This window comes from Passer domesticus, chromosome 3, assembly GCF_036417665.1.
Source record: "Passer domesticus isolate bPasDom1 chromosome 3, bPasDom1.hap1, whole genome shotgun sequence".
NCBI lineage: Eukaryota > Metazoa > Chordata > Aves > Passeriformes > Passeridae > Passer > Passer domesticus.
Genome location: NC_087476.1, coordinates 115,498,583 through 115,974,375, shown reverse-complemented (window position 1 = coordinate 115,974,375; position 475,793 = coordinate 115,498,583). Strand labels below are relative to the sequence as shown.

Here is a 475,793-nt window from a genome sequence, read left to right as displayed (position 1 = left end):
GAGCTCTTTAAAACCCTAGGGTAAAGAACATAATTGAGTTAAAGTTGATTTGGTTTGGATTTCGTTTATTGTAGGAATTGCAAATCCCTTCCTATCTCCATAGCAGCAAATATTTCAAAGGCAATATATCTATAAACTTTTACTATCTTGTCTTGTTCTCTGAAACAGTTGTAAGAGTGGAATTACTCTTAATTGTCTACATTAAATTTACTGTCTGAGCACAGGCTGTGATGGATCCCAAACAACTCAACTTTATATCTCTGTTCTCAGACAAAACAATTTTGGTTTCACAATGAGATCGAACACTTCATTGGGTTATTTGTAATTTGAGAATATTCTGCCTAGGTCCTAATTTGGCTTTCTTGTTTCCAAGTTCCTTCCAGTCATTTGAAGATGGAAAAGTTTTTAAACACTTGCTAGAGACAAGAGGTAAAAAATAAGAAACAAATGTTAATTTCTGTTTATACATTTAAAAGATATGCTGTTCTTGAAAATGTTTTTCTCTACTTTTCTCTGTTGCTTTGGTGGTATCTTGGGGAAAATACGACGGGACATCTTCACATAGAAATTAATTGATGATTAGCCTGATGTAGCCAGAGGACAGTTTCACTTCCCTGCTGTTTTTATTGCCTCTAAGAAGCTTGGGAAGGGCAAAAGGAAGAAGCTGTACTGCTAAAACCACTGAAAAATGGGAAAAAAGGTAAAAAACACACGCGCACAAAAGAACCTCAAGCACAAAAAAGCTAAAAATGCTCTGATAAACCTGATAAAACATGCTAAAACCCACTAAAACATCAAAAATTGCTTGAAACGCCAGAACCCACCATGCGCTGTACTTGACTTCATAGAATCTCAGGGCCTTCCAGCTGGTGTTGGTGTTGTACCAGAGATGGGACACACAGGAGCAGTGCTGGTCTCTTCCACATCCCATACTGAGTCTTATTCCTGCTTCATGATGGAAACTCAAGAAGTCAGAGGGGTGAAGGACAAACTCTGGACTTCAAAATATGCCCTTCCAACTTCTTTAAAAATTCCACCTTACTGCTGAGACATTTGCTGCCTGCTTGAGGACTGTGATGATCCAGGTTCTTCATCCCAAGAAGTGCTGACATTTGGCACACTGGGCATTGAACAGCAGGTAGTGGAGGAGCTAAACAAAGCCATCAGCTATCCCCTGAGCTATCACTATCAGCTATCCACTAAACACATCAAACATTCTCAGAGAAATTTAAAGAATAATGACACCATTTGCCTAATTACTTGCATAGTTAACTGATTGTTTTGACAGTAAAATCACTTTAATTTAGATGTCTGATCACATAGGACATGATTTTTTTTTTTACCTTTTTTAATTCATCACTTCTTGCTCTGCCACTATTCCATTCTATGTTCCCATGGAGTTTAATCCTCATGTCTCTAAAATATTAAAACCACTTGAGGCACAAGGTCAATGATACCATGCACACAGTGAATACTAATGCAGATGCTGTGCTTCATATTCCAGACTGAGGCTTCCAGGAGAAGGAGGGATCAGGAAACCTTTTAAGTCCTGCACTAACATTGACAGCTTCATTATAATGTAAATCAAATAAGAGGAAACATGTTTAACAAAACATCAGAGTTTGCTGGATTTTTTTTTTTTTATTATTTGGGAAATACCACATACAAAATGGAATTTAAGTTTGTGGTCTATATGCAATGGATGCCTAAATGCAGCTGTACAGTGATGTATACAAGGAGTTAAGTGTTAGATAGAACACTTGTGTGAATGGCAAAATCTGTACACAAACCAACGTGTGCAACAGACTGTGACTTATTTCTTGGCATGTAAAGTTGCCTAAGTGGAATTCAGAGTTGCCTGGCAAGGGTCAGCAGTTGCTGCTTCCAAGAGCTGCTGTCTCACTTATGTATCACCACAACAGCTGGGTAGAACTCATAAATATTTGTTGGGTCTTCATTTTGTCTCACTGAACTAGAAGGACCTGGTGATAAAGGCATTTATTCAACATCTGTGCTATGGAACAGAAGGAAAGAGTAAAGGTGGGGAGAGAAGCGGGCAGGTAATCAGGCAACATTAATTGATGGAAGAGAGGCAAAAATCCACTTGACAATGGAGAAGGACAGACAGATAGCAAGGGGAATTTGAAATGATAAATAAATCTGTTCTGTCTGTCCATTGTATGTTTCTCACTGCTCATCTGAGTTCCAAGAAAACACAATTCCAAGTGGAGACTGGGAAGATTGCAATTATTCAGAGCACAGGAGCGAAATAATCGTGACGAGTGCTGAACTGGAGCTTGCTCATTTCAATTTCTAATCAGACCTGTGCATGGCACAGAATAAATTATAATTATAAGCACTGCAGGAGCTTGTTGCTGTCATGACTGAAGTCTGATCATTCTGTATCTGTTATTTAATTAAATTTGCTTATAAATCCCACATTATGTGACATCAAAGATAAGACCCAAAGTTGTTCTTTTAATCCATCAAAAATGCTAGGCCCAAGCTGCTCCGTCATGCTTTCTTCCCTGGAAAAACCAGCTAGTAACTAAATCTGTTATTTTTTATTGTAACAGCCTGCTCCTTTCAAACTCATTCATGCATTGAAGCCAAGGGCTGGGTATTCCATGGTGACTTAAACTTTGACTTGCTTTTATTAAGTGTAAAGGGTCTGATTAGCTATTTATGGAGGCAATCATACAGCCACTGGTGCAGAGCATCTGAATACCTGCAACAGCACCAATATTATCAGGATTTCCAGCCTTAGGGGGTTGTGTTTCTGATTTCAGGTTTAACAACTCAGAGGCTGTACAGAAATCATGCACCCACAAGCACCTCACAAGTTCTTTCCATGCTTGAGAAAGATCTGTAGATGGAAGTTTGGGGCAGAAGAACAGTTCAGAGAACCAAATGAGGCTCAGCTCTGCCCACTCAGACTTGGACCTCTGGGGGTTTTTTTGACTGTTCTTTTTTCTCGCTTTGTTTTTGTGTTCATTAACTTCAACATAGCCTGAGTTTTCCATAAAGAATTAAAGGGACTCAGCAGTGAAAGTGGTCACTTCTTTGAGGGGTTTGTGCTTCTGTGCATCAGTGTCTACTAGATGCTACCATTTCTAACCTTCCTGAGGAGAAGCCTTAACATTCTAGATTTTCCTTTTGTTAAAAATCCAGAATTATGTCCCTAGAGGCAGTGTTGAGGAAATATTTTTCTTTAAAATAATTAATTTAACTTTTGCATATTATTGTTCTTTTTCCCCAGACTGACTTAGAACTGTTTTATTCTTCTTGCAGTGTGGATATCTTTTTTTCCCCAACACAAAGTGCAAACTATGAACTGATGATGTTTATATGGCTTGATAAAACTCCCTTTTTTCTTTTACCAGCAAAATATATCCTGACACATAAACTAATTGAAATTAGCTTTATATAATGGTCATTTATCATATAAACTATTTCCTAATATTAATCACAGGATGGTTTGTATTGGAATGGACCTTTAAGATGATCCAGTTCCAGCCCCTCTGCCATGGACAGGAGCATTTTTGCTAGACCAGGTTGCTCAGAGCCCCATCTAACCTGGCCTTGACCACTTCCAGGGATGGGGCAGCCACAGCTTCTCTGGGAAACCTGTTTCAGTGCCTCACCTCCCTCACAGCAAAGAATTTCATCCTAATATCTCACCTGAACCTACTTTCTTTCAGTTTAAAAACATTCCCCCTTGTCCTGTTCCTAAGTCCAGGTCTGCAGTTCCTCACTCTGCATTTGGTGCTGTTTGTTATCAAAAACTGTTTGATGGGAAAAGGGCTGATAAGAATTTGTGATGGGCTGTGAGAAATACAGTGGTTTCACAGTGGTCTGGCATATTTTATGGTTTTCATATGATACATTCTCTCTTAAGTACAAAGGGTCCTTTGAGTAAAAATAACCTTTGTTCTTAGAATTCATTAACACAGAGGCTGTCACACCCCTGCTACTGCTCTACGTGTTCACGTTCATAATTTAATTGGCACTGGACTGCACTGAGATATCAATTTCAGTTGGCTAAAACCAATTTATATATGAGATGTGAGTACAGGCCTCTGCATTGTTTTAATTAATGTGGTCTCTGTCTAACTAATATTCATAAAACAAATCATTTGTTATAGCTTGCACTCAACTTCCTTGTTTTTCAAAGAAAAACTTGCTGTTGAACCACTTTAATCATCTTTAATGAAGATTCATTGCATATTTGCAGTAATATATTGTCCTCTTTGTGAGCAAAATCACAATAAAATAAGGTGAGATTTTGGATGAAAAACCTATCATTTTCAATGAATAACAAAGTAAATGACAAAATTAGGTATAATTTCAGTTTAATCACTTTCAGCTTGACCACATCTCCTGTACTCTTCTCCAGTTAGCACTGTGGCTTTGTTAAATGTGTTCAGGTCAGCTTAGAAAATTTACTCTTCTATTTCTAATGCCAGAAAGACCCTCATGCTTTTCCGCTTAACTTAGCCTAGAGGCAGTTTTTCATACCAAATTTTTTCCCCCCAACATAAATTTTCTCATACATTTTGCTTTTTCTGGTGTATGTTACTGGAGGCTGACAAGACTGCCCTTAATTGTTGGAGAAATTTGTACTTGCAGGGTGCTGTGATGCAGCCAGAGCAAAGAATTCCCATATTCCCTGGATTGCAGGGAGATGAGAGCTGTTATTCTGCTGAAGGAGGGGAAGAGGGCAGGTCCTGCTGTGTTTGATATCACGTGTGTGTGTGTTTGTGTGAGGAACAAAGCACTCCCACCTCACAAAGCTGCTCTCCTGCTGGCTCTTGGGAATGGGAATGTGATGCTGCAGAGCACTTTGGTGTATTTTTTTTTGGTCTGGGCAAACTTGCCAGGAAAACAATGCCTTTTGCACTCAGGAACTAGTGATCATTGTAATGAATTGTCTAAAAAGCACAACTACCAAGGAAAGATTTTTCTAGCTCATTTATTTTAAGCATGAACATACACACACACACTGCCCAGATACTCCATGATTAATTAATGTTTTGTGAGTCTGAAGCTCCTTAATTAGACCAACAGTTTGAAACTGCATTCAACAATTTAGGATGTAATTTATATTAGAAATGCCCATAGTAATTATCAAGACTGCAAAGGAGGCGACCCAGACAGGATTTAACTAAAAAATTGTCAGCAAAAGAAATTAAATAAACACTCAGTGTTCCTGGGAGATGAGAAAAATAAGTCCCTGATCACTCTCTTGCTGGATGATTTTATGCAGAACTGGTCTGTTGTGCTAATTCAGGGATTACTTCCTATATTAAAACCCCCCTTTCCTTGTCCTTTATATGATTTCAAATGGTGAAATCCTTTAAGAATATACCAATAATGTCAGTGAAAACCTGTCAGATTTCTACATGAAAATAACTGTATCTCAGAAAGTGACCTTTATATACATCTTCTAGAGGAAGAAGCTATGAATCATTAACTATCAAATAAGAATTTACTCAATACATTAATCATAATTAACTTTTGGGGTTTTTTAAACAGGTTGTCTTAGGGTATGTGATCCAAGGCTCATGTCTATGGCACAACGAAGCCCAGAAGCACCATGGCAGATGGGGAAAGCTCAAATAACTCAGAGCTGGGGGGGTGTGACACATTGCAGACACTAAACTCCATCTCTGACTATTGTCCTGAGGGAGGGCATTCTTTTGTTTGCTTGTGTGTGTGCATTTCGGTGCCAGCAGCTCAGGTGGGGACCGTGGGTCACAACAGGGGCCTTCATGTCCAGGGGAAGGGATGGGGATCCAATGTCTCTGTCCAGGGGAAGGGATGGGGATCCAGTGTCTGTGTCCAGGGGAAGGGATGGGGATCCAATGTCTCTGTCCAGGGGAAGGGATGGGGATCCAGTGTCTGTGTCCAGGGGAAGGGATGGGGATCCAATGTCTGTGTCCAGGGGAAGGGATGGGGATCCAGTGTCTCTGTCCAGGGGAAGGGATGGGGATCCAGTGTCTCTGTCCAGGGGAAGGGATGGGAATCCAGTGTCTGTGTCCAGGGGAAGGGATGGGGATCCAGTGTCTCTGTCCAGGGGAAGGGATGGGGATCCAATGTCTCTGTCCAGGGGAAGGGATGGGGATCCAGTGTCTGTGTCAAGGGGAAGGGATGGGGATCCAATGTCTCTGTCCAGGGGAAGGGATGGGGACCCCCAGCTGCTGCTTGGGTGCACCTGCCAGGTGTGATCACCAGCAGCTCTCAAGCAGGAGCAGTAGCAAGCAGGACAAGGGGCTTGGGAGCCTGGCAGTGAGGTGGCTGTGAGTCTGGGTCATGTACTGCAGAGGTCAGCATCACGAGGTGACTATTGCAGGGACCAGTAAGAGCCCAGGGGCTGGGACTGACTGGCACCAGTTTGTAGGTCTGCTTCTCTGTGTGGGGGGAAATGGGGCTGGAAGAATCCAAGGGCCAGCTGCTGGGGCTGTGATGGACATGCAGGTTTATATTTTCCACTAATGAACCTTCCTCCTGATGGGAGGAAGAGAGGGGAGCAGGATGAGGCTGTTGGTGCTGCCCTGTGCATGCACAAGTGTTTCTGTCTGAGGGAACATGTGGGGGTGTTTATTTATCATCACCTTGCTTGAGAAACGTTGCTGGTGTCTCCTAGTTACTCTTAAGGTGAGCTTTCCTATCCATCAGCTCCACTGAGTACTGTGGAGGAGAGAGAGCAGAGCTGAGAGGCAAATCAGCTGGTTCCTCCTCTCAGCTTCCTCTCAAGTCACCTATTAATTAAACAAGATTATTAACAGCAAGTATTGTGTGGACAGTAAAAGCAACATACCCTTGGATCCTTCCCTTTCCTTGTGGATGATCGATGCCAACAGCAGCAACCTTTTACTGGATCACAAATACACAGTTTGCTCTATGAATATAAAAATTATTCATGATGCTGCTTTCAGCTTGAGTCTTCCAGCCCAGAGAAATGAGGACATTGATGGGCATGAATAATCAATCAGTGGTATATATCTTTGTCAGCTCAATATTCCTTCAGCAATCTGGAAATGAAAAGGAGAAAAAAAAATTCTATGAGTGTGTTTGTATTTATGCATTAATGGCTGACAGTTTTAATTATTATTTAATATTTCTATTCAAGGCACCAGGCATTTAGTCATCTGATTGCCCAGACTCTTCCTCAGAATTGCATCAGGTTTATGAATAACCTGTGATGACAGATGGCAAAGGGCATTTTCTGACAGCTATTGATTTCCCTGGAGTTGCTGAGAGATAGAGGCAAATAGCTCCATAACCATCCAAGGGAGGATCACAATACTGTCGTCTCAAAATAAAATCCTGGGATAACAACTTACTAAAATTTCCTCTTCTCCTGAATATTTTTCCTAGTTTTGCTCTTTCAGAACCTCTTCAAGTTCTGTGGAATGAAAGCTGTCTACTTTTATTTGCTGCTTTAAACAGTTTCAGTAGTAAAAAAAGCCATAGTCAGCTGTGGACCAACATTTTCCCAATATGTTGGCAAAATACTTTCCCTTGAAGAATTTCAGTGTGTTACATGGAACACATTCATTTTCTGAAACAAAAAATCCCTAGGGCTGAACCAGGGACCTGACTGCAGATTTGTTGCCAATATGTGCTTCTTCCTTCTGGCTTTTTCAAAAATTGCAACACAGAACATTTTAGTGGAGTCCGTTAGTAGTTTGTCTAGCAAAGTATGTGAAATCCACGCTTTTAAAGAAAATAAAACTCATCTTTCTTCTTTTGTTAATACTGTTTGAAGTATATCCTAGGACTTCCCTTAGTGTGGTCTAGACAAGCCCTGCAGATCACTAGAAATTGGGTTTCAGGTCTGCAGAGCTGATGCACATCAGCATTTGTGGGTGCATCTTAAACGAACCTCAGAAGACAAAATCCTGCACAAGGCAAGGCTATCAACAGCCATAAGAGTTTATTTTAAAAGAATTGGGATTTTCTGCCTTTTAGGGCAAAGGCTCAGCTCTCGTAAAATGGAAAATGTTCTTACAGATTGTTAAGATCACTAAGTGGTGCTTATTGGAAAATCACAGTCTACGTGGCTTTTCCCCTCCCTCTTTTCTTATTTTTAAATATGTATATTTTTAGTAAGAGTTACTATATTATGTGCTAATTGTTGCTAATCTCTGTATAATGTTTAGGCAGCCTTCCAGTTGCCAGCAGGAAATGGTCTGCCAGCTGAGCTGACCACAAGGTTGACAAGGTTGTCCAATTCTGAGGGCATTTTCTGTGCTGCTGGTACCTGCAAACTGAGAAAGAAATTAATTTATATGAATTTCGCACTGACACTTTGAAATTTGACTAAAGCTTTAATAAAGGAATGATAATGCCATTTAGTTAAAATGAAAAAGAGCCCAGAGCAGCAGTGCCAAACTTCCATAAGGACAAATATTTTGATCAGGGAACAGTTTGAGCTGCTGTCTTGTGAGTTCTGATGCAACATGCTTAGAGTTTTGTTCACAAGTCTCCGTATCTCTGCCACCTTCTTTTTGCTTTAGCAGCAGACCCAGGCTATAAATGCACTTCCTACAGGAGCAGGAAAGATCAATACACAATTTAGGAAGTTTCTCTTCCAGGCCTGAATTCCATTGCACAAAAAGAAGGACAGGGGGAGCACTGGTTATATAAAAATACATAGCAAAAAAGTCACTCTATTCCTTATCTTCTTTCTTCTCCTGATATTTATTTGCCATAACTTCTTTCTCCTGGTACATGCACATTTGGCAGCCTGTTCTTTTGAAGGGTTATTTCAGGTCTGTGACCAGAAAAAAGCAGGTTTCCTGACATGCCAGCAGTCTGAGCCAGATGTCACAGCTACCCCAGCATTCTCAGTGTGGCTCTTTCAGAGACCTTCAGCCTCAAAGCTGTCCAGGAACTTTCCATGTTTTTATTCAGGGACTAATCAGAAAGAACAGGACCTGCAGCCACTTTTTAGGAAGATGGGAGAAAGTGAGACAGGAGGTGATAACAGAGCAGTGATTACCTACTGCCTAGATAACAGTGTATAATTATTATCTAGATAGGAATAAATTTACTGATTATCTGGCAGAGACCACAGTCACTTCCTTGCACATATCTGGGACAAATTTGTCCCACAGCAGTTCATAGATGCAGGAAACAACATGGCCCAGAATAGACAAGCAAGTCCTCATCTCCATCATGAGACTGTCACATTGAGAAACTTGGATCTGGAATTCTTTGAGGAAGGATAAATTGGCCAAACGTTAATGTGGTCCTATAAATTACATTTTTTGCACTAGAATAAAACTTGATGTTTGCATGTTTACCCTTCCCTGGGTCAAAACTGGGCAGCTTTTTTTTTGTTTGTTTGTTTTTTTTAAACTAATTTATTCTTGATCTCAGACCTAGCACTGCACCACTGGTCTGCTGTCATCTTAGCCCAGCAGGTCAGTAGAATCTTCCTCAGTAACAGCCCTCATTCATTATGAATTATATTTTCTGTGTGACAACATGTCATCCAGTATGAAAAGTTATCCCAAAATATAAGACACCTGCAAACCTGTCTGGAAAGAAGGACTGTGGTATTTAACAATTATCTTTTATTTGAGTCTATGAATGGAGACTTTATCTTCAAAGATACAGGTTGGTTTTGGGAGTAGGAGCTGTTCCATAAACCCTTTCTTCACAGTCTCACAGTTAGAGTGAAGTTCTTACAGAAACTTGTCAGAAGAATCTAAAAAAAGGAGTGGAGAACGAGACTGTAGAAGTGGATGGCAGAGTTCTGTGTTAAAAAAAAAAAACTTGCTTTCCAAAAAGAGGTGAGAGAGAAAAATACACAAATACTAAGTAAGTTCTACTGAAACTAATGAAGACTGTCAGTTTCCTAAACTGTGCTTTAATACTGCCTAATCACTCCCCAGAAATAGCTCCATCTTCAATTTCCATGCTTGGATTCCTCCTCTCAGATTCCTCTTAAGTCACCTATTAATTAAACAAGACTATTAGCAGCAAGTATTGTGATGCAAGGCAGAATGCAGGTCCTTACTGCTCAAGTACTTTATGATGTATGGGATGCAGTCCATTCTCATGGCTCAGAACAGATAAAAATTGGAGTTCCATTACACAAAAACTCATTTTTCACAAGCTGAGAAGCTTTTCATGTTTACAGCTTTCATATAAGTTTAGATGCAAAGGTTCAATTAGTTCAAAATTCATTACATAGAAACTCCAAAAGTTAAAATAGAGAATTTGCACTAAAATATCCTACATGTGGTTTTAACCCAATCTAAAAAATTCAGGACTTGAGGTGTTCTGTAAGAAAGCACCAACAATGGCAGGTCTGTAGTTGGGTTTTAAGCAAAACCACTTTTCTTCTAAATTCCCATCTTTATTTACTGAGTATTCTTGTTCCTGCAGGAAAAGGCCTCACAATAAAAGGCAGCCTTTGAAATTTTCCTTAGAAGGTTCCTAGAAAGATGTGTTTCACTCCCACCACTGTACAGGCATTAAATATGTAATCAAAACAGAAGCCAGCCTAAAAAAAAAAAAAAAAAAAAAAAATCCCTACGTAACAATGCTGTAAATCTAGGATTATTCTGTGGATACCAAAGGGCAAAAAAAATATTATGCAAAAACAACTTTAACACTTAAAGAGATTCTCTATAGGCTCCTACACTCTGCTACAATAATTTGGCTTTGGACCACTCCTACACTACCTCTAACCTCTCTGAGGTGCTGCATTGCCCAGGCTCAGAGATTTGCCCAGAACTGCACATACAGCAGCACTTTCTTTAATTTATTTTAATTTATTTCTTTCATTTATGAGTTCAGGAGCTAACCTAGCCCTCAGAATTAGCAGAATTCTGGCCACAAGTTTTAATGATCTGATTTTGGACTTCTGGGCACCTGGATTTAGCAAGGATTCAGGAACACACACGCTTTTGTGTTTTATTTACTTGCATAGTGTATAATTGTAACAGTAAGCTCTCAGTCAGACTTTTAGTATAATGGAGCTATAGCTAGGAGGATATCCTTCCTCCTGACAGTAAAAAAACCCAATTATTGAATTAAATCTGCAGCAATGTCTTGCCACCATGCCCTCAGTGTGAGATGCATCCTTGAGATCAGCATGCCTCATTAGAAATCAGGTGGTGTTTGGATATTTGCTTCTGCAGTGTTGCAAATTAAAAGTAGTTGACAAATTAAAAACAGTTAATTGTGCTCTAAGTGGCAAATTAAGCATTTATCTGCTTTGAAAAAATTAATCATGGGAAGATATAAAGGCAAGTGCACTTACTGCAATAAGTACAATTTAGATAAAAGAACACATTTTTGTAAGGAGGTCAGCAAGAAAAAACAAGAATTTCTGAGCATTTTAATCATCATATTTTATATACACTATCTATGGGAAGTATAAAGGAGCCTGAAAAGATATTTTGAGGATTTTTTCAAAATCCTAAATCCAGATAAAAATAGTCATCTAAAAAATTCAGTTCAGAAAGACCATTGTATATTTTAACCACCAAAATATTAATACAGAGGGGGAAAAAGCATTGAAAACCAAGAAAGAACAGAGGTTTTCAATCCTGATTTGCAAGTATCACTGAGATATCATATTTTCTTATTTTCCCAGTTTCCTTAACATGCTTCAAAATCACAGCATCATCAAAGCCCACCCAGCCATGATAACAGATAACCTGGTAAAACTGTCAAGTGTTATAAACTTCATTATGAACTGCAAATATATATGATATTTTAAAAATAGATCTACATAGATTACTGCAAATCAGCATCTGTAAAAGTGGGGGTAGGATCTGGCTCAGTCTGTGCTGCCTCAGTGCAAACCCCAGCCTGTTCTGTATCCATCTCTTGCAAATGCTGCTCTCTGCTGACATCTGGTTAAAAGTGTCAGGGAAGAGCTGCTCCCTCCTTCCTCTGATTTGTCCTTCGTGGTGGACAAGAGACAGATGTGCAACAGGAGAAAGTGGTTTGACAGGATTTCCAGCTCCATCACCTTCATTTCACATGTTACCAGACTCCAGCCCATGTCTCACAAAATTAAATACTCCCACTTCCCACTAAAAAAAGGACTTATGTCCCAATAGCTTCTCTCTAAGGGGAAAAAAATATATTTGCATTCTATTCTAAATCTTAGGAACTATTGAAGGCAAAAACTTAAATACTTAAATTCAGAATGGTCCACTGAAATTGTGTAGCTTATTACATTTTCAGTGATGTTAACAAAGTACATAGAAGAATAAATCTTGAAGTGTCAGTTGCTATTGTATATTATATAAAAAGAAAGTATGTGAAGTAGAGAAAATAGAGGTGAAGATCTTTCCTTGCTTCACATTGAAATTGCAAGATGCTTAATCATTGGCCACAGTGTCTTTTATCTGGGATTTGAAATTCAGTGTACTAAGTCAAGAAGCCAGGTTTGTTCATTCCTGTGGGAATTAAGGCAACAACAGGTGAATATAATTTTATGAGGCTGCAAACTTAGCTGATCCCCTGAGCTCAGTTTCCCTATCCTATTTCTCTAGGATCCACAATTAGGGTGCTTGAAATTAGGAAATGGAAGGAGAGAGGACTTGTCTTCTGGGATATCTTCCAAACCCACAGAGTATTCTTTAGATCTGGGTATATCCACAGTGGCAGCAGGTCTATGTGCTCACTGGATTAAAGATGAAGTGCAAGATATGCAAGCACAACCAGACTTTCAATTTCACCCTGTCCTGAAGAAGTTTGCTAAATCCTGACATAGCATTAATGTGGAAGTTTAGTTTTGCTGGATCCTGATATAGCATTAATGTGGAATTTTAGCCGGTTTTGGAAGGGTTGGTAACATTCCTTTTTTGAGAACATCCTGTTTTGAGGAGTGACACGTTCCTTTCCTGTAGTATTATTTCATAAACTGGGTTTCTAACAGTCTGAAGCAGTTTCTGCAGGGAAGTGCTTTGAGAATTGGCTGCTGAGACAGCTGAAAGCAGTGCTGACCCTTGAAACCTCTCCTCCTTGATCCACTCACTTCCCGAGAGACCAATGTGCTGCTCTTTCCTCACCACTTCTTGCCACTCAAACAGGAGCTCATACTCCCACAATCAACACCCTTTCAGACATCACCTGCATGTTCTTCACTCTCTTTAGTACAGAACAGATGGTTCAAAGCAATCCAACAACCAACCGTGCCCCAGAATTGATCAGGGCAGAGTTAGCTCATCTGTGGAAGTGTCAAGCTCCAAATGAGAAGTAATGAACTCTTTTCCCACACCAGCCAGATCCAAAAATACTTCACTCATGCCTTGAGGGGCATATAGATCAATAATTCTATGTAGGTAAAACATTTTCTTGATGCAGAAGCAGCTCTAGTGGCAGTAGCCATGCAGAAGTAATTAGTACCTCTAACACCAATATCTCACGTCTCCACTAAGAATCAAGTGCTACAGATCTGGACAGAATTCTTCCAGATACACCCCAAGCTCATTCTGCTAAAACCTGAGGTGTAACATCATTGGGAAATACAAAGGGAATGACTTTGCCTCACTCATTTCATTAACTTGTAGAGCACAGCAAGATGGGAGAGCTAAAATAGGAAGGAAGACTGAAGACACCATTCATTTTTCTTGACTAGAAACAGGGTTAAAAACTGCCTGTTGTTTAGGCACAAGGATCAAAACTGACTAGTCAAAGTCAAAAAAAAAAAATCAATAATTTATTAAGGACTGAACTGACCAAATACTATAAGGAATCACTGTAAGAAATCCAGCTGATGGTCAATCAAAATGCTTCAAATCAATTGCTTCAGTTTTTTAATTGCCAGGAAAAAAATATGGAAAAACTACTAAAATGCATGTGTGCTTCAAAAATGCATGAGTTGGTAGTCTCTATCTGCATTGTAAATACCTTGTTTCGTGCAGGTCAACATTTTAAAAAAAGCATAATCAAAACATTCACATTTGGTGCTGTAATGAAGCAGGACGTGACATTAAAGACATCAAATTCTTGTTATCTCCTGGGTTCATGAGGCGTCAAAATCTGACTGGAGGGCAGTCGTTGCAGCATTGAAACCTTGCAGCTGAGAGGTGAACGTTAATTTTTGGTGAAAACTGTTCCATAGCAATGCTGAGTAAAGCCAGCAGTACATGAGTTATGAACTTCTTTCAAAAATGTCTGTAGTATGTCTCTCCCTTGTGAGGAGCCACTTCAAGCCACAGGAAGTTCAAGATGCCGTTAATAAAGCAAAAACTGAGTTGAAATAATCAAATGTTACTACCCCCTCACCTAAGTGATGATCCACCAAAGTGGATTTTTTAAAGGTAAAACTGTTTGGTACTTCAGTATCTTGAAGTCAATCTGTTGATAAGTTTTCTTGAGTCCCCAGTAGCCTTCAACTTGTTTCTTCTTAATTCTCATATTTTTTCATAATTAAAAGGACATAATATTCTTTAAGAAATGAAGGCTATTTTATCAGAACTGCCAGACTGTCAGAAATCTGAAGAGGGAAATAAAGCTTTGCTCTGGACTAAGTCATCTATCCTTGATTTGACCATACATGGCTTTCCCTGAAGATGCAAATGTGACTGAGCCTTTATTTGTTAATCTGAAATTCTTACACTCAAATTAAATATGATTTCTTCAAACACATTAATGTGAATAAATCTGGCTTGGTGAATCAGTTGCAAGTGCCATACTAAGAAAATGGATTCTCAAGAGACATAACAAATAATTAAAACCTTGCAGGAAGCTCATCTGTTTTCCCACTTACTCACAGGAGATTTACATGCAAAGCTTGCATTGAAGCTACTTGTAATTAACATTAAGCACTTAAAAGAACACAGAAAATTGGAATGCTGGGGGGCGGGGAAAAAAACCCAGTATTTTCCAGCCATTAAGATCTATGTCTTAATTTAGATCTGCAGATTTTTATACTTATAAACGTTTTGGGTTTATGAAACACGTAAAAAGGATGGCTCCTGAGAACTGAGACTTTTGGCATTATCCTATTGTTCTGGGACAGGTTCAACTGAAAATGTCCCACTTTAAGAATAAAAATTCTATGGTAAGTGCTATTATGAATCCGGATGCAATTAATTTGAGAAGCAGTTCTCATAAAGTTCATTGGCTTAAATAGTTAAATTAATTTGGTTAATACCTGTAACCAGGAATATTCCATTTGGCTTTGAAATTACCTTCCAGTCTTTCACCTCTTTTTGTTACATGTGACTGTACAGACACAATGTTTTGTAGATTTATGCAGGGTAATTTCCCCCTGTGTGGGAAATTTGTGCTGAGGTAAATCACATTTCTGCAAAACTGATTGAAGGATCACATGCTCCCATCCAAGTAAAGCCAACAAACTCCAAATGAACACATGCATATCTTCCTTAAGTAATGTATTGCATTAGGGGAGATGAAGTAATGTCTCTAAAAGAATTTTGACCCTAGAACATTGCAAATCTAATCTGAGAGCACTCTGGACTGGCTGGGCAATGTCAAAAGGAATGACAGCTTTCCAGCATGACACATAAGTTCAAATAGATTTAAATAAATATCTTTAAAACTTTAAATAATGCATTCAGTGTACCAGTACCTCTGCAAAGAAAAACTGTGTTTTGCCTTATTAAATTGGTGATCAAGTACCAGAGTATGACCCTGAACAAAAAAGATGGATGGATGGATGGATGGATGGATGGATGGATGGATGGATGGATGGATGGATGGATGGATGGATGGATGGCTTCAGGGGACAGTGACTGCATAAGGACCTTTAGCCTTTCCTGGTGTGGTAAATGGTCAGAATTCTACACTTGACTTTAAGTTGGTGAAGAATTGAGAAGACTGGTTGAGGGAAACTTGAGCTGAGCCCCTTCTTTATCTTGCAAAGGCTTGGGCAAAGGCTGAGGACTGCAGGATGTCTGGAATGTGAGGCACAGAAGAGCACCTGCACATCTGTACCAGCCTCCTCACTGTGTGTAACAAGCCTTGTTGTAAATCTGGTCGGATAAGGAGATAAGGATGTGTAAAAAGGCTCTCTGGTGAAGGTCAGACAGCCTTTGCTGCCACCTCAGCATGTGGAAGAGGACCAAAGTGTTCATTCTACCTTCTGTGTCAGAAATCAATTCTGGCAGAAAGTAACCAAGACCCTCATTGAGCTCCATTTCCATATTAATTTTCACACCCCTAAGAATTCAAATGAAAAGAAAGAAGACTTGTAGCACAAGTGAAAAATGTCCCCAGAACTCCAACTGTCAGATGTGATTTTTCCACCCCACTGGCAAGAGGCAAAATTTATAGTATAGAAGGGAGAATTTGGGGCAAAAAGGACAGAGGGGGAAAACACCTTGGCTCGGGATCAGTTGACAAACTGTGTCCTTCCTCCTCTTCTGAAGGGACATTTTTATATGAACTTTGCCCTTTCAAGTGCTCTGGAGCAGAGATGGAAATATTCATTTTTATATTTATATTGTTAGTAGATCTCTGTTACTATACTTTCTGTAGCAATCTCTGTAGTTAGTGGATTTATCACCAGCAATTCTGAGCATGATTTTCTGTCCCTTCAGTGATCTGTACTGTTTGTGACTCTGCATCATGCAGGTCCTTACTGAGCATGGTTGCAGTGCTGAATGGGCTGTGATCAGATATCACAGCTCCCTGACCTCTGAAAACCAGCTGAAGCATGGGGGGTTCATGGTCTGACAAATTTCTATACCCTGAACACAACAATGCCCTCTCCATCACATTGGTCCTGGTGGTTTTGTGGCAACCGTCTCACTAATTTAGCTGAAAATTAATTAAAATACTTTATGTGTGTATTTGTCTCCTTGGCAGTTTGATTTTCAGTCAAAATCAAAGAAGTAAGGCATCTCAGCAGAAGCTCAGAGTAGTGATAACCCTAAAAGAAGCACTAAAAATAATACCTGTTAAGAATATGAGCACCACATTCCAGGATGTTTCATCAGATCTTACACATCTTTGAAGACAACTCAACTTTGAAGTCCTTTTTGTCTTTAACATCAATGCATTTTGGAATTAGTATGGCACTAAACTTGCATGGATTAAGTGATAATTGCATAATTTACACAACTGTATTGTTGTGTAATATGGAATGCTAAACTTCTTATTCTCTATAGCAGATACTTGATTTGAAAGTCAGAAAATCAGAGGTATAGCTCAGAAATCGCTGCAATTACTGTTGTTAGAATGGGGAAAATGTATTTTCTACCAGTGGAGACACTAAGCTTTTAGAAAACTGGGTTTTCTAAAAAAGAAAAAATGTTGGGAGTATGAATGGGGGAAAAGGGCTACAGCCTTGTTCCCTTGCCTTGAGAATGCTTACTGTAGTACAGGAATTTTAGGTACAGCCTTGATTTAAGTACAAAGGGATGTGTTCCAAAGCATCTGCAATAAAGTATCTACTCTCTTTTTGGCCAAACAACAGAATAGTTCATTTAAAATAATTAGTGCTTAGTATCCAGTCTCCTCTCATTCTGCCATGAAAGATAAGAAAGATTTCTACACAAGTACATCAACCCATTGCCACTTCAGTGTATTCTTGCCAGTCAGGCTCCAGTCCATAATTTGAAAATTATCCTGCTTTAATTTATCATTTTAATCTCCTTTCACACAGGTGTGAACATTCTCTTTGGATAATTGAGCTCTATTTTCTTACCCTGTTGTTGGTTTTGTTCTCAGATGCTGTTTGCCTGCCTACAAGATCTGGCAGAGGTTCAAGAAAAGGTTTTTTGGAGTTTGCTGCCAGAAGGTGTTGAGGTGACCACCCTGTGGGTGTAGCAGCTGTAAGCTTGTTCAAAATTAAACAAAAACTGCATTGGTAGACAAAATAAAACAGTTGTTTCTTTGCCACCACTGAGGCCATCTGTATTCATACTTTTAGTCTTTGATTATGAAGGTTTGGAAATGCTTGACAAATTCTTTTTGAAAGTGATTGCTATTTTTTTTCTTGATTCTTTCACTGGTTTTCTGCAGGCCATAATTTAGGAGGAATTGAATTAACACTGGTGCCAAAATGGCTATGTGAAAGACAGCTGCCTTATAAGTTACTCAATTTTGATTTATTTTCCAATTTCATGTAAAGAAATGAGAAATAAATTGAAATTAACCAATTAGAGCAATAATTTTTCACTATCTCTGTGTGATACAATGTCGTCTTAATACTGTGTTGACTCCTGCACAGAAATTCAAGAATTTAAAGAATTAGAGAATCTAAAGATTACTTAAAAGTTTTTTGTTCTTATGTCTAAATTACTAAAGGAACTAAATATCTTTTTTATTTTGATTTTTTTTTGTTTCTTCTTGTTTATTTAACCTTAGAAAAAGTAAGACTATCTCTGATAATATCTTCCTACTATCTTCCTATGCACTGAATTTTAGGAGGCAAGTTAATTCTTCCATTTTTTTCTCTTTTTTGCAATAAAGACTGCATGAAATAGCTAGTACTGCTCAAATTATATAGAATGCATTCCAGAAAATTATGTAGTGATAAACTACATTATGTATGCTACAATTATGTAGTGATAAAGAAGGAAATATTTAGTGGTGAATCTATCACATTCTTTTGGCTGTTTTGGAAACATCAGTAACAACTTGGTAGCTGAGGTTTAACCTCTTGCTTAGATAAATATACAACATTATTCTCTACACATTCTTTTCCGTGTTTTTTCATTACTTTTTAGAGGGAGATGCTTCTTTCTGGCTGAATCTGGTTTGAATTTCACACATATTTCAAACTGTACTTTATGTTTGCCAGTTCCACACTCCACATTATAAAAAACAACCAAAAAAATAATGATCTTGTTCATTGCTCCACAAAGTTCTGGGAACATTTTCTGCTACTGAATATGTATGTATATGTGTCAATTAGAGAATTAATGATTGCTGTGGTGGGAAAGTTTGGGAGACAGATAAGTGTGGCATTCACATTCTCTGAAAAAATTCCTTCGCCCAGGATTTTTCTCATGGGAAGCTGGGAAGCCTTAGAGAAAAAGAAAACAATTCTTATCTCATTTGCTTCCCCTGTGTTGTGCTCACATGTGGAATGTGTTTGGAGATTGTTTATCCACAGGTGATTGTTTCATTGGATTCTGCTGTGAGTTGTTCTGACTCTTTGGCCAACTGGGGCGAAGCTGTGTTGGGACTCTGGAGAGAGTCACGAGTTTTCATTATTATCTTTTTAGCATTCAGTAAGTATCCTTTCTGTATTCTTTAGTATAGTATGTTTTAATATAATATAGTATTATAAAGTAATAAATTAGCCTTCTGAGAACATGGGATCAGATGCATCATCCCTGCCTTCTCAAGACATTCCCTGCAAATACAACAGATAAGCCAATTTTAAACTTTTGAACAAAATTTTATTTGACTCTTATTCTTTAGCTACACACTTTATGCTAATGCTCAGTTCATATCTACCCCAGTGGATGGATATGCCCTCTGGATGTGGCTGTCCAAGAAATACCTCATAAACCTCTGAGCCCACCCATCAAATCCATCTCTCCGCAGCTTAAAGAAAAGGATGCTGTGGGGCACTGAGCCAAAGGCCTTACAGAAGTGGTAAGAAGATATTCACAGTCCTTCCCTTGTCCACTGATGTGGCCAGCACAGGGATGTTTGTGGCTACAATATGTCTCTGCCTAAGCTTCATTTTCCATGCACCTGTGCAGTGGAGGGAATGGCTGGGAGCAGGTTTGGAAGGCAGGAACTGGCCAAATACACCTGCACTTGTCTCCCAACAGCCCAGGTGCTGCTGTTGAGCTGTGTGACAGCAGTGTGACAGCCTGCAACTGCCACATGCCTAAATAATCGTTTCTGCTACTTCTGGAATGGAAAAATAATTTCTGGTCTGGAAAACCAAAGTTAGATGAAGCAGAATGGACAAGACCAAGACAGTTTGAATGTAGCTTTTTCCTGGGAAAAGAATTAAAGATTGCTTGATCTTCTGCTGTACACTTCACCAATTTTTGTCTTTTTTCCCTTTATAAATCAACAAAGGCCATCATACAAATGCCAGAGTACCTGTTGATATCAGCATGGAAGACTTACTGTGATAAATTTTTAAGATCCTGTCATCTTGCTGTGTAGGAGCCTTGAATTTTAATCTGGGGAAACCTGAGCTTTGTTTTGATGTTTGTCTAGTGCCAAACATGTAGATTCTGCTTTATGACTAGGGAGCTTTGCTGTAAATAAGATGAAAATAATAATTAATACAGTGTTCCATTGTAAAATGAGAGTGGTTGCACTAAATCCAGGATGAATGTGGGCTGAATGAGAAGATGGAATGAAATCTTTATGTTGAGATGAGTTAACAGAACCCCATCACTCTTCAGCTATTCATTCTCCTTAGGACCATCCTTTATCAGCATGTAAGTAACATTTGCATTGTGTAGGTTTGATGATAAAAAAGACATTGTTAACTTTTCACAAGAGATTGCTTTCCCCTTTAGTGGAAATGTATCCTGCAGCTGAGAACATTCTGATAGGTTTTTAATTAGTCCTTGTGTTAGGAAGAAATTCCTTTCTGTGGGTTTGGGTTGTGCTGAAAGAATACGGGTTAGAGCTTTCACTTGTATCTAGGGATAAAGGACAGGGAAAGGCTGCTGGGCTTGTTGTTTCACTTGAATTGACAAGAGGAAAAGGCATAAACTGTCAGACTCTGTCTGCCTGATATCAAAGTTGCTGAAACAGGAGAAGTATTTGAGTAAACAGAGTTTTTAATTGCAAGTTTTTAATCTGACACTTATGGAATGTATCATTGAAAGTAATAGATGATGCACCAGCTTCTGAAAAATATAATTTCTTGTCTTTGCTTGGCATTAGTCAGAGCCATTTTTATTAATTCATGCATTAATGTTTAGCAGGTACAAAGTGTTTTCCCTAATAACAGATTTTTTGTAGGTGGCAAGTTCATCAAAATTTAATTGAGGCACTTTAAATGATCTGACTGCAAAATATTTTTAGTATGTTCAATCAAAATCAGACTTGTCTTTTGAAATGTTTTAATGTCCTGAAATCATATGCCCTTAGATGTTAACCCTTCTATAAACTATCTCTGTGCTTTAAGGAAAGAAAATTTAAAGTTTTTTTGTTGGACTTGTTAAAATTCTTTATATTTCTTAAATATCGTATTGAGGCAAACTCTTTGAAGTTAATTCATGCCATAAATAACATTTGGCTGTGCCAGTCCTCATTTTAAAGTCATTAGCAAGAATACTTCAAACACAGGTAATGAAAGGCAGATACATTTGAGTTGGCTGTTGGCTGTTCACTGTTTTCTCTCTCCTACACCAAGGTGCACACACAAATCACAACCCCAAAAGGAGTGATAAATAAATAAATAAAAGGAGTGTTTTGATTTGGAGGCCATGTAATGGCTTTGTTATAAAAGCAAGAGGCTGTGCTCTTAACCCACTTAGATTTTTATGGTGTGTATTCCCCCACAGACCCTGAGCTGAAGATTTTGTTCCCAGAGCATCTCCCAAGGAGAAAACTTCCCTCTGGATATGCCCATGCTACTCCAAAGGCATAAAACCCAGTGCTGCTCCCTTGTCATCTTAGTCCCTCCTGCTACCTAAGTGACATATTTTAATGGTGTTACTTTAAAGGAATTATCTGTAAAACACAGAAATTTCTGGTATTGTTTCAGTTGTCCTAAATTCTCAGCTTTTGGATTACTCATGGCTACAGTTATTTATGCCATTGAACGAGTGGTTATATTAATACAGACAAAATTGTCTGAGATTTACATAAATTATTTTCAAAGAGTAGAGAGAGTTTAATGGAATCTTATGTAAATTAAAAAGAAAACAAATATTGCAGGAGAGACCAGGCACTTAGCAGCTAACTGGACTTGCTAGGGTAAAACATAAGACTGTGCCTCTTGGAAAAAGTTCTATATTAATTTTCATAAGTGTTATGAAACTGTCCTTCACATTAAAAAAAAAAAATTAAACTTTTAGGCAACAAAGTAAATCAGGGATGTCAAAAACAAAGCAGCACTGGTGTTCCAGCCATCTCCCTTGCTGCCTTTTATATTCAAGGTGTGTAAATCTTGTATGGCCGGACTGATGTGAAGGGCAGCTCACCAAGGGCCCCTTAGCAGCTGATGACAAAACCACCAGGACATCCTTTGGTACCTCAGAGCCCTCTTGCCCCTGACTGCTCTGCTTGGAAAATGTGGGCAGAGTGCTTTCAGCCTCGCTGATGAAGCAGAGAGCTGTTATTTATAAGACTGCTCCTGTTCATAATTGGCCATTTCCAGCCCAAAATTGGTCACTGTGCCCCTGTAGTGCCACAATCAGCCACATTCTGCTCCATCTCAGGACTTACTTGTGAGCATCAGCACTTGTTCTCCTTACTGGAATCTGTGCTGTTTTGCTGACCATGTTTTTTTCCTGCCTCGTCAGCCATAAGGGAATGATCTAGAAGGAACATAATTCAGAGAATAAACACAAGAAAACTGTCTTTCTGTTAAGCAGGGTTTCATAGCAATCTGCCTACTTGCAAAGCTGCTATCAGAACATCTGATTAAAAAATCTTTAAACAAGTGGATATAGTTCTCATTTCTGACCTGGTTGATGTCTGTTTAATGGGAACTTAATCAGAAAAACTCACATTACTATGAAAAAGCCCGTTTTTCAGAAATAGAAGACAGCTCCTTCCAGATTTCAGAAAGAGCTTGACAAATGGAACAAAATCCTACAAGTAAAAATAAAAGCTTAAATAGTCAAAGGAGTTCTTTAGGACAAAAAAAAAAAAACCCCACCTGCTATTAAGAAAATAATCAGTACAAACAGAAATGTCAAATTATTTTCTTCCAAACAAGATATGATTTTATCCACTGGGATTCTCCTAAATTTTCTCTTTGAAATTTTCCATAATATTGAAAACAAAATTAAGATTTTTTTATAACAGAGAAAGTTAAGTTCTGTCAGAAATAGTACTGGAGGAAGCCCTGCATATGAAAACTAGGATCTTCTATCATTCCTGTTGTTTAGATCTTTCTGACACCAGTTTTCTGAAAGGCTAGCAAACATGAGATAGCCAAAGTTCCTTCATTTTGAAATTTGTAGGAATATTGTGTTCTTTTCAATAGTTTCAGACCTCTTAATATTTCTACTTAGTCTAAAATAAAAATAACACCATCTGCAGCCCTGCTAGAGGCAATTCTTTTACCCTGTAACAAGATTCAGATCAGGAAAGAAATACAACGTTTTACATTATAAAATGTATAATGCTCCATTATATCAACATTCTTGTAACAACTTCAGTACAGTTAATTTGGTCATTGAGATTGATGAATGGCATGGATTTTCCTGTGTCACTACTTTTTTTGGGTATAACATTTCAGGAGCAGTCATTCAGCTGCTCTGCCTCCTCCACTTCCATTGTCATTCTTTGTTCTTGTTTAGAGCATCCTCTGTCTCAAGTTATTTTGAATTTTGAAGTTGTGATTTGCTCCTAGGGGTGGTTTTTTAAGATGTGTGAATTAGGTAAGTGCTACCCCTGCTTACTATGGCTTTCTGGACTGGGGTTTTTTAATAAATAATTTTTTAAAATATTTATTTATAAATAAAATTTTAAATATTTAATTATAAATAAATGTTTTAAATAAATATTTTTATATTTATTAAAATATTTAAATATGTCAATAATTTAAATATTTCACCTACAGTGAAATATTGACATTATTTTGGATCCCTTGTGCAAACACAGTGATCTTGTGACACAGCTTCAGCAACAGACCTATGTGCAGCCCATGTCATCCACCTTTATTTCATGGTGAAGGAACTGATCAGGGAAGGAAGAAAACCTGATTTTCACATGGTTTGCTGAAGGTTCAGCAACATTCACAGCACAGTACCCTGAAGGTTGCTCCAGACCAAAATGTTCATTTTATATGGAGAAGATGAGAAAAAAGAGAATAGGAGATTATGTAAGGGAAAAGATACTTACTGCAGAGTAACTACAAATCCTTGACAGAATTCCCCAAGAGGCCAGGCTGGAGTTTTTGCTGGGTGAACCTTCTCCATCTGGTTTGAGGAGCTCTACAGGAGCCCATGTCATGGTTCTTTACTATGGAGGCTGAAATGAAAAAGGGTGAAAACAGTGTCTGAACCCATGACCAGAGTGGGAGCTACTTGTAGGAACAGACTTATTCTACCAAAACGTTGCGCGTGTCACAAGATTAAGAAATGCATCTCAAGTGGTGATGGTGCCTGAACTGCAGAAGCTAATTTCAGAAATTTTACATTCCAGTCCCAGAAGTCTGTGTGCTCCTGCAGAAAGTGAAGCAATATCAGTCCTGAAAAGTTAACATTATAACAACAAAACATCAAGGAAGATCCCGAGAGGGAAGCAATCCTGAAAATGTTGATATCATAAACCAAGAATTTTCAGGCAGGCTTTGAAATAGTTTAAAATGATTGCACAGAATAACAAGTGGAAAAAAATGTAAGAAAACACATTTGTGTGCTCTTTATAGGATTTTGCCTCTCTGACAACTCTGCTTGTCAGAGCTGAAGTAGTTTAGAGGGTGTTTAAGTAATTACTGGAAATTGAGTTGCTTATTTTACCTCATGATCATGCACCCTTCAAGAACCCTGCAATTGCGTGTAGAATACATGAATGTGGTTCTTACTCTGAAAAAGCCCTAAAAATTCTTAGTAGACAATTGGTTGCAGTTAAGAGTTAGATATTTGAAATGTACAGAATAGAACTTGCAGCTTTTTCTACTTGCAATGTTAAATCTGCAGATGGCAACTCCTCTGTCTCTTCGAGTTGAATGGCACAAGCAGAGAGCAAATATTATCATCTCAGCATGGTGAATAATTGCAAGCATCAAAAGCAGCACTACAAAAGGAAGTGACTTCAGAAGATTTCAAGAATGTTCCAGGTAAGTGTATAAATGCTCTGCTGTAAGTTGTAGGAATGGCTACTGAAGAGCACATCCAGAGGATCAAAGTCGAAAGCTTTAACTATCAGAAGCTGCCTTCTGTGTCTTGACAGTCTTCCATTTGTCTGTGAATAATAAAGCTGAAGAAATGATTTCACATCTCTTTCAGCTGAGTGGATTTATATCTGGTAAGATGTAAACACTGATGGAGATAAATGGGAATATGTTATGTGATTGCATTTCGTATTTAAAATTCAGTGATACTTTGAAATCAAATGCTGCTTCTTGACAGCGATGGCATTAGACATTTTAATGTGTGCTTGGCACTCTGTCATTAGACATTTTTAATGTGTGCTTGGCACTCTGAACTGTGTGCTGTGAAAAGTTCTGTCTCAAAGAGGTTTGTATGATGGCCTGAATCAAATTCAGAAAGTGAACATGCAAAGTGTCTAATCTGTCAAGGCTTTTCATTGGGATTGTCTGTGATGGGCACACTGGTGCTTCACTTTCTTCTCTCTTTAATACATGAGAAATAAGACAGAGTCATTCCAGATCCTTTCACTTACAGAGTCCTGACCTATCATTTCATGTCTAGATTCTTCAGCACATGTGACTAAAAACCTTCTTTAAATTCTGCATCATTTCTGAGCCATCTGGCACAGATCCAGAGCTCCACAGTGGTCCCATCATTATTTCTGTGAAGGATTCCAGAACCAGCTGCCTAGCACAACTGTCTAAAGGCTTCTTTTTGGAATCATCCACCATGCAAAAGCACATCACCCATGGCAATTATGGCCAGGAAATTTATTTTGTGAAGCTGGTTATGTCTACATTTCCTGCTCTTCTCCACCTCATGTAATCTCAGAATTTTAGTCTTATTTTAGTGTCATTTTAGCCTTAACACATGCAGGACCACTGATATATTTGTGACACTGCATGTGCCCTATTTTTAACCCTGTGCATTCCACAAGAGAGGATGGCCTATGGATCCCTGTTCTATGACACTTCAAGGAGAAATCCCAGGGAGAGTGAGGAATTGCAAGTGATAAAAGCACTGCATTCCCTTCCCCCCTTCCATTATCATCACAAATTCCCATAGTGTTCCATAAATTTATCTTTCAGAATGCCTCACTTTCCTTGTCGTTGCCTGGGATTTCTGCTTGCTTGCTTATTTTCAGCAGTCCTTCCATGTTTGGGTTTTACATTGCTTTTATTATTTTTCCCTCATTTCATAGCAAATATACATAAAAATTTAAACACTGCAGAAACTTCCTTTCTGCCCTGGCTGATACCCTGGGGGATGAGAGTTGTATGGACAATGCTCTCAGGCACATGGTGTGATTTTTGGGGTGTCCTGTGCAGGGCCAGGAGCTGGACTGGGTGATTCTTGTGGGTCCCTTCCAGCTCAACCTATTCTGTGAAATTAGATGTTATTCCTCTCCTCGTTGCAAACTTCAAATTTACCAAAAAATAACTTCTACAAGGGCATATTGTAACTTTCTATGTAATAGCTTACTACTCATAAAAGGAATGTATTCTTCAAGAATATCTTCTTCAGTACACCTTTTCAAAGGTGACCTATACTTTGAAATTTTTGTTTCTTTATAAAGACTTTTTAATGAAATCTGAGTAAAACATAACATGTTGCTTTGCAGTTGGAGGTGGATTTTGAAATACCACTGTATAATGAACTGTGTACATTTTCTTTAATCTTAGAAATTGGTACATGCAGGACTGCAAGGGGAGCAATTACTGTTTGTTTGTAGTTGGCCAGCCCAGGTAGAGAAGTTAATGGAGTTTTGCAATCCAATTTTGGAACCTGTCTCCATTTGAAATCAATAAGTCATTATGTTCTTAGCTGTGCTTCTTTGAAAGCACATGCTGGGGTTAGCAAATAACAATTCCCAATTTCAGATTTTTGTATCCTCTCACTAGAATCCAATGCATGTTGACATCATAATTTGGCTTATCTTTCCTTTATTAGTTTACACAGACACAGCTTACTGCCAGCATCAATATTTATGTATTTAAATTTCTGCCATTAAGGTATATTAACACTTTTTAACAAAGGAAATGCCCTGCATTAGAGGCATGAGCTCAGAAAAACAATGATTAAAGACTAATATTTTTTCTGTGATTCCTTTTTTCAAACTTTTTGCTTAAAAAAGGAGAAAAGTTTAAATGTTTTTTTGGGGGTTTGGGATTGCTGGGGATTTTTTGCAGAAAAATGTGTATCAGGGTATTTTTTCCTGACAATGTAGGTGTAGAGAAGACTTGAGGCTACTGTGATGGTCTGAAAGCTTAAGGTATTTATATGTTATTTGAGAACTGTGGGTTGAAATCATTGTGTTGCTTGATCTATTGCATTTTAAACCTAAGCCATTTCTGTTTATAATTAACAACATTTTTTTGCTAAATCTACCTGGTTTTTTGCTGCAGATATGAGGTTGTCATATCCATGATTTAAGTTAGTAAGATACAAAGCATTTGATTTTTAAAATTTTTTTCTTCTGTTGGTTGGGGTTTGGGTTTTTTTCCAAAACAGAACTGGAAGGGAGTTGTAGATACTCTTACCTGGTTAATTTCAGAATTCTTTCAAGACACTGATTTCCATAAAATAAAGGGAAAATCTTGTATTGGATGTTCTTTCAATGCCATCTTAATTAGTACTGGCAATGTGTTTTCAGACTTCTGTTGATGTAACATTGCTTTGGCCTTACAGGTGGAGGGAAGACTGCAAATTGAATGATTTTAAGAAAAACCTTTGGTACTTTTACAGAGTTTTTTTTTTTTTTTTTTTGTAAAAAATCAGATGCTGAGCTTGCTTTGCACATGAAGTTTTGAGGTATTTGCTGCTTATAGTTTTGATAGGGTGACTTTGCAGAAACAAAACCAAATTCCAGGTTTATGCAGAATTACAAAGCAGAATTACAAAGCAGAATTTTTAAAGTTAATAAAACAACATATATTTATTTGAATTTTACATTGAAAAAACAATGCTAGAAATACCACATCAGCATTTCTTTTTAGCTAGGTTGCCCATGCCTGCATTGCCATATAAATATGCACCAATCCCACACCCTGTGGTGGCTGTGATTAGGAAAGTGACTGGAGTGAATGGAAGGAGAATGAGCAGTGTGTGACATCCTGAGGACATCCTGGAAGTGACCTTGTGGAAAACCTGCAAGCACTTGCCAAAACTGAGTGAGGAGGGGTATTTGTGTTTGGGTGTACACATATATCAATGTATAAATCACAATTTGTTGCAATGTAGAGATTCTGCTTGAGACACTCCTGTAATGGAATGAGCCCAATTTCCCAAGTGAGCTGTTCAGTGTTTGAGCCCTGCATAACTAAATGTTGACTTGTTAACCAGATTAGCTGGAGAAATTTCACAGATTGATCAATCCAAATCTATTTTCAACTGTCACATGAGACGATTTTGGAGGTTGCTCCTCCAAATTAAAAGTTGATCTAATAAATTAGCCTATTGTGCCACCAAAGATCTATTGCATTTTTGTTACTTATTAGAGTGAAATCAATATTTCATCTTCAGAAAGCTGCAGGTATTTGTCATGCTGTACATTTTTAGGCATAGATGTAGGCAGTGCAACCACCTTGACAGTTTCTTTCTTACACAAAATGGATGTAGAAATATTTCTACTTTCTATGAGAAGTGCTAAGACTGCCTGTAAGGTTTTATTTTGTTTTCTTACTGGATCTCAGTGTTACTTGGTCAGACCTGACAGCTTATTTTCATTATGGTCCCTAGTAATTTAATTGCTATCCTCCCCAAAGCTGGCTGTATCTTTTGGGACCCCAGAATTCCAGGATCTATAGTTGTGATCCAGGTAATCCTGTTCTGCCCCAGCAGATCACCTTTTCCAAAACCTGCAGAAACAAAATTCAAAGGAAAGGTTTCTGACTGTACTATTCCAGCCACAGGGGAATTTCCCAGCCTGGGATGAGGTCTGGAACTTGACTCCTTTGCTTGCTCCAGCCATCCAGGCTGCTGTAGAGGACTGGAATGAGAATGAGAAGCTCCTCTTGTATTTTCACTTGGAAACTTCAGCACCAGGCAGGGCTTTCCAGCTCACTGCTGTGTTCAAGGAAACCTCCAGGAAGGGTGCAGAGTTCTGAGCTAGTGGCTTACATAGTAGAAAGAAAGCCTTGAAATGTGTGGCTATGAGAAATGTGCACATCGGCCAGGACCTTTCCTGGTGATGATCTTTTGGTTGTGATGCTCACCACAGGAACTCAAACACAGATGTGAGAAAGGCAGTTCAGAATTACCAATTCTTGGGCTTATTTTTTGAAAATCAAACTGTTGAAGTGATGCATATGGAGGAGAGGATATTCCAGCTATTACTAAGGAATGCAGAGAAACCTTTATTTGAATCCTGCCCATTTGCAGAATGGCTCTCTGTCCATGCAGTTTTGCATGTATGGTGACTTGACAGAAATTTGCTACAGCTTACTCAAGATCTATGTGAAGAGAAAACTTTATCTAATTATAATTAGCAACTCAAATGCAAATATTAATAACACGTACTTTGCTATGCTTTGGTTTGTTTGGATTTTTTTGTATAGATTCTATGCACAGGCCAGAATTAGCACTCCTAATTATATGATATAACCTTTTCTACCTCAAACAGTTGGGGTTTTTTGCCATTTCACAGCTGTAGCCCACAAGAGGATGGGAAATGCTTCTGGAAAGAGTGCTGAAATTAGGCATTCAGAATAATTAGACTTTACAACTGGTTCTTCTAAATAATATTTGCATATTCTGAATTGTACATAGGGTGCTCAATAACAACGTGGCTAAGTGGGACAGAACAAAACCTTTCTGTCTTCAGGTTGTGGGGTGCTTGGTGCCTGCAGGTGGCTCAGTGGTGTTTGAGAATGGCAGAAAAGGGAGTTTTCTCAACTCTGTGCAGTGTTGAGAAGGCTTGCTCCAAAGCTGGACTAGCCAGCAGCAAAAAGGACACCAGAGCTCCTGATGCCAAGGCATCCATGCCTTGTCCCTCCCTTTGTGCTCACAACCATCTGGCAGGAGGCTGCCTGCTGGTGTGCTCTGGCTTGGGAAATAGCATCCCTCCCCCAGAAGAGGGTGGTTTCAGCACTTCTGGGAAGCATAAAGCTGACTGGCTCATAAACTGTGCCCCAAATTTGACAGGTTACCCACTGAGCTCTGTGCCAAATATCTGCATGGCAGATACTGGATCTGGGTGAAAATTGCTGATATTTTCCTGTTTCCTGTGCTTTCCCCTCACTGTGATTAATAATTGCAGTGAGAGAAAGGTCACAGTCACACGAGAACAACTCAGGCAACCAAACACACTGGGTTTATTCCTTTGATTTCTTAAGCTCAGGCTCACACTTTATCAAAAGCTTTTTGCCAGATCTGAATTTAATGTCATGACATTTTAAGGTTATATCATTGAGCTCCAGAGACAGCTCTCCCAGCTTCCTGCTCAGCCTCCCTTTCAGGCTGTGATAAATGCTGATTACAGCCTCTTGTGTCTTGGGGGTTCATTCCTTCCTAATTATATCCAGGGAAACCGTCTGGATTTCAGCTCCCCTCAATATCTCAGCCTGGGTCAGTGCTGTGCTGGACAAAAGGGTGTCAAGGTTTGTGTTTGTGTAGAGTTCCATGACCTCCCTCTAATTTATTTTGCCTTTATGGCATTTGAATGAACATATGAAATATGAGAAATAATATTATGAGGAGTAATGCTTTGAGTAGAGAATGTTATTACCAATAGCTGGAGTTCTTCAAGATACACTGCATCCCTACTTAGAGAGAATACTTTTGAGAAAATAAGATCTTTTTTAAATTACAGGTCAATGTTCTTTTACCTGAAGAACAGATCATACAATCTTCTAAGACTCCCTCCACCTACTACAGTTTTTGAGAATGGTTATGTCCTTCCTGTCAGTGATTATGGTATTAAAATTACTCCTTTCAAAGTCTTGGGACAGACTTGATTTAGTAGTTCAATTGCTCCATTTTTCTCTTTTATTTTTTCAGCTTTATTCAGATACTGTGTCCAAAATTGTGAAAATTTATTATAAAGTGTGTTATAAAACTTACTTCTAGTAAAACTAACAAAGTTAGAAGGGAACAAGTATTATTTCAGCAAATAAATTAATGGACTTTGTCTGGCTCCAACAGCAAACTTTTACAGACAATAATGGAGCAAAGTTGAAAAAGTCTGTGACTGAAATATCACATGTATTAAATTTAAAGCTTGAATTCTCTTGTCAAGCAGGAAACCCAGCAGAAGGATTTCATTTGCTTTTAAAAAGCTTTTTCTGACAAGTGCATTTTTAAATTAAAATCCTGAAACTGTTAAAATGCAGGGTTTTCTCTTTCGACAGAGGCAAAGATGACATCTTCATTTTATGATGTGTCTCAGCTCTCTTAGGTCATGGCATTCAATTAAAAGCAGCATTGGAAAAAAAGTGGTTTTCTGTGAAAGAAGCATGCTAAAGGCATTCTCTGCTCTGAAAAAGTGTGGTTTTCTGCTCATTTTTTCAAGCCATCATATAGGTGATTGGTAGAACAGTAATTTTTTGTAAAAAATAATTATTTATAATTTACTTGCAATACCAATAAGGCTGTTAAGTTATAGACAGATGCTGCTGCTTGTCAGCTCTGTGTGTCTGTCACATATATTTGTGATATCTGCCTGTGCATTTTAAACAATAGGTTATTGTTTTAAAGGTAAAGGGCAGAGAAAAGACTGAAACTGTGAGTCTCAAAAATGTTGGTGTCGAGTACATTTCTGACTTAATGGGATTTTCAGGTTTTTATGCTTTCCCATTTTGCTCTGACAAATACATGCAGGGTTTTTTTTTAATTTAATAATCTCTTCATCCACCACAATTTTACACTTGCAGATTTCTGTGATTACATTGCTGGGTTGAGCAAAACTATTGCCAAATCCCTGAAGAAAAAAGAGAATACTGTCATCCCAGAAATAGCACTGGATAACAAGGACATATTTCAGTGTTGCAGCTCTTGTCCTGCTTTTTCTTCACTTTCTTTACATGCAACAATTTTATTGTTTTCCCCTATAAAAAACAATTGGTATGCCCTGAGGGACAATTAAATTTTGTTGCAAAGGGATAGCATGATTAAATCTAGTCCTGTTCCAGTTTTTTCTTCCATTTACTGGTTGAAACTACAGAGTAAATATTAATGCAGTGACTTTGAGTAACTGGTGTCTAACTGTCTACTTGTATTTGTTCATTATCTTTTTGGAATCTTTTACAACAAGCATTTACTTAAAAGCTTAGCCATATGTGTGTTTTTACACAGATTGGAAATATATTCAAAGATAGAATGAAAAATACTCAGTTTTTTTCACTAATAGTACCAAAGAGTGAAGGATGGGAGCCCTGCAGTGTTAAAAGCTCCACAGAATTGTGACACAGACTTCACAGTTTGCTTCAAAGAAGTTTGGAAAGTGAGAGAACTTTTTTATATAACCACAAAAAAAAAAAAATTGCAGACATTTGAGTGTCTCAGAAGGAGGTTGTGAAGTCTCTGATGGTGCTGCTGGACAGACTAAGGAAGCAGTAAACATTTAAATGGCATCTGGTAATTTCAGTTGAGTCAATCTCATTTTCATTCAAGATTCACCTTCTGGGTATCCTTGCAATTTAAAGATAGCAGAGTGTGCTGGGAGATAACCAAGGGGGAGCCCAGATGGAGCTGAAGGATTTTCTTTAAGACCCTAGCCACATGTGAAGGCTGAAAAACATCTCTGGAGCTCCTGGGTCTCTGCTTATATTTTCCAGTGAATGCCAACTTTACAGAAGTTTCAAAATTGGATTCTGCATCCAGGAAACTGATCCTGTTTGACCTGAAAACTAATTAATGTCATAACCCATGGGTTCCATGCATTTTGAATTTCAGTGACTGCAAAATTATTTACCCCCTTGCTCTTAGCAGTGATTTGATGCTTCATATTTCATTTGGCTTCTAACATTCCAAAAATACCAGCCAGTTACTGTATATTTTTGTAAAACCATGTGTGAAATGTATTGAAAAGCTGCAATGTATGTCAGTTTATTGCAGTGAAATATTTGAAGATTTTTGGCTTCTTTTTTCCTGTTTTATTAATTCAGTGGGGAAAAAAAATCTGGAAAAGTGTGATGAGTTGCAGTCATTATCAGGAAAGCTTCATATCTATTTGCATTTACTTTGGCAGCTACAGGTGTTTTGGGATCAGAGGATGAGTATGAAGATGAGTCCCTGCTTTGCATAAACACTCTGTAAGAAACTCTGGCCAAAAAATCCCCAATAATTTTGTTTCAATAATCTTGTGCATGACACATTTGAAGAACTACCCCTTCATATTTTTGGATGTGAAACACACTACATGTCACTCACCAGTATTATTGTGTTTCTGCTGTGCTATTCAATTTTTCCAAGACCAAAGCCTTCAATTAATATGCACGATTGCTTCTTAAAGCCTTCTATCTGCATATGATTTTGTACATTTAAGAAGAAAATCCAATAAGTAATTCTCTCTCTATTTTCAAATCCAGTGTCAGATCATCTTCCACAAACCACATCTGTCATTACAAGGATTAGACACAGTGATATTCCAATTAATAGCATGATTGAGAATTGGTAGAGAATTGGGTTACATCAGCCATGGTTTCTACTTTGATGGATATTTTTTTATGCTTGATGAACGTCCTTCACAAGTAGTAGATTATTAAATTCTAATAACTTTTCTCCAAGTTGTGCTTAACAACTCATGTGATCCAATATATCCAAATAAAAAATACTGGTGCTAGAAGCTGTGAAAAACACTTGGATTCTAAATCAGATTTTCAATGAGAATTACGGCTTTTTTTTCCATTCACATCTAGGCTTGTATGTAAAATCATGGGGTTAGAAATTACTTCACTTCCTTGGGTCTTAAATGCAAAAATGATCAGTGAGATCAATCATCAATGGCTTTTTGGGGTTTGTGAGCTCTGCTTCTCTAATTTTCAGCAGAGCTTAAATAAATATGAGAATAAATAAATATGACAGGTTGACATGGACCAATTCTTACCTGCATACAGAAAAACACAATTGTTTAAAGTGAGACTTGGAATCACTAAAATTTCACTCTGCAGCCCGCTGATTCTACAGTATCTTATGTTTTATCACAGAATGTTGTATCAGCCAGAAATCTTTAGAAATATTGTTTTATTGTCTGCTAAGATAAATTAATGTAGGTGACAATGCAAATGGTAGTGCAAGTGGTTATTTAAAATCTTATTTTCCTACTTAGCTGGAATTTTCATACGTAATACACTGAAAATGTTTTCTGTTCAAAGCAGTGATAAAAGTTCTTGTCATTTGGGAAACCATAAAAGAATCATAACAGACTTAAGAAAACAAACTTTGACATCTAGAATTTTTTGCCAGTTGGGTCAGTGGTGGTGGTGGAATGTTATGGATAAAATAATAGAGAAAGTAAGAGAGGTGCTTTATCAGCTCTATTTTAACATTTAACTTTGCATGTGGCACAGGAGTCAGCATGAAGCTGCCTAAAAGGGTGTTTTGACAAGTGCAAACACCCATTTGGCAATGGGTGCAAATGTGCAACTTAAGTTGCACATCATCATTAGCTGACTTTAACTTTGGACCTCATGACCAATCTCCATCAGTCTTTTTGAGAGCAATTATATTTCCTAGAGAAGGAAAAAATCAAATCCTTGATAAATTATTTTCTTTACAGTGGGGTTTTTTTGGTTTGGTTGTTTTTTTTTTTTTGGGGGGGGGGGGGGTTATTGGGGTTTTTTTGTGTGTGGTTTTTTTTGGTTGGTTGGTTGGTTGGTTGGTTGGTTTTGGGTTTTTTTTCCAGGCTGAAATAACTCAGGCCTCTTCCAAGCACCTTGCACGTGTCTGTATTCCAAGTGAGTCCCAAAATAAATTTGTCTGTGATTTCTCCAAACCCTTGTGAATCCACTGCAGGAGCTTGCTGTCATATCCTGAGTACCAGCCTTGCTTTATCTTTTCATAGCAACAGGGCAAAATCCTTTAAAGACATTCCTTATCTGTTAGTGTCAGATGCTGGGAAGTGCTAAGATTTACATATTTCATTAAAGAGAATTTCTCCCTGGTATCAGTGGCTTGTGCAAACACGTTACAAGATCATTAAGAGGAGCCCTGTGCCCCAGTGAAGGCTCATTCACAAGAGCACAGGCAAAAATGAGACTGATACTTTTTTTTAAGTGGAGTGTGACTGCAGATGGAAACTGCAAAGAATCCATTTCAAACTCCACTTATTTGTTAATTTGCCATGTGCTCCCGCTGAGCTTTAACAAGCCAAATCTGGATTCACAGTAATCAGGACCAGTTTTACCCAGTGGTCCTGCCAGGGTGCTGGCTTGTGCTCAGTGTCAAGTCACTCTTGCCTCCCTTTTGTGATTTAAAATGCCACAGAACATGTGGAAAGCAGCCCAGAAGTGTCGCTTTAGAAGCGCAGCTAAATGACCACACGGGGGTTTGGGATGCTCGGGAAGGTCCTTTCACTTCTCGAGTTCTCTTTGGGCTGCTTCACACTGGGGCAATTGTTCACTGGCTGTGCTAAGGTTCACCTCCAGCCCCATTGCTCAGAACCTGCCCGAAGATGGAAAGAGAAATTTCTGACCTGACCACAGGAGATCCCCTGGGGTGTCCTCAGCCAAGGCAAACTGGTTTAGGGTCTCTTCTCAGGAAATCCAAATTCACTTCTCCTGGCCAGCATGGGAAGTCCTTCATTCTTGCTTCACTTGCCAGTGTCCTTTCTTCATGCTGCCTCTTTCAAGCAGTAACAAAAATCCTTTCTCCTGTTTCTGATCTGCTTATCTGGGATGGGATTATTCCTAGGATGCATCCTCAGTTTCTCCCTTTGTGGACTCTGAATTTTGTCTTAGTCAGGAACAAATTTGCTGTTGGTTTTTCCTGGACAATTCCAGCTTAATTTAATTTCCTCAGCTCCAAAGACACCTAAAAATTCTGCTTAGGAAGTAAAAATCTTTCAGCAGGAACCATTGCTGCTTTTTTTCCACAGAAGAGATATTTGCATGCATGTGTCTGTATGAACAACATATCTTCATCATCCAGGTACTCACAGCAATTGTTCTCATCCTTATGTCAATTTTCTGTAAAATATGAACATTTTGGTCATCTTTTTTATTTTGGGTTACAAAATCTTGTAGAGTTTGATGTTGCTGTTAACTGTGTGAGGCCACCACTACAGTTACCCAAACCTAGTGACAAACACGTGTCCTGTCAGACTGAACAGACACCAACTTCAGCTTCTTTTTGGTGACCATACCTCACATTCCTGACCTGTGCTGATACTTCCCTGATGTAGGAGGAGGGCTGCAGGACACTCCCTGGCACAGCAGCTGGGAATAAGCCAAGTGCACGAATCAGGTGGGAAGCACAAAGGCCTTGATGAGAAGGGGCAGGCTGGGAGAACCAGGCAGATTTAAGATTCCAGCATCTATTTCACAGGTTCTCTGCCTGTTGCTATTTTAATCCATTACTACTTAGAAACTGGTTTTGTTGGTGGGATTTTTTTAATGGTGTTTTCTTATTTTCTCACTTATTTCACTTAGAAGAAGCTGTGAAAATTGTGTATTTCTGTAACAGCACACACAGGCACAACACACAACTAATTTGATGGAAGAAATTTCAGGCAAGAATATTCATGGAATCAATCCCTCATCGAATAATCTGTAGTTTCCCAAAATAGAAATGTATCATGGAGAGACCTGATGCAGTCTTAAACACAGTATAGAAAATGCCACACTGCTGTAATTCAGTAAGTCATATTATCTATAGCATAATTATCATTTCAATATTAATGAGGAGTTTTCATAATGTCACAAGGAAATACTTCTTTTCATTTCAGCTGGTTCCATTTGTTAAATGGCATAAAGCAACACCAGGTATATTTAATAAAATTATTATACTGGAAGAGATTGGATTTTTTGATTACTTTTCTTTTTTTTTCCTAATTACATCTCTGAATACAGACATATGTTATCAGAAATACTAATGAATGCAACAGAGTATGTACTTTGCACATATATAAGCTATTGGAGCCATGTAGATAAGCAGGGACTCTGTCACCTGTATACAACTGTAATGCAAAATTTCAGACTGGGGATGCTTGGTGAGCAGATTTTTACAGCTCAGATAATGGCTCATTTCAGGCAAAAATTGCTGTAAATTGTCTGGACCATGAAATATCAATTGCAGCCAAAAGTACAGGCCTTAATAAGGTACAGCTAATGTGGCTCAAATGATAAAGGCAGGCCCTTTCTTCCAAAGTTAATGAGGTTTGCAATAAACTAGAGCTTTAATTGCTGACAAAAATTAAGAGGATGCTGAGCAATTTTTGTTTTCTAGTGCTCTGTACAATACTAACTTCATCAAAGGAACTGAGCACATAAAAACACAAGGTTAAGCAGGAAGTTAAGGAGTGAGATTGAAAATGTGTGGTTTGTTATTAAAATAAAAATGAGAATTATAATTTTTGTCTTGATGTTTAAGAAAAATACCTGTATTTCTTTAGGTCAGTGTGGGAACATACCTTTATAACAATGTTTTTGTTTGATTATAACAATGTGTTTACCTCATGATAACAATGTTTTTACCTGAGGTTCAGAGGTGGAAGATCAGCATTTTTGTCCAAAGCTTAGGAGACATTAAAATTATTCTTTTTACCTCCTTAACCTGAAGCAAGCAAACCCTGAAAATTGCAAGTTTCAGGAATGCCCTGCAGGAACTGCACAACAAAATTTTCCTTGTTTTATTTTGATTTTGTTTAATTTAGTAAGGGGGTGGGGGAATGTGTCAAACCAACCAGTTGGGCTGTGATTATTTGTTATAAATTGTCACCAGGCTGAACAAAACCACCAGGCCATGGGTCAGGAGCTCTGATTCTTTGCTGTGTAATCATTCAGCTGCAGCAACAGCCCACTTTGGGGACTCAAAAAAGGAGCCCCTAAATTTGTAGCAAAGACTTCCACAAGTGGTGGCTAACAAGGTTTTTTTTTTACTGTACACTTCCATAAGCTCCCAGCTGCTCACAGGAAACTTCTCAAAGGTTTATTTTGGTGGGAATTGAGAATTCCCAGGCTGGCAAGGTTCCATTCCCTGCAGGCTGTGATAAGCAGATATAAACACATGCAGAAGTTGCTGTATGATTGCAGTGCTCACCTTCTGTCTGCAGGATCAGTTTGCTCTCAGAGTCTTGACAGGATTATAAAATTACACGTAGAAAAGAGCATGAAATAGCTCTGCTTTGGTGTTTTACATCATCTGCCTTGCCAGTGGAAGGGCTTTTCCATTAATAGTTACAATATGAGGGCTTTTTTGAAGCTGTGTTGCCAAAAGCAAATGGTTTGAATTTGAACGTGGTTTTGAGTTCAACATTTTTCCCCTCCTCTGGGTGTTAATTTCTGCTTATATCCCTCAGGATCCACCATTTATTACAACATTTTTCATAGGAATTCATCTGATTTTAAGCTTTAGGTGGATCCTCTGTCTGGTCAGTTCATTAACATTAATGTTTCTGCAGCCTGAAACACAGGAGCAAGAAGGGCCCAAGTCAGAATGACTAAACCTAGTGACACCCAGCTCCAACAGGGAATAAAGGCAGGGAATAAAGCTCAGCAGCTCCAAGAGGAAGCGTGTCCTAGAGGAAGGGCAGAAAAGCTTGTGTGTGTGTGTGCACAGCACAAGTCACTTCCATGGCATTTCACAGGGCCCCCAGGAGGGCACTGCCCCCCAGTTTATGCATGAGCATCTTTCCCTCCTTCAGCCAAGGGTTAGGAGGGAACTGAGCAGCACAAGGACACAGGGAACTGCTGCCCCCTTCCAATCCTTCAGGCAGAGGGCAGGGAAAGCGATGGTTGCAGTGGGAAATGTGTCCTTCCCCCTCTGCTCTTGGGATCACCGAGCTGCCAGCGCGCAGCAAGCAGCAAATACCCGGCTCCACCCAGCGTCTGCAGCCGGAGGTGCAGCCCCGGGAGAGGCAGGAAAAGGATTTGCTGGAATCCCTGGCCCTGGCATTCCCTGTCCCTACTCAGGGGAACAAAATACCTCGAGGTGCAGAAGGAAAATTACTGGAAACATCTGGCTGCAGCACCAGGTCGTGTTCTGAGGAGGAAGATGGATGGGATGTTGACGTGATGGGAGTATGACAACCACACACACTTCTCTCTCTCATTAAAAAAAACCCAAAAAGCACCAGTCCAGTTTGGCCAAGCTCCAGTGCTTCCTTCAAAAGGTTTCCCCACTCCCACGGTGGGACACAAAGTGCTCCTGGTGACATTCAGCAACGCTGCTATTGCAGACATTCGTACACACAAAAAGGTAAAGATGTTTGAAAAATACTTGTTAAAAACAAGTTCGCTGGTTAAGATTTCTTTTTTAAATATTAAAAGAGTGAAAGCTCTATCAAAGCATTTCCTTCTAATTTTAGGGAACTTCCCCAGCAGAAAGCAGTTCTGTACAGACAGTGCAATATGTTCTCCATCCACACACAGGAAAGGTTTTCCACCCACTCCCCCAAACAGCTCTCGCTCCCCAGGAGGCAAAAACTGTTCTTCAGTAAGGATTTCATGAGCTCTGGTAAATGTAATTTAAGCAAACATTTTTATTACCTATGGGCAAACATCCTTCTGTAAGCAAAACTATCATTCCTCTTCTTGTATCATATTTCCACTACAGCCTTGTAGGTCAAACTTACATTTATTTCCTCTGCAGTAACACTTTATGCAGATACAGCCTAATTGGGTTTGGTTTTGACTCCTAATAGAGGCTGTGGGGGAAAATACAACATCCTATAGGCAAACTCAGTGTTAATTCTGTATTTTTACAGCTGAAATTAAGTTTATTTTTGGAGTAGCACAAGGGAAGAAGAAAAATGCCCAGGCAGACTAAGAGAAGCACCACACCTGAGCTTGTAACACTCATCCCACAAACAACAGGAACTTCAGCAAACTCACACCTGCACTAAATAAGGAAAAGCAATGTAATTTTTATCAGGTATCCCCATGAACTGGAAAAAAAAAAAAAAAAAAAAAAAGAAATGCACTACTTAGTTTTAAGCAAAACCTTTATTTTAGCTCATGGGCTCGTTTGTATTAAAAACAGTTACTTCAAAATCAAATTCACATAAAATTCAGTATGTAAATGAAGTTGTCATTGGTCAGGATCAGATTCTGAAAGACAAGGGCTCTGAATGACATTAGAACAACCTTGGGTGGCAGCAGATAAAACTGGGAAGAGCAGCAGGAGCAGCTCCTGCTTTACAGGCTGAGGAATCAAAGTGCCCCCTCCTTCAGCAGACTTTAAACACCAGCTGCACACCAGGGCCATTTAATGATTTCTCCATTCCCCATAAATTCCCTCAGCAAGGACTGAAAACAGCAATATCCCAGTTTAATCTGCTGCTTCACAGGAGTGAATTCTCTCGAGTCTTGTTAGAGGCACTGCTATTTTCTGCCAGCAATCAAAGTACTTGTCTTAAAACAATTTCCTTACAACACCAACAATCAAGCTACATTATATACACTTCAATTGTACAATTATCTTTAAAAAATGCCCGTGTACAAAATAGGTTATTTTATTTTACTTTTTTTAAAAAAATCACATGCTAGATTTCAATTACATCAACATTTTAAAATAGCTGAAACAATTGATAAATAACATTCCAATTTATTAGGAACACTCCTGCAAGCAAGTGCAGAAGTATCTGCACTTTATTTAATATTCTAGTAAGCTTTTTAGGGCAATTTGTGCTATAAACCTCATGTACAAAGCGTGTGAAAAGCTCTTACTTGTGCCAACAGAATAAAAGCTAATTAATTAAGCAAGAGTATTTCAGTAAAATTATTCTACTTATGAAGTAAATACCACAAGGGCATATCATTTACAGCCAGTTAGACAAAGAACACAGCTAGTGACCAGAACACATACATTAGTTAAAAAGTCAAATATATACAAAAATATATTAGAAAGTGGTTGAGTTTAACCACAGGCTCATGTAAAAAAATGTTGTTTTAAATAGCAATAGCAAAAAAATAGCTATTTCTCTATCTGCAACAGTACAAAAGGCAACACCTACATATGAGGTAGCAATGCCAAATTAAAAACAAAAAGAAACCAAAAAAACAACTTTGGATTGAGGAGCATTTCCTATATTTTCATAGCATATCTGTCAATACAAATATTTAAATGAACACTTCAATTGTTTCAAGAATTAAGTACATTAATTTACAAAACCCTTTATTCAATTAACTTTTTAAAAATTACTGGAAATTGGTTTAGTTACTGATTTCTCCTGTTTCTAAAAAAGCTGTTGCATTTTTCAAACCCAAACACTGTACAGCAAAAACGTGGAGGCTTTTATTATACACACTTGGTAAACACTATGGTACATTAAGACTTAATTTACAAAGATCAGAAGGAGCCAGCTGTGGTCATTCTATCCTTTTGTGCCTAACAGGCAGACACTGCACACGTTTTACCCCATGTTCAATGCCTGAGGCAGTCTGAGGGTTCACTACTCCCTTCCACAGCCACGGAAGGGTTTGAAGTGTTTCATCCCCCTCCAGGAGTGTGAGCCACAAGTGTGGCTCCCACCTCCAGGGCCAGGGGCTCTGCCAGGCTCAGAGCTGCCCCTGGGCATTCCTGGAACTGCCTCAACTACCTGGGGTGGGAGAGGGGAACAGCTGTGCCCCTCCTCCCAGTTCCATCTCTTTATCCTCCTGCAGGTGCAGGGCAGGAGGAGCCAGCTGAGCCTCTCTGACCAAAAAAATGCCATCAATGAAAAGCCAGAGGAGGAACAACCATGTAGCCGAGCTGTGCCAGCTCTGGTCGTGGGGCTGCAGGGCCCTCACATGGGTCACACCCTCTGCTTCCAGCTCCACTGACCAAAAAGAGCCTGCTGCTCCTCCAATTCAGGCAACTAAATTGGACATCTGAAGTTAGATGGTACGAGTAACACCAAAAAATGAACTGGATGGAATTTCAGCATTTATTGTATTAAGAAAATAATATACTTTACATCACAGTGCTTAATTAAATGCAATAAAAAAATGTAAACTCAGATTTCTAGATAAAATTTAGCTTGAAAAATTAGGGCTCGAAGAGTTTTGAAAATTCACAATTTTTTTTTAAAAATTGAAGTCACAGACAGTCAGTTCACATAACTCACATCCTGAAGTCTACTTGTAAGCAACACCTTTGACGCACTCCAACGTTTGGCCGGGTTTCGTTTGTTTTGTTTTCTTTAAAAGCCTAAATACCAAATGACCAAGTGCAAAGGTAAGAGGTATCTTTCTCTGCAAGGAATCTAAGTGTAGCAGTGACGTGCCCTGGAGTGCTCTAGTAGATGTAGGGGAAGATGCGGTAGGGGACGCGCTGGCAGTACCGCTCCCAGGCCAAGCCGTACTTCTGCTTGCAGTGGTGCTCGTCACGAGCCTCCCGATGGACCAGCAGGCAGATGAAATAGATCACGTAGAAATAGGGTAAAATGTGATTAAAACCTGCAAAGGGACAAAGTGAGCTTAGATACAGGACAAAGATCTAGAGGTGGTAGCTATTAACATGTTCGAAGCTGGTGACCCACACTTGATCAAGGCTGAAAGCACCAAATATTCAACAGGACTATGCAACACATGCAGATAGAAAAAGCCCCACAAACCCACAGAAAGTAATTCTTAAAATTTGGAGTCACAAAATCAACCAATTTCACTCTCAATGCCTGAAAAGCTGGCACACGTTCAGGTGTTATTGTCATTTAAAGTTCTTTAGTTATCAAAACCAGATTTCCAGTCAAATCTGCACCACCAAACTGCCCCACACAAGGTTTTCTCTGTTTTGCCTGCAGACATGAGTCCAGCTTTGCTCAGAGCACACCACTTGACCTGTGGATTAAAAGAACTGGAAAGGAGCCAGAAATGTGAGAGTGCAGCCCAAAAAGCCAACTTTGTGCTCTGGGCTGCATCAGGAGCAGCGTGGCAGCAGGTTCTGATTCTAACCCACTACTCTGCTCTCCTGAGGCCCCACCTGAGTGTAGTGCCCACCTCTGTGTATTACTAACAAACACTTTGAAAGATAATTTCACTGTGTTTGATGACCTCTCTTTTAAATAGCTTTCACTTCAAGTTATCACTGTATGTGGTGGCCCTTGTCTTCAAGCAAACTCCCACTTTTGGGGAACTTCAGCTGAAAACACACTCACTAGCCTAAAAAATTTAAAGAACAGCTAATTAGCAAGTAAGTCCCATGGTTATCAAGTGATAAAAGTGTCAAAAAGATGAGTAAAATCTGTAATATATGTCAAATCTGCAGCAAGTTAGGGTAAAATGGAAGTAAAAATGTCTTGCATTAGACTTATGACACAGAAATCTGCCATTCAATAGGGTTTACTATTTCAAACAATTACCACTTGGCATTTCAAGCCCAGACAGATGCAAAACAAAAGCATTTTTGCTAAAATCCACTTCAGTCTCAGAAACTCACCACAGGGTAGGGACCATGCCAGAGCCATGATGATGTCACCGAGGTAATTAGGGTGACGAACAAAGCCCCACCAACCCGTGACAAGAAGCCCTTTTCCAGTGGCAGTGGGTATAAATTTCAGATCTGTGAACAGAGTGTTGTGGTCAGTGCAGTGACTGAAATATGTATTTATATACTACAAAGAGCCATTGAATGAAATCACAGCCAATGGAATAAAAAATGTACTCACTGGCCAGTTTGGGATCTGCTGGATTCCGTCGGAAATTGTTTTTCTGAGAATTTGCACTGCGGAAGATGTAATACCCAATACCTGAAAATAAACATGATGGATTTTGCTTTTTCAGTATTTTCCAGTTTTTTCAGCTTCAACAAAAGCACTCACATGCCCTTTGCCACATTTATTCCATCAAAGGCTTTTCTCCAGAGATTCAACTGGTATTTTCTGGTTCTCAGAGCTCTAACAAGATAGAAATGCCACTGGAAACCTGCATTCCATAAGATCCTTCTTGTTACTGACTAACTTCGAAGAGATTCTGAAGAACCTTTATTTTCACATCTGTGTTTTTTAATGTTACACTGAGCTTGAAATTTATATAAAGTGATGTGAATTTCACATTCTATGATTACAGCTCTGTTTTGCAGCCTAGCACTTTGTTACAGCACCTACTCCATAAACTGACAACTCACTTACAAGATCATGATAACAAAAGAACCAGGCCATGAATTTTCTGGGTTTGAAATTCATATCCCCCAGGATTTTCACACAGCAGCTTAAACTTGCTTTTTCCAAAGCTGCATTGAAAAAAGATGATCACTACACACTTTGAATAAAGATTTTTTTTTAAATAGAAACCCATGAGAAAGCGTTAGGTGAAGATGAAAGTGATTTTCTGTTTTTCAGTGTTCCACATATTAAGTTGTATATCTTGTCATTTTTCCCAGTTCTTTGTCACGTCTAGAAAATATGAGTAGGTTTTTATGGGTTTCAGATTACAGAGACAACAAGCATATGTTGGTGCAAATTTAAGGTTGCCTAAAGATGTGAGATCTTTTCTCAAAGCACTCAACTGTGATGAAAAAAGATGTTTTCTACTGGCATGTGTAACTATGGTCTCAAGTAAGGAGATGCAAATAGTTACTTTTTCCCTAGGTTCAGTAGAGCAGAGCCAACAAGGTACTGATTTTTATTTTTTTTTTTATGAGTTGCTCAGATTGACTTAAAAGAGAATCTATTAAATTCAAAATATGTTAAGTCACCTCTTCAACTCCAGACAGCACCCACCTAGAGCTGCTTCTCAACAGAACAATTAAGTGTTCAGAGTCTCACCTATCCTTCTTTTGCTAAAATGAGAATTTATTATATTCTTTGTATTTCACAGTAGACAATGACTGCTGCATCTGGGCTAAAGCTTCCCCTCCCATCTCTGAAGAAACAGAATCAGAACTATGTTGTAACCAACAGCAACAATGACATTTACTGTAACTTACAGTTCAGAACAGTAATTGCAGCAGCAACAGGCCAAGTAATTGTGGTGGGATGACCCACCAAGTAGAAGGCCTGCAGGCTGTAGACAAATGGAACCCACACCAGATCTCCAAACGCCAGCATGAATCCAAATCCATCATGGGTAATATCCATTGTAGTCAAAACAGCTTCCTGGACACAAGGAAGAAGGAATTTTAGCATTTCCACAGCCTCCTTCTCTCAACATTGTAATTAGAAATGGCAGCAGGTGAAGGGCATTGGCATTTACCTCATTCCAAAGAGCATCCACCACATAGAGAAGCTGGAAGCAGTTCACAAGGATCATGGACAGGGATGGCACACTGAGATTGTGGATCTTCATCTCAGCCAAGAGCATTGCCAAGTTTATAACAACCTAAGTTAGAAAAGATTTTATTTTAAAGTTCACTTGTAAAAAAACCAGTCTTTTCTATTACACTACAGGACATTTTAACGACTATTTTTGACCAATGTTTAGTTCAGAAAAACCAATAAACTAGTTTACAAGTTAGTTTGCAACTAACCACACTTTTGAAGCTGTATAACCTCAACATATGAATATCTTAAAAAGGGTTTTCATTTGCCACAAAACAAAGAAGCTAGAAATTTTCTTCAAGTGAATAAAAATAGTCATTTAAAAACCAGCAATGTGGAACTGTTTTTCAGTACTCATTTGTAAGTACTTACAAATATCTATATCTCTCCTTAATATCAATTATATATGTGTGTAAAAAATTCCCTCAATGTAATATTTATGTAGCTAAAATAACTCAGATTACTGACTCACCCAGCCAATTAATCCTGGACGCAACTCACAGAAGTATTTGAGGTCAAAGCTGCCAATACGAGGGTTTAATTCATGTCCAGTGAAGAAGTCATAAATAAAATACCCTGCAGACGACACAGCCTCTGTTAGCAACACTCTTGCTGTTATCTGCCACTAAACTCCTCCCCGTAAATAAAATCCCACTTTCCACTAATGTTCTCTCATTACAAATTTTTAAAAGCCTTCAGATTGGCAAAAAAAAATTTGACGAGTAAGTGCAAAACACAAAACAAAATCTACACAGTTTGTATTTTAAGATGCTCTGATTTTTTATTAATTAGGAGGACTAACCACTTTAGAAGTTCTCCCTGACATTTGTTCCTTCTTTATTTTCAGCCTTATCCTGAAGCTCCCATCACAGTGTCTATGAACATGATCATATGGCATTAACTTACTTTACATTTTCTCCTATTTAATTGCTTTTGTCTGGGAAAAAGAATTCCGTTTCGCTGTGACAATTACCCATTCATCAAAAAAGGTGGACAAGAAGGAAAATACCATGCCCTGACTTCATGTCTGGGACTGAGTTTGTGGAAAAAAACCCCAAACAACGCTTCATAAAGCAAAACTGAAGTCACAGTATTATAATAACCAGCCCCAAACCTAGCCTTTAATTTGTAGAAATGAAACTATGGCAAACAATTGGAAAGAAGTTATCCAGAATGTCCTAACTCACCAGAATTTCCACCTGGTGCTAGCTCCTCCTCGGGCGCTTTCAGGGATCGAGCGTACAGGTAAATGCTCAGTGCCAAAGCAAAAGCTGCAGCCGACACTGCAAACTGCAGGATGTGATCATACACGTAATGAAGCTCAAACTGAAAGTATAATAAAACTCCAACAGCTGCAGCAGTCAAAATAAAAGCATAAAACCCTAAAGGACGTAGAAAAAAGACATATTAGTAAAAAAAAAAAAATTTATCGTTTTAGTAGGACCTACCTAATCCAAACTTTCTGCACTTTTACTTCTTCCAATATTTGTCCAATTTCCAGTAACACCTTGGGACATCCCATGGTTCAAACTTCTGGGGCACAGCAATATAACTAAGAGACTCCAAGCCCTGAAACTGTGCTCACCAAAAGAACAAGAGGCAGGAACACTCTGAATACTTCTCAATTTTTTATGCCACAGGATCCAATTTCAGATTTTAGTGGAAAAATGGACATTGACACTGCAGGTCACAGTCTTATCTGTGGGACAGCTGGGACAACCATATTCTCAATCTTTGAATTATCTGCATACCTTGATACAGATAGCAGTAATTAAAGTATTAAAATGACTTATCAAGGCAAAACTTGAACACAAAACCTTTTGCACACAATGAGAGTATCATTTCATGCAGAATGGACTGATGCCCAAATAGGAGCAGGCAGTTCTCTGCTGCCCTCAGCTGAGGACTTTCTGTGGATCCCTTCACAGGGTCACAGGGGTGAGGTCAGAAGGAACCTCCAGAGTTCATCTGGTCTAGTTCAGATGCAACCTCCTGCACTTCACTTTGTGCCCAGTGCCTGCTGTCCTTACCTTTCCTCAAGAAGGCTTTTAAATTTGCTTTTAAAATTAGCCTTCAAAGCAGCAAGACTATGTTTGTTGGGTTTTTTTTAATAATCCAAATTATGTAGCTTATTTCCTCCCTTTATCAGAATGCAGAAAGCATTGCAGCACTATGGCACGACTACAGACAAAAGTCCAAAACCAAGACAGGTATGAGACAGCCTCAGGGAGACTCACTTTTGCAGGATGCAATTCTCCTTGTTTGTCACTTACAGCCAGCTCTAGTCCAACTTTAAAATGGTGCATCTTACCAGACTATGACAAAACTCAGCTTTAACAGCTTTTTAACTTACACCCCTGTCCAGTCCAATGTCTTGCTCTTGGTGCACTTAGTTCCTGATGATTACTAACCACCTTTTTCCAAGAAAGGCTCATCCTATTTTATCCAAGATTTACAACAGATACGCTCTCTGGTCAAACTGTATCTTTCAATGTTTGTATTTTATGGTGCTGAGCACTGCACACCACACAATGGAGTCAGTTTTGGAATAACCAGCTGCACCATGCTTACCATTTATCCGGTACTGCAGTCTCCTTCCACTGGAAAGGGGCAGGCCTTCTACAACCTAAGGAGAATAAAACACTAATGCTCAACAAAGTATTTTCTGTGGGCCCTTCATGGGAGGAAAACCAAGCTCAACTCTGTCAGAAAGACATTCAGTCAAAGCAACCAGCTGGACATGCTCAAACCTCATGCATTGTTCTGGAAAACATACTCTGGTCAGCAAATGAAAAATATTAGCAGTTTCAAATAAAAACATTTTAAAAAATAAACCTCTTCCTAACCGGCTTCAAGAAAGCAGAACTTCTCCAGTCATTGTGAACATGTTCAGCAATAAAACATGATTGATCTACTTCAGTGTCCTTTCAGAATCTGCCAGTAACCCTCAAGTCACAAGAGAGTGAAGGAGAGCCTTTGCCTGATACTCATACATATGGCTAGAATGGTTTGCAGATTCCTGTAAATGAAGACTGTTTCCAAAATGCTGGATATCCACAAGAAACTGAGTATTGAAATAGTTTGTGAAGTTAGAACTCAGATACCTAAAATTCTTCTAGAATTCTATTAAGCAAAGTTTATCCACAGTTTGATGTGAATGCCTGTAAAATGCCTTCTGCCTTCTCTACTGGAAGGCTCTGAAATGCAAAAATTCTGAACCAGCTGCGCTGTTTTAAGCTTACAGAAACCTGCAGCAGCTATATTCCAGTTTATTATGAAAAACTCATTAAAATGCTTTCAAATGCACTACATTTAGAACACACCCCACCTTCCAGCCTAGTTCAGTTGCCCATAAAGACCCAATGCTCCCAAGAGCCTACCTTTCCAATTGGCAGCAAGTAAAACGCAGCCTGAAGGAAAAACCACAGAAGAAAGACACCAAACACCCTCCCATCCCAAAGACTCTCAAGTGCTGGCAGAGGAGGGAAGTTCAGAAGACTTGGATCATCTTGTTTGCACATCAACAGCAAATAGAGTACAGTAGCAGGCAGGAGAAGCATCAGCATGAAGGTCCCTGTAAACAGACATCACGGCATGTTAGAAGGTAAGTGAAGAAAATTTAAAAAATAGTTTCAATCCCACCAAAAAAGTTCAATATTAAGTAACAAAGAAGAGGTTGTCATTATTTTCTCCTGAACCAGAGAGCAGCAATCCCACAGATATGTAACAGGACACTGAGACATTCTTCTCACTCCCATATAAGGTCATCTACCATGGGATCACACTCATTGCATCCCTTCAAAAATAACCCAAAAACTGTCTAAAAAATACTTTACTGTCGGGTTTCAAGCACCTAAGTTTTGAAAATGTAAAAGCTTTGCTGGTTATTCTTAAATTTAATCCAGAAATATTTAAATCTCACTGTGGCAAGGGGTGGCACATGATCTTTGCTGTATTTCACATACGAACCAAGTGCATTAAAGGTTCTTTGCCACTCAATCAAGTGAAACAACAATCTGACCCTGAATTCTGCAGCCAAGGTCCAAAAAGCAGTTTTTGACATGACAGTATGGTCAATTAGCAAAAACCCACAAAACAGTACTAATTTTTAACTATTAAGACAATTTCCACACATACCAATTCTTCCCCCAAACTCCAGCTCCTTTGTTTTTGTTGATACTTTCTCAATTGGTTTTACAGCCACAAAAGTCTTTTTCTCTGAATAGATCTCTTCTTTTTTCTTGTCATCTTTCCTCGAACGCAAGCTGTACTGCTCAAGCACACGCTTGATTTCCAGGTCTGGTTTTAACTTTTGCTGTAAATGAACAAAAATAATTTACTAGAAGGTTTCCCAGTGATTTTACTTTATTTTAGTCCAATATTTTATATTTCAGAGGACATGACTCACTGTAAAACACCAATATACAATTATCCATTCACATAAAGAGACTGCTAAAACCAGGCACTGTAACCTACTGGGCTGTGGTTACAGATCAGCAGCAGTTCCAGCACACATCATCCATGGCCACCCTCCCCCTTTCCCTTCAGCCATGTGCCTGGGCACTAGATAACAATCAGGACAATTAAAAAAAAAATCACTTTTTCTGTAGCAAACTTACTTAACCTCTAAGTTTTACATTGCCTTCTATTTCTGCTTGATTATTGTATTGCCCTTTTCTAGGAATTTGTGAGAGAGCTAAGCCAGGAATGTGACAAAAAGCTAAGAGCAAATTCAGTGTTCCTACCTCCAGGATGATGCAGGATGTGGCATTTTTTTCTGTACTTTCAGGTTCACCATTGTACCTTTTGGTGTTATTCTCACTCGGTTTCTCCTTAAAACAAGAAACACAGTTTAAGCTTTCAGTGTCCTATATATGGCACTGTTCTGCAGAACTGAAAGTTTGGTTTTCCATAAAATACCTTTGAAGAAATAAATTCTCTCATAAGAATTCTTCTCGTGAGTGTAGCTTACACAGCTCTAGGAAGACATGACTCATATGTTTTATTTCAACTACCTGGTCTTTCCAGTCTTACAAGAGCCAACGGATCAATCCCACTCCTCAGAGAGAAGCCAGGACAAAACCACCAAAGACTTTTTAACCCTTTTATCCCAAAAGGTTAAAAGTACTAAAAGTAAACTGTAGCTGCTGGCTAAAAAACTACTTAAAACCAGACTGGGATCCACAGGCACTGGATCACACAGCTCAAAGGAGCTCACTGACAAACAAACCCCACAACTGTTTCAGTGCCTGAGAGCAGCAATTTACTAAACCTATCTAGCAAGTTTATATTAATGTGGTTAATCTAGCTGAAACCTAACCAAAACCTGTTCATTTTCAATAGATCAGCAGAATGCATTTCCAGTTCCAGGGACTGTGTCTCAGACAAGTGAGAAGCCATCTCAAGGGCATAAGAGGCAGAAGAAATGTTGTTTGTCTCTTCACAGAGAAACACCACCTCTACTCCTCTTAAAGATCACCAGAAGTATTTTTAGCACTCAATCTTCACAAAAATGCTAAGAACAAACCTAATAAATTTCAGCTAGACACCAGATATTGGTAAACTTAGAAATCCTTACAAGTTAAGTTTTTATAATAAAACCAGTTTTGCAATATTATCCATCAGCATGGCCAGATTTAAATATCCCACACTGAGTGTTTTCCACTACTGTTGTAACAAACTATATATGGTAAGAGAACTTTTTCCTCAAACTTTGCAAGCTAGAAAACCAATTTTGAAAGAAAAAAAAAGGCAGTTCTGAGATATGCTTTTGCAGGTAATTATGCTGTCTAGAGAACATGAACTGCAGCTGGTTTTACAATGATAAACCCATTCTGCATAAAACCAATCTTTCACAAACAGCAAAAGTTTTGTTAAATAAAAATCCAGCAAACCCACACACAAAAGCCAACAAACAAAACTCATACCGGCAGAGCCAAGCTGGTCTCCTGAATGGTTTTCTTCTTGTCCTCCTTGTGCTCCCTGCTTTGGGAAGCAGAGCGACGCCTGCCCCTTGCTGGCCGGCCAGGAGACCGGGAGCGAGAGCGAGATCTGCTGCTGCTCCTTCTGGAGGGAGAGCTTGAAGAAGACTGGCTCTTCCTGTGCTTGAATGATGACTGCGACTAAAAGAAAGATGGGAAGAAAGCAAAATCTTAGCTATGTCCCAAAGAACAATTTTAGAAACACGGGGGGGTTTTGTGATGAGGACTCTGGCACACATTTCTGGAGATCTGTCTCGTATTTCCTCTACTGATGCTCCACAAAGGCTGTTAAGAAAGAGCAACTGCAGAATACTCATTTTGCTGGCAATTCCCAAAGAAGCCTGTTCCAAGTCCAACTGCTGCTGGCAATTCCTGCTGAAGCTACAGAAATGAGGCTATGGGTGTAAGCTACCAAAGTGAGCACCAAGCTGTTAAGCACACCACACACAATCCTGTGCTTAGGGATGGGAATGGAGAGCTGTCTCTCAAGCCCTCAGTGGCTGCTCTCACTTCCACTGCTCAGCTTCATTAATGCATTTGACATGGCAAGGTTCATCATCCGTGTGAGGCAACACAGAGCAAATCAACACTAAAAAAACCCCAAATCAGCCTAATCATCTCATTATATCTGGTAACTAATTTCATAAATATTTTACTCCAAAAGCACTGTTTGATTTCTCTGTGAAGTCTACAATGCTGATTTCCCCATGTAAAATTTCCACAATGCAACTTTTATAATGCATAAATATTTCATGACAAAGAAAGGAACTTTCCCAGCTTGAGTCTGCTAACCTGCATACAGAAGTAACAAGTCAGAAAGACTTGAAACAGTGAAAACAGTGTCTACCTCAAGGCAGAAACATTTTGGTCCCAAAAGAGAAGGCCAGTTACTGGGCATGGACACTGCCACCAAGAAGTGACACTCCAGTTCACATAAAGACATGCAAGCTGGCTTTGAACCTCTGCAGGTTTCAGAACAGGCCATAGAAATGTACAGTGAACATTCCAACAGGGTTTTTTCCTTCTGCATTATTAATTTTCAACTGAAACTTCTATGAAGTTTTAAAGGACTTCATGAGTAACAAAAATAAAATAATAATGATAAGTAAAGAGGCAGGAATGTGATATCACACAAACCTTTCTCAAGGGTTTGTTATTGTCACAAATACAGCAAAATACCTCATGAAGCCTTTGAGGACCTAAACTAGTAAAAGCTATTTGCAGATGTTTTAAGTACGTTCTTGAAGGGCATGCACTGTTTATATTTACAGTGACATTTAACTGCATCTTCCCATTTGTTATCAGATTTTCTTGTTTAGAGATGGAAAACCACCAAATTAGTATCGACCCATTGATTACTACCTTTGTAAGGTACCCAAACCAGTTCTTTATGAAAAACCATGCTATAGAGTTCCTGAAGGATCAGACTTGGTTTTCCTCAAAAATACTACATTTTTTTGACAAACAACCATGATACTTTAATGACGGGGTCATTCTGAACTTCTGCTTGAGGTGTCACATAGGAAGAAACTTTTATTTAGCACCAATTCCTTGAAGACACAGTTAACAAAAACTTGCAAAAGTTTTTTAGTGCAAAAGCCCTAAGTTGAAGTACTGACAATCAAATCCAGGTGTACTCACCCTTATATCACTTTCCTTCAGTGCAAGTTCAGTTCCATCTTTGTACTTGACAGTATAAAGATGAGCAGCATCATCGTAGCTGGTCACTTGCACCTCGTAGTACAGGACGCTCCCCGGCCAGCGGCCCATCACCACCTCGCCATCAGCAAACTTCCGGCTGGGCATTTTCCAAACTGAGTCCCTAGGAAATAAATCACTCAGTCCACAGGGCAGCTGAACACCAGGCTTCATCTCCCCCTCCTCTCCTTCTATGAGTCTCCACTTTAAAAAGGGGAAAGGCTGTGTGACAAGAAAGCAGCAGTGATCTCTTTTCTAAATCAACAGCACACAGAAGAAACAGTCTTAAAATACAGAGAAGATTGGAGGTGCACATTCTGGAAAAACATTCAGATATACTAGACTAGTACTGAGCTATGATATCTCCATCATCAGGCAAAGCACATCTTTGACCAAAATTATATCATGAAGCTCATCTTATCTAGGGGGAAATGCAAATTACATGGTATTGAAGTGTCCTCTAACCCTTGTTTCCTGTGGTTCTACATAAATTACAGAAGTGATGATTTCTAAACATTAAACATCTCCAATCTCTCCAACACTTATAGCCACATTACAGTCTTTCTTCAATTTATTATGCCAAACACTCAAAAGTTAGGAAGCATCAGAATTTAAGCTCCTGTCTGAATATTTGTTTTTTCCACCTCTTTAACAAAAGGGCATAGTGCCTTTTCCAGGGCTCCATGGGAAAACAAAGCACAGCATCAGAGCAATAACACAGCAACCTGAAAAATGAAATTCTATCCCCCATCTGCATCATCAGGTTTTTATTTGCTATTAACAAAATGTGGTGTGACTATTCCCCTTGGTTCACCCCACCAGGTGCTGGGAAAAACCACAACTACAACTTAGAGGAAGTTGTTTGTAAGTGTAAAGTCCTGCAGCACTGTTTGTGCAGTGCTTTGCCTTATGTCACTGCCTTCTGAAAACAGATATCCCAAGCAGAATATACTTTTAATCCCAATGTATCAAGTGAGACTACCTTGGAAGTCTAAGGTAAGGTAAGAGATACACTAACATTTGTACTGGCACCACGTGTACAACCAGCACATGAACTCAGAGGGGATGGCAGGGACACAGAGAAGACACAAACTACAAATCGTTGGTGTCAAAGCATTTCTTTTCAACTTGTTTGCTTTATCAATTTGATAAGCAAGTGAAACCACACAAACTAAGGTAAATACAAGTCTTTAACTAGTTAATCATTACATATTAACTAACCTGCAGTGAAAAGTTAAGATTATTGGGGAAAAAGATACTGTTAATATTCAATCAGACTGTCATCACTCACTGGGGGATGGGGCTCGGTGAAGTTTTACAGTCAACATTCATTCTGGCATTTTCTGACATGCTGCTGCTGTTACATTTTACACCTGTGTAGCTCTCCAAGTCAAATACAAAAAAAAATCAGCAGAATTCCCTCATATGGATTTTATTACTAATACTGCAAACTGCTTCAGACCAGAAACATCTGGCCATCTCCTCTGCTGTATAATATTTGAAGGAGGAAAAAAAAGAAAAAGTTTTATAATTTGGTTTCACTGACACTTGCCAGTCAGAAAAATGATGAGTTCTAGTCTGTGCTTGTCAGGCATGTGCTATTCCAGCTCTTCTGCCTTTTAACTAGTGTTTGTTGCTCCAATTTCAGCTTCTGTCTTATTCTTTCTGAATTCTCACTCCTTCAATTTTCTTTTATCCCAGTCAGCTTAACCCCTTCAAATTCACATCCCTGTTTCTTATGACTTCCATATTTTCATTTCAAATTCTCCATTCTCTCCTTAGCCCATCCTGGAGTCCTTGTGGATTTTCTGCCCTTGCTCACCAAGCCAGCTCTGGTTGCTCTTTCCCCCCTGTGCCTAAATCTGCTCTCAATCCCCATGTCTGTCTCCTTGTCCATTTTTCTCACCCACAGGCAGTTCTTCAGGAGATCCTGCTGCTCCTTCCCAGGCTCCTGCAGCCACAGCTTCTTCCTGCCCTTCCATAAACAGCCTGAACAGGGAGCTGTCCCAGATGTCACCATGAGTTCACTTCCCCCCACTGCTGCATTTCCTGCACCTCAGCCAGCTGTTTCTCCTCCTGCCCTGCAGCACCGCAGGCATTGCTGCAAACCTGGAGCCCGGGCAGCACCAAGCTGGCTGATCCTCACACTGAGCTGTAAAAACAGCACCTTGGGAGGGTAAATCCTTTTCAAAAGGGTAACACTTCTTCAGCAAGTTGTTACTGAGGACATGTACACTGGTTTTTCCAATTTATAGCGACCACTTCAGAATTTAGATACAATTTTTGAACTTTAATTCATAAGGATAATAAAATGCAATTCTCTGCCAAAACCCAGCACTGCTGTATGCAAACGTGAAGTCCAAAGAAAAAGTAACTTGATGATTTAATTATTGTGAAAGGCAGAAGGACCGTCCCTTCCTCCAAGCTTGCTCACAAAAGGAGCTGAAGTTAGTTTTAAAAACCTGAAAAATGTGGTTGAAACACCTGTAGCTAAATCTATGTTGTGTAATTCAGTCTGAGGTAGATACTGCCAATATGGGATTCCAAAATAATAAATAAGCAAGTGGAAATATCTTCTGACTCAAAAGTAATGAACAATCTTATTAACGGGAAAATATATGTATTTTCCAATTCTTTTCCTTAAAATTACAGCTTAATAATAAGCTCAAACATTAAGCATTAAAATAAGTAAATGTAACTTCTTACCCTATTCCTCATTCCTTACATCCCACTTCAAAAAGCTGCACCTTCTAAAGGCAGCCTTCATCTGTTCAGATGAACAAACACAATTACTGGCATCAACAAGAGAAAAGACAGGAAGTCTTTTCAAAAAAATTCAGTCTAGAGATTACATTTTTAATTTACTGCTCTTTCAAGCTCTACACACCCCTGATCATTTTCATGGTATCAGCTGGCATCAGCCTAATATTCCCAGTAGCTCTGCACAAACTTCTGAATTCCCAGGGCTTCAAAACACAAATCCAAAGAAAATTATCTCATACAATGGACCCTGCACTGCACAGACACCTGACTGCAAGTTTAGCCACTTACTCAGGACATGAAATTTGTGTTTTCTCAACCATTGAGATTCTCCTTTAGCAATCCAGAGTCTAACAGAAAGGCTCAAAAGGACTTTGTATCCTATACCAAGCCAAGCCAATTAATGCAAATTTCCCTGGAGCTTGAAAGTGGGTAAAGAACAAAAGTTTCTGCTGACTCAAACAAGAATGAAATAATTAAAAAGAAACTTGGCTGAGAAACATATTGCCCCACGCATGCACTTCTGGCCTTCTTAATGACTCCCTCACTAGATATGTGGGAAGATATTCCAGCGTGGAGAAAGTGTTGGCTGTCAGGGAGATCACACACCAACAGCAGAACGGGGCACACAGTTTTAAGAAGAAATAAACGCTAAACAAGTTTGCACGGTTTTAAGAAGAAATAAACGCTAAACAAGTTTACACAGTTTGAAGCAGAAATAAACACTAAACAAGTTTTCCCTCTTGGGAGAGCAAAGCTCACACGCATTCAGTGATTCATTTACTAATTCTGATATTTAGGTAATGTTCTGGATGTCAGAGGAGGGAGCCAGGTGAATGCACGAAGAAATGCAGGAAAACAAAGAAAACGCTGACAGTCAAGGCTACGGAAAGTTACTGTTGAATTCACCAAGGAGAGCTGTGCAGGCCATTCCCAGCAGCACCACTGCTCTCCACATTTCCAGCCCTCCACACCCAGAAGAGCGGAGGCGCCTGTCCCTGTCCAAACCAACTCCACTAAAACCAAGCACCAACACCAACGCGCCATGCCCGGGGCCGGCAGCCGCGGCTCTGCCCTCGGGGAGCCTTTCGGCGGGGAGCCCCGCGCAGGAAGCGGGGCCGCGCCGGGCGGGCGCTGCCGGCAGGAAGGGCCCCGCGCTCCGCCGGAGCCCGGCCCCCGGCCCCGCCCGCCCGGGCCCGGCGCCTCGGCCGCGGGGGAAGGGAGGGGCCGCACCGCCCCTCGGCGGCCTGCTCCCGGCGCGGCGGAGCCGAACAAAGCGCGGCCGCTCGGCCCCGCCGCCGCCGCCGCCGCCGCCGCCCCGAGAGAGGCGCCCGCGCCGCCACGTCCGGAGCGAGGCCTGAGCGCGGCCGCGGCGCTTCCCGCCGGGAAAGCCGCCAAGGAAAAGCTGTTGGGGGAGGGGAAGGGGTGGGGAGGGGGGGGTGTGGGAGTACCCGGGCCCGCCGCGCCGCCGCCCCCGTTACCTGGAGCGCGGCCGCGCCGCGCCGCGCCGGAGGCGGTTCCGCGAGCGGCGGCAGCGGGGCCCGAGCGCGCGCCGCTCTCCGCCGAGGGGAACAGCCGCCCCGCCGAGCCGACGGTTACGGCCGCGCGCACGGCCCCGCCCCCTGCCCCCCGCCCGCCAAGCGCGCCCATTGGCCGGGACGCGCCGTTTGAATCGCGGGGTGGCCGCGCGCCATTGGCTGCGCGGGCGATGGCGCGGTCCGCCCCGGGGCGCGCGCGCGGCCCCGCCCCGCCGTGAGGGGAAAGGTGGGGGGGGCTCGTCCTTTCCCCCCCCCCCCCCCTTCCCCTCCCTCACCGCCCCTCACGGAGGGTGATGGCGGCGGGGGAGGGAGAGCCCTGTCGTGGCCGTGGGGGCAGGCTCGGACCGCCCGCGCCACCCAGGCCCCGCCGCCCGCGTCAACAAACGGAGGGTTTTGTTTACGGAGCGCTCGCGGCGCCCGGGGCGGCGAGACCGCGGGTACTCCTACGCTGTCCGAACAACACCCTGTGTTCCTCCCGGCCCCGCACCTCCGGCACTCAGCAATGACAAAATGTGGTAAAAATGTAGAAAACAACACCCCCTTCTCGCTCAAAAAGAAAATTTACAAGCAGAGGTGGCGAAGCAGGGAGCGCTGCTACACTGACCGAACAACAGGCTGTGCTCCCTCCAGCACTAAACAAAGCCGAAAATGCGGTGAAAACTCACTGAAACACCCAGAGGAAAAATCTAAACGGGCAAAAAAAAAAGCAGAGGAGGCTTTTGAAGCCCTGAAACAAGTGCGCCTACGCTGACAGAACAACAGGCTGTGCTCCCTCCAGCCCTGCGCATCGAGCACTCGACAAAGGCGAAATATGGTAAAAACACGGTAATAAAAGTGCAGGAAAAGCACAGCCACTCTCTCCAAAAGGAAAATAAAACAGCAGTGTGGTTACCCCTGTGCTTTTGGGGCAACTTTTGCAGAAAGGCCATTTGAGTTCCTGGGCAGATTTTGAAATCAGGAAGTCTAAGCAATACTTGAGCAGGCAGAAACAAAATGTGTTGTGAAAAAGTTAACAAATCGTCCTTAACATTGAGGTTTGGCGTCCAAATGAGTTGTTTCCAGTGTTGGGATCTTAAAAGTGGTGTTAAGAAGTGTTTAGAGTGAAATACAGAGTGTTTGTGTCCGCACAATTTTTATGGACCTCCCAAATTTTCTAAATTTGGCTAACAAGTGATGCTCTGTCCTAATAAAGCTTCCTAAATGAAGGGAAATTCCCTAAAGACAAGACCACCATTGTCACGTACAGAAAACTGCCAGTGCCGTGCAGACACAGCAAAAATCTCAGATAAAAAAGAACCCTGAAACAGCAGCAACATCATAAAATAAAATAAAAAAAAAAAAGGGGGGGGAAAAAAGCCCAGACCAAAAAACCACAGCCAAAATGAACTGACATAAGCAAGCCCCATGGTACTCATGAGCTTAACTCATCTGAGACATAATTGTTATATTTGTGGGGTTGTTTTTGCTGTTGCTGGTTTGTTTATTTCTATTGGGATTTAAGTTTCTAGCTATAATTTTTGAATTAAGAGTATAGCAAGCTTTTTTTCTCTAAGTGATTGCAGGAAATGGGATGTCCTAAGTGAATTACTAAAAATGGATATATTTTACTATTTATTCTGGTTATCTTGTCCTTGATTTTTTTTTAATTTTTACAAGCAATTATTTTTAAATTTGTATATCCCTCAATTTATACCACAGAGATCCAGTTTAGTTTGCCAAACATTCATTGTATTTTACACTACGTGTCACACTACGTGACACAGTAAAAGATATCTAAAGGAGGTTAAAAGTTACTCAGTCAAACCAGAGCCATATGTAAGCACAGATTTTAATAAATGCAGTCAGAATAAATTTGGTTTTTAATTGTGTTAAGGCAATCAGCTTTATCTGAGAGATATCTGATAATCTACTACATAAAAGAGTGCAAGTGAAGCTTGATTTCTGGCTTCAGAAAATGAATATTTTAGTTCCAGCTAAGATTTCTGCTTTATTTGCTATTGCAAAGTTTACAGCTGTAATGTTAAGAACTGTTTTCAGCAGTTCAGTCTAAATTACAGCAGGTACTGCTTGGAACGAGCCTGCTTCGTTTTGTTGGCAGCAGAGGCCTACAATTATTATGCTTAAATAATGAAGGTTTCAGTTGAAGTCTTGTTTAGAGAATAAACTTGCCTTCAGAGAAATGGTTTGGGTTTGAGATTGTTTACTCAACTTGGATTAGAAAGCTCTTGGGCCACTAAGAACTGTTTATTTCAATTCTGCCAGTGATAACTGAGATACATCTGAGAGATTATTTCAGAAATATTTATGGGACAACCATAGAGTGGGACAAATGTGAAATCCAATCAGCATCACCAGCACCAAAATGGTCTGCTGCAATTTGCCAAAATCTAATAATGCATCCCAACCCCACACTGTAAAACTAAGAAAATAATTCCCTAGGCTTTCATTTTAATGAGAATCCCAGAATCCTCAAGGTTGGAAGAGATCTTCAATGTCCCTTAGTCCAGCACCACCATAATCACCCATAACCCGAAAAAAGTTGCAAAAATCTAAAGCTGCCAACACGAGGAGGTTGAGAAACATTCTGATAAATGGCTTTAGCCGAGGCTGCTGGGGTGGGTGGGGTAATAAGCTTCTGTTTCCTCTCCTGATTAGGCCTTTGCTGAGAAAACACCCATAAGACTCAGTAGTGTGGTGGGTTTTATAGTCTGTTAAACAACCCATGTATTCATATATATATATAGATATTCATATATATATATATATTTGTGTGTGTGTGTATATGCCATATATACAAATTTGTGTACATATATATATACACACATATACACATATACACATACACACACACATATATATATATATATATATATATATATATATATATGTGGTTTCTCTTTCTCCTTCTGTCATATTTGATCAAAGCATCCCAGCCTGTCTGTTGAAAATGTATTTTCTGCTTTTTGCAAGAGTGGAGGAAAATTCCTGGCTGGCAGCTGTGTTCCTGACATGAAGCCAAGCACTTACCTGCTGCAGGCAAGCCAGTGATGAAGAACACATGCACTGTGTCACATCACAAAGCGTAACTGGAAGGAAAGGCAGGCTGAATTCTGCATGGGGACAAAACCCATCTCCTCTCTGCCTCTCAAATGTTGAAAAGCTGATGATGCACTTCTTAAAGGTGTTTGAGTGTGCTCAGGGATTTCCATTAGTATATGTAATTTGCTTCCTATTTTTTCAGTGGTAGAATGCTTCTTATTTAAGGAGCAGGAGATTTGGGATTAACCTCTGAATGTTACCTAACTAAATCAACAAAGGTTTTGTTTGCACAGACAGGGATTCCACCCTGACCACAGAAAAAGTTTCTCATTATATATTCATTTATGATGTAGCTAATTGGAACTTAACCCGCCTATAAAGGAGCAGCCTGCTAACAAACACTGCTGCTCTGGGCAAATTAAGTTGAACACTTGCATTCTGGGAAGTTTTGCAAAATGTTTATCTTTGGAAACAGCTTTAAAAAAATACTCAAGGCTATCAACCATGCTGGGCTCAGCAATAAGAAGAAGGACACAGATACATACAAATTGACTCCAGTTCTCTAAACAGGAGAAGGAGGGAAAAAAAGCACTTTGAAACTTTGATCTCCACAACAGTGCAACAAATTTCCTTTGTGTATTGTATGTGAATTTATAAATTATTGACTGAGGGAAGTTGATGCAATTCTGCAAGAAATGAGTCTTGAGATAAGAGTTTTGGCTACTGTATCTTCTGCTGGGCTGCTTACCTTGCCATTTCTGCAGCACGGCTGTTAAATTAGTCCAGCAGAAAGCCCTCGGGACAGTCGAGTTTCTGAAGGTTTATGGAAAACACAGACTACAGGATTTCCAAGCATTGGTGATCCAGACCCATTTCTATGTAGCACAGTTACGTCCTTGAAAGGGTTGTAAACGTTTAAGCAGAAAGTGGCTTTTATTCTAGAGAAAGAGAGAAAACTTCAAAGTTTAAATGGCTTATTGTGAATACAAAGAAAAGCCACGCTCATCCCCTGGGTACTCCTGACTCACAAGCAGTTTCCCAGAAGTCTTCTGGCTTTTAAACCTGTATTCTTAGTCTTCAGAAAGGGTTTACAGAGCAGAGTGACTTCTGCAGGGATCTCCACAGGATGGGAGGGACAGAACCTACCTTTTCCTGGCTCCTGTGTGACAACCTGCCCTGCATGAAGAGAGAAACTGAGCCTCGGTCCCACTTCTGGCACATTAACAATGTTACATCCCTAGGCACCAAGGCACTCTGGTACCTGAGGAAAAAGAAACAAATTAAATATGTGGTACATGCAAAACAGACAGAGCCCAAAGTCTCTGAAGTGTCAACACAAACAAGTACACATGTATATATGTGCATGTGTATGTGCATGTAATACACATAAATATATATGTATATAGGTAAAGAATGACAACAGCATTAACTTTCCAGCCTTATTTTTGCAACCATTGCATGATTATTATGCCGATGGCTGGCACTGTACACAACTCCCTTCAGTAAGACAAAACTAACATTTCAAATTTATTTATTTATTTATTTATTTATTTATTTATTTATTTATAAAACAAATAAATAAATAAATAAATAAATTGAAGAGGCTGCTGGTCCGGAGTGAGCAGGCATTGGAGCCAGGGACACAGCCAGGCAGGGACCAGCAGTGCTGACTGGGCCAGTGGCAAACCAGACCCTGCATCAAGGCACAGTATTGCACCCACCTTCAGTTTCCTAAATTGTGTTAAAAATTCACTGCAGTATGGGGGAATATTTAAGGAAAATAACTAGGGTAAATTTGGACACATTTGTAACAAATATTTATAACACTGGATATGTAGAATAGATTATAATTCTTACCAGGGTACAGACAACAAAGATATTATTTTATTTAACATGGCATTCATATTCTGTCTCTTGTATTTATGCTACTGCTATCCTCCCACCTCTCATTCTAGAAAAAAAAAATCTAATTACTCCAAACACACAGGCCTAAACCAGAAATGATAAATGAAGTAATCAGCTCGGTGCATCTAGCAAAAGATGAGCTCACATATTTTGGGTTTAGGATCTGGTATCACTGCATATCTACTCTCAGTAAAATTGAATTCTTCTCTGATTAAACCTGCTCAACTAGTCCTGTTTATAATTTTTAAAAGCACAGTAATTTAAATATTAATTAACTCTTTGAACTTAAACATCTATATTTCTAATAACATGTTAAGATATATATTCATATATATATATATCTTATATATCTCATTAATGTATCCACTGTGGTTTATGCTGATGCAGGGCTTAAACTGATTCAGATGTGGTGTTTACTTTTTAGAAGAGATTTCTAATAACCAAACTAGCATACATGCATCAAGGTCACCATTTCCAGAAGTATTAGTAATAGGTGTTAGAGAAGGGCTTCAAAATATGTGTGATCCTTGTTCATTGTTTAACATTTAAAATCCTTGTTTCAAAAAATGTTCACATAAATTTAGTTCTGTTAGAAGCAATTTCAGTAAATTAACCAAGATGCTTCAGGGCAGGATTTGCATGTACAAACCTACACCTCCCTCATCTCCACAAATCTCTCTTACCTTCCTTCCCTACATTTTACAGTCTGTATGCTCTGGCCGTGACTTTATATGTGGAACATTTGTAACACAATGACAAATTTGTGTCCAGATTCTTGGTGAAGCACTGAGCATCCAACAGCTGGAACAGAACTGCTGAAAGACATTGTCAATGTGAAAATTCCATGAGCCAGTACCTGGAGACAGATAAGCAGCAGAGACAGATACTCCAGAGTCTTCTCTTTCTCTCTCTCCCCTGTTTCTCTCCATCGTTCCCATTTAACAGGCAGGGCAAGCTCAGCCCAAAACATGAGTTATGGCAAGCAGAGCCTAATGGCAAACCTCTCCTTTAATTAAAGGAGAAATGGGAGTTAGGATGTACCTAAACTACACTGAACCCCGAATTCATAATGAATTCTGGCACTAGGCAGACTGCCAGTTTTCAGACACTTCTATGTTTAATTTTAACTGCAGAACCATCCCTGATGTTATTGCAATAGTTGTCTGTTCCCACTATGGATACCCCTGTAGTTTTTTTCAGTTTCACAAACCAGTCACAGGCATTCCCAAGGGTCAGTGTTCTGGAAAAAAAAAAAAAAAAAGTGACTTGGATATTTAAAAAAAAAAAAGATTTCTGCTAGGACCAATTCCCACACAATGTTTGTTTGTTCAGCACACAAAAGGAAACTGCACTTTGTTCTCCAAGAAAGCTGGCTGTGCTGCAGACATCATTTCACTGACCGAGAGTCCCAGTAGGGCAATTCAGATGGCTTGCAGGATATTTTTCCCAACCTGTGCAGAGCTGACCAGACCACCAGTCCCAGAGAGCTTTGATGATGTTTTTGAGGCCAGAATGGGACTGCTGTGCACACACCACATCTGGGATTTTCATGAGCAGTAGGTGGCAGGATGCTGGTTTAAGATTCAGTGTTGTTAAATACAGTGTTAAAAAGAAAAAGGAAAATCTTGGGTACCTGATACAGAACTGCATGGAGCTGTTTCCCCCTGCCAGGTAGGATGGTCATGCTGCTGGAGCAAGCCCTTATTTTGCTAGCCAGAAATGCACCTCAGTGATAACCTGACCTGAGCACACTCCCCTGCACAAAAACAAAGACACTTCCTGCTCCTAAGTACTTTGCATTTATGCCAACAGGCAACGTGACTCACTCCCTTCACTTTTAAATTGTGTTTTCCCTTCAAAATGGCTCTGGCTGACCTGGTGTGGATGGATCCCTCCTGCTTCAACAGCCAGGCCCGTGGTGCTGCCCAAGTCCACCTGCTGGAACACCCGTGGATCTGAACTGTGCGTAACATTGAGCTGCACTGGAGTTATTTACCCTTTTCCTCACTTGTTTCATGAGGAGAAATCCACTGTAGTGTGGCTCAGAGGCTGTTGCTGTAAAGCCCTGGTGTGACTTGTCTTGCACAGCCCTGGTGAAGGCGCATGGCAGGAGGGCTCGTGGTGCAAGGGCGATTGGGCAAGCAGGGCTGAAAACCACACCGCGATTGAAAAGGCACCCGGCTCGCTTGGTTACTTCTCTGTTCCCTTCCTCTCTGCTATATATAATGACGTTTCTCAGAGCACATTTCCCCCAGTTACAACCTCTGCTGGCGTTGCAGCAGCCTTGGGTGAAGCTGTGGTGGCTGCAAAGCATTTCCTGCACTGGCTGAGCTCAGGCTCTGGGGAGGTGCAGCAGCCACCCCATCTTCACCTGCCCCTTCGGCACTGAGACACTACATGAGCTTTCACCTGACACAGGGAGAAAAAGACACAATCCAGGCAGAATTACAGAGCAGCTCCTGATGGCCAAAAAAGCCAGGGCTGCTTTTGCAGGCTGCAGCAGGCAAGGCTAAACAGAAATCAGGAGATCCTCACTGCATCCTCAAGTTTTGCTTCAAAGCTGGTGTTTTACAGCATTTTCAGCTTTGAAGGAGAGTTGTTGGGGGGGGAGGAGGGGCAGTTTCTGTGCATAAATCAGCATAATTTGGCTTGAAAAGATGTTTTTCAGAAAAACCATAATATTCAGACCACTAAAGCAAATTTGTAGACAGCTATTGATCCAGCATCTCTGGCAGTCCCCCCTTTCCCCTACAGCCCTCACTTAAAAAAAGTCTATTTCATAAACTCACAAAATATGGGGAGGCTTCTCCTATTCCTTCAAAGGAAAACCTCAGGGAAAGGCCTTTCTGTATATCCTTTCTTGCCTACATATTTACATTTCAGTGAAGGAACTGTGCAGGTCACCCAAGCTGCAAACTCTGCCAGTGGCACTGCTGCTCTGCTGTTCACTTGAAACTCAGTTTTGCTTTCAAGTTCAAAATGAAATGCTTTCCTCTTCCTGCACACAGCAGCCAAACACTCCTTGAGCCTTCTGAGGCACAGCACGTTTCCTTTGCTGAGACAGGGGAATTTCCTCTTTTCAAAGTATCAATCCCTCTCCACACCACAGTCTAAATCTGGTTACCGTATACAGCCTCTCAGAAAACTGAAAAAAATGTGAAATACAACTTGTTTGGCCACTTTGTATGTATTCAGTTGCTTTGCTCGTTGATTGTATTAAACTTTCCTTTCCTGGCAGGCGTGGGGATAAGGACTTAAAATCATCACTTTTAAGACCAAAGAGAGCCCAGTTTCTGCTCTGCTTCATGCTCCCCAGGTGTCCATAAGTCAGCATTAAAGATTTCCACTGACTTCCCTTTGCAAAATGAGAGCCCTGCTAGTCTTTAGTGACTTATGCCTGCTCATTCTCTTTCTTCTGCCTTATTTTTATTAGCATGGTAGAGCTGTTATGGCTTTGCCATAACTTTTAATGTGCAGGCAAACAGACAAAATGTCACAGCTCCCAGGGGGCATGGGAGGAATGGAGTCATACACTGGAGAGAAGATGTCTATAACTCAATAGTTAAAACAAATCAGAGCTTACAAGCTTATAAACATGCAAGAAACTGTTTATAAATACGGAAAAAATCTGTAATTGCAAATTTATCTAATTATATAGGCTATATATAGCAAATAATCCACAATATATTACTGTTATAGAATTCATAAATACACAGTTATGCAGAACAACATGATTTATAATATAAAACCCCCATGTGTTTTATATATATATGTGTATGTGTGTGTATGTGTGTGTGTGTGTGTGTGTGTGTGTGTAATATAAACACTTTTTAAATTTTATAATACAAAACTTATATGGTAAAGACATCTATGAGCCTTCTCTGAAATTCCTGAAAGTACTTTCTACTTGAAATCTGCTCAGCCCTCTTAACATCTAGTTTAGAGTTTCAGCACATTCAGTGTGTAAGAAGTTTGCCTGTGTTTCCAGAAGCCATGTGTTTGAGCCTTATTGTTTTGTTTCTCAGACAGGAAAAGTATTGTATCCCTAGCATCCTGAGCAGCTGCTCCAGGGAGGACAATTCCAAGATACAGTCTTTGGCCATGCTGCCTGTCACAGCAATTTCACCTAAGATCCTGGAAATTACCCCATTTGAGAACATGGCACAGTGCAAATGTGAAACAAAACATGAAAAGAAAGGGGGTAAAAAAAGAAAGGAAAAAATAAGAAAGGAAAAAATAAAGAAAAAAGTAAGAAAAGAGAAAGAAGGGGGGGGGGGGGGGAAAGCATTTCAAGCTTCTGATTTTAATCTATTTGGTTTCTTTCATTACTTGTTTGCATGTTTCTTCCCACCTCTCATTATCCCATTACAAAGCAGCCAAACTTGCCGAACATCTACGCTGGTGGCACAGGAGCAGAGCTGAGCTTTGATGCTGTGCTCTGGATATGTACATCTTCATGTGAGGAGCAAAACAAACCCTGAGGCATTCCTGCTCCCTAAATTTCACGCTCAGGGTGTGAGTGCTGGGCTGCATGGCACAGCAGGGGCACAGGGAGGGAAGAAGCAGCGCTGTGCCCTTCCCAGAGCAGCATTACTGCAGTGACACCACAGCCATACAAAGCAGTTTCCAACCTGAAGTATGGAGGGGCTTAGATTTGGGACCATTCCTACAAATTAGAGATTTTTTTTTCTTTCTTTCTTTTCTTCCTTTTCTTTTTTAGTGCAGGCTGTTACATCTCAGGCTTCGTGCAGACACATGTGAGCTGCTGATTCAGATGGATTTTTAACGAGGGGAGTAAATCCAAGACTGAAGGGAACTCACTTGCTCAGCCTTGGCCAACCTGCTCTTCATGTGACCTGGAAGCTGTTGCAGAGTGTTGGTGTTGGACACAAAAGCACTTGGAGAGTATCTCTGATCCCCAGGTGGGCATTTCAAAAGAGCAGGCTGTATGGCCTAACAGCTTTTAGAGACGTCTCAAAGAAACCACAGACACCAAGATCATGATGAGCTGCCTCTGGGTTTCACCTTGTGGTCTCAGGGGGTGGCTTCCTGCAGGACCATAGAGGTGGGGGAAAATGGGACAAGGCAGAGAGGAGAAACTCTATAATGAATTAATCATCTTTTGCACAAAACACAGCTACTTTATTCACAGCTGTGGTACCCTTGCAGTCTAGTCTATACAGTCTAATCTGGGCTGTATTTGCTCTCTAGTATACAGAACAAAATAATTTTAAAATAGCAGGGGTAAAATTAATACACAGATCAATTAGGAAGAATCTGGTTTTGGTAATGAGAATAATACCTCCACCAAACTGGTGGAAGCTGGAGTACTATGCTGGTTAGAAACATGGGAGCATTATCCATATGCAGCAGGACATGGAGGCTGTGGGCTATCCCACCTCTCACTGGCATTACTGTAATTCCATAGTCCTTTGGAATACCTATTCCAGTGCTGTAGTTTGTGTGTGATTGTCACTGGCAGATCCCAACAGCCCCCTCACCTGCCTACCTCATGTGCCTGCACCGAGGGCCTGCCTTGGTGGCTTGGTGACATGGGCTGCTGCAGGCTGGCAGCTCGTTTTAGGGATGAACAGCCCACTCAATGTTCACAGCATGGAAGGAAAAGGCACAAATTATCCTGGTTTCGTCCCTCTCCTTCATTCAAAGACTCACCTCTCAGCTGTGCCCTGCAGGACCAGGTTGTTACAGGGGTTTTGGATCTGGGTTTAAGGGAGGATCCATCTTCCTGCTGCCACAGCCAGCTCTTCCTCTCCTGTCCTTTCTGAGGCCCCTTGGAAAAGCTTTCACAGAGACAGAAGAAAGGAGAGCAACTCTTACACCATAGTTTACGTGTCCTGATATCTGGACAACCTCAGGAATTGTTGGGACCTAAAAAAAAAAAAAAGGTTTTGTTTCACTAGCTTGATAAATTATTTTTTGCAGGAAACAAAGTTTCCCCTACATTTTATCTATTGAAATTGTAGCAGCAAATTCCATCTGTAACAGCTTTGGTGGCTGTTGCAGCTCTCGCTTCTAAGAGCTTTCATGACTAAAGCTTGCAGGGGATATTTATCACTGGATAAAACCACAAAATTCAGTGACTGCAGAACCAGAATTGGGTGACTTTGTGACGTGATTTCTGAACCTGCATCTACTGCCCTCTCAATATATGTATTTCTTTTATCTCTTCTTTGAGGAAGCTATCTGAAAGCCACCTCAAGTGCAACTTGAGGCAGAGGTCACTATTTTTCCAAATTCTACCTGAAAAATAAGATTTATTGGTTGGGTACATCTAACAAGCTGATGATACAGCGCTGGTATGAGTTGAGAAATGTTGCTCTGTGCCAGTGCTATTAAAATATTATTAACTGAAGGATACCTCTCAGTATTAAAATGGCCACACAGTTTGCTCTTTTGAAATGCCCACCTGGGGATCAGAGATACTCTCCAAGTGCTTTTGTGTCCAACACCAACATTGCAACATCCTCCAGGTCTCATGAAGAGCAGGTTGGCCAAGGCTGAGCAAGTGAGTTCCCTTCAGTCTTGGATTTACTCCCCTCGTTAAAAATCCATCTGAATCAGCAGCTCACATGTGTGTGCACGAAGCCAGCCTATAAAGATCAGGGCTGTGGGCAGGGTTTGCATCATCATCAGCCCTCTCTGATGGAGGATCACACAGTACTGAGAGAGCTCAAAGTAAATTACACTTTTCTCAGCAAAGCCCACGTCCACAGCAGCCTCACACACAAAACCAGAGAGGATAACACTCTCAGAGCACGAGAGACCATTTACCAGACCCTGCCTTGCAGGGACCATGAGCATGTGGTTTCTGGCTTGACAGGCTGCAGTTAGAGCAGGGGAAAGCCAAGCAATCAGTGCAGGCTGTGACCTCTCACTCTAGGTGTGTGTTAAACACATCGCAATTATCGTGCTAATTATCTGTGAGGAAAACTGCTGCAAGGCACCCAGCCCTGCCTTCTCCTGGGAAGGGGAGAAAGTACTTGCCAGATACAAGGCATCTCACAGAATTCAACCTTTTTTCCTATTCTCAGTGGAAGTCACTGCTTTGGAGAGGTAGGGCTGAACAAAAGGCTTCTTCATTTTCTTCTGAGTTTCTTCATTTTCCTCTGTTTTCTTCAGTCACTAGCAGATCACCGAGGGCTCCTCGGCTGAGGATGGCAGCATTTCCTCGCAAAGCAGTTTGACCTGGCTGCCACCAAGGCCTGGCCTGGGGTGCACTCCCTACAGAGGTCTGCCAATGCACCCCTGGGCTCGATTCCAAAGCCAGGAGCCTGTGAGGAATGTGTGGTGGGTTTGGGAGCCAGGGCTTGTGCTGCCTTCCCCAGCACACAGCTGTGACCTCGTCCTGCCCTACTTTTGATGTTGTTCTTGGGCTTATGCACTGCTTAGCCAAGTAAAGCCAAGTCTGATTTACGAGGTGTTGGTCTTTAACAGGCTGTGCAAAAAAAAAAAAAAAAAACCAATGCTGAGACACTTCTCATCCCTGCTCCTTCTCCCTTCCCACCCTTGTTTGTGGGAAATAACTTACAGCATAAAATCTTGCCCTGATGCTTCTGCCATGGTCTCTTCCTTCCCCACCTGTACTTGAGCTTAGAGGCCTCCAAGAGCAAAGCCTGCATTTTCTGTGCCACAGCACGGGTGTGTTATTTACTATATTGTGCTTCTGCAACATGGGTTTAATGACCTGAAACACAGAAATATTTCTCTACCACTTTACAAGAGTCATTTCGGCCTGTGGTGATAAAAGGTACCAATTTTTATCTGGGGTTTCAGCATTGTGAGGTTCACAGTTTGCACACAGGCTAATGCACACGTGAAGATGCTGAGCAGCACAGAAAGGATTGGTCTTCTGCTCCCTGGATCCACCCTCAGCTTCCACATAGTACCAAAAGCAGGGAAGGCTGCTTTGACTGACAAATTGGAGGAATTTCTTGGGCACACTCTTTGATCAGGAAACAGCATCCAGCTCAAACAGCATGCTTTGAACAAGCAGAAGAATTTTTATCTGGAGAGAGTGCATGAAAACAACAACCTTGAGGAGCCGGAGCGAGCAGAAGCTGTGGGTGCCACACACATCAAAAGGAGCATTAACACACAAGAACCTGCACCTTTTGGAAGCCCAGGAGACTCCAAGGGACTCCATTGTTGTGACCACGATGCAAACCCCCACAGGAGATCCCAGCACCGCTGTGACCCAGATTGCTCTTCCCAGAGCGTTCTGCAGGGTGAGCACACAGCCCTGGCCTCCCCTCCCGCAGCACCAACAGCCAGCACAGCATCATTAGTGGCTCTGGCAGCCCACAGAGAAATAATTGCAGGCATTATGAAGCAGCCACAGCCATGACAGGCTCAGAGGCCACTGCCATAATCAAGGGAACGTATAGATAAGAACAATAATGGCATACGGGAGCTCGGAGGAAGATAACAAGAGGGTTATTGAAATGTGCTTGGAGGAGGAGGAAGATCAGCTCAGATAGGAGGGAATCAAATTGGCATTTCTTTTCATTTAAGTTCGATCTCAGCTGTAATCTGTACATTCAGGGCTAGCTCCAACTCAGACTACCAACAAACACATACACACCCCACTGCTTCACGTATGGAATTGAGACAGATCACTTCAGACCTCAGCTGCACTAGAAATATTTTTAAATGTGGATTTATATAAAGTCCTGAAAATATTCAGGAGTAAATTTTTCTCTAGAAGGTTTTTGTGTTGCTAGGCAAAAATGCAGGAATCATTCTGATTAAACCTTAGACTCAGGGGACAGAATGATGATTTAAACTTTGATTACTGAAATACATATTTCTAGAGATTTTTAAAGCATTAACAGTGTTCAGAAAATTTAAAGTTTTAACAAACAGGAAGCTACACATGAAAAAGCAGTAACATCCCTTTGACATTACACCTCTGGCCTCATCAACTGCACTTGGTAGCAACTTGTGCACATTTTGATTTTGGGATGAGATACAGCATTTTATGCCAAGCCCCAGAGCCTGCCAGGTTTTATTGTATCCCATTTACAGTGGGATACTTTTAGACAATCATGCAGCAGAGCAGCATCAGTTCTGGAAGAACCTGCCTTAGAAAACAGGAACAGAGGCTAGTTCCTGTGATTTTCTGGGTGCAGGTACACCTCTAGTATGGTCATTTACTGCTTGCTTCCCTCCCCTTCCCCAAAATAAACAGTGTCACGTGTTCAAACTCCTATAATTCAAATAACCAGGGCAGGGCCTCCCCAGAAACAGGACCCAAAGCACAGCCAAGCTGAGGTTAGCTCCAGCTGCACCTCCAGGACTCCCCATCCATTTCCCCACTGGGCTGCAGGAACTCAGCCCTCGGATGGGGAAGGAAGCAGGGAAGCCTTTACTACTGCAGAGCCAAAGAGAGGCGAGTGTGGAAACTGCGGCAGAGCTTCAGAGGGAGCTCAGGGCTGGAGATTTTTGCAGGAGGGGCCGGCCCAAGGGCAGGGCAGGGAAGGAGCTGAGCGCAGGCCGAGCTCTGCAGCCGCGCTGCCAGCCCCTTGCTGGCCCCAGGACAAGCTGGTGGCACCTGGAAGGTGTGGGGAAAGCTGCCAAGGGTGTTGCTTGGGTTTTTATTGGAGTTTTTTGGTGCTGTGGCCCATGAGAGCGCCAGTCCCTCGCCCCCAGTGTTTCCTGCGCGCAGCGAGTAGCTTTCCGAGCGAAAGAGGTTTCAGTGATCTGTCAGGATTCCACCCCCCAGATGGCAGGGCAAGAGTTTTAAAAAAGGAATATATTGGATTATTTAGGTCGGCGTTAAGCTCCTTTATTCCTTTTGTTTTTCTCTTCCCGAACAGATCCTGTTGTAGTGCTCCCATTCTGTATCAGAGCATCAGTCCTGTTGAGTTGTCTTAATGAAAACCTTTGGCACTGCTCAGACAAAAATTGCTCTCTATTAAAATAATCTGAGTTGTGCTGGGTTTGTGCTGTTGCAGTTCTGAAACAACACCAAAAACAATTTGGTTTGCAGAGCACAGTAAGCTTCATAAAGGTCCAGCAGTGCTTTGCTGTGCCATTTCTCTCTTGTTTCCTGCTGTAGAGGATAAGTTACATGTAGAAATGGCTCTTGAAACTCTGCAGAAAAAAGGGTAAATCTTATTGTTATCAGTACAGCAGTGGGCCCATCTAGCCAATTTTGTGTTTCACTATATAATTATAAAACATAGGTAGATATCTTCTACAGAGATCTGAAACACTGAACCCAAAGAGCATCTGTGCAGGTCTACTATGCCAAGTTAAAATTTTCCCAGGGGAAAAACATGCATTTCAGATGATTGTTTTCCACTCCCCCCCACCCCCTTTTTTTTTTTTTTTGTAATTACGTATTTACTACTATAATAATTACTTATTATTTAAAATACATTTAGTGCTGTTTTAAACAAAATATGCAGCTTGAAACCAAACATATAATTCATATAATTTGGGTCTTCAAAGACAGCAGTACCAGACTGCTGCTATGAATTATACAATGAAATGAGCTACAAGGATTTAAAGCTTCTATTACAATTGTTTCTAATTAACCAGTGATTTTACATATGAAGAGGTGTGTTAACTGAACTGAATGCATCAAATGCATCTTTTTACATCACCTGGAGAACAGTGAGTCCCTTCTGCTTTAAAAGAAGATGCTGTGCTCTTTCACATAACGTGTGAGACTCAGTTGATGCCGGGTGAATGAAGCAGAGTTTTTCTTGTTTAGTTCAAATCACTGAATATTTGTCACCAAAGTGACCTCTTTCAGCATTTAAGATGAGGTCTGTCCCTAGTGGTGAAGGACAATTCCCTGAGCCTGCACGGTGTTTGATGGGTTTTCACAGCAATCTTAATTCCAGTGTGATTTTTGTGACGTCTGTGCTCTCTTCCACACATCCACCCAAGGTGACCTAAGAGGGGCTGCACACATCTGGATGAGTGCCAGGGAAACTCCCACAGCTGGAGAGTGCTCAGGACCCTTCAGTCCCTCCTCCTCCTTGCATTGCTCCTGTCCTGGGACACTTTCCTTCCTTGGACAGTATCCCAGTGAAGAACATTGAAATTAACCAGCCTGGCTGGGGAAACACATCTGCCATTTTTCATTTGTGACAGACATCAAAGAAAAGTGACTTCGGCTGGGCTGAGATGTTCTAGGACTGACATTGATTCAAGGAAAACAAATCCTTAAAGTAAATAAGAATCTGTGGGTTTTGTTCCATGATATTTAAAGCAAAGAATCAAACTCATAAAGGGGATTGCAGGGAAATTTCAGCTGGAACAAACCCAGGCCTCATCTAACCTTCATCTCAAAACAAGGTCAGCTGTGAGGTCAGGCCTGCTCACTCGGAGCTTTAGCTGTCCTTGAAATGGCATTTTAAATAGGTCAGCAGAACATTCCTTACTGCCTGTGCTGACACCCAGCAGTCCCACCCTGCATCACACCACTGCAAACTCTGCAGTTGTTAACCTTGCCAGCAGATGCCACTGCAGGGAATTTGTTGTAAAATACATAAAACAGTCAAGATTAGGACTTTTTGTTACTTGGTAGGTCACGGTGCCTACCCAGCAGCTTTCCAGAATTGCTTAAATCTAAAGCTGGTGATTGGAAAAAAAAAACACCTAAGTCCTGTTTCACTGTCCCCCCTCTCAGGGACTGAGTTCTGGGGTTGGTGCAGAAACCACAGCAAGGCAAAGAGAGGCTGGACATGACAGATGCTGGTCACTGCATCTGGCAGATGCCAGATGGACAGTGGGGGACACCACAGAAACCTCAAAAACCACCACACTTGGAGCATCCTGCCTACAGTTTGTGCTGCCCAAATCCTCAGAGACCTGCTGGTGCTCAGGCAGCCTGGTGCTCACAGAACCATGGAATAAGCTGAGTTGGAAAGTATCCATCAGGATCACCGAGTCCAGCTCCTGCATGGAACATCCCAAGGATGCCACTCTGTCTCTCAGCTCCTTCCTTAAGGTAGGCACTAGGAGAGGGTTTGGGGTTTTTGTTAGCTTCTTTCTGAACCTTCACTGTGAACTGTTGGTTCTTGATACAAGAGAGCTGGCCAGGCACACGCATGGAAATGCAGCAATCAGCAGGCACCAGCAGCACCTCTGGGGAAGGTCAGGCTCCACCTCTGCTGGAGCATTTTCCTGCTGGGGCTCCCAGTCTCTGCACATCCTGGCACTGCTCAGAGCAGCCAAGAGCAGCGCTGTTGCCAGCAAACTGTCCAGACAATGCACATCTGTCCCTGAAGAGGTTGTGGGAGAGTGCTGGAAGAACCCATCTGCTTTTCTTGGCCTACATTCTCTGGAGACAGACACGGACAGGAGCAGCCCAGCTGCTGCAACACTCCTGCCTGCTGCCAGCTCAGCAGCCTGAGAAGCCTTGATAAGGCTCAAAATGCTGTGTGGGGCTTGGCAGTGGTGGCCTGTGACTTATCCAGGCAGCAGCCAGGCAGGAATCACCACACCCCAGCCTGCCCCAGCTGCAGCAGCACCTTGGCTTTGTGTTTTTAAATGAAAAACATTTTTGTGTGGCTGTGGTGTGGTGGGGGATCAGGTGTGGTGGGCCACGTGCTGTGATAAAGGCTGGGTGATGTGGAGGTGGAGCTGCAAATTGCAGAGTGAAGGGATCACTGCTGCTGAGGGGAGTGGTGGTGAGCACAGGAAGGTGAGAAAACCCACCTTAGAAAGGGGAATAGGAGCAAGATGGACCCTTAAACAAGGTGTCCACACAGTTCCTGGACATCCTCTGAACTGAGGGAGCCTACCAGTTTCTGAAGGAGGTTGAGAGGGATACAGGAGAGATACACTCACCTCCCAGCAGAAGATTCTACCCCAGGCTCCTGGATTTTTCAGAAGGGAATTTCTCTGCAGGTGCATCCACAGGACTCCACTCATTGTGTAAGGAACCTCTTTTCCTTTGTATTCCCCCTGATCTCAAGTTAAATGATGAAAACCTCCTTCCAACAGCACCCAGACCACCCACCAGCAGCACGGGAACTGGAACAAATCCCTTGGCATAAAGAGCCCAAAGGCTCTTCTTGAGCAAATAATGTCCCCTGTTGTCAAGCCACAGTCTGAGAGGGGTGAAGCTTTCATCCTCTGAGATGCTGTTTCTCTCCAGTGCTTTGTCCAGGCTGGGCAGTGTAGAGTTGGAGACCTAACCAAGATGGGAAAGCTGAGATGGTGCCAGTCCCTCCTGGAGCTGTAGGTTTCCTTTAGGGCTACCAGCATGACCCCTGGCATCTATAGCTCGTGACTTTTTCCTGTTCCCAAGAGGCTTTCTTCCAGCCACAGGAGAAGAAATTTCCCCTCTCCCTCAGCACCTCTCCTGAGTTACTCCTCCATGGTCAGAGCAGACTTTTAGGCAGATGAAGATGGCACCTGTCCTGCAGCAGGGTGCAACCCCCAGCACACCCCACTGTGTAGCAGCACCAACATTCACCTCACAAATGATATTTCCTGTCAGCAGCAACCCTCACTTTCCCAACTCCCCAGAGCCTTTTTGCCCTGCCAGCCTCAAACTCCACTGGCCACGGGCTGGTGCCACCCGTACATCTCTGTTCTGGAAACATGGGAGGGTTAGGAGCTCACAAGACAATTTTCTGCTAACTTTGATTAACTGTGTGTTTGTGGCACACAAAGATGTTGCCTCATGGCAGGAAATAACTCAAACCACAGAAACATTTCTTTTTCTTTCTTTTTTCTCTTGAAATTTCAGCAGCAGGTTTTGGGCTCAGCCCCTCAGAAATGTAGAAGTGTCACGCTCAGGTTTGTGCTGGAAGGTAAAATGCACATATTTTTACTGGGTTTGAAAGATATACTTGATCTATATATATATATCAAAGATATATTTGATATATATCAAATAACAATTTGAAAGATTGTTATTTTTGCCCTTCAGAAAATTCTGCCTGAATGTAACACCAAGAGCTGAGGTCAAGAGCCACTCAGTCACTGGAGAAAAACAAAGGAAACAGAGGAATCATTTAATAAAATCCCTTAGAAGAATGAATGCACTTGAGCAGAACCATCTCTAACGTGCACCACCTGCATATTTGGCAGAACTGAAGCAGCAGATGCAGATTTTTCTTTTTCCCCCAGCAACTATTGCTGTTCAGTGCTGCCCTACCATCACCACTTTTTGTTTTAACACGACACAGTATCTGTGCATGCTCAATATGAATTTTGGTCCACAGGCAAGGCAGACTAAAGACACAGAGTCCATCTGGCTGCCCACAGACAGAGTTCTCTCTTCTGCATCCTTTTTGCACTTGAAAAAAGTGGAAATTTTTAATCATTGGCTTAAGTAGGAGTTCAGATTTATGGATTAAAAGCCTATAAGGAATTAAATTGCTTTGCTAGTCTAAGAAAATAACAGATGCTGATGCAAGGAGTGGAAATACCAGGAGTTTCTTGTGATATCCCCTATGCAGTTTGCAAGGAATATTTAACCTGAGCATGGAAAATTCCATTTAAATTGTAGTCCTCACACAAGCAAAGCTTTGCTTTTGAATGAGACCAAAAGAATCAGATCCTCTAATCAAAATCTCTCTAGTGCCACAATCTACTTTGTGTTCTTGCATGGATTTCTTTGGACAAATGCAATAGAAATGTGGGTATGGATGGGTCATGCAGGGAAACTCCACTCACTTCCACTATTTTCTGTGAAAAGCACACCATAAGAGAGAAGCTGGGAAGCTACAGTGATATTAATAATTTCTTGTAAGAAAAAAAAAAGAATGACATTTTCCTTATTCCTGTCTTGGTCCAACACTGTCAGTGATCCTTTTGTCTCTGTATCCCACACAGACTGCCATCTCATCAATCCCATTTTATCCTGAGACCTTGGAAAGATCTTTGATCCGTTTTTCACTTTTAACAGACTCTCGTGTGTTTGGGAACAGGGATCATGCACAGAACATTTTCTCCTAATGGGCCCATTGTACTTTTCCCAAAGCTGCTGGAGTGTAATCACACACACATTACAATTTATTCCTTGGTTCCCACAGACCTTGTTTTTCTTCTTCCTCAGCTCTAGCTTTCCCATGACACAGCACAATCCTGGGCATTGTGTCTGGTGGGGAACCACCCTGCCATTTGCTGCCACCTCCCAGCAAGAATTTACTTCTCCATACACAATCATCTGAACAACACTCCAGCCTGAGCATTCCTGAGGGGTATTCCAGAGGATTTTATTTTTAAATTGTATCCTTGGTGCTGAAGTATTTGGGTGTTTGTGCTGCTGTGCCCTGAGGCTTGCCACGTATTTTTCCTGCTTGTCCAATGGCAAAGAGCGTTATGCCAAGCAGCACAGTCCTGCCCCCTGCCCTCCATAGCTCCAGACAGACTATTTTCCATTCCTTCCAGCATCACTGGTTTTGGATAACAACTGGAGAAGATCCTCTTGTGGAGGGAAGAGGATGAGCACACCACTAACACAGGATTGCTTGTCAAGTCAGCTCCCAGGGAGGAGCAGGTCTTCTGGAGTCTAAGCCTAATTCCTGACAGCCAATAACCCAAATCACCTGGGCCAAGTGTCCTGGTTTAACCCCAGCTAACCACCAAGTACCACACAGCTGCTTGCTCATTTCTCCCCCAGTGGAATGGGGAGGAGAATCAGGGAAAAAAAGTAAAAAACCATGAACTCGTGGGCTGAGATAAGAGCAGTTTAATAATTGATAGTAGTATATTACCAATGGAGAGAGAAACAAACCCCGAGGGAAACAAGGGAGGCACAACACAAAAACCTTCTCAACAGGCAAGTGAGGGGATGCTAAGGGAGAAGAGTTAGGAAGCCTGGAGGAAAAACATGGATCCACACCCATGTGCCTACCTTTAAAGATGAATTTAAGGTTTGAAAGACCATGAACAGTCTGAACAGTCACGCCCTGCCTCTTCTGAAGCTGTTTTAAGACTAAAATCACCTTGGAAATTGTTCTCCAGATTCGAAAGAAAACAGTTCCATTAACAGTGATGCTTTCAGCTCCAAGGAGTATTTTCAAGAGGAAGATCTGAAATTAACTGGAACATGAAATCTATATGAAGTTTACAAAATACAAAAGGATTGTTTCTAAGCCAGTTTGCAATACAGAATCTCAGTCTGGCTGTGATGCATCTGTGCAGCACTTCAGTGAAGTTTTCCTCTGGGAGCATTAGCCTTGGCAATGACATTAAAAATCCCCTCTGAGAAAACTTTGTAATGGGAGCATTTTTATTTTCATTCCCTTTAAAGCAGACCTGTGGCCATTTCTGAAATTCTGGTGAAGATCCTCTCCCTAAAAAGGAGTTTCCCTTACCTGTTGCAAATTTAGTGCTACTGAAACTCAGTAAAATATTTTTCATAGATGCATTTAAAATGCTGGGCAGTATTTACTAGATTGTGGTAACTACAAGACAACTACATCTGATAGCTGGGAACATTTCAGACTAAAAAACCCCAAACTAGCACTGACTTCAGAGAAGCTGAGAATACCCAGGGCTTGAACATGTGCGATGTTTGTCTTCCTGACAGGTGAGAGTTATACAGGGAAACCTTCATGATTTGGGTCCAGTAAACAAATCACAAACCCTTTTGCTTTTAGAGTAACATAGAAGGTAAATTTGGTCTTTTTATTGACTTATTTGCTCTAAAGGTTGCAGGCTGACACTGAGGAAGGGCAATGACTCCATGGCCATGGAGCTGTCCTTCAGCAGATACATAAAATGCAATTATTGCACAATGGAGCTGCCCAGATTTCCTGGTGGTGCTCAGGGCTTCAGGGCCAGGCTGTGCTGGACCCTGCAGTGCTCAGCCCCCCAGCCATGCCCCTGCCAGGCTCTGCCTCCCACCTGAACTCATCCCCTTGTGCTAGTCACATATGTCAAAGGCATGATTAGGGTTATGCAGTTCACCTCTAATGAAAAAATAAAGGCATAAAAGTGAAAAGTAATGCAGCAATAAATTGCAGTCATTTTAAAGGGCTCATTCCCCTTCTCTTCTTCTCCTCTGGCTTTCCTCACACACAATGCTTGGGAACACACAAAACCCAGATGCTCCAATCAACATTAATTGTTTTGACCATGCTAAGTCTGCCACCATCTTTGAAGCCTTTTGCAACTCCACTCCTTCATTCTCAAGGAAGGAATTTGCATTTTTGGCTGCCAAAACCCCTCTCTTCTGGAGTCCTCTCATTTGCCTACCACTGCTGTGGACTTGTGACTTCTCTACCTATTTACCCAATTCCAGCCCTAAGCCAACCAATAAATTGCAGAACTGCCACGTTTTCAGCTTGCAAGTGATTTTGTAAAAGCCCTCAAAGAGTGCTTTTATTTAACTTTTTAAAGTAATTATTTTAAAGAGTACTTGAAAGCTGGCACTGGTACGCAGTGTGTTCCCCTTCCTTGTACTCTGAGATCTGTGTGGGCATGTGACCTTGTGAAGATTTGGGGTAAATTTGCCACCACAGCTCCACAAAAGCTCTCCTGACTCCAGAGTACCTGAGAAGAGTGTTTAAATCTCTGAAGGATTTTGGTTTCCCCCCATGGAACAGAACAACCAAAGGGAATTTTAAGGCCTCACTCAGCAAAGCTGCCTCCAAAAATGTCTCCAGCACTCCCCAGGTTAGGGGACACCCCAATCTCCAGCTTTGCTGAGTATCACTCATGTCTTTAATAACAGGCTTTAGGGTGAAAACAGAAGAAAAAAGGTGACAGGCAGTGGATTTCCTTTCTCTGCTGGACCAAGGCCTGCTGACAAGCAAAGCCTGAACGTGCATCCATGGCTGGCTGCACTCTCCTCTGGGACACAGAATTCAGCAGGCACTGCCCCTCCCTCTCCCTGAACTCCAGTGCCCAACAGGACTGAACTCCTCAGTGTCCCACTGCTCCTGGGAGTGCTGGTCACCTCCTCCTCCCTTCATGAGCTCACAGAACAGCCAATCTCAGTTTTCTGAGTGCCCAGCTCCTACTTCAAGTCACTTTTGGGAGGTGGAACACATAAACTGGCTCTGTGACTGACACATTCACTCCTATAATAAGAAGGAAAGTAAGAATAGGCTATAAAAAGGTTCTCACCTCTGAGAATCCAAGCACTGGCTGCATTTCTGTCTTCACTCACTCTGAACACGGGCAAGGATTTTTCACTTACCCCAAAAACTCCTTGATAAAGCAGCTCCATCAGCACTGGACTCCCTGGACCCCTCTCAGCTCCCTGCACTGCAGTGCCAACCTGTGGCACTGAGAGCCAAGCAGAGCTTTTCCCATCAGTGGAGCAAAGATTAAAAACTGAGCTGGTTTTTGATGCTCACCTTTGAAGCAGAATTGGCCTGGCACTGGCAGAATGAAAGATTTCAGCCTAAAATCAACGGAAAATTCTGTTTCTCACTTTCTCCAACCACAAAGCTTCCTGGTAGTGACAGACACCCCAGGATCCAGTCAGTAGGCATTTATAAATGAGTGTGTCTGCACCCCCTTTTCCTCAGGAGGGCTTTTGGGGCTGGTTCTGCAGCATCACAGGCCTCACTGAGCTATGTGGGGTCTAATGGGTTTCACAATAACAGAACTGGGGAAAAAATGCCAAGTAGCAGAAAATTTACCTTCAACACAGAGGTAATTTTTTAACTTCCTAGCCCTAGTGATGGACAAGCAGCCTTCAGACTGCCCAGAAAGCCTGACTATGTCAACTGATGGATTCCATCAGCATCCAGAGTAGGTTTAAAAGCTGTTTGTGTTTTCCACCCTCCTGCAGCCCTGTTCATTCCAGCAGCATCCTTCCCTGCAGCAGGCCTGAACACTTCCAGAACTCCCTACACGTTCTCTTTCTGTGCCCACTTCCTCACTATTTTTTTTCCCCCTCTGCCTGTGTCAGCAGGACAATTCCCAGACTCTGCAAGGAAAAGCAGTTCAGCACACTTGCAGCACATTAGCACAGACAACTTCCTTGATGAGTTGATGCTGTTCAGGGAATAGCTGGGGACTTAAGTGGCTCCAGTTGTTTGGTGATAAAAAATTACATTAAAGATGGCAAACATCAAGGGATGATGGGAGATCCCTTCCAACTCTACTGTGCCTGAGCAGCTGAGGGAGAGACCTGCAGTCACAAAGAGAAGTGAAATTGTCACACAGGTGACAGCTCTAAAACAGGCTGAGAAGGAGGAGAAGGTGGTGCTCATCACTGGGTAACAACAATGGCAAAATTAAACATCTCAGAGATGTCAGCTTGCAGCTGCCACAGCCAGAGCAGCAGCATACCCAGCTGCAGCAGCTGCTCCACATCTCCTCCACTGAACAATTTATCAGCAGGACATGAGAATAATACTCACTGAGATCCAGGACACAGAGCTCTACAATGCAAAAGTTAGAAAACACAGTTATAAAATGACAGAATTCAGCTGGGATCCAGTTGTAAAAGGGAGACAGTTTCCAAAGCTCCTTCACTTTCAGCATCACTGTGACAACCAACTACCCAAGGAAGGCCCTGAGCAATGAAGATTTTGATCAGCAGGTATCCTGCAGACTGTAAGGTTTGCCTGAGCTTTTCCAACACCCAGAACCACCCCTCCTCTGCCATATCGTGGAAAATTACATCCATTTCTATTGTACACATTTTTAATTATTATAAACCTAGACTGATTTGAATATATATCCTGATATATCAATTTCAAGAGTCTCAGGTGACCATTTCCGCAGTGTTCAAATAAATATTAACTCCTGGTAGGCCCTCAAAGAGGCTGACTTAAAATCATGCTCTTCTGAACATGCAAATGCCTGTTGTGACAGCACTGATTTAACACACAACTTCTCTCTCCCTTAAGACCCCCAAACAGCGTGCAAAAGAAGCCTCATTTCCCAAAACCATCCCTTAAGACAAACAATTTAAGTGATCTTTAGCCTGTTCTTCAAAAGCTTTGAACTAGCCCCAGTTCCTCCAAAATTACCAACTTTTTCCTTTTTACCTTCTCTTCATCACCTCCTGCCCAGCAACAGCCTACAGAATCAAGAAAATTTTACAGCTTCAAAAGGAATTGTTAAATCTTTGGTAAAAAAAACAGTTTGAGGAAAATTTTTCTTGCTTCCCATCTTGCTCACTTAAAGAAAACGGAGGCAATCTTCTTGATTTTGCATTTTCTCTATACGACTAGATGTAAAAGACATTGGCAAGTAATATTCAGCACTGGAACTGGGCCCAGTTAAACATTTTGAGAAGAGCCCATGGCAATCCCCACTTGGATCAACCACAGACAATCTCCCTCCCTTTTAATACACAACTTTAAAAAGCAGCTACCATCCATCTCTTGACACCAATGGACTGAGCTGGTAACACTGTCAGGACATTTAATCAGAAATGTTTACACTTGGTGCCTAAACACTGCCCCAAGAACAGCAGACCATTTTAAATTCTAGAGATAATTTTATTTAAAAACCCCAAACCTTTATAACTCACTAAGGTTGGTGCCAAACTTTACACTGGGACCAAGGTTTGCCAAACAACAGCAGCAGGGATGTCAAGGATGCCAAGCTAAGGACATTTGAACAGCTCTGCTCAGTATTGTGCTGTAAGATAAATTGAGCAAACTGTCCTTAGTGCACAGAAACCTCTAATGATCTGCCACAGTAGATCATTGCTTTATTACCAGTATTGAAAATAAGTCATGAACACAAAAGCAGCAAGAGAAGAAGTCAGACTGGCTGCAATTATTTCCCTCTCCCCTCCATGTTCTCCATGGATACAGAGACCAAAGTGTGTATGTGCCATGTGAGAATGTAAATCACATCATACATTTGAAATTAATTTTAATTTATGTACAGCAGTCACCGTCCATGAATGTACACAGTCCCTGCAGTTACATTCTTTATAAGGTTAAGTCTTCACTGTTCTCTACTGGATTTTCTGATGGAGAAACAGAAAGGAGAGGTGGAATCAAGGAGTAAGGAATGATCACAGTCATTAAAAATTTGGGGACTTTGAGTAGTAAATATCAGAGAGTCTCTGTGAGGTTCCAGAAATAAATGGTGGCAACGTGTATATATTGCAATTTTATTTCATTCGCTCAAACAAAACGTTAGCATGTAAGAAATTTAAAATGACACAATATGATAAAAATAGCAGAGAATGAACTGAGAAACTAAAAAGAAGGTAAACCTAAATGCATGAAAAGTCAACATTCATTAGTGAACAGCTTCAGTCTTTGATTGACACTTGGTAACTTTAAAACAAGGAACTGGAAATCATTGTGACTGTCTGAAGAGATTTCAGCACCAGCACTAAGGGTTTTACATTCAGTTGGTTTGCGGTTGACTCGGTAGCCACTCGTCTATAGTGCAGGTTTATCACAGGTCAGATCACAGTGTTGAGGAAAGCAACGCCCTCCTGGCATTAGGAAGGATCCCTTAAACTGCCCTCAGCTTAAGACATCCGTTGTACAAAAGCACAGAACCACCACAATATGGTTTTTAAAGGACTTAGTCAGCAAAGTAATCGTAGCTTCTGCAGTTCATTTTCAATACTGAAATCTCTGGAAACGGTGCAACTGTCAGTAGGTCAGGAAATGTCTACAGTAATCTTTAATTCAATCCAATTTCCTGGAAAGAACCAGTTCTGCAGGTTGGGATTACAGAAAGTATGTATGTAGAAGCAGCACAAAAAAGACAACATCTGTTCCTTTTTCTTTTAAACAGAAATCATGTTAATTGTAGACCAAGGCACAAAACGTTTAGTGCATAAGCCAGTTCCTTGCACAATCTAGAAGTTCAGCCTGTAATTTTGGACCACTTATAGCCATCCATGCTATTCCACTAGGTAACTCCTGAACCCTCCTAGAAACGAATCAAACGTGATTTCTGACAAGGGTAAACATCCTCACTGCTCAAAAAGTCTGTGTAAAACAAAAAGCTACATCAACAAAGATGAAAATGCCTCCTCTTGTTTTGAGAAAAACAGTACTTGACAAGCTTACTATGGATTTTTTCTTTTTAATGCCTTCAATAAATGCATGCAGAAAAGTGATGTTATTTCTCCTCTTTATTAAAAAAAAAAAAAAGGAGTTAGGCAATATTTCCACTGTCATCTTCCCTTAGAATCTGAACCTGTAAGATCAGGCAATGTTTGAATGGGAATAAGATTTCCTATTGAAGCCTTTCTGAAGCTGTGAAGTGCTGTTTGCTTTGGTGTTCAGCACTCTAGACAGTCTGTCACTGAAAGCATCTGTGCCACGAATGGAGCTGCCTGTACTCGTAAGCACATCTCTCCACAAGTTGTAAGTAAACTTTTCTTCTGGATCAGCACAGATTCCAAAGCAAACAGGGCTTGGAAAAATGGACAGTGCAAGGAAAAGGGAAGATTTTGATCCATATTCTTTGTCCAAAGCACTACAAAGCCAATCTGTGGTATTTCTATTCCACTGAACTTTACCACATTAAAAAACAAAATTAAAAAAAATAAAAAATTTACACTCATAAGATTGAAAATCTTATGGAAAGAGAGAGGTATCACCTCCCCTAAAAATGATTCTCAAATTGTTGAACAAAACCAATAGCATACCATTGCTATTTTTCAGGGTTTTCTGGTGTGGAGCTGTGGGGGGTTTTTTTGTTGGCTTTGAGTTTTTTTGGAAAGGAGGGTGGCAGATAAATTAGGAGGAGAAGGGGCCATTTACTGTGACCTGATCGTTCTCAGGTAACTCCTGCTGTTCTGTTTCATCAAACAACCAAAAAAAAAAGAGTCTCAGAAAAGAGTGAAGCAGAGGGTCATGGTGAAAAGGTGAAGGACAATGCACTTACACAGGGCATCCTCAGTCAGATGCCTACAACGTTTTTTCTCTCACCGAGAAACGAGTTCGGTTCACCTGGGAGTTTCAGAACCATTACTGGAAGTTATTACTGAATTTCAAATAGAAAACTGAAAAAAGATACAAAAGGATCAAGTACCTGGTTCCATTAACATGGTTACTGATAAAAGTCATGTTTTCCTCATTATTACACATGCATGTAAGATGAAGAAAAAGTGTAGAAAGTAATAAAAATGTGTCACCTTCCCCCTCCCTCTTCCCACATCTTCCTGGGCATAAATTAAGCCTTACAAATGAAAAGGCTACTCTGTGACATGCAATTTTTCTTTTAATTAAAAAGCTGGCTGTGTTGTGTTACATTACAAAATGTCCACATGCATAAATCTAAAAAAAGCCCCAAAATCTACTGTAAATCTACAACATACTAATGATTTACATTTGACTGCTGATTCGCTTTATGTCGAAGTCTTAGATTTGGTAAAGCATCGTAACAATGTAGGAAGGCATCTACATCTTTAAACTCTGGACTGTATTTGCTTTTTTTTTATTTTTAATTTTCCTAGAAAATTGCATGAAGGCTAACTAGAGAGGCTTCCTATCATAAAATTCCAAAATCTTGATATGCCATCACCGTCTAGGTCACACTTACTTACAAATATTGCCCTTTAAAAGCACGTGTCTCTAATTGCTCCTTGTCTTGTGAACCGAACTTCTACACATCTGATCTTTTAAATGACTCATGGAAATATCAGATATGATAGGAAGACAAACCTGAGATACATTTGAAGTACAACAGTATAACTTGCTAACTCCTTCATTAATAAAGAAAACCTCTCTGAAAAGCCTTCCCAAGCTTTTCCCTGTTGTTTTTTTTTTTTGTCTTAACAACAAATTCTGAAATATGTGCAATTTTATCTTGACATGAGTAGACTTCAAAGCACTGTGATCTTGTCTGATAGATGTAGGAATTTCTGCATAATCATTACAGTAACTTTAAGAGTCTTTTCCACCCTGCTGTAAAGGTCAGAAAAAAGCTGCAAACTAGGAGGGGAATAGCATTATCACCAGAGTGATGTGTCTGAAGCTTTTCAGAATAGGTTGTTTCTCCCTCCTTCCAAGTGTCTGTCTGTCTGTCTCCGTCTTCTTCTAACAGCTCACAAAACGTAGTCAGTTTTATATCAAGTTAAAGAGTCACATCGGCTTAGTACGAGTCTTTCTATGCAGTATTGGACTTGCTGAGCTCCTGCCTGATAGCTGCAGAGAGACAGAGACAGGGTTAGCACAGCAAATAAAGCATTCTTTACAGGGCAGCAAGCTGGAGCACACAACTGACCCCTCAGAGCAGGCTCACCCTGCTCCCACAACATGAAGAGCCAACACCTAAGGCAGCCCCGTGTGGCTTCAGACAAGTGGCATTATCAACAAGGCACTACCTTTTTTCTTCCTGTAAAATTTATTTTAAATCTTAATTTTTAGTTCCCACCTCCAGCAAGCCTGTGGGAAACACCACCACTGGGATTTTCAGAGTGTAAGTATGTGCTCATTTATTTTAATTTTTTTTATTTAAGGGCAGCCTCAGGGCCCTGTTTGCACTCTACTGGTCTAAAAGGCCATGACACAACACAAACAAAAGACAGGGAAAAGCACGACATTCTCCTTAGTCCCAAACCAGCCAGTTCTTTCTGCAACATCAGTTGATGACATTCAATATTTTATCAGCAGTGATATTAGATTAATATAATTTTTTTCCTCCCCATACTGTTTTAGTACATGCCAAAAAACCAAAAAGAATAAAAGGCCCAGCAAGGTAGTAAATAATACACAGAGTTTTGCTTAATTCTGACAGGTGAGCCTTTAGGTTATGTTTTCTCAATGATTTCCCTTAAGTACAGAAGGCTGCACACGAAAATAGATTCTGTTAAAATAAAAATGAAAACTGTGAGTCTTCTTTTCTTTGACTCTTATGTTACAGATCAAAGAGGTAACTGAAAGCTGGAAGCTTTCATTACAATTCTTTAATTACAAATACAACTCTCTTCTGAATATTATTAGTTTTGAAATACATACCTCAGCAGCTCTGGATTATTTAAAAATAACCCATCTACCACGTGACACTAAGGACAAGTTCAAATGACTCAAATAGACCATCACATTAAAGAAACATTGGTGTCAATGTTCCACTAAAACAAAACCCCCAGGAGAGAAATCCCTGAAGCACATCAGCTGGAACAGGTCCAGTGGTTTGCCACCAGACAAAGAACAAAGCTACTTTTACCAATAAATCACTCTCAGGCTACCAAGACATTGTATTTACATTTTAAAGCACCTGCAGCTACTCTGAAATGAGCAGCAGCAGTGAACAGAGCAATACTTACCATCAATGAGTTCTTCCTTTAATTTCGTTAACTCCTTCCTCATTTCATCTAAAATGTCCTAAAATGTGTCAGAGCATAAAAAACAGATTAGCAAACAGATCACTTTTGCCACCTGTAAATTTCTGTGGAGAGAAATCCAGAATTATCCCACTACAATTCTTCCCATTAATCCTTAACCCTTTTGAGAATCATAACCAACCCCTCAGCTTCCAAGTTAATCCTCAAAACCTAAGGCATCCCTAGAACATTATTGGTGCAGGTACAATGCAGAAAAACCAGTCCCTGGAAGTGCCACAAATTGATTCCTGTAGAATTTATGAGAGGAGAAGGGATAAGAATGAGAAAGTTTTGCTACAGGTGAAATGTGATGTGCAATCAAAGAAAGGAGCTCACTAAACATCACACGCCAAGGAACTATTCCAAAGAGGGGGGGAAAGATAATCAAGGTATCAAGGTCCCAGTCCCAGTGGAATGTGATGGAATGAAGACAGAGTGCTGTCCCTGCTTGCTGTTTTTTCCATCCTTTCCTCCAAGCTCCTCCAGAACCACTCACCAGGCCAGAAGCCACTCTAGAACTGTTGAGCCAGGACCCAATCCACAACCAACCAAAACTGATCCACAAACCAACATAAAGCCAACCACCACGTGGGGACATGGTCTAGAAGCAACTAGAAGTTGCTACCAAAGTAGAAGTGGCTCTAGAATTACCCACTGAGCTGCAGCCTGCACCAGAATCTCTCCCCCCACTTGGGGATGATTGATCCAAACACGACCTGGAGATCCTTCACCTCCAACTCCATAACTCCCACAGGATTCCTCTGCTCTTGAATTGGAGGGCTGCACAAAGACAGCATCCCTGGGTGCTCTTCCACCACCAAACTTGTGACCACGGGTGCTCACATGTGACATTAAAACACGGTGGTACTTGTTCTGCTTGGGCTGCCCCAAGAGCTTGCTGTTTGTTTGGATACAGAGAAGAGAAGGAAAGGTTTTCCAGGCAAACTGAATTCCCAGTTCCACCTGTAATGTCAACACCATCCTGTGTGTGCTGCCTAATGCAAGAGCAGGAACTTTGGGAGAATCTAACAGGGCTGTCCAAGCCTCCATCCTACAGCTCCAGCTCCTAAGAAAACCGACACATGCCTGGGCAAAACTAAAGACTAGTATTTACTAAATCATTAACTTTGCAACTGGCTAACAAAACAGTTAAAAGTTGGTTTTGGACAGCTGCAAGTCCTTATATCCAGTTCCACAGCAACCTTTTTTAAAGCATTATGCACATACCTGCTTCAATCTGTCATAATCTAGACCTTCTGACTGTACTCCATTGGCACTGGGCTGTCCCGTTGGTGTAGATTTTGGTCTGTAGCACAAAAACACATCCATAAGTTACTGGTTGCTCATTATTACAGGATACATACGAGATTCCCCCATTAAAATTGCTGACATTTGTCTAACAAAAACATAGTAAAAAATCAGAATGGAAAACAAAAAATGTGGGGAGTGGGAGGATGGGAAAAATCAAGCAGACCCAAAATACCACACAGAATAGAAAGCAACACCCAAGAATGTTTTCCACACGCTGGAAATATTAATTACCATAAGAGTTATTAGTTCAAAACAAGAACTTTCAAAGCAGCAGACAGATTTCACTGTCAGTGGTTTCTGATTTCTTCATAATGGGCATGAAAAGCTGAATGCCCTCAAATGTCAAGCAGTTTCCTTTTGTAACTCCTTGCTCATTCAAAAGAGGGTCTCCCAAGGCAGCACTCCCTAACTAATGACTGCACGTTGATGCTGACTGTATGAATGCTGAGCAATCACCCTGGGGGATTTTCAACAGTTGACAGACCTAAGCAATGTCATCCAACTCCTCTGCAACCTCATTTATTCCATCAGTTGCTTTCTAAAACTACTGAAAGCAAATACTGTAACAGCAGCAAGATTTATCAGGTGATACTTGAGAGGAAGTTCTAATGTTTTGGACTATGTCATATTTCATGTTTCTTATGAAATACTCTCTTTTAGACATCAAAAACTTGCTTACCCAGATCACCTTGCATTTTTAACACAGATTCCAAGAGAAGGGATTTTTCCTGCCTTCCCACTTCTCTTTCCTGATCCCCTCTTTCATTTCAGGGATAATTCAGACTCGTGGACTTAATAGAGCTGTGAGCAGAGACAGAGCCTGGATGTTCACAGCATGAGCACCAAAAGAGCTCTCCCAAGAGGGAGGAATGCTCTGCTGTTCTTAAATACATTTTACATGCTGGCTAGCATTCTCCCTCTCTTACCTATAAAACTTCAAGCCAAAAAGAAGCTGTTGATAAAATTCCTGACAATTCATCTCAAGGGGTTCCCCTGATGTTTAGAATTATCACAGTATGCTAATTTTAAGGGAGGACAGAGTATAAAGTAGACTAAGCTGGGTCCTAGCTCATTACCCTTGCATGTGGCATCTCTGAACAAAATACTCTCACTCAATGTGTGCCTTCAAAATTCCTCATAGGAGAAATTCATTCAGCACTGCATTTTTCTGCACTTGTCACAAGGGGGTGCAGACAGATTTACTGCCACCAAGGTGGACAGGAATGAAAAAAAGACTATTTCTTAGTTTGTTTTACAAAATCACTATGTTGAGCTTTCATGCATCTTCCCTTACAAGACAGGAGTTTATCCATAAGGAAACTATCCCATTCTGCTGCTTTTGTTCTGTAAGAGCTGAATGAACCTCACACTAGATTGTCTTGGCTTTTCCAATCCGACAGGACTATGTTCTGACTTGCTAACTGAAGAACACCACTCAAAGTGTGGCTCCAACAAAAAAGAGTGCACACATCAAAACAAAAAAGAGTGCACACATCAAAAATGTTGGTTTGGTACTTGCTCTTCCCTGGGGATCACAAACCTCAACTGTCACAGCTGTAAAGACTTAAGTCCACACAGTTTAAATGTCAGTTCCCAGAGAGAAATTGCTAATTACTATTCTTGAAACACACCAAAATTAAACACACAATCCACCGAGTAAGACAGAAGATGAAATATTGAGTAACTTGATAGTAAAAGAAGCTGGAAAATAGAATTCACCTTGCAACCACCAGAGAACCTACTGTGTGCACTAATGCTATGAAAGCAAACCACAGTTTAGGATTTTTTACAGAACTTTTTACATGTTACAGTGCTTAGTTCAGTATGGAAGAATTCCTTACTCAAAAACATTCATCAGCTCAGATCTTTGGCCATTGCTGTTTCATCAGGTATCTGGTATTTAAAGAGTTATTTGCAGTTTGCACCTGAAATTGTGAGCCCTGACCTACTCCAGGTAGAACAGCTGACTTTTTCAGATACTTCATGTATAGTTTCTGATCATTTCCATCGACTGTAGTTGTTCCCATACACTATGACATGACAGCATTCATCCAACATGACTGAAAAAAATCCTCTTAAATGCAGCTCCTGGCAATTGGTAACAGACACCCAGTGCCTGCCTTAATGGAAAAACCCAACCAATAATATACTTTAATATTTTGTAAAAATTACTTATGAGCTTAATGTGTTAAAAAGGTGACTTCTAAGAAAGTATCTACACAAACTGACTGCTTCTTTTTCTTCATATCTTTAGAACAAGAAGTCAGTTTTACCCACCATAACTATCTACTGCTTCTACCTGTTAAAAATCTCCACAGGAAAGCTTCTTTATGAACACTGCCCTTCAATCTTGACAATGTGCTCCCTTTTTCCTTCCAAAATGCAAGACATTCTTAATTCAAACACTGAAACACCAGAATTAGCAAAATAGATAATTTCTAATCTCAGGACAATCTAGCTGTGTTCCTCCCTAAGTTATCATATTTTTTTTTCCTTTTTTTTAACCTGAATGCAGTAGTCATTTAGGCAAACATTAACTACTGGAATTAAGTGAATAAAAACATCCCAGCCATGGGATCCCAAGGTGGCTAAAGAGCTCTCCCGTGTGGTTTTTCATAGCATTGCCTAACAGGACAGGGAGGCAAGCCTGACAGTCCCTGACACACCTTCAACCAAGCATGCAAAGGAAAGATCTTACTCATGCCAACATGCAGAATACACCACCCAAGATAAGTAGCTAAAAGGGGAACTTTTCATACAAAAAGATTAAGTAATCACCACAATGAGTGCCTTCATGAGAAACACAGCTGGAATTTGGCTCAGTAATTCTGAGGGGTTCTGGAACACATTTACCTCTGGAAAGCTCTCAAAGTTTGAAGGGTTTCAATGTCAGTACTTTATGACCACTAGAGAGGGAAACTTAAGATCTCCAGCAAAAAATATACGTGATGTTAACCAACTTGTGAATATGTTCCATGTAGAAACATTAATTTATGTTTACAAAGTCTTGAAACAAAAAGCAGATGTGAAAACACACTTAGAAAATGAATTCCTGTTCCTCTGTATCTAAACTTACAGTTTTGAAAACCTGCTTCCTAAAACACTGCAAATGGTCCACTAAATCCTGGCATATTCAAGAGGAATTTGTACCTTTGCAGGTGGAGACTGCCAGAAAACCAGTATTTTATATGAATTCATACCTGGTTCTTAAGCCATCTCAATTTGCCTTTGACAGCATCTGCTTTTAACCAGTGCAAAAGTGGGCTCAACTGGACAAACAAAATGTGGAGGAGGAACCTGGTGGTGCATGTGGTGATTACCAACCCATGTAGAAAAAGTCCAACCCTGAACTGGTCAGAGGGGTTATTAGGAAGTCTCAAATCCCAACAGGATGATACCTGTTTAATGAATCATAGAACCTGTTTTCAGAAGCAAGCAGATTTTTCCATGGAGATTCCCGTCTATTAGGGCGAGAAACACTACCTTTAAAAGCTATTATAGGTCTTCATTTTGTTCAGTTTCAGCACCTTAAACACCATGTGGTTTCAGCAGATTCAAGAGTTCTACTTGCATATTCAGGAAATACTAAAAGCCCACAGCTTAAGTCTTTTCTGTTTGCTCCAAAAAGCAAAGGCCTGATTTTAGACAGGACACTAACTTGTTTTAAAATACTCAATATTCACTCTGAATAACAACAGCTGCATCCCCTACCTCTGTGGAAGCTCTGAAGAGAAAATTTTGCTGACTTGCCAGTTCCTTAAGTGTGCTTTGCTTAATCCCTGTAAGTGACTCACATCCTCCCTGCAGAGGTCAGGAGCAGCTCCCCAGCCCTACCAGGTGAAAGAAATCCCCTCCTGGCAAACACAGTGTTAGTGTTCCAAACTGCAGCTCCCCTTGCCTAAACAAAGCTAGTTTAACAAGCTGCTTGCTGAGAGAGACTTGGCAAGTTAGCAAATGCAGAGTTAAGAAAAATACAAGGATATTCAAGAGAGACTTCTTCTAACAGCTTCTCTTTCTGTGAAATTTTCCTCATCCTGGCAGAGCAAACCATCAACACTGACTAGAAAATTGTATCAGCAGGCCTAAAGTATGTGCTATGGCACCTTCCAGCAGGTTGTGACAGCACTGGGAAAGAATACTGATGTTAAATAAACACAGAATTCTTATTTTGGATTAGAGTATATACCCAGGGAAGCTCACATCAAGGTAAATTCTATCTGCATTTTCCACTGGATGAATGAAGACAAAAGCTTGATGGAGAGAGTGCCCCAATAAATCTAAGAGATATCTTAAAAATCCTCTGTACTCCTCTAGGTCAGGAAACATTTTTGTTTTGTAAGATATCTCTTACAGCAACCTCTGAGTTTCACCAGCTGGAAAAAGATCAGAGAAACTGGAAGTATGAAACAGTTTACAAAAACCTACTGCTGTAGGGGCAGGTAGGAGAATCAAGAGTTCAGAACACCCCAACTCCCCAAAAGAGTCAGATACCCAGAGTTGCCCTACTTATTAATCCCTTTACCCTACGGATAAGCAATTTGAGCAAAGTATCTACAGCCCAAGGGCCAGCAATTGTCTCACACAATATGAACTCTAAAATGCACTTTAGGATTCCTTACACCAATTATTTCTGTGACAAGTTCCCCCTCAATGGCACATTTTGAAGCAGATCAAAGTAACAGCACAAGAGATCTTGGTTAAAGCAGGTCAGACCTCCTGGGAGGAGGGGGGAGAGGGCAGGGAAAGCCAAGGCCAAAGGTGATGCAGTATTTTATTACACTGTCAGAGCAGCAGAGAGAACATCACCATCAATGGCACCTGCTGCTTGACAAAAAACAAAGCAAGCAACCAGAAGCAAGGCTGCAGACACCTCAAACCCCTGAATTTATTCTAAAGGAGAGAAAGACACTGAGAGTGTTTAGTGTTGCATTTTAGAATGGAAGACCTCAAGGGCAACCTCAACTACAAGTGAGGCCACTCAGAGAACAATTGTTTTTAATACTCTGATCACCCAATCTGCTATAGCTGTTTCCAACAGCCAGATTTTAATGGGGATTCAAGTAATTTCAAACCCAGCATTCCCAAGTTGAACATGTTCTCGTGTTTTCTCTCAACAAATTCAGGTAACTTCCTCAGATTATCAGGGGTCAGAACCCTTTAACCTCTGTGCACACAATACACAGGAATGCTAAATAAGCCACAAGCCTTTTGCCTAAAGTAAATGACAATTAAATACACCCCCAAAAACTTGCTAGAGCAGCCATTTCACTTACTGAAAATGCCTTCCAAAACACTCCCTGCCTAACAGAGTTCCAGCTGACAAGTTACCGAAGACTGGCTGATGCACTGAAGGATGTAAAACATTTTTATACTTCTTTAGGATGGACTTTCTTAGGTTGGTACAAGAGCTACTGAAAACTGTCGTAAAATCAAATCTTACCAAGAAAACTTAAATATCCACAAAGGCATTCTGTGAGTGGCAGAGAAATAGAAAGAACAGCTATTCTCTAGATTTACTACTGAACATGTGAACTGCAGCACTGAATTTGGTTTCACTTTGCAGGAAATTTCAGACTTCAAATAAAAAATTAAACATTGCTGTAGGCAAATATAGACATTATTAATTCAGGTTATACACCAGCAATTGTTAAAAGAAACTTTTTTGGGTAAAACTTTTGCTTTTACTGTAAAAAATTTCTCTTATCAGCATTCTCCAAAAGTAACTCTTCATTCCTACTTGAAACTGCTAAAAGCAGTTTCACAGCAGCAATTTTAAACCCATAAAGATGATCTTTACTATTCTAGTCCAGTATCTTCAGCAGCATGTGCAACAAGAACAAATGTAATGAAAAAACAGCTGGTACCAAAGGGGAGTACCTGGAAATAACAGGTGACTTGCTTCCATTCACTGTATTTGTCCTTTCCCAAGGCTTTCTTGTTAGTTCTGGAAAACAGAGTGAGGAGATGAAAAACTGTCTTTTTCTATCCACTGTGTCATTTATGTGAGAGAATTTCAAGCATCTGACAACTCAAGTCAGCTGCTTGGTGTTTTGCTCTTTTTACTACATTGCTTTAGCCCTTTCACATTAAGTTACCTCTTGTTGTATTCATCTGTGAATGCAACAAGTGAGAGCATCTTGAAGTCTCACTGGCCTCCCAGACACTGTAAATGCCATTTGATTCTTCATTCAGCTGGGAGAGGGTCTGCCTATACTTTATAGGCATTGGATTTATTTATAGGTATTTATAGGTATTGGATTGCTTCAGTTGTGAAACATGGAATTCTGTAACCAGTCAGCTGCAAATACTTGAGGAATAGGTTTCTAAGCTAAAGGAGTATTCTTTTCTCCCTTTCTTTCATATTGCTTAGCTCTGCTAAGCTGGGCAAGCAGAGAGGCAGAAAGGCCCTTTCAGAGTCTCTTATTGACCAGAAAATTCCCTGGGATGCAGCTGGATACTGACAATATCTAAATTGCAGAAGTCTACGAGCACAGCCTGTAACCCAGCCAAGTAGAGGTTATTTATACTAGTCATAAGCCTTAAACTTAGTTTTATACACCAATCTTCAGGACTTGTCCTGCCACAGGAGTTATTTTAGCAGGATTTTAGCTATATCTGCAAAACTGAGAAACTTCTGCTATGGCTGCAGTTTGCCCAAGGATGCCAAGCATTCCTCTCAAAACACTTTAAAGACCTGTTCCAGTGATGAGGCTCAGGATTACCAGAGCATCTCACAGCCAGAAACAGAGAAAATTTCTGAACTGGAAGGGAATGGCCAAATTCTGAATGCATTTTACATTTTTAACAGGTTTATGAGGCTTCTTATCATCATCAATTAAATGAACCACTTCCACTGGTTTTCATTTCCTTCTATTTGGGCCTATATTATCAGAAGTGTTCCAAAAGCAATCATTTTCCTAAGCTGTTTAACAGAATGAAGCAGACTCTCTTAAAAGAAGAGGAAAAAAAGGGGTGTGTGTGTGAAAATCTTGATTTGTGTGATGTCATTTATATCCTTGCAGTCTGACTTCTGTAGATGAGTGCCTGAATCTCAGTACCAAATTTGCCAGTTATTTCCACCTGGACACACAACTCCTAGCACTCATTTTTCTACTCCCCAGCCAGGTGTCACCTGGGTTTTGCTCACACTACAGCAGTTGTTTTCAATATTAAGGTTTGCACATCATCAAGTGGTTGAATCATCTAGAGGAAAAGTGCACACATGGGCAAGCAATCAGCAGAGGAAGCTGGAACAGACTGAAAGCTGGTCTATTCATTATCCAGTTACTTCCTTTCTGCTTCCACTGCCTTTTGGGATGACAGACTGCAGGGTTACATGGCACAGCCCCCCCTTTTGCAGGTATGTACTGAGAGGTGGCCAGGGAAACTGAGGGTACAGCAAGGTACTACTACAGGACAGGAAAAGAAAGTCTTGAGTGTCTCTTGACAGACAATAATTTACAGTATGAATACATATTCATGCTGACAGTACCTCTTGGCCAGCTGCAGAATGTGTAAGTTTTCCTTACTGACTGCAGCAGAGGTGTTGGCTACACAGCTCCAAACACTGCCTCTTCAGCAGAGGGATCATGGGCAAGAAATTTCAACACTCTGCATTTATATTCTTTATTCACTTTTGTTCTTTTTATCCATCATCTTCTGAACCAGAATCCATTCTATAGCAAAACCCCTACTGTAATCATGGCAGAAGAGGCAGGCTCCAAAATCCAGCAGAGCTGACAGAGATTTGTCACTAGATTTTAGCATTACAGAGTCCCAGAGTTCACAAACCTGAGCTACTTACCAGGTGTGCTTGTTGAAGAAACCTTAGAAGATGAAGACTCTGATTCTTCCTGATTAAAATGGAGAAGAGAGGGAATAGGGAGAGAGAAGGGAAAGAGAAAAATAATCTTTAATCTGTTAGATTCACAAGAATCCATGTCAACTGTTTAAACATTTCAGTTTACATATATATATATATAAATAAAATGGTTCTGCTCAACTCTATACAGAAAATGAGCAAGCACTTCACAGAGTAGTGGTTATATGTATATTTATACAGTAAAGTATTAATAATCTCTCGTACACCACTGGAATCTCTCTGATAATCCCTGTATTGAGTAATGTGAATCAGATAAAATTTCTCAACTCACAGCTTTATCTTCTTTCTGCTCTGGTTCTGTTGATCCCTTTTCAGCAATTCTTCTCCTGTAAGCAGAGACAGAAGTTACCAAGCTCATCATGGCTTTAAGATGGAAGAATGTTGTTTACTGCAATTAAAGACTTATACAGCCTCATGAAAATTAAGTGTTTTAAGAAGTACTTTCAAAACACCTTTAAAAACAAAGCCCTCCTGCCAAAGCAACTGGGCAATTTGAAGTCTGCATGCCCTCCCTTACTGCTGCACAAAGGCTTACACAGAAGTACTGGATTACACTCAAATAAAAATGGCTATTGATGAAACCTGATCAGCTTCCCAAAGCAACCACGAGCTGCTCTCCACCTGAGCCTCAGCCAGCTGCAGGCAGGCACCCCAAACCCCACCTGGGTGATGACTAAGCAGCTGGAGCAGAGCAGGACCAGCTCCTCACCTCCTGGCCAGCAGGGCACTCATTTCCTCCATCAACCCACTGCCTCCCAAGGGAAGGGGTCCATTTCCACGGCCACCGTCTGTTTTGGATGAAGCAGAGCCTCCTCCTCCTCCACTCGAACTGGAGGAGTCTTCACCCTTCAGAGCACACAAAAAGACAGCAGATGTGCCAACAGAACGAGAGCTGACTTCATGAAACCAGCAAAGTTCATGTGCAAGAAGGGCACAAGTGCATAAAGAAGGGCACGGGCTGGCAGCACATCCTGTAATGCATTTTATTTTGTGAATTAAGCCTACCCCAAATGCCTCGATCCTGCTGTCGACCTTGAACAAAGGTTAGAAGCGGGGACAGGACCGGGAAAAAGAAACCAGAGTTATATTTACCCGTGAGACTTTCCTAAGTTTGGCTCCAGCAAGCGCAGCTGCTAGTCCAGTTAAAGGGCGGTTATCCTCGGACACGAATCCCGCTGAAAATCCAGAGGCTGGCAGGGGGGGAGCCGGAGGCGGCAGGGGAACGGGAGGGGCCTGGCTGGGCAGCGGAGGAGGCGGCGGCGGCGGCGGGGGAGGCCCCGAAGGCGGCAGTGGAGGAGGTGGCGGGGGGCCAGGAGGAGGTGGGGCTGCTACCGAAGACTGAGCTGGGCCCGGGGGCAGGGGAGGTGGAGGAGGAGGTGCAGGAGGTCCTTGGACAGCACCTAGTGTCAGAGAGAAAACAAACAGAGGGCGTTAAGGATTTAGAAAACAAAGGTCTCGCTTCCATTGAAAGGGTGGCTCTGTTGCTCAGTGTATGAGACATTAAGACTGGTAAGGTATCGGGCAAGAAAACACTGCATTTCAGCAGGACAGAAGCATTCTTATCCAATGTACTAAAAAAATTACACAGTATCCCGTGAGAAATCAGACAGTTCCAGAGATGTTTACATGAAACCCCTCCAGTCAGGTTCTGTGCTGCAACCAAGAACAGCTTTACACCAGGAAACAGGCAGAGAGTGAAGTCAGGCATGAGCATCGCAGCAGGAGGAACAGGGTGTGCTCACACGGTGCTGAACAGCGTCTCACTGCATTAACAAGCACTAACACATCACCCAAACACCTGAACCCCTGATCTGTTCGAGTGCCAATGCTAATTTCTAAGCTGTATGTAAATCTTTCCTTTAAAAGAATTCCAGCAATCAACTTTTATAATTTAATACAAGCAGTAATTAGTGAGTTAGAAGACTGACATATTTCAAGCTAATGGGAAGAAGCCCTTCTATTTTTTATCTATCACTCTTTTACTTATTTAAATTCACATTGTTATCCAAATATAAAGCGTACTTTGAAAAAAGAATATTCTGATGATCACTGTATTATTATTATTATTATTATTATTGGAAGAGTTTAAGAAATCTTGATGTAGACAACAGCTCCACACAACATCCACTAATCCTACCTCTGCCTCACCAAAACCACCATAAGGGAGAAAAAATACTACACAACTACCTTAATCTCTAAAGGCAGGAATTTCGCATACGAGTCTTTCTGGTTTCCTACTGTGCTAACCACTGCAGAAATTCAAAAGCCTGTTAAACCCTCTTGGCACCACTCACTGTCCGAGTGCACACTTTTATTCCATACTGGAAGTGAGGCCATTCACTCTATTTCCACTCCATCCCAAAGCAGCCCAGACCTTCATTTCAGACAGGGGGATATAAACAGGGTCCATTCTGCATGGCTTGTACCAGGCTGCTTATCCCCCAGGAGCCCTCTGCCCACACCTTTGGAGCTACTGCAGAGTTCTGCACAAAGACCTACATGTATTAAATCCACCTAAATCTGTTAAATCAATGTAAACACAGGATCCAGGTTAACAAAGACGTGTATTACCATGTAAAATCTACCATATTGGTGGAGTGTTCATTAAGGCTTATCACCTGCTAATTCAAACTTTTTGTTCAAAGTCTTCTTAGCTACACTGGTAAAGTACTGCAGAAAGACCTAAAGACCTGTCTCTCTGTATCTACACACATGTATACGTGTGTAGATACATGTATGTGCACACAGCAACATATCAAAATACAACCACTGCCCAGAAAGAAGTGCTGTAGGTGTCACACATTACTTACTAAATTTGAATTATTCCTTAGAGAAGGTCATTTGCATGTCCAAAGCCACACATGTGCTCCTCTATGTTGGCTGCCATTAGGAAACTAATGATCTACGAACTAATGAAGTGGTAACACCACTTCCCAAACAAACCAACAGTGCAGGGTTTACCAAGCAAGAATTTGACCAACTCTGCTCTCAAAAGGCGAGTTCTTAAGAAATTGGAATTTTTTACTCATGACAGGCCACAGAACATGGGCTCCTGGGCACGGAGCTCTTCCATTCCCTTACCCCAGCTGCGTTTGGCACTGGGATCAGTGCAGCCTGGGAAGCACCGTGCTCGTGCCTGGGGCAGTCAGGGCTCTGACCCCCATGCTTAGCGCATTAGTAGCAATAACAGAAAGCCTTACCCTGCTGGCTCGGAGCTTCAACCGGCTGAGAGGCTGCCTGCAAGACTGGCTCAGAAGCAGAGGAGTCTCCCAGCACAGAGTTTAGAGAGTTCTCAACAGAGGCAGGGGTAGCTGCAGAGGGAGAAGGGAGAACACTAGGCTTGGATGAGGGAGTCGAGGCATTCGGGGAGTTGGGAGAAGGAGAAGCTTGAGGCCCAGAGAGTGACAGAGGCGGAAAGGAAGGCAGTGGGGGGGGAGGAGGTGGCGGAGGCGGCGTTGGACCTGAGGTAGAAGGTGAAGGAACCGGATAAGCCAGGTTTTCAGGAAGCCCGTTAGGAGCCGTGGGAGACGTGGACGGCTGGGTCGCCGCGTTGGAAGCCGACACCGGGAGGACGGGTCTCGGGCCGGTGGCTTTGCCTGGTGGGCTGCTTATCATGACTGGAGGAGACGGGGGCAGGGGGGCAAAACTGGGCGCGGCCCAGGCCGCGGGCTTGGTGCTGGGAGGCAGAGTGGCCGCGGCACCGACCGGAGAAGGGGGCCGGGAGCTCTTGTTGAGCGGACGAGGAACCGTAGCGTAATGGGGGAGGACGGGGTGGAAAGCCGAGCCTAGGGATGTAGCAAAACGTGATGCAGAGTGCCTTAGAGGCGGTGTAGGGGGAGTGGAAGTCGGTGGTGCAGAAGTCACTACAGCGTACTCCGGTGTGGCCTCGGCCATTGGCGCTGAGACTGCTTTTGCATATGATGGAGGAGGTGCTGAAGGAGGCTGGCAACTGGAGTATTCAGGAAGTGGAGTGCTATACGGGGAGTTGTCGAAAGATGGAGCTGGACAGAAGATGGAAAGCAGCAGCAAAGGCAGGATAAAAAAAAGGAGAAAGAGAAAAAGGGAGCTAATGAAGCAATAAAACCAGCATTCAAACAAAATGTAAAAATGTAGACTACAGTTAGTACCAGAGGATTAGGCACAAGTGAAAATACTGTTAGGAAAGTTTTACATATTATCAACAGCTGCTCTTAAATTTTATCAACTCTTTTTGTGCCAACATTTGAATTTACAAGTACGTTCTAGAGAAAGTTTCTCAAACCCATCTGTGAGATGGGTTACTTATAGGGTTGAACAATCAATCTTTTACCAGCTTTTATCTTCTTGTTTGGTTGCAAACGGCAAGCAAATGTATTGATCTTAACATTTGTTTCAACTCCACTAATACAACTCCTACCATAGGCAGCAAGTGTCATCTCTCTATTCCCCAGAAAAATCTGCATAGCAAATATTGAAAGTACTGGGAATAAAACTACCGATAAAATCCTCTGCTCTGAAATGACTTACATAGTATTCCTTGACTTTCACCATGAGCTGACTTATGTAAATTGAGTTTGAGACTGAAGAACAACCAAGCATTGACTAATGTTCCATTATATTACCAAAATGAGAAAGCTTTCAGTTATCACTGGATACATTTCCACAGGCAGTGCATTATCTTATCTACAAACACATATAACACATTTCACTGAAATGTTACTACAATGATAGATTAAGCAAGACTTCAGACTGAAAAGCACTTCTCACACTATTACTTTGCCTTATATAGCAACATACCTTCTATGCTAACACACTCAACCTGATACCTCTTAGGGTTTTTTTTCCCCAACTTATGTACTGACAATACATTTGTTGAACAGAGCAAACAATGATAAGGTATTTAAAAAGTTTAATTCATCACACTTCAACCAATGTTGGAGGTGCCCAATGATTCAAGTTCTTCCACGCTATCAGAGAGTATGGCAACGGAGTGAGCAAAGAATGCAAAAAAATTTATTTCAGAATTAATGGAAAATTATGACAGGAAAGTCAAATATCTTGGACTTCTTGCCATAAAAAAGGGAATTCCAGCAAAACAAAGCCTGAAATACTGCCTGTTGCTACACAGCTGCACATACTTGCCATTTGTTGGTTCTCTCACACTCCATCACCCAAACAACATAAAGAGCAGTCTGGTGGCAGAACACGCTCGGGTTTTGAAATTCTTACCAGCATTTGAAATTCTTCTCTCTCTTTCCCATTCCAACTGTTCCCTTTCCAACTGTTCTTGCCGTTCTCTTTCTTGCCTCTCCCGTTCGAGCCGTTCCAGTCTCTCGCGGTCCTGCCTCTCCTTCTCTTGTCTCTCCCTTTCCAGGCGCTCTTGCCGTTCCCTTTCCTGCCGTTCTCTCTCCAGCTGCTCCTGCTCCAGGCGCTCTCTTTCCAGTCTTTCCCTTTCCAGCCTCTCTCTCTCCAGCCTCTCCCGTTCCATCCGTTCACGATCCAGCCTCTCCCGTTCCAGCTCCTTCTGCCTCTGTTGCTCTTGCAACTGTCTGCAATGGTGAGAAAAGGAAAGAGACTAAGCTGCTAAGGGGAAACCAAAAACATCAGGCAACTGCTCAAAGGACAAGGAGATGAACTAATCAACAATCCTGGCAGCAGTGAGAACAAAAGCACAGCATTTGTACCTACCTGGAAGTCTTAATCCTAACACGCCACTTTTCTGAGCGGGATAATAGTTTTATTATGTTTACAGTGAAAAGAATCACATATCTGATTTCCTCTTAACTAATTGAACATTCTGAGAGACAGACTTCAAGAGGTAAGAATAGAAAGCTGATGCTGCTAATTTACCAACTGATACAATCTTCCCAGTTTGGGATATGGAGTTACATTTGTTCTTTGCAAGGTATTTTATACTCAAAGCAGTGAATAGAAGTACAGTGAAATAGCAGTAACACAAATACTCATTAAAAAAGAAACACCTCAAATAAATTATGTTTTTTGGACTAACTAGTCAGGTAGAATTTATCCATATTTTACAGAAGCATTAAAATGCACACGTGTCCATCCCCACTTGCATCTTAACAGACACACACACACACAGATGAACTGGCAACAACATGAGAACACCCTGAAGGCACAGGAAAAATGGACATGGTCAAAAAAATCCAGGGTGCAGCAGCCAAGGAAACACTGCAGGGAGCTGGCAGGGCTTCCAGCTCATGGGAGGCTTTGCAAAGCAAAGCAGAGAGGGGGAAGATGTGAAGAGGAGGAAAACAAGTAAAAGCCAGGCAGTGGAAATACCCTAAGGGTAAGAAGAAACCTTGCAAAATTCTCTGCCAGAGCCACTGGGTTGGCTGAAAGGACTTTCCTGAAGAAAAAAAAAAAAAAAAAAAAAAGGCAGTGGGAAAAGCTATATACCACCTGTCTGATCCTTTCTTCTCAACTTGTTCTATATTTTCTTTAGGGTTTTTTAGGGCTTTTAAAAAGATTTATCTTCCCATTTGATTAAAATACAGCTTCTTGATTTTCAAAGCTTTTTCATCTCTTGGGGATAACTCAGTGTTGAAACAAAAATTAGGCTGATCCTCCTCCCAGCTGTGGCCAGTATGTTCCTGTCAGTAAACAACACTGAAAATGTTCCTAGTTGTTGTTCTCTATTTAATTCTTGTTTAAAAAAAAAAAAACCAAAAAAAACCATAACAGTCAAAGAAAATCTTGTCTACAAAGCACAGAGCCATTTTTTCTGCCATGTTTCAGAGGCAAACTGATGACAGCATCTCAACAAAGACAAAGCACAGCCAGCTCTTAACTACTAAGCAGAGGAGACCTGAATTTTGACACCTCAAGCTACCAGATGTGTGTTTTCTATACTATGTCACTGGGCAATTTAATTTGGACAGTCATTGCTGTATATGTAGAGTCATAAGAACAGAATTTGGAAAAGGAAGAGAACTTCAGCAGTTTCACTCCTTTTCATGCCCAGAAAATACCAGTATCACTGCAAACTCCAGGCCATGAACTATTGTTATTGAACTCCATCAGATTTTCAGCCATTGTTTTTACTTTACAGACAAAAAAATTATAAATTTCGAAATTTCATTATTTCTATAACCAAATAAGATCCTGTTATGCACAACAAAAGGACTTTTTTCACTACTTAACTCAACAGAAACATAAAACCAGTTCTGCTCCTTTACCATTTCTTCCCTCAGCCATAAACCAAAGCTGTAAGAGGAGTCACTGTGAAACCAGAGCTGCAATCCAGCTTGTTAAATGACTGACTTTTAGCATCTCAAGTCTACTAAAACATCTGGTGATTGACCCATACATATGTGGAACCAGCAGAAGAGTTCTATAAATGTTAATATAATACAATATAATATAATGACTATAATACAAACCACAGAAATATTAATTTAATACCTCCAAGAAGTATTAAAAATATTTTTTATGTTACAGTTTTGCTTGTTCTGTGCAAAACTAATTTGACTATGTGCTCTTTTTTCCCCTCAGATAAAACCTATTACTAGAGGGAAACAGGGTTTTCATCCAGGCTAACTTCAGCTTGGTCACGTTAAAATTCTTTTTCTTTTTTCATAAAGGAGAGGTGGATGCACATGTTTGTATCTAAAAGACTGTTCAGAGCAGAAGACAACACTGACAGACTCCAAAGCAGCTTTGTTTATTTTCGTCATTCTTTTGCATTCATTTGCCAGAAATGAGCATATTCTACCCAGAAATGTACACTCTGTTCATCCTAAACCTAAAATGTAGATATGGCATTTGGGACCATAAACATTTCACGTTATATTTAGTTTATAATACTGGAAGGTATCAATTCCCTGGGTTTAACAACACATGAAGCAACTGCCAGAAAATTTATTTTGCTTAAGTTCTTCATTTCTTCACAGAAATAGAAGCTCAATATAGGTCACTCCTCACACAAGGGCAGCACTGCCAAGGCTGTTTTGCAATAAGCCATACCAAGAGCTCTGCCATAATTTCATATTTCCACAAGCAACCTGTAAAGGAAACAGCGAGGTGCTCATCATAAAGCTCCTTAATAATATTTAGTTATTTAGGGCAGCAAGGATGATGGCTGATCATGAGAATTACTGATGGATCTTCTAATTCCAACTAACCTGTGAATAAAATTGGCAAATAAAACTCAACTGTAGTGAAGCAGGGCAGAGAGATGGAAATATCTGCTAAATGAATTTACAAAGGGCTGGACTTTGGGCTGCCTATGGACCCAGGAGTGAGATATAACGGTTAAAACAGGCAGCTCTACAACAACATCCATTCATTGATGTGTCCTGTCCAAAAACCTCAACCAGATGCTAGACAAGAAGAAAAGACTATGGAGCAGGACAGAAATAGCACCACCCTGCATCCCTGCTCCCACCTCAAAACAGGGAGAACAGCAGAACTGAAAAGATTCGAAGAGCAGCAGAAAACTCTTACCAAATGTACCCAACACCTTCCATTTAAAAATAATTTAGAAAGCTGTAATTCTGCATTCTGGGAAAGACAACTGGAGCTGTATGAAGTCCTGAGTGGGATGTCACACCCACTGGGGACATGTGATAGGGACACTCTTCCACAACAGCTGGGAGGGAAGAGTCGATGCAAATAAAGAGGGCAAAGCTCCAAAGAAAAGAGCAGCCCTGCACATCAGGCAGATGAACTGTGGAACTCCTTGCCAGAGTGATTCAAAGAAAAAGCAGGAAAAAGCCCACAGGGGAAAAAAAAACACCCAACAACCATGGGAAATCATTTAGAAAACAGAAACTACATCATGCAGAAGCTGTTGAACCAAGAGATGCCCAGAGGATGGGAGAGCAGCAGAGGGAAGCATCCCAGGTGTTTGGCCTGGCCCAGAAGGCTTTGTGCCATAACAAAATGTTTAAATTTAGTCTGAAGCAAAAATTATTTCAACTGGCAATGAACACTATCAAATTACATTGGCTAAATAAGATTGAGATGAAAGACAGTGAAATAACCACTTTTATCCACACAGGACCTGAATAACAAAGTACTCATTATTTAGTAATATTGAGTAAGGCAGTATTTAACATTTCTTCTCTTTTTTTTTTTCCTTTTGGTAAAAGAATCCCCATTTCCCATTTCTTCAGAAAATAAAAGGAATAAACCCAGAATTTTTTGCCAGGAACAAAGTTAAGCACTTTGCTTACAGTACAAAAGCTCTACCAAGAGAGGGCAGCAAAATACCTTGCAAGCATATCTTATACATATGAGATTAAATACACCATTGTTGAGAATACTTTCTCATCACATGCCACTGAAGCATCCCTTTGTCAACAAAGAAGAAAAAAAAGAAGCCAAAACAACAAGCAAACAAAAAAACCCAACCAAAAAACCACACCTCATAACTCACTACACTTCTGCTGTCATTTTAACAATTTTAATAAACCTTCTGAATAGCAAACCAAAAGGTGCACAGGTCAGAAGATCAGTATGCCAGTAATGCAATCAAGTTGCTTTAACACAACTTAATAAGCAAGGAAGAATTCCATAAGCTACACACTAGATCTTAGCAAGTGTTGCAGTTGTAGCTAAAAAAGATCAAAACCACATTGGATTATCTTTTAAAAAAAGGCATTAAATCCCTCTGGTTTGGTTTAGCTAGCATTAGACAGTATAATGGTATTTTTAAAATTATATTAGACAAAAGCATTAGCAGATTAAGAAGAGTCATCACACATCAGTTAAAGTACATCTGAATGTCGAGACTGGTAACTCACAAACCCTGTGAAAGCAATACCTGAAAATCCTTCAGTCTTAGAAAGCACATCTGGCCATCAGAACAACTTTTGAAAAAGCTAAAGAGATACTCAAAAATGCCCAGAGAGCTGTCTCATAGTGAAATGCTTGTTATGCAAAGACAAAGTGATTATTCTAACTATTTTAGAACTGTGACTTACTCAATTTAAGAGCTAATTTACATGAAATAGCTGAGCCTGCTGCAGAACTGTACATGTCAGTCTCACACAAGCTACTGTTACTCATGTTTAGATTCAGAGGAACTTCAGAATCTCAGAATAGCTCGTAGCTTTATCACAGTGACTATTCATGACACTTTCTTTGTGGATTTTAATTAGCTTCATGTCAAAAGCATTTTGGGAAACTTCACTTTGGGGTCTTTTGGGAGAGGCTCTTGGTTTGGTTTTTTTGGTGGTGCTGTTTTTAAATTAGCTTACTTTAATACTGCACCAACTTTTAAAATAATTTCCCTTCTTGCCCTTATATTTTTGTCCAGTTAAGGAGATACTGTCTGAGGATAAAGAAAGAATCATATTTACAATACTAACTCGTGACTTAATATGAGCATTAATCCTGCAGTTCTTTGGGCAGCCAAGCAGCAGGAGCATGACTACATTCTTGAAATAACACATGGGAGAAAAAAATGCAATGAGCAGAATTAAGCACACACTGCTGCATCCCTGCTGAATAAAATCCCCCCACATTCTGCGATGGTGACAGTGTTTAGAATTTCTCCAACACGACAGCTGCAAAACAGAATTGCAGCTAATTTACTTAGCCAGGTACACACAAAGCCTTCCTGGCTTGCTCTTGATCATAAAAAGGAATAACAATTAAGCAGTCCTGTTGTCTCAGCTCCTGTTATTATATGAAATGAGCCAGCACCACATGCACACTGAAATCACTTTCCATTTAGCAAGTAGCATCACCTCATTCAAAACCCAGTGTGTGTGAAGAAAGCTATCTCAAATTAATACTATCCATTATTTTTGATCTGTATTGGGGAGGGGGAAGGGAACAGATGGGTTTTTTAACTTCTGCTCCTGAAGGTGAATGACTGAAATCCTCTGGGCCTTTTACTGAAGACCTCTACATAGTCAATCAAAAGAATGGAGCCCTCAGTTAATTCTCTTAAAATATGGCCATTACCATACAGGTTGAAGAGAAGACAAAGATCTCACCTAGATTAAGAAACATCAGCATTTACTGGTAAAACTGTAATATTCTGTTTCAGAGCAGACTTAATAGCCAGAGGGAAACTGTCCTTTCCTGAGACACTTTCCACATCTAAGCCTCCATATCTTTGTCACCTGCAGCAGAGTTACTGGATTTGTGGAAACACTCCTTCCACCAGAGCAAGGATGTCTTGAAATATGAAGAAACTCCAATTGTATCAAAACCCAGAGCTTCTGTCACAAGGGCACCAAGAGGAAAAAAAAAAAAAAAAAAAACAAATCCAGAGCTGAAACAGTTTGCAAAAGCACAGGGCTGCCTGCTCTGGCAGGTCACCTTGCTTCCTCAAGTGGAAGTTGCGATGTACATTCACATAAATCTTCAGGATTCTAACACCAGCTTGCTTTGCTCTTGGCTGTGAGATCAAGCCATTACATTTTTTCCTAAAAAGATGATAGGAAACTGCACTGAGGAGCCCATATATCAACCTGAATAACAGAGTTCAGCCACGAACCTGGAAGGCTTCTTGTCACAAAGCCAGATACATTAAAAACAGAGGTATTTCCATGAACAGTACAAAGGCATCTTTGTACCACTTCCAAATTCAGGAGGCACTGAGCTGACAGACATTCCAAGATGAACAGAAACTTGTTTGAAGTATTTAATTTTAAAACTCACTGTAGAAAACAAAGATCCAAGACAAAGCCTGCAGAAAACAAAATATCTTGAGGAACAGACCTGACTGAAGTAATTGCTGCATTGAATGAAGAGGTCAGCTGGAGGCAGATAATTCATAATATTTGACAGCTGTTAGTTGTCATTTATGAACACACCAATTTCATATTTCATTCTTTCTTGGCAGAAAAACTGTATGTCAAAGCAGGGCATCAAATCACTCAAAGATCAATATGAACACTATCCCTGTTTTGTCTGCTTAAAGATACAAAAACAAGGCAAACGAGGGAGAAAAAACAAAATTCAATATGTGTATTGTAAGAAGACATCAAAAACCATCACTTGAGTTATTAAAAAACAACGTGGACTTAAAAACATATAATTGAAGGGAGATTTTCTGCGTCCCACATGGTGTGGTTTTTTGCTTTTTTTGAAAAATAGTTTCCTGCTTCTGCTGTTACTTCTTCTAAAATGACAAAGTCTGTCAGAAGAGAGACATAAGGATGACACCCAGAAGGCAGCATGAAGTCTGCCAGACTACTGCTGGCTTCAAATATTGCAGTAATATTCTGTACTTATTGTTCTGAAAGTTACTATTAAGGCATTCAGTATAAGAAACCAAATGTAGTTCTAAGAAAGTACTCAACAGTGTATGCATCTTTCTTTCTGTGCTTCACTAGGTGTTTTTTTAAGTTTTAAAGGCAAGAAATCTAGGAATAACTACGATGCTAAATTCTAGAAGTAAATGCATCACATCAGCTACGATTGAAGCTGGGCTCACCAACCCAAACCAACTGAGTTGTTCAATGTGGGGCCTCAGTGTACCCAGGCTTTTGGAGCTGCCCTGAGCTCCTCTAAGCCTGCCTCCAACTGCAGAGCAACAAACAAGACAGCAATGTTTGGAGTTTTATTCTCAAACGCTGTTAGCCCCAGCATGTGGGCACAGATAGCATTATCTAATCCAACAGTCACTACTTACTAGAATACATCTCACATGATGGCTCTCCTCCTCCCACCACTGAGTCACTGCAGCAAACAGAGCAGCTGGCTGCAGACAGGCTACACAATGTCTGCTGAGCAGCAGCACCAGATGCAGGCTGACCTCAGCTCCATCTGAAGCACGCTCTCCTCTACCTTGTGATCACCAGGAACTCTCTCTGGACATCCACAGAAGTAGATGCAGACACAGCCAATCTACTTTAGCCCTGTTGAAACTATTACAGGGGGAAAAAAAGTGCTTTGACATGTTATTTTGAACTTAGCTTAATTTTTAACAGTTTAATCCTCTGATCATCTTCTGCACAAGTTCAGGAAAGTGTGTCTGTTATGGCCCTTCAAATTTGCAAGAATTTATCTGAGTAATTAAAATGGACCACCAGCATTAAACTTGCTCTTCCATCTTTAATATTAAAAATTTATTCACCACTCCAAAATTCAGCATTTATCACAGAGCTCACTCTCCTGCATGGTCACGCAAACCTAGTGAATATTTACAATATCTCAGTGCCTACACATTACATACCATGGAATGAACACACACCACCCCCCAAATTTCATAATTCATGCACAAAGAGAAAATACATCCACATCTTGGAAATTTGCAATCTGTATTGACATCAAACACCGGCAGCCTCCACAGAGACTGAGAATCTTCATAAATAAGAAGTACAGGATGCAGCAATAACATAAGCTCAGCAGAAGTGATCAATATTTAACCTCTTTGCATCTTCCCAAGCAATCTCAGCTGCATAAACCTCACTTTGCACTATCTAAACTAAACTCCTGCTCTAAAACTCTTACCAAGTCAGCTTTATTTTCTGTCAAGTGCTTGACAGTCAGGACAGTTTCTACCTGAGCATAATGCACGTGGTGTCAGAGAAACCCAGACAAGACTCAGTCAGCTGGGTACAATGAGCAAGACACAGGGACTCAGAAGATCTGCCAGGTCTGACTGCTGAAGGAGAGAGGTTTGTGAAGTGAGTTTATGTATATGCTCTGGAACTGACAATTTCTGCCACTCTCAACTGTGCTCTGGACCTTTGGTTCTTTCAGCAGCACTGAGAGGTGAGACTGGTTCAAATTATGGTTTGTATCAAACACTTCACACAAGGTGAAATGATGAAGGCATGTAATTAACTGCATTTATCATGATTTTGAAACACTGCACAAACCTAGGTCCTTACAGCTATTTCCAGTGTTCAGGCAGCTTTCTCTTGATCAGTCACCATTGCATGTAACACTTCCTATGTCCATTTGATTTTCCCTGTAAAGTGGTCTATACTTTGGTGGTTTTCCCCTCTAAAAACAGAACACCTACTATGAACTCTCATTCTATTCTGACCATCAAAATCTGCAATATCATCCAACGCCTCCTGTTCTCCTTCATTCTCACATATCTCAACTCACATCAGCAGCAAGGACTTGCTTTGTTCAGCAAAACACCAAAATAAATTTGATTGCTACAGGTCCCATCGGTGCACTGATGCCTGTTCTTGTGCTCCTCACACTTCCACAGCAATCCTCATCTCTTCCACATTAACTGAAAATTCCCTCTTTGTATCTGTCAAATGCTTCACCAAAGCCCAGGAACAGCCTTTTTGCTTTTGTGAAGAAAATACTGTCTGGGTCCAGTTTACTGTCCAATGTTTTATCTGTTACCAAAGTCAAATTAACAGGCTTTCATCTCCTTGATCAAAAGGGATTTAAGGTTTAAGAAGAAGCTTTTATGTTGTAAGGTAAAAATGCATTAGCTGGAAGTAGCAAGGACTAGGTTTTAATAGTCAAGCAAAAATTAGTAGCCAGCCACTATGATAAAGATATGAAGTGACAACTAGAAACTTGAAATGTATTAGATAGAGGAATTCTAACAGACTAAGGGATCTATTAATGCTCTTGGATCAAACCTCATTAAGCCTAATTTTCCTCATCTCCATCTTTTCAATATATTATCTCAAACTAACAAAACATGAGCTTTCCTGGCAGAAGCTAAATCACAGAAAGACACCTGTACTCATGGAATTTTAGAAAAAAAGAAGAATCTCAGCAGTAGAAAAACCTACTTTCACTGGCAACTCCCTCTCAGTAGTGTATTCCAGTGAGTACAACTGGAATACAATTTCTTAAAAGGGAACCACAATAACCAACAATCTGGAAAAATGTAGAACAACTTTCAACTCCAATTTCATGTTCTGCATCAAACAGAAAAAAGCTCACAGAACTGAAAGATTTCAAAGCAATTCTACTGATGCCATCAGAATACTGCTTAATGGAGGAGTGGTCTTCTCAACAGATTAATGTTACCAGCATCTACAATTAGGCTGTAACCACAGAGCACTCATTACACCTACCCACAAAGCAGGTAAGTCTCTGAAAACTTTATGACAAATGGAAAGAAAATGAGACAAGCTAAAAAAAATTGGAAAAAAAAAGAGGAAAAAAAAGCCCCTTTAGATTCCATCTAAACCATTTCTGTGCCCAACTACAAACAATACAATCATATGAGTGAATTCTACTGACTTCTCAAACCCTAAACCAAAAGGCCAACTCCATCATATTCATCTGTATCTCAGATTAGAGCTGTGTGCTCAGTTATAATCTAATCAATCCATATGCCTTTTAAAGAAATCCTATTTCCTTGAAAGAAGCTGTTGGATAAACGGCATGATTTCAGAAGCAAAGGAGAACTGGAAGCTCTACATCTGGCCACTAACTAGGGAAAAATTACAGGCTGTGGGAAATCAGTAGAAACAAGGCTACCAGGGACACACAGCCATGGGCAAACTTTCATTCCTTTAAACTACAATAGCTACATTGACACTGAATTGCAGGGTTTTTTCTCTTAGCATTTTTACATATGTTTTCAAAACAGCTTGGAGTATGTAATAATTACTAATTTACAAGAGAGAAAACATTTTACTGTAGTTAAAGAATAAGATTAGCAAAATTTAGAAAAAATTGTTTTAACATGTAAAATAAAAATCTTGCCTTCAAGTCTCTTATCTACTAAGAAACTGCTACATTTGACAGTCTCTGAACTTGCACTAAAACTAAGAATCCTTCCACAGGATGTTACAAAACCCACACCATATCAATACTAAATTCTAGCACAGGCATACCCTGTGTTTTCTTTAACAGTATGACCACAAAACAAATTAAACCAAAGCAAATAAAGTATTTAATTATTACAATCCCTCCTAATATCCTGCTGTTGCATTTTGCAAACCTGTAACATTTTTGAGTACTTACGAAAGAATTCGGTCCAGTTTTGGTCCATGACGTCCCTGAAGGACAGTAGGGGGCTTGTACACCCTCATCATTCCTTACTATCTGTACAGTTCCTCTGTTCCTGGAGCTCTTTATTTATGAAGCAGTGACCATTCTGAAGTTATTTATAAACATTAACTCATTAAATTCCCAAGTGTCATATTAGATACCAACTCAGTGACTCATATTCCTGACAATGTATTTACCACGGCTGGGAGAGAAGGTAAATTTACATGCACGAGTAGCACACACAGGCATGCCATGAACTAATCTTGTATTTTAAAATGGTCTCTGGCATTAGGTAACCCTGCAGTTATTAACAAATATGTATGTCAACTGAAGATGGCTCATTATCAATCAGTGGAATTTATAAACACTGCCTGGCCACCACTCTGACAAAATGAAAAACAGCCCACATAACAAAATACCCCTTCAGTTTTGAGGATCAAAAATGGGAGCTGGAGTGTTTTAGAGCTTGCTATTACTGTACTGAAGTGAGTGCAAATTAAGGAAAATTACAGCTAGCTTCAAGTACTCCCTGAGAGGGAAAAAGCATCCACCATGTGTTAAGGTTTCTTAAAAGACAGTAACAAAGTTATCAATTCACCAGAAAAAATTACTTCATTACACCTCATGTGTAACCTTGGCCTTATAAAAACCTCAGTGTTTCAGATGGCACATCTGGTCCTAGCAGCCTTAGAAACTGTATCACTGCCCAGTAAGCAATACAAATATTCAAGTACGAAGCTCTGCAGCAAAATAAACAAAGTGGTTTTACCCAAAATGTAAGGGCATCTAAATCCTTTCTAAAATAGAGAAAAATCTCTGAACCAAAATAATGTACTTCTGCTGGCAATGAACTAATTTCACTCTTCAATTCCCAATTCTCCCAAGATTCCTGAACACTGGTTATGAAAGCAAAGGAAAACATCAGACCCGTTGAAGAGCTCTCTTTATTATGCCACTCTTCACTGGTCAGTCCTTTGGCAAAATACTTCTGAAGAAATGTTTCTATTTCTGCCTAGGAAAACCCTGAAGCTCCAAGCCACATAATTTAACTTTGAAATTAGTCCTTCTCTGAGCAGAGGGTTAGACTAAACCTCCACAGGGTCCCTTTAATTTTCATGCAAGCAGATATTTTTCTCCAGCTTAGAATAATTTAAAAACCATTTTCCTGCACTCAACACAGGAGTCAGTTACACACTACTAAATCCAGGCACACCTAAGAGGGATAGGAGAGCAGAACTCAAAGACAACTATGATCAAGCCACACTTTAAAGAAAACCCCCACCCAACAGACACACATTCCACAAGCCATAGACTTGGCAAAGCCTTTCTCCTGATCCATCACAAACCCCATGTTCCTTCCCACGCAGTAACATTTATTCCCATTTCTTGCGTTCCCTGTAGTCTTACTGCTCCCCACAGGATTCAAGTCTGCCCACACTGCTTTTACCCTTTACTGAGATTGGAAATGTCACTTGGAGATATGTTAAAAGTAATATATACTTCAACCTTTTCTTCCCAACTATTTACTACTCTCTACATTATGGTAGTAACTCTTGTTCTTAGAGTCTGAAAGCTGCAAGACAGTTACTACAGAAGAGAAGTTGTAGCTTAGAGTTAATTGAACTTCATTATTACCATGTAGTTACAGGAGTAATGAGACTGAAGAGGCATTTGTGAAATGTTTTAACAAAATTACATGTTCTTCTTAAGCTTAATGACACAACAGCAATAGTCTTTCCACGGACAATCTGTCTAGCAGCATGAATAAAACACTCATTCCAGTGCTCCATCCTTGTTTCAGGGAAAAACAAAACAAACCCAGAACCAGACTTCAAAGAGAACAGTGCATTAAATGGAAACAAGTTGAGCACACTGATCAAAAAAGTCAAGCCATAAGAATGCCATCTGATAGGATGTCCTTCACATACCAAAAATTTCAAGAGACTTTCAGAGCTCTTAATATAGGGCAGCATTTATTCTGAGGAGATGCCACTCTACAATGCTTCTCTCAAAAGTATTTCAGCATTATAAATTTCAAGATAATGCAGCTTTCTAAAGGAACAGACAGCAAATAAAAATACTAAAAATCACTAATGTAGGACAGAAAAAAATATTGAAAGAAAAAAGGCTTTTTAAAAGTCTGTCAAAAGAAATGACATAAAAGACTTTTATCATGACAGCAAACTTGCACATAAACACATCAAACAGACAGATTTGTAATGAGGTTCTTGCTATTTGTTTTTAAACAAGGTAACTTTCAGATAAAGCTCAGATTGAAGAAGACACAGAAGAAAAAAGACAAGTATGATGCTAATTTTGATGGCAACCCTTTGTTCAACATATACAGCCTGTTTATCAAATGAATTATTCCTAAATTGGCAATTTGGTTCTGCTGACCTTTTCATAAACATACTAAATGCTGAACAGCAAAATAGAAAAAGCTTCAGTGCTAATTAGACCCAACATGTTTAAGCATTCTTCCAGTCACCACAAAAAAGCTATTAGGTGCATTTACACCATCAGTCTGGACCACCTCCCATTTATTCAAGGCTCCTGCTCCCTGTATCTGTCCTGCATGTGACCTAAATCATTCCCAGCATCCCTTCAGGAAGGGAACAGCTAATCTCCTGGGAGTATTTTGATGGTAAAATAATCCAGGATTGCACCACAGGCAGTGTGCTTGGGACAGCCCAAGGTCTCACTGTTTTCTCTTAGCCCAGTGTGACAGCACTGTCCTGCAAGCCTTTGCCATGTCATACACCCATAACCCAGACACTCACCCCACAGCATCACCCCACACTGCCACGAAACAAAAGTGGGAATATGGAAACCACAGAGTTTGTAGAAATGGGGAACTTCATCAATACATAATGATAACTAAAAGGAATGGGGAAAAAAACTCTGTATGTTCAAAATGCTACAGGTCTGAAAAAATATCCCACAGGGATAGAAATTGCATGAGCTAAACTTGGAGGAAGCACCAACTGGCCAGAGGAACACAGACCAATCACTGAGGGCAGCACAGGTATAACCAGCAGTGCTCCAGCTGAAAATTAAACTGCTAAAGGCTCCATCAATTTATACACTAAAAGCAGAAAATGAAGGTTTTTTGCTGAAGAATACAGTGTAAAGGCAAACAAGATTCCCAATAGAATGTTCTGATCTAGCACATCCACACTCAGGACAAAAGCCCTGCCATTCCTGATGACTCAGTTCTCTGCTTCTGAAACTTCCTTCCTCGCTTGCTGCTTTTTTCAGTGTCAAAAACTGAACACACAACAGTCACTGGAAAATTAATTAGGTGGCTGAAAATGACAACAGTGAAATCTCCCAAGGCTTCCCCTCTGATCTTCAACTCTTTCCTGGCATGCCAATTCCAACTGCATTGTTTGAATGGGTGGAGAGCACGAACAAGGGATCCAGCAACAAAGTTTGTACAGAGTGGCACTGAAAACTGTGCACATACAAATGCTGCCCTCATGCAGGAGAGGAATTAGAAGTCCTTGACATTTATTTTCTCCTCATTAAGAGTTGTCACTTCCTTGAACTGAACAGCTGTTGACTTTTAGTACCATACCTTCTCTGGATTTCCATTTCTTCTTGTGATGGACCATTTTGTACTTGAGAGGGAAGCTGTGAATTCTGTCGAGGCAATGTAGGACCTAAGAGTAAAGACAGATCCTAAATTAATGGTTTGAATTTTTACCATGCAAAAAAATAAAAAAGCACAAAATCAAAGAAAAAAGCCAGCCATCACTCAACTTTTTAAGAACTGCTCACTTTTGCTTTTTAAGCCAAACAAGCTCAACAACATAACGCAGCAAATAAAAACTGCAACCTCACACATGTACAATGTTACCTCACGCATCTGCAGAATGAATTTATTTCACATGGATGGAAAGGTCTCACAAAAATGCAAAGCAAACTTTCTCTACGATGGAATTTGACAAAAGCTTTGAAAAGCACTCCAAGTCTGATTTTTTTCTTAAAACAATGAACAAATACCCTTGGAGGAGCAGGAAAGGCTCAAAAAATTAAAACACTCACCTAAATAGAACACTGGAAAAGGGGGAGAAAATAGAAAAAGGAAAAAAAAACAAAAGAACAGGAGAAAAACCATCAGAACCATACCACCATACTGAGAGAAGGAAGATAAAGCATGTTTCTACAGCTCACACCAAAATTTACTCAGTATTGTGTCCAAAGGAATGGGGGCATATAACAAATGTGCAAACTGTGAATTCTGCTAAGCACAAGAGATGCAAAAGGGAAGATCATGCAAAATCAGTTTCAGCCTTTACTAATGGGAAATTCTGAACCATACAACTTTCATGTAATTGTCTAAGTGAGATCTGTATTCCAGAAACAAAAAAGCTTTACCATTTTAATCACAAATGTATTTACAGCACAAAACTGTGTAAAAACAAGTGAAGAACAACAAAGTGTGGAACAGAATACAGGAGACCTAATGGATGCATTGCTGCTGTCAGGCAGTAATCCAGGAAATTACTTAGACTATAAATATGCTCAAGTTTATGGAATTTTTAAGAAACAAGAATTAAAATCAATTAAAACATCAAGTTTTGAAAATGTCCAAGAGCAGAGCAGTGACTTCCCACTGATATTTCACCAAACTAGAGTTATGGAGTTGTAATGAGATCTTCCCCATCTCAAATATCAAAATGCAAAATTTTTTGCTATCTGAATTTGTGAAAGTCACCCAAACCCATAAAAAGACCATGTGTGATACACTGACACATCAAGGACAGGCAACTTGTTGAGACACAGCCAACAAGTGCCTTAAAAGCCCTACAAAAAGGTTCATTTCCTCAGAATGCCACAGTATTGTGTCCACTGTGATCTTTAATCATGAAAATCATAAAAGTGTACACTATGTACCTTACAATTACAAAAAGTAATAGGACTTAATTGTGGAGGATGAAAGCAGACAGTGCACTACTGAGGTGGTGTCTTCCTTAGTTATTCTTTCAGCAAGCATTAGGCCCTTATACCTAATGCCTTGATGTTGCTTGGGATGCACTATTTTTGCTTGAAATATCTCCAAGAGACACCCCCAGGTATAGAACCTATAGTGTTTTAAATGCAAAAAAATTTAATTATTAATTTATCATTGCAGTTAAATGATCATTAAGCAGAAACGTCTTCCACATGGCCCATATGGAAAATTTTTCTGCTTTAAAACTTCCATAAGACACATGTCCTCCTCTCCTCTCCCCTGTGTGACAGGTGGAAAGCTTGAATGCCCATGAAGCCATGACTGCAGCTCGCAGGCAGCTGGGCTATTTGCTGCCTGCACCAGGCTGCAGCCTTTCATGGCCTTTTACAAGCAGACACAACCCAGCAGCAGTGAAAGGTGCTATAAACACCAGCACTGCTGCTTGCCATGCCCAGCAGAACACTTGGAGTAAGTCAAGGCTCACAGCTTGAGCTGCAAACTGCAAGCAACACTTGAAGTATCAGACACGGAATGAAATTCCCATCCTATTCCTCAGAATGAAACACGCTGACCTGAAAATTAATGGATTGCCTTAAAAATCAACTTAGCTTAAGGAAGTTAAAGACAGTCAAAAAAGCTTTGCAGTCCAAGGAGTGAAATTTAACATTATTGGTAGCCTCAACTGTGGTAGGTTGATTAATAATGAAGAACAGAAATAAAAAGAAATGGCCACAATGTGTCCATATACCAACCAGAACTATTTCGTGCTGAAAATGCAGTAGAATTGGAAAGTTCAAGCTTCAGCCAATTTAATCTTTAAGAGTATTTAACAGGGCTTTTTGAAGAAGGTATTATCATGCTGCAGTAGCATGCAGACCACCACTCTCCAACCCTTCCACCTTAGTCATTCTTTAGCCATCACCCCCAGAAAGTAAACACCAAGCTTCACCTGCACTGGCTATTCCAACACATCCAGCTGTGAGAAAACCTATTCTTGTAGCCTCAAACTTTGTTCCAGAGCACTATCCTTCAGAAAACCATGTTATCCATCAATTCTGCACAAGGCAAACATGCGCAAGCCAAGCCAGCTTTATTTGGCCAGCCCACTCAGTGATGGGCTTCTTTCACAGCTATGCACACAGGAGACAGAACAAAATCACCTGCTGGCAATTAACCTGGTGACTCCAGTACTTCTTACACATTTTTGACTCAAGGAAATGCAACCTGAGTGTACCAAAGGCTTTCAAGAAAGGGAAGTTCAGCTCCCAACTCATCTCTCCTGTTTTTTCATGAAATTTCCCTCTGCAGCCACCCTGCTAATGAACATTACACAGTTAAAGGTACATGCCAGGTGGAAAAGTATGTTTTATCCTAGAAGGTTTATTACAGCAAGGCAAGACTACCACTTTATTAATAAAATACAACTGCCTGGGTAGCAGAACAGGTGGTATATTAAATAAACAGGAACTAGCTAATAAAAACCTCTCTCAGATGTTTCTGAACACTTTTAGATACCTCAGAAAGATCAACCCCCATGAGAAATATTCAGATACTGCCTGGAAAAGAACTCTGATCCTTCTACAGGATCACTTTATCTTCAGAAGCCAATATAAGCCAAGTGAGAGATGAGGCTGAATGGTCTATTCATTCTGAGTTTTAAAGAAAACCTAACATCTCTCTTTTTCTAAAAAAGCACAGATGGTGCACTCGGCAGCACATTCTGACAGACAGAGGATATAATTTTATACTAATTTGTTCAGCAGCCATTCCAGTTTCAGTGCTTTCTGTTTTTCAGCTTATTCTCACCTTTGCATCACCCTTCCTCTATGACAGTTCAGGCAACTGTGTGGTGAGAGATGGACTGGCAATCTAACACATTAAAAATCTCAGGGAAAAAAGCCTGCATTAAGCATTTCCACCAGCTAGATGACAGACAGACCTGGTTCTTCATGCAGACACACAGACAATTATGCTGGCATCAACATCAGACTGCTGGGGACTGCTTGAACCATATCAAGCATCCCCAACATTGCCCTTTTAAACCACAACCAGAGTTATAGTTTATCAAACTCCTTAATTTTTTTTAGCCCTAATTGACTGGTTACTTTGTATCTCTATTCAAAAACCAAACCATTTTCAGTTGCACAACCCTATGAAAGCATAACTGGCAAGTTGGGGAAGCAAACACATGGTTTCCCCCCCCCAATGCCTTTTGTTCCTCTGTTGCTTCACTCTTTCAGTTACCTCGTCTGTTTTGGAGTGTCACACCACACCCTACTCCACTTCTTCTCATGCCAGCTGCATTGTATGTTATCAGTGTTGACACTGGCTGATATTGAAAATATCACATTCTTGTAGCCCTAAAAAACCCCAAGCATCAGCTGCAAGATTGGCACAACACATGTCCTGCAAATTAGACACTGAGCCCCAGGGGGGGTTTTCTTTTGGCTGGACAGGCTCACTTGGGAGCTGGCAACACAAGGATGGATGAAAAGGGGTTGGGGGGACCAGGGGCAGCCAAATCATGTGAAATCTTCCTCAGAACCTCACATTCTCTAAATCAAGAAGGCAAAACCACACAGAAAACCTCCCACCTGCAATTACTGTACTTCAGAGTACAGCAATAGAAGACAAGCCCTAATTTTTGAATAAATCTACTAAAGCTGGTCAACTATCACACATAAGAATTTTAGTTTGAGGTGAAGATCTCAATTTTCTCCCCAGAGAAAAAGCTTATATAAACAACTCAATAACTGAGAAATTCTACTCCTTCACTTCTCAGTATGTTAGTGCCAAAACTAAGCAGTGTTCCAATTATACAGTCTGATATCCAAATCAAAGTGTGACTTGTCTTTTAGAAGTCTTTTCAAAGACTGAAAGTGGACAGCAAATTTATTTATACATTTATATGATATAAACGTAAGTGACCTGGCTAATTATAATCTTTAGAAAATATTTTCTTTGAGGACAGTTTGAATACTCCTACTAAACAAAGCCCACACCCCAGGCAAGAGTTCAAAGCTACAGCCAAAAAGATGTATTTTTATTAGGGTAGATAAGAACTTACCAAAAAAAAAAGTATGTTTTACTAAATGGTTAAAGGTTTTCTGAATGAATGGAAAGCAGGCTTTTCAGAGATCTGTGCAGGAAGCAGTAAGAACAACAACTGTGGTATCCCTCTTTGATGTGTCTCCAGCTCCTTCCCCCATTCAGAGCCTGTCCTGCTCCAGGCCATGCCAGAACAAAGGCTGGTTTGATTTGCCAACCAGCCCTGAGCAGAACCAAAACCACGCCACTCCTCTATTGTAGTTGTGGGGTGCCCCAATGAAGGCAGGAATGATTAATCTGACCATGTTCTCAGAAGGCTAATTAATTTTTTAACATACTATATTATATTAAAGAATACTAAACTAAAGCATACTAGAGAATACAGAAAGGATACTTACAGAAGGCTAAAAAGATAACAAAGAAACTTGTGTCTCTCTCCAGGGTCTCGACACAGCTTGGCCCCAATTGGCCAAAGAGTCAAAACAACTCACACCAGAATCCAGTGAAATAATCCCCTGTGGGTAAACAATCTCCAAACACATTCCAAAGGAGCAAAAGACAAGAGAAGCAAATCAGGTAATTGTTTTCCTTTTTATCTGAAGCTTCTCAGCTTCCCAGGAGAAAAATCTTGGGCAAAGGGATTTTTCAGAAAATATGAACGTGACACTCCTCAAGCCCTGGACGTGTGTTATGGGTTTATATGCAAGACCATGATGGCCAAAAACTAGGGCATTAACTAGTGACGAAATTTTCTCTATTATTTCTGTCTGGGTGAATCATCTCCCAGCCAAGGCTTCCCCTCCCTTCCAACACCTACTTCCTCACTCACAGCTACCTTCAGCTGAGTTAATTCACTCATCACTCCAGATTTAAAACCAAACACTTTCCACTTCAATCCACAAGCTCTTTTAACTTGATCAAGGCAATAAAAGGCAGCAAGAACAACAAAACCATTCATTAAAACACACATGAATTGAAGTAGAGGTAAGCCTCCTATCAGTGCCAGCAGTGCCTTGGGAACCAGGCTCTGATAACCTGGGAGCCAGGCTTGGCTCAGCCCCAGTGTGCTGGGGACATCAGCAGCTTCCAGTGTCCCTCTGCCATCCCCTCATGCCCAGGGACACAGCTTCACCAGCAGGGAACTACAGCTGTGAGTGAAAATACAGTGCCACAAACAAAGGAGCAAATATTGAAGTTAAATCTATCAATACCATCCACTGTAGGATATTTAGAGCTCCCCATCCACCCTTAGCTGGGTTAAAATTTGTTTAAATAGCAATGTTATAGGTGATGACTGTCACTGCTGGGGGATAATACTAAAGAAATGAGCCTAAGCAAGGTATATTTCACAACTATCTTCATGACTTTTATGAAAACACCCTGCTCCCAAAAGGCATTTAATCTATCTACAACTTCTACTGATAATATTTTTAAAGACAACACTATAAACCCTGAACTATAAAACATGCTGACATTCCTCTATATTTATTAAACAAAACTTTATCCATAAATTAATGTACTTCTATTTGTATTTGCCATGCATAGGTTGTTCACCTATAATGTATTGCTTTTACATGATTAAAAAAAAAAAGAAAAAAGAAACACCATACAGGCTACCCTTGAAAGTCTGTATGACTCTGAAAACTTAGCAACTTTCCCCTTCACTTCCAAACACCACAACTAACACTGATGATGCTTTCAATAATCTTATCTGCAATTACCATGAAGAGGAAGTACTCTGCCCAATCAACAGGTTTTTTATTTCCTGCAGGGTCAGCATTTTGGCACATAAATCAGGATTACCTAATCAGTATTAGCTATTATAAACACCTAGTAATGACCTAAAAAAATTATTTAATCAATCCCACATTTAAAAGGAAGGGAAAAATCTTGTTAGCAAGACCAGAGATGATATCCAACTCTTGACAACACAGGTAATAAAAATACCATCATGTTACTCCTGTTCTGACAGGGAGTGCTGACAGCCTGTTCCAGAGGCTTGCTGAAAGTACAGGTATAGCATCATTACTTCACTGCTGTAGAATTTTTATTCTCCCAAAACAAGTTTTAGCATGACATGAACCAAAACAGGACAAAGAAAAGCACCCCCCAAGCTCCACATATACTTTTCTCATTTCAGTCTCCTGTAGTCTCTCTATATGTTCCAATTAGGCAACCCAAATTTTTGTTTCAGTTTGTATTTCCCAAAGATATTAAATTATTCAATCCATTATTTGAGTGCATTCCCCTATCAGCAAGGATTTAATTACCTATCTCTGCTGGAAGAGAAAGGACTGCACATTAATGTACAGCTGTGAATAAAGATTTGTTTATTTAATAACTGGACAACCTAACTTCTAGAGTTACTCATTCAAGAGGAAATCAAAAAACTTGAACCACAGGGGCTTTTTCCCCTCCAAGGTCAGAAGAATAAAATAATGAGACCTTGGAAATAAAAAAAAAGCCTTTTGGTTCTTTTTTTTTTTACTCCCAATTTTCCTATGAATTAAATTGTGATCTAAGGCAATACTGGAACAGATTCACTGAAGCCCTTCATGACCTTGCCTTTATATCCAGAACATTCCAAAATCTTTTCAAGAACCAATATATAACTGCTACAGATTAGCACAAAAAGCATCATAAATCTTACATCTATGCAATTCTATTAGAAAGAATGAAAATAGACTTAGTTACTGTTGTGACATCCTTCCTTCAGTTCTTCTGCCGCTTTCATCTTCTGCAACAAACAACTCCAAGGACCTCCCCAGGTGCAAATCACACACCTAGAAACCCCACACTTAGTTTCCTATTCTCTTAGCAAGGCTTTCCTGAGGTTGAAGACAGATGCCACACAAAGAAACACAGATTCCAGCTGAACTAGAAGGTGCTTTTTGCAGCAAAGCTGAGTATGATGCTCCTTTGTTCCTCCCAACACAAGCTTCCCTTACGTGACCTTATTCCTTCAAAGAAATAATCCATTGTCTCACACATCAGAGAATTCTCAGCTGTCTGATTTCCCTTCATTGAAGCTTTTCTCTCATTCCAGAACCACTTTGATTGCAACAATGAGCCCTACTTAATGCAGATATGAAAATTTTCTTTGTAATGCAATGCAAAACCTTTGCAGCAAGCTGTCATCTCCAGACAAGACAATTACTGAATATCTGAACACACTGCACACAGCCTTAGAGCCAGAAATCCTCTTCATTTGACCTCTTAAACTTGATGACATGCACTTGTCATTTGATGAAGGTGTCACTTTTGACCATGTCAAACAGTTATTTAATGTAATGAGCAGTAAGTCTTCAAAAATTTTCCCAAACAAAGGCCAGGAAAAAAACCTTGGTTCACTTTTAATGCATTTCTGAAATAGTGTGGGACAGTATCTGCAGTATTTAATTCTTTTAAATTCCAGGACAAAATGCAGGCCTGTGTTGTCCTACTCTTCTGGATTTACTGGTTGCCTACAATCTGCCCAACTAGCCTGCAGGAAAATAGGGTTTGCTAATGCAATCATTCAAACCAGAACAGAGCTAAAATACTTTGACATTCATTTAAATAAACAGAGTTCAACCATTTGAGAAGTTAGCACGTTCATTTGACCAGTCCTATAACTCGGGGTGGGGGTTAAAATCCTACATCTGCAGAGCATTTGCAGCAGTTTCACTGATCAGGCATCCATTGCTTCCCAGCCCTCTGAGACAAACCTGCACTGCTCGTGGAGCAGAAAGCTGCCACTTGCAGTAAAGCCTTTACTCTTAACCTCAGAGACTTTCACACTGCATTCTGAACTCATCAGAAGGACAAAAAGCCCATCCCTGTGAGCTCAGCAGTGCCTCAGCTCCAGCAGATCCACTAGAGGGAGATCCTAAATTAAACAACCTCCAATTTTGCCAGCAGCCAGCAGAACAGCTGAGGATGCCAACTAAAAGATCAATGACATTTTTCAAATATATGCAAGAGAAGGAGACCATGATTTAATTTTAAAAAGAGTGAGAGAGCCCTACCCAACAGCTGACTTGCAAACCAAGAGGATGTACACAACTTAATCTTTAATATCCCTCAGAAGTCGTTTAGATTTCTGTGAACCCTTGCATAAAATTTAAAATTCATCTGCAGCTTTATGAATTTCTGAATAGTATGCTCAGCTAACATTAAAACTGCTTTCCTTTTATGAATAAAATACAACATAAAATAAGCAAGCTAATAAAAGAAATTGCCAAAATCAGAAAGCACAGCAGAAAATAAGGATACTGCAAGAATCTAACTTTAACTGGATGCAATTCTATAATAAAAGGGAAGCTATCTATGTAGGAACTCTTTATTTTTATTTGAGTTGGAGGTTCTGTATGCCATTTTGGATACACTAGGAAACACAGCAATTTATTTAAACTAAGACAGACAAGTTGTCATCTTCAAGCACAGATTTTTGAAGCAGTATTATCAAAATACCAACGAGGACAACATGGGTTAGAAATTTTTAAAACCCAAGCAGATACATTGAAAGAAACAAAATTAACCATATATAATGTATTGATCATCATATATCAGTGCAAGGTTATTTTATGACACATACCCTCCCAACACCTTTTCAGAAAGAGTAATTTGTTTATAGAAGAGAGGCAGTTGCAATCCATTTCCTAAAATGAAGAGCTAATATTAGAACCTCAGCGCCAGTGACCTGTCTAAGTAAATATTCATCTATTTCTGAGATGCTGGGGGGTGGGAGGGAGGGAAACTATCACCAAGGATTCCTTTCTAGCTGCACTTTTAGGAAATTATACCAACTACACAGAAACAAAATTCACTGAGCTTTGAGCAAGGAGCACAATTAGTTTGCTTCTAAACTGCAAACCACATAGCAACCTATTTCCATTATTGATGCAGCATGTTCAGAAAGATACTACTTACACTGAAACAGGTCAGGAAAATTCAGTAATATCTAGATCAGACAGTGACAAAATTCCCAGTTGATGAAACTTGGGAACACTTGTTGACAGTAGTCTAACAGAAACATTATGAACACTTCTCTTTAAACATTGTCTGGAAGTGATATGAGGCTGAGAGAGCAATTCCATGAGCCTTATTAGGAATTGTTTTAGAGGCAGCACTGCAAAACTGCTCATCTGCTGAAACAACGCTGATAATGTGAAGCTTTGGTTTTATTTTTGGTTTTATTTTTGGTTTTATTTCATCTTGATGGAAGCTGGAGCACCTATCTGTCTGTGGCACAGGTGACAGCTCATCTTAAACCACCACAGCCCTTGGCTGACAGGAGCCAGGGAAGAACAATTATCTCCTGTGCTCCCCATTAGCTTGTGATGCAGCTAATTAATGCATTTTGACTTGTGCCTGCTGCTACCACCAAATTAAATTCACAACAAGGAGAAACAAAGTGACAATGCTGTAATTCAGAGAAAAACTTAAAGGTTAACCGAGTCACTTTCAAACATAGTCACAAACCTTAATTCGTGTCCATGTCAGAATGGTTGAGAACAAACCAGAGGACAACAGCACTGTAGTCAGCAACCAGGCTGTGGTAAGTCACACACAGTTATGAAATTTACAGTCATAAAATTTTAGGTTTATCCAAGTCTTTACAAACTGAAGTGGCATCTCTGTTCATTAATGAAGTTTCTACTACTGAACAATAGAACAATGCAGCAGCCCACAAACACCTTGCATAAAGTAGCAGGAGAACAAGTCATTAGACAAATTACAAGCCACAAAATTTAAAAAGGAAACACTGCCTAACTAAAAAATGAGCAATGCTATGCCTGCCTATGTCATTTCAGCCTCTCTAACAGCTCAGGCTCAGGGTTATGAGGAGTTAAACTGAACTACAAAGGTATGTATATGCATATATACACACTGAAACACAAATTCTTCAAGTACAGGTAATGGGAAAGAATTTGAACCCCTCAAATCTGTGGTAATTATCATCAATCAGGGCTTTTCATCAAGAGTACAAACCAACACTTCATATGTTCCCAAATACTGGTTGGGAGACAGGTGATGAACAGTCAGAATGCATAAAAAATTTACAGTTTAGTAACCCTTTGGGAAAGCAGAACTGAGGGATGTAGAAGGGAAAACACCCAGCTGAGAGGTAGGGGACTGGGAATCACAGCTAACTCTAGCTACCATTTCTATTTTGGCCTCCTATGTTGTCTAACAATGTAAGCACTGCAGAATGTATCAGCCACAACCTAGACATATTAGTTTCAAAAGGTAAGTCTTGAAAGGACAACCAGAAAAAACACCAACTTGATAAAACCACCTTTTTTGCTGTAGTAGAGACAGCCCTAGTACAGTTATCTACAGCCTCTCTTCTACACAAGAGAAAGAAAACTGGCACACAAGCACTATCTCTTGTTACACAGGCAATCTTTAAAGTTTAATGAGGACAAAAGAATTCTATTTGGTTACAAGAACACAAAAGACTCTTAGTCTTTTAAAAGAAACTCCCTCTGTGTGTGTCACAGTGCTACACTGATCAATTTGCTGTAGAGCCTACCTAGAACCTGTTACAGATATCAGCAGAAGACTGAAAGCCAGGAATTTTTCCACCACTGTTTTAAAGCCTATGTCACCCTGATCTTCAAACAAACAAAATTATAAACCTGGTGTCTAAATTGATGCTCATCTGAATGTTAACCCTGGATTCAAGGTCCCTGAGCTAGAAGACTCCGCATGGTAAAAACTGCCAGAGAAGATTACCTGAATTCCAAAGTTTATAGGAAAAAAACCTTCACAATTTTATAATAAACCAGTAACCAATGAGAAGCAAAAATACCAACACACAATAGGAACCTGGGTGTCTCTAGAAATCCTGAAAAGTATCCTCCTTACAAGGTACATGCTTCTTGGGCAGGTCTTTTTGTTTTGCTTCCTTAAAAAAAAAAAAAGGCAAAGCCAGCAGTTTCTGTATCTAATATAGAAATATGTAAATTGATTTACTTGCTAGGAAGTGCAATTACAGAGATGTCAGCTGAGTTGAGAAGCACTGTTGAGAAGCAGTAATTAGTCAGACAAAACATCCAAATAATTAAAACACCTAGAGGCTTATTTATGATTAGAAACAAGACTTATAGGCATTTACACATAAACATTTGAATTTTTCTCTATTTGAACAATCTTAGGGGAAAAAATACTGAAGAGACTCTTACCAGCTTCCTGTGAATTTAATACTTCTAAGGCATGCATCATGGCACTTGCGAAGACATTGGCATCTTCTTTGCTGCCAAAATTCAGACCATACACTTGCCTAGCATCACGCCACTGGTGGAAGGTCTGTGTAGCCTGATTGTACTTCAGCCCTTTTGGAATGGCACAATTTATTACCACCTACAATCATTAAAAAAAAAAGAAAATTACTTATGTTTAAAAGTGCCGTTCCAGCAGAAGTTTCAGCTTTGCGTAGATTTTATTCCTCCACCACACGGGTTAATTCACGACCCATAATCTGTGAAACACAAGGCTGAAAGCACAAAACTATTTCACAATTTTAATTCCAACACTGTCTGTAATCAGTGGTGGGAATACACAAGGGGACTAATGAGATATTTTGTAGCAACTTTTGCAGTTTAAGTGTTCTCACTTCAAAAGATGCAGCCATGTTTCCTAACAGCAATGCAGTGACATCCACAGCTCTGACTTCCAGCAGCAGACTGCTTGATGTGAAAACATGCACCAGAAATTCAGAAACTCATTTTCCCATGAATTTCACAGGGTATTTGTTGGGTTTCTTTTTTAACCAAGTTATATCACCTTCTCCCTGTGGCTGCTGCACTCCTTGGCTTGCAGGGCTTTCAGCAGCAGTTTACTGGATTTGTACCATGGATCACAGGGTATCATTTTGCAAGATTGTTGTGGCTCACACAAAAGATGAAAATTTGAGCTATTAGGACAACCATTTACTACAAGCCATCCACTAACAGGATCCCATTGCACTTGGATAACTACATCCTCTCACCTTTTTCTGCTGAATAATGGGACAAAAAAAACCCCAGATTGCCTCTCAGATGAATGCACAGAGACCATTTATTACTTGGAGTAAATATTTAGTAACAAATCACACAGGAGATTACCAGTATAGCCTTCAGGTGTGTAATAAATGACCAAAAACAGACCAAAAGAATTCTATTAAATGCTGGAAAGGAGGGAAATAAATATAAGAAGCTTTCCTCAAACAAAAGATTACATTTTAACCCCATCCCAAGTATCATATGGCAGAGCACATTTACAGAGTGCTAATTTGCCATTTAATCATGATAAAGTAACTTCATCAAGGAAATAAAGATGTAATCCCTGTTACTCCCTTTGCACTCTCTTAAAGTGCAAACATGAGAAGGTTTTTTGAACAAAATGACCTGGGGAAATGAGACATCACGCATTCAAGTTTCCATGAGGTAGGAAGAGCTAAAAGAACTGCTGGTGTCTACACAGGCTGCAGCTCACAGTGCAGAGTGGGGGAAGAGAAGCTTCCAGGTCACCACTTTGCCTTAAAAAAAACCAGATGACTTCTATGTACACCACTAGCCTTTATAAATAGATACCTGTAGGAAGGAATGGCAAAAGGACTATTGCTTTGGGGGTATGCAAAGTGCTTAGTTCACAGGGAAAAAGCAATAAAAGTTCTGCTACTTCAGTTAAAAAAGTGATTCTTTTAAAATTAGTCCCACAATTTTGCTGAAGACTTAATATTCTAGATTTTCAGAGATTTCCTCACCTGATGATCCTGAATCTTCCTGCCCACTACTCTGAATGTGTTGTTGCCTGTGTGATGATATATGTGAACTCTGCTGAATCCAGTTGATCCTCCAGCTGGTACCCATTTCTTGTTGGCATCATCGTAGACCATTACAGCAGCTCGTGCTTGGCAGATACTCTGTTCACTGTTGATATACAAAGTGGAGAAGAAAATAAAATTACTTGTGGCAAAGCACCATCTTTCTGGTTAAGGTCTTTTTCTTAAATTTAAAATGTTAAAGCAATAGTCCTTGCAACTTGCTGAAACTCCACCTTTCTGAATATAAAATCACAAGGACTTTGAGATTTTGCTTACATGAGTTCATTCTGAAAAGCTGTGGTCCAGACAGACAGGCCTAGCAACTAATAAAAGAGATCAAGAAGGTATTCACTATTTCTTTTTGCACTTTTTCCCCTTACATTTTTTTCCCCCTCCTTTTCCTCACCACCAGCCATGAATTTTCATTAAATGCCATAACCATAAACAAAGCTTTCTGCAAAGACCAAAGAGCAAAGAATCTGGAGTTGCACTAGCTTCATACAATCTACACTTCCCAGTGGAAATTACTCCTACAGGAGATGAGAATTGGAAGGCCCTTGTACCTTTTAACACACAGACAAGAAAACAAACACAGAGAATAAAGTCCAGCACAAAAATTTCATCAGCTCCTAAATGAAACACATTTTGGTTTTGACACATTTTACAACAGTTAACACCCAGATGTAACATTTTCTCCCTGAGTAAAGGTTCTACTGATCACCAGAAAGTGCTAATTAATCAGGAGATTGTTTTTGGCAGCTAATCCTGATTATGCCAGTCAGCTGGAAGCTGAGCTACAGCCTGAAGTTAAAAAGGAGCATATCATGAATGTCATCATATAAGAAACACATGAAATCAGACCATGCCAGAAACAGACTATTTATTAGGAGAGGAAAGGGTGATACCATGCAGGTTGTCTTTGGAGGTAATATCCAGATGCAGACAGGAAACAAAAATAGAAAGGAATGATTTCTTATCAGTAAGTCGGATTCTGTGAACATACCACTCCAGCACACCCAACATTATAGAAAGCACATGATGCCTGGCTTGCAAGGAATGTGGCCTGCCAGTTGGAACACTGAGAAGGCTGAGCAGACATGCATCCTTCATAGGAAAGTAAAGGAATATTTTTCATATTTGATGAAAGAGGGAAAGGATGCCTCCCCCACCCGTCTTGGGTTTTTTGTGATTTTTATGGGTTGGTTGGTTTGGGAAGGGGTGTGTGTGTTTGTTGGAGTTTTTTTCCAAACACCATGCTGAATTTCCCAGTATCTTATTCACATCCCCTAATACAAGAAAATTCTGAAGTAAATCCAGCTGTGTTTTGTTAATTTTCAATACTGACATTTTTGAGAAAACAGAATCAATTTCTATCACACTTTCCATGGCATTCTAACAATTATAAAAGTGCTCAGTACTGGGATGCTCTTCAGGGCTCATGGAGAAGAGAGAATACTGAGATCGTGTCTCTCATGCACACAGGAGATTCATGATCAAATGAGGAAATAGGTTCTTAATTTTAAAAATGCATATGTTCTAACCCCATCACCTGTTCAACAACTAGATCAGAATGGCATTACAACCTCTAATTAGACCACCTTTTTTCTAGTTCAATTTAGGGATATTAAAGTGATAATATACATGACTAAAGTGCTTCTTTTCTAAGCATAGTTTATAGCTTAGACTGGAAGGAGCACATCGGAACCAGGAAGATTAAATGCAAAGAAAATAAATTTTGGTATAGCTTTTAGGCATTTTGCAGTCCCATTAAATATATGCCACAGTGAAATACGGTTCACTCACTTGAGGACAGTGCAAGAACCTACTGGATTTCTTTATTTTTAGATATTTTTGGCACACATCTTAAAGTTCAAACCTAGAAACATTCTGTACAGTTCACAAAGTACATGACAAACAGTAATGTGGTTTTTCTAAAATGCCTGACTGTAAACTTGGAAAACTTCTGAACCCATAATAAATTTTTGCTGTATTTCAATTTGGATCAATCAGAGGCATGATAAACCATAGGTGACAGGCCTAGATACTGATTTGGAAGCAGAGCCATGTGGTTCACAGAGTTCTTGCCAAAAAGTAACTTCTACTCAGTCATGTGCCAGAGAGATTATAAAAAAAAAAAAAAGATTCTATTAAAAAGTGAGACTATGATTCTAAGCTAAAATATTCCAATTACAACAAAGGTAGAACCAGAGAGTGACTGAGTAATGGTGCAGCGAGCAGGAGACTTCACTGGACAGACCACCAAATTGCAGGTGCTCTGATTCAGCCTAAGGTTATAAAACTTTTTACATTATTTTATTGAACATACTAAAAAAATAAAGAAATAAAGTAGAAAAACCTATTCATTTTAGAACTATTCAGTATTCAAGTGGCACTCTTCACAAGTGCAAATAAGATGACCTTGAATTGAATTTCTAGCTTTTCTTTAACAACTGCTAAACTATTTTTAGTTCCACTTCTCAGGCCATGTCTTATAACTGGAAGTATTAACCAAGTCCAGATCTCAGATACTTCATGGTCCATTTAAAATAAAACAATTTTCATAACAGGGAATTAGGCTTATTCATATAAAAATATGAGATGATTCACAAAGTTTTAAAAATGACAACTACAAACAATTTCCAGCTGACCTTTTCAATCACTACATAATAAACCTTCTGCCTTCATTTCATACAAGTCCTGTAACTAAAATTTCAGTGTTCCAAGCGTGCAATTTTCATATCCAGGTATCAATTTGAAGGTGACATGCTCCCCTGCTGCCAACAGTTCCTATCACACAGCACTTTGTTTATCAGACTGCAACAGTAAGATGGAAAAATGAAAGAAAAAAGATCCCTATCAGAAAAAAATTAAACCATCACAGGATGCTAACCTATTTCCAGGGTTCAATAATTATCAGGTGAAAGGGTGATTTATTCAATTACTCTCTTAGTAGTAAGTTCTCTAAAATGAAGAAAAAAAGAAAAGCATGAAGGCATGAGCTTTAGTGAAAAGAATCTTTAGTTCTGCTCTTCAATGGCAATTTGATAGTTTAGCATCTGAATATAGTATAATTAGACACCATAAAGTACCTAAAAATGCAAAAAAAAAAGCATACTAGAAATCTATTCACTTCAAAGGGTTACACCAAATCAAAAATCCACACTCTCAGCCCATGACTATCTTGGACAGATCTAACGAAAAATACAGTTTAAGGTATTTTTCCAAATATCCACTTTTTTCTAGGAAAATTCTGACTTTAGCATACACACTGTTACTAGAACCTGAACCAGCCTCTTGTATTCTACAAATACATATCAACTTCAGTGCAAAAGAACAAGAGTCAAGTGAATAAGAATGGTATAATCTATAATATTTCTTGCTTTTCACCCTTACAACAGTTCCCTGTTTTATTTGTATTAGGGATGTCTTCACCCATCTCAGTATTTATACATGAGCTCCTGACAGTCCCCAGGGTTTGCTGTGACACGTGTGTCCCTTACATAACCTGAGCTAGGATGGCTTCCTTCATTCACTGCACCAGAATCACTTTGGTCTGATCACAAAAGCAGATTTTTTACATATTACCTTACACTGGTGGAAAACAAACAAATTGTCTCCAGCTATGTCACAAGAGAAAAGAAAATGGGTCTTCATCTCTTTGCCATGTCATTAGGCCTTCAAAAGCATCCTACTGGGTTTACTTGCCTATCTACAAATTTTTCTCTTCCTGGTGGGGTGTAATGGTTCCAGAAACCATCAGACTTGGATTAGCCTGCACCTTTTCAATATGTGAGTTGATTAGGGGATGTGGGAGATTGAGCATCTCCAGCTTCACATGCTACTGCCAAAATGCACAGCTGCTCCAAGAACTGATTGCTAGATTATTAGGGCAGTGTGTTGGGGAACTACAGTGAAATATTAACAAAGAAAATCTGAGAAATTGTATGTTCCTAGGTAAACTTACTAAACTAAGTATATAAAATTATTTGCAGAAAGCAGAAAATTCTTACGAGGGAGCATTCATGCAAAAAAGTGCTTACCAAACCTTAGGAGACAAAGTGTACAAAGCTCTCTTCCCAAAATGTAAAGCTTGACAAATAGCTGGATAAATATATGTTAGGAGGAGTTATTCTCCAGACAAAGATGTAAGGCTCTGATTGTTAAAGCCAGCCATTATTCTGGGTAAGTCCACCTACAGCAATACCATATAAAGCCAACGACAGGGTGGCTGGTTTTTATTTGGGGTGGAAGAGTGGGGGGAGGTCTGGCACTCAAAAGGCTCACACAAAAAACCACAGTAGTAATGAATCATAAGTATAAGATTATTCTTATGGGAGAATATACTTTCCTCCTCCAGTGATGAGATCATACAAAAAGCTCAAAAACCATAGCAAACTGAACCCTAGCAGACATCATTCTTCTGCCCAGATGGAACGTGTTCATTCTTTCACATCCCAAGTTCTTAAGCTCAATGCACAGTGACACCAATCCAGTCTGCTGACCTAAGCCTTATTTTTTTTTCTCCCTCTCCACAAGAAGTGGATGCTTGGTTTTCCTCCCTCAAGAACTAAAAAGGATAAACATACTTCAAGGATCAAACTCATGAAACACAGCACAATTGCAGCCACAGGAAAGATCATTTAAATATACTAATAAAAGCAAGGCAAAGCTGTGATAGCTCTGATGCTCAGCCTTTGGTATTTTTGTCAGTAACGTAACAATGAGGGTTTTGAAAAATTATATCCCATTACCACTGCCTCTGGTGATTCAGGTTGGTTTTTTTCCCCTGCTATGTTCTCAATTTACAGAGACATAACAACATGTTCTTAAAATGTGCAGTCTTAGCGGGGCAGAAGGAATGGGAAGAGACACTGATTCATCAAACGCCTGTTTAGGATTTTCAAACCATGTGGCACAAAGCTAGAAAGCAACTCTAAACATTTCCAATTCTAACATCTTAAAAATACACATTTTTGAAAAGCAGCTAAATTCTGGTCGAGATATTAAGTTCTATATCTTCATGGTGGTGTTTTGCAAGGTAATGTTTCCTGCTTGCTCCTAAACCCCAATTGGCACATCACAGTGGAAATGTGTGTTCTGTTTTGCTATTAAAAAGTTAAAACCCAAAACCAAAACAAAATCCCACATACACTCTACCACTACTTGTTATTAACTAAATCAGACACTGTAGACAAAGTTGCCACGTATTCCAAGTTGCTCATCTGGCTTAAAAGGCTACTTTTTAGCATCTTGAAGTTAACACAGAAATATTTCCTATGCCCTCAAATATGCTCCAGACTGAACTCAATTACACAGTTTAATATTTATTTTTTGGGAGTAGGGTAAAGGGCTTGGATTTGTTGATGAGGGTGATGTGAGTGAGGAGAGGGGAAGAACTTTAGGTTTTAACTCATAATCAGCTGCTTTAATTTTATTCATTTCTTGAACTTTAGCCCTTCAGCCAGAAGGACATCTCTGAGGAGGCTGAGTATAACAATTACCACCTCCTTCTGCCAACAAGACATCCACACCACCAACAGGACATCATGGAAAAATATAAACCTTTAGGCTCTGCAGAGGTGAACACAGCAGTTCAATAAGTTAAGTTTCTCTAACTCATCCTCAGCTGAAAAGGAAGAATCTCAATTTTCCCTGCATTACTAAAAGCCAGTTAAATGTGGTGCTGGCAAGGGAACATCACATGCTTGGTACAGCAGAAGGAACTAAGCTGTGCTGTGCACTTGTACCCAACTTCAAATGATGCAGCTTGCCCACTCCAACACTTCAGCCAGGACAGAATTTACTTGCTATTTAGGTTTTAAAAGAAGACTCAGGAGCAGCTGATTCATCTGACCTGTTTCCATGCAGATTCCTCATCAGACACTACAACCCCCCACAGGCCAAGAGTCCTTGGTGATTCCTTCCAGCAAATCCAACTCAAACAAGAGAGCCTGCTGGAACAGGAGGTGAATGCAGAGAGAAAAATCCCAGATTGCTTTCCTGTACTTGCCTGTGCCTAGAAAACTTTTGATTGATAACTGAGAGATTCATTCATCTCTCCCACTTTTCCGTCTCTGATAACCGAGAGATTCATTCATCTCTCCCACTTTTTCTTCTCGTGAATTACTCAGAATACAGATTAGCTGCAACATCAGAAACCAGCAGAAAATCCTGCATGGAAAATCCCAACTAGAAATAAAACTAGTACTGCTGAGAAGCAGGGGAAACTGAATCACTGGGATTAATAGTTGGCAAAGGAAAGGTGCTTTGCTTTTGGCACAGGGTTCTGCAACACTCCAGAGTTTTAGTTGGTACACAGTTTGCTGAGGACAAACTTTCTTTGCTCAATGAGCACCTTCCACTGAAAGAAAATTGGTTTTCATCTTGTGCATAAAAGCATTTAACATTAATTTAGGAGAAGTCTGCTCTCAGAGCCAGAAAACTCTCATAAATTTCTCTTGTTGCTATCAATCTGTTCCTTGATGATTTTGCATTTGTAGCTTGTTCCACAGCAGCAGGTGAATATCAAACAGCTGAAAGAAATCATTGCAGGACATTCAGGCAGAAAGAGAAATATTATTTAGAACAGCAGGTTGATGTCAAGCCTACTTTTCACACAGAATTCCCAAATTAAAACGCAAAGAAATTTTCTTTACCCAAATGTTTCACATATTCATGTATTTCATGTTTCACGCAATGGACAAAGCAATTTTGTGTTGACAATTCAATATTGTCTCCAGGTTTGTCATATGCTGGTTCACATAAAAATTCACCCACTCCCTCAAAGGAAATCAGAAATACCTAGGAGAGAATATGACAAGTCAAACCAATAAACACTGGCTCTACAGAGACAAACCTTAAAAACCCAGAGGTATTAATGGGAATTAAGAACAACAGACTGAAAAAGATGGATTTTGAGCAGCATGAAACTAGTTGCATTAACAATGGCTAACTGTATATGCAATAATCTAATGTAGTATTAATAAAATATACACGTGACAAATTTTAGCTATCCTTAAATTCAAAAATACTCTCAAGTCCAACCAAAGATGATATTAAGATGCTTCACTTTCAACTCTCAATTTAAATAGACTGTGTAGTTACCCAAAACCAGATACCAGTTTTTTAAGAGAAACAGACATTACAATCCTTTCATAGACAAAGGTAAGGGCGTTTTTTAAACAATTCCTTCAGCAGACAGAAGGAATAACCATTTGCTGTCTTCTTCCTTTAAAAAAGTATAGAATCCTCAACTTTCATCATCTATCATTCCAACCTTGAGACAGAGAAGAACATGGATATACTAGAATTTTACACATAGATTTTGTCTTTGCCTTGTATGCAAACTTAGTGGTAACTTTATGGAAATACTTTATTACAAGCCTTCATTATTTTAGCTTGGAGGGAAGATTTTCAATGAAACAACCTCCAAGAGACAAGAGCAACATTTTCCCACTTTCTTCCACTATTTTCTGTATCTTTTCATCCAACAGAGAATCATGAAGATTTTTTTTCCAATAATTATTTTCAAGAGATGTTTTGAAAAAAAATCAGGACTATACAGAGGCCAAGGATTTCATTATAACACATTTACACTGACAGGGGAAATCTTTCTAGCCATTATTTTTATACTGGTAAAATAAAGTCCTGCATTTAGACTCCACAGAACCATGAAATAAGATAATTCAGTTTATGCTTGCTCCATGCACTCATCCATATCCTTGTTTTCTTTTATCCTCTTACACAGGGGTGTTCCCTTAGACATGACATTTTTGGTAATTTATCCTGATTTTTTCCTGAAAATATTACATTGTTATAATCAAATCCATTTTTCCACTGATTTCTCGAACATATTTCTTGAGGGCATTTACCACTTTGCTTACACTAAAAGGCTGTGCAGAATCCATGCAGCAACTGAAGTAGATTCAATACTGTGGCATCACACGCCAAAGGTTTTGCCACAGTAAAAGCTAATTCCATCTGGGTAGTGATTTTACTCAACAGTACAATAGGAGCAGAAGATTCCTACCATGATCTTTCACCTACCTCAAGACAGATTTTTATCAAAAATCAATTTCTTGGTTTGTCTCTGTTGTCAAAGCTAATGGGAAAAAATCTCTAGAGCAAAATCTGGGAATGAACCAACCTGCAAGCACCAGGGTACCCTGTAATTGAACAAAGCTATCAACCATAAAATCAGTATTTTTACTGAACAGGAACCATCATGACAGATTGAAAACTTCAAAGCTTTTAACCTGAAGTCTTTAAAAGGGCAGGACCAAAAGCTAGCCAGACATATTAGTTTTTTCCCTACAAACAGTCTATTTTTCGAGGGTTTGTTGTCTTCTTTGCTGCAATTCCATGAATCTGAGCCCAACATATTATGGAAAGCCTTTTTAAGCAGGCATTGGAAAACAACATTTCCAACAACCAGACTGACAGCTGATGACTTCCTGTGAAAAACCACTTAACATCCATATATTTCCTATGTTCTATACATATCTTAACAAAAAGTGACCTTCTTCTGTTATTTCCTAAGCTTTTGACACGTGGTACAAATCACAGCTTTCAGAGCCCAGATTCCCCAGGCAATGTGAGTTGCTGAACGTGCTGCAACAGAATCCATCATTACATTACCAGCACCACAGATCACGTAACTCATTTTACTTTCAGATAACCAATGCCCAGCTCCTCCTGAACAGCAAGAGATCAGCGTTTTTACATCACCTATTTAATATAAGGGCAGCCTCTGATGTAGAGAGCTGTGTAAAGGGAAGGTGGCTAGTCTTTGAGTGACACATTCTAACCCCAGTGTTAACATATGAATATTCAATTCATGGTTCATTACAAGGAGGAATTGTCTTCCTAAAACTTAATTTCACCTGGAAAGAAAAACAACCCACCACCATATTTTGTTAATTTGACACTTGTTTTTAAACACCAGGTTGACACTGATGTGAGTGTAGGGCAGGTTGGATTGGATCTAGTGGAAAGTGTTTCTCAGCAGGCTGGAGAAATCAGGTGACAGAAACCTCAAGAAATCTGGAGGCAAGGGCTAAAACTTGCACCTAGGACAAAACAACCTCAGTGATGTAAAAAGTGATTGTTCCCCTCTATTCAGACTGCATCTGGCACATTGTGCCCAATTTTGGGCTCCCCAGTGGAAGGAACAACTTTGACAAATTGGAGCAAATCAAAGAGAAAACATTAATGGGGCTAGAGGAAAAGATGCACTGGGAGTGCCTTCACAGCTGTGCTTGTTCAGTCTCCAGCTAAGGCAGGAACATAATGGCCACTCTCAACTACTCAATGGGGAATTACAGGGAACAAGAGTCACAATCTTCTCCCAGGTGCACTACAGAAAGGTGGGAGATAATCAAAAAGTGCAGAAAATGAGTTTTTAACCAGGCACAGAGAAGCTGCACTGAGAGATCAGTGAAATCCTGGGAGAGGCTGCCCAGAGGAGCTGTGGAATCTCCATCCCTTGAGACTTCAAAATTCAACCCAGCCAAGGTGATGGGAGCAGATGAACCCCAAGAACTCCCACACTAAGACAGTGTGTGGCTCAAGAAGAAATAAAATTATTTGAGAACACCCCACTGAACTGCAGATATATAAGTACTTTATTTATGACAATTTCTGCCTTAGCACCTCATTTTATTGGAATGCTCTTCCCAAAAATAACAACATGCATTTCACACTTGAAGTTTCAAGCAGCCTCTCCTTCTGTAGCCTTTAAATGAAGATCTTAGAGACTGCTGGTGGTTCTAATATTCAAAGCCTAAAAGTAAGAGGTTTAAATAAACAACATAGTATTTATATCACTGATGTGTACTACCAAATAAATGTCTGAATATTTAATAATAAGCAATAAGCCTTATTTCTTTCGCACTCTACTCCCAACAAAACACCTAAGATTGATTCATGAATTTCTGACATCTCTTAACAAGTCTGTACTACAAAATACTTCAGCTATAAACAGAGCTCTTGACAATCCTGTCCTCATTTCCGAGGGCACCAGGATAAGGAAAAGTTCTGGGCCTTATTCAAGCAGCCCGAAACAAAGGAATCCTTAAGCAACCCAAGACCTGTCACAGTGTAGTAAGCAAACACTGATGTGTAAAAATTACCCCAGTTACAACAGCTTCCTTGTACAGGAAAATCTAATGAGCATTCTTATGTCGTGCGTTCAGTAGAGACATTTATGAAAATGTGCAAAACAAAGGAATACCAAATTTCCACTTAAATGCCTCTCTACAGTAGAGATCTGCTCTCCTCTTTGAGCACAGGTTTCCACATACAAATTTCACAAATCAAGGAGAGCTTGTCATTATCAAGCTGACACAATCTGGAAGCATTCTGCTTTCACTTCAATTATGGGTTATTTACATTTGCCATTGAATGCAGTCAAAGTTATCACCTATATCGAAATATGAACTCAATTTTCCTGCCAAACTACTGCATTTACTCATGGAACAGCACATTTTTCTTGTACTCGCCTCTTCTTTGATCCAAATTACTTTTTGGCAAGGCTAAGTCAGTCTTATTTGAATAACTCTGATTTCTTTCCCACACCATTTTATCTCACAATATCACTTGTTAAACTACTATTTTTTCACTCCTCCTATACCCTACATATTAGTAATATCCTTCCTGAAGTGGCTGCTCACACAGCTACTTCAGAAGCTCTTCTTCCAAGTCTGACTGCAAGTCAGTCAAGACTTTAACTTGAAGAAATTTTTGATTCCAACTCACACACCATCCCCCAACTTCCTCCCTTCTTCCAGCAATGCCTGCTAATACACTTCCCTCAAGGTACTAAGGCTTGCCATTAAAACCTAGTCCCTTAGGTATAATCTCAACTGCATTCATTCTTTTATTAAATGCAGCTTAAATTAACCTACAACCTAAATTCTGCACTTCCTAAAGTCTGAATCTTGATTTCATCAGTTAATGACTTTAATAACAACAAGGTGGTAAATGTAATATGATCTAAAAATTCTACCACTATTTATACATTTATTTATAAATTAAATCCTTTTTCTGGAGCTGGCAGAGGGATTCAGAGGAATCTGTCTTGTCATATATGTGCTGCTGTTACTTGTACACTAATTGGCACTTGTATAAGCAAAAGGCTTGAAGTGCTCTACTCTTCCTCTCCAGACTAGCAGGCAAAGACCAGCACAAGAAGAAATAGGAAAATCAATGTTAGAATTCATTGCAAAAGTATTTTGAGACTCAGTGACCCACTTTTAACTTTGAACACCAACAGACGACTGCAGTAACTAATTCAATCTAGTTAATAATTAACATTTACATTTGTGCATTCATTACATCTAACGTTCTGTCCTAGAAAATTGGATGATCTAGATGCACCACGAAACACTGAGTAGAAGCTGTTTGATTTTCCCACAATGTCAGCTATTTCAAGCATCTCTTGCAGTAAAAATTAAGCAGAGAGAGTGCAGTGGCAGTAAGCACACAGCCCTTGAACAGAAGTGTATCAACACAGATGTGTGCTTGAAACACTTGTTTGGAGGGGTTTTTACCCACACAGAGCAGCCAGCACAAATGGACATTTGCACCATCATCTCAAGGAGTAAAAACAAAAACTATTTTTTAACATCTCTCACCTCTCTCAAATAGGTCTGTATCAAAATTCTAGCAAAATGGTTACAAAGTGAAAAAAAAAAAAAAAGAAAGCAGTCTCACTACAGAGACAACACCCACATAGAAAAAAATTACTAAATCATTATGCAAGGTCATAAAAGTTACTATATTGATCAACAGCTTCATCATGAGTTACACACTGGTTTTTCTTCCAGAGAGCAGCTCTTCTAGTATTTCAAACCTCTTGGCAAAGTAATTATTGCTTCAGACTGCAATACTTTGTTTCCCCCATTTTAGGATGCTTTGCTTGTTAGCTCCTTAAATGTTGTCACCGAGATCTGCCTTCACACCAGAAAAACAGTTCCCAAGTTAAACAGTGAGAAGCTGTGTTTGCCTTGCTTTCCTGGTCCCAGCTCCTAAGCAGTTCAGCTGTCTCTCCAGTTGTTCCCTTTGCTTTGCAAATGCTCGTGTTTAGAGACAAAACCTCAAATTTAACACTCAAAAGGCAACTCTCTTTCACATTTACTTTAATCTTAAATGTGTGTCCCAGCTGGAAACAGGACAATATGCTAATCTGTTAAACAGTAGGATCTACAGGAACAGGCACACATCCATGTTCTGTTCCATAAAAATGCCACCTACCTCTACCCCCAAGCTTTAGAACAAATTGCATCACATCTACTGGTGATAGCAAAAGGAGATTGGATTTCCCAAGAGTCCTTTCATTTTAAACTTTCCCAGACATGACAAATCACACTTGCAAGTATATCTGCATGAACAAATACAAATAATTATTCAACAAATCCAAAACCTCTGCATGTGAATTTCTATCTGTACTTGGGCACAAGACTTGACTCCGGAACAGACAAAATTTGATTAAAAACATCACTCAGAAGAAAAAAGTCTACAGATTTTTATGTTTTCATATATTGTGTTGTACACTTAACACATTATTTTACAAAAAAACTCCACAGTGTAAGTCCTTTATACCCAATGGTATTACCAGGTCGGGAAGTCCCTTAAAGTTCTGATAATTTTTATTTTTTTTTCTTTAGGGCAAGGACAAAAGTAGTTACTGGCTTCCTTTATTAGAAAAACAGGAAAATGAAGTTTTCAAAATAGCAATTACATCCAAAAAAAACCTGATTTAGCAAGAGTACATTTATTACATTACTATCAAAACTGGAAGATATGTTTAGACATTTTCTTCTAATATTAGTTAGAATTGGATGTCAGCTATTCTATTTCCTCCTTTTCAAGAAGCATAACTGACTACACCTTATCTCACCCTGAGAGCCCAGTATTTAAACTGAAAATATTATTACTTTGTACTTAATTTTACTGCTTATCATTTCTTACCCAAGTTTATTCAGTGAATCATTACATACAAGGAAGTAATTCTCATTAAACTGAAATTACAAATTCAATCTAGAAAGTAGGAATACAAACAGCCCAAACAGAACAGCAGCTCTAGGCAGTCAAAGCTTTTATTCTGTGGTTTTAAGTATTAAAAATACATCAGAGGAATAAAAAGGTAGAGGCCTATACTAACCACTATACATTCCAAAAGAAAAAAATACTTGCAAACTGCAACTGGCAAAAAGTTATATATTCATTGATATTTTGCACTAATATAAATATATATATAAATATATATATATAAATATATATATAAATATATATATAAATATATATATAAATATATATATAAATATTTAAAAGCAAAGTTATATATTCATTGATTATTTGCACTAATAAATAATTTAGAGGAGAAACTACAACACAAAGGTGAGCTGAAGAACAATTTTGCTCACACCAGAAAATCAAGACTCCTTATCAGCATATCCATTGTTTAGGGCTGTGCTAGCTGCAAGTGCCAGAAAGCTTTATGTGAGCAGGGATTTTCACTGGTTCAGCTAATCCAGCAGCAATTATCAGAAAATGCTCTTTTAACACATAAAGGCAGCACAACCCAGCTGCCATCCAGGGGCCTCTCCCATTGTACAAGACCAGGCTCCAAATGGAACGTGCCTTTCACTGCTCTAGATCAACACTCCAACCATTGTATTCTCTTCCCTCTCCAGCTTTTGGAAAACACCTTTTCCAGGCAACCCTGCCTCGATATGCTGATTAGAGAGAGACCTCTATAAGAGAGGACAGGATCAGCACAACTGGTGTGGTTAGGCTGTGTTTAAACTGGCATGAGATGCAGGAAACCAAAAAGGGATAGGGAGATGGAGGCAGTCTTTCCCTCATGCATGATTGATTAGGCTGAAGGAAAATTTAGCCCCTATTCAGTTTTCTGATCCTCAAGACCATCTACTGCTCTGCTTGCTGTTTCTGTAATTTTCCTCTTTGCTTTCCTACAGACACCACTGTCAGGCACCAAAGCAATTAATGTAAACGTGGCATCATCTCATGCAGTCTTCTCCTCATCCAGGCTCAACCAGGATTTTCACTGGTTCAGCTAATCCAGCAGCAATTATCAGAAAATGCTCTTTTAACACATAAAGGCAGCACAACCCAGCTGCCATCCAGGGGCCTCTCCCATTGTACAAGACCAGGCTCCAAATGGAACGTGCCTTTCACTGCTCTAGATCAACACTCCAACCATTGTATTCCCTTCCCTCTCCAGCTTTTGGAAAACACCTTCTCCAGGCAACCCTGCCTTGTTTTAACCAGCATTTTAGGATGTTGCTGTCTCTCATGCTCATTTCAGTGCGAAAATAACTTAAGATTTATGAGAGAGAACATTTGACTGCTGTTTCCAGCCTTTACTCCTAGGCTGGGTTTTTCCAGTGTCACGACACTCTTTCAACAGCTCGGTGGTTTAATCTTTAAACCACACAGGGAGCGTTCTTCAGCTTCCCTCTTCACAGAAGCTCTGGGAATCCTACTGTCTAACCAGGGCCTCCAGGTCTGCTTGCAAATAAGGACTTTTGAGGCAGTTTGGGTGGGTTTTTCTGGGGGTTTTTTGGTTGGTTTGGGTTTTTCTGGTGTGTTGATGGGTGGTTTTTTGTTCTTTAACTCAATAATATTTCCATGCTGTAGCACACACATCACTTTGATAACAGCAGCTACACACTTAACAAGATTTAGTTCTCTTCAGTTGTTACCTGCCTCACAAAAGCTCTCTTTTAGGAAAATGATACACAAGACAAGGGGATTAACACCAAACAGCATTTTCAGGCTAGTTATGCATTCATATTCCAAAACACATTATATGATCAGCTGCTAACCTAAGGTAAGCAAACAGACTGCACTACCAACCCCAAATAGGTATTTTGCAAGGAGACAGAGGGAAAAGAGAAGTTTTATTATCAGCCTTATGCCATATGTAGTTATATGTTAAAACCACAGTTCAATAGTTCAATTAGCTGGTCCCTGATATAGTCTGATCCAGTTTCCATTTCTGCACATCCAATTGTCCAAATTAATTTCTTAAAAAGCAAGCGATGAAATGTAACGATAAAATTTGGTTAATGTAATGTGACACAAAGTCACCAGAACTCAGTTTACACATAAAACGAACAGGTAATGTTCCAGAAAACACTAACAACCTTTAAATAGGCTGCAAAAAATTACATACTTTCAACTTTTTTTCCACTGTGACCTTTTTCCTCCCCTACATCAGCATATTAGTTGTGGGGGTTGTTTTGTTTATAGAGTTTATCTTTAAAAGCAAAAAAGGTAAATTTGTTCTCTCTCCTCCCTGCACAAAGAACAGCATTCACTGCCTCTATGAAGGACCTAAGGGCTGTGAGTCATTTGTTTTGGAAAAAAAGCTCCCAAAGGCTATCAAGCAAGACTGTTGAGATAAAGCCTTTCAAGACTTACATCAGGGTTTCCCAGACACTACGTGTACCAGTAAGTGCAGACTAATCACATTTTGTCAGACTGCACACCACTTCTGAACCCATCCACCAGCATGCCAGCGAGGCTAATGTAACCAAGAGCTATTAGAAGCACATGCTACTCCATGGAAGAGCTCTTCTGCTTCTGCATCCTCCTGCAAGTTGCTTCAGAAGCAAAAGCTAATCTTTGAGTGACACATTCGAACCCCAGTGTTAACATATGAAAATGCAATTTATGGTTCATTACAAGAAGGAATTGTCTTCCTAAAACTTAATTTCACCTGGAAAGAAAAACAACCCACTACCATATTTTTTTAATTTAATTCTTGTTTTGAAACACCAGGTTGACCGTGATGTGAGTGTAGGGCAGGCTGGATGGGGCTCTGAGCAATCTGGTCTCAGGGAAAGTGTCTGTGCCCATAGCACAGGGGTTGGAACTGGGTTACCTTTTTCACAAAATTGAGACAAAACCAAGCAGGGGGGGACTCAGGGCTCCTACTGCCAGCAAGAGTGAACAAGCAGAAAGCTGCAGAAAGGCAGCTCCAGGCTGAAGGAGAAAAGAAACCCCAGCAAACTGGTTAGCCACCCCACCAGCACAATGCTCTGAATCAGCCAAAGCTCTGGTTTGGTTTAGAAACTTTTATTCCAGGCATCTAAGGCTGCCAGCAACCTAGGCAGTCTAATCAAACCCAGGCCTTGTTAGAAGCAGTAGTTTGGATGTCAGTAGCTGTTTTCCTTATGGTTCTGTGTCAGACCTACAGCAGCATCTGCACTCAAAGCAGGACAGAGGTTACTGAAATCCAGCTATGGCAACACATCTCCCTCCTCCAGTTGGGACATCAGGCAGTGGTTTTTAACAGCTAATATCTGCTAAATTAAGTGGACACACAGAGAAGTCCACAGGAGCAAGACTTCTCAAAAAAATAACCCAAAACCAACACAAAAGCACAGGCATTTTGAAGAAAATATTAAAATGAAAAATACAATAACAAGCACCAGCAGGCAGTCTTACCTCTTCCTGCCTAACAAAGGTCAGAAAAGTAGCCAACACATTATAAGGGAGCATTCAAAGCAAATTGGAAAGTCTGGGAACAGACCAAATACTATTCACAATTCCTCACAAAACACAGCATACAGCGGGACCCACCATGAGCACCTGTGTTTCCTTCACCTCAACAGCTAAAGAAACAATTAGAAAAGCCTTCAAAGAGGTAAAGCAGCACCCTGAAAGACCTAAAAATACTGTTGCATCACAAAGACATCCAGTATATGGAACAGTCTCATGAATAAACAGGCATGTCTTTTATAGAGCAGTGTAAGCCCATAGGGAACACTTTTCCACTTTTTTTTAAAATATAAATAATTGTACTAAGTACAGATGTAGCAAACAATTTCTTCACCTCCATTAAGTAACCAACATTCACACTGCAAGATCTAGTGATATTAACAATGGCTTGGCCAAAACAATCCAAATAGTATTATTACTGCCAAGAGCACAGACTTCCTGTTGAGAGGCAAATCCACCTCCAAGTATGAAAAACATGCTCATAAAAACTAAGATTCCTGTGAGTTACCTTTGAATGTAAGATTTACCACTTTATAACCTTTTCTGTGACAAATCCACTGATGACTAAGTAGCTTGTCATGTAATAGTGTATGTGGGGGGAAAATAAAAGCTGTAACTAACTAGTGGTCATTTGGGAACTGTTTGTAACAATCTGGCTCAGGTAACGTGGGCACATACAAGACTACCAGGAAAGTACCACCTTCTTACAAGGAAGGACAAAAGATCACACAGAAGTGACATTCCATCATTAGCCAAATTATTTAGGGCGGGGGGGAAGCAATGCATGGTAAGTATATGGTATTGACATCTATCCATAAAATGTAAAATCTAAAGCATAAAGAAAAAGTAACTTCAGTTTGCATTCTATAAACACGAGCACAAAGTAGCACATTTTGGACTAGAGCAGAAATCCAAATTGGGAAAACACTTGGCAAGGCAGAAGTGCATCAAAAAAGACACGGGAGTTACAAGGTTATAAAAGAAAAGAGTAAAATTCCACACAGAGGAAAAAAACCTGAGGATGTACTAATAACATCCTCTATAAACAAGAATAACAGGAAAATTCCTCTAATAGTAACAGCAGTGAAATACTAGAACAGACTATGAAGAAATACTGTGAAACCTCGTGGAAGAGTCTGAAAAAGTTATACATGTCAAGATAGGTTTATTGGACTCTTTCTTTTCAAGCTGCTATTTTTGGAGCATCCCTGTGCACAGGCAGCCCTTGACCTCACAGGCAGCAGGGCACACTGAAGGTGCCAGCCCCCCTTTCTGACACTGCTATGGGGAGGGACAGACCCCATCACATGAAACCCCCCAGGCAGTGATGCAATCCCACAGGTATCCATCCTGGGTGAACCCTGGAACAGGAGAGACCAGCACTGGCAGAACAAGGTCAGGATCCAGCAGCAGAGTTACAAAATGTATTGCAGCACTTAGGTGCTGGTTTTATGGCTCCCGGAGCAGCAGGAGGCTGTCTCAGAAGGCACGGAGTAAGAATCAATCAGCCAAATGTATCTGGCTCAGATGTTCCCCGAGCATGGCTCTGCTCCCATGTCTGAGAAACACCCAAGGAGCATGCATAACTTTATTAGGATCCAAAGCTACAGCTCAACTAATTTGCAATTACGGCACCAGCTGGTGGCCCGAAGCACCGTGCTGTGTCATTTGAGCCTCTCAATGTCTGTGGCAGTAAAAAAACCCCCAATGCCTACAGTATTCCAACTTCCTTTAACATTCCAGAGACAAAGTTACATGTAGGAAATCAACTGAGCAAGGATCTAAACACTCACTTATCATAGTTTAGGAAATGAGAAGTCTTCCCTGAATTCAGAATGTCTCATCAGCATAAGTGAGACACAGCTCAGCAGTGTTCTTACTGTTTTTTCTCACACTTCTCCAAGTGATTTTTATTTTGACTTATCTGCCCAGGATAAACAGTCCCTCAAAGGCAGCACTGTCTAGAAATGATCCTGGTAAATTATGAGCAGGCATCTGATTAATTCAGAGTCCCAGGATAACAGATCACAGAACAAGCTCTTCATGGTTAGAGCAGAACGTTCTGCCTCCTTACATGTGTGACTTCAAAACACACAGAGACTCTCAGGTTGCTGACAAAGGAACAAACAACCCCTTCCCACCAAAAGAAAAGAGGGCAGTGCTTGTATAATAATAATAATTCTAACTCAGTGTTTCCCATCCACTGGCAGAGACACTAAATTGTCTGTTTTCAAGCTCAAAAAGCACCATTTTTCCTAAATATTTCAGACAAGGTACAAGAGACAAATATTCCATGTTTCAAATAGTACACACAGCAGCAGATGCAGAGAGAATTTTTTAGGCAGGGGGGAATAAACAAAACAGAAGTTCTTCCTTTACCATCATAGGAGGTGTTTACTATTCTGAGAACCAGAAACTTGGTCCTCATAAATGATGAGAGACTGTGAAAAGTAAGGCTGAATAATCAACATCATGTTTTATCTATTTTTATCATTTCTGGAACCCATTAACCTTTAGGAATAATATTCCTTAAAATGAAACAAAATGAAACCAATGAATCCCTAAATGAAACCAAATTAATCCCTAAACAGTCTAGAAACAGACTCCTGGTTACAATTCCCAACAATTTTTAATATAGTAAAATAATAATTTTGTTTTTAGTATTATTCTATTTAAGTTTCAGTGGTTTCAATTATTAAGGTGCCTGCTGAAACTCATTCCACTGTGGTTACTCAAATGGTATTTGTTTCAGCTGATAAGAATATGCAAATTTTTTGGTCAAACAGTCTGGATCTTTATCTGCTTCTTATAAAAATTCTGGATTACAGATGGTTTTAAGAAAGTCCTGAGCATGTACAGCTTCTTTTCACAGACTGTGCTCTGTCAGCTTTGCTGTCTGGAGCACCTCCCTTCTGAGGAAAGGCTGAGGGAGCCGGGCCTGAGAGGGGACAACACAGAGGGGACCTCATCATGTCTCAGTACCTGAGGGAGGGTGCCAGGAGGAAGGAGCCAGGCTCTTCTCAGTGATGCCAGGCAACAGGAGAAGAGGGAATGGGATGCACAGGAAGTTTCACCTGAATATGAGAAACTTCTCCTGTGCAGCGCCCGAGCACTGGAACAGGCTGTCCAGAGAGGCTGTGAAGTCTCCCTCCCTGGGGACACACAAGAACCATGTGGACACAGCCCTGAGCCATGTGTGCTCTGGGGTGACCCTGCTGGACCAGGCAGGTTGGAGCAGATGACCCAGTGTGGTCCCTTCCACCCTGACCTGTGCTGTGAAAACATTCTGTGGCACCGAGATTGTTCTAGAGAGCCAAGGGTGACAGGCACCACAAACACCTGCAAGAGCCTGGTAATTCCAGCTAGGGCAATTTGTGCCTGTTCACCACCTCCAGACATGCATCAGCTTCTCAGATGCTGCAGTCCATATTTAAGCCTAATTTAACTTCCATTATCAACCACTTCAGATGTTTATCCTCCAGCTGCTACTACTTCTGCCAGAGCATTAAGTGACAACAAATGGCCAAGCCATCAATCTTACCAATGTCCCTGAGAAACTTGGTATCAGTTCTCCTGTGTAATTCTAGTGTCTGGATAAATTCTAACACCTTGGGACAACACTGATAATTAGATTCAAACAACTGACCACTGAAGGCTGAACAACTATTAAAACACTCTCCCTAAAAAAAGAGCTTGAGAATTTTGGGCTTGTGGTATCTGGTGTTGGTTCTGAAATCAGCTTTTGCTCTATGAGTGGTCTTTCATGCCAGGTTCATGAATGAATACATATAAAGGATGAAGAGGAGATGTTGAACCTTCTCTCCTGCTTTTTGTAACAGACTGGTCCGAATCTGTCTGCAAAAAGCAGAGAAGAAAATTGTGTACGAAAGTTTGCATGGATATTCTCTGTGCTAGAATTAGGTCGGTGCTATCCATGCTCCCCTTTCATACACAAAGTGACATTTTTAGAAATACTGGCTAACAGAAGCTTAGAATTAAAACTTGCACATATCAGCAAGTTTGTATTTTTGAAAGTCTTGACTTCAGCATACATGGAGAGGTTATATTTTTAACAAACCGCATTAAAAAAACCTGTCAGACGGTACACAAAGTCTGTTTGCAGAATGACTGCACAAATTCCTGCCCTGTGCATGCCATTTGACTCAAAGTGCAATCCCAAAGACAACAGGTCTCTGTTTTTCACATACCAATTGTTGGCTTGAATCAGTGAATTCATTGTCTGAGCCTGCATGACCACAACCATAATGTAATTTAAATAAAGTTCTCGTTCCCCAAACTTTTACAAGCACTTTGAATACTTTTTGGTATCATAACATCACTTATTAATCTAAAGCAGCCTCCAGACTTGAAAACCATACAACTCTGTGAAGAAACAAAAACCACCCTACAAAGCCTCACATGCTTGATAGTGAGGCTGTTTAAAAGAGCTTTCCATCAAGTCCTACACCTTGAGAGACTAGCACTTGCTTTCTGAAGGTTCTTTAGGACCAGAAGCAAAGCACTGACTTTACCCACTGTCCCACATCTCAGGTGGTGCCTGCTGAAACTGGCTTACTGCAGAACCTGCAGGGCCTCTCCTGGCAGCCAGGACAAAAAGCTCCCTCCAGATCCTTCTCCAGCTGATAACAAGCCTGCAGGATGCTTACCGAGGAGAACTGCACTACACCAGCCCTTCCTCTGGAGAGAAAGACACAGCACTGAATTAATACAATACATTAATACAATGTATTAATACATTAATACATCCTGTATTCATCCTGTAAGTAGTATTCTAAGTTTAATTTACTTGATTCAGCCTAGATTTAACTCACCCAAAATCTCTATGCTTACGTTCAGCTAACAGTCCCATGCCATCCTTTCCATTTTCACTGGAAAAATTTTTGTTCCTGCTTAACACTTCGTTCAGTTCCTCAGAATCCCAACAGCCAAAAATGCTGTTCTTTGCAAAATTTATGCTGCAACAACAGCCAGAATCGTGTCTAACCTTCATCAATATTCAGTTCTGGGTATTCCAGTGATAAAACTTAAACTAAGTGATTCAGTTATAATAAGAAGCACCTCTAGACAACATTTCATTATCAATTTGCTGTCACTACAATCTGAGTAAGAATCCAAATTTACTGCAGTATTTTTGAATTTTAATCTAGTTTCTGATATTATTCACCTATGAAAGCAATTAGCAGAAAGAAAAATCATTTATTAAATGATCCCAAACAAACAGTGAACACCTTTTCAGTCAGAGCTCCATTTCACATGACAAAAAAAACAAAGGGCATGCAAAAAAGTTATGTTCAAAACACCTAAGTACACTCTGATTTTTGCAGCTAGCCATCAGCAACAATACTGCAAAGAAACAAAACAGTTAAATACAAAGTTGGGCCTCTTAATTGGATCAGAGAGGTAATGAATTAAGTTCACAACTGCTTTTAAAGGAAACACAAGGCACAGGTTTTCTGTATCAAAAAGAGCTATCCACCTTAAAATGGGAGCTCAGTGTAAGTTATTTGTAAAGGCAACTCACTGTGATCAGCAAATATCCTCACTAGGTGTTACCTCTGTGTTATTCTAAGAGACAAGTAATGCCTTTCCTGCATCATTCACTGCTCCATTTTACAATCCAAAAGAACCGAATTTGGCCTAAATTTAAATTACATAACCTCCTCTCCTTTCAATGGGAGCTTTACAACCATAAATAAAGACAGCTTTTGGTCCTGACATGGAAACAAAATTGAATTTTGAATTAAAACTAGAACACAAGCACATTTTCTTATACACAGCTACATTCTCCCTTCAGAGCCAGCATCTAACAGAGAAAAAAATAAGAATTCTGCTCTATCTGCACCTTCTGAGTGCACACTACCTGTGAAGGTTTTAAACAGCATTTCAGATTCCCCAGAACAAATCAGGAACTCATCAGTTTCTTGCCTGTACTTCAACACTAGATTCTTAACCTCTTCCATATCTAAAGCCCACAAAATTTCCACCTTCCATCACTGAAAAATTACTCCTACTCCTGTTTACAACAACCAAGGATGTAAGAGAAATCAAGGCCAAAACCTTCATTAGTGTCAGATTAAGACTTAAAACACCAGAAATGCTATGAGGAAATTCCTGGAGTAATCCAAACATTCACAATACACAGACTATGCCAATCCACAAATATAAGCAGTATGAATGCAATGGCCAGCACACAATCTAAAAGAGGAATAAATTCAAGCATTTCACTAGACTTTAACATATCACAGATGCTGGGGTTTTTTTTTCAGTCAATGTATCTCTTACACTGAAAAGCTTCTATCAAAGTCACAGTATACAGAGTGATGCCACCATAACTATCTTCTGAGGTCACCATGCTTCAGTTTTACAACTCACATGTCAAGGAGATAAAGGGAAAGGAGGTTAAAGAGCCAACCACTACTACTACACCATAAAAATCTACTGACTTTTCTCCTGACATACAAGGGTCCTGTGAATTTAAAGTTTAAGGTCTTAGAACTCACATTCCTGCATTACAGGTTGTAAGCGTAAAAATTTAATATTCCTCTGTGCCACAGGATTTCCATTCAGTTTTCTGTGCTTTGCTCTAAACACAGCTGCCTAGGGACAGCTAAAGAAAGAAACAGGAGGGGAAGGAAAAATAAAAACAGGAAAAACTGACCTGTAATCTGAGTAATGAACCAGGTACAGCAGCAGGACAGTGACCTGATGCAAGAGGTGCAAGGAATAGCTGCAGAAAAGCCCTGTTCTTGCTCAGGGTAAATCATACACAGGAGCTGTGCAAGCTTCAGGCTCTTCCCTCCAGCCATAAAAATTACACAACATGCACTGCCTCTGTGCTAGACACACAAAGAACACTTTTATAGAAATGGTGCCATAAAAATATTACAGACTGCTAGAGCAATCACCAAAGTAACCTGTCAAAAAATTGTCAAAATGTTTAAAACATCTTCCCTTACTAGTGCAGACCTTTATTTGCTAAAAGGAATAAATCTGAAGGTGCTGTTTGGATACTCTAAACTCCTTCATTTGCATATCCACTTAATCCACACTGAGGAAAATTAACAATGCCCTTTTGGTCTTAGGGTAGCACAAGCAACATGACTGCTCCTCCCTTTTCATTCTACTTGCAAAGAAATAAATTCACTGTACTGTATTGCATACCATAAACCAAACTGCTTAAAAGAAGCAGAACTCACAATGACAGGGTCAAAGGGAAGGAATTGCAAATCTGAACTCTGATTTGACTTCACCTAAATAAATCCCTCCCCCCCTAAAGGTTAAAAAGTTACATACAAAGATAGTGAATTTCTGGACTTTGTTGCTACAGGAAGTTATGGAGAGAGATAAGATCAGCAAGCTACAAAGGAATTTAGAGGAATTCATGGGTAACAGGTCCTTAAAAAAATAATAAAAGGAATCCATAGGCATGTTCCAAAACACCTCAAAACAGACAATGGGTTCTAGGGTGCTGGCAGAGGGAAAGGAAAAGAGATCCCCACGGGGCTGCTGGTAATTTTTTCCAAGCAACTTCTCTTATTGTTGCTCTCCAGGATGGTGTATGGGACTACACTGAGCAGTGGTCTGCCCCAGCAGGGCACTTTTCCAATTTCAATGCTACTCTAATATTAAAATCTCTGTAGTTCACACAAAACTAACTCCTTCCATAGGTAGGGAATCATAGAATGCTGGTATCTGTCTTGTTTAAATTACACATCCTGTTTTCTTTGTCTTGTTATCAAGGCAGTTAAATCTAAGATAGGAAGCAAAGTCTTTTAGATAAAAAGTCATTTTCTATTGTTTTAAGTAGTCAGAAGGAAGTTCCAGTTTAAACAAACAGCCACTCTGCCCAGGGATCACCACTGGGGAAATGCTGGCAAGCTTTCTTTTTTAATCTAACATTAATTTTAGATGTAACAGCTTTCAAACCTATTTGCATTATTTCACAAGTAATCTACTGCTACACTACTTTTGATATATCTTTATCTAATATTTCATAACAAACCAATCAATCTAAATCCAGTCCCTACAAGCCCTGTTCTCTGATTATCAGGTAACTCCAGAAAACTATTGCTCCTCAAGAGCAGGCTGTCAGATGGAAGGAATTCAGAAAGCACAATGCAGAATAAGACTGAATTTGAGACAACTAAAAGATCTGTGAGCTCTGTGAAGAAGCTGTGAGGAGTTCAACATCCAAATTTTATGCTGAAGAGAAAAAAAAAAGAAAAAAAGACATGATGATCTGAGCAGCAAAGGAGCACGTGTATGTGTGCTGGGGAGGCTGGTGTGTTTACAGGCAAGATGTGCCAATGTTGCCCTCATTACTATCACATACACAGTGTTTAATCTCTGTGGTAAGGAATTATCCAGGAAAAGAGCTTAGACTTCCAAGAGACACTAAACCCAACAGGAAAGCTGAACACAGTGAACTTTACAGGCTTGCAGAGAGGCACTGCCTGCAGTCCTCTGAAGAATTTTAAAGCAATCCCAACTACATAAGTTATGATCTCCCACATCTCAGCTCCCCCACAGCTACTAAAAGGATGGGAAGTTGGCCAATCCTATCACCTTTAACTACTCAAGACTGATACAGCAGCAGTGTCTGGCCAGACCTGCTGCAGTGTCAAAAGAGAAAAACAACTCCAGCTCTTGCTTCAGCTGGAGAGCTAACAATAGATGCAGTGCATTCCACAGATCAAATAGAGCTGCAAATAATCCCAGCATTTTTTGCCATGGTCACACAGAGTACACAGGCTGTCAATGAAGTTCTCCCCAAACTGGGGAAATACTGGGGGAAGTCTTGGGGCTTCTGTAGCCTGCAGCCACTTTTTAAAACGGCTTTTTATACTATTGTCTCTGAAGATAAGCAAATAGATTCTAATGTGGTTTGAGCTGACCAAGCCTTGCCTAAACCATAGAGCAAGACATTCTAAAGCTAGGAAACAAAAATTCTCATTTTTAGACAATTATCTGTTTTGCAAACAAGGCATAAAAAAGATCTTTTTAAATGCAAACTAAATTCAGGATTGGTATTGCAGTTTGTCCAGCTAGTCCAAATCACAGAAAGAAAACCCCTAAAGATCTCTAGAGGAATAAAATGTTTTTTAAATTGTTTTAATTAACATTAGAAAAATTGTTCCATTAACTTCAAAATTTTTATGAAAAGAATGGCAAAAAAAGCAGATAATGGTTTCAGACAAACATTCTGCTTCTAATTTCTACAAATCTTGCAATGAAATACAATTTTAGCAGTTATTGACGCTTAGACAAAGCAGTGATCAGGTAAGTCTTCATAACAACATTTATTTTGACCAAGCATAATTAAATTCCAAAACCTTGAGCTAAGTTATTGGTAAAACACAGAAAACAAGGAGGATGGCCATATGCATTACACAAGCTTGTAACACACCACTACCAATCAAGTCCTCTTCATCCTATTACATTTTTTGCTCTCATGCTGATCCCACCAACAGGTATCTGTAACCCTACAGTAATCACCTGGAAAGCATCCTTGGCAGAAAGCTGACAGAAAGACACTCAGTGCCAAATGAACATTTGTTTCATTAAGAATACCACTGAGAGGTTTAAAAAGCGAGCATCTCTTTCAGGTTTTCACTTGTGCCTTTGCTGGCCCCATTGATTATAAGATGTGCAGCTGGGAGCAAAATGCAGTGCTTGTTTTTGGAAGGCACGTGATGCTCCTGATAGGAAAAATGGCCACTTACTGTTCTCAGTAAAATCCAGAGGTGTGAGGTAAGTTAAGCTCTCTCTGTACAGGGAATTTGCTGGATAAAAAGATGGGCATTCTCTGCACTCCCACTCCTCTTCTGATCTCTTTTTCCATACTGTCTATGAAGCTTTTTAAACCTAACATCCAATGGGGAGACAACCAGCATGAAGTTATTCACTTAAACCTAAAGATACTCAGCAGCGTACAGGAGATGAAAGGAATTCCATGGAAAGACCATAACTACAAATAGTAGCTTGTTGCAACAAAGGAGGAAAGCAAAAGGCAAAGGTTCTCACGTTTTCAAGCTGGTTTGCAGACACAAATGGTGATATTGTCTGTTTTATTAAAAATTCAAGTAGTTTTAAATAGAAGTGAATAATCCATGATTACCAGTTTAAAAGCTTATCCCCTAAGTGTACCAAGTAGCTACACAGAAAATTAGTATTTGATAACCCAGTCTAGCAGTATTTCCAACACTTTCAGACAATTATGAAACACAAATAAGCTGTGTACAAAGGAGACAAACCACCTGTCTTTTCAACTAGTATTTTTGCTAGGTGCAGAAGCCAGGAGCACTGCTAATTACATCTCAGCAAAACTATCTGTCATGATACAATCTTCTTCAAGCAGAGATTCATTTTCAAGTAAAACATTTTGTTTTAAAAAATTATTATACTTATAAACTTTATACTGTAGAAGAACATCCTATAAATCACAGAACACTTTCTAATGCATCAGACTTCCTTTAAGGTTTCTAAACTATGCAGATTCCTTTTATGACAATATACCTCATTCTGATGAAAACATGGAATTTCTGCTGCAAGTCAGAGCAAATTTAAGATTCTGCTACAATCTACTGCAGCAAACAACAGCCTGGGCCAGACTAAAAGGATTTTAATCAGGTGCCTGCAACACACTGGTACAACAGTAAGGGAATGAAATCTGAAGCATAATGCAGTTGTGTAACTACAGCAAGAAGAGTTTATGGTAAAAAGAGGGTTATTGCTGCAAAACCAACCTCCTCCCCTCTTTTAGGATATCATCAGCAGGTTGTAACCCAACATTTTATCCCAAAAACTGGCCTACCCTGCTTGGATCCCAAGAGGGTATTCCTTCACAAAGCGACCTCTGAGCATTACCAGGGGAGTTCTCACCACTCTCATTCTTTATGCTTCAGCCTTTTCCCTGCAGTACTGTCAGAGATACCAGCAACAGATTGCTCCACACTGCTTCTTACAAAGCTCATGTTCTCAACTGTGCAAAAATTTGCAAGCTTCAACCACGACTGATGACTTTTTTTTGTATATTTTGCGTCTGTATTTACTATGTACCTTCTCCCCATGAGAAAAACCTGCATGCCGTAGCTACGAGCCTCAGTTTTCAGGAGACTGCAGTTGTTTGGCTTACACTGAACAGATACAGATCCAAGCTGTGAAACCCAGCAACATTTTCCAGGAAACTGCTATATTTCAGCTGGTGCTCAGAACCTCAGCCCATGGAGGGATGTCAATCATGCTTGCAGAAGCCCAGGGCCCAGTGTTACATCCAGAGCAGATGCGAGGTTTTGAATGGGGAGGGAAGCAGGCTGCCATGTCGATAAAGAGCCTATTTAACTTCAATCACAAGAAAAACACCAGCACAAACCATTAGTAAAAACCTGCTAAAAGGTAACAATCGCATTTTCAATGCCACTTACAAACTAATGATGTCAAATAAGTTTAATTTCCTCCAGGTCTTCTGGAGTTCTACACTAATTACCACAGAGGGCAGATGCTGTCGAATGACTTTGTTCTTGACAGCATTCACAGGGCATTTTTGTAAGAGATGTATACACAAAATTACTGTAAGGAGAGCAGAAAGGAGAGCTGAAAACCTTATTCAGACACCAGATGCTACACTCAGAGAAAATATATCAAGTGCAGCTTTGCAATGCCTGCAGCAGAACCATGAAGAGATGGAAGAGTATTCTAGCTATCAGAGAGGAGAGGAGCCCAGAAGAAGATGCAAGCAGGGTTAGAATTCTGATTAATATTGGCATATTGGAAGAGTGACAGAAAAAACAAGTTCAGCTCTATGTTTAGATACATGCCAGTGCACAGATGCAAATCAGGACATGGCAGACTGGACAAAAATCAGCCTTAGCTTCCAAATGAGGTGGACCAAATGGAGAATAACAATTGGCAGGAGGTCTTAAAAACAGACCACAATGAGAGATTAATGAAACTGGTGAGCTCAATCTTCAAAAGACTCAGGAGAAACACAAAGCCTCACATACACTAGAGTAGCTTCAGAGAGAATAAGCTGGTCTGTACTATCCATGGTTAGTGAGCATGGAAGCATTAATACACAGAAGGAAGATTTAAATAATGTAGTGAGACAAAACCTCCAAGGATAACTCAGAATGGGAAAAAGTTTCACAATAGAGGTGATACCATCTCAGATTCAAGATACATTTAAATGAGGTGTCCAAACTGCAACCTACAGACCAGAGCCTGCAGGAAAAATCTGTCTGCCCGGATGGTCTCTGGCATCATTTTTCTCTGGAGCCTCCAAAGATTTAGGCAGAGAACGTGTACAGATATTTTGAAAAGCTGTTCCTGGCTGCTCAGAGGGTACCACACCACCTCCTTCCTTAATAAGCAGGACTACATCTGCCATATAGCCAAAACTCACAGAAGTGACCCATCTCATCATTTACTGTAGACCAGCTGCACTTCCAGTTATCTAAAAGGAGTGACTGGACTGCCCCAGTCAGGTGAAAATTACCCATCTTTTATCTGTATGACAAAAGGGAGCTCAACTTAGTCCAATCCAAAGCACCTTCAGAGAAAGCCACCAGGTCCAACCTGCACAAAGCACTAGGACAGTGAACAAAGTGTTCCAGTCCTGTCTTAAAAGCTGATGATAACTATTGATAGATGTTAATTGGCTGAAGTTAGCAATTCTGATTAAGCACAGTACAAGGAAACCACAGATCCCTGGAGTTTGGGTTCCTGGCAAGCACACCTTGTTGTGATCACAGTTTCTTTCCTTCATGTGCACACTCTACTAACAGGACAAGATCTACCAAGAGTTACAGTGATTTTAGGGAACACATGCAGCTGACAATCTGTTCCAAATCTACGTGCCTTTCAAATATCATGGCACATTATATTTGGCCTATTATTTCCATTTTTAAAGAACATAAAGAATTACACTGGATTCTGGTTTAAAAATAAACTCCAAAGTTAAAAAAAGTACATGAGTTAAGAGCACTGCAAAGTTCTGCTTGCTTATATATGAAGGAAGGAGTGACTTGCAGTTGTAAAACCATTAAAAAGTCTTAGTTACATACTTACTCCTCTCACCCCTCCCACCTTTTTTCTCAGACTGCCTCTGACTTTGGATAGATGAACTGAGGAGTAAACGAACAGCTAGTAGGTTTCTTCATTATTCAATGTGTAGTGACGTTTTTTGCACATTAATCAAAACTTGTTCTGAATACCAAATTCAGAAGTTATTCACAGTTTAAGCACAGTGTCATAAAATATAGCATTTGAGAGGTTCAAACTTGAGCACAGCTTCTTTTTAAGAAATTAGCAAAAAGTTGGAAAGTAAAGGAGAAACAGAGAGGAAGTTGTTCCCTCCATGGGAGAGCTGAAGCACAACAACTGGTGCACCCAGTCTTCTGATGCTGCTTATTTAATCCAAAATTATCTAGGAGCCTTTGTCTTCAGTGGCCATCTAAGATTCTCTCTGCTTTGAAGGACTAAGGTAGGTGCTGAATAATTTAATGTTTTGACAGATCAGGCCCACAGTTTTAAGTCAGTCAGTAAAAAACAAGCTGGGACACAGCTAATGAACACCCCTGACAACTCTCAAGCAGCACCAAAGGACAGAAATTCTTTGAAAAATAAGAAGCAGTGCTTGCAGAAAACACTGAGCTGAGTCCATGAAATCACCTTACCTTCAAGCAATTCCCTATCTCATTCATTAGAGACTTTCCAACCTCTGCAACAGAGAAAGACAAACTAAAAAACAAACAAACAAAACAAAGCAGGCTTCAAACCACCATCTATTTCTATCTGCAAACCAGAATCCAAGCCCTATTGTAGGGGAGGAAAAAACAGCATAAAATCATTCACATGCTCCAACATCCTTTTTGAGATAATTCTGCATCTGGTGTATGCATACAGGTATTAATTAATGACCAAGAACTAGCAGGGTAGTGTCACTGCTCACATATACACTAAGATTGTATTGATTTCTTTTCAACAGCCAAACAGAACTTTGGACCACTGGTATCAAACCTACAAGATTTCCCCCAATTTAATTTCAGTTTGGGGGGAAAGATGATGGATAGGAAAAGCTGACTGTGTTGTCATAGCCCTATTTATAGCAGCATAGCACCTGAACCTAACTTTTAAATGGTCTTTGTTGTACAATCAGAGTGTTTCTAGAACATCCACTTTCTACTCTTGAGTTTGATTTACCTAAGCAGCCTACCAGCACACTACTTAAAACTTACAGCTCAAATTTCCCACTTTCCTGGGTATATCCTACAACTTCTCCACCTACACAATAAAATAAGTTCATTTCATTAAAGTTACAGATGAAAATATTACCTTCACAATTAAATTTTTTTCTACCTCCCTTCTCAAGAAGTGGAGACATTTTTACAAATCCCTACTGTTTCCTGTGCCAAAGGTAGAACTAAAACAAGCCATCATAGCATTGCAAGTCACAAGCACTTTTCTCATTCTCATCAAATAATTGTGCAACAGAAGCAGAGATCCCTCTTCCCAAAACAGAAAGCAAAAAAGGCCCCAAGCATCCCAGTCCATGTACTTAAATAATTTCTGTGACAGAGCTCAGGTTTGATCTTACCAAATGCCCTAAGAATTTTTCAGGTTGCATCAAGTTCTCTTTGTGTACACAAATGTTTTTTATGGGGCCTGCTTGAGGACAGGCACACAACTCCCTGGCACTGAGGTCTGAATTAAGCATCAGACTACCAGAAAGGCATTTGGGTTACTAAAGGCTGCTTGCTCAATGATGCTTTATAGATTAGAGACACCCCCTTGGCAAAACAAGCAAGAGAACAGTACTGAGAGGTGTTTTGAATCTTTTCCTAGCTTTACTTCAACTCTTCCTTTTGGTTTCTGCTTTACTAAGAAGCCACACATAAGTACATTTACTATAGTATTTTTTTTTAAAAAGCTACTTTCAAATCTCTTTCAGATTTAAAGAGATGTTAGACAGTTCTAAGAGCAAGAAAGTGACAGTATTTGACCTGCTAATTTAAATATCTATCTTAATTTCAGCTTAGATTTTGAGAATTGTCTTTTAAAACCCCTACAAAAATTCAGAAAACTGACTAAAATAAGATGATTGCATAGTATAAACATCATACCTGAGACACAATGCTTATGTTACAAAACCACAGTATTACAAATCCTCAGCTTTTCATTTTCTGTATTTCAGACATCTATACTGCTTGACAGACTTTGAAACAAAGATCAAATTAACATCCTCCTAGATTTCAAATATTACTTTTGCCTTGTTTTCCACTACAGAAGACTAACTAGATTATAAAATAATGCCTTACCAGATGTTGTCATTTGTCCATTACTTAATTACTGGTTCCAGAGCCACAGAGGGTAATTTTCCCAAACACGCTCTAAACATTTATTCCAGAATCCATTGAAAGAAAATGTGCAGAATTTAGATGCTGAGACTGGTTGGGTTTAGCACTGGGGGAAATGAGAAGGTAGGCAAAGGAGGTATAAACATATTCAAATACTAAAATTAGATTTAATAATTAAAAATTAACGAGATATTATGGTTTAAAGATTCAGATAGTGCCATCTGCACCACGTATAAAGCTCTTCACAATTCACAGCCCAATAATCTTTTTCCCATATAACAAATTTCTCCCTTTTGAAGTGTTAACATGTTGCTTGGCAATGCCATCCCACCTCGGGGAAGATAACCACCAGCCCTTTTTTGTCTGCTTGGAAGCCTGATTGTGCTGCACAGGTGTCCCATCCATCTGAAAACAAAGAGAGGCTCTGCAAGTGCGCTGACGTCAGGGCAGCTCCAGCAGCCCCAGAATAGCAGCTCCAATACACACTTCATACTCCAGTGCTACAGGAAGCCAGAACCATACCCTCCTGCTAAAGTATAAAATGAACGGGCAGAGATATGTGCTGGGAATACCAATTTAATATATCCTGTACTAAGTGACATTCTGTTTGTTGCATAGCAACAGGAATCTACTGCAGAAAAACAATATGGAACTTTTTTTTTTTTTTGCACTTGCCAAGCTACAATTAACCCCAGTCTTCCTGAGAAAGAGAACATCCACAGCATAAACATCACCTTTGTCACCAGTCCACCAAAGATGCTATCTCCAGCATTTACTCTGTTCTACATTTAAATAATTCTGTGCATTGAAGTGGCCAGAGGATATGGTGCTGCCAAGAGAAAATTTCCTGCTGCAGTGCATATGGCCAGCAACATTTTAATTCTTTAGTAATGACCCAGAAAAAGTTCTTAGATGCACAAAACTTCCATTCTTAAGCATGAAATGCTTTTGTCATTTCACAATATTTCTGTCATACTACGTAAAAAAATTAAGGCACTTAAATTTTGAAAGAAAAGCCTATGGCTTTATTTCCAAATGGTTTTGCTTTGTTTTGTTTGGGGGATCAGTTTGGTCTTACAAAATATAAAAAATGAGCACCTATCCAAACTACTTTGAATTTAAAATGAGTTTATCTTCCAATTTCATAACAATGTGTGTACACTTAAACTCCATGCCCCTTCATGGGAAAGTTTTTTGTAAGACAGTATGAATTACACAAGATTTCCCCACGTTCCCAAAAGAACAAGAAAATTACAATCACTCAAGTGGCTGGGAAATTGATACATTGATACATCATAAATTATATAAAAATATGCACCAGAAAATTGGAGAGAATCCTCTCTCAGGCTTTTGTTTCTTTCCTAGTCCTTCCTTAAACACCCTCCCCCATTCCAAGACAAGCCCAAGCTAAGCTCACTGAGAGTTATAACCAAAATACCTGATAAGTGGGTTTTGGGGTGAGTGTAGTCCCTACAGCCACCCCAAGCACAGACACACTCAAGGATCAGGAGGTTAGTTCAATTCAAGATGAAAAAAAAGTGAGATTTCAAATACATGGATTCAAAATCTGGTGAATGCTGAGACTGGTGCTACACAAATCACCAAAACTGCAAGCATCCCTCACAGTTACATGAAGTCTTCACATCAAGGTTTTCTTTTTATTGTTGGGGCAGGGAGCACTACAAGAGGAGAGGTCTCTTGCTTGGCATCCATCTGCCCTAAGAAAAGGAGGCATGGAAATTCAAGGCAAGATATCCAGGATACTCAGAATTAGCTTAACAGTACACTCCTCTACCCTGTGGTAACTGGGGATTTCAACAGGGAAAATAAAATCCTACTATTAAGTATTATTAAGCATTAGCCATGTCTAAAGATGCAAGTCTTGCAATGCAATCCACTTCTATCTGCACCTCACAGATTTACTACACGAAGTCACACTAGTGACCAAGACAATGTCTTCACAAAAATAACAGGTGGGCTCTTTAAAAAAGGCATTCCAAGCATCCTTTCCCCCCAATGATTTCCAGTAGTCAGATGCTTCAAAGGAAAATATATCTTCATGCTGTACATGGAAACAGTGACATTTGAAAAGTATTTTCACAGGTTTACTTTCTGACATTGCTCTCTGCAGTGCAATCTCCACTTCCTTTATGCAGACATCATCTTTGTAGAGCAACACAAAAACAAATTGCAATTTAAATAGATCCTACAGCTGCTAACCTGTTTTCCAGCACCCAATTCCTTAATCTCTGAAATAAGAATTACACCAAATATTGCTATGAGGTCAGACATCAAAACTATGAGCTACCTATAAAAAAATCAACCACACAGTAACGTTTACCTGTATCTGCAACAATCCACACATTACAAAATCTCCACATGGTGTCTCCAAATAATTGAGCAACTTTCTGAGGAACTCAGCCCTTGGATGTGTGAAATTGCCCATGTCCTGTTCCCCACCACTGCAGCAGGTGATCTAATAAAAGATATTGCCTCTCCTTATAAAACCTTTGTCACGTTCATAAGCTTAGAGCAACCCAGCTACAGCGGCAGCATTCATAACCTGCAAGACAACCTTTGAGTTTGTCATACTGCCATCCATTTGTGGATTTAGTTATTGTTGGAAGCTCTGTTCCTGTGACAATTACAGGAGCACAGCCCTGTTCTCTCAGTGACTAAGAAAGGTACACAAAATAAAAGAAATACCCTTTGGTTTCAAATTCACCTTCACAGTATGCCAAAAAAGAAGCCTGAAGCCACCCTAATCCTCCAAACTTTATGAACAGACTACTGGAAGATACTGCCAGAATACAAAATCAAACCCCCGAGTGCAGCAGTCCAGATTTCTTCATCTCACAACTTAGGTGCAAGGTCAGATGTGAAGTGCAGCAGTAATCATTGACAGGATAATTAATGTATGATGCAGTTAACACAGCTGATCACCAAACCAAAGGCTACTGGACTCATCACACCATGCTGTGGAAACTAGAATAATAGTTCCACTGCAGTATTTCAGACTGCAGCATGAGATCTTGAAGATGTAAAATCTATTTGACTAACTTCTTTTATTGTTTACTGCTTTAGTCTTCTTCCTCAATCCCAAAGTTAGAATTTTCATCCAAAAGCCACTACTGCATTTCCACTCAGTAGCTAAAAACCCAAAGAAACCATTGAAATGGTACAAAACCTCATTCTCAATTACTCTCCAAAACACACAACACTAAAGAAGCAGCTGAACTACAGCTGAACATCTTGTGCTTAAGTTCAATTACTGCTCAAGTGCTCTAATCATTCATCTCCTCATCCTCCTACTCATGATTAGACACAGGTTCCCTGCTAATTGTCCAAAATGGACCTCTCTCCTCAGTCTTCTCTTTTGGTGAGAACAACACTGAACTGGAAAGGTGTTTCATGTCTTCCCTGAGCCCTCCAACAGCAGGCTCTAACCAAGGGGGAAAAAGCACTGACTGCCAGAGCCTAGAGACAGAACCACTGCCTCCAGACAGCTTCAGACCAGATTGGAACACAGGACTTCTTTCCTAGTCAGGTATGAACAAACGTGTTTATTTCATATACATAGATCAGACACCTCCTGCACCATCCTCCTGTTCTACTCACACTAATGCGATTCAACTAAGATCGGTGTATAACAATAAACTGAAATATAATCTCTGAGCATACTCAGAGATTTCTATCAAAGCAGAGGTATTCAGAAGTAGGGAAAAAAGTACTTCTAAAAATAATTTTTAAAAAAATAAGTCAGTATTTCTGCTAGAGTAGTACATAATGAAAACCAAACCATACCTTTTCTTAAGTAGCACGTTCAGTGATTAAACTTACATATACAAATTGTAAACTTCAATACTCTTCAATTTCCTAGTGCTGTCATTCACTATTTTGATTCATTATCTCTGCCAAAATTAGACTCATTTGGATCAGGTTTCAGTGTTTGGTCAGTCTGGTCACACCATCTATTTCAGACAATAGGTAACTATGTTTATTCTGAAGTTGTAAAGTTCATTTACCGTCACCCACAGTAGCCAATTGCAGATTTCTAAAAACAGGCTTTGCAAATGCATTCAAGAACACAATAAAGTTTTCTAGGAAGGCTTCACTGTGCACAATTTTAAATGCAAATCCAACAAGATTTTTTTCAAATCAGTTTTATTAAACTTAGGCTGGGTACTCTTAAAGAAGAGCCAGCATTGTTTAATGGACTAAGGCTTGCCAAATGGATCATACATCTTCCTCAAATACCAACAAATGTTCAACACAGGAGATATAATAAAAGGTGTACACATCACTATGCACTGTTTATAGAAGACTCTTTTATAGAAGCTTTTAAAAGAAAGCAAAGGGCAATGAGATTTTTATAGAACAGGAAAACACAGGGAGAAAAGTTTTCAAAATGTGTAGCAGTGTACAGTGTTCATTGTAATGCATTATTGACATGACAAACTTACACTAGCTAGAAAAGGAAAATTCTTGCTCGTCTGGAGCTGGAAGCTTGGAGCCTGAAAAAAGCCACATATTCAACATAAGTTATTGGAAGAACTAGTGATTTTAGGCAGCAGTACTACCAGGTTCAATGCCCAGATTTACTCAGAGCATATGCTTAAGTCACATTTGCAAAGCCAACCAGAAAGCTGAAAGGAACCTAAAACTACCAACCACCTCTTTCACCAGTGCCAGTAAAAATACCACTAATGTAGTAGCATTGAAAGTTTTGCTGGAAATACATGAACTACAACAGAGTCTTAAATCATCTTTCCATTTAGTACTTCCATTTTCAATCCCATACAACAGGAAAAAAATGCAACTTAATGGAAATCTCTACAAAACATAAACTTCTAACAGACATGACCACTTATAAAGACATACTGGTCTATACAACTGAAATAGAAAAGTGTTCACCAGGAGCCAGATGGGACCACAATAAAACTCTACCTTAACCACATGCCCTTCAAAGCATTTCAGTTTAAATGCTGCTTTCATTGTATGGTAAATGGCAATAAACTGACAGCAGTCAGTTAAACTACATTTTAGGAAACTGCTTTAAGGACATACACAGAAATTTATTTCCTCTAAAAAGAAAATTTAAATATTTCTTTACTTGCTATATAACTGCAACTAATGCATTATGTAGGTCTTAGCTATAGCAATGATTACTCTTACTCTTTAACCCTTCTGCTTAATTCCAGGTTTTAAAAGTTCTTCTGTTTTGAACTAGGTACTAAGTATACTACAGCAAACAACAACCTTGCCTTCTGTATGGAATTTGCAGTAAGTATAGATTATTTGGAATCCATTTCAGGAAACAGAAAATTCAAATTTGTAAAGAAAAGACAATAAAAGAACAATTCCAAACAAAACCCTTTCAATTGCATTTGTGCTGCAAACTAGAAGTTCAGAGTTATTTCTGGCAGCACACCAGTCCAGCAAAGTAGCATTTTAGTATCAGCCTCTGGAGTGCAATCTGTTTCCATTTCTTTCTCCCATACTTCACCTGGTGTCAGCACCTTTTCCTTACCATAATAAAAGAAAAAAAAAAAAAAAAAAGAAAAAAACACACAACACCAACTCACACAGTTAGCAAAGGAGCAGACCAGTTTTGGACTAAACTGAAATTGTTTTTTGCTATTCCTCTTTTACATAAAACAGCTTTGCCTGGAGAATTTTCAATATGCGAAATTAAGAGCAGATTTTTTTTTTGCCTGAATATTGATGGCGTTTTCCTTTAATAAGCCTTGCCTAAAGATTACTCACAGATACAAGAGAGTTGTACTTCAATTCCCCACATTAACTTGTGCATTGATTCCCAAAACATGTGCTTGTTACAAGCAGTTCAGCTGGAAAGACTAATCCGAAGCGGATTGACACATCATCTCACATCCCACTGAACAGCCCTGTTTGCTCCACCAGGCTGTCACCAGCTTTGGGCAGGAGACCCAGAAAGATGTCACATCACCTCCCCAGCAGCAGCTCCATAAGCTCCCAAAAGTGCCTACAGAACCATAGCATTAGGAGCAGGACACACACCATCAGAGGCTGGTAAGCACAACATTCCCATTCTCTTCTGGAACACTTCTAACAATAGTCATGAAACAGCCACAGTGAAGGAGACTCATAACACATGATAGCAGGGAAGAGGTTTGGCAATCACAAGGACAATTTATTAGAAGTATTTGAAGTATAAAATTCAACATTTTCCTCTATAATCAGTATTGCTACAGAGCATTTTCAAATCCGACTCAATTACTTAGATATACGTTTTTGTTTCTCGTGCTAGAAAATTTGAAAGGTAAAATAAGGTGGTGCAGTTGTTTCTAAAAGGGGAAAAAGTTTCTGTACATTATTCAACCAAAAAAAGCTCCACACAAACTATGTTCTTTTCCAGGTTTGTGAGAACCCATGGGAAGTTCAGGCAGGAGAGGCACAGCAGGGACACAACAGTGGCTCCTCACCTGCAGGTTTAAATACAGGCAGGTACAAAAGCAGCTTCAATCTCACATTAATCCCAAGGGAGATTCTAACAGACCAAGAACACAAAGTAGTTGTATCAAATTCCCAAGGACTGGCAGGGCAAGGTGGGGTGGGAGAGGGAGGCAGGCACCAACAAATAACACAGCTGACAGTTCAGCAAGGCTGATGTGACTTCAGTCTCTGCAACATTTAATTTGAGCTACGACTAGAAGTCAACTTTTTTTGAATCAAACACAAAAAGCCCATATCTTCTGCTCTCTCTCACCACCACAGCACTCTTAAAACCTAAACATGCCTGGATGTTTAAAGAGCTGGCACATGGATTTCTCCACTGCTGAGTGGAAGCAGGCATGATCTGTCAAAAGCAATTCTAGATGAAAGGTCAAAGCAAAGAAGGGAATAATATCTGTTTCACAAAATACATTTGCTCTCTCTAGTAATGAAAGCAAATGACTCTATCCAGTGGTTCAATAACCTACTTCTATAATAGTTCCACATGAGCTGCCCTGGCATGGCAAGGAGCAGCCCTCATTACAAAGTATTTCCAATCACATGCCTAAGGCAGCGCCGAGAGACGTCACTTAGGGCAAAGCATCCACTGAAACAGGTGCTGGGAGAAAAATGTTTCTGCTTTTTATGGAAGTGGAGAAAAAAGGCTTTTAGGCTAGAGTGGCCCCAAGCAGGATGCCAACTAACTCGCTCTTGTTTTCTGACCTCCAACAGCAAACATGAAACCCTGAACCGGAGTCAAGAAAAAACTTGTACATGCCCTTCCAGAGAGCATTCCTAAATTATACACACTCCCAGACTGTTTCTAATTTTTAGAGGCTGACAACATAATTGCTAAGATGGTCATAAATAGTTTTGTCTAAAAAAAATGGATTCTCATTCCTGCACTCTCCATTCACTGGGTAAATTTTTCAAGATTTATATTTTTACTATCAAAATAATTCACTAAACTATCCAGAGGCCTTGCGGGCAAAACAGCTGTCAGATCCCATATCAGGTGGGCAGAAACAGCCTGTCCAAAAATTACTTGCAACTGTCACAAATAAAGTGCAAGCTAAAGACCACACTTCTATCAGACAGATGACTCAGTCCATCTGTTAGTATACTTAAGAACAAGGAAAGTAACCCGAATTCTTGAATCCACCTGAAAAAAAAAAAAAAAAAACAAACCTGCCCACACCACCAATTTTTCTCTTGAGATACAAGCAATTTTAGGAACTGTATTGCTTGCAGTTATGCATATCCAGTCTAATTTAAATGCCTGCATGCACTTCCAACATTTTGTCAAATATTTCTCAACTAAATTAAGGTTCCTATTTCAAATACACCATTCGGGCAAGTATTAAAACTAAAGGCACAATTCCAAAGAGTTACCTTACGTATCCAAGAATAACTTAATGTCACCATCAAATTGATGGCCTTGCTGCTGTGCTATTTCACCACCTTAAATAACTGCAGTTATTGCAGCAGTCTGAACTGTACTATTGTCACTAATAATGCTCTTGCATACCCACTTTCCTGGAAACCCCAGGAAATGTGTGTGGGTTCCTTCAAGCATTCCTAGTCCCAAGGAAGGTACATGTTTTGTTACTTGTGCTGTGGGCTTTCACTCAGTAAACAGTGAGTATGGTATTAGTTTTCTCAGCACAACACTTAAAATATAATGAAGGCTTACTAACCCATAAAATATGCTGACTTTTAAATAATAATGTAAAGTGCATTCTGTAGCAATATATTTGAGCAGAAAAGCTGCTGATTTTAAGTAAATAGAAATTTCAGTGTGGCTTAGAGACCACAAATTTAGCTACCTTTTTAGCCTGAAAACACAAGTGAGAATACAACACGACTTTTCAGAAAAGGCAAAAACTATAGTAATTTAGCTGTTTGCCCTATCTAAACATGGAATGAAATTCACATATACATGATATGCATAGTAGCCCATCATAAACACAAAGTATTATACTAGGCTCTGGAAATACCAGAATTTAAAATTTCTTAAAAATACTGTTTCTTTCCCAGTTCTTGGGAACTTGGGAAATGAAACCCAACTAAGCAGTCTGCTTTCTGACCAGCACACTAATGAAAAACAATTCTTTCCCACACAAAGAAATGGATGTAGTAATCCCAAGAGAAGGCTGTACAGTTCGATTTTTAAAAAGTCAGTATCTTGTAAAGCTCATTTATTTTTATTGGAGTGAACACTCAAAATGAGCCTGATATGCAAAAAAAAAAAAAAAAAGGGCAATTCAGTTAACTTTCACTGCAGAATTCCAGCTCGAGCAGCAGAGTTGTGTTTACCAGCTTCTGTAATACAGACTTCAACATATGCTACAATAAAAGTCTGTTCACACACGTTCTTGTACAAATAGATGGGAAGTCATGCTGTTACTAGAACAGGGGCACCAAACTCTGCTGTTACCTGCATCTTCACCATGTTCCAGTCAGCTGGTGAGTGGAAACTTCACTGAATATCCCCATTCCTGGATAGCTATTATATTGTAAGTGCTCTCAGGAAACTGGATTAGGGGCAGCATTTCTGTCAGCTAAGCAGAGTACAAAGAGAGCAACAGGTGTTCCTGGGAATCAGCTGTTTACCTAGGGCAGGAGACACAGATACACACAGCCCTATTCAAGCTGGCTCCTGAACCAAGTAACTTCATACTCAGGCTAGGCCATTTAACTGGGATATTTAATATTCAGAGTTTCTCTGCAACCTAAAACCCCCAACAGATGTTATTCAAATAGCAGATCATTTCAATTTGAATACAAAGCAGACTTCTGCAAGAATTAATTCTTGTGTAGTGTCGGTGTTTGTGTCTTACAGAACTGATCATTATTTTAACATTCAAAGATGCTCTTCAAAACGATGTTCAGTATTATCTGACAGAAGGAAAATCAGTTTGCTCTTTGGCAACTGACCAGCTAAACACCCAGATAAGACACAAGATCTTAACACAAATCATCAGTATTAGTTCAGGCTCATGATGGCTGAAGAATAGCCAAACCACAGGAGAGAAAGCGAGGGTGCTTCTCCCCCCAGCACCCTGCCCCAGTTCATCTATTTTTTTTTTTATTCTTTGGAACACCAACTTCATACTTACCTGCCCAACAGCAATGACAGAACGCAGTTTACTCATTCCACGAGACCATCAGCATTGTGCCAAAAGTATATTTTTAGTATGAACTGCTAAGATTTAACAGCACCTGCAAACACAGGAGCTGTATATGAAATGCTGGTTTTCTGTCCCATCTACCCTGTCACTCCTCACCCGTCAGACCTTGCTTTGACCAGCAAATGCACGTTAAAAGTCATTGCCTGAGCAATATACAGCATGAAGATACTGTTTAAACATGTTTCAGAAATATACCATCAACCATAGTCTAAACAAGTCCAAAGAGAGAGCAGCGCAGTGAAAGCTTGCCATTGTACTGGAGTCGGACCAATTAAACAAAACTGAGTGAGTTTAATAGTGCCTCTATAGAGAGAAAATACTTCTTTAACCACATCATTTTTTCAGCCTGTGTAGTTTAATTGGTACAGCTTGATTCTTTTTTTCCAGGGGGTTGGAACCAAGCGTTCTGGAAGTCAGTTTCCTTTGAAACACCCCAGGAGCACTCATCAGAGCGACCCTCCAAATCACAACTGCATCTCCCCCTCACCAGCCTGATGCTCTCCAGGCACGAGCGGGCAGAAAGCCTCAAGGCCAGTAATATATTCATTTACCTACATTTCCTCGCTGCTGCAAGTCAACTATTCAAACACCTAAATAAGCAACCTAAGGGTAGGTTCAACCCAGACACTTTCCTGTTGTGCTGGTTGAGAGAAATACTTGTGCTCCCTCCAAGCTGGCACAAGTCCTAGCACACATAGAGGCACACAGCGAGCAGCCTTGCTGCTCTAGCTCGCTTCACTCAGCATCACCCGCACAATTCAGGCACTTTCTGCCAGCACGAAACCCAAACTTACATGGGGCTTCCCAAGGTATTGATGCCTGAGCAGCATTCATTGTGCTAAAGGCTGTCAAGATAATGAAAAAGAGCACCTCTGCTTAAAGGATCTGGATACAAACTGCAGCTTTTTCCAAGCTGTAACTTTTAATTTGCAGGGTATCTGACTTCTACATGAGCAACGTGAATAACTGAAAATAAATTATCACAAGACAAAACAAAGCTTAAAATAACGTAGGACGTAAATACCTACAGTTAACAAAGAAAACTAGAGGGAAATACAGGAACACAATTCTAAACAAAACAGCGGGGAGATTGTTCCCATGCTTCCCGCTGCAACGCTACCCTTTCCACTGAAGGTGCGCTGAAAGAGGGAATCCTCACAGCACAAAAAATTTTATGAGGATTTTCCTGTAATTGACCAGGAATTCTAATGGCTCGTCAGTTTTACGCAGCAGAGGAATCTGCCGACTCTGATCACGCAAACCTTGCCGGACCTCCACTCCAAAGCACCTCACGACTTACAGCCGTGTCTTTTAAGACAAAGAAGGTCCATATCCAACTGCAAGGCAGACAATAACTTCCAGGCGAAAAAAAAAAAAAAAGCCAACAAAAAAAAAAAGGGCAGGCGTGAGTAACTCGTTTCCCCAGCTGTGTGTGAGTGAGGGGCAGGCCTACAGGGAGCACGGCGGCCCCGGGCAGCCGGACCAGCGCCCGGCCACCGAGCCGCATTTCTCACCGGGTCCTGCACCAATCCAGAAAGGAGATTATGGAAACAGAACAGGCGCTAAAAGCCAGCTGGGGGGGAGGATGGCGGGGGGACGGGCCGGGGAGGCAGAAAATCGCCTTCGAATGAATGAGCCGGCGGGCAGCGGGAGTTCCCGGCGGGAAGGCGGCAGGCACCCACCGCCCTCCCCGCCGCCCCCAGCCGCGGCCACCTCAGTGTTTACATCCCCAACCTCCGAACGCGACACTTCCCCGGCTGCCGAGAGGGGGATCCCCCCTCCCTCCTTCCCCCCCGGCGCCTCTTTATTGATTACCGAGGGAAAAGCCCAGCTGCTGCTGCAATGCAACACGCGCCGGCTAAGGCGGAGGGGAAGGGGGGGAATAAAAAAACCACCACCGGCAGAGAAAGAAAGGAGCCGGGCGCCCGGGGCTCACGCCGTGCCCGGCCCGGGGGAGGCGCCGGAGCGGGGCCGCCCCCCGCCCCGGACTCGGGCCCCGCCGCCACCGACCGCAACTTCGCCGCCGCCGCCGCGGGGGGACGGGGCCGGCAGGCCGCCCTTCCCCCGCCGCCACTAACAATGGGCCCTTCCCCCACCGCGGGGCTCCCCTCGGCCCGGCCCCCTCCCCCGCCGCCGGCCGATCCCCCCGGCTCCCCTTGCCGTTCCCGTTCCCGGCCGTGCGCCGTCCGAGCCGGGGGGCGCGGAGCATCGCCCCCCGCCCCGCGCCCGCCGCCCGCTCCGGAGCCGGCCGCTCACCTCATGGTGCTGCCCGCGGTCGGGGAGCCGCTCCCGCTGCCTCGCTCGCTGCGCTGTCTCCCCCGCCCCGCTCCGCCGCTCGCCGCGTCCCCGCAGAGCGAGACCCCCGGAGAGCCAGACCCCCGCCCGGCAGCGCCGCCCGCCCGCCCGCTCCGCCGCTCCCTCCGCCGCCGGGCCGGGCCAGACCACCGCGGGGAGCCGGGGGTGGGAGGGGACGGGAGAGGTGGGGGAAAGGGGCGGGGAGGAGCGAACCACCGCGCGGGAAGGGCGGGGGGAAAGGAGGAGGAGGAGAGCGAGAGCGGGCGGCGGGGGCAGCGCGGGGGCGGCCGGAGACACCGGCGGGGCCGCGGGAGCGGCGGCGGCCGGGGGTGCGGGAGCGGCGGGCGGGAGGAAAGACAGAGGGAGGGAGGAAGGGGCGGGCGGCGGAGGAGGAGGCCGCGCCCACCGCCGCGCTGTGCCCGGGGCGGCTCGCTGGGGCTCGGCGGCCCCGGCGCGGGGCGGCGCGGGTGGAGGGACGGGGCGGCCGCAGGTGAGGCGGCGGCCCCTCAGGAGAGCCGCCCGCCGCCCCTCAGGAGAACTGCCCACCCCTCAGGAGAACTGCCCACCCCTCAGGAGAGCCGCCCGCCGCCCCTCAGGAGAACGGCCCGCCCGCCCGCGGCAGCTTCTTCCCCGGCGGCCTCGGGAGTCGCCCCGGAGCCGAGGGGCGGGATGGGCTCCCGGGATGGACGTCCCGGCCGGCGGATCGCGGCGTGTGAACGCCTCCCGCTGCCCCTGCCCCGCGCTGCCGCACCGGGCTCGGTCCGGCCGCAGCCCCGCCCGGCGCGGGAGGGAGCACCGAGCCCGGCAGGTACCACTGCGGGCAGCAGTGCCCCGGGAGCCGGTGGCCTAAGCCTTTCTCAGGAATGCTCTTCCTGCGGCTTTCGGTGGCCCCGCGCCTGCCCTAAAGGCAGATTTACGCTCTGCTCTCGGTACCCGCAGCGGACCCAGCACGCTGTGCGAGTAACTTTAACCCAGCTCGTGTTCGGCTCCTTTCTCTCAACTAGCGAGTGAATGAATGCCCGTTCTCTTTCGTCTCGGTTAAAAGAAGTGATGAGCAAGTGTCTTTGCAATTCCCAATGGTGTTAAGCCATCTTGGTGCTTTTGCACCTCCAATTTATTTTTTCCCTAAGGACCAGTGCTTTCTAGGGTCTAGCAGTAAAAATATACATGAGAAACAAACGTGTTAACATCTTCTTTATAAGTGTCTAGACTTCTAGATATAAAAAAATGAAGATTTTAAAAATATATATGTATTTCTGCTGTAGGTTCCACACATGTAAGGGGATTTTACCATGAATCTCAGCTATTTGACACCACCTCTTCCTTGATCAGTGAGGCAGACTCACTCTGTCAATTAATGGTGTCAGTAGCACAGTAAGAGATAAACTAATCAATGAAAAAAAAAATGGCCAGTTATTAGAAAACACTAACTCGGGAACAAGGACAGGCTCTGAAACTGAAGCTGATGAAGAATAGTTTAGTAAGAAAACATGTTTTTACTGGCAAAGGGATGATGTCAATGAAAATGTTGCAGTAGAGGTGAATCACAAAATGCAGATGAGTAATCAGAAGAAAAGTGACATCGTGATCTTAAAAACTGTGTACCTTTGTCAACAATGTAAAGACAATCTGAAAAAGGGACACAATTGAATCTGATAAATAAAATTACCTTAATTGCTTTCAACAAATGCTGAGGACTCTAATGACTGGCACTGGACCTGAGTTCTTAAGGCATAATGAATTTTCTAAGGTCTGGGCTTCCTATCACCAGAACATCCTCCAAATAAAAGGTTTGGAAAGAAAGCCATCCTGGCAGTGAAAATTCTCTTGAAGGCAGCCAAGCAGAAATCTGTATAGACACATCTAAGATGTGTGTCTAATGGGCTTCAGCAGGTACATCAGTAGAAGGAACGGCAGAGACAGAAGAAGGAGGATTTTGTTCAAAGATACCAGTTGTTCTATAACAGAAAAAAAATCAGGATCATAATGTGTCTGTCCTGATGCAACTGTCTGGTCTTATTAGTCAAACCTAAAAGAATTTTGACTGTGACAGGTATATAAAAACCACTGAAAGTATGCCTGGGCTCCAGGTCTGCCTGAGAGGGAATGAAAATAGCCAGAAGCTTTTACTCCTGCAAAATAACTATTATCGCTATTTGTGTTATATTACGAGGTGTTCTTGGCCAAGTCAGATACAGCCATAGCTGGATTTCTCAAGACCTACTCAGTGGTACAATAGAATTTGTAAAAATGCCAGAAGAAGCATTTTGCATGCTGGCATCGCAGATGTCACCAAGTGCAAAGTCATTTTGGACGCTAGCTTAGTCAAAAATCCCATTGAATTAATCTGTAACAAAATACTAAATCTGCAGTAACTCATATTAGCAGCTACATGAGAAGGAGAGGAGCCAGAATTATATAGGGCAGAAATCAAATTATAAACGTTGAATGCCTCTTTCTTTCCAGGTCAATTTAGTGAGGTTGTTGTCAAGAAACGAAAGCAGTCTAGCAGAGGAAGGAGTTAGTGTCATGTACATGTTTGTGGTGCTGAATTATGCATTGAGAAATCTGCCTGCTCCCAAGCCGCAGTAGCTCGGTGTGTCCTGTGTCCAAGGCACTTGGTGCCACCCTGCTGTCACCTTTCTCGCTGACAGGATCCTCCAGCAGCACAGCGTGGGTGTCAATGCCCTCTGCACCCTCTCCCTTCTTCTGGCAGTGACAGAACCAGTGTGGCAGAAAGCCTTCTTAGGTGTCACACGAATAACCTGAGGCCCGTGACAACCTACGAGGCAGTGCCATGTAATGGTTCTCCTTATCAGTGTCCGAGGATTGTGTTCATGCCCTTCTTCCTCTGCATCCAAGCAGCTCAGAATACCCCAAAACCACTTTGCATTCTTCCCTCCTTCGCTTTCTGCTGCTCAGCTGCAAGTTAGGTGCTCTGAAAAGCTAAGCCAGCTCAGGTTGAGCAGTGTGGTGTGCCTGCTCTCCAAACAACCTGACTAATAAAGGTTTTCTGAAATGGCTCACCCAGGCAGAAAGCAGAAGAGGATGTGCTCCTGTTTCCTATCAGCCAAATGCAACAGGCTTGGCAGGCTATTCCTGAGTAAACCCAGTGGATCCCATCACATCTCATCAGTATGGATCCCCCTTGATACAGGGTCAGGAGGAGGTTGCATGATGTTCTAATGTTCTGGAGACATTCAGGGAATCCAAAAGCTTCAAAAAGCAGAGTAATGCTTTCTCTCACAGTGAGATTTCCCCTTCCACTTTCCAATCTTTGTTTCTTCAGAAAGGAAAAAGTAGCTGAGATCTTTATATGTCCTACAAAAGCCAGTGTCCTAGGACAGCAGCTCATATGCAAGATTACTTTGGCCTTCTTCAATGACTGTAAATAACATAAAGCAGGACACAGTCAAAGAAGTTTCTGGAACAGGGGAAAGTGTTTTGGTTTTTTTTTGTCTGGTGGTTTTGGCTTTTTGAGGATTATTGTTCTTTTCACTCAATACACCCAGAGTCTGTTTTTTGAATACATAAGAAAAGATACTTTATTTCACTTGTTTGGACTATTTTCTATAGAACAAGTATAGAAAGAAAACACAATTTGCTGCATAATAGAAGTGAGAGAGTTGCAACAACAAAGCATGAGCTTTCTCTCCAGAGATAGTGAAGGGCTTTCCAAAAATGGTGGACTAAAAGAAAATAGCTCTGACAGTGTGCTTCTGGTATCATTGAAGATTATCAAAACAGAAGTGAATTAAGTAATTGAACATATTTTTCTCATCAGTGATTATGTTAATCTAATTTATAAATACATCTTTTGCTCTGGACCAGACACAGAGCTGACGCCTGAACCAATTCTGTGAGGTCATGGTTAGTTGAACAAAATGAAGATCCAACTATTATATAGATAGTTAAACTATACTGGCTACTATAATTCTTCCTGTCCTCTTCTTGCTTTCCCTCAACCCCAAGTCATTTTCAATTTCAGGTTGCCATGAGTCAGCTGACTGCTGAACTGTTGCATAGCAGACCATTAAAGGAAATGCTTTCAACTACAAACTCCTTAGTTTTATTTTATTTATGAAATTACACAGTTTTTCCTAACTGCCTTCTGGGGAAGGAGGAGTAAACTATCTCTAAAATTCTCTAGGAATGCTAAAATAAACAATTATTGGCATGACTCAGCAGATAACAACAACAATAGCCAAGAAGGTCTTTTCTTAAAGGAATAATATTTTTATTCTGTTGTAAAAAAGGCAAAAACAACATGACCAGCAAAGGAAGGAAATCTTTTGCTATCAAACACAGTCCTTTGACTCCCAAAGGTGAAATCTGGTCTTCCTACCAGCACACCCTGCTCCTTGTTGTGCAAGCAAACAATTCCTAAGATCTTCCATCAGGCACCTCCAAAGAGGAATGAAAACAGCAGCTGAAGCTTTCTGCTGTGCTTCTTTCCACCAAGATTCCTAAAAGTGCCCCCCACACTATCAAATAGCATCAGCACATCAAACCACAAGCCCCTGGAGATGTGAGTGGGGAGTATGGCATGTGTCTTTCAGGCTGTTCCCAGTAGACTCAAATACTTAAGTGAAAATTCCTTGTATAAAAAGGGATTGGTTTTCCCCCCTCGGTTTACCATGAAAAGAATTTGTATTGTGCTGCAGGCTATTCAGTGAGGGTTGAAGTCTCTTTTTGTGTAAGTACTGTCTATCAAGTGTAAATCGATGTGTTGTGTACTTAGTGCAAAAATGCTTTTCTGACACTCAGATAAATTATGATTGTTGTTTTGACCCTAGTCTTTCATTCACCTCCACTCAGCTGCTGACTTTTGTGGTTTCTGAGATGAAATGTTGATTTAGGACCAGTGCAATTGACCAATCTCATCTCTTCCTTTCCATCTAATTTTATACTCTTATCCCCTAATAGTCTTATTTGCCACCACTCTGCATTCTTCTTATGCATTACCAATAAAATGTATTCATTATGTCCTTCTCTCTCCCTTGCTAATGTCTCAGAACAAATTGTACTCTGCTGCTTTATCTTTTGCTGGAGCAAAGTCAAGGCACAAAGCTGGCCCAGGATTTAGTTAAGATTGTTTTGAGCCATCTTTTCTTACAACTCTAGATGAGTTCTTCTCTGAGGAACTCAATCACAGCCAAGGATTTGGGCCATTATTAATTAGTTATTATTAATAATTGTTAAGTGCCTACAGTGTTCTTGTAGCATAAAAAAGGGCAGGCTTCTTGCCTAGAAGAGCTGTGTATGGCATGTCTACACTGCAGTCTCCCATGCCTAAGCCAGCTTTAAAATACTCAGGTATTACTTGCCTTACTTACTCTACCTTAAAGTGCACTGAGCTCTGCAAGCAGCTTCTACAACCCCAGCTGAGCTTTGACTTCACCAGAGCACGTTCACTGCACTGCACCCCTTCATCCTGTCTGAGATTAGGCAGGCAGATGCCAAAGGAAATGGTACTGTACTGAATTTCACCAACTCAACATTACCTTGCACTTCCCTGGGGTTATTTTACTCAGTCTCCATTGCAAATAACGTTCTGCATTTTGTCCATCCTTCTCCTTTCTCTTCCCTTCTATTTTAGATGAATGACAACACACTTACTATTGCTGGTAAGTTTTCATTCACTACAAAGTTGGAATAACTTACCATGGAAGTACTGTCCCAGTTATAGATGAATGACAACACTTTTACTATAGCTGGTTAGTTTCCATTGACTGCAAAGTTGGAATAACTTGCAGTAAAAATAATGTCCTGATTATAGATGAATTACAACACTTTTGCTATTGTGAGTGAGCACCTGTGGATTGCAAAGCTGTTAGTAACCTACAAAACAAATATTGTTCCAAGAAAGGTTGCAGCTTAGTCAGATGATAACCTTTTTAGTCCTTTTCCAGCACTGCAGATTCTGCTTTCTGGCAATAGCTATAGCCAGTTCCATAATTTGGATTTCAAATTTAGTAAGTGATAAATCATGCATGAGACCCAAAATATACAAAGCAGCAGTTGCAAAAATATTCTTCCTCAGTATTTTAGAAAGAACATCACAAAATTTTTTTGCCAAAAGAATTAATGTTTCTATAAAAAGACATGTGAAGAAATGAGCTCTTAAGAGATTACAACGTTAACACATGCCATTATTATTACTATAACTAGCTAGAATCTATTTCAGAATGTAGATATACTCTATAAAATCAATGAGAAGGAATTCCTTGCAACTGGCCCTAAGTCACGCTTACAGGACTAGGGATCTTAACCATAACCACTCTCTGCTGAGTATTTATTTATTCTCCACTTCCTCTGTTAGTTCAGCTCCCATGTGTCACAAACACAACCACATAAACAGCGATGGATTTTCTCCAGCTCCTTCCACCCTCAGAGCACAGAACCACCTCGTACCCTGTTTCCTGTGTCACAGGTTTATTTCTAAACAACTCATCCCGAGTGTTTGACACTGACTGGAGTGCTGCAGTCAGGAATTCAGCTACTACGGTCAACTGACTGCTTTCCAAGAACACCTCTCATTAAAAAGTACTGTGGAGACTCTACATTCAAATCCTTGCTGAATGCTGGGCTTTCCTACTGGTTAATAAGAAAGGATTCATCTTCTGGAGCATGTAAATAAGTAAAGGTAGGGAAAGACCAATAAAAATTCTTCACCAGGCTTTTTTTAGAGTTTTCAAAAAACAACCTTCTACTATCCAGAATACATTTTCCTGTCAGAAGTTCTTCTTTGTAAAATTTCCCTTGTTTCTCTTAGACTTACTGTGTCTAGATGAAATCTATCTTCCCTGGTTTTTTTTTCTCTTCTAAATAGCTATAAATTTTATCACAGATTTCTTCAGACATCAACTATCGCAAAAATAACTGCTCTCTGTCACCAAACAAAATTTTTCATTGTTCCCATAGCTCACTTTCTCAAAAGCTTCCACTGACACTTTGTGGTTTTGTCCTAAGCTCCATCCCATGTCTCTAATCTTGGACACAAGGGCACAAAACTATTCTTTATTAAAGGTACAAACAACTGCACTTTGGTTCTGAACATGGAAACAGAAATCATATTTCAAGAGACTGTTTCCACTAGAGTTGTTGTCAGTCTTAAAGATTCTGTGGATTTATAATAAAGGACAGGTCAAGGACAGGTAGCACCAACTGGAGACAGAATGATTTGTAACCCTAAGAGATGCTCAGACAATGATTTTATCTAATTGTCATGACTGGTTGAACATTTCTAAACTTCCAATTGTGAATAGAGGTTGCTTTGTGCAGGGAAATGCCTCTTCTAACAATGATCCATTCATTCTGCTGTGACTACACCAGTGGGTGAAGGGGAAATGCCAGCTTTGCAATGTTTTAAATTATTATTTTTATTAAAACAACTGTACTAGAGTATTGGCACATCTACAAAGAAACAAACCCCCTTCATTGCTTACCTGTTCATGGTTTAGAATCATCCTAAACTTTTAGCAGCCATAACCATTAGCATCTGATAGGGTTGGTATATTCATAAAATCATCAGTAAAATCATCCATGAGCTCCTGGACAAAATCAAACAGAAAAAGGAAGCCTACAGAGGGTGTAAGCAGGAATACAGGAGGAATATAGACAGAATTGTAGCCAGGGATCAGATTATGAAAGCCAAAACCCTGATGGATTTAAATCTGGCCAGGGACATCAAGGAGAACAAAAAAGGCTTCTATAGGGTCATTGATAATAAAAGAAAAACCAAGAAAAATGTGGGCCATCTTCAGAAGGAAAGAGAAGACCTGGTTACCCAGGTGGGACATGGAGAAGGGTGAGGTCTCAATGAAGTTTTTGCCTCCATTTTCACCAGCAGGGGCTCCAGCCACACCAGCCAAGTCACAGAAGGCAAAGGAGGTGACTGGGGGAATGAGGAACCACGGCAGTGTAAGGGAAGAACAGGTACCAGAGCATCTAAGGAATGTGAAGGTGTACAGATCCATGGAACCTGCTGAGGTGCATGAGGTACATGGGCGCAGTGGGTGAAGTGGCTGAGCCACTGTCCATTGTATTTGAGAAACTGTGGCAGTCTGGTGAAGCTGGCAGTTGGTGGATGAGGAATTGGCTGGATGGTCACTCTGCAGGAGCTCTGGTCAGCAGCTCGATGTCCAAGTGGAAACCAGTGATGAGTGGTGCTCCTCAGGGGTCTCTGTGGGGACCAGTGCTGTCTAACACCTCCGTCAGTGCTGGGGACACGAGCTGAGCGCTGCTGTCCACGTGCTGGAGGGAAGGGACACCACAGGGACCTTGACAGGACTGAGCCCACATGAACCTTATGAAGCTCAACAAGGCCAAGTGTAAGGTCCTGCACCTGGATCTTGGCATCCATCCCTGGAAGTGTCCAAGGCCAGTTCAGGTGGGCCTTTGAGCAACCTGCTGTAGTGGAAGGTGTCTCTGCCTAAGGCAGGGGGCTGGAACTAGATGGTCTTTAAGGTCCCTTCCAACCTAAACCATCCTAGGATTCTGTGATTCTACAAATATGAGCTAATGTGTTGGTAAAAACATGTTCAGATAAAAATGCTAGGAAGATAAGATGCCCATCTCTTTCCACAAGAAGTGATGGGTAAGGTGAAAAATGCACAACTGAATAGGACTCTGTGTAAGGTTGCCATCCTGCTCCTAAAACCCAGCAGCAAGGGCAATCCTCGTGTGCTCCTCTGGAGCAATGGCTGAGAAGAAGAGCAGGAAATTAAATGGGGCTTCAGCAAGAAGGTGGGGAGGTTACAATGCTAAAAAAAATTATAAAATCCTGTATGAATTCATCAGCATTTATAATGAGAAAAGAACAAATCATTGATCTACAAAGGCAGGGAATGAATTTTTTTAAAGGAATTACCATATAATCATGTTTCATAGACATTACTCTAAACATAACAACATTACTCTAAACCAAATCCAGAGAAAATATAATACCAAAGTCAGTCTGCCATTGTAGAGGTGGGCTTTGCATTTATCAGTTTAATTTTGGCTTTAAAACCAAAGGAGGCCAGTTACTTACTCTGATAAAGCTTTTGTGCATTGCCCTTCCATCTCTTAACTTCATCATGAAAACTCAAAAGGAGCTTTAAAACAGAGACATTACAAGATTCTTTTGACAATGACTATCATCAACTTCACATTCTTCTCCATCATCTGGAACAGATGGAGTGTCCAGAGGACAGCTGAGAGCAGCTATGTGCCTCCTGTCCCACCAAAGCACAGGGATTCCTGCCTCATAATGGGGCTTCCAGGCTGACCACGCTTGTGGTAACTCAGAGCAGGCTGGAAACTGCTGCAGGATTTGCTTGGGAAGGGAGAGGAGTTAGGTAAAGCTCAGAAGATGAACTAGCCCAGGGAATTACAGGGGGATTTCATGCATGAATCAGATCATGTTACATCAAAGCACTCCACAAGAAGTGATACCTTCGAACCTGAACAAAATGGGACTAAAAGCATTGCTTTGGAGTTCTGGTCTGTGACTTCTACAGAGATGTAGAAAATTTCACCTTAATAAACAAATTCATGTGAAATTAAATAACAAAGAGGTGCTCTTGCCTCCACTTACATCCAGATCACTAAGGAAAGCCCAAAGCTGTTGATTTTTTCAGGAAGATCAGGCTGGTGTAGGCTGCAGGAAGGTCTTGGACACAGGAGTCCTTCTGGAGCACAGCTAAATCCACGAGCTTTCTCTACAAACCTCTTCATTTGTAGAATTTTCAGGCAATTTTTGGAATAGATCTTGTAAGTTACAGAAATAAGCAAGTTACCCTCATTATCACTGCATTACAGCCTCACCCAGGACAGCAATGCTGGTTCATGTGCTACACAAGTCCCTGAGCGTGTTCTCTCTGTGTGAGTTAACCTTTAACATAAATCAGCTGAGACTCCGACCCACATAAACTGTGACCTTACAACAGGGCATTTCTTCTTCCCTTCATTTCAAACACAGCAGCTCATCTTTTCATTTACATGAAGATCTTTTACACCAATTACAGCTGAATTTTACGCTATAATTAAGATCCCTTTGCACCAAAAAAAAGTGGTTCAAAATGCATTAATTAATTACATTAAATAAGCACACAAGAGACTGCCTTGCATTTTTTTGTTCCTCATCTAAGAATTCTGTGAAGCCAGCTGCAATTCACAAAATTGCTCAGCTTCACAAGAATTTCTCCCTCAAATTCTCAGACCTTTTGGACATCTTACTGGTTTCTGTGAGGGCTCTCAAGCAGCCAAAAATGTGTTTCCCTTTCTACATCCTGCTGTGTGTACCCTTGCTAAGTCCTTCACAACAGGTTTTCCTCAAAAGCTGAGAATTTTCCAAAGCTGAGGTTTTACCTAAAAAGTTCTGCAGACAGACTCTCCTGAGATGCTGACCTCACTTGTTTAGTGATTTCTCTCCAGCTACTGCATTCTTACAGCAGAGTTCTGGCTAGTTGCAAGAACCAGGGAAAGGCTTCTCCAACTGCATTCAGGGGACTTAAACGTAACAGCAGAGACAAACCTGTTAATCCACAAGGCAATTAAAAAATTTGTCCTATGCATCCAAGATTTTATCTCCATTGTCTCTTCTCCTTTATTCTGTAAAGAAAAATTTAGTTTAATGTTAAATTCATTATTATGGTTGTGACAGATGGGTATAGAAACTATGGAGTAATTGCAGAAGGGTGGTCATTAGCAGGGAAAGACAGAAATGCTTAGTTGGAAACAGTGATCTTCCATAATCCATCAAAATGCCAAGATTGCTGAATATTCACTTCAAAAGACAGATTCTTTGCTGATATTTTACTTTACAATGCATTTGTCCAAATGGGAGTACTGTGCAGAATTCTGGTTTCTGGTGTCTTTAGTACACCTGAAATAAATGCTGAAGGATTCCCATGCATTTGCAAAGCTTACTGGGAATCTTTGTGCAAGAAAAGGGAAGGGTTGGAAGCTATGACCACGTAAAACACAAATCATAGTCCACATTCAGAATACCTGGCTGGCAGCACCCAAAAGGCTGGAAGATGGATCTGCTAATGTCATGTTCTCCCTCTGCACTGCCTGCTTAGCTCCTCTGGGATGGAAGGGAAGACAATGGCAGCCTTTGGCTTCGTGCCTGTCATTGCCATGACACTTCCATACGTTCCCTTCAGCACTGTGTGTGTCTCCCTTTACCTCTCAGCAGCAGCAGCATCAGTTACTCCACAGGAAACGTCTCGAAATAAGCCTTTCATTCGAGGAGTCTGCCAAAATGAAAACACTTTTAGAAAGAGAAAACTGATCCGCTAAACAGAAATAAATCTGAAATTAACTGAAACCAAAATCACATGTTTCCCCCCTATGCCCCCACCCAGGTCTCTGGATGTTGGGAACCTTAAGCTCCACTCTGAAACTAAATTAGACTCGCAGTCTGAAAACTGACCTCAGAGTCAAACTTTGGTGGAGTGGCTTGAGATGATGTGTTCTCTACTTAGATATAAATGCACAACTTTAGATCCCCTGTTCTCACAAGTTGTTTCCTAGAAACAAAATCTTATGATTTTCCATTAAATTAGATTGTGTATTTTAATTAATTCTCTAGTCTTTCTCTGGAAGCAAAACATCAAATAGAAGAGACATCTGCACTGTTCTAATTGACTTAAATAGAAATAATGAATGTGCAACCTTTGGGTTGATTGGACACCTGGATTATTTCTCACCAAGAAAAATAATACATCTATCCACAAGCAAATTTTCAGGAGAGAGAGTGTGATAATTTCATCAAAAAAGCATTAAGTTAAAAAAGAGGGCTAGAATTACACACATTTACTGAGTAGAGCCTCTACTCCATCCCCTGTTAGGGCTTCACTTTGAAGACTGAAGTGAAACAGTAACAGTTTATTTCTTTCTGAGATTTCCATAATAGAGGAGAAAAGAGGCTCTGGTCCATGTATTTAGCTATAGACTATCTAGGAATTCTTCTGAGTAAAACACACCAGGATTTGCAGTTACCACCTTTATTCCCTCTGACAGAAATCATTCCACTGAATTTTTTTTTTCCAAAGACATTTGGTTTACATTTTATTAAAAAGGATAAAGCTGTTGTTATATCTAGAAAGCAAGAAGCCTTTCCAAAAAAGAGTACCTTGAACCAATTTTTAGAGAATACAGACCATTTACTTCACAAAATTAAACTCTTGTGTTTGGAATTTCATGTACAAAACACAAACCTTGGGAACAATTCCCATAAGGAGTCATTTAACAAGCTTCATTATGTGGAAAGGGTATAAAGCAACCAAAAACCTAAAATGGCTGCTTGGTATTATATTGTTCTGTGACTGCAAGCATGATTTACAACAATGCATTTTCTGCCCTTGTTTCTTTAGCTTAGTGCTGAATTATAAATGAACAACCGGATCCTGGCATTCTTCTAGTTCAAAAATAAAATTAACCTGTTTGAGGGACACTTTTTTAACACGTTCAGTCAATTAATTCTTTATAAGGAAATGCTTTATTTAAAGAAGAAATACCCCAACCCATCTCAGACCTTTCTGTTTTGCTCTTAAATGAAGAGTAAAGATAGCTGCATGTAAAACCAGGCCAAACAGTTCCATGTCAGTTTGTTTGATAGAGTTTAATTAATTGTGGATAACCAATCCACAGAAAGGGCAACTGGTTTGCTTTGGCTTGATTTGAATTTAGAGGTGCAGTAAATTTGTCCACTGATGTAGGTATTTGACAAGGTGAAGTTCTGCAAAATCAGGTTCAGTCCGCCCGACAACATGAACCTTTCTGTCTGCTCAACACTTGTGCACCATATCTGTTATTAAATAATGTACACAAATGCTGCAACAAACGAATCATAAATAATTACTGAGCATTTTTTTCAAATAGATGACGCAAGTCCCCGCCTCAGGGGTTTGCTGTCTACCTCAAAAATGGGCTAAAAAGATGGAAAATTATACACAACACCAGAAATTAGCAGAGGTCTGGTACTGCTCAGTACTAAAGGCTTGAGAGAAGATGTTGGTATGAAGGAAGAGGAGGCAGAAGTGTGAAGTTCAAACCACGAGCACAGAACACCAAAAAGCCATCCAAGGTTTACTTTCATCCTGGGTGTGTTCAGAGAGCTGCTGGAGGGAGAATCAGCAGGTAGCCAGTCCTTGCTGTATTTCCAGCTCTGTCCCAGCTCCACCTGAATGTTTCTCATTAAACAGATGCACATCTAGGAAGGTGTGACCAACCTAAGAGATGCTGCTCTGTTTGCAGGCCCCCAGCTGGGCATGGAGCTTGTCCTTGTGCCTTTCCAAAAGCCTCAGCACAGGGCTGTGAGTGGCTCAGTGGGGCATTCCCAGGGGTTAAGGAAGACTGGAGGAGAGGACTGTCCCAGCACTTTGCATCCTCTGACCACAGCCATCAAAATAGCTCTCAAGCTGTCAACCACAGCCCTGGGGAACAGGGAAGGTTCTTCAGCTCTCTCCTTGTATTACAGGCCTGGATTAGGCTGATTTAGCCCTTTTTTTTTTTTTTTGTAAATAAGGCATCAGGATCTGCCAACAACATTCCTCTCATTTTATCTGATCTCATAAGAATTATTTTTAGTGAGAACTGGTTTGCCCTGAAAGAAAGCAATTCTCTAAAAAAAGCTTTGTACACTTAAGACATATGGGACAGAAGGAAGCCTGCATCTAGCATTGCTTTTTTCTTTCAGTCACCAGAAAAACCCTGAAATTGCCCTTTTTAGCAAAGAGAAAAGATAAATGGGTTCATTCTGAACCAAAATAATAGATATGTCTTGTGCCATTCTTGACAACCTTTTCTGAAGTCTCATTAGCTCACAGAACATGTGCACAACTCCTACCTCTAAGAAATCTACACAGGTGTAATTCCACCGAAATAACAGTTGAATAGCTGTAGTAGAATGAGAGCTATTTTTGTCACTTCTCTCACAAAAATTAATTGAAACAGATACTTTATAGAGGTAGCAGCAGCCAGTCCTCCTTTCTGACCAGCTTACAAGCACTGGGGACATTGCTCGGGGTCATCATACTCTGTATTTTGGTGCACAGACTTAGTGAATGGCATGCATGTTATGCTTACTAAGCTACTTTGGATAAACATGGAAAAAATCTAGTGGTGTAGTTGTCACAGACCAAAATGGTTTCATGTGCTATGTGATTTGAAGGGAGATTCCTTTGCTGTGTGTCATTTACCTTTTATACATTGCTGCTGAGCAGTATTTCATAACCATTCATTCTTTGGATGCCCACACTGACATTGTTATATACATACAGGCAGAGAAAAATGGGAACTGTGCGTTCTTACTCCACGTCACATTGGAGTCCACAAACAGCTTTATTGCTCTTTACCATGTTTGGGAACAAAGGGAAAGGGATGACCGATGTCTCACAGCAGAACAATTTCCTTCTCACACTTGGAAAACAGAGCTCCTCTCTTTTACATATGGTTTGTGTACACATGCATAGCCTTGGGACATGAGGATCTGAGGAGGAAAACCTCTCGTGTTTCATATGTAAATCAGTGACAGCCCTGGTCATGTGCTAAATGATAAATAAGCTGGCATGGTGGAGTCAGCAAAAACCTTTCATGCTTTAATTTTTAACATCATTTCTCAAGCCATGATCCTGCAAGTCATAAGGGTTTTTGAGTAGGCTGGGCCCTGTCATGAATGAACTGTTGGCATAACAGATACAACAGCAAACAGCTTTGGGAAAAGAACTGCTTGTGTCTCTGTGGCATAGAGCACAAGACCCTCTCACTGATTCCTGCCTTTCCTGGCACACCTGGAGTGCACTCACTGTGCCCCAGTCACTGGGAATTCCTTAAATACATGGGGAGAGGGTGATGATATTTAGAGTACAACAGGACTTGAAGTTAATGTGGGATCTGTTTTTCCTTCCTGTCTCCTGTGGCACTCTGAAATCACCCTGTGATGCCTCTGTGTCTCCATTTCTGCCTTCATGGTGATAATTTCCCCATCCCAGGAAGTCTGAGAGCCTGTAAATGTGTTTAATGTGAACTGAGGTCGTTGGTTGCAAGTTTCAAATCAGATGGAGCTATTTTGTACAGGAGGTTGTGACATTATGGTTAATAAAGATAAGGCTTCCCGTAGCTGAGGTTTTTACACTCCCCATTTAATTCACTGTTTTCTTGCTGAATGACAGTATTCCAACCTTAGCAAGTACTAATGATGACAGCTGAAAGTTACACTGCTGGGTATCCAACTCATGTCAATACTTTGGAATAAATCTAACCCAAGTAACCCATGCAAAAATGAAGGCTACTGTATTGCCTTAAAAACATTCACATCCTTTCCTGTGGTAATCCTAGGCCATCCTTACCCCGAAGGAGGGACGGATCACAAATGCTGATATCAAGGATGCAACTTTTACTGTTCCTTTCAGAAGCCTCTCAGTTAGACCAAACCTCTGCCCATTGCTTTTCAGTCATTCAGTAAAGAATGGGCAGGCTTGGATTAAACTTGTGTGCTGTCACAGAGAGCAGGGTGGAAATGCAAGGGCAGCAGCCCTGTGACAAGATATTTGGGGTACCTGGGGTACCACAGAGCTTGGATGCAAGAGAGCCTAGGATGAAGTCTCAAAGAGGGAGCTCCTGGCAGGTGGAATATGAAAATGTTGGGGACTAAAACTTGAGGCTGAAGGAGACTGAGAAACAGGGATGGAGACAAGGAGATGTAAGGCTAAAAGGGCTAAACTGGGAGTGTAAGAAGGAAAAGCTAGAGTAAGTAGGAGTTGAACACTTCAGAGTTGTGTTAAGAGCTGACAGTGTGCCTAGATGGGTTGATCCCAGAATCTGGAATAGAACCCAAAATTTCTGATTTGCATATTTTTCTATTTTTCCTACTGAGATCTAAAAAAAAAAAACAAAACTAAAAAAAACCCCACCAAACCAACAAACCCAAAAAAACCTAGGATGCCTTTTCGCCTTGCAGCCTGCACAGGGATGATACCCTACTGCACAGTGAGAGTTGTCCATGAAACTCTGCTTCAATCTGTGGATCTGGAATTCCTTCCAATGAAACAAATGGAACTGAATGTAGTAACATGTGAAAGGAAACCAACTTTCCTCCCTTAAAAAGCTAAGAAATTCCTCGATATACATGTGTTTGTGTGTATTTATATATGCACACACACATAAAGTAGTGTGAAGGGAACTTGTGATGTCACTGCCTTCAGAAAGCAGGAAGTACAGGAATACAACAATTGCAGCTCAACCATTGCTCATCTGCTCTGAGCACTTCCATTTTTATCCAGTCTATTTCTTACACCTCGTGCAGAGGCTCCTCCAAGTCCTCTGGTGCTCCACAGTTACTTCAGCCTTTTATTCTTGGGAAGGGTTTGGGTAGTGGTAGTCCCTAAGTCAGAGATCCAGTCTGTTCATGGCCTACTTCACCATCTAAAGAATCTGGACTGTAATTCCATAGCTGGAACTTTTCACTGCAGTGCTCAAATAGAATTCAACCAACCCCCAGCTTATCTTGCTGTTCTTCCTACTCTTCCTCCTTTTATTTTTTCTTTGCTTCTTGGGTTTGGGTTTTTTTCACACTTTTTCAACAAAAAAAATGAAAGCATTCTATATTTCTTCATCACTCTTTTCCTTTCCACCTCTTCTGTTTCTGTGCTTCTTTTCCACAATTAGCTCTTTTTTTTTCTTCATTTTCATTTCCCTCTCCTGTCACAAGGAATGAAGCTTGAGCCTGGATCTTGCATTATCTTAATAATTATTTGAACCTGTATTACGTCTTCAGACTAGTCACAAGAGTTAAAACTTTTTTTTAATTTTTTTTTGGTATAAAAACTGATCCTAGGCAGCCTTCCAATTATGATATCAGTCTCGTAACGTTTGCCTGAATTTGCTGACATCCTGAAGGAATGATCTCAAGAGGTGTATTCTCCTGGCTGAAAAGGCCAGCAATGACACATCAGTCAGTGTTAGCCTGCCCACAGCTGATTATTTTGGGGGTTGGAATGGTGCAAGTGGAGAGAATGGAGCCCCCCAAGAGGCAAGATCTGGAAACAGCTGGAATAAAGATGTGCAGGAAGGATGAGGGGTTAGGAAAAGAAAATCTGAGGAGAAAAAGGAGGAGCTTAAGAGCCCAGAGGCAGAAGGAGCAGTAGCCTAGAGCAGAGATTTTCTGAGTGTGATGGAGAACAGGAAAATAAGAACTGATTAACTTTTAGTTATAAAGTAATTTTAATCCATGAAAAAGCCTCCTGGTGGTATCAGAATGAGAGCCAGTGATAACTGGGGAGATTATAATGAAACACCATAGCCTGCTTTCTTTTCTACTCAGCTCTGCTCTATCATCTTCTTATCCATCCCTGTTTTCCCTGCCTAGACCTGTCCAGCTCCTACAGGAGTTAACAAAGAGCTTTGCCATCAACTCCAGGAGGAGAACAGTTGTGAATTATTGTAAATTGAGGCCAGCCTTGGCAACAGGCTCACAGAAGGACCAGTTCCACATCAGGAAGCAGAGGATGTTTCAGTGGCAGTGTTAATGCACTGCTGAGCAATAAAACTTCTGGTTTCTGGCATACTTTGGAGCAACATGACAAAAAATTGCAGAATCCACAATATTATCCTACCCACAGTTTTCTACTGACCCTAATTACAGTTCTGTTGCTCAAGCTATATAATTTGATTTTCAACAGCACACCAAAAAGGCAGGAGCTCAGCAGTTCCCAGAGCCATTGCACAGTTTGCTGGACAAATGTGTTCTGCTTCTGGTCAGGACTTAGGTGAATAATTAATTAGGAAGTTAGATGCCCAAACATGTGTCCAGTAGGTCTACAGAGCAAGAACAGTTAGATAGGGCTGGCATGCCTGGAGGCCACTCCTAATGTTGAAAGTTGCTGGTAGCTCTTTTCTCTGACGGCAGATGACAGATCTAGCGGAGGCCACAGTGTTCTTGCACTTTCATTCCAAGTGTAATTTTCATGTTTTCAGAGATAACCAAAGGACTAAGCACAACTGGTGTGCTGGCACTTGGCCCTCGTGCATATGACAACAAAAACAATGCTGGAAAAGGAGATACTCATTTTACTCACCATGTGCATCTTGTTTGGACCTTAAAGCATTTTGCCTTTCTCTTATTTCCATACAGGTACATTTTTGTTTATTTTGCCATTGAAGTCCTCAATCTTTTTTTTTGTCTAATTATTGTTGACACACAGTTGTCATACACCAGAGCTGACTCTGCCAGATGAGCATTGCTGTGGTTCAGTCCAGAGCTGCCACCCCCAGCTAACCTGTCCTTCTGAAGAAGCCTTCCACCCGATGCAGCAGGAAATCTTTGCTTCCACCCCTGCAGAGACATCAGTGCAAACCCAGTCAAAAATCCAGCTAAGGAGCAGACAATCAGGCTTTCCATGAGGAAACTGAGGTGTGACAGCTCTTTGCACCCAAGGTTGCCTGGGTGGGAAGCCAAGACAGCCACTGCTGTAGCTGCTGCAGCAAAACTCACCAGAGCTCATCTCTCAACAGGGAGTCATGTTCTTGGCATCAGTGGGAATCAGGCTTCCTCTGACTGAAGGGAAAAGTAGCAAGGGACATGATTTGAGATTGCTACTGATTTTGTTTCGCTTTCAAAGGCAGCAAGATTAAAATTTGAATTCTAATTATGTGCCTTTTTTTTAAGGCACAGCAGCTAACTAATTCCCATCAGTGCTTTCCCTAAGATCAGAAGCAAAGTTGTCACTAAAATATATTTTTTCAATTCCAAGCCAGTCATATAAGTACAGTGCCTAAGATGAATCAGTTCAATGGTGCTCTCATTCCGTGTTTAATAATAAAATAAAACCAAAAATTACTAATGAAATCCCAAATCCTGCAGGCTATTGAAAATTGCAGACTATTGTCTGAGCTTGCACTCTGACCCCAGCTTATGTTTGTCTGCTGAAGCACAGTAAGCACATATGATATTATAGAGCAAATAAAACACACAATTAAGCCAACACATTCAGGCAGATAAAACTAATGAAAGGTTTAGCTCTTCTCAAAAATAATGTGCTCAGTAGAAGACAATCTCTTGAAGCACGTGGAATGTCTTAACATAATACATTTCCATGCTTAGATTTTCAAAACTGCAAAATACAGACATTTATAGATACGTGTCTCAAATGCAAAATAATCTTTTTGGAAGGAGTAGACAGTATCTTTTTCTGACACACTGGAGGGGAATAATGTTCATTGTTTATGCATTTTCTCAAGCAGTGGAATTTTGCATGGCTAAACCTCACTTCATCAGATGTATATCAGTTTAAATTAGCTCAAAATCCAACTCAACATTCATTTTTAGATCACAGTCTTCAGAGGAACTGATTTATCAGGATGCCTAAATCCAGATGCACTACAAATAAGCCAGGAAAGACAAATAAGCCTCTTGGCATAAAACAAATGAGCCAGGAGGAAAAAGAAACGTGAAAAAAGGAACAGCTTAGGGAAAGTAAGAAAAAACCTGCCAGTGGGAAGAATGCAGAGTTTGAGATTCCAGACACTACCCCACTTGGATTTCCTCATGTTCTACCTTCCCTCCAGCCCTTCCTTTTTTATTTTTATTCTTTTTCCTTTTTTAACCGTTGCCTCCTGGACCACCTTCCCTGCTCGCATCCATCAGCTCTCCAGTTTTGCATTTGCATTCCTTTTGAAACCACATCTCTTTAACAAACCTTATAAACCATTTGGGATGCCTGAATGAGAACAGTTTGGAAGGACCAAAAGGCTTTGGGCATGGTCTGAGCAATGGTAGCTGCCTGGGTATGCTTCAAGCTCCCAACAAATACAAAAACAATCACCCCCAAGAACAGGATCTTAAAATGAAAGGCAGTTTAGACCCTTATCATCCCTCTGTCAGGTATATTGGTTTGCTGATAGTGGAGCTGTGAAGACTTTGTAGATGAGGAAAGTTTATATAAGAGGGAAAAGTGAAGGAAAATTGAAATGTTTGTATGATACCAGTCCTGTCAAGAAACAGTGGCCAAGTGTTAGAATAACTACCCTTTGAGAACCTGGGGATTAAAGGTAAAGCACTTCTGGCCAGAGACCAGGCTTCCTTAGCTGGGGAACAGCCCAACAGAGAGAAATCCTTTTTCCTGCACAAACTTTCCACTGATGATGGCTAATTTACCTGGTACTTGGTTAAAAATTTAACATATTTGTCAGGTCTGACTCAGTTCTTATTCATCACTATTTAAGAACACAACAGTGTCTCATTTCCACCCATGTTCATGTAGTCTGGCTTGTACAGGGAGGTAAATGAACTCAGAGAAGTTAGATCTCAGATCATGTAGAAGAAAGAGTTCTATCAGGTAGCCCAGAGTGTAAGAGTCAGTGCCACATATATTACCATTATACACTGCATTTCATTTTGCTCCTTTTGTTTCCTATCAGACTCCCCAGAGGCCTTAGTTTGTATTCATTCACTCTCTCAAACGTCTTCCCAGATGCTCAAATCCCACTTCTGTTATTGCAGTTTCTTTTAAATTTGTCTGGATCCCTTGTGCAGAGTCAGGACTTTACTGTTCCTTAGCTCAGCATTCTCCTGGCTGGACTCCAGCTCAGGTAATTATATCCAGAGCTCTCTCAGACTTCTCTCTCTAGCTGCCTTTGGAGAAGTTATTCTTCCTTTTCCTTTGCAAGCTGCTTTATAACATTGCAGATCCTGGGAACTGATGGGATGTGTATTTTGGAGAGGCTGTGCATTATGCATTAGGGGTGAACCAACACCTTCCTCAGCGGGACTGAAAGTACTGACACAGCTTCCTTTCTTTTTCATTTCAATGCTATTTTAAGTGGGCAGTTGTCACACCAAGCAGAAGCTGAAGGACAAAAATTTGGTCCAGATGAATCTGTTGTTGCTATTTGGATGTGGAGACTTCACCCTCTAATTTCCTATTCTGAATCTAGCCCGGATTTGTTCAATAGATGTTCAGTGGCTTATGTCACTTGAGCCGGTTGTCACAAGATGCTCACAAAAATAGATTCCTCACTTTTTGGGAGAAATATCAATACAGAGGCTAAAGAGAGAGCAAGTACTGCTAGAGGTAATGCTGCTACATCAACCAAGAGGCAAACTACAAAGCAAAAGCAGTAGAAAACTTAATCTTGCAATGCCTCTGCTCAATCAGCAGTTCTCTCTTTCTTATATTTATCCAGTGCTAGGGCAAAGACAGTTCAGGGTATCCTTTCCAATGAAAAGGATTCATATAGAATCACCAGGAGTCTAAAACATTAAGAGAGAAAAAATATTTTCCTTCTTAACTAAGAAGCGTGAACCATAAAGTTAGGCAAATTTCACAAAAGAAGATATATAGTAAAAAAAAAAAAAAAAAAAAAAAAAAAAAGACAAAGAATTGTAATTGATCTCCTAGACACTGCTCATTTCCTGCAGGATGTGGCCATGAGAACTGGCTACAAGTACTTATGCAAGCTCATGTAACTGCTCACTGCACTGCAGTTCTTCCAAGGCAAAGAAAAGGATCTTCACACATCAAACAAGTAAACTCTGATCAATTCTCCCTCCCTCACCTTGGAGGAATTTGAGTTGTTGCTATCAGCAGAATTTTAAGCTGTTCCCTAGTCTGGGCAGAACTGCTGCACTCAGAAAAATCTTGGGAAGACAAATGATTCAGGAGAGGTCAATCTGTGCTCAGGAGAAGCTTAAGAAATGCTTTCCTAATCTAAACTTGAAGGTTTTACTTTCACCATGGGCCATCTCTCAGGGGAGGATCACCAGAGAGCAGCCTCATCTGCATGGCCTCACTTGGAATGGAGATTGGACCAAATTAGCTCCAGAGGACCCTTCATGCTTGCTCTGCATCCACAGGGAAATCCTTCACATCACAGAAATTCCTACCAAGGAAAAACAATAAAAGAAGCATCCATCAGATGAAAAAGTAATATAAACTATATACAATATATTTTTGTTTTCTTTTCCTCCCAAATCTACAAGTTTTAAAAGCTGCCAGGTCCAGCTCAGCTTTTATGTTAAAAAATACCATTTATACCCAGTGAGGCCATGACTGAACTTGGATCACTTGCTGATTTGGGTTCTCCAGAGAAGGCGGAACCATCACAGCCTTCATGTGACGATGTCCAGCCAGCTGAGATGGTTTCTGCACTTGTCCCAGAAGTGAATAGAGGGGAAGGGAAGGAGCAGGGGTCTGTAGAAGTGTACCTCTGGAAGTTTAACTTGGCTCTGCTGCAGAGTCAAGTTAGCACAGCCTCTGTGCAGTTTTGATGGCAGGACTTGGCCAGTGCACAAACAGCTGGCACTGAAGGTTCATCTTCCTCCCCCTCTCTAAACAGCCCTTTCATGCAAAAAGAAATTGACCCCACTGTACTCAGTAACATTTTTATCCTCCCTCCCCTGCAGTTCAGGGGTATGTGAGCAGTCATAAATCCATATTTAAAGTGCTGCTGACTGCTTTAGAACTTGGGCAGTAAAGGAAATAAAGTAAGCACATAAGCATGTAGCCCTTGCACTGTTAAACATGGCATCCAGTGCTGGGGATAACTAAAAGCATGGTTGACTAAGGAACTAAATAAAACTGTAAGGCACTACAGTATGATTTATATCACATGAGTTTTTCTGTAATTTTTGTAAGTGGAAACCAGGAATAGGTGCAGGACAACAAGAACAAACACATTTTAGGATTCTTACTGCAATCAAAGCACTGGGGACAAGGAAGAAGTGAAAGTATACAAACATACTTGAGCAAGTATGGAATTTTTATTTTAATTTTTATGAAGGAGAAAAATCCACAATATAATGGTATCCATGTAGAATGGAATTCTGTTGGCTTATATTATACCAGATGATTGATGATGGTGCAACATAAATAGGTAATGAGCAATGTAATCTGTATTATTTCATGCTTGTTTATTTTCCAGAGGTGATATAAGAATAAAGTAAATTCTACACCTTCATAAACTTCAGCATCTGTTTCTTTTTTCTGTTTGAAAACTTTAAACATCAAGCAGGTTTTGGGACCTGCAAGCAAGCAAGTAAAAATTGCTTCCTCATGTCCAACCCAGGATTTTCTCATTAGTCATTATGAGTAAAGATGTCTAATGTAAGAACAGCAACAGTTTAATCTTCCACAGAACCCAAATATTTCAAGTACCTTGCTAATATTACCAGGTGATTTGCACTGAACAGTGATATGGATTTTATCAAAGAGAAGCAAAGGCACTGTTCTCTTTATGGAAGCTATGGGTCAAATTTTCAAGAGCACTGCAGGGACTTTACACACAGGGGAAGCACACCATGATATAATCCTCACCTTATTTTAGTCCTTTGGTAAAAGAGCCTCAGACTGCTCCTGTACATTTCTGCAAATGCAGTGACAATCTCCTGTTCCCAAAATTTGTTAGGGCAGCTGTGTATTTTCCTAAAGAAAATGCTGTCAGAGAAACTAAAGGAATGCTTGAACTACGGCTTTACCAGGAAGTCCTTTTTGGCTGTGTGATTGCAAACGTTTGTAGATGAGTGAAACTGTTTTGAGTCAAACTTAAAAAAGAACGTGGAAATAACCATTAGCAAGCCAGAGGTGTCTGTGAAGATCATAGAGGATATATTGAGGGATATTAAGAGAGTGCTGAGATTCAGCTGGGAAAGATCAAAGAGAGCCAGATAACAGCCAGGGGACATCAGAGTACCATGAAAGTTGCTGAGGATGTAGGAAAAGCCTGTCTAGTGCTGTGGGACATAAGGGAAGCTGAATAAGATATGTGTGTCAAGAAACATCCCAGGGTGATACAGAAAACCAGAGGACACATCCTCATGGCACAGCTGTCTGAGAAGGCCTCGCAGTGGTGTGAGATGCCAGCCTGAGGATGATGAGGAAAACCAGGGAAGGTTGAGAATTGCTGGGGACACAAGGCAGTCAGCTAACAGGAAGGAATGTCACTGAATGCAATCACATCTAGAAGGGCTACAGCTGCTGGGTAGAGCTACAAGGATGTTTGAAATAACAGTCAGAGTGTCCCTATTTTATGGTGAATAACACATGATGCTGGACACCAGTGACCAATAAAGTAAAATTAAGAACAATTAGAAAGATACCAAGAAAAACACATCATATCACAAAATAGGAAAAAAAATCATTGCTAGAGAGCATAAGGGAGAATCTGGAAAATGCTTTCAGCAAAAAGCTCCTCAGCCTTAGGAGCCTTCTTGGAGCAGCTGCTAAGCCTGAGGAAGGCTATAGCATGTTAGGGAATGAGAGAGCAACTGTAAGGTGCCAGAAACAGTGAAGCAGATTGTGAGCTGAATGACAAATGTGTAAGTCGCTGGCTGCTATAAGGGGCCGTGGTGTCAGGAAATGTTGGAGCCTGCTGTGCTGCTCCTGGAGGCATCCAGGAAGGATGCAAGTCAAAGAACACTGTATAGGTTAAATAGCAAGAAACATCAGAGAAGGCCATGAACACCTTTAAGCCTGTTCAGCAGAGGGATCCAGACTAAGGCAGTGAATTGCTGGAGTGGCCACATAGAAACCAAGGCAAGGCTGTGATCTCCCAAAGACCCAAGATACCAGGAAAAAGGGAAAAAGCTGGAGAAACAATGCAGATTGACAGGGGGACTGAAGAATCCTGCATATAAACCAGGGACAACTGAAAGCTCTGAGATTGTCAGGAAGCACAGGGTAAAATCACAGACTTAACTCAGATGTCTGGTTTCACTGTTTGACTAATAGAAGAAAGATGTGACCCAAGATAATCCTGCCTGCTTCTTTTTGGGAGAGCAGAACAGAACCCCTTTCAGTACTGTCCTAAAGCAATGAATGATTCCTGCTGAACAACCATACAAGGCCTTGTATGGAAAATAGCTATCTATCCTATGTCATTGTATGTGTTTAAACTGGGCCTTGGAAACCACACGAGACCAGGAGAGGAAAATAATCTCTTTGGGACAAGGGAAAATCTTAAAGGACTAAGTTGTGCTTAGGTCTGTGTGCTGGTGCAAGGAGCCCTTCTGCCCTCCTCAGCACAGTTACAAGCAGGTAAATATCCCCAGTCTTTATCATGAGTTTATAAAATACCGAGAGATAGAAAAGCAGTGTGGAAAATACGTTTTATTAATGCATTCATCTAACTCCAGAGCACTGGTCCTAAATGGAGTAACATGGCCAATGTATTTATAATTCACGGTGCCAACTGGCTCTGGAGCAATGCCTTGCTGGAGCCTGGGCAGAGCGAGGCCCTCAGCCCCCATCTGGCAACCCAGTTTTACAGAGGAGACACTCTGGAACCTGCTCCTTGCTGCACATCTTCCCCAGGGAATGCCAGGCACCAGGACTTGAGCAGCACAGCTCCTCCCTCTAGCACAGCTCAGCCCCAGGAGAGCCACTCTGCAGCCTGAGTTTGGACGGGGAGGTGCAAGGGGGAAGAAGACAAAGGGTTATTTTTTGTCAGATCTGCTGTGGAAGGCTGAAAACAGCCAGGTTTCCAACCTCTTTCCTTTGTTTGCCTTAGGTCTCCCAGTTTCTATATCAGGCTCTGGTTCAGCTTCCATTAGCGCTTCCTCATCAACACCGCTAACAATGGTTTCTTCACTGAGGGTATCACTAGGATTATACTTACTGCCAGAATCCTCTGGCACAAAATCACTGTCTGAGTCAGAGCAGAGAAATAATTAACCCTCATGATACTTCTCTGAAGAACGAACAGAACACCTAATAAGATTTATGGGACATCAAACTGATGCTGCTCCTAAGGAGAAAAGCATCTGCTGGCTGAAGTTGTCATCGCCACCGAGGAGTGAGGAGGTTCCTGAGTGGACACAGGAGACATCCTCACCTCACCTTAAGGCAACCTGCATCCCCCTAATTGAGTTAGTTACCTTACATGTCCAAACAGCAAACCACTTGTTTACTGCTCTGGCCCTGGATTAGATCATGGTTTCATTTCCTTAAAAAAAAAATCTATCAGAGTCAATGGATTCTCATCTTCTGTGAAACTGGCCAGGGTGCAGGAAAGTAGGGCAAGACAATCTTACCTGAAATTACCAGCATTTGATTTGCAAATGGCCTTCAAATACTCCTGATCATATCCTTGTTATGTAAGAGTAGATTTATCATTTCACTTACAATTCCAGAACTGAAATAGAACAGCTGAAAAATTTTCCCCACATGTGGACAAGAGTATTGTCCCACAGAAGAGAAATAAGCACGAAAATATATACAAATTTGCAGGCTTTTGCTGTTTTCAACTCTAGAGACAAGAGTTTTCCTTCCCTCCAAAAAGCAATCAGTCACTTCAGTGGCAGACATTTGCAACCAAAACTAATTAACTTTCTAGGTCCAGAAGGATCCCCTCCCAAAAGCTGGTAATATGTCTCAGCAGGGTAGAAAAAGGGTAGTACAGTCCTAGCTGGCTGGGAGGGAATCTCTGGAGAAGTACATATGATACAGATTTCTGTCTGCAAAAAACCAGTAGTCTGCTAAGATCTGGAAGCCTCAAAATCCTTTCACTTCTGCTGGGAATTTAGTTCAAAGCAGCTGCATGTAAATTTTGCATAGCAAATGCTACACTGGCCAATCTTTCTCATTATTCTTGTTTTTAAATCAACAAGAATAAACGAAAGGAAGAGGAGCTTGGTTTAGGGCAGCCTAAACTAAACTAAAAGTGAAAACAACCCTAAGGAGAGAAAAAAAAAAAAGAAAAATATTTGAAATATGTATGAGCAACTGCACTGCCCTGCCTCATCTCTTTGTGCTGCATAAAGGGGACACAGATTGGCTGAATCTTTTATACAAAGAGATCTGGCCACAGATTCATCAGAAGGCATGCAGCAACCATTCCCAGTTCCTGTCCCTCCCAGCCAGGAGCGGGTAAGAGGCAGGGAGACAAAGCAGGAGGATCAGCAGCAGGCTGGGAATTGCCTGAAGGCTCATCATCTTTCTCCAGGCCCTAGAAGAGTGAGAGCAGTGAGTATTTCCTCCTCATTCACATCCCTTGCATAAGTGTTTCTGGTATCTGTGTGACCTCTATACTTCTGCCTCATCTAAAAGAAAGGGGAACTTCGTCAGTAATTCCCAAAGGAGGGAGATCACTTCAACCTTTGACTTACTCACTACTCATTAAAAAAAATTAGATCAGTAAAAGTTGCTAATGGAGAGAGAAAAACACCTCAGCACGAATGCAATGGTTAGGGCACATTGTAAATCTTGTTAGGAGCTATCCCTTCAACATGAAATTACAGCCATGGCATGGAATTTATGGAGATATTCTCCCTGCCCCCACTCCTAAACACCACCTAGGTCTCCTTTCATATTTTTAATCTAATCCAAATCTTTTGAAAACGCTAACCTTAGAGATTTGATGTTAAAATTCCTCTGCAGACCCAAGCCAACTAAAGAGCCAGGTAAATCCTTGCAATCTCCATGACAAGGGTCTTAACAACAGCAGTATGTTGGAAGTGAGGAAGCCCTTCCCAGCACTGATCCCAGCTCTTGTGTATGCTTTATGTGGGTCTGTGAGCCCAGTACTACCAAAGCTCTGGATCAAACACCTCTTAGAAGAAGCTGTCGTGCTGCAGACATCCAAGGAATGTGTGTGCTTGCAGTTGTTCCAGGAACTGGCAACACAAATGTCAAGCATCCATTTTGATGCTAATTTGATCATAATTTGGACCTCCACCCTCACCAGGCCTTGACCAAGGACAAAGACTTGAACAGAGGAGCTTGAGGAGCTTGCAAGGTCTTTATTCTGCTGTGCATTCTTGGCCACAGCTGCTCAGCACAAAGTTCTGCTGCTGTGAGTCTGGGAAGAGGTAAACAGGGAAACAATTCCTCTGCTGCAGCTTCCCAAGCTATGCCAGCCAGGCTGCCCAGCAGGCCCATGTGCTGGAGTCCTGCTCTGCCAGCAGCCCAGGGGATGGGAGAAGCTGCTGATTCAGATCCACTCCTCCTGCTCAGCCCGTCCTACTTCTTGTGGAAATTACCACCTCTTGAGATCTGCCTGCAGAGTAGGCTCCTGTGGACACCCCCTCAGCTACTTCGGTCAACCTGGGCCAGACTTAAATGGATTAAGTAGGAGGTTTTTGCTAGCCCAGTTTGATTGAAGTGGGTTGAGGGGTACTTACACATGCATTTCTGCAAACATATCCTGAGAGGGCATTAATCCCCAGGAAAAGGCAATGAATAAGTAGCAGGGACTACCAGCTCTTGTACTGCCACAGCTAAATCAAGAGTCCACTCAAATGAGGCTCTGTGAATTCAGGGACAGGCATGAATTTTCTTTGCAAACAGTGAAAGCTAATATTTCCCACCAGCTGCAGGTTGCTGCTCTCACAGCAGCACTGGGGGAAGGGGAAGCCTGTTACTCTCACTTGAGCAAGAAGTTGGCAGGGTTCACCTGCCAGGAAAGTTCAGGCCTTAGCATTACAGCTGCTCTGTCTCCCTTTCTGTAGGCTGAACTGAGGAGGAGGCAATTTCCATCTGATCCAGACTCAGACATGTAGCTCAGAATTAGAAGTCAACTTAAGCTAAAAAATTCGGAAAGCCCTTCCACCCCAGCTGCAGTTACACAGCTCCAGAGGATTTGGGAAGGTATCACTGTAAGCATCTAATCTCTCTTGCCTCTTCTGGTGCTTTGTACTCAATTACGTCAGCCACGGCAGCCTGAACAGCACAGGTAAACCAGCCTTAAGTCATGCCTATCAAATAAAAAGCTTTGCTGCTTAAAGATTAATGTAAGAAATCAATGTGCTTGCAGCGTGTGCCAGCAGATGATCTAAGCCCATCTTAAGCAGGCTCAGAAACTTCACGTAATGGTGATACAAAAATCTATGAGCAGTTAACGCTAAGACTGTCTGTCTGCTTCCAGAGTGCTTCAAATGCTGGTTCATGAGCTGGCTACCAGATGTGCTCCTCTTTTCCCTGAAGGCCATCACGAGGACTGCTATTTCATTCTCAAATCTCAACAGCCAGCGTGGTGACAGCAGAGAGGCTGCTCTCTAACATATGTCTCCTGCATGACAGCACATCCATTTGAATACCTTGTTATGCTGTAGGAACTGGAGTGACCACTTAACAGGAAGGGATGAATCTTTCCAGCTATCAAAACTGAGCAGCTTAACAAGAACACTGTCAGAACAGCATCCAAAAATGAAAGGGCAGTTTCTGTTCAGGGTAGAACACGGCCACAGGCAGGGATGACTCTCTTGCCATCCACATACCTACACTCCCTAACGAAATGAGATTAGACCATATTAAATTACATTGTCTTTTCTGATGTTAAAGCAAATTAGGGAACAATGCTGCTTTGGGCAAGGTCATTGCTCAAGTGTCTGGCAAGGGTAGATCACGGTGTGCCCTGATCAGGGCCGTGTTTGGAGTGTGGTCCTTTCACAGGAGCAGGGGCACTGGGGAAAAGGAAAGAGGATAGTGACAGGCATCCAGGTTTTACCCTGCCCTGAAGCTGTGACTGGGCTGTGACAGGCACCAGGACAGTGCCCTGGAATCCTGCTGCCCACACACAGCCTTAACTGCCACGAACTGTCTTTTAACAACAAAGTGTCACCAACATTAAATTATCCTGTTAGGACAACATGAGCCTGAATCACTCTGTAAGATGCTTGTGTCCAAAATAACAGAAAACTGGTATTGATGTAATTAACTGTGTATGGCTCAACCTGGCAAAACCTTCAGCCAAGCTGCGTAAAACATAAAACCCCTAAAAAGGAGCCGCGTGCTTTGTGCTCCTTCAGGAGCTGTGGAGTGAAACCTGTGGCTCAGACTGGCGTGTTCCAACCCATCCAGGAGCACAAAGTGCTTCTCACTGCAGGCTCGGTTCTCATGGGCACGGAGACTCAGAAGCCAGGGAGAAGTCAAGAGCTGGAATCTCAGTGTACTCGAGATTTATCTTCATCCCTATGCACATAAATGCCCTTTCAAAGGAAAAAAAAAATAGCCCCGTGCGATTAAAGTCTGCATCAGTACAAATCCCAGGCTGGTTTAGACCATACACACACAAGAATGGAATGTATAATCACAATGCCTGGGATTCTCCTCAACTTTGCTAAGGGCTGGGTTGAAGCTATTTTGAAAGAAGCAACTACATCTCCTTTAAGCATTAAGCACTCTTGGCAGTAATAATTGCCTTGTAACTAACTCCTCATTAGCACTCTCAGACCTGAATTACTGCGCCGACTTTATGTTGCTCCCGATCCAAGAACAGGATTATCATCCCGGCACCAAAGTCTGCTCTTAATTATACTGTTACAGATACAGAAAAAAAAATCCAACGAAATAAATGGAATTACTCTGGATTTCGAGCAGCATAACTGAGATCAGTTTGTCCCACTGTTTCCCATGTAACCCACAATTTAGCATGATAAAGCACAGTGCTCCATACAAAGCTTCCTTTAGCTGGGAAGACCAGCTTGTTTTACCCACCAGTAGTATGTCATGGTGACAGATAACTATTTTAATGAATTTAATACTCTTATCTGAATTCCTTATCCAGGAGAGAAAAATAGTTAAAAAAATAAAGAGAATATGGCACCTGCTTTAGATAGAATAAAAGCATTAATGTGAAGAACAGGAAACCAAATGTCTGACCCTGAGTGATGCTAAGCAGCTGCAGCTTCCATGAACTTTGCAGGAGTTTTAAGATCTCCGTGGATGATATTTTAAGATCTAATGCAATGCTTTCTCTACTATTTCATTTCAGTTTGTCATTAGTGCAAAGGAAGACACCAGATAAAACACCTGAAGAGATCACCATGTACAATCCAGGTGCCTGAACACAACTTTACGAAGCAGAACTTGCAGTGGCAATGCATGTAGGAGCTTGATCAAAGAGAGATAATTAATCATGTACATACAGGTTGGATGAGGGGAAAAGGCCTGAGGAAAACCCACATGAAAAGTCTTCATCACACAAGCACTTACATTATTGCTTCATAGCTTTTTATGGCCTTAAATCCAAGCAAAAAAAAGACATTATCTAAGGTGGTCTAGGGAATACAGCAAGGATATACAGAGACAGACTGAGGAAAGGGTAAATGAGGTTTTACAGCATTCCACATTTCATTTGCAAGTGATGGAATGGGCCGTTAAGACCGTTGGAATGATTTCTTGCATGGCAGAAAGCAGAAACTCAAGAAAAGAAAGCAAGATAAGTATGTATGTTTTAGCAGAATTCTTACTAACTACTAAATTATTATTGGCTGCATACCAAACACTCCACACAGTGGTAAACAACTGCTCATTTTATTTCACTAAACAAAAAGCCCATTGAAGGATTTCTACTATTACTGCACTCACTGGAACTCACTTGAAAAATACAGTTTTGGACATACATCAAATACAACTTACAGCTGAATAGCTGCAGTGGTCTGACTTCCTTTCCAAACATGTCAAGAAAATGTTCTGTTCTCCAGGCAAAGGGAGAACAACAGAGCGCAGCAGTGCACTAACTACAGGTATCAGACATTCCCTGGGGCTCAGAAATAGCTTCTCTTCTTAATTGTGGAGAGTTCAGCAACTGGCCCTGCTTTCAGGGGCACTGGGGGCGGGGGTGGTTTCATATCCAGCCCCTCATTTTTGGTGGCAATCCAGCAAAACCAGTAGGAATTCCCATATTCTGTCTTGCCACCAAAAAAGGTACATTTTCTACAGCTGTGGCAGCACAACAGTACATAAGGCCACACATTAAACTAGGAAACCAAACTCATCTCAGTAAAAAAAAGTGTTGCTAAAAATGGTGCTGCTTTTAAGCCCAGCATCGGTTTGATTCCCAGTGCAGAGTCATAACCAGTTGTGGCAGCACAGTGTGGGGACATAGGTGGTGGTGGCAGTGGCAGGGGTGACAAAATCCTTAAGATCTGTAGCCAGGAACAGGTTATGCAGAGCTGTGTACCAGGCTGGAAAGAACTGTCATTGTGACACATCCCATTTTCCTCAGAGGCAAGGCCAGTTATGAAATCCCTCTCTGTTCTTTGTCCTGGCTGCTGCAGTTTGTCACCTCCAAAATTGTGCCTATAGAACAGTTTTAGAAGCTGCATCCTAAAATGGATCATGGAAATCATCTAGGTTATGGGAAAAAAAAATACTACAATGGGGTTATTTTCTGATCTTGCTCTGTTGCATTAGCTCAGCTGCAGAGCTAATGACTGGGCATTGGCAAGCTCCTGAACCCCTTCTGTGGCAAAGAACACACAAAAGATCCTGAACATTTGAGTCAAAACTAAAATCCTCTCTGAAGTGCTTATGACTGGACAGCCCAAAACTGAGGCTCTCTCAGAAGGTAAACCCGTGTCCCACTTGAAGACCTGGACCCAAATTTGGTGAATGATGCCTCTGCAAAACGTGTGTTACAGGGTTTGTGCTCCCTTTCCACGTGTTTACATCCCCTACATGTCTGTACAACACTACCAAATGCAATTCTTACTCTGCTGCTATAAATAGCTACTCAAACTTAAGGAGAGCAGAGAACCATTCTGTCCAGGCTGGGTTCTGTGTCTGGGATGATTGCTTTAGGCTCTGTCCATAAACCTATCACCTGATAATCTGTTGATTCTCAGCATCTCTGAGGACAACTCCTGTAAATCTGAAGCTTGGTTCTGTGACACATCAGTGCCTAAACCCTGTGAGCAGTTCTGGAAAGAAAGAAAGAAAAAATCCTTAAATCTTTCCACCCTCCATAGCCCCCACTCATTGGTGCAAAGCCCTTTACCAGAATTGTTTAGACCACAAAACACCCACAAGTCACAATTTATGAAGTTTGGCAGCCTAATCACTGTAGACTTTTTCAGAGTACATCCCCACAGTAACAATTATTTTCTGCTTTACTGACTCAGGGAATTTCATTCTAGTTTTTCTCCCCTTACTTCCCATCCACCCTTTTATTTCTAGGCCACATTTCTTCATTCTCTCTTGCACGAATTGTGCCTTTTGTGGCCAAAAAAAGGCCCGCAGCTATAGTATTTCCCCATGTTGCTAGTGGAGACTGCAACAGCCTGCATAATTTGTCCCCTCAAATGCAGACCTGCCCTAAACCTTCCCGTTTATTTGTCTGGCCACACTGGTGAGTTTCGAGCTGTTCAGTAAAACTTGGAGCTGTGAATCATTGCCGGGAGCTTTTGGGTTTTCAGTGGACCCCTGTGAAATAGAGAATAGAAACTGCAAGTTTTCCGTGCTTGTTGTCACTGCAGCAGTGGCACAATTCGTGTGACACGAGGCTCTGTGTCTGGCTGCAGGCTTTGTTCTGAAAGGGCACAAAAAATATCGCAGGCAATGGGATTTTAAAAACGTACCAGGAGAAATCGCAGATCTTTTTTTTTTCCACCCTCATTTGCTTTTTGAAGGGGATTTTTAAGTCAGCTTTACGTAAAAGCTTTACACACACACACGCCTGAAAAGCAGACTTCCCTGACATTCCATGATTTTATCCTACGCCATTCAGCCTCTCCCCCAGAGAGCAGCTTCAGTTTAGCGACGCCTCAGCACCCCTCAGCAAGGCAGAGCAGGGAAGGCAGCGAGGGGCTCCCACACATCATTTTTGTTCCAACCTCCGGCCTCAGGCGGGCCCTTCCAGCCTGGGAAAACCCGGGAATTGCTCCAGCCGGGAGGGCCGGCCGAGCGAACAGAACACCTCAGCCGCACGGCCCTCACCTCCCGCCGGACCCCCAGGGCCCCGCTGCCCCACCCGCCTCCCCCGTGGCCTCAGAGCGTGAATTTACCGCGGAGACAGCCCGTACCTGGCCTGGCACAGCCCCGCAGGCGCCGGCCCCGGGCGGCGGGGCGCTCCGCCGGCGGCGGGGCTCGAACCCGCCACCCGCGGGCCCCCAGCCCCGCCGCGCCTGCAGGGGCCGCTGTGGCGGGAGCGCGGCGTTACGCGCGCCGCGATTGGGCGGCGCTGTGGCGCGGGCCAATGGCAGGCGGCCTCTCAGCCGCGCGCCCGCCCGCCCGCCCCCCCCCGGTGCCATCTTGCCGCGGCCGCGGAGCCGAGCGCGCCCGGCCATGCCGCACTTCCAGGCCTGGGAGGAGTTCACCCGCGCCGCCGAGAAGCTCTACCTCGCCGACCCCATGAAGGTGGGACAGCCCGGGCCGGGAGGGCAGGGTGCGCGGCCCGGCCCGGCCGCGGGAGCGGCGGTCTGGAGGCTGCGCGCAGCTGGGCGGGGGCGGCGGGCGGTGCCGGGCTGAGGGGGTTCGCTGGTCACTGCACCGGGGAGGCGAGAATCGCAGAATGGCACGCTCGATTAGGTTGGAAAAGAGCTCTGAAATCGTCGAGCCCAACTGTGACCGAATCAGCCATATTGAGTAGGCCGCAGATAACCCTAATGCCACGTCTGCTTATTTCTTGAACGCCTCCAGGGATGGCGACTCCACCACCTCTGTGGGCAGCCCTTTTATTGCATGATCACCCTTTCTATGAAGAAGTTTCTTCTAATGCCCGCCCTAAACCCACCCTAGCACAGCTTTACCCTGTGTGGAGGGATGAGGTGACTCCTGAGCCTCCTCTTCTCCAGGCTGAGCGAGCTCCACTGCCCTGCCCTGCATTCCCTGCAGCACCTCCGTGTCCTTCCCGAAGTGACAGAACAGGACACAGCCCTTGGAGCGTGGCCTCGGCAGTGCCGAGCACGGGGAAAAGAGCCTGCGAGGAAGGGGATTGCTCCTTGGTGTTGCAGCTGGCCGTCCTTCCCTGTGGAACGGGAGGGAGCTGTCGTTTCCAGCCCCAGGAGCATCCCTAGGGAGCAGTGTTCCAGCTGCTCTTGCTGGCAGCTGGGGTGAACCTCAACAGCTGAACTTCAAAGACATTGAGCCCATTCACTGTATTCAATCTGTGCGTTAAAAACCAAGGTTAAGAATTCTGCTGAAGTACCAATAATTAGTTTATTTTAGGAGTTTATAGCATTTAAGACCTGTATTATCTGAATTTGTCCTTTCATTAGCTCAATACATTGCATTGTTGCCTGCAGTGATGTTTCAGGCTGGAAGGTGTTTGCATCCTAAAGAACAATTCCTCAAGGACTTAACTTCTTGGTTTATGACTGTTTCTTGTTTCTGCTCACTTTTTTGGGAATGCGGTTTATGCAAATACTAAAATTAACCTCAGTCTTTGGAAAAAAGCATTATAGTTTGCCTAAAAAGCAGCACAGAAATGTGATGTGAAACTCACACCTGAGAAAACTTGAGTAAAAAAAGAGTAGTGTTCTTCACCAAAAATAGAGGAACTAGAGAAACCTTCAGAAGGTTAAATTAATATCTGATTACTTAAAGCAGATTAGCTCTGCCTTTTAATTAGCACAGAGACACCACGTGTGATTGCTGCTGATAATAAAATTGCCCAGTTTTGCCTTCTTAGGCTCTGTGACATTCAGTTAAATCAAAGAAGGGATGTCCCTGCAGCCAGGAGTTGCTCCTCCCCTTACCTCTAAAGGTAATCTCTTCCCATCCACGGCAGTAAATTTGTTACAGAGGGGTTTATACAGGCCCTGTTGTCACAACACAGGTACCATCCTGTTAATTTGGCAGAGAATTAGCCCCAGCAGTTTTGTAGTTGGGCTTGCTGGGCAGCTGAAGGAAGAGCAGGAGCTGTGGGAGGTGGGTGTGTGTTCTCCAGCCCGGTGCTGAGTGCTGCTGCCTTAGCAGGAGCAGGTTATGGGTACACTGAGCCTGTTCCTGCTGCTGTGCTCAGGAGGTGGCAGTTTGTTAAACAAAAAGGGTCAGTCTGTGGTGAGATCCACTCTGCAACAGGAATTTCAGAATCTATTTGTAGCGAAGGAGGTTGTTGACCGTTAGCACGAATCAGTGCACAATAAAAACTGCAGTGTGGGTTCAGAATGCTCTCAAAGGCAGCCTTGCTTTGTTTCCAGTTCCTGATGTTAGCTGAGGCTGCAGACTGTGCTCAGGGGGAACCATGTAGTGCTCAGCCACTGAGGATGTGGATTTTTATCAGTTTGAGAGCTTTGGTGATTTGAGGGTCCCGAGGGGCTGGATGGTCAGAGCTCAGGGCAGGTGAGCAGGAGTAGCTGTGGTAACACTTCAGGTGCCATGGCAGAAAAAGTGGTGGTGTTGAGCCTGCCCCACTCAGCTGATCCCTTTCAAGTGTTCATGTAGAGCTGCTCTTTTCTGAAGTGTTTCAAGCCTACAAACACAGGCTTCCAGTAGTTTTTTCTGGGCTGTGAAACACAGCGAGGGGGTGTCTCGTCTCGACTCTCATTGTTTGTCCTGCCTGTTTCCAAGGTCTCTGCAACTGTTGTTGCTGAATTTGCAGGGTTTTTGAACATGCCCAGTGTTAACCTTGCTGCTGCTGCTGGAAAACCAGCCTACATTGTAAGGCAGGGAAGTGTGGGGGGTCAAATTCCACACCACCTTGGCTGTGGGATCACAGCTCCCACAGCACCAGGGCTCAGGACTGCCACAGAGGTGGTGGAAACATGGAGCAGTACTTAATTATGGTTAAGGGTAGTCTGAATGTGGGCAGATTCCCTTCAATATATGCTGAGATTTGTTAGCTGTCAATGCTAATTCCTAAAATATTAAAAGTTAAAATGTTTGTCGTTTCAGGTCCGTGTTGTCCTCAAGTACCGACATTGTGATGGGAACCTCTGTATCAAAGTAACAGATGATGTGGCTGTAAGTACAGAGCACAGTCCCCTTCAGAGCTTCTTGTACCACTCACAGACTTGTGTTTATTGTCAGTCAGCCTAGGAGCTCCTGGACACTGCCTTGAGAGTGTCTGACAGTTTTCTAAAAACTTGTACTCAGCCTTCCCCTGTTGCTGTGTCTGCACTGACACTGACCAGTTCAGGAACATTTTCAAACAGGTTTTTACTACTGTGAGTGGGGTCCTTTTGATCTGCTCAGGGTGGTGAAAACTTCCAGCCATAGGTGAAGTTCCTTCTTTGTGATGATGAGACTGAGGGACAGCAATGTTCCAGCTAAGGAGCTGTTTTTGTGCAGTCCAGGGTATTCTGGTACTCTGCAGTCCAGACACAGTATTCTGCCCTGCCCTTGCCTTCAGACTTGGAAAAGAGTCACATTTCTTCTTTCCAGGAAAAGTAGTCTGGCATTGGAATTTCAAGTGCCTGGAATGGATGTGAAACTCCAGTAAAGGCACTTCTTGATAGGGCAGTAGGGCTGAACATGGGTGAGTGTGGGGCACTGATAAGGGGGAATTTAAGGGTAATTTTGTTGAAATCTCCTGTAGGGGAAGTTTGAGTCAGGTGATTCACAAACCTAAGCTCTTCTGGGGTATGGGTTGCCTGACCTGCTTTCAGTCAGAGAAGGATGTTACCCCAGGTGGGAGAAAATGGGGAGTGGTTTCAGCATTTTGGTTGGGTTGTGGGTTTTTTTATTTTAATCAGATTCTGTGTTCCCTGTTTAGGGCTCTCTTAGAAAAACAGGTTTTGCTTGGGGAAGGGGATCCCCTTCAGTGGGAAATACTGAATTTTATGTCCCTGGCAGTGTAACATTGAGGACTATGAAAGGCAATATAAGCCTGCTTTCAGAATATAAAGAATTGGCAAGTAACAGGTCTGAAATATGTTTCTATGTTTAGACAACACAAAAAAGGGCAGCTTTAAAACCCAAGCTTTAACAGCTTTTTGGAGCTAGAGGGAACTAGGATAAATCATGAGTTTCCCTGTTTTCAATATGGGAGGCATGAGCATTAAGGAGAAGCTTAAAAGCAAACACAGATATGTTTGTGCTCTGAAACAGGGTGGGTGTGTTGGTGCTGCCTCCTGGTAGCTGCTGAACATTTCTGTGCTCTCCTGTTCTGTGTGTTCCAAGCACAAATGCACAGCGGCTACAAACAAGATAAAAGCAGTCGAAGGGAGATCTGATATCAGGAACTTTGTCTTGCAGTGTTTGCTGTACAGAACAGACCAGGCACAAGACGTGAAGAAGATTGAGAAATTCCACAGTCAGCTCATGCGGCTCATGGTGGCCAAGGAATCCCGCAGTGCTGCCATGGAAACAGACTGAAGGGCTGCCAAGAAAATCACTGCTCTGGTCATATTTCACTGGAAGCAAATCTTTGGGATTTCAACGAAAAACTGGGGCAGGAGATGCTTTTATGTACTGAAGTGGACTGATGACAAGTCTGAAGCATTTTCACCCCTCAGAGTCCGCTTTGGAAATCTAGGAAAATAAGTGCTTTCAATTGAAAGCTTATATTTATTTTTGGGTATTAAGCAACTATTCTTACACGTTAGGTATGCTAAGAAGACAAGCAAATATTTTAAATCTACAGTATGTTAATGCAAATTTGTTAGGCCACAGGCATACTTCTGGAAAGTTACTGTAAAATTTCATATAGGTTTCATTGTGTTCATACCTTATGCTGGTTTATTCTCAAAATGAGAGGGTTTATTAATCTAATACTCTAGCATGGTGACTGGGTTTAATAAATATTTACATACATTATATAAATCTGTTGGGTTTAGAATAACATGTTTTCTGAACTGAAATGTTGAAATTGCCAATTTGTATTACCACTGTCACTGGCAGCACTCTAGCTTTTGATGTTGCACTCAACCATAAGATGTGCAACATTATCCATAATGCAGTTTGTAGAACTCTTATACTGGCTAAGTGATTAACTTCTGTATTTTAAAAATTAAAACAGAACTTCACTTAATATTCCTAGAGATCTGTGAGAAACTGGGAGGGTTTTTTTCTGCTTGTGCAAATACTGTTACTAAAAAACAGTCAGTGGCTTTTCTACATACTTGAACTATTTTGTACTAGCAGGGGTTTGTTTTCCCATCCTTGCTTCAGGCAGAGTTGAAGTATATCAGCAAGACAAATTCTAGAAGCTCTTGCCTATTATGCTAATAGAAAATATCCAACTGCACACTACCCAGATTCCTCATTCTAGCAGCTTGTTAACTGCAATTGCAGATCTTACATGTGGCAGGTGGATGTCAGCCAAATGAATAAATGGATGAAAACACCTTAATAAATACTTAAATACCACTGTCAGAAATAGACCAATGCTCCTGTAGCTCAGATGTGTTTCTCACAGTAACCTCTGGTAGGCTGATGGAAGCTTTAATTGTCTCTTGTAAAAAAGCTTTTTGTTTGAAAACCCAGTAGCTGAAATTGATACTTGCTTTGACTAGGTCTTGCATACTTGAAAACAGATCAACGTTTTCAGGTAATTAGGCTATTGGTATAACTAGGTGCTTTCAGAACTGATTTTTTTGGGTTAAGCCAAGCCACAAAAGTAAAGCAGGACCATACTTGTAGTGGCATTTTTATATAACGAAACAATCTATCTAGGTAGCTACCTGCTGTCACTTATATAAAAATAATGGAGCTACTGGGAAGCAGTGGACTTTCCACATTTGCCAAAAGCTTGGGAAAAGCCCACCAGGCTTGAATATTGCATTAGAGTACCCTTTCAGCTGAGCATAGAATGTTGCACGTTGTTGGAAAACAGTGCAGCACTGAATTCCTGGTGACTGCTCAAAATTCTGGTCTGCAACAGTGATTGGTATGTGTGTAACATTTTTGTATTGGCTTTTGAAATATAAATAAAGCCAGAGAGAAGGCTGGACTCGGTTCGTTGTTAAACTTTCATGAGATGCTGTAATACTGCAATTTTTCTTTGGTGCTCCAAATAACTTCCCTAATATGTGCAATATAGTAATGGAGAGGCTGGGTGTACCAAGTGGCTGAAAGGCTTCAGCTGCTTTATACCCCAGTGGGTTTTAGAGGAGGAGCAATTACAGCACTGTATATTAGAGCACCAGTTTTCAGGCAAAACAGGCAAGGGAATACATTTCTACTTTTGTAAATTCAGAAATTATTTCTCCAAAACCCTGGGGAAATACTGTTGCCACTTTTGTAAGAGTGATGTGTTGTTGAGCTTGTTCTGTATATACTCAGAAAAAACGAGTGGTTCTGTGCAGTCAGAATGCTAAAGAAAATATTGCAAAGCTGCTGCTTAAGAAAATTAAGTGGTATGGGAAGTTGTTAAGAAAAATATAGGTGCTTCCTGACTTTGTCCTGGAATTTTCAGCCATTTCCCTGCTGTGTCCATGGGGCAGTAGAGAAGCTCTGAATTCCAAGCTCTGTTTCTTTCATGCCTGCCCTCTTGCTGAGAGTATGTGTGCTTCTGTACACTGGTCACTTCCCTAATAAACATCCCCTGAGCTGGTCCATCATGTTGCCAGCTACTTGAATGTGTCCTCTGGTTTGTGATTAAAAAATCAGTTTATTGTGGCTGCTGCAGCAAAGGGGTGCTCACAGTACCTGAATCTCTGGTTTGGGCAGCCCAGCTTGGCAGAGACTGCTGCTCTCCAGCCTGGAGCTGGTGCCAGCTACAGGCTGCAGTCAGGCAGGAGCACATGGGCAGCCTGTGCAGTGACAGACAGGTGACCTTTGCAGAAGTGGAATCATTGGAAAAAATAGGATGCTTTTCCCTGCTACAGCTAATTTTGTTGCTGCCTGTTAGTTGTCTTCAGTAATTGTTCTGTTTGGTGAGAGTAGTTTAATAAAAAGGGGCCTTCTTATTGTTCCAAGAACTTGGGTTAGTTAACCCATGGGATTTATTCTGTTTCTCTGGGGTTCTCACCTGCTGGGTTCCCTGAGTGTCTTGATTTCAATTCTTTGTGCAAAGCACTTCATATCTGAGCTCTCTCTTATATGCAACTCCTTATATGCAACCACTTCTGTTTCCAATTTTAGGGGTTTCAACCCTGAGCTGCTCCATATGTAATCCATTGTGGAAGCATATTCTGGAGTGCAGGAATATTTTTAAATTATCTGGAGAAGCGAGAAGTTTGGTCACAGGTTTTTGTGTAAGAGCCTTTTGATAGCGGCCTTCCTATTAAAGTCCTGACCTAACTTCTGGGAGTGACAGGTTTATTCTGAAAAACTGGATGCTTTGGTGCTGGAGTCTGTCAAAAGGGGAAATGGAGCCAAAGGCAAGCAGGTGCTTTTAAAAATGTTTTAACTTGTCAAAAGAATTATGTTTCATCTCAGTGAGTTTCTTCACGCAGTATAAAAGCAGGTAATACTCGGCATTTTGCTGGAACAAATGTGAGGAAACTTCTTTGTAAGTAGGACTGGGATGATGATTTGTTACTGTAGGCTGATCTTAAAGGATTAAGTCATTTTAGCTGTTCTTAGGTGTCCATCCTGTTTAGGTAGGATGAATCCCTCATTTTGATCACCTGGGAGAAGGACAGAAACACGGTTACCTTACCTGTGCCTTCTCTCTTCTGGCCGGGGGGAGCACAAACCTCTCACAGGAATTACACTGTAACCACCTCTCAAATGAAGCTTGGATCTGAAGCAGAAGTACATAGAGAATAAGTAGGTTTTTTTCTGTAAACTTACCTAGGCTGCAGATTGTGCACAAGTCCTGATCCTTGAAGATTTCTGTGAGCATTAGTGGGTGTCCGTAGGGAGTAGGAGCTTAGCTGAAAACTGGTGTTCTTTGTACAGTGCTGTGTGCTGAGGCACCTTCCAATTGACTGAAGCAAAGCTGTTTTGATCAAATAAATCCAAGGAGTCCTTTTGTTAGATAACTGTCTTAAAGGATCTTCACTTTTTTTTTTTTTTTTTTTTTTTTTTTTAGGAGAAGCTTGTCTATGAAGAGCTACATCTAATTCCTTGCTTATGTTAATAGTGATTTGCTTCTCAAGACATGGGGGTGTCTCCACTGAAATCCTGATACTACTTTAAGGGTAGATGCTGTGTGACTCAACACAACTTTTGTTTATAAAGATATTATCTGTTAAAAAAAGCTTTGAGAGTTCAAGGACTGGTATTTAAATACAAGCAATGGCTGAATTGTCTTTGTTGCTGCAGATGACATAAAAACATCTTTCATCTCTTATTGCTTTCACATAAGCAGATCTTCAGTCTAAGTAGACTCTTCAGGCTGGCTTTCAGATAAACCTCCCCACCCTGATGCTGGGCTGAAGTGTTTGAGTCACTACAGACTGGAGACAGATGTGGGCTTTTTAGTCTGTAGAAATGTTATTTTTGAGATGAGAATGACGCTTAAATGCATTTGAGCAGCAGATTGGTTACTCAGCAGAAGTTTGTTAACCCCTGCTTATTATGCAGGAATGTGTGTGTGCCCAGTACCAGCTCCACCAGGATAAATGCTCCTGGGAGGAGGTGGGCTTAAACTGGACCATGTAGAACTGAGGTCTGTGGGAACTGAGCAAATAAAAGCACGGTAATGGCATGACAGCAGAGTTAACTGCCTTCCTGCAAGTCCAGGCCCATGCTGCTGAGCATGAGCTTTGCTTCTGGTGAAGGTAAGTCCTTATGTTCTCACACTGTGCCAAGGTAGTTGTAGGGGTGTGCTCTTGGAGTCCTGTGGTGGGAAAAGCAATTCCTTTCTGCCATTCCAAAAACATCTAAAGCCCCGAGTGCCATCTCTGAGTGCTCCTGTGTGGAAGTGCCTGATATTCCAGCAGGAGCCAGTGTGCTCGACCCGTTATGACTCCTCAAACAGACAGTTCCTGGGTGTTGTGAATATTTGGATTACAAAATCAAGAGTACGGAGTTTCTCTTAAACTGTAATGCTGGTATTTATGAAAGTGTTTTCCATTTAAAGCAAGACCAGCTCTGAGGATATTTTGCTTTTTTAGCAAGTTTTGGTTTTGTGCTTTTGCCGTCTTTTTGGTGGCAATTCTTGGTAATTTTTTAAGAAGAACTTAAAACATTAGTCATATCGTGAGGTCTGGGGTAGAGTGATATTTTTAAAAATTTCCTTTGAAGGTGTGTGTGCGTGTTGGGTTCTTTTTCTGTCTAGAAGAAGACATGTTCTTCTGTTCCTGAAAGGACTGGTCTGCATTGCCCTGCCTTTACTGAGAACCTTCCTGAGCTGCAGCAAGATTCCAAAGACTGGCTCCTTGGAGAGGGACTTGAGCTTTCTGGACGCCTCCTGAATGGCTGTGCTGGCTGCTAGTGAGCAAGTGAGAGTTCAGGCAGCTGAAATCTGCATTTTAACTGGGCTGCTCATGCATGTGCATACAGCCACCTCCGCTGCAGCTCTGCTAGCATTGTGTGGCTGGGGATGAAAGGCTCGCCTCGGGGCGCTGACAAATGAGCTCTGGCAAACCCAGCGCGGCTCCAAATGGTGCTCTGCAAAGGCATCTGCTCCGCTAGGGAGTCAGCGAGGCAGGGGATGAGCTAATGCCTCAGACACGTCCCTGTGAAATTCGGTGTCTTGCTTTAAGATGCCTTAAAAGACAGCTTTTTAAAATTTGGGGGCAGGAGGCAAAGTGACCTTTCAGTGATCGACAGTTCGGGGGTGGGTGTGCCATTCACATTCTCTGAACAGAGACAGAGATGTAATTCTGTCTCGGAAAAGTCTGCATTGTGGGCTCTCTGGGATCAGTTATTGGATTAAAAGGGAAAATAATCTAGGTGTCAGTTCTTTTTTCCTGGATTTTTTTTTTCCTGGAGAAGCAAAGAGAGAAGAAAGAGAAAACAATTCTCATCTCTACTTGCTTCTCCTGTTGTTTTTGCACGTGTGGAATGTGTTAGGAAGATTGTTTACCTGAAGTGTTTTGTCAATTGGATTCTGCTGAGGATTGTTTTGTTTCCTTAACCAATTGGAAAAAGCTGTGTCCTGGCTGTCTGGAGACAGTCACGAGGTTTTTTTTAGTAGTATTATTTAATATTTTTGTAGTATAGCATCTCTTTAATATGGTATAGTATAATGTAATATGATATAAATATTAAATAATAAAGCAATAATAAGAATAAATAAATAATAAATAAATAACAAAGCAATTATCCAACATTCTGAACCAATGGAGTCAGATACCAATCATTCCCTACATCGGGGGCACCCTACATTAATATAGGTAGGTTTTTCAAAAACACATTTTCTGCAGCAGTGCTCCCGTATAGCTGAGGTCAGGAACCAAAGGAATAAACAAATTTCATCAGGGATTGTTGGTTTGTGCCCAGAGGCAAACCTTCTGTGCTTGCTCACACAGCAGAGCCGGGTGACACGTGAGTAAAACCCAGCAAAAAAGCAGCCGTGGCTTTGGCAGAGCAAACAGCTGCTTTGCAAACAGCTCCTGACCCTCCACAGATGTTGATGGTCCATGAGTGTGCAGGCTGGGATTCCACAGCAGCCTTGGTCCATGGAGCAGCTGCCTGCTGGTCCCCCTTGCCTCTAGCAGTGATTCCAGTGGGTCTGAGCCTCAGCTGAGCTGTTCCCATTCCCCAGAGCATCAGAAAACCCCTTGATGTTCTGGAGAGCTGCCTGAGGTGTTCCACCTGGTTCGTGTGCTGAGGTGGTCACAGAAGGTCAGCTGAGGGCTGTTGGCTTCTCTGGGTGTGGATTGAAGGCACTGGAGATGGCAGTTTCATCAAACTGCACAGCCACCTCCCTCAGCCAATAATAGTATAAGAAAATGGTTTTACTGGATATGAACAGATTACTTGGACTTCAGCAAATAAAAAGATCCTTCAGCTCATACTCTGTGTTGGAGTATCTACGTAGACTGTAGCAATTAATTGGCTTTCCTATAGTGCAAATTGCAATCTTCTTGGTGTTATTTTATTTGGCTGATGACTGTCTGCCAGTCTACAACTTGTAAAAGATGAGATGTCAGCAATTCTCCATAATAATATTGATCAATACCTGTCGTATTACAACATAAAGAGTGATTTTTAAAGATAAAAACCATTGTTTTATCTGTTGTTGTCAGTTTCTCTGTGCTTATATGAATCTTTGTTTGAACTCTGCAGTTGCCCTCTCACCAGTAGTCCCATGTGTTTCTATCATAGTCACATCCTCCCCTTAATTTCTGTAACAAACCCAGCTGCTTTGAAGGGTGATATTGTGTGTATTGTTCCTCTACCTCAGCCTGATGCTAAAGCAAAAATTACTCAGAGGAATGCCAGACCATGGAGTTGCTAATGTTTTCCATTTGTTTTAGAATATCTCAAGCTGGAAAGAATCCTCAAGGATCATAATTTCCAACTCCCTGCTCCTCACAGGGCTACCTAAAGCTACTGCATATGATTAAGAGCATTGTGCAGATGCTCCTTGAAATCTGACAGGCTGGATGCCTTGAGCACTTCCCTGTAGCCTGGTCCAGTGACTGACCACTCTGTGAAGAACCTTTTCCTAATGTCTAATCTGAATTTCCTCCGATGCAGCTCCATTCCATTTCCTCGTGTCCTGCTGCTGATCACCAGAGAAAGGAGATCAGCCCCTCCTCTGTGAGGAAGCTGTGATGAGCTCACCCCCCAGACTTCTCCAAGCTCAACAAACCAAGAGACCTCAGCTGCTGCTACTGAGTCTTCCCCTGAGGCTTTCACCAGGCTGGTCACCCTCCTCTGAACACACTTCAATAATTTATTGTCCTTCTCAGGCTGTGGTGCCCAAAACTGCAAAGAGAACTCGAGGTGAGGCTGCTCCAGAAGAGCAGAATTGGGCACTCACCTCCCTCATCATGCGGAGCCTGGGGACCTCAGGGCATGGCTGGCCTTCTGCCTTTAGTGGTGTTTGCATCTCTTGCTGTCCCTGCTAGGCTGTGGGAGCTGTATGATTCCACAAGAAACAGCCAAAGCAGTTCCAGTCAGGAGGGATCCATGTGAAGCACTAATCCTGCTGTAATCTTCCTCCCATATCTGTGTAAGGTGCCTGTGGATAGTCTCAGTTCAGCCAAAGAAAGAACAGAGAAAATTTCTCCCAGGCTGAGCCTGGGAATCTTAGACATAAGAATTCAAACAATTATTATCTCTCTTTCTGTAACCATTGTTTATAGCTATGCTTCTCCACAGTGTGCTATTCATAGTCACCAATAATGTGAGATGTTTCTACTTTGAGACCAATCAGGTCCCACTTAGAAAATGAGACTATAAAGCTCACAACTTCTTGCTAATAAAAATTATTCTTAGCCTTCTATCCACCTGAATACTGGAGTCTTTCTTTACATCCCTGACTCAACAGCGTCAGGCACCTGCTTTGCCCATTGCTCTTTGCTGCTGCTGTGAGGAATCATGGAATGGCTTAGGTTGGAAAAGAGCCTCCAAGACCTTCAAGTGCAGCCATTAACCCAGCACTGCCAACCCCACCTCCAAGCTGTGTCTCCTAAGGGTTCAGTGCTGCTACAGCACGGAGAAAAACTACTCTTAAGTGATTTGTCAAGTTAAGAAGGTGGACACCCACAGGAAAACATCTATGCCAGAGGGATATCTCCACAACAGGGACTTTGAACTACCCTGTCCCCTTCAAAAAAGGAAGGACTGGGGCCCTCAGTGGTAGCAGGGCTTTGCTGGAGGTACATCTACCTCCTTTGACACTGCATCTTCAGCAAGTTACAGAGGCTGGAGTTGCTAACTGGAGATTGGAATTGACATCCTTATGACAAATAGAGGACAGAAAAAATGCAAATTGTCATTAGTTAAAATAGTCAAATAGAGTATTGCACTGGCTTTGGCTGGGGTAATTTTCTTTACAGTGGCTGCTGTGGGGCTGTGGTTTGGGTTAGTGCTGAAGGCAGTGCTGATAGCAGAGAGATGTTTTTGCTGTTTTTTGGCAGGGCTTGCACACATCAAGGCCTGCTCTGCTCCTCACCCACCAGCAGTGAGCGGGCTGGGGGCACAAGGAGCTGGGAGGGGGCAGAGCCAGGGCAGCTGGCCCCAGTGCCCAAAGGGACACCCCACAGCACAGGGCAGTGTCCAGAGCTGGGGCAAGGAGGAGCAAGGGGGTGTTTGAGTCTGATTTCCCAATAACTGCTCTGGGTGATGAGCCTCTCTTCCCAGGAGATGGCTGAACACCTGCCTGCCCATGGGCAGCAGGGAACTAATTCCTTGTTTTGCTTTTCTTGCATGTGCATCGTTTGCTTTACCTCTTAAAGTGTTTTTATTTCTATCCATGTGTTTTCTGACTTCTACTCCTCTGATTGTCACCCTGATCCTGCTGGTGGGGGAGTGAGTGACTGATGTGTGGTGCTTGGCTGCCAGCTGGGGTTACACAGTGCCAAGTATCTGTGGGGTAGCTGTAACAAAGGGTTATGACCCTGGCACACCACACAGTTGCATTTTTAACTTTCATCCCGTAGAAGTTATGTTTACTATCAAATTCAGCACAGTCTTGTTTGTGTGTAAGTGAAATCTATGTAGTCCTACAGAAGAAAGATGGACTGCTACTGATGTTTTTGGTGTCTCAAGAAAAATAGTACAGAGCAGTTTGTGAAGATAGGTGCCCCAAAAGGGGTAGAACTCAGCCAGCACATTTGGAAGAAGAAAACTACAAAAAAGGACAAAATTACTCACAGGACAATCTAGGGACATGTTGCTTTAAAGAAGACTAGTTTTTAATTTAGGTACTATTGCTGCTCATAACAAAAGAGAGTGAGAGCTACACCAAAGGCTCTGGGCAAAGGACTGCTTGAGCAGAATGAGGTGATTGGGCTGAGGAGGTTGAAAGATGTGAAAGGAATCTTTGTCTGTGATCACAGGTCTGTCTGTGAGAGCCCAACAATCCAAATGAGCTGAGATGGTGTGGTGGAGGTGATGGAAAAAGAAGATTGGATCTTAGGAGTGAAGCAATAGGTGAAAAGTGAGATGGAATGGTAAAACCTCAGCGATGATGAAGAGTTTAATGCTTGCTTGTTTTGTTTTTCCTGGTGGCATGAGTTGCTACAGCTTGACCTTCTGAGGCTCGTTTAGCTCTCTCTGCCCAAGCTGGGAAGGCAGACCTTGGAGAGCGCGTGTCCAGAGGACAAGCAGCTCTGTTTGAAGCATTTTCGGCCTTTTCCTTGTTGGGCACAGCCTGTGCTCCTCTCCAGTTCTACTCCCGGGAAGCTAGAGCTGCGATCCCGGCTGGGAGCCGCAGGGCAGCTCCGGGCGGTGTCACCAGCGGATTCCCGGCCGTGTCCCAGCCCTGCAGGGCATCTCCTGGGTGGTGTCACCAGCGGATTCCCGGCCGTGTCCCAGCCCTGCAGGGCATCTCCCGGTGGTGTCACCAGCGGATTCCCGGCCGTGTCCCAGCCCTGCAGGGCATCTCCCGGTGGTGTCACCAGCGGATTCCCGGCCGTGTCCCAGCCCTGCAGGGCGGCTGGCAGGCGGTGTTCGCATCCCGGGGCTGTGCGGGGACCAACCTGCGCCGCTCCGGAGCCTCTGTCCCCGGCGGGCTGGGGAGCGGGGCACGGCCCGGGGGTCCCGGGGGTCCCGGGGGTCTCGGGGGTCCCGGGGGTCCCGGGGGTCCCGGGGTCCCGGTGCCCGCTCCCGGCCGGTGCGAGCGAGCGGCGGGCGCGGTGCCGGGATGCGGCGGGATGCTCTGAGCTCGGGAAGTTCCCGAGGGATGCGCTCCGTGCCCCGGCGGGGAGAGCAGCTCCCCGTGTGGCAAAGGGAAGGGCTTCTCCAAGGCAGTCCGTGTGTCCGAGCCCGCGGGGCTGAAGGTCCGTCAGTGCCGGGGATGTAAGGAGTGCGAGGCGCTCCGCTGCTGCGGCTGCTCCGCGGATTCCTAACAGTGGGAATTGTGCACGCACTGGATCCTCTGGGGACTTTTTGCTGATTTCGGGAACAGGAAGGCTCCAATCTGCATTCCTGGTAGGAGAGCGTGTGTGGCATCCCCAACAGCTGGAGCCAGAGGTGCTTTTCCAGGGTAAGGTCGTGATAAGTGGGATTTACCAGTGCTTATGGAAACAACAATTTTATTTAGCGTTCCTCGGGAGTGTGGCCAGGTTTCCTTGCTTAGTTAAAGTAAGTCACTCTAACTGTTGGCATGTAAATATTTCGGTTTGGTTTATTTGCTCATTTCTAAGTGGGGATATGAAATCGAAGTTTTATTTATTTATGGATAATTTTGCCAATTTTGAGGATGATTTGATTGAGTATTTTATGTGTAATTCCCTCTGCTGAACAAGCGTTTTGGGCATGAGAAGAAAACCTTGTAAGTTTAACTCCCATATTTTGTTGCATAACTGAGCAATCTGCAAAGACTGAGCAAACGATGTACCCTGCTCAAGCTGGGTTTAGTTTGTCAGAATTCAGTTGGGATTTTGACTGCCCAGAAGTTAAAACATACCATTTCCAAATGCACTGCTTAATTTTCCAACTCTGTTTAGTTAGGCTGCTTTCTCTTCCCTTCTTTTCCTAGCCTAGCTTTGTCTAAAATAAGAGAAATTGCCCAGTAATTCCAGGTGAACCTACAAGACAGCATCAGTCTTAGAAGCCAATGTCTCAGAGTCACTCAGAGAGCCACAAAAGCAGGGTTCATATTTTGACTGGCACCACTCCTTGGAGATGCTGTGCTTCTCCCCTGAAGCAGATATTGCTCCTGTTTGAAGTGAGCTAAAGCTGAGGCTTGAGTGCACAGATTGCTAATGCTTACTGAAAATCGATGGAAGATAGTCCCCAAAAGCAATTAAGCAGCTTTGAAAATCAATCCACAGTTGAAGTTGTCCAAGGACAGGGATTAGATCTTTGTCAGAGCTCAAGTCTTTGTGGGAAGGTCCTGGCACGGTGTCAAGTTCATGGCTCTTTGTTCCACATCTTTTCCAGTCTGAATTCATTTCCAGTCAAAAAATTAAGAAAAAAATCATTCAGACTTGTGTGTGATTTGCTAAACTCTGCTGGTTTGTTATTTTTCCCAGAGTTTGAGGTTTTATTTCATGCGATCATAGCGTTGAAGTAAATAATTTGAAATAGAGCATGGTGGGTAATAACCAGTGCAGCCAGAATCCACATGCAATTTGTCTGTATGAATTGCCCAAAATAGGCTTTGGATTACTGGGTGTTTTAAAAGGCTTTTTTGCTCCCTGTTGATTTACTGTACTTTAAGTATTTGGTCATTCTGTAGGGTAATACCATTCCTTTCAGCCTGTTTGTTCATCCAGGGTTTCAACAAAGCTTTCAGACCCACCCAGGATTTTTAGGCGTCAAATGGCAATGTTTTAATCTTGTAAGCACTGTGAAACAAGCTCAGGCTCCTTATTGGAAGGACCAATTTGTTCTGAGTAATTACAACAGGTAAATGAAACTGTTAGGGGTAATAATCCTGGAATGGTAATACTCCCAGAAATTCTTGTTGCTTCACTAATAGTTTGTCAAGTAATTTGTCAGTGGAGAAGCAGAAAGCAGAGCTGGGGGTGGTAGGGGAAGCAGAGCTTATGGCTCTAGGCAAAGCAAATCGATTATCTTACACCTTCCTATGCACATTTCTTGTTGGAATATTCAAATTCTGTGGCCAGATGAGCAGAGGTAAAGCCTTACCTTTGTGGTAGGGTGTGCACTATTTCATTGAGCCTGCAAGAGGATTTTCTTCATGCCATGCACAATCCCAGAAGCAGGGCAGACTTCTGTAAAGTGCAAGTTCCAAATGTGGCAAATAGATCTCTAATTACTGTCTAAGTCCCTGAAGAAAAGTCACTTGGAAAGTAGAGCATCTTGCTTCTCTCTGAAGAGCTTTGGTCTGCTTGTAATTAATGTTGAAAATACTTTTTTCCCTTCTGAATACTACTGCTGAAAAAGTCCTGGATTCTTCCTCTGCACACATTATTTTTAATTAAAAGCATCATTGTGTGTGTAAATGGGTGTTTACATAAATAGCAAAGCACAAAGCATCATCTTCTAAAGTGGCATTTGCTTTAATATCTTGGTCATGCTAGACATGGCAGGATGGCTGACAGTGATTTGAATACACCCTGGGGTTTATGCTTGGTTCTTTTAAGCAGCATTCTGAGTTGTTTATATCTATTTAAGCATGTTGTTATTGATCAAATGCTTTCTGATTGGCAGGGCTGGGAATATTTTTGTGGGAATTGTGGTAGCCATGCTCTGCTAGTTGTTCTCTCTGATAGTGCAGTTGCCAGAATGAAGAAGTGGCCTGTGAGCATGTTTATGGAGGGATCCTGCTGGATTAAAGAACAGGAGCTGTTTGCTGGTTTCCTCTTTGGAAAGTGAGCTGTCACCTAACATTCCTCCAGCTTTTTTTTTTTTTTTGGAACATCTCTGCAGGAGATTATAGGTGTAATCCATGGGACAAGAAAGGGCTCAGCAAGCTTTTGGGTTTTGTTTTTCTTTTTGTCTCCAGCAATTCTCCTCACATTTATTGCACCAAGTTTTGTTCCTCCTGTGAGTTCTGCAGTTAGGACACGCAGCTCTTGCTCTCCCTGCTTGCTCTGTGCCTGCAGCCTGGCTGGGCTTTGCTGTGTGACAGCAGACAAGTCTCCCTCTCAGGTAAGACACCCAGTGTGATGAATCAAAACCCAAGCTCTGTTGGAGCACCAAGCCCCCTGGGTGCTACATCAAGAGTGTTAATTGCTCTCATCTGGTGGGTGCAGGTAGTGCATTTTTCTAGATGAAGGCCATGAATCCAAACAGAACGTAAATATTGTTATTAAGGGAGAGATAAAGTAGCAAGGATTGTTCTTGTTACATGTTTACTCTGGCACATCCTTTTGGTGTTGCAGTTATTTGACAGAAAATGATGGCTACCATCTGTTCCCCTCCTCTGGCATCATTCAAAGTTCCTTTCCTCGTTGGGAATGAAGTCTTTGTAGAGAGACAACAAGTTTTGATCTCTTCCTGTTTCCATAGTCACATTTAATATTATTTTTTCCTTTTACATTTACAGCTCTAGGCAAAATGAATTGATTATCTTATGTATTATTTTGCACATTTCTTCCATTACACTCAGAGTATGCAGGTTTTGTGGCCAGGGAGTTTGCTGTCCCAGAAAAAGAAGGAAATCTGAAATAATAAGATGAAGTAAGGAGTCTCTTATAGAGGTAAGAGGGAGTCAGACATCATCAAGGAAGGAGGAATTGTGGCATCATAGAAAAAGGAGGAAATGTGGAAAAGTTGGACATAACAGAGGATTGAGATAATCTCACACTGAGGAAGGAGAAAGTCTCACACACACAAGAGAGAGTCTGGCACCATGAAGGAAGAAGAGAATCTGGCATCAGTGAGGAAGGGAGGAGTCTGGGATCACAGAGGTACAGTGGATTTGGACACCTCAGAGGTAAGAGGGAGTGTGGCATCACACATGGAAAAGGGAAGGAAGGAAGGAAGGAAGGAAGGAAGGAAGGAAGGAAGGAAGGAAGGAAGGAAGGAAGGAAGGAAGGAAGGAAGGAAGGAAGGAAGGAAGGAAGGAAGGAAGGAAGGAAGGAAGGAAGGAAGGAAGGAAGGAAGGAAGGAAGGAAGGAAGGAAGGAAGGAAGGAAGGAAGGAAGGAAGGAAGGAAGGAAGGAAGGAAGGAAGGAAGGAAGGAAGGAAGGCTGTCATTATAGCAGTGAGAGGGAATCTGCTGTCATGGAGGAAAGAGAGAGGGTCGCACAGAGGTAAGAGCGAGTCTGGCATCAGGAAGGAAGAAGAAAGTGTCATCATTGAGGGAGGGAGGGGTCTGACATCACAGGGCTGGATATCATAGAGGGAATGTGGTGTCCTGAAGGAAGGAAAGAGTCTGGCATGGCTGAGAAAGGAAGAAATTGTCTCAGAGATAAGAGAGTCTGACATCACAGAGGAAAGAAATAATGTGATGTCACAGAAAAAAGCAGGAAATCTTCACTACTGGAGGATGGAGTGTCATCCTAAAGGTAAGAGGGACACTGGTGTGACAGAGGTAAGAGGAAGTCTGGCATCACAGAAGGTGGAGGTCATCTTGCATCCCAGAGGAAGGAGGGAGTCTCACATCATGGGGCAAGGAGCACATTCTCATTCATGCTGCCCTGACTACTTGGAGTCGTGCTCCTAATTGAAATTCACAATGTGCACCTCATCTGTCTTGCAGTTTGCCAGAAAATTCCTCTGGCAGTCTTTATATTCATCGTTTCTATCTCCACACCTTCTTTTAACTGAAGGGTTGTCATGTACTTTGTTCTTACCTACCTCAAACTGCTTGCACTCCTTTTTTTTCCCCTCTAAAGCACCACATATACATCAATTCTGCATGTTTTAATAATTAAAGGTTTCAGTAACGCAGTTTTCTAACAGTGCTAATACAAAAAGCTTGTAAATCTGCTAGCTGAGAAGATCTTTCACTCCCTGATTCCGTGGAAGAATCTTAAGAGACTCAGACTGAGGAAGATCCTGCAGTAAACAGAAGGGGACATGCTGTGCTGTACCACCAAGAAATTTGGGATGAAAACAAGTCTTATCTAAAGATCAGGGCAGGCAAAACATTGGCAATAAAACTGTGGCAGGGAAAGAGGGCAACCTTTTACTCTTTGCTGCTGGAGGATTTGGTGAAGCTAAAATTAGAGCCCAAATTTGCCTCAAGGCCTGAGGAACAATTACCTCGACCTCATTTCCTTATCTGTAATATCTCACTCTTTTGGTTCATTTCCACCTCCTCTGTAAAATGCAGATGCTGGCACAGGATGAGGAGGTGAACCTCATTATTGCTAGAAACTCCAGTGGAAGGCAAAAACAGAACCATGTGCTGCTCACAATTTCTTTTCAGACACTAGGAGTGAAATGTTGAAGTAAAGCTCAAGATGTTGTGGCTAAGAATTGTTTAAAAAACTTGTTGCTGGCACGGTATCCTTCCCTCTTTTAACTGGAAGATGGGATTTGAGAGAGCTTTCAGCTGAGTTCACCCTCCATTGTATGCCAGGCTGTTGTCACTTCTCTGCACCTGTGCAAAAAACCTCTTCTTGCTGGGATTTGGGATCATTAATAGACTAGAGGCTGGATAGGATAAATAGGATAAAATCTTTGCATGATCTCACCTTAATGCATTATTATGGTAGTTTGAACAGCTCTTTCACCCTTAATTATTGTGGCTGAACAGTGCTGATTTAAGAGTCCTTTTGTGGCTTTTCTGTCTGCAGAGTCTGAAGCAGAAATTATTGCAGATGGAGAGTGCCTCTCATTTCTCCTGAATCATGCACACAGTCATTAGATCACATTAATGGGCATCACACAGATCCCAAGCTGGATTCTGTCAGTTTGTGTTTGTGTAGCCCAAAGGTTTTTTTTAGACTCTCGAAAGAGAGTGGGTTTGTTCAAACATAATAGAAGCAAAATAAGGAAAATTGAGATAAACAAATCACATTTTTAAGCAGCACAGAATAACGTGTAAGGCACAGCTTTGAAAGAACAAGTAATGTTGCTTAGATTTGTGTTCTTGTAAATTGAGTTTCTTCCTCTTAAGAAAGCAGTGTGCAGTATTTTAAATAACGACTGGGGTATGAGCTTTGGCTGGCCAGTTGTTAGTAACATTCTGCCCCTGGGTGAGGCAAAGTACATAGCAGTGAACTTAGTCCCAGACTACTTTTCTTTTATACTTAGTTAGACTTGGGTCTCAGTGCCTGTGGATTTTCAGTGCAGTACTGGAGAGCTGATTGTAACTGCAGGAAAAATAAGGTGGGAATGTGCTGTGTAAGGTGCTCAACCACTCCTCTGGAACAACGTGCCTCGAAGGACAAGTGCTCTGGGTGATGCAGAGGGCACCCCCAGAGCCTGAAGTGGCCCTGCTGCTTGTTCCTGTTGGCCAGGGGACAAAGCAGGTGAGGAGCTGCACGGGAGCAGTGCCTCAGTGCCAGAGGTGTGGGGTGTTCCTCAGCAGGGAACCCCAACCCTGGCTGGGAGCAGCATGCCCCACTCCTGGGGGAGGCCTGAGGGAGTGTGCTTTCACTGCTTTGGGGACATGACTTCACTCCTTGCTTGCAGCCTTCTAATTAAGTTCCTTCTGTACTGGTTAATTTCTGATTGTGAACAGTCTAGGAAAAAAAAAAAAAGTAAAATAGGATGATATCATCTCTTCCTGCTGTTTTGGAGATAGCATTGTATGCCACCTCCCTGTGGCAATAAAAAAATGTAAATGCTAAATTTCTTATCGAGACAAGCCAGAAACTCTGTTGGATTTGTATTTCCTGTCTTTGATTTGCTTTCCTGCGTAGGATGCTTTATTTCATCCCATGCCTGCCTCTCCTCCTCCCCTACGATGTTAATGCAGCATTTCATGCTCACCTGGGAGATGTTATCACTTGTAGGCAAAGCAATTTCTGCGTTGCTAAGCTATTTTCAAGCTTGTCATGATGCTCCATAAACTACAGAAGTGGGAAGATTTTCTTCTATGAGTGACTTGATGGTTTTCTGTCTGTTTCTGGTGCAACATGATGGCAAAAATGTGGTCCTGGAGATGGTAGGGGACAGACTGAGAGTGAAGCTGTGGGGACTGTGCCATGTCTTAGCTCCTTTTAGGCTGTGGCAGTGCCCAGGGACTCTGTTACAGGTGCCATGAGTTTTTAAAGTCCTTCAGTGGAGCTGTTTTTCCTTTCTTGAGAAGAATAGCCTGCAATTGCTGCTCTTTGGGCAAACAAGCATGCAAACAAAGGTGCTGCAGCAGAGATGTGTTTTTGGTAAAGCCTGATGGGGGACCTCATGTAAGGGAACAGAAATAAACAGAAAAATCACTTCCAAATGGAGCTGTTATTTCTCCTGCAGAGTAATTATTGATCAATAATCCTTGTGTCTCTCAGAGTGTGCCAAGTGCTCTGAGCTGCCTCCGAGTGTGCTGGTGAACCAGTCCTGGAGAGAAAATGTTATTAACCCTAAACCATGATGAGCTCTGAAAGCAGCAGGGTCTCACAGCTCCTGCCTCAGCCACGCAGCAGCAGTTTTGCCCTGGCAGGGTTTGGTAGCACCCTCAGAGCTGTGGGTGCTGCGCATCATTCACTGCAGCTGGGTGGTGTTTGGGCCAGAAGGCATTTCCAGCATTAAGTTTAAGTTCTGCACAGTTGCTTATTTCTCCAAAACCATGTTTCAGATGGATTCTAATGCTGCAAGGCTAAGATGGATGGTTACTCATAGAAGGAGAGGGGGATTTTACCATGAAGCTCTTTCGTAGATGACCTCTCTGAAAATGAAGAGCTGTGTTCTCTGGGGCATCTCTTCCTGTGTATTGATGAAGACAAAGCAGGAGACAGGACATAGCTTTGATGTAAATAATAATTGCTCTGTTCCTGTGGACCCCTTAGCTCTGATGTGAATGCACAGATAGGGAACAAATCAAAATGCAGAAAGGTGCTGAAAACCAGGAGTGTCTTGTACTTGCAGGGTTCCCAGACAAAGGAAGGAAGTGATGAATCTGACTCCATGTTCTTAGAAGGTTAATTTATTATTTTATGATACTATATTATATTAAAGAATACTATACTAAAACTATGCTAAAGAATACAGAAAGAATACAGACAGAAGGCTAGAAGATACTAATGAAAACTCGTGTCTCTCTCCTCCAGATCTGACACAGTTTGGCCCTTGACAGGACAATAAGTAAAAACAATTCACATGAAGCCAATGAAAAAATCACCTTCCACATTCTAAAGTAGCATAACACAGGAGAAGCAAATGAGATAAAAATTGTTTTCCTTTTTCTCTGAGGCTTCTCAGCTTCCCAGGAGAAAAATCCTGGGCAAGGGATTTTTCCAGAAAATATGACAGTGACAGGAGTGTTTCCAATAGGGAGCTGTAAGATACTGTAAGGAAGTTGTGGGGTTTTCTTGCAAAAGTATTTCACGAGATGTGCTTGGCCTTCTTCAAGAGGAGCTTGGTTTATTTACTGAGCCCATTGCATTTCAACATTTTTCTTTGAAAACATGTTTTTCAAGCAGCAAACCAAAGACATTCCTCCTTAAACTCTTTAGAATAAAAGTACTGTCTAAGGTATTTAAGTGTAGTCTGTACACAATATCCACTCTGGGGTACAGCAAAGTCTCAGAGCCTAAGGACCATGGAATAAATGGAAATATTTCCTTCTAAGGTCTTGCCTTTGGTCACATAAAAAGAGGAAAAAGCCAAAGCAAAACATGAACTCCCTTTGAAGCACTCTTTTATAAAGGCATGGTGCCAGTGTGGTTGCATCAAGAGACTTCAGACAATGAAACCACCAGCACTTTGTTGTTGACATCTCTGGAAAACGAGGGTAGAAAAGTGTTATTGTACCTGTTTGTCCTTCCACGTTCATGGTGCTGTATTGCTGCATGTGGAACAAGTGTTGAGGAGCTGATAACTTTCACTCCCCCACAGATCCCAGCAGTGATTAGCGGAGGAAATTCTGGTGCCTCACAACTGAGGCTGCTCTGTGCTGCTCAAACGACACACCAGAGCTCCAGAGAAGCAGCTGGAATAGTGAACTTGGGAAATCACTGCTCTGAGTGGCCTCCTCTGGGCCCAGGCTGGAGCTGCTGGCAGGAACATGCTGCATCCCAGCAGCTCATCCCTCACAAACAATTCCCTTGGGTGAGTTGGTGCCAGTTCAAATGCTGCTGATGCACTTGGTCCTTCCCTTCAGACAGGAAAATGTGACACTTTTGGAGCTCTGGGACCCGTGTTCATCATCATCAGGAATTTTACAGGCACTTTCAAGGCAACTGGGAGAAGCTGAATACAGAGAGTCCCTCTATTAGCAAAAAAAAAACCCCAACCAATATCAGAGGTGGCTTCTTCCCAGTCAGGATGACATCTCGTGCAAAGCAATTTGTCACCAGCCCCAGCTATCTGCAGTGGAAGTCAGGATTCTTGTGGGACCTGAAGCTGGTTTGGGCACTTACTACTGGGTGGTAAACAAGCTCATCCTCCAGTCTGTTTGGAATTCACTGCAAAAAATGGGTGCCTGTTCACAGTGCTCCAGGGTGAATGCAAAACGCACACATCTGCACACAATCCCTCCCCAGGTCTTCTGCTGCAAAAATTCTGCTTTCTCCACTGTCCTTGGGAGGAGATGGTAGGGAGCAGAAATGGTTCTGCAGCTCTGGGCGTGGACATGAGGGTTTCTGGCTGATGGGGGTTCAGCTCCTGGGCAGAGCAGCTCCGTGCTGGGAGCTGCTCCCTGTCTGTGCTCCAGGGCTGTGCTGCTGGTGCAGCAGGAGCCAGGGCAAAGGGAGCTCTGCTTTGGAGACAGCCCAGCCTGAACAACAGGGCTGGCACTGACAGCAGCTCTTCTGTTGGCTGGGGAGCTCTGGGCTTGGTCAAGAGTTGGGATTTTTCAGTGTGGTGTTCACACATGAACCTTTCCCGTCCAGACATGGCTCCAGTTGTGTTGTGATTTTGGGGAAGCTGCTGTTTTTCTCCACGAAGGCTTAGGAGTAGAAATTTTATAAAATGCTGTGGTAGGTATCATTTCAGTGTAAAGTGCTCTGAGGTTTCTAGAAGCCCCTCCAGTTGTGCTTTGCAGTAAAATTTAATTGTGCTCAGGATGCTCCTAAACTGCATTGGTTTGTGTGCTGAGGCAAGCTGAAATTGGATAAACATTTTAATTCTGGGGAGAATTATGGCCTGGGTGTTGTAAAGGTGGGAAAAGAGTGTTGTGCTGTGCTCCAGATAACATTGTGAAGAAAAACAAGTGGCAGAAATGATGGAAGCACCAGTGAAACAAATAAATCAAGGTTTTTCAGTGCCTGTCATTCCCTACAGCTCCAGCCTGTGAGGATTCAGGCATTTTCGAGGCTGTAGCACTTGCATGTGTAAAAAACAGAATTAAAATTTTTTTTCTTTTTTTTTTTAGCTTGTTCAATCTGCACAGTGCCCGGACAAATGTTCAATCTGCACAGATGTTGTATGGTTGCTTATCTTGACTTGTGCATTTATTTATTTATTTGTTTACTGTCAGCCATTAGAAAATTAAACTCAAGAAGTTGACTACAACATCTATCACATGAAGGCACTTAAACGATTCCATTCAGTTTCATTCCTGTTCTAATCCTGTGAATTCCCATTAACTTGTGCTAAAGTTCCTGGTTTGATCCAGGAGTAAATTTGGTGCATTCTGAGGACTCTTTGAGCCATTCCAGAGCATCAAATTACTCTGCAGCAGCAAAACCAACAAAACCCTCTGGCTCTAGAGAGAATGAAGACGTTCTGGGTCATAAGCAATCCTTGCCCTACAGAAGTTTTGAAATACTTGATGTCTTAGTAATTCCCCAGCAAATTAGTGTTTGAAGCATGATATTCTTTAAAATTATGCATTAAAATGATGACAGTACTGTTCCCCAAACCACCTTACTAAGGTTTCTTACACTTAAAGGCGTGCTTGAAAACATTAATTATTAAAGACAAGTCTAAGTGTTTTTTTCTACTTGCAGCACAAAACAGTCCAAATATATTCAAGATGGTTTTCTTTTTTTGTTGTTGTTGGGGTGTTCTGTTTGCAGCACAGCAGCCCTGCAGCTGGGTCATGCAGATGTGCTGTGAAATCAGGCTGCTCTGCACCTTGACAGAATTTTGTCACTTGGCAATGTGGTCACATTTTAGAGCGTGGGCTTTTGTTTTCTCTTTAAAACAGTTCACAGGGAGAAGGAAAGGGAAGGCCTGACTGCCCTTTACACTGCTGTTCAAGGGTTGTGCAAATATATCCCTGCTCCACTTCCTGGCTGACTGGGAGGTACAAGGTGGCTGCCCTTATGCTGTTGGCTTTTTATTCTGTATTTATATTCTGTCTTGCTTTTCTTTCCCTCTGAATCTACAGCAAGAGACATGGAAACCTTGCTGAAGAGATGCTGTGCCCTGGGAGTTGTGGGGAATCTAGAACTGCAGAGGAAGAGAAGGCATTAAATGTGAATTGTATAATTGTAATTATTGAGCTCTGTTATATTTATGTCATATTTACATTATAATGACTATTTAATTGCCACATTATCTCCTTAACTTACTTTGAGCTCTGTTTTTATTACGTGTCTTTTATTTAAAACAATTCTTCCTCGTTTGGGTGGGTTGAAACATTCTATTTCAGAAATTTCACAGAAGTATTGATATCCTGTGAGTGCCAGCACATCCTGTGGCTGGAATCCTGTCTGAAAAGGGAAAAGCCCTCACAAAGAATGTGAATGAGCTGGCTGGGCTCACCAGAGTGCTGTTCTTCTCTTGCAGGCATTATGCTGCTCGAGGTGTTCCTGGTCCTGGGGACTCTCCTCATCTACTTCTTATTTTTCAAGAAGAACGAGGAGACACTGCCCTTCAGAGATGGGTGGTGGGGCAGGGGACAGAAGCCTGTGACTAAAGAAGACTCAAGCATTAGGCCATTTAAGGTGGAGACTGCAGAGGAAGAGCTGAGTGTAAGCAAATCTCTGTGCTGGGGGAAGGGAAGGAAGAAATGGCCAAATGATGTACAACGTGTTTGGAAGTAATTTTTAAATTGAACCAACAGGGTGCCAGTGATGTGCAGGCCTTGGGGGAAGGGATTTTTCAGTGCTTCAGAAGATAGGTATGAATAGGCAGATCTCACTGTATAATTTTGTTCTCAGCTGGCTCTTGCATGATTGCTGGTAAATAAACCTACTCTGCAAAGCCTAATGAACATAAAAATCATATTACAGATTACTCAACTCTGTTTTTCTGTTTGTGCATTTTCCTCAGTTTGTGTAGACCAGAATAAGAACAATGTCTTTTTTTCCCCCCCTTTCTTTCCAAAGCAATTACAAATACCTCATTTTCTTGACTGCTTTATGTTTGCAGCTGTGTTGGATGCTGATTCTTCTGTAATTAATAGTCTACTTTGGTCAACACTAAATTACTGTGGTAATTACAGTAAACACATACGTTGCAGAATTTGTTGGATAGAAAGATTCTGATTGTGTGCGTTTAAGCCAGGGATTGAACCATTTCATAGATCTTTGTGGAGTCATGGTTCAAACAATACTCATGGGATTGCTCATATTATTAATTTATAATAGATTCCTAATTTCTCAGCAAGGCCTGGGTTTTTTAACACTTTGCTTACCCTTCTTAGTAATACCAAAAGACATTGGTCTCCATTCTGTTTTCCCCTTACACTGCAGACACTAAGATGGATAATTTCTAATTTAAAATGATTGAGCAGGATTAGATTTCCAGACCTGCCTTTCAGCCACTCTGTGGTTCTGTTTGCAGCAGGAAGGGGCTCTTGGCTGTCTTTCCTTGCTGAGTGATTTTGGAGTGGTCTTGCAGTGTCACCAGCATCCCCTGTACCCCTGAAGAGCAGTGGGAAGGTGACTAATGTTATTCCAGACTGGCAAACTTCCATTTCAGTCTGGTTTCACCAACTTTCTGTCTGTGCAAAATCCTTCTGAATGTTCCCTGGTGATCGCCTCCCACTCCTGGGTTTGGGAGGGAAAGCAGAAGGTTTGGGCCAGATCCATGCACTGGCTGTGAGGAAAGTACCCAGGAAAGGCAGCAAGAGTTACCCTCTGAAGCCACAGCGGTGCCTGCAGAGCAGCTTGCCCTCTGTGCTTCTCAGCCCGGCAGAACAAAGGCTGAGAGCAGCTGTGAATGGAAGGGGAAGGAGGCCACCTGCAGGAGGAGAAGGACTGGAGCAGCTGATGGAGCAAAAGGCACAGGTGTCTAATTAGAGAGGTTATTCCCATTGTTCTCCTTTCACGTGGGAATAACTAGAGACCACACATAGCCCAAGAGAGCAGACACCGGTGCTTCTAATGTCTCTTCTCTCTCTTTCCCTGTAGGATTTATTTAGGAGACTGGACCAGGCTCGATTCACTGAGCCACTGGAGAACAGCTGCTTCCATTATGGAACTAACTCGGTGCATCTCAGGAAGGTTGTGTCCTACTGGAAAAACCAGTTCAATTGGAAGAAACAAGTTGAAGTCCTCAACAAGTATCCACAATTCAAAACAAAGATTCAAGGTGTGTTGCTTTTCCCCTTAAAACATAACCAGCAATAGATAAATTTGTCTGCAAGGGAGCTTGGTGGGAAGAAGGCTCTGCTTGTGTCACAGGGCTTTCCCTCCCTGGCTGCCACAGTCTGGATCATTGGCAGCACTGCTGAAGGAGCAGGGAACTCCTTGCTTGTAACTGAAGCCTTCAGGACAAGGAATGACAAATGGAATTCCCTGTGCATGAGCAGGCTGTCAGCTGGTGTTAGCAGGAGCCAAGCACGAGTGTTTGGGAGCAGAAGTGGATCTTAAGACGTACACATGTTGCCTGCCTTGCATGCAGTCATGCAAAAATTGCCACAGATGTCTCCTGGTGCTCCATGGGGCTGCCCAGCTGCTGCTGTCACAGTGCAGCCATCAGCCTGGCAGGGCAGATGTGCTCTGCTGCACCTCTTCAGCATTCCCAGTGCCTCTCCCCTGGGGCTGGTGTGCTGCCGGTGTGAGGGAATGGTTCCTCTTCATTCATTCTTTCCAAGGAGTTCATTCAGCCAAGGTCTGCTGGTGCTGGAGCTTGGCCAGACTGGGCTTTTTAAAATGCCTGATTTAGGTGGTGCTTAGGTCCTCTTGTAGGTCTAGAGCACAGCAGGCAATTGTCACCCATGATGGCAAAATTTAGCCTTAATAGGGTATTTTGTTCTGTTTTCACTTGCACCCATAACTGTGTTCTTCAAAGGTGCTGTTTGACATGGTATTTTAAATGGATTTGGGACAATAAATGGTGCTACATAGTGGTTAGAGCTTAAAGCACTTATTTAAATGATGGTTAGTGCTGAAAAAGATAAAACCAGAAAGTCTTCCCTTGAAAAAGAAGAAAAAAAGCACCGTCTGAGACAAGAAAGGGAGAAGCAGCTAAGGACAATGCACTATGTATAGCAATGGGAAGGGAAATTTCAGTGTTGGGAAAGATTACAGAGAGGAGATATGAAAAGACAAGGTCAAACATGCTGTGTATCAGATTCCTACCTTCTGTCATCACTTGAAAGCTTTTCAGAGAGTGCAGAGATTCACAGGAGTGTCAAGGGTGGGGAAAGCTCAAGTCAGTGAAAGACGGTGGGATTGCTGGTGAACTGGAGTTGATGTGAGTAAAACATGCTTAAATTCATCAAGAAATGAGGCAGTCAGGCTCTGCTGGGAACAAATTCCTGTTTCCTGGAAAACAAAGCCCTGAGTTAGTTTGAGGAAGAGCAGCTCACCTGAAGCAGGTAGTGCAATGCTGTGTGGAGCTTTCCTGCTGGAAAGAGCCAAAATGGAAACCACACTGCTGATTTCACCTTTTACTGATCAAACTGGAGACTGGTACTAGAACACAGGCTCCTGTCTTGGTTTATTCACTCAGAGAGGTACTGAAAGCTTTGGACAAAGGGTAGGAAAGAACTACAAAAATGAAGACTTTAACTCACTTTTAGCAAGACATAAAATCCTCAATTTGGCATGATTGGTTTACCAGCAGTTAAGATGTGTGACCTGATTACAGGAGGCTTCCAGAGACAGAGAATATTTAGTGAAGGCTTTAAAAATTCCTTTTGTGCAGCATTGAGAGTCGGTGGCTGGGGACAGAAGCCAGACATATTCAAATGGAAAGTAAGGCATGCACAAAATGAGGAAAGTGATTCATGCCCCCAGACAAACAGCTGCACGTTGTGATGGATTCCTTATCTCTTGGTGCCTTCAAGCTGCAATTGTGGGCCTTTCAGGAAGAAAAATCTCTGCCTGACTGAAGCCCATCCTGTGCCATGTAGGGACATTTGGGTAAAATTTAAGGGCACTTGGACTAAATGATGCAATTGTCTCCTCTGCCTGTAAGCTGTGTGAGTCACTGTGCTACCGTTGGTAGATTGCTTCACTCCTATGTCTTAATTTGCCAGTTTATTTTAAAACAGAAATAGCCAACCTCATTTGGCTGCTGTGATGCTTAATTGCCCATTATAAAGTACTTTAAGGTCCTTGGATGAATGTGTCCAGAGAGGTGCACTGTGTTTGCATGCTCACCAAGAAAAAGGACAGGAAAAATGCCTTTATTCCTAATCTGTTCTGTGATTAGTTTCAGTGTCATGGTAAATTTGGGCGTGCTAATGAATGATTTTATTTCTACAGGCATTGATATCCATTTTGTTCATGTAAAGCCTCCTTGTTTGCCTGAAGGCCAGGCTGCAAAGCCACTGTTAATGGTCCATGGTTGGCCGGGCTCATTCTACGAGTTTTACAAAATTATCCCTCTGCTGACGGATCCTGCAAGCCACGGCCTCGGTGATGAGCACATTTTTGAAGTCATCTGCCCATCCATCCCTGGTTATGGTTTCTCAGAAGCACCCCACAAACAAGGTATGACAGGAGAAGAAACTGAACCCCCACAAGCCCAGCCTCACAGTGAGGCAGCCTCTGTTAGCAGAACAGCAACTCCTGTTACACACTTCTTGTTTTCCCAGTGAGGAAACAGAGATCCTGCGTGTTGTGTGGGATGAGGGACATGAGGGAGTGACTTGGGGTGACATCACTTGCTACTTCCTGGAGCAGTGTGTAGATAATTTAAAAAGAACCATAAAAAGCTATGAAGTGACAACTCAAGAGTTGTAGTTGCATCCATGAATTGTCTGTGAGTGAGCAGGCATGGTAAATTTAATTTATTACTGTTCCTTTTTGGTGTTTTGTATCCATATTCGACAGCATTGTACAGGTAGGTGAGAAGGAAGAGTTGAAACAGAGCAGTCCATGTGCCCACATGGCAGATTGCAGCCAAATACCTGCTTGCTCCCTTATGCTCTGAGTTTCACAAACACAAACTGCAGCAAATGGAGGCAAGGTAGTGTTTAAAGTGATACTGAGTTTAGTATTTTATTGCATGTGCAGATGTGGAGAAGGTTGGGTTTGCTTTTCTCTGCTTCCCTGGTTACAGTTTTTATGGTCAGCATTCAGAGCAGTGGAGAGGTCTGCAGCAAAGGCTGGAGTTTGTCCTCCTCATGGTTCCTGCTTGCTCCCTGTGCTTGGATGCTAAGCAAGGGCATGCATACAGTCAGGCAAGGAGAAAAGGACTTGGAAGAGCTTTGGAGGAGCTGGAACTTTGCCTTGATGTGGAGAATCAGTGCTGCAGGGTCAGAAGTGTGGGTGGAATTAATGCAACAAAAGCGTTCTTTTCTTTCAATGCAGGCTTCAATTCTGTGAGTGCTGCATCTGTTTTTTATGAACTGATGCTCAGGCTGGGGTTCAATGAGTTCTACACCCAGGGTGGGGACTGTGGCTGGCTCATCTGCACCAGCCTGGCCCAGATAGCTCCCAGGTGAGTACCCCCTTGGTGCAGCTGTTTTACTCTGTCAATAATTATTTCCTGTGCACTTGGGAGTTCCTGTCCAAGTCCTCGCTGTGTAGGTTCTCCCTTTGGTGCTCAGTGTTAAGCAAAGATCCAAAATTACATACCTTAGTTAAAAAACCCCCATATGCAATGTTTTTTTTTTTTTTTCAAACAGTTGTGCAGCAGTTTTGTAGTGGCCTCACTGAGGTCTGGAGTGGGACAAGTACTTGTAAAGCAAAAAAAAAGGAGGATTTGTGGCTTAGTGCCCTGGAGTGTGTGCTGATTACTGACAGTTGTCCCTTTGACTTGTCGTTTTTGTGTGAAAAGCCACACTACAAAGGGCAGCTGAGGCCATGATGTAATTAACAGGCTGGAATTCAAGTATGTCCATTTCTGTTAATGACATTTTAAATGTTACAGGTCACAGCACCAAGCCTGGCAGAGTTCAAGAAGTGTTTGGGCAACACTCTCAGGCACATGGTGTGATTTTTGGGGCTGGCCTGTGAAGGGCCAGGAGCTGGACTTTGATGATCCTTGTGGGTCCCTTCCAACTCAGGATATTCTATGATTCTAAACACACAAACTTTAAATTTTGGTAACTTTTTGTTAACATGTGGGTTGTTTTTTTTTTGTCTTTAGCCATGTGAAGGGTCTCCATTTAAACATGGTCTTGGTTTCGAAGCTGGGGCTCTCTCACCTGCTCTCCGTCCTGCTGGGCCGGTACTTCCCAGGGCTCTTTGGATTCCAGGATGAAGATGTCAGGAGGATGTTCCCCTTCTTGAAGAAATGCCTCTACAAGATCTTCTCTGAGTTTGGCTATGCTCACATACAGACTACAAAACCAGATACTGTTGGTAAAACAAACAAACAATAAAAAACCCCACAACCTTTTTTGAGCTCGGGATACCTAAGTCTCTTCACTTTAGTTGTACTTTCATAGAAACAAAATGTACTGCTTAAAATATGCAGAAAATAGGGGTTTTTTTGCAGTGTATCTGCACATCCAAACTGAGCATGCTCCAAGTACCACTAACCTCATTTTCCAGTTTTCATAAATAAAATAGATTGGTTTATATTTTTCCACTTCTGCTATCACTGGGGACTGTAATTCCATTTCAAATGCAGCTCTGCTGAGAGCAAAAGACAATTTCTTCTCAGAGAATGGATCACATTCAAGTAATGTAAACTACAAGAAGCTTTTAGCTGTCTCAGCACACAATGTAGCTTATTTATTATAGTGATAAGTAATACCTGAGAAATAAAATCAAATTTCACTTTCACTCAGTGTTCTGAATCACTTGCAGATTTCAAGGAAAAAAAATTGTAGCTGTGAATGTTCTTTCTACATGAGCTAGTCACTCAGATGGTTTAACTGCTTCAAGTATCTGAGTATTAAGTGTTTCTATTTTAAAAACATCTTTTGTGACTGAATTGGACAACTGAGTCAAGAGTACTGACTACATTTTAGTTCGGTGCAGTAGCAATTCACTGACGGATTTTATTAAAAATATAGCTAAGGGAAATATTTCTTAATGGTTTTCCATAAGCTTACCTACAGAGGCAGGTATATTCTTAAATGTGTAGGCAAAAGGATAATTGTATGGATTTAAAATAATTTTGCTTTTGTTGAGTTTTGGTTTCTAAAAATTGCCAGTCTTTTGTTCTTTAGGAAAGAGAGGGAAGCTGATATCTGAAAGATGTCTAAGCCATGCTCCTTCTCAATCAGAATTCTGGCTGATTCTTGTCCTTACCAGTCCAGCACATCTGGAAAGTGCTCAACAGAACTTTTTCAAACACTTGCTATTTCAGTTATCAAGAGTGGTTGCTTAATAATTGAAATCCCACTGTCATGCTTAAATTGCAATTACTGGTGAAATTGTGCCAGCTGCAGTGTTAGGCACCTTCCTGGAAGGCTGGGTTGCAAGGGTGGAACTTCTAATTCCACCAAATTCCCAAATTCAACTTCAAAGCTGTTCCCAAGGAACTTGCTGCTCCTTGGGAACAGCTTGTTCTCATGTTTTACTGAGAAGCTGGGACAATTTACAGTCCCTGTATTTCACAGCACTAGGATGGTGTGATCAAAGCTCCAAGTGCAGGTGTGTTCTTTGTGTCCAAGAAAAGCAAACTATAAAATCTATATGAAGGCTTGTTCTACATGAAAGCAGTTTGCTATTGCTAATTCAGAAGATGGACCATTTAGCAGAGCCTTGCAGTTCCTTAATGACTTTCTAATAATCCTTAAAATGTTTTTGCTGTTAGATAATGCTGCAAATCCTCCTGGTCATGTGTAGGCATGTGGGGTTTGGCTCTGTAATGCTGTTTAATACATGACAACTTCCAGATTAATGGAAGCAAACCCTCCTTGGCACATAGAGCTTAATCTTATTAGCTTACCAGAAAAAAAGAAAAGCCAGCAGAAATCCAATACTGTTACATCAGTTCAAAAAATGTTCAGTGAGAGCTAATTTGGAGCCTGCTCATTTGCAGACACTTCCAGTTTATGATTTGGCATGAAATGGCTCCAACTCATTGTACTATTTTATTTATTTAAGAAAGCAGCTGATGGAACAGCTTTGTAAAGTTACATCCCCTATATTATAACAGGCAGCTTCTCTAACACTCTGAGTTCTGTAGTTGGATATCAGTTAGAGGTAAATTTTCCTCCTCCTTTCCAGGCTGTGGTTTGAATGACTCTCCTGTGGGACTGGCTGCATACATCTTGGAGAAGTTTTCCTCATGGACTGATATGGAATTCCAGAACCTAGAGGATGGAGGGCTAGAGAGGTAAGCCCTTTCTCCCCTGCCATTTTGCATGAGGTGACTGAGCCCAGGGTCACAGCTGAGGAGGTTTCTCTGATGTGGCCACCTCACACCTCAGGGAGCCTGCAGTGACCACAGCTGGTGCAGGGCTGCACTCCAGCACACAGAGAGGCAAACAGGCCATGGAGGCTGATGGATTCCCTTCCCACTTCCATCTCCTAGGAAAGAAATACACCCTGCAACTCCTGGATATTAAAAACTGACTTATGGGGAAGAATCGCATTAGGGCACAAAATCCAAAAGTTTAACCCACATTAAGATGCTGGCAGCTCATGATTCATTGTAATACTAACAATTAACTCCCTGTGAATTGGCATTGGATTGATTGTTACAGCTTCATCTACCTACCATTTGCTAATAAAGGATTATGTTTAGTGTGCAACAGAAACCAGAGCTGAAATCCTCTTTGAGAACTACCTGGCAGGAATGGAGAGAGGGGGCATGCTATGGAAAGGCCCAGATTTGCATGGAATGTTTGCCCTACATACAGCTAATAAATTTATATGAAACATGCACTGTTTACAGCACAAGCTGGTGTGTGAGGGCTCTGTTGAGGGCTCACAGTAGCATTTCAGATTATCATTAATAAATGGCACAAGCTGCTGCCTGTGCTGTTCTGCTCCCACCCTCCCAGTCTGTGGACAGGAGAGACAGCCATGCTGGAGCATAAGGTGCTTGTTGGAATCTGTCTTCCATGTAGGAGTTAAAATGTGACTTCCCAGTTTACGTCTGAAAGCCTTTAGCATCCTTAATTGGTCACTGGCAGACAGAGGGGGAGTAATAACTTCACCTCTCCACTCTTAATCACTATTTATTTCTATATTTTTTTTCCCCTTACAACCAAACCAAAGTCAAGTCCCTGCTAAAGTGATGCAAATTATTCTTCAGTTCTAATTAAGCAATCTCTTGGGTTTGCCTTTTCAGGAAGTTCAGCCTGGATGATCTGCTCACCAATATCATGATCTACTGGGTGTCAGGCTGCATTGTCTCCTCCATGCGTTTCTACAAAGAAAACTTGCAGAAGGGGATAGGCACACAGAAACATGAAAAGTAAGTGTGGCTTCTTCTCCTTAAATATTTTGCCCTGATTTTAATTTTACAGTTGCATGCCTTATAGATTCCTGAATGCTGAAGAAAAACACTGCTCTCACAGTATTCCTCTGCCAGACAGAGCAGGTAGCTGATGTGCTTGGAAAACACTGCTTAGGTAGGAATCCTGAGCCCTGAGTGAGGAGATCTGACTGGAGGCACTGCTTGAGGGCCTCCCATTCTTGGTGTAGCCATGTACTTCCCCATTTTATTTCAGTTACTAAATCAGTCTGTGACTGAGTCACACAGTCAGTTTGGTTTAGTTTAGTTGGTTGTAGTTTTAGTACTTTTCTGGACACACTTTGCCTCTTTCTGCAAAAAAGCTTAAGTCCTTTGGAAGCAGCTTCAGCCTGCTGACAAACTGCATCATTGAGGAGTCAGTGAGACTGATGTGCCTGCTGCTGCTCAGACTCTTCAGACAGCAGCTTGGTTGCATGTACTTGTGTCAGCCTGAGTAAGAGTGAAGGCTTAAACCTGCCCAGAGGTATTTTCACCCACAGCTTAGTGCCATGGTGTTTATTTAGCTGTGAAATGATGCTCCCAGGAAGCTGACTCAGTTCCTGAAGCTGCTGTGGCTATGCTGTGGGCAGTATCTTGTCTGGTTCTGCCTGCATTAGATGAGCTGTGTGAGCTTCTAAGTGCCTAGAGGACAGTCTCAGAGTCCTGTGTAAAGTTCTGACCTCAGCCTCCCAGTGGCTACATGCCCAACACTTTCTGTGTCTACATTTTAAAGTCTGTCACTTCTGACAATGCAGCTTATGTGTATGGGATATTCAAACCTAGAAAATGTGGCTCTTAGAACAAGCACAGATCATTCACACCCCTCACATCCAGTTGCTTCCTTACACTTCCTAATGTGAAGAATGTTTTGTAATGTGCATTTGTGCCAGTTAAAAGCAAGAACTATTTTACAAGTATAGTCCCACATATAGAAATGTAGCTTCTGAACTAGTCTAGATTATCAGTATTCCTCTCTTCTCCCCCCTATTAAGTAATTATTCTCCAGTTGTCCTGCCAGGCTTAGCATGTTTTAGTGGTTATCTTCTCTGTAAATCTCTCTCCACTCTTATAAAATTGTGTGCTTGCCCATCAATTTGAGCCCTATGTGCAGCAAGATGAAATTTGCTGCCCACCAACTCCTAGGGCTCTCCTCTCCCTTCCCATGCTTCTGAGCCTCAGGCCCTGGACCCCCTGCAAAATTTCCTTGATATCACTGTATGCAAAAACAAAAGAGAGGGTGGGTTTTTTTTTTCCCCCTCAGGAATTATAGTGTTTTCTTCAGTTTTAGGATCTGGAAGTCAAATTTTTAATGCCTAAAAAGAGCTTGCCCAACTGTTCGGGAACATTTCCTCAGGACTTTTGATTTGTTGCAGATTTAAGTGTTTAGAAGATGACAGTGATTCTCTCTCCTCTCTCAGGCTCACAGTACAGGTACCCACTGGCATTGCTGCCTTCCCTAATGAAATCCTGCACATACCCCAGGCTTGGGCCAAGAAGAAATACACCAACATTGTCTCCTTCCACTTCATGCCTCGAGGTGGCCACTTTGCAGCTTTCGAGGAACCTGAACTTCTTGCTAAAGATATTCTGCAATTTGTTGACAAAGTAGAGAAAGAGCAACTCTGGAAAAAGAAAGGGGAATAACTTCCCTAAGAAACAGCAGGGTAATTACTTCTAGCTTAGCACTTGTACAGGGCTTACTAAGTCTGCTGTAATCCACGTAATTAGATCTTATTGTTGACCAGATGTGAGCAAGGACAGAAAGAAAAATACAGTGTATCTTCATGAGATACTGCCATGGGGACCAACAGATTTTGGGCTGGTTTTTTTTTTTTTGGTTTTTTTTGGTTTTTTTTTTGTTTGTTTGGTTTTGGTTTTTTTTGTTCAGCTAGGCTAATAAAGTAGCATGAAGAGTGCTTGAGTAACTTCTGAAACATGTTCTGTAGGATTTTTGACTCTTGCTTTGAGGTTGAAAAATAGACCTCACAACAACTAACGTACCTAGTAACAGTAAAATTGTTATGAAAGGCTTTTTCTTTTCATGGCAGCAGTAAAATTTGATTTGCTGTGGGTATGAAGTTCCTCACATAAAGAGTAGGGAGCAGCCTGGCAGGACCCAACTTGCATAAGTGCATCAATCAATCAGCATTGATGAGCTACAGTATCTTTAAACTGCCTTCTGCTGGCTGCCTTTCTCTTCCAGCCTGGGCTCTGAAGCAGCTTCCTGGCTGTGAAGAAGCTGGACTGCCCTGTGCCAGGCTCCTGGGATATGTGAGGAGCAGCTAAAAGACACAGGTGCCTGTAGCTCAGCCCAGGAGATGGGACTGGGTAGGAGTAATTGCAGCCCCAGCTACCTCTGCACTGAATTTGTACTCTTAAGTCATAGCCCTGGGTAGGCTCAACACACTGTGGCTTTGCACTGCTTTGGCAGGGTGTTATAAATACCTCTTACTAAAGGATAAAAATATTATGAATTCAAAATTAAAAGAAAAATTAATTAATATTTTTAGTAACTCCTGTGTGATTCTTTTAATTCTTTTAACAATGGAGATTTTGCTTGGCACCAGCTAGGAGAATCATCAGCTCAGAACCTATCAATTCTGTACTCCATCTGTCACAGAGGTCAGATTGAAGGCAAACTGCTCAAAGAAAATTGAAGGGCTGTGTGGCTTTACCAGCTCCTGTCCCTAGTGTGTGCAGCTGAGCTTCAAACAGGTCTTAATCCATCTCCAGATGACTGATCTTAGTGTGGTTTTGTTCTCCAGTCACTTCTGATGTCCTTCTCTACTTCTGAAAGCACAGGGAAATACAATCTATCAATAACACTTGCATGGATTAGTATTATTTCAAAATATTAATTGAAAGAGAAGCTAAGATCAGAAGCTCAGCAGATCCATGCTCCATCCCACAAGGCTTTAGACTCAAGCATACCATGCAGTTTGCTTCACAGGAGGCAATGGACTCTCCTGCTGGAGAGTCAAAATTCAAATCCTAGTGCTGAGAGCCACCACCAACTCTGACAGAAAATCATCAGGGCAGATGGGCTGTGGACCAGCCTGGGTCAGTTTTCTGAGCAGAGGTGAAACCTCTTGCTCCTTTCCTCTGCCTGCTGCACCTGGGTGCCAGTAGAGCAAGGCAGAGGAGCTCTCAGCTCTCCCTGCAAGATTTGATCCTCAAGCTGTTCTTCAGTTAAGACAGCTACTTGCTTCCAGAACAGTGGTGAGCACTAATTCCACGCTTAACTTGCAAATGCTTTCATTCAGTCAAAATTTGTCTTCACATTTGCAAAATGGTGTGTGATGCAGGCCAGTCTGTTTGGAACACTCTAGAGGAAAACACAAAATCATTCCCTTTGAAATAGACTCTGTGGAGAAGACTCTCCCCAAACTTGTTTCAGGAGCAGGATGGTGAAAGAGAGATCCTCATTCAGGAGGAATTGGCTCACCTCTGGCAGGAACAGCCTCTAAGGCACCACTGCACACCCTCCTGCACAAGTCTGCTCTGTCCTGCCCTGCACACCAGGTAATTTTCTTCAGGGTTTGATAAGCTACTGTCTGAAAGAGAGACAAATCTGGACCTAAAAGGTCTAGATTTTAGGAGCTAAAAAAAGACAAATACCTGATATACAGCAGTTTTTGTTCTGAATTTTGATGTCACACTTCTCAAACCTTAAGCCCACAGCTATCAGTAGCTGTTACTCATCACCTACTTACCTGCAGTTAAATAAAAATGCAGTGAAATACTATAACAAAGTGAAAAAGTATGAAATTAACTATACAGTGGCTGTAAAACCTGCCCTCAGTTCCTCTTCCCTTTTCAAAATAACCCTCTGGTTTTAGCAAAACACAGCCAATCCCACCACCTCTAGTGCAAGGTTTGACACTAATGAACTGTCTGTGAGCCAGTGGTAGCATCTGCATCTCATCCTGTAGGGAGCAACTCTCCCAGGAGCCTGAAATCTGGATTTGACAAGCACCTTGAGTGAATCCAGATTCACTTCTGATACTCTCTGATACTGGTTACAGGCAATTATTTGGTACAGATAACCAGAAATAGTTTAACAGTTTTAACATTTAATAGTTTTAACATTTCTGTTAGCAAGTAGCTGCATATCAGACTATTGCAATAATAATAACAATATGCAGTACAAAATGAGTCCCTGCTCTGTTACAGTTGTTCTTATTTATGTCTCTGCCATTCAGCCAGGGAATTTTCTCTAAAAAGGTTAAGTGTGATGCTCTTGGGCTGGCTGAGCTGTTTCTTGAGAATAAGGCTCTGAAAGAGTAGCTACAGCCTTCAGCATAACACAGAATATGGTGACACTTTGATGCTCAAAACATTATATTTTGCTATAGGGCCACTTCTTAATGAAGCACCAATTTCTGGCCCAAAGTTGCCCCAAAGTCTCTGCTCAAAAAAACTAAAACTGTCCTAAAAGCCCTGCCACATTAAGTTGCTCCAAACCATGCATTTATCCCACGCTGAAACCAGAAGTAGCTGACCTAAACCTTGCTTTTTAATTATCCAGTTATAGCTCATTAAGAGTCTCGATAAGGGGTTTGGAACCATGCAGATGCAACTGAAAATAAACAACTTGTACTCTTCCTCCCCAGCTGAAGTGCTTTGAAAAGTGTCTGCTTCTGGTATGGAAAAATACAAGTAAGGTCATAATCTTCTCATACAGCTCCAGATAAACAAATTCCCACTACAACCAAATTTGACTTCTGATTTTCAAACTGCAAACCATAATGTCCTGAAAAATCCAAGTCACCATATGCAGCCTTTGGACATCTTACACAACAAGACAGGACTTCATATACATTAAACAAAAATGTCAGGCATTACTCAGCTCGTGAATGGAAAAAAAATATGAATAGAACTCACACTTTCATAAGAAAAAGGAAGTGAAACCACCATTTAATAGAAAATAGGATGTGTTAAGCCTAGCATCAGAGTTAGCTCTAGATCCATGAAGGGTCCCCTGAGTCAGCTGCAATTGCTCAGGGGCAGGACTGAGGTTCAAGGCAGTCAATCAAATGTACAATTCTGTTTTACAGCAAGTGCAATACATATTATGCACTAAATGAAGATACATTTTTGTCTGCAAGAGCAGTGGAAAGAGACAGGGAATAAATCCATATTGATTTCAGTGTAGCTTATTTTAAACCACTGAGAAATGATGCTGCTTGTTTTACTTGCTGTAATAGCACTTCAAGGAACATAAGTCACACTAAAACTGTCTTGCTCAGGATTAGTTTTCCTTCATGGAAGAAATACCCTGTGCAGTGCCAGACAGCCCTGATGGTGTTATGCCAGTGCTGCTAGAAGAATTAGCCCCATTACAATTGTCAGCTGTCTTCTGGAGAACAGATATTTATAAACAGGTCTGTGCTGAGTGGTGACAGCTCCTTCCCCTGGCTAGGTGTGACCCAAAGCTCAGGTTTCCAAAACCCTTCCTGACTGGGTTTAAAGATGCTGAGGATGATGGTGCCCTCCCTGTGTTTAATAATGGAATGTCTGCAGTTTTGAGGATATGATGAACAAGAAAAGAGATTGAAATGATGACTTTCATCACCTTCTTAAATGAAAGATAATCCTTTGCAGCAGGAGTTCAATCCACTGCAGGTGATCAGAGGGAGTGCAGCACAGGGAAGGGGTGAGCAGAAACACCAAGGGACAAACTCCAGTCAAGCATCCAAAGAACCAAGAGCTCTTTTTCAGCCAAGCCTGCATTGTTAGGTGGTTTTGTGTACAGACACATTTGTACTTCATGAGTTCAAGGAATTCTTGTACAGGCTTCAGGGAGCTAAGGGCCAGCCCTGCATTTTTATCCTAGTGGAAGATTTTTAACACCCCAACTCTTTTGTGGCCCATAAAGCTTTTTGCAGTCATCAGAAGGCAATACTTAATATTTCAGAGAAACCAGAGGCAAAGAGGGTTTAAGCAATATCTCACACAAACTGAGCAGAAGAACCCAGTGCAGAACACAGATGATGCAATTCTCCTAATTTCTCTACTCATTTTCTTTTAGAAGATAGATAACTTAAATGATTCCTCTTAAAGGTGCTCAATTGATTTATTTCTCAATTTTTGCCCTTTTCTTTCCAGCAGATTCTGATTTCCCATCTCAAAAGGGAATTAAGTTTTCCTATTTCAGGAACACTTTTGAAGCTACAGATTTGAAATATAAAAGAACAAGATAACCCTACTTCATTCTCTAAATCTAGAATCCTATCATAAAGAATTTCAATGCCTGCAACCAAATTATGGTACTTAGCAATTCTTTAAATCATTTGGTTTTTCCATTTTCATCTGTGGGGAGAGCTGCTGGTTTTATTTCTCTGTCTCTGTAGATGGAGGGGAAAAATACTGATAATTTGCCTTAGGGAAAAAAAAAACTATTTAGAATTCCAATAAGTTTTGACATGGAACATCTTCACTTGAAAGAAGCAACTTACTGCTTTACATTTCAGGAGAGCAGGCTATAAAAAAGCCAATCAGTCTGAAAATCCAAGCATAAACCAGCACCAAATGCATGAAAGATTTTCATACAGAAGGGAGGCCAGCTGTGTACAAAAATACATATCTCTCAGCTCTCAGTCTTCCTCCTGTACTGCAACTTTTTTTTTTTGAAATTTCAATGAACATCTAAGATGCAGAACAGATAGGTACCCTTCTAAACCAGGCCCTAACTTCTATCACAAACCTTCACCCTTTTGGGAGGTTCACAACCACACAGCAGCAAGGATGAGACAGCAAGAAAATCTGGCTCCTGTTTTATTTAGGAGCATCTGATGACATACCATACGTTGGACTTCTAGAATTCTATCTTCAACATCACTTTTGAGAAGAGTGCTTTCATTAATTATTAACCAGCACTTAGTTAACCACAGAGCCTGGGAGCAGATACAAAAATTTCCCTCTCTCCTTCTTGGCTATTTACAGTCCCACCTATTTCCACTTTAAGTTGTGTTGGCTGCAGCTGAGATGCTCCATTCTAACCAGCAGGATGTGGGATACAGAGAAAATGTCAGGACTTTACCCAAGAACCAAAAAATTATAGGGAAGAATGTTCCATTATAATCACCCAATCTTCAGTCTCTCCACTTTTAGTTGTTTCCTTTCTGTTTTTATCCTTCAGACAGCTGTCCTCAGAAAAAAAAAAACAACTTCTGTACTTCTGAAATATCTGAAACAGGCACTTGCAGCTGTTACAGACAGGTGACTGTCTGAATCCTTCAAGAAGTCTTGTCTAGATATGACAGAGAAGGAATTTGCAAGACCAATTTCAGATAAGACACGTGACCCTGGCTTCATTTGGAATTAAAAGTGTGCATTTCCTTACACTGCTGCAGTTTTGAGACAATAAAGGGTGTCTTTTCTTTGTAGTCAATAGACTTGGGATGGAGCTCCCTTCTCCCTAAATCTTCTGCCTCTCACCTCACTTTTAGCAAAAGCCAGGTGAAAACTCTGTGGTCTGCTGCTGCTGGGATGAAGCAGCAGCAGACTTGAAGCCTTGTCTTCTTGAAGAGAAGGCTTCCAAAAGCAAAAGGCTTGCAAACACTCATAACCAGATTATCTGTAGAACAGACACAAGAAAGCTTCAGTTGTGCTGCCAGCATGTGTGGGCAAGCAGAGCTGGGAACTGGACCTCTGTAAAAAGAGACACAAAGAACATGGCCTACTGCTACACTGGAGCACTTGGAAACTTAGCCAGCACAAAGATCTGCTTTTGGCTCAGGATATGGGAAAAGCCCAGAGGAAAACAAAGCACAAACGTGTGCACCTCATGCAAATGAGAAATTGCAATAATTTGGGTGTTGAGGATGTGTTGTAAGAGGGCTGGAGGTGAGCCAGATGGGCCTGGCACACAGAATCCTGGCACAGAGCTCCGTGTATCCAAGCAAGCCAAGGCTTCTGAGCCTCAGCAAACCATGTAGCATTTTCCTCACTCTGGAAGAAATTCATCTACCCTGAAGTATTTGCAGAAGTGTACCCTGTTGTACAGTACCAAATGAGCTCCATTCTTCAAAGTGTCAGAGGCTGCCCCTTCAGCTGTGTCACAGAGAATCCCATCACAGACCACGTTCTGGGGCTTCCTCCTGTGGAGGGAGAGTGTCAGCTTGTCCAGGATTCCTCCTGTGAGGGAGAGTGTCAGCTCATCCAGGATTCCTCCTGTGGAGGGAGAGTGTCAGCTTGTCCAGGATTCCTCCTGTGAGGGAGAGTGTCAGCTTGTCCAGGATTCCTCCTGTGCAGGGAGAGTGTCAGCTCGTCCAGGATTCCTCCTGTGAGGGAGAGTGTCAGCTTGTCCAGGATTCCTCCTGTGAGGGAGAGTGTCAGCTTGTCCAGGATTCCTCCTGTGAGGGAGAGTGTCAGCTGGCCCGGGATTCCTGCCCCCGGGAGCGCTGCTGGAGGTGGCTGCTGGAATGTCGGGAAGGACTCAGCGTGGGGGAGGCGCTGCTCCAACTGAGCAATGCGAGGCAAGCAGCAGGAGCTGGATCCCAACAAATATGGGAGCTTCTGGGAGCCACAGTCAGCAACTCCAGCTGGGCCATTTGCTTAGGCTGCCTGCCAAAAGGTTTATAAAAAGAACAGTAAAGAATGTGCCATGGCTTTAAATACGAATTTCAAATACAGTGCAGCCAATATCCACATTTGTTGAGGCTTCCATCCCTCAGCTTTTCTCTAAGGCTCAGTCAGGAATGCAAGGAGTTTCTCCTGCTGATCTAATTTTATGCCCTTACAGATATCCACCAGAATGAAGGAATGAAGTAGAGCCAGGGCAGTTTCCTAATTACTTCCAGCTTTTAGAGAGGGACCCAAAAGATAATAGTGAAGCAAGCGCAGCACAGCAAAGATGCTAAACCAGCCTATAATTTGTGTGTTGCTGTACACAGCTCTTGTGATAATTTACCAATAGGTGACCCAGCCTTTTCTCCAACTGGTGCCTGTCCTAATACCACAGACATTTCTATGAGTTTAACTGCAACAGAGCACAGTGGCAAACAAGAATAGCAGCTACACAGTAAGTGAAGGTGATTTCCCCATCAGACACATGAACTGGTTCCACAAATGCCAACAACGACTTTTTAGCAAGAAAAAAAAACCTCAGAGGTTTTCCATATTCTATATCTGAAGCACCTTAGCATGACTGGAGTGGGTTTATTCAAGTTCAGCTTGTGCCAGCCACAAGGAATGTCACCACCAAGGTTCAGCAACCTCCCAGGCACAGAAAGGAAATCAAATCATTAAAGGAGTTTTTGTCCTCAATATGACACATAGAACCTCACAGTGAGTATCAAAAGTCATCTGTTCAAAAAAGTGAGTTACATCACAGAGCATAAAACCCCCACAGCACCAGCACAGTAAACAGGTCAAGTGTGGTAGCTGAATTATTTGATTCTTCAATAAGCACACACATGATCATCCACTGCTGCTGCAGACACCTGGATGAGATGGGGTAGTGCAGCTAGAAACAATCACAGGCTTCTGATCTAATTAACACAACAAGCTGCCTCCTCCTTGTGACCGCATGTCTGTATGAAAGACTCACAGATGAGTAAAAAATTGGAGTTTTGTTGGGTTTTTTTCCTTCTTGGTTTGAACACCAACCTGGAATGGCAGTGTGTGCACGAGGTACACATCACCTCATAATGTCATAATTGCTAAAAATCAAAATGCACACACACAGATGCACAAACCCCTGACTAAACTGCACCACTGAAGTGAGAGTCTAAAACAGTCTGACAAATTCATGCCCCCTCCTCCACTAGCCAAGGCTCCTCACCTGCCTTTTAAGAACTAGGACATGCATCTTCAGCCAACATGAGTTTGTAATCAGAGGGCTCAGAGCTCCACAGGATCCTTCTTGCATCAGGCAGGTCTCATGCTCAGCACTTGTCTGAGTGCTGTTCTTGGGAAGCTGGAGGCATTCCTGCAAGACACTGAACATCTGCACACATTTATGGCAAAAAATCTCCTTCAATCTCAAGATGTTGCTGCTTTACAGACATGCTAGAAAAGGTCAAAGTCAGGAAATAACAGTTTAACAACAAGCAAGGAAACAGAGGGCCAAAAGCTTATCCTACCCATAGGTCACCAAGATTCATCCCCTAGAGAAATCCAAAAGTATTCAAATTCCTCATGGGACATACTGTCATTCTAAGGCTTGTGGCAGTGCTCTTATGAAGAGTTCATGACCATGCTGTGAGGCAGCCAGAAAAAGGACTGTTCCAACACATAGAGAAAAGAATAAATAAATCAAGACAGCCTGAAATTTTTCTAAACTCAGTGTTTTATTGCCCCGTGATTATTAGTTACACTTTGACACATTGCACTTCGGAATAGATTAGCACCTACTACATAATTTAAAAACTTAGTATCTTACAATTCATATAATTGGCACTATTGAGAAAACCCAGAGATCTGTCATTTTAACCCAAGACTAAAAGAGATAAAATCCTTTATTGTTGGCAGGTGAGCTTTCATTGTGGAAGGCCCTTAAGAATAGTGAACAGAAACTAAGAACCAAAATGCCCTCCAAAAATGTATAAAAACAGTATCAGATAAATCACTCCCTTCTTTACACCACTCTTTTTGCTTTGGTACCTTTAGTACCCAAGTGCACAGTTATTCCCTCATCACTTTAAAGGAAAAAAAAAAGTAACATGATCAAAACTATGCTGACTACTTTGGGTGAAAAGAGGAGAGACTCCCACACACCATTCTCAGCACCCACACAAACAGCATTTTCATCAAAAGTGGCATTGTCTCAGGATTTAACACATCCCAAGAGGTTTATAAATAATAAACGTTGGGGGTTTTTAAAAAGGGAAGAATTCTTTTGAATAAATAAATGACAGCTCTAATAGCTGCATTGGCTTTGGTGACCAGTTATCTAGATGCAGCATAAGTTATCTTCATAAGGCAAGTGATGAGCTAGCAGAAGTGAAGTCCCTGAGGATCAGCATCTCCACGTTCAACTTATTTGTTTCACAACTTGTGTAGACAGCCTGGAAAACAATCAGTCCCAAGGCATCTGCTTTTTAATCTCCCAGCACAGCTGCAGACCACACAATGAATTATTTCTGTACCTTTTCTGCAGGCAGGAATACATAAATAACGCCAAATACTTAGGAGGAGGAGGAGGCAGGGAATTAGTTCTGCTAAATCTGGGCCAAGTGCTCCACCTTGTGTTCGTGCTCACAACACAGCTCAGAGCGAAGCTCCCGACGCCTGCTCCACACCTGCAGGTCCTGTGGCATAGCTTCTGATTCCTTCTGCCTGGGAGCAAGCGTTGTCCATGGTGCCGTAGGACTGCTGCTCCGTGGGGGCCAGCACCGTCCTTTCGGTGGGATGAGGACGCAAAACCTGGGGGACGTACATCTGAAATCACAAGTGAAGGCTTTTAGTGGTCTCTCAAAGCACAGTGACTCCTGGATAACTCACCCAGGAGAATTTTTCCCCTTGTCACTCTTCTCTTCATCCTTTTCCCATTCTTCACCTTAACACCTCAGGCCTTTTGCACCCTGCTGGAGGCTTCCTGGTGCAACTCGTCTGCACCTCTTGACTGTGGCACCAAGGCCTTTCCTTCTGCCTCAGTCCTATGTCCTTCTCAGTGACATGGCAAGCAAGACCTGCTACATGTCACAACATTCAGAATCAAAGCAGTGGCAACTGACTGCATTTGGCAGCTGTCCAGATGTGAGGCTGTCTGGGGCAGGGCACAGAACATAGCACACAGAGCTGCTGGAAGCAGTGTGTCTCAGCTGCTCCTAAAACAGCAGCCAAAGGTACTTCTGGAACACCACCTGGGAGCATCAAGGAGCCCAGCTGCAGAGCTCTCTGGTCCCACATGCACCTGGGAAATCCCACAATCCATGCAGACTAATACGTGCTACACAAGCTCTTTGGTAAGCAGGGTGAGAAATTAGGTTTTTCTAGGAAATGCAAGGGAATATTAGAAAACTCTTAGGAAACTCTTAGCTTCTTACAGAAGATGTTGGGACTGTTGGTACATCTGTGTCTTTTCCTCTTTCACCTTGTGTGTCTTCAATCTGTAACCAGCAATAGGTGGGGAAAGAGAGAGAGACAACATCAAACTGGTGAGTGAAAACAATACACACAGATCATGAGCACCCAAAACCTGCACAGACAGATCTCAGTGCAGTTCTGGCACTCTCTTCACCACTCCTTCTAAACAGAATCACAAAAAGGTTTGGCTTAGAAGGGCCCTTAGAGATCATCAAGCTCCAAGCTCTAAGGGACACCTTCCACTAGACCAGGTTGCTCCAAGTTCCATCCACCCTGGCCTTGAACACTTTCAGGGATGGGCATCCACAGCATCACTGAGCAACCTGTGCTAGTGCCTCAGCAATCTCACAGCAGAGAATTTCTTACTATTACCCAACCTAAACCTACTGTCAGTTTAAAGCCATTCTTCCTTGTCCTCTCACTACATGCTCTTGTAAAAAGTCTCTCTCCACCTTTTTTTGTAGGCTCCCTGAAAAGAAAGCTTTTTTTGGAAGGTTGCAATTAGGTCAGCCCAGAGCCTTCTCTGTTCCAGGCTGAACACCCCCAATTCTCTCAGCCTGGCCTCATATCAGAGGTGCTCCACCCCTCTGATCATCTTGGTTGTATTCTCTGGATTTGCTCCAAGAGGTCCATGTCTTTCCTCATGCTGGAACCCCAGAGCTGGATGCAGCCCTGCAGGTGGGGTCTCTCCAGAGCAGAGGGGCAGAATCCTCTCCCTCAACCTGCTGGCCACACTGCTGGGGATGCAGCCAGTACTTCCATACTGATCTTTTCCCTCAAATTCAGTTCCTGCAGACACAGAAACTTTCCACTCTGCCAAGCAGCCTACCTGTACACAGGCTCTCTTCAGCCATCTCACCATGAACAGACACTGCCAGCAGGAAGGAAGGGACAACCCACCAGGAATAGCTGGTGCTCCATCAAGCACACAGGCAGGTGCTGAAGGGTCAGGTATCCATCACTTACCCTATAATTCAGTGGGCTCAGGTACTTGAAACAGCCAAAACAAGTGTAAGCCAAGCAAATAACAATAGTGATGTTGACAACCAGCAAGGTAAACATTGTGGTAGGTGCTTTAAAACCTAGAAAAATATCCAAAGAATACAGTAAAAAAACACATAGCAGGAAAATCCAACAAAACCAAAAGAAGCCTTTATTTATCCTGCTCATTTTCAGAAGCCTCATGGATTTTTTTTTTCCTTAGAGGAATGGGCAGCCCACTTCCAGCTCAAACAAGAGAATATCATTATATGCTAAGTTCTCCCATTTTCCCTAGAGGCAAAGAAATGTTGCTGCAATACCTAAATGATAGACAAGACTCAGAGTGATTCTTCTCCTTCCTCATTCCTCCATTCTGGACCCACTTCTTAAGTACTTTCATTAACGATCTGTGAAATATAATATTAATTACATTGATTAATTAAGATGATGGCACCAAATTGGATGGTTTGCCATCAGCTCAAAGAGATGGAGGTGGGGCAACAGGAGAATCAAAATGGTCTTGGTAGATAAAACCACCCCATCTGCTTTTAAAGGATCAAAACAAAAAAAAAAACAGCAGCAAGATAAAACTGTAGGTAGAAAACAACCACTAAGTACAATTTGGAAGGAAAAATAAATGTAGATATGAGGGATAACAATAGCACTGCAGCACACAACTGCTGGAAAGCAGTCAATAGTGGGATGGTATCAAAGAACATGGGAAGAGAGGAAAATGAAAAAAAGAAGACAAGTCTCTGGCACCTATACAAAATAATTCAGTGCTACTAAGCCTTCAGCTGGGTAGCCTTGTCTACAATAAAATATGGACAGAACTTGGAAGAATCCAAGGAAAAAGACCAAGAGAATGGACAGTAAATATGAACTAGGCTGATAGGTAAGTTTTAATTCAGAGAAAGTGCAATAAACTATAGTAAAGGACATGGTTGCCTAGCATGGAAAAAGCATTAAAGATTACAGTGACTTCTTATTTTCCAGATCCACTAGGGAAATATTCTAAAGAAATTAATCTCATTTTGCAGTAAAGATGACTTGAATAGACTATTAGGAAAAAGTATACATCACTGCAAGCCCTAGCTGTTTCCAAGTTTCTTCAGACAAAAGAGGCAACACCAACTCTCAGACATTTTTGTGGTAACCCCAGCATATGCAGTGGCACAGAATAGACAAGTTTTACACTTTGGCAGGTTATAGAAGCCCTGCACAGGTCTGTTCACAAGGGGGAAAACCACCACACATGCAAAAAACAAAATCATAAAAGCTCTATGAACACATCACTATTCAAACCAAAAGAGGAAGTGAAAAAACCTCCCTAGGGGTATTCTGGAATGTTCTTCAGAGGGGCTTGTTTTTATGAGCACAGGTTACCTGAGTACTTATCAGGTGGTGAGGTGTGTCTACACCAAAGCCAATGTATGGTGCAAACCACAAGGCAAACAGCAGAGATTAGGGAAGGAAAAGTCTCCCACATCAGTTTTCCTTGCACTGTGTCCTCAGAACTCCTGCCTGCCAACAGCTCTGGAGAACATGGGATTCAAGTGACTGTCCCAGGAGATGGGGCTTGAACTGCAGATAGGACCTCACCTCCTCTGTGGTGAGAGGCCCAGTGGTGTAGGATGGGTGGGTGGCAGGCATAAGAGTTGAGAAAGAATACAGGCACTGAGAAGGAAAAAATAGGTACAGCTTCTCACTTTCTGTATGCAGTCAGGTGGGTTTTGGTCCTGACTGAGAATGGGGAAGAGGTCCTTCCAGCCTTACATTAATGTATGAGGAGTGAGAAACCAGAGTATTGGCACTGGACTCTGCAACCAGACTGAAACACCCATATCAAGCCAAACACACAAGTCAATGACCAAACAATCAAGCTTTACACCATAAACTGATCTATTTTGCAGATAAGAAAGCAGAGCTCTCTTATCCTTCCTTCCTTCTTTTTGGCACAAGAAGCAGCAATGAAATCAAAGTATCAAATTCCTACCTCTCAGACTGCCCTGTGCACTGACAAACCACTGAACAGCATCCTGTAAACAGGATCCTCCACACAGACCAAGGCAAACATGGTAACCCAGCCTGTGTTTTCCATTATTAAGGTCCCTGACAAATGATGGTTTTACCATCCAGAACTAGAAAACATTATAATAAAGATTTTATTTTTACTTCACCAGGATTTCCTTCCTAACAATTAAAGAGGTGCATCAGAGGCTGAGTGCTTGGAGTTGATTTTTCTAAAGCATGCTCTAGAAATTCTCGTGTTAATTTAGAGGACCAGATTTGTTGGTCTTCCTGGTTGCAAAAGCAGCTTTCAAAACAAAGGAAAAAACAAGCTCTCAAACATAAAAGTAATGCAGGAACACCTATTCAAATCCAAGGACAGCCTGAAGCAATAGTTCCAAGTGCCTCTTGCATCCACAGGGAGCTTTCCCTACAGCTTTACCTCTCCCTAAATTGGATGACAGCCTGCCAGCAATACCTTTCTGAATGCTGCTATGCTAAAAAACACAATCATTTGTCATGTGAGCACAACACAGTTAGCTATCAGGAGCTCCCTTCTAAAGAAGGGGAACCCAACCCTTCCAGCATCACTGACATCCCCATTCCATACCAAATGCTTTCTCTTGTATCATGGATAAAAACCAAGCTGTTGCCTACCCTTTTTTTGACATCAAAGCTGTTGGTACAGCACAGCCAATACAATCAATACCAAGTATTTGCAAAACACAGAATGCCTGTATTTCACAGAAAAATTACATACAAAACATAAGGTTTTAAACTCCATTGTGGGGAAGAGAGTCACCATCTCACTGCAGTCTTCCATGTGAAATTTGATGGATGATGTGGAACACACAAGGACTAGCATTAGCCATCATTTTAGCATTTTTTCCTAAGTGATGGCTGTACAACCAAGGCAGCAGCCAATTCAGCCAGGCAAATTAAACTTATGCCCAGGCTGCACAAATGCAGGTAGTGAAGCCAGTGATCATCTCACTATAAAGAGCTAATTCTGAGTAGATTTTTGTTTTATGTAATGATTTTTACTGTCTGTCATTTCACAGCCCAACTGGGCAATTCCAGGTATCCTGATTTAAGGAATACAGGATCTCCTGTGAGATGAAGGAACAGGGAGCCCCATGCTAACAGTTTAATATATCAACCATCTCTAGCAAAGGCTCTTGTGCAAGTCTTGTGTAGTTCAGTTCCACAGAAAACCACCATGACTCCCCCTTTAGGGAAGGAAATAGAAAAGTCCATAAGGCTTATGAAAGCTTTATGAGAGCTCACATCTAATTCAGGGATGCTGGCAAGAGAGCTGGAAGCAGCTTCCAGGTGGAAACAGGTCATACTTACCCAGCCTCACAAATGAGTAAAAATAGAGCCAGAAAAGGCAGAGGATGGGAGCTGCCAGGGCCTGATTGACAGCTGCAAAGTGCATCTTCTTCTCCAGCTTGGCAGGGAGATAGGCGTAGTAGAGGTTGTGACGGTCCACCATGTGCTTCAGGAGGATGTAGATCAAACCTGGCAGGGAAAACAGCAGAGCCAAGCAGAGGCTGTCAGAGGTTTGATAAAAAGCAGCAACTCTGTGAGGAGATCTGCACTAAGTGGATGCAGCTCAGACACAAGGTGGGTACAGCTGCAAGACAGCACCTGCTCCTAAAGCTTAGGAGCTGAGCTTGTTGCACCTCCATCCCTCCCCTCTCCACACACTCTTCTGTGGTGTCTCTTGTGCTCCCAGGGAGAGCCCAGAGCTCCTTCCAGGGGCTGGCACATGAGGCCAAGCCAGTAGGGAAGACTTCCCAACTCCCCTTCCACTGTTGCTGGTAAGGAAGGCATGACAGTGGCTTAACATCTCCCTCTCAGCCTTCACCAGATTCATGACTGGATTTCAGGTCAGCTATTCCTTATCCAAGCAAACAGCAACTGCTGTGGCAGCTATGAATTGCAACAGCTCTGGGATGCAGTGGCACATTCAGATATTTACAACTGCATACAAAACAGAATGTAAGTAAATATCAATTACATTGTTACATAAAAATTGGCCACATTCTCTCAATAATAAGGTTGTTGATTAAACCAGTTCTGAACAATATCTAATTTGGACAATTATCTTGTATCTAGCTCTGTAAAGTTTCAGATTAGAAAATGAAAATACCAACTAAATAAAATTATTTAGTACTACTTATGTCTGATGTAAACCCCTCACTACCAAAGCCAGTACACTCAAATTTGAGAAATAAAATAAACATCTAATATACATTAAATGGACTTTCATCTTATAAAGACAGTACAAGAGCTAAGTAATTCATCATCTTTTTAACTGCTCTTGCACAAGAAGGGAAAAAAACTTGGATCCATGTCCTGAGGATTATCAGCATTTGAATGGGAATAAGAATTCAGAGCTGAGCCTTCCAAACTTCCCACATGCCCCATCTCACTCCCACAGTGCCCACTGGAAGACTTACCAAAAGGGACAATGATGGGACATGTGATGCTGTAGGCCATGATGACAGTGAACACACACAGCATCCAGGCATACATTGCTCCAAATTCATATTCAAATGCCTGTTGCTAGGAACAAAAACAAAACACCCCAAACTCTCAAATCATCCATCAATGTGTCAGGAGTTAAGAATAGATTCCCTAAAGCAAAAATTCACCTTATCTTATTCATTCTGAGAGATCAGTTATTTCCCTAAGAGGCAGAAATGATGTAATTAGATAAAATATTTTGTGGTTTTATTATCTGGACATACAGAAAAGATGCTGTTTCTTTCTTAGCCTTAAAGAAATTTCTCAGAGAATCTGCATCTACAAGAAGAAGCTCCTTAAAATCACAAGGCAGAAAATAATTGTGCCAGACTCAGAACATTCACCTCACTGTGGTAGCTACATACAGGCTTAAGTTCCCATTGTAACACCTGGAATTTCAAGCTACAGGATGACACTTCACCTGGAAGTGAAAGTCCACCTCTTAAAATGGAATATAGGCAAAATATATATATATTTTGCTAGGTGTATGTTCAGTTTAAAGCAAGCTGCACAAACCTGATGGCTAACAGAAGAAACTAACTCTAGACAGATATGAATGAAAAAAAAACCCTGAAGTTCAGACTATAATATAAAATCAGAACTATTCTATAAAATCCAAACCATAAAACTGACTTAGAGCTATGAAGAGATTGATACCTGAAACTCAGAGCTTGTGTTTTGATTTTTGACCATCTCTGACTGGAATAAATCCCTCCCTGTTATCTGAGCTGTGAATGAAGGGAATATGAACCTGTCGTGGACAAGCGAAACAAAGGCTAAAAAAAAAAATGTCAGGAGATGATGGTTAATGGTATGCAGGATGGGTGCTCCCACTGTTTCTGACAAGGATCAGCCACTGAAATGCCTCCTGCTGAGGAGGGCTCCAATACCTGTTTGATGTTTTTCCTCTCTGCTGTGGACTTGGCCATGATCATGCGTATGGTGTAGAGGATGAGGCCCGGCAGGCGCAGCAGCTCCATCCCATTGCCCACGAAAGCTGAGGCGATCACGTAGTTCACAAAGAAAGCTCCCTGGTCAGGCAGGAACACACATCTGCCAGGAAAGACACCAGACACTGACTGGGAGGAAGGCAAGCAAACACTGGAGGTGTACAATGTATCCCCATTGCCTTTGGAAATCTCTTAGGGTGAGGATAAGCACTATACAGGTTAGGAAGTGGCCAGCAGAACTTCTGCTAACCTTGTTGTAAAAGAATAGTGCACAGCTACAAATGCAGCCAGGTATGCAAGAGCCCGGCTGAGGTGCAGTTCAGGTGAAGAATAAATTGTTCACAAAAAGATGCAGCAGCCTGATGGGTGGCTGACAGCAGACAAGAGCATCATCTGATGTCTGCAACTGCAACCTGACACAAGATGAGATAAGACTGCAATAGAATAATCATCTCTCCTAACTTAGTAACTCCTAATTGTCTTCCGGTTACCGATTTTGAAACTGCATTTGGAAATCTATGCCCTAATAATTGCATTCTATTCTTTCCCTCCAGGCACAGGAACTTAAAATAACTAATATCTGCACATTTGCGATGTAATGTGTGCAAAAACATACCTTTTTCTTAAAATCAAGATTCACTGGATTACAGAAAGAGAACTGTTGCAGCTCTTTGATCTCAGTGTAATCCTTGAGAAGATCCCCTGTCAATTATATTCCACAATCCTCATCCAATTCCAATATCTTATCATCCTTTCTGTGAAGAAATTCTTTCTAATGTCCAATCTTATTGTCTCCTCCCCTTATTCAGAAGCTCAGCATCCTCCCAAAGTAGCAACCCTGAGCAAATTTTAATAAACACTAACCAAGGACAGTAAACAGGAAAAAAAAATCCTAAGTCCTAAGTATTTCTTTACAAAGGAACAGCAAAGAGAGAATATTATTTAGCTAATACTTACTCCAGCCTCACTGCAGAATCAGATGATTCTCTGTCAAACAGCCAGCGGAAAAAAAAATCAAGACTGAAAGAAAGATGGTGAATGTAATTCAGTCTCCCACACTTAGTATAGTTTAAAAATTGTTTTATTTTCAAGATAGCGCATCAAAAGAATTTAATCAAATCATTTAAACAATACTTCAGTTTTATCACAGTTACTAGAAATAAGATAGATAGAAATAAGAAAAAAGGTACAAAATTAAACAGAACAAAAACACCTACTTCATATTAAATCTTTATTATTAATTTTTATCAATTATTATACAGATAGGACAAATACATGTAATCCAGGGAAACAGTCAAAAACTGTAAAGGTGGGGAAAAAAGGACAACTCCAACTGAAGTATAAGACACAGTCAGGAAACCTGGTTCTCAGCTATAATGGTGAGTATGGGCAACTTTTAATTAGGCATTGATCTTACAAGGTCTTAAATCTCTTTGTTAAGAGAAAAGCCAGGCTTTGGAAACTTTCAAGGGCTCTGAGGATCCCAGATGTAAGATGAATATTGAAACCTAATGTGTAATGATAACATAACCACACACACTGAAGGGAGTGGGGCTACATTGATTATACCTCACAACTAGAAAACACAAATAAGATGTCTCATTATAAAAGTACTCAGTCACTATCTCGTTAAACTATGATTCTTTACCTGGTCAGACCAAGGGAAGGCAGAATCAATACCATGAAGATCAAAAATATGTAGACTTTATGCATCATTATTCTGTTCTCTGCAGATCTATCAACATAAAAGGGCACTGAGTGAGAAACTCATACAAAAAGCTGCCACATATGAAGGATCTTTATTGGACAATGCCAGCACTTGTCAGACCCCCAGCTTCCCCTACCATATCACATTGCTACCAGATAAAAACCTTTGGTTTTTTGAGATATTCACCAATATGGACCAAGCAGATTTCAGTACCAAAAATCTTGCTGAATGTTAATGCAGCCTCTGGATGAGCACCACTGCAGGTGTGCTCCACTCGCACGGGGACGTGTGACAAGCACAGCTGGCCTCTCACCCAAAGACACTCAATCTTGCAACAGCTTGGAAACAAACAGCTCTTCAAGTGCCATGCCAGGAGGGATTAAGCAGTTCAGAAAAGGGCACCACTGCCAAGAAACCAGACACTTAAACAACCTCTCTGTCAGGTGTCAAGTCTTGGGGAACAACATGACACTACAAATGCTATACCCCCACTACAGCAGCAGGAACGTGGATCCAGTGACACCCTGTTGCCAGGAAAGTGCAGCACTATGAACACTTCAGACTCTAGAGGTGGCATCTGATAGGGCTTTAAAACCACAAGGGTTTTATTAAAAGAACACTTGGGCACTGTGAGACCTATCAGTGTAACTACACTGAGGCTTGAAATCAGACCTGTGATCTCTAGGGACTTCAGAAAATTATTTTAACTGATGGAGAAGGGCTCAAGGTTCATGTGTGCAGCACAGCTACCAAAACAAATATGATGAAAAGCATAAAACTGTGACAAATAAACAATAGAATCTAGACATGGTGTCTTAGAAAATCATTGTATAAAAATCCAAAAGCAAAACAACCAAATTTACCTTAGAGTATAAAAACAAGCAATGACTACAAGCTTTATGGATAAAGACTGAGGTAAGTTGAGATTGAAGTACCATGTTTTTATCTGTGTGTAGGTAAACAGGGCATCAAATCTGGTACTCCAAACCAAGCTGTGCTGATTTCTCCCAGTCAGCAGCTCATTAGTGGGCTTGACATCTCTGGGGTGCACCAGGTCAGTGTGAAACCCTTGCATCAACACATCTGCTGGGCCTTTGGCCCTACAGTCTTCTCAGATCACCACTGGTAGCCAACAGATCTGCGCTGTGAACCAGGAGTTACCTCCAGACCATTTTGTCATGCGAAAAAACAAAAAGATGCATGCCCTTTTTATAAGTTGTCAGCCTGAAGGGGATCCAAGCCACACGGCCTGTCTTCCCAGAGAGCAACTTAATTATGGGATTAGAGGCACTTCCCATGCTCCTGTTGAAGCTACACCTCCTGAGCCTGCTCATACAAACCTTTTTTGTGATTAAACACAAAGAGGAGCGAGGTGGGGAGCAGGGGAAAGCATAAGCAAATCATGTGGTCATATTAGACTTGCTGTGTGGGTTACAAATTACCCAAACCCTGAAGTGTGGTTATAACACTAGAAAGAGACAAGAACAGGAAATTCCCTGCTAGGACAGGTCTGCAGATTTGAGAGCTCTGTGAAAGATCAGCACTTCATTTATCTTAGTAACTCAGCTGATAAGGTAAAAACAGAGGAAAAAGTTGCTTACTTTGTCCAGTGAGACTCCAGCAAAGTTGAGTAATAGACAATTGTTGGTAACAAAGCTGAGAAGGACCAGAGCAAGAGAGTTGGGAAAAACTGACTGATGACAGGATTCTAGTGGGGGAGAAAATGAGAATTAGTATTAAAAACACTTTAATGCAGTTGTGGTAGAACAGAGATATTTTTGTAAATTCTAGCAGGATGCACTGGAGAAATTATATTCAGAAAGTCTTAAATTGAGTGTTTAGCACTGGCAAGCAAGACAAAAAAACAAAGTAAGATTTGGAATTAAATTCCATGAGAATGCAGTCTCACAAGTAGTTTTTATGTAGTTTACACTTGGGGAAATATTTAAAAAGAATAGCTTGCAAGTTGCTTTAGCTGCAGTCAAACTAGGATCAGATATATACGTCATCTTGCTTTGAATTCTATAAACAAAATAAAAAAATACATTTTACCTTAGAGTTAAAAATCTGAATTTCCTCTTTCTTATCATAAAAGTCAAAATATAAGTTGGATTTGAAATTGCATTTTTTGCAAAGATTTTTTGATTACAATATCTAGAATTATTTAAGTTTGGACTGCAAATTTTTACCACAAATACATAAGCATGTTATAGTAATATAAAACCTCTGATAAAAATTACTTCAGATTATTTTCTAGGAACAAAAGAGAGCTAAAGACCTGATTCTGGAGTTATGGTTTTAATCAGCAGCTACATCTCAACTGAAGCTGTAAGGTAGGAATTTCTACTGAAGGTAAAACAATGAAACCCTATCAATTTACCAAAATTTTGGTCTGATCCACAGCTATATCCAAACATAAGGCAATACTCACATTAAGGTAGTGAATAGGTTTAGTGACATTGAACTTGTCCATGGTTGAGATGATTATGGAAGGAGTAGTAAGAAAAAACAGCACAATAAAAAGAAGCAAATTAATGCAAGCCCATCTAAACCACCATTTCAATCCACGCACTGAAAGATTTTTCCTGGAGAAAGAAGTAAAAATAAAAAAGGAATTAAAACAAGCAGCAAGCATTTGCTGTTAAAAAAAGACATATACACTATCTGTCAAGTAACAGGTGGCACTGCTTTTTCCAAACTGAGCTTTCAAAGTTATATAACAAAGCACTACACAAGTTCCAGTTGCTATTAGAAATAAAGAGAACTGTGCAACCTCTCTTGAATGACACATAAACTGTGCTTGCAGAAGAACATATCTAATCTTTCATTGCACAAACATAACATCTAATCTAGTTAAGGTTTGGGATGAAACACTTCCATTGTTCAATAATACAGAAGTACTAAACAGAAATGGAAGAAGAGACAGAGATAGAGGACACAGAGAATTTCTGCAAGGAGAATACTTATCAGAGGCAGAATCTACCAAAAAACTGTGACTTGAAATAAAATTTCAAATTTGTAAACACTGCATCCCTTTCTGCCATATTAAAAGAGCAACTGTAGATTTTACACAAGTAAAGTTCTTAAGTGTTATTTGAGATGGTTGCCAAAAGGACTGGAATGATTTGAGCACGAGGCAAAGCCAAATATTCAGAACAAACAAAACAGGGATACAGAGGTTCAGTAACATCCCTGATTATAACAAGTCTTGTGAACTTGGCATATCCCTGGGTCCCTCTTCTTCAAGGTTGGAGGAAGAAAAGGAAAAGAACAGGAAGAAGACAAACCAGAGTTTACAGAATGGACCAAGTTAGGCTCACCACACGGCAACTCAGAAAATAGATGCATATTTTGAGGATACTGAGCACTAAAACCAAGTTGTTTCCCTCAGATATCCACTTAAGAGTAGATATGCACTAGCCTCAAAAAAAGGAAATACTGAGGGACAGATATAAGCAGGATTTTTTTTTTAATTCTGGGGTGGAAAAACTCTAGTCCTTTACCCAAATAATGTCCACAGACCCCAAAGTCAATGAAGGACACCAGAAAGGAAAATAATGAGGCAAGTCAGCCACATTCCAACACTATATAATATTTTGTTTAGGGTTTAAAAAAAAAATCCCATACTCATCCCTATTGTCCTGTGCCCATTCTAATTCTACATTATCACCAACAAATGATTGTAAGAGAGAAATCTTACCAACAAATATTCTCAGGATAAGGAGCATATGTAACCTCCCAGCTGGATACACACAGCTCCCTGCTGTAGGGCGATGGCTGCGGCTCTCCTTTACACTTAATGCTCTGACATTTACAGGCATTGAAGTCCTTAAGGATGCTGTAAGGAAGAAGAGGAAGATTTTTCCAATTTTTTACACCTGAAAATGCTAAAATTGTAATGAGAAAGTCTGAGAATAAGTAATAAAGGATTTTGGTTTTTTAAAAATTTTAATAACCTGTGATCAAGATAGGGCTTAAACAACACTGTAACATATTTCCATTAATGGCCATTATTTAAACAGTTGCTACCAGAGGCCTGAGACATATTTTGTTAGAAATAAAAAGCAGTCTTGGTTTAAACTGTTAACTGCTTCTACCAACATGAACAACAGCAATGAGTCATATTAAAAAAAAAAAAATAAATCAAAGCTTGAGAGCATTGGAAAAAAATAAAAGACAGAGTTTCCTAAACATCTTTACATAATACAGCTGTCTTCAAATCAAAGTAGACTAATGAAATGAGACTGCAGACTAATCCTTTACACTAGTGTCAAACCAGCCAATTTTGCCTTGAGTACCAATTCTCAGAAGAATTTTTAGCATGCTAGTATTCTCATAATTCAAAATATTAGCCTCTTTCACCTACTCCTAAAATAATCACAGTGCTTAATTCTATCTTCCATTATTATGAGTTGACTGACACTGAAAACACTTAAAGAAAAATTTAAGCATGCCCAGAATAAATGTTATCAAAGATCTCTCAAAGGATAGCAGTAGAAGGGTGAGGCACACATTCAGAAACTATCTTATTACAGTAGCATAGAAACAACATGTATTACATTTAAATGGGGTGATTCCAAAATCTGTGAACATGCTTTTTTCTCAGTTGTGGTCTTAACATAAAGAAGACAGAGAACCACACACACAAACACCAAACTAAAAGCACAACCCTCAACCCCCCAGACTTTTTCCTTACCAGAATTCAAGCAGTGATGTCAGATTGCCAGCATCTTGCAGCAGCAAGCATTTAAGACAGTTGATTATTCTTTGATAGTTTATTTTAAAAAATACATACAGAGCAAGTTTTAGCCATCATTAAAAAGCTTCTACAACCACTTGAGCCCCCAGAACCTCACTTCTGGTGTCCTGTTTATCTCATCCTATTTCAGGGCCCTACAGAGAAGAGCATCCTAAGGGCACCAAGTAACTTTCTAATTTGATGGGAGCCTCAGCTTCACACATAAGTTAATTTAATTTCCCAGGGAATGGAGTCCACCACATTAATTCCAAGCTAAACAAACTGAAATATTTTCAGGTCTTGATGACTGAACTCAGAGATGCCTGCAGTGCAACTCAGAACACTTGCTCAAGGAGGGACTAGCCCATGAAAATTGTACACAACACATCAGTAGCTAGAGAAGGAACTTCAGTGCTTATTTCTTCTTTCATTTTCACATCTCAAAATGCTACTTCATTACAAAATTAAGAGAGGAGGCACACAATCACTACTCAATGAAAGAGTAGCAAGCAAAACTTTCTCCAATATACCAAATTCTTGCAAGAAATTCTACATCCTGGACTTCCTTGAAAAAAGGCCTCAAAAACTGTCTCTCTAATATGACTTGAAGGCCAAAAGAAGGCAGACAATTTAAACTGCAGAAGCTAAGAACAGAAAAAAGCATGTTGTGTTATGTTGCAATACAAACATTATTCTGCTTCCCTTTACCCACTTTGTGTTAGCAAAAGATGTTTAGAAAGTGCCAACAGAATATGAGAGGCTACACACATTTTTCTCTGCAAATGACTGAATAAAAGCACAGAACAACTTCTGCTATTAGGTCTAAACATGTATCTATAACTACAGGTAAGGATATACAGAATATGTGTATCTATCACCTGTGGCCAGGTCTCTCACTGAGCCTACCCTGCTGAGATGACTTAACTGGCAGTGTAATTTGTACCCACTCTGATAATTTGGTAATTGCACCATTTGCACAGTAGGAAGTGGAGTTGTCAGTAACTCACATTCAAGAACCAATTAGTCTGGCCTCCTATAAACCTACCCTGATGGACTGGATCCCACACAGAAGAGAAAGGCTCTTTATCCCATTAAATGTCCCAAGCCTTTTAGTCCCTTAGATAATTTCTTCATTCAAAGCATAAAGGCTAAAACACATTTATGGAAAAACTTACCAGAAAGCAAAGCAGAGCAAATCCACAGAATGGTAAAAAAGAAGAAAGGAAGAACCAACATAAGCAAACAAGGGACAAACAAGAGATCAGTTGTATTATTTTAGTAAAAAGAGAGTAAACAAGACAACGGACAACACTTACTAGGTTGCCATGGATTTCTCTTGAAATGTTACAAAGGCCATTCCCAGTGGGTTATTATGAACAGTTTGTTCCTCTTTTAAATATTCTTCCTCAAGTTCATTTCTAACTTTGGTATAATAATCCACAGCATCCTCCTGTGGGGAAATTGATGGCTGTTACATGCATGTACCAGATGGCCAACATCCTCATTAACACACAGCTTACACAAACCACAGTCACCCCTCCTCATGCCACTCCCACAAATTACTAATCATGTCACAAGGCAAAGACAGCAGGAAGATTTTCTTGCACTTCAGTTTGTGCACTAAGATTACATTTCAAAGGTTTCAGGGAATCCCTTTTCTATGCAGTACAAGAACATGGCAGATAAGCTATAAATGAATAAAGAATTTTCTGAAGGTCAATGAAACATGACACAAACACTATTTTTTACCCCTCTAATAACCTATTTAGTTATAACTAGAAAGAACAGAATCTCTCACCCTTTCACATCCTCTCATTTCACAGCAGCAGAATTGGCCACATGGCTTAGGGTTGATTTGGACCCTCTTGCCATACTTCTGATGCAGGTGTTCATAGTAAATCAGGCTTTTTTCTGCCTGTTTTCTGCACAAGAAAATACATCCATAACATTTTGCAAGAAAGCAGTATCAACACCAAGCTTAAAAAGATTTTAATCCCTGAGAGGAAAAAATTATTCCAAGGACTGATAGCAAATTAATCAGTCACCAAAAACATTCACATGCAGTTTATTTTTGTTACTTATATAATTTATTTGCAAGTCTGTAGTATCATTATACAGCCTATACTTGCAGTGAGATTCCAGGAAAAATAACAACCCAATGTTATTCTTGAGAGCCCAGAAGATAACCCTTGCCTCTCCTGTGATCAGCACTTCTGGCCAAAGAAATAGGGTTAACAGTTATCAATTCAATAGTTCAGTTTTTCACTTTGCACTGCCTGTCTGTAAATAGCTAAGTACATACATACATAAATAATCAGCAAGTAAAAACTTGACTTGGGCAACACACAACTTATCACACCAACAAAGAGATGGGCTGAGCCCCACAAACCCTTTTAAAACACAGCTGAATGTAACTGAAGGCCAGAGCAGAACTTGAAGAACAGAATCCATCTTTAGGATGCACCAGGTTAGTACTGCTGGTACATGTTGATTAAGGACTAGCAAAACATTCATAGAATTATGTTAAACTCATGTAGGTTACAAAAACAAGTACCTTTTTTTGAAAAGGTTAATAAGCCTGGCTACGTCATAACACAGCTGGACCTCCAGCACAGTGCAAGTTGGGTAGGCATCCCTGAAAGGAAGCAGCACATGAGAACAATGAGAACAGAAAGTACAGTGAAGAAACTGTTTCAAAGAGCAGCACTGGTATCTAACTGACATCTCATCACTCATTTAATTTCTGAATGAGGTATCAGAGAGCAGAGACTTCCACAGACATTCATTGAAGTTACTCAACATGAGATGCACAGCTTTATTCCAAGTAAAAGTTCTGTAGGGGCATGAGTGGAAAGTGTGGATACACACACATTTTCTTAAATTTTGATTTTAAGATCAGTTAACTAACTTGATTGAAATATAGTCTTTTCTGAATTTTAAACAGCGCAAAATTCAAAATATTTATCTGTTTGGGCAGAGAAAACTACCAGGACAATTTTACATCTCCTATTCCTAAACAAAGACGGAAAGAAACTTTTTACAATGGCAAGTAGTGACAGAATAAGGGAGAATTACTTCAAACAAAAAGAGAATAGGTTTAGATTAGATATTAGGAGGAACTTCTTTACTGTGAAGGTGGTGAGGCCCTGGAACAGGTTGCTCAGAAAAGTTGTGGATGCCCCATACCTGAAAGTATTCAGGGTCAGGTTGGATGGGGCTCTGAGCAACCTGGTCTAGTGGAAGGTGTCCCTGCGTGTGGCAGGGAATTGGAACTTGATGATCTTTAAGGTCCCTTCCAACCCACACCATTCTGTGACTCTAATGTTATTACTCAAGGGTGGAACTTACGTGAAATGGTTTTGCACGATCTCCTCACTCGCGTGTTTTGGAAGACCAGTTATGAACAAAGTGCACTTAACCTGGGAGAGAAAATGCAAGTTACATTTTGATGAAACCCATTACAAAAGAGAAAACAAGAGTGTAAAGAAGGCCAAGACACAGCACAATTAGCTGTGCAGTAGAGCAGGAAAAAAGGTAGGTAATTCTGATTTTGGTGGGAACTCCTCTATTTAAGACAGCACCTTCTACACTGGTAATAGGTTACAGCAAAATTTCACAAATCCCTCCCCAGCCCCCTTCTCTCCATCCATTTCCACAATTCACTCAGTAGTGCACTGCTTTCAGTCAATTCCTTCACTTTTATGTCACATTCTAGCATGCAGGAGGCACCCTAGCAATTTGCTATTTTAGCATTATCCATTGGCAATTACACTTTTTTCACTCCAATACAGACACTTACTGTGTTTTCTTCTTTATATGTGACATACTTCATGTGATGTCTCATGAAGACAACAGTCAGAATCAGGTAAACAACAGCAAAAACTGTGTGCAGCCAAAGAAGATTATTGCTGTCAGACAAAACAGAAATGTGAGAAACAGGAAGAACCAATCGTCCAGCTGATATAAGCAGCCATCAAAATGACAATCAGATCAAAACCTCTCACTGAACACAAAATAAGGAAAAAAGGCAGTTACTGGCAGTCAGTCACACCTATGCAGATGCCTTGGACAGCCAACAGGATTATTTGCTTCTCATAAAATTCTGTGGGTCATGGAGCTAGAAAGAAAAGAGATGCTTTATGACATGGACATATTTGGGCAGTGTTTGACTTTCACTTTCTCATTCAGATGACCTATATGACATATGATGCTATTTGCCAAAATATTTGTTATTTACTTTATTATTTAATGTGCTGAGTGCATAATTAAACTCTCCTTGAACACTATTCTTACTCAAATTGAAAACAGCCTCATACAGGGAGTAAATCCTGCTCTTCTGATAGCTCCTTCTTCAAAGCTTACAGAAGTTCTGTTCTGTGAACAGAACTTCAGTTTTGTGAAGAGCATTAATAATTGCAATTAAACTAAAATACAGGAACCTATTTTACAGATTTAAAAAAATCCAACAAAGTAAAAAAAATCCCCATTTGTTACTTAGTTTCATAACATGGTTAAACAAAATTCTACTGGACATGGTATCAGGGATGGATATGGATTGATCAAAAATAAATTAGAAGACTTGTGCAGCTTTGTACTTCAACTATTTTACAGACTTTTTAAAACACATTGAAGTAATTTTAGTTGTAATCTCAGATGGGAGAGATATGCACACACACAAATCTAATGTAAGGGAATTTAAATCATCCCAGCTGCACATTCCAGCAAAGCTATCAGCTTTACATTCTTTCTGAAGCATGGTTTCCTTTAATGGGGAAATTTCTGAAAAGAATATCACTGGGTGTGCAGACATTAGCCAAGAGAAACACGTGGTGTAAGAAGTGAGAGCTGAGAGACCAGAAGCCCAGCCTCAGGAATTCTTATCAGCACTGCAAGTGCACAGCCTGAAGCAGAACATATCCCAGTTTCAGCTGACAGACAAGGATTAAGTTATTCCAACCCCAGGAGCCATGCTGCAAGAATCAGTTCTTGTGTTTAGAGAGCATGGCAGGAAACAGACATCAGCACAGAGGGACTCTGCAAGACTCACCTGGTTTGTAAATTTACTATAGTTGTTCTTCCAAAACTGTAGGGATCTTTATCTAAGAAGAACAAGAATAAGTAGGAAAATTAACTGGTGCAACACTTACTGTCAGAAAGTCATATTTTATTCTATTTTTAAAGGAGTTGATATATTTATTTTTATTGCTGAGCAAGTTAATTGATAAAAAGATTTAGAATCATAATCAATGCTAGTTTACTCTGTCCTGTGTTTTGAAGTTGGAAAAGACACCCCTGGATTATACCACATTCAAGTCATCAAGAAAAACAGCAGAGTGTTTTGAAAATCTATACACTCGATCTTTGGAGCAGTTATCTTTCTCCCTCCAATCTCCCTTCATGTCCATTAACAATATTGCTTAGGGATTGAACATATTTCCTTCACATTTTGCTTTCATCTTAACTGATTTCTTATCTCAGGCTTTTAAGCTGCATTAATTCAGTGTTGACAAAACAGTGCTGACAACCTTGGTAAGGTCAAAAATGGGTTTACATGACATTATTTCAATAGACTGTCAAGTATGAAAAGAAATTGTAATGCAAGTGAGGGGAAATTGAGCAAATGATCACAAAGGAAAAGCAGTTTAGTGTACCTAGAAAGCTAAACAATAATTCCAGCCCAGACTGTTAAACCACATTGCAAGTCATCATAACTGAAAGAACTGCAAATGCACAAATCAGCTTACAGTGGAAGAGGAGGAAGAAGGGGAGAGATACTAAAGCTTTGGTTTCTGCTGTATTTCCCAGACCCACAAAGGTTAATGCAGAAAAACAGAAGCTATATTGCCCTGCTTTAATAAAAAGCTCATTTTAATATAAGCAGAGAATTGTCAAAAGTTCATGAAAGGGAGGTCAAAGATGGAAGCACCAAAGGTAAACAGTACAAAAAGGAAAAGGCACAATGTACCCTATTACAGACAAGAGCTATATCACAAGGTTCTTAAAAACCATGAACAACACTTTAAACATGATCTTGAGGAGACTGATCAAAGCCAGGTATGAAATGGGATTGTAAGGGCTCATAATCAAAAATGGAAGAATGTATAAACAGGGTTTAATAGAGATCTCACTCAAAGAACTCAGGTTTCCCATGAGCAAACTGAATGGCAGACTAGAGGACATTGTAGGTGCACACTGGAAGACATAAAGAGGACTAGACTGCAAGAAACATGAAATGAACTTTATCTAGTCAGCACTGACAAAGTCTCTGCAAGATTTGTCCAATTTTGAGACACAAACCAAGACTTAAAGGAACAATGGGAGACAGTGTAGCTAGATTAAATCAAAAATTCAAGGCATGGCTGAGGACTTTATGATCAGCCAAATGGAAAATATTTCTCATTAAAGACCAAATTAATTGGTTTGTTTATGAGAAAGAGGAAAAAGCAGATAAAAAATGTTTATAATTCTCAAGCAGCTACAAGGATTTTGTAAAAAGGAAAAGAATAATCTATTATCTCAAGTGACAGATAAAAAATTGATTTAAATTAATTGAAGGAAAAGAGGTTCAGACTGGATACTAGAAAAAGATTTCTCAGCTGTGAAGATGTTTTCCATTGACAATCACCACCAATAAAAACCATAATGATCAACCCCAGTTAAGAAGGCATGGATAAAGTTAATCCTGCCTTGAACCTTTTTCAGTCTTTCCATCTAAGTCTTGTCTGCAGGAGGTCTGCAATCTTGTTTCTGACAACTGTTTAAAGAGCCCCCTGCAATCACACAAATTTCACACCAGACTGAGGGGGTGTGTTGGGTTTGTGTGGCCAGGTTTAGGTAACAGGGGGGCTACAGGGGTGGATTCTGTGAGAGGCTGCCAGAAGCTTCCCCCATGTCCAAAAGAGCCAATTCCAGCCAGCTCCAGCACTGACCCACTGCTGGCTGAGGCCAACCTAATCAGGAATGACAGTAACACCTCCATGATAACATATTTCAGAAGGAGAAAAAAGTTATTGTGCAGATCTAACCGCAGACAGAGAAGAGAAGAGTGAGAATACGTGAGAGGAACAACTCTGCAGACACCAAGGTCAGGAGGTTCTTCAGGCACCAGAGCTGAGGTTTCCCTGCAGCCCATGGTGGAGAACCATGGGGATGCAGAGATCTACCTGCAGCCCATGGAGAAGAGCCACACTGGAGAATGTGGATGCCAGAGAAGAGGCTGCAATCTCGTGGGAGGCTAGAGGAGGGTCCTGGCAGAGACCTGTGGACCCATGGAGAGAGGAGCCCATGCTGGAGCAGGTTTCCTGGTGACCCTGTGGGGGACTCATGATGTGCATGAAGGACTGCACCCTGTAGAAGAGTGACTTCTGGTGCAGCAGTTTGTGAAGATGGCATCCAGCCAGAGTAAACCCACTAGTGTGGTTAAAACACCACCTTATGAACTTAACAAAAAAAAAAATCCTAAAGAGTTTTTGCTATTATATAAAATAAAGAAGTGTTGTAAGAATACAAAATAATAAATTCTTACCAAGCAGATCACCTGAGAGATTGACAGGCAATATCACACACACAGACAAAATGCTGATAGCAATCAGCAAGCAGATGATGTGACGCTGGAAGGCGAGGTAATGGATGGCATCTTCACCACACCTCTCGTGAATCTCATCATCACTGCATCAGCCAGAAAAGCACATGGTCAGCTTACTTAATGTTCTTGGGAGTGGTTTATGAACACACATTAGATCCTTAGTCTACTCAGTGACATCCCCATTCCCATCAATCCCTACTGGCTTTCAAAATGGCTGTGTTCTTTCACGTGTAAATTCACGTTCCAAAAGTGTGTTTTTCTTGTGCAATACCACTATACAAAACCTAACACTAGGGAATTTAAGATTGAAACAATAATCTGAAAAGCAAATATGAATCCAAATTCTTTTGGACTAGAAGAGGACAAAGTCTTTTGCTGTGACCTCCTGCTTTTATGCCAGTCACAAGCCTAGCTCTCCATATTTAAGATCAGTGTCAGTATTCACTCATCTCCATAAAGGCCCCCTGGGAGGCAAATTACCACAGAACCACCTCACTCTTATGACACCCAGCTAACAGGAGATATAAAAGGCTTTGGGATGAACTCTCACCATCACTCCACTGTCAGCAGATTAGGTCATTAGAATAAGAGAACTTAGAAAAGGAAGGAAGTGAGCTAGCAAAAATGAAGAAGGACAGGCTTAACCCCCACTCCTTTCATATTTCAATATATCCAAGCTAGAAATTGATTTTTGAAGTCAGGATCTACTAAGCCCCAGAGACATAAAGAACACACATCACATGTCTAATATTCAGTTTCTGGGAAACACTGGGATGGACTTTCTCTAGTTAGCCAATTCCAGCCCCAACTAAACCACCAGTTCTCCACAGAAACCCTTGCAGGGAAATCCCACTGCCTGCCTGGGGCCCTACTGGCTTCAAACAGGGGAACACCCACGAGGTACTCTTTGAAGAGTAAAATCCTAGAGTGTAATTATTAGCTCTGAATCCATATAAATGCTATAGATTCTCTCAGATTCACACACTGGCCCAAGACTGGGAAGTCCCTGGGCTTCCAGCAGGACAACTGTATCCTGAAAAAGTATTCCCATAAGTTGACCTTGTTTTCACTTCTTTTTTTCAACCAACCAAAGACACCTGTATCAGTGCTTGTATTAAAATTCTATCTACTCAAATGGGAAAATAACCCCCAAAATTTTGGAATGAAAACCTCCTTTCTAAATTCAAAAAGATCAAAGCAAACCACAGCTCACTATTCCTGTTTCATATACTTACTGCATCCGAAAAGCAGCTGTAATCCAAGAACAAAACCCCTATTAAAAAATTTAAAGAAAAAGAAGTTTTTAGGAGCTGACATACAAAAATTAGAGCCTAATCCATCCAATTAAGACAAGTCTTTCTATTAATACAATCTCTTAGCTAAAAAGCTGGTAGCTTGTTGCTCTGAAATACAAGGGACTAATAAAAGTTAATCAGTTAAATGCTTGTTAAAAACACTGCTGGGATTACATTAAAAGAAAGGCTTTTTATATAGGTTTACAAATCCCCCAGTGAAACTGGATAGCAGAATTCACATCTCACTGAGCATCCCACTATGCTTCAAAAAAAAACCCCTTCTCTCTCAAAAGAGCTCCTCTTTCAAGTGAACATTATCCAACTAAATAGACACTCAACAGCTAAAGTTGCTTTAGGGGTTTAAAAAGATGAAGTAAAGTGCACAAATAGCAGAGCAATCCTGATCAACCGCTTTTGATGCTCACACAAATAATTAATTGCAAGGCTAGATATTAAGCTGATGCATGTATATATAAAATGTTGAAAACTTAGGATGCCACCACTGGACAACTCTTGCATGGCTCATTCTGAAGTTGCAACACAAAATTATAGGGGTGAACCAATTCAACAACTTCAGAAAGACCATGGAGGGGGCAGTTATTGGCCAAAATATTACCCTCCAATTCAAACCATTTTGATTACTGAGAGTGCATAACATTATTATTAGGCTCACACTTGCATCCAGTTTTCTCAACACCGAGGAAAACAATGTACTGTGAAGAACAACTAGGTATTATTGTCAAGGTGAACTCAATGTAACTTTTTGAACTGTTATCCCAGTACAAGTTATCTACTAATCTTTTTTTCACTCTCCTCCCCCTTTGAAACAGTAACATATAGTATCTCTCTATAATTAAAAAAAAAACCCAAAAATAAACAAACCAGACTTGGACACAATGACACAAGACACTGGTTTTATGATACGGCAATAGTTTGTCAGGAAACAGAGACTATGCATGGTTCTATATAAACAGTTAACAATGCATTATTCATTTTTACATGGAGATAAACTTCCAGTTTAATGATGGTTCATTGAACTATATAGAATGGCAAATTACTGCAGATTCCATTCAGAAAGCATATTGAGAAGTATAGAGTACTTACCTTATCATATTCAAGATCTTCGGGTACTGATGACGATGTTGACAGCCGGTTATATCTTGATTCACTAAAACACATTAAAGGATGCATTTAAGTATCTTCAACAACAGATGATGGAGTTTACAGAATTACTTCAACCTTAACAATTCTAAGGGCTGTAGAACAAACACACTGTTTCACTTATGAAAGCTGTGGTTTTCACCCTGTAGCACATGCCTGCTTACAGTAACTTGTGTATGCTTCCTGTTGAACACAGAGGACATGCAGCTCCTGATATGAGAGCACATAACTGAACTTGAAAGAAAATAACATTTTATCAGGATATTAAAGCCACAGTGGTGTAACAGAATGAAACACAGGTTTGGGAGCATAGCCAGGATCAGATTTGCAAGCTGGCTTCTTGTTTGGATATTCCTCACTACAAGACACCACTTTTTTCCCCTCCACTTTTCTTCCTTTATGCTACAGGCACCGCTCACAATTTCTCTTCACCACTAAATCCCTGCAAAGCCATCCTCCTCACACAAACTGTCCTGTAGCAAGGCTAGAAACATTTAGAAACTCTGTAGCCCTCAAAAGCAGCAGAGTGCCTGTTTTCAGTTTGTTGCTAAAAAGAAATGTTGCAATGGTAATTACAGGAGGACACCTGTTAGAATGGAGTGTGTTCCTGGGTGTCTCTGTAATTTTGGCCAGCAGGCTCAGCTCACAGTCCCCCAGGACACAAACACAGGCTCCTGGTGTCTGACTGCTCCAGCCTGCTGGTCCCACGCCTCCACAGCCCAGTACCAGAGCACCTTCATGACTACTGCCTCAGCCAGCTGGATTAAAGCCTTCTCAGTTATTGCTCATTTTATTTTACATCACCTATCTTTCACAACTGTCCATAGATTACACCTAAAACCAGGGTTTGAGTTCTTTCCAGTTGCTCAGTTGTGAATTTACCGCAGTTTGATTGCACCAGGAAGAGGCTCACTGTTAAAGTTTCCCCACTTCACACACAGACAGCTTAAATTCCAAACATCCCAACATATCATCCTACATGTAAAAAAAATCAAACACTCATTTGAAATATTACTACAACTCAGTGAAGAATTTCAGAAACCTGCAACAGTAAGTTTTTCTTTTTGAACCCTTGGTAGATTCTGTGGCACAGGCTGTGCAGGGAGCTCTGGGAATACACTGGGCTTGAGCCAAGATAAACAGAATGGTTAATATCCCTCTGTGCAGAAGCACACCGCAAACATCAGCGTGCAGCATGGCAGCAGACAAGCAGCCTATTTCCTTCCCTCTGCTTCCTTAACTCACAGCTGTAGGATGAAATCCATGGCCATGGAAACACAAGACTTTTGGCTGAATCCCTGGACAGTGACTCTCTGGGGGGGAAGTATTTCACACAAAGCACTGTGAGGGCATTTTTAACAAGCACGTGCAAGTGATTACAAGCATATCTAATTGATATAAATGCACCTAATATAAGCCACATTTACTGTACTTTCCTCCCCACTCCCCAAATGATTCAACAGGCCAGTCTGATTACATATCTTTTTTACCTTTCAACTTCTGACACCAGAGCAACACGACCATAGTCCCAGAATCTCTTTCTTATAATGGAAAATAGTAATATTAAAATCTAGAAAATAAAAAAAAGGAAGATATTAAAATATTTATTTTTCCCCATTTCAAAATAATCATTCTTAGGTGTGTAAGAACTGACCAAAAATGCTGTCCTGGCTCCTAAATCAATTATCATATGCAGCCAGGTCAGTGGTGGCCATGCTACAGACCAAAACCACCTATCTCTGATCAGGGCAATGTATTTTTAATTTGCCCTCTGTATTTTCTCTTTTTAAAAGAGACAAAGAAAACAAGTAAAAAGCTCCATTACTGAGTATTTCACAGCTTAATTTCTTTTTTTAAATTTTATTTAAACAAGTTGCTGTACAGAAAGCAATGAAGTGACAAGGCCTGTTTTCTATGCATATGTAGCACACACCCTCACCTTCTGGTTCCTCCTCCATCCCATACCTGTTTGGCTGGAAAGTGGTGCTAGTGATGGAACTTACTGGGATCAAATGCTGACTGGCCAGCCAGGAGACATGTCCACATTATCTCTGTGTCAAGATTACACAGCTCATTTCCACATTTCACAATTAATATAACTTTCTTATGAGAACTTCCTTCCTAACAGGGAGGATTAATTTAGATCTTCCTCCTTCAGCTGGTCATTAAACTAGGTGCAAGCAGGAAAGTTCTCCAGATTCTTCACAACTCTGGTTGAAATTGGCTGTAATATTCTACAGTTATTAGGCAGGACTGCCACATAAAAACAGGAAGACAATGAAATATATAAACCTCACTTCCTTTGGAAACCATCCTAGAAATAATATATCAGAAATCCATCAATTGACAGCTGCTAAAAGGATAAGCCATAAAAATGTCATGGAAATAAGAGCACAGGAGTTGACAGATAATTTTCAGTATTTGGTACTTGAAGAAGAGAGGAGCTTTCTGCACTGCGCCCAACTCTCTACCTAACCCTGCCTGAGTGCAGAGTTCAACAGCAAGGAACTCAAAAGTAGATTCAGTGTCTTAAAACTGAGCCACAGCTTAAAAAAAAAAAGGCAAACACTTCAACTAAATCTTATTAAATGCTGTGCCATTGGTGACACAGAGCTGTAAATACTGTACATCCTCAGAAAATGGATTTATGGTAGCATACACCAAACCAACAGCAAAGAATGCCACTATATAACTTTGAGGAATATCCTCTACATTCCTACAGAATGACCAGCTCAGAGCACAAGTACTTTAAGTTTCTATACAGCAGATTTCTAGAACTCAGAAACTGTTATCCTTTTTGTCTATTTTACTACCACAGCCCCTCTTCTCAGGCCAATTTGCAGGTCTGCAGCCCTGTTTCTGGTGGCTGAAGACCACTTATACCAAGCTCATTCCTTATTCTGAACATTCTTAGAAACAAAATTCCAACCTAATAAATAAGAGAATTTGGAACAATCTCACTTTTGAGAAGGCCAGAAATACTTTCAATACAAGAAATAGAAAACTGGGCTTACAAAAAAGAAGGTAACATCAAGCAGCAGGACAGTTGGGATTCCACCAAAAGTTACTCCTTGGAGCACTGTGCTGCCCTGGGCAGTGCTGTAGCAGTAAGTTTCATTTGTTCTGTTGAAAGGATCACTCCTGTTCCCGAAGAAGCCTACATGAGAATGTCCAAAACCCAGAAAATAGAAAGGGTTCATTTTTTCTATCCCTTTAAAGACAAAAAAAAAAGAAAGAAAGAAAAGGTGAAACAAACTTGTGAAAAGCCTGGTTTGCATTTGTGAGACATACTAATATTACAAGCATAAAAAGTGCAGGAAGATGCAACCAGAAAACTATTTTGGAAAAGAAGGTGCCTTTGGCAATCTCTTCCCTTCACATGTGAAATGTTTTGCAATAACTGGCAGGTTCAGCTACCAGCAGTGCCCAGACAAGAATTCCAGACATCTAGTGAGCCACATTCTCTACAGAGATCTGAGGATAACTGCAGAATATCCCTCCCAAAAAACCCTTCCCTATCATTGAATCAATAACATCTAACTACATATTCCAGCCTGGACTGTGATTCTAGGAATCACAAAGGACATTACATATTCCAATAACAGCAGTTTGAAAATTTTGTTCCTAGCTGATGAGCATGTGTGAATGCACCAGCTTGTGAACTTTGCATTTAAATGTCAAAACCTTGAGATCATTAACAAACTCACCACTAATTCCACAGAAAAGAACCACTACACAAAGACACATGTTCCTTTCTGTTCTTGGAATACTGGGTGATTTTCCTTTTTCAAAATAATTCAACTGAAAGGCCAGCACAGCTGGCCAGTTATCACAAACAAGAAAGAACAAAGAGCATTTCTCAGAGAACAGACATCTTTTAGTCAACTGACCTGATCAGATAACCATACAAGAATGCACGAGATTTGGCTATTGATACAAAGTTCTTTTTATCAGTGCAGGCAATTGCTCTTTTGTTTTGGGGCTTTCCACTTCAAACATTTCCTTTCTTGGATCTCATTTACTTGCTGATTCCCAAGTAATGCTTCATGCAGAACACACTTCTGACTGATAAACTCACAGAGAAACCACTCCCCGAAAAAAACTCAGTCCTTCAAAATCAAATATTCTAGGTCCTCATCACACAGGTCCAGGGACATTACTTTCGGGGTGTTTTGCCTCTAACAGGAATGCACATGTCTCTGACGACAGCACTGTTCTGGACGCTGAAAACGAAACAAACAACAAAAAATACAAATAACTACATATTCTCCTTTTAATCAGTGGGAAAACAGCAAGGAGAATACTCCTCCCAAAACAGCATTTGCTAAGTGTTGGGCAGCGCGACGCGGTGAGGAAGAAATTTTGTCTCAGCTGATGTGTTTCATCATGGGCAAAAAAAAAAAAAAAAAAAAAGAAAAAAAAAAAAAAAAAAAACCAAAAAAAACCAACAACGTCCACAAAAGTTGTGCCGTGACTCTATCCTTGCTTTCTACGGACTGAAATTTAGCGCTGACGGAAAAGAAGGCATTTTTGAAGAGCCTTCAGGAATCTTCAGCACAAGCCTGGACACTAAACTCTAAGCAGCACACTGGAGTTATCAGACACCGCTTCCAACTCTCGAAAGCTCCTCTTTTTTAAACAAGCCGGCTGCCAGGCAGATAAAGGGCAGGGGAAGCCCTCCCCCGGGTGGGGCTGCGCCGCAGGAGCCCAGGGAGCAGCGCTGGGCTCCAGGAACGGGAGCCGGGTCCCGTGAGGCGCTGGGAGCCCCCGCGCTCCCGGCTCCGGCCGGGACGTGGAGCCGCGGCGGGCGGGACCGGCTCCCTCAGGAGCACACTGGGAAGCGCCGGGCTCGCCCCTGGAGCAGGGAGCGGGTCCCTCCGCTCCGGAGCGGGGTGGGCTGGCTCAGCTCCCCGCGGGGAGGGGGCTCAGCTCCCCGCGCTGCCCGCCCCGACCCCGCTGAGGGAGGGTCCCGCTGAGGGGGGGGGCCGCGCTCACCTCGCCCACTCCCCTCCCCGCGGCCCCCACACGGCGCCGCTCCCGCCCTCCCTTACCTGCGCCGGGGCGGCCTCTCCTACCCCCGCCCTTCCTTTCCCTTCCCTGCCCTCCCGCCCCGTCACCTCACGGGCGGTCCCGGTCCCCCGGCCCGGCCCCGGAGTTACCAGCGCCGGCAACAAGTCCCGGCGTCTTCTGCGCATGCGCGCGGGGGCTGTCAGCGCTCCCCCGCCCCTGCAGCGCGCTGCCCTCACAGGCCGCTCCGGCCGGGACAGGGCTACTACCGCCGGGACAGGGCCATCCCCGCCGGGAGAATGCCATCCCCGCCGGGAGAATGCCACTCCGGCCGGGACAGGGCCACTCCGGCCGGGACAGTGCCGCCCCCGCCGGGAGAGTGCGGCCCCCGCGCCCCCCTCAGGCAGCGGACCCTCAGATAAGCGAGGGAAAGCTGCTGCTGTTCAGCCTGGAGAAAAATGCTCCGGGGAGGCCTTATAGCGCCTACCGGTGTCTAAAAGCAGAACCGAACAGAGCGTTTTATAGCTCAGGAAAAAAAATAAACTATCCCCGAGAAATGTGAGATGTGATTTGCAGAGAGAATTCACAGTTTCGGGTCTGGTGAAGTGGGCAAGCACACAGGTGGAAGTGGAGCAGCCTTACAGTGAGATCACTGAATCGTGGAATAGAGTGGTTTGGAAGGGACCTGAAATATCATCCATTTCCAACCCTCCACCATGGGCAGGGACACCTTCTACTAGAGCAGATTGTTCAGAGCACCATCCAACCTGGCCTTGAACACTTCTAGGAATGGGACATCCTTGCTTCTCTGGGCAATCTCTGCCAGTGCCTCACCACCCTCAGAGTGAAGAATTTTTTCCTGTTACCTAACCTAAACCTACCCTCTTTCATTTGAATCCATCCCCCCTTGTCCTATCACTACATGTCCTTGTAGAAGTCCCTCTATGCTCGTGCGGAAGGCTCCTCTCCAGCTTTCCTGCAGCCCCCCTCAGGTACTGGAAGGTGCTCTAAGGTCTCCCAGGAGCTTTTCTCCAGGCTGAACAGCCCCAGCTCTCTCCTCCTGACTTTGTAGGAGACATGCTGCAGCCCTTTGAGCATCTTCATGGTCTCCTCTGGACTAACTCCAACGGGTCCCCATCTTTCTTGTGCTGGGCGCCCAGAGCCAGACTCAGCACTCAGCTTGGGGTCTCACTAGGGCAGAGTAGAGGGGGAGAATCACCCTCATTGACCTGCTGGCTAAAACTCTTTTGACAGGTAGCTCTGAAATAAATTAATAAATTAATGGTAGTAGCATGAACGTTCCATGAAATATGAACAGCCCCTTGTCTCCACACACCTCATGTGCTGTGAATTGGAAAAAAACCCAAGACTAGGGAGTTTAGGTTAATGAGTCTGTGACAGAGCTGGGGTAAGACCAATTCCCAGATATTCACAAGGATATCCTCTCCTTTAAGGGGTTAATTACTTCCAGACAACAGGCCAGAAGCACTGTGCAGCAGGTTTTCTTCCACCTCTTCTCTACAATTTATTGTAGTGTTCTCTCCACAGCCATTTGATACCCAGCATTGCCAACCATCCTCATCCTCCTGTGCCTTCATCCTTTGCTCCTGACTGGCAGGACTGTCCTCAGTGAGCAGCAGGCATATGAGGAAGAAGAAGGTTATGGTAATGATGAAAATGTGACTGTTCAGAGGGAACCAGGGACCACTTGCCTTCAAAGGTTTGCACCCCTGCCTGCAGTCTCATGGATGAAGCAGCAGTGATGTCTTAGAACAGCAGCCCACTCTAAAACTGACCAAAAATAATTAGGGCATTGCAAAGTTTAGTCTGATGTTACATTGATCAAAACCTTGGTTATCTGCTGATATTTATGTTTAAAAGGAATTCATGTCCCAGCTGCCAAGAAGCCACAATCTGCTCCATCTGACAGTCCTGATCCTGCCTCTCCATCTTTAACTCCTTGTATTCCCATGTATTCAGACTCCATGGAATACTGAGGGCCCTGCATGCACAGCTGCTGTCCTGCTCCCTGCCACTTTATTCATCCACAATTGTTTTACTCTGCCAGATCCTTGTTTCCCTTCTCAGGAGTGCCTGCATCTGGCTGTACGTGTGCTATCTGCCTTCTCCCACTTCATCCCACAAAAAGGTCAAAGTCCTGGTTATCTGCAGTCACTGAGAGACATTTCAAGACAGAATTTCATCACTTACCTAGCAGATGCATTGTAGATAATCTGTGATTTGAAATTGCCTGTAATAATTATGCTAGTTGGAAAATGACATAAAAGTTCTCAGCTCAGAGTGGTTCAGATTCACTGCTGGAATAAAGAAATCCCACTGTTGTTGAAGGATGTTAGTCTTACCTTTAAACACTCTCCTCTCTAGGGCTGTGTTGGTGGGAATGTTGTTTGGCATGAGTGTTGTAGAGTTATTGTTCCATCCTGTCTTTTCTGGAACAACTCTTCCTGTGGACAACTTATTTCAAAACAGGATTTCACAGTGGAATAATTGTAATTACTTTCTTTTAAATTAAGTAGATCTACCATGTAGGTGAAGCATCAGTGTATGCTTGCAGCTCTTCCACTTCTAGGGCCAAAATCTGCTTGAGTGGTTTTCTCACTGTTTCCTAAGCTGTTCGTACTCTTGATTCTTGCCACGTTTTTCAAAATTAGGAAGGCTTTGCTCTGATTAGATTATCTTACTCTGTAGTGTAAAATAGGTAATATTGAGTGATCTCAACATTGTAGTCTTGATATTCTTCAGTGTGATGACTTTTGCTTAGCTACAAAATAATTTTTCCCTCTCTCTTTCTCACAAGAATAACATCAAGCTTTTGTCATTTGTTTTTGTTCTTCCTCTGTCTAGACAGGCTCTTTAGCTAAGTGGTGTGATTTTGTTTATCTCTAATTTCAACAGCAGAGTCACATTTCCCTCCTCCCTACCTCCTGTAAATAGGGGTTTGTTTACCACTGTCTGTTCTTTTGGTGACAAAAGCCACATACTGTCATTAGTTCACAAACGTTTAATTATGTTGCTAGAGCAGATGGAAAACCACCCTTAGGACCTAGGGAGCAGGTCAAGAGCCTCTGAAATCCTTCCATCTTTCTTTTATTTTGCATCCTCCATATCCACTTCAACAGCTCTTTAGCACCAGGTCGAACAAGTGTGCAGGGTATTTACACGTCCACGTGTGACTCTTCCCTTGCTTTATTAAATGACCTTATGGCTGGAGAACTCCCTTGTCACTTTAGTTTGATTTATCCCAGCAGGCTGTCCCTTGATGGGTGAATTCCCAAGAGGACTTCAATAGTCTCTGGAGGTGAGTAGCAGGTGGCCTGAGCTTTGCCATGCATGGCAACTCTCACCGTGGTTTCTTCTCTCTGAAGAAACTCATCAGCCCAGCTTGCTGTTCCCTACTTATCTGCCTATTCAAATACACCTTAATGGATTTAATTCAGGCTTCCAGCCTGGCAGCCCTTTGCTATCTTTTAATCTTTGCCTTCATCTGGCAACCTGTTTATGAGCTTCAATACACCACAGGGCGTTATGGGATTTTCCTTTGAAAGGTCTGAGCATTAAAATGTTTATAATATAAACAAACAAGTAGAAAAATCTGGACAGGTACATGGACCTAAATGTCATAATTTAGATTTAATTGACAATTTACCCTTATTTTTTCCCTATTCTTTTTAATTGTTTTTGGCATGCTGCTTCTCATTCATAAGTAATATGTTGACTTTCAAGGTAGAAATTGCCTTGTATTAAAGTTGGAATGTATTTTTGTTAATCAATACAACAGATTATTATACAACGTATTTAACTAAATATATCTGGTGATATATGATAGAAATTTGCTTTTTTTTACATTTTATGTCAGATAGGAAATGGTGAATGTAGCATTAGTATTGATGCTTGAGCATGATTCATTTTTCTTGCCATCTTCATCAAGTTATACTTGGATGAAAACTGGAGTTTTATTGAAACACACAGGAAACTGCAATCTAAAATAGCAATGCTGAAAAGTATGGGAGGAAAAAGTAGGCTTATTGCAACATACTTTGCATAAACTTGATTTATGAAGTAGTGAATCCATGTGCTTCCTCATCACTCACCTCTGGGCAGGGTGAGGTTTTAAACCTTGGTTTCTTTGGAGTAGTTGCAGGTGTGGAAAATCCCTTGCTGATATATAGGATTGTGAGGTTTATTGTTAGCCTGTGACAACGCAACCACTGTTGGTGTGACACACCTTGGTACAAAACTAGGGCAGGGTGGCCTGCAACGTGGGTGACTTCATTGTTTCTTGAATGTACAAATTATCTTAATGCTTATCTGTGCATTAACCCCATGTGTATGGAACATGAAGGGACTTGATGCATAGGTGGCACAGCACTAACTATAATTAGGGCAGCTCCCTGAGGGAGAGAGGGAGATGGAGAAACCATCTGGCACAGTCTGGTTTGTCCCACTGCAGAGGAGAGCACCTGGCCACATGAGCCATTGGATTTGTCAGGCACCAGGTGTGTTTGTTACCAGTATGAAATATCAAACCACTCTGAGCTTGTAAAGCTTTCCCATTCCCAGGTACAGCTCACATTGGTTTTCCTGAACAACTCCAGTGTCCTCAAGAGCCTCTGTGCTCCTCAGGTGTCTTCACTGTATACAGTGACTCTGGTTGCAACAGTACTGAGACGAGCCCTGGACAGATTTTAGCATCCTTGCCTCAGGTTCTGCTTTCCCTGGAGCACAGAGATGAGTGGTTGTTTGTGCAGGAGACACAAAATGCTCTAGGAGATCATGCAGTCTAAACCAGTGGTGAGTCAATTCAGCTGGGTTTGATGCAGCTTTGGATTGAGAGTAAATTTTTGTGAAACAAGTTCTGAAATCCTGGTTTCAATCCAAATAGGTCAGAAGAGGAACACTAGTTTTTCCCTTTTTATTTTTTTTCTTTCCAAACACCACTCAGTTTGACAGCTTTGAAGAAACTACTCACAGTTGATCTGCTGTATCCATCCCTCTATCTGCAGAGAGTCCAGTGAGATTCCCAGCTTTTAGATATAAGAACCCTGTTCCAAGGCATTGGCAACAACACTTCCTGGTTTACTGGCTTGATTTCCCGTAAAATGTCAGCATCAAACATGCTGCTTGATAATTTATAAATTTATAGATGAAATAGTTTTTTAAAGTACTTCCATAATGAGCAGTCTTTTTTTTTTTTCTGCTGGGCAAGAATTCCCCCTTCCCACGTGTGGATTTACAGATGAAAAGAATTCAGTGTCCAAACTGTGAGGATTTCAAAGAGCTGGCAAGCTCTGAGTTCAATTTCCACAGCAGCAGCGCCTTGGCTCCTTTGCAGACAGAGCAGGAGAGCACGGGGGGACACTAATGACAGCAGGATGATCCTGGTGAGCCCAAGCAGGGGGTCAGGTGCCAGGGATGCAAGGGGCAAGTGGCTGGGGTGACTTGGTGTCAGGATGCAAAGTGGCTTAGGCAGGAAGATGTGAAGAGCTGTGGCCATGGCAAACAGCCACAACCAAGGGCAGTGAGGCCTTTTCCAGCAAGGAAGCTCCTGAATCCAGGGGAGCATGGCTTTAGTAGAGTATGACTGGAAGTGGTGAGGAGCAGCAGCATCCAGGCAGTTCCAAGTGCATGGCTGCTGCCTGAGGCACACCACAGGCACGTGGATCCTCGCTGTGAGCTTTCTGCACCTCCAATTTAGGGAAGCAGAGTGGCCTAAATCTGCTTCTCTAAATCTGCTTCCTTAGTGTGTGATTTCCTGTTGGACATATTATCACCATACTTTCTGATTTTCCCATTCTTGTCCCTCCCTGTCCACTCTTTCCTTCCTCTTTGTGTAGTATTTTATTTCTTCCCCATTTGTCCTTTCTCATATTTCCTTCCTGTGATTCTTTTACTCTCTCTAAATCACTTTCTTTTCTTTCTGCTTCATCTTTCTCCTTTCAAATGTATGCAAAGGATATAAAGGTATTTCCTCACATCTCTTCCAGCTGGACTTGTCATGTTTGACTTTGCCTCTTGAGTGGGAGTGTGGCCTAATGTAAAAAGGGAAAGTAATGTAGTCACTGCAAGCTGAGCACCTGAGACACACAGGTGATCTATGGATCAATGGAGAACTTTCTTCCCTGGAACACATGGTTTGTTTTACTAAGATACTTTAAGTACAGTAATCATTAGAGTCTATTGCTGATTAGAGTTTTGTTGGTAGAAGCTGTGCTGCCTTTGAAAATCAGCTTGTTTATTTTGGTGTCTAAATACGGACTTGAAAATTTTGGCCAAGGCAATTTGCTCAAGGTCACCATCCTGACTCAGGGACAGAACTGGGAAAAGAGCCCAGATGTTTTCAGCTCTCCTTTCCTACTGATGTTATGTACAGCTTCAGTAAAGCAGATGTTTATATTTAGATTCACTGAAGTAGATGTTTATATATTCAAGTTATATATATCAGGTGAGTGGTCAGAATTAATCTGGGAGAAGTTAAGAGCAGGTCCTGTAAAGTGACATGGTTTCTGGAATGAGATGAACTCCAGGACGGAAGAAAGGATCAGTGTTACATGGGAACACCTAGGCAAACTATTCTTGCCTTCATAAAATGGTGCACCTTTATTTTTTTACACCCTGTCTGGGTCAGTTCCAGGGGCTGGACAGGCACAGCTCAGAGAGCAGGTGCTGCATGCAGAGCCCTGGCATGAACAGACCTGAGGTTTAAGGCCCCAAATTGCCAACTGCCCTGGGCAAGACTGAGCCAGGGTGATTGTGATTCCTTTGGAACCATAGTTCCTGTGAGAAGGAATCCTAATAGAAGATTAGAAGAGCTTCATACATCAATATAAGAACTTGAACTTATTATTCAAATTATCATAGTGAGAGCATTTCTCAGTGGACATGAAATTATGTTAAGGGACCAGTTCTCATCCACTCAGGAAACGAGACAACTGTGTTCTGTTATTGCTGTGGTTTCTGGATCACTTTCAAGGCAACTCAAGCAACAGTATATTTTCATGTCCTATTATGAATCACAGCATCCTCTCCTTTAGGACAGCAAGTGTTCAACAGTTTACCAGCCTGGGAACACGGTGAAGGCCAGAGGTAAGCTTTCCTACCACAAGGGACTGAAAACAAATCAAACAGTGAAGCTTTAAAAGAGTTTTAAGAGCCAATTTTCCAAGTCTGCGTCACATAATGATTTTCTGATTCCTCCCATTGGATTTGCAGAAATTGAACTTCCTTGAGAACATTGTTTTCCTGTAGTCTGCCTTACAAGTTCTCCAACAGATCTGGTCAAAATGATCAAGCATTTCAAATTAATTCTCAGGTCACCTATGTCTCTGCTCAAATTGCAGTAATTATTTCTCGTTTTGCGGTCACAGGATAAAATATTCCTTGCTCTATTTTAGAATCAAAGCAGAGAGAAGGGACTAAGTTTTGCTTAGTTTCCCTTTTGCAAACCAAGTTTTGCTCAATGAGAAATAGACTCTAAATTCCTTCTTGTACCTTTGAAAAATCTTCTCCACGTGTATGATTTGTCAAAAGATGCTGAATTATGCACTGGCAACTGCTAAAGCTAAGAGCCATGCTGCACAGATAAAATAAATTTTAGTCACCACATCTTTAGTTACTCAGCCTGGAAAGCTGACAGATGCCAGCTTCAAATGCATGGCATTTCCTGCAGAATCACATGTCAAAGCCAAAATTAAGGTTCAGAAATGCATTTGGTTGCTATGTGGAAATGTTGGCCATTCCTGGATTAATGGTTTTGAAAAAGCAAATGGTAAGGTAAGAAAAGGAAATAAAGGAAAGAACCAAACAACTGAAGCTTGTGTTTCACGCTTTAAGTGACCTGACCAAGTGTGGCTAAATTCCCTTTTAAAATCAAATGACCATGATGCATCTCCCATGGTGCTGCAGTATGAATGCTAAAAGGATTAAAACTGCTCAGGTCACAGAGCTTTATTTTTTGCTCTTTTAAGGGCCATGTTATATCTGAGGCCTTATATTCCTTCTTTACATAGATATGAGTGCATGGCAGGAAATTGCATAATTTCCTGTGCCATGAAGTAAAATACCCTTTTATGTTCTGTTTGGAGTCAAAACCACAAAAAATGGTCATTTTTAAAAGTTCTTTTCTTCTGAATTATTTTTAATTAAATAGTAATAACATTCAAAAGTGTTAGAAATCAATACCATGACAATATAAATATTTAAGTGAAAACAGCTTTGTAGTAACTGTTTGTGTAGGAGCAGTCTATCCATACACCCTCCTTTCTGAACATTGTAGCATTATTTAAAACAAAAGAGAATTAGGGACTATTTTGGTATTTGTTACTGTGCAATTCTCAAAGGTGGAACAAACTACTCAATCTAGATAGAAGAGGAATGGAATGAAGAGGATAAATAATAAATCACCACTAACAGTAACCAGCTCACTAGATTTTAATAATTAGTTAATGATTTGAAATTTTATTAATAGATCTAAAATCTTTTAAAATGCATTTCAAATAATCTACAGGCCTTTAAGACCATTCTCTCAATAGGTATCAGCATTCTGAAGACAAAGTAAAGCTTCCTGCAAAAATTCAGTGTCATGCATACAGCCTCTTTCTGTTTAAAAAGAATGAACATCAAGCACCAGGACGAGGGAGTATAGTCTGATCCAGGTCATCATTTCCAAGATGGTTTTGTACCTCTTGGAACTCCCAGCTTCCAGGGATGTTCTCCCTGTATGAGCCCAGCTCACCCAAAGCTCAGACAAGCAGGCCTGGTGCTGTTGCTGGGCCCATCCAGAATTCCACCTCCCCATCCTTTCAATCACAGCCCCCTTGTGCTGTTAACATCAAGGACAAAAGCCACATGTAGGTAATTATTTTTGAAACTGAATACATCTAAGTTCCATGGTGTAAAACCCACTGACATGCAATAGCCCCAGAGCCACTTCAGCAGCAGATGTTACAGATGGGAAACAACCACGTGAGTAGTTCAGCTCATTTTCCTGTTGTTGCAGGTATCTTTTTGCCAATCAGTAGATTTGCTAAGGCACTGCCCAAGCTAATTTTGAATAGCTCAGTGAGGACTAGCAGAAGTCTTTGGGCAGCTGCTCCTCTGGTACTCTATCTGATGTACCAGATCAGAGAAGTCTAAACCATCAATTCTGTCTTGTCATCTGTGTGTGTTAGCACTTAATTTTGCCTTCTACAATCTTTCATTGGGTTTTGTAATTTTCTGTGAAAGTAACAGGCCTTTTTAGAGTTTTCTTGCACTCCACTAACAAATTACTATTTTGCACAACAACTCATCATTTTTAGCAGAAGTTGCTTTTTAGGTCTCACTCATCTTGGCCTTTCATCTTTATTTTTGGCCTGCAGAAAAAGTATATTTTCCAGCAAAGTTAGTAATGCAAATTATTCAACTTGCATTAACACATACTTCATAATCTTTCTGCCTTTACAACTTCTCCTGGCAATAGAAATAAATTACAGCTGCTAGAATATAGTGTTATTCTTTCTCTGTCTGAGTTGGGGAATAGTGATTCATTTTCTCTCTTTCTTAGCAAAAGAGGACAGTCTGTTCAGTGAAGCAAAACTTATTAGAGCTAAAATTAACTGGAGGAAATACAATCCATAATTAAGCCAGGTTACTTAGTGCCACAGATGCAGTATAAAGAGTATTCCAACTGTATTAGCATGACAGGAAAACGGGGACATCACTCAGTTTTTGGAAAGCCAATTGCCACACAAACTTGGCACAGAATCAGTAAGGGCTATGGGACATTGAATCTGCACAATAAGGCAGAAGAAATGGACTTTTAAAGAAAAAGTTTGATAAACTTCTACGCTATAAATACAGTTGCAAGGGGAAAACAGCATTTTAACTAGGCTGATAAATGGGCTCTGATTAGAAATTAAGTGGTGCTCCTACAGAATTCAACTATTTCCCAGGAATTAGGACATTCCTTAATGAGGTGGATGTGGTGTAAAGCAAGCAATTCGGGGCTGTATGCTTATTTATCTGATTCAACTGCATTAGCTAAATGTCAGTGCTTTTGCCAGCAGCCTATGCTGCAGCCATCGGAGCAGTGACAAGTCCTGCTTCCCCAGCTAACAAACAAGGAACAGACTGGGGCAGTGGGGAGGAGACTGCTGAAGGCATAGAAAACACTGTATTTAAACAGTTGTGTTTGTTTTTCTGTTTAAAAAAAAAAAAATCTTGAAGATCTCCTTTCTGCCAGAACACTGGCACTTTGCAAACGCTGCCAACACAAACTCCTGCGAGCGAGCCAGCTGACATCAGCTGACCAAGGACGTGGGGGGACTTTGGACATTTTATCCATTCCTCCTCAGACAGCCTTTTGTCCTGCCCATCTGACCAAAACAAGCTCATGAGTGAAAGCAGAAGCTGCCGATGGAAGATGTGCTTCTGTCAGTGCAACCAGAGATACACAGCACCAGGAGGGAAGAACTCAATAGGATGTGATCTTTCAGGTATTCCCATTGGATATTTCAGTCTGGCCTGTACTCGTGATGAGGAAAAACAGCCTCATGTCCTTGCCTAGATTAAATGCACTGGACAGTTTCTGCATAACTCAAGCAGATGATAGTTTGGACCACAAAAGTTGCTACTGTACCTGGCTCCTCAGCAGGAGAGTAAACACTAAGGACTTGAGGGTGAGGTTGCAGCATCTTTGGAATGAGATCTGTGCACTCAGAGCAACCACAATTGGTCTCAGATATGGGAAAGTTCTGTTTCCCAGAGTCAAGTTAGCCAGGGCTCACAACACTGATCCAAAGTCCCTCTTATGACTTTGCACCCACTGGAAGGAGGAAGGGAATGCATGAGAGGCAGGTAAGTCAGATGATACCTGACTGAGCACAAAGCCTTTTGGCACAAATATAACAAGGCCAAATTTTTGCAACAGATCCCAACCATCAGAAAGATCAACACAACTGCATTGGGTAGCTCTGCTGTTTTCAGTCTAGCTCTGGGAGACACCCAGATGTCTTGTGTTATCAGGCCTTACCTTCTGGAAACTTTTCCATGCCAGATACTAGCAGAGCAAGCTGAGGCCACAGGGAGCAAACTCTAGGGAGCTGTCCTGGACCACAGAAGTTGCCTTTCACATCACTCAAGCAAGGGCACTTTTAATATGTGCCCAGCTGTAATACAAAATGATTATGTCCATGGCACTTGAAATCTTCAAAAGTTTAATATTCAGACCCTCAATACTGCAAATACATTTCAAACATTCTTGTTTCCCAGGATAATAGCTACATAATTAGGGCAAGCCTTTCACACTTTCTCTTTGATCCCACTGGATTTATTTAGCAAAAGTCATTGCACGGATGTGCCCAGCAAATGTCTTACAGAAGTGCTTGTAACAAAATTAAAAGCTTAAATATAGAGATTGTCTCTCCACTAAGTACTGGCTTTTATTAAAACTGGGAGTTGCTCATACTTCACCCCTTGCAGCCTCTTTGAATCCTCTGTTTGACATTTCAAAAGTGCCATGCAGGTTCTAATACACATTACACAGAAAGAGCTATTATAAAATTCCTGACTTTTTCTTGTTTGCACGACAAAGGGGGAATGGCAAATCCTCCAACTGGACCAGATAATCACCCTCCTGTGAAAAGCCTCCAATATACATCCTCTGTTTTCTTCTTAGCTGAGCTTCAAGTGTGTTTGGTCAATAATTTTATTTTGGGTGTGAAGCCCATAAATCACTTTCCAATACACATTGGACAGCAGAGAGTCCTGGTGGATTTGGCATCAGCCACAGGAGAAATCACATCCGGATACAGGAAAGCTGGGTGCTGCTGGAGCAATCAGACATTTTCATTTCATGTTGTCATGGTCTTTTGAAGAACACTCACTGCAGAGTAGGAGCACTCTCTGGGACAAATACTAATTGGATGGATAAATAATTATGGGATTGTGTCTTCTGACACAAGAGAGAGACCATTACAAATCCATGGACTGCAGTTTTATCCAGGTTACCATATAAACCTAACAAATTCCCTGCTGGAACTGAGCTGGCCAATATTTAGAGGACTCATGTGCAGAAAGCTTTGTCAGCCATGTGAACATTGCTCAGGTGGTTTCCAGCCTCTGACCCAGCCCCATGGTGTGACCAGCTTTTACCCCAGCCTCTAGGAATCAGTAATGTGCCTGGAGAGACGGTCCTGAGGGAAGAGCTGGGTGTATGGAGCTTTCCTAAAGGGGTGAGGGGTCACAAAGGTTTCAGGAAAAAACCTTCCCTTTTATTCACAAGCGCAGGAGTATTTGACATGAGCTGAACTTGAAGCTGACAAACGAAGTGGATATTTTTCACTGCTGTTTGTGTCTTGGGAATGGATGTATTTTGAAGTAATACACAAATGCATGTCTAAAATTCATCTCAAAGTGCAGGATTAAAGAATGTGCTGCCTTGGGCCATGCACAGGCTGTTACTTTGTAGTCTGTTCCATTTTCATCTTAAAACTCAATTTAGCTAAATAAGGTGCCCTTTTAACATCTATCAGGGGCTTTATCACGTTTAAGAAGACAAGTTTCTTAAAAGGTTGTAAAGACAAAGTGAGCAGTAACAGAAATGTTGAGTGGGGCTCTTTCAGACGACTTTATTGCCTTCCCCTGAGTGCAAAACAGGCTGCCTCCCTCAGCTGACACTTGTTTTAATGAGGGATGAGCCACAAAGGGGTGATTTAGTACAAGTTCATTGCATTGCATCCTCCAGCCAGACTGTCCTCAGGGCACACCATTCAGCCTGGGCATTGGGTGAAACTGGACCAATTTAAAATCATTTACAGAGGCATATAAAATCCAAAAGGGCTTTTGATGCTGAAGACATTTATACATAGGCTCAGGTATGTGGCTGCTGGAGAGGATGAGAATCTGCCCCAGGTGCCATGATCCTTCATGCTTTTATCAATCACATTTTATTTCTTCAATTCAATTCTCCTGGGGTTGGTGCCAAAAATAGATTTCCACACTTTATGCCAGCAAAGCCCAGGGAAGAAAAAGGTGTAAGTTTCCAGTTTAAATGTTACAAGGTAAAGCTCCAGCCTCCTCATCCCAACCTTCAGATCAGCTCCACTCTCCAGAGCCAGTGCTCTACTGTGGCTGTTAACAGCATTCAAAATACTGATATTCTTCATCCATGCTGGGAATAGTGCAGTGGTTTCTCATGTTCACTGAGAAGGGATTTGCCTTTACATAAAGCCCTCTTCTTCTAAGCATGAGCATTATGAAACCCACAGGAATCCATAGAGTGATGGGGTGTTTTTCTAAAATGTCACACCCATACATCTTCCACATTCTGTGATTCAGAAGCAGCATAAAAGCCCATCAATCATTCGACTGCTGTGACTCACTGCCCTGATTCATACACTTGATACAAATATTCAGAGATCAAAGTGGAACCTAACCCCCCCCCACCCCAAAGATTAAAATGATTTTTCAATGCTTGCCATAAAAATGGACTTCCAGCTACAGCTAAAGCTTCTCCTGATTGTTATTGGCAAGTTCTCTGCAGTAAAGATTGATGCTTCGTTTAGGAATCATATGGTGTAGCACATAAAGCAATGTATTCTGCAGCTGTGCTTCCTCCCTAGCAAGGCTGAGCAGGGGACACCGATTGCTCAGGGGGCTTCTGGGCAAATATTTACAGGGGATTAAAAAAGAAAAAAGGGAATTTCTTCCCCGTGATGGAATCTAGGAGCCCCCTAAACCTTCTTGTATTAACTTTGCAGTGGACGAAGGTGTTAAACTGGCATGTGTCTACCAACAGGGGAGTGATCCTTTTAAGTCCTCTGCTTCGTCCCCACTTGTGAAATTTGTTGTGCCAGTGGGACGAGGCTGGCTATAAAACCCCAGCACGGGGGACCTCCATGCATCTCGGGCAGCCTGCCAGCACATCTCTACATCTCTGCCGAGAGCAGCCCCAGGGAGATCCCCCCCTTCATCTCTGCCGGGCAGGGAGCTGCTTTGCTGGCGGAGGAGGATGGACCTGAGGTGTGCCTGGATGCTCTGCGTGCTCTGCCTCATCCTCACGGTGCAAGCATTCACCCAGGAACGCTTCAAGGAGGTGGTGCTGAAGCAGCTGGGGCTGTCCGAGGTCCCTAAACTTCACTCGAGAGACTTGGTGGACCTGGTTATCCCAGAGCACGTCAAGAACAAGTACATGTCCATGCTGAAGCGCCAGCGGGTGAAGCGCCGAGCTCTGCCGAGCCTGGCTGGCATCCTCAGGGCGATCCCGGGACACACAGGTAACGCTGCTGCTGCTGGCAGCATCCCAAGCATCCTGCTGCCGCCAGGGAATCTGCCAGGGCTCTCCCGGCTGGCAGCAGCATGGGCAGAGGCAAACCCCCCAGGGGAAAGGGAATGAGGGTCGGGTTTGGCTCCAAAGCTCAGCTGGGCGGAGGAGGTGCATGCAACAGCATGGGAAAGATTAACAGGCACCCTCTGCACCTGGAGAGGGAGTCCCGCCGTCCTTCCAAAGGACAGGATGCTGCTGGAGCTTGATGGAAGCCTTGGTAGCCTGGGAACAGTCTGGGCAGGTGAGAGGGAAAAAAGTGCAGGCCATGTAGATTTTGGGTGAAATCTACAGCAAGTCCTCTAATAGGAATCACACCTCTTGGAGAATGTTTCACTCTCACTCCTTTTTTGTTTAGGTTATTTTTTAATAGGAAAAATTACCAAGGAGGAAAATAGCCATACAGATACAATAGTGGCTGTACAAGGGCACTTAGAGCTTATTGTGCTTTCAAAGGACATACACAGCACCCTGGGCAGAAAATGAGAATACTTTTTCATCCCAAGTGGTGCAGTTTTCTGCTTTCATGCCCAGCACTGGCACAGAGGTGCACGCTTCTTGAGGTCTGCTCAATTTGGGGTCATATTATGCCAGAGATTTAGTTCTTCCAGGCTGCAGAGGCTCAGACATAGGAGAATAATTAGGGCATTTGCAAGACATTGATTCGAGCATGCATTAGAAAAGGTGAGTTTAGTGGCTGTCTCTGCGACTGGGAGCATGGAAGGAGTGTGTTGTGATGATAATTGTGCATGAAATGTGGCCGCTTTTCTCAGCAGGGTGGCAGTGACAGGCTCTCCTTTTTGTCCCCCACTGCACAGGTATGACAGGGGAAGTCCTCTACTCCGACACAGCCACACGCCAGAAGCTGATGTTTGACATGGAAGGCAGAATACCTAAAAACAGCGAGGTCACAATGGCTGAACTGAAACTCTTCAAAAAGCCTCTGGACAGAACAAACCTGCCTGCCAGGCAGTCTCACAGGCCCGTGTCCAACGCCAGAGTCAGCGTGTACTGGGTGCAGCAGCAGCACGATGGTACCAACAGCACCTCCCTGATAGATTCCAGGTAAGAAAGGAGCCTCTGCTGGAGTTACAGGGTTTGGGTATCATGTGGTTGTGCCTCAGCTCAGTCTGATGGGGTTTGCATCTGTACAACCACGTTATATGGCCTCTAAACCCAGAATGAGCTTTTAAGAGCAGACATTATGCTGAGATGGCAATATATGATGATTCTTTGAAATAATCTATGAAATTATGGCAGGTACTGCTACATCTTCCTTTCTAAAATCCCCCACCTGGTTCAATTCTGTGCCACTAACTCAAGTGGGGTACTGGCTGCTGGTGTTCTTTCCCCTGGCCATTTTATTAGCTGGTTTAAACAAGTAAATTTTGCAAAAATCATCTGATTCTGTAATGGTGAGCTCTGTGGAAGTTTTGCAACCCTTGAAGGCAGAACTAGACTGGACTGTAAACTTATGGCCCTAGTGCAGCTCAGGCAGGAGCAGGTGGGAGCCTGGTGCTTACCAGGCTGTCGTCACCAATACTGAGGCTGCCCATGATCCTGCACCACCTAATTTTTTGTGTGAGCAAGTAGAGAGGGTTCTTTCTGGCCCTTCAGTGCCTGTTAGATCTGCATTTTTCTTTTTGAGGTGGCAATTAACTGCTGTGGGTGCTTGCCCAGAGCAAAAATGATCATGTAATCAAGGCATGTGACAATCTACAGGAAGTAAATTACCCTGCTGCAATAACAGCGCTGCGAGCCCGGGATTTTTCTGATGGGCTTTCCTAATGCCAAGCCCTTGTCATGCAGGCTGGTTCCTATTCGTGAGTCGGGCTGGAAGAGCTTCGATGTGACCCAGGCCGTGCATTACTGGCTGCGGAGCAAGAGGCGGGAGCCGATGTTCCTGGAGGTGCGGATCGAAGGGGAAAGGCTGGGCAGCTACGCCTCGGAAATGGCCAGAGCCGTGCGCTTCGCCTCGCAGGACCCCAGGGACAAAGCCCCGGGCAAGCCTGAGCTGGTGCTTTACACCCTCAGCTTGGATGACTACGGGTACGTATGGAACCTAAAGCTCTACTGTCTCTGGTGTAATTTTGTGCCTGAATTATTGGGGGGCAGAGGGCAAACCCAGGGTAGGCAGCTCTTACCCTCACCAGCTGTGAATGGAGCAGTTAGAAAGCTACTGCTGAATCTCACCTCTCCTCTTCCCGTATCTGTTGTCTGAATACTCAAACAAACCCTGAGCACAGCTTTCATGTCTCAGAGCCCACCTACTCTATCACCATCAGGGACGATTCCTCCCACCCCCCATTTTCCAGCTGCAGCACCCATTCCCGTTTCTCCCTTGTTGTCCAGGAGCCCTGGTGACTGCAGGGAGGAGGCGGCGCCGGGGAAATCCACCTGCTGCCGGCAGAAGCACTACATCAGCTTCCGCGAGCTGCCGTGGGCTCAGCACTGGATCCTGGAGCCCGCGGGCTTCCAGGCGTTCCGCTGCTCCGGGAGCTGCCTGCAGCCGCCCCTGCGCCGCCCCGGCTCCGCCCGGCGCTCCTGCGCCGTGGCCGGCAGCTCGGCGCTGCCCGTCATCTACCTCGTCAAGAGGGGCAACCACACGGAGATTGAGGCGGCCGAGTTCCCCAACATGGTCGTGGAGAGGTGCAGCTGCGTGGCGGATGGCGCGGCGCTGGTGTGACGAGGCGGTGGCGTGGGGTGTCATCCATCCCCTGCAGCCCTGCCGGGAGCCACGCCGGCCCCCAGCCCCAGGGACAGCGGGGAAGGTCCTGGGGGGCTCCTGCCGGCACTGGGGCCCTGCTGCCCTGCAGAGAGAGTGCACTTGGAGGCACTGTCCGTGTAGATGGGCTCAGAGGAGCGTGCATTTCACACGTGTGAGTGGAACCTTAGGAGCCTTGTGCTTCTCAGGGCCTCCTTGGTGCCAGCTAAATGTCACTGAATTTATTTCAGCCCCCACCCTGGAGTAATGCAAACAGCTCCAGGTAAAAGAAGAGTGCCCATCAGCAGGTGAAGAACAAATTCGTGGGCTCAGCTTTTCCTTCTTAGGCTGCTGGGTTTGGTCCTTTTCTGCCCAGGCCGTGTTTTTGGTGAGCTGGAGAGCAGAAGCACTTACATGTATATAAACTGTACACACATGTGTACACATGTACAGAGTGTATGAATAAATGTGTGTATTGTCTACATACTGGATAGCTACATATTGATTACTTACATATATATATATGTACATAAAATATTGCCTAGAGCTCAAAGGAGCATATTTATGTGCATATGTATTGCATGTACATATACTTATCTACATGTACATAAAATGTTATCTGAAACTCAAAGGCTTATATTTTTGGTCCCTGCACCATGATCTTCACACAGTTTTCAGCAGAATTTAGAGTCCTGGAATCAACAGGATCATTAGGACTTGCTTGCGTGAGTAACAGTTTGTTTTTCTGATTCTGTATTACAGTTATTTCAATTTAGGGATATTTTTCAAGTTGTGTGTGCTTTCAAAATCAAGAAAACAATAAAATACAAGTATTAAAGTGTCCATGTGTTTGCTTATACTTATTCTTAGATCTAAAAGTGGAGGGGAAAAGGTCTGTCATGCTTCTGTGAGTATCCAGTGCCCAGCTCCTATAAACACACACACAGTAACAGCTCTTCTCAGCTCCTGTGTGACCTTACCTGCTCCCCCAGGGGCTGGGCTGAATCGGCAGGCAGAGCAGAGCCTGCACTGCCAGCGCTTCATCCTGAGCTGCTGCAGAGTTTAAACCAACACTTTCTTAGAGAGAAAACCTAGAATCTTTTCTGCCAGCAGGAGGTGATGCTCTCCTCGTGAACCGCAGCCGTGGCAGAACCTGCAGGGGTCAGCTGGAGCTGCAGTGCAGGAAGGGATGAGCTGCCTCCCATCCCCTTCCTGCCCATGTGAAGCATTTTAACCCTGACCCTTCCTGTTGGACATACCCCGGAGAAACGCTATGATCCTGTGGTTTAATCCCTTTATGAACTGTTCTGAGCTGCTGGCCATGGTGTCACTCGTGCTAATTATTTCCACCTTTGTGTCAGACTCCTGTCCTTGGTCCATAACCCACGGAGATGGCAGTGGCTCTGGGGATGAAGCATTTGCTGGTGACCATCTCTGTTGGATGGGGGGATGTGGTCCCTGAGGCTCTGGTTGAACTTGCTGCTGGTGCAAGGACTCTGAAATGTGTTTGTCTGGTTAGGATGACCATGGATGAGGGGAAAAGAGGGACCTGTTTGACTCTGCAGTGGCTATGTTATCCATCAGGAAATGTGAGTGTTCCTGCTGCTCTGCAGGACCCCAGGTCTGAGGTCACCCAGGCATCTCTGCCATCACCTCGTGTGTAGGCTGGCACCTCTCACCTGTGGCAAAATAGCTTTTAGGAGAGGAACAAGAGCAAAAGCACAGACTCACCATTCCCCAGCGCTGTGCTACAGCACCATGGGTGGCTGGAGTCCGAATTGGATGAGCCAGAACGATCTCTGGCATTCCCTTCTCATGACTATGTATCTACCTAATGGCATTGGCATTCAGCCCCAGGTCCTCTCCACCCAGCTCGGGGCAGGGCTTAGCCTGAAGGCCAGGAGCTCAGCTATCCCCACAAGGAACAAAGCCCATGATCCAGCCACACACTGAGCCTGGGGAAGAAAGCTGGGAAAGAAAGCTGGGGAAGAAAGTATTTGAGCTGGTTTCTGCCTGAGAAAGAAGAGCATTAACCCTGGCTCCCTCCAGCCTCCAGCACTTGAACTTGGATCATTCATCCTCCATCCCAGGGGAAATTCTGTGCAGTGCAATTTGGGCAGGCAGTTGAGGGAAATGGGGAGCAGAGCATCGCTGGAGCAGCGGCGTGGACGAGGCTCCTCCCTCCACCAGGATCCTGAGCTCTGTCCAGCTGCCTTTGCCGGGTGTCCTGCGGACAGGAGGGACACAGAAGCGAGCGGTGGGTCTGTGAGGATGCCTGTGACACCTGGAGGGTGGGGAGGGGGAGGTGGTGGCCAAGGAGACCTGGTGTTACTGTGGGGAGAACTGTGGGAATTGCAGGGTGCAAATCTGTGAGCAACAAAGCCTTGCCTGCCCTGCTGCCTGCATGGACACTTGGATTTATTGCTAGGGAAGCTGCAGGGATGTCACAGCACCTCTGCTGGGGCTGGTTTAGAACTTACATGGGGATTGAAGCTCCCCACTTCTGGGGAGACAGGACGCTACTCCTCTAAACTCCAGATGGCTTTGCAATGAAAATGTTGCAGACTTGGAGGCTGGGCTGATGTGGAGAAGGCTCCAGAGACTTCTACACTGCAAACTCCTGAGCAGAAGGCTGTAGATGAAATACTGCCACACCTGGGACTTCTTCAGACATCAGCCCGTGCTACAGGTAATTGTCTCCCAGCCTGTCATCTTCAATCCAGGCTGCATTTGCTGTGACACCTTCTGTGTGTTACTTGCATGGGTACAACTTGTAATGCACACAAAGGCTGCCAAGCTGTCATGTTCTCCTTTCCGTCTGAGCAGCAGCACGGTCTCTGAGGAAAGGCAGAACATCTCACATACCTGGCAGCAGCGTGCTTCAGCATTGCCATTGATGCTGTGCTCTAATACAACAAAAAGGAAGAGCAGTGCGGGGGCGTAATGAACCCCATATAGCCAGAAACTATTTCAAAAAATGGAAAGGTTGTTTAAGGCAAAGCCAGCGCTAAACCATCAGGCATCCTCCTGCACTGCTGAAGGCACAGAGCACCCAGGTGCTGCTCAAGGAGCAGGAGGTGTGTGCTCTTCACCTGGAGGACTTCAAGAGCCCTGTTAGTCCCACACTCCAGGTTAGGCTCTTGTGTGAGTGTTCTGTTCGCGTGGCAGCCAAATCTTATCAGAAGCATGAGTTTATCATGAGTGCCTGCTCTGGCTGGGCCTCATGGCAGTGCTCACAGGGTGACCTTTAAGGGCCTGCAGTGGTTAATGGAGCTGGACAGGGGGTCTGGAGCTGGTCCCATCAGTCTCAGGAAAGCTTTCCTTAAGAGAGAGGCTTGGAAATGCCAGCAGCACTTTCCCTCTCCATTATCTCTACCCATTATCTCCGTTCTAGGAGAGAGAACAAAAGTTTCAAGCCACATTAAATGCCACTGCTAGCTGGATTACATTGCCCTGTGTGATCTTTCCATGGTTTCATTTAAATCAAAGCTGCTTTCCAATTTTCTTTCAAAATCTGTGAGAAGTTGCAGCTTTTCCCAGCTGGTGAGGCCTTATTTCCTCTCCCTCTCATGTTTTTTCCCTTTTGCACTTCACAGGCTCCTACCAAGGGTGTCTGACACTTTGCCTTTCAGGGCAGCCTCCTAATTGCCTGTGTAAGCCGAAAGTCGGATGCCCAATCCACATCCCGGGAAAGGTGATAATCAGGGAGCTCCTCTGGCTTTGGCAGGCAACAGCTGGAGTCTGGGAAAGGGGAACCGAGGGCAAACAGGGGTGGGGAGGTGACAGGGGTGGCAGGGAGTCTGACAGAGATCCTGCAGGACTTTGATGTTTTTAGAGGACTTGGGCTCCTCTGTCCACTCGTGGAGCAGGTGCAGGAGAGCAGCGTGAACAACATCAGCACATTTCAGAATGAAACAGAATAAAGAGCTCATCATGACTGCTGCCTCTGGCCTGTGCTCTGGACATGCTCAGGCACTCCAGAACTGCTGGGATGCCTTGGTTTCCTGTGGTAAAACCAGCAGGTGCAGAATGGCCAAGAAAGTGTTTTTAACCATGGCAGGAGATAATAGCTTATCTGGAGATGTTGGGCACTGGAAGGTCATGTAAACAATCCACAGCTCTCAGTATTCTATTTTTGATAACTATTGAATCAGGGTGGGTTTTTGTTTGTTTGGGTCTTTTCCCAAGCTATCTATCAATTTTGTTTTAAAGCTTGTCCTAAAGTTTATTTATGGGTTTTCTGATTACATTTTTCCTTCTGATCTTAGTTATGAAAAAATCTGCCTCTTTGGAAGCCTGGGATGCCTGTATTCCCTTTGAAGGTCTGTTTTCTGTTTGCTGAAAATGAATGCAATCAGTTCATGATCACTACTTCCCAGGTGACTGCCAACTTCCAGCCCAGTAGCCGTGTCACCCTTGGGAGGTGCCAGGTAATTGCTGGATGCTGGGCACAGCATCACACTGGCCATAAGGTGCTATCTATAACCACCAGACCTCAGAGAATTGTTTAGGTTGGAAAAACCTCCAGGACCATCGAGGTCCATTAACCCAGCACTGCCAAGCCCACCACTAAACCATGGCCCACAGGTACCTCCAGGAATGGTGATTCACCCACCTCCCTGGGCAGCCTGTTTGTGTTGTCACTGAGGTGTGTAATGTCCCCAGCAGATGTTTCACAAGCTGGCTGGCTCCTTATAAACACTCCTCTTCTCTCCATAGAGCCCAGACAGGTCTTTCAAGAGCTCCTTGCTCCCTTGCCCTGCAAGTTTTGTGCAAATTCCTGATTCCATGTGCCAGGTGAGAGGCACCCAGTGAAGGCAGCAGGGAGAAGCAGGCCAGGCAGCTCCTGCATTCAGGCCCTGTCTCTAAACCCGGACTAACAACCCTGGCTTAGCCCAGCCCCTAGCAGAGCTGGAAAGCAGTGGTGCCTGTCCAGCCCCTCTACAGCTGGGTGAGCTCAGAGTTGTCACCTCCCTCCCTTCAGGTGTCATTGGGCATGTTAATCTGCAAAGCCACCCCAAGCACTCCCTATAACCAAAGCAAGCCAGCTGAGGTGGCAGTGCTAACAGGGGTGCAGGCATTACCATTTCCACATAGATGTCTTTGTTTAAAAGCTTTAGGATTTAAAACCAGCACCTTCCTGAGAGCAGGTACCGCTACAAACCAACCTTTCAAATGCCAACATTGTCCAGAAAGTAAAATGTTGGGTAAGACAGAGTTGCGGGGGGATCAGAGGGATTGATTGTGACTGTTTCAGGAGCAGGCAGAACGGTGTAAAGGTGAGCCCATGTCCCTGCCCCTCGGCAGGTGCCCTGTGCGGAGGGACGAGGCTCTGGCAGCGCTGCTGGAAGCGGACCCGTCCTCCGCGTCAGTCCAGTGCCACCTACAGCAGCCGGAGCAGAAACTGCAGCAGCCGGCAAACCATGGGAGCAATTCCAGCAGGCTCCAGCCAAAGGCGTGCTCACATCACTGAGTGGTCTTTGAGGAACCAGAGCAGAAACTGCAGCAGCCAGCAAACCATGGGAGCAATTCCAGCAGGCTCCAGCCAAAGGCGTGCTCACATCACTGAGTGGCCTTTGAGGAACTTTTTCCTTAGCACCGTCCAGATGAGGACAATGGAATGGAGCCTTCTGGTTGAAGGCTGGCAGCTGCTGTGTCTGCTGGTGGTGATATTTCTAAACCTCCAGCAGTTCCCTCCCTCTATGACCTGTCCTGTTCCCTGTTGTTTTGTGTATTAGATGTACTCATCTTTACTTCCAGGGAAGAGCTGGATCCCTATGAAGTGAGGAAAAGCCCTCTCTCGGGCTTGTGCCAGTGTTTTCACTCACTACTTTTTTTCAGTCAGTAACTCTGAAATGCCAGTGAAACACGAGGCAGTGCTTAGGTGCTTGAAATAAATGCATTTAAAATGACACTGCAGAAGTGTGACTTCTGTAAGTCGCACCACTTGCTTTTTGGGGAAGCAATTCCGTAGGAGAATGAACCTTTTCTCTGGGAACATATTCACAGTTTTGGTGCATTTACAACCAGAAACATCTTCGGAATCTAAAGCTACATAAATACTTAGGAAAAGACAGACACAGGCTGCAAACTGCATTATCCTCTAGCCCTGGACTAGAAAGATCACCTCTGTTCTGATGCCATTCTCTCCTACAGAAATAGCCCACATAACACTAGAACTGGTTCAGTTTACATATATTATTTTTTCCCAACTGCTGACTTTTCTGTTCTTGTCCAAATTCTTAAAAACCTTCAAGCACTTCACCTACTTGTTTCTCTTCTGTTGAAGGATCAGTCCAAGTCCTGTTGTTACCCAGCTGTTTTCAAAAGAATACCCTTTGAGTATGTGAAAGTCCTGAATCACCAGTGGGTATCCCTCTGGCTCTCCAGACACAAAAATGCTCTAGGCTAATCCTCGATGTGGGAAGATCCTAAAGCAAGTGCTTGTTCCTTTTTTAACTCAGCAGGAGCTAAACAATTCCCAAATAAATTTGCCAAAGTGTGCAGCTGGTTCAAGGTACAGCTGTTGCCCTCTAAGATAGATGTAGGGCATTTCTTTTAATTCTGGCACTACTGAAGATGCAGTTGGTCAATAATGTTTGGTGCTGCTGGTGGTTTAAAATATCCCAACCAGTGTTTTTATGTAATTCTGCTTCTGTTGTTCTGGCACAAATTTGTTAGAGCCACATCAGGGAACTGATTTGGTTTAATAAAGAACCCACAACACTAAAGGCAAGTAGGTGACACATGGGATAGGCTTGGAAATGGCTGCATCACTACAACTGAAATAAGAGAGCAACTGCAGTGAGGGGAAATAACCTGGGTAGGAGTTGCTGCCAAAACACACCACTAACATGGTCAATTCACTTTTGTCCCACACTTCCCTTCCCATATTACAGAGGAGCTTGAGTGTGCTCAAAGAGCTGAAGGCTCTTTTGTCCCACACACTGTCACTGCCTTTTAGAGCTGGTGACATCCAAGGTTTGCCACCTGGGCAGGGATTGCCAGATCTAACATCCCCAGCCACTGGATTTACACCAGCAAAACTTCAGCCTGCTAAGGTGCCCTCCCAAGCACGCTGCATCCCAGTTTGCCAATGAAACAGTCAGCAAACACACCCATTTCCTTTCCACACAGAGTCCACTTGTCCTGTCACAACCTCCATGAGAAGTGATTTGCAGAGCCTCAGTGCTTCTCTTCTCCCTCCAGCACACTGTGGAGCAGATCCCCAAGCACTGTGTCTATGATGATATCCTTCCCACCTGTCCATCCTTTCCATAACTCCTTGGGATGCTACTGAAGCTTGTGGATGTGAGTTCAGAAGCTGGGGATACTCAGTTGAAAGGATACCAAGAGCTTTTATTTAATGACATCAAATACACATGCAAAAAAGGTAAATATTCCCAAATCTAACCAGAGGTTTTCCCTTTAGGGGGCTTTGCAAATAGGGATGGCTTGATCTGGTCTCTAGACAGACCTCTCACTGAAAAAAGCCTTGCTGCTCTTTCCTTCAAAGTGCCTCCACATTTCAGTCCCAAAGACATCAATCCCATCTTCAGCTTCTCTAAACCCAGGGCTTCCAGCTCAGCAGCAGAGTTGAAGGCCATCAGGTCTATTGGTTCTACCTCCTGAAAAGAGAAAAACATTTGAGAAAAACATTCAAGAAAAAACAGGAGTTCAAGAAGCATTTGGACAATGCTCTAAGGCACATGGTGTGATTCTTGGGGCTGTCCTGTGCAGGAGCTGGACTTTTGACTCTTGTGGGTCCCTCAGAAGATTCTATGATTATCCCAGGAAAGTTCAATACTCCCAAGAAAACTGAATGAAGAACATCAGTTTACAATCTTGCCCAGCAGTTCAGCAGCTTAATCTCAGCTTCCAGAGGCACAGCAAAGCTGACAGCCCCTTTTTAGCCTGATGCAGAATATAACCAATATACCTCCAGCAGGAGCAGGAAGGAGGATAAAAGTTATTTCTAATACAGTTACACTGTAATTAAAGAAATTTATTAAGAAGCATCTCTTTTTAGTAAGATTAACCCCAAAAAACAAGTTGTGAAGTTCACATCTCATCCTGCCACTAAAAGAAAATGTGGATTAAAATTTCATCTTCAAAAGAAATTGGTAAAAACAACCCCTACAGATAGTCTAGTCCAATCCAGGGCCTTGTCTACAAAAAACCATGGAATAGACAGGATAATTCCAATGTTGGAATTTACTAATACGCTATAAAGGACACCAAAATCTAAGCCCATTTTGTTCAATATTTAAATGCACATACTGCTCTTACAGTCTGTACCTAAGAGACTTCAGAGCAAGGAATAACAGCAGGAATAACTCCCCTTATGCACTCAGCAAAAGCAATTCTTGCCAGCAAAATCAGAACCTTTGTCCTGCTAAGCATACAAAAACCCAACTGGTTACCTCATTATTCTCACCCTACTCCTAAAAAAAAAAAAAAAAAAGAAAAATTCATCAAGGACTACTATAAAAATATTTCCACCTGCAATAACAATCTGCCACAGCATTGGTGGAGTTTCCTGTTCTAGGAATAGAAAGTCTCACAAATACTGAGCAAAAGGTAAACAGTGAAGAATGGTAAACATCCTGTTTAAAACTTGCCAGCTCTAATAGTACAGTAGATGACAAAGTTCTAATTGATCAGATTACACCCCTGGTCTTTTCCCCACTGAACTGTAATGAACTTTCACACAACAGAGTTCAGTTGCCAGTGGCAGACTTTACACCCAAGGTGAAAAAAGGCAGAAAAATCCCAGTAACTCCCCAGCCTGAAAAAAAGAGCTACACCTTTTTTTTATTGCTAGAGTAAGCCCAGATTCATTATCCCCACAAATCCTTAACAGCAATATTAGGCAAGGACCCATAAAGCAGAAGTATTGGCACTTTTTCATCCGTCCAGTGGGAAAAGCCACATTGCTGGAGCTTGTTTGCTTCTTCAGCTCTAAAAGCAGCTGAAGACACACCACATTTTGTCCTGCTTCACACTTACTGTGCTCTGTGCCTGGTTTGTTTCCTGTGCCTTAGCAGGAACATTTTCTTGCTCTTCTTTCTGAGCTTGAGTCACTCCATTCTTTCCTTGGATGTCTTCCTTTGGGGCCTCTGTCATTTTGCTGTTTTCTTCAGACAGAATTTCAGCCTGTCCAGCTGTGCACACCTCTCCTTGCAGATCTCTTCCAGGAGCTTCTGGCTGCTCCTGTGGTTTCTCACTTGCACTGGTAGATGGACTGTCCTCTGCTGAAGCCACAGAGCTGCTTGAACACTCATCTGCATTTCCAACACTTCCATTAGCACTGCTGCCTGATGGACAACTTCTGTCAGATGTACAAGGGGAGTCATCCTCACAGCCTGAGCCTGTGGCCTCATCCAATCCTGGCCTGGCACAGGGAACATGTCACAAATTAACACGCATCTATCTTAACTTTTTTCTTTTAAATAATTTTTTTAATTGCTACATTTTTCTTTCTAAAACCCTCTTCAGGGAGATATAAGGAGCTACTCTAACAGCTATTTAGGTTAGCTTAGTTAATGGAAGAGCTGTCAACATTGAAAAGGAGCTACAAATGCTCAAAACAGGTATTACAGCATTCCCAATTCAGAAATGACTGGAATCTTCGACTTCTTTTCCATGTTACATTAGATGAAAGATGCCAGGGGACAAAACCAATCTTTTTTAAGTTCATTGTAAATTATAATTAATTTATGAAGAAAAGAATAATAGTAAATAGTAGAATATAATAATTTAGAAGGGGTGGGGGAAAAATGTCTGTTTTTGCAAATGAAGTTTGTCTGCTCCATCTGGGACAGAATTATAGGAATGCAGAAATGTTTACTTTCAGTTCTTTGATTTAATCAATTCAGTTTTCTCATTTCTATTTCAGTCTACATCTCAAACTAGACTCTGCTTACTTGTATGTACCTAACTTTATATCCTTTTTAATGCTTATGGCTGGAGTATAAAAACAAGGTATAACTCTTACCAAGGACATTTTCTTTTTTCAGATTTTGTTTCGTTCTTTCCAGGCTCACCTGGACGCTTCCGACTCTTGCCACTTTCTGATGACACTGCTTTGCTGGCAATAACCTGCAAGCCTTCAAAACAAAATTGAAAGAGAACTTCATCAGGACACAACTAATGTCTGTTGTAAATTCTACTTTCTTTTCACATCAGATGCAATTTAAAACACTAATGGAAATAATCACTATTGGTGATATAGACTCAAAGCCTGAACATAAAGTGAGAAGCAGCAAAAGCTTTCCTACATGGATTTACTAAGAGTCAATTAAAATTGGATTCCTGAACTGAACTATCAGGTTCTTCATTCAGACTCAAGTTTCAGTGTCTAGCTGACAACAATGTAGGGATAAACAAAGTAACTACAAAGACCAGGAAGTGAAACAAGGTATTCTGCAGTTGGATTCAATATCTAGTTTTTTATGTACAACCCCCTTTATAGTTTCACTGTGTAACTCTTACAGCTCAACTAGCAACAACACTCTGACAGAATCTGGCTCTTATAAGGAGGTGACCTAGCTAAGCAAGGTGAAGCATCACTTCAGTGGAATTTATCAGACACTGCAGACAAAGAGGAAAAAAATCAAGTAAATTTGGCTGAAATTTAGGATTTCATTTAACTGAAGAAAACCAATTCTTTTTGAGATTTTTCTGCTGGAGCGAGGCTCTGGGCTCTCGGCGCTGGCCAGGCAGCCGTACCGATGCGCAGGGACTCCTCCTGGCGCTCGGCCATCTCGCGGTACTGCCGCTCGTACTCGGGGTCGGTGAAGGTGTGCCGCGGCTCCGCCAGCTTGCGCTGCAGCCTCTCCAGCCGCCGCTGCTCCTTCTCCGCCTCCCGCTCCGCCTGCTTCTTCACCCACTCCGCCATCCTGCGGCGACACAACGCCCTCGTCAGCGCTCACAGCAGCTCCGCGAGAGCGCTTCCACCCCTGCTGGGCTGGGAGGCAAAGGGAAAGGACAACAGCACCCAGCGGAGTGACTGAGGAAACAGAGACCCGGCTACAGAGAGGAGAGTAGGCTTATTCTGAAAGCCAGAAACAGCAGTCAAGTTCACACATCTGTGTGTGAACTTGCAGCTTCAGAGAGAACTGAGAATTCCACACAAGGAATTGTGAATTCTGCACCAAGAGGTGCAGAGCAGTCTCTCAGACTCAGGCTGCAGTAAAATCACATCTATTTTTGCCATAATAGAATTACAGTCAGGAAAGCCTTGGTGGCTTCCAGTTTCACTTTTGCTCTTTTTAGTACTCAAAACACCATTTCATTGCTATGACAGACAGCCACTTGACCTCTTTTGTTAACAGTGAGCTACAGGCTCAGGTTATTCTGTGATTTCAGCTCCCGGGAAAACGCCTTACGCTTTCTCGTGGTTGACGTCCCGCAGTCTCCTGCCGCTGAGATCTCGACAAGCCTCTCTGTTTGTTGTCTTCTCAATCTGAGCACCCAGGGCCCGCAGCATGGACCCAAACCCTGCCAGAGCAAAAAAGCAAACAGGAATGAGCTACGCAGAAACATCTTGCCAATGTAAGGAGTCCAGCTTAGGTTGAATTCTTTGCCTACTGAGATGTGGGCATTTACATGTATATTTTTTTAAATAATAGAAGATAAAGTCAATTAGGTCACATAACACACTCAAATCACAGACTATTTGTACCTGAAATATTTGCCCTAAGTGACCACTGAATGAAACTTGGCAGTCTAAGATGACAGGTCTGTAGGAATGTGCCCCCTGTTGATGGAGTGACAAAACTATCCTTTGTCCCCTTTAAAAGGAATTAAACCCAGAAGTTTCTCCCCTCAATTAGGTAAAAAGACACCTCATAGGACCTGGGGGACACCTCAAACTTGAGGACAGCCAATTGGACAGGAGCCAAAAAGTCCCACCTGGGCAATTTACTAGAAAAAGAAGAGAACAAAGAAACTAATCATTTTGTGAGGTGTTTTACCAGGGGCAAGGATCTCCTGCACCTGGCTGGGTTTTTCTCTGTAGAGAGTTTTGTTATTTTGCCTTTCTATTAAAACCTTTTTGTTTCCAACACTACTACAGAAGCCATCCTGCTGATTTTATGCCTTCTAAGGTAGCTGAGCTATCTTGGATACAGATCTCCAAGAGCTTATGAGAGCTGGCTCGAGGAGACTCCTATGTCACAGCTCCTTTTCAACACAATTTCAACTCTGAAGTCACTTTGGTGCACACCACACACACTTCTATTAACAGAGATAAGCTAAAAAGGGATGTGAGGAACATCTGGACTTCCCTGGTCAATCCTCAGCTTTGCCCAAACACCTCGGTTTTAGCTCAGAGACTTTTTATCAGTCATGCACACAAGAGATCTGCCAGCATCTGAGACTCCTGCTATCAGTACAGACTATGGCACAGCAGCAGTTTTTTAACCTAAGAATCTAATCACTAAGAAGCAGAACAAACAACAAACCTCCTTTTCCAGCACAGAGTCTCGGCTCCAGGCTATAAACAACTCCACTCTGCAACTCATCTTCATCGCTGACCAGGCGCCCATTGCACTTCACATACAAGCTTTCTTCTGGGATGTTCTAAAAATGCAGCACAATTCAGTCAGATCATTGAGCCAGAAAAAAATGAAACGTTCTGACACAGAAAATCATTCAGCAGTCGTGTTTTCTTCCTTCCAGAGGAGAAAAAGAAATCAGACAATCTGAAAGGCACAAACATTCTCTAATGGTGTTTGTTTTGATTCCTAGTTACCAAAGGACTGAATACAGTCTAAATCAGCTTGCAAACGTGAATGGGGGAAAACTGTATTATGGAAAAAATTCAGAAACAACCTGTGATGATCTGATCACAACCTTCATTCCCTGTCCTCCAGTGCACTAGAGACAGAGCCTGGGAAAGGAGAGGAGGGAAGGTGTTTTTAGCATTTCTTTTGCCTCTCATAATCCTACCCTGATTTTGACTGGTAATAAATCAAACTCATTTCCCCAAGTCAACTCTGTTTTGCCCGTGACTGCTGAGAGATCTCCCCGTTCTTATCTCGACCTTCGACCCCTTTTGTTACAATTCCTCTCCCCTCTCCAGCTGAGGAGAGGAAGGAGAGAGCAGCTTTGGGGTGCGCCCGGAGTCCTGCCAGGGGCAACCCACCACAATGTGTACGGACATATAAACACACACATACATATATATACATATATATATATATACACACACACATATATATATATATAACGTAGATAAGAGGCTACAGGGCTCTCTTCCAGCAAACCCAGCTGCCCAGCTAAGCGAAAGCAAGGGGAGCACCTGAGGCCGCGGGCGGCCTGCGCAGCGCCGCCGACACCGGAAGCGCAGCGCCTCCCGAGGCCGGCGGGCCCCGCACCGGCTGCCCCGGCACTCACCAGCTCCCGGGCGCGGTCGCGGCGGAGGCAGAGCACGGAGCCGCCCCCGGGGGGCAGCGGCAGCGGCCGCGCCCGCGGCCCCAGCGGGTCCCGCACCCACAGCGCGTCCTGCCCCGGCGCCGCCATCGCTGCGGCCCCACGGTCACGTGACGCGGAACGGGGCGGGGCTGTCTGTTCGAAGCCCCGCCCCCTCCGCCCCGCCGCCTCTCGGCCCGTTTTTTATGGCGTTTCATAATTCGCCGTTCCCCGTGTAAAGGGTTCGAGGCGAACCCAAGGGAGCCCCGCCGTTCCAGCTCGCGGGGCTGGTGCGGCCCGCCGGGCTGTGCAGCCTTTCCGGAGCGCGTCGCGGGCGGAGCCGCGGGGAGCACGCGCCGTGGCTCCCGCTGGCGGCGGCGGCGGGGCGGGAAGGGAGCGCTCGCGCCCCCTCAGGGGCGCCGCCGCTGTGGGAAACGGGACCTGCGGGTCCTACGGGAGCTAAAAATGCCGCGGACATGGGCAGCTCCGCATTCTCCGGCCAAACACGGAGCGAATTTCACGCAGTGGAATCCGCCCCTGCGGATCCTTCGCCTTGTTTACTCCCACACGCGGTTTTGCGTAGGGGTGGGAGTCGGCCCAGAGCTCTGGTGTCTGAGGGCGATGCGCCTGGGTCGGGGTGATCCCAGACGTGAGGCAGATAAATTCATTGGGAGCTGCCCTGCAGAGAAGGATTAGGGATTCCTGTGGGTGAAAATCTGGACGGGAGCCAGCAGTGTGTACTTCCAGTCCAGAATCCCAAGCACATCCAGGGCTGTGTCCAAGAAGGATTTGGGGTTCCTGTGGGTGAAAATCTGGACGGGAGCCAGCAGTGTGTACTTGCAGTCCAGAATCCCAAACACATCCAGGGCTGCATCCAAGAAGGACAGCTGGCAGGTCAAGGGGGGCATTCCACCCCCTTTCCCCTCATGAATCCCACCTGGAGGGCTGTGCCCGGCTCATCCTCAGCACAAGGAAGGCGGCCTGTTGGAGCAGATCCGGAGGAGGGCTCGCTGGAGCTGGAGCACCTCAGCCATGAGGACAGGCTGGGGTAGTCCATCCTGCAGAAGAGCAGGCTCTGGGGAGGCCTTGTTGCAGCCTTCCAGCATTAAAAGAGGCTTATAGGAAAGAGGCAGGGACAGATAGTGGTAGGGAAATGGGGAATGGTTTTCAACTAACAGAGCAGAGGTTTAGATTAGATGTTGGGAAGGAATTCTTTGCACTAAGGGTGATGAGGCACTGGCACAGGTTGCCCAGAGAAGCTGTGGCTGCCCCATCCCTGGAACTGTTCAAGGACAGGTTGGATGGGGCTCTGAGCAACCTGGTCTGGTGGGTGGCATCCCTGCCCATGGCAGGGGCTTGGAACAAGGTGATCTTTAAGATCCCTTCCAACTTAAGCCTTTCTATGATTCAATTATGTGGTCACATGTAATGTGTTTAAATCAGAATGAAAGTTGATCTGGAGCAGGAGTCCACAATCAGCTAGCTGTTCATGACACGTGGTAATTACCTGTAAGCAGAAGACTGATTAGGAAAAAAAAATTCCACCTGCACCTGTTCAGGAAAGGACGTGTACAGAGGCATGATGGTGATCCAGTGCAACCATTGTACTCTTTGGTGGTTTCAGATCTCCTCCATGTCTTCATCTTCAGTTTAACCATTCACACAGAGGATATTTGAAGGCAGGCTGCTCCCAGATGTCTGTGGTGGGAATTGTTTCAAACACTAGCAGGGATGTGGCTGGACTGCCCTGAGACCTGCAGTGTGATACACCTGTCACTTTATCTCCACACAGCAATGTTTCCTGCAGTGCCTTTTTGTTTAATAGCACCATGGGCAAGGACTATTGCTCACGGTGTCATCTGCCCACTGCAGGTGTGTCCCCACCCAAGGTGGGAGCTTCCCTGCCAGGGTGGCCCCTGGAACCATGAAAATCCCTGCTAGCAGGTGAGATAGGCTCCTGTGCTGGACCCTGAGCTGAATCCAGCTCTCAAGCATGGTGCTGCTTTAGGAAGATGGGGGCTGTGTCTGAGCTGCTTGGCTGTTCCCAAAAGTTTGGTGGTGTGGCTGTGCCACCCTCTGAGCCTGCTGAAGAGCTGTGCTGCCTGGCCAGGCCTGTGCCAGCATGGTAAGTGGTTCTCATGCCTGGCTGTCTGAAGCTGATGTGATAAAGAAGGAGGAAGCTGGGAAACAAAGAGGCAGAGAGATGACTTGAAGTGGAAGCTTCAAAATGTAAACAAATGAGTAATAACTTAATTAAGGGGATCCCCCGATGGGTTTGTCTTGGCCAACTCACAAATCAAACATCACCCACCATTTCTTACACTGTAATTTTAGCTAAAATATTTTTGTAAAGGATTCTGACCCAGTCCAGACAATCCCTTACTGTCTTTATTTGCTACAACAGGTTGATATTTCTGAATTACATGTCACATTGACCCAGTGGAGCCATTCAAACCCTATGTGTCTGTAGCCTGCAAAAGCTATGGCTATTTTTTGCTGGATCAGGCCCAAATTCAGTTGACATTGTATTTGAAGTCATGTGGTAGTGCTTGTTTCGTGCCATATCTATGGCATGCCACCTGATGTTAAATTCTACCAGATTTGGGGTATTTTTATTCATTTGTGGTATCTGATTGAAATGTAATTGGTGAACGTGAGGTATGCGTGTGTACTTATGCAGATGAATAAGTGTTTTCTTCTGATCTGTGGGATTTCACTTCCATTCTGAGGGCATGAATCATTTCCTCCTCTGAAACTCCTGTTCTTGGCATGGAGGGTGTGGAACTTGCCAGAACAAGCCAAAGAGGTGGAGTTGTCCAGGAAGGAGCTGGGCCACAGAGCTGCCCTGTGGATGTTCTGGATCAGTGTAATCCACAGGTTGTTTGAGCTGTGTCTTGTCTGAGTGTTTCAATCTACTCTTTTATCTCTGGGATTTTGTGTCATCTCAGTGAAAAGTGGCCCTAAAAAGAGGCCCCACTGCATCCTGATGAGTGGGGATGTCCATCCATGACAGCAACCTGTCATTCCCAACTGTGACAGCTGGATTCTGCCTGCAGGTTGGAGCTGTGAGACCCTGAGAGCAGGAGAGCTGGCAGCAGTGGAGTGCTGCTGACAGATCAGCTCCTACATCAGCACCTTACAGGTGGTTTTTGCTACTAATGCCATTCTCTGTCCAGTGCTGGGCTTTGTGGTTGGGTGATTGCGTCTGTGAGACTTGCCCAGATCCTTGCACGCAGTCAGACTGCAAGCAAGCAGCATTTTACAAGCAGAGGAGTGGTTTTGTCTCAGCTCAGCCCTACAGCAGACCCTGCTCTCAGGATTTATGCAACACCATTTAGCTGGTTCATGTCAGTGGGCGAGTGTTCCTGTGTCTCTTGTTCTTCATTATGCTTCTATTCCTAGAACTCATCAAAAGCCTATTGCCTTGCTCCTCACAGAAAAGTCTAAATAAGTCAAAAGGGCTGTTATTATAATTTCCCATTTGAAATGTATTTTATGAGAAGTGTTATTCTCTTGGTAAAACAATGAACACTCTCTGATTCTGCAGTGGTGCTTTGGACTTAGTTAATAAATCATGCTTGCCACTTTTCATTTAGAAAGGATTTCACAGACATAATTAATTAAACCTGACAGTATCCTTGTGGGATAAGTAAGTACTCTGATTATTTCAGTGGTGACACTCAGGCAAACTGGTTATTCTACCTTATCAAATAGTCAAAGAGTCAAGTCTAGAATTTAAAACTTTCTTCTATCTTGACATAATTTAGGAGATGAGACCACCCATCCTTTTTGTATTTCATCCTGATATCCATATGTGATGGAGATAGCGGGATGGGGTTCTGTGGCCTGCAGGGTGCAGTGTGGGAGACCAGGCTGTGATCTGCTTCAAATCTATTCCTTGATTTGACATGGAGCACAGATTTTTCAGTCTGTCTGGAACCATCAGATGTGTTACTGTCATGACACTGCAATTCATTCACTTGTTCATTTTTAATGGTTTGTCAAGATCAGGATCACAGTAAGGTACTTGCTGGCCCTTGTCTTCTAATCTGCACCTGAAAGATGCTTGTGGGAGTGAAGAACACAAAAGCAATTGTTCACTAGGGGCCCAGACTAGCAAGGATGGGTCAAGAGCTGTTCTGGTAAGAATTCAGTGGTTTTCACTTCTAAAAATGCTCCTAGACACAGGTAAGAGAAAGGATGGAAGACTTCACTAAAAGTATGAAACAGATGTGTATGTTCCTTTTAGAATATTCTAAGTGTGCAAAGATATTAACAAAGGTGAATTTTGTCCACTGAGGTCACTTCCAAAATTTGATAGCATGTCCTTTAAGAGTGGGGGGTTTTGTCTGCTAGGAAGTCAGTAGTGTACCATCATAAATATATGGAACTGGATCATCTGGATATATTTTCTTTTACATTTTAATGGTATCCCAAAGGGTAAATTCCACGTAATGTATTTGCAATTAAATGTGTTGCATGCTTTCATATTATTTTTATATGGAGGGTAAGGGATGAAAAGAAACCTGTGTGTGTGTGTTCTTAGGACAAGAACTGAGAGGCTGTTTGACATGAGGGAACACTTTTTACTTCACACAATATGATACTGTTTGACATATCATACTGTTTGACAAAAATGTAATTAACTGTAATGAATCTAAGCTGATATTTGCAAGAGCAGTTTCCTGCCAAATGTCAATAGTCAGTTGCTTCAGTTTCTGTGTCATCAACGCAATGGGGAGAGACAGGGAGTTAAGATACCTGACACTGGGATGGGAGCAGGTGGGGCAGAAATAGAAATGTTCATTGTATGAATGCAATAGCTACTGTTTAATATTCTTATTGTCTCACGGGGAATGCCTGGATTTCAATCTCTGAACAAGTCTGGGGCAAGTGGCTGGATTTTTTTATTCTTACAGCCCATAGTTGTTACTAGTGCAGATACTTAGAGATAATCAAGATTTTAAGGTAACTCTAAACCCAGTTTTACCCTCACATTGTGCTTAACACCATTGTCTCCACCTTATGCAAGGATATTTAAACTTTAGTTTTTTCAGGGGAGGAACATGCACTGCTCTGCACCTACATATGTGAAGAACCTGAGAAACCAAGGTCCCTCTTTGTTTGGCCATAAATGTCGTCAGCACAGTCAGCCTTGTTAGTGTTCTTAATAGCAATTTGAAATTTGGCAGCAGTAGTTTGGAATGAATTCATTAATTAGACACCCAGGTAACACTGTAGAAGGTAACATTTCAGGTTCTAAGAATTCCTTAACCTTGGGTTTTCTCTGCTTTGCTAGTCTGAGTGCCTAGATTTGGTCTGTTGTGGTAAATTTTAACCAAATGCAGCTGGAGAGTGCTGGATGGGTCACTTGTAGTGAACAGTGTATTTTATAGGAAAACAATACCAAAACCAGGCCTCTGCCTCTTTACTTTGCTCTCCCTCTAATGAAGCTTTTAATTACAGCTTGCAGACACACTGCAGAGACACTGCTTAATTACTAAATCTCTGTGTAGGGACTGGATTCTCGTTTCTTAATTATCACCTGTGTGTTTGACAACTTCATAAAAATCCAAAGCTAAGAGTGAGCATAAGGTATGAAATGTGTATATTATATGCAAGGTACTTCTCTATTTTCTGTCAGAACCCCATACCTTAAAGTTTTTAAGAAACAGGAGAGAAAGTGAACATTGTATGGCTTTGCAATGTGTGCTTTTCATCCCATCATGACACTGTCTGCAATAATTAGACCAAAGTTACACTCTTCTTGGAATGATCAGCTGAAGGGGAAAAAAAAAAGATCAGGTGTCCTCATTTGTTTTTCAACTGAGATGAAAATTGATTTGGAAATGTTCCTTGCTAGAACTGAAGTTGCATTTCCAGTAATTGGGAGGAGCTCCCAAATTATACTGCCCCACCCACGTCTGCCTGCTTTCGGTTTACCTGAAGAGACTACAAAGAAACAGAAAGAGGAAGAGAGGACTGCAACAAAAGGGGGAGCACACAGGACAGGTGTGCTGTACAAAGACAGAAATTTCAAGCAGAGAGCAAAATGAGGGTAAGCCCTCATTTTGGGTTATGTTCAGTAGAGATACCAGGTGATACAAAGGCAGTCTGTGGCTGGTGATGTTCATAAATCCTGTTTAAAGCAGATGGTGACCCTGATCATTTGACCTTTGATCAAGTGTTATGAGTCAGATCCTCAGCTAGTGTAAATTCTCAAAGGTCCTCTGGCTTGAGGGAGAGATGCCCCAAGTCAAGGATCCAGTCTGTGGTGGAGAGAGGCCTCATTCTTTGGGTGCTGAGTTTGACATGGTTGCCCTTTGACTGGATCATACAAGCCCCACTTGGACTACATTCTTGTAGGAGGAATATTTATCTTCTTGTGTACAGAATGTTCTGCCAGCTTGCTGAGGACCTACAAATTAATAATAACACATTCAGATTTGTATTTGTTTGTCTTAGAAAAAAATACACAAATATTGATTTAGGGAAAATATGTAGGGTTTTTTGTTGTTGTTCTATACCGTAAGTTTGATTTGGAGAATATTAACATTATAAGATTACAGATATGTGTAGCTTCTTGTTGATCTGACATTGGAATAATTTGCCATTTTGTTTACTCAATATCTTTTTGCACCCATGCAATTGAAATAAATTGTTAGTGTGATGTTCAGGGAATACCACTGGTTGGATTCCCCTCCAGTGTTTTTTTCTAATCCTTTCCAAAACAGAGGTAATTATGTGTCATCTATGAGGAATTTGTAATACAGCTCACTATGCCCCTTGAGGATCTTTCTTAAGTCATATGTATGTGAGGCCTGGAAAAATCATGTCCTCACATGGTTATATTTCAATATTAGAAACATGATGATGATACAGCTGTGCCTTTGCTCCTTCGTGTTCCTGTCTGACCTGGGCTCTGGCCTGGGAGTGATGTTGATGTCAGAATATGCCAGATTGGTTGTTTCTCAAAGCAGGGCTATGAAGAAGTTCTTGCCAGTGTGTGAAAGTCACAGTTGGAAAATCTTGTTGATGATGGTTGTTTTGTAGTGGTTTTTTTTTTCCTTCTCCCTCATGTTCTTTTGTATCAGGAAGTTACAGGAGCAGTCTGTCAGGAGAAGCCTTTGTGCCACTTGTACCCCCCATATCTGCAAACCTGGGCATGGCTCCAACCTGTGTTCACTCCTGGTTTGTGCAGGTGGCCCTTTGCCTGTAAAGGTTCCACAGGTGACCTTGTGCTTCTCAGAACCAAGAACCTTAAATATTGCAGATGTGGCAGGAGCAATCTTCCGGGCCCTCTGAGCCACATCCCGAAATTCAGGCCTGCCAGGCAGCCAGCTTGTCCTTCAGTGCACCACGGGAGAAGGGTGCTGTGTGCTTTTAGCAGGGGGAAGTGACAGTGACTCCCAGGAATGCTTGCTGTCTCTTGGGCTGGGGCATATTGGTCAGGGCTAGGCCAAAGGACATAACTTCATGTTGGAATGAAGTGTGTAATGTCAAATTCAGTAGCATCTGATAAATGACTCCCTCTCACAGTGGGGGTTTATCGTGCATAAGCACAGCCCCTCTGCTGAATGTAGGACACAGAGCCAACATGGAAACTGTGCCTGGAAGCCTTGTAGCCCAGGGGAACCAGGCTGGCAGCCTTTCCTCTGGTTCTTTGCTGCTGAGGTTCCAAGTGGTGCTGCTTCTCTTCCTCTGTCCTGCGGTCCCTGTTTAATCCAACTGATGTTCTCCACTTTACTGGCCCAGGCTGGGGCTTGTATTTTAACATCACTTGTACACTGTAAGTTGTAGTGCCAAGACTTAGCATGCAGAAGTTGTAGTGAATCCCCACAGAATGTAAGATTTGCCAGAATCATGCAATGTTAGCACGTGCTAAATTTGTGCATTCTCATTTACCTTCTGTTTCTTGCTTGTTTTGATGAGTTTGGAGATGTTAGAGGATCAAGCTTCTGCCTGCAAATACTACTGTCTGACACTTTCTTTAGATTTCAAAAACAAAAGATGAGATTTTATGTTATCACCTGCCTGACTCTTGGTAAAACTCCCCAGTCCCACTGTAAAACTTAAGAGGGGATTTTGTCAGCAACTGACTAAGACATGCAAGTCATTTATGATGAACTGGTGCTGCCTGACAAATCCTTCTCATCACCAATGATCCCTGGACTCTTTAAGGCAGCTGGGCCCCATGAAAGCAGCTTTGTGGCCCTCACAAAGCGAGTGAGGCTTGACAGGCACTGTTTGATCAGAGGAACATGGTTGTTGCCACATGGTTCCTGTGCGCCCTCGCTTCCGGCCCCTTCTCTGACACAAGAGATGTGTGGTCAGAGCGTGTTTGGGAGACAGGAACTTCTAATTCTGGCTCTGGCACTTTCTTCCTTGTGATGTGAAAGCAGCTCTACGGGCACTTTGAAGGAGTTTTTAAAAAATAGCCTCTAATTAGGGTGCCCACGCCTGGGTATGTAGTCAGAGGCACACTAGGTCTCATTTTCAGAAGTGAATATCTGTGAATCCTTTTATTCTCAGCTGGAATTGTGGATACTGAACATTGAGTAGTCAGGGTGAATTGTTCTTCAGTAGGCTTGTACATGAACTGTGTTGCAGAAGTTTCTGAGCATTAGGAAACTAATGAGAAGTGCTACTATAAAGTGCTATTCTCAATAGCAACTGCAGTTTTCATACCGTGATGCCTTGTGAGATGTGAATTTGAGAAGAAGAGGAGGAGAAATGAAGAAAAATAACCTAAAAATATGGTACAGAAAAGTAGAGTCTACAGAGTGTGTAACTTACAAAGAATGTTGGGAAAATAGGAAGCTTTCATTTCTTTAAAAACCCCCAAAGCTCAGTAGTCTCATAAGACTGAAAATAACTTCATGCTCTTTGCTGATGCTTTAAAATGTAATGTCTGCTACTCCATCTTCCCTCTCCCTTTTCTGCTCTCAGGAGACCACTTTCTCCAGAAGTGGGTTTTGAGATTTGGGAATACTTGCTAAGAAAGATGGGACATGTCAGAACACTTCTCAGCTGTCTTAGAGCCAGACTTCAGAGCAGTATTTTCAATTTTGAGACCCTTCCTCAGCTGAGGCTTGAGGAAGCATCACAAATGAGGCTTATGAAGCATCCATGCCATTTCAAGACAATTTTATGTTTTCACAAGGAACAAGCAGATTTATTTTGAAAGCAACCAGCCTACAGAATATTGTTCCAAATAAATTAAGATACAGGGTGTCATAGCTGGTATTTTGGTCTGCTGTTTGCTGTTGAAGCCTGAGTACTTTGGTCTGTGCTGTTTGCATTGTACTGAAGAGTAGCTGAGTTTCATTCTGCCTGCCATCCCCAGGGCCCTCATGAAGAAGAGATTCATATCTCATGAGATTACCCTACGGAGCAAAGAAATGAAATAAATAATATTATCTTTTAGTTCTGTCAAGTATAGTAGCTCTCAGAGCCTTTCAAGGCAGTGTCAGCAGGGGCTGCAGCCTGCATCAGTGTGTGAAAAGGCATCCTTTACAAGAGCAGTGCTGCAGAATGGAGCCAATGGGAGCCTAATGCGTGGTGGGAAAGAGTGAGCCTTCTTTCCCCCTCCCTAATGCAAGCCTGCAGGGGTTTGTTTTGTGAGCCTTGGGGCAAATCAGCCTGCTGGAATTCTCCTACCATTGGAAATCAGTGTACTTGTAGTAGGGATCTTATTTGGGAACCAATTAGGGCTTGTCCTTGGCAATTTTAATGGACTCAGAACACAGAAGTACTGGAAATAAAAGATTTTGCAGTAGTTTCTGTTAGAAAACCATGGGCTACCCAATTCCTTCCACAGTACAATACAATGCTTCAAAAGACAGCAAAGGTTGTTATCATAACTTAGTCATGTGTGAAGAGCCAGGAGAGCTAAAATCAGTTAAATAATTTTATTATGCTGTAATGTTGGGAAGAAATATTCCCCAGAACAATTGTTCTTCCCTGTTCTGCAGAAAATTCTGCAAAAACCCACTTGAAATGTGTCTGTCAATGCAAACTAACTCAGGCAGCTACAGTAAATTTCAGATTCTTGCATTATCATTACAGAGGAAAAACTCCCTTTTCTTTTTACTTGTCCACCAGTCCTTTCACCCAATGTCTTTAACACATTTCTATAATTAAATTTCACATCATATCTCTGAAATATGTTATCCTGTTTGATCATACTTAATCTAAAAAAAATCACAGCTACTCCTTGTCATACCATCCAATTTCCAGGCTTTGGCAGGGCTGTACAATAACCTCACAATTATCTGTTGTGCCCTATTCCCTATCGGGTGCTAGGGCTTGGTTTCTGTTTCAGTTAACCCTTCAGTACACTCCAAACTGGCAGCATCCAAGAATAAAGCACAATACTTTCCTGAGAAATGGAAGAAGATTGGGCATAAACTTAGAGAAGTCAATAAGAAGCTGAAGTTCTACTGACAAGGGGTTTCTGTTTAGGATTTTTTATAGAGCCAGTGTAATAGGAATGCAGCTTTTTTTGGCATGATATTGCAAGCCCTGTTTCCACCTTAAGATACTGAACTGTTGCATGCCAGTCCTTCAAAGCTGATAAGAAGAAATGAAGACTGTGGTTACAGCTACATGCATTGCATGTACCTGGAACTGTTCTTAGCTCTGGATCAGGCAATTAAAGATATTTTTAACTTCCAGTCTTCAAAAGGTAATGGAGACTTTTTTACTTTCTATTAGAAAGTATACTAAAATATTAAGCATATCTAAAAGGCTATTATGAACAAACAAATAAGCAAACTAGATAGGAATAGGAATGGAGTTTCAGGATGTCATTATGGGGTGCTCATACAGGATTTTTATTACTCTTTCCACCAGTTGAAACTCATTAGAGCACAGAAAATAAAGAATTAGCACTATTCTCTGGTAATGTTACTTACTCTTTCATGTTCTGTGGGACATCATTAGAAGGATGAGAGATGAGTTCCAGCAGTGCATGTGTGTTAATAATAATACAAATGAGATTATAATAAGAAAATCCTGGATGATACATAAGGAATTAGAGCCAGGAGTCCTTATATAAAAGCAGGCATATACTCAGTGAAACTAGGAGCTTGGTAAGTCTTTATAGGAGAGGATCCTACAAGTTAAACTCACCAAGCCTCCTAAAAATTAGTGGTAATCTAAAAAGAGAAGCAAAATCCAGAAGTCCTCAATCTTATTCTCTGAACTATTGTAGGCCTATTTTCATTCTTTTAGCATTTTTGTCCTTGAAATACCTTTTGGAAAAAAAATTCAAAAGAATTTTTGTCCTTGAAATACCTTTTGGAAAAAATTTTCCATTGAAACAGTGTTAATTACCAAAAAGGTTTGGAGAAAAAAAATCCCAGATTTACTGCTTTTGGGTTATGAGACATTACAAAAATGCACTTTGTCTCCAAAGTAGGTTGTCCTGAATCCCCATGCCATATGTGATGCTCAAAGTGTGAAAAGAAGTACCTTTGGACTTTGGATGTCAGGACTGATGATTTTGTATTTTAAAGTAGATGTCTCTTTTAAGCTTTCCTGAAGAACCCAGGAATTCCAGTAATTTTTTTGTGTGGCACATGTACACTTTCATTGTTATTTAAACAGGGAGACTTTCCTTTAGAGTCAGTTTTCAGGGATCCACTTTTTTCACAGGCGTAAATTAAAAACTATGAATCCTTCCCAGGAACCCATGGAGCTTGAGAGCTGCTTAAAAGTAAACACTTGTGGAAGAGTTTTCTTTGAACAGTGGGACCATAATGTCTGATGTATGTGAAGCATTTCAGAGAACTGCAAAAGGCAAAAGACACTATTAAAAGACATGATAAAAGTGAGGGAAAAGCTGTGTCTACTACTACTGCTACTACACAACAACTTCTTATCTGTGTTTGCAGTAGGTGCCAATCTCTAAAGATAGGTGTACTGCACAGCTGCTGGTTCTGGCCAGTGTACTTTTGGTGTCTGTATTGACAGAGAATATAAATATTCCAAAGGATAGGAAGGTGTCCTGTGTGATGGGCAGCCCAGCATATCAAACAGCTCTGCAGTACAACGGCTGCTGTTACTGTGCTGTAACTTCTGTGCTCTACAAACCCATGACATAGAAACATTCCCAACAAATCCTAATAGAAAGCTATTTACACAGAGGCAAGGTTATTGTAACTCATTTTGAGGTTCTTAGGTGACTTGTGCTTTCCTCAACAAGTGCCAATGATTGCCAACCCTAGTAACTTCCCAGGAAAAAAAACAGCAAATGTGTATTTTTGTCTTTTATGTAGGTGATTATTTAGGAATATGTTTAAATCTGCACCAAATGTACTGTTAATGCTAACTTAAGGCTACAAATACTTTAATTCTGTCAAAATGCATTTTAAGAGGAAGATAGTTTTAAAGCTTGTGATCATTTTGTACTGACACTTAACTTAAATTTCCAGGAGAAATTGTAAGTGCATAGCAGCCATAACCACAAACTGGGTGGCAGGCCTGCCAGGACTGGAGTGAGGATGAAGAAACACAGCCCAGTGTTTTTTAAGGATGGGATTAAAATTGGCTAGGAAAGGCTGTCCAGCCTGGGAGCTGCAGAAGGGAACACAGCAGGTATGGGACTGGAGCTGGCTGAAAAACTAGGGGAAGGTGGGAATTGTTTGGCATCAGAATCAAGAGGATGAAAGACAGAGATAGAAAAAAAACAAACAGAAAGAAGAGAAAAATGCAACTGTCTGAGCAAATACATTGAGTCAAAGAGGTGTGTAGGGAATATGAAATAAGGAAATGGCCACCAGGCTGGGAGCTGGGGCAGGGAATAGGTGAGAACTTGCAGATCTGGAGTGCAAAGGTTGATTGGAGCTTCAACAAATTAAAGAAGGGAGATTGAAAGCAGGAAGGGAGAATTGGGTCTGGGAGGAGGTGAAAGAAAGTAGGAGTCAGGTGAAGGCTGTAGATAAATAAAGGCAGTCTTTTATACTCCTTCCATCACCAGAATGTCAGAGTAGCTTTTAGATAAAACTAATAACAAGCCCAGTTTTCCCTGGGTGACGGGAGAGGACCTTTATCTGTTGAGCTGGAACTAGACGAAGTCATTTGGATGTTTAGTTGTGCTTTTGGGGGGATAGGAAAGAAATATTTCTTCTTTGATCAGAGACCCTTTGGAGTTTGGTGACAAAATGTGAATGCCTTTCTCAAATGATTCTGAAAGATTACCTGCAGTGTTGCTTGAAAACAACCATACTCTCTCTGAGCATACTCTTGAGTCCCTTTTTTTTTCTTTTTTGGTCCAGTTGACCTCAAAAAAGGCAAATTTCATCTGCTCTGCTGTGTTTTGTTTGGCCTGTAATCTGTGCTGTTGCAAAGGGAAGCAGCTGCTGCAGTTTGTAGATGTTCCTGCAGTCTGTGATGTTCCTGGGGTTGATCTGGAAGCTCTTCCTCCAACTGGGCCAGTGCATTACACTGGCGTTGGAAGCTGACTGGGAGCTATTTGGAAAGCAACAACGTGTTAGTTTTGCTTGTTTTGTGTTTTATTTTGTTTCATTTAGTTTGTTTTTTCTAGTAACAATTTGAAACAGTGTTTTTAGGTTGATATAAAGTTGCAATTCATGCATCCTGATAGGGAAAGTGCCCGCCTTGCTCCGCCCAGAGTCTGCCAGGCAAGACGAGTTTCCCAACAAGGGAAAGGTGAAAGAGATTATTTTGGAAAATATCTGCTACTTGGACAGCCCAAAAGAGTGCAAGCAGTGGAAATCCGCCTCTTTTTTGCTGAATGGGTGCTGTCTACTTTCTGTGAAAGGTGCTGAAAACAACTTCTGATTTGAGTGTTCCTCTTTTCTATTCATTATCATCTGAGTCTTCTTTGGCTCCAAGCTGCACCAGCTGTTTTCCACCCTAATCTTCTTTCCCGTGGCAATCTGGCCGCGTTTGCAGCAGCGGTGGTTGCGCTGGGCGAGGATGAAGCACTGCAGTCGTCCTTGGCGTGTTATTGCCGGCTAAACCAGTGGAATCTCATTAGGTTAGATTTCTTCATGGCCGCTTATGGATGCCTTAGGGTGGAAGATGCCTGTGGTCTGCAGAGATAAAGGCCTTCGGGAAGGAGGAGCAGAGGCTTATCGGTGCTGCCAGTGAAAGATGCGCGTCTGGAGTCTTTGTAGAGTTGGGGCAGCTCTTTCTGTGCTGTTCTGTAGGCACTCAAACAGCATTTGTGGTAAAGCTCAAAGGGCCGTACCTGTTCCTATAGCGCTGGAAAAGCATTCATCAGCGAGGATGAAACGAAGGTGCAAAACCTGCTAATACAGGAACAGTTTTTCCTTCCCTGTGCTTTCCCTGCGTTCCGCGGTGGGCAGACAATACCCTGCAGTCCTGCCTGCGGTGCTCCTCACGCCTTTGAAACCAGGCAGGGCGGGAGCAGCGCTGCGGCCCTCCGGGACACCCGAGAGCCGAGCTCCCGGAGGAAAGCACGGGCTCGCCGTGGGAGGGGGCAGCGCCGGGGCCGCGCGCCCCGCCCCGCCTGGCGTCATGGAATTCCAGGGCGCTCCCGCCAATGGCGGCGGGGGCACGTCCGGTGCCAGCCGCGCGCGGGGCGGTCCGGGCCCCGCCGGTGACCTCGGGGCTCGGGCACGCCCGGCTCCAGGGAGGGCCGCAGCTCCTCCTGCGGGAGAAGGGTCGGGAACATCCCCGGGAGCGGGCAGAGCTAATGCTGACAGGGACAGCCTATGGATTATTAGCCTGGTGCTGCCCTCTTTTAACTTTTCCAGCTGCTCGTCATGGGATGTGTGTGTTGCGTGGGGAATTGATGCCAATTTCGGTGCCTGGCTTTTAGAGTTTACTGAGCATTTGCAAAAACTCTTATTGTGTAATACTGAACAGCTCAGAGTTCACTTTGGACTGCCCAGTAAGGTGCTGTTCTCTCATAAAATGCTATCAATAGATAAATCAATCCATCGATACTTCTGTAAGCATAAATAAAATCCTTTGTGGTTTCTCTTTCCTGACAGCCACCTCTCATAAACTCACCGTAGGGTCAGAGGTGTGTGTGTGTGGCATGTCCGGTCATGTCCGTGTAGTGCAGCCCGTTGTTTTTATCTGAGCACTAATGCAGACTATATCTATTTTAGCAGCGTGTTCTGCCCACGATAACACTCTCTTTCTTGTCAGGTTTGATTAGCCCCAAGTGAATGCTCACATGGCCAAACCACTTCTGCTGCTGGAGGTAGTTTGGATGTCTCCATGCAGAGCTGCATTACATCATCATCCGTAATAGAGATTTTGCAAATCAAATTTGGCTCCTTCTGATGCCTAAATGACAGACAAGATGGTGGCACCAGTTGTGTGAGCAGAGGAGCTGACTCTGGAGCTGAGATGCATTTATGACAATTGCTAGTGGCTGTTCAGTTGTATTAGAGTGCAAGTTACTTTCTCCCAGAGCGTTTTGATCCTGACATTAATAGAAAATAAAGAGCAAATTTTCTCACTAAACATCATGGCAGCTGATACAACTGTTGGGGTCTGCTGGCGATGACAGTGCTAAACTTAGAGTTGCTTTTGCAATAGCTGCGTCTCAAACCCCAAGCAGGGGCACAGCACTGGTGCAGGAAATGAGGCTCCTCTTCCTTCCCCAACAGTAGATTTTCCCTGTGAACCTGCAGTGTGTTTCTGAGACAGAAGTATCTCCAGCAGCCCCCTCCTGACACTCAGCTCTCATTTTACAGACCAGGTATGGCCCTCCCACAGCAGATCCTTGCTGGGTAAGCTCTGATGGGCCTGCTTACAGGGAGAAATTTTGTTTTGCTTCTGTGTAAAGAAAGAAGCCACAGAATCACAGAATCAATTAGGTTGGAAAAGACTTCTACGGTCATCGAGTCCAGCCTTTGTCCGAACACCACTTCCCAACTAGACCGTGGCACTAAGTTCCATGCCCAGTTTCCTTAAACGCATCCAGGGGACAGTAACTCCACCACCTCCCAGGCATCCTGTTCCAATGTCCAGTCAGCCTTTCAGTGAAGAAATTCCTCCCAATGTCCCTGGTGCAATTGGAGGCCATTTGCTCTTGTCCTGCCACTGGTTGCCTGGGAGAGGCCCATCCCCACCTGGCTACAACCTCTTTTCGGGGAGTTGTAGGGAGCAATAAGGTCACTCCTGAGCCTCCTTTTCTCTCGGATAAACACCCCAACTCCCTCAACAGCTGGTCGTCAGATGGATGCTCCAGACCCTTCCCCAGCTCCGTCGCCTTTCTCTGGACCCGCTCCAGCACCTCCACGTCCTTCCTGCAGCGAGTGGCCCGGAACCGGCCGCATCACTCGACGCGCGGCCTCACCAAGGCCGAGTACCGGGGTGTAAAATCACCCTCCTGGCCCTGCCGGCCGCGGGGTGACCCCCGGCCGGGAAGGGGCGCATCCCGAGCCCGGCGGGCGCAGGGAATCCCCGGGCGCGCGCGGCGTGCCTTTTGTGTTTGTACACACGGGCCGGGGGCGGGGCCGGGGGCGGGGCCGCGCCTTCCCTCCATTGTGCGCCATTGGCGGCCGCGCGGGGCCGGGGCGGGGCGGGCGCGCGGGGGGCGGGGCGGGCGCGCGGGGCCGGCCCTCGCCGGTCAGCCATCTTTCAATTGTGCTCCGAGCCGCCGCCAGCGCCAGCCGCAGCAGCTCCGGCTCCTCCTGCGCCCGCCCGCCTGCCCGCCCTCCATCCCTCCCTCCCTCCCTCCCGCACGGCAGCCGCGCTCGCCCAGCGGACGGGGTAAGTCTGGCGCCGCGCCCGCCGCCCCCCGCGCCCCGCCGCCCGCCGCCGCCGCCCCCCGAGCCTCCCCACAAACTTTTGGGGGGCTCGGGAGGCGGCGGCGCCTCGGGCTCCCCCCGGCCGCGCCGCCTTTCCCGGCGCAGCCGGAGCGGCTCGCTCCGCCGGCACCCCCGGCCCCGCTTCGCGCCGTCGTTGCCCCCCTGTGCTCCCCTCGCCCCCGCTCCAGACCCCCACCAGCGGCCTCCCCAGCCCCTCAGCTGCCTCCTCAGCCCGACAGCCCCCGGATCGGGGCCGGGAAGCGGCCGCAAAGCGGAGCCGCTCGCCAGCCCAGGGTAACTCTCCTGCCTTCCTTCCCCTGCTCCCCACAGTTGTTGCTCAGCTTCACCATCTTGTCTCTTTTCTCTGGTCACCGACCATATTTTTTTTCCTATTGCATAAAAAACAATAAAAAGGGAAAGAAATCCGCCGAAGGAACGACCCAAACGCAACGCAATTTTTTGGTTTTCGAGCGCAAACTTTTCCGCTGCCTCCCCCTGCATCTGCACCCGCATGGTTTGGAGTTCCTGGCGATATTTTTGGCGTTATTTTTTGCAATTTATTTTTTCCTCCTTTGCAAAAGGACTAGGGCTGCGTTTCGTGATTGTTTCCATTTTGTTCTGGCTCTGGGAGCTGAGTTTGCCTGTGAGAGGCGCTTGGGAGCGAGGCAGCTCTCGGGGAAGCAGTTACACAGAAAGAGAAGGACGGCACCCAAAAAACAACCCCCCGAAAACAAAGTTTGTCGCTTTCTCGCACTTTATCCGGCCCCTCTCCTTTTCGCCCGACAATCGCCGGGCTGCCTGCGGTTGCCGGCGGCTCGGGCAGCGCGGGCGGGCGGCGCCGGGCAGCCCGGGGAGGCCGGCGGGGCTGCCGCTCCCCCGGCCCCCGCTCCGCGGTTTCGGAGGAGGTTTTTCCGGCGGGTGGGAGCGGCGGGTCGGTGCCAGCCCCCCGATGTTTGCCGGGCGGTATTTGCAAACACTTGGCAGGTGACGGGCGGCCGGCGGGGGGGAGGCGACAGCCGCCTCTCCGCGCCTGCTGCCGTGCGGCTCGCTCGGCTTCAGCCGCCGCCGCTTTGATATTGAATTCGTGGGCAAAAAAAAGAGCTATATTTTAATATTCCGCGATCGGCAGGCGTTTAATTGCTAATTTAATTTTTTCCTTTTTTGGTGTGGGTTTTATTTTTTTTTTTTTACCGGCCGTCGGCGGCGTTCGGCCGCCGCGGGCTCGGCGCTCGGGGCCGGCGGGGCAGGGACGCGTTGCGCGGGACGGGGGCCGCGCTGCCGGGGGCCGGTGCCGCGGGGGGCTCACCCCGAGCGGGGCGACCCCCTCCCCGCTGCCCCGCCTGCCCACGTTCCTCCTGGCAGGTGTAAGGCAGCGACGTCGGCAGGAGCATGGCCCGTACCAAGCAGACCGCCCGCAAGTCCACCGGTGGCAAGGCGCCCCGCAAGCAGCTCGCCACCAAAGCCGCCCGCAAGAGCGCGCCCTCCACTGGCGGGGTGAAGAAGCCGCACCGCTACAGGTAACGCAGCGCCGCGCACAGGCGGCCGCGGGGCGCGACCGGGCAACCTCCCCCCCACCAAAAAAAAAAAAAAAAATCCCTCCTTCTTCCCCACCACCCCGCGGGACCGATGGGGCGGGGGGCGCTTCTCCCCGCCTCCTCCGCGCTCCGCTCTCCGAGGCCGGCAGAATAACCAAAAAAAAAAAAAAAAAAGACTACAAACAAAAAAAAAAAAAAAAAAAAACCCAAACAACTAAGCGCGGGTCTCCGCAAAAATAACCAGAATTTCCCAGGGCGGCACCGACCCCCGGCGTTTGTCATCAGCTCCTTTCCGGGCGTTCCGGTGCTGCTGACTATAAAATCGGCACCCCTCCCCCCGCGGCGGACGCGGCTCGGCGGTTCTTTTAAACTCTCCTAATTCCGCGCTCGCGGTTATCTGGAGGCCGCAGCAGGGCTGCGCCGCCAAGTTTATTGTTAGCGGCGCTCCGCGGCCCGCTCGCGGCGCTGGGCGGGCGCGGGGCCGCCGCCAGAGGGAGCCGCGCACCCGCGGATGCGCCGCCGCTCCCGGCCCGTCCCGGATCCCGGCCCTGGGATGGGCCCCGGCGGAGCGCGGCACCCCCGTCCTGGCTTTCCCCAGGGAGGCGGCAGTCCTGCTTCAGCTTGGGGATGGTTTTGGGCCGGGTGTAGGTGTTCCTTGGGGAAAACGTGGATGGGGATGAAGTGGGTTTTGAATCTAAAAGTCCACGAGGGGATTTATTGATGTATCGAGGAGTGTGAAGAGGATGGAGCCAGGCAATGGGCAGAAACTGATGCACAGGAAATTCCACCTGAACATGAGGAAGAGCTTTACTGTGAAGGTGACTGAGCATTACAACAGATTGCCCAGAGTGGTTGTGGAGTCGTCTTCCTTGGAGATATCCAAAAGCCATCTGGACACAATCCTGAGAAACAATCTCTGGGATGACCCTGCTTGAGCAGGGAGGTTGGGCCAGGTGACCCACTGTGGTCCCTTCTAAGCTGACTCACTCTGATTCTTTCTCTAAGTGTGAGGCAGAATCCATCAATTGGGAGAAAAGTAATAAAGCTGGAGCAGGAAAAGACAAAGCTTCCACGGAAATAAATGTGGTATTAGTTTCACAGATGGACATCATGTTTGCAAACATATGTTGCTATTCCGAATTTGTCATTCTGACACCAAAACTGACATGGGGAAATACACTGGATACTTTTGACTGTCAATGTAACAGAGAATATATGTTTTGTTGATTCTGTGAATGTTGACAGTAGAGGAGAAGAACAGATTTTCCCTTAAAATCAGGGTTCCTGTCAGGCCCCTTGGGGATACCTTTGGTGCAGCTGAACTCGGGGCAGCTCTGTGGTTTGCCACATCTGCACTGAGCTGTTGGCCAGCTGTTCCCTTGGAGAAGTCAGGCCTTGGGAGTCTGCCTGAGGGATCCCTGCTGAAGCCAGTGGAAGCTGGCAGAGGCTGGTGGTGAGAAGACAGTGACCCTTTGCCATGTTGTAGGTATTGATGTTGTATTGTAAACTCTGGGACTCTCCTGGGGAAAACAGAAGCAGATGGTGCCTGGTTCAGTCTGGAGGGTGGCCCCATATTTTTAAGGCAACGCAGAATATATTTCCAATACTAATTCTCTTCATTTTCACTGTGTTTCATTTCAACAGGCCGGGTACTGTGGCTCTGCGTGAAATCAGGCGCTATCAAAAGTCCACCGAACTTTTGATCCGCAAACTCCCCTTCCAGCGCCTGGTGCGTGAAATTGCTCAGGACTTCAAGACAGATCTGCGCTTCCAGAGCGCTGCCATCGGTGCTTTGCAGGTGAGCCCTGCCCGGCTCCGGCCGAGCCCCATCCCGGCCGGGATTCCCTGGAGCCCCCGGAGCTCCGCCCCGCGCCCCCATTGGCCAGGCTGTTTCCAGGGTTCCTTCGGGCGCCCTCTGATTGGTGGGAATGCCGCGGTGGGCGTGGCCCGTTCCGCTGGGGAGGGATGCGCATCTCAGCCTTGCCTTGCCCAGGGGGAGCTGGGAATGCCTGTGGGGACCATGGGATGGAAGTGCAGGGGCAGCTCAGCAGCTCCTGACACAGCCCAAAAGTCTGGTTTTGTGCGTGGTGCTTTGGGTTTGGGGTTTTTTTAAGTAGCCCCTCGATTTGTTAGAATAGTGCTTAGGATGCTCAAGAAAAACACATTCCCTCTGCCTTTGAGTGCTGCAGTTGGAGAGGGAACATTGTGTAAAGGGAGTCCTCATGGGGAGGTCTTGGTGTCCTCAAATGCCCTCTAAAGAAAAACACCCAATAGGCCACATCTAAACACAGTTAGGGAAATAGCTGCTTTCCTAGGATGTAGTTGATGCTAAGCACATTTTTAAAATATATTAGTTATGTAATTTACTTAAATTATACAGAGAGAAAAATATTCATTGCTCTTTCTGGCCCAAATTTCTGAATCTGAGTTAGGACCCCCCACAAGACTGAGTTCTTAGCATGGGGACATCTCCCTCTCATGATAAAAGACACTCCTGATTAAAGATAGCTGCTGAAATATTGTTCCAGAACGTATCTGTAGTTGTAGTCTGTCTGACATGCAGACAAAATGGTCTCTTTCTAGTTAATGACTTCCACTTGATACGGGGCCAAGACATTTGCCATGAGAGCCCATAAACTTGGGCATATGCTTGGCTTCAAAAGGTGCCTCTGTGTGTTGGCAGAGCTGCTGCTTTTGCTTTTAGTTGTGTGGTAGTTCTTAAATCCTGAGGTTTATCTGTGTGTCTCTTTATCTAGATCTGCCTATTAAAATCTAGTAGCTGATGCACTTTCAGAAATCTGGTTTGAATGTTCCTGGTTTTGCATTAAGGAGTTGGTATAGAACATGGTCACATACAATGCCTAGTGGGTTCTGCTTGCATATTTGAAAAAACAAACAAATTCAAAAAAGTAATTTTGTTTTTTAAATTGACCTCTTTGGTGCCATGTTTGTGCCAGCATGGATATTTGGTGAAGTGTCTTAACTTTTCACTGAGTGATTTGACAAAACTTTATTAGGGATTCTCATATCCCTAATTAAATGACTTAGTAATGCCACAGTCCTCATCTGCTGTAGTAAATATTGGGTTTTTTTTCATGTTGGATAATCTTATGTTTTTAAATAGGATCTTTGAACCTAATAAGTTGATTCCTGGAGTTCCTGGCACTGAAGTGGTTCACACCAGTTGTTCTCTTGTGTGTATTGTAGAAAGGGTGACCTCACTTTCCTTTCTATGATTGAGCCCCACCATTCCCACTTCTCAGCCCAGGAGTGGCTGTGTCCAATCCTGGCACACTAAGATGCTTCCTAGGAGATTGATAGGTGCTAGAATTCCATGTGCTCCAGAAGTGTTTGAGCAATTACCATTGCTGTGCTGGGCTTAGCAGCAGCTAACTTCACGTGAATCAGGAAAATAGTCAGGTCCAGCTGAGCATCTGTCTAGCTCAGAGTCCTGTCTGCAGCTGTTCAGTAGCAGGGAAAACCACTGTGGTCAGCTTTGTTCTTGTGCTGGCCCTGGTTCCCTCAGGTGTGAGCTGAGAACTGCCTGTGGTGGTGGGGCCAGTGCTGTGTCCCCAGACAGGCAGAAAGAAAGTACAGGAACTGGACAAGTGTCTGATGGTAATTCCCTGCTTTTGATGGTTCAGGGAGCTCCTGAGCTAAAGGAGTTCTCTTATTTCTAATAGTTCTCAGTACATTTTTTTCCAGCTAATTTTTGATTTAAGCCTCCTCTTCAGTGTCTGTGGATGGAGCTGTGTGCTGGGAAGGAATTAATGTTCTTCTTTTCCCTGGCACCTCCCAGTTTCACCCGACACTCAGTGCCTCTTACTCTGGAAGAGGCAACAAACAAATCCCTCAATCAGTGTAACCCATCCTTTGAAAAGAGAATTTCCTAAACAAACTAACCTGCTAATAATGTAACCCCTTCCTGTCTGGTGAGAGTCCCATGGGAGTATTAGTTCTGCAGTGCTCTGGAGGATGTCCTTACCAAACAGCAGCAGTACACTACTTTAGACATAAAATATTATGAGAAAGTGAAGGTTTTTAATTTCTGAAAATCTAAAACTTTTGATATTTGTGAGTAATAAAGATCAAAACCTCAACTTAATACCACGTTACACTGTACTTTTAATTCTGAACTGAGTCTGGTTTTTTTCCTGCTGCTCAGAGACTGAAAATGTTGTTACCTCTTTTCTTCCACACTAGGAGGCAAGTGAAGCCTACTTGGTTGGCCTGTTTGAAGACACCAACCTGTGTGCTATCCATGCCAAACGTGTCACAATCATGCCAAAAGACATCCAGCTAGCACGCCGCATACGTGGGGAGCGCGCCTAAAGCCTCACCACGATGGGTTTGTCATTCTCGAAGCAAAATCTTCTTCCTGTTATTGGTAGTAATGAACGTTAGATATTTTTTCCATGGGGTTAAAAGGTACCTTAAGTATATGGTTGCAAGTGGAAAAATAGGGGACAGAATTGGGTATTGGCAAGTTTTCTTTCCATTTTCATTTGTGTGTGGATTTTTAATATAAACAAGGGGACATAAAAATGAACAATGTGGTCAAAAAAAATAAAAACAATGAATTGTTGAAACTTGTTCACCAAAACAACTTTATAAAAAAAAATATAAATAAACCTGTCAAATTTTTCTGGACAATGCCAGCATTTGGATTTTTTTAAACAAGTAAATTTCTTATCAATGGCAACTAAATGGTGTTTGTAGCATTTTTATCATACAGTAGATTCCATCCATTCACTATACTTTTCTAACTGAGTTGTCCTACATGCAAGTACATGTTTTTAATGTTGTCTGTCTTCTGTGCTGTTCCTGTAAGTTTGCTATTAAAATACATTAAATGATGCCTGGTTTTAGTCTTGATTTTTAAATATTACACATGGGTTATATTGATTCAAAAGTGATCAGCCTTTCCTCCCCTTTTGCTCTTCAATGCATGGCCTAATTCCTTGGGGCAGACCTAGGAAATACTGGGGGTACTGCCTTGGCTGAAGTAGTGTATATATGAGGTTCTTTTGAGAATGGAAAATTGGTCTGCCCAACATAAAAACAAGTTTAGGGAGTAGAGTACCAGGCAGAATCTGGAGCTGAACTGAGCTTTCTAAGCTACAGTGCTGAGAAGCAGCAATTTGTTATTTAGATTCCTTTCTTACTTGATTTTGTGCTGAATTTGGAAGCATTTCTGATTTTAGTGTTTTTATAGTATGGTGTAAGTGGTGGAATGTAGCGGTTTGGATTTTTCTGTTTGGGGGTTTTATTTTTCTTGGGTGTTTTTTGTTTTGCCTTTTTTTTTACCCTTTTTCACTCTGTTAGTTTCTTGGTTTTTAGGTGTTCCCTTTTTGGTTGATTACCTTTCTGTTTCCATCACACCCTCTAGCATTTTTGAGAGCTTAGTCCACATGTGATTAGTTTCAGTTTGTACACTCAAATCTAAAAGACACTTTTTTACCATTTTTGCTACAATTCTTCACAGAAGCAGTACTTGAACGTTTAAAACCAGCTGGGTTCTTACATTCTCCTGCAATTGCTGATGAAAGTTCACATGAAGAAATTTACTGCTGAAATTCCGTCCTGTGAAAACCTGGTTTTAATTTTTCCCTCTGAAATTTGTTTAAGGGTTCTGGCAGACCAGTCTGGAAACGAGTTATGTGCTGTAGTTCTTGATAGCTCTTGCAGATAATGAAATGAGCTCCACAGAAAAAAAACGTAGGCGGTGAGCAGATTTCACCTCCATGCTAAGGCTCCTGCAGAGCTTATTTGCTGCTAACTTCTTTCGAGAGGTTTTGAGTGAGCTCTAAACACAAGTGAATTTGTCTGAAGATTTCCAAAGAGGATTAATAGAGATATATTATCTGCTTTGGTATCTTGAACAGAGAGCCAAAAATTACAGAATAAATCACATTATTCATAACTCGCTCGGCTTTGGTAATGAATGCTGTCTGCCAGGGTTGTGCAAAGTAAAGTCTATTTAAATGGAGTAGCCTGTCACGGGCAAGACTAATGCTAGACAAAATGTGATCACATCCTTTTTATGCCAAGCAGTTCATAGCTATCAACTAAAAATTAAGGAAGGCTTGTCTTGTAGCACCCAGAACAACAGAAATATAAAAGGTGAGCAACTGAGATTGAACTGATTTGAGATGTCACTTCTGTCTACTTGGTAACAAGCCTGTTAAACTTGCTATCAATGCATTTCAAGATAATTAACTACTTGTTTTGTCCTGTGCTTCAGAATTCTGTTTCACCTATCAGTCAGCAGTGCTGCAAGCACCTACACAAACAGGTAATTAGCCTGGGAGTTTGTTTTTTTTTAATTAATCTGGAACTGAGGTATAGATAAGGAACTTAGGCGCTTTTTTCTTTCTTAGGAATATTAGGAAACCAAATATCGAAATTTTGGTACTTAAATGAAATACTGAAATGAAATGCTCTCTCTCTTTGAGGGAATTAGGGTGAGGAATATCCCAGTTTAACTGACAGTGCAGTTAAATTGTTCAAGGCAGAGGAAATCCTAATAGAAGATGAGGGGATCAGCAATCTGAGCAGATAACATTTTAGTGTGCAGTGCTCTGCCTCCAGCTTAGGGACAAACTTTGCCTTTTTGAAAGTTGTGGTCCTAGAGATGCAGGTGAATCCTTTCAGTGATTAGCTGTCTGTGCCTGAAGCAATGCCAAGAAACTTCAGTTTCTAAAATAGTTTACCTCTTTTCCCCTCCTTCCCCTCCCATACCAACTTTGCTGTTTCCTGGGCAATGCAGCTCAGCTGAGATTTTGAATACCAGACACAAGTGCTGGTCCTGTGGGTGTGCTTCTGTGGAGCAGTTTAACTGTACTGAGTGGAGGGATGGATGTGAAGTGGCTCCTTGTTAGTATCAGTCATTTTCAGAAGCTGAACATCTCTTTAAGGCATTGTTTGATGTATGTCCAGTGCCCAGTTTCTGAGTTATTTTGCTGAAGTCCTTTATAATGTGTGTGTGATAAGTTGGTTTTTAGGTCTCTGTTTTATATTTATATTTTAGCAGTTGTATTTACTTGCTGTTTCCTCCAGAGTAAATACAAAACCTTGTTTTAAGTTGGTTGCTTTGTATCAGCAACACAAAAAGCCAACTTGCTTACCACAGCCAAAAATTAACGTAGTGGGAAATAATTTCAGACACAAGATCAGTCCCTCTTACATGGCTTTATCAAATTCAACGAGCAGTTCTTGAGAGCTTGATTAAGAGGGAGCTTAAACCCAGCATTTCAGGTTTTATTTAGGAAAGTAACTTGCTGACTATAAAGTAACTAATATTGGTGTATCTATGTTTTAGTATTGCATCTGTGGGCTGTGTTCCTCCAGCCCTTTATCCCACCTGGCAGTAGTTATTATGTGATCCTAATCCAGGATTGCACTTTTTTAGGTGACTGAAAGCAGTGTGTCTTACATCCATACTCTCTCTGCCACTGTTTTTGGTCTCTGCATATCCCCTTGCTCTGAAGATCTGGAGCTTAACTTTAAGATTCAAAGTTTAATAAAATACAGGCAATATTCTGGTCAAATATTTTGTTCCCTGTGATTTTATTTCTTGCTCTGGCAAAAAAACCCCAAACCACATGATTTTCTTGGCCTTCATTGGAGTAAGAACTTAATAACACTTTTCATGTAACTTAGATTCAAAGGCTGGAATTAAGAGGAGGATTTCTAGTGTCAGGGTAGTTGTTGGGTTATTTTTTCCCCCTGGTCCAGATCAGGAGGATATTGAGGAGCTGTTTGCTCAGCTTTTACCTTGTCTTACTCACATGTATAATGACTCATCCTCAGTGATGAAATGTTTTTGCACTAAGTGGATGTTGCAGACCTGTTTGTGGCAGGTTGGCCTCTAAGTATTTTGTTGAACAGAAAGCCACTGTTCATGTATTCCATTTTTTTTTTTTTTAATATGTGAGGAGGCTTAGATTTTTTGACTTTGGTAGTACAATGTCAAAAAGATAGCTGAGTGTGTAAAAAGCTTTACATCTGTAAATAGTAGTGTTAAAAAGGGATTATTAGGACTGCATGGGCTTATAGGATCTTAATGTAAGCTACCTTTTTGATTGCCTTCCTGGGAGTATTACCTGTTACATGATCAAAACTAAATAAATATACAAGAAATTATTTATTTTAAACAAAGTGACTTGTCTAATTCTGAGAAATGGCTGCAAAATGCTGAGGCTGCTGTACACCTAGGCTGAAGGTTTTTGCTTTTTTCTAGGTGTGATCCTTACTGTCCCTCCTCAGCAGTAACACCCAAGATCAGGACACTGGGGTAAGATCCCACAGAAAACGAGGTTGGGGTCAAAGCAGGGTGTGTGTGCTCTCCAAGTCAACGTCATAGTTGCTCTTCAGTGGGAAATAAGCCTGGGTTTTCTGTCCATCTCTCTTGAGAGCACATTTGTAGGTTTATATGTGGCTCGTGGTTTGAGACGTGCACTCATCCTCTGCTGTTTCGTCCCCTGCCAGCAGCATCCCCCTCATCTCCTTCTGCAGGCAGGCTATTACACACAGCAGGCTCTCTAGCAGCAGGGGTGCTTTATGTTACTGAAAGCTCCTGTGATGTCAGAAAGATTTAAGTTTAAAAAAAAAAATCCTGGAAAAGAAAAAAAAAATCCCTCCAGCTCTGGAAACCACTCATGTCTCCCGATGGTGTCAGGGCTGAGGGTTCTCACCCTGCTCCCATGGGAGGAGCAGCTCTCACCTCCTCTTTGTGATCATGGATGTGCTGATGCTGGAGGCATCCCAAGCACAACCGAGCTGGAAAATGTTTGTTGCTTCCACATTCCAGAGTGAGAGCTAGTCCTACGTGTCAAATATTGACCCTTGGGTTTGCCCCTACCACTCCTTGCTCCTGAGGGAGCTGCTCCTGAGGGCAGTTGCTCTCCGCTCCTGCCAACCTGAATTTACAAGAAATTGTGTGATTTCAGGCACTTTCATTTTCCTCAGCATCTGTTGAGTTGTTGAGGGGTAAATTCTCCCTTCTGCCTTCGCCTTGCGCCTTCCTTGAGGAGAGGCTGGGACACCACCTCAGGTGAGGGATGTTCCTCTCTTTTCCGCGGGCCGGAGGAGCAGAGGCCTGCGGGAGCGGCTCGGGCCTCCCTCTCCCGAGGCCTGCGGGAGCAGCTCAGGCCTCCCTCTCCCTGCATCCCTGCCTGGCAGCTGAGCCCTGGGAATGCTGCCAGGTGAACACATGGCCGCGGATGCCGGCCCTGAGGAGCCGGCCATGGCAGGATGGGCTTCCCAGCTGGAAGCGGCCCCGGGACCGGCTCCCGCTGAGGGGCTGCGTGTCCCTGCGTCTGGAGCCTGGAGCCGCTTCCAACAGCCCCGGAGCCGGCTCGTTTGGGACACGGGAGGGCTGCCGGGCTGGGGCGGGCAGATCCAGGCACTCGGGCTTTGGCTCAGCCGGCGAGCAGGGGAGGGAGCTGGCAGGAGTGGTACAAGCTCCATGTGCTGCCCTGCTTTGCCCGGAGGGGCTATGGATGGATGGATGGATGGATGGATGGATGGATGGTGGCTTTTCCTTCATGTCCCCTGCCATCTGCACCCCGCTGGGCCGAGGGTCGGGAAGATGCTCAGAGGAGGGGAGACTTCCCCTCAGAGGAGGGGAGACTTCTCCAGCAGATCCTGGGGCAGCGTTTGGAGCTCAGGGCCAGGCTGAGGGCAGCACTGCTCTCCCTGGAGGATGGGGTGGGAGCTGGGGCTTCAGCAGGCGGATGTGAGCAACAGGAGCAGTCCCAGGTGTTGGTTTGAGGGATCCTGCTCTGGGTGGATGCACTGTCTTCCTGGCGTGGTTGAGGCCTGTTGTTCCAGGAGGGTTTTGCCGTGTTCCCAGGGCATGGCCTGAGCCGTGGTTTGAGTGCTGGCTCTCTGGAGCGACACAAGGGAAGGGAGCTGTGACTGGGCTGGAACTGAGCTGGGTGGGGAGCTCAGGTGTTTCCTGAGACAGCTCAGCCCCAGCGAGGGAAAGCGTTACACAATGTGGGGACGTGCAGTAGCTCTGGGCTCCCTCCAGCCCCCTCTGCGGGTCTGTGCCTGCAAATAATGAGCAGAAGCCTTTCCTTTGCATTGTTGAGGCACAGGGACTCATTTAGAGGATCGGGGTTAGGAGCTTTTGTGGTGATGCCATCCCCACCCCCAAGAGAAAGAAATCCTCCCTCCCTCCCCTTCCCTGGGACTTTAATGCTTTAAAATTATGGTATTTGTCCTTGTTTTGAAGGGTGGAACTGGCTCTTTGATAAAACCTCCAGCTCTGCTGTGCAGCTCCAGCAGAGTGGAGTTGAGAGATGTTTTCTGCCTAGTGTCATCTTGAAGCCTCGCAGACACTGAATCCCTCTAGAGGAGGGCACATCTGTTCAGGAATCTGATCTCATTTCTGCCTTATAGGTTCTCCAGCTAAATGGACCATTTGCTTTCATGAAAGTAATTGCTTTGAATGCTGTGGAAAAGAGAAGCCAAAGCCACAGACAGCATCTAACCTCACTGGTGTTTATTCAATAAATTAATAAACACTAACACTAACATTCAAGCTCACAACAGCACACAGCCTATTTTTAAGCCATCCTGGATCCTGCTGGAGGAGCAGTCAGTGCAGCAGCCACTCTCTGCAATGTGCAGACCCTGGCTGTGGGTGCAGACAGGGGTTACAGTGCACCCAGGAGCATCGTGGAGCCGGGGCAGCTCCATAGAAACACATCTGCTCCTGCTGCCGAGCTGGAGCTGCTCTGGCTCTGCTGCTGCTGCTCTGGCACTGAGCTGTCCCCCTGCTCTGCCTCCCCTGAGCCTCAAGAGAGGCTGTGGGACACAGCGGTGCCCGGGTGCTGAGCAGGCAGGGAATGTGCTCCCAGCGGGGAAGGAGCACAGCCAGCCTGGGAAACCTGGCTGGCTCCAACTCCGTGTGTCACGGTGACTTGTGTGCTCTCCCTGCCTGCCAGAGAGGCTGAATTCCCTTCCTGCCATCAATCTTCTTCTCTGCCCTGCTGCACTGCCCTGCCCCTCCCTGCACATCCACAGCCCTGCTCCCTGGAGCACAGCAGTGCCACAGCATTCCCTGCCTGAAAGGAGAGAGGGTCTTGCCCGTGCACAGGCTCCCTGTCTGCCACTGCACCCACACACAATAAAAATAGTGTTATATATACACATACTTATTGTAAATATGTTATTGTGAATTGTGTGTAATTACACATGTGCATGCTAAAATATATAGTAATAATATGTTATTATTAAAGCATCTGAGGTTGGACAGATGCTTTTTTAATGTTTAAATTATAATATATTTATGATAATTATATATTTAGGCATATTGAAAAACATTTCCTCAGTCTCATATCAACGTCACAAGGGGAGAAGAATGGAGTATTATGATGGAAGCTTGCTGCTAGCTTTATACATATTACTCTCTATAGTCTTGTTTTCTATAGGGCTATTAAAGGTAGGTTGCCCTAGGTTTACTTGGTGATATTGCCTTTTCTGTATTTTTTTTATTAAGTAGCAAAAGTTATGTGGATTCTTCTGAAAGGAGAAACATTTTTACTGATGTGCAGTGTTTAAATGGCACCAACCAAAGTGTGGAGCTCACGTTCACCACCCAGGCCACAGCCACCAGGGGCCAGCCCAGGCACTTTCTCTGGAGGCTGTGAAGGGCTGTGAGGAGATTTCTCTCCCTCCTGCCCTCTCCTCACCTCCTCTGAGAGCCACTTTCACAACCTTGAGACAGCACAGTTCTAATGATGATTTCTTTCTTGGGTTTCTTTTACTAAATATAAGGAAATTAATTTTGTTTCTGCAGCAGTCTTCCATCCTGGTGGGATTGCAGCACGTGCTCTGCAGAGCAGCTCAGACTCAGGGTGTTTCCTCAGCCTCCAGCTCACAGAGATGAGGACTGGGGTGCAGTAAAGCCAGGGGCAGAGCAAGTGTCCAGTTCCAGCAGGCTCCTGGCTGGATTTGGGGTTGCACAAACCTGTGGGGTTGTGGGTTTTACTGCCAGATGGACGAAGATGGCTCCACTGACTGCAGCTCACTTTTGAGTGAAGTGAACAGGTAGCAGATTATGTCCCTTGTGAGCTGGCTGGCACCACATGGAGCTGCTTTTATTTAGCCCCACGGTGCTGCTGCTGTCCTCAGGATGCAGCGTGGCACTCATCACCTCCTCAGCTGGCCTGGCTGTGATGTGTTGGTGCTGAGTTGCAGCTGCTTTTACCCCAGCACCGTGGGGATTCGCAGAGTACCTACTGCTGCATCCCATGGGTGCAGGCAGCTGCTGGACCAGGGTGCCAAACCTCAGCCCCTGGGTGAAACCTGCAAGGTGCTGAGCTACAGCTTTGGGGTGAGGGCAGCCAAAATGAAATTAACCTATAAAATACCCAAAGGTATTTAAACAATGGCACAGCTGTGACCAGGGCTTCACAAGCTGAGGAAAGAGCACACTGGAAGTGTTTCCATGTCAAATAAACTCAGGACCAAGTACAACAAGCCACAGGGTGGAGCAAAAGTGTGGTGGAGACTCAAAGAAGCAAAAAATGAGGACTGGGGATGCAGTCAGCACTGGGAATAGACACCCAACTCTCTCTGTGAGCCCAGCAGCAGGATTTCCCTTCCAGCTTTGCCCCAAGAATGACTTTCTCAAGTTTTTGGGCAAGTTACTTCACTTCTGTTTTTTTTTTTCCTCTCCTAAACATGAGGTTGCTGCTTTTATGCCTTGGCAGTGTGGCTGGAACACTTGTAACTGTTTGCAGCACACTCCAAAGAACTACCAAGCACCAAGTGAGATTTACCCAGGAGAGGAGGGGTTTAGCTCCTGAAATGCACCCTCCTCCCATTACAGATCCTCTGGGAGCTGGAATGGATGCTCCACTGTTGGCAGAGCAGGAATTCAGGTGGGACCATGGAGGTCTCTCCTGGGAGGCTGGGAGAGGAGTGCATTCCTGCTGATGGAAATCAGCTTTCAGCAACGTTGCTGAGCTCCCTGCTGCTCAAAATGCTGGCCTAGATGTTAATAATAATGTTGTTCCACAGCTGAACAGATTCAAACAGTGGGAAATACACCCACCTTATTTAGAGGTGGCTAAATAAGCATATTTTATTTAATAAAATGTCATAACACTCTTTTGGCATTAGGCCTGTTCTTGGTGTCCCCTGTGCTGGTTCCTGTGTCTCTGTTGGGTACAGGGCTGCCTGGTGCTGATATTGGCAGCCAAAAAATTATTATTTTTTTTTAATGAAGAACCAACATTTTTGACTGAGGATTTTGGCTCCACTTTGTGACTGCAATCAGCCAGTGACAGTTGAAGACTATGACATTAAAAATATATTTTTTAACTGCAGTTAATTGATCCTCATGGGAAATTAGCATGCAATGGGCTGTTTGCTCTCTATTTATCACTCTGCTGTGCTGAATGAGCTTGGCTGTGCTGTCTGCTCCTGCATTTCCACTGTCATCCCTGAATCCCCCTGTGCCTCAGTGATGCCAGGCTTGGATTTCATTAGGCAGAGGCTTAACCCCAGGCTGGGACAGGCAGCACCCAGGTGCCACTGGATGGTTTCAGACATTCTGTGGGTGCTCTGCTCCGGTCTCCATGCCCCTTTTTGCTTTCTGCTGCTTTCCTTCTCCTGCCCTGCCGTGGCTCCAGCTGGGAAGCCAGGGCCATGTGCGTGTCTCCAGGCTCCTCACACAGGGAAACTCGGCTTTCTGCAACCAACCACGGCTGTGCCACAGACCAGGGGAGCCTGCCCTGCCTGGCTGGCACCTTGAGCAGATGTTCAGTCTCCAGGCCTCATCTCAGGCAGACAGACATGGGAAGGGAGCAGAGGATTTTCTCTCCTCCCCAAGAGCCAGGGATGCCCTCGCGAAGCTCCTGCAGAGCCGGCATGGGCAGCTGTGCTGGAGCTGCTGGCTGCAGTGCAGGGATGCTCCCTCCCAGGGTATCTGAGTGTGTGTGAGGCTGGCTCCAGCTGCAGAGATGGAATGGGCTGAAAGGATGCTTTAGAGGCACTGAAGAAATGCTGAGAGGATCTGCTGGAAGCCTGGGGGTTATGGGGCTGTGTCACGGCTGAGCTGACCGCTTTAGCTCTCCTTCCAGCCACTCTATTTATTTCTTTCAGAAGCAGCTCAATTTTTCATAACTGCCCTGTGTGAAAGGCTTATTATTTTCTGTTGCTGTTGTTATTCTCCAAGGTTACACAGCATCTCTGTGGCAGAAATGCAGCCCCAGGAAGGGGCTGAGCCATCTTGGCTCCATTTCCCCATCCCTGCAGACACCTTTGCCCTCATGCCCAGGCAGAAGTGATGGGGACATGTCCTGTTGGCAGAGGGATGTAATGAGGGTTATAAAAGAAATAACTGGGCACAAAGAGCTAATTAATGTGTAGATGTGCTCTAGTTAATTGGGGAGACCATAAACACCACTCTGCCTGGGCTGGACACAGTTAAGGGGAGGTGGTTTGCTCTTTTCCATCTGACACATGAGGAGAAGAGCGAGAAGTTCTCAGCCTTGTGCTCCAGGTAAGAGGTCAGCTTTCCCACTTCCACGTTAGCCACAGTCTCCAACCTCCAGCTATGCAAACAGTTGTTAAAATGACTCCTTGTGTTGCCATTTAAGTTGCTTTAACTGCACAAATGACTTCTGTGTCGCCATCAAAATTACAGGCAATGGCTACTTGGAGAGCAGAGCATCCGTGCAGCAGGCTGGGGAATTCTGAGTACTTCTTGGAAGAAAAAGAAAGGGCAGTGGTGCCCTACTAAAGCTGTTCCAGAATAAATCCAGCACTGAGAGGAACCACTTCAATCCACATGCTTCCTAAGGAAGGCTTTCCTTTCAGCAGCAGCACCATGGTCACCACAACGAGTCCCTCAGTGGGACAGCAGGCCAACCTCGTCCTGGGCTCATCCCGGGCACTTCCCCAGCAGTGTGGCCAGCAGGATGAGGCAGGGGGTTCTGCCCCTCTGCCCTGGACAGACCCCACCTGCAGGGCTGCATCCAGCTCTGGGAACATCAGAGCAGGAAGGACATGGACTTGCTGCAGTGAGGAGAGCTGGTTGTCCAGCTTGGAGAAGAAAAGGCTCTGGGGAGACTCTGCAGCACCTTCCAGTACCTAGAGGAGACCTAAAAAAGGAGCTGGAGGAGGGTTTTTTGCAAGGGCCTCTTGTGAAAGGACAAAGGGTGATGGCTTTAGACTGACAGAGTTTTGGTTTTGGTTAGATATTGAGAAGAAATTCTTCACTGTGAGGGTGGTGAGGCACCGGCACAGGTTGCCCAGAGAAGTTCTGGATGCCCCATCCTGGAAGTGTTCAAAGCTCATTGGATGGGCTTTGAGCAACCTGTTCTATTGGAAGGTGTCCCTGCCCATGGCAGGGGGATTGGAAAAGGATGATCTTTAGGGTCCCTTCCAACCCAAACCATTCTGTGATGATTCTGCAACAGATTGCTTTTCTAAAGTAATTGAAAATTGCTCCTGCTCTTATGCACATATTCAGGGAGCAGTGGTTCTGAAGAATTTCTGAAGATTTTTGTGAGGGGTTGTTTGGTGTCCATGGGGACAGTTTGGGCAGTTTTCTTCCAGCAACAAGGCAAAAAGAGATGAGGGTTAAAGACTCACATGGAACAAAGTCTGCCTGGGGCTCAGAGTCAGTTCAGAGATGTCTTAGAGTGCCTGTGTGCAGGAAAAAAGTGATTTAACAGAACACAAGGCTCCATTCCCAACAGTGTGGGATTCCCTGAGCCCGAGGGGAGCTTATCTCTTTGGCAGGGCAGTGGCCACCCCAGCACCTCACTGGGTGAGGCACAGAGCGACAGCAAAGGTCACCCAGCTCCACCAGGGCACCCTGAGAAAATGGCAGCTGGGGCTGGAAAGGAGGAGGTTCTTGGGTTCCCTGTGTTCAGGATGACCCCGAGAGTCCTTTTTCCCAGCCTGATGGTCGAAGAAAGAGTCGGAATTCTTCAGCTCTGGCTCACAAGGTTGTTTATTGTCAGTTGTCTAAAACATTCTTTTCAGACCCGCAGAGGTTTGATCTGCAGGCCTGTCGAGGGCACACTGCCCACCCCTGGGCTGGTGTCTACATTTAATACTATGAACTACGTGTACTTTATTTACCATTATTTTCCAATACCTATCACCTATGTTAGACTGTCTACTTCTACCCTAAACCAATCCCAAAATGCCAATATCAGCCAGAAGATGGAGGCTAGGAAGAAGAAGGAAGAAGGACAGGATAACAATCCCTCCATCTTGCCTCCTAGACCCCCTATAGTAAAAATCCCCAAAACTCCATTTTTCACCTGGTGATGAATTCATTATTTCAATGAATTTATTTCATATAATTCAAATAATTCATTATTACTCTACTTAAACTTCTGTGACCTGTGATTCTTCATACAAGGTTGGTAATTTGCTCCATGGGTTAAGATGGAAATCCCAAGTGTCTTTGGCTTCCTGCCAGGATTCCCCAGCCCCTGCCAGGGGCTCGAGCCATCCAGGGCACCCAGAGGGATGTTCTGGGTTCCGACAGGAGGTGACAGGGCTAGAAGGTGATTTTGGGTGGCAAGGGGGAGAAACTGAGGGTGTTTGCTCAGCAGATATGCTGAGGCTGCCCAGCACAAAGAAAGATGGATCCCTGCCTTCCTCTGAGCTGGTCTTATCACATGAAAACCAGGAGAAGGAGGTTTATGGCTGGTGTGTCTGAAACAAATCAAAGGAGAGCATATTTGGCTGGCCTGAGCATGGCAGGGAACATGCCAAATATTTCATGTGGGAGCACAAGGTCAAGGTGTTGCTGTGCTCTGTGATGGAGTGGCACATCCTGGTGGGCAGGGAGTGATGGCAACAGCAAGGAATGGGCCTAAATCACAGATATTGGACCAGAATTTAAATAAAAATTCTACAGTTTATTACACAACTCAGTGGGACAGAGTTGGGAACAAAAATCTGGATGTCACCCCAGGGGACTGCAGTCTGCTTTAGGGACCTCCAGCTGCACTGCACTGCTGATCTCCTGCCTTCCCAGTGCTTCCCAGTCCCTTCCCAGTCTGTTCCCAGTCCCTTCCCCGCCCCACCTCCCTTCTGCAGCTGATGTTGGCTACAGACAAGGACAGGATTTCAGAGACGAGACAAAAATGCTCTTTCATTTCCATCCACCTGTGTCTGCTCACTCGCTGCTCTCTCCGACTTCCTGAGTCCGAATTTAGCACTTATCACCTCCCCTTCCCCACCCCCACTAATTTTTGTGATTTGGGTTTTTCCTGGGCATTACTCTATTCCTTGGGATGTAAAATTTCCTTCTTGCATCACTTGAATATACACATGCAATATGAAGGCTGCCAAGGGGAGATGGGAAGCATGGAAGCTGAGTGAGATGTGTGGTGCCTGTATAAATCTTCCAGAAACGACAAATCACTGAACTGGATGGCAGGAGTGGCTCTGCAGCCTGAGCCCACCACGCTGGGCCAGCTTTGGGATGGAGGAGGGAATCCCCTCTCCTTGGGAAAGCTGCTGGAGGAGCAGCAGAAACTCCTGTGCAAGCTGAGCCAGACAGAAAGAAACATTGCCGTGCCTATTTTAGGATTTTTGTGCTGCTGCTCGTCCCCACCCTGCCCAAATACATCCCTTTAATGGATGCTGCCTGAGAGGAAGCACATTCATCCTGCTGTGAGAGGGGGCCTGTGCCCATAAGCCTGTTTCCCAACACTATAAATTGGTGCTATAAAAGATGTTTCTCCTCAGTCACTCCGTGCCGTGGCCATAACAGCCTTGCTGCCAGCATATTTGTCACCAGCCCCCCTCTCTTTTTTCCTCCTGGGTCCTGAACAGCTCCCAGCAAAGCCAGGCAGTTCAGTATCCCAGAGGGGTCTGGGGGGATGCTCTGGGCGAGGTGGGACACTGGGTGCTGGCAATGGGGCCAGGGGGGAATTTGGGAGCTGAGTGGGTGCACAGAGTGAGGTGCCAGCAGCCCTGCAGCCACGAGGGTAAATCCCTTTTCCATCTCACCCTCCTGGGATGGTCCCTCTGAGGATCAGCCAGCAGCTGCAGTGGGGGCTGTGGGCTCGTCCTCAGGGGCTCAGCATTCCTTGTTCTGTGAGGAGCTGCTCTCATCTAGCCTGCCTTCCTGAAGGGTTGTGCTGCCCAGGGCCCAGCAGCACCAATGTGGGGCTGAAATGGAGCAGGGAGGGCTCCCAGCTGGCTGCCCCTTCTCCTGCCCATCCCAGAACACCCTTGGCACAGTGCTGGGATGCCCAGGGAGCACCAGAGACCCTGCTGACACCACTCCAGCTTTATTTAAAACAGTAAATCCCAATTCCCCCTGCAAGTGACCAAGTGGGATAGTGCCCATCTGCTCCCAGTTCCCCCCTCCCCAGTCCACTGGGACCAGTGGCAAAGTTGGGTCCTGTCTGCATGACTGGCACCCCAGTTGTGGCTGATAATGGGTTTTTTTGGGGGCTGCTACTTGGGGCTGCTCCTCTTCCTTTGATTCTTGGGGAATGCAGCAGAGTAATTTGTGTCTGGAAGTTCGTGTTCCCAGGTTTCTTTTCCCTGAGGAGGTCAGAGCCCTTTCACTGAACACTAAAGAGGTGACGTGGTCTCTTTCACAAATAAATGCATTCCTTGTGCAGGGTGGCTGTTGGAAATCTGCACAAGCCCAGCACCAGGGAATTATTAAGATAATAAAGGTTTAAAATAAACCCTTGGAGGGTTCTCTGGCAGCTGAAGCTTGGAGGCATCCCCGGGTCACTGGGTAGAGCCCTGGGGGGAGCTCCAGGATGTGGTTCTGGTGTCACTTGTGTGCCTGGCTGGGTGCCTTGGGGGTGACAGGGCAGGGCTGGGTGCTGCAGGGGATTCCCACACTCGGGAACCCACAGGGTTGCATCCTTCACACAGAGATGGGATTGAAACACTGATCCTCACTGGAGCTCGCTGTGTGAAGGAGAAGGGGAACAGCTCAAAGCTGCAAAATCTTGTCAGCTCACATCTGGCACGTCCTGCCCAACAGGTTGGGTAAAACCACGCAGCTGCAACATCTTCTCTTTCACTTGTGCCTGGATTTTTTTAAAAAAAGATCCCTTCCCCTGGCTTTTCGTTCCCTCTCAGCTGAGCTGTGGCTCTCCTGCTGCAGCCCTGCAGCAAGCTGCTGCTGTCAGGAGCAGCCCCCTTGCTTTGTGCCCTCCCAACAAAGCATGGCCAAGTATTTGCATGGGGGCAGCTTTAATGAGCTGCTTTCCTGACAATGTAAATAATCTTGTCATCTTCCTGACAAATTAATGCTTAACCCCCCTCCTCCACCTCTTTCCAAGTGGCTAAAGTGTTAACCATTATTGCTTTGGGGCTTATTACTATTTTGGAGCACAGTAGTGGCACTGGGAGGATGCCAGGGGGTTGTGTGAATTAATGCTCCTTTGCCTGTCAGGGCGTTTAAGTCTTAGGTTTGGGATGATTTAAATAATTCCCATGGATTCCTCAGCTTCCCTTGTCACATGCACGGGGACAGGAGAAATCACACGTACAAGCATGATTAACTAATGAGCTGTCTAATGAAGTGCTTCTGACTACAGGCATTAACCATCTACTGCCAAACAGATCAGGGAGGGGAAAAAAGGCATAATCCCATGTCAGAGTTCCCTAACGTGCCAGCCTGTCTGTGGTGACAGAGGCTGGTCCCACCCCACGTGTGAGAGATGCTCCCTTCTGATAGGGAGAGGTTTATTTCACCAACCCAAATGAAATCTTCTCACTTAGCAGCCTGGAGCAGGGGGCTGCCAGCTACAAAACCCAGCAGGAACCCGACACAAATAGCCCACAAAATGAGGAGAAATTTGATAAAAGCAAAAAAAAACCCCAGACTTTTTCATGCCTGCATGTATAAAACACAGATTATCACACAGGTGCTCTGACAGCACACCTTTCCAATGTGCAAAAGTCACTCCCTGTCTCTGGAGCTGGATTTGCCAGCTGCAGGCACTGCCTCTGCCAAACAGGGGCTGCAGGGCCAGGAAACAAATGCAGCTCTGCTTCCTAAAGCAGCTAAATCCAAAACTTTCCATGGAAGCAGGAAAAACCCTGTCTGCAGCTGGCTGGAAAGCTGTGCATGAGCCAGCAGTGCTGCTGGGGATGTGAAACCCCTGTGGGATGCAGGGAACTGCACCAGGCCCCCACTGCCTCCTCCCAGATTGCTGCAAGGAATTAGAAGCATCTCCTGGGGCTCCAGCCTTCCTGCCCCTTGGGCTGGGACTGAGTTTTTTATCCAAACATGACATTTCTCAATCCCCAAGTAACCAGCCTGTCTCCCTGCTTTTCTCCTGGAGCAAAGGGGAGTGTTGAAATGAGGGTGTCCCTGCAGGCACGCAGAGGATCAGTGGATTCCTGGTGGCCTGCTCCTCCCTGGGCTGTTGGGAGGGGTTTTGTGCCGAGCTGGGATGCAGATATGGATCCTGGAGAGTTTGTTCCACCTGAGCTGAAGAGCCATTCCCAAATCCAGGATTCATGGTACATCAAACGGGACTTTTGCAGTGGGTGTGGGCTGTGAGTTCCCATGCCATTCCCCGTGCTCAGGCTGTTTCCCCAGGGGCAGTGAGGGGCCCAGCTCAGCCTGGGCTGGGCATCTCTGCCGTGAGCGTTTCCTGGCTCCCGGCGCACGGGAAGCGCTTTGCAGGGATGGTGCGGAAATTCTTTGTCTCCGCTTCCTCCTTCTTTTCCTGCTCACCCCCCTGATGCAGGCACGTGTGCTGCCTGCTCCAGCAGCCCTGGCCTGCCTCCTTCGGGGCCATGTCTGCTGTTCTGTGCTTTACAAAGGATGGGAAGGGCTGGATTTGGATTTCCAGTGGTGCCCCATGCCTGGTGGAGCGCTGGGGCCTTCTCCAGGCTGGTCCATCCTTCCAGGGGCTGGGGTGGCCCTTGCTCTGCTGAATGTCCTCCCACTCAGGTGCTGGGAGAGCAGAATGGGTTTGGGTGCAGCCTGAGGGCATAAATGGCTTTATTCCCACAAATACCAGGACGTGGGAGCTGCCAAAAATCCTGGTGTTTTCTGGCAGCGTTGTCAGCAGCTGTTCCTGGGTGCTCCTGTCCTCCAAGGGACAGCAATTTTCCTGCTGCAAAGTGAATTTCTGCTGCACAGACTGTGCCTGTGCAGGGAGGAGGCCAGTGATGGTCCCTGCAGTTTGGTGTTGTGGCCTTTGGTCCAGCAGCTCCCACTGTGGTAGGAGGGATGCTGATGCTGCTGGGACGAGGGCCAGCCCAGCTCCTCTGCCTGCAGTCTCTGCCAGCACCCCAGCGGCTCCTGAGCTTGGAAAAGGGATGGGATGGGATGGCCCCATGGCAAAGGGGTCTCACTGTGGCTTGGAAAACCCTGGGCAAGCTCTGCTCCCTGATTCATCCCCCAGCAGTGCCACGGACGTGCTGGTTCCCCCCGGTATTATTTTTGGAGCTTCAAAGTCTCCAGCTGGATATTTTCCCCCCCCTAAACATTTACCCAGCACCTGCAGTTCTCTGGTTTAGGCCAGGAGCTGCTGAGACTCTTTGTGTCATTCCAGAGAGCCCTCGGGCAGATCAGCAGCAGGCACCTGCCTTGGCCAGACACTTCTGTGATCCACGACCATTTCCCATTTCTGTGATCCATGACCATGTCCCATTTCTGTGACCATTTCCCATTTCTGTGATCCACCATCATTTCCCATTTCTGTGATCATTTCCCATTTCTGTGATCCACGATCTTTTCCCATTTCTGTGATCCACGATCTTTTCCCATTTCTGTGATCTGTGTGCCAGGGGAAAACCAAGGGGTGTCTCAGGGGAATGGGGGTGGATGAACTGCAGCAGCAGGAGGGAAATGTGCTGACATCTCCCACCACACTCCCCACAGACCCGGCGGGGCTCCCACCCCTCCTGCCGTGCCTCTGCACCCCCATCCCGTGTCTCAGAGCAGGGCAGGGATGCTCGGGACTCACCTGCTGACCCCGGGCAGGTCCCACTCGCGGTCTGACAGACAAACCCCAAATCTGTAACCACAGCCCCCTCTAATGGCCCGATCCCCGCAGCTCCCCGGGCAGCGCCGCTCTCGGGGGATGCAAACCCTGCCCAGGATTTGGCACGGCAGCCACACCGCCCTGCCAGAGCGGCTGAGCAGGGACACAGCACGGCTGTCACCTCCCTGGGACACAGCACGGCTGTCACCTCCCTGGGACACCTGAGCCTCGGGCTGTGCCACACGGCAGAGCGGGGTTGGATCTTTCCCATTTTTACTGGGTGTAAAAGCTTTGATGGGCAGCCTTGGGGACACACAGAGCAGCCTTGGGGACACAGAGCCATGGGGACACAGAGCAGCCACGGGGACACCAGCCTGGACACATCTCCTGGCTGCTGCAGGGGCTGAGGCATTGATGGAAACCCAGACTCAGCTGCTCCCTGCCTTTTCCAGCAAGGAAATTGGGGAAAACTTCCAGAAAAGCCTCGGGGTGGCCTTGGGGCACAGAGCTGGGACAGGCACTCTCTGCTCCTGGGCTGAGCCCTGTGTGGAGCCCTGCTCTGAGGTCCCAGAGGCATCAGAAATGTCACCTGATGGTGACTTCAGCTGGATTTCAGGGCTGTCGTGGCTGAGGAAGGAAAAGCCATGAGAAATCAGACCCGTGATTTTGGCAGGATGGCTCAGCCCAGCTCAGCTGCCTGCAGGAGGGGTCCTGCCTCTGCTTGGTGCCTTGTGCAGGGGGGCTGCCTGGGGCTGGCCTGAGCCTTTGGGGACAGTTTCATGGCAGACAGGCCAGTAGCTGCTTTAGGATGGTTTGGTTTTGGGTTTTTCTTTTACACACATCTTCAGGTATTATTGTTGACTCAAACCCAACTCCTAGTGCCAGGTGTGGCTGATCTTGTCTTCTGGAGCCAAACTGTGGTGTTGAAATGATCCAACAGCAGGCTGGAATTCCTGGATGTTCTGCTGTGCCCACCAGGGTGGAGCGAGGTGGGCAAGCCCCCCGTGCTGCCCTGGGGATGTTTCAGTCACACTGTCCCCCCTGTGTGCACCCACAGCCCTGCTGTGCCACCCAGCCTGCCTGGCTGAGCCTGGCTGGGTCTCTGTGCTGCCAACAGCAGGGAAATGAGGAGGAGGAGGAGGAGGAGGAGGAGGAGGAGGAGGAGGAAGGCCCAGCAGGAGCCCGGCTGCAGCTCCTCGCCCTGGTGACAACTTGGGGTTGAAGCCAGGATCAGGATTTTCCAAGCCTGGCTAAGAGAAATGCTCCTGTGGCTGGGCAAAGAGGCTCCTCTGTCCATCCCACACCACTTCCAGTGCTCTGGGTGTTTCCCTTCACCTCCCACTTCTCCAGGCACGGGGCTGTGCCCTGGGCTCCCCTGTGACCTGGTCCTGAGACCCTCGTGCTGGTGGAGTCTGGGTGGGGATGGGGATTTGGGGGGCTTTTTGGGAGCCCTGGGGGGCATTGAGAACAAGGTGGCATCACCAGGAATTGTCCCTTTGGCTCTGGAGCACACAGCACAGTGGGAGCAAGCCCCAGCTCTCCCACAGCAGCAGGTTACACACTACCCCCCAAAAGCACAGAAATGCAGCAAGCCAACGCTGGAGCCTCAGGATATTTATTTTCCCCACTGTTTTCAGTGTTTGCCCTTCCCTTGGCACAGGGCAGGGGATCCTCCAGCAGCAGGGGCTGTGGCAAGGCTGGCAGCACCAGCCCAGCCAGCCCTGCTGGGGCTGCCCATGCCAGGGCTCCCTGCTCCTCCCTGGGTTTCCTTTGCTTTGTGGCCACTGCCAGTTCCAGCAGCCAGGCTGGAAGGGAAGCCTGGCCCCTGTCCCCCTGGGCTGGCTCCAGGGCAGCAGAAAGTGGCTCTTTGTGGGGTCCCTTTTGCTGGCAGGGGGAGCTCCCCCCCAGCCCCTGTTTATCCAGTACCCAAAGCCTACCTGTAAAAATGAGTTTTGGCACAAGAATCCCAAGGAGAGCATTTGCCAGGGAAAAAATCTTGTCAACAGGCTTTAGGAAAACAGGATTACTCACGCAGGGGAAATTCACCCAGCCAGGCTGAGCACCCTGCTCAGACCTGCTGAGCCCAGCTTTGCCTCCAGCTGCAGAAGGTGCCTGCAAAAGGAAGCTGCTCCTCCTCAGTGCTGCCCAGCCGGGGCTGGTGCAGGCTTGTGGGTCCCCACTCCCCTCTGGGGGACACATCAGGCCACAGGGGACATTTGTGGGGTGAAGCTGGCTGGGGCAGGGGGGTTTGTGTGGTGGATGCTCCTGGAGCTCTGCTGAGCCAGGGCAAAGCCCAGCCCTGGGGCACTGCCTGGGGGCTGCTGATTCTGCTTCCTGCCTGGTTCTTCCCATCACCAGGCCTCCATGGAGTCACTTTTCCCTGGGCATGAAGCAATCCAAGCTTTAGTGTCACTTTCCTTTCTTTTAAACACTAAAAATCTCTGTTCTCTTCAAGCCAGAGCCAAATTCAACAAGCATCAAGCAAAACTCTGCTGGGTGCTCTGAGCTCGCTCTGTGATCCTGACTGTCCTGACACAGGTTACAAACAACTTCCCAAAGTTCTACACAGCCTGAGAGGTGGGATTTGAGAGCTGCAACTCCCCAGTGCAAACCACTGCAATGGACATACTGACTGTCCAGGCCAGAGGAATTGGCTTTTTCCACTCAGACCTGCTCCTGCATCAGGGCAGCACAGCCGAGGGGAATTTTTGCTCAAGTGCACTGGAAGGGATAAAACATCAAGGCTCCTGCTGAGCCTGAGCACAGAGCAGCTGGCAGGACAGGTGAGGGCAGTGCCCATCACCCAGCAGCTGCTTCCTTAAAACAATTCTGCACAAAAGCTGAAGTCCAGCACCAAGGAAAACACAAAACTCCAGAGAAGGGGAGGCTGAAATAGGGAATTACTCCTCCAAATCTGACCACCAGCAAGCCTTGCCAGTGCTGACCCCCTGAGTAAAAGGAAAGGAGCAGGTTTCTCACCAGCTGCACGATGGAGATGGCACAAGATGAAAATAACAAGGGCTGGGAGAAGAATTTATTCTAGAGAACCAGTGTTGCCTTGTTTTTCCTCATTCCTTGCAAGTTTCTTATTTTTAGGATACTAGATGATAACTTTTTATCTATATTGCATGGACATATCTATATCTCTACTAGACCAAGTTTAATGCATTTCTTTAAGTCAGTCTGATGTTTCAGTAAAACTTTTGATGTCCAAGGGGCAGGCCTCAGATGAGCAGCATTCAGGGAAAGATTTAGGATGGCACTTCATGCCTTGCTTTATCTTCCAGGGTGTAGCTGTGGTGTGAGTTTACAAATTTTTTAAACAATGGAGCTTTTTAAAAGCAGGCAGCTGACATTTGTAACCTGCCCTCTGAAGCCAGCTGTGGGGGCAAGCTGCTGTCCCAGGGCTTGGGGCCAGCAGTAGCACAGGGCCTTGCACATCTCCATGGCAAATAAAGCAGTGACACAGCCCTTAAACTTGTCCCTTTGACAGCAGAGTTTGATGACCCTGCCCACTACAGTTACCTCAAAGGCTGCTCTAAACCACAGCCTCTCATCTGTGACTGGCAAAGCACAAGGCAGAAAGTGCCCAAAGCCAAGGGCTGGGAAGGACAAATGGGATAAGCAAAGGATAATGTCACAGAGCAGACAAGTGGATTAATGAGGAAGTTGTTCAGAGCTCACTGCTTCTCCTTCTGGGATAGCAGAGCCAAGGAAGACCCTGCCTTGCTGTCTCCCACCAAAGTGCCTCAAAGAACCTCTTCTAACAATGTTTTCTAACAATTATTTAGCTTTTCTCAAAGGACCAGGGTACTCAGAACTGAGCTTTGTCAAGCTGCTGATGTTGTCACCTGGTGCCACTGCCAGTGACTCTGTTCATTGCTCAAAGTGTTTATAGTAACTCCTGTGGAAGGGAGCTGTGAGGAGCACAGTGCTTCCCTTCTAACTGGGGAAAGGGGAATTTATACATGCATCAGACATGTAAAATAGGCTCAGCAGGGGCAGGCTTGCTGCTGTAATTCTTTAGTCTTCAATGCACTTGCACATTTGGTGTGAAATTAGCTTTAGCATACCCAGACTATGGTACACTGAACTTCTCAGTATCTTGCTGTCATAGCACAGCACTTGCTTTGTTCTCTCTGAAGAGAATTCTGCTCCCCAGGTGAACTCTGGGACCAAACTGGGGCACACCCTGGCCTCAGCTCCAGGATAAGCTGCTCACCAGCAGCAGCAGCAGCAGCAGCAGCTAAGCAGTAAAAAGTGACTGGCACAAACCTCAGCATTACTTGCCTTTTTGCCTCTAGGTCCTTGCTTTCCTTCTTGTCCAGTCTAAACCGTGCATGGTCCTGTCTCCTGCCCTCCAGGTGAGGGATTTCAGGACTCTTGGAAGAGAGAGCTTGCAGGTTTCAGCTGCCCACATCCAACCCCTTCTGCTGCCCACAAAAAACCCAAAGAGATGATGCAGCTCAAGCTGGGCCCTTCCATGCAGTGAGCCAGAGACGTTCCTGGGCACAGCCTCTGCCCACAGTGAGAGTGAGCAGGGTGCTGAACCTCTGAACATGAGAGAGGTGGTGACAAGCTTATCTTAGCTCAAGAGCCATACACAGCAATGCCAAGGTTTGCAAATTAATAAGCCAACAGCATTACAGATAAATGTCTTTTAATTAGGATTAAATACTATCTCAAGGTATCTTGAAATCGCACTTGTACTGTACTATCAACAGCCAGAGGCAATAAAAAAAAGTCTGAAAACGTAGAAGTTCTAGCATCCAACACATGACAGTAAGTGCTGCCATTTAAAGCAACAAACACCGCTCCCAAGAACAGATATTCTTAAAGGAAGAAGTTGTAACATTTTTGTATGGACAAAAAAAAAAAGTAATTTGAAGACCAGAAGAAATATATTAGTGCCTGCCTTTTTCAAAGGGTTTTTTTTTGTTGTTTTTCTTTTTTTTTACATTAAATACAGTTTTCTTTAAAAGCAAGGTACTTTCTAAATTCATGGTTTATATACTGTATGTACACAAGAGCAGAACATTGTACAGTGTTTTTGGATAAAGCAGCACTAACTAGCTGTAAGCTGGTATGGTGTTGCTGACCCAAAAAGCAAGATGACAAGTTAAGCACTCTAGGAGAAGTATCTCCGTGGTTGGTAAGAGAAAAGTAAAGTATCATGTATGTACAAACTGACCTTCACACAAACCCTGCCAACTCAGCTTCATTTGCTGTGGAACTGCACATGCTGCAGCTGATCCATGGAAGCCTGACTGCTCTGAGACCCACAGCAACCATTTCCTTTCAGAACAAGGTGCATCACCCATGCAGAGAGCACTGGCACAAGTCATTATTGCAACCCCTGGGCTCTGGGGGAGCGCATTCTCACTGCAGCCTCAAGCCAAGGGACACCTGCATTGCTTTTTCGCTTTATAAACACAAAATGCCCCAACCAGACCATGTGAAATTGAGATTAAAGCTACCTTAAGCATCTGTATGTGCACCTGGCCTTTCTGCCCACAGCTATGAATTAAAGCAGAAAGTTTGCACCCCACTATCACCAGTTCAGACTAAAAAGGAGTGGCAGTGATCTCCATCATTAGTGCAACATTAACTCCTATACTCTATCAAAGTGACTGACTGCTCTCCAGATGCATATTCTGGTCTTACAAAACTGGTTTCAAGTTTGTAGCCTTGTAGTTTTTTTTTAGTCTACCCCATTAAAAACCCCATTAAACTCAGGAGCAGTCTGTGTCCTGTTCAAAGTCAATTGCATCAAAATATAATTTTTATTCTAGGGTTATCAGTGGGGCAGAGATTAAGGTTCTTCTTGTTACACGTACTTTTAAACACCATTCAGTTGTGCCTTCAGAAGAGGTTATTTGCTGTACTTTCAGGACGTTGTTCATCCTTGTCTTACACACTACACTGGTTTAAGGAACTGAATGTTTCTTCTTTGATGAGGACAGAAGTGAGACAACTTGTTTCTAAACTGCATAAACTTAAAGTTTCAAGTTTTAATGGTGTAAAAAATCTGACATTCAATTACAGTTAAGAGAAACTTGCTACACAGCAAACTGCATCCAAATCTACCAGTTACTGATGGGACCTTTAAATTAACCATCAACGAGTCATTGAAGGCATCCAGACCTGGAAACATCAGATCACCCAGCCAGTGAGCCAGCAACTCCCTCCCCCTTTTTCATGAGGCTTTAACAAGTGCAATGGATGTGACCTCAGCACTGGAGCCAATGACTCCAATCCCCAAAAAGGTTAGGGAGATCCTGTGTTAAGCCCAATGCAATATGCATTAGTGTCATGGAGCAGGAAGATCCCAGTGTCTACTTGTTAAAAGTTCACACAAACCATACAGATACAGACAGGATGAAACACAGACTCAAAAGGATCCATTATGCTTGAAGAAAATTCCAAATAAAATGACATCTTCTGCACAGCCCAGCCTCAGACACAGCCACACCTTTATCTAGTATAATAAACTCTGTAGTAAACTGTTTTTGACCTCCATAGAGAGTAGGAGTTGTCAAATTTAAGAAGATAAACTCCTCTCCCTGGGTACTGGTGGCTGCCAGCATACACTTCTTCGTGACAGTCTCGTCTGTACACAGGCACTATTTCATCTAGCTGAGGCTTGTTGGCATTCTTTTTGGCTTTTTCTTCACTGCTAGTATTTTCTGCAAGGGAAAAAAAGAGGTGTCAGTGAACACGGGTGGATGCTTTATGAAAGAAAGTCAGACTAATCTCTACGGGACAAAGCCCTCTCTGTTAGTTTAGGAATGAGAGGAGTCACAGGGATCCATACCAGAAGGAACAGAAAGGATATTCACTTTATCATGATTTTAGCAGTTTGGTATTAAAACTCACCACACCCATCTGCCCAGCACAGCCAGGTCAGTTTGTGGAGATGCCAAACTTTGGTTTTCAGTACAACAATCACCCATCACTGATGTGCCATACTGACCAGCACAGATCACTTGGCAGTGACTCCCAAAAAGCCACTGCTTCCTAGGTGAGGGCAGCTCCTTCCAAGCAAATCACATGCTCATTTCAAAACATTTTTGTGATGTATGCTGGACATTTTTGTGATGGTATGCTGAACTCCTCCACAGGCAGAGGCTGTGACCTGTGTCTCAGCCACTAGCAGGACCTGCTCTCTGAGGCTGTTTTGCTGCAGCCTCAAGGAAACTTCCTCCCTAGAAAGATTGTTCCCAAGGTTTCAGAGTGCAGATCCACTGTGCTCTGTGACACCATGGGTTTCAGTTCACTGAACAGCTGACTTAGGAAAAGGATTTCCCCAGCCTCAGCTGCTTCAGCCTGCCTGTGACCCAAAGAGGGGACTGAAGTTACCTGCAGAACTGCAGCTGCTATTCAAAATTGAAAACATGACTCCAGGCAGATGGAAGCCAGGGAAAGCAGGATATTACACAAGACCATCAGTGGTGTTTCCCTCACAGCAAACCCTGACAGTTTACACACATTAGCATGCTTACCTTCCTCTTCCTCCTCATCATCACTGGACTCGCTGACATGCACACTGACTGCAGTATTAGGGGAGTCTGTCCATTCAAAATACACCCCAAAACCAATGTCATAATTGTCTGTAGCAAACTCCCAAAAGAGGTAAGACCCCTCTTCATGAGTTGGGACTCTGACTGTAACCACTTCTCCTCGGCCCACTGTGATCACAGAGTCTGCATCCTGACGGATTTTTTCCTTGAAGTCTTTGATCTGGGGTCGTGTCCACATGGATGGGGCAGCAATCACTGGGACAGAATCTGGAGACAGGGGAGGAAACACTCCAGTTAGGCTTTGTTTCAGTTATTTATGCTGTAGACTTAAGTGTGTGCCTTAGGTACACTTGAGGGCCCCAAGCATTAACGCTGCTTCCAGGTGATTTTTTTAACAGAAGCAGCAAGTTTCAGCTCTGAAAAGATGCATGAACTAGTGCAAATTTAGTTATACTGGTAACTACTAAATGTTACCAGTTCACCCACCCAGCACATTTAAAGCAACAGTGCTTATGCAGAAAAGCCTCAGAAGGCAAATGTAGTGCTACAGGTGACAGGTTTATACTGCACAGAACCCTTCACTGGGAGGATCTTTAAACAGCTCTGACCCAGCTCAAATAAAACTGAACATATTTCTGCTCAGAACAGCTTTGTGCTAGAACTTTCATGCCCCTTTGCTTGAAGCCTAGATTGACAGGAGGTTCTGGATCCCATCAACTTGCTGAAATGCTCCTCTTTCCCTCTCCTCCCAAAGCTGAGCTTTGCCCATGCAGTATTATCCTCCCATGAGAGACAGCAGCCCCAGGAACCAAACCTAACTTTTCCACAGGCAAATAAAGCCAAAGAGAGAACCACAGCAACCCTACTTAAGACACTTGAACCCTAAAAAAGGCTTTTGCTATTTATTTTTAATTAAGACATTCAGCTAGTCCCACCTTTTGGTCCATTCTCCAGTGCCTCTTCCAACACCTCTGGATCCAGCTCTTTTTCAGGGCTGTCTGCATGTGCACTGGCCTGCCCATTGATGGATGGGGTGTCCCCTGGGGCAGGGCTGTTCACCTTTGATGCAGTAGTCAGGGGTGTCCCTGTCGCTGCCACCGCTGCATCCTGCTGCTTCTGTAAGGCTGCCTAAAACAACAGGAATTTCAGTCAAGTACAACCAAACCCTCCCAAGATTCCAGTTTTACACCTTCCTGCAGAAGGCATAAAGACAATTTAAAGAAAAAACCTCCCCCTTCAGCCTACAAGGGGGCTTGACCCCAAAGACCAGCAGCAGCACATCTGCTCAGTCCCAAGGGATGTGAAGTCACTTGGCTCTAGGCTGGTGGACACAACCTGAACAAAAAAAATTTCAACTTTCAAATTAATTACGGTGCACACAAACTCTTGCACTTAACTATGGAAGTTTTTAATTCCTATAACATTTCTATCAAAGTTGGAAGTGTGACTTGTTTGCTGGGTTGTTTTTTTCTTTTTGGTTTTTTTTGCTGGCTGGAAGGGTTCCATCCAGGTATAAAAAGAGCTGACTATTGAAGGTCTATTAGCTACTTGCCAATTTATAAATCAAACAGAGAATCTCCCTGTCCCTTGTTACCAGCCCAGAGAGACAACACAGGCTTTTTTGTTGGGACAGGGAAAAGATATAAGTGACAGTGTCACTCTAAAGAATAACCTAATAATCACAAGATTTTGATGAACAAATGGAATACAGGTATCCTGCAGGAATATGAAGACAATATAGAAAAATATCAGTTAATATTTCAAATTTAAGCCAATTGTATGGATGCTGTCCAAATTTCACTATCTACTACAGCAGTTTTGTGCACTGAAAGGTGGTGTGAACGTTTCTACTTCTAAATCAATAACTGTGGCACACAGTTTTCCTAAGATTAATTGCATCAGAAGCTGATCTGTAAGCAGAACAGCACCAACAGATCCCAGTGCACCTGACTCACAGGCATCCAAATAAAGTATTCCTCAGAAGTGTTACAGAAACTACATGAGGGAAGCCCAAAGAGTAATTATAACAGGGCAGAAAGTCTGACTTTCCTACACCACCTCAGCTCCATGCAGTTGTGGGGAGCTTAGAAGGGACCTATAAATATCATCTAGAGCCACACCCCTGCCATGGGAATGGGCACTTTCCACTAGACCAGGCTGCTCAAAGCTCCATCAAACCTGTCCATGAACACTTCCTGGGATGGGGCTCCCACAGCTTCTCTGGGCAATCTGTGCCAGTGGCTGACCACCCTCACTGTAAAAAAAAAAAAAGCCTTCCTTATGTTCACTCTAGACCTACACTCTCACAGATGAAAACCTTTGCCCCTCATCCTGTCACTACAGGCCCTGGTAAAAAGAACTTTCTTACAAACCCCCTTTGGGTACTAAAGGGCTGCAGTGAGGTTTCCCCAGAGCCTTCTCTTCTCCAGGCTGCACAGCCCCAGCTCCCTCAGCCTGTTGTCACAGCAGAGGTGCTTCAGCCCTCTGAACATCTTCGTGGCCTCCTCTGGACTTGCTCCACATCCTTCTCATGCTGGGGACCCCAGAGCTGGATGCAGCACTGCAGCTGGGGTGTCATGAGAGCAGAGCAGAGGGGGAGAATCATCTCTCTCCCTCAACCTTCTGGCCACACTTATTTTCCTGCATCCCAGGATACAAATGACTTCCTGAGCTGCACAAGTCCACTGCCAGCTCATACTCAGTGTTTCACCCACCAGGACAGCTCTCAACTCATTCACCCCAAGACTGTACTGATACTGGGGAGTGTCCTGACTTGACCCACTGAACTTCATGAGGTTCACATGGCTCCCTTCCTTGGACATTGCTTTACTGACAGCATCAGCCTCCACAAAATACAAATGACTTAACAGGAAATCAGTTACTGAACTTTAGGTGTTGAGCTCAAGTACAGAGCTCAGGCTGGCAGCTACAGTCTGTCCTCCCACCCAAATCACGAGCAGCTTATTGCAGGCAAGCAATTTCATCAGGTATTAGTATGTGATGAAGTCAGGCAATAGGTGCAGAAGGAGAGAGAAGTCAGCAGTGCTCAGGCTGGCAGGGAGGAGCAACCTGCAACCCAGCAGTGATGCTACAGTGCTGCATAGGCGTGCTCAGCTAGAAACACAGGGCTGACCACAGCCTGCTGCTCTGCACTGATCTCCAGGAGAGTCACCTGGAGAGCTCTGTTCATGCTCAGATGCACTGGGGTGTCATTAAATTACACACACACATCACCAACGCTGCAGCAGAGCAGCTCACATTTCATCTCCAACAATAATATTGAACCAAGTCATTAGCAAAGAATGCTTAGTGTTTTCTTAATTAACAGCTGCTTCAGAAAACTACTCCAAAAAGATGAAACAAATAAAGGGGCTTTGGTGTTTGAATCTGAAGCAGCATTAGTCACTAGCAGGGTAGCTCTCCCTGCGGCAATTATCTTTCCAAGGAGATAACAGCAGACTTTTAATGTATCCCAGTGACAGCCTGGGACACAAAGCCCACGTTCCCCAGTGAAACCCTGGGACACAAAGCCCACGTTCCCTAGGCATACCTGCTGCTGTGCCAGCTGGACCTGGTAGAGCTGCTGCATGTACTGCTGGTAGTGCTGCTCCTGGAGCTGGCGGATGAGGATCTGCTGCTGCTCGAAGTTGCCCGGGTACTGCTGGGCCGCGTACTGCTGGAACTGCACGGCCGTCTGCGAGTTCAGCGCTGCCATGATCTGCTGCCTGCACAGCACACACAGCCTCAGCACAGCCCAGCCTCGGGGCAGCCCCTGCACTCAGCTGCCTTTGAGGCCACTTACAGCACTTAGTGCCATTCTGCAAAACCCAACTAAAATGAAGCGACGTAATGGACGAGAACCCAGAGCTAAGGCAGATGTGAGTTTTGCCCAAAAATCCGCTGACAACATAAAGAAGGGAGCAATGTTTTCTACTCATTGTTTGGAAACATCCAATGTTAAAACAAGAGCTCTTACATAATTTCAATCTGTAGTCTGATAAAGAGGCAGTGCTACACAAAACCCACGTGACTGAATTTCTCAAACAAGCAAAGGAAAAAACCCACATATGCTTTTTCCAGAAACCATCCTTCCAGCAGACCTTCTATAAGTATTGGTAGGAACAAACCTGCTGTGGCACAGCACACCAATGCTTTCTGGTGAATCTAAGAAAAACACTCCACATAACTATCTCAGTTTTCCTGGTCAGTATGCAAACAAATACAAGAAACATGACTGACAGTGGCCTAATTCAGGAACAACAACAAAAAAAAATGCTGCCAGATGGGGCATCTGCATCTCCAGTAAATTCAACTGCTGAAACTTCAGGAGGAACACATGGGTTACATATACACAGGCTGTTTTTCTCCTTCTCCAAAGAAGTAACAGAAATCCTATGGCTAAATGACAAGATAGATCAAGGGCCTGTCTCATGTTATGTCCATCAGTCACCAGCTATCAGTGTTTCAGAGGAAGGAAGAAGTATCACACAACTGCAAGAAAAACTCTTTCCTTCTCACTATTCTTTCATCTCCAAAAATCACATTCTAAAGTATCACTATTACACTGGTTTAATATCCCAAAGAGCAGGATTTAGTTTTAGGATTTGCTTTTCAGTAAACTATGACCACTTCAGATACACTTGGTACCCACATTCCTTTTCTGTCTAAAGTTTTTGCCTCTGTAACCTGCTATGACCACTTAATACACAACTCCCATTCATGTGAAAAACCCTCCCAGCTTCAAGGCATACCACACTTCATGTTACTTAGCACTGGGCAACATTTTCTATTGCATATATAAATTTACATCTGTCCCTTACACTCTCTTCTGGCTCTCACCAGGTTAAACAAGCAGCAAAACTTGTGGTTTAATTATTTGCTCCCTTCTCAAAACCACTGCATAGCAAGCATTGGGTCTACTTCAGAGACACCCCCTGCAAAGACATTCTGATGGTGGAAAATAGATGTGGAACAGCTTTACCATTCTCTTAAATATTACATGTGCAAAGCCAGATCTGTGTTTTCAGCATCTGGATGTGATGGGAACAATGGAATACAATTAGAACTGTATATTCCAAGTATGCAATTGCCTCAAATGCAAGGCAGGTGTTTTCTTTTAAGGGTTGTTTCCACTACTCACTTCTGCTGTTCCATCCGAAGCCGTTCCTCCTCTATTCTCCTCCTCTCCTCCTCTTCCCTTCTCAGCCTCTCCTCCTCTTCTCGCCTCCGTTTTTCTTCTTCCTTTTGTAGCCGCTCCCGCTCCTCCTCCTCGCGCCGCCTTCGCTCCTCCTCTTCTCTCCTGCAACATCCACTCCATAAGCCATTTCAGCACTCCTACAACCCCAGCATGAGTTACCGCATTCCTACAATCCTAGCATGAGTTACTGCATTCCTACAATCCTAGCATGAGTTATTTTCAACATGCTGTATCCTGCCTTTTGCCTGCCCAGCGAGGCTTTTTGTCTGGCACCATCCCCTCACACTTAAATTGGCCTGGAGGAGTGTCTTACTGGACACACACACACAAAAAAAATCAGATTATTGCAGAGTTTTATTGCACTCAGCAGCATGACAAGGGTAAATTCTGTGTTACAATTTGATAGTCATGCTAACCTGTTACTATGCCACCTGCATTGCAGAAAAAATTGCCTGGAAGCTTTAAGCACATCTTCCAAGCTTTCACACATGTTCAGTAATGATGTGGATACTATAGCTTAATAATCACACCTGGAAGCAATAATAAGGCAGCCTTTATCAAGCTGCTAACCCATATTAGCAGAGAAGTTTAAAACTGACAATTTAATATTCTCTGTATATTTAGTCCACAGACATATTGGGACAGACATTTTGTGAAGCATTTCTTCTAAAGCAGATGACAGTATAAACAAAATTCTTAAAACTCCTAAAAAACCACCCATTACTGGCAAAGTAAAAAGGCTTAAAGAGATCAAATGGTACCACAACCACCTACATTTCAAGCATTTCCCTTCCCAAGACAACTCCAACCTAAGCTGGCTGTGATACTGTCCCCAGGCCAAGAGTTACACACACTCCATAGCTGCCAACACCAAAGCAACCAAATGTTACCTTTTCTTTTCTTGCTCTTCTTTCTCTATCTTGTGGGAAGTGACATACGTTGAGAACAAGTGGCAGCACCTATGTAGGAGCTTGACAAATTCTGTCATAGCTTTTTGCTTTGACATGTTTCCAAGGGCAGCCCATTCCTTCCTGAGAGAGAGAATTCAGCTGAAATAACAGACTCAACTCTTTTAAAGCCAGTAGTGAGTGCTGACAGCCCAGCAAATAAAAAAAAAGTTGGAAGACCAGGAACCAAACATTAGCATTTGCAGTTTCAGAGAACCAACAACTTCTTCCCAAAGACAGTACAATGTTCTCTTTGCTTCTGTCTTTCAAATACACATAATTCAGCTCTTACATGAAATTTCATACATCCCATCAACGCTAATTTGAATTCTATGTCAAAAAACTTCCCAGCTAAAGTGAACCTGAAGTATTTTTTTAACCTCCTTCCACTCTCGTTTGTAGACAAAAAGTATACATTTTCCTGAATGAACAAATATGGTAACAACTATTGATTACAGCACTTCAGTTATTTGAAAGACACAGCCTTGCTCTTTCTAAGAAAAGCTACATCCTTTTGTGCAAAAGCAGTGCACTGGGTCTACCTCAGAAAAACGACTGCAGTGTGGCACATTGCCTCCAGTCTAGAACACCAAAAAGAGCTACAATGAACATGAGAAGTGCAGCCTGAGCTGCAAGCAACACAAGAGACATACCTGAGACTTCCCAGGTCTCATAAAAGATTTACTCAGCGTTTGAATGCATCAGGTTTTAATTTTCTGACTTCAGAAATTAGCTTTGGTGTTAGGAACAAGCTGTGATGAATGCTTCTACCACTGGCAAAAGCCTTGGCCTGCTGTAGCCATGGTGTGGAGTTTGAATGAAACATGGGCCTGCACATTAATGCATCTTAAACTGCTATGAGAAACTGGACTGTCAGCAGAGCAGCTTCAGTGTGGTTGAAAAAAAAACAACCACCCAATAATCTTCTGTTGGTTCCTGTACTGAACTGTGACTCACACTTCTTACATGTATTTGAAGAGGCCACTTTCACTTTCCACTAGCACAGACACTTGAGATAACCCACACACTTGTAGAAATTGGATGATGTTATCTCCTCACAGGAAGAGCAGAGTTAAGACCAACAAAAGCACCAGCCCTTTTACCTTCTATCATTGCCCAGCACATCAAAGAATCCAACTTCAGGGCAAGTGTCAGGGTTATAAGGTCCCAGCAGAACCTGCTTGTGCAGTGCCACAAGTTTGAGTTTTTCTTCATATGTTGGATGAAAGGCTTTGCCATCTTTTTCTGTAGGGAAAAAAAAAAGAAAAAGAAATGTTCACTGTTGTGATTAATTAAGCACAGAATATGAATGAGTATGTTGCATAACCATTACCATGATTTCCACCATAAAAAAAGAGAAAAAAAAAGTCGAGTCACAAAAGGTTAGACAAATTAATTCAGTTCTATTTAAAATATAGATCTGTCCAGAAGAAACACATCTACTTCAGCTAATGAAAACTTCAGTGTGGAGTGCTTTGCATCCCACTATCTACAGCCAGTCATCACATAGATATTTACATTAATTTGTTGAACATCACACCATATGGATCTACATCTCCAAAATATTTAAAGACCTTAACTGAATTCAAATGTGTCTGCCAAGTCTACTCTAGTGTGCATAGGAAGGATTTCCACAAAGAAAGACGTGATGTTAGCTTTATAAACTGCTCTCCTCTCATGCTCTTCACACCCATGAAAGCAGAACAACCAAGGTTGAAGGCAAGGAGGAGAGCAAAAATTAAGAGTCAAGGAGAGTTTTCCTTGAGGGAATACAATTGCTGCCCTTGGCCAAGGCAGCTGGAACAGCCTCTCACAATGAAAAGCCTTGCAGCTGACTCCATCAGCTCCAACACATACAGTGAACTCTGACAATGAGAAGGCAACACAAGCCTGAAAATGTTCCAGTGGCTCCACAGGAACATCTTCTGAAGCATTCCCAGTTGGATCCCACCATGCTTTTACTGCTAAGAAGATACTTGCATTGATTTAAAATGATATGTGAGTTAGTCAGCGAGGACTTACCTCAACACATTTAAATTGTCAAAACAGATCAAAGAAACAGGCATTGCTCTGTGTGACTACACTGCTCATTAAGAAAAAGACATTTTTCTCAAACAGGAAAACAAATAAATAAGCACCATCTCCTTCTGGAAGGAGAAATGAGGAAGCTACTAGCAGAGGTAAAAGATAATCACTTCTCATGACTGCACTGCTCTCCATGTAAGTGGGAGCTGGAGACAAAGCTGCCACTCATTCTCAGTTCTCCTTCAGAGCAAGGTCATTACAGCCCCAAAATGAACAGTCCACACCTAAATTTCAGGCTGACACATACTGCAAAACTGCTTGGCTGACACTTGTGAACAGTTATTAACAGGAAAACAATCTCAGAACTACAGAGGAAGGAAAATACCCCTACTACGGTATTGAAAAACTCAGAGCAAATACTTCTGAAATCAGAAACAATCCTAGTGGGAAAGTGCTTGCAGGTCACAGCAAGACATTCTATTTTTTGACAGACAAAGTTCAGTACATTGCTGGACTTACTCAGCTGAAACATCAAAAGGAATTACTACATGCCATTTATTTTGAAGCCACAATCAAATGATTAGGAAGGTAAATATTTAATTACTTATTATCCATTCCTAGAAGTCCACATCACTGTTGCAGAATTTCAAGTATTTGCTCTTGTCCCAGTGTCACACAACCTTGCAGCAAATATAACTGCCAGCTTCAAAACCAGAAGCATTTCTCCCCAAAAATATCTACTTCCAAAAAAAAATCTGATGGGGTAGAAAAGGGGGTGGGGGGGGGGGATGTAAAAACTGAACCAGAGTTTACTCAGTGTACACAATGAAAGGACAAGAGGCAGCTGACACAAACTGAAGTATAAGAAATGCCACTTAAGCATTTTATGGGGTTTTGTTTTGTTTGTTTCTTGAAGTTGTTGGGGTTTTTTTAATACTGTTGTTTTTGTTTTTTAAACTGAGAGTGATCGAGCACTGGAACTGATGGCCCTGAAAAGTTTTTAAGTCTCCTTGACTGAAGATATTCAAAACCCAATGAGAGACAGTGTCATGAAGCCTGAACTGAAAAGGAGGGCTAAATCTGACAATCCCCAGCAGTCCCTTCCCATCCAAATCTGTGATCCTTAAGGGATTCAGTCACCATGTTCTGGTGAGCTTTCAGCTCCTGCTCTCAGGCCTACCAAAGAGCCCTTTGGCTCTTCCTCAACTCTTCACAATTTACACTCAACTCAGAAATCACTTATTAAGTAACAAGCACTTCCATTAGCCTCAATAAACAGCACTACTTTGAAATAATATTTAATATCCTGGGGCATTGTGCTACAAAGCAAGTCAATTGACAAAGGTACCACGCTGAAACTTTGCCAGGCTTCTGAGCAAAGCAGGATTCTCAAGGGGGTCCCTCTAGCACAGTTAACTTTTCACAACCTGTGTACCTTCATCTATCTGGCAAAATACACAGCTCTTTGCTGTACTAAACTGCTACCTAAGCAGGATAACATCATCAGTATTTGAACTCACTCCTGTGGAGAGTTACAGTGAAAAAACCTTCGTTTCTCATGCAATGCACAGCACATCTGCATTTTCACAGAACAGAGAAGTCAGACCTCATGCCCTAATTACTGTGAGAAGCCAAAATCTGCATTTACAAAGAATGGTGACCCAAGGGAAAAACAACAAACAAACTAAGTAAGAGGGGGGAAAAGACAGAGGACGAAAATACAAGACAAGATTTCAGTGACTTGTAGATAATGTAGCTCAGAAGCAAATTATCAGAAAAACATTTGCAGCCAGTCAGAAAATGAAGTTAAGTTTCACACTAACTATTTTGCAGTTGAACTCTACAGCATAAACCACACTGTATAATCACCCCAAAGATCAGGAATTGTTGGTGCTTAACTGAACCAGAGGACCTGAATTCATCTGCAGAGTCAAATATGCCAAAAAGAGCATTAGTGTGTCTAGACAAGTAGAAGTGCCAAATGTATCCAAGCATCCGTGAAGGCGCCATTGAAGCAGGCATTACCCACACACCTCACACAGCTGGGGGAAGTGGAAGAACATCAAAGAGCTCCAGGGAACACACTGAAAAATCCAAAGGACGTGCAGAGCAGTAACACAGCAGCTGCACAACCTTCCCTATGGCCACTGGGATCCCCAGCCCAACAAGGCCAGGAAGATGCTCAGTTTTCACCCACAACAGCAGGATGAAGCTGTTACCAGCAATATCAGGGGCTCATGCCACTGTGTGGCACTGTATTATTGACATGGATTGATAAAAACTCACAAATTTAGACACAAAGGAGTTTAAGAAATATGCTTAAGAGATTGCATTGTGCAAGATACTGTTACTGCTCTGTAACTTCAGATTTTTTTTTCCCATTAGAAACACGGCACACCATGCTGCACCTTCCACTCCAACTTCACCTACTGCACCCACTCTAAATGCCTAATTCCTTTGGGATAGCATTCAGTTGAGTCATCCAGAAAACAATTTGTGAAGAGTGATTTTGCACCTCATAGCTTTTAAAAGCAGAAGTCACAAATGTTAATTCTATTCATTTGCAACGTTTTAATGAGCAAGACCAAAACTGAGAAGTGTGAGGACTGAACTGCTTCCTGCAGAGCCCAGCTCACTCTTACACTCCTAATCCCCCTCTCCTGAAAGTGTGTTCTGCCTCAACAGAAGAATTAATGACTGGCCCTTCCAATTAAACAAGATCAAAGCTCAACTTCAGAAATGTAGATATCTTATAGGGGTTTTCATATTCTTGACAACAAGAGCCTACTTAACTTACGAATTACAATCATACCATCAAATTAGTGCTCAAAAAAAGAGGTCAAACAATTAATTGAGAAAGATGTTCTGCTGAGGTTGAAGATGCATTCTTCTTAGGATAAGAGGAAATAACTTAGAGCAGTCAAAGAAAATTAGAGTACTTAACATTCCAGGAGAGCTTTTAGATACCAAAATGATATGGCTTGTGTACTGTCTGCTCAGATGTGCTGCACTGCAAATCACTTTAGACAGTGCATGAACACTTCAGGGACTGTCATATATTGAAGGTTGGGTGCAATGGTATTTCAATGACAGGATGTGGAAAACAACAAAGCCAGGCTGATCCTGGGAGAGATTTGCTGGCAGAGCTATGCAAGCCACCCTCTCCTGCTCCAGGACAGAGCTTGAGCAGGTTACCTTCACTGGCATAACTCGTACCAGCTCAGCAAGCAGGGGGAAGCCATCAGAGACACTTGCACTGTGCCAGATGCCCCAGGGCTCACAATTACAGGCAGTCCTAGAGACAAAGAAATGTACAATGACTGTAACATGACTGTTCTCCACTGTACACTGGGCCCAGCAGAGTGGAGCAGCTTCTTAATGGCAGCTTCTAGAGCTGCTTGACCTGCACTAGGCTTAACAGAACAGGAAAGGAAAGAGTGCATAAGGGAAAGAAAAGAAGGCTCATGTTTCCCACAGAAAAATGGACTGGAACGCTGTTACCATCTATTTTTTTTACTATCTATTTTCTATGCCTCTGTTATTCTGAAAAGCTCTCTTCACAAGCCATTATGAATCTTAAAAAAAAAAAAAAAGATAGTGCACATCTCCTGCACAGCCTAAGGCCTGACATTTAAAGTGACCCAGGGCCGAGCATTTTAGATCTGCTTTAGATTTGTCTTTATCAGAGAACAGAATAAAGCAGCTTTTGAGCCTCTTTAATATCCTAGCCTAGTTTCAGTTGTGTTTTGCTCATTGTTTATGCACACTCTCACCCTGCCTTGTCTCTGAGCAACTCTGCTACCTGCAGTATGCCACCACTGACAAGTGTCAGCAGTCACTGCAATAAGCAAACTGGAAGTATTTTGATCAGATTCAACTTCTCTTGGACAAAAGCACCCCAGGAGTTACAGACAACTCGGGCCGCACACTGAAGCGGAAAAAAAGCTGCTTAACTACCAGGATAGTTTTTATAAGAATGGTCAGAAACAAGATCTCAGCACTGGCCTATTAAGATGGGCCACCCTTCAGATGGATCTGCTGCCTCTTGAAGTGCAGCAGGAATCCCTGTTTGCTCCTTGGCATGCACAGGGCTGCTAACCAAGCGTGCCCACTCCCACAGTTGTTCTGACAGCATGAAAATAATTTGGAAACGAGACCACTTATTTTTGGAGCTGTGCAGATATAGAACAAGCTGGCAGAATCAGTAACCCAAGTATTGCAAGCTCCTGTAGCTCCCCATCAGATCTATAAATAAAAATCTTTGTGTTATGTCACTTTTAGGAAAAAAATCTACAGATAAAATGATGGGCAATGCCTTTGTGTGAGTTATTCCAGCCACAAGGACAGAGAAACAAGGTTTTCACTGGAAAGACTGACAACACAATTGAATGGGGAAAATTATCATCTTATGAGCACAGCCATGAGTTACAAGACACTGTAGAAGGTTAAAAAATGAGCAGCAGTAAACTGAAACACGTTGATATTAAGTTTTGATTAAAAGAACAGCAACAAAAAATAACATTGCTAAGAGAGCACAAGGCAAGGAACTGGAACCTACACACAAATAACAGCCCACAGACTTTATCATTAGAGAGGAGATAAAGCCAGAACATAAATTCTGTTCAAACGTGATATAATAGATATAGGTTATTACTACATAGCAACAATATAAAGTCATTCACAGCATGCAACTTTTGCACTGTAAACACAAGTTCACACTGTAAAACAGGTTCCTGTAGAATATTCAACCCAAGCCAGAAAAAGACCACAGCTGACCAAGAAAGGGAATTTGCTGCTGCAGAGACATTTCTTTCTGCATCATTAAACACAACCAGAACTCTTTTAAGCAACTTCTTTTACAGAAAGAAGAGACATTGAGTACAATGCTTCCACATCCTGATAAGCTCTGACACAGGAAGAAAAAAAAGATCTTATGATCCCTCATGTTTTTTACAGCTTAAAAAAATAACTCCTCTCTATATTAGCATGCTAATAAAATAACTACTTGTGGAAGGGCATCAGAACAGAGTCAAAGAACCTCAAGGGCTTGAGAAAACTGCTTAGAGAATATATGCTCCTAGGAACTACCAGGTGCAGGTCAGGCAATGTGAAGAAAGACAGCTTTGTCCTTCCAGCAGGGTTTCCACCTGCCAGCAAGTGCTTGCCCTCAGAAGAGGCAGCCTCCCTGGGAGGTCACCTAACAACTGACTGCCACAGGACTGACCTTTCCAAGTGCACAGCTTGTCTTCCCCAGGCAGGCAGGAGGCTGGGCTCCCTGCTCCACCTGACAGTGTCTGCCTGAAAGCCACAGGAGCGACAGACACACTGCTGAAATGTGCTCAATGTCGTGAGCACAGCTCTTCCCTCAAAACCCCACAGCTCACTCCTCCCTTGGGAGGAAACGGAGTGGGGCAAGGTACGTCCACCTTCCCACAGAAGCAAACCTGCCTACAGGGGATCCCAGCAAAAGCATTCCAGGTCTACACCCTCGGTATTTCACAGCTGCCTGCGGGGGTCATGGTGGCACACAGAGTCACAAAATCACTTAGGTTAGAAAAGACCTCTGAGACCATGGAGGCCAACTTCTGACCGAACACTGCTGTGTCAAGCAGACCACGGCACTGAGTGCCACGTCCAGTCTACAGACATGACTCCAGCACCTCCTGGGCAGCGCATTCCACCGTCCAACCGCCCTTTTGGCATAGAAATTCTTCGTAACGCCCAACCTGAACCTCCCCAGGCACAGCTCAAGAACTGTGCCCTCTCGTCCTGAGGCAGCACGGCCAGCCCTGGAGCCGGCACGCTGAGGAGAGGGCACGGCTCCTCCGCCACGACCCGGGCCGGCAGCGGGCACGGCGAGCGGAGCTCTCCGCTCCCGTGCCACTGGCTGCGGCTCCAGCCGGGGGCTGCACACCCACCCCGGCTCCGCCACACCGGGCCCGAGCAGCCGGCCGGCACCAGGCAAAGCGCATCCCCACGCTGCTGGCCCCGAGCCCTCCTGCGGCCGCGCCCCGCAGCCCGGCCCGGCGGGCGATGCCGCCCGGGGCTCCCCGCTGCCGGCAGCTGCCCCGGTTCCGGGGGGCCGGGCCGGGCCGGCGGCCGGGCTCACCTTTGAAGAAGCGCAGCGCCAGCCCGTAGAGCTCCTCCAGCGCGAAGCCCCAGCGCCGCTCCAGGCTCAGCGCCGCCTCCTCCGCCGCCTCGCCGCCGGCCTCCGCCGCGCCCGGGGAGCCGGGGCCCGCTCGGCCCCGCCCCGCCGCCGGCTCGCCCTGCGCCGGCCGCGCTTCGCAGGGCGGCACCTCGGCGGTGGGGCTCAGCGTCAGCCCGTCCACCGAGACCTCGAGCCGGTCCGAGCTCAGCACCGCCGCCATCCTCCTCCGCCGCCGCCTCCCACCCGCCCTCCGCCTGCTGCTCCGCTGCGGCGGCCACGTCCCGACTTCCCGTCCCCTCCGACCCGGATCTTCCGGGCCCGCCCGCGGCCCCGCCCCGCGGCTGCCGGGCCCCGCGATGAGCCGGGGATGGGCTGGCTGCCGGCTCGTCCCCTCCCCTCAGGGACACTGCCTGCTCCGGGGGCTGGGCTGCCGGGCCGGGATGAGCCGGGGATGGGCTGGCTGCCGGCTCGTCCCCTCCCCTCAGGGGCACTGCCTGCTCCGGGGGCTGGGCTGCCGGGCCCCGCGATGAGCCGGGGATGGGCTGGCTGCCGGCTCGTCCCCTCCCCTCAGGGGCACTGCCGGCTCCGGGGGCTGGGCTGCCGGGCCCCGGCGATCCCGGCATGGCCGTGAGTGTCTGAGGGAGCCCTGTCCGCGCTGGTTGGTAATGGTTTTCCAACAGCGGTATCTCCCTCGTGAGGAGAGACTGCGGGAGCTGGGCCTGTTGAGCCTGGAGAAGACAAGACTGGGGGGGAATCTCATTAACTCATAAAATTATCTGAAAGTGCCGAGACTTTCGGTGGTGCCCCTGACAGGACGTGGAGCAATGGCTGTAAAGTGTAACACAAGGAGTTCCACCTCAGCCTTTTGCACTGGGACTGCTGCCCAGGGAGGTCATGGAGCCTCCCTCTCTGGAGAGCCTGCCTGGATGAGTTCTGTGTCACCTGCTCCAGGTGACCCTGCCTTGGCAGGGACTGGTGATCTCCAAAGGTCCCTTCCAACCGTGACAATTCTCTGATTCTGTAAAAGCCTTTTGGTCCAGCTGGAAGGTCTGCCGCTGACCTCTTGTCCTCGTCTCTAGAAATCATGCTTCAGGCCTCACACAGGAAAGAAATGAGCCAGAGAAGGGTAAAAAGAGCACAAGGCAATTACTTCTCCAAGAGCTGTATCTGCAATTAGCTCATTCCCTTGTGACCGTGAAACACTGCTTACAATAATACTATTATCCTGGAAAGGGAGAGAGTCGCTGCCATGCACGGCTGCAGAGGTTTATTCCCAGCTCACACAGTCTTGCTTGCAGGATTTTGAGAGAGACTGCATTAGCATGGAGTGCTTTTGGTCACATTTTTCAGCCAAACCACGATTCAGGCTGCACACCTGGGAAGTGGCACATCCCTGCCTGCTGGTTCATGAAGCCAGTGCTAAAGGAGACAACTGCAGACCTCTGCAGCCTCATTAAACTCGAGGGGTGGGAGTCTCACCCGTCTCCCCAAAGCCTGTGCCTCCCTCTAGGGTTATCTCTTGAAGTTTGTCACACTGCCTAGTTTATCTGCTGTTCAAAGTGGCTTTGGATCCACCTGTTGATCTCTCAGGAATGTTGAAGAAATTTCATTTTCACACTTACAAAGTGCTTAGAAGCCTTTGGGTGAAAGGGACAGTGGAATACATTTCTTTACATGAAATGTATAGCTTTAAATTAAATTACTTAATTTCCAGTTAGTATTTCTTGGGAGACAATGCCACTCAAGGCACTGTTTACTACACATGGGGCAGAATTTGGTTTAGATGATGAGTCACCTAAGCTTCAAAATAAATTTTACAACTAATTGGAAATCCTTTGTCGCCTCTTCACTAGCATTTTTGTTTATTGAGGATCAAATGTAACACCGTGTAGTTTGTTTTTTCCTGCCAAAGACTGCAAAATGAGGCTGCACCACCCCCTTTTGTTGGCTGGAGCTCTCCAGAGCACACAGTTCTCTGTACTGACTATTTGGTGCTGCCTCACAGACCAGTCTAACAACAGAACAGATGATTTTATCTCCTCATACAAACCTGCACCCTGCCTTACAGGTCTGTCACTTCACCATCACAGCCAGCTTCACTTTAACATTTAATAGTTAATTTATAAATCACTTCTATTGAAATTTCAGTTTTGAAAGTTTTGGTCTGACACATTTCCTTCTTGGCTTGAGGAATATGCACTTCATAAATATTTTCTTCTGGCATTAATTCTACACTTTAATCCATAGTTCCTGCTTTAGAAACTGAATTCTTTACCCTTAAAATGCATCCTCAGAGTAAGAGAAGCTGAAGTTCTGACTGATCACTACAGATTTTCTGTTTTACCCAAATGGAAGAAAATACTTTCCCTGCTGTTAAAACCAGAGGTGTTTCTGCTTCATGGAAGGAGACTGGCCTGAAACCAGGCAGCCCTTTGTGTGTTTGGAGGCCAAACTAAATCCAAGGTGCTGATGAGCTACTTTGGAATAATTACAGAAAATTGATTTATCTCGTGCTAGCCCCGCAGCAAACGCTCAGTGTGCTTATCAAATGTGAGGCCATTCCTCTCTCCTCATGCCAGCTTTGCTCTGCCATGCAAGGGGCACGTGAGCTGGCACCAGCAGAGCAGCTTTCTCCAGGAAGGGCACCATAAACTCTTGGAGAGGTCCCAGCTGCAGAGTCAGAGCAGGTGTCCCTGACAGAGCTGTGTCTGACTGAAGATCCGTCAGGTGTAGGAAGGGGAGTAGCTGTGAGGTGGTATTTTAGGAAAAAAATTGAAGTTTAAATCTTGGGAGGAGTCAGGAAGTCCTGGTCTGGGATCACGTAAATGATGAAACATTTTTCTAGAAGAAAATTTTGAATTTGCAGCAATGCTTATTTGAGCTGACTGTTCCCTGGCATGCAATCAGTATGACTTGCAACACCTTCAGTGAATTGCTCATCAATCCTGTAAATGGAGACATATTTCCCTCATGATTATGACAAAGAGTTCCCAATAATTTATGTGTTGGAGAAAACCCTTAGCTTAATTCACAGATAAGATGAAAATGCTAAGTTCAGCCAGTAAATTGTTCATTCATTTCTTGGAACAGCAGCTTCTGCGTGGGAAAAGAAACACAAAAGAAATACAAGTCCCAGAGAGGGAGTCTGGTCCCTTAAGTACAGTGCTCTCCAGTAAGGAACATAGACCTAGAAATTTTATAGAGAATTAATGAATTATTTAATTCAACCTGGTGAGTGTTTGACTGTTAAAAATACCAACCTCCTCACTGAAATAATACAATAAAGAATCAAAACGTTCATAGGGCACTGGCCTCATGTAAACAAAGAGCTCTTCCTCTCTTCTTGGTACCAGAGCAGCAGCCCTTCCTCCCAGACAGCCCTGGATGAAACCCAGTGCTTCCCGTGGCTTTGGCTGTCCTTTGGAGGAGTCCCACTCCTGTGGTGGTGTCCAACAGAGGAAGAGCCCCACTTGGAGAGATGTGGCCTGATGTGCTGTTTGCTGCAGCAGCAGCTGCTAAATATTTGATTATCTCAAAGGAACATCTCTGAGCAGCTGGGTCTGGCACTGTGCTGTGGGTTCAGAAATACAAATCACTCAGGAAATATTTTTATCAGTTTCTCAGGAATGGCTACATTCAATAAACTGGGTGTGACCATCACTCCCAGCCCCAGTGCTATGGTGGCAGCCCAGGGCTTCCATAGCTGGGAAGGAGTGCAGTGCCTCGTAGGTAAGGCTACGTGTATCTCTGGGAGAGTGACCAGATTAATAGATTAATTAAATTCCTCAAAGTCTGGAAATTGAGTTGCCTTTGTGGGTATTGACAGGATTGACCTTTCTCCATAACATGACCGTCCTATTCCTCTTCTTACCATCTTTATTTTGTGTTCGTGGGAGTTGTACTGGCTGAATAGAACCAGGACCAGAAGGAAGAAAGTGTTCAAGCTCTTTTGGTTGAATTAAAGGTTTTGTCTTGGTCTGCCTGCCTTTCCTTATAGGACAGAGATCAGCTGTTTGGTTAGGAGCTGCTCTGACACTCCCCACCCAGGGAGGCACGGTTACAGTGTAGTGTGCTCTCAACTCTGCTAGAAACATGAAGAAAACCAAATTTTATTTGTGCTTATGTCTGATACAAGCCAGAGTAAGAGCATATTTTTGTTTTCCCCTTATAGTTCTCTTGATCACAGTAATTTCATAGAAATTGACTTTGGATGTTGGAAAACATCTTTTTCCAGGACTTAGAATGAATCATAGAGTCATCATTATCATCTGCCCTTGTTGCCCATTTCGGTGACCACTCAAACTCATTTACCACCAAACTGCTCTTTTTTTGTCTACTTGTTGCTTTTCCTGAAGTTTAGGAGTTCATGGTGACCCTAACATATGTGTGACAGCAGATGTTCTCAGTAACTCTTTAGATGTTCAGGACATGTTGAACTCAAGGATCACACTCCAATGCCTTGCATGTCTGTAATTTATGATGACATTCACACCAATTTCTCTAACTTATTGTATGAGGTGCAAAATAAGTTAATTGGATGTAGGATATTGGCAATAGCTTTTTAGCCATGTCAGCAAATCCTGCTGAAATCAGGTTCATTGGCAGGGTGCTCGAGCAACTCCTGAGGAAACATACACGTGCTAAGGTCCATCTTCACTAAATATTCCCATTCTGAGAGACAGGAAACATCCCATGGCATGGAGGCAGCTATCCCAGCTCCAGGTGACCATAAAAGAGCAGCTCAGCCTCATAAATGAAGCGATACCGGTTCCATTATCTCATGCTGATATGATTGCATCTGCTGCGGTGTAGCTGTGTAAACAGGCACGCCCTTCACAGGCACAGGACCTGGGAGAAGCAGCACTGCACTTTTATCTGCAAGCCTTTGCCAAATGAGATATGGCCAGGAATTGGAGCACTTCCTGAATTTAACCAACTCCTCTAATGAAGTGATTTTACAGAAGAGAGAACAGGGAAATTGATGCAATTAGCAACTGCAATTTTGGCTATGTGCCCAGAAAAAAACGTGAACCAACAGCCAGATGAAAAAATTATATCCATGTAAATTCAGAGCACCTACGGATCCTCTTGTCAAACACATCCAGAAAGCGAGTTGTACCTCTGTGGCAGGGTATGACCTCAACTAGCACGTGTCCCCAAAGAGGACAGAGGTGGCACACAGCTGACCCTGAGCTCTGATGCTCCAGACACATCCTCTTCTGTGCTGTGCTACATACCAGCTTCTTCCCTCCTGTGTCCTTTTCTTTTTTGGCTTTATTTTCAAATTAACTGTGTCTACCTTTGAGACTCCAAGCTATCCAGTGGCACAGGAAATGTCAGGTTGAGAGGAGATTTCTCTGCAAAACTGCTGCCCCTACTGCCTCTCTCTTGGTGAGAGCAAGGCTGTGTGTGCAACACGTGGCGCCATCCACGTCACCCCTTCTACTCAGCAAACAGAAGGATAACACACCTTTCAAAAGCATGCAGTAAGCCTGTCCCTCTTGCTCTGCACTCTTTAATGGAAAGCATGTGGCTGGTTCTCAGCTGCTCAGCTGTGGCTCACTTTTTTGTGTTGTTGTTTGGGGTTATTTCTCCTGCTTTGAGTTAAATTGAGAATGAGGTTTCGTGAGATGTCTGCAGCCCTGGCCTGCTCCCAGCCATACACCACACACTCCCATCAACATCCTGGTTGCCAGCTGTTAAGTTAGTTGGGCCTCTCAGCAATCCTCTTCACCTCTTTAAGCAGCTGGGTTAGTTCTCTGCTGGCTCGGAGGGCAGGCCTGGTTCACCAAGGAGTTGGGAAACCACTGGCAGCAGCAAGAGCACGCTGCCAGGAGCAGGGAAGTGAGGATGGGAAAGCTTTGGGCACAGCAGTTACAGCCATGAGCTAATGCCAAACAGCAGTGGTTGCTCCACTGCTGCTCCCAGCTGCGTTTCCTGCCCTTTCCCTTGCACTGCATCTAGCAATGGAGTGGCTTCAGGGTGTGTTGATCCAGGTGGCCTATATGGCTGAAAACTCCTCATTTTTATGGCTTGGTTGGTTTGCCTCTGTTGTCAGCCAGATGAGCAGATTCTCCCTGTGGCTCCACAGCCACTAAATGCAACACAAGGAAAGCAGTGCAAATAGGAAACGGAGACAGAAACCAGCTTGTACATAGCCCAGCTGCAATACCAAACTGCAGCCTAAAGAGCAGCCACGCCTATCCAGCCATCCTGCTGTTCTGCCAGAGTCAGATCACTCGATAGTTTGCTTCCCTACCTGTGCTCTTCTGCTCTAATGAACATCTTTCCAGTACAGGAAGTGTATTTTTATCTCTCTTGTTCGGTATGAGTAGTACTGCACCCCAGCAGGCAATTTCAACCTGCTCTCATTTGTGGACTGCTAGTGGAGAGGCTGGCAGGACTAAATCTATGGACTTCCGTCCCTTTGTGGCTTTTGTGGACCTCGGAAGTTACTCACAGTGGCAACAACTATAGAGTGAAATGCACTGCACAGCAGAACTGCTGAGAATCACATAGGGCTCACCACTCTGGCAATAGTCTTTTGACACCTTTTTCCCCTCTCATTTCTTTTTATTTCCTATTGAGGATAATAAAATCAGAGCAGATTATGGAGTGTGAGGCTAGTGAACAAAAATGGAAACTTTGAGCTAAAATCTTTTCAGTTCAGTTTCCTAATGGACAGCACAGAACAAACTGCTGAGCCAGGACTTCCCATTCTCTCTGTGAGTAGGCTGTCTTTTCAGGAGATAAGCAGTAACATCCTTTCTCAGTAGTGCAAGATCCTTTGTTGCAAGCCAGAGTCACAAAGTGAAGTTTGTGTAGGGGCTGCACTGGTTAACTGTGCCTTCTCCTGGCTTACAGATGCTCCTTTTGGAAAAGCTGTGGCTTCTCTCTCCATCATTGCAGAAGGCTGTATTTTGGTACAGGGGGGTTTCAGTGGCAATACTGGATTGCAGTGAAATGCAGCCTCCTTCCTTTTATACCTCTTCTCCCTCTCTCTCTCCTGGCCTTATTCCCAGATCTGATTCACAGCCCAGCCCTGTAAACTGAGTCAGTGCAATTGTCAGGGTGAAAGGCTGCAAGGAGAGGAGTGGGAATGAGGGAGATGGCAAAAGAAACAGCAGGGGGGATCTGCTCAAGCTGCCAAGCCCTTACTTTTCACCAACCCAGACTTCAACACTGTCATGTTTAGTACATCCATAGTCTGGCCCAGCCCCTTCAGCTAAAATTGTCTGTAGTTTATTTACACACCTTCTGGTCCCTATCTTGCTGATGACTGAGAGGAATTGCTGCTGAAGACATCATATGTTTTTCTCTTAAGTACAGAGATACATGAATAATTTTCCTTTCACATGCTTTGCTAAAAGATAATGAAACCTTTGAATGAAGAGGGGAACAACATATTAACATATGATTTAAAGTAATCATCAAGTCATGCACTGGGGACCTCATAATGCACCTTGTTAAGTGGGGTCTGGGATGGCTGGCATGTGTGGGAAAAACAGGGTAATAGTTCTCAAAGGAAAAGCTTAACCGAGGTCAGTACATTTCACCAGCGAGATTCCTGAACAACATTCCCAGGAGAGAAGTATCTGAATGCCTGATTCAGTGGTGATGTGCTCCTACACACCAGTCCTAAAGCAGCAGAGGTTAACAACGCTCAGAATGTCAGCACTGGCCCCCGAGATAAAACACTGTCATGATGAAAGGAGAAATTCTCTGGTGTCCTTCTGCCTGCAGAATCTATATAAGCTGGGCTGCACTCAAGGAGCCTTAGCAGTGCAATTATGTGAGTTAAGAACTGGGTCTTTTGCTGATAAAAGCCCTCATTTAGGTGTAGCTATACACACATAGGCATGAGGATTGTGTCTTTAACATTACTGAGATACAGCAAAAAAACTCTGTATCTCTGGTATAGACAAGCCCTTAAGATCAAAATACATTAATATCTCATGGTGTTGATGTTAATACAGGCCTCCACAGAGTGCCCATCACTGCAATTCTTCAGTAGCCTTTAAAACAACAACAGAACAATGGTATTTGCCAGCTAAAGAACAGGCTCTAATATTCGGAGCATCAACTGACATTTCTTTCTAGATCAAAACCCGGGGAAGGAAATTCCTTGCTGGATGGAGTCACAGGCATCACTGGTAGTGTGCCCATAGCCTGTTAGCCATGACAGACAGCTGGTTCTTGCTAATCCTCTCTATCCAAAAAGAGGGCAGTAGCAATCTTTGAGGGTTGAACCTTATCACTGTGGTGTGAAATGCCACTTGCAGGTCAGTGGCTACTTGTTCCAAACTGCCTCACTACATTTTGGGTGCAAAAACGTCATTATCTCAGTGTTGATTACTTTAAGAGAATAGTCCAGTCCCCTGGCTTAAGTGGTCAGGAAGGGGCTGATCCTGATTAGGACTCCCAAATCCCACAGAAATAAGTAAGAGTATCCAGTATTATCTGGTTTGATGAGAATAATGCTTACTTAGAGGCAAGTAACCTAATGCACAACACAATTTTCATCTTTCTAACTGCCATCTAAGAGACAGGAGAAAAATCCTTCAGAAGGGCTGGAAAGTCATGAAGATCCAAAGAAGAAAAATTGTTATAATCACCTGTGAAAGAAACAAGATGTTAGCTTTGGGATCACATTCATTGCAAAGGGGTCCAAATTGTCAGCTAATTTTATTTTTTGAAAGGGCTTGTTTTTCTCAGCTTGTAAAATATATTACAGGGAAAAACATGTGTTTTGAAAGGAAGTAGGTTTTTTTTATTCCCCAGTGGTACAGCACAAGATGTTCCCGTCTAATGTGTTGCAGGAGTTGGTTTGATGATTCCTCCTGACACCTCCAAGATCCAAGACTACAAAGAAGTAGTGAAAGGATTAAATAAATCACTTGGTCACCGTGGAAAATCATAGCCAGGGAGTCAGAACACCAGGAGCCCGAGGTTTCCATGGCTGTTGTGTGAGACAGACAATTTCATCATCACCCATCTAGGATTGCAGGGCTGTTTTTACTCTTCTTTAATCAAATGGGCTCATGGCCAACAATTTGCCTGTCTCACTTCTAGAAGTGTGGAAGCCAGTTGCTTGTCACAAATCCTCAGACAAAGGTAGAGAAAAGCTTTGCAGAAAGTTTTGGCTGTCCCTATTTAGAATAGAGGCTGCTCAATATCTAAAGAACTGAGCTCTTAGTTGTCAAGGGATATAGTAAAATCTTAAATAATCTGCAGACTATTAGAGGAACTGGCTGGGAAGTTATTGAATGTTCAAGGATTTCCAGTATCCTGTTTCCTAGGTGCTGTTAAAGAAAACACAACCTTTAATTCCACAGCAACTCGTCTCCCTCTGTGATACCATTATGTCTACATGGCTGGACATGAAAAATGTGCCAGCTTTTACCTGACACCATATTGCTACACACTGTAGCATGTAAATTAGTCTCTGTGTGTTGACACAAGTCACCTTTCCTCAGCGTCACTTTATTTAAACAAGCATACACTCTGTGTTTGCATGTGTATCTGTGGGTAGAAGAAACCACTCCCCAGCCAGGTCCTTTTCCTGCTCACACCGTGCACAGCAAGGTGGGGGAGCCCGAGGGGGTTTCCAGAGAGCTGTCAGGGAGTCAGGGAAGGACAGGCACGGGGGCTGCTCCCTGGCTCCCTCCCAAGCCTTCTGTCTGCCTGGAGACTGCTTGCTTTCATTTCTGGGTGCCTCTGATTCCCTCATGGATCAAGCATCCCTTCATGGGAGCTGGGTGCAGCCAGTGCTCAGAGACATGCCAAGCCCATCCCACGGTGTGCACGTTTCCATCCCAGTGGCTTTGGCTGATGCCAAACCATTGCTCACGTGGCCTGAGACTGTCCTGTCACCTCTGGGAACAGCCTTGTCTGGCAGTGACCATTTCCTCACAGCCTGGTGAGCTCACACTGCTCCAAAGCCCTGTCACAGGAGTTGGCACGTCCCTTGGAACAGCCTGCTCCCCACCCACACTACAAAGGCTATCTGCACTACAAACCAAACCACCCTGCCTGCAACATTGCAGCCACTTTGCGCTGTTTAGTCCTGTCAAGGGTGCAGAAAGGAGCTGGAGGCTCTGCAAGGCAGGAGGGTGCTGTCCCTCAGCCTGGCTGGTCCCCACCACAGGCCCTGCCAAGCCGCAGCTCAGCCCAGCCAGACTTCAAACAACCACTACAGCAAACTGGGCACTCATGAGATTTTCTTCTGCAACTTTCCTTCTTTTTTATGTAGCTGTTGCTTCCTGGACTCATATGTTTGAGCTGTCTCAGTTGGGTTCAGAAAGTGGAATTGCATGTGCCACTGGTGATGTCAGCTCACCAGATGGCAGGCCAGCAGCAATGGGGAAAGCACAGCCAGGCTCACCTTCTTGCTCTGCCATCACTGACTCTCACGTCATTGTGGGCAGGTTGCTCAACCCTTCCCATTTTCTAGTCAAGCAGACATATGCCTGGAAGATTTTTCCAAGTCCTCAATAGAAGCAAGTCCACAGAGTGAAATGCAGGGATCACTCCTGAATGTTTATTGCTCACATTTTTGGGAAAAAACCCCAAAACAAAAACAACAACAACAACAAACACGCAAAAAAAAAACCCCAACCCCCCCAAAAAAAACCCAAAAAAACTTTAAAGACTTTACTGCTACAACATCCAGCATTTCAAAGCTGTCCTTAACAAAGACCCAGCCAAAACCACCTCTCTAGTACTGTGAGGGTATGCAGTGCTAGCACAACTCCACAGTCATTCACTTTTGTCTGTTCTTCTAGATTAATAAATAACATTTCGTTCAACTGTTTCCTTTCCTGCTTTTATGGGAAATTTTGGCCTGATCAGTGTTTTTTTAAATATATATGACCAAATCCTGTTAAGGATGAAAATGAGTTTTATATTTTGGGTAACATATTGATGGACTTACCCCATGTAAGAGCTCAGTTTGTGTGTGAACAAGACCCAGCAGAGCTGCCCAAAGGAAGGTTTGCTGCTCTGTTGTCACTGTGTAGGGATCATTGATAGCACATAGTCAATGGGAGGTAAAAGTCAATTTTGCAAATCCAGGTAAAATTACCTTTCTGTTAACAAACTGTGCAAAATTACTCAGTTTGTCTAACCTTGAATTCCTCCTGGTTTCTGGGGAGACTATGTCCCAAATTCCTTGAACTATTTAATGATTGCTATTGTATTTTATTTTGGTTGTGTGAACATGAAGTAGGGCGGACTTGTAATACACCAGGGACTGTGTAGAGCAGCAGCTGTTACACTTTCAAAGAGCATTACTGAGCTTTTTATAGTTGGCTGCAGTTGACATCACGGCTAAATAGAGTCTTGTTCTAAAATATATTCCACCCAGCCTATGCAACCTGAAATCTAGGCAGTGCTGGGAGGAGACAGGGTCAGAGGAAGCAATGCAATACCAGCACAGGAGTAAAAGCCTGGGGATGTGTTTGCTTGTTTTTTCTGCATCCATTAGAAATGCCCTTGAATATTTTTTCCAGGAAGAGCAGAAACCTCTGGAGAAGAATGACAGAGTGAAACCTCTCCTCTCAGGATCAGCAATCAAATGTGGCCCAGGTCAGCAGTGACCAACAGCTGCAATAGCTCACTGTAGGTAGCTCTCTTAGTGCCTCATGGATGACTGTCCAAACCAAAAGAGGCCAAATAGTTTTACCCTGTTATCACTGGTGCCACCAGGATGCTGCTGGAACCTGGCTAAAAGCTACTGTGCAGTAAAAATCATTGGAGAGGAGCACCACACACCCAGCCTCCTTTCTGAACTGGATTGGCAGCTTCCAGAGCTCTTGGGAGAGAGCTCTGCACAGTATTCACTATTAAAAAATAACAAAGCTGAGTTAGTTGAAATAAAGCTGAGGCTTATCCAGGACTCAAGTCTAGCCCCCAAAATGTCTAAATCCACACTGCCCTTGTGTGTGTCTGAGTATCTATACTAGTCTAGAGCTGGACATACTCCATGTGAATGGCCTGGGTTTCCTGGGGTACTGTCACAGCTTTACATGCACTGCACCTCCTCTGTGAGTCTGTGACTGAGGGCTCTTTGGTTTTCAGGTATGGTTTCTTCTGGGATCCTACATGACCTCGTGGGGAAATATCAATATCTTACTCTTTGCCTGACTTCTGTTTCATCTTACAGGGACCCACTGTCCTGGCAAGAAGTCCCTTTAAGGGGCCAAGCCAGGGATATCTAGCCAACCTCCACCAGCAAAGACTGCAAAATGTGAGGATACAGTGCATCACCAGTCTGTGAGCCTTCCCTGGCTGTTGGTTCGATGGCCTGCCAAAAACATCACAGGTGAGACTTACTGGCACAAGCCCTTTCACAACTCGACACTGTTCACTGTTTGTGGGGTGTGATGGCACAATTCCTCCTGAGCACTGCACAGACACGAGCCTCCTCTCTGCTGCAAAGGGCATTCTCCTCGGAGCCAAATGAATCAGCACGTCCCCAGCGCAGCAGCCAGGACTGACCAGCAGTGCCTTCCCCTCCCAAAATGTCAGACAAATTTCTGCTTCAGCATATGACACCAGCAACCACAGCAATCTCCAGCCTCAGGGTTGTTGCTGTCCTCTTTATGTTATACTCCTCTCCTTGTTCATATCAATGTTCAATGATCAAGTCCCAGATGGCTCAAACTCCACCCAGAGAAGAAAAAAAAAAGCCATTATCTAAACTATGCCTCTTCTGCAAGCACTCCAAAGAGCACTTCATCACCCCTTTTTTCACAATTCATGATTTTTACATGCCTACATGGAGAAAACCAGCAACCTGGACCCACAGATCTGGAGAGGATTTCACGGGAGTGGCTCTCCTTTTGTTGTGGAAAAAAATAAAAAGTGAATAAGTCTTTACTTTTGTGTGATGTGGTCGATGGTTTCTCCAGCTGCTGAAAACACAGGCCAGAGTTTGAGAGGTGACCCTGGGAAGTGTGGACAGGGAAAGAATTCACTCAGACCTGGAATGAGTGACCTGGTCTTTTGCAGTGCTTTGTGCCTACACATTTTACATAGTCCTAAGTAAAATTCCCACCTGAGAACAGCTTTTGCACTTTGGTTAGACAAAGGAAACTGGTGAAGCTGCACTGGAGAGCAGGAAGCAGGCACCAATGCAGCTCTGGAACAGGCATCTTCTAGGAACAGCCCTGTGTGTCTTGGCCAGTGTGCCATGCACCTGCTCTTCAGCAATGGGGTCACAGGCAAGTTACAGTGGCATTTGGGTGTGTTTGGACAGCCCAGACTTGGTCATACACTGTTAATGGCAGCTAGCTGCTCTGGAAATCTGAAATGCAAAGACTTGGTTGGAATAAAGGACGTCAGGTCGAGTAGATGAGGAAAGAGTGCAACATGCAGGGGGGCGTTGCTTGGTTGGACACCTGTGTGGCTTCTTAGGAATTATTCTGGTCCCTAAAGCAGGAGTCTGCTCCATGCAGCCAGAGGAAAGATCACCATTTGGCTGAAGAGGTGCAAAATCAAGCTCTGTGGGCAGATAGGATCAGTCCTTGGTCTGTTAGGATTTTTAGTGGCAGAAGGTTCCCTGTTTGTCCTGGACTGCTTTGTATGGCCAGGACTCTTTCTGCAGTAGTTGATAAAAATCCAAACACAGAGGAAGGAGAGCTTTACCAAGTGAGATTAATCAAAGGAAACTCATTATCTTCTCACTTCTGCCCTTATCCTGGTAAAATTTGAGAGAAATACAATGTTTTTGAAATGCCAGAAAACCATGAACACTGCTGTGCTGGCACTGACCAAGACACACACGATGTAAAACACCCAGGTGATGCTGTGATAGATGTGATATCCTGCCCAGCTTTGTAATTTCCAGCCACTGTCATAAATATTTTGTCTACAGCCATATTTCAGGCATTGTCAGTGAGTGACAAAGGAGGCCAGCAGCAGTGGAACTGCAAATAGAAACCTACACTATGATGCTGCTGCACTCTTTTTTGATCACTCAGATGCAGCAAACCCTCAGCATTCCTTTAAACCTCCTCTTACCTCAAATACCTTAGGTAAGAGGTGTCCCAGCTGCAAAGATCTGACTGCAAAAGAGGAAAAACGTGGTCTTGTAAAGATGTGGGGGATGGCTAAGATGGCAGTGGAGATCTGCTGAAATCACTCCAGCCTGGAGTCACTCTCCATCTTGGATTGCAGCTGTCCCACCTGCAGTAATAAATGCATTTCTTCTTTGCCATGTGTCCTGCAGCACGGAGAGCCTTCCAGGGGCAGGGAAGAAAAGCTGTCAAGGAGAAAAATCTTAAATCCCCCAAGTAACATGTAAAACAAGCTTGGTCATATGCAAAAGAAAGGGGTAAGAATCAAGGGGACTAAAAGATAATGGAGAAAGAGATAAAAGTACCAAGAAAAAGGAGAGGAAGACCTTTAGTCAACAAAGGAGAGGATCAGAATAAGGAGGTGACAAGGGTGCGGCCTTGGCAAACAGAGCCAAAGTCAAATAGAAAAATAACCCTGCCAGAAATAAAAGCAGAGGAGTTGAGCTTGAATAAAAGGGGAAGAAAAACAGCTGTCATGTAAAATGGGAGTGAGAGAATGAGCAGGGCAGCCCAGGGGGGCAGTGGTGCAGGCTGGAGGCAGGGACATGCCTCAGAGAGCGCCTTTGCCAGAGGAGTGATCCAACACACAGGACCCTGTTGGACAAATTAATCTGGGATGGCTGAGGCAGGGGGACAGGACAGTGGGGGAGGAGGATGGAGATACTGATCTGTGCAAATGCATGGAGCTTCTCTATGAGTCAGGCATCAGAAAACTGTGCTGTGGGCTTACAAAAGTCAGGATAACCCACGGAAATAATGCCTACCGAGTGTGTTGCGTGGCACTTCTCTTTAATTTGACTTTAAATGGCAAAGAAATATGAGTCAATTCATGCACAGAAGAGAATGACTTTATCAAATGGCATAGTAACCACTGCACTCCCCAGCTATGATCATGTGGTACTGCTGATTTAATGATCTACTGCAAAACCCCAGCTCAGGTGAAACTTCCCACGTTCCATCCATGTCAAACCTTAAAATCTTCCAAACTTTACAGAGGCTTGAAAACCTTTGAAATTAAAGAGCCAAGAAAAAAATGCAAGAGCAAAACCAAAATGGTTTTGTTATAAGTGTTATGATACGTGAGACTAAAAGTCCCCCATCTCCAAAACTGATCAGAAAAGAGGGTGGGAAACATTTAGAATGAATTATTAGACTGAAGTCAGAGCACTGACCTTGGCACATGCCTGAGAAGCAGCAGGGAAGCACAGGGAAGCCAGATGAAGGATTGTCCAGACAGTACCACTCAGAGAGGGAAAACTTGGTGGATTTTAACAGCACCAGGGCAACCAAGAGCAGAGAAACATCATGGGTTTGTGTTCATATTGTAACAGGCATCCAACCATACTGGGACAGTTCTGGTTCTGTGTATTGTCTTCTGGTTTTGAACTATTGCAGCAAAACTTGCTTCACATATGGATCCTTTTCTCAATAACCATGAGGCACAAGCTGTAACAAACAAACAAAACAAACAAACAAACAAACATTCATTTACATAAAAATCCATTAATTTCAGCAGCTCATGCTCTCAGATACCAAACACTGCAAGACAGAAACAGAGAGTGTTGTGACTCATTTGTTATGTTGGAGTGGAAGGAAGAGCTTACCACATGCAGGGGACAATGATAAGGGTTTAAGAGCCTGCCAAGAAAAGGTAGAAAACAATGCCCTAACACTGCTTGCTAAGGCTAAGGAGCCTGAAAAGGGAAGAGAGGAGACTGTTTGGAGTTTTTCATGCTGTTATCCAGTGCTGTTAGAGGAGACTGTGGCCTCTTTGCTATCCATCACCCTTCCTTCCCCTGCCTGCCCTACTCTGTGTGTGTATTCTGGCTGCACCCTGGCAGGCTGCCTCTCCTAAGTAGGTGTTGAATGAAAAGGAGGAAAACATTGTCCTGTTTTTTCCTTAGCTCTTCCGTTCTTATCTTCTTCCTTCTTTCTTTTTTTGTTCATCTGCAAATATAATCCTTTGCTTTCACAGCAAATTAAATGAACATTCTTGGGAGTTTGGATAATGCAGTTATTTTGTATACACAACCACCTGCACCAACAGTTCTCAGCAAATCTTCATTAAGGAAAATATCTCTAAGAGTTTGGAATGACCTTGTTCAGAGCATGTGAGTAAGCAAAGCAATGCAGTAAATTCTATTAAATAGAAGCTTTAGATTCTATCACAACAAAAATATAAGTGTAAAATCAGAGAAGGAACACAGGGTAATTGCAACAAGGATTTGTTTAAGCTTAGGGTTTGCTGCCACAGCAAACTTAGTGGGACTGTCCCCTCACTGCAGATGCATCAGTGAGGATCAGGTATATGCACCCTGCCACTCTCAGGGTATCTCAAAACCCAAAGCTGAGATTTAAGTATATTTAAATTCAACACTAAACATCCCATGCTCTTTCAACCAGGCCCTCCTATCTCCAGGTAGCTTCCTCCCTGTTGCCCTTTCCCTCTTCCCACCCCCACCATTTGCTCTTATCTCCCTTCCACTCCCAAATCCTGAATCTTCCTCTCCCTCCAATGGTAGGGAGCCAGCTGCCAGCCATCAGACATACTCTGCTTTTGCCCTGTTGCTGTGTCTGGGTCCTCTCTGACCCTGGGCATCTTGCCCCAAGTCTGTTGCTGCTGGGATTTAGCAAATACAGCCCCTTGATCTTTTCATATGCATTTGCTGGGTTTTTGCGCCTCCCCGCCTCCACCACGGCTTCCTTCAAGGCTCTCTGTGTGTCTGAAGCTCTTATCAACTCCTCGGAGCAGAATACACGAATGGCACCACCAGGTCTTGAAGTGGTGTCTCACACCTCGCAGGAAATGGCTCACCCTACCAAGTCACATCCCCCTCCTAAGCACAGGGCTAAAGTCACAAGATGCTATTAGTTCCTCATGGCCAAAACCAAGGGGACACGGCAGCTGAATGCTCAAAGGAAAACAGATCGTGCATATACAGGGGTAGTCAGGTCTGAGCCAAGCAAGGCAGGCATCTTTCAGACAGAACATAACCTCTTGTCATATTGTATTTATTTTAACCCTCTGTCTGCACAGAGCTGCTGGGCAAGCCTGGTGATCTGAAATAACCTGTGCTGGGGATTGCTACTGCCAGGCTGTGACATCGTTCTGTTCTCCAATGCCACGGGCTCCATCACACTGGAGATGTGCCCAGTACATCTTTTGTACCAGTACAAAAGTGTTGAAAGGGGTTCAGCCCAGCCCCTTGGTCAAGGTCACACTCAGGACATTGTGACAGCACCATGTCCCTTTCACTGCCCAGTGCTCAGGCACCTGGACACCACTGGGACAGCCTGGAGCAAGGAAAAAGGGCCATTTCTGACCTGGAGCTGAACCTCCCTGGGCTGAGCAGCAAGGCAAGCCCCCTCTTCCCTGTAGAGGACTCTGGCAAGGAGGGGCTCTCAGGGACACAGCTGAATATCCACAATGGACAGGCAGCACAGGCCTTCAAGAATATATTTCACGGCTTCTGCAAACCATGCCAGAGTGAGGACTATACACAGCCCACCCTGCTCAAGCTCTTCCTTGTTAAAGCCGTGAGGACTAGAAAAATGACAACTCTAAATTAAAAACATGACATCATTGTAAGATCTCAGAACTCTACCTAAAAGCCTGGATGGGCCTCAGTATATGGATCTTGTGTCTGTACATTGGGAAGACCAGATAAACCTCTAAAAGCATTTCGAGGTTGTAAAGAGCTTTGTCGCAATGACTGGAAGCAATCAAAGGGAAATTAAGTATTCATATAAAGATTTCCTCTTAGGCAGAATGAAAAAAACTCAAAACCTAAGCCTAGCATGCATTAACAACTTTTGCTATCAGGGTCCTGCTAGAGAAGCTGGAAATTATATGGTATTTTCCTGCCAGCAGAAACTCTGAAGCAAATGTAGTTATATATGCAACCATAAAAATGTGTCTGGACTACAATTAATTTAATTTGTAGGATAATTATCCAGGGATTGCTTCTTCAGGGACAAGATACCCAGGGATGGCTTAAACTTACATCTTAACAGCAAAAATGTGGTTTTATTTTTTCTTAAACTTTCTCGAAATGAATGAAATCAGGTTTGTGTGAGCACTGTCTCTTTTTTCTGGTCAGTGTCCTAATATGTGGAGAGGGGCTTTTTGCAAGGGCATGTCATGAAAGGACAAGGGTGAATGACTTCAAACTGAGAGTTTAGATTAAGGATTAGGAAGAAATTCTTCACTGTGAGGGTGGTGAGGCCCTGGCCCAGGCTGCCCAGAGAAGTTCTGGATGCCCCATCCTGGCAGTGTTCAAGGCCAGGTGGGATGGGGCTCTGATCAACCTGGTCTGGTGGGACGTGTCCCTGCCCATGGCAGAGGGGTTGGAATTAGATGATTTTTAAGGTCCTTTCCAACCCAAACCTTTCTATGATTCTGCGATAAGATTTTAACTTTTTGGCCAATTTCAATTAAAACTGATGTAGAAATTGAGATCTCCAAGATACCAAATCTTTGCAAATTTACTCAGGTTGACAAGAAACTGCTAAATCTCCACTTCTAAAAACCTCAGTCTCGGGTTTAGTGACCACAGAATTCATGTTGAAGAGACACCAAAAAGAAAAAAACAATAAAACTTGCTGGAATGACAAAAGACTGCACAAACTGTGTCCCTGCAGAGCCCTAGAAGGAACAGGGTGACGAGACATCTGACAAGTCAGAGGAGTTTGAACACAGCCAAGGCTGCACAGCTGGTTACAAATCACTGCATGGCAAAACCCCAGGTGTCCCATTCCCTCCAGGACTGAGCAGCAGAACTGCTGACATGTTAGTTATTTAAAGGGGTGTGTTTGTCTTGTCAGCAAAGCCATGACTGCATGTCACACTGCTGCCTACTCTTGCCATCTATCCTGGGATGCTTCCCAAGCTCCAGTTCCTCAAGTCACATAAAGCAGGATCTTAAACTGCACATTTAAAAGATGACTTTGTAGCTCCAAGAGCCTGAGAGAACCTCCCCAGCTTGACATGCAAAAGGCTGAAGAGCCAGCTAGCTGGAAAACTCACGACAGGGCCTATCCCCCCCTGCTTCTCCACAATCTTGGTGTTTCACAGCCTGTCTTACCCTTGCTGGATGCTCAGAGCGGGCAGCAGTGATGTTCTCCAGTTGAAGCTTAAAACTGTTTTATTGCAGGTACAGGCACATTTTGTATTGTGAGTTCCTCTTGGCACAGACGCTTCAGTGCTGAGGCACTCCCAGCACAGACAAAAGCACAAGAAGTTTCTCTCCTGACAAATAGAGTGAAGATCAATGTAAACAGCTTCTGAAGCAGCCTGTAATTTTTCAAATCAACACAAGGCAGTCTGCTTTTCCCTTAGAGATAGCTCTCTCAGTTTCTTCCATCTTAATTTCAAAAAGCAAGCCACTTCTGGACTTCTGTCACAGCTTCTGATTCTTGAGGGAAGACATAAAGTCCCCTTTTCTGCCTCAGTGGGACACAAATAAAAGCAAGTCTGCAAAACAGGAAGGGACAAAACTGAATGTCTTCTAAATGCTTCCAGCCCTTACCTGGGTATGAGTCCATGCAGATGTTGGCACCTACAAGGCATCAGAAACTTCTTTGTCAGACTACAAGGGGCACAGCAGCATGGAAAACTACTTGTCAGGGAAAGGAAACTGCACTGAATCCAGACACAGCACTTTTTCCTTGCTGCAGGAGGCACACTGCACTACCCCACAGGCACAGCTTTTAGGACATCAGTGGGTGATTCTCTGTGGGAGCTGTGGAGAAGTATGCCAGCACTGGGAGGGGACAGAACTGCCAGAAGGAAGCAAGGAGCTGTCTTTGATGTCATCCTGCTTGGCTAGGAGGAGGCAGAAGCCTCCTATTCTGATGTCCACCTAACAGCACACTCCTTTACAATCAGCACTGTCCCCCTTGCTTTTATTCAATCTTAGATCTGTTTCAAACCAAGCCAATACAGAAGGATGGCCACAAGGATCCCATGGACAAAATTTGTGTGGGATGCTCTGAACAATAGGAAAGGGAAAATATTATTCCTGGGCTCTGGTCTTGCTCCAGAATTGCTTTGCTGTTGCAAAAGAACATACCACTGGTAAGCAGAAAAGAACTCATAACCACAATGTATGAACATGCTGGTAACAGCCAGCCAGCCCAGACAGGGAAACTGAGGCAGACTAGGAGTAAACACAAGTCAGCACCTGCAGACAGTCTCATCATTCACAGGTATGTCTGCTAGAAAATACAATTGTCTGCAGCCAGGAAATGAAGAGTCTGAGTGGGAACCCCACAGCCAGGGGTCTGTGTGTGCAATCCTGGGCTGCACCAAGGGTTTTGCCCACAATTCACTCACACAGGGTTTGCTATTCCACAGGACATAGCCATGGGTCACACTGCATCCATGGACGGCATGGAATGCCACAAAATGTAGGGTGTGGAAGTTGTTTTGCTTTCATTGTAACAATGTAGACTTTTTAAAAGTCTGTAATTGTTACATCTGTGTCTCCCAATGAAAAGTTTTCAGGCCTGGGAAGCCTCGCTGGTCTTTTCCTCACCAAGGGAAGCGTGTCAGCTGCTGGAACATCTGTTGTTGGAACATCTCTGGAACCATAAAGGGCAAGGGAACCGAGGAGGCTTTTGGTCTGAAGGATGTCACAGCAGTGAGAGATCAAAGAGTCAGCCCATTTCCAGATTTATGAGTTGGGAACAGGTCTATTAGCTCCCAGTACTCACTCTTCCCTGAGTATCTGTTCAATATACATTGACACTTGTCTTAATGGGAAGTCTGACACTGAAAACCACCATGCTCCTGGGCAGTCTGTCTCAGTTTTGTTCTCTGCTAGCTCAGAATCAGATCCAGGTGGGGCAGTCCTAGAAGCACCCCACATGGGATCCCCTCACGTCCCTCCTGCATGATCTGGCAGTGTTCCCTCACTTGTACAGCTGTCCTGGGGGTATTGGTAACTCATAGGTAGAAATCCAAAATCTGGATTGAAAAACTCAACCAACAAACCCCAGCTGTTGTTACTGTACAGTTAATTTAACCCGGGTTAATTCCCTGAGCACACTGTGTGGACTGACACACGCTCAGCTAAGGGGAAGGCATCAGCACAGAGGTGAACAGTGGGGGGCCCCTGGTGCCAACAGCTCCTTAAGCCTGGGCTGCTGCTGAAAGAAAAACACATGTGTGTGTGTGTGAAAAAATACATTTCCTCAAAAGCCTACTCTGTCTGGCAGCCTTAATCAACCTTAACCAAATCCTAGAAACCATATTCTTGTAATGGCATAATTCCAAGTTGGATTAAATCCTTCAGAAAAGAAACCTCTGCCATGTTTTACAGAATATTATTTGATGTGAAATACAATAAAACATTTATCATGTAAATATAATCTGGAATAATTCTCTTTTGCTGCCACCTGTGGCATCTTCTAAATCTGCAAGCAATCTGCAGAGCGATTCATGGAGTTTTTCCACTAAAACCCTTAAATAATGCTCTCTGTGCTTTCTGGATCACCACCCACCTGTGCCCTTTCTCACCACCATGCCCTCTCATTACACTGCTAATTGAGAACATTGTACAAGTCTCCTGTGTCTGACTGCTGTCTGCAGGCTACAGCCCATGATTTTGGGAACAACCTAGAAACTTCAGTCATGAAAGCACCTGGACTGCTGCACATGTAAAAGCACAAAGGTACAAATGTTTTAGGAACAAAACTTCTAAAAACAGCTTTTAATAATTGTAACATGATTTTCTGTACAGAGTAATTTTTCTTGGGAGACAGTTGTAAAAAGTAATATGAAGACAAACCATTTTAAGTGCCTTGGTGTTGTTGGGGTGTGCAGGCAGCGTTTCAGCACAAGACCTCTCCATCTGAGAATGAGTTTTGGCAGAAGCACACGGGATGTGCCAGTGTGATGTGTAAAGGCATTAGCAAGTGCTGGAAAAGGTGATGACACCAATGTCTGCCTCTGCCTTGGCTCTCCAGGTGCATTTAACTTGCATCTTAAAAAGAAAGAGATGTTTTTGCGGCAGCAGAGAGCTGTACACCACCCGCACAGCTGGCAGTGAAGCACTGCAAGTGGAGCAGTCCCGATAACTTCTGATTGCTTTATGTCTCACACCATGCACGATCCATCACTTGCCAAAGCAGTCAGCTGCTCGAGAGCATCTCCCTCCGCACCAATAGCTGCAGGGAGTGAACTCCATAACCCTACCAGCCCAGACCTTGTACTAGAAACAACCCGGCGGCTGCTCTGCTCCTCTCGGGAGTGCCCAACTCCCAACATGCAGCTGTTTTGCGTGCGGATGCAAAGCCCTCTCCCTTCTCCCTCCTGCTGTCTACCTTTCGGGCGGGGAGTCGCGGGCTGCCAGCCATCACCCAGCCCCGTCGGGCACGCACAGGGCACCGCTGACTCCTCTGGGCTGAACAAGGCAGGGGCGGCCCCAGCCGGGCACCCCCGGCAGCCTGGGCCGCGGGCCCGGCGGGGTGCCCGGAGCTCGCCTTCCCCGCGGGGCCGTGCCGCCCCCTCGACCCCCCGCCCCTGCCGAGCCCCCTGCCCGGCTATAAAGCCCGGCGGGCCGCCGAGCCCGCTCCTCGCCGTGCCATGGCCGCGCTGCGCTTCGGGGAGCCCCCGGCGGAGCCGCCCGCCTTCCCCGCGGGCAGGTGGCCGGGGGGCGGCGGGCCCGGCCCGGCCCCGCCCGCCCTCAGGGCGCTTCCCCCGGCCGAGCCGTCCGAGGGCGCGCCGGCGGCCTCGCAGCGTCGGAAGCGGACCAGCTTCACGGCGGCGCAGCTGGAGACGCTGGAGCTGGTGTTCCAGGACACCATGTACCCCGACATCTACCTGCGGGAGAAACTGGCCGACGCCACGCAGATCCCCGAGTCCCGCATCCAGGTGAGGGGCGCCGGCCGTGCCGCGCCCGCCGCCGCGCCGGGGCCGCCCCGCCGCGCTCACCGCCGCCCTCTCTCCCCAGGTCTGGTTCCAGAACCGCCGCGCCAAGTCCCGCCGCCAGCGGGGCCCGCCCCGCCCCGGGCCCGCCGCGCCGCCGCCGGGCTGCCCGCGGCCGCCCCGCTTCGCCGCCCTGCGCGGCCCGGAGCGGCCCCGCTGCGCGCTCCCCGGGCTGGCCCGGGCGGAGGACGGCTCGGGCCCCTACGCGTGGCCGCCGGCCGCCGGCTTTCCCCCCAGCCACGGCTTCGAGGGCTTCCCGCCCGGGCAGCCCGGCGGGGCCGAGCCCGGCCCGTTCGCGGGCAGCGCCGCCGGCCCCTTCCCGCCGGGCCGCGCCTTCTGCGGGCAGTACTCGCCCGTGTCGGACGCCGAGGACACCAGCGGCTACTCGGAGTCGGGCTCGGAGTGGGAGGAGAACGCGCTCGGCGCCTTCCGCGCCCTCTGAGCGCCGCCGCGGCGGCACGGGTGAAGGCTCCCGGCGGAGCCGTCCCGCTGCCCGGGCGTGGAGCAGTCACACACCGCGCTACCTCACTGCTGCTCTGCCACTGTTGCACTTTATCCGGTAGTAACTGATTGTACCTATTTATTTAAGAAAGATACGGGTCGGCTCCATCAGCTGAGGGCATCTTTTTACACTGTATTTAAAGTTTTCTTGTATCATGTTTAGTGTATCTATTTAACCTTCTTTAGCCAAAAAGCTAACACAAATCTACTGTGTTTTGGGGGTGGGGGGTGGTCTTAAAAAAGAGTTACAGTCTGTCGGGGTTTTTTGACCAAGAAAATAAAGGTTTACATTTTTGATGTGCTTGTGTGTGTATCCCATGCAGGGGGGCAAGGTTGCTTACCTTGGCTGATGGTGGGGTAGGGAAGTGGCAGATATCCCAGCTGCAGGTTCTCCTCCCAGGTCCTGGAGAGCTACGGCTGCAGTTCAGATGTTGATAAGAGACCTAAGGGGCCCGAAGGACAGGTTACAAAAACTGCCTTAAACTTTCTCTGTCAGTATTTGTCTTAAATCTGCCCTAAACAAACACCCACATCCCTAAATGAAAATGGAAATGTCTGGCCTAAGTAATACAAACCCCCAAATCACAAATGCTCAGACAAAAGCCTCCAGCCTGCCACTTAAGCCAAGGATAATGTTGAACTAAGAGAAATGGGAGTATTTTGTGGACACTGTAAGGGTGCTTTAGCTGTAGGCAGGGACTGCTCAGAAGCTGTTCACATGATCACTCGTGGGCTGAATGGCTCTGCACTGAGAATGGCAAAATCACTAACAACAGAAGCCTCTCCTCTAATTCAATTTATTGAGAAAGGATACATTACTCTGTACGTATTTTGAGCATAAGGCCAATTCTTCCTGCTTACAAAATAGTACTTCAGCCTAGCAGAGCAAGTTGTAAGCTATGGAAAAGCACCCAAATGCCAGAAACAGGGAAAATGACCCATGTACTGGTGGCAGAAATACCCTGTATCAGGAATCATACCCCACAGAACAAGGTTACCAATGCAAAAAACCCCTCAGTGCAACCCTGTAACATACCTGTGCCTGTGAGATCAGGGACAGCTGAATTCTGGTTGGACTGCAAGGTGAAGTGGCATGGCAGGGTTGCTGACAGTACTCTCCATCAAAAAATCCCAGTTATCCTTGAAAAAACATGAACCAAAAACCAACCAACCTACCTCAGACACCAAGTGGACTTGGGTGCTGTGCTGGGGACCAGGCAAACCCCAGGAGAGAAGCAGTTGCAGGAAGAGACAGAAAATGAGACCATGGTTTCTTGGGGGCTCAGGGTAAATTCAAGTTTCCTGATTATAATAAATCAAAGTAACTTGTTCTGCAGACTTCATGTATGGTAGTTGCAGTGAGCTCTTGAGACTCCTGCTATGCTTGGAGTACACTCAGCAAAAACATTTCTATTTGTTACTGTCAACAAAATTCAACATTAGTTCTGACCAACACATCAGTACCCAAGGAGAAATGCAGCCTTTCAAAGAAAAGAAAAGATGTGTATGTTCACATTGCCTACATGAGAGGGACAAATGACACGTGAAAGTAAATGGCTAATCACAAATCACAGAACTTTCTATGATATACCACTCTCCAATAATTTAAAAAAACCTACAGAAAACATGCTGGAGAGCACATCCACAAGTAAAAACCATCACACCTAAGGAATCAGAGTTGAGATTGGGGTGTGGTGGTTATTGTGGTGTATTCTGTATCCAGTAGGATAAAAGGTTGTCATGAAAAGCAGGTTCCTAAATCCTCTGGTATCTACTAGTGTCTACAACTTGTCTCCCCCTCAGTTTGGGATGTTTGCCATCAACAGGACCAAATTACCCTTGTGGTGTTTCCTACTGGAAGTCCTGCTCCTCAGAAGCAGTGAGTGCACATGCTGAGCTGGAGTCCCAACAGCAGGACGGGATCAGAGCAGAGGGAGCAGCAGGCACCTGAGTTTTGGGGTGCAAGGGGGTGGTTCCTTCTTTCAGAGTTAGCTGTAGAGATTACTTGCTGCCTGACTAAGCTTATGTAGCTTAAATTAGGCTTTGGCACCTTTCTGTTTACATGAAAAGGGTGGTGGGAGAGGACTCCTCTCTGTCTTCTTTATCAAACAGATGGTAACACCACAAAATAACGAGTAATATAATGACAAAAACAACTGCAGGGACCACTAGGATGTTCTATTGCATTATGAGAGGTAAGTTTTCCTGGGTAACTCTGCTGAATTACTGTTTATCATTATTTCATAGTATCCCTTGTAAATTTTTTAAATACCTTTTAAAACAGCTACTCACCTCATCCTCATAACGCTTCATTTTCAGCAATTAGCTTTTCTTAAAAAAATGACCTGAGACCATCTGCAAAAAATTTTGCATTTTTGTGAAATATATCAACTCTCATAGGTCAATTTATTCAGTTACAAATTTCATTGAGAATAAAAGATTTATGCATTTCTCTTAATTAACAGAAACAATTTAGCTAAATATAAACTCTGCACTAAAGTTTTGCAGTGGCACAATACCAACACAGAATACAGAAGCATCTTTAAACTATACAAAATTTTAAAATTGAAAATAATCCTGTTTACATATTCTTTATACATTAACATATAAAAGACCTTATTTAATGAGGCATCTAAAAGAATCAAAAACATCTCTACAGCTATCTCTGAAAATCCATATCTGGAAACAATTCATTACACAGAAGCTTTACAAGACTATTTAAACAAACCAATACACACTTTTTACAAGATTAACATTCCAAAAGGTATAGGCAGGCTATCACTTCTTATTTTTGCAGTTTACCTCACTGGTTATCTTTAATTATAAAAATCCTCATATTTATATATGGTGGGTATTGTTGAATAACCAGCAATCTAATTTAAAACTTGTGCAAAACAAACAAGAATTTGGAAAAACAGTAAGTTTAACCAGTCACTTATATAAACACCACCTAAAACACTTCTTTTGTCCCGTGTGCAGGGAAAAAGCCATAACCAATCTCTTTCTGGAAAGTTAACAGTTACATTTTTATATTCCTTCATTAGACTCCTTCTATAAGTTATGATAAATTAAGAGTTCCAACAAGACACTGACTGATGGATAGACCTGCCCAACATCCTCCAGCTGACAGCTTGTGTTTGCTGGCTGTGTCCTGCTGCTGCTTCCTTAGGTCAGGGCTTCCCAAGGGCTGACCTGGCAGCTCTGAAGAGCTGCACAGAGGTGTAGCTTTACACAACAAAGACCTGCCATGTGGCTACTAACTCGAGCCATTTCCTCTTCAGCACTTCTAACATACCAGGAGATCCAACAGCAAGAGGTGTGCAGAATTAATCTGAACTTTTAAAAACCAAGTTCAAATGATATGAAAGTATGCTTTCAAGTTTACTATAATCAATGCAATTACTAAGAGATTACCAGTTAGCAAAACTACTGCATGTGAATAACAAATGGAGAAATCTAATGTAATGCTGGCCAGTAATGCTGGTTTCCTTAAGAAGCAGATATAATATATTTAAAAGGGTCTTTTCTGAGAGGTTTTCTCTTCCCTTATCTTCTGGCAGTTAGGGTATTTGGTGAAGCCTATAGAAAGGAAGAAGATTTTCCAGAACTGCTTGCTGTACACTTGGAAGGAAGTTTTCAGTCTCTGTTGGTGTTGTTGGCTGCAAAAGCATGCAAGTTTCCCATCTGGCTCAGACCACTCTGAATATGTGCAACATGGATCTCAACGTTATTCTGAAAACAGCTATGGGAAGAAAAAAAGAATGAAAGTAAGAAATGCTGAACCCCATATGTAACAGTTATGTCTGAATATCTCTACAGTGAAAAACCAAGATCTGAGCCTAGCCAGCATAAAAGTTCAGATGAACCAGAGAGCAGTACATACAAATGCAACTTGACAGAGAAATATGGGAAAACACAACTTGCACAAACAGCTGCCAGAAATCAAGAGTCACTGACTTAACACTTAAAGTAAGGTTTTAACATGTCCAGAATTAGTGAAATTAAAATATTATGAAGAGATGCTAAAATGGCCAAAATAAGTGCCATGAAATGGAAACATCATCACTTTCTTTGCTGGGTGCATCAACCTTTACTTGAATCAATTCCAATATGCAATTTGTAGCATTGATTATAAAGAAGTTTCACTAATGTTTGAGGTTTGGTTTTGTTTTTCCTAATGAAAATTGTTATAAAACAACATTTCTCAATAACTATATTAAAATCAAAAGGCCATCCTACTATCTTTGGGAAAAAAAAAAAAAATTCACGTGTACAGCCTCCCATTATTATGTAGCAATACAAGTAGTAAGGGTATGAAAAAATACTTAGCATTTGGATTTATTTTCTGAATGACATAATTTAGCAGCATAAAATGCTGATCACAAATTGCCGGAGGCTACAGGGTACTCCAGACAAGTATCACTACTCTCTTGCTACCACATTCTTGCTATTTTTATGATGCCTCCTCAGGCAACTGCTCATGACAACTGCTGAAAAATGGCCCATCAAGACTAGACTGGCCTTTGATCTGGCACAATATGGCTGCTCTTCTGTTTCTTGGCTTGAAATCTTGCCAATGGAAGCTGCTCAGAACCTCTAATTGTCTCATATGCCACCTTTTGATATTTACAGACAAGAGCATGCTAAAAGAATACTGAAATTGTACTGTTCTCTGGTTTAAAATACTTGTACTACCACTGAGATTTCAAAATCTGACAATGTTCTAAAATAAGTTTTTAGTTGTCATAAATTACTAAAGAACAAGAAAGTCTAGTTGTTGCTGCATTAATTAAGCACTTTTAAACTTTTTTCTTTAGTATGTTACTTCACTGAGAGGTTCAAACAGAAAACTACTCATTTCACAATCACTTTAAGAAACCCCCCTTTTAGGTGGGACCCTTCCTGTAAGTAGAAGTTACCAGATTAAACCCCTTAATTATAATCAATGTTCACCTCTAAAATACAGTAAGACCTATCACAAAGCGTGTAATTAGGAATTAAATATTCAAAAAGTAATACCTGATATTTGAGGAGTCTATTGAATTCTTAATGTCATTTAATGAATCTGTTAGTGATTTAAATTCAAAGGAATTCAGATCACCTCCTTCTGCTAGACACTGTAGAAGAAGAAAACAAAAATGTTCTCACAGTTCAGCACAAAAACTGGCAGAGCTTTAATACTACGCACTGTATGGGAGAAGCTATTTTGTGCAAACTTTTCACCTTAATTTGCAGTAATATTGCTGTCAGCCTAGAGATAAGATCAGTTAAATTTTCACTCTCCACGCAGAGTTGTCCTGTTGACAAGGTATTTGCTTGTCTGACAACCTCCTGAGCTTCCTCTTCACACCTGCGCCTCAGGTCCGTGGGCTGGTCAGCGGGCTGCAGGCCCTGGTCAGGAGCAAGCTGCAGAGGGATGAAGGGCAGAAATTCAGAATGAAGATGTCCTTTGTGTTTGGTGCAGGTGTGAAATGAGATGATTTCAAAGAGAGTTTGTGTGTGTATAGTACACAGTGTTTTTTCTTTATGGATGTCTACTTAAGAACATGCCACTGGTATCAGGAAAAGAGGTGCTCAAAGGCAGCTCAAATTCCAGAGAAGGAATCCAACACAGCTACTGAGAGTTTCATTTCAGTGTGACCCCCACCCACCCCCTATCCCAGGAAATTCAGTTTTCTAATTAGGTTGAGCAAAACCACCAAGTACACAGAGATTCCAGCAAAATCTTACCTCATAGCAATACTGCTGAACTTTATGCAGAACTTTATTTAAGTCTTTGTTTAGTTGTTCTAGATCTAGAACAATAGTTGCATATCTCCTCTGAAACTCAATGCCGATTGGCATGGAATAGGATTTCTGTGGAAAACACAAAGCATATCAAAGTTAATCCAATACTAGATTTTGAACTCATCAAAAGGAGCTTGTACTTGAAAATAATACTGAGATATTTGAAATCCTGGTGTGAAATAGAAAAATGTTAACATACAAAATGTTAAAATGCAGTATTACTATTTATAACTCCAGGTGAAACTGTGTAGGTAACAACCATGCTTTTATTCCCTTCCTGAAGTGCTACAATGATCTATGGTGGTAAATACTACAGAAAATGACTGTGGTGTGAGCTACTTATTCCTCCAGTAGCTGGGCATGGCTTCTCCCTGCTGGCTGAGCAGAAAACTGCTGCCAGCAGAGGAACAGTACAGGACAATATGGCCTCGACCACCTCTGCAGGATGGGAGGCACATTTGGCTTGTAACTTATTGGTCACTTGAGGATGACTCAGTGCTACACACCTTCTGTTATAGCTGACAGTTCTGCCAAAAAAGAAAGTTACTAGAGTTTATATTTGTAACACTATTTTGTAAACATGATTTTCCACAAAAAGAATAAATACCAGAATACAGTACCTTTTTTCTTACATTCTTTTTAGAATACAGCTTGACATTGTTTGGGTGATATTTATGAAATTGAAACAAAACATACAATATATTATAAAATTTCCTCTCCAAATTGCCTCTTGCAAGAGAAGCTGGAGATAGTTCCAGCCACAGGTACCTCCTACAAGCAAAACTTGTAGCTATAGATTTCACACACAAGATAAAGCAAATTACAAAGTCCAGAGCCTCCATAAGGATAATCCTGGTCAAAAACTCAAAAGGTTTCAATTGTAAGTTCAGTTCAAAGTTCCCCATTAAACCTAATCACTGAGATGCTCCCCAGGGATTTACAAATCTGAATACCAACTTAACAGTGCATTAAACTAACACCATAATTTCAGAATTCACTGGAAAGTGGCACAAATTTGGCATACTTTCTGCAGCTGTGGAACATAAAAAAAATCAAATCTTTCAGACCTTCTCCAGTGACCAGTTCCCTTGGAGCAAACTGAACTGCTCCAGCTTGGCTGTGAAAGCTGCAGACAATGATGAATTCCCTGCTGGAGAGGAAAGGCTAAGGGCATTCTATGCTAGTGATGACAAAAGAAATATTTCTCAGCAGCAGCAGCAGCACTACTTCTGACCTGGCACAACCCAAGACCTGGAAACACTGATGAACAGCTAAACTGACAAGAGATGGATGGCTTTCAGCAGAGGGAAGCAGGTAACACCTCTGTCACCAAGGATATAGATGCTTCTCTGAGACAATCAGCACTACCTTTACCTTGTTTTTATTACACCTCCTTTCAATTTTTTCTTCTTTATCCAAATGTTTACTGGTTTATGTACATATTAATTTGTTTATAGCCTGCAACCCAGACTAGTACAGGGATGTCAAGAAAAATTAGACAAAAAATGTACAGTTGTATACATTAATAGCTTCTCTGAAGGCATCTCCTGACTCATGTAAATGTATTATTATTGCCAGAAAATAATGGCTTACATTCAGTACAATTTCTGATTTTGGTCAGTTCCATTTATTTCTAGATTGAATCAGTCACTGACCAGAAGTCTTCACAAAAGGATTACTTTAAACCAAACAGCAGTGATACTCTAACAATTATCAAATGACAAATGTATGAATTATTACCAAAGTCTGACAATTAAGGTTCACCTGAATGAACTCAGAGGATTCAATTTTATTCAAGTTCAGGTGTTATTGATGTTGAAGTGAACTGGGGTCAGAAAAAGATTCTTGTTCAAAGAAAATATATTTTAAAGGAGAAGCAACACATACTCAGTGGCACAAACACAGATGGGATTGCCAAGGGACAAAGAGGATTAGAAGATGGGCTAAGAATATGGGCCAATAGGAAGGTATCACATCCTCTATTTTTATCAGGACAGCCTTGAGTAGTAATGGGGGGTGCTTTATGATTGCTGGTTTTCAAAGGAAATAGAGCAGGGAAGAATGTCAAAGTATCTCAAAGTCCTTAGCCAGGTTACAATTGAACTAAAATGTAGCAAATTTATTTTCCTTCCCAGTTGTTTTTTTGCTCTTTCAATTCTGGGGAAAAAGGAGACCAAAAAAAGTAACAATACAGGTAATTTATGAATTAAGAGCTGAGCTAACATTCAGGTTCATGCTAGAGGAAGGATACTGTCATTCCTATGGACCTCCTTATCTATGCAAAAGTACGAATACCTCAGAAAAAAAATAATTAAGAAGAGTTGGTAATTTTTCATTATCAGAGTTGCAGGTTGCTATGACATGTTTTAATCTTGCTTCTCTTTGCATCTAGTTTAGTTACTAAAACACAAATACAAGAAAAATAACGTAGTAACTGAAATGATAACAAGGTTTTGAAGAACACCACCATGGCACAGAAGAAGAAAATTACAGACAGAGATGGGGTAGTAGGAAGCAGAGCAACAGAATGCACACATGCACATGATCATTGAAGGCACAAAGAGAAATCCACGGAAAAAAAAACCCCAGTTGTTTCAAGAAATAAAGCAACTGTTTTCCCTTCTTCTTCTCCACAAACATTTAGCCTTCTGTACACTGCAGAGACAGCAGCCTGGATGGATGCTGGCAGAAGGCTGAGACTGAGAGCTTTCTCAAGTTAATTTATAGCCATGGGTGGAGGAAGAGCCACTCATAATTTTGATTTATGGACCGCTGATTAGATAAAGTTAGTAAGAAAAACTATTCTGCTGCTGCTGTTAATTACACTGTAGCTGCTGTGGTACTGTAACTTTAAATGCCAGTCATGGGCACTCAGACTTTTACACAAAAATCTCTGAAAGAGTAATTGCTTTAACCATCTGCAAAACAGTTTTAGTATAAATGTCTTACCACATGAACTTGTACTCCAAATACTCAAGTTACAGAGTATTTCCTTACTTTATGTGTTAACTGACACGTGCTACCCTGACATTAACATGAATCAGTTTCCAAAGCACAGTTCTTTCAAAGGAAAATCATATTTGAAACAACTGATCTCTCGGTCTTTAAAAATAATAAAGACATTTCATGTCATAAAAAGAAACAAAACACAGATTTTATTTAGACTACACTCCTTCTTTGCATTAGCTGTTAAAGCACATCCTGTTTTAATAACCAAAAAAGAGAACATTCTCACCAGCTTTTCTGCTTCCGTGTTCATCTCTCTCAATTGTTTGATGTGCTCCTTCTTGATCATAAGGATTTTCGATAACCTGGTCTAAAACAAAGGAACTATTTTTAGAAAGAATAGATCCATAAGCAGTTTTGAAATGCCATAGAAATTCAAGATAAAAAAAACCCATACCTGTTTCTTTCATAATTTAAAATGTATTTCTCAGTTGTTGATCAAGTTAAGAAACAGAAATAAAAGTTAATAAAAATTAAATTATGGAATCTCCAGAGATTTTTAAAGCGATTCCAAGTGCCCTAAATGTATGAGTGCTAAAATCCATTAGCTGAAATTTCCTATAGGAAGACTAACATGATTTATGGCCAGCTAGAGGCTGAAGAACCTTTTTTTTTTAATAGGCTGAAGGAGAGTGAAGGGTGTTATGGTCATGATACTACAATCAGTATCACTCACCTTACTGCACTTTTTTTCCCCACACAGTTTTCAGCTGTGCCCTCCACTGAGCCCTTTGTGCAAACTCCTGCAGTAAACCCTGGTATAGAGATTGGATCTATTTTATACAGAATAACTCTGGACTTTCCATTTCCCTCTTCTGTAATGGGAATACCCTGTGTCTCCTGCCCTGGGGACATCACAGGCTGAAGTGGAAACCACTGGGAGCACCTTCAACATACTCATCACTCCCAAAACTATTCATACTCTAGGGCCCTGAGAGAAATCCTAGCTTCACTACAACCAGCAATACTTTTATTACTGGAGTAAACAGAGCAAAAAAATTTCAGGTTTCATAAATTCCAGAGGGGTTAACTGCATCCTAGCAGTGAAACACGTGACTGGGAAAAATAGAAACTCCTAGTTCAACACACATCTAACTTATATATAATCATTTTTGTGATTTTTAGGTTCAGTCTTAATGCAGCCAGGTTGCTTGCCCCCACAAATAGTAATTCGAAAATTGTTCCAGGATCTCTTGCAGCTAATGAGGAACAGTCTGGGAATTTCCATGCTAAATACATTCTTTTTCACTTCATAGCAATTTATTCAGAACTGCCAAACAGCCAAAGCGGGTTTTCAGCTAAATATAGTGTTCCCTCCTTGTATTTATCCCTGTTTATTCAGAGACAATAAAAGCATCTCTTCTCCACTGTCCTTCCACCAGACTAAGCACAACCCAAGCCTTTTCAGACTCCACTCCCTTAAAGGGCTCTTCATCTCCTAAACTTTTGTCGCCCTTTTTGTATCTTTTTCCTTTCACTGCCATCTTTCCTGTGTCTGAGCACGGGAAGCCTGTAACAGTATTCTGAATGACACACCAGGAAACTAGACCTGTAAAATGGCATCAGTACTTCTCTCGTTCTACTCCAAATATTTTGCCAGATGCATCTGATGAATGGATAGTGAGCCATGGCCAGAGGCACAGAGGCAGCACTGCATGGGTTATCAGCCTCCCAGTTCCAGCTGCTCACTCCTGTCCTTGTACAGTCCCCCAGTGACAGCACTTGCATTTTTGCTCTTTGCATTTTGCATGAAGAACCCAATCACAGAAGAGATAATGACAAAAAAAACAAATTCAGAAGGGGCAAGAAAGAAAAGGTTTAAAATTGTTACTTGTGAGCTGGATTGTCTCTCTGATCTAGTTTCTAACATACCACACAAGTGTTCATGTTGCCAATAAAACACCTGTGAGGAACAAAAGCACTGTACACCATCTGCCACTGCTGCCAAAAAGTTCCTTGTCAAGCTCTGCTGTCATCACCATCCAGAAACTGCCACATTCTTCTCCTTCATGAAGTTGACGAGTCCCAAAATTAATGCAGAATATATAATTTGTTCCCCGAATTTGCAAGGTATTTGATTCTTAACTTCTACTTTGATGGGCAGACACATATGAGGATACACAGTGCTAGTTCTCCATTTGATGAGCTTGGATTTTCTATTATATTCATCCTACTCCAAGATAGATTCCAGTGATCAGGATAATCTGATTCTGAGGATTTTCACTGTATCTATCATGTCCACCAACTTTCTCTCAGGGGTACATTTTATTACATAGACCTCCATTTTCATCTGCCAGTGAATGCTATAATTCAGTTCAGCCCTATTTGTCTTGAGAAATTCTTGCCTAACAACTCTATTTCACCATAACTCATCCTGTTTACTGTTACAATTTATAGTTCTCAATAAACTGGAAACAAGTTTTTTAGTACAATGCTTTTCCACATTAAAAGAAATGAAGGGAAAACCCAACCAGAATGTTTAGATTTTCACTTCTGATTTCATTTGTTAGTCATCAAATATGAGCATTTCAAAATGCAGCGTGTGATAACTTACTAGGCAATATTTTCAAAATTTTCTTAAGGAGAAAACAGCCAAAAATCGAGTGCCCATTTTCCAGATTGTGCATTTAAGTTGGGAAGATCCCTCCCTTCCCCACATGCAGCCACCGGGTCACCGCGGTGCTGTGCTGCATCACCGCACTCCCTCTGCCGGGCAGGCAGCGACCCTGCCAACATCTGCTTTGTCCTGCAGGGCTGCCTTCCCACCGAATTCTTTACCCCGAAACAAAAAAGGAACCAGGGAAGGAAGGAAAATAAAGAAAGCTGTAGCTGAATACTTGAAAAAACGTCCTCCAAATTTAAATGCTGTCTAGAATGTACAAATGCAATCTATCGATTCTGACCTGCCATACAGCATATGAAATATTTAAGGATACATCACATAATTAATTAAGCATGAAATATTTTAAAAAATTATTACTCATTTATTGCTGACTTTATTCTTAATATCATGTTAATTTTTGAGCCAGTCTTCTAATGCATCAGTCCACAGTCTCAGATGTCAAACTGTAACATGTAGTAATAAATATAAATATTTAGAAAAACTAAGAAATGTAAAACAATGATTAAAATAGTTGTTACAAGTCCCAGTGTCTACTTAAAACTTCAAGTTATAGGTAAAGAGAATATTCCTATGATTTATTTGTCATTGTATGCATGTGACTTTGGATTCACTTCCTCTTCCTCCAAATTACTTTCAGATAAGAGAAATAAAGGGCTGGGTTGAAACCTTATTTGAGGTGTGCTCTGTATTTTCTCATTTGTCCAAAATTCTTCCCATAAAATAGTTTCTTTGTGGTCTTATAAATAACAGCCTGGCAATAGTTTTCAAGAAAGTTTTCTGGGAATCAAACTGGTTTTGACCATTAATTTCTGAATCAACATTAAATGAGAAAAAGGGATTTGACTTTTTTTAAGTACCAATCTATCAGAAAGGCCAAAAAAACCATCCTGAGCAGCAACCCTTGACATAAAAATACATCTGGACTGGTGAATACAGCACAATCAATAATCAGCATTCACCAGTCTCATTGTACAACACCAAATTTCAGTACCTCCTAGAACTTCTAATTAAAAAATTGATTCCTAAAAACAATGCTTCAAGTCCTTCAATAAATGTTTAAGCCCTGTGATTCTTTGTAATTGTTCAAATAGACAAACACCAAAAATCTGTGGATTGATTTTATTCAAAGCATTCTAAAAATCTTCAAGCAGAAATAAATATTAATGTGGTATCTTTGTAAAATGCCACCATTTGCAAGAGGCCTATACTTGTAAAATTCAGATTTCCTTACACTGAGTAGTAACATACAGCCACATGTGACTTGACAAATTACACATTTTCATATTTAAAATGCAGAAACAAAATCATAAACAGATGAATTTGATGTACTAAGTGGATGTAAAGCTCAATACACCTTAGCTACAGAGTCCCACTGATCATAGCCCGTGACTCAAATGGGAAAGCTGCAGATACAGTTTAGCTGCATAAAGACTGTATCTTTTGTGTATTTCAATTTTACCATAATTCATCTTATAGCAACTACATCTACTTTAAATTTTCTTAGCTAATCCAGATGCCATGCCACCTTTTTCAAAATCAGCTTCATACAAGTTTCCTCTAAAAAAGCTGAATAGATGATACTGTCAAACAAAATTCATTACGTTGAATGGCCCAAATGTTAGTGTGTCATGTGAGCTTCTGACACAAATTTATTCATTTGACCAATTACACAGACTTTAAAATCTGAGAGACATTTTATTTCTCAGTTCTTAATATTTTAAACATGAATCATTCCAATCTCCTTTGGCATGTTCAAAACTGCTTTCCTTGTTAAAGACTTCAATCACTTATCTTAAGCTAAGCCAACATGAGCAATTACATTCCTCCATCATCCTGGAAAATGCTCCAGTGTGTTTTAATATTCAGTGAGCCTCAGCTTCCTAACATTACTTGTCTGTGCTCTTCTGAACTAGTACACAAAAACCACTCAGAAATTATTTTGTAAAAGTGAAGAAAAAAGGATTTTCTGTGTAGTATCTATAAAATGAATGTTTGCTTGCATGGAAATGAGTGTTGCTTTTCTTCTCCAAGAGGGCAGAACATTATATAACATAAAATATATATCATAATGTATATAGACAAACATTCTTTGCACAATGCAACTATACTTTAAATACATAAAAAGTCTTAAAGTCTGCACATACAACTAATACTTTTTTTTTAAAGATAAAAAATGGTAGATCTGGGAAAATAAGACACTTTTGAGGACCTCTGTGGTCCAAAAAGCAGCATATTTCAGAGGTTATAAACAAGTGAGAAAATTAAGAAGGGGGGAATAAAAACTTCAAAAGTTAATTTGGCTATTACCATACTTGTCATAAATTAACAGAAGGTCATTGAACTGCAGAGTAATTGGCAGAATAAACACAAAAGGACAATAAAAAACAAAATTAAGAGCTGCAGTTAATACTTACCACTTGAATGAGGAATTCTACTGGAAAGCCTCCTAGTGTTTCACTGTCTGTGCCTGAAATTTTGTTTTTCCATGAAGATTGTCCTAATAAAGGATCACTGTCCTATAAAGGATAAAACATCTAAATGAATACCTTCCTCTCAGAGGGTTTCGCTAAAATTTTGATCATGCTAAATAACGTCAGAAAACCAATCTCAAAAACTTTTTAAGGCAACAGCTTCAACATGTATCAAAAAAACACTTCAGTGATTAACACCCCTTGAACAAAGTAACTTACTGTGATTGGAGACTGGAGTGAAGGAGTGTAGGGCAATCGGGGAGGAGTCATGAAGAAGCGCGAAGGCCGCTGCTTCTGTCCGAAGGCAGCGATGGGCATGGTTTCATGAGGCTCGTTACTCTGCCAGACAGGGACAGGGAAATTAAGGATATATATACATATAATTAATCAATGCTTGATTAATTTTTACCCTTTTGGAACACGTAATTAATTCGTGGGATCTGGACTAGTCGTGCCTATCTGGACTAGCCTCAGCCCAACAGCAGGAAAATATTAACGCTTTGCTTTTGGCCTAGGAGTTTTTAAAGTGTTCTGGCATCACATCAAACAAAACCTGCATGAACATTTCCAAAAATACCATTGGCAGGAAAATCACAACAGGAGCTCAGCAGAGGATCCAAACTCAGAACATGACAGAGACTAGAAATATTACGTAGATCCAACACCACACAAGATACAAAAGAAAGGGAGGTCCTCCAGAAAACTTCCAGTCTGGGCTGGACTGCCTGGCAGGAGCCAGGGAGATAATCTCCAATTGTTTGACCAAAACAACATCCTCCCAGGTAGCTTCATTAGCACAAGAAATTGCAAAATCAAGTTCAGTCAACGCATAATACTTTGCATTAGTATTATGCATTAGTTTGCAACTCCCACAGCCCTTCCCCGACTTTGGGAAATCAAAAAGGGACAAGGTTTTCTTGAACATTTTCTGCAAATCCTGGCAGAAGCTCATTGCAGAATTCTCTTTGAGATCTTATACTACTCATTGTATTTATTCATATCGAACTCAGGCTATTGTAACAGCCTACAATAGCTGGTCTAGTAAATTATTCCACCCTGTGCCATTTTGCTTTAATCATAGAGGGTTATCCTGTTCTGTAAAACCATGAACAGTAAAATCTTATCATCCTGGAATTTCCCATGCATCTGTTATGCTTGTTTCTACTTTATGACAATACCACCTGGGTGTAATTTCTTATTTTTGATTAAAGCATATCATTGTAGATTCTTAAATTTCATTTTCTTATTACAGCTACTTTTAGACTGTGTCATTAATACTTACAAGAACTTCATAATCTGGGACTGTGTGTGTTCCAAGACCTGCCCTGTCAAAAGTCACTCTGTAGGTAGCATTAAGAGTGTCTACAGCATCAATTTGTCCAGTGAACAGACCATCATGGACACCTCGCAAACGGGCTGAAAAGAGCAACAGGAGAACCAAGAAACCAAACATTACAATGCTATGATACAAACAACAGAACCAGATTTATTACATCTTTTGCAAGTAATTCTTCATATATATATACTTAAAGGCCATATATTAAACGATTTTTTACAAAATTTAAGTTTGAAAGTCAAATATTTCCCTAATCTAATCCTTAGCACTACACTTATGTCTAAGAAACTCCCACTGTTTCATATCCTATACCTTCTGACAGACAGATTTTGCAGGCAAAAGTCAATTTCCACATGATTTTGCACAGCACTTCTCTCTGAACCCCTCCTCTGATGACTGCATATTTAGCAAAAAAAAGAGTGGAAGGCAGGTCCTTCCACACTGGAAGGATACAGGTCTAGGAGAGAGGAGAGGCAGTGTGGTGCATGTCTGCTCTTCAGCAAGAGCTAAGGGCAGTGGTGTCCAACACAAAAAATGCAATGAACATTTGAATAGGAGATACTGAAGTGAAAAGCACCTGGACGAAAATCAGACAGGAGGGAGGAATTCAAATTGTCATAAAACTAGACAAAACCTGTGCAATGTTTTCAATAATACTCCTTCCTCAGTTATGTGTAAGGTTTTTTAGTAAGGCAATGTCATGTTTAGCATACATGTCCAACTACACTGCAATACCAATTGTGTATCTGTTTCAAAACAGGTAGTTTTCTATTTATGGAAAAATAAAGTTCCAGTTTTATATTAGGTCAGATTTTAAACTCAGACAACACTCAGAATTTCGAGATTAAGCATCTCCCTCTCTTCAAAATGTGTTAGATATACTAGACATGTAAAAAATCTTACAATTTGAGCAGCAGAAATAATAAGCCATACTAAGTTTGCACCTCAAAACCTTATCACTGTTATAAAAATACCACCTAATCTTCACAAGCACCTTCCAATGAACTAACAAAAAACTGATACAATTTTGATGTTTTACATTTGATACAATTATGTGCACTAAGTGGATTATGACTTACTAAAATCTTATCAAAAGACACTTGGCTGCTTATTTTGTTTGTTTCTAAGAAATTACCTGTAACTTTTGTTCCTATTACAAGTGGCAATGGAATTTCTTCTGGAAGATCTTTGAACTGTGAAAGATCTGCAACTTTCCGCTGCTGCAAAAGTCTGATTTTCTGCCGTTTCTGTTTTAATGCTGACCTCTCTTCCTCAAAGAATGCAGAGGAACACCTGCAATATCATTAGATAAAATATATATTATACTTAAATTAATCACTCACAACATATGTATGTGAAGGCACATCAAATAAATAGGCACAGTTTAAAAAATCAGTGTGAAAAAATGAAAAGGCTTGGGATGATGTGTTCAAGAGAAAAAAATCTTGTTTAATGTATTTAGACAAGCTTACTCAGAATTCTCACCCTTAAAATAAGAGTCTATTTTCAAACAATACTCAGGAATAGTAGCTGTTGCACTAGTATATGTAAAGAGCACAAATTTTTAGGATTTTTTCTGCTTATAAGGATCCATCTAGGGTCACAACAAAGCTAAGGCTGGCCCCAGTCTGCTCTGGATGCCAGTTCAATGCACGTGAGGAGGGCATCCTGTGAGTGCCCTGGCTGCCTGCACTTACTGACACACAGAAAAACCCTTTTACGTGTGCTTATTAGCTCAATTAAGCTAACTGAGTATGAAAGGGCACCAGACTCAGCACATTAAAGGGCACTTCTCTGTCTCATCTCCTTGCACCTGTGCAAAGCACAGCTCAGCCCCAAAATCTGTTACACCGATGAACTGTTCTGAGATTTGTCATAGCAAAAGTTTATTTGATCTTGGGCTACTGTGTAAAAATCAGATCATCTCTCGTAGTCCCCTTCCCCATTTTGGGAGGTAGGGTTGTTCTTAAAATGCAATCTAAAAGATGGAAGGCTCACTCCCAAAGTGCTTACTTTGTATTAATTTTCATTTCTAACCTACTGAATAGGCAAGATTCATGAGGGAGATAAGCACAAAGCACAAAGACATTAAGGACTCAATCCCATATTTCATTCCTTACTAAAAAAAGTTTCTTCAGTCTCATGTCAATGAAAGAAGTAATTTTAAAAAGGTGCACAAATGTTATTTTAAGTCTGCCTGATTGCAGAAAGTTATTTATCAAATAATTTGCCACCTTTGTTAACTGTTTTACTACAGTAAAATGTAGATTAAACATTTTCTGTGCAACTCATACAGTCATATATTGATTACTGACCATTAAGTTCTATTTTATCAAGTTATTTTAGAAGAGATTGTCAACTCTGCTGATGGTTCCCTCTACTACACTACAAACTATTTTCTGACTTAAATCCCTTCAAGATGTTCCTCAGTCATCTCCAACCAGTACTACTAAGAAATCAGCTCCTTTTTCCAAGTCTGCTTCTACTACTCTCCTATTATATGCTGAAACAAACATTCTTAGGTTTTCTTCTGTATATCCCTCACTGAGGGATTTCCACAAAGCCCTTTCACTTTTCTCCATGATTTCTCTTCCTGGCATTGTGTACAAGAAGACTGTAAGCACTAAGGAGCCAGGATGCTGAGACCATTTTGTTTCACTGACCAGCAGTTTCACACTCTACATGCACACATCAGTTGCCTTTTATCTTATATATGTTTTCTAAGTTATATGGGGCACAGGCCACCTATTTTCTCCCTGTGCTAACACAATGAGATCCTAGTCCTAAGCAAGACATGGGAGAAAAACATAAGCAAGAATGAACTGAAGCTGTGAGGCACTTTTGTCAGGTAATGCAAAAATGCACTGCACTGAAGGCTCCCACATGAGGCTTTCCAACCATATCAGCACAAAAATCACCACTCTGTATAGTCTAGTTTTTGTATAGCCTAGAAATCCTGTTGTAGATTGAGGCTGTATGTGTGTGTCCCACTCACCAGTTTACCACTGAAGAGCAGAATGTGTTTACCTGGAATTATGTACTGTTCCAGTGCTTCTCTTAGGAAATTAAAATATCTGGAAAGGGATGTGGTAGACATAGAGAGGGATAGTGGTTGGGAAACTCAGGAAGAGCTTACTTGGATATTCTCATTTACTGATGCTATTGACTTCATATTTACTACTGGGAAGGAACAGGTATGAAAAAATGCTTGCAGTGGGCTGTGAACATCAAGTTGCAAAATGCAGGTCCAACCTTTTCAAGTCCATTGAGGAGAAAACAAAATAGATAAAAAAAAAACAAAAAACCCCCAAACAAACAAACAAGAAAAACCCAAAAACCCAAAACAAAACAAAAAAGCACTACAGACTTTGTATTAGTCCTTCTAATAATGTCCAGGGTCTTGCACTAGGAACAGCAAATATCACCTGATGCTTTTTGACTCATGCTCTTAGAAATACAAATTCAAATGCTGATGTACTAATCACTGACCTTGGAAGGTCCCCACAACAGCAACTACTGTTTTACTGATAGCTCAGATGGTCTTAAAAAGTCTCTGTCCCAAATGCTGTAACTATGGACATAGAAACTATTTGCAATACATTTCTGGCTCCTGTTAAAGGAAACCTCTACCCCAGCATTCCCCAAATGCATTTAATAAAGGTTATCTTCATGCCATCCTATGAAAAAATGAAGATTAAAACTATGGTACAGACCAAAATTGCAAACTCATTAGTTTTCTGTAGAGACTTCTCAAGAGGTTGAACATTCTTCTCAGTTTTTACCTTGCTTGTGAGAATTTGAACTAACAGAGGAATCACCACCATCAAGTAGTGGCAGGACAAGCAGATCTAAGCTTAATTCATATCCACTGCTATTTCACAAGCCAAATTAAGTTTACACAGAGTACACAAAACTAACTATTACCTGTTCCTTTTCCTGGAGCATATCTTTCCCCACAGTCTACAGGAATCTTACAAGCTTTGCAGGCTCTCCTGAAGAATACTGCTGTGCCAATCAAACACACTGCTGGTGTGTGATAGGACATTTAAGGTAGCAGCACACATAAGAAAATACTACAATATATTTAAACAAACAAAAAAAAAAGATGACAACCATGTGCATAACTATCAGAGAGACACTATTATCCTCTGCCACCAACACTGTGGCTGCAAAGTGTTATTTTGATCTCTAATGGGGAGATATCAGTGTTGACATATCCTCCATAAGATGAGGACAGAGACAAGAAATTTCTAACAGAATGTAAAATAAAAAATCTTTGCTCTAGAGATAGATGAAAATTGTCTTGAAAAAGCATTTAAATATTTTAGAATAATTCAAAGTCTTTTAAAACTAAGACCAAAGACCACTCATGACATCTTGAAAGAGACTACCAGTAATTTAAAAAACAATATTAGTGAAGAAATAAAAAGCAAACAGGAATTCTTACTTTATGTAGCTGTAAAGCAGTAACTCAAAGTTTGCATTAACAAACAATCAGACTCTTTAAGGAGTCAAATACTTCTACTTCAGAAATTAGATAAAGCAATTTCCTGCCTATTTAGATCTTTGGTTCCTTTGGTGCGAGTCTCTCTTTTTAAAAAAAATAACTCTATGATAGCTGAACAAAAAAAAAACCCAAATCAAACCCAAATCCACTCTCCACATGGCTTAAAAAAAGAAAAGCAAAAAACCAACCCAAAGACCCCCTGAAAAACAAAAGGAAATTTGCAACCAACCAGGCTGATGGGGTTTTGCAATCTGATGTAGAAAAAGTTCCTGCCCAGGGCATCCCCTGATCCCAGCCCCTGCTGGAACCAGACAATCTTCAAGGTCCCTTCCAACCCAAACCATTCCAAGACTCTGAAGTTTTACCAATGGTCCACCAGGCTGCTGATTGAGGCAAGCTTCTCTTTTAGAGAGGTAACCACTTTTGGCACAAGTCAAATGAGAAATTGGTAACTTAACCTCCAAATACACCATTTCTCTGCCAGTAGGAAGCATGACAACAAAGGAAAAGCTATCTAAGCTAAGCTCCAATTACATGAATATCTTTCTAAAAGGAGCTATTTTCAAGCTGGCTCTGCTGCCTTCCCTTGACTGACAATTTTTACTTTTGTTGTTTGCAGGTACAGAAGATGAAACAGTCTCCATCATGCAAAATATAACCTGACTCAGTGATCTATGAAGAAATATATTCAGTGAATATATTCAGAAATATACTCCATATCTTCCATATAAAGAAATGGATTCAGTGCCTTAGTGTTTGCATTTACAGAACTAAAGGCTGATTAATTTATGAAACACTACTTATACAATGACAAGGTGGTCAAATTTGGAAGGACCTCTGGAGGTTACCTCCTCCAACCCCTCCCCAGCAGAATGACCTCCAGGGCCACATCCAGAGGGCCTTTGAGTACATCTTAGGATGGAGATTCTGCCACCTCACTTGTGCCCATTCCCTCTTTTCCTGTCACCAGATAATGCTGGAATAAAACCTGGCCCTATCTTCTCTATACCTTCCCTTCACATATTTATGTGAAAAAAGATCCTCCCTTAGCCTTCTCTAGGCTAATTGCGTAGGTTTTGTGAAAAGGCTGAGCTTAATCAGAGGGTTTAAGAACTAAAAATTCTGTAATAGAAAAAGAACCTCATGTCCTTCTCTGCAATGGACAATACTTTATGGGTGAGTTCATCTCTTCTCTGTCTTGACAGCCAATCTAAGAAAAGTTAAGGATCTATAAAATGGTTTAAAACAATAATAAAAGAAATGAGGTGAAAATGTACACTTGTTTTCCCCAAGAAGAGCTGGTTATGACAGAAGAAAAAAACCTTAGTGAACAACTGGCCAGTTCTTCCAGGCCAGGCAACACTGCAGTGTAGAAGATACAAAACAACTTTGACACAACCTAGCTTGGAGATTTAGCTACCAGGAGTGGTAAGAGAACATTCCAAGCATAGGCTCATGAAAGCTACATGGACACATGCATTTAAGGAAGAGGGTGTGTGAGGGAGAGAGGTGCTCAGAGAACACCTCAATAAAATGAGTTTTACTACTTTAAAGATATTGTTTTGTTCTACTATTTGAATGCAAAAATTTTGAAAGGGAATAATTTCAGTAACATCAAAACTCCTTGTAAGTAACAGCTGAAAGAAAAGAAAAAATTACCTCCGTGGTTTTCCCATCAATCGCCTGATTTTCCCCCATTCTACTCTTGTCAATTTTCTGGTTTTCAAAGTTGGAAAAGATTCTTTCAGGCATATACAGAAATCATTATCTCCTTCAAATAGTGGCCTGTTGAAACATAATTAGTCCTACATTAACCACACCAAGTAAACTTTTGTCACAAGATTCCAAAAAAACATCCATCATCAGAAACACATTTCAAAAATATTAACATAAATTAGTCACATGAACAAGACACTCCTATTCAAAGAAGAATTTTAATTCAGCCAAAAACAAAATCAAGAAGTTTCCAGGACTACTACTCTTTGACTTTTGCTATCAGTGACATTTAAAAATGCTCCTTTCTCTAGTTTCTACAGAGAAATACACATAATTCATCCTGCTCTATAATGGATAAAAAGCCACCAAATGAAACTTCAGCAGAGTCAGCTCAGTGTCATGAGGATACTGCAACACACTGAAGGAAACCAGAGAGTGAAATATTGAGAGTAAAGGGAAGGACAATATGGTACTGAGAAACAGCCAGACAGTACCTTTTTTTCATCAATTCATTCAATTGTAACTCAGATTCTCAACAGAAGTTTCCAAAATACAGGAAATTGAACCAACTCATCATTCTCTGCAGCTGTTCAGGTGAGACTTCTATTGTATCCCCCCATGACTCCATGGTGAAGCACAGCACCAGTATGAGAGAAGTGACAGTTCAGAGAACAGCCCTGCACAGCTCAGGAATTTCTCTCTGATGCTATGACCCATCTCTATTCTGTTTTATGACTGCCTTTTTTTCTTTGTAGTACCACATTCTTCTTAGGCTGAGGAGACAAGGGAGCAGCAACAGATATGCCCATCTAATAGAAGGTTAATCATAAAAGACTGTGTGCAACTGAAATAGATCCCTCCTGGCAAGAACAAAAGGACAACTGCATCCTAGAGAAAGCTGCTTTTCTCCACTCTGTGCAGGGCACTGGGGTTTGGAGGGGAACGTACCCCAGCACAGAACAAAGAGGACCTTGGCAGCAACACTGCTTTCAACTGAGTGTCTGGGGTGGCAGGAGAGAGGAAAGGGGCACAGATATAAGGAAACCCAGGCAAGAATAGAAGAGAATAGTTTTGCAGTAGGAGAATCTGCAGCATGAAGTGAAAAGGAAAACAAAAAGAATGAGCAGTGAGGCTCAGGAAACAGACACAGAAGAGTATACAACAGTATAATTTTATCCACATTTACTATTGCTAACATAAGGTATCTATATAAAGAATAACTATTTAGCTTGTGTTTTGGTTTTGGGTTTTTTTTGGAGAAAGATAATCTATATTTGATTGTTCTTACTAACTCTTGTCCTTAAGCAGGCAAACTCTAAATCCACAGCATCCACAAGACTGGGAACTCTGGAAAATGGTGGAACCGAGTTACAGGTGCATCTGCTTCTGAGGACCTGTGATCACTGTAGTAGTAAGGAGCACTTCAGGAGTCTCTGGTGGCCCAAAATCAATGGCACTTTACAGAAAACAGTCCACTGCAGTAGTATATAGAGAATTCAACTGAATCAGCTTCAATAATCTAATAACCACAGATGAGAGTTGTAGAAATAAAAATATTTCAAAAGCTTACAGCAGACATGGCATTTTATTTGATGATTTCAATTTTGGATGCAATAATTTGATTAAAATATTCCGAGATTTGTACAGTGAGCCATATTTTGTCAGTTGATAGCTCTGTGATTTAAACTTTTTTAAGCTTCTCATTAAGCCTGGATCATATCACTCCAAACAAGATGCATCAAAGATTTTCCTCCAAAGATATGCAGTCTCTTAGTAAACTGTGCTATAGTATCTTAACATGGTCATATCTTATGAGCATTACAAGCTGTATTTGATTTGCAAGGAAAGGTTTTGGCAGAGGGGGGGGATTCAAAAGTGGCTTCTTTGAGAAGCTGCTGGAAGCTTTTCCTATATCCCACAGAACCAACACCAGTTGGTTCCAAGGTGGACCCACCCCTGGCCAAGGCTGAACTCATCAGCAATGGTGGTCGTGCCTATGAAATAATGTAGTCAGGAAGGGGAAAAAAAACCTGTGCAGCAGGACAGAGCTGCAGGAGTATCTGAGAGAAGCAGCTCTGCAGACATGGAGCCAAGGTCAGGGAAGGAGGTGCTCCAGGCACCAGATCACAGATTCCTCTGCAGATCACAGATTCCTCTGCAGACCACGGTGAAGCGGCTGTGTCCCTGAGCCCATGGAGGGCCCCACTGGAGCAGGTGGATGCCCAAAGGAGGCTGTGAACCCCCTACTGGGGCAGGCTCCTGGCAGGATTGTGGAGCCATGGAGAAGAGCCCATACTGGAGCAGGTTTTCTGCCAGGAGTTGTGACCCCATGGGGGTCCCAAGTGTGCTCCCCACACTGGAGCAGTCTATTCCTGAAGGAGTACATCTCATGGAAGGGGCCTCACTGGAGCAGCTTGTGAAGATCTGCAGCCTGTGGGAAGGATTCAGGTTGGAGAACTTTGCAAAGGACTGGCTCCCATGGGAATGGGAGGATTCCTTCCCTGGAGGAAGGAGCAGCAGAGAGAGACAACAAGTGATGAACTGACCACAACCCCCTTTCTCCATCCCCCTGTGCTTATGGGGGATTGGACATAAAGAAGAGAGAACTGGGAATAAAGTTCAAGAAGAAGGGAGGTGTTTTAAGATTTGGTTTTATTTCTTATTATCCTTCTTTGATTTGACCAGCAATAAATTAAACTAATTTCCCAAAGCTGAATCTGTTTGCCCATGACAGTAAGTGGTGTGGTCTCTCCCTGTGCTTATCTCATCCTTTTGCCACATTTTCTCTCCTGTGTCCAACTGAGGAGTGATAGAGCAGCTTTGATGAGGACCTGGTCTAGCCAAGGAGAACCCACCACACCTGCATACATGGATAGCTATCAAAGAGGATTTCAGAATTACCTGCTAAACTCAAACTCTAGTCTACTGATAGACCTACAGTTTCATAGACAGTTCTTTAAGAATACACTAGAAGTTCTTGGTCTGTTGCAAAAATCATTATTAAAAATGTCACATATTAAAATTACTCCTTGAAATAAGCAGGGTTGGGGTTTTTTGTTTTATTTATTATTCTTGTAATTGGGGAAGATGCATGAAAAGACTAATTCTTTCAAAGGAATTAAATTCTAGAGAGGATGAATTTAAAACTAACTAAAATGGATGTGAAATTTTTCCACTTCTGATGAATATATGCCAAAATGTTTTTCTGTTGCTATGACTGCCTTCTCAGTTAAGGAAAAAAAGCTACAGCAATTGTGATTAAAATAGGAAGGAAAAACAGTAATTATTTTGTTTGTATATTCAGTAAAATAATGCTTAACTCTGAAGCCATTCTTTAGAATATTAAATAGCTGTGTTGCATCTATTAGTCAAACAGTGCAGATTTTAATATTCCATTGATCAGTAATGTCTTTTAAATTTTAGAAATTGTTTATTTTAAACAGTTCACACCACTGTGATAGAGGCATTAAGAGAACAAATGCCAAAAACTCTGAGGCACAAACTGCAGAAACAGTCCAGGAAATACATTATGAGATCCAAGCAGGATGCTGATATCTGGACAAGAGTTGAACAGTCACAGCCTGAAGCTCTGTTAGTGATTACAATAAAAACAGGATGATGGGAAAAAACATTTAATATCAACATTTACACCCTTTAGGAAAGCAGCACTTTATGAAGAAGCAGTGTCCTTCCTATCTCCTCTGTACAGCACTGATGCAAGGGTTCAGAAAAGTCTAAGTGTTCTGGAATAAAATCTGGTATCTGGTAGAGGCAGAGTGATAAAAAGAAAATTACATCCATGAAGGCAGGCTTCTATGCAAGACTTTTTAAAGTTGGTATTTGCAAAGAACCAAGAGCACATACATTGCTCATCAGAAAAAACAAAAACACCCACCACCACCACACAAAATAGTTTTCCCTAACTAGTAATTTAAGAATAAATTGGAATATCTAATCAATATATGGAACTATGCAGCTGAGTTTTAGAAAATTATTTGTTTCTATGCTAATAAGAGATAATTATACAAACCAGACATACTTATCTATGTTTGAATAGAACCATTCATATATGCACCACTTGTGAGCTTTGGGCAGCTTGAGCAGGTTCCGAAGCCGTAAACCAATCTTCTGTGACACTTTCTTTTCTGGTGTGGACATTGTTGTACTAAACTTCTATGTAGTAAAAAAAAACAAACAAAAACAACCAAAACCAAACAGTTAAACAGAATCTAATATTTTCAGTATTCAAATAGAGCAGATTTTCCTGATAAAAGTCTGCATATATTGTTTCACAGCAATGTTTTTCTTGCAGATCTATAACAACCCTTACTGCATTATATCAGCAATGCAATCAAACAGAACAGACAGCAAATTTTAACAGGATCAATACCATTATCTCCATACAAAGCTCTTCTAACAGAAACATTTTCCAGCACTGAAAACTACATTATTGGTCAAAATACATACAGACTTCCACACTCTGAGGCCCCACCGACTGTCTCAGGTGAGCATAAGTGGTGTTGCAGCTCAGATGCCAGCTACAGCACCTGCCTGATTTGCACTAGAACTTCTACTCTTGCTTGCTCTTCTTAAGCTGAGGATGAAGCTAGGACAGGAATGTAACACAGGCAAAGCTTTGAGCAGAGTGTCTGCTTAGCAAACTGCAAGTGAAACGAGCAATCAAGATTTAACTACATTTGAAAGCTATTTTATAAATCACGGAAAAGACAGTGTTCTAGATTGCTTGCATAATAGATAGATCCTTGTTTAAACAAGACCATAAAACAAAAATCTGCAATTTTGTTCCAAGGATGGCTGTCTTAGCTGACAGAAAGAAAACTTCTCTGCAAAAAGTAACAGCTTTTTGAGACTATAGGTTTAACGGAGTCCCCATGCCATCATCAATTGTTATCCTTCCCCAAAAACTCAAAGTATTTTGGACTTTAGTAGCAGCAATAATATGATAAAGCACAAGGTAGGCACCTTGTTGGCTGCTGCTGCCCTAGATACAAGCCTCTTTCTCCCACTGGAACTCCAGGAAACAAAACCTGGTGGGACAGCAAGATCTGTGAACTACAACAGCTGCAGTCCCTGCAGTAAATATTTATCTGGCAATCACTGGACCTCCTGAATCAGACATTAAAAAAAACCAAACAGCTGGATTTAGAACATTACTGTCTTTCTACTCTTAAGAAATCATGGTAATGAAGAGAAATGTCATGGTTCTCACCTCTGGCAGAACAGACCCAGCCAAATGGCAAGAGCCAAGCTTTTCACATCAGGCACTGCACAGCACAGCTCGGAAGGCAAATCAGAGCAGTATTCAAATAGTACTTTTTCAGTGAGGTAAATTGAGCCTCATAAGTGATGGCACAGAGAAGTGATGTGGATGACAAAGGTACTACAGAGCCAGCTCACTGAGACTAAGAGACATTCCCCTTTCTATCACAACAAATAAAGGCTGACAAATTACAGCTGCTTTTTTGTGCTATATCAAGGAGTGGACGAACAAGTGGAGGATGGAAAAACAAGCTCTTTGAACTGAGGTCTTCAGCATTACAGGATCAAGAAGGTAAAGCTGGCCATGAACACAGTCAGGCCACAAATCTAGAACAAGTCCCTAACTTGCTGAGCTACATTAAATTCTATAGTAGCCTTCTCAATTACATAATCAGTGCAAAAAACTTAGGCAGTTTTCAACTGAAGCTGAATAAGTTTATGCTGACTACAGGAGATAATTGTTTGCAGGAGCATGATGGCAATGAGTCTGGAATCCTTTCTAGCTCTGTGTGTTCATGTTCAAGATCACAAAGAACAGGTACTCCCACAAACAAACTGAGGAAACCAGTAGTAAGAAAGAAAAATATTAATCTGTTTTGAATTGTGGTTTACTTCTAACAACAGTTTTCCTCACAAGAAGATTCATAAACCAAAAATGCAACTTGAAAAGCAAATATATTCAAATTTTCAACTAGAACACATAGGCTTGTTCCCCTTTTTGGTAAAAAGATCTCCATACATGTATGTAGGTACCTGTGGAACCATTGCAACCTTCTGATTTCTTTTGGGGGACCTTGTGTTTATCTGTCTGTCATCTTCCTCACTGAAGAGTCGACTCCGTTTGGAATTTCTGAAGGGCTGTATGGAACAAAATTCAGAATTACACGCAAGAAACCTGATTTCTCTGTTCATGCAGAGAATTCACAGTGAGAGAAATGAAATGCCTCTTGTCTTGTCACCTGTTGGTTTTCAGGCACATGGTACACAATAAACAGTGCCTCCCAGCACTCAGAAATCTAAGGACTGAGAGAAGGAGGAGTTCAAGATTCCAGGCTTTTCCAGTGCTAACTATAACCATTACTATGCTGCTGGCCCAGTTTCACAGAAGTATTTAGAGCCTAACTCCCACTTGTTTCCATTAGAGTTAGGTGTCTAAACACTTGTGTATCTTAGCTTGCCTTGGTTATAAGTTAAACAATTTGTTTTGAATTTTGGATTAAAAAAATGTTTATTCAAACACTGTATTTGTTTGGTATGTTCTCAGCTATACAGAATTTTAGCAAGAGTTTTCTAATAAAGTGATGTGTTTGCTGTTTTTTTAACTCATTGAAAGTATCTGCATAGCAAAATGCTAGGAAGATTGAGTCTGAAGAAACTACATCTTGAATAAATTATGTGACAATCTCAGAAAAAAGAATTTAGAATTCATACTAAGTGAAATTCACTTGTGTACTACTATAGCTCAGAAAGAATTAGAAGGCTGACTGAAAACAAGAAATGATATTGCAAATGTATCATGAAAAAAACTCATTTAGTTATTCCTCAATATCTGACCCTGTGACAAAAGGCTCCTGCTTTCACTGAGGACAAAAGAGCAACCTGTGACTGGCTGTAGCACTGAGGGGAAGCAGCTTTTCCTTTCCCTCCATGAAGATTCTGTGGCCCAGCACAACAGCCAGAGACAAAATGAATCAACACAGTTAAATAAAACTTCATTAACAAGCATTTGCACTTTAGAAAGACATTGAATGCATTTGTTACTGGTTAACTGCTTGAAAAGAGATGTTTTCTATTAAATTAATCAGTGGTAGTTAAAAATCTGTCTTTCCCAAGCCATCTGAACATGAGGCTTTCCCAGGAAATGTGCCTTGCTTATGCTAAATTAGATATATTTTATAAAAATAACTACTCAAGTGTATTTAAGTAACAGAAGTGCCCTGTATGTGATAGGCACCTAACCACATGCAGCACACAGAAGAAAACATTCATTTTTGATAGAATTAATTCCTGGTACAAACCAGGGAAGACACCCACTGGACAGAGGAACCAAATTGACAAGGGAACCAAATCATCATGAGCCAGACCAAGCAAACTGTTTATGACCCCCAACAGAAACTGCCAATCTCTACTCCAAAGAACCACCTAAAATGAGAAGAGTGTTTCATCACTCTGAGCTGTCTGAAATAACAGAGTGAAATAAAAAGTGCTGCAAAGAGGTATCATCCACAGTGGCTAAACAGGTCAGGCATTTTTGGAAAGATTTTTCAACCAACAGTAAAACATGTATTCAAAACTTTCAGCATTCAGTAAACTCAAACTACTCCATGACATCTTAGCAACATGGGTCACTGCCAACATGTCAGACTATGCTCTGATCTTTCCCCCAGCTTTCTACAGAACGCTGAGCTACACTCAAAGTTTGACTCTGTGTTTTTACCACCCACAGCCACCATATGTAAAGACTGACAAGGTTTTTATACAGGTATTACAGCCAGTCACTTTGGGTCTTTAGCACATGTGATCTTCTAAGTTACCAGTGAGGCTTGTTTCTGTGAGATGATGGGCACTCCTGGGAAGCAGCTGAAAACTGTGACATGAACTGCAGGAACTAAAGGTCTTCACAAAGTTCTGGTCTCTGTCTGGAACTGCATTTTGTAGACCTTATCTCCTCTAGCATAAACACATAGCAGCATGTGTGTATATATGCATCTGTGTGAATCCTATAATACCTAAAAATAAGTACCAGGGAGAAGATCACAGGACAAGAAACAGTGAAGCAAAAACCACAAGGCTGAAATGGTCAACCCAAACACCAGACATCCCACTGGAAGCTGCAGGCTCATTTCATATCCCCACCCCAAAGTTGTTCTTTAATGCAAGAGCTCCTATGAAAGTTCTCAGAATACACAAATTTCACTGACAGTTCTTTACTTTTATTAAAATCTGCCCCTCAGAAGACACAATGAAGATACCTTCCCTTCCTTTCCTTTATGCTTCAGTTCTCAGCCATAATTAGAAGTGAGATATTTCATGAGATACAAAAATAGCTGATCAGAATTGGGGATCCTGAGCTCAAGGTGGTAGATACAGTACAAGTACTTCACACAGCATGTGCTTTTCAAAAAAAAACAGAGAGGAAATTATTTTGACCTATCTTGAATGAGGTCAGAAATTTAATGTGTTTGATTATTCTTTTTTAAAATATGTTTTCATCTCTTATGCAAACTGTGCAAAGTGCTTGTGAAGGATATAGTTTCACCTTTGGACATTACAAAACTATAAATCTCAGCCTTTTTTTGTGATCCTTACATTTGACTCCCTGCATGGTATTTTAATAATCCTGAAGCTTTTTACTGCTTCTTACCATTTCCACTGCAGACCCAGCATTCTTGCTTTTCCAAATGTGTGTTTTCTGCAGAGAATTGTATTTTTCATTCCACGAACTGGATAAACTTCCCTCTGTTGTGAAGAAAGTACATCATTTATATATATATATATAAATATGTATGTGTATGTTTTAACATAACTACGGTCCAAAACCAAGTATAACATCATCAACTACTAAAATATTTACTTGCAACATCTTTGAATTCAGTAACAAACAGATTTTAGATTTCAGTATTTTTATTAAATAATTCTTAACATTAATTTAAAAAAAACTGAAGGAGGTTTTCACTACAAAGAGGAACATAAACAAGTATTTTTTATTTATGACAACCTTTAGGTTTCTTGAAACCTCCTTGGCTGGAATCAGTTACTTCCACTGTCAGGTTGACACAAATCAACAGTTGAACTGTGGCTGTAACTGAAACCTGAAGCTCTACAAGACATAGACACCTAGTTCTAGAAAATTATTAAGTGGGTGTACACTAACAAGTAAATAAAATCTTATTCCAACAATCTGCATTAATGACAACATATTCAACAGACCATGCCTTCTTCTTTGTGTAACAAAACCCCTGTAATACTTAAATAATCTTTAATTACTGGGCAAATTAGAAGTATTCAAAATTTTTATGAATGTTCATGAAGATAACTTCAAAGAAAAAATATAAGCAGCAGGTTTGTGATTTAACCCACAATTTGCTGACAGAGAACCCCATAAAGTTGCGAAATGCCTTCCTAATGTAAATTGTGTCACACGTACAGGTCTCACTAAGAATCCTGCCTGTATCTCCTGCTCAAGAGATGAAAGATTACCCCAATCTTCTCATCAAACTTGATGCCTAGGCAGTACTTTTGAAGAAAAAAAAGCATTTCAGGAATTTCACCCAGAAGAGCAGTGTCTAAACACACCACAATATATGTAGTTTCTACTGCCAAGGATTATTATTCTATAGAACTACAAATACCTGTAATAAACCCCACCATATTTCAACAAAAAAGCCTGTGATTTTCTTGAACTTTCTGAAGACAGAAACTAAATATACCTGAAAGTCAGACTGGGTACAAGTAAATAACATATTAATTTCTTACCTTTCAAGCTCACAAGTGCTTTTGCCGAAGAACCTGCAATATAGCAAAAAGTCCACATAAATCACAAGCTATTTCAAACCCTACAACCTATACAGAGTCTACTCATTCTTAATTAATTCTCAGGCAGAAGGTGGAATTTAATATTAAAATCTTTCACAGCTGAATGAGCAAACCCAGCATACCTTCCATGGCACCAGGCAGAGAATTGTAATTTTATTACCAATAAATCCTGAAAGCATATTCACATTTTGGCTTTTTCCTTTAGTTTCATGCCTACAAAACAACTATAAATGCTGAACACTTGGGTTTGACACAGCAAATTCTCAACAGGCTTTATGTCTAAACTACATTCTCCCATGTGGCTGCTTGTTTAATGCAGTTGCAAATGTATTTTACAACTGACAAGAAAACTAAAGAACACTTCTTTTTTAAAATGATTTCTACCAGTTCAAAATTCTTCAGTGCCCAAGATTTCCAGGAAAGGAGTGGGTTCATGCTCAGAAAGAAGATGGATAGCTAGTTGCCCCCTGGTGGTACCTCTTTGTTCAGAAAGATTCAGATCTCAAATGCAGACAGGATTGTTACTTTGCTCAAACTGTTCAAACAGTGTAATAAACACATGAAAATGTCAATGCTCCCCTTCCACTGCATCTGTAGAACCTCTGCAATGCTCCTGACCAGGAAAAACAAAACTGGGCCTTCATGCTCAGAAATGTTCAAGTGTCTAGGAATGAGCTGTCTGAAGCAATTGCATTAGCACAGGGGAAGATATTCCTGCATGACAATGCCTCCCCAGATTCCTGCTTTTCTCTCAAATCAATTTTATCTTTCCAGTTATGTTCCTGTGTGACAATTACGTCTCCCTGTCACTTTCTCTGCTCTCTCCTTCATCTTCTCTTCAAAACTGCTGCTCCAAGAACTTTCTGGCTCCAAAGCTCCAGAAATTCCTTGCAGCTGCCATTTATCCAGCTCCTTACCTCACTAACCTCACAGTGCCAGAGATACTTGCCTCTACGAGAATACATTCCAGGGAGTGTCACAGAGAGTACAGGTGCAGCAACAGCAAAAAACCTCCCTAATCCCTTATGTTTTCATCATAGCATTTTGTTTGCTGCCATCTTATTATGCCACTTGTTAAAAAACAAAATTTCAATACAAAAAAGAAACAAAAAGGAAATAAAGTTTCTATTTCTTTTCCCCCAAAAGCTTAAATAAAAGAGTTTAAGATATGAAACAGAACTAACTTGAACTCACTGAGGGTTTAGAGAGCTCCCAGTATCTCCCAAGCGACTGAAATCTACAACATCAGCCACATGTGGGGTTACATGTCAGAACCACGGTGACACACCTGGGCTGTACTGTCACACCTCCTGCACATTTCTTCTCTGATCTATCACCTTTGTTGGGTTGGAGCCCTATCAGTGACTGGCACAGGAACATGATTCTGTGATGATCTGAGTCACAGGGAGTTCAGCTTTTGAAACAAAGCTGTATGTTCAAGGTATCAATTTTGTTCTTACATTTTATGCTAAAAATCCTACACCACACTGTGCTTGCATAAATGCACAGGTAGTCTGCTATCAACCAAGAATGAACAGCTCTGAAAGGTAACATTAGGAACAGTGAAGTGTGTCCCAAATTCACATAAGTGTGCAGGGGTAAATACACACAGCTTAAGAACACAACACTGGGGATGGGCACAGTGGAGCAGGGTCATCAGGGTTGTCAAATGGAGGAGATGCTGCCTTTGCAGAGCAGATCACCTTCTGAGAGGGCTCAGGCACTTCATCTGAACACACAAGCATTTTCTTTTTTCTCACTATCTTGTTGATATGAATCAAGTTCAATCAATCCAGTCCAGGGTGAGTATGAACACTGTTAACAATGGAACACAAACACTCAGCAAGAGGCAGCAAAGCTTTATCTAGGCTGGTGTCAGTCTCACAGCCCAAGTGCCTGAGAGGCTTTGCTAGCCATGGGATGCTTCACCTGTGAGGATGATGATGATGGGCCAGCAGAAGGTCACTGTGCTACTTCCTAGCTTTACAAGATTAGCACTCCAAAACAGCATTAGTTGCCAAGGAGTTTTCCACATGGGATAGTTAATCTTCCATAAGTGCATGTTAGAAGAGGGCTGCTCATTTGTTTTCACTTGACCTGTAATTAATGTATCCAGGGCATCTTTATTTAGGATTACAAATGTCCAGATTAAATACTCCTGAACTATGGAAGTTCAAAAGTTAAACTACACTATTCTACTGTAACAAAGTACAGAAAAGGAACATCAACACTTCTATAGCTTAAAGCTTTAGAACACATGTAGGATACTAAAATGACAATGGAGGTGTCCATAAGCTTCATTTTACCTCAAAGGTAAACAGTATGACACAACAAGGCTTTTCTTGTCAAGTTCTTCTATACTGATTTTAGGGCTACCTGCAACAACACCAACTCCAAGGAATATGGTACATTTCCCCACTTTTTCCTTTTAGTTGGGCAGTACTGTCAATACTACCAGGGCCACAGAACCAGAAATTAGGATGATGATCTATAGCAATACTGTGTTACAATAAAAACCAACCACTAAATACAGATAGAAGCATTTAGAGAACTAAAAAAAACCCTGCCAAGTGATGTAGGATAGATTAAGTTTATTCAAACTACACACAACTTCATTTACAATAATTATTAGATTTATAATATACTAGCCTCACACTAAATGCCAGTAATCTTGTATACTCCTATTCTGAATAACAAATATATAATCACAGGCAGTCTTTTTAAACTGCATTTTAATAATAAACAGAGATTAAAGTAGAATACACACACAAACACTTGAATGTAAATATCTATTATGACAATGACACAGACTTCATTTCCAGAAACACTCAAAAACAAATGGGTGGAAACAAGAAATAAGGCCTGTGAATCATACAGGTTATTACAACTAAAATCTACTTCCAGCCCCTCCAGGTTCAGAGGATCTCAAAGGAGACTTTCTTAATACTGAGAGTAAAAAAACCCTTAACCCAGGGAGGAAGCACAGGCAGCTCAGCACAGCAGTGGCACTGGCACACAGCTCCAGTGCAAACTGTAAATTACCTTAGCTTTGTCTTACTATCCTACTGAGCAGTGCTTTGCATATGCTGTTAGTAAATTAATTACCTGAACACAGTGTTCACACTTGACTAAGTTTCTAAAATTAGGAAAAGATTCAGCAGAGATCTAGGAGATAAATTTCAAGATCTAAAGACATGTTTTATTGGGAGAAAGTTAAGACGCTCCAATCTTGTTCTTCCCAAAAAAGGTCAAGATCTGCACTGATCATAAGTATCTACAATGAAAGATAATTCAGATGGATAAACAGCTCTGCAGCCTTTTTTTTTTAATGGAAAGGCATAACCAGACCTATTTTGTGAAAGATTACATTGGGTAATTTAGATTAGCAATTAATACAAAGTTTAATAGATTTTAGGTAACTATACCAAGAAAAGGCATGTTGAGCTTCCTGTAACTCAAAATCTTAAACCAAGTTCAATACATTTTTAAAAAGAAAACTGTAGCTAAAAAGGAAGCTTGAAAATGAAGCACAGAAATTCGAAATACAAGTATACCCAGCATATTTAATGAAGAATCTAAGATGATTATAATGGCCTTTCCTGGCTCTGAAAAAAACCACCAATGATTCTGTAAAATATGTGCACCACAGATGTGCAATAAAAATAACCCTGTTCTAGATTATGAGGTATTAAATAGTATCATAACAGGAAGCTCATCAGTAACTAAGAGTCAGGAATGAGTGTATTTATGTGTTTTGTGACACTCACAAGAAATGAATTTCAGCAAGTCCAGATGAAACCAAATTGATCAAAAGCCACCAAGGTTCAAACCACGCCAGGGCTGCCAAGCCTGGCGTGACAAGGGCCCTGATGTTCTCATGTGTGGCTGGCTGCAGTGGCAGCCACGGCATGGACAGCTCCTGCAGTCCTGAACTGCTGCTCCTCTGAGCACACAGACCCCAGCAATCCCTCCTCCTGCTCCAGGGAGGGAGACACACAGGGCACTGCAAAAAAGAGAGCTTAAAAACCTCCTCTGTCTGCTCCAGAGGCTGTATGAACTCTCTGAGAAGCATTTTTGATGTGGAGACAGGCTTTGAGGAGTGGGAGAAAAGTGCAAAAGCTTTTACCCTTTTCAAAAATAAAAGTCAAGTTTAAAACCAAGCACCTACTGCCTCCCCTCACTTGGAAACATTCTAACTGAACAAAAGCAGAGGAGTTTGACCACTATTCAATATGGGCAGCTGTGAATGCCTTGATGAACATCCTCAGTACTAAGATGGAGTAAAGCAGTTTAAATGTGGCTCCTCAACTGCTGATTTGAAAATCTAAACAGGAACACACACAACCATGTTAGGTTTGTGAAAGTGTTTTCAATTAAATAATACATTTATAACAGCTCATAATTTTGAAAATAAATGTTACAAGTAACCACAGGGATGTTCTACAGCTACTGATTTCACTAATGTCTGAGCACAAAGGGGCATATCTAAATCAATATAGAAAATTCTAGGATCCAGATCAGCAATTACATTATGTAAAGGCTTTCCTCTCTAGATCGTTAGACTATTTTGTCTAAATCTGCACAGGTGAGCACTTATTTTAACACTGGTTGCATGACTGTCTCAAAAACCTATGTAATTAATCTGCATTGCCAGCACTAAAAATGGTGTGACAGAAGACACTCCCGGAGAAGAGGGAAAAACATGAGCTTTATTATAGACTGAGTCATTAATCCTCCAAGAGATCATTCATCTATACAAGCACGGCACAAGTTGTTTCAGCAGAGGAAGCACCTCAAACAATTGGCCACTGCAAGGAAAGCTTATTCAGGAAAACTCTGAAAGTAAAACACACATAAGAGGGAAAAGTGGCTTTGGGGACTTTTTAATGCTTCCCCCAAACTTTGGGCTCACTGAAGAGATAAATAAATAAATAAATAAACACTAAATTTTCATTTCAAGATGAGTCAGTATTTTCCTCATGTTATGAGCCCACTAATAAACTGACATATGTATATTTCCAAATCCTACTTTAACTACTGGATGGAAGTAGGTTTTCCAGCCATGTGAACCCTTCTACAAGGACTTCTGTAGACAATAACCACAATAATAAAGTCCTCTTTTTGAAACGGTGTTCTCATAATGGACAATATACTGATACCATGGTAACATACAATTTTAAAGGTAGGCAGCACAAATAATCCCAAAAACTATTAGTTCTGAGTACTGTATAGCAGCCACAAAGCTAACCTTGAGCCTTCTCCCAAATACTGCAATCTCACAGAGTTCTGCTGATTTTTTTGGTCTCAAACATCCAGGACACAGCAGTGCTGAGCTCACAGCCCCTTGGGCTGAAAAATGGAAGTGCCAGAGGTGTGCCACAATCTCCTGCAGCTGTCTAGGAAAGCAGCAGAGCAGAGGACCCATGAACCACAGCAAAAGGTCGTGTTGGGGGTAAAGACAACAATTTCTGCTTGAAGTGCTGCCGTTATCCTGCAGCCTCCCCCTATGTGATAAAAACCCATCCAGTAAGATCCTTACCCTGCTTCCCTTCTGCCTGTCCTAAAACACAAGCCCTTATGAACAGCACCAACCATGCCTACCAACACATGATATTTGGCAAAACACTGACTTCATTTGTACTGCAAAAGCTGAACCCTGACACCCATCACCCCTGGAGTGTGCCTTTCTCCAATTCTCCTGCTGCTGGTTGGAGTGTGCAGCACAGGAACGCTGCACTCCAGTGCTGGCAGTGCCCCGTGCCCCTGATCCCTGATCAGATCCCTGTCAGAAGTGGCACCTCCCTCTCCCTCTTACAGAGCAGGTCCCAGCACCTCCTCCCTTGTGCCAAGGGATGCACCAAGAGGTGGCAGAGCTCTGCCTCCAGCGGGAGCAGGACAATCTTCAGTCACATCTGCACGTGCTGCCTGTTTTAGCCAAGCCTCAGCAGAAAGTTCATTTCACATCAGAGCCTCCCCTCAGCTCCACTGCACAAGCTTTAGAAGCACACAGCCCACAAATCAGATTGCTATTACCAGCAGCAGGAGACAGGGCAGCATTATGTATGCTCCAATACAATCCACTGATTCCCTCTTTTGAGGCACAGAGAAAAAGCCATCTGGTCTGCAGCACCAAGGCTGCCCACCATTTACCTCCACTGCAAAGTTACCAGGAGATAAGAAGAAGGAAAAAAAGGCATTGACTAAAATTAGTCACTCATTGGGCACCGACCCAACAGCCTGCAGAAACAATTTTTTTGTCATCAAAACATAAATCAAATTATTAGTATTTGAAGTATTTCTGCAATTGGCATCTTTAGTATTCTGGACTTTTTCAGCTAGAGGATTTGCCACAGATTTGCTCTTTCTCCACCTGCATCCCAAATTACTGCATGGCTCTCCCCTGGCAGCACAGGAAAGGCCTCAAACTACAAGAAATGCATGTAAACTTACACACCATTTCAGGCTGCCAGCATGAAGCCTCTCTCTGATTTATATGGGCAGAACAGCACCTTTAGCAGATAAAACAAGTACATATCATGAGAGACAACTGTGTGCATTACATTCATCTCACTCCTGGGTTAAGGAACAGCCAGGGCCCAGCTGAATTACAGAACCTGCCAGAGGGCAAGTGGGGCTATCAGAATACTCTGGGACAAATTCCACTTCATCAGACATCCAATCTGGAAGTAAAACTGTGTGGTCCTTACCATACAGCAAAAGGTCAGTTTTCTTGTCACCTAGTATTCTGTGTTTACCTGTAATTATTTTGATGTGAAAGCTCAGTTGTGGTCTACTACTTTACTATAAACTATGTTGGAGAAAATTCACAGGGGCAATGGATAAATCTCAAAGTCTCTTAGTAATGAACTATTCCAACTTTTTTTGGAACTTCTTTTTATACCATAAGAATTATTCCAAACCCAATTTTGCAATGCTTACTGCTATTGTCCTTTATATATTAAGCTGCACACTGAGAGCTGCATGAAGTCAGTGCTAAATTAGCCAGGAGTAAGCTTACATCTTCATTTCAAGTACAGGACTGGAAATGAAAGAACTATGTGTGGCAGTAACTGGTGTAACTTGAAAACATCCAGATCACCAAAACTGGATAGAATAGGAATGGAAGCACAAGGCAACCACTCCTTGAAACTTTCACAGTTCCAGCAGGTCAGCAATGCTACAGAAAACATGAAGCTTGCTGTCTGATGGAAAACAGCCCTGACTTGTACCAAACTTAGGTAAATACAGACCTTAAGGTCAAGGTCAGCAGAGCAGAAGTTTACTGCCTTTACAAACAACCACACGGTGTCTGCTTCACCTGCCAGGCAGAGACTGCAACAGTGACACTGCTGGCAAGGGTGGCCAGCATAGCCCCATCCTGAGGGAAACTGAGTCACACTCTGCTACAGTACCTGCTACAGGTGAAGTGACAGACCTGTCAAACCTTCCCGATGTCACTGCAGGCAATATAAAAGTGACAGAGAAGAAAAAGTTGGTTTTACTACTTCACATTAACTTATTGAAACACATTGTGCAAGGCAAATGGAGGAACAGTAACTTAAACATTGCCCATTCTAGTGAACACGGAAAGTTCATTTAATAAGCAATAAACCACAGCTAATTATTAATTACAGTCATATCAGCTGGTCCATGACTTGTATTAATCAGTCTGTAAATGCAGCACAGCATCCACGACTGAGCTGCACCAAGCTGAGAATGCCAGCTCCATCCATAATTTACAATGATCCTCCATAAATCTGCTCAGTTAACACAATGACACTGGCCATGTGGGCACATTCACCAATTTTTCTCCTGACAGTTGTTGGAGCTGTAACAAAAGACTCACAGAAGCAAGAGTTCCACTCTGAGTCACCTCTCTCTGAGAGTCTTTGGATATGGAAAGAGTTGGTATCTTGATGAACTTGTGTGGTGCTGAACAAAACAGTGTCACCAAAAGATGTCTGCCCTGCTCTGTGCACATCTACTGAAACTAGTAAATGCCCCAGTTTTAGCTTGGCAGGGGTTCACAGTTTGTAAGAGGACATATCAAGATGGCATCTGGACACATTTTACATGGAATAATTTCCTCTTCTGTAAAACTCAAGTACTTTGTGCATGAATCCACGTACACAGCAACACATGCCTGGTTTTTAGCTACACTAAGTTTTTATCAAACCCTTGTGCTCTTTGAAAACAACATCCACACAAACCCTATGGAGATCACAGAATCAATGGGGTTAAAAAAGACCTCTGAGACCATGGAGTCCAGCTTTTAACCAAACACCATCATGTCAACTAGACCATGGCACTGACTGGCACATCCAGTCTTTCCTTAAACACCTCCAGGGGCAGTGACTCCAGCACCTCCCTGGGCAGTGCAGTCCGCTCCAATGTCCACTCACCCTTCCAGTGAAGAAACTCCTCCTAACATTCAATCTCAACTTCCCCTGCTGAAGCTTGAGATTATGCCCTCTCGTTTGCTGCCTGGGAGAAGAGGCCAATCCCCACCCGGTCACACTCTCCTTCCAGGAGCTGGAGAGGGTGATAAGGCCACTCCTGAGTCTCCTCTAGGCTGAGCACCCGCAGCCCCCTCACCAGACTGATGCTCCAGCCCCTTCTCTGGGCTCTCTGCAGCACCTCAATGCCCTTCTAGCAGTGAGGGGCCCAGAACTGGACACAGCACTCGAAGTGCAGATATACCTGTATGCATGGAAACACATGTTTACATGCTGTCTTCCTGTACAGCCAGGTTTCTGCTGCTGACACACAACACGAGGTCTCCGAGCTCTTCCCTGCGCATCCATCAGTGCCCCTTACACCCAGCGTGCGCACGCCCTGACCCCCAGCCCTGCGGAGCTGCTCGCACCGTGCACAGCACGGGCTACGAACACACAAGCCCTTCCTGCCCCCACGGGCGACAGCCGGCTCCGGAGCGCCGGGCAGCTCACCCGCTGCCCGGGCCAGGACGCTCCTTCCCCCGCACGGCCCCGACCCCCGCGGGCAGGGCGGGCTGTCACCGCGCCCCGCCCGGCTCCGCTCCCCGCCCCTCCCGCCCGGCAGGTGCCGCCCGGGCGGGGCGGGGGGCCCGGCCCCGGCACCCCCGAGGGCAGCGGGGGTCGCACCCTCGGGACGGAGCTCCCCGCCCGCCGCTCGGGCCGGGGCCTCGCCCGTGAGGGGCGGCGGCGGGGGGGTGGGGGGGGCCGGGCCGGCCCGGTTGCCAGGGAGGAGGCTCGGGCTCCGGCCCCGCACGGCGCCCGCGGCGGGAGGGAAGCGGCGAAGGAGGGAGGCGGGCGGGCGGCGGGGCGCGGCGCGGGGGTCCCGCCGGGACGAGGGGGCGGCAGGAGCGGGGGCACCGGTCCCTACTCACTCTCGTCAGGCAGCTGATCCAGCTCCGCCATCTTGAACGAGCCGCGCCGCTTTTTCAAAGGCTGCCTGGCGCGGGGCATTCTGGGGGAGGAGACGGGGCCGGGCGCGCGGCGGGCGCGCGCGCGGGGCGGGGCCTGCGCCCGCCGGCCGTGAGGGGCAGGGACGGGCCGGGAGCGAGGGGAACGGGAACGGCGCCGTGGGACTAAAGGGAACAGCGCCGTGCCCAGCCCCGCGGGAACACAGCACCAGCGTCAGGGAGGAGGAGTGGACGTGATAGTACTTCCAGTCTGGTTCCGATTCCCTGCCACTGGCCGGGGCGCCTTCCACTAGACCAGCTTGCTCAGAGCTCCATCCAAATTGGCTTTGAACGCCTCCAGGGCTGGGCTAGCCAGAGCTGCTCTGGGTGACCTGTGCCAGTGTCTCATCACGTTCCCAGTAAATACTTTGTTCCTAATATCGAACCTGATTTTCCTCTCTTTCACCTTGTAGCCATTACTCCTTGTCCTATCACTGCTACAGTTCCTGACAGAGTCCTTCTCTGGCTTCTTTACAGCTCCCCTTCAGACACTGCAGTGAGGTCTTCACACAAACTTCTCCAGGCCTGAAGAGCCCCAGCTTTCTCAGCCTGTTGTCATAGGGTAGGTGTTCCTGTCCTTATCCTGCCATGGTCCCCCCCTGGAGTTGCTGCAACAGTTCCCTGCCATTGGTATGATGTGGGATGAGGGGGAATGGGTGACTGGCAGTTCAGGATGGGGGCAAAGGGGTGGGAGGTGTTGGCTGCCACAAAGGGTCACCCCAAAGCAGCTGTGCTAGCTTTGAGTCTTTAAACAATCCCATTACATTATATCCATCCTCCTTCAGTGAGTAATAACTTTTTGCCAAACTCTGCCTATTTCCCTTGTCACTTTTGATGAACAGCTGCAGAGGTGAGGCTCCGGGAGGAGTAAGGGATCACAACAATCCCCAGCCCTGGCCCCGCTGTCACGGTCCGTGGCACTCAGCCCAGGAGGCGGCTGGAATGCTCGCCCAGCCCACGGCCTGAAGGTCAAGGTCTCACTTGCTCTCACCCAGTGCAGGGAAAGCCAACAAACCCCAGAAGTGGGTGGCTCTTGCCTAACAAGCTCCTTGCCTTGGCCTGCCCTCTACCATCTCACCCCTGAAAGTTTTCTTCAAGCAGCAGCAGTAAGGTTCTTTTGTGTAGTTTTCTTAGATCTCTGCACCACAGTGAATTCTAAAGCTTCTGCATCAAGAAATGTAAGTGTGGAAATACCACCATGAGCCACAAGCACCTTAACTGCTCATGGACCAGACTCTCTACATAGGTTTAGCTTTGAGTATCTACTGCTATTATACCAACCAAAATTCCCTTTTTTTAAAGATATAAAAATAAATATGAAAATGCAAATTGAGCCTCAAAATAAATAAACAGTCTATCTTAGTTGGGGCTAAGAAGTCTGTGTCACATGTTAAAAATATTGCCAGGAGCACAGTGGTGTAATGCAAAATGGATGCCATGCCTGGTTGTATGCAGCTCTTTGAAAGCACCTAGGTGAAACTAAATATTCTACACAATACAGAAAATGTGTGTCTTGGGACATGGAATAGAATTTAATTTGTGTTCTTAATTTGCTAATGAACTCAGATGACTAGGCACTCCAGCAGGTTGAGAGGGGCAGGAGATAGGTCATGTTATTAAACAATTTTAATACATACATAAATAAATAAAATCAATGCTGCCCTTGTGCTCAAGGGGGAAAAAGCCAGTTTTTAAGCGAAGAAACAAACTCAGTGAAATGCTTTAGAAATTCCCCCCAGGGCTTTCCATGTACATTGTAGCAGAGCTAAAAAAAGAAAAAATGAAAAAAAAAAAAAGGGAAAAAGAAAATACAAAGCCTAGCTTGCATTTCCAGCCCCCTTTTCAGGTCATTTTGAAAGATTCTTTAAACAGCCTTCCCTCCCCCTAGCCCCCAGAAGGTTCAGTCAGAGCTTTCATACTGCACAGCTCCAAAGAAAGCTGCTACAGCAGACAGTTACAAAGCACTGTAGGCACAAAACTAAAGAAAGTAGTAACAAAACACAACTAAATAGTAATCTGTGGTATTCCAAACACCAACCTCCCCAACCATTAAATCCTGCACAATTTTCCCCTTTTAATAAAACACTTCCACCACCCAAAACGCCTGACACGGACCAGACCTTCCAGGCTCAGTTAAACACTGTTAATGGCACCAATATTTCTCTGTATTTCAGCTGTGCTCCCCTTGTGCCAAGGGCTGTGTGGCAATGCTCAGCTAAGACTGGAGACACTGAGACTTCCACAGCTGACACAAGACACAAGGTTTTCACTGCTGTGCTTTGTAAACCTTGTCATCAGCTCTGGCTGCAGCGCTGCCCAGAGCCACCCTCGTGGTACAGCTTTCCCTGAGCAAGGGCTCTGCAAGGGAGGAGTGAAAAGTGTTCCACAACACAATCACATTTTATAACAGTCCTCAAGAGTGTGAATTTCTACAAGGGAAAAAGGAATCAAACTCGGTGCCTTTCAGGGAGTCTTTGTAGACTGCAACAAAACTAGATGAAAAAGGTGAGAGATTTTCCCCCTCCCCAAACATCTCCTGCCAATCATCTCACAAATTAATAGGTGTGAAGGTAGAATTCCGCTCCCAACAGCACAATGATTTTTCCTTCATTTCATTATGGTTCCTGGATTAAGAACCTTTTACATCTTGGCCTTTAATGAATGCTGCAGTATCTCTGTGTTCAGGTTTTTTGTTTGTCCTGTGCTCGCTGTTTCCAAGTCACACAAATCTGACCCCGTTTACAAAGGCCCAGCCAGGGCCCTTCCTCAGCGTGCACACAAACACACAATGTTTTCAGTGCATCCTTCTCCCATTCTGGCAAATTTGCAGTTTGCGCTTGGGTGACGTGGAAATGACACCACTCTTCCGACTGGCAGGGTGACTGAAAACATCCGCCCTGGCTGCCAACAACCTGCCTGAGGCGCTGCTGACTCACCTGCTGGCACAGCTGGGGGAGGTCCCCACACGGCTGCACCGCTGCCATTCGCTCTCGCCAGGGTCACGTTAGGCACCTGCTCCTAATGCTGCGTGCTGAAATGCTGCAGAGCACAGCCCTGCTCCCACTGCTCCTCAGCTGCTGCAGGTGATGGCAAGACATGGCTTACAGCACCTACTGACCAATGCAGGCACAGTCCTGTCAGCACACAGCAGATACTGCTGTGTCCAGGGGACAGCTACGCTGCCATTTTCTCATCTCCCCTAGGCAGGCCCTGGCAGTAGGAAGAAAAGCACAGAGAGCTGGCAGGAGAGCATGCTCTTCAGTCACTGAAGCACCTTCTTGTGAAGTCTGAGTCCTGCTGCATTAATCACATTATGAAATTAGACTTTTTAACGAGGGGGTGGAGGAAGCAGTAGTTTCCCCTTTGAGTTGTTGGGAAGTCATTCCTTCTTCTTGCCTGTCCCTGTGTATCTCACTTCTCTAGAAGTGATCTGCAATGCCCACAACAGGCCCACATGCTACCTTCACACCAGAACAAATTAAAATCACAGCAATTCATCTTAGCTGGGACCTACATCTGCATTTCTTCTCACAGGTGCCACTTCTCCAAAATGACCATTTCTGGAGAGGCAGCCTGGCATTAATTTTAAAGTGAAAGCACACACAAGTTCTTGTTCAGATGCATGTACTCCACAACAGTGAAACTATTTTTATGGGCATAACAGGAGCGTGAGTATAATACTCTAAGTTAGGGGCCTCAACATGTACATAAAAGCAATTCAGGCAAAAAAAATTGGTGGCAATAACACTTCAGCAGACAATTACATCATTATGTCCCCAGAATTCAGAGTGAGGTCTGTAACAGTCTCCCAGAAAGCAAGCTGAAGCAGACTTCAGTAGTTACAAACACTTCAGGCCTCATTTAAGAACATGGCATTGACAAAGTTTCATGTGTCCAGAGGTCTTTTTCATATAGAAATAATTTGTTTTGGGGTTTCCCCTCCACTTTCATTGGATTAGAAACTGAAGGAGGGCAGGGGCAGAATGTAATTGTTTTATGGCTAAAGTACCAGGATGGGCAACTTGTGCTTAAATTTTTTTTTCCTCAGACATTTTTTTCCTGCATGAACTCAGGCGAGTCACAAAGAATTTACACTGCCTGCCAATCAGTAAGCCTAGGCTGCCTTCCTTCAATTAACTGCATGGACTGTCTTAATGTCTGCGAGCCACCGTACAACAGAGCCTGCAGCCATGCTAAATAAAGATAAAGTGGTTAAATATTTATAAATTGCTGCTTTTGGTAGTTTAACATTTAGATCAGAAGCCATTCCTCAACATGTCTCCCCTGAAAAAGAGCACAGGATGTCATGGGACCTAATGTCTTGAAAACTCGTTCCTTTCAAGTGCTTTTGACAGAAATGGGACTGCCTGTTCATCCAGCTCTGCTCTGTGCTTGTACTGCCAAAGCAGGGCTTCCAGTGACTGTCACCACGCTGCTCCTGCCAGCCTGGCCCCGGGGAGGGGCTGTCCATCCACTGGGAGGGGCTGTCCATCCCAGAGAGAGGATCTGCTCCGCTCTGACAAGCTGGCAGCAGAAGCAGTGCCTGGACTGACATCAGATTTCACTGCAGGATGGTGGCAGGGGTCTCCCAGAGTCCCCAAAGGGCATCTGCTTCAGCAAGTCCTGTAGCTTTTCCTGCTGTATTTGTGCACTTAGGGACAGCTTGGGATGTAGTTCCTTGTGCTGCAATTATAACTGAGCACTATGTACACAGCACAAAGCACTCCTTGTGCTGCTTGGGCTGGAGCAACAGGGAACTTTTAGCCACCTCTAAGAGAGCATCAAAAGCAGCTGCCTTCAACTCCTGGTCCAAACTGAACTGTAAACTGCTTTTTTAGAGGGGGAAAAAATCATCTATCTTACAACTAAATGGAACAAGTTCTCATGTTCTCTTTCAGAGACTGACAAAATCATACTTAAGCAACTTACCAAAAGGGCTTTTTGGAAGCAAAACAATGATTAGCCACTGGTTAAGCTACTTAAGAGGCAGAAGCCAGGCTACTCTCTTCACTTCCTCTCAAAATCCATTATCACCAACCCAAATCAATTTTTTCTGTTGAGCTGTCCTCAAGCCACACAACTTACCCGCTCCTTCTACATTTCCTTCTCTCCCTGAAAGCAGATTTATTTTTCATCGATCACTCTTCATCCTCTTCTCATGCAGGGGTCCTGGGAAGACCTGCACCATTAGCACCCACTTTGGCTTTAACTCCTTTTACAAAAGGCCCTGGGACACAACAACATTTTAGGAAACAGATCTTCTGTTTCCACACCGGTTGCTAAAGACTGAAGCCACCACTGTCAGAATGATCTTGAACTGTCCCTGTCTTGGGAATTAGCCATCACTTTCCCTAATGCCTCAGAGAAATCAGTAATTTTTGAAGAGAACAATCTGATATTGTTCTATGGTTAAATGCTCCCACATTGCTCAGTGACTAAAAGTGAGAAGTAACAAACATCATAAAACATTGAAATTATCAGTTTGTATTGCTGTTTTGAGACAGGCATTTCAAGATCACCAACAGAGTAGCGACAGACCTCACTCCAGGTCCTGATGAACGCAGCTTGAACCCAAACTCAACTTACAGCTTTGTTAGGACGTGAGTCTACAACAACCAACTTACATCATGTTGAAGGTAGGTATTTAAAGGAGGTTTATTGGGGCTAATACTAAATTCAAACAGCCACAAGCTCATTTTCCATGTTTACCACACCAACTGTTGACAGATGAAGTCTCAGTGGAAAGTCCAAATTTTAATTTCACCGTAACTTCTTGAAACATGACTACAGATTTCAGTATTTGGCATTTGATCCTCGAGAGAGATACCACGTTTAAGAACATTCTACCAAATACATTTAAATTATGACTCAAAACCAAAACAATTTGGAAGTTTTGAAACATAAAACTGTTAGTATGAAATTAGCTTTTATTTTTTTACCTCAAAATAAATGCACATTTATCATTTAGTCAAGTGAAAACTGAAAAAAGAGTATCTTAAAGAAGGGGGAACCTTAATAGAGCAAGTACCACAAACGTGCAAGTTCCTTCTCCTGCTCTTGCCTAGCTCTGTTTGGCTAAGAACACCAGAATAATTTCTTTTTTTCTCTCTTGTCAGTTTGGTCAATTAAAAGAAACACTTAAAGCATCAGAATTAGAAGTGGTATAAAACAAAACCAGGTACTCGTTCTCATCAGAATTCAGGTCCATGTATTGCCACACTTTTTATATAAAAACTTTCACTAAGTGTTGTACTAAATAGGATTTAGTAATTTCTTCTGCAGTTTAGCTCTTGATATCTTGGTAAGAGAAGTCAATGCATAAGCATGTCAGAAGTCAACGCTATAGTGTAACTACAGTACAACTCTAACAGGGCTTCTAAATACTGTTCACCAGAGTGATGTCTTATAGTTGAATTTCAGTTTCAACAGGTACTTCAGATTTACCTGAGCAACATCATACACAATATATCTGGGAAGAATGTTAAGGAATAATTACAGTAGTTGATATTAATGACACAGAAAAACCTCAAAACACAGTGAACTTCACATTTGAACTTAAGTTACCATTCAAGATGCCTGTGTCATTAACCAATTCTAAGAGCTCAAACCACAAAGCTTTAAATATGACTTTTTCATGATTCTGAAAATGTTTTATACAATAGCTAGGAACAAGCAATTAAGTTCTGTGGAGAACAGTGCAGCAGGAATCCTGAGTGACAGGCAGGTGAACTGACTTAGATACAGGGCTGTGGCTCCTGAAAATTATTTTCTGTCAGAGTAACATACATCTGTCTTGATATCTAGGCAGAAGAGTCATATAGCTTAAATGAGAGCTACAGATTCAGACCCAGCATTTACAATTGCAGTTCTATTGCTACCTTCCAGCACAGTCATTAATGCCTTCCTAATTTCCCACTAAAAAACCCAAACAGGAATCACAGAGAAGAGCTCTACAATGACTGTCGGTGTTTGCACATTCTTATTTTTCCAGAGACAATCCCAGCTCATCTATTTGTTTCACAATGTTTTAGGCCTCAAACTTACCTCTAATCCCAAAGTGCAAAACAAAATAAATACACATCATGTTACCTCAACTAGCTAATATCAACTGTATTATAGCTCATCATCTGACAGATGGTGTATTTAAAAAAACTCAAGATAAAACCAGTATTGCCCAGACTCCTAGTAGGAGCAAAACAGCTCACCAAGGCCAGAGGCAGTTTCTGCAAACCCAAAGTTTGGACTTCTGAGTTACCTGCTTCACTGGCAGTGAAGAGAGCCAGCTGGACCTTAGACATCACTTATTTGCATTCTTATGACATCTTGTGGATTTAAAGCACTAATTGATTTGGAGGCACTTCTGCTTGGAAAGAGACTTAATGGCTACATCTCTGCTGGGCATTTGGGACATACCTCAACACTTGCAGAGGTCTGGGGAACTCAAAAGATGTGCTGAGAGAGTGCAAGAGCACAGAGCTGGCTCCCCCACCTTCTCCTGGCCAAGCTGGCACACCACAGCACCATGAGAGAGAACCAGACTGAAGTGATGAGAAACCACAGGCTGCATTCCCCTCCCCTTGTCCTGGCACATCTCTGGGCAAGACACTACAGCAGTTTTGCCTGATCACTCCAATAACTTTTGTTCCTGTTGGGGAACAGCTATTGGTATGTGTACTGCTTCCTTTTTTTTTGCAGAATGACAATTTAAGTACAGCAACTGTAAAAATCATCCCCCTTGCAGAAGAGATTGTCTGCAAATACTCCCCAAAGCAGATCTAAACAAAACCAAACAAAACACAGTGAGGCAAGACTCCTCACTGGCCTTAGTGAGGTCCTGCAAACACAGTGACACTCAAACACCACGTGCAGCCAGTGTAACAGCAAAGGATACTCATTATACAGAAGGCAGGTATCATTAATTCCTGTGGAGATCCCATTCCCTAAGGGAACTTCTACACCACCAAGGGTGGTCGTGGCTGTGGGATCAGGAGCAGTTTTGCCCAAGCCTAGAAAGGAAAAACGACATTAGTTACAAATCTAGGAGGCAAACACAGACTTTGCACAAAAAGAAAATGATCCAGCCAGCCAAATACCACTTCAGATATACTTTCAAATCAAGTGTAGAAGTATCTTTAACAGAACATGAAAAATACTGTTTGTTTATTCAATTAAGCACCACCATATTTATGGCAGTTGTACTCTGCTACATTAAAAATGAGAATTTTAGACTTTCAACTGTTAATTGTCTAATCTGTATGATCAAAGCTAAACCAGAACAGATTCATAGCTCTCATATCCTAATTCCATTAATGAAAGCATGCACATTGCAGCATTTCAGACAAGTACAACAAACCAATTTTTATTCTCATTAAAATTTTCAATATAAATCTGATTTAACATCCATAAGAACATAAGTAGTATGTATAGAAAAAGGTGCAAAATCACTTTTTATTCTCTTTTGGGCAACCTATTTTTTAAGCCTCTCAAAATGAATAGTTTAAGATAAGCCACTCATTACTGAAGATATTTTTCTTCAATCTCCCATCTTGGTACAGAAGACAGTAATGATTATCATTTCTTTTGCTTGAGTTAGACAGTTAAGTCTTTTCTCTCATCTTCTTTTTCAATATATGACACTTTTTGCAGATAGAAGTGTAATGAGAGCAGTTGTTCCATCTGAACTTTTATTCCCAGCTTTTCACTTCTGTCCAAGCTTCTAAGCCACTTTGGAAGCTAAACAATGATTCTTCTGATCTATTCATCTCTCTTCTAAAATACCCAGTACTGTTACAATGAAGTTGGGAGAATGTACTCTATATCTTCTCCAGTGTAACATCAAATAGAAGTTCCCTCCTGAACTTCAGCACTTTCAGTCTTAACACTCAGAGTTATTAACTTGCATCTTAAAACACCCCATACACATCCTGATGCAACTAAAGGGCAACATTATGCAACTTCTTAAAGGAAGTACAGCTGAGACGTGACAATAACTCTCTTCACTAAGCACCACAACCAATTACAGATTACTAATGACAACTACTAATGCTTACCTTTGACACTGTGTTTTCCCTTGGGCAATTTTGTGATGTGGGAAGCATTCTTTAGTTCGTACCTGGACAGCACAAAGAACACACAGTAGCACTTTACATTTGTCTTAAATCATCTTAGTGGGAAAAAAAAAATCACAAATTTTTCAGGCTTTAGTTTATGATGAGCTAATGTAAAGTTAATCTAAATTCTAGTCTTCTGCAACTCAAACTTTGTCTTGGTTACTAATTTTTATGATGTTAGCATTTTGTACAAGATTCAGCTAGATCTGCAACAATAGCTCTTATTTTAAGAAAAAACAGATCTTGTTTCTGAAGAAAAAACACATGCTGCTTCTTCACACTGAAGAGAAGGCATACAATCCTAGCATCACCTTCTATGAGGATGTATTAAGCACATTTGGCAAATACTCTTCATAAGTTACATACATATTTCCAAGGGCGACTTCTCCCAGTAGCACTAAACCTATGGGATCAGCTTGAGATGTGTGACAGTAGTTTGCACTCTTGGATACCATGTCTGCAAAATAGATGCCCTTCCCAAACATGTAGCCGGTCTGCAAGAAGAAAATAAATAAATAAAGAAATAAAACTGGGGCAATCAGATAACCCAAAGGCAGCACTGAATCCACCTGGCTGGCTCCCAGAAGAGCAAAGCTGCAACTCAAGCTCTTGTGGACACCAATGCACAACCCACTCAGGGGGCACAATGTTCTCTAAATGGTGGCAGATAACACAGGGCCCTCCCCACACAGAAATCCCCTTCTTTATAGGTTGTCCCTGCCTGTGGCCATCTCTGGGCACAGGGATGCAGCCAGAGAAGCTGTTCCACCCACCACAGGAGCCTCAGGCGGCGCTATCCGCAGACCCTGCGAGAGGATGCCAGCGAAGTTGGTGGTGCGGGAGCCGTGCCACAGCAGCTGGCGGTTGTGGAGCTGCTTGAAGGGCTTGTAACGCTGGCTCTCCCCCTCACGCTCAATCCTGAAGATCTTCAGTTCACAAGAGGATAGGAGGAAAAGAAGAACCAAGCAAATAAACCATTAATTTCATGCAACTTGTCAGAGGGGAGGAAAAAAAAAACATCATCCGATCTGCAAAGTACATTGATCTGCTAGGGAAATTGATCAGGATGGGTTTTAATGTTTGTAATTGGCTGTGTCAGGCTAGCAGAAAAGAGGTAGCAGCAATCATGCAGTACTTGCTATTGATTACTTCTCCACCTTTTCTTCTGCATTTTCATGAGGCTCTATTTTTCTGAAAAAATCATTCAATGAACTAAGGCTCAATTTCAGATGATTACTCCTCCACCTTCCCTTTGAGGCAAATTAAATTAAAATAAAAACGCCAAAGCAAAAACACCTCATTAGATTAATCTCTGCCTAGACTTTTGCTATCTAATTAAAAGAAAATGTTCTATCAAATCATTCCTTTAACAGAGGAAACTGGGTAAGCTACTCAAAAATATAAGGCAATTGCAAACAAACAGGTCAACTTAGGAGAGTCTATCTTCCCAAAGATAAACCCCATTATTGCCCAGCTTACATCCACAACTTTGAGGTCATATGCATTGTGTGTAGCAGCGTGAGTGTTCTTCACATATTGCTTGATAATCTTGGCTTCTTCTGAATCTTTATCAACAACCTGCAAAGAGACAAATGAGAAGTTTCCTCAGCACACAAACTAGGAGCCATCTTATAACATGACAACATCCACCCTATGCCTGCACTTGCACCCTTTAAACCTCCTAAACCATTTAAGTAGAAATACATTCCTAGCTAGAGACAGTGCACAGATATACAGACAGCCACAGAATGTCTGAGACAGTGCTGGAAATTGAGATGATTTTCAATTCCACTCAAAGAAGGGTGAGCCACAGACTGAGTCCAGTCCAGCTTTCAACACCTCCAAGAAGAGAGCCACCATGGCCTCTGTGGGCAAACTTGTCCAGTGTTTGACCACTGTCAGAGTAAACAAATTTTCAAAACCCAAAACAAACAACATCAACAATAAAAATTTTTTTCTTTTGTTTAAACACAAATTTCTGTATTTCAATTTGTGCCCACTGCCTCTTGTCACTGGAAACCACTGAGGAAAGTCTGCCTCTGTCCTCTTTCCTTCTTTCTCCCATCAGGTATTCCTAGATATTGATACAATATCCCCTGAGCTTTCTTTTCTCCAGGTCAAAACAGCTCAGATCTTTCTGCATCTCTTGAACGTATGCTCCAGTTCCTTAACCAACCTCAGTTCTATGTACCTGTCCAGTTACAGTTTGGGTGATTTATTTTACTCCAAACTAACAGGATATCAGCTTTTATTCACAGCCATTCATTGCCTTTTATTTCCTTTACCTTAATATCTGTTTTAAGTTTTTCATAGTTGATGTCAATTGGGTCTTTATCTCCATCTTCATTTCCACCTCTGAGAAGGCTGTAAGCAACCTCAATATCAAGCAAGTTGTCCAACATCTGCACTTTAGCCTGAAGAATTGAAAGAAGTAAAGTTATGTTACTTAGGCCTTTGACACATTCAGAATAAGTCTGGGATACGTCAAATTAAAGAAGTGTCTGACAATCACTGGCCACATGGGTGCCATCACTGGCCACATGGGTGCCATCTAATAACACAACACTGTCTTTAAATTTATCTACATACCCAAATACATTAAAATATACACACATATAGACACATAACATCTCTTATCTTCTAATACCTTATGCATATACTTATTTACACAGACACATGCACTTAAACAAACAAACAGATATTCTGAAGAAAAACAAGTTTAACCTCATGAAAGCATGAGGTTAAACGTGTTTTTCTTCAGATTATCTTTTTGCTTGTGAAGTTTGAATGCTTTCTTTAACCTCTGCTTTTATGAGGTTAAGTAAGTGTTAAATCTCACATATTCTCTATGTTAGATGTCTGGCATCAAGACCTGTTGCCTGCAAGCAACATTTTCCAACATTTGTAAAAAACAATTTCTGGTCAATACCTGAATGTATTCCAAGTTATTTAGGAGAGGTGGCTTCTTCATCCCAAAGTCATGAGGAATCAGTGTATAGAAGCGGTTGGAGAGGTCCAAAATCTGGGATTCTGAACCACTGTCAGATACTGCCTAAACAAGACAACAAGCACCAAAGAAAATTACTGAGTAAGACTAAGTCTGCATTGCAATAAAAACACACAAGATACTTAGGGACTAATACAGGAGCAGCAATGCAAATAGTGCTTTGCTTTAGTCTCATAGGACTCAAAAGAACAATTCTATTTAAGTGTCTTGCATGCAGCAAGTCACTGTATTTGCACAGAAACACACAGAATTATGTATGAGAAAAATTTAATGGGGATTATCTTTCTGGAGGGCAAAATAAAGTCTTCAGGACATGTAAGTGGTGCATATACTTGTCAAGGTTCTGATCTATTCTAGCAATTGAAGAATTCCTGTATCTATGCTTTGCCAAGGAGCCTGTGACAAAAAACATGGTTTATGCTGGTACATTTTTGCAATCTGTAAAGGCAATACTACGTAGTGATTCTGGAATGGTTCAGATCACAATCTGTAAATACAGCAACGTTATCCAACTAGACCCTTTCCTGTGTCAACTCAACCTTTATTCTCATCCTCTGACAAACTTCTCTGGGGTAGAAACACCAGCTCACTACTAGATCAAAGCACCAGCTTCATTTGCTCAGCTGCCATTTATGTTTGGCACAGCCTGAAGTTTGTGCTACAAAAATGCTGAAGACACAAGTACTGCCCACACCGGTACAACAGTGAGAACTAAATGGTTACCCATGGAAGCCACATTCTCTTCCCCAGAGAGAAAGAAAGCACAGCTCAGAATTCACCCCACTGAGCCCAGAACAACTTCTGAGTTCCCTTTTTGCTCTACCATCTCTTTGATGCTCACCTGCTGAACCTCATTCAGGATGGAGTACGCACTCTGGATCTGTCGCTTGCTCAGTTTTCCCAATGGCATTTTCTGCAAGTCAATCTGATAAAGACATAAGTATTAAACCCAACTTTCACTACATTTAAACCACTGCAGCATTCCCTCTCTGGTTTCTGGAGAACTAATTTCTCCATGCTAACAGGACTGACCAACAAAGAACGCAAACATTTTAGACTCTGAGGATTGAGGAATTATGTCAGAAGGACACACCATTGAGAGGACATCCTATAACCAAAGGAATACTGCAATAGGAAGCTAAGCACACATGCTAGGGCAACACAAAAATGGGATATTAATTATCTGGCATGAAGTTTAATATTAACCTGGTGTCAGATGCATTTCTTAATTCATTAAGTAACCATACACTTAAGGCTGGCAAAGAAGTAAACTGAATTAAGTAATTCTTGTTCATAAGACCATCTGTGTCTAGATACAATCCAGACACCTCTTCCAACTTTACCCTATAATTATCAAGGATCAAATGCAAAGATGATAGGAGGTGCTTCATATTCATGAAAAATGAGCCAAAACCCCTCAACTAAGTTAAAAGCAATGTCTTGGTTGCCTGCATTTATCCACTGATTTAATTTAATGTTGGTTTTCTTTGTGTATTGATGGATCTTGGGAGAGTACTGGTAAGTGCTACATTGTTAAAGGACCACCTGAATGCAAAAAATTAAGCCCACTGAAGTCTTTTAGAAAGACTAAAAGACTCTAGACTCTTGACAGTACTCACCATACACTCTGCAGGGTAAACTAGTTTTTACTTTAGTTAATGGATTTAAGGATCAGCTCACGGACACAAGACCCTATGAAACTGTCTGGCTAAGTCCCACATTATTTATCCACTATGGAGCTAGGAAACCCAGCTGTATGCAAATCTTCTCTGCAAGATGAACTCACAAGGCTTTTTCAAGCCATACAGACTCTGGTCTGAGGTGCATCTCATTTGCTACCCAAAATCCATGGTACTCCAGCCCCAAATGTGGTTCCCTGCTTAGAAAAAAGGATGCCACCATTGTCACATGACCAGCACATTGGTTATCTGTGTTAATACTTTAAGAGCATTCAGCAAACAGCAGGCACTATGCAGGTGTGACTGGGAAAAAATACAAACAAACAAAACCACAGAATGAGTACTGCTCCCAGGACTGGCAGACAATTTTCTCCTAGGCTTGTTAAACTGAAGACACTGATAGACAAAAAAATGCACTTGTGTTTTAAGAACTGCATGTATTGTAACTAATTTACAACTTCCAGGGCTTGGCAAGTTCCAGTCAGACTCTTCCCTTTATTTGAAGATCGATCCAAAACTCACACTTGGCTTTTGGGAAGTATGAAGCACTCTGGATTGCAAAGAACTTGCTTCTGTTTGTGCAAGCATGATGGTAGGTTAGGGAGAAACATGAATGTGTGTAATCACCTCAAATTCCACCATTGCTTTCTTCATGCTCTCCACATCAAAGATCATCTTAATAAGATCTTGGATTGGCTTAGCGAGTTTTGATTTTGTCCCAGCACCTACTGTCAGTTTCCTGACAGCTTCTTCATCCTGGAAGGTAAAAATAGTATCAGAATTAGCAAAATCACAAAGGATTAAAAAGTAACAGGCTGGCTGCTATGGCAACAACTCAAAACCAATTTAGTGTGTGCATACTATGACTAGCCTGAAGTTCATGGGGAGCGTGGGACATTGCTCTGACATTCTGGAACAAAATGGGCTTAAAAAAACACCTATTCAGTAATTTGGCAGATACTATTTCAAGAGATGGCACTGTAAAAAATAAGCAGAAAGTAGAATTAAGGGACTAGGAACTCTCTTTGCATTGCTGCTTCACTTCAAGCAAGTATTAATTACTTTTTCTGCAAGCTTTCTGCTGCATAGAGACTTTCACATGAAAAAAATGACTGTTTACTTTGCTGCTTTTATGACAAAACAGATGTAATAATTAGTTTCACCAAGTTTTTGTAATAAAAACTGCCATAGATGTGTACAGGAATCATCAATTAGCCATAATACCATCTCAATGCCTTCATGGAGAGAGCATTACACGAATAAATCACCAGCCAGGTGCTTTGAATAACACTGTACATTACACTGAGACAGACACTTTGCCACTGCAATATTCAAATTTCCAGAATTAAAGCCAAGCTTTGAATGCTTTGCACTGGAAGATGACATCCATTAATTTGGCCATGGAAAAACACAATGTCTTGAAAATATGTGCTCTGGCAATTTTATAGCATTCGACTATTTAGTCTGAAAATAGTTCAGGTAACAGGTATGCCCTTAAATAAACACACAAACCCCCACTGGAAAGAAGGAAGAGAATTATTTATCTTAGCTGTCTAAAAAGCCAAATCTTCCTGGCAGTGAATAATTTCTTCTCAGCCTGCTCAGTATGTGCACTAAATGGAATACTGCATTGGAGTTGCTACAGCATTTGGGAGGATTTAGGAGGCAGCATACAGATGAAAAGCATCTATTTTAAAATTTTAAAAAATCAAGTTTTCAGACAGGATGTATGTGAACTGACTGCTGGATTAAATGCAAATTAATATCCTTAAAGTTACAGAGTAAACAGGAACAAGCATTCAAGGGATTTGATAACAGAAAACTCTTTAGTTTCCCAACAGATCCATTTTCATGGATGGTACTCCTTGATCTACAGCTTTCCCCTGGAGCAGAGAGAAGATGCAACAGCTGCATTTTAACTCCCCTGGTTTGTTAAGTGCAAGTGACCCAAGAGCAAGCACAGAACAGAACAGTGACACAGGGAACCTCAGCAAGGCTCCACCTGGGACAGGGGCCTTTCAGGGTTACCTGTCCATAATCTATTTCCAGTGGGTAGAACTTTTTGGGATATTTAGTGAAGTTCTTTGAATGCCAAGAATTGCCAGTTTTCTCTTCGTACAAATTCAGGAAGTGTTCAATGGCATCTTCTTTTGATGGCATCTGCTCCAGCTTGTTACTGCCAATCACAGTGCCCACACGGCCCCAGGATCGGAACACCCAGTACCTGGAGGGATGGAATGGGACAAAAGAACAGGCATCAGCCACTCCAGTGCTCTTTGCATACCACTAACTTTATGAAACACATTCTCCATCAGAGAGAGTGTGAAAAGAATTTCTATGATTTTTTCATTGTGGGAAATCAACAGAGGAATCACTGTATGTCCAAGAACTTGTGTAAAAAGTGCCCAGTGTTAACACACCAGAACCACAGCCCTGAGGATAAATGGGTGCACAGCAGGAAAAGAGAGGCTAACATCTCTTCAGTCTTCATGTTTTACAAATACAAATCTTCAGACTATTGTGGTCATATATTTGAAAAACAAAGACAAAGCATCTTTAAGCCCCAGGCCCCAGAGTTCAGTATTTTAGAGAAACCAGAAGTACATCAAATATTTGTTTATACTGCTGACAGCACCTTGGGTGAGCTTCTGTAGTATTTATGGGGATACAATCAATCAACCTTTCCAATGTGTCAGGTATGAAATGCAGGCACTGAAATCCCTCCACATACTGAATCCCAGACTTGATACAACCTCACACAAATGAGACAGGAACAAAAGCCTATTAAAAACATGATGAAGTGCAATAAATCTGGAGCTGAACCACAGTCATTGCAACCCTGGATTTCTGTTTACACAAACACTTATGTGTTTGGCAGGGGCAGTTTTATTTTAAAGAACCTTCTCAATCTCTTCATCTAATCAGTAATGCAACCACTGAACAGCTCTGCCACATACCCAATGAGACTGGAAAGCCAAACACATGATCAGCTCCTACTGCATGACTATTTCATGCATTTTGTTACACTTCAGGGCACACAATTCAGGCTAACACTGTGGTAGAACAGCCAGAATCTGGTTTTGTTTCCCAAAGTGACAGCTCTGCGATCAGAACACAAAATTAAGTTAGAGAAAATGGGGAAAAAAACCCACCTTGGGTTTTGTCAACACCCACAAGGAATATCTCCATGCAGAGCAGATATTTCTCCATGAGTGGCTTGTTTGGAAGAGTTCTTTTAGTTTTTGTTTGGTTTTTTTGTGTTGTAGTGGTTTTTTCCTTCAAGTAACTATACTAATCTGTTATCTCCTCAGAGACATTTTACTCACATTTGGCTTCTGGAGCATCAAAAATCCAGTATTTATTAGAAAAAAGTGAACAGAAGTATTTAAAGGGAAAACTAAACTCACCTGTTCTCTCTGTCATCCTCCAGCAACTGCAGCTTATAATAGGAATTTGTTCCTTTCACAATATCTACTAGTCCCAGGGTTGCACTGAAAATTTTCCCACCTTTTTCAAAGACATGAGCAGAATCCTCCAAACCTGCAGAGAAGAAAAAATTAGAACACAGAGGAGGAGGTTACTGTTTTAACTCTCCTTCCTGCATTTGCACTCATCCAAATGTTTCCTGCAGCAGTGTGATTTAACAGAAATACTGCAAAAGACAGTGACCATACAGCTCATTCAAAACTACTTAGAGCATAATGAATTAATTAATGAATTGTCAGCATACACCTTTAGATAAACCCAGGATCAGAACACCCAGTATCTGGAGAAACTTGAGTAATTATCTAGTATCTAGTTATCCTATCTACATAGGATAGTACCCTACTAGTATCTAGTTATCCTTTTTATCCTCTAGTTAGTATCCTGACTAGACGACAAAAACCTGTAACCCTTGATAGAGGATGATCTAAAATCTAGGATCTAATACTGTGTGAGCAGCTGAAGGAATCCTCAGGAGAAATGCAGCTCCGCAGGTGTCACATTAGCAAATGGACTGAAAACCAAAGGCTGGCCTTGGATGCAGTACAAATTGTCAGAACATCCATGCACCACAGGTTTGGAGAGTAGCATCAGTAGCTGCTTATGCTAAACCTGTGTCCTCTGCTGGCTGGGCCTTTACCCACTCCACTGACAGGAGATCCTAAAGCTGAACAAGGTGGACACCTTAGTTTAAGTGGTCCTGAAGAAAGCTGCACTAGAAAATCCTGGAATATTCAGTCTTGGATGTCAATCAATATGCTTCCTTTGATAGCAATGTTAAAGGTTTAAAAATTGATGCTCCTTTATGGAACCCTCATCCTTTCACAGAAAAACCTTTTTGCAAACCATCATGCATTCTGAATGAAGACTGTGGGTGGTGCAGGCACAGGCACTCTTATCACTCACCAGAATCAGGATCTACTGCTGCTCCACCCTTCACTGTTAACTTCATTTTCTTTTCAGACTTGCTAGGTCCTGCAGTGAAAGACAGTTAATTTTTTTCTTAGGTGAGCAACACAGTTTGACTTGAATCCACCTTAAAATTCTCAATTTGCATAATTATCATCCTAAGGTGAAGCAGATTCCCAGTATATGAGCACACCAACCTCAGGGGCTTTTTTTTAACCTAGCTCTAGCAGCCAAATCACAGCCCCCAACCCACCAACTAAATGAGAAATTACATTTTCCCAGATTCTATCTATTTTTTTCTTCTCCTGGCCCCAAGGGGTAGACCATGTAATTTTTTTACCTGCACTGAAAATAAACACAACCACAAATGTGGAAGTGGGATTTAAAAACCTCACAGGACATGGGGAGTGTTTGGATTCCCTGGGGATGTTATTGTGGTGAGACAGTCTGGCAATAACACACCCCACTATATGCCAGAAATCTCCACTTGGAGGACACAAAGAACAGGTTTTGAAGAGAAGTGAGCAAATGTGATGGTTTTGTTCACCATCCAGGGTTAATAATGCAAGCTCTCTATGGCACTGGTGAGCAATGCCATCAATGTTTTTACACTGCTACAAAAATATTTATGTTCTAAATCAAGTAGTATAGAGACTCAGTGCTCTGGACCTCAGGATTTTCTCACTTGCCAACACTCCCCGAGTAGTGTCTGTCATTTTGGTGTCCTAGGACCTCCTTGGAGCTGCAACACTAACCCAAACTGGCAGTGAAGCTGATGTTTTATGAGGAAGAGACTGGATTGATGGTAGGGAGCCTGGGCAAACTGAAGTAAGAGAAACAAAAGCCAGCTCAGAAGACAGTTTCATGTTTACTCAAAGCTAGTGTTGCCCTGAGGTCCATTATATAAACTTATCATGAGGAAAAAAAAAAGGCAGAAAATTCAAGGAAAGGGTAAGGACAGACCATACCCAGGTTAGCTTTGTGCATGCACAGTACTGAACAGGCCTGTGCAGAAACAACTGCTTTGCTCCTCACCTTGTTCTTCTTTGACCTTCCCAGCACTCTTTGTACTTGGGGGCTTGCTGCTCTTCCCATCCACAGCCATTTCCTCATGCTCCATTTTCACCTCTGCACCCCAAGGTGAAAGGGCATGGAGAGAGACAAGCTCCTGGAAGTCCTTGCTGGAAGATTTCACATCCTGAAGAAATGCCTCTGAGACCACACGGACTTTGGCCTCCTTCACTTCTTCCATCTTCTTGCTCATTTTCTCCACATCCTCTGCAGAGGCAGGATAGGAAGAGGAGAAAAAAATGCATCCATGAGGTTTTAGACCTCAGCCTCTCCCTCTGGCCATGATTCAGGGCTCTAACACTTTGTGAAAACACAATTCCACTATGTTTTAAATTTATCACATTCTTTGGAGAGCCGAGTTCCTCCTTCAATGTTCAATGATACAGCTTGGGTTAGAGCAGGAACACTTCTGTTCTACCTGGCTGGTCCAGTTCTCCCCTTCCCAGACCTCAGCTGGAGCTGGACTTTCTGATGGATGGGAGCAGATCTCCCACCTCAGCAGTTTGCACAGCTCCAACACAAAGCAAGAGCAGACTCCAAGCTGCCAGCAGAGCAAACAAGTGCCCTCAGGCACCCACAGTCAGCTCTAGGGATTGCCCAAGGCAAGCATGGACACAGCCCTCAGCACCCCTCATCCCAACAAAGGTGCTTACACACCACCATGGTCTGCACACAAACCCCAGCTGCCACTGACCCATGGGAGCCTTAAGGCACAGCCTGCCAGGTTAACTTGCTGGGTAAGCAAAACTCAAACAGCACACATCTGTCTACTGTTCCAAGCATATCAGGCCATGTGTGCACACAAAACACTCCCCCTAATCCAAACACTGATCCCCAGACAGCTCTGAGGACAAGCGTCCTCTGTAATCTGCTCAGCTCTGTTCCCACTGCTACCAGTAACCACAGCATGGCTGCTCACTCTGGGTGCTGATGCACAGGGTGGCCTTGTTAGCTGTTGTGGTCATCTTTCCTCCCAGGTCCTCCACAATGCTTTTCACCTCCTCCTTGTTCTTGGACAGCTTCCCAACAACCAGGATCTTCATGTTGGTCAGTGGTTTGTCTAAAGGTTTGGAAATGACATGTTAGTCACAGGCAGAGTCCCTGGACAAACAGCAAGCACAAAGTGACAGCATCCCCCCCTCTCTGCACAATCAGCTCAGCTGGCAGGGAGATGAGGGCCAAGCAGGTCTGACCTGTGCCAAACAAGCAGGAGGGAGTTCCCAGAGGAAAGGGAACAAAGCTCAGCAGCTGCCAACAAACAGAAGGGATGGAAGACAAGGGAAATGGTATGTAGGCATATTTGCCCTTTTCTTGGTTTGTTTTGTTAAGTAAAAAGAATCAATCTTCTTTCAGCACTGTGCTACTAGGGACTGTGCTCTGCTTCCCTCTTCTTTTGATTCCTGGATGGCATGGGACAAATTCATTGTCACATGAAAGCTCCTGCCTTTTCAAAAGGAAATCTTTTTTTGAGGGGCTGCAGAGACAATTATCTCTCAAGCAACCAGTCCTAATCTCATAGACAGTACAAGGTTCTACCATGCAAACCTCATAAGCAGTCAGGAGCGAACTGGTAACCATCATGTTAATATTGCAATTCAGGCTGGTCCAGGACATGGCAAGTGCCTAAGAGCATATTTGCACTGCTGTAAGATAAATGCTATCAACTCTAATTGACCAGCTGAGGGTTGTGCTTCCTCTTCTCCCCTCAACTCAGATTAGCTTGGTTGTTAGCAAACAAAGCAACCTGGTTTTAAATCTGGTCAACCTTTTGAGTTTACTTTCAGGGGACACTGAGGCTGGAATCAATTTGCTGATCAGAAACAAGACCTGGGTTACTTTGTCTTCACTGCTAAAATAACATGGTCTGGCTGAAGTTAACTGTGCAGAATTACTCCCACCTTTTTAACCAAGTTACAATAACACCCTGTACCCAAAATTATGGCTAAAACTAGAAAGGCTGAACAAGAAAGAAGTCAGCATAGTACTTAACAGAGAGGCTTTATCATCAAAGCATGCAACTCATTCCAGCAACCTACAGGGAATTTCTTAAGTCCTCTTTTGCTGGAGACAGCACATCTATTTTGCATAAGGGGAGTCAGTGATCAGTAAAGCCAAATCTCAGTAGGTTATTTAGAAACAAAACAAACCCCTGAAAAACCCTCTTGCCCTAAAAACCTAAATTTACGTGGAATATCTGGCATTATGGACATCCCTGGATGGTCCCTAAGAAACCAAGTGAGGTGGCATTTTGAAGCAGGTCTCCCCTGAGACCTTTACATTGCAACATCAGCCTTTGCATTTCTGATTCACTGCATACACATCATTTCCTCTCAATCAAGAAACACTCAAAATCATCTGTGAGTAAACAACAGAACCTCAAGCCATGACCCCAGACAGCCAGGGCCTACCTGTGCTGGGAAGATGAAGCACATGAGACACTTTTTTAACAGGAGAGCTCTCCAGAGCAGGAGAACAGTGGGACTGTTCAGGGTGGCACGTTTGTCTGGCTGGGAATGCCAGCCTGAACATCATCCTGAGCTGCACCCATCCATGCCCAGCCAGCCACTTACCTCTGGGTGCAGACACAGTCTCTGACAAAGGAGCAGATGCAGAGGGAGGAGGTGCTGAGTTCACAGCTGCAGCATCTGGAGGGAACACCCTGTCCTGCTTCTTACACTTAAATTTCTTCAGGTAGGGAATTTCCCGGAACTCCTGTGGGATGGAAGCATAAACAACTTAAAACCAACAAACATTGTTATAGGATTTAAAGGATAAATGGAACACTAGCTAGGTGTTGGCATTTATTGCACATCTTGGAAATTATTTTGATTCACACTAAGGTGGACAAAACCCCACTTTACTGACTGAGAAAAAAAAGCTGGAAGAGAGTAAATGATGAGTTTCAAATCAAATCAAGAACATCACTTTCAATTTAATATTACTGGAAAAATATGATTTATTTATGCATTAACTGCTGGCTCCTGGAGGGATGTGGCTGTGACAGGACTTGCTGCTGTCACAGCTGCTCAGTGCTGCATCACGCTCTGCTCTGTGGCATCCTGCACTGACTGCTGCTTGTTCAATCAGCTCAGAAATGTGCTCAGAAGATCACAGATGCAGTAAACACTCACCTTTGGGATCACCCAGTCCTTCCTGTTGGGAGTCTGTGTTTTAGCCACGCACTTGGTCCAGGCAGTGATGTCCCCTGAACAGTAATAGGCGTCACTCTTGAACACAAACTGCCCCTTGCACTGCTCGCAGGGCAGCAGGGCTCCAAAGGCCATCCCATCTGCTACTCTGTCCAAGATCTACAGCAGCAAAGAACACAGAGCAGGTCATGGCAGGAGGAGGCTGGAAGCACACACACACTGTGTAACCCTGGGCTGCACAAGAACACAACTGCCAGGCTGCTGGCACAGACATTTCCAGCACGTCGCACGCACCCTGAACATAAACCAAGGCTCTCACTGCACTGATGGATATATGATGCCTCAGAGGCATGGCACAAGGCTCCTCCTGCTCACACCCCTGGCTCAGTCTCTCCTCTCCAGGAAGAGGGAGGGGATTCTCCCCCTCTGCTCTGCTCTCAAGAGACCTCACTTGAAGAGCTGCACTCAGATCTGGGGCTCCCACCAGAGCAAGGGCACAGACCTGCAGAAGTGAGGCCAAAGGAGGGCCACAAAAGTGACCAGAGTGTTTGAGCATCTCTGCTGTGAAGACAAGCTGAGACATGGGATTGTGCAGCCTGGAGAAAAGGTCTCTAGGTTTCCTTGTAAAACCTTCCAGAACCTAAACAGGGTCTACAAGAGAGCAGTGAGGCACTTTACAAGGCCATGTAGTGACAGGACAATGGCTTTAAACTGAAAGAAGGTATGTTTAGATTGGATATTAGGAATAAATTCTTCACTCTGAGGACGGTGAGACACTGGAAGGGTTGCCCAGGGGAGCTGTGCATTCTCCATGCTTAGAAGTATTCAAGATTGGGTTGATGGCACTTTGAGGAACCTGATCTAGAGGGGTGGCATCCCATTCTATAATCCTGTGGTCCAGGAGAACAAACCTACCACACAGCACCTGAGCAGGCTGCCATGCCAGAACAGCCAGGGAGAAGACGAGCTACTGCATCTGAGCCCATGAGGAGGTAGGTGGGAATGTAGGCTCAGACAAGTCCAGGTTTTCCTGCCTAAGAGTATTCCATGACCATTTTGAGTCTAGACACTTCCCACATGCCAGCCCACGCTCCTTACAAAGAGTCTTGATAAATACAAATACTTAAAGCAGTATGTGGCTCTGAAAGAGAGCAGACTCTCACAAATTACATAGACCAAAATGGACTGTTTTTAGAAAAGAAACTGGCAGGAATTTGTACAATTTTTGCTTCATTTTGCAGAATTTAACAGTTGAGGGAGGCCATGTGAAGTGCTTAACTAACCTGCTCATAAAGAGCCAGCACCAACAAAAAAAACCATGGACCACTTTGAGCATAGCAGAATAAAGGCACTACACCAGGACAAAGATGCTGAATTCAGCATCACCCACCACCACACCACCCTTCACAAGCAAGTGTAACAGCAATACCAGAGTCCTGGGACAGAAGGACTGGGCTTTGCACCAAATTTCTTTCTTAAGTGTTAGGTTAGGAACATTCTTCAGACTTGTGGACCTTGCAGCAATATTGGGTCAGGTCAGCTTCACCAATTCCAAGACCCCCCCCAACACAGAGCAACTACAGCCAAACTCACTGCATTCTCCCCTGAGGGGACCTCCTGCTTGTTGGCAATCAGCAGCTCCTTCAGGTCATTGGTGGAGCAGACCTTCCTCAGCTCATCCTTGATGCCCCAGATCAGCTCTGTCTGCTCCTGTTGACAAAACCCAGCAGCTTAGAAAGCAATCAATTACAAGTAGCCAAGAACACTCCTCAAACTGCAGTATGGACACAAGGTTTTAGCAAGTCCATGTTATCTCACACACAGATTGTGAGATTAAGAGCTCCAAGAACCAGTAACTTTACCAAAAGGGAGTCACACCTTCTACCAAACACCTAAAACAGACCCTTGAAGTCACATCCTCCAAATGTCAGTGCCCTTACTTAGAAAATCTCAACATTCTTTGCAAATTTCACCTACCTAGCTGACACTGAGAACAGTGGGGATGTAGCTGCATTTGAGCCTTCCAGAAAAAAAAATCACAAATGCTAATTGCCACTGTTCTTTTTTTAAGATAACCAAGCATTAGAGGAATTTCTACCTGATAAGACACCTGCAGCAGTGTGGAGGAGCATGCATATTCTTTTGGGATTTTCTACAGAACTTGGAAGGGTTGGGAAGCAAAGAAGCATCCTAAAATATCTCAGTTTCTGAATGTTATCCACTGGCTACACTGAAAAATGTAGTCTGCCCTAGAAGAAGTGTTTTACTGGGTTAAGTGGTGTAATTTTCAGTGTCAATGATCATGCTTAATGAAATGCTGTTAAAAAAAAGTGAACCCAAACTTAACCCTGATCCACAAAGTGCCTCCCTTTGTCCTAAACATCTGCACTGCAGCAGCAAAACCTTAAAAATATCTTTTTTGAAAATTATGGTGCTGCCACACAACAAAAAAGAAAACTTTTGCACAAAGCCAGAGCCAGCATTTTTCTACAGCTCCATTAAGACCTTAGTTGCAGCAAAGACAGATTGTTAGGTTTTTTTTTTTCTTGAGAACTTTTAATAAATAAAAATTCCTGAAGCTCTACTGGGGATTCTTCCCACAATATTCTAAAAAGTGACAGGTAGAAAGCTGTGATCTCTCACAATTTGTACTCAAGAACTGAACAAACACATCTCCCCAGAGGGTGAAAAAGATGTGATTTTTCATTAATCTAGTCACACACTTTATCGCTGTTTAATTTTTACAAAGAGATATTTATTGTTTTCCAAGCTTTTCTGCAATAGTGCTCAAGCACCAAGCTCCAGCCACCACAGCCAGATGATACAAGAAGGAGCCCAGAACCAGCCTCTCAAAAAAAAGTCATGTAATCTAATCTCTTTAAATCCAATAAGCCCAAGTCCTAGAGAACATCCTTCCTGTCTTTTGAGAGAAAGGGGCAGGGTGAATTGAATTCCTTCAGCAAAGCCTCAGTGACAGGGCACCTCCTGTGCCAGGACACAAGGATGGTCTGTGCTGCCACTGCTCTCTCTGGGTACAAGGTACTGCCTTCTCTAGAGGCTCTTCATTTAGTGCCTGACACTGCACTCTTCCCACCAAGCAGTTCTTAGGCTGTCTGCAGCTAAAACTCACCTTCAGCTGTTTCTGCTGCTTTGAGTCTTTCTCTTTTTCTTTTTTCTGCTTCTTTTTTGCAGTCACGTTTCCATCTACCTCTTCTCCTTTTCTCTTTCTAATAGAGAAAAACAAAACAAAACCACACACACATGAAAGGAAGTTGTTGAAATGCTGTCCAGCAGTTACCAGAGCTCAGATTACTGACTGCCGATATCTGCACAGGCTTGAATATCCTCAGTTTTGGCAGGCAAATCCATTTTTGAAATTCCTCAGTGCTAGATTACAGACCTGCACTTGGCTCTGCAATGTGAGCTGCCTCAATCAGGTCAGGCACACTTAGAGGTTTTCCATGGGATAACTGTGTGGTGTGGGAGAAGAGCATGTGAAAGACTGCATCACTCTCAGGCATATCCATCTATATCTATATTCATTTCTATTCATCTATACACCAAAAGCATACCTAAGGATCACTGAACAGCTCTCCAAATTTGGGGAGGTGTAGCAATGCAGGTTAAAAGCCCACAGTGTCTTTCAGCTGAATCAACAGCTTGATCAGCTTAGGCAGTCTATACTGAAATACAGGAGAGCAAACACAGTAATTTAATGAGCTAACACACTGGGAAACTAGGTATTTCCCAGCTAGTTTCTCTTCAGACTGGAATTAAATCAAGCCTCTGAAACCAAACAGGTGCAAGTTTCTGGAAATTTTCAGTGCAAGCATTGTTGCACAAGTTTCAGGTGCAAGCATTGGAAAATGCATCCAGGCTCACAGTGGTTTTGTGAGGTACTGTTGGGAGTTGCATGTGTGGAAATTTATTGCTATTTGTTAGGCCTTAGTGCTGAAGGGAGAAGTTACAGAAAACACTGCTCCAGAAAGACAGAAAAAGAAAGTCAAATGAAAACTGGGGGATTTTGGCAGACTTCAGAGTGACAAGTGACCTCAGAAGAAGATAATTTATGTTTCCAGAGTCATGCCATCCCCTTTGTCTGCCTGGAGTGTGTGTTCTCCTTGTGAGGATGCCAAGGGAAATTCTATCCCAGCTGAGACAGGCCAGGCCTGCAACTCGAGGCAGAGCATGAACACAGCTTGGATCACACTCCATTTTGACAGAGATGCTTTCTGTTATGAAACATCAGCCAGCTCTCTTTGAAAGAAAGCCTCCCTCAACTTTCTAAGCTGTGGCTAAGGTTAAGTCATGAAGTCAACATTTCTGATTGCTCTTCTACTTACAATTTTAAACAGCTCTTTCCAGGACTTTGCTCCCATTAAGACTAAGAATGTCAGGAGGTATTCTCCTCCCAGAGACTCCTGCATGAGACCTGCACTTTCCAGAAACTTGCCTGGCCCTAAAATTGTGCTAAGTGCTCACTTTATTTGCAGTGGCCACAACGGCCCACCATTAGCCCCTCTGACCAAACCACAGTTCAGAGCACTGAAGGACTGGTTTGGCAGAAAATCTCATTTTCCAGCTGTGCCCCTGCCAGGTGCCATCAGTGAGCAGGGGCTATGCTGTACATCTCCCTGCCTCGTGGTGGGGGCAAACACTGTGCTGCCAGCAACTGCTTGAGAAAAACTTCACCCTGTGTTCTGAATCAGGCAAGCAGCAACCAGTGTGGCAGGACTGCCTCCAGCACAGACAGCAGTGCCTCCAGAAGTCCCCAGGTCAAGCAAGTCCTCTCTCCTCCTTGGCTGCAGTCCCTGCTGGGAGCAAGACCAGAGCATTCACTGAGCCCTATCAAGAGGACAATGACTTCCCTAAGTTTTAACAGAGTCAGGGGTACACAACAGAATCTGTGAAAAACTTACCAGCCTGTGTGCAAAGCGTGCTGCTGCACCTTCCCAAACCAGGGACTGATGATGTCAGTGCTCAGGAGGGGTGAGCACTGGGTATGTGCACTGCCTGCTGACAGTCAGGATGCCTCCAGCAAGCCAGCACTCCCTCCCACAGTGTAACTTGTCTCCCAAGGGAGCCAATCCAGCACAGCAGCCGCTGGAAGGATCACTGCTGAGAGACCCCGTGACCCAGGGAATGCATCCAAATTCCATCAGCAACTCACTCTTTTGGCAGCTTCTCCTCACAGTCAAGGGGACAGCAGTTGCTGTACAGAGTGGTTACAGTACCTGCTCCAGCCACTGGAACAAACCATGGAGTGGGAAGGATCATCCCAACTCCAGGGAGGCATAAAGCTGTGGGTCACCACCTTCTCTTTTGTGCCCAAGGCTAAAGCAAACACCAATCATTTTATATAGCCTGGAGAAGGGAATGGCAAAGCTGACTTCATCTTGCAGCTTCCCAAAGCAGCACATTTTAGAGCAATCTGTAAACTACACCCTCACTGACACAAGAACAGACACACAATGATCTTCCATCCACCCTGTGCTGCCCACAGCAGTGGGGTGCTACTGTGTACACCCTTTGTCCTGCTGGGGAAGGGACAGCCCTCCACCTCTGACAGGTACAGCCCAATAGCTTGCCTGGAAGGACTGGTATTTCCCAGGCAATGCAAACCACTTCTCACCTTCATGGAGGCCACACAAGATTTATTCCAGCTTCAGAGGAGATGAAGAGGGAAGTGAGCTGCCCCACTGTGGCCTGGCCCTTCCTGACCATCTACTCTATTTTTCACACTGGCCTCTTCCCCTCCCTACAATGAAAAGGTGGAAAGGACAGTCACAACAACCCTGGATAAAGCAGCAGCCCAGCAGGGAGGAACAAGAACCCCTTTTTTCACCTCCTCTCTGTAAAGCACTGCCAGACTGTTGGTGACCTGAGTACTTAGCATTTGCCTCAGGTCACCTCTGCAGCTAATCCAGTGCTGCATGACATCTCCAGAGTGACACTTTACTCCTGACCTGTGCAGCAATTCTATCTAAACAAGTGAGGCAGAAAATACAGGAAGTATTACAGCTCAGAGCAGGAGGACAAACACACACTACCAAAGAAATACTGTCAAAAGGAACTCACAAGCTGCTACTGCATTTCCTACACCAGCACACAGGCATTCCTTCCACAGAGAAGCTGCAGGCAAGGACACAAGATCCTCCTTTCCAAGGTCTGCAAAGTGTTAGTGCTTAGGCAGGACAGCCCATAGCCCAAGGGAGGGTTGCATGTCTCACCCAGATCTGGCTGAGGAAAGGAGCCAGGATCCTTGCAGTAAATCCTCCCATATTTGGTCTTCACAAGGAAAGGATTTTTTAACTTATTCTGGGTAGCCCTGCTCCACACCTCACCTCTCTCATCTGAAAGAGGCACATTTCAATGTCACTTTTACACAAAGGGCTGACAGGGCAGTCTCCAAGTCTGAGGTCCTCCTCAATGTATGGGCTGGACATGCAATAGCAGCACCTGAATTTGGATGTGTCACATCTGAATTGCACAGACTTCTGAGTCAAGATACAATTCAAATGCAGCCTATTTAGAAATATCTTTAAAGATAATTTTGAGAATCTCACTTGCAACAGACACTTTAATGTAATTTCTGCAAGAGCCCGTAATTTCTGTTATCTGATCAAATTCACAAGGTGACTTATCCAAGGTAACTGCATCTCATTCAGGTTTCTGCAGTGTTCTTCCTTTGGCTTCTTCATAACTCCTGTGCTTTCCTGGCAGCAAAACCACCAGATAGTTAGCACACCACACTCCTCCACTCATGCTGTTTATTTACACTCTCACCCATTCCATTTGTTTGACAGGCAACGATTTTTCCAACTGACCCTTACCACCCTTAGCTCAAGCACAGCCCAAAGAGCAGAAGGTATTGGAGCATAAGAGCCAGCCAGCAACTTGAAGGCTGAAGGGCTTGTTCAGGAAGTGCTTAGAAAGCAGGAAAGATGAGACATCCTGCTGCTTTTCTGGCATGAGGTCCTGGTTCACGTTACCCTCCATCACCAGTGCAAGCTTTTCTCCACTGCAATTCTAGGCTTTTATTTACGCAGCGACTTGGCAAACTACTTTGTGGCCTTTCTTGACAAAGCCTTCATATTTTGCATAGCATCCCAGAAGTGGCCCAGAAAAGCAGAGTCAGGGCAGACAAGAGAAGCACTTACACAGTCAAATCTCTAGAGCTTAGCTGAGGACATGGGAGAAAACTACAAATAACCCTGTTAAACTCACTGTTCTAGGACAAAGCAGAATTCACATCTCAACACAAAAAGCAAAGGACTACTTGAAAACCTGTAAGTGCATTAAAATACTGCACTTCTGCTTGCACTAAGCAATGCACACAGAGGTAAAATCTCTGCATGGAAAGACAGCAGGCTGCCCAACAGATGCACACATCTCCTCTTGGTCTCTGCCAGCTCAGCAGAGCGAGGTGAACAGAACAGAACCTGACAGGGCTCTGGCCAAAGCCCCCATCCTGGGGTGCTGCAGGACTCTCCCCACAGCACCCACACCACTGCCAAATGCTTCTGGAGCAGTGGCTTGCCAGGGAACTGCACACCACACACATCAGCTGCATACCTGAAGGACCAATACCGACAAAGACTGCATAGCTGTGACACTGCCACGTCCAAGAACATGTCTGTTCTGAGGCGAAGCCTCGCTGGACATTTTCATGGTAAATCTTTGCAAAAGCAAAGTTGAATTCAGTCTAAAATGTACACAGAGAAGCCTAATGTTTTCCAATGACAAGATCATTCTTATTTGTAGGATCCAGAAATACCTAATGTTCCTTCCTCCACGGAGAGGAGGAATACAACACTGGTTTGTGGTATGAAGCATTACTCCAGGCAAAGTCATTTGAAGAACAAGTAACAAAAGCCTTCACTAAAAAAAGAAAGATTCACAAAGCTAGCAAGTCACCTGGAAACACTTCTCTGTCAGTACAAGTTCTGTCAAGAGCCTCCACTGAAAATCTCAATGCAAGGCAATGGAATTTCGGACATACTATAAAAGATTCAGCAAAAAGCATCCAAGTGTAAGCACTACATGGCCAATAAACACCATTATCAGATTCAGTGCCTGTCACAGTTCAGCAGCTCATAGATAAAAGATGTCAAATCAATTCTCTAACAAGAGGTTTGAGCAGAGAAACCATTGCTGATAACAGTATCACACAAGGAGACACAGAGCCCAGTATCCATTTGTACTACACAAGCATTATTTTATGGTTGAAAGCCCTGAATCAGCTCTCCAAGTCACAGCTGCAGGTCTTTGCATTTCCTCAAGGCAGTCACAGGAGGCAACTGGACTGCAGGTTCCCAGGGACAGGGAATGTCTGCTGTCACCTGCCTGAGGTCACAGGAAGGACCAAACCTTCCTATGACCAGTATTGTTCTAACAGAGACAACAGCATCCCACAACATTTATCATGATGTATTTAAAGGCAACAGCTCCTCCAGACAACACCATTTCTTACACTAACCACCTACCCTTCACTCTTGGTAGCTGGGAGCTGCTTCTTCAGAGTTTCTTTATCTTCAGCTTTCAGGATGCTGAAGCCCAGGAGCTGGGTGGCCCCGTAGGCCGGGAGGAAGCCCAGCTCAGCTCGGCGGCTCACGAAGCACTCCGGGTGGTACCAGTTATCGATCATCCCCAGCTGCGGCTTCTCAGGATGCACCATCTTCTTGGAAATCCGGATCTGGCCCTGAGGGAGATGGAAGTGACACAAGAGCAACTGTTAGGCCATTCTGGAAGGAGCAGGATGTTAACGAGTTACCAACATGATGCTTCCTAGAAACCTGTAAAGCAGTAACAGTTCCTCTATCAAAGTCTGCAACTTTTGTTCAAACCCTTTCACTACATTTCTCTACCATTTTCAAGTACTCTTGCTAGGTTGAAAAAGCCACCTTTTAAGACAGTTTTCTGTTCAAAACCCACTCAAACTGGGTAAGCCTGTTGTCTTTATTCCAACTTCCAGTAAGCTTACCAAGTAAAACTCACATGAACAAGCCTCATAAAGGCACATGTCAAAATTAACTTTATGTCCCTATCACTCAAACATCAATGCTATCATGATCTTATCCTGTTTTACTGCAAATTACTTTTCAGATGTCCAACAAGCAGATGGTTTGCAGTGCAAACAAGCAGGAAAAGCTGCAGTTAGTGGTGGCTCTCTTGCCACCAAAATGTTGGTGAGCAGCATTCCCAGCCTGCTCTAAGACCCAAGTGAAAGGAGGGATCACCAGGCTGGAAGCTCAGGCTACCATGCCTGAGGGATGCCTTTACTGTCAGCTGTCCAGGACACAGCTGCTGCTCACACATAGAAATGCAGCTCTGCAAGTGCTTTCCATATGCAGGACAGACAGGAAGCAATTATAAAAGCCACTGTTTGAATTAAAACTGGTGAGAGAAAAGATGAGATGGAGAACTTTTTTACCTTTTCTATTTTCTGCTCACAGCCTTTGCATGTGCTTCTGTTAGACTTGGCATATTCTGCAGCGAAGTCATTTAGGCTCTTCTCAGCTTTACCACCTCCTTCCTGTTCCCCTCCTTTTCCTGGAGAACAAAGCAAATACAGAATTCAGCTTTAATATGCATTCCCTTATTTTCTTATTCTCTGTCCCAGATTGTTAGCAGTCTGCATTAATAAACCTCTTGGGTTCCAGCCACTCATTTGTCCAGAATTTAAACAGAGAGCAAGACAAGCAATCCATGCTCAAAAGCACCACAGAGCCACCATAACCATGCACTGAACTGAAGGTACCATTGAGAAAACAAGAGTACAACAGCATCTGTTAACATTAAAGAACTGAAAATTAAATACACCAATCATGATAACAAGAAATGTTTTTCAATGTATCTGCCAACCGACTTGGCTTTTTCTCCTCACTGATTTAACATGCTGGATGATACTGTCAGCATCCCAGCCCTGGAGTGTGGAGACATCTCAGCAATTCTTCTGGCATCACCTGCTGAAGCAACGTGGCCATCAAATCACCATAATAACAGCACAACAAAAGAGAACACAGCTCCAGATGAACCTCCAAACACCATGAGGCTTCTGCCTACCTCCTCCAGGGCCTCCAGTTTCAATGGCTTTCTTGATTTTCTCCTGATCTTCCCATCGAAGCTCGGGGAAGCCGTCAATGTCTGCGTGGGACACAATTCGAGCCCGCTTCCAGAAGCAGCTGTAGTGGTGCCAGTGAGGGACTTTGCCATCAAACATGGGTGACTAGCAAAAAAGCACATCAGGCCAAGGTGAAACAATTCAAGCAGAATCAAGGGGAAAAACAAAACAAAGCCCAAACTAAAAAGGAGTATCTGGGTAAACACATGCAATTTCTTCTTTTTATTTTTCTTCAAATCAAGAGCTGAATACTATTTAGGACAAAGTCTAAGAAGAAAATCTAATAAGACAGACAAGCTGCTGGAGAGATGTTCCCAAAGCGGAAAGACCTGGAAGGAGCATTTAGCTAGCTTAACTAGTTCATCACCCTGCTGCTCAGCCCATCTGTTTTACTGAAAGAAAAAACAAGTCCCAAGCTTAGGATGGCTGCACCAGCCCCTGTGAGACCGTGCAGCACAAAAGGCTGCTGACCTCACTCCCTTTGAGAGCCCCTTCTCAAGTAAACAGTCTGTATACTGGAGAACCCACGGCAGGCACAAGATAACGAGGGCAGCTCCAAGGATTGTGGCCTGAGGAAACTCCTGAATGGCCTGCAGGAGGTAGAGACAAATTCAATGGAAACGCCAGAGCCCAGTTAAAGTTCTGCATCAGAGGCTGACAGCAGGCCACAAAGATGATCAGAGGGTTGAAGAACCTCTCCTGTGGAGACAGGCTGAGAGAGTTTGGGTAGTTCAGCCTGCAGAAGGCTCCAGGGCTATCTTACAGCACTTTCCAATACCTGAAGTGGGCCTACAAGAACGCTGGAGAGGGAGTTTTCACAAAGGCTTGTAGTGATAAGGTGGTGTGGCATTGGGAAAGGCTGCCCAGAGAAGCTGTGGATGCCCCATCCCTGGAAATGCTCAAGGCCAGGTTGGATGGGGCTCTGAAGAACCTGATGTAGTGGGGGGCATCCCTGTCCACTGCAGGGGATTGGAACTAGATTATCTTCAGGGCCCCTGTCAGACCAAACTATTCCATGATCCTGTGATCAGGACAGAAGCATCACCCAAGTCCTCCCTGGAGTGCAGCTCCAGAGTGCCCTGCCCCACACAAGCACTTGTTTTGCAAGTACCACACTTGTTTAAAACTCAGACACAGTAGGTACTGTCCTGGCATCACTCCAGTTACCCCCCAGGCAAAATAACCTCACAGTGGTTTGGCTCCAAATAACACACACAAACAGCTGCTGTACTAATAATACTCAGTGCTGTGTAATTATAATTACTGATGATACAGAACTAACGACCTAGGAAAGTCTTCCATGTGTCACTCACTAACAGGAGGGAGTTAAAAACAAGCCAAAACCAACAGCAGAGTTTTGTGCATGAGCAGGAAGGAAAAGGAAAGGGCTTCGAAAACCACAGCATGGAACCAGGAGATCTGAGAGCCCAAACTACAGCCAACCATCTGCCCAAACTGTAAGAGGACATTTTTATTTCCAGATGGGCTCTTCCCACAAGCCAGGACTGCATACCCAGCTACCCTCACAGCATCACAGCAGCCACCCTGCAGTTGCTCTCAATGTGTCTGCAAGTCACATGCAGTTTTGGCACTGCAACGTGGACTCTGGGCTTGTGTCTAGAGCTGTGCAGGAGGACTCGAGGCTGTCCCAACACAAAGGCTTTGAGGGCACAAGGCACTGGGGGGTACAAAAGAGAGCAGAGCTGGCTCAATCTTTAAGACAATCATACAAGCAGTGAGTAATCTCCTCAACATGGAGTTTCAGACTCTTCTCTGTGTGGAAAATGAAACCTCTAGGCAAGCTGGGCCTTGTTTACACAACTTCTCTCAGCTCACCTATCTCTAGACCATAGTTTCCTAAACAAACTAAGGAAAAAAGAGACCGATTCACTTCCACAGTGCACGTTCAGATAACAGAAACCGCTCAGTTCCAGCTGGAAGCAAAAGACAAAGCTGTGCTGGTCCTGCAGGGCCTGGGTGCCTAGGACACAGAATCCCACTGTCATTCAGAGCCCTTCACTTGAGGAACCAAAACAAAAGGGAGGTTATGGCAGACACAACTGCAGCCATGGTCTGTATGTCTCTTTAATTTCTTCAGCACAGTTTGCAGAAGAGCTCGATGCACTGCCGCTGGCACAGAGGCTGCTCTGCAGGGGATTTCCCCAGGAAAAAGCAAGGGACCCGCATGCTCTGGTGAAATTCAGGCATTTACAGCGGGATGCTCAGCAGCACGGTGTGCTCTGCTGGTACAAAAACTAGCAGAGGGCAGAGGGAAGAGCAAGCAAATTCAAGAGGTTGTGGGGAAAATAAATAAAAATACAAGTGTTTGGTGTACGACTGGCAGTTTTGGCGAGATGTCTGGCAATGAAAGGCAGTGGCTCTGCGAGGAATGTCACGGTCCCAGGAGCCACTCTATAAACCAAACCCTAGCGAACCAGAACACAACTCCTGCCCCCCGTACTGATGAAGGGCAACCCACCCCGCACCAGCCCCAGCTGCTGGGCAAGACAGGAAGGGGTAACAAACGTGAGGAAACAAACGTGAGGAAGCCGAGGAGCAGCAGCGAGCGGCTGAGGGCAGCGGGCGAGACAAAAGGAGAGGCGGCAGGAACACGTGCGAGCAAAGGCTGCAGCCCGGCACCGCACGGTCCCGCACCTTCCCAGGGCGAGGAGGCCCTGGGGAACAAAGGCACAGGCAGGTATTTCCCCTCCGGGACAGCAGCTTTGCCTCCAAGCCCGGCAGGCCTGCCAGCCCTGCCCGGCAGCCAGGGGCACAAGCCATCCACGTCCTTCAGCCCCGCTCCTCGGGCGGCCGGGAGCCACAGCACCCATCCCCTCCTCCATCCCTCCGTCCATCCGCAGGGCTTTGCGCTGCCACGTCCTTGCTCGCATTCCGCAGACCCACACGTAAGCCTCTGCCCACCTTTCACAGCAGCACCCCGAAGCCAGCCCGCCCCAGCCCTGCTGCAGCCCCTGGGGACAGTGCCCGCTCCCAGCATAGCGGCGATTCCCTGCGCATCCCCCCGCAGCGGGCAGGGATGCCGGCTCCGCGCACAGCTCCCAGCCCCCAACACACCACGGGGCTCTTCCCTTCCTTCCCAAAGCCAGCCGAGCGCTCTCCTCCCCAAAAGGCACAGATAACAGCGTGAGGGCGGCGCGGAGCACGCCGTGCCTCCGCAGCCCGTCCGCCAAGCGCGGCTCAGCTGTTCCGCCCGCCATGTGCCAGCCAGCCCGGCGGGACCACCCGGGCCCACCTCACCAGGGCTGCCCCAGCGCCCTCGCAGCTTTCGGGCCGCAGTTCCTCTGCCTCGCGTGCGAAGCGCTCAGCGAGCGGGGATTCCCGGCCCGGCACCGAGCGGAGCGGCCGCATCAGCCCGCCCCCCGCCCGCGGCGGCCCCGCCACGCGGTACCTGCACCATGAGCGCCAGGCGCAGCGAGTCCTTGGCGATGCTCTCGCCGCACTTCTTGCAGGAGGCGCGGCCGCTCTTGGCGTACTCGGCCCGGTACAGCTTCTCCGCCGGCTCCGCCATCGCCGCCGCTCCCGCGCCCGCCGCCGCGCGCCCGCCGCGACCCCGCCCGCGGCAGCGCCAGCCGAGCGCCGAGCGCGCACCCCGCCTCGCCAGCCGGGCGGATCTGCCGCTCGGGCATCGATTGCGCAGGCCTGGAGGTTCCTCTTGTGTATCAATGGGAGGCGGGCGCGGCGGCGCGTCCCGTGCTGCGCCCTGAGGGACCCGGGTTCGGGTCCCGCCGCCACCTTCGAGGCCCTGTCCCGTATCCCAGGGACACAGAGCCTGAGGTCAGCAGCTCTCCCGCAGGCAAACACTGGCCTCGTGATGCCACTTCCAGGCGGGCGTTCCGGTGGCGCTCCAGTTCGAGGAGAGATGGCCGTAAACTAAAGCACGAGCATTTCTAAAGCACGAGCATTTCTAAAGCACGAGAATTTCCACCCCGACATGAGGAAGAACTTCCTCACGTGAGGGTGGCAGAGCACTGGAGGGAGGTCGTGGGGTCCCTCTCTGGAGACAGCCAAAACCCGCTCCCGTGTCACCTGCTCCAGGTGCCCCTGCCCTGCCAACCTCGGCAATTCTGTCATTGTGTTTCCTCCAGCCCCTGGGGGTAACAGTGGGGCTGCTGACAAAATCAAACAGCGATTTGATAAATTAAATCTGGATTTTTTTTTTTCCCTACTCACGGTAGATAATTTTCCTCTACTATCAGCAGAGGGCATTGGCTCTGCAGCTTCCCTGGAAAAAGGCAGAGAAGAGCGCTGAAGTTGCTCCAAACCCTTGCCAAGTATTTGTCATTAATGTTATAGATTCAGAAATCAGGGTTCAACTAAGGCAGGATGTGCAGCCCCGGGTGGGCTTGAGGCAGCTCGCAGGTGTCACCCGGAGGTGCACACATCAGCCAGCCTGAGATGCTGACACCCCTGCTGCCCCGTGCCGCCCTTCTCCAGGCTGTCAGAACCCTGAGATGCTGACACCCCTGCTGCCCTGTGCTGCCCTTCTCCAGGCTGTCAGAACCCTGAGATGCTGACACCCCTGCTGCCCTGTGCTGCCCTTCTCCAGGCTGTCAGAACCCTGAGATGCTGACACCCCTTGTGCCCTGTGCTGCCCTTCTCCAGGC

At 42.9% G+C, this 475,793-nt stretch overlaps 12 protein-coding genes and 7 long non-coding RNA genes across 39 annotated transcripts; 9 read left to right on the top strand and 10 right to left on the bottom strand.

Annotated features, from left to right (window-relative positions):
* Positions 1 to 18,563: 18,563 nt before the first annotated feature.
* LOC135297653 (uncharacterized) lies at positions 18,564 to 24,727 on the top strand. The gene is made up of 3 exons (XR_010359578.1): positions 18,564 to 19,184; positions 19,419 to 19,554; positions 19,737 to 24,727. It is a non-coding gene; the product is annotated as an uncharacterized LOC135297653 (long non-coding RNA).
* A 15,278-nt stretch (positions 24,728 to 40,005) lies between these two features.
* Positions 40,006 to 57,298, bottom strand: LBR (lamin B receptor). Its single transcript, XM_064415384.1, has 14 exons — positions 57,176 to 57,298; positions 52,878 to 53,050; positions 51,183 to 51,377; positions 50,001 to 50,087; positions 49,393 to 49,570; positions 48,636 to 48,829; positions 47,827 to 47,881; positions 46,443 to 46,637; positions 45,728 to 45,831; positions 45,191 to 45,316; positions 44,925 to 45,093; positions 43,666 to 43,746; positions 43,437 to 43,559; positions 40,006 to 42,457 (listed from the first exon to the last, which is right to left on the bottom strand). The coding sequence occupies exons 2-14, from the start codon at positions 53,040 to 53,042 to the stop codon at positions 42,297 to 42,299; spliced, it is 1,833 nt and encodes a 610-aa protein (XP_064271454.1). The 5' UTR covers positions 53,043 to 53,050; positions 57,176 to 57,298; the 3' UTR covers positions 40,006 to 42,296.
* Positions 57,299 to 57,522: 224 nt separating this feature from the next.
* LOC135297633 (uncharacterized) lies at positions 57,523 to 84,025 on the top strand. 2 transcript variants are annotated; one of them, XR_010359560.1, is made up of 4 exons: positions 57,523 to 58,046; positions 60,203 to 60,413; positions 64,084 to 64,138; positions 65,415 to 65,890. It is a non-coding gene; the product is annotated as an uncharacterized LOC135297633 (long non-coding RNA). The 2 variants fall into 2 exon arrangements; XR_010359559.1 differs by lacking the exons at positions 64,084 to 64,138; positions 65,415 to 65,890 and adding an exon at positions 76,092 to 84,025.
* Positions 84,026 to 85,817: 1,792 nt separating this feature from the next.
* ENAH (ENAH actin regulator) lies at positions 85,818 to 206,752 on the bottom strand. 4 transcript variants are annotated; one of them, XM_064415379.1, is made up of 20 exons: positions 191,609 to 191,633; positions 191,394 to 191,449; positions 184,300 to 184,367; positions 184,120 to 184,198; positions 183,644 to 183,720; positions 129,201 to 129,366; positions 127,639 to 127,816; positions 116,512 to 116,523; positions 116,042 to 116,126; positions 101,788 to 102,107; positions 99,780 to 100,580; positions 97,672 to 97,979; positions 97,289 to 97,425; positions 96,851 to 96,905; positions 96,502 to 96,550; positions 94,575 to 94,641; positions 92,096 to 92,158; positions 88,614 to 88,692; positions 87,330 to 87,387; positions 85,818 to 86,208 (listed from the first exon to the last, which is right to left on the bottom strand). In XM_064415379.1, exons 1-20 carry the CDS (start codon positions 191,616 to 191,618, stop codon positions 86,171 to 86,173), a joined length of 2,706 nt encoding a protein of 901 aa, XP_064271449.1. In that variant the 5' UTR covers positions 191,619 to 191,633; the 3' UTR covers positions 85,818 to 86,170. The 4 variants fall into 4 exon arrangements, with proteins under 4 accessions (XP_064271449.1, XP_064271450.1, XP_064271451.1 ...); XM_064415380.1 differs by lacking the exons at positions 184,120 to 184,198; positions 191,394 to 191,449; positions 191,609 to 191,633 and adding an exon at positions 205,654 to 206,752; XM_064415381.1 differs by lacking the exons at positions 183,644 to 183,720; positions 184,120 to 184,198; positions 184,300 to 184,367; positions 191,394 to 191,449; positions 191,609 to 191,633 and adding an exon at positions 173,086 to 173,472.
* Positions 177,185 to 183,637, bottom strand: LOC135297632 (uncharacterized). The gene is made up of 2 exons (XR_010359558.1): positions 180,573 to 183,637; positions 177,185 to 177,528 (listed from the first exon to the last, which is right to left on the bottom strand). It is a non-coding gene; the product is annotated as an uncharacterized LOC135297632 (long non-coding RNA).
* A 284-nt stretch (positions 206,753 to 207,036) lies between the features above and the next one.
* SRP9 (signal recognition particle 9) lies at positions 207,037 to 212,661 on the top strand. The gene is made up of 3 exons (XM_064415383.1): positions 207,037 to 207,185; positions 209,664 to 209,732; positions 210,966 to 212,661. Exons 1-3 carry the CDS (start codon positions 207,114 to 207,116, stop codon positions 211,083 to 211,085), a joined length of 261 nt encoding a protein of 86 aa, XP_064271453.1. The 5' UTR covers positions 207,037 to 207,113; the 3' UTR covers positions 211,086 to 212,661.
* Positions 212,662 to 214,174: 1,513 nt separating this feature from the next.
* LOC135297635 (uncharacterized) lies at positions 214,175 to 218,821 on the bottom strand. The gene is made up of 2 exons (XR_010359561.1): positions 218,536 to 218,821; positions 214,175 to 214,398 (listed from the first exon to the last, which is right to left on the bottom strand). It is a non-coding gene; the product is annotated as an uncharacterized LOC135297635 (long non-coding RNA).
* A 6,123-nt stretch (positions 218,822 to 224,944) lies between these two features.
* Positions 224,945 to 244,389, top strand: EPHX1 (epoxide hydrolase 1). Of its 4 annotated transcripts, none has more exons than XM_064415378.1 (9): positions 224,945 to 225,069; positions 232,916 to 233,100; positions 234,484 to 234,664; positions 236,788 to 237,015; positions 237,838 to 237,967; positions 238,619 to 238,833; positions 240,655 to 240,763; positions 241,724 to 241,849; positions 243,307 to 244,389. In XM_064415378.1, exons 2-9 carry the CDS (start codon positions 232,921 to 232,923, stop codon positions 243,530 to 243,532), a joined length of 1,395 nt encoding a protein of 464 aa, XP_064271448.1. In that variant the 5' UTR covers positions 224,945 to 225,069; positions 232,916 to 232,920; the 3' UTR covers positions 243,533 to 244,389. The 4 variants fall into 4 exon arrangements, with proteins under 4 accessions (XP_064271448.1, XP_064271447.1, XP_064271446.1 ...); XM_064415377.1 differs by lacking the exon at positions 224,945 to 225,069 and adding an exon at positions 225,360 to 225,668; XM_064415376.1 differs by lacking the exon at positions 224,945 to 225,069 and adding an exon at positions 232,380 to 232,437.
* LOC135297629 (uncharacterized) lies at positions 234,449 to 251,714 on the bottom strand. Of its 2 annotated transcripts, XR_010359556.1 has the most exons (8): positions 251,676 to 251,714; positions 250,996 to 251,107; positions 249,329 to 250,456; positions 245,334 to 245,459; positions 244,564 to 244,678; positions 243,366 to 243,510; positions 238,677 to 238,827; positions 234,449 to 235,842 (listed from the first exon to the last, which is right to left on the bottom strand). It is a non-coding gene; the product is annotated as an uncharacterized LOC135297629 (long non-coding RNA). The 2 variants fall into 2 exon arrangements; XR_010359555.1 differs by lacking the exon at positions 251,676 to 251,714 and having other exon boundaries at positions 250,996 to 251,644.
* Positions 251,715 to 252,164: 450 nt separating this feature from the next.
* On the bottom strand, positions 252,165 to 282,186 carry TMEM63A (transmembrane protein 63A). Of its 4 annotated transcripts, none has more exons than XM_064415372.1 (24): positions 282,041 to 282,186; positions 280,772 to 281,104; positions 279,896 to 280,092; positions 278,372 to 278,451; positions 276,825 to 276,888; positions 275,661 to 275,698; positions 274,366 to 274,508; positions 271,888 to 271,939; positions 270,640 to 270,748; positions 270,189 to 270,259; positions 269,395 to 269,475; positions 268,639 to 268,762; positions 268,157 to 268,290; positions 265,803 to 265,940; positions 264,534 to 264,687; positions 263,704 to 263,810; positions 262,043 to 262,129; positions 261,352 to 261,414; positions 260,335 to 260,497; positions 259,378 to 259,483; positions 258,266 to 258,433; positions 254,888 to 255,003; positions 253,882 to 253,944; positions 252,165 to 253,273 (listed from the first exon to the last, which is right to left on the bottom strand). In XM_064415372.1, the coding sequence occupies exons 3-24, from the start codon at positions 280,079 to 280,081 to the stop codon at positions 253,103 to 253,105; spliced, it is 2,418 nt and encodes an 805-aa protein (XP_064271442.1). In that variant the 5' UTR covers positions 280,082 to 280,092; positions 280,772 to 281,104; positions 282,041 to 282,186; the 3' UTR covers positions 252,165 to 253,102. The 4 variants fall into 4 exon arrangements, with proteins under 4 accessions (XP_064271442.1, XP_064271441.1, XP_064271443.1 ...); XM_064415371.1 differs by having other exon boundaries at positions 281,999 to 282,133; XM_064415373.1 differs by lacking the exon at positions 282,041 to 282,186 and adding an exon at positions 281,933 to 281,988.
* A 7,142-nt stretch (positions 282,187 to 289,328) lies between these two features.
* On the top strand, positions 289,329 to 299,683 carry LOC135297623 (left-right determination factor 2-like). The gene is made up of 4 exons (XM_064415370.1): positions 289,329 to 296,161; positions 297,027 to 297,273; positions 298,018 to 298,257; positions 298,561 to 299,683. The coding sequence occupies exons 1-4, from the start codon at positions 295,897 to 295,899 to the stop codon at positions 298,892 to 298,894; spliced, it is 1,086 nt and encodes a 361-aa protein (XP_064271440.1). The 5' UTR covers positions 289,329 to 295,896; the 3' UTR covers positions 298,895 to 299,683.
* Positions 299,684 to 306,250: 6,567 nt separating this feature from the next.
* On the bottom strand, positions 306,251 to 312,526 carry SDE2 (SDE2 telomere maintenance homolog). The gene is made up of 7 exons (XM_064415369.1): positions 312,314 to 312,526; positions 311,380 to 311,497; positions 310,303 to 310,414; positions 309,644 to 309,813; positions 308,910 to 309,021; positions 307,922 to 308,306; positions 306,251 to 306,540 (listed from the first exon to the last, which is right to left on the bottom strand). The coding sequence occupies exons 1-7, from the start codon at positions 312,437 to 312,439 to the stop codon at positions 306,322 to 306,324; spliced, it is 1,242 nt and encodes a 413-aa protein (XP_064271439.1). The 5' UTR covers positions 312,440 to 312,526; the 3' UTR covers positions 306,251 to 306,321.
* Positions 312,527 to 312,668: 142 nt separating this feature from the next.
* Positions 312,669 to 325,553, top strand: LOC135297622 (uncharacterized). The gene is made up of 3 exons (XR_010359552.1): positions 312,669 to 317,296; positions 317,377 to 323,015; positions 324,766 to 325,553. It is a non-coding gene; the product is annotated as an uncharacterized LOC135297622 (long non-coding RNA).
* A 3,363-nt stretch (positions 325,554 to 328,916) lies between these two features.
* LOC135297620 (histone H3.3A) lies at positions 328,917 to 335,480 on the top strand. 2 transcript variants are annotated; one of them, XM_064415367.1, is made up of 4 exons: positions 328,917 to 329,050; positions 330,451 to 330,605; positions 332,268 to 332,421; positions 334,827 to 335,480. In XM_064415367.1, exons 2-4 carry the CDS (start codon positions 330,478 to 330,480, stop codon positions 334,953 to 334,955), a joined length of 411 nt encoding a protein of 136 aa, XP_064271437.1. In that variant the 5' UTR covers positions 328,917 to 329,050; positions 330,451 to 330,477; the 3' UTR covers positions 334,956 to 335,480. The 2 variants fall into 2 exon arrangements, with proteins under 2 accessions (XP_064271437.1, XP_064271438.1); XM_064415368.1 differs by lacking the exon at positions 328,917 to 329,050 and having other exon boundaries at positions 330,450 to 330,605.
* A 21,751-nt stretch (positions 335,481 to 357,231) lies between these two features.
* ACBD3 (acyl-CoA binding domain containing 3) lies at positions 357,232 to 397,438 on the bottom strand. Of its 5 annotated transcripts, XM_064415361.1 has the most exons (10): positions 397,328 to 397,422; positions 393,588 to 393,751; positions 389,676 to 389,949; positions 367,356 to 367,497; positions 366,196 to 366,336; positions 365,249 to 365,407; positions 363,659 to 363,833; positions 361,044 to 361,236; positions 360,091 to 360,375; positions 357,232 to 359,274 (listed from the first exon to the last, which is right to left on the bottom strand). In XM_064415361.1, the coding sequence occupies exons 3-10, from the start codon at positions 389,683 to 389,685 to the stop codon at positions 359,063 to 359,065; spliced, it is 1,317 nt and encodes a 438-aa protein (XP_064271431.1). In that variant the 5' UTR covers positions 389,686 to 389,949; positions 393,588 to 393,751; positions 397,328 to 397,422; the 3' UTR covers positions 357,232 to 359,062. The 5 variants fall into 5 exon arrangements, with proteins under 5 accessions (XP_064271431.1, XP_064271433.1, XP_064271429.1 ...); XM_064415363.1 differs by lacking the exon at positions 393,588 to 393,751 and having other exon boundaries at positions 397,328 to 397,438; XM_064415359.1 differs by lacking the exons at positions 389,676 to 389,949; positions 393,588 to 393,751; positions 397,328 to 397,422 and adding exons at positions 373,502 to 373,575; positions 373,722 to 373,765.
* On the top strand, positions 396,749 to 398,230 carry MIXL1 (Mix paired-like homeobox). The gene is made up of 2 exons (XM_064415364.1): positions 396,749 to 397,378; positions 397,458 to 398,230. Exons 1-2 carry the CDS (start codon positions 397,091 to 397,093, stop codon positions 397,872 to 397,874), a joined length of 705 nt encoding a protein of 234 aa, XP_064271434.1. The 5' UTR covers positions 396,749 to 397,090; the 3' UTR covers positions 397,875 to 398,230.
* Positions 398,231 to 400,320: 2,090 nt separating this feature from the next.
* LIN9 (lin-9 DREAM MuvB core complex component) lies at positions 400,321 to 438,660 on the bottom strand. Of its 4 annotated transcripts, none has more exons than XM_064415354.1 (15): positions 438,563 to 438,660; positions 429,136 to 429,168; positions 428,024 to 428,118; positions 425,413 to 425,517; positions 423,419 to 423,552; positions 419,323 to 419,448; positions 414,292 to 414,449; positions 413,103 to 413,236; positions 412,040 to 412,159; positions 411,764 to 411,865; positions 406,956 to 407,036; positions 403,664 to 403,789; positions 403,157 to 403,339; positions 402,953 to 403,050; positions 400,321 to 401,675 (listed from the first exon to the last, which is right to left on the bottom strand). In XM_064415354.1, the coding sequence occupies exons 1-15, from the start codon at positions 438,639 to 438,641 to the stop codon at positions 401,570 to 401,572; spliced, it is 1,680 nt and encodes a 559-aa protein (XP_064271424.1). In that variant the 5' UTR covers positions 438,642 to 438,660; the 3' UTR covers positions 400,321 to 401,569. The 4 variants fall into 4 exon arrangements, with proteins under 4 accessions (XP_064271424.1, XP_064271425.1, XP_064271426.1 ...); XM_064415355.1 differs by lacking the exon at positions 438,563 to 438,660 and adding an exon at positions 437,896 to 438,019; XM_064415356.1 differs by lacking the exons at positions 429,136 to 429,168; positions 438,563 to 438,660 and adding an exon at positions 428,378 to 428,426.
* Positions 438,661 to 438,667: 7 nt separating this feature from the next.
* LOC135297617 (uncharacterized) lies at positions 438,668 to 473,493 on the top strand. Of its 2 annotated transcripts, XR_010359550.1 has the most exons (5): positions 438,668 to 438,996; positions 439,115 to 439,199; positions 444,142 to 444,273; positions 452,898 to 453,025; positions 454,264 to 455,260. It is a non-coding gene; the product is annotated as an uncharacterized LOC135297617 (long non-coding RNA). The 2 variants fall into 2 exon arrangements; XR_010359549.1 differs by lacking the exons at positions 452,898 to 453,025; positions 454,264 to 455,260 and adding an exon at positions 467,852 to 473,493 and having other exon boundaries at positions 438,683 to 438,996.
* PARP1 (poly(ADP-ribose) polymerase 1) lies at positions 444,268 to 474,788 on the bottom strand. Its single transcript, XM_064415353.1, has 23 exons — positions 474,578 to 474,788; positions 471,111 to 471,273; positions 470,479 to 470,597; positions 469,532 to 469,746; positions 464,176 to 464,272; positions 462,639 to 462,755; positions 461,028 to 461,204; positions 460,467 to 460,608; positions 458,816 to 458,956; positions 457,861 to 458,103; positions 456,823 to 456,891; positions 455,841 to 455,973; positions 454,462 to 454,657; positions 453,061 to 453,189; positions 451,596 to 451,679; positions 450,677 to 450,799; positions 450,033 to 450,161; positions 449,227 to 449,325; positions 448,521 to 448,673; positions 448,114 to 448,241; positions 447,688 to 447,749; positions 446,529 to 446,643; positions 444,268 to 445,106 (listed from the first exon to the last, which is right to left on the bottom strand). Exons 1-23 carry the CDS (start codon positions 474,695 to 474,697, stop codon positions 445,025 to 445,027), a joined length of 3,036 nt encoding a protein of 1,011 aa, XP_064271423.1. The 5' UTR covers positions 474,698 to 474,788; the 3' UTR covers positions 444,268 to 445,024.
* Between the last annotated feature and the right edge of the window lie 1,005 nt (positions 474,789 to 475,793).

Coding starts and splice junctions, on each gene's coding strand:
- LBR (XM_064415384.1), bottom strand. CDS start 53,042: ATGCCCAGCCGGAAGTTTGCTGATGGCGAGGTGGTGATGGGCCGCTGG. Junction 51,378..52,877: donor TGAAGGAAAGTGATATAAGG/GTGAGTACACCT, acceptor TCTTTCTTTTAG/TCGCAGTCATCATTCAAGCA. Junction 48,830..49,392: donor GGAGTTTGGGGGAAGAATTG/GTATGTGTGGAA, acceptor GTCTGTTTACAG/GGACCTTCATGCTGATGCTT.
- ENAH (XM_064415379.1), bottom strand. Junction 184,199..184,299: donor GATGCTGCTGCTGCTGAGAG/GTAAAGGGAGAC, acceptor CTTCCATCCCAG/AGGAGCTAAGCAGGCAGTGC. Junction 94,642..96,501: donor TTCTTCAACAAGCACACCTG/GTAAGTAGCTCA, acceptor TCTGTTTTCCAG/AACTAACAAGAAAGCCTTGG.
- SRP9 (XM_064415383.1), top strand. CDS start 207,114: ATGCCGCACTTCCAGGCCTGGGAGGAGTTCACCCGCGCCGCCGAGAAG. Junction 207,186..209,663: donor ACCTCGCCGACCCCATGAAG/GTGGGACAGCCC, acceptor TTGTCGTTTCAG/GTCCGTGTTGTCCTCAAGTA. Junction 209,733..210,965: donor AAGTAACAGATGATGTGGCT/GTAAGTACAGAG, acceptor TTTGTCTTGCAG/TGTTTGCTGTACAGAACAGA.
- EPHX1 (XM_064415375.1), top strand. CDS start 234,094: ATGTTCCCTGGTGATCGCCTCCCACTCCTGGGTTTGGGAGGGAAAGCA. Junction 234,665..236,787: donor ATTCAAAACAAAGATTCAAG/GTGTGTTGCTTT, acceptor TTATTTCTACAG/GCATTGATATCCATTTTGTT. Junction 237,016..237,837: donor AGAAGCACCCCACAAACAAG/GTATGACAGGAG, acceptor CTTTCAATGCAG/GCTTCAATTCTGTGAGTGCT.
- TMEM63A (XM_064415372.1), bottom strand. CDS start 280,081: ATGAACCCTTTCTATTTTCTGGGTTTTGGACATTCTCATGTAGGCTTC. Junction 275,699..276,824: donor AAGATCTTGAATATGATAAG/GTAAGTACTCTA, acceptor ATTTTTTAATAG/GGGTTTTGTTCTTGGATTAC. Junction 270,749..271,887: donor ATAGTAAATTTACAAACCAG/GTGAGTCTTGCA, acceptor TTTGTCTGACAG/CAATAATCTTCTTTGGCTGC.
- LOC135297623 (XM_064415370.1), top strand. CDS start 295,897: ATGGACCTGAGGTGTGCCTGGATGCTCTGCGTGCTCTGCCTCATCCTC. Junction 296,162..297,026: donor GGCGATCCCGGGACACACAG/GTAACGCTGCTG, acceptor CCCACTGCACAG/GTATGACAGGGGAAGTCCTC. Junction 297,274..298,017: donor ACCTCCCTGATAGATTCCAG/GTAAGAAAGGAG, acceptor CTTGTCATGCAG/GCTGGTTCCTATTCGTGAGT.
- SDE2 (XM_064415369.1), bottom strand. CDS start 312,439: ATGGCGGCGCCGGGGCAGGACGCGCTGTGGGTGCGGGACCCGCTGGGG. Junction 311,498..312,313: donor GCGACCGCGCCCGGGAGCTG/GTGAGTGCCGGG, acceptor CTGCATTTTTAG/AACATCCCAGAAGAAAGCTT. Junction 309,814..310,302: donor GACGTCAACCACGAGAAAGC/GTAAGGCGTTTT, acceptor GTGTCGCCGCAG/GATGGCGGAGTGGGTGAAGA.
- LOC135297620 (XM_064415367.1), top strand. CDS start 330,478: ATGGCCCGTACCAAGCAGACCGCCCGCAAGTCCACCGGTGGCAAGGCG. Junction 330,606..332,267: donor AAGAAGCCGCACCGCTACAG/GTAACGCAGCGC, acceptor TCATTTCAACAG/GCCGGGTACTGTGGCTCTGC. Junction 332,422..334,826: donor CTGCCATCGGTGCTTTGCAG/GTGAGCCCTGCC, acceptor CTTCCACACTAG/GAGGCAAGTGAAGCCTACTT.
- ACBD3 (XM_064415358.1), bottom strand. CDS start 374,645: ATGGCGGCGGTGCTGAGCTCGGACCGGCTCGAGGTCTCGGTGGACGGG. Junction 365,408..366,195: donor GAAGAGCAAGAAAAGAAAAG/GTAACATTTGGT, acceptor TGGATGTTGCAG/GAGAGAAGAGGAGGAGCGAA. Junction 360,376..361,043: donor ACTGGAGAATGGACCAAAAG/GTGGGACTAGCT, acceptor CCCTGTCTCCAG/ATTCTGTCCCAGTGATTGCT.
- MIXL1 (XM_064415364.1), top strand. CDS start 397,091: ATGGCCGCGCTGCGCTTCGGGGAGCCCCCGGCGGAGCCGCCCGCCTTC. Junction 397,379..397,457: donor TCCCCGAGTCCCGCATCCAG/GTGAGGGGCGCC, acceptor CTCTCTCCCCAG/GTCTGGTTCCAGAACCGCCG.
- LIN9 (XM_064415354.1), bottom strand. CDS start 438,641: ATGCCCCGCGCCAGGCAGCCTTTGAAAAAGCGGCGCGGCTCGTTCAAG. Junction 425,518..428,023: donor CTGGGTCTGCAGTGGAAATG/GTAAGAAGCAGT, acceptor TGTTCCATACAG/CCCTTCAGAAATTCCAAACG. Junction 411,866..412,039: donor CACTCCAGTCTCCAATCACA/GTAAGTTACTTT, acceptor TATCCTTTATAG/GACAGTGATCCTTTATTAGG.
- PARP1 (XM_064415353.1), bottom strand. CDS start 474,697: ATGGCGGAGCCGGCGGAGAAGCTGTACCGGGCCGAGTACGCCAAGAGC. Junction 470,598..471,110: donor AACTGGAGGCCCTGGAGGAG/GTAGGCAGAAGC, acceptor TTTGTTCTCCAG/GAAAAGGAGGGGAACAGGAA. Junction 446,644..447,687: donor GGGAAAACACAGTGTCAAAG/GTAAGCATTAGT, acceptor TTTCCTTTCTAG/GCTTGGGCAAAACTGCTCCT.